The 551,978-nt window shown below is 52.6% G+C and overlaps 19 protein-coding genes and 1 non-coding gene across 50 annotated transcripts; 10 read left to right on the forward strand and 10 right to left on the reverse strand.

The window, feature by feature from the left end:
* Positions 1-5,889: 5,889 nt before the first annotated feature.
* On the forward strand, positions 5,890-14,669 carry P2RY6 (pyrimidinergic receptor P2Y6). Of its 7 annotated transcripts, none has more exons than XM_048048038.2 (4): positions 5,978-5,993; positions 9,272-9,376; positions 10,434-10,548; positions 11,867-14,669. In XM_048048038.2, exon 4 carries the CDS (start codon positions 11,903-11,905, stop codon positions 12,887-12,889), a length of 987 nt encoding a protein of 328 aa, XP_047903995.1. In that variant the 5' UTR covers positions 5,978-5,993; positions 9,272-9,376; positions 10,434-10,548; positions 11,867-11,902; the 3' UTR covers positions 12,890-14,669. The 7 variants fall into 7 exon arrangements, with proteins under 7 accessions (XP_047903994.1, XP_047903995.1, XP_047903999.1 ...); XM_048048042.2 differs by having other exon boundaries at positions 5,979-5,993; positions 9,272-9,393; XM_048048045.2 differs by lacking the exon at positions 10,434-10,548 and having other exon boundaries at positions 5,979-5,993.
* Positions 14,670-16,165: 1,496 nt separating this feature from the next.
* On the forward strand, positions 16,166-53,483 carry ARHGEF17 (Rho guanine nucleotide exchange factor 17). Its single transcript, XM_066990035.1, is given in 22 exon segments — positions 16,166-19,073; positions 39,866-39,943; positions 41,960-42,142; positions 42,541-42,657; positions 42,908-43,000; positions 43,238-43,414; positions 43,792-43,842; positions 44,471-44,580; positions 44,773-44,858; positions 45,048-45,166; positions 45,894-46,107; positions 46,200-46,273; positions 46,409-46,602; positions 46,680-46,725; positions 46,727-46,931; positions 47,315-47,561; positions 47,651-47,737; positions 47,824-47,891; positions 48,208-48,356; positions 48,446-48,620; positions 51,285-51,527; positions 52,789-53,483. Coding segments are annotated over 22 exon segments (5,760 nt in total). The 5' UTR covers positions 16,166-16,220; the 3' UTR covers positions 52,980-53,483.
* A 955-nt stretch (positions 53,484-54,438) lies between these two features.
* On the forward strand, positions 54,439-63,196 carry RELT (RELT TNF receptor). Of its 3 annotated transcripts, none has more exons than XM_066990038.1 (11): positions 54,439-54,598; positions 58,205-58,425; positions 59,166-59,240; positions 59,349-59,509; positions 59,620-59,705; positions 59,947-60,174; positions 60,427-60,507; positions 60,608-60,689; positions 60,823-61,038; positions 61,123-61,258; positions 62,992-63,196. In XM_066990038.1, the coding sequence occupies exons 2-11, from the start codon at positions 58,396-58,398 to the stop codon at positions 62,992-62,994; spliced, it is 1,098 nt and encodes a 365-aa protein (XP_066846139.1). In that variant the 5' UTR covers positions 54,439-54,598; positions 58,205-58,395; the 3' UTR covers positions 62,995-63,196. The 3 variants fall into 3 exon arrangements, with proteins under 3 accessions (XP_066846139.1, XP_066846137.1, XP_066846138.1); XM_066990036.1 differs by lacking the exon at positions 62,992-63,196 and adding an exon at positions 61,644-62,264; XM_066990037.1 differs by lacking the exons at positions 54,439-54,598; positions 62,992-63,196 and adding exons at positions 57,069-57,248; positions 61,644-62,264.
* A 4,557-nt stretch (positions 63,197-67,753) lies between these two features.
* On the reverse strand, positions 67,754-245,787 carry FAM168A (family with sequence similarity 168 member A). 5 transcript variants are annotated; one of them, XM_066990041.1, is made up of 10 exons: positions 245,654-245,787; positions 193,887-193,987; positions 191,444-191,586; positions 149,615-149,702; positions 86,260-86,340; positions 76,618-76,743; positions 71,363-71,505; positions 69,858-70,032; positions 68,642-68,772; positions 67,754-67,932 (listed from the first exon to the last, which is right to left on the reverse strand). In XM_066990041.1, the coding sequence occupies exons 4-9, from the start codon at positions 149,682-149,684 to the stop codon at positions 68,660-68,662; spliced, it is 708 nt and encodes a 235-aa protein (XP_066846142.1). In that variant the 5' UTR covers positions 149,685-149,702; positions 191,444-191,586; positions 193,887-193,987; positions 245,654-245,787; the 3' UTR covers positions 67,754-67,932; positions 68,642-68,659. The 5 variants fall into 5 exon arrangements, with proteins under 5 accessions (XP_066846142.1, XP_066846141.1, XP_066846140.1 ...); XM_066990040.1 differs by lacking the exon at positions 191,444-191,586 and adding an exon at positions 225,501-225,634 and having other exon boundaries at positions 245,654-245,782; XM_066990039.1 differs by lacking the exon at positions 191,444-191,586.
* A 4,296-nt stretch (positions 245,788-250,083) lies between these two features.
* On the forward strand, positions 250,084-256,122 carry PLEKHB1 (pleckstrin homology domain containing B1). The gene is made up of 7 exons (XM_066990045.1): positions 250,084-250,221; positions 251,572-251,631; positions 252,009-252,161; positions 252,895-252,997; positions 253,533-253,572; positions 255,245-255,350; positions 255,689-256,122. The coding sequence occupies exons 2-7, from the start codon at positions 251,595-251,597 to the stop codon at positions 255,823-255,825; spliced, it is 576 nt and encodes a 191-aa protein (XP_066846146.1). The 5' UTR covers positions 250,084-250,221; positions 251,572-251,594; the 3' UTR covers positions 255,826-256,122.
* A 5,237-nt stretch (positions 256,123-261,359) lies between these two features.
* On the reverse strand, positions 261,360-319,090 carry RAB6A (RAB6A, member RAS oncogene family). Of its 3 annotated transcripts, XM_066990044.1 has the most exons (9): positions 318,796-319,090; positions 283,381-283,439; positions 278,620-278,673; positions 277,134-277,250; positions 276,972-277,077; positions 274,985-275,096; positions 273,726-273,819; positions 265,411-265,477; positions 261,360-263,414 (listed from the first exon to the last, which is right to left on the reverse strand). In XM_066990044.1, exons 1-9 carry the CDS (start codon positions 318,863-318,865, stop codon positions 263,350-263,352), a joined length of 744 nt encoding a protein of 247 aa, XP_066846145.1. In that variant the 5' UTR covers positions 318,866-319,090; the 3' UTR covers positions 261,360-263,349. The 3 variants fall into 3 exon arrangements, with proteins under 3 accessions (XP_066846145.1, XP_066846144.1, XP_066846143.1); XM_066990043.1 differs by lacking the exon at positions 277,134-277,250 and having other exon boundaries at positions 318,796-319,084; XM_066990042.1 differs by lacking the exon at positions 276,972-277,077 and having other exon boundaries at positions 277,145-277,250; positions 318,796-319,080.
* A 6,168-nt stretch (positions 319,091-325,258) lies between these two features.
* On the forward strand, positions 325,259-332,925 carry MRPL48 (mitochondrial ribosomal protein L48). Of its 2 annotated transcripts, none has more exons than XM_048047981.2 (8): positions 325,259-325,450; positions 326,325-326,377; positions 326,728-326,765; positions 327,746-327,831; positions 328,575-328,747; positions 330,297-330,399; positions 331,300-331,389; positions 332,666-332,925. In XM_048047981.2, exons 1-8 carry the CDS (start codon positions 325,430-325,432, stop codon positions 332,738-332,740), a joined length of 639 nt encoding a protein of 212 aa, XP_047903938.2. In that variant the 5' UTR covers positions 325,259-325,429; the 3' UTR covers positions 332,741-332,925. The 2 variants fall into 2 exon arrangements, with proteins under 2 accessions (XP_047903938.2, XP_066846159.1); XM_066990058.1 differs by lacking the exon at positions 325,259-325,450 and adding an exon at positions 325,857-326,109.
* A 2,708-nt stretch (positions 332,926-335,633) lies between these two features.
* COA4 (cytochrome c oxidase assembly factor 4 homolog) lies at positions 335,634-338,877 on the reverse strand. 2 transcript variants are annotated; one of them, XM_048048021.2, is made up of 2 exons: positions 338,857-338,877; positions 335,634-336,136 (listed from the first exon to the last, which is right to left on the reverse strand). In XM_048048021.2, the coding sequence occupies exon 2, from the start codon at positions 336,113-336,115 to the stop codon at positions 335,810-335,812; it is 306 nt and encodes a 101-aa protein (XP_047903978.2). In that variant the 5' UTR covers positions 336,116-336,136; positions 338,857-338,877; the 3' UTR covers positions 335,634-335,809. The 2 variants fall into 2 exon arrangements, with proteins under 2 accessions (XP_047903978.2, XP_066846160.1); XM_066990059.1 differs by lacking the exon at positions 338,857-338,877 and adding an exon at positions 337,339-337,475.
* Positions 337,422-350,055, forward strand: PAAF1 (proteasomal ATPase associated factor 1). Its single transcript, XM_066990055.1, has 12 exons — positions 337,422-337,547; positions 337,645-337,685; positions 338,702-338,805; positions 339,000-339,089; positions 342,187-342,285; positions 342,945-343,095; positions 344,966-345,160; positions 345,521-345,612; positions 346,668-346,783; positions 347,813-347,895; positions 348,278-348,360; positions 349,556-350,055. The coding sequence occupies exons 1-12, from the start codon at positions 337,501-337,503 to the stop codon at positions 349,631-349,633; spliced, it is 1,179 nt and encodes a 392-aa protein (XP_066846156.1). The 5' UTR covers positions 337,422-337,500; the 3' UTR covers positions 349,634-350,055.
* A 775-nt stretch (positions 350,056-350,830) lies between these two features.
* DNAJB13 (DnaJ heat shock protein family (Hsp40) member B13) lies at positions 350,831-354,566 on the forward strand. 3 transcript variants are annotated; one of them, XM_048048014.2, is made up of 8 exons: positions 350,832-350,982; positions 351,868-351,971; positions 352,062-352,223; positions 352,585-352,742; positions 353,004-353,117; positions 353,567-353,680; positions 353,778-353,880; positions 354,153-354,355. In XM_048048014.2, the coding sequence occupies exons 1-7, from the start codon at positions 350,915-350,917 to the stop codon at positions 353,829-353,831; spliced, it is 774 nt and encodes a 257-aa protein (XP_047903971.2). In that variant the 5' UTR covers positions 350,832-350,914; the 3' UTR covers positions 353,832-353,880; positions 354,153-354,355. The 3 variants fall into 3 exon arrangements, with proteins under 3 accessions (XP_047903968.2, XP_047903971.2, XP_047903970.2); XM_048048013.2 differs by having other exon boundaries at positions 353,804-353,880; XM_048048011.2 differs by lacking the exon at positions 353,778-353,880 and having other exon boundaries at positions 350,831-350,982; positions 354,153-354,566.
* A 276-nt stretch (positions 354,567-354,842) lies between these two features.
* On the reverse strand, positions 354,843-357,610 carry LOC106042367 (putative mitochondrial transporter UCP3). Its single transcript, XM_066990056.1, has 7 exons — positions 357,358-357,610; positions 356,989-357,125; positions 356,666-356,876; positions 356,235-356,432; positions 355,802-355,903; positions 355,530-355,710; positions 354,843-355,368 (listed from the first exon to the last, which is right to left on the reverse strand). The coding sequence occupies exons 2-7, from the start codon at positions 357,112-357,114 to the stop codon at positions 355,263-355,265; spliced, it is 924 nt and encodes a 307-aa protein (XP_066846157.1). The 5' UTR covers positions 357,115-357,125; positions 357,358-357,610; the 3' UTR covers positions 354,843-355,262.
* Positions 357,611-358,548: 938 nt separating this feature from the next.
* C2CD3 (C2 domain containing 3 centriole elongation regulator) lies at positions 358,549-408,245 on the reverse strand. 4 transcript variants are annotated; one of them, XM_066990048.1, is made up of 32 exons: positions 407,876-408,245; positions 406,283-406,440; positions 405,456-405,655; positions 404,810-405,027; positions 403,925-404,057; positions 402,355-402,483; positions 401,009-401,153; positions 400,469-400,629; positions 398,308-398,523; positions 397,750-397,862; positions 395,961-396,079; positions 394,798-394,920; positions 392,647-393,108; positions 391,574-391,725; positions 389,958-390,201; positions 389,196-389,379; positions 388,003-388,183; positions 386,077-386,249; positions 384,940-385,057; positions 383,359-383,627; positions 382,424-382,513; positions 380,487-381,107; positions 379,526-379,843; positions 376,067-376,205; positions 374,540-374,607; positions 372,672-372,877; positions 371,534-371,634; positions 370,500-370,676; positions 369,221-369,438; positions 366,660-367,680; positions 366,143-366,236; positions 358,549-359,468 (listed from the first exon to the last, which is right to left on the reverse strand). In XM_066990048.1, exons 1-32 carry the CDS (start codon positions 408,228-408,230, stop codon positions 359,325-359,327), a joined length of 7,050 nt encoding a protein of 2,349 aa, XP_066846149.1. In that variant the 5' UTR covers positions 408,231-408,245; the 3' UTR covers positions 358,549-359,324. The 4 variants fall into 4 exon arrangements, with proteins under 4 accessions (XP_066846149.1, XP_066846148.1, XP_066846150.1 ...); XM_066990047.1 differs by lacking the exon at positions 358,549-359,468 and adding an exon at positions 363,044-365,526 and having other exon boundaries at positions 370,500-370,661; XM_066990049.1 differs by lacking the exon at positions 358,549-359,468 and adding an exon at positions 363,044-365,526 and having other exon boundaries at positions 369,221-369,363.
* On the reverse strand, positions 360,351-360,422 carry TRNAP-AGG (transfer RNA proline (anticodon AGG)). Its single transcript has one exon. It is a non-coding gene; the product is annotated as a tRNA-Pro (tRNA).
* A 187-nt stretch (positions 408,246-408,432) lies between the features above and the next one.
* Positions 408,433-438,052, forward strand: PPME1 (protein phosphatase methylesterase 1). Of its 4 annotated transcripts, none has more exons than XM_066990054.1 (14): positions 408,433-408,591; positions 419,574-419,667; positions 421,500-421,592; positions 424,424-424,481; positions 425,039-425,090; positions 426,873-427,027; positions 427,535-427,625; positions 428,009-428,074; positions 428,929-429,061; positions 429,811-429,940; positions 430,506-430,550; positions 431,523-431,587; positions 432,634-432,701; positions 433,957-438,052. In XM_066990054.1, the coding sequence occupies exons 1-14, from the start codon at positions 408,497-408,499 to the stop codon at positions 433,973-433,975; spliced, it is 1,164 nt and encodes a 387-aa protein (XP_066846155.1). In that variant the 5' UTR covers positions 408,433-408,496; the 3' UTR covers positions 433,976-438,052. The 4 variants fall into 4 exon arrangements, with proteins under 4 accessions (XP_066846155.1, XP_066846153.1, XP_066846154.1 ...); XM_066990052.1 differs by lacking the exon at positions 408,433-408,591 and adding an exon at positions 415,016-415,278; XM_066990051.1 differs by lacking the exon at positions 408,433-408,591 and adding an exon at positions 417,627-417,872.
* A 1,291-nt stretch (positions 438,053-439,343) lies between these two features.
* On the reverse strand, positions 439,344-444,601 carry P4HA3 (prolyl 4-hydroxylase subunit alpha 3). Of its 2 annotated transcripts, XM_066990050.1 has the most exons (13): positions 444,332-444,601; positions 443,770-443,916; positions 443,439-443,659; positions 442,397-442,549; positions 442,262-442,313; positions 441,938-442,095; positions 441,675-441,851; positions 441,159-441,223; positions 440,906-441,065; positions 440,540-440,602; positions 440,183-440,251; positions 439,696-439,792; positions 439,344-439,512 (listed from the first exon to the last, which is right to left on the reverse strand). In XM_066990050.1, exons 1-13 carry the CDS (start codon positions 444,504-444,506, stop codon positions 439,442-439,444), a joined length of 1,608 nt encoding a protein of 535 aa, XP_066846151.1. In that variant the 5' UTR covers positions 444,507-444,601; the 3' UTR covers positions 439,344-439,441. The 2 variants fall into 2 exon arrangements, 1 of the variants encoding a protein (XP_066846151.1); XR_010828471.1 differs by lacking the exon at positions 444,332-444,601 and having other exon boundaries at positions 440,540-440,597; positions 443,770-444,183.
* A 4,086-nt stretch (positions 444,602-448,687) lies between these two features.
* NEU3 (neuraminidase 3) lies at positions 448,688-451,748 on the reverse strand. 2 transcript variants are annotated; one of them, XM_066990064.1, is made up of 4 exons: positions 451,652-451,748; positions 450,727-450,787; positions 450,381-450,614; positions 448,688-450,209 (listed from the first exon to the last, which is right to left on the reverse strand). In XM_066990064.1, the coding sequence occupies exons 2-4, from the start codon at positions 450,751-450,753 to the stop codon at positions 449,139-449,141; spliced, it is 1,332 nt and encodes a 443-aa protein (XP_066846165.1). In that variant the 5' UTR covers positions 450,754-450,787; positions 451,652-451,748; the 3' UTR covers positions 448,688-449,138. The 2 variants fall into 2 exon arrangements, with proteins under 2 accessions (XP_066846165.1, XP_066846166.1); XM_066990065.1 differs by having other exon boundaries at positions 450,727-450,792; positions 451,652-451,734.
* Positions 451,749-451,845: 97 nt separating this feature from the next.
* On the reverse strand, positions 451,846-462,166 carry SPCS2 (signal peptidase complex subunit 2). The gene is made up of 5 exons (XM_066990066.1): positions 461,849-462,166; positions 455,756-455,839; positions 455,045-455,209; positions 453,217-453,347; positions 451,846-452,595 (listed from the first exon to the last, which is right to left on the reverse strand). Exons 1-5 carry the CDS (start codon positions 462,149-462,151, stop codon positions 452,409-452,411), a joined length of 870 nt encoding a protein of 289 aa, XP_066846167.1. The 5' UTR covers positions 462,152-462,166; the 3' UTR covers positions 451,846-452,408.
* Positions 462,167-463,472: 1,306 nt separating this feature from the next.
* Positions 463,473-478,086, forward strand: XRRA1 (X-ray radiation resistance associated 1). Of its 4 annotated transcripts, XR_010828472.1 has the most exons (18): positions 463,473-464,468; positions 464,687-464,758; positions 465,599-465,671; positions 466,387-466,484; positions 466,898-466,957; positions 468,114-468,247; positions 468,766-468,864; positions 469,850-470,100; positions 470,259-470,299; positions 471,070-471,186; positions 472,026-472,119; positions 472,490-472,608; positions 472,919-473,191; positions 473,605-473,761; positions 473,877-473,989; positions 474,296-474,401; positions 474,849-475,355; positions 475,767-478,086. XR_010828472.1 is itself a non-coding variant. In XM_066990060.1 (17 exons), the coding sequence occupies exons 2-17, from the start codon at positions 464,687-464,689 to the stop codon at positions 475,112-475,114; spliced, it is 2,073 nt and encodes a 690-aa protein (XP_066846161.1). In that variant the 5' UTR covers positions 463,473-464,468; the 3' UTR covers positions 475,115-478,086. The 4 variants fall into 4 exon arrangements, 3 of the variants coding, with proteins under 3 accessions (XP_066846161.1, XP_066846162.1, XP_066846163.1); XM_066990060.1 differs by having other exon boundaries at positions 474,849-478,086; XM_066990061.1 differs by lacking the exon at positions 466,898-466,957 and having other exon boundaries at positions 474,849-478,086.
* Positions 478,087-478,095: 9 nt separating this feature from the next.
* On the reverse strand, positions 478,096-499,512 carry RNF169 (ring finger protein 169). The gene is made up of 6 exons (XM_066990063.1): positions 499,140-499,512; positions 491,205-491,281; positions 485,571-485,717; positions 484,569-484,681; positions 483,445-483,544; positions 478,096-481,793 (listed from the first exon to the last, which is right to left on the reverse strand). Exons 1-6 carry the CDS (start codon positions 499,489-499,491, stop codon positions 480,594-480,596), a joined length of 1,989 nt encoding a protein of 662 aa, XP_066846164.1. The 5' UTR covers positions 499,492-499,512; the 3' UTR covers positions 478,096-480,593.
* An 11,189-nt stretch (positions 499,513-510,701) lies between these two features.
* On the forward strand, positions 510,702-538,858 carry CHRDL2 (chordin like 2). Of its 2 annotated transcripts, none has more exons than XM_048048049.2 (11): positions 510,702-511,361; positions 518,648-518,760; positions 519,236-519,329; positions 520,229-520,371; positions 524,374-524,467; positions 525,929-525,984; positions 527,282-527,450; positions 528,384-528,578; positions 531,305-531,487; positions 535,918-536,010; positions 537,648-538,858. In XM_048048049.2, exons 1-11 carry the CDS (start codon positions 511,280-511,282, stop codon positions 537,725-537,727), a joined length of 1,302 nt encoding a protein of 433 aa, XP_047904006.1. In that variant the 5' UTR covers positions 510,702-511,279; the 3' UTR covers positions 537,728-538,858. The 2 variants fall into 2 exon arrangements, with proteins under 2 accessions (XP_047904006.1, XP_047904007.1); XM_048048050.2 differs by lacking the exon at positions 510,702-511,361 and adding an exon at positions 512,926-513,167.
* Positions 538,859-551,978: the final 13,120 nt, after the last annotated feature.

Raw genomic sequence — 551,978 nt, forward strand, 5'->3', positions numbered from 1 at the left:
CCCAGGACTGTGTTTCCCTTGTTATAGTTTCACCTCCGTGTTTGTACAAAATGTCTGGGCACCGGCACTGCTCTGAGGTTTGTTTGGAAGATGCTGCCAAGGCCGATGCTGCTCTGAGCGCTGCTGAGCAGGAAACGTGTGCCTCCAGAAATTGAGTCCATCCTGGAAAGTGGGTTGGTCCCTGCCCATCAGCCAGCACAGAATAACCTGGTATCCATGAATCAGTGTGTTGGCATCAGGATTATCCCCAAAATTTTCCTATAAAATGATAAAATTGCGTTCAGTTTAATTGCCTGATTGTGTGCACCGAGTCTGCCCACCTGCAGCTGACAGAAGGGGAAAGCTTGTTCCTAAAACCTGTCTCATTTCTGTCATTCTGCCCCTTTTCCAGAAAATCACAATTGCTTTCCTAGAAGAAAGAGTCAGCTTCTGGAATTAAAAAGCCCCCCCTTGGGACTGGGCTTCCCGTTTCGCCCCGCGTGACGGGGCATGCTGTGCTTTTCCATAAAGCAGAACCGAAAGGGAGAAGCGCGCGCTCGTGGGCTGCCCTGCGCAGGGCGCCCCTTTGGTGATGCCGGACACGAAACAGATGTTTTCCTCGTTTCCATTCCTAAAACAAAAGAAACGTCCAGTTTGGTCCCCTTTGCAATGGGCTCTTCCCCTGCCTGCCCCTCGCTGCTCTGCCAGGGTGTCCCTTAGGGAGATGAAGCCCCCAGAGGGGCTCCGCAGCAGCACCCGAATCACCCCCATGGAAAGCTTTGGGTTGAGATACCCCGTGCCTGGCTGGTATTTGGGTGCCCCGAGGGTCCCCAGCTGGCGCTGCCCCAAGGAGGCACCAGGAGCTGCCAAGGCAGCAGGAGCATCATGCTGAGCATTTCTTGGGCTTAGGAAGCCGGGTGGTCCCGTCTGCAGGACGGAGGAGCGCTGGTGGAGGGCCGCCCTTGCCAAGCGCCCTGGCAAAGAAAAATCTCCCTGTTCAAATGCAGAGCATTCAATTTGCAGTGTGGGAATTAAAAGTGCTTTGCCTGTTGTGTTTTAAAGCTTGTTCTTTTGCATATTGTTGTGGAATTTGAGCATCATCATTGCAATGAAGTGCTTGGGGCTCTCGGCACAGCTGTAGGGCTCCTGGGGACCTGGGCGAGCATCCTGCCCTGTTCTCACCCTCGCATGCTTCATCAGAGCCAGGAGGAAACTCAAACGATGCCTTTTGATTAACACTAATCAGACTAATTGCTGGGAAAGCAGCCCAGCTCATCTGGCTGTCCCCACAACCTGACCCAAGCAGTGGGTGACCCCAGGAGGGTGGCAACCTGGGCAGCACATCGGGGCATGCTGGGAGGCTTTGGTTACAGTCTTAGGCCATAATCACAGAGCCCATCATGGCGGTCCATACCTGAAATGCCTGTTTTCAACCTAAACCCAGCTAGTTTTGCCCAACAGATGTGCTTGGAGGTGTTTCGGGTGCCCAAGCCCTGGTGGCACGGTGACACCCAAGGGCTGGCGTCTCCAAAACCCGCTGCCCGGAGAGAGCTCTGCAGCTGGATGTCTGCCTCTGGCCCGCCAGCCAAAGCAAACAAGTGATCGAGGAAACAGCAACAAGTAGAGGGGAAGTTATTTTAAGTCTTTCCCAGATGGGAAACGGTGGAGGTATCCGCGGGTCTCGTGTGCTTTGCCTTCCTGATCTTTCCCCGCGGACGCGGTCCGGAAAGCAGAGAAGCCTGGAGGCAGAGAGCCAAAAGCGCCACACGACCCCAGCTCTGTCCTCAGAGGGACAAAGAGCGATTATCTGTGACAATAAGGTGGCAAAAGCCACCTTCCAAGTGAGGTGTCCTGCACCCAGGCTGCCCCCCAGGCACCCAGCACCTTCCCTCTCCTGAACTCCTGGGTGAAACGGGAGACACGAAGCCCGTCGCGCCCCGCTCAGCTCCTTTAGGGCTGCGGAGCGAGGAAAAGCGAAATGGAAGTGACCCCGAGTCTCCAAGACACGTCCGGGTGTGCTCGGGAAAGGAAAGGAAAGCCTGTGAAGATGAAGTCTTAATCATCATCATCGTTGCACTGGGCGAGGAGAGGCTCAGCTCCCCCTTCCTGCCCTGCTGACGTCCACGGGGCTTTAGGAAGGCAGGCTGGGGAGGAAAGCGGGCTGAAACGCACTTCTTGAGAAATGCTGAGGCATAGGAACGGCAGGTCCTTGTACGTCAGGAGCCAAATCGACGCTTTTTTGTCCAAATTCCCAGGAAAGGCGAGGTTGCCAGGCTCCCACGGAGGAGTGGGAGGACTACCTGGAGGAGCGGGTGCGTCGGGCTCGAGGCTGCTGCAGGGATCTCAGCACCCCCCGGTGGGGAGCTGGGGCTGGATCCCCCTAAATATGGCCCTGGGACCCCTCAAGGGACGGGATCTTCTCCACCAAAAGCCTTCCCTGCCCAAAAAAATGGCATCTGGGGCCTCGCGCTGCCCAAATGCAGGCAGCTCCCGCTGGGATTTGGGGTGTCCGTATGGCTGCAAATCTCTGCTCTGCGCTGCCCGGGGAAGAATTTGCTGGAAGATGGTTTAAAAAAAAAAAAAAAAAGAGAAAAAAGAGATCAAACATCGCCTCGTCATTAGCAAGCTCGGCCAGGCCGGCCACCTGGCAGGCTGGCACTGTCAGGAAAAGGGCACCGAGGAACCGGCTTCATTTCCGTTGCAAATAGCTCGGCGTAATGAGATTTTTCGCGCCAGCCGCCTCCGGTTGGGCGAGCTGGAGGAGCCGGAGGCAGGATGGGGGCACCTGGTCCTCGTCCCCAGCACGGCTGGGATGGGGACACCCTGGTACCCCCCGTGGGGATGTCCCATGCCCGTGGTGGCTGTGCCAGGGCGGGTGCAAGCCCCCGGTGCCTGGTCCATCCCTGGGCGAGGAAAGCATAAATGGCACCACTAATGGGATTACTGGGAGCATCCAGCCGGAGGAGCAGACACCAGGCGGCCCCAAAAGTCTCGTGAGGCCGAATCCAGCCACCGTGCCAGGCCGTTCTGCCAGGGGTTAATTCGATTGGTGACGGGCAGAGAGGAACCCGCTCACTTTCCCCGGTTAATTCCCCCAGACAGCTTCCTCTCCCTTGTGTCTGCGTTATAAAAAGCTGTTAAAATGACGGCACTTGGATGCCTGGCTCGAAAATGCTCGTTTCCCTTAATCCAGCCCGGCCCCAAAACACCGGTGCTCGTGGAGGCAGAGGGAAGGGGAGCCCGGGGACGAGGCTCGGAGGCCGTGAGCCTTCGCTTCACCCCGGGCCCGGCGGCGTTTGCAAGAATCCAGGTCCCATCCAGAGGCGTCCGCGTGTCTGTAATCAGCAATGACATCTCCAAGAGGAAATTTCTTTTGATTACCCAAAGCGCGGCCAAAAACCCCACGTAACTTGTCGACCGACATCCGAATCAGCCAGGAACCCTCTGGTTTTGCAAGCAAAAAATAATAATAATCGTGTCTGCGGGCGTGCAGCCTCACGGTTCACCCAACCGAGCAGCTGAAATTAGGGTGAAAAAAAACCTATTTCCCTCTTTCATCCCTTCTCAGCCCCCAAACTGTTGGGGTTTGGGGCTCCTGTTTATCCCAGGTGCTGCAGGGATGGGGTGGATGTGGCCGGAGGTGGCTGGGGCTGGCGGGCGGCCAGGAGCGGCTGCTTCTCGGTGTTTTTCAGACTCCTCGCCCTATTTACGGCGTGTCCCCACGGCCGGGCTCACCTTGGGGACCCGCAAGGACGACCGCGGAGCGAGGACATCAGCTTTTCTTCCCCAGCCCCGCAGACGGAGGCAGGATAGGTGCTGCCGCCCATCGCAGGAGTGAGCTGTGTCCGTTCTCAGCCCCGTCTCCCCCACCAGAGGGAAAAACCTGGGGCTTCCTCAGCATGCTGCCGGGCGTGTTTGCGCAAGGCGTGTTTTCTGCTCCGCTCCGCAGACAGACACTTTTTCGCCCAGTTTCCGGCTCCCCGCGGCGGATGGGAATTTCGGCAGGGCACCGAGCCATCCCCGCCAGCGCGGGCAGCCCCAGGACCGGGAAGATGGCTCCAGCCTGGCTGTGGCTGCAAATATTCACTGCTTCTCCTGCCAGAGCCCATCTCCCTGCAGCGCTGCAGCGCCAGGATCGATGAAAGCCCGCATTGTCCGTGCTCGTGCAGGCGCCAGCAGGACCCAGGCACTTTGCTCTGTCTCCCCATCCCCTATCCTACAACCAGACCCCATGCCCCAAACCCTACAGCTCATAACGGGGCTGCTTTGGGGGCGCACAGCTCAATGAGGCAGTGCTGGGGAGCTCCCTGCATCGTGCTGCATGACCCAGGCGATGCTGGCTGGCACCTTCCTCCCACCCACCCCCTTGAAACCCCATAAAAAGAAGGGAAGGGGGTAATTTTGGGGGTAAAACTGGGCTGAGCGCAGGATCCCACAGAGCCCACCGTCCCGCAGGGTACCAGCATCCTTGGGCTCTTTATGCATCGGTTCTTTCCTACCCGCCGCGTGCCCCGGGCTCCTTTCCTTATTGCCCTTTAATAGTCCTGCTCAGGAAGTGCGGTGCCTTTACGGCCTGGTTAATGAGTAGCGAAGGTGCTGCTGCCTCCTCTGCTCCTCTCCCTGCCGCAACCCCAGCCCCTCTCACCGGCACCGTGGGGAGAACCCGTCCCCGATGCCCGGCTTCTCGCCACGGGCTCTCCACGCCGCCGGGCTCTGTGCAGATGGGGAGATCCAGATGTTGGATGGGGTCATCCAGATGTTGGATGGGGTCATCCAGATGTTGGCCGGGGCAGGAAACCCCCACCCTGCAAACTCCGTTTGGGGTGGGATTTAGGAACACCCCAACACCCCATTTGACCCAGATACTTGCACAGGGGCAATGGGGAACCTTCTCCAGCTGTGCTTCCCATCCAGCTGTGCTACCCATCCAGATGTTTTTCCCATCCAGCTGTGCCTCCCCATCAAGCTGTGCCCCCGTCCAGCTGTGTCCTCATCCTGCTGTTCTTCCCCATCCAACTGTCCCCCCACCCAACTGTCCCCCCATCCAACTGTCCCCCCACCCAGCTGTCCCCCCATCCAGCTGTGCACACCCATCCAGTTGTTCCCCCACCCGTCTATGGCCTCACCCAGCCGTTCCCCCATCCAGCTGTGCACCCCCCATCCAGCTGTCCTCCCATCCAGCTGTGCCCCATCCCACTGTCCTTCCCCATCCAGCTGTCCCCCCGCTACATCCTCATCCAGTTGTTTCCCCATCCAGCTGTGTCCCCCTCCAGCTGTTCCCCATCCAGCTGTGTCCCCCTCCAGCTGTTCCCCATCCAGCTGTGTCCCCCTCCAGCTGTTCCCCATCCAGCTGTGACCCCATCCAGCTGTGTCCCCATCCAGCTGTGTCCCCATCCAGCTGTGTCCTCCTCCAGCTGTTCTTCCATCCAGCTGTGGCCCCCATCCAGCTGTGCACCCCATCCAGCTGTGCACCCCCATCCAGCTGTTTCCCCACCCAACTGTTTCCCCACCCAGCTGTTTCCCCACCCAGCTGTGCACCCCATCCAGCTGTGCCCCCCATCCAGCTGTGCCCCCACCCAGCTGTGCCCCCCACCCAGCTGTCTCCCCATCCAGCTGTGACCCCATCCAGCTGTGCACCCCATCCAGCTGTGTCCCCATCCAGCTGTGACCCCATCCAGCTGTGCACCCCATCCAGCTGTGTCCCCATCCAGCTGTGACCCCATCCAGCTGTGCACCCCATCCAGCTGTGCACCCCATCCAGCTGTGCACCCCATCCAGCTGTGCCCCCATCCAGCTGTGCCCCCACCCAGCTGTCCCACCACCCAGCTGTCCCCCCCCTTCCCAGCCGTCCCCCTTTCGCCCTGCCCCGTCCCCCCGCAGGTGCCGGATGGTGCGGAGCGGGGCGGAGCGGGGCGGAGCGGGGCGGAGCGGGGCCCGGCGGGCAGCAGCGGGGCCGCCCCGGGGCTCCCAGCACCGCCACCGCCGCCGCCACCCCCGGAGCATCCCGGCTGCCGGTAAGTGCTCAGCAGAACCGAACCGGGCCGAGCCGAGCCGAGCCGGGCAGGAGGAGGCCCGGCGGGGGCACGCAGGAGCGGGCAGGCTCGGGTTGAACCGGGACAAACCCAGCCCAAACCGGGCGGGAGCAAACCCGACCCGGGCAGAGGGATCCGGGTAGGATCGGGGTGAACTGGTCAGGGTGGGAGCGGGACCGGGGGAAGGATTTGGCCCTGGGTCTCCCCTGCTGCTTTTTGGGGTGACAGCGGGCACGCAGCCAGCCGCACTGGGGTTGTGCCGGGGGGGGGGGGTGCAGGGTGCTGGGCACCCCAAGGGTGTCTGAGGTCCCTCAGGAGGGGGCTCAGGGCTCTTTTTGGGACCTGGGAGGGGGGGAGGGGGGGATCACAGCTGGTTTTTGCCCCCCAGCCCCATGCCCACCGCACGGCCAGCCCCAGCATCTGTCATCCACCGGGAGTGGGCTGGGGTCTTGGGGTCTCCCTGGCTCCCCCCAACAGCCCAGGTCGGGGTCTTGGGGTCTCCCCGGCTCCCCCCTACAGCCCAGGTCGGGGTCTTGGGGTCTCCCTGGCTCCCCCCAACAGCCCAGGTCGGGGTCTTGGGGTCTCCCCAGCTCCCCCCAACAGCCCAGTTCGGGGTCTTGGGGTCTCCCCAGCTCCCACCAACAGCCCAGGTCGGGGTCTTGGGGTCTCCCCAGCTCCCCCCAACAGCCCAGGTCGAGGTCTTGGGGTCTCCCCGGCTCCCCCCTACAGCCCCGATCAGGGGGCTGGGGGTGTTTTCCCTAAAACGGGCACCCCTCTCTTTCCATCCCGTCTCAGGGATCCGGCTGAGCAGGGACGTGTCCGCCTCGCCGGCGGCTGCCAAGTCCCCAGGTGGATATGGCAGGGGGTTTCAGGCATTTCGGGGAGGTCGAGCAGCTGGTGCTGCAGAGCAGGGCTGAAAAACTCTCCACCGTCCCAAAACCAGGGGTGAAGCTCAGTGGGACGGGTTCGCCCCGATGCTCCCCAAACCCTCTGCTCCCACGGCACGGGCAATCGGGGACGTGCTTGGGGTCCCTGGGGATGCATGTGGAGCATCCTAAAATCTGCCCTAAAACCAGCTGGGGGGTGCTGGGAGCCCGGCTGCTGCCTTTATGTGTGCGTGTACGTAGAGCTGCACATCTGTATGGAGAGACACGGGTACGTACAGCTCTACATCTGTATGGACAGAGGTATAAACGGGTCCAGAAGCTTAAATCGAGCTGTAAATACAAGGGGGGCTGGGGTGAGTCCCATATTTACGGACTTATAGACCCACCTATATGTTTGTATGGATAAGTATAGAGGTATGCACATGCACAGAGGTGTATAAGCTTGTATACGTCCGTTTACACATGTGTAGGGATGTGGGGGAGCATCAGGGTGTAAATATCCCTTTGTGGGTAAATACCTGTGGGTTTGTACAAACCCTACACCCGGCCAGGGGCCGCGAGCTGCCCCGTCCCTGTCCCAACACGTCCCGTTCGTGCTTCTTGTCCCCTAATCCTGCTCCGTGGGGGCTGCAGGAGGGAGGACCCGAAAAAAAAAAAAAGCCCACTGGAGGCGTGGGGTTGTTTTCCTGAGCAGGAAGGCTGGCTGGCCGCGCAGCCCCGAGCTACGTGTTTTCCCCTTCCCATATCACCTCGCAAACCTGCTTTGCTTAATCCCTTCCCCGGAGCCCTCTCTGGCAGCGCAGATTTGTTGTGTTTCATGCAAATGGGTTTGCAAATGCGCCTTGTGCACGGGGAGAGCTGGCTTGCCCAGAGCGTCTCTCCAAGGGGGGCTTCTCCCTCCCCACTCAGGGAAAAGGGGTGCGGGGAGCAAGGGGTGATCGTGGCCACGCCGAACCTGTGTGATCCCCTCGTGTCCCTAATCCTGTCCTGCCACCCGTGGGATGCTCTCCGGAGCTTTCCCAAATGGAGTTTGTAACGACACTGGGATGTCTCGAGGAAACGCTGCCAGCGAGGGGTGCCAGAGGCAATTCTGCCCCCGATCCCCCTGATTTCCTCTTATATTGCAAAAGGTGTGGTGTGAGTGGAAGTTACCCCAGCAGGTTTTGAGCCCGGAGCTGTCTCTGGGTTTATTTCGCAGCTGGGGCACCGAGGCACGGGCAGGAGGGAGAAGGGAGGTGCCTGAGGACACCGGGGTGCGCATGGGGCGAGCACCCAGCCGTGCCCCCAAAACCCAAACTGGTCTCGTCGGTATCCTAACACCTCCGGGAATCAATAATTGGAGATTTCCCCATCACCCAGGTCTGGCCATCCAGGGCTGCGAATCTGCTGAGCCGCCGCTTTCGCTTCCACAGCAGCACAAAGCCAGAAGCCTCCCCAATTGCCTCCCCCCCCCTTTTTTCCCTGTCTGCCCGCAGAGCACCCCACTTCTCCTTCCCTTCCCTGCCCTCCCCGCGTGCTGCTCCCCTCTGTTCCCCCCCCCCGGTGACAGATTGCACCCTGCAGAGCCCCCACCCGGCACGGGGCGGCCCCTTCCCCACCACCGGCGCGGGGTTTTGCCCCGTGCCCATCACCGTGGTGTCAGGGCAGCCCGTTTTCGGGTTGGTATTTGGCTGCCCATGGTGCTTTCGGTGCTGCTCGTTCTGGGATGGGAGCGCTCTGCCACTGACCGTGCACGTAGCCTTGGTCACGTCCCTCAGCATCCTCTCGCACACGCTTCTGGGAGAGGTGGTTTTGGGGCAAAATCTGCTCAAGAGGGCAAAATGCTGAGCAAAGCCCCCCTCCTGGAGCAGGGTGCCGGTTCTACCTCGAGTGGTTTTTGGGGCAGAAGGGACTCTTTTCAATGATCGTGCCTCCCATTTCATGAAAAACCCAACGAAACGTTCGTGTCCTACCCGCTTTGTTCTTGGGAACGCTTCCCGGAGAGATCAGGGAGAGGAGGGACGGATCCGGGAACGGCCACGTCCCGCCCGGGGCCACCCGTCGTGCTGGGAAGGACAAACCCCGACCCTTGTCACATCGTCCCTCGCCACGAGCCCAGAGCATGGGCCAGCACCGTGCCACAGGGGTTTCGCCTGCATCCGTGGCCTTTCTTGAGAAAGCAGCGAGCTGCTTGGAAAAGAGCAAGGGGGAACATCCAATTCCTCTGTAAGAGTGGGGACAAATTTAGGTCTGAAAAGAAGGAACAAGCTCAGTGTGCACGTGCCGGGCACGGCGACTTCTTCCTGCTTTGAAAGGGAGAAGAACAGACGTAGGCACTGCATTATTTTGGGGAAGGACATGCGTATTTAGTAGCGTAAATATTATTTATTTCAGCGGCGAAGCCTGCGAGGATCCCACGCTGCATCCAGCGGGGCATTTGGGAAGCAGCCGCAGCACTCGAGGAGGCAAACGGATTTGCTCCGCTCACGGTTGAGCCAGGTTTAGAAATATAAAAGGTGGATTTTGGGGAGGGAGGAGGAGAGGGCGAGGGCAGTGGGGGTGCGGGAACGGAGCCGAAAATTGGCCGGCGAACGCCTGGTGTTATCAGCCACCGATGGAAGAGGGTTGAGGAGATGGAAGAGAGCGAGCGTCTGCTGCGGTTTTGTTCAAAAGCTGGAAGCTGGGAGGTGGTGGAGTGCGAATGGGGGGTTCTGGGCAGCTGGGGGGGGCTTCTCTGGTGCCTAATCGAAAGGTTGTGCTCACAGTGCTCACAGCTGTGATTTGCACCACCTGGGAGGGATATTTTGGGGGAAAAATCTGGTAAAGAGGGCAAGGTGCTCTGCCAATCGCACCTCCCTGGGCAGGCAGGGTGCTGGCACTGAGCACGTCCCGCTAAGCACCCAGGGGAATGTGTTGGTGACCGTCCCAGCTCGGTGGCCACAGGTGGCACCGGTGGCAGCTGGAGCTGCCCCATCCCAGCCTCTGCCCTTTCCCGTTATTCTTCTTTCGCTCCCAGCCCTATATCCCAGCCTCAAAACCCACCCAGGTGGCCTGGGGCACCCATGGGTGCTCATGGTGCCATGGCACCATTGTCACGTCCCCAGCCAGGCTGTGTCTGGGGCGCATCTCCCTGCCCCGGTGGCATTTCTCAAATGTCACTGGGTGGCCAGGCGCTGAGTTTTTAGGGTATTGAGGGGTACGGGGGGTGTGTGTACGGGGTGTCCCTACATGTGTAGGGGGTGTGTGCATGTGTGTAAGGGGTGCACATGTGTCCACATGTGTACATAGAGGTCTGTCAGGCGGGCATACAAGTGTGCGTAGGCAGCGTGCATACATGTAGGTGTGGGTGGGTGAGCACATGTCCCCCCCCGTGTGTGCTGGGGGTGTACACACGTGTTTTGGGGTCCGTGTGTCTGCGTGGGCACGTGTGCGTGCTGTGGGCGCCATGCGGTGCCGTGTGTGCCCACCCTGCCGTGCCACGCCATGCCATGCTGCGCCCACCCTGCTGTTCAGCGCCGTGCCCACCCTGCCACCCCAGTTTCTGTTCCCCATCCAGCACCGGGGTGCTGCTTCGGGGCAGGAAGGGGAAGCGTTGCACAACACCCGGGGCTGCAGACGCACCCAGGACCCGGACCGGGCGGCGGCTCCCAGCACACCGGGCACCCCAGCGGGTAAGCCACGCTGGGGTCCCCCCCCCCACCCCCAGCACCTCACAGGCCACCTTGTCCCCCTTTTCCCAGAAGTGATCCCATGAGCTGTGGGATGGCCAAGGCTCCAGCGGTGGGTGCTGCTCCACCTGGGCTCCCGGGGGAGGGCAGGGGGGTGCCGTGACCCCGCGCTGCAGCAGGGAGGCTCGGGGTGCAGGGGACAGGAGACAGAGCAGGTCACAGCCCCGGGGGGGTGTTGGGGGTGGCAGTGCTGGGACCAGACAGTGTGTACCAGGGGGCACAGTGGGGTATGGGGGGGACACAGGGGGTCCATGGCAGCAGGGGAGCTGATGCTCCAGCCTGGTGCCCCCCCAAAACAAGGGAGCCCAACCCCCGCCTCCCTGCCTCAGTTTCCCTCCGGTTCCCGCACAGCCAGAGGGCGGCACCCCCAGCCCGGAAGGGTCATGAAGAGGGGAAGTGGGTGCCGAGGTCGCAGACAGGTCTGCAGGACGAGGGTGACGGGGAGGAACTGAGAGAGGCAGGAGAAGCAGCTCTGCACGCCGCTGCCATGGGCGCTTCAACCACCTCGAGCGTGCTCAGCACCCATGGGTGCCAGGCGAGGGCCCTGGAGAAGAGACATGGGCGGGGTGGCGGTGGCAGGGTGGGGGACAGGGCCGCTGCGGTTTTGCAGTGATTGCTGCCTTTTGTTGGGTTTTATTTCCTCGTCCTTTCACTGCCCGCTTGCAACCCGCTCTCCCGGTAGAGCGGGCTCCAGTTGCACCCTCTGGCTCAGGGACACAGCTTCCCAGCCCCATAACGGAGTGGGTGACCTCTTCCCCAGCAGCCCAGAGGCCACGTGGATGGGCTGATGTCACCCCCAAGACCCAAAATCTCCAGAACCAGGGAGCTGCTGCTCTCCATTCCCCGATGAAAGCACCCATGAAACATCTGAGCTTCCCTCGGCACTGGTGGCGGTTCCCAAAACGGGTGGCTCGCTGTAGGGTTTTGGCACCCCCTGCAGAGGACCAGGGACAAGGGCTGAGCTCTCTGCATCGCTAAAGGCTCTGCTGCAATTTCATCTTTAGCAGCTCTGCCCATCCGGCATAAGAGCAGCTTGGCCTTGTGCAAAGTGCCAGCACCAGGGGGTGGTGGTGGTGGTGGTGGCCACCGCGCTGTCCCCAAGGGGCCACCACCCCGCACAGTGCTGCTCTTTCCACCCAACAGACCCCCAAATCCATGATGAGGAAGGCTGGGGCTATGGGGTTGCATGCACTGGTCCGGGTTCATCCTGGGTGTGTCACCCCATGGCCAAGCCACCAAGTGTCCCCTTTGTCATTTGCAGGTGCTGCCAAGCGGCCACGCTGGTGAAGAGGGGACCATGACCATGGCAAACGTCACAGCCGGGAGGAACTCGTGCACCTTCCACGAGGAGTTCAAGCAGGTGCTGCTGCCCCTGGTCTACTCAGTGGTGTTCCTGCTGGGGCTGCCCCTCAACGCCGTCGTCATCGGGCAGATCTGGCTGGCCCGCAAGGCGCTGACCCGCACCATGATCTACATGCTCAACCTGGCCACGGCCGACCTGCTCTACGTCTGCTCCCTCCCTCTCCTCATCTACAACTACACCCAGAAGGACTACTGGCCCTTCGGGGACTTCACCTGCAAATTCGTCCGCTTCCAGTTCTACACCAACCTGCACGGCAGCATCCTCTTCCTCACCTGCATCAGCGTCCAGCGCTACCTGGGCATCTGCCACCCCTTGGCCTCGTGGCACAAGAAGAAGGGCAAGAAGCTGACGTGGCTGGTGTGCGCCGCCGTGTGGTCCGTCGTGGTCGCCCAGTGCCTGCCCACCTTCATCTTCGCCTCCACTGGCACGCAGAGGAACCGCACCGTCTGCTACGACCTGAGCCCCCCGGACCTCTCTGCCGCCTACTTTCCCTACGGCATCACGCTCACCGTCACCGGCTTCCTGCTGCCCTTTGTGGCCATCCTGGCGTGCTACTGCAGCATGGCCCGCATCCTGTGCCAGAGGGACGAGCTGATCGGCCTGGCGGTACACAAGAAGAAGGACAAGGCCGTGCGCATGATCGTCATCGTCGTCATCGTCTTCTCCATCAGCTTCTTCCCCTTCCACCTCACCAAGACCATCTACCTGATCGTCCGCTCCTCGCCCAGCCTGCCCTGCCCAGCCCTGGAGGCGTTCGCCATCGCCTACAAGTGCACGCGCCCCTTCGCCAGCATGAACAGCGTCCTCGACCCCATCCTCTTCTACTTCACCCAACGCAAGTTTCGTGAGAGCACCCGCTACCTCCTCGACAAGATGAGCTCCAAGTGGCGGCACGACCACTGCGTCACCTATGGGTCCTAGGTAGATGAGGCCACCTCAGTGTCACCGGAGCCAGGGACAGAGCACTTTTGGCTCGAAGCTGCGTAGCGTGGAGACGGGGACGCGCTTGGGGACATCTCCTGAGCTTCCAGCGCTTGCTTCCAGCCCATCTCCAGCCCACAGCGGTTGCAACGAGGTGTCCCCGCTCTCCGAGGGTTGCCCTCCACCGGTTGCTCGATGCCATCCTGTTTTTTAGCTGCTTTGTGCCACCTTTTGGTGGAGGCTGAAGCACCGAAGCAATAAAAACCACTAGGGGGACCACGGAGGAGGCAGTGGGAGCATGGGGAGAAGGGATGGGGCCATCCAGGTGGGCTGCTTGGGGGGGATTTCTGCCCCCAAAAGATGTTTAAAGCTTCCCCTCATCTGGGGAGGATTTTTTGGCTTGTACTTACCTTGGGAACATGGCTCTGTGCTCCGCCACCGAGACCGTGGGGCAGTTTTGGGGTCCTGACCACCAATATCCCCCACAAACCATCCCCGGCACTTCTGTGGACCCAGGAGAGGAACAGATGGGTGTCATGGACATTTTGGGGTAATACTGGCCTATCCCAGAATGGAACCAGACCAGTAAAAGACATGGGTCCACTGGTGCCACTGGTGCTGCAAAAGGGTGAGAGGGCAACCTTGGCCAGACAGGGAGCTGGCGAGGGGCAGTGAGAGGAACCAGGACACCGATGTCATATTTCCCACCCAGACACTATGCCAGGAACGGGGAGACCCCTGCCACTGCCACCGAGCACCTGGGTGACACCGGACTTCAACGCTGAGCCTGCTGAATGAACCAAATCATCACGTTTTGTAGGATTGCACCTTACCCACATGAGGATCCCAGCCGACCCAGGGCCACCAAAGAGGCTGGGCACTGTGGCTCTAACTGCTTTGCCAGTCCCCTACCTTATAGGACGTATAGACTGAACCTGCCCCTATGTATATGTCCACAAGGATCTGCACATGCTATGTACCATATGTACACGCATCCGAGCGGGGGAACATTGTGCATGGAGCCACCCCACCCCAAATACACTTTGCAAACCCATACTCGCAGGTGTGTCTGTGCGATAATCGCGTCTAAGTCGATTTAAGCAATTTGCTTCAAATTTTGGGGATTAGCAGCCCTCCAGCCCGGCTGCTTGCACAAAGCCACACGGCTGAGCACCCCATTAATCCCAGCTCACTCGCCGCAAACCCGTGGCTGCATCCGGACACACCTGAATTCAGGGAGGGCTGAAGGGTAGAACCAGCCCCAAATAAACCCACCAGCACCTAGGGTGGATGGTCCCTTGCTTTATCTTGGGGAGAACCCTATGTAGGGTTGAGGTTGGGGTGCAGGAAGCAGGGGTGGCCTTGGGGTTCCCCTTGGCCATAGCTCTAGGCACTCGGATCTCTTCCGACGCGTTTTTGGGGTCTCTTATCCCCGCAATTTTGCGTGCTGCGGAAAAAAAAACGGTGGTTGGAGGGAGAAACCCGGGGGGACGGTGGCGTCCCCAAGTTTTCCCGGACAAAGGAAAGGCGCCGGGGGGGTGACGCCGGGCTCGGGCTACGCCACGCCGCCCGGACCCAGGAGAGGGCGCAAAATCTTCAGGTTTGGAGAAAGCGCAAAAACTTCGCGTTTTGAGAAATGTCTGCGGGGAGGCGGCGGGGCTGGGGGGGACGGGGAGCGCTGCCCGGCCCTGCCGCGGGGACACCCTGCCAGGTGTGACCCCCCAAAAAGCTCTGCAAAAATCCCCAAGGATGTCCAATAAAGGCAGAAAGGAACATATCCTGTATTTTTCCATGAGCGCGGATGGCCCCAGGCCACCTTCATGGGGTGTACAAGCAGCCTGGGTGCCTCAGAGGGGTTTGGGGACACCGTAGGGACACCCCAAACTGGGGTAGGGGCATCCAGGACATCCCAAAGAGGTCCAGGAGGTAGAATCGCCAATTCTGGGGTGCTTTCAAGGCACTTGGAGCTCAGTTTTTCCACTTTTGTTCTGCCTGGCCTTGGGGGTCTTCTCCCTCCTGCCAAGCCCCATCAGTGGGTCCCTTGGTGCCAGCAGGTCCCGAAGCCACGGTGATGGGCACACCTCGGGGATGGGGCAAGGAGGGCTCTTCCCTAAATCCTGTCCCAAATGCCCGTGACAGCGCAGGGACGTCATCAGCAGGCCCAGGAGACACCCAGCCCTGGGGGCAGCGGGGCAGGAAGGTGGTGGGAGGGAAGGGAGAGCTGGGGAAGGAATCCACAGCTTTGCCAGAGGCACTTTTTATTCTTGAAAAAAAAATGCATTTATGGGGGTTTTGTGCCCCTGGGACAGAGATAGCAGCGTCCTTTACATGGTGCAGCCCTGCTAAGCAGGGTCATCCCATTCATTTTCGGTTCCCCAGCGATCAATCTGCTGTGTTTTTTGGGGGAAACAGGCTTATTGCCTGCACTAACAAGATGATGACCCAAAAAGTAAGGAGAAAAACTTTCAGCGGGGCACTGAGCTGCTGGGGTGCCTGGGGAGGTGGGGACGGGGTGCCCGGCCTTGGATGAGCCACAAAGTGTGGCTGGAGAGACCCAGGTGGAGAAAAGGGAAAGGGGCTCTCCCCTCCAGCTCAGAGTGACCCAGAGTCACATCCTTATCCTGTTTCCCAACCAAAAGAAAATCAAATAAACACCAAAAGCTGGGGGGGGGGGTGGAGATGGGGGATGTGGGGAGCCTGGTGCTCAGCCTGAGCAGCTCTGTGCCACTTTCCCTTCCCTTCCCTTCCCTTCCCTTCCCTTCCCTTCCCTTCCCTTCCCTTCCCTTCCCTTCCCTTCCCTTCCCTTCCCTTCCCTTCCCTTCCCTTCCCTTCCCTTCCCTTCCCTTCCCTTCCCTTCCCTTCCCTTCCCTTCCCTTCCCTTCCCTTCCCTTCCCTTCCCTTCCCCCTTCCCTTCCCTTCCCTTCCCATCTCTTCCCTTCCCCTTTTTCTCCCTCCTCTCCTCCTTCTGCTGCTGCTCTTGCAAAAAAAAAAAAAAAAAAAAGGCAAAAAAAAAAAAAAAAAAGCCCAGAAGGGCCACTGCCACCATCCCCCTCTCCGGGAGGAGGAAACCCCGCCTCTCGGGGAAAGTTTATTTGAATGCAACAAATAAAAAAGAAGGGGGCGAGGGAAAAAAAAAAAAAAAAGAGGGAGGGAGGAAAGAAAGTAAAAAAAAAAAAAAAAAAAGGAGAGAAAACAAAGCGGGCGTGATGAAGCCCGCTGGCAGCCCGGAGGAGGAGCGGGGCCGGGCGGTGCCTGCGGCGGGGGGCAGCGGGGCCGGGGCTGCCGGCGGGGCCGGGGGGCGGGCGGAGGCGGCGGCGGGGGGGGGCACACAATGGCGGAGGGGGGCAGCGGCCGGGCCTCCTCCTCCTCCTCCTCCTCGCAGCCTTCGTCGTCGTCCTGCCGCTGCTCCTCTTCCTCGTCGCTTTTTTCCCCGGGCAGCCAAGTTTTTCCGGCGCGCGGCTTGGCCCCGTCGGTTCGGCAGCTCTCGCTGCGTTTCGGCCGCTTGGAGCCCCCGGGCCCGGCCCATGCGGGGCCGCCGCCTCCTCCTCCTCCTCCTCCTCCTCCTCCTCCTCTTCCTCCTCCTCCTCCGCCGCCGCCTCGGGGGCCGGCGCTGAGCGCGGAGCCGCGCTGGCCCAGCGTCCCGGCGATGCGCAAACTCTTCGGCGAGAGCGGGCGGCAGCCCCCGGGGGCCGGCAACGGGATCGGGACCGGCAACGGAGCCGGGAACGGGATCGGGACCGGCAACGGGGCCGCCAACGGCAACGGGACCGGGAGCGGCCGGGGAACGCCGCCGCCGCCGCCGCCCCGCAGCCGCGTCCCGCACCCGGCGCTGCGGGCGCCCCGCGGGGCTGCGCCGGGGCCCGGCCCGCATTCCTGGCATAGCTCGGCCCGCCCGGCCTCCTCCTCCTCCTCCTCTTCGCCCTCCTCTTCCTCGCCCCGCAGCCGGGGCTCGCCGGGCAGCGAGGGCGAGGGGCTGCTGCGAGCCCCCGGCCGCCAAGGGGACGGCGAGGGCCCGACCAAGTCGGGGACCCGGCAACCGCTGGCCCCCGCGGCCCCCGTGGTGGCCCGGGTGGCCAAGGTGAGCATCCTGCCCTTCGGCAGCCCCGCCGGGAGCCGCTACTCCAGCACGGAGACACTGAAGGAAGAGGAGCAGCCGGGCAGCTGTTGGGTCCTCCACGGCGGCCGCCGCTCGCCCGGCTTTGGGCCGAGCGATGGCGTGGCTTGGGGACAGCCCCAGGCTCGTGTCCGGCCCAAGGTGCCACCGGGCATGGCCAAGGCGAGGCCGGATTTGGGGAGCGACGGCCCGCAGCTGGCTGGGGAGCGGGCCGAGCACCGCAAGTCCTTGTCCAACCCCGACATCGCCACCGAGACGCTGACGCTCCTCAGCTTCCTCAAGTCGGACCTGTCGGAGCTGAAAGTGAAGAAGAAAGGGGTGAGGATCGGCCTCGCCGAGGGGGGCTGCGACGTCCCCCCACCGGCTGGCACGCGGGACCACGGCGCCGCTCAGCCCCCCAGCCGCTGGGCGCCAGGCGAGCGGCCCACACTGAAGGACCTGACAGCCACGCTGCGCCGCGCCAAGTCCTTCACCTGCTCCGAGAAGTCAGGGACGCGCCGGCTCTTCCTGCAGAGCACCATGAAGCAGAGCTCCTCCGAGCTCCTCCTGGCCACCGCTGGCAGCCACGAGGCGGCAGCTCCAGCTGGCGGGCGGCGGGGGGATGAGGACGCGCTGCCCATGGTCATCCAGGACCAGTACATCCAGGAGGCCAGGCAGGTCTTTGAGAAGATCAGCAGGATGGGTTCCCAGCAGGACTATGGCTTGGCGGCCGAGCAGAAGGACAGTGGAGGTGTGGAGGGCGTCGGGGAGGTGGCACCCATGGGGACAGACATGGCCCTTCGGGGACAGGTGGAGAGCATGCGGCGGTTGAAGGGAGTGGAGTTGGAGAACTCTCGAAGGAAATCAGTGGAGGAGTTGCTGGGTCATGAGTCGAGCGTGACGGACGAGGGCATCGTCACCGAGCCGGAGCCGGGGCCCACTGGGGTGGCCTTGGGGGACTTGCATGAGGCCGTGGCCGCCTGGCAGTTGCCTGATGCTGCTGAGACTGCAACCGAGCCGCCGCTGCCCCCGGCTCAGGCCATGGCACTGGAAGACGTCCCTGTGGCAGGCAAAGCCCAAGCGCCGCTGGAGGCCCCGAGCACCCCCAGCAGCTTGCGGCGCCGGCGGAAATTCCCCTCGGTGGGCACCAACGGGGCCGACAGCGGCATCGGGGAGGGTGGCGGCGAGCCCTACCGCTCCCTGAGCGACCCCATGCCCCACCGGCGATGCCCAGTGGCGGAGGAGGCAAAGAATTTCTCCGTCGACAGCAACCTGCTGGGTTCGCTGAGCGCCAAGGGGGGCATCCCCCAGCCCGCGGCCATCGCGCTGGCCAGCCACGCGGGCAGCGCAGGCAGCGACCTGTCCCTGGGCAGCGACGGGCTGCGGGACTACAGCAGCCTCATCCAGACCATCGTCAGCCAGCCCGGCGCAATGGACAAAGTCATCGACGAGAAGGGCAACGGCAAGACCATCAAGAAGAAGTCGCTGAGCGACCCCAGCCGGCGCGGCGAGCTGCCGGCCGGCGCCTTCGAGGGTCCCGGCGAGGCCATCAGCGAGCTGGAGGGCAGCATCCCGCCGTCCAGCAGCGAGCCCATCCTCTCGGAGCAGAGATCTGCGCCGGCGCGTCCCCAAGGACACGAAGGCTACGGCTTCGACCCCAAGCTTGCCGAGGTGCTGTCCCCCCGCGGCGCCCGGCGCAGCTCCAAGAAGCGCTCCAGCCGCGCGTCCCACCAGGAGAACCAGCCTCCACCAGTGCCCCCCAGCCTCTCCAGGGTGGCCCGCCCGGCCACCAAGCACGTGCGCCACACCAGCGAGCCCGCCACCTTCATCCCCATCTCGGTCCCCGAGCCGCACGCCGGCCACCATGCCCACCTCCCCATGCCGGATGCCACCCGCTTGCCCGTCAAGTCCTTCCCTGCCCCGCAGCCGCCGTCGCTGGAGGATGTCACCAAGCGGTACATGCTAGCCCTCAACTCCAGTGACACGTCCCCCAGCCCCGGGGATGGACCCCGCTCTTCGCCCGTGACGCCCACCGCCCCGGAGCCCGCCCGGTGCCCGCGGCAGCCCGAACCCAGGAGCAAGCCCCAAGTGGTAAGTGCCCTTCTTGCCCCAAAACCCCGCTGTTTGGCTTTGTGGGGACTGTCCCCCCCCAGGTGGCAGGGGTGTTTCGGTGTCCCCTCCCCACTGCATGGCCCTTTTGGGGACCAAAGTTCGCGCGGAGAAGCGCTGCTGCATGGCCCAGAGCAGGGGCCGGCCCTTTCTGGTGCTGAGGGTGGTCCTTGAGGGATCCACCCCCAGAAGTAGGTGATTTTGGGGTGGAAACCAAGCAATTTCTGGGTCAAACAGCACCAAACGTCCAGGGAAGGCAGTTCTCCTGCCTTCCTGGTGCGTTTCCCAGCAATGCTCTATGGGGTTCCCAGAAACAGGTGTGCTCTTGACCGGCCACGGGTGATTTTTTTGCCTAAAATGCTGAACCAGAAGTTGCTTTTTCTATGGCAGGGGGCTTAAATTGTCTTTTTTTTAATATATTCCCCATGTTCTGCCCCGGTGGAGCATACCAGCACTTTCTGACCCCAAAATGCCATGTCTTGCAGTTGTTCCCTGTGGAAATGTGCTGAACGGGAGCAAGTGTGTCTTTTCCCCTAAAACTTTTCAGCTCGAGGCTCGTGGTGACCGTGCTGAGGTTTATGGCTTATCAGAAAAGTGCACTTTAAAAACTAAGGGAAAAGGGGGGGAAAAAGTGTTTGTAAAGGTTTTATTACCACATTTAATTAATGCTGCTCCCGGTGGGCTCAGGGGGACAGGTTTTGGGGAAAAAGGCGTTTTGCTTTCTCCGGGGGTCAGCTTTGGGGTCACTGGCTTTGGGGTCTTCCCTGCTCGCCAGTGCAAGCGGGGACACGGGAGCACGGATGGGGGGAACGAAGCTGCTGGAAAAGCGATGCCATGCTCGCAAGCGCCGCCGCCTCCCGCGCCCACTGGGCTTTTAATAACTCAGCACAAGTCCCCGTGGGCTGACGTCCCCGCGCGGCGCCGGGGCGAAGCCCAGAAATACCCATGGGGGCCGAATCCCATTTCGGTGGCGATTTATGGTGGCCAGGAGGCCGGGATTGTGAGAGTCCCCTGCAAAGCCTCTGGAAGCCAAATGAGAAGTGCCTGGGCAGCATAACCCTTCCTGGCCGGGCTGAGATGTGGAGCGGGGATATTTATCCATGGTGCATGTGCATGCACAAAATTCGGGTGTTTTGCCCATCCTCATCCCCGAGCAGCTCCGAATTGAATGTTTTGGGGTCTCACTGGGTTTTGTTGGGGCTGAATCCCCTCTCCAAGCGCCCGTGTTGGCCCAATGTCCTGTGGATCTTGGTGGCACTGCGATAAGGGCTGTGATAAGGGGTTGGGGACTTGCCCCCGTTGCTGTGATGAAGCATCTTGGCCACGGCATCTCCCCGGTGTCTTCTCAGCAAATCCCAAGGGGATGGTTTGGCCTCGGGATGGCAAAGTGCCAGACAGGATGCTCCATTCCCGTGTTGCCGGGGTTGGAGGGCTCCCCGCATCCTCCCAAGCAGGGGGGGACACCAGGGGATGTAGGATTTGCCGATCCCGCTGCTGTCCCACAGACCCGTCCGTGCCACAGCCCCGCACTGGGATGGAGCTGCAGCGCCGGCTTTGATCCATGCCCCAGGGCGAGGGTGGGCGATAACTCCCGGCCCTTTATCAGCACCCATTTTCTGCATGATCCACCCTTTTCCGTGCAATGGGATGGGGGGGGCTCTGCCCTCACCATCCCCCTGCCTCCTTCTCCAGCAGTTGGAAACAAGAGGAGAAAATCCAGTCCCGGTGTCTGGGTGGGTGCTGGGTGCCGCGTCACCTCCCAGCCCCGCAGATGGGTGCGGGTGGTTGCAGGCTGGGTTATTTTCCCAGCCCCAGGCTGCCGAAATAGCAGCTCTGCCGGCTCGCAGCTGCAAGGCGCCCTCTTTTTTGCACGCTCGTTTGCACAAAAACATTTTGGTGCGGAGTCGGTCGACGCCTCCGGCGCCGTTTGGAGGGAAGAGGAGCTGGAAGGGGGCAAAATCCTGGGATAAAATCCACGCCGGGGGCAAAAAGGGGATCCCAGCACCCCGACTGCTTCGTCTTCCTCCTGCACATCCCCCTTGTCCGTCACCGCTGCAGCCGTCCAAGAGCAAGGAGCTTCGGGGAGATGCAGGAAGAGCATCCCCAGAAAGGGGTTTGGGGTAAAATTTTGCCCCGTTTTTGGCCAACGCTGATACGGAGCAAGCGCCTGGTGGGGCGAGGGTCTGCCTCCCAGGGGAGCGATTAATGGTTTGCGAGGGACTTGGAGATCTTGGGGCGAAAAGTGCCCCAAAAGGCGTCAAAAAAAAAAAAAGCATCAAGCGTGGCAGTTCCCGGCGCAGCTGGTCAGGAGCATCCGAACCGATTTTGGGCTCATTTTAGGTGGATTTTCCCCCAGCCTACCAACTCCAGCACCAGCCCCGAGCAGCTGGGAGCCCAGTTTGGCTCAGCATCACCTCGAGGACGTGGGACACGGAGGGGCCGGACCCCCCTGTGGATGCTCCTCACCTTGCCTGAACCCGCCGGACTCGGCACCAAGGGGGCGAATTTCTCCTTTTAAGGGCAAGGCTGCAGCTGTATCTTTGAATCTCTCTCCTGCCTTCGGCTTTCTTTGTGCCGCAGCCATAAGAGAACTTAAACCCGTATTTTATTTCCCCTTTGATTTATTGGAGAGCGGAGCTGGGATGTTTTACTTCAGATGGCACCAGCTGTGGCCGGGGGGAGGCGAGGGGGACCGAGTTGCTCTCATTACAGGGCAGAGCACCAAAGGCCGGATATAACCTGGGACCGAGCGGAGATTTACACGTTCCTGGACCTTCGGAGAAGAAATTATCTTTATTTTTTATTTATTTTCCCCCGCCTGGGCTCTGGCTTGCAGCAGCGCCATGAGGCTGATCCTCTGCTCGATGACATTGTCGGCTCCACAGGGACTTTGGGGCATCCGAAGCGCTCGGCAGTGCGTCGTGCCATCTGTCCGTCCCGGCATCCATCTCCAGGGAGTAACAGCGGGATCCGGCAGTCCTGCAGCGTTATTCCCCTGAGATATCCTCCCGGTTTGCAGCCCTGCCTGCTCCTGGTTCATTAGGACTTGCAGTTAACGAACCTAACGCTCTCCTCCCGTTGAGGTCTGGATGGGCGAGTGCTCCCCACGGTGCCCGGTGGAGGTGAGGATGCTGGCACCGTGCGGAGACAGCGAGGTCCCCAGGTGGCCAGAGGCACAGGATAAATCCACCCCTGCGCTCCCAGCCTCGCCGTGGGCTCAGCACCCACTTTAATCCACGCTGGGTTTGATGCTCACCATCCAGGATCCCCCTCGAGCGCCTTCGGCAGGGCTGCAGGCTCAGCACACCGCGTGCCCAACCATTCCCAACACTACCAGAGCTGTTTTTTTAATTTTCCCCCAACTTATTTGTCATACACGGGGCAAGGAAAGGGCACAGACATCCAAAAAATCCCAAGCAAAACACGGACCAAATCCCTCCGGCTGCTCGCAGCGCGGCAAAACCCAACCTTTACCCAAAGAGCCCCCCCGGCTCCTTGCTGCACCGGTGATTCGGAGCGGGGCAGCGCCGCTGTGCCGGCTTTTTCCCGGGCTGCGTGTGCCGGCGGGTGGCTGTAACGTGCTGTTCTCCCTCGGCAGCAGGACTGTTTGTCCTGGGAGCCTTCCAGCGTTTCTCCGTGGGGCCGGAGCCGGCCAAGGCGTCCCTGGTGCCGAAGAGCTCCTCCGGCCGCGCTCGAAACATGGGCACGAGGCTTTTATCCCCCCTGTGCCGTGCGTCCCGCAGCAAAACCCTTTCGCAGCGTGGAGGCTGCGGGAAGAAATGCTACTTTCAAGGGAGAAAGAAAAAAAAGAAATGCGTCAAAAGGAAAAGAAAAAGGAGTTTTTCTGGCTCTGCCAAGCCCGGCGGCGTCCCGTGAGCCGCCGGGACGGGTGGCACACGTGTGCGCACACCCATGCACACGCGTGTGCAGCGCCCCGGGGGGGTGGAAAATTAGGTATGTTTGCTGCTACGCTCTGTTTGTTGACTTAGCAGCCGTCGGATTAAAGAGGAAAATATTGACATAAATATAGCACCTTGCAGGATCGGACAAGTCATGGGAACGTGGCCCCGGAGCGGCCCGGCCGCTGCCTTCCCCACCTGCTGCTCCCCACCGGGGACGGGATGGAGGGAGCCAAAAATGCTGATTTCTTCCCCCAAAAGTGGACAGGGAGCAGATTTGGGGCTGGCGGAGGGGGAAGCATGGTGGTTGCATTGGGGTTTCGGCGGGCTGGGGGGATTGGAGCATCCTTTGGCCTTGTTACACCCTCGGGAACATCCTCGTCCCATGCAGCAGCCACGAGTTTGTCCCCCTCTGGGGACGGCTCTGTCCCATCGGGGGCTTTTTGCTTTTTTCCTGAGTGCAGGGGCGAGGCGTGAAGGTGGTCCTGGGGAAAAACAAGCAGGGATTTGCAGCAAAAGGCACAAAAAGTCCTCTTGACGTTGTCCCACCGGTAACGTTTCCTCCCTGGAGTTCGGCACCGGGCACCCGTTCGTCCCCCTTCTCCCTTTCCCCCGCCTCCCTCCTCGCCGATCTCCATAGAAACCAGGTTTTGGGCCACGGCTGGGAGTTTTCTCGGGTTTTGGCGTTTCTGGAAATCTATAATTAAATGGCCGGGGTGGGGAGGGGGGGGCGGGTGAATCTCTGCTTTCCTCTCCCCAGCGCCAAGGGCTCGCCTGAATCTTATCCTGGCTCTTTTCCAGGGGAAACTGAGGCACGGGAAGGGCTGACGTGGGGCCGTGCAGCCCCCTGGCATCCCACCTCATGGCTTATAGGATGGAGCCCCATATTCCCCGCCGGCGAGCCCTAACGAAGCATCCCTAACGAGGAGGCAGAGAGCTTCAGACTATTTTTACCCCCGTAGCCGATATTCCCGTGGCCATGTGGTTTTGGGATGGCGAAGGGAGCTGTATTTTGGGATTGCTGTGGTTGGTTTGTGCCTGCGCCAGCAGGCACAGCCTGTAGGGGCACCAGCTCGGGAAGGGTGGCTTGTCACCCTTTGGGGACATCAGCATAGAGGGACCTGTGGGGTCTGGGGGCTTTGGGGACGTGCATTTTGGGGTTTGGGATGTGCTGACCCAGAGACCAGAGAGCAAGTCTGGTGTCACCCCCTCCTCGTTGTCCCTTGTCCCCCGTGCACAGCGCAGACCCATCACTCCCACCCTATTTGCACCCCACCATCTGCAGCTCACCAGTGCCTGCGCTCCCTGTAATTAAAGCCTGTAATTAATTAGGAAAAGAGCTCTGAAGGGTGATGGGTGGCTCTCGGGCTGGGTCGCAGCCACCCCTTGTGCCTGATGGATGCAGGGGCCAGGATCCGGCCCCGGAGCGAGAGGGTTAGCGCCGGGCTGGGCCCCGTGCTGGGGGCTGGCCTTGGCCCGTGGCCGCGCACCCAAAGGTCAGGCTCCTGGCACGAAGCCCCGATTCTGCAGCGAGGGTGGGAGGCTGGGCCAGGCGGGGGCTCCGCTTCCAGCCCCGCCGAGCAGCCCCCGGCCCCGTGCCGTTGCTGGGGGACACGTGTAGGGAGGCACAGGGACGTCCCCCGGTGCTGGGGGGCACGGGGATGGGGGCATCCTTGGTGCTGGGGTGCACAGGGAGGGGTGCACAGGGAGGTTTGCTGTGCTGGTTTGCACATGCAAGGGTGCACGGGGAGATTCGCGGTGCTGGTTTGCACGTGCTGGGGTGCATGGGGAGATGCAGGGGTGCTAAAGGACATCCCCAGACGTGCTGTCCATGAGCATCAGGGACAGGGACATCCCTGGTGCTGGTACGTGCATCCCTGCACAGGGAGATCCGTAGTGCTGGGGTGCACATGCAAGGGTGCACGGGGAGATCAGGTGTGCTGATTTGCCTGTGCAACAGTTTATGGTGAGGTTTGTGGTGCTGGTTTGCACGTGCAAGGGTGCACGGGGAGGTCTCTGGTCCTGGTTTGCACGTGCAGGTGTGCACAGGGACATCCCTGGTGCTGGGGTGCACGTGCACAGGCAGATCTGTAGTGCTGGCGTCCATGTGCAAGGGTGCACGGGGACTTCCCTGGTGCTGGGGTGCACCTGCAGGGGTGCACGGGGACATCCCCTGCCCTGCTGCCCATGTGAATCCCCATATGGAGAAATTCCTGGTGCTGGTGTGCTCGTGTGTCTGTGCAAAGGAAGACTCCTGGTGCTAAGGTGTGTGTGCAAGGGTGCACAAGGACAGCTGCACTGGTTTGCACGTGCCGGGGTGCACAGGGAGGTTTCACGGTGCGGGCTTGCACACGCAGAGGTGCACGGGGGGACACAGGGCTGTACCGTGGCCGTGCACGCTCTGCATTTCTGGGCACCCTGCCTGCGTGTGTATACAAAGAGCCGTGCCTGGGCTTTTCCATGCAAAACCGCGTGCAGCCAAAGCGTTCTGTGAGCTCCCGTGGCTCTTGGGTGGTTTCCCGTGACTGAGGGAGCAGAGAGGTGATGTGCCTGGGCCTCTGCTCATTTTCAAGACCCAACATCTGCCCCAAGCCCCATCCTCCCTGAGCTCCTCATCCTCCCCCGGCTCCTCGTCCTCCTCAAGCCCCACCACCTGCCCAGCACAGCCCCACCACCATACGCAGCACCTGGCCAGTCCCAACGGCACCGGTGCAGCGCCAACCTTGGAGTCCAGTCAGGGACTTCTCCTAAATTCAGGTGCAAGAGGGGGTTTCTGGTTTGTTCCCCAGCTCGGTCTGTGGGTGGAGAAAGTGGTGTCATTGCACAAGGTGCGATGGAAGGTTCCTTCCTTCCTTCGTTCCTTCCTTCGTTCCTTCCTTCGTTCCTTCCTTCCGTCCTTCCATCCTTCCTTCAGTCCTTCCATGCTTCGCCCTTCCATCCTTCCGTCCTTCCTTCAGTCCTTCCGTCCTTCCGTCCTTCCGTCCTTCCGTCGTTCCGTCCTTCCTTCCGTCCTTCCTTCCATCCTTTCATCCTTCCTTCCTTCCTTTCTTCCACCCCCCCACCTAGCCATCTCCATCAGTCTCCATCCACCTGTCTCCATGCATGTCATTCATCCATCTGTCCATCTCCATCCATCCATTCATCTCCATCCACTTATCTCCATCTGTACATACGTCTCTGTGCATCCATCTCCATTCATCCATCCGTCCATCCATCCATCCACCCATCCATATATCTCCATCTCCATTCTTATCCATCCATCCATCCATCTCCACCCATCTCCATCCATCCATCCATCCATCCCCATCCCCATCCCCATCCCCATCCCCCCATCCATCCATCTCCAGCCATCTCCATCCTTATTCATCCATTCCATCCATTCCCATCCATCCATCCATCCATCTCCATCCATCTCCACCCATCTCCATCCATCCATCCATTTCCATCCACCAATCCATCCATCTCCATCCATCCATCCATTTCCATCCACCAATCCATCCATCTCCATCCATCTCCATCCTTATCCATGCATCCATCCATCCATCCATTCATCTCCATCTACACTAGCCATCCATCTCCATCCATCCATCCATCTTCACCCATCTTCATCCTTATCCATCTCCATCCATCCATCCATCCATCCATCCATCCATCCCTACATCCATCCATCCACCCATCCTTCCATCCATTTCTTATCCATCCATCCATCCCTCTCCACCCATCTCCATCCTTATCCATCTCCATCCACCCATCCATCTCCATTTCCTTCTCCACTCATCCATCCATCAATTCATCTCCATCCATCCATCCTTACCCATCCACCCATCTCCATCCATCTCCATCCATCCCCATCCATCTCCATCCATCCATCCATCCATCCATCCATCCATCCATCCATCCATCCATCCATCTCCACTCATCTCCATCCTTATCCATCTCCATCCGTCCATCCATCCATCCACCCACCTCCCCCCATCTCCCCCACCTCCACCCCCCCACCCCCCCACCTCCCTCCCTTACCCCGTCCCACCACTCCCAGCTCCTCCATGCCCCACGGGCACGCTTTGCAGGGCATCCACGCTCCACCTTCCCCGACAGCAGAAGCTGAAGGCACCAAGCCTGGCGTGCAGAGCCAGACCCACAGGAGCTGTGATTTCCACCATGCTCTTTCCAGGCCAGGACATGTCCAGAGAAGAACACGGGTCGCTTCCACCCCTGCTCCCCCCAGCCCGGCTCTTTTTAAAGCTCCGATGTTTGGTCCCGGTGGGGCTGTTTCTCCGGGCTCTCTTGGTTTCCATGGCGAGGATGGGTGAGGAATTTCAAAGGGAAAGGCTCCAGTAAATGAACTCTCTCTATAAATAGCGTGTTTGCTTTTGGGTCTTTGGGAACCGCGGCCCGGCCAATCGGAGGGAGAGCGAAAATCAGCATCTGGGTAAAAATATTCCAGCGGCTCGCGCCTCGGTGCTGGAGGAGAGGGTGCAGAGCTGCTCACCTTCGGGGTCCTGCCCAGCCTCCCAGTCCCTGCCTGCACCAGCTACTGGGACCAGTCGCCCCGTGGCTGTGGTCAGGACCAGTGCTAACGCCAAGCTGCGTCCCCCCAGAAGTCTTACACCGATACCCATATTCATTTTAAGTTGAATCCCTACAATTTTAGGGCTGGGGGTGCCGATGAGGGCATCAGGCTGGGGAGACCGCTCATCCTGCCACGTCCCTCAGCCCCTGCACCCCAGTGCTCGTCCCTTTTTGGGAACAGGGGTGCCTCGATGCTACCGGTCACCCCACCGCTGACATCCGAGCCACCAGGGAACCCCACAAGGACTTGGCATCGGGGCAGGGATGCGCTGGGGAAGGGACATCCACGGTGCTGCGTGGTGGCATCACCCATCGGGTCCCTTCTGGAGGAGCCGTGGGACCAGCAGGAGACTGGCAGCTGGACCAGTGAGGGGACAGCGGTGGGACGGACGGGGGGACAGCCCAGCAGCGTGGCTCGAGCAGGACTGGTTAATATTTCCCTGGCAGGGCCGCGGGGTTGCTATTTGTGACCGCACGTTCCCCGGCCCGCTGGTACTCTCCAAAGAAAACAAGCAGGGAGTTGTTTGCATGGGAAGATTGGCATCTCCCGGCCCGGGATATGGTTTCCTGCTTTTTTTAGCCGGGATAGCAGGAGACTCGCCGGCCTGCCCTGATTTGGCATCTTTCTCCTTGCTTTTTTTTTTCCTTTTTTTTTTTTTTTAACGGGTTTCATCCTGACCCCCCGGCTGCGATCCTGTCGCTATCGATCGGGGACCGCGCGCAGCAGGAGCCGGTGCCGCGCACGGGGGGGACGCGGCGGTGCTTTTCGCTCTCGCTTTTCGGTTGCCCCAAAGCCCCGCTGCGATGGGATGTAGATGGCTCAGAGCCTCGGGGACCAGAGACGGGGGCCGCCCCCCGGCCGCCCGCGCCCGCCGCAGGTCAGTAGATGCCTCAGCACCCTTATCTCACCCCCCTCCCCCCCCCCCCCATGATGTGACAATGACACGCCGGGGAAGGCGTCACCTCTCGCCCCGCCGTGACGCGGCGCGTGCTGTGGGCGGTCCCGTGCTCCCCCCCAAATTCCTCCTCCACCAACCCCCCAGCACCATCTCCCCGCCGTGGCCGTGCTGTGCCAGGGGACCTGTTGTGGTCTGGGGGGCTGAGGGGCTCGGGGTGGCCGCGGGGTGCGGGTGGTGCTGGGGGTGGTGGCAGGAGGGGTTCAGCTGAGGGCTTCTCCTGGTGGCTGTGGGGGCATGGTCAGGGCAGGAGGACATGTGTGAGGCTAGGGTAGGGGCAGGGCAAGGACTGCTTCGGGACTTCGGGGTGTCCGTCAGGTCCTGGTGGCTTCTGGGTGCCCATCAGCTCCTTAGTGCCCATCAGGTCCTGGTGGCTCCTGGGTGCCCATCAGCTCCTGGGTGCCCATCAGCTCCTGGGTGTCCCTGGACACCTGGTGGCTCTTGGGCGCCCATCAGCTCCAGGGTGCCCATCAGGTCCTGGTGGCTCCTGGGTACCCATCAGCTTCTGGGTGCCCATCAGCTTCTGGGTGCCCATTAGCTCCTGGTGGCCCTTGGGTGCCCATCAGCTCCTGGGTGCCCCTGGACTCCTGGTGTCTCTTGGTTCCTGGGTGTCCATCAGCTCCTGGTGACTCTTGGGTGTCCATCAGCTCTTGGGTGTCCATGGACACCTGGTGGCTCCTGGGTGTCCATCAGCTCCTGAGTCCCATCAGCTCCTGGTGGCCCTTGGGTGCCCATCAGCTTCTGGGTGCCCATGGATTCCGGGGTGCCTGTTAGCTCCTGGGTGCCCAGCAGCTCTTAGTTACCCACCAGCTCCTGGGTGTCTATCAGCTCCCTGGTCGCTGCTGGCTCCTGGTGCCCCTGGTCTGCTAGGTCCCCATGGACTCCTGGATGTCTTTTGGATTTTGGGTGCCCATCAGCAGCCCCTGGGTGCCCATGGACTCCTGGTGCCCCTTTCCTCCTGCGTGCCTCTTGGTTCTTGGGTGTCCATCAGCTCCTGGCTGCTCCTGGGTAACTCCTGGTGCCCATCAGCTCCTGGGTACCAGGCTGGGACCCTCCTGGGACCCCCAGGTTTCCTCGCACCCTCCTCCCCAGGCACCCTGCCCCATGCCAGCACGCACCCAGGCCGTGTTTTACCCACGTGTGCCAGCAGGAAGGGACAGGACCAGCACCCAGCGCTGCTCCGGGGGGGGGTGGCACCGGGGTGAGACGCATCCCATTGCACGGGGCAGAGGAGGATGCTCACGGGGTACCGGGGATGCAGGGTGCTGTGCCGGGTCCCTGCACCAACCCAGGAGCCGAGGCAGGGCTCAGCGATGAATTTTAGGGGGGGTCAACACCGGAGCTGCCCCTTGTCTGGCGGGTCGGGGCCGAGGGAGCCCGGCCGGGCGCCGTTCGGGGCCGGAGGCGGCAGGGGGGGAGCGGGGCCGTGTTGTTGCAGTCTGACCTAAGCATCTGGAAAGCAGCGCTCTTGGGCTCTGGCCTGCGTGACTAAAACTTGAGGCAAAAACCTTCCATATTTGGTGAAAGGCGCTCTAGGGCCCGGCAGCCCTCGCCCCCTGCGGCACGCTTAACCCTCTGGGCGCCCCTCCGGCCCCGGCCGCGCCGAGGGGGCTGGCGTGCAGGGAGTTTTGCGGGGGCTCGGCGTGGTGGGGAGAAATGCCGGGGATATAAAAAGGGACGAGCATCGCGGAGTGGCTGGGAGGATGGTATGGGATGGAGCCTGGATTTGGGATGGAGCCTGGATTTGGGGATGGAGCAGCGGTCCTGGTGTGGGTACGGCACAGGAGGATGCCCCGGGATGCGCCGAGTTTTGGAGAGGGGCAGGAGAACCCCTCGCGTCCCTTCCCAGCAAGGCAGGCCCTGATTTCAATTAAAACCACGTGGGAAAAGCCCTGCTGCCCCGCCGCGTGTTTGCCTGATGAGTTTTTGTTCCTTCGGGAAATGAGCCTCCCTCCTTCTCCCCGGCCCCATCCCGGCTCACCGGGGTGGCGCGGGGTGCTCAGCGCCCTTCCTCTCATCCCGGCAAAATTGCTCCATCTCCTTTTTTTTATTATTATTATTTTATTTTTTAAATTCTGGCTTTTTCTCACACTTAAAAAGAAAAATGACGGCCGGGCCGTGTCCTCCTGGGATGAATCACCGTAGTCCAGCAGTCAAAGAAGGGAAAGAGCAGCTAAGCCAGCCCCTCCGGCCTCCCTCATTAATGCGAGCTCCTTCCCCGCGATTTATGGCCGGGGATCACATGGGCCTTGCCGGGAAAGCGGCGCTTTTTCCGCCTACCGCCGACAACTGCAATCCCTTCTTTCTGGTAAAGGGGACGCCGAGCCCGGGCACGAGCCTCCTGGAGGGCCGCGGGGCTTGGGAGGCGAAGGGAAGAGCCGCGTGGTTGGAGCTGAGCTGGGAAAAGAAGAAGCGGTGGAGATTTTTAACCAGGGCTCTGCCTGGGAAAAGGGGACAGGATGCGGGCTCGGGCTGCTCAGTGGGATTTCGGCAGCTGACCTCGCAGCGCATCCATTTGCTGGTGAAGGGGCCGAAGCCACGCTGCTCCTCCTCCTCCTCCTCTTCCTCCTCCTCCTCCTCCTCCTCCTCCTCCCGGCCCCCGCTGCCGGCCGCGGAGCATCTCCGCACAAAAAAGCACCGCTCCCGGGAGCCTGGGAAAAACCACGGCCGAGAGGCAAAAGCAAACATCTCCAGCCCGAGGGCTTGCGAATAAACACGGGGGTATTATTAGTAACCCAGGCTGAGCCGAATCGGGGCTCCTGATTTATGCTCCCGGTTTCCTTTCAAGAAGTTTCGCTCCGCAAAAGCGCCTGGGATGTTTCTTACCCGTGGGAGAAAGGCGAGCGGCCGCCTCGGGGAGCGAAGGCAGCCCCCGGATGGGGAGTAGGGCCGTGTATGATGCTGGCCACCACCTTCCTGCCCCAATTCTGCAGCTTTTCGCAGCAAAACACGCGGCCCCTCGTGCTCCCCATGAAGCCCCACGCCGCTGCCCCGTTGCTGCCTCCGGGAAACCCCATCCCGAGGAGAAGGGCCAGCGGAGGGCTGGGCTGGTTGCAGGGCTCACCTCGAAGGCTCCACAAAGCCCAATGAAACTTTCTGGTTCCGGGCATCCCAAGAGGAGGTAACGGGATTTTTCCGAGCGCTTTTCCTGCCAGAAACGGGGCGATGGAGGAAATACGGGATCGGACCTCATGGCAGCATCGTGAGCTATTTAGGTTTTCACGTCAGCCACATCACTGCAAACCGCCAGCCCCATAAACGGCTCATTTAATTAACTTTAAACTTTCCTCCAGAAAAATAAAACCAAAAAAAAACCTCCTCTGGCCTTCGGGTTAGCCTGAGAAACTGCCGGCGGAGAGGAGCGCTTGGCGGAGAACGCAGCGAGGGGTCGGCATCCGGACGGGGACAGAAACATTATTCAAAAATTAGGGTTGGGTGGTTGAAATCCCCTGGTGGAAACAAATTTGGCGCCTGGAGGTGCAGATTTGGGGTTGTTTTGCTGGCACGGGGGCTGCCAGCGTGCATCGAGTGCCTTTGGCCCCCTCGGAGCTGCGCGAGCAAACTGAGCGCGCCGGGGAGATGCCCTTTGGTGCAGGGCTCTGAGTTGGCTGGAAGCACGTTTCTGAACCTCTTTTATTTTATTTTTTTCAATATTTTTGGGAGAAATAAAGAGTTAATAAAGCTCTGCAGGTGGAGGTTTGGGGGTGCTCCCCGGGGCAGGGGACTGTCCCCAAAGCCGGTTGCTCTCGCTGTGTCCCAGCTCCCTCTAGTGGGACCCGCCCCGGGCAGAGCAGAGGTGCAGGGTTCCCAGTTCCCACCAGTTCCTTGCAAACTGGGACTCTCGAGGCGGGGAGGCACCGAGAATTCGCGCAGCTTGCTTTTGGGTCGCTTTGCTCCGGTTTTGCTTTTCTTTCGAGAGTTCCCGGTTTATTTGCGGAGCTGAGGACAGGCTGTAAGCGGGGAGGGGCACCTCGCGCCTCTTCCATTTCTTTTTAATTTTGGCACATCTCGCGGGGGTGGCAAGAATATCGCCTCTCTTGACGCAGGGCTCCCTCCTCTTCAGCACGGCTTTGGAAGCCCTGAGCAACAAGCCCCGCTCCCGAAACGGTCTGAAACCCTCCGTTTTTACCCAAAGCAGGGCATTTTGCCCCAAGATGAGGCTTGCAGGACCTGCAGGGTTCCCACGCAAAGGCAGCGATTTTCGCCTCCCAACTGGCTGGTGACACCCGCCCGGGAGCTTAATTCTTGGTGATTAACCCCCCAGCCTCCGCCCTCCCCTCCGTAATTAATATTTGATTGCATTTGAAATAAAACAGGCTGTGGTTACACGCAGGCTGGTGAACCCGCGAGCGCTGGCTGCGATGCGCCGAGGCCGCAGGGTTTGTTGCTGCTGGTGGTGCCTGGCCCCGCGGTTTTATCAATTTCTGGAAAATTGGATGGTTTGGGGTTGATTTAGAGCTCGGAGGTCGGCTGCTGATGGGGACGTTGTCGTTGCTGGCCAGGATTGTGCTGTTCCACGAGGATTTCTCCCGTGCCAAAAGGCACCTTGGCTGCTGGGCTTGGCAGAGCGATGCGGGGTGGTGTTAGCAGGGATGTGCCCAGCTGGAACAGGCAGCCCCATAGGTCCGAGACCCCACGGACCCCCCTATGGCCCCACTGTGCCCCGCCAAAGCTGCTATCAGAGCATTAAAAAATGAAGCAGAGCAGCCTCGGGGAGCTCCTGAGCTTCAGCAGGAGGCAAAGCAGGGGGGAGCCCGCTCCCTGCAGGCAGAGGGAAGAGCTGGGGGGATGCCAGCGGCCTTGCCCAGGAGGATTTGGGGCTTTTGGGGCTGGGCAGGAGGCACCTGGGGGAAGGAGGGCTCGAGCGGATCGAACGCGCCGGGCTCCGAAAAAAAAAAAAAAGCTCACCCGAGAGGAAGTCTCAAGGTGTTTACAAAGAAGCCGCTCTAAAAATAGCCGGCTCAGATTTTAGACGTCCCTAAAAATAGGCTGCGCTGCTCGAGTGGCCAAACACTCCCAGGAATTTCCTGTGGGCTGCGGGCCGCGCGCAGGGGGGTCCGGGCTGGGCAGCCGGCGGGGACGGCCGGGCCGAGCTTCGGCTTTCCCTTCCCAGCTGACAGTGAGCAGGATGCGACCCCACACCTCCCCTGGTCCCTCGCTGGGCACGGGGCTGAGCCCTTCTCCTGCTATCCTCCCTCCTCCGTAACGTCCCGGGAGGTTTTCAACCAGCCGTGGCAGCTCAACCCCAATAGTAGACAGCGGAGAATCCACTCCCGTGGGAGGACGAGGCCTGCGATGAAGGGGTTGAACAACCTGGGGGGGGTTTTGGGGCGGTGGGGAGGTGGGGACGTGATGCCGGCCGGGGCCGCTGGGAGGGCTCGAGGGCTTTGCTGCAGGAGGAGCACGCAGCCCCCGCGGGACGGGAGCGCAGCGCATGTGGGCATGGGGCTGCGGCCGCGAGGGGTCGGGGATCGCTGCCGAAATGGGTCTGGGTTTGCAACCTGATGGGTTTGGGGTTGGAACGCCAGTGGGGCCGGGATTGCAAGCCCAATGGGGCCGGGATTGCAATTCGAATGGGTCCTGGATTGCAAATGGAATGGGTCCAGGACTGCAACCTAAATGGATCTGGGATTGCAACCCAGCCCAGTCCAAGACTGCAACCCCAATGGGTCCTGGATTGCAACCCCAGTGGATCTGGGATTACAACCTGAGTTGTTCTGAGATTGCAACCCCAGTGAGTCCAGGATTGCAGCCTCAGTGTGTCTGGGATTACTACCCAGATGAGTCCAAGACTTCAAGCCCAGTGGGTCTAGGATTGCAACCCTAATGGATCCTGGTTTGCAACCTCAGTGGGTCTGGGATTGCAAATGAAATGGGTCCAGGACTGCAACCTAAATGGATCTGGGATTGCAACCCAGATGAGTCCAAGACTGAAACCCCAGTGGGTCCAGGCTTGCGACCCCAGTGGATCTGGGATTGCAACCTGAGCTGTTCTGAGATTGCAACCCCAGTGAGTCCAGGATTGCAGCCTCAGTGGGTCTGGGATTGCAACCCAGATGAGTCCAAAACTGCAACCCCAGTGGGTCCAGGCTTGCAACTCCAATGGGTCCGGGATTGCAAACCCATTGGGGTCTGGGATTGCAACCCCAGTGGGTTTGAGATTGCAAACGAAATGGATCTGAGGTTGCAAGTGAAATGGGTCCAGGACTGTAACCCAAATGGATCTGGGACTGCAACCCAGCTGAGTCCAAGACTGCAACCCCAATGGGTCCAGGACTGCAAACCCATTGGTCTGGGATTTCAACCCCACTGGGCCTGACATTGCAAATGAAATAGGTCCAGGACTGTAACCTAAATGGATTGGGGTTTGCAACCCAGATGAGTCCAAAACTGCAACCCCAGTGGGTCCAGGCTTGCAACTCCAATGGGTCCGGGATTGCAAACCCACTTCTGCAAACCCACTGGGGTCTGGGATTGCAACCCCACTGGGCCTGAGATTGCAAACGAAATAGGTCCAGGATTGTAACCTAAATGGATTGGGGTTTGCAACCCAGATAAGCCCAAGACTGCAACCCCAATGGGTCTGGGTTTGCAACCCCAATGGGTCTGGGATTGCAACCTCAATGGATCTGGGATTGCAATCCCAATGGGTCCAGGATTGCAAGCCCAGTGGGTCCTGGATTGCAACCCCATTGGGTCCAGGATTACAACCTCAATCGATCTGGGATTGCAACCCCAGTGGGTCTGGGATTGCATCCCCAATGAATTCTGGATTGCGACCCCAATTGGTCTGGAATTGAAAATGAAACGGGTCTGAGATAGCAACTGAAATGGGTCCAGGACTGTAACCTAAATGGATCAGGGTTTGAAATCCAGGTGAGTCCAAGACTGCAACCCCAGTGAGTCCGGGATTGCAACCCCAATGGGCCCGAGATTGCAACCAAAATGGGTCTGGGATTGCAACTGAAATGGGTCTGGGGTTGTAACCTCAATGGATCCAGATTGGATGGGGCTTTGAGCAACCTGATCTAGTGGGAGTTGTCCCTGCCCATGGCAGGGGGGGTGGAATGGGATGATCTTTAAGGTCCCTTCCACCCCAAACCATTCTGTGATTCTATGATTCAGTGATCTGGGATTGCAACCCAGGTGGGTCTGAGATTACAACCAAAATGGGCCCAATACTGCAACTCAAACTGGTCCATTGCTGCAACCCAGGTGAGTTCAAGGTTGCAACCCCAGTGGGTCCGGGATTGCAATCTATTTGGGTCCAGGATTATAATCCAGATGGGTCTGGGATTGCATCTAAAATGGGTCTGCAATCGCAGTCCGTTTGGGTTCAGGATTGCAGTAGAAATGGGTCCAAGACTGCAGCTGAAATGGGTCCAAGATTGCAATCCCAATAGGTCCAGGATTGCAACCCCAGTGGGTCTGGGATTGCAAATGAAATGGGTCCGGGATTACAACCCAAATGGATCCAGGGTTTCAACCAAAATAGATCTGGGTTTGCAACCCAAATGGGTCCAGGGTTTTAACTGGAATAGGTCTGGGATTGCAACCCAGAGGGGTCCAGGACTGTAATCCCAATGTGTCTGGGGTTACAACAGGAATGGGTCCTGCTTTGCAACCCAGATGGCCCCAGGCTGGCCCTGATTGCACCCGAAATGAGCCAACGGCGAGAGCTGGGTGCTGCAGAAGCGGCCACAGGAGCTGCCTTGCGCGTAGCCTCATTACCCTGAACGCGATTAATTAGCCCCGGCCACCCGAGGGCTGGCACGCATCCTGCCACGCACCCATCCTGGTCCCCACACCGGTCCCCTCCGTGCTATGGGATGCTCGTCTTGCTCGGCGCCGAGAGGAAATTTACTGTCTGCAGCAGTAGGGCGCAGCCCTGCTGCACGCCGTTGCCGTGGGAACGGGCAAGCGGCTAATTAGATTTAATTAACGAAGCAGGAGGGGAGCGCGCTGCAAGCGGATGCGGGGATGCTGCATCGCCTGGCGAGCGGGGCTGCGGGTGCTACAGGGTGTTGTGTTGGTTTTTTTTTTTGGGGGGGCGGGAAGAAAATGGGTCCTGCAATTGGGGCTGCGCTTGGGGAGTGGGACCCAGCACCCCAAATCCTGCTTGGAAATAAAGGATGGAGACCCCATAATGCAGCAAAGGAGGGGTTCCAAACCCCAAAACCAACCCCACCACCCCCATAAACACCACGAAAACCCCAATCCCCTTCCGACGAAGCCCAGCATCCCCCCCTTTTCCCCCCCCCTCCCGGAGCAGGATGCGGCCCCGGCGTGCGCCAGTGGGCACGGCCGCGCCGCCAGGCTCAGCCCCCGTCTCCCAGCCCCGCTCCCCGCTGCTGCCGGTGCCTCGGCGCCACCCGGGGCCGGGGACCACGCGTGCCACCGCCACGCGCCCCCGGACGCACGCACGCACGCGCCGCCCGCCGCCTGCAGCCTCTCCGCGGGAGGGATTCATTTTTTTTTATTATTATTATTATTATTATTATTTTATTTATTTTTTTAATACCCATCCGGAATTGCCTCGCTATAAATAGACCCCTCTATTTTATTTTATTCCCCTCCGCGCTGCAGCGCTCGGGCTTTTCGTCGGCGTCATTATTATTATTTTTGAAGGGGGGGGGAAGGCGTTCTGGGGGGGGGTAGAGCCAGATTTTTTTTTTTTTTTTTTTTTTTGCCTTCCCCTTGGGCCGCGAGGGACGGACCGACCCCGGGACCCGCATGCTGCAGATGGTGAGGACTCTGGCGCAGTTCACCATCGCGCTGGAGGACATGCGAGACATCGGGGACGGCATCGACGCGGCCTTCGCCGCCGCCTCCGGGCTCGGTGGGGCCGCCGAGGAGCTGCCGGAGAAGGGCCGCGGGGGCCCCGAGGTGACGCCAACAAAAGGGGGGACCCCCCCAGGCATGGGGCTGGGTTTGGGGATGGGGTTGGGGGTCCCTGGGGGATGCTGGAGGGGTTTTGGGGGTCGGGGGGGGCCCGGCTGCGTCATGGCGGGACATGTGCGTGGGGAGAAAGCCGCCGGGGCTGGACCACCATCGCCGTGGCAACCGTGCCTCCATCCTCATCCCGCCGCCCCCGTTTTTGGGGGGGCTCCCACCCGAAAAGCTGGAGGGGGCGATAGGGGATGGATCCATACATCCCCCCTCCCCTGCACACACCCACGCTGATGTATGTGCGGATTGGGGGGGGATTGCGGTGCTGGGGAGGTGCCCCCAAATCCCTTGGCAGCGGTGCTGAGGTCCCCGGGGTGCTGAGCAGCTCACATCGCTCCGGGGGATGCAGGATGAGGCCGGGGTTTTGGGATCGGAGCAGGAGCAGGTGGAGGGCAAAGCCCCGCGGGGCGCATCCTGCCTGGTCCTGCGGGATGGGGCCTTTACACCCAGCTCCTGCTCATCCCAGCGGGAATTTCCCCCGGGATAACAACCATAACAGATGGAAAAATCCCCTTTGGGATGGTTGGGGCTCATCCCCCAGCCAAAAAATCCCCCAAACTGAAGCCTGTGGTGCTTTGCTGAGCCTGTTCAGCTCACCGGTCCTGCAGGAAAAACGTCCCAGAGCATCGCCGCGAGCTGCCACGGGGGAAACTGAGGCAGGGAAGGGGGGGCGAGCACCCTGCTCTGCCCGTCCCAGGGGAGGATTGGGCCCATCGCCGAACTCTTTGGCCCTAAATAACGTTTTCCTTCCTTGCTTGGTGGAGAAGGTGACCCCAGCCTGGAGCGCGGGTGGGGAAACTGAGGCACGGCTCCGTCCTCGGGTGATGGGTGGCTGGGGGGGGGGAGGATCGGCGCCCGGAGAGGATGCCCTGGAAATTTGGGATGCACATGTCCCTGTAGGGAACAGGGAACAAGCATCAGCTGTGGGGCTGGGGTGCAGTTTGGGACTGTGGGGTGCAGTTTGAGGCTGAGAGAGGGGGAAATAAATCCCCACTTAAATCCCTCCAGTTTTGGGGGTGCAGAGCCGAACTCCAGGGACGGTGCTGCAGCTGGCTGGGACATCTCCGCTGGTAGGTTTTTTGGGGGTCCCTGCCCCCACGGGCTTTGGGGTGTCTCCATTAACACCCCAAAGGTTTTATTAATGGTTAGGACACTTTGAGCATCTCTGAGCTCAGATCCGTTGAAGCACCTCCGCACCTAGGGTCTTTGGAGCATCTCAGCACCCAAAACTTTTGGGGTGCAGGGAATTTGGAGCATGTTTGGACCCAAATCTTTTGGGGCATCGCACACCAAAGCGCTTGGGATGTGTTTGCTTCGAAAACTTTTGGGGTTTCTCTGCACCAAGGGTCCTTGGAATGTCTCAGCACCAAAACCTTTGGGGTGTCTCTGCACGAAGGGTCCTTGGAGCACCCCAGCACCTAAAAATTTCGGGTTTTCTCACAGGCAGGATCCTAGAAACATCTCTACACCCCAAAATCTTGGTGCGTAGAGCCTTTGAACCATCTCTGCACCCAAATCTTTTTTGGGCATCTCCACACCCAGGGTCTCTGGAGCATCTCAGCCCCCAAAACTTTTGGGGTGCAAGGACTTTGGAGCACGTTTGCACCACAGGCTTTTGGGGCATCTCACACCAGAGCCCTTGGGGTATCTTTGCATTGAAAACTTTTGGGGTTTCTCTGCACCAAGGGTCCTTGGAGCATCTCAGCACCCAAAACCTTTGGGGTGTCTGCACCAAGGGTCCTTGGAGCACCCCAGCACCTAAAAAACTTGGGGTTTCTCACAGGCAGGGTCCTTGGACCATCTCTAAACCCCAAAATTTTGGTGGGTAGAGCCTTTGGACCATCTCTGCACCCAAAACTTTTGGGGCATCACCCACTGGGGGCCCTTGGACCATCTTGCGCCGAGGCTGAGCTGCAGCCTGGGCTGCGCTCGGGGACACCCCCCATGGGTTCTGCGTGCTGGGGGGGGTCTCTAAGCCCCGCAGCTGCCTGGACCCCCACCCCCTGCCCTCCCTGAGCCCCCTCCTTGGGGCACAGGGCGTCGGGGCTGACCGGGAGCAGCGCGGGTGCCCGGGGGCCGTAAGGAATTCGCGGCGCGGGGCCGCGCCGAGCGCAGGGAGAAGGAGGCCGCCGGCACCGACCCATGTAGGGCTGTGAGAGCTCCTGACGCGGGCGCGGAGGAAACCAGGCGTCTGTGAGCTCGGTGTCATGTACTTCCTAATCCTCCTGGATTCCTCCATCGGGGTGGAGAGGGAGCTGGACGAGCGCCGGGCTCCCGCGGCGCACAGCCCCCCTGCGCCGCCACCGGAGGGGACGCCTCGGTGCCCCGAGGCAGCAGCCGGGTCCCCCCGGCCCCTCGGATCGCCCCGATTTCATTTGGCTTCTCTCTGCCCGCGCAGGACATGAGGAAGCACGTCATCATGACGCTGCTGGACACGGAGCAGTCCTACGTGGAGTCCTTGCGCACCTTGATGCAGGTGAGGAGGCGCGGCGGGGGCGCGGGCGGGTGACACGCGGTGGCCCGGCGCCGCCTCGATGGGGCGCACGGCGGGGCCACCACCCCGCTGGGGACATCCAGAGGTGTTGTCCCTTCCTTGTGACCGTCCCCGGGACCTGAATTTGGAGTCCTGGTCTTGTAACAGCACGGGGACGGGGAGGGGACCGGTGGCAGCGTTGGGGACAGTGGGATCGGTGATGGGAGCTGTATGGAAAGCAGCACTGCTGAGGATGGGGTGTGGGGTCACCTCTGCCTCCAAATCAACCCTATAACTGTTCCGGATCAGCTGTCACCTAGGGGGTGTCGTGTCCCTGAGCTTGTTCCCGTGCTCGATCCCCAAAACCTCTTCCTTGCACTTCCTGGGCCACCACCGTTGCCCATCCTGCGCCCTGGGTCTCCAAGCCCCCATCCCTGTTACCCCCCTCATTTTCTGCTCTGCTCCAGCTCCCACAGCCATGGGCCAAGGACTTTTTTAGGTCCCTTTTTTTTTTTTTACTGAGCTAATTCCAACCCCTGAGCATCATCCCAACACCTGGCTTGGGTTTTCCAAGAAGTCCCCATCCAGATGTGCCCTGCCGGATGGTGCGCAGGAGGAGAGGACCCTTCAAGGCTGCTCCTCGTGCAGAAATATATCTCGGAGGGGTGAGAGGAGCCTGGTCTGGGTCTTATTTTGGGGGAGCTACGCACAGTTCATGGCCAGAAGGTGTCTGTGCTGGTCTCAGCATGGCCAGAGGCTGTCCCCTGTGCTCCTGTCCCCCTCCGAGGTGGCAGAGCAGCCTGGTGGGGGAGGACATGCAGGAGGCACCCAATGGACGTGGGTGGGAGCCGTGGGGTGCTGGTGGCTGAGCTCTCACCCATGGGACATATCTAGGGGACCTGGGTTTCTGGTGAGATCACAGGCATCCAGATGTCCCCAGCTCTCCAGTCCCAACCAGGACGAGGTGTTTGGATCCAGGCATGCACTGGTGGCATGTAGTATCATGGCCACCAGGCACCAGGACCCCCTGGAGCAGCATCTCCCAGCCAACCCCTTTGGTGGGAACTGTCTCCATGCTCTTCTCCCCATCTGGTCCCCACTCACCCAGTTTAGTGCCGGGTGGGATGCGGGGACCAAACCTGGCCCAGCCCAGCTCCCTCTGGAGGTGTTGGCCCCGTTGGGTTTGGAGCTCTGGGAAGGATCCGACCCTTCTAACTGGGGTCTCTGTGAGATGTCCACCATCAGCCTGGGGAACCTCATCCTTGGTGGGGATTCCTCCCTCGTTGGCTCGGATGGGGACACCTGAAGCAGCACGGAGTGGGTCCTGGCCTCGCTGCTCAGCTCCATGGTCCTCCCCGTGTCCTGGAGGGCACCAGCACCCCGCACCATGTGTCTGCAGGGCTTGAGAAAGTGGAACCACTTGGAAAGTGGTTTTGTAGAGCCCTGCTGCCCCCAAGCATTGCTCGTTGGCCATTGCCAAGAGGGGTTCGTGGGCGAGGTGGTGGTCCAGAGCTTGACCCAGCACATCCACCCTTCTGGTTCAGCCCCTCCTGGTCCCAAACACCCTAAATCCCACCAAGAACCAGCAGATTTGGTTGTTCTGCCCCGATTTCCCATCTGGATAACATAGAGGGGACCAAAATTCATGACAGCAAAGGTTTGGAGGCCATTGAGGCCATGGCTGGGGGACAGAGGACACAGTGCTTTGGAGGTTCCTCATCCAAACCCGCTCTTCTCCCCACACTGAAATGGGGATGTGATGGGTGGGATGGGGCCCAGGAGAAGTGGGGTGCCCAAACTGCTGGTCTGGTCCCTCTGACGGGTCCCCAGGTGCCCAAAGTCATGCAGGACCCAGGGTTGATGCCTCCTCCAGCATCCCAAGCCTTGGCTGGGCTCCCCAGGGACCCCCCTGCTGCAGGATCCTGCAGTTCCTGGTACTTAAATGGGTTGAAAAATTAATCCTGGGGAGGTGGAAACAAAAAAATCTGTCGGGTGCCCCAGCGCGACGCTTCCCCGCAGGGTTACATGAAGCCGCTGAAGCAGCCGGAGAACTCGCTGCTGTGTGACCCGTCCCTGGTGGACGAGATCTTCGACCAGATCCCCGAGCTGCTGGAGCACCACGAGCAGTTCCTGGAGCAGATCCACGACTGCGTGCAGAACTGGCACGAGAAGCAGAAAGTGGGCGACCTCCTGGTGCAGTCGGTAGGGCCCGACCCCATCCCATCGCGGGGTGGGGACGAGAAGGGTCCATCCTGAAGCTCCCCCGCGCCCAGGCTTTGCTTTCGGCAGGGAAAAGCTGGGAGCAGGGAGCAGGGGGATGACGAAAGGACGGGCAAACCACGTTGGGGATGGGGAGAGACGATCTCCAGGCCCTCGGTCTGCTTTAGCTTAACAGGGGCTCTGCAGCTCGGCGTTTCTGCGTCGAGCAGAAATGTCAGGGCTGAGGCATCGAGGCGGGGAGCTGAGCCTGGGCAGATCCCAGACGGGTGCCGTTAACCCTTGGGACAACTCCTCCAGCCCCAAACATGCCCAGAGGTGTGGGGGGATCTCGTGTCGAGCCTCTTTTTTTGCCTCCCCCCCCCCCCCCCCCCCCCCCCCAGTTCTCCAAGGACGTGCTGGTGAACATCTACTCTGCCTACATCGATAACTTCCTCAATGCCAAGGACGCCGTCAGGATCGCCAAGGAGGCACGGCCAGCGTTCATCAAATTCCTGGAGGTGGGTGTGGAGCCACTGGTGGAGCAGAGTCAGGGTTAATGGGAGTAAACTGATTGTCTATGGCCAAATTGGGATTTTTCCACTCTTTTTTGTTACGTGGAGCATGGTCTGGGATGAGCCAACATCACTCCGGATGGTGACAAAAGGAGCCCCCAGGACCCCAAAGTGTTGTTGCTCCAGGTCCAAGGCTGGTGTCACGGCGTGTGTCCCACCTAACGGGCCCGTCCTTGTCCCCACCGATGTTTTTCAGCAAAGCATGCGGGAGAACAAGGAGAAGCAGGCTCTGTCTGACCTGATGATCAAGCCCGTGCAGAGGATCCCGCGGTACGAGCTGCTGGTGAAGGTAGGAGGAGCGGCGCCGGGACGGGGTCCGTGCCGTCCTGGGAGCGGGTGAGACCATGGCTCATCCCCCCCTCCTCGTAAGGGCAGCTTTTAGGGCCGTCCCGTCCCTCCCAGCCCTTTCTTCCTCCCTTGATGTGAAGTCCACAGCTCGGTGTGCCCCCACGGCCACCATGGCTGGATGGGGGCTCAGCGAGGGGGGTGGCATCGTGGTGACATCCAGGCGGTGTCCCCACATCAGGACCTGCTGAAGCACACCCCAGAGGACCACCCCGACCACCCCTTCCTCATCGACGCCCAGCGCAACATCAAGCAGGTGGCCGAGAGGATCAACAAGGGGATGAAGAGCGCCGAGGAGGTGGAGAGGAACGCCCGCATCGTGCAGGAGATCGAGTCCCACATCGAAGGGATGGAGGACGTACGGATGGGGGGCTCGGTGTGGGGTCCAGGGTGGCCATGGGCGAGGGTGATGGGGGTGCCAGCTGCAGGGAGGTGGGGACACCCAGCTTGGGCAAGCCTTTCTGCAGCCCTGCTGCACCCAAGGGTGCAGCACCCACGCCAGAGCTGCGCCCAGCACCAAACGCCAATGGGGTGGGTCTTTCCTTTTGCCCAAAACTGAGCCATTTTTGCTCTTTCTGGGTTGAACTAGGTTGGGCCACTTGTTTTCTCGTCCAGGTCCTGCTTTCCTCATCCTCCCTTGCCGGGAGGTTTGGGAAGGGGACAGGGTGACAGCTCGGTGCCAGGGGGGTGCAGGGGCAGGGACGAAGCCACTCATGAGCCTCCTCGTCCCCACAGCTCCAGGCCCCGCTCCGCAGGTTCCTGCGCCAGGAGATGGTGGTGGAAGTGGTAAGAGCGAGGTGACCCCGTGTCCCTTGTCCCCACGGTGTGGCCGCCTGGGCAGCACCGTGGTGCTAAGCACGATATGGAGCAGTGGGTGGCTGGGATCGTGGGTCACAGTGGGACTGAATGCACATGGGGAGCCACGGAGGGATGGATGGGTGGATGGGTGGGTGGATGGATGGATGATGGATGGATGGATGATGGATGGATGGATGGGTAGATGGATGGGTGGAGGGATGGAGGAATGGAGGGAGGGAGGGAGGGAGGGAGGGATGGATGGATAGATGGATGGATGGATGGACGGACGGACGGACGGATAGATGAATGCATGGATGGATGGAGGAAAGGATGGACGATGGATGACAGATGATGGACGCACACATGGGTGGAGGGAGGTATGGAAGGAGATGACATAAAATTCCCCAAGTGCATGGGGAAAGATGAGAGGGGCTTGGGAGCCAGGAGGAGACAGGGAGAGCCCTCAGCAGCCTGGGGTCAGGGATGAACAGAGGTGCTGAAGATGGAACCCCAGAGGTCCTGGCATCCCATGGGCTCCCTTGAGCACCACTTGGGGAAACTGAGGCAGAGGTGGGTGCCGTCATCGTTCACCCTCATGTCTTCTATGCCCCTGCAGAAGGCAGTGGGTGGGAAGAAGGATCGCTCGCTCTTCCTCTTCACGGACCTGCTGGTGTGCACCACACTGAAGCGCAAGTCAGGCTCCCTCCGCCGCAGCTCCATGAGCCTGTGAGTGCCGCCAGGCATGGGGGACACCCCCAGCGCCCCGTGCCCAGGGGCACCCAGCCAGGTCCCTCTCCCATCGCAGCTCTCAGGGGTTATCCCACCTCCTCGGGGTGTCCATGGCGGGCTGGGATGGTTTTAGGGCGCTGGGGACAGTGCCTGGGTGCAGGCGAGGCTCAGCCAGCCCCTGACCCACAGGTACACGGCAGCCAGCGTCATTGACACTGCCAGCAAGTACAAGCTGCTCTGGAAGCTGCCGCTGGAGGACGTGGACATCGTCAAAGGTCTGTCGCTGCCTGCTGTTGTCCCCACACCCCAAAACCCATTGCTCACCCCCAGCTGAGGGTGACAGGCTCAAAGGATCCCACAGATGGAGGTGGCACCACTCCAGCTAAAAGCATTTGGGGACAGAGCTCCTCTGTGGGGTGCTGGGGAGGAAGGGGTTAATGCCATGTGGCCATGTCCCCACGCAGGTGCCTCGCAAGCCACCAACAGGGAGAGCATCCAGAAGAGCATCAGCCGCCTGGACGAGGACCTCAGCACACTGGGCCAAGTCAGCAAACTGTCGGAGACCCTCAGCTTCCCCCACCAGGTACAGGGACGGCGCCCCAGTGGTGGTGACCCCCGTGGGACCCTCTGGGTTGTCCTCTGGGAGGGCTGGTGGCCGTGGTCAAAGGACTTTGGGAGGGCTGGTGGCCATGGTCAAAGGACCTTGGGAGGGCTGGTGGCTGGTCAAAGGACTTTGGAAGGGCTGGTGGCTGTAGTCAAAGGACCTTGGGAGGGCTGGTGGCCGTGGTCAAAGGATCTTGGGAGGGCTGGTGGCCGTGGTCAAAGGACTTTGGGAGGGCTGGTGGCCATGGTCAAAGGACCTTGGGAGGGCTGGTGGCCATGGTCAAAGGACCTTGGGAGGGCTGGTGGCCGTGGTCAAAGGACCTTGGGAGGGCTGGTGGCCGTGGTCAAAGGACCTTGGGAGGGCTGGTGGCTGTAGTCAAAGGACCTTGGGAGGGCTGGTGGCCATGGTCAAAGGACCTTGGGAGGGCTGGTGGCCGTGGTCAAAGGACTTTGGGAGGTCTGGTGGCCATGGTCAAAGGACCTTGGGAGGTCTGGTGGCCATGGTCAAAGGACCTTGGAGGGCTGGTGGCCATGGTCAAAGGACCTTGGGAGGGCTGGTGGCCATGGTCAATGGACTTTGGGAGGGCTGTTGGCTGTGGTCAAAGGACCCAGCTGCCAGCAGCCCTGCAGAGGATGCTCGGGATGCAACATGGGCACATGGCTGGGGTGGCCCCGCTGGACCTCGACACCGTTGTCCCCCTGCCCAGAGCCTGGACGACGTGATCAAGGACCTGATGGCCGCCATCCACCGGGAGCTGGCGGAGAAGCAGTCCCTGTCCTTCAGCATGGCCTTCCCCCCCAACAAAGTAGAGCTCAGCGCTGCCAAGGCCGACGGCACCGAGTCCTTCATCTTCGAGTTCCCCAACCCCGACGCACGGCTCGGCTTTGAGCAAGCCTTCGAAGATGCCAAGAAGAAGCTGGGTAACGCCGGGACGCGGGGCGGAACGCCCAGATGGGCTCAGCACCACACCTGGTGCTGGCAGAACCACCTCCTTCTCACCCTATTTTCCCAGCTTCCAGCAAAAACTGTCTGGACCCAGAGTTCCTCAAGGCCATCCCCATCATGAAGACACGGAGTGGGATGCAGGTTGGTCCACCTGCCGCTCCCAGACCCCCAGGAGGGTTTATTTAAGCATCCCTCTTGACCATCGGGATGCCAGCGTGCCGCCGCCTTGCTGCTGCCTTCCCAAGTGACCTCTCCTTGTCTTTTGCCCCCTTCCAGTTTTCTTGTGCTTCTCCCAGCCACAGCAGCCCAGAGAACGCCCACGAGGTGTGGGTGTGCAACAGCGACGGCTACGTGGGGCAGGTCTGCCTGCTCAGCATCCGCAAGGAGCCCACCGTCGAGGCGTGCATCGCTGTCTGCTCGGCCAGGATCCTCTGCATCGCCTCCGTGCCCGGCCTCAAGCGGGCGTACAGGTACGGCACCGGCACCGCGTGGCCGGCACCGGCATCGCCGCATCCCGGTGCTGGAGCTGCGGCTGTCCCCGCGGCAGGGAGCGCGCCGAGCCGCTGGCCAGCCCGTCCTCGGAGCCGGTGCCAGGCGCAGCTGGAGGACACGGGGCCGCAGCAGTGCCTGCATATCTCCATCTCGGGCTCGTCGCTGGAGCTCTCCGAGCCCGTCGACAGCGCCCACAGGGAGCTGGTGCCCTTCGACAGCGACGACACAGACGACGAGTCCTCGCCCAGCCCCTCGGGCACGCTGCAGAGCCAGGCCAGCCACTCCACCATCTCCTCCAGCTTTGGCAGTGAGTCGCCCCCGCGGGCCCCTAATTAGGGAAAAGCCGTTGTTTTGCCCCAAAACGATGGGCAGCGTTGATTGTCCCAGCAGTCGGTCCCCACTCTGCCTTGCGTTCATTGGGCATCAAAAAAAAGGGGGTTCCTGTTGCCTTTTAAGCTGAAAAAGCCCTGGGAAAAGGGATAGGGATGTCCTAATTCGGACCCCGTGATGCCAGGGTTGGGGCGGCAGCTTGTCCCCCGTTTTGGGTAAAGTCTGCTGTGTTTTGGGGTCAGCATCCATCCGTCCTTCCCGAGTCCCCACACCGCCACGACAGCCGTCCCGTGATCTCCTCCCCATCCCATGGCCATCGCTGGGTGTTCACCACCCAACCACCCTCCTCACCCCCCCCAGACGAGGAAATCCCAAGCTGCAAGGAGGCGGCAGCGGAGACGACGAGCTCGGAGGAGGAGCAGGAGCCCAGCTTCCTCCCCCTCGCCACCACCTTCGGGCAGAGCCGGCACGGCGAGAGCCCCACGGACGGCCGAGCCCTGCGGCGCTCCAGCCGCGGCTCCTTCACCCGCGGCAGCCTCGAGGACCTGCTGAGCCTCGACCCCGAAGCCTACCAGAGCTCCATGTGGCTGGGCACCGAGGACGGCTGGTGCGTGCCCAGCGAGGAGGGACCCCATTTGAGGCTCCCCCGGCTTCGGGAGGGGCTCAACGCCGTCCTTCTGCCTCCCGTCTCCGCAGCATCCACGTGTACCAGTCCTCGGACAACATCCGCAACAGGAAGAACAGCATGAAGATGCAGCACGCCGCCTCCGTCATGTGCATCTTGTAAGCGGGCAGGAGGCTTTTGGGCCCCGTGGGGATGAGTTTGGGGTGGCCCAGCAGCGGCTCTCAAAGCTCGTCTCTTCCTGCAGATACCTCGATAACCAAGTTTTTGTGTCCTTGGCCAACGGGGAGCTCATCGCGTACCAGCGGGAGGCAGGTGAGGCCAGGTCAGGGCCGTCGGGTGGAGCCCCAGCAGAGGATGCTCTGGGTGCCTGCAGCTCCTCTGCATCCCCAGGGAGGGCAGCAGGTCCCCAGAGAGGGCCATCCCTCGAGGGATGCTGAATGGGCAACCCCAAATTCAGAGCACATGGGCCCTGCTGACTGTGTCACCCCAAGGACATCACCTGCCCTATAAAGGGGGATGCATCAGCATCCCACAAGGACGTTTCCAGCCACCACTTCTCCCCTAACCAGCTCAAGCTTGGGGGGTTTGGGGCTTTAAAGACCCCCCCCATCTCCCACTGTCCTTACAGGTCGCTTCTGGGACCCCCAAAACTCCAAATCCCTGTCCCTGGGCTCGCCGGGGAGCCCCATCACGAAGATGGTGGCGGTGGCGGGGAAGCTGTGGTGCGGCTGCCAGAACCGGGTCATCGTCCTCAACACGGCCACGCTGGTGCAGGAGGTACAGCGAGCATGACACCTCGAGCCGGGGGGACCGGGGACAGTCCCCAGAGGCTCCGGGTGGCATCGGTGTGGCTCTGTCGCCCGCAGCACACGCTCCACGTGGGGCAGGACAGCGGCCGCAGCGTGACCTGCATGGTGAGCGCGGGGCCCGGCGTCTGGGTCGCGCTGCAGGGCAGCGCCCAGGTGCGCCTCTACCATGCCACCAGCTACGAGCAGCTGGCCGAGGCGGACGTCACCCCCCCTGTGCACAAGATGCTCGCTGGTAAGCCCCCAAAATCCCTGTTTCCGGCTGTTTTTCCCATTTTCTGTTCCATGCACATCGCCTCCCTTAAAAACGTGCTCCCCCCTGGAGCATCCACTGCTGCAAAGTGCATCAACATCCCCAGCTTCCCGACCAGTTTCAGGGACCAAAGCTTCTCCCTGCACTCGTGGAGTTCAGCCTCTACATTTTGCAGCCCCTGGGCAGCTGCAAAATCCCACGCAGGAATAAGGCAGCGGATGTGAAAGCATCCTAAGCACAGATAGGGCAACCCCAAGGCAGCTGCAAAAGCCCCTGCAGAAATGAGGATGCAGCTCCAAAATCCCATGGAGAAACAGCACAATGGTTGCAAAACTCCAAGTGGGAATAAGGCAATTCATGGGTAGCTGCAAAACCCCACGCAGAAATAAAATGGTTGCTGCAAGGTTCCTCAGAAAAAATAGGGTAGCAGATAAAAAATCCCACATGGCAATAGCACAATGCCTGGGTGGTGGCATGATCCCATGCAGAAATAAGATATCAGTGCCAAAACCTCATGCAGAAATCAGGATGCAGCTGCAAAATCCCATGGAGTAATAGTGAAGTAGTTGAAAAACCCCATGCAGGAATAGGGCAGTCCCTGTATGGCTGCAAAGTGCCATGCAGAGATCAGGATGCAGCTGCAAAATCCCATGCAGAAATTGCAGTTGCTGTGAAATGTCATGCAGAAATCAGAAATCAGCTGCAAAATCCCATGTAAAACCAGGTCAGCAGCTATAAAATCCCATGCAGCAATAGCACAACACCTGGGTGGCTGCAAAATGCCATGCAGAAATCAGAAAGCAGCTGCAAAATGCCATGCAAAACCAGGCAAGCAGCTACAAAATCTCATGCAGCAATAGCACAACACCTGGGTGGCTGCAAAATGCAATGCAGAAATAGAGTGGGTGCTGCAAAATACCATGCAGAAATAGCAGTTGCTGTAAAACATGATGCAGAAATAGAGTGGGTGCAGTGAAATGCCATGCAGAGATGGAGGGGATGCTGCAAAATGCTATGCAGCAATCAGAAAGCAGCTGCAAAATGCCATGCAAAAATAGCAGTTGCTGCAAAATGCCATGCAGAAATAAAATGGGTGCTGCTAAATGCCATGCAGAAATCAGGCAGCTGCTCTAAAATGCCGTTCAAAACCAGGCGGGCAGCTACATCATCCCATGCAGCAATAGCACCACACCTGGGTGTGTGCAAACCCCGTGCAGAAAGAGTGGGTGCTGCAAAATGTCATGCAGAAATCAGGCAGCAGGTGCAAAATGTCTTGCAGAAATAGAGCGGGTGCTGCGACATGCCACACAGAGATAGAGGGGATGCTGCAAAACACTATGCAGAAATCAGAAAGCATCTGCAAAATGCCATGCAAAACCAGGCAAGAAGCTACAAAATCTCATGCAGCAATAGCACAACACCTGGGTGGCTGCAAAATGCCTTGCAGAAATAGAGTGGGTGCTGCAAAATACCATGCAGAAATAGCAGTTGCTATAAACCTGATGCAGAAATAGAGTTGGTGCTGCGACATGCCACACAGAGATAGAGGGGATGCTGCAAAACGCTATGCAGAAATCAGAAAGCAGCTGCAAAATGCCACACAGAAATAAAGTGGGTGCTACAAAATGCCATGCAGAAATAGAGTGGATATTGCGAAATGCCATGCAGAAATAGAGTGGATATTGCGAAATGCCGTGCAGAAATAGAGGGGATGCTGTAAAATGCCATGCAGAAATCAGAAAGCAGCTGCAAAATGCCGTGCAAAACCAGACAGGCAGCTACAAAATCTCATGCAGCAATAGCACAACACCTGAGTGGCTGCAAACCCCGTGCAGAAATAGAGTGGGTGCTGCAAAATGCCATGCAGAAATAGAGGGGACGCTGCAAAATGCAGAAATCAGAAAGCAGGTGCAAAATGCCATGCAGAAATAAAAGTGGGTGCTGCAAAATGCTGTGCAGAAATAGAGCGGGTGCTACAAAATGCCATGCAGGAATCAGGCAGCAGCTGCAAAATGCCATGCAAAACCAGGCAGGTGGCTACAAAATCCCATGCAGCAATAGCACAACACCTGGGTGGCTGCAAAATGCGTGCAGAAATAGAGCGGGTGCTGCATAAATGCCATGCAGAAATCAGGCAGCCAGTGCAAAATGCCATGCAGAAATCAGAAAGCAGCTGCAAAATGCCATGCAGAAATAGAGCAATAGAGCAGCTGCAAAATGCCATGCAGAAATAGCAGTTGCTGCAAAATGCCATGCAGAAATCAGGCAGCAGCTGCAAAATGCCATGCAGAAATAGAGCAGGTGCTGCAAAACACCATGCAGAAATCAGCAGCTGCAAAATGCCATGCAGAAATAGAGGAGCAGCTGCAAAACGCCATGCAGAAATAGCAGTTGCTGCAAAATGCCATGCAGAAATCAGGCAGCCAGTGCAAAATGCCATGCAGAAATCAGAAAGCAGCTGCAAAATGCCATGCAGAAATAGAGGAGCAGCTGCAAAATGCCATGCAGAAATAGAGCAGGTGCTGCAAAATGCCACGCAAAACCAGGCGGGCAGCTGCCAAACGGGGGGTGCGCGGGGCGGGCTCAGCACCCGTCTTGGGGGGGGTGGGCGGGGGGGAAACCGCTGACGGCGCGGCCCGCCCGCAGGCTCGGATGCCATCATCCGGCAGCACAAGGCGGCGTGCCTGCGCATCACGGCGCTGCTGGCGTGCAAGGAGCTGCTGTGGATCGGGACGAGCGCCGGCGTGGTGCTGACGCTGGCGCTGCCGGCCAAGGCGGCCCCGGCGCTGGTGGGGCTGGCGCAGGGGCACACGGGGCACGTCCGCTTCCTGGCCGCCATCCCCCTGCCCGACGGCTTCGACCTCCTCTTCCCGCTGCCGGGGCACGCGGGTAGGCGGGGCTTAACGGGGTGGGCGGGGCTTAACGGGGTGGGCGGGGCTAAAGGGGGGGGCGGGGCTTAACGGGGTGGGCGGGGCTAAAGGGGGGTGGGCGGGGCTAAAGGGGGTGGGAGGGGCTAAATGGGGTGGGAGGGGCTAAATGGGGGGCTGGGAGGGGCTAAATGGGGTGGGAGGGGCTGGGGTAAGGGGAGGGCTTAATGAGATGGGGCGGGAAGGAGCTGTTGGAAAGGGGAGGGGCTAATTGGAAATGGGAGGGGCTAGTCGGGGTGGGAGGGGCTGTTCGGGTGGGAGGGGCTACATTAAGGGGGTGGGGCTAATTGGGAAAGGAGGGGCTAATTGTGGGTGTGAGCTAAACGGGGTGGGAGGAGCTACATAGGAGTGGCTACAAGGGAATGGGGTGGGGCGGGTGTGGGAGGGGCTAAATGAAGGGCGGGGCTAAACAGAAGTGGGAGGGGCTAAATGGGAGGGGCTGGTTGAGTGGGAGGGGCTATGTGGGGTGGGAGGAGCTAATTGGGGTGGGAGTGGGCTAATTGGACTGGGAGGGGCTAATTGGGCGGGAGGGGCTACATGGAAATGGGAGGTGTTGTTTGGGGTGGGAGGTGCTAATTGTGGGAGGGGCTAATTAGGGTAGGAGTGGCTATGTGGCAATGGGAGGGGCTATTTGGGGTGGGAGGAGCTACATGGAAGTGGGAGGGGCTAATTGGAGCGGGAGGGGCTAATTGGGGTGGGAGTGGCTACATGGGAGTGGGAGGTGCTAATTAGGGTGGGAGGGGCTAATTTGGGTGGGAGGGGCTGTGTGGCAATGGGAGGGGCTAATTGGGGTGGGAGTGGCTACATGGGAGTGGGAGGTGCTAATTGGAGTGGGAGGGGCTACATTGAAGTGGGAGGGGCTAATCGGGGTGGGAGGGGCTGTGTGGCAATGGGAGGGGCTAATTGGGGTGGGAGTGGCTACATGGGAGTGGGAGGTGCTAATTGGGGTGGGAGGGGCTACATTGAAGTGGGAGGGGCTAATTGGGGTGGGAGGGACTATGTGTCAATGGGGGGGCTAATTGGGGTGGGAGTAGCTAATTGGAGTGGGAGGGGCTAATTGGGGTGGGAGGGGCTAATCGAAGTGGGCATGGCTAATTGCAGTGGGAGGGGGCTAAATGAGGTGGGAGGGGCTATTTGGGGGGGGCAGGAGGGGCTAATTACGGCAGGAGGGCCACACCTCCCAGCTCTCCGTGCCCCCCCCCCCCCCCCCCCCCCCCCCCAAGGCCCCGAGCAGCCGAGCGACGCGGAGCCCCGGGACCCCGCTCGCCCCCGCGCCCCCAGCCTGGCCCTGCCCAAAGCCAAGATGCTGGTGATCAGCGGCGGCGACGGCTACGAGGATTTCCGCCTGACCAGCAGCAGCGAGACCGTGGGCCGCGACGACAGCACCAACCACCTCCTCCTCTGGCGGGTGTGAGCGGCCGGGGACCCCCCCCAAACACCCCGGGACCCCCCCCCCCACCACCACCACCAAGGACCACCCCCCCCCCCCGCCCCAGCACGTCTCATCTCCAGCCCGGCTGCTCTCTGTGTGCTCTGGTGGGGGGGGACGGGGGGACGGGGGGACGGGGGACCCCCCCCCAGCTGCCCCCCTCCACCCCACCGCCTGGGCGCCGCTTTTTGGGGTGTGGAGAAAGGGGAAAGTGGGGGGGGGCACGTTTTTGCTTGGGAAGGAGCTAACGAAGCCTTTAACGAGCATCCCCGGGGACGGACGGCGGGAGGACGTCGTCGCCCTGCCTTGTTCTCCCCGGTTTTGTGTGTGCCTGCTTCGGGGGGGGGGGGGGGGGGGGGTGAAACGGGGGGCTGCTGCACGGCAGTGACCCCCCCCCTCTACTCCGGGATCGCCCCAGGGACTGTGCGGCCCCCCCCCCCCCCGGGCCTCCCGCTAACCCGCTCGCTCCATCGCCAGCACCCAGATAGCTCTGTTCGTTTGTTCGTTTGTTTTAAATATATATATATTATATATATAAATATCCCTATTTATTTGGGGGGGGGGGGGGGGGGGGAGCCTTGGGAAGAGGAGCTGGAGAGCGCAACAGGGGCAGAAATGGCAATTTTGGGGTTCGGAGCAGACTTTTTCCCCCAGACTGGGGGGGGGTTTGGATGCTGGGAACGTGCTGGGACACAGGCAGAAAGGTCCCCAAATCGCTGCCGGACCCCACAAAGGTTCTGGGGGCACTCTGGGGACACGCTGGGGCTGCAGGGGGGGGGGAGCATGGAGGGGAAGGGGATTTATTTATTTATTTTTCTCCCCCCTCTCCACATTTCCTATGGGGTGTCGTAGCCTGTTGGTCCCCGTTGCCCGCCGAGGACCCCAAAACTCCCTGCTGTGCCCTATGGGGACTCTGCCGTTAAAGGTCACCTGTGTCGGATGGTCACGGGCTCGTCCTTAGGATGGGGACCCCCCCCCCGGGGGGGTCCCCTCGAGCCCCCCAGGGCTGTCCGCGATGAAGACTCCGGTGGGAGGAAGAAAAACCCCCATGCGGTGCGATCCCAAAACGCCAGGCCGGGGGTGTCACCCTGGGGGGGGCCAGGATTTTGGGGCTCAATGGGGGCCGGCACCCATGGGTGCCCCCGCAGCCCCCCTCCCCCCCCCCCAAAAAAAATTGGGGGCCCAAAAATAAATTAAAAATTCCAATTTTCTTCAAATCCCCAGCTCCGTGGGGTCTTCGCCCACCCCGATTTTAATTTTTTCCCCGTTTTTTTCCCCAACCCCCCCCCCCCCCGGGGGGGCTCATCCCACGCCCCCCCCCCCCCCCTCCCCTCCCCCGCCAGGCGGCGCTGCCCGCGGGAATGGGCGGGGGGGTGGGGGGGGGGATCCTCGGGGCGTGGCGCTGACGTCACAAAGAGGGGGGTGCCCCGCATTGTGACGTCAGGAAAAGGGGCGGGGCCGGGGGGGGCCCGAAGCGCGCCGTCGGCTCCATTCATAAAGCAGCGGCCGCGGGGGCGCCGCCTGCGATGGGGCGGCCCCGACGGGACCCCCCCGCCGCCACCCCCCGGTGTCACCCCGGTGTCACCCCCGCAGGGGGGGGACAGGTGAGTGTCCCTCTTCCCCCCCCCCCGCGCGGGTATTTCCCCGGGGGGGGGGGGTTGTTCTGGGCTGGGGGGGGGGGCTCGGGTTGGGGCCGTAAAAGGGGAATTTTCCCACCCCGGGGGGGGGGGCGAGAAGGGGTTTTTGGGATGGGGGTCGGGGGGGGGGGGTGCCCATTTTGGGGGCCGGCTCCGTGCGCTGCGCTTCTTGGAAAAGCGGAGAAAAAAGGAAAAATGAAGAAAAAAATAATCATAAAGGGGGGGGGGGGGGTGTATTGATTGGCCCCCCCATTGCCCCCAAAGTGGCCTGGAGCCCCCCCCCCCCCCCCCCAGGTTGGAGCCCCCCCCCGGCTTCAGCCGCACCACAAATATAGGGCAGAAGAGGAGGGGAGAAAGTAGGTTATGAGAAACTCTGCGGTAACCGGCTGGGAAAACAGGCAGGGACTGGGGGGGGGGGGTGTTTTCTTCTTTTTTTTTTCTTCTTTTTTTCTTTTTTTAATTTTATTTTTTTTTTGACGGAGGTGGGAAATCCCAGCCAAACGCGCTTCTGGCGAGGGGCTGCCACCCTCAGCGGGGGCTGGAGGGACCCCCGCCTGCTCTCGGCACTGCCTATGGGACCGTTTCGCTTCCACACCGCGGTCTCACGAAGGTTGATTTGTTCCCCCCAGCCCCAGTGGGGCCCCGGGGGGGTTGTGATGGGGTCGAGCTTGGACCCGTCGGGGGGGGTCAGAAAATCTCCCCCCCCCTTGTGCTGCTCAGGTGGCCAAAGTGGCCACCAAGTGCTGTTCCCGAAGGGTTTCTGCACAGTTGTTCGTTTTTTTTCTGCTCGGCTGAAACCCGTGGGGAGGGGAAACCCTGCCCCAAATCCCTGTGGGCAGCCCTGGGTTAAGGGGGGGGCAGGAATAAAGGGCTTGTTTCATCTGGGGGGGGGTGCTCCTAGCCCTGAAACCCCCTGCCCCCTCGCTGCGCTGGGAGGACGCGGGGTGAGCGGAGGTCAGCTTTTCCCAAAAAATCTTCCCAGTCCGGTGCTGGCGAGGCTGGAGGTTTGGTTTCCACTTTTTATTTGGGGTTTTTTTTCGTGGCCGGGAGCAGGCAGCGCCCCGGTCCTCAAACCTTATCCCTCCCCATTGTGGCTTGGGCACCCCAGGATATCCGTCCATCCCAGTACGAAGCATGAACTGGGGCCGGGGCCGGTGTCTTCCACCTGGGGCCGGCCCCACTGGAGCTGTTAACCCTTTTCACAGCATGCCCCTTACACCAAAACCCTTTGGGTTTTGAGTCCCGGGATGTGCGGGCTCTGCTCACCCTTGGACGCTCTCCAAAATCCCAGCGGGGGCTGGGTTACCCCGGTGCAAGCGGGTCTAGGGCAGGGGGCGATCACCCACGGGTGCCCGCAGCGGCGCTCGGATCTGCCCATCCTCTCCCCCTCCATCCCCTTCCCCGTGGGGGGGACCTCAGCAAAACCCCCCAAAGGGATCCGAGCATCCCCCATCCCAAAATCCTGAGCTGTCGGAGCCCCGAACGCCGCCTCCCTGGAGGATTTAAGGGCTTCACGGCGGGTGAGGAGTCACCTCGGGGTGCCCTGCGCGGGGATCTGCATTGCAGCACCGTGCGCTGCCGCGGGGTTTCCCTCTCCCTTCCCACCTGGGGGGGGGGGGGGGGGGGCAGCTGCCCAAATTTTGGGGGGACTGGGGAGCCCCACCAGCGGGTTTTGGGGCTGGGAAGGTCGGTTTTGGGGTCTTTTGTAGGGGAGGCGTGCTGGGGATGAGGCTGTGGGTTTGGGGATGTTTTGGGATGGTGCTGGGGTGCGGGATGCTTTGGGGGGGGTCCTGCAGGGGGGTCTGGGGAGCCACCTCCCCCTATCCAAGCTCTGTTCCACCCCCCCCCCGTGCTCCTTCCACCCCACAGAGCCCCACTGGGTCACCACTCCCCCACTGACTGGGAGCTACTGGGAGGCACTGGGACACCCTGACACGGCTCTGGCCGTGCCAGCTGCATCCCAGGCAGCTAATTACTGCCAGGCGCTAATTACGCATTACGGTGCCAACCCCCCCCCCCCCCCCGGCACACAACGACCCCTTCATCAGCAGCACCCACAGCACTTCGGGGAGGGGGATTTCAGGGGTTGTCCCAGCTCTCCCACCCCATCTTCGTTTATTTACTGTGGATTATTTAAAAAAATAAAATAATTTTTTGATTTATTATTTTGGTGACCCGCCACGAGGCTGGGGAGGATGCGTTATCGGTTCGCTCCGGAACGGGAAATTCCTGTGTTGAAATTTGGCACCAGTCGCTCCTTCCCCCGCCACGTTTTGGTGTCTCTGACCCCAGATGGAGTCAGGACCTCTGGGGATGGGCAGCGTTGCCCCCCCTCACACCTCCAGTAAGGTTTGGGGAGGGCATCAGGCCCCCCACGGTCCCGCAAACAGATGGCGGAGCCAGCGCCATCCCCCGTCACTTTTGGGGCATCGCCAAAAGCGGAGCTAAAAATCTGCGGGGTTTGAGGGCTGCGGGGTGATGGCTCTGGTGCCCGGGGGGATTTGGGGTGTCTCTGGGCCCCCGAATCCCTTCCCTGCTTCGTGGCACAGGAGGCAGAAACGTCCCTTTGCTGCAAAATGATGCCTTACAAAAGCAAAGCTCCGACCCCGTAAAACTGGTGGGTTTTTTAGCAATTTCTTCTTGCCCAAAATGAGGGCGCCCAGCAGCAAACGGGGTGCAGAGGGCGCAGCCGGGGGCGCATCGCTCCACCGATTTGTGAGCCCGGATTTGGGGTTTTGCCCCTGAGGGGGGCAAAACTGCAGCGGGGATCCGTGCCAATACACCACGTGCAGCGCAGTGGGGCCGCCGATGTCCCCGAAAATCCCCGTTTGGGTGGTGGCACCCCTTCCTTTTCCCTTTTTACGCGTTGCCAGCCCCGAGGAACCCGTGGTCGGCGTCTTTCCGACTGCGCACCGGGGTGCTTGGGTGCTCGCCAGGCCTTTTTCTGCCCCATTCCTGGGAAAACTTCCAGCTGCCTTTTAATGATTCGCCTTTAATTAAACGCGCCGAGGCTGCGGGGAGCGCGTGGAGCCGAGCTGACGGCGTCGGGGACGCCGGCTTCGGTGGCGTCGGGGCGGGGGGCACGGGCACGGGTGCCCCCGATCCGATTTTTGTCTGTGATCGAATTTGGCAAATTTGCCCAAATTTGCCAAATTTCCCCCCCGCAGGAAGGGAGCGGGGGGCTTGGGGGGGCTGCACGGGGCTCCTGGGGGGGGTTGAGCAGGAGCAGGTTGAGGTAGCAGCGCTGAAAGGCGTGGGAGGTGCGAGCGCTGGCTGGTTTTGGGTTGTTTTTTTTAAAGCTAAAATTGGGATTTCTTTGGGTGCTGAGTCACTAAAGGCCGGGCTTCAGCTGCGCCCAAAAGGGGCTCCTGCAAAATGTGTGGGGTTTTTGGGTTTGGTTTTTTTCAGTCGCGAGGGTGTCTTGCTCTATTATAAGGGAAACTTTAGGGTTTGGGAAATAACCCCAAAGCTGCCCTGCTGCAGCAAACGGGGCCGCGGAGCGCCCCGGCTGTGCCATACCCTACTTCTGTTCCTTTTACTGATTTTTTTTCTTTTTTTTTTTTCTTTTTTCAGCTGGATTGCTTCCCATAACTGCTGGCCAAGGGGGTGCTCGTGTAAAAGCACCCAAACGATGAGCCCTCGCTGTCCCCAGGGCAGGAATTAGGGGAGAAGGGGGGGGAGTCCCCGTCCCATCCCTGTGGTGCGGAGCCGGGGGGTTCCTGGCACCGCTTCCCTGCAGGTGTCCCCCGGTGAGGAGCAGCGGGATGCGCTGGTGGCTCGTCGCCGTCCTGGGGGTGAGTACGGCCTCGTCCCCCCTCGCTGGTGCCCTGCTGCTTGTCCCTGTCCCCTACTTGGCTCCAAAGCCCCTGGTGCCCCCCCCCCTCCCAGGGCTGTGAATAGCTTGGAGGGGTCAGCCCAGGACGCCTGGGGGTGGTGGAAATATCCCGGTGCGCTCGGGGTGGTCCCAAAATAACCCCCGTGCGCCAGCCCCGGCGGGGACGGCAGGGACAGGGACCCGCTTTGGGACAGCCACCCTGCCCCTGTGCCCGTGCCAGGGGTGCTCAGTTGGGGTTGAGGGGTTTTGTTGTGGTTTTCTTCTCCTCCTAATTTGCTCTCGCTGCAGTGCCCACGGCGGTTTTGCATCGGGCACTTGGCTTCTGGTGGGTTCGCGTCCGTCACGTCGCCCGTGGTGGGTTTGCGCCCGCTGTGGGGCATGAAATGGGTTCGCGTCCGTCCCGTCGCCCGCCACGGGTTTGCATCAAGCTACGGCATGCGCTATGGGATGGATGGTGCCTGGCACGTTGCTCCTGAGGGGTTTGCATCCACCACGGCCCGGGCGTTGGGGTTGCAACCGGCATTTTGTGAGCGGGGGGGGTTGGCAGCTGCCGCGGTGCACACAGCGGGCTCGCACCCATCCCGTCACTCATGACACGGCGCGTGCCGTGCCTTCGCATCGATCCCGCCACCACGATGGCTTTGCATCCGTCACGACGCTTACGATGGGCTCAGCACCTCTCTCTGCTTCCTCCCACAGGTGCTGAGCGGCCCTGGCACAGGGACCGCGGGCTGCGGGGCGCCGCGATGCCCGCCTGGAGAGGAACCCGTCGGGGTAAGCGGCGCAAAAAGCGGCGCCTCCATCCTAGGAGCCAGGAGCCGACCGCGGCACGGCTGCCGTACGGGCTCCATCCATCCCTCACCTCTCTTTCCACCCGCGCAGGCGTGCGGCTTGGCACAGACCTGCCGCCTGTGCCCCCCCGGCGCTTTCTCCCCGGGGGACGTGCCGTGCGCCCCGCACACCCGCTGCCACGCCGCCAACCGGCTCCTCCTGGCACCAGGGACGGCGGCGGCCGACAGCCGCTGCGGAGGCTGCGTGCACAGGTGAGCCCTCCACGGGGTTTGCTCCTTAGGGTGCTGGTTTGGGGGGTATTGGGGGGTTTTTTGCACCAACCCGCTCCGTCCCCAGCCCTGAAGCACGCTGCACCCCGCAGGTTTTACAGCCCTGATGGCGAGAGGGAGCCCCGGGGCCGGTGCCTGCCCTGCTCCGCCGCCCCCCCCAGCACCCCGGGGTGCCCAGGTGGGTGCAGGACGGTGCTGTCGGGTGCTCGGGCTGGGAGGTTTCGGCTTTGTTGCATCGCGGGGTGCAACATCGCGGGATGCAGGATCGGCGCGCGCCGTCCCCTACCCCACGCCGCTGTCACCTGGGGGCTGTGGGTGGCATCCTGCCCACCCGGTGGCAGCTGAGGACGCTTCCCCTCGTGGCACATGTGGGGGAACTTTGCCAAAAAAAAACCCACCACTTCTGGTGCTTACTGCAGGCCAGCGGCAAGCCCGGAGCGCGGCAGCGGCACTGCGGGGGCCAGCGGGGAGCAACGGGACGCGGGAGGCTCGGCCGGAGGAGGCGGCGGCGGCGCAGTCGGCCGTGCTGGCCATCGTGCCCATCTTCTGCGCCATGGGCTTGCTGGGCATCCTCGTCTGCAACCTGCTGAAGAAGAAGGGCTACCACTGCACCGCTCACAAGGAGACCGACCCCGGGGCCGGCACCGGTGAGCCCCGGTCCCGTGCGCCCTGGGGGTCTGGGTGCTGCTGCGCCCCAAGCCCGGTGTGGGGCGGGTTTGGTCCCCAAAAGGGTCCCAGATCTGGAGGTGGCTGCATGTGGGCAAGCTGGGGATGCAATTGGGGCCACCCCGAGGCCACCTTGCCCTGCTCGAGCCCATCCCCGTGGCTTCTGGTCCCCGAATTGTCCCCGTGGCCAGAGCTCGCCCCCCGCCCACCGAGCCCCCTCCGTGTGCCTCCAGGTCCCAGCTCCGTCTACCAGATCGAGGACGCCAACGAGGACACCATCGGGGTCCTGGTGCGCCTGATCACCGAGAAGAAAGGTTGGGGGGGGGGGGGGGGGGATTACAGGGGGGGTCCCCAAATAGCTGGGGAAGGGTTTGGGACCCCCCAGGTGACCCTTTGCTGTCCCCCCTCCCACAGAAAATGCTGCGGCGCTGGAGGAGCTGCTGAAGGAGCATCACAGCGCGCAGCTGGTGGCACCGGGCTGCAAACCTGCCTATAAGTGAGACCCCCAAAACCCTACTGAGCCCCCCCCCAGTCCCACTGAGCCCTCCATGGTCCTACTGAGCCCCCCCCCCAACCCCAGTGAGCCCCCCCCCCCCATGTACCTGGCATCTCCTGTCCCCCCCCCACAGGCTGCACCTCCTGCCTCAGTTTCCCTCCGCGTGCCGGCACCAGCAGCACCTGCACACGGTGCACGGCCCGGCCCCCCCCTCGGACCCCCCCTGCACCCGCTGCAGCCAGAAGAAGTGGCCCCAGGTGCTGCCGTCCCCCGGTAATGCCACCAAGGCCACCAAACCCGGGGCCAAGGCCGGCCGCCCCGGCGAGATCACCATCCTCTCCGTCGGCAGGTGAGCGCGGGGCGGGCGCACGGGGTGGGGGGACAACAGGGACCCCCCCACCCAACCCCATAGTCACGGGGTGTCCCCCTGCAGGTTTCGGGTGTCCCGTATCCCCGAGCAGAAGCCCGGCACGGCAGCGGGGACCGGGGGTGACCCGTCCCGGGGTCCCCTCCCCGCCGGCAGTGGGACGAGGCCGTCGTGGCTGAAGAGCACCGAGAGCCGCCCCGAGGTGAGGGGGGGGGACACGGGGGGGGGGGGGGCGCAGCCCTGGGGTTGGGGGCATGCAGGGCTTGGGGGGGGGGGGGGGCTGGGTTACGGGTGCCCTTCTGCCCTTGGGGGTTTTTCCCCGGGGGAAACGGCGCGGCGTTGCGCCAGGCTGTTCACTCTGAAGCCTACTGACGGCAGCTCTCAGATCTACCCGCCGCTTTCGGGGCTCTCCAGCGGGGTGCAGGCTTTTTCGGGGATTTATTTTTCCAGACCTAACAGGTTTTTGGTTTTTTTTTCGGAAGGGGCTCGTGGGCTGGGAGGTGCTGGGTGAGGGGGGCCAAGCACAGCGGGATGGGACGGAGGTCGCCCCCCCCACCCCGTGACCACGGTTCCCCTTCGCCTCCCAGGGCAGCCCCTCCGCGGCCAGGCTTGGGGACAGCACCCTCGCCATGTGACACCCCCGGGGGTCCCCAGATCAGCCCCGCCGCAGGGTGAGGGGCTCAGCACCCCGCAGGGTGACCCAGCACCGCCTGGGGTGACGGCAGCCAAAGAAGGGGACACCCCAAGCCGTGTCCCCCCCCTCCCGGTGGATGTCCCCAGCTCGGTGGCACCAGGACGACCGCGGCTCGCCGGGGCTCAGCACCGCCCCGCTCCTCGCTCACCCCACCCGGGCCCTTTATGGCCGTCGGGTGATGGATTCTTAATTTTATTTTTTTTTAAAGCCACTTGGGTTAATTTCTGGAAATGAAGTCACTAACACGGGGGACAACCCACCCCCCCCCCCAGTCACACAGGGGACCGTGTCCCCTCCCTGTCCCCAAGCCTCACTGCTGACAGCAGGCTTGGCACCAGCGCTGGCACTGCCCAGCACCCCGTTTTGGGGCAGCGTTGCCCCTTTTTCCTATATTTATTTACCTAGCCCTTTGTGTCGTGGTTTCCTAGATACTTTTTTTTTTTATTTGAATTCTCCCGGGTTTGTTCCTGGAAATGACGTTAATAAATGTGCTCCGTTTTGGGGCAGGAACCTAGGGTTTGATGTTTCCTTTTTTTATTATTTTTCCCGTTCTTTCCTCCCACCCCGCGTGCTTAAGGCCAGGCGTGGGGGCTGGTGGCCCTGCCCTTGTCACAGCAGGACCTGGGGGGGACTCAGCACCGTGGCCCCAAGGGGGCATGATCCAGTGTCACCTGGAGACGTGGCCGGTCCCTTGTCCTCCCCAGCTGGCACCCGGCCTGGAGGTGGCCTCGGGGGGACGGTGACACCCCCGGGGACCCAGCAGGGACCAAGCATGGACCAAGCAGAGCTCCACCAGCGGGACCCATGGGGGGCACCGGCCACCGGGATGGCTCCTGGAGAGCTGTAGGGGTGGAAACCGAATGTTTTTGGGAACTTCAGGAACCGACGTCCCTCTGACACCGGGTGCTCAGCACCTCAGCCCGTGCTGGTCCCCCGGGGCACGGCACAAATCCCACCGTGCGCCCGGCCAAGGCTGGGCTCCATCCGAAACCCCACCACGGAGAACATCGGGGTGGCGAGGTTATGTTGGGACCAGGTCAGCACCCTTCAGCCCCCACCCCACCACCCCTCCCCGGAGCACGTTTGTGGTGTGGGACCCCGCAGGACCACGTCACGGCACCAAAAAACCACCAAGCACCAAACCCCCGGCGGGCTCCGTCGTGTTTCGGGCGTTTTTTTTTGTGGTTTTTTTTTTTTTGGAAACATTTTTTAATAGTTATTGAATGTTCTACATCTTACAGTAAATATCGTACAGTTACAAACTCTTGGCCGAAACCCGTCAGGGAGATCACGGACTGATCTTCGGGACGAAAGGGAACAGGAAAAAAAAAAAACAAAAAACAAACAAAAAAGCCAGATTTACACTTTATATTCACAAGCCGCGGCCGTGGGGCTCTCCAGCGCGTCGGTTCGAGGCCGTGTTCCCTACACACCTGGGAGACTCAGATTGGAAGACATGTTTATTTCTTCTTTTTTTTTATTATTATTTTTTTTTTTTTTTTGCTTAAGAGTTCCAATAATAGCTAAAAACGAGCTGATCCAAGCTGTCCTGTCGGTCGAAACGGATTAAAACACCGATGGAGAAAGACGGACGGGGCGCGCCGGTTGGGTTTCGGCGGCTCCGCGCTGTGGGACAGGGAGGATTTCGGGGGGGGGGGGTCTGCGTGATGCCCCCGCGTCCCCTTTCCCCTTCCTCGCTGCATCCCAGTGGCCCCCCCAGCCCTGCCGACTGCTGTCCCCACGGCTCCTGCCACTCGCCCTGCACCAAGGGCTGGGATGCTGCGGGTTGATCGGGGTTTTTCCTACAGGCTGGACGCATCCAGGCAGTAAAAGCGGTCATCGGACCACGTGTTTTGCTGCTTTTTTTTTTTTTGAGGAAAAAGCCCCCAAACCCAACGATTTGTAAGGGTCAGTCTGTGGCAAGCCAGGAAACGCCGTGCCAAAGCTCTCCTGCCTCCCGGGCTCCTTACCAGGCTTTGCTTTGCCTGATTTCCCCACGGGAAAGATTCGCTAGGGCACAGCGGAGAAACCACCCCGCACGGCCGCCTGGATGGGGAAGGGATGGGATGGGGAGGGGAAGGGGACGGGAAGGGGATGGAGAAGGGATGAGGAAGGGATGGGGATGGGGATGGGAAAGAGATGGGTATGGGGAAGGGAAGGGTTGGGGAAGGGTTGGGAAGGGAAGGGAAGGGAAGGGAAGGGAAGGGAAGGGAAGGGAAGGGAAGGGAAGGGAAGGGAAGGGAAGGGAAGGGAAGGGAAGGGAAGGGAAGGGAAGGGAAGGGAAGGGAAGGGAAGGGAAGGGAAGGGAAGGGAAGGGAAGGGAAGGGAAGGGAAGGGAAGGGAAGGGAAGGGAAGGGAAGGGAAGGGAAGGGAAGGGAAGGGAAGGGAAGGGACGGGACGGGATGGGGTCAGCACACTGGGGACAGTCGGCGCTGGGCGGTCGCAGCCAAAAGCCGGGGTCGCAGGGAGGGGAAGGAGCCACAGCCCTCCCTCAGACTGGAAATATCAGCATTTTAACAACAACAACAAAAAAAAGGAGAAGAAAGGGAAAAAGTGGATTTACAGGTACCCCACGGCTCTTATTGCTATCTGCAGCTGGTTGGATTTTAGCGTCGAAAACAAAACCCCGAACGCCAGGATTTTCGCCCTCCGGGCGAGATCTGGGCTCCCAGCCCCCCCGTGCCGTGGGGGTCAAATTCCGGGGGGGGGGGGGGGAATTCCTCGCTAGGGGGAATTCCTCAGGGCCAAATTTCTCGCTAGGGGCCGGGGCCGGGGGTCCCGGTCGTGTCCCCCCAGCCAGAAGCAGAGCCCCCAGCCTCGCGCCCCCGAAAGCGTCCGGCACTGCTTCGCCCGCCGCGCTCCTCTCGTCTACAGCAAACATCCGCCGTGAAACCAGACCAGAACAGAAACTTAAAGAACAGGGAAGGGTAAAAAAAAAAAGCGCTGAAATTACAGATTTCCAACCACGCCGAAGCTTTACTGGCGCTTTTGGGTCATCAGCCTCGGCCAGGGCGGCATGGGGCTGGGGGTCCCGGTCCTAACCACAGCTGGGAAGGGATTTTTCTTGGCAAAATTTTCCTTTTTTCCCAGAGTTTTGCCCTCTGGAGAAGCGGTGCTGCGCCCTCTGCTTCGCCTCCATCACCTCTAAAGGGATTTTAACCCCCTCCTGCGAGTTAAACCTCGTCCTCCTGCCTGAATTTCCTCCCGCTTGCCGTGCAGCCACGTAAAAGTGAGGGCAGCAGCGCTTCGGTGGGACACGACTCTTGCTCCCCCCCCACCGGTGTCACCCCCTGCCACCTCCCCATCCTTCACCTCCGCCAAGACTCGCAGGGTTTCCTCCTTCCTGCCCTCCCATTCCCACCCAAAATGCTGCGTTCCCCAAAAAACGTCACTGCCCCTTCTCACTGCCCCATTACATCCCAGCCCCGTTAGCAAGGTCATGCTCTCTCCCCACCACCTATGAGGTGGCTTGGGTGGGGACAGCAGCGCCGTGGCCACCTCCTGGGCGCCTTTTTCTCACCGTGCGTAACAGCAGAGGAAAAGGCAGCCCCCCCCCCCCCCCAGGAGCGAGCCCGCACCCAAAATTTGGCCTCCCCAGGGACCCCCCCCACACACAATGGTCCCACAGCTCCGGTTCTCCCCCCAGGGCGCACGCAAAGGTGGCAGAGCGCTGGGTTTGGGATGGAAATGCTTCGACACCTCTGATGGAAACCCCTCTACAACCAGAGCACCAAAATTTGTCTTGGCCACCTCTGATGGAAACCCTTCTACAACCATAACACCAAAATTCGTCTTGGATACCTCTGATGGAAACCCTTCTACAACCAGAACACCAAAATTCGTCTTGGCCACCTCTGATGGAAACCCTTCTACAACCAGAACACCAAAATTTGTCTTCGATACCTCTGATGGAAACCCTTCTACAACCAGAACACCAAAATTTGTCTTGGACGCCTCTGATGGAAACCCTTCTACAACCAGAACACCAAAATTTGTCTTGGCCACCTCTGATGGAAACCCTTCTACAACCAGAGCACCAAAATTTGTCTTGGACACCTCTGATGGAAACCCTTCTACAACCAGAACACCAAAATTTGTCTTCGACACCTCTGATGGAAACCCTTCTACAACCAGAACACCAAAATTTGTCTTGGACACCTCTGATGGAAACCCTTCTACAACCAAAACACCAAAATTTGGCTGCCAAAGGGGCTCGCCAAAGCCTCTCGCCCCACGGGCAGGAAAGGTTTTGGCTCCTCGCCCTCCGCGGGTGCCATTGAGCCAGGGGAAGGAATTTAAAAAAAACAAAACACCCAAACCTCATCAGATCCCACCAGCGAGGAGGAGACGCCATAACCCCCAGCTCTGCACCGTTTCCGGCACTTTCTTCCCCAAACTGAGCGTTTTTCCTCCTTCCACCCCAAAACCCAGCATCACCTCCCGAGCCAGGGCCGGGAACCAAGGCAGTGGCACCTGCCTGCCCCCGGAGCGGCCCTGGGCATCACCAGCCATGGCTGTAGGGCCGTTAATTTGCTTAACGAGTTTATCTCGTGGCCTCATGACAACGTCTCAGCACTGACAGCCAGCTCCCGGCACGGACACCACGCAGGGCAGGGCTCAGCCAGGTGCCAAAGACCCCCAAGACCCCCGGTCTGGCCTCTACGCCGCCTCGGGGACCTCGGTGAGGCCACGCAGAGCAAGCAGCAGGGACGTTTTGGTGCTGCCCAAGGGCTCCGAAACCACGGGGACGCTTCCTACCAAGGGGCTGGAGCTGTCAGAGGGCTCCGGGAGCATCGCAGAGCCCAGGGGCTGCGGGATTCGCACGCGTGCCGAGCGCAAATATTTTGGCACGCTTGAGGGAAAAGTCCAAAATCAATTTATTTTTTTTTTTCTCTCTTAGGAAAAAAGAAGAAAATCTAGTTTCTGGGTTTGGGGCTGAGAATTTACAAACAGCATTGTCTGCAAGCTGGAAAGCCCCCGAGACAGCGCCCTTAGCCCTCGGGCACCTTGGGGAAGCCCGGCGAGCGGGGTGCCACCGGCCGTGCCTCCCCTCCTCGCGCCCGTGGGTGGGCCAAAAGCGCCCAGAAACGGCCCCGATCCCCGCAGCCTCCACGAGCCCCTCGCCTCCGGCTGGACCCTCACCACTTGGAGGAGCATTTCTCCTCCAACCTTGGCCGTAACACCCCCCAAAAAAATAAAAATAAACGGGGCAGGGGGCACCCCTCTCACCAGCCAGCCTCCGTCCCCAAAAACCGCCGGGCTCCGCGCTCCATTCCCCAGCCTCCCCACGTGCCTCCAGCCAGGCTGGGAAGGGGATTGGGAACCTCTCACCCTGCCCAGAAGGGTCCTGGGGGGGCGGGTCCTGGCCACCCCTTCCCGTGGCGCAAGATAATTTTTGCCCATTTTTTTTTTCACAGCAGACCCGATGGCGAGCGGTCCTCCTACGTCCTACAAGCGCGTCACGTCGCTAAGGGTATTTCTAGGCGCTTACTCCTACCAAAGAAGGGCTGAGTTCAGCATTTCACCGCAGAGAACGCGTTAGAATCTATCACGACAGCTACCTGGAAGACACCAATTTTCCTGTAACGTGTTTACGGAAGATTAAATAATTTAATGTTCTTCAACTTAAAAATACACCCCAACCGAATGGGAACGAGCCTGCCTACCAGCGCTGTGCTTTTCACGTAGTACCCTGAACATCAAACCACTCTTACTAGGCAAAGAAAACCTAGGCTCTCGTCAACAACAACAACAACGGGGGAAAAAAAAAAAAAGAAAAAAAAAGGGAACGGAAAGAACCCAAACGAACGAGGAGTGGGGATTTTTGCACCGCTCGGCTGGGCAATGGTGCGGAGTGAAATATGCTGAGCTTGCAGACGACGGGACCAAAGAGAGACCTTTACTATTGCCCAGTGTCAGGATGTGTGTTACACGACTGATGGGGGTCAGGGGAGAGGGGAGGGGGGAAAAAACAAAACAAAAAAAAAAGAGGCAGAAGATTAGAAAAAGCAGCTTTTACAAAAACCACTAAAGAATGCATAAAGTGACCCTTGCACTTTTTTTTTTTTTTTTTTCGTTTTTTTTTTTTCTTTTGTTCTCGCAAACAGACGAGGTGCTGCAGTCCGGCGGCCGCAGCCCCGATGTAAGACTTGTGGAGTTGCATACGATGTCTGACTCTGGATCTGGAAGAGAGCAGAGACATCGCGGAGGGGTTGGGGGCACCGGGGAGGCAAAGCGAGGGCGGGCTCCAACCTTTGCTCGCGCAAAGGGTTTTTTTTTTCGGGGTGTGGATGGAGCTGAGAAAGCGTCGGCTCACCGGCAGAGAGCTTTAAGCGCGTGGCCAGGGTTGGAAGACGGGACGCGAGCCGCTAATTGCACCGGGGCAATTTGTCGCGGGATAGGTTTGTCTGATGTTATGTAGAGCACGGAGAGACGTAGGGCAGCCCACGGGCTGGGAGGGACCTGCTCTGCCTCCCCATCACCGCTGCTCCGATTTTGGGGACCCCCCCTCCCCAAGGACCACGCCAACCCCCAGGCAGCTGCACGCAGCCCGTCTGCTAACGAACAGGCAGGGAAGGCGACTTCTCCCAACGAGCTTCAGCAGGGAAAACTCCGCTCCGTGATGTGAAAGCACCCCAAACCTTCCAGCGTGAAGGCGAGGCGGGGGGTGGGGGGACCGTTTCCACCGGGGAAGGGTCCCCGCGAAGTCAACAGCGTGGGTAATTCCCTCCCCAGCCCCACCTGCAGCTGGAGCATCCAGCAAAAAGGGGGCCGGCAACACAGCCGCGACCCTCCTGGGACGCACAGGGTTGTGCCAGCGCCCTCGGCGCCCTGCTGTCGGGCCAGCCCTGTACGGGGACGGAGCGGGGGGAGCTCTCTTGTGACACTTACATGACTTGGCCGGTGGGTTTACCAGTGTGGAGGTACGTAGCTGTACGTGGGGGTTCCTTGAGCCCTGTACGTTGGCACGGAAACTGGATGTGCTCCGATTGCGGTGTGTTGTGGGGTGGTCAACAAGGTTCCTGCAAGAGGGAAAAAAGGAGGAATCCTTAGCGTGGTGGCCATTTCACACAGCTTCGGAGCCTGGCTGGGGCTGGGGGCACCCCTGGGTGCCGCTGCTCGCCCGCCTGCCCCGGTTTTATTCAAAAAAAATAAATGTTCCCGGTGCCTCGGGACGCACCACGAGCACCCTCTCCTAGCCACGGGGCAGAGAGCCTGGTGCCAGCCTCTTCTGTGTTGGTCTGCAGCTGATGTACGTCGAGATTTTAGGGGAGAATTTGCACAGCAGACACAAGGAGGGAGAACACAGCCCCAAATCTCCCTGTCCTAGGAGTAACGGGCTACTCGAAACTTTAAAGCATCCTCCACAAATTAATTGCATCTACCGCTCCTCGGCATAAGCACCAATAAATCTCTCGCGGAGTGGTTCCCTCAGCTGAGTCCTGTTTCACAGCTCCTGCGGATGCAAAGGGGTGAATAACGCCTTTCTGTGCACCACTCAATGCACAACACCAAGAATTGTTGAGAGAAACCGAGGCTTTGGGAAAAAAAAAAAAACTAACACACCCCATATCCGTGCTCGATGCGCTCTCAGTTAATCACCTTTGTGCCTGAATTTAAATAACCCCACACAGGGTTCAGGAATGATGCATAAACCAAGGTTAACGTTCACTTTGCCAGTTTGCACAGAAAGACCTTGAAAAGGATCTCGAAAAAAAAGGAGCTTGAGGACAGAAATGCAGCGGTATTTGAAGACAAGCTTGATTATTTCTCTATTTAGGAAACTGAGGGAAGAGTAATGTATTCCAGGATGCACGCGGGTGCCTCTAGGGTGGGCCAAATGGAAGGGAAGTCTCCGTTGCTACCCCAAAAATGGGAGTGGTATCAAGATTTGGTGCGAATTAATTGTATTTTGCCTGCAAAAGGAGCAGCAAACCAGGAGGCAAAGCCGCTCCGTGCTTCCCTGGTGGTGTTGTAGGACGCGCTACCCTGAGGGCAGGCACCGCCGCTGCCCGCGGCCAGGAAAACCTCCCGCATGGGTCGTTTTGGGTTTGTCCCGCCTGAGCCACGAGCTCCGACCTCGTGGGACCGCGGAGGAGCCTCTTACCTGCCGACATGGCCATGGTGGTCCCCGCGACCATGCCCATGGCCACACCGTTGGTCCTGGGCGCAGCCACGGGGGCCGGGTAGATCGCCGACGGGATGCTGTTGGGCTGCACCACAGTGGTGTGATGGATGACGTGAGGCTGCGCCGCGTACACCGGCTGGGTGTAGTAAGCTCCCTGCTCGAGAGGGGAAAAACAGCGAGGTTTTTTTTGGCACCCGGCACAAGGCGGTGTTCATATAGGGGCAAACGCAGCCCTGCGCCCAGAGGGTGCCAGCAGCACGCAGCTGCGGGGCAGCGCTAGCACCAACCCCCAAAAAGGGGCAATTTGGACAATTTTTCCTGCTCTGTTCATGTTTTGTAAATCTCTGTCTCTTTCAGAGCTCCCCCAAGGATCGTTTCAACCAGTGGGTTGGTTTTTTTTCCTGGGGGACGGGGATCAGCATCACGGGTAGGGGACAATCCACGGCGCGTGGTTTGGGGGGGATGAAACGGGGCCCGAGCCCCAAATACTTTGTCTGCCGGTGTACAAAACGAGCAAGAGGTGGAAGAAACGAGGGGGAAGGACGGGTGGGAATAAAATTAAGGAGCCAACAGAGAAAGCCCCACGTCTTAAATAATGAGTTGCCTGAAACGTGAGCGGCGCAAGGGCGAGAGCCGCCCGGCGCGGGGCAGGCAGCGCCAGCGTCCCCACGATGCCAACAGGGAAAGATCAGAGGGATCAGAACGAGGGAGGGAGCAAAACAGGGAAGAGGAGATGCTCCAGTCCCGGCCAGGCATGGAGAAATCAGGTCATGGCTGCAGGAGGAGTTGAATTTGCCATTAAAGAGGAGGGGAAAAGCTGCAGGGCCAGGTTGCTCCGGGGAGCGCGTGATCTGCAGCGGGAAGGGGCAGCGAGGGGATTTTCAGGACATTTCAGGGAATTTTGGGGGGCCATCTGTGGGTCCCTGCGGAGGATCTTGGCCCCAGCACATGGCTGGAGGCAGCGGCAGTGCCGGAGCAGGATGACAGCCCTGGAAGCTCATCCCAGGTGCTCGGGGGAGGACACGAATCTGGGTCGTGCCCGAAGGCGCTCGTGCTGTCACCAGGAAGGTGACACACTTCTACGGGACGTGGCAGGAGGGCAAGGCACCTCGAGTGCAATGCCACCGGGATGGGGACCCTGGGGTTTCCCAGGCTCATTTAAGGCACAGCGCCAGGCTTGAGCCCCAGCAGCCAGGCGTGTGATTTTGGGGGAACGGACCCCATTCCCAGGGGTGTAATTCTGGGGGAACAGACCCCATTCCCAAGGGTGTCACCCCGCTGATCCCAACGCTCATCAAAAACCACACGGGACCGCTCATCCGGAGCCGGGCAGGGACGGATCCAAGAGGGGCAGGAGAGCGAATCCCACACCCCATACCCCAACCCAGCCCCTCCATCCCTCGAGGACGTCGCTGCCGGCCACGGCCACGGCCCCGTAGGATCCTCGGCTGCCCAGGACGCGAGGCGAGGAGCGAGGCACGTACCTGGGTGTACAGGTTCTGCTGGGGATAGGCACTTCTGATGGGGTACATCGCCGTTTGGTACGGGTTCGGAGACGGAGAGTAGGGAGGAGGCGCGTTGTTACTCTGGGTCGGTGGGACCTTGTAGGGAGTCCCCGCGGTGTACCCTGGAGGGGAGAGACACAAGCAGCCCGCGTTAGGGGCAGGATTTCGAGCCGCTGAGACAGCCGATTCAGCACGAACAATTAACGGGGCCAAAACCCTAATGAAGCCGCCCGTTTGCCTTAATTATGGGCTGGGTGGCTCGGGGCGAGCCGGGCTGCGTGACTCGGAGAAGCGCCCCCTTTTTCTCCCCGTGCCACAGAGATCACGGTGGGGCTCTCCAGACTTGGTTACCCTCACCAAAAGAGTCATTCGTGGGTCTACAGAGGTCACCTTAATTTTAATAGGCGCTGCTCCCCACCTTTGTGTCTGTCCCAAACAAAGGACGACGCGATCACGTTAACTGATGGCACCTGATGGCTGGGGGTGTCACTTTGGGGTTTTTTAGCACAATTTACGTCAATTTGAGCTGCCTCAGGCTTACAGAATTACGTCTTCCTTCCAGAAACACCGGCTCATGCTCCTCTGAGGCATGTCGGAGATGTTTGTCTGGTTTTTAAGGGCCCTCCCTGGAATTAGGAGATTCCATGGGATTCTCCATTTTTCTTCTGTTTCCTTTCCAGCTACCTTCCAGCCTGACGGAGTGGCAACGAAAGACAGCAAAGGGTGAGCTTTCTCGAAGGCTTATTTTTAGGAAGATCCCACATTTCCTGTTCCTAAAGCCTCGGTGACTTTCAGGTCACTCTCACGGGGAAGAGGAAGCACAAGAAGGAGCCCACTTTGCCCTTACCACGTGCGGAGCAGACCCATCGGTGGGAGAAACACCAAATAATTAAACCAAGGGCGACATCAGTCCCACCCCATCAGCTGAACCCCGCCACCATCCTCCCCACTCTGCTGGAAAAAGTCCCTTTGATCGCCGGGTATCCAAAGGGGGGAAGAAGCAAAGCTCTGAAAATGGTTTTTTTTCTTTTTTCTTTTTTTTTTTCAAATAATGGTCGATGTTTGTCTCCTCCAGCAGTTTTGCGAAATCCAGCTCTCGCCACCCAGCCGCATGGTACCGTCAGCCCCCAGGGATGGAGGATACACCGCACCTGAACTCCCAACCTCCAGCCGAATTTTCCAAGCCTCCACTTGCGTAAGATTTCCCTGCAACACCGCTGCTTAAATGCTAAATTGGGGAAAAAATCCCTACGAATCCTTAAAGTCGCGCTTTGAGCTTTCTTTGAGGGCGGACAGGGCTGGGAGAAAACAGGCCCCGAAGACTGCATAGGATGGAGAGGAGAAGTCAAGGCTCAGCACAGCGATAACACGTCTAAACACTCAAAGATAATGAACTAATTTACTCAACCCGCGTTCAGGGCAGCAATTAACGAAGGGCTGAAGGACGAGATTTCGAGGCCGTTAATACTCCGCGTTATCCGCCCAGCACTGAAAGGGCGTGAAGATAACGAGGAGCTTTCCAGGAGCTCCCAAACAGCCTCTCGCTGCCCCCTGATTACCGCAGATGGGGAGAAATGTGTTAATTACGGAGCCGAGGGGCTGTGACCCCGTCTGTGACTCACATCACGGAGAGCGAGCCTCTGCACGGGGGATAGGAAAGGGAGAGGAGACACCGGAGGCTCCCGTGGGGATTGCTCCTGTCCTGGAGCTCCTGCAGCTCCTCGGTGAAGCTGTCCTTGGTGGAGAGGTGCCAGGAGGAAGCCTGGAGCACCCCACGGTTGCCAGCCTGGCGGAGGAGGCCGGGTGTTTGTGCAGCAAGACGTTCTCTGAACCCAACCGCTTGGTCCCCGTTGCGGCCACCACCACGCGGCCGATTCCCGGTGCCTCTCGCCAAGACCCTGCCAGCCCCCAGGAAGCGCTGAGAGCATCACCAGCCCCTGCCAGCCCCTGGAAAGCATCATCAGAGTGGGGAAATCATCTTCGGAAAGCCTTCTGTCTCCACCTTCAGGGCATCACTCCAAAGCCTCCCCCAAGCAAGAGCCTCTCTCCACATCCAACCAGCGCAAGTGGAGACTCCTCGGGCGCAGTCCTCCAAAAACACCACAACAGCACTTAGAGACCAGCCAACCTCCTGCTCTCCTCTACGAGGGACTTTTTCTTGTTTTCAACTCAGTTTTTCAAGCACAGACCTCGGAGGCTGTCGGTTCTCAGCACCACGCTTCATTGCCGGAGCTGCGGACGAGCTCGGCGCTGCACGCTTTTACCGCACCGAGCGCAGACACCGAACCTTGCTGCGGTTCCCCCATCACTGAAACATGGACAATTTAGCTGCTGTGTTAAAAAAAAATGTATTAAAAGTAATAGTCCGGGCAGCTGCAGTCTGCTGTGTTTATAAATCAGAAAAAAAATGGAACAATTTGTGCTGTTTGCAGGTAAAAATGACTTGTTTTATGTTTTTATGTTTTACGTGTGGTTTTTTTGTTTTTAAAGTTTTATGGCACATGATGATTTATGCCACCCTCGGAAAAGCATGTCTGACAGCTAATTGTAAAGCCTAATTACGACCATCTAATACCTTATTAGGATTAGAAAGTTCGCGTGGCCTGTGCCACCGCCGCTTCGTGGTTCAGCAGCGGGCTGGGATTTTAAAGGCAAGAGCGAGCGTTTAAGCTGCAACTTCTATTAAAATTGCTGATTAAATCCCTCGTGCCACTCCAGGAATCTCTCCCTTATTGATCCCGCAAGGCAGAAGTGCGCTGAATTGCACAGATAATTTTTTTCCTATATTACCACTACGGCTTGCGGGGGTGGAGCAAGAAAAAATAATAAATAAAAAAAAAAAAAAGCTCTGTGCTGAATTTTGTACCACCGCTTTCTCCCGTTTCGGCATGAAGAGCATCAAAATGGGATGTCAGGAAATCTAAGAGGTATTTTGGTATTTTCAGCAGCTGTATTTTTGAGCCTGGTGCCCGTGCAGCAGCGAGATCTGGGGCTCGGGGCCCGTGTGCCCCCATAAAATGGCCTCGATCCTTTTGGGGTTTGCCTAGGAGCAGAGATTCCCCTTGTACTACCCACATACGCTGGCCAGAGCTGAAGCTTGCAGCACTGTCGTCCTGCAGGTGCAAGAAAATAAAACCCAAATGGAAAGGACAGATGCTTGCAACCAGCTGGGGGTGACATGACGGCTTCGTGCCCGGGAGGTCCCACGTGGTTGCACGGTCTCCAGCTTGCTCCCAGGGTCTGGTCCTGCCTCTGCCACCCTCCTCCATCCAGCCTGGCTTCTCCTCCAGCAATGAGAAGCTTTCAAAAAGTACTGCTGAGCAGGAAAACGCGGATACTCACACCGTAGCCACGATGGAGGCACGTGTCCAGCCCCCAAGCCAGGCTTTCACTGCAGGTTTGGGGCCCGTTCCAGCCCTCGGGACCCCCTCTGCAGGTACTGAGCAGGTCCTGTTTATCAACCCATATTTATCCATGTTCAGCAAGTGGCTCCAGTGCATATTCGTGGGCACTGCTCACCCTGGGAGCATCCAAGGCTTCCCCATGGCTCTCCGTGGTCCAGCTCGGGCGCTTTGCTGATGCCCACGAGAAAGCTCTCAGCCTCCCTCGAGAGCCTGGGGAAGGTGGTTCGGAGAAAACCTGGGCAAGGGGGGGATCGAACTAATTCAGGGTGCCCAGTTTGAACCACTCCTGATTTTATAGAGCCTGCCCTATTTATCGCGGCTCCGGTGAAGCAAATCGCAGCTCTAAGCCCGAAGAACAGCCCCCGGCGTAAGATAATTGCCAAAGCATGCCGGGGCCGGGATGGCGCCAGGACCGACAGGGCACGAGGAGCAGACCCCATAGCCCTGAGCGTCATCTTAGCACCCAGGGTAGGAGCCCCGTTTCTTCCCCTGCATCTCCCGCAGCGGTCCTGGAGGAGAGCCCCAGGCGCTGCTAAAAAAAAACGGGTCCCGTGGGGAGAAGATGCTGGCACCACGGAGTGAAGGCACCGCACCAGAAGACGAGTGACTTCTCCCCGTAACCCCATTAATTAGGTGGGACGCAGAGCCCACGTCCCATGCCAGACCCGCAGCCCCCTCCTCCAAAGAACGGCAGGGACCTCCCTTTTCCAAGAGAAAGCCGTCCCAATGCTTTTAATACTTTTCTTTAATAATCCTTGTCATCAAAAAGAAACCACGGTTCCTCCCCTAAACTTAATTCACTGATTTAATTTAGCAGCCCGGAGCAGACCCCCAGCCAGGGATGCCTCAGCCCATGTGGGGTGGGTTATCGTGTTCCCAACCTTACCGAGTCACTTAACAGACCTTATTTTTTCCTCCAAATAAGCCTGGGAGTTTCTCCAAGCCCCAAGGGTGTTTAGAAGCACCGGTGGTTTTCTTTTATGTCTTTTCCTACCTGAAGTTTGCCCCTGTGCGTGGTCCTGCCTCGTGCCTGCAGCGTTCCCCGTGCTACCTGTGTTTTTAGCGTGATGCCTCTGCTGGAGGCACAGCTCGGCCCCGTACGGATGAGATTACACCTCCTGTGATCTGTAACCAACTCCCTCTCCTCCCACCTCCGCTCTGGCAGTTTGATTTAAGAGGTGGGAATTCCACCGGGCTTCCTGGAAAACCACGCGTTATTTTGGAATTCTCTCTCGCGCTTTTTAAAGGCGTAAGAAATACTCTCCCTTTGGTTTTGCTACATGAGGAATTCTGCGGAAATAACGAGAGGGCTTGTCTGAATACGACCAGGCTGTGCCCAAATGCTCTGCAGGAGCATCACGGCTACAGGTAAGCACCTGCAAGCAACCTCGGGCTGCTCCTGTGGACCAAAGAGCTGAATTAGAGACCTTCACCCTTCTCCACGTGTCTTTTCCTCCTCCCAAGGAGTGTAAGGAGGGTCAGGGCTCTCCTTTTCACACTCCTTCCCGCTTTTAAGAAGTGCAAACAGCAAGGAGCGGGGACACACAGAAATCCAGAGCTCTGTGAAGTCTCAGCCCAGAAGGGCGCCGTGGCGGCAGAGCGATGCTCCCATCCTCAGGACCCCAGAGACCTGCAGCACCCATCCCTCTGCCAGGGCTCAGCACTCGGGGCAGGACACGCGCACGCACACAGAATTACCCCCTCGGTTGCAAACAGGCTGATGAGCCCGTCCCAAATAACAACCCCCCCCCCCCCGAGGCACAAGGAAGGAGGGGAGGCAAACGGGCACAAAACAACCACGTAAAACCCCCGAAGGAAAGGTTTATTTACTGAATGCTGCAGAAGAAGCCTGATAAGTTCTGTTCTCGGTCCCAGTGTCCACCGGGAGGTGGAAGGTGCCCTCCGTGGCACAGGACGAGGAGGTCTGTGGCCAGGCTTGCTTCATCAGAAGTGTAGCTTGAGCGGAGAAAGAAAAGAAATGTTAGCGTACCGAAGGCACAACAACCCGCAGTCGTGTCACATTTGAACCACTTGGCTGCCCTCCTCCCTTTTCCTCCTTGTTTCCCACGTGTAGGGAACGAGCGTGTGTAGGAATTTCCTCCTGGGGTTCCTCGTGTCCCCCTGCTCCCCATGGAGGGATGCTTTGCACAGCGCGTCACAGCAAACCACCCCGGCTGATCTACACGGGGGACACGACCAGCAGGGAGGGCTTTGAGGACAAAACTGGGGACAGGGGGATTTTCAGAGCAGCATGCTAACACCGGTTTTGCACCTTAAGCATATATTGAATCGTGACTTCCAGCCAGCGGGTGCTTACAGAGACACCCCGAGCCTACAGGATTGAGGGGGCGCTGAAACAAGGCAACGTGAAACACGAGGCAGTGGTGGGAAGCGCCTCCTGCTTAGTGGGAAAGTACCTAGGGAGCCAAGTAAGAGAAACCAGAGGAAATGTCAAGAGGCAAATGTTGCGGGATTGGAGAAGGCGGCACCAGAATTCAATTATTTTGTGGGGCTTTGATTTTGTGAAAGAGGAAAATGTCTTGTACTTAACCACCATAACGCTAATTCTATGATCACGGAATCAAAGAACCATTTAAGCTGGAAAAGATTTTCAAGATCATCAGGTTCATCAACCTGACCTGCTGAGTCCCATCACCAAACCACGATCCTAATGCCACATCTCTTGAATGCCTGCAGGGACGGGGACTCCACCACTGCCCTGGGCAGCCCAGTCCAACGCTTGACCCTCTTCATGAAGAAATTCCTCCTTATGTCCAACCCAAACCTTCCCTGGTGCAATGATATGCCTTTATCCTACAGCCAAAGATTTCCAATGCCTACCTAAGGACTACCTTCGTGCTTAAGGCTGCCTGGAGCACGTCTATGGAGAAGGCAGACCTTGTCTTCATCCTTCCCAGAGCTTTCCAGATCTTTTCCTGTTCATTTTTTTCTTAAACTGTGGATCTGTCATCATTTTTTTGTTCCCACTAGTCTCAAATTGTGGCATCTGCTCTCCTTTTAGGGCGTTTAATTCCCACCGCCTTTCAACGGGGCGCGCGGCCTTCGGGAAGGCCCAGCCTTTGTTCGAGCACCGGGCCTGCCCGGGAGGGCCGCTCCTCACAGCTCGCTGCTCAGCCCATTAACCAGTTGATCCAGCTGTCATTACAAAAGAAATAAGCTCTAGGTTTTCTGTTTTCGGTGCGTATTTCACACACCCAGCTGCTAAGGAAAGCAGCGCAGGCGAGGGCCGATCGATCCTCGGCGAGCAGCTCCGTGATTAGGCTACGCCGGGAAGCCGATGAGGGTAAAGAAGACAAAACGAGGCAGCTGCTGGAATCAGACGAAATCTCCAATTTATGTCTTCTTTAAAGGTATTTTTGGGGAACTCGGAAGCTCGGCTGTTGACACGCTCGCTCGACACCAAATTACTGAATTCCCCAAGGTCTCCAGAGCACAAAGCTGGCTCTGCTCCCCTCGTGTGTGTGCTGAGTGGATTGGGGACCCGAGGGAGCCAAGGCAAGATGAAGCCCTGGGGTACGGTGCTGCTTGATTTTATGGACACAAACCGGCTGACCGGGGCTGGCTGCCCACTAACGAGAGCTCCTGGAGCTCCCCAGGCACTCAGCAAAGGGGTTCTGGGTCAAGAGCCTCGTGGAGGGGCAAAAAAAATTAAAAAAAAGGAACTTTGGGCAATGGAGGTGTGATTTTGTGGTTTCATAGGCAGGGAACTGTGACAGCAGAAGCAGCCAAGCTCGGACAAAGCTGCCTGGGGAAGAAAGAGGAGCTGTTTGGGAAGGACACCGTGGCCTGAAGGAGGACGGGGGGGGTCCTTATCCTCCCCCGTCTGATGGAGATGTGGAAATGTGCTCCTCCCTCCTTACCTTCCTCCCGAGGAAAGCAGGAGGCTCTGGGAAGAGAGAGATTCAGTGCACAACTTCTCCTCCACCCCAGGACTGGCCATGCTCCAAGCCCGCGGCCCCTTGCAAGGGCTTGCAAATAATTGCAACGGCACTGCTCTATCTTCAGCACCGCACCCCTAAATGTCACGCCACCAGCACTGAGATGAAACTTTCTTTCCCTTACGCTTTTATTCAAAACCAGATTCATTTTTGCTGCCCGGCTTCACAAAGGTTTTAATCTCCGAAACCAATGAGACGATTTACTCCGATGTTACACGGAGCCTTCCTCGGCGATTTCTCCTCTCCACATCAGACCCACATCACGGTCACGGCAATTTGGGCCCGATGCGGCTGGGAGCCTGTCCTTTACACTACATCATCCATCCTCAGAGAATCCATCACTTAAAACTCCACAAAAAGTGAGCTACGGAGGCATCTCGGCACAATAATATCTCCTGGTCCTGCGCAGGATCTACAACTCGTGGAGTTTACAGCCAGCCATGACCATCCAACACCATTTCAGGTCCATCTCCTCCTGCCAGTATCTTCTGGATTTGCTTTATACTCTTGCCCACGCTATTGATCACAAAATAAAGAGCTTTTCTTCGTTATCTGTTGGCAAACCGCTTGGTGGGAGCGGGGCAAGCAATGCGAGCTGAGCATGGGGCTCCGCAGCGTTGGAGCCGGCCTCCTCCCTGCGAGGCATGGCTATGTTCAGGGAGGGCATGTTTTAAGTGGAAAAGAGAAAAAAATATGAACCAGATGTGCCCGAAGAAAATTCTGTGTATTAACTGAACGCAGAATTGCAAGGAAAGGACCAAGCAGACGATGTGGTATATACAGTACATACCTCTTGCTTCCCTCCCTTATTTGTGACCGATATAGCCTCGAGCATTGTACGAAGCCTGCAAGAAGCTTCATTCCCCAGGTGGTCCCGTCGCTGTGTGCCTGAGTGCCTCAAAATGGTGGAAGCATTTGTTCTTGGAAAGCCCTGCAAGGCTCCACGGGATGCTCGCGCCGCCAGATCCCAGACGCCCACCTTAGGGGACCTACTGATGGCCCCAAATAGTCGGCAAGGAGAGGACGGGCGTCTCCAGAGGGTGGTTAGAGCACTTAGGTGGGGAAAGAGGATGCCTACAGTTTGCTCCTGCGGAGCAATGCTTCCTCCGGGGAGCATCCAGAAGCAGGAACGGGGGAACGGAGAGCTCGCAGCCTCCATCCTGTGCCCCGGCGTACCAACAGCAGCCACACGGAGCCGCGATTTCCTGGGCTGACATGAGAAATGTCTGCCCTGCTCAGTGAGGGCACCGCGGTAATGGACATGAAGCATTATTCCCTGCTGCATTATTAATAGGTACGGTTAAAGCATGAGCCAGTCTCCACACGAAAAGTGCATGCCCTACTTTCAGGAAAATAAAAAGCGCACGTTAATGAAGGGAAGCTAAAACAAAACAAGCAGCTCAGGAAGACAGAATGCCTAGGAGGGAACAGACACCCAGCTTAATGAAGACATACATCATCTTTTTTAAAAAAAAACTGGCATGCCTTGTGTCTCTGCAGTAGAGTGATTTTAGGTGCTCATTTTTCCGTACTTGAAAGGGGTTTTTGAAGTAATACTGTCCTAAATAGCCAGGCTTACTGCAAGCACCGGCGTTTGCAATGCTGGTGTTTTGCGGTGATCTTGTGACCCTCCTCGTGTCTCTCCCTCTAACAAAGATTGAAAAATGGAAAAGCAAAATCATGCAGCGAGGCAGAAAGTAGAACCGTGTCGTTCCAATGAGCCACAATGGCAAGAAATTCATTCCCTTGCTTGACTGGGTCTCCTTTTGCTGAGCTTCGCAAGCAATGCAGTCGCTGTCTGTATCTATTCCTTGGAAAGGGTTGGTTTAAAACAAACTGGTGAAGAACTTACCATTCCTTTGGTGATAATTCACTTAAATGTTAGTAATCATCCACTAGAGCCCTGACTCCGAAGGAGGGAGAATTCAAGGCCGGTTCCAGTTACCAATCTCCTTTCCTATCCCTGCTGTTGTTGGACCTGGGGGGGCCGAGGGGTCTCGAGACCTCCCCAAGTCCCTCTCCAGGTCTCAGGGCACTTCCACCCGAGGGAATCAAATGTCTGGGGTGCTAAATCGTTTGATTTCCCACGTGGATCCCAGTGTCTTGGCATGGCTTTCATGGGACCCATGAGGCTGACAAAGCCAACTTCCAGCGTGGCATCAGGGAGTGGAGCAGGAGCGTCCGGAGGACATCAAGGACTAAAGCAGGCGACACGTCAGAAGCAGACATTTCAAAACCATCCTCTGAAAATTACCACCACCCACACACTTCACTTGGGGGGAGCCACACCAAGGGCAGGAGCAGGGGGCACTCTTTGCGTTCCTCTGGCGTTGATCTCTATGACTTTGCACGGAAGCCAAAGAGAACTCACGAGGCTTGGGGCAGACACCTACCCTGAGGAGCACCTCCAAGGTGGACCAGAAAAGGCGATCAAGCTTTGCAGAAGAGTTTCTCTCACAACTGACAGCTCTCTCTCAGCAATAACCCAGCAAATTCAGACGCCCCAAGCCAAAGATGCTCTCCCCGCCCTTGCCAACCTATATTCCAAGTAGCGTTAAGGGGCACGTTTGCATGGCTAACCTCCATGAAGAGTATCAGATATCCGAGCAGATGAAACTCGGTTTTGTGATTGCTTTTTTAATGATCCCAAGGGATTTCTGCCAGCTCGCACAGCCACCACCCAGCCCGGGAGGTCTGGAACAGCAGCGCCTCGTTGGCGGCTGGGATGCGCTGGGGAGCAGCGGTTCTGCTGGGAACACACGGCATTGCCTTCTGCAGGGAGGCAGCTAAAGGCTCAGCGTCTAAAAATGCTTAAAAAGGCATTTGGAATTAGTCTGCTGTTTCCAAAAATCGCAGATTTTAAAAATAAAACTGATTCTTTCTGAATCCGAGTGTGTTTGATGGACGGCGCGGACCCTGGCAGCACGTTCGTTTCCGCGGCCGGGTTATTTCTGTGAGAAAAATCTCAATAATTTCTCACATTTCCAGCCTCCTGGGTGACAGCAGCTGATTCAATTTGAGGAAACGCTCTTGGTAGTGACACAGGCGGCTGGGTTCAGCTCAGCCACGGAACCACAAGATTGCTTTAACTCAATTCCATTTAACGCAGTCACGAACGCTGCCCACGCCGTCACACGTACACAGCGATGGGGTATCTTATAGAGCTTATTTTGCATTATTTGTCTCTCTAAAACCGTTGATTTTCTCCTTTAGGTCTGTTTTCCATAGACTGCTGACATGGAGAGGTGCTGGGAGGTGCTGAGCAGGTCTTGTGCCTGCTTTTGGGAGCTACTGGCGTGGGATATGCCACCCTCTATGTTTCAGAAGGCTCCAAGCCATGATCGCAGCCTTTTCTCTGGCTCAAAATATAACCGTGGTGGGATCGGGGCCACCATTTCCCCACTTGCTGGCCTGCTCTGAGCACCCCGAGCCGCCGAGCCGCCGGTCTGCGGAGAGCATCCTTCATCCAGGGTGCACACCAGCAAGCCAGGGTCTCCGAACCGCGCCTCCTACAAGATCAGTCTCAAAATCCCGTGCCCCCCCCCCCACCAGCCACGCTACTAAAATATTTCAATTTCGAGGCTGTTTATGGGGAGGACGGACATTTCTGAGCCAGAGGAGCTGGGCTGAGCAGCGCCGGTTTTAATCCGCGCCATTTCCTTGCTAATGCGGTGCTTAGCCCTGTTCTGACAGCACACTGCGAGGCGCTGGAAGGTTTTTGTTCTCGCTGGAAAATGGCCTGTCAGCTCGCTGGACTTCAGGATCTTTCTAATCTGGAAATTATTAAGAGTATTTTTTAAGAATCATAAACAGAGAAGTGAAATTTAAATGTCAAGACGGCTGTGAACGCGCTCCTGATTGAGCATTAAGCCGCGGAACAAAAAGACCCGGCGAGGGGTGACAAAAATGATCAGAGGATTTTTTTTTTCGAGAAAGAAAGTCGGCAAAGATTAGGAGAGCACTTCAGACGGGAGAGTCGGGAAGTGAACAAAAGGCTGAGTGGCACAAAGAAGATTGACCAGGGCTTTCGCTTCCCCTTTCACATCATGCAAATCTAAGGCAACAGACAATTATTTGCATCGCTTAAAAAAAAATAAAAAATCGGTAACTCGAGCCTTAATTAATCTGCAGAACTGCCTACTGCAAAGTATTGTAGTGATAAAATACAGCCGGAATCAAAGCGAGGGGAGGTTAAGTATATTTAATGAAAGGGAGAACACCCACAGCCCCAGCCGCCAGCACAAAGGTAGGAAAAATCAAAGTCTTCGTGGTTTTGTGCTTGTGAAAGCCGCGGACTAACGAGGTTCGGGGCAGATTATTCCACGGCGAACAATGGCAAGGGGACTTCTGAGGCTGATCTGCCCGTTTTCGGGGAGGAGAGACCGGCATGGGTCTGGTGGGGCAGCAGAGGATGCTCGGGGAGGACAAACCAAGGGCTACGAACCGAACCCTCCTCGGCTTTCCTCCCGTCCCCATCACGCTCAGCAAGGTGGAAGCCAAGCCTCCTCACACACCCAGGTAACAACCTGTCCCCCCTGTGGGAAATTAAAAATTGGCTGCTCAGACCCACAGCGGCCCCGATGTGTTGATCAAGAGGGTGGGAGGAAATATTTTCTCCCGTAACACCAAAGCATCCCTTCAGGAAAGCACTTTGCTCCTGGAAAAGGCGCAGCGGCGCGTGCTGAATGCTCGTCTCTTGAGCCTCTGCCAAAATCTGTCAGTCCATAAAAATCCGGGCACTGACGGAGCCCCTTGCCTTGGGTCTGCTCTTGATTTCCTTCTCCATGCGCAGGGACCTAATGTGATGCTCGTTCTGCTCGGCAGTATTAGTTACCCGCACAGACTTCTCAGTCCGTTCCTGCTATTTAGTGACAACCTACTAAAAAGCAATCCCATAAAACGTCATCTTTGATGTCCCCTTCTCTATCTTCACTGTATCAGAGTTATCTGAGAGTGCTTCTCCAAACCCCTTTGGGTTTGTATTTCTCATGAACATGAACATGAAGGATGCCCCAGGCAGGATTCGTCTGAAGCTCTCCCTGTAGGACAGACAGACGCCCCTGGGAGTCTGTCCCCAAACCAACGGCTAAATGCCCCCCTGGGGACGCTTCTCTTTGTCTCCACCGACTACAGAGGGACCTGGGCTGCCTGGGTTAGAGACCTGATGTTTATCCTGCTAAAGGCAGCTGCATCTTCCCTAACGTGGCAATGGCTGCAGCTGTTCAAAACAGTCAAAAATTTCCTATTGGCCTTTTTTTTTTTTTCTTTAACTTGGGAAAATTAAACTGAGCCGAAATAGAAACTTTCCAGGGGAACGTGCGCATTTCAGCAAGATGTTGCAAAGAAAACTATTTTGCTTGGCGAGCCACGTGGCATTTCTGGGGTTTGTGCCCACGTGTTTCCTGATGGGAGCTCCAGCCTCGCAGAGGGGGTGTCGGGGATGTCCACGAAGCACCCGGGACCCCTTCCTGCAGCCTCCGGTGCTGCCTCGCTCGGGTGCCCCTTGGCCATCCCCTTGCTGCCACCTGCACGAGGCCTGCAGAAACCTCGCTGCTGCTTCCCACCCACTCGTGTTTCTATAATGGCCAGGGCAATACGTGCTTACATCCCTTCCTGAGCACGGAGCACGTTGCCAGATAAACTCGTGGGTTTTTCTCCAGATAAACTTGTGGGATTTTACGCTGCAGAGCTCTTCTCGCGTCCCTCTTTCAGTATTACACCCTTTGAATTTGAGGGTGGCCTGCACACATCTTGGGGAACAAAGGCTTTCGTGGCCTTGCTTGCTTCGTGTTACACACCAAGATATCCAGGGGTAAAAAACGCGCCTAAAGACTGTTCTAGAGGCACGTGAAAACCACAGAAACATGACAGATCCCTTACAGCCTTCATTTACTGGCTTCATTTAATAACCCTGCAAAATAGCAGCAAATTTGAAACCAGGCCTTCAGCAACGTGCAGAAGACAGCTTCAGAAGTTTTTTTGGCAAGAAACCCCTCATTCCTGCTTCATCAGCCCTGGAAAGCGCCCGAGCCTGGGAACCCACCGATCTGATGACAGCCGAGAGCCCAAAAACTTGGCGCTGGAGAGGAGGAAGGGTTTAGTGGGACTGCCACCAAGTCCTGCTGTGCGCTGGTTTCACGAGCATCCATTTCACTCCGGCTACTGAGCACGGCGCTGAAAGGATGCAAAGTTAAAATCCCTCAGCTCTTTCAAGGCAACGTGCTCGGAATAAACAGCTCGGACAGCCAAGGAGTTACGGAGTCAACCCCAAAGACGAGGCGTTATTCTTCATCTCCGAAGTCTGCGTGGAGATGGGTGCACGAGACTTTTTTCTTATTCAGGCCTTTTTCATAAAAACCATGAAAAAAGGCCCAGTCCCGATTTCAGAAACGCTTTTCAGGTCGCAGTTCAGACGCTGCAAAAGCTTGGATTTGACCTGTGCGACCGCATCCTTTGAAGAAAACGCTCTGATAACGCACCGCAGCTTAAAAAACCCACAGCTAATAAATAATGTTCTGATCTCGAGGCCGCTATTAAATATGATATTTCCTTTTCTTACACTGCACTTCACTTAATTTGCTCCAGATACAGGCACAAACCAGCTACATGTTGGAACTGCCCCTTAGCCCTTGAGTTTCTGTCGTCCTGTGCCATGCAAAGAGGCTCCCGCCCCCCGGATAATTTTGCTGAAAGCAGGGAATTTAACCATGCTCCAAAAACTCAGCAACATGAAGGCAGTTGCTTGGTCCTTCCAAAGGGCTGGGACACTTAAACGTAGGCTTGACTTCAGCTGAATTATTTCCTGAATTGGAGCTTAAGAGAAGTCTTGAACGCCAAAGAAAGGCTTGTGTAAAGATTTCTGTGTTTGGGCTCGAATGCAGATCTTGTCATGGGCTTTGGTAAAAAAAATAAAGGGGCTAATGGAGGAATTCCTACAAGAAATGGCTTCATGGAGATGAGGGGAAGCCCCTTTTCCACGAGAGGAGCAGCAGGGCACAGCCTGGGTGCAGGGATGGGACCAGAATTTGTACCTGCATGTAACATTTCCCAGAGAGATGGGGAGCAGCAGGGAGGGGAAAGGACACGAAGACATGGCATGGGAGATGAGGGCACCGAACGGGACACGGTTGCTGACGTTTCTACATCTATAACACGAAAGGAGAGAATGATAAGCAGGGAGAAGGGGAAGGCAATCTCGGGGAGATAACACGTGGTACATTCAAGAAATATTAAGAGCTGTCAGCGTGCAGATATCACAGCCACTGTAAAATTCCTGGGATTAGTAATAAGATATAATTCATGGCTCAAAAGCACTTTGCAACATGGAGAAGTGTTCCCAAGGTACGGCGTGAAGCTAATGGCAGAGATAGTAAGGGAAGAGCTTAACACAGTCCCCTTCCCTGGAAACAAGGACACAGAAGCTGTTGGGGTTTGTACACGGAGTTGCTGAAGGTAAATCCTCCTGCAGGCTTTAACGGGCCCTGTCTGGTCTCCATGCACAACGTGGTTTTACCTGGGGCGTAGCCGGGGCTGCTGGTTGGGTACATGTTGGGGTTGTAGGCTGGGGCCGCGGTGGGATATCCCGTCGGGTAACCTGCAACGAGAGAAAGAGAGGAATGAATTACGCTTTTGACAACAACAGCAGCAAGAGAAGAGAGGAGAGCATCCCTGGAAAGGAATAAACAATCCGTGTGAGCAAACAGGCCATTGGCACAGGTGAGAGGTGAAGCACAGACGTGTTCTCAGTCGGGCACAGCGTAGGAAGGATGATGAATGTGCCCCATGGATTGCCACCTGATGTCATCAACATGTAACCTTTGTTTCCCTAGAAAATGAGGACAATAACCAGAATGCAGGTCATGGGCACGTTCAATGAGCTCTGAAGAAAGCTACAAAGAAAACACACACACCGAATGCAGAATTCAGCTACAAAAACCAGAGGCACAGCTGTAGCTGAAAGGTTTTCCTTGGCTGCTTGCGGCCATAGTAGCCTGATGTGTCACGTACCATAACTTTAACCTTGGCATCGCAGGTTTAGCTAGCCCTAAATGGCAGGAAGGGAATAATTCCTGGTGTTAAAAATGTTAAAAAGCAAACCTAAACTGGGAAGTGATTCTGTAACTGCTCCACAGCCCTGTGCCAAGGAATGCTGAGCGCTCTCCACGGAGAGCAGCCAGCACTTTGCATCCAGACAGCAGAGCTCAGCACCCACCCGAGTGCCCGGTGCTTCCATTAGGCAGAGCTTCTTGCTAAAGGGAAGGTAAGGACGTAGCATGAGAACATGCCAGCCCTTATATTCACTCCTCACTGCACAGCTGCCATCCTGGGGAGGGAGCCGATTACCTGCCAAGCCACCTGGAAGGAACACGCACGGCAGCGCATACCCTTTGAAGCCACCGTGAGGTTTTAATGGGCACTTTGGGGAAGGTTACAGAGCACCTTCAGTTCCCATCATCTTCAGTCGGATCGGTCATAGGGAGTGCAGGGGAAATCAGGCAGCTACGTGCAGGCTTGGGCAGCTGGAATGAAACAGTCGGGTAGGAAACCACTGCACAGTGCGGGCACGCTGCACCGGAGGAAGCAGGCAGAATTGGCCAAATTGGCAAAGCCAAGGGAAAACAAGACGTTATGGAGAAGACTGCACCCTCTGCTGTCAAAGACAACTGGCATAGCAAGGCAAAAACAGAACAGTCCTTACGTGCACCCATACAGAGTCCATCAGACTCATCCACCAGAAGTTCTTGTCTTCCACAAAACCCACAGAGGACGATCTCTGCACCTCAATCTGCTCGATCTTGCTCTTGTTCATAGTATGACTTCCCCTTGCTGGAAGTTTTACAGACTGAAAATGGTAACACTCAAATAACTCCATCCCTTCCTATGTGTGTAAATCCCTCTAACAGACCCAACAGGACATGGGTATCTCCAGGCCCTGCTGGAGAGTTTGCCTTTGCGTTTTCTCTTCTCTTCTCTTCTCTTCTCTTCTCTTCTCTTCTCTTCTCTTCTCTTCTCTTCTCTTCTCTTCTCTTCTCTTCTCTTCTCTTCTCTTCTCTTCTCTTCTCTTCTCTTCTCTTCTCTCTTCTTCTCTTCTCTTCTCTTCTCTCTCTTCTCTTCTCTTCTCTCTTCTTCTTCTCTTCTCTTCTCTTCTCTTCTCTTCTCTTCTCTTCTCTTCTCTTCTCTTCTCTTCTCTTCTCTTCTCTTCTCTTCTCTTCTCTTCTCTTCTCTTCTCTTCTCTTCTCTTCTCTTCTCTTCTCTTCTCTTCTCTTCTCTTCTCTTCTCTTCTCTTCTCTTCTCTTCTCTTCTCTTCTCTTCTCTTCTCTTCTCCTCTTCCTTCTCTTCTCTTCTCTTCCTTCCTTCCCTCTTCCTTCCCTTCTCCTTCCCTTCCCTTCCCTTCCCTTCCCTTCCCTTCCCTTCCCTTCCCTTCCTTCCCTTCCCTTCCCTTCCCTTCCCTTCCCTTCCCTTCCCTTCCCTTCCCTTTCCCTTCCCTTCCCTTCCCTTCTCTTTTCTCCTTCTCCTTCTCCTTCTCCCTTCCTTCTTTCTATTTTATTCTATTTCCAAGGCAGCATCGGTTCGACAGCAGACAACATGAACCTCCAACATCCTTCCACTGGCTGTTGGTTGCCAGCAAAGACTGGGAAGAAGTAATTAGCAAACAATTCACACCCCATCTTTTTTGCTTTATTAAATACAAGCCAGAAAGGATCTTTCCTCCCTCTTCCCCAACAGCAAGACAAACACGCCGCAATCTCTCCCCCCCCTCCCATGCCCCCAGCACGCTGTTACGCGACCAGACGCAGGTTTCCAAACCCAGCACCCGGCACGCAGCCGACTACTGCAGCAAAATTTTGAAGTTCATTTAAATAAATCTAATTCAACAATCATGACCACTGTACTGGAATAAATGACTGTGTGTTCTACCCTCTCATTTTCATCAGTGATATATTTGGCTTCTAAATCAGGTTAATTAAAAATTGCTGTGGTTAATGCTGGATAAGCAGCAGTGCAACAGATTTTTTTTTTTTTAGACTACATAAAACTACGTTGTCAACGTACTTGGGAATATACAGCCTTTTAGCAACCAGGAAGCTCCTCGGAAAGTTATTTGCAGATCCAGTGATTGCAAGCAGAGCATTTATGATGAAGATATTAAATCAGAAATATCCCTGCCCGCCCTCTGCTTCCTTGGAGGATAACCACTGCTTTCTGCATTGCGCTCACTGCCCCAGGGTCCTCCTGTGGCCAGCCCGACCTCCGCAGTCCTTCTTTGCCTCCTGACCAGGCATATTTTCCATATTATTCCCTCAACTGCACAACAGCCATCTGCAGCCCCACAGCTCGGCTGAGGCTGGGGGCACCCCTGGGTGCCGCTGCTCGCCCCCTGCCCCAGCAGGGCCCCGCGGAGCCGCTCGCCCAGCCCCACGTCCCGGCGGCTGCTGGAGACCGCAGCCACTGGGTTTTGCCTCCCCACACATCTCAGAAGTGCCTCACTCGTAGTTTGTGGATGGTACATCGATGATGAGCAACGGCTGCATGGGGAACCAATCCCTTTACTCTTTTCTTGACAGTTTATCCCCAAAATAGGTCCCGAATCGCACAGGAGGAACCCACGAACCAACATGTTCAACATTAGGTTTATACGTGCAAAACCAGCCTGAAATAAATCAGACCATGTTCCTTCAGGGGCCTGGGGAGGGGCCTGCACAGGAAAGCTGTGGCTTTGGGTAATCTTTTCCATACAGCCAATTATTCAAAGACCGCGTGGTTATTTCGGGCAGACGGAGACAACCGTGTATTTACACGTCTCCTTCCTCTCTTCGGGGTTTAACTTCTGCTCAGCAGGGCTGCCTCTTGCTTATTTTCCTTGTTTTGAAAGGAAGTTATGGGCATTTTCAGAATAATTTCATCTCAGATAAACGCCATTTCTACCGAGGGAGCTTTAAGAGGTTCACATGTGAAAAGCTGCAGCAGGCTCAGCTCTGCTCTGCCTTCCACACTGACCCCAAAACCTTTGCCACGTGCTCACCTCCAGCACAACACCTCTCCTTTCCATAATGAGGGTAGGGAAATGAGCGTGATTTGCTCCTTTTTTTGGACATACCGAAATACAAGAAAATAGCACAACTGTGGCAATTTGGGCAAGGCGAAGCGTGCTTGCGAGCTCCCAGAGCTCAAAAATCGCTAGGTTTAAAAATACACGGGACATTTTTATCCCGTATTTGCCTACTGCTTTTCGAGCCGTCACGATTTATGTTTGTTGGCTCCCCTTCATCCCCAAAGCGACCACAAGCCAACATCCTCAGGAAAGCCACAGCTGCAGCTCCCACGACGAAGCCCCGGCTCCAGTGACCGGGGTTCGGGAGCGGTGGCGATGCCGAAGTGGCCGCATCCTGCTCTGATTGCCCCGCGGCCACCCTAAGCCCCTGCTGGTGACCCTGCCACGTCTGCCTCGTCTCGTCACCTTCAATCCGCAAAAACAGCAGCACAGAGGGGGAAACCGCTGGCTTGGTGTTGATGATCTTCACGGGATTCCTGCCAGAGGCTGCAGCTGGAGATATGAAAAGGTCAGGGACAGAAAATATCCTTTGTTTCATACTGGTACAGATCTGCATGCGATGGGACCCCGGCTCTGCTGGGGCTTGGGGCCCCATCACAGCAGCGATGCAGGAGCGAAGAAAATTGGATGAAAACATATCGAACAGAATTTATTAGATTCCTCAAAGAAGAAATCAAAAGTTGTTTCCTTGCTTTATTTTAATTTAATATCAGCTCCACAATCAATAGGAGCAGGAAACCCAGCGCTCATTTAATGTTCTCCCCGAGGAGAACATGCAGCACTACGGCGCTGAGCAGCACCGGCTGAACTAGTGTAAAAATTACGATGCAATAACCGGCTGTGCAGAGCGAAGGGCTGCAACAAGAACGCTTTTTAAAGCCGCCTTTAATTTTTCATGTATTTCTAAATGTTTCTGTAAGATTACTTCCAGCTCTGCTCTGTCCTCGGTGCAACGCCGCTTTTGATTCATGGCTTTGAGGCTGCAAGCCCGAGCCAGCCTCTCCCTTTTTAAGGCGCACACCTTCAGGAAACGTGCTCGGAAAGGAGTTCAGGGAATAAATCAGAAAAGTGCGGCTCGCAGAACCTGAGAATGTTTTTAAGCAACAGCTTTGTTCAGCCCAGGCCCCTTTGTGATTACACTGAGAACAGTCCTAGCAAAGCAGTCCGCTTGTATTTATTTCCAGCTCCGTGTTTCGCTGCCTACATGCGAGACAGATGTGCTCGCAACCAGAGACACGAGCTCACCGCAGGCCACTTCTGCACGCTACAAGACACGTTTGGAGGGGGTTTTAGGACAGCTCTTTCCATCCTGGCAGCCTTCTGGGATGGTTTATCCCCTACTGGCAGCGGTTCCCCCGCGACCGCTGCAGTTGCGCACGTCAGTAGTGCGCATCGGTACGGCCAAAGGGATGGGCTGCTGGGGAGAGGGGAGAGGAGAGAGAGCAGGGAAGGCAGCAGGCGAAGGAGGAAAGGCAAACCTGTGTGACGGTGGCAGGGTGGGAAGGATTAAAGAGTTACAGGCAGCATCGGCACTGGGTACGACACCATTTAACGGAGGAGCTCTGCCTGAGGTTAACCGGCACCTCGGCCAGGCTGCGAGGCTGCCTCTGCAGGCTTCAGGTGGCAGCGAGCGGGGATTTGGCCACTTTTGGTCACATTTCCCCTCGCCCCTACCAAACGGGATCTCGCTGACGCTTCTAACCGTGTCACCATGAGGGTGGAAGGGACCCTGGCGTCCCGCTGGTCCCACCCCTGGTGGCTCCGTCTAGCCTCGATGAGGACACACAAGCTACGGGAGGAAAATCACGCAACGCACTCAAAATACTGAAGAATATTGCATATTAATTAATTGGTATTAAAACAAATATATTATTAATTAATATTAAAACAATACAACCAAAGGTGGGGGCAAGCTCAGCTGCCACAGACATTAAAAACTGATGGAGGAAACACTTCAGGCTAATTAAAAAAGGAACCACTAAGATGATCAGAGCCTGTTACGCTGAGCAGGTCTGGCTGTCTCGTACCAAAGTCATTTTTAACTGGACCTGGGTGGTTTCTGAGCAGCCCAAATCTCGCCTGTGCAGCCAGGGTTTGGCATCTGCCAGCAGCACCCATGCGGTGCACCCACCTCGGTGCCATGCGGCGTACAGGTCAGCCTGCAGCTGCAGATCAGAAGCCAAACTGTTGGGAGCGCCCAAATAACGTCCCAGCCATACTAGTGCCAGCTCTCCCCAAGATGTACTCACGTACTCTCGGAAAAGAAAGGAAACGTAGTTTGCTTCTCTTCGGCTAGGGAGCCCGGAGAGCCAGGTCCTTGTTTCAGCCTTCCACTGACGATCGGCTGAATTAATTGTCACTTTCAACGCTGATTTCCAAAATGTGCCGTTTAATTTCTCGAGAATAGATTCTGTTGGCCGTTATCTGATTATGGCTTAGATTGCTACAAGCAGCCCAAATTAATTTACAAGACAAAATATTCCCCTTCGCCCCTCTTCCTAGCGATCCTCGAGCAGCGATACGCTCCTAATGGCAGCTGTATCGCCAGGATTTTTACAGGGACAGATAACAAAGGCCCTTATCTGGGCACAGGACAAGGCGCTGTATAAAACCGCGCTTCGACCCATCGAACCACTGTCACCAAGGACCCCGGCGAGCTGCCGTTCACACACTCGCTGCGCTATCTCAAGAGCCAATTAACGACCAACATTCAAGGGACGAAAAACCCAGGCAGCCACGCAAAACTGTCTGTAATGTGTAATTCACTGTTCCGAGACAGATAAATTCAGGGGCCATTATATTACCTCTCCCTTTTAAAACCCTAAACACTTTCTGCCAACTTGTTCCCGCTGAGTGATCGCGTTTAAACTGCAATAGGTCCAGGAACATTTTGTCTTTATGACCACCTCTTCAGGTCAGCCATATTAAGGCAAAATATTTCCACCTGTGAAATACGTTGATATTTTAAGTCCACCCATCGTGTCTCATTCTTCATGGCCTAGACCTCAGAACCTCTTCAGAAATATTATATACGAGTAGCCTTCTGCGGAAACGTGAGCGGCTTCACATCTTCGCGCTGCTGTAAATCCATTCTCTTCAGCCTGACGGGGAGTTTATCCCTGCCAGAAGTCGTGTTTTGTGCGATGAACATGTAAATTTGGTACTTGAGAAATTACCGCGGAGTCGAGAAATTAGAGAGCAGACACCACGGCGGCTTCCCGACGCAGCTCCGCCAAATCCTCCGGCAGACTTGCAGCAACGCTCTTGAGCGCTGATTGCCGGTAGCACTGACAGCAGAGAGAATGCGCCCAATTATGCGATGATTGGGAGAAAAGATCCAGTGAGGACATCTGGGAACTAATCCTGTGTTGGAAACCAAGCCTCTAGAGATGAAGAGCTAGGGCGTTTTGGCAGCGACGTGCAGCAGAGGTTTAAACAAACTTTGTTCTCCCGTTCCGTGAGCTTCCCCTGCCTGGAAGGACGCCGTTCCTCTCCGCGGAGCTCGCGCTGGGCTGCGCACCCTCCTGCCGTCTGCGATGTCCCTGGGGCAATGGCAGGCAGGGAGGTGATTTCCGAGCAGCACCTGCTTCTTACACGGTTCCCCTGCTTGATGGGAACCGTTTGAAACACAGGGATGATCGCTCAGGATTTAGCCCACCTAAGGCACCAGGTGTGCAGCAGCCCTGGCACAGCTCAGTCCCCGATTTCCTGGCAGAGAGCCCTTTGTCACAAGTGGCTCGGGGCTCTTAGGATGCTACAGAGATGACCAAATGGCTGCGTGTGAGACTGGCAGAGCGTTTTAAGACGTTACCGTCCTTCAGCTGGAACTCGGGTCAAACTCAACACTAAAACATCAAGACGTGTCTCATCCATTAGATTTCACTTACCCCCGAGCTCAATTTGGCCTCTTGCATTTTGAAAGGCAAATGTGCTGTACCGTAGCTCAAAATGTGCATTCCATGATTTACAGGGTTTTCCAAATCAAAGCTACATCCAGAGTCAGTCCCCACCTTAGGAGGGCAGAGCTGAAGCCCCACTAAACCAATTTCTACTCCCTTTTACACCTAACCTATTAAATGACACGAATCTAGGGGATGCCCTTTTTGACAACACACAATCAGAAGGACAGCACGACCTTCTCCTTCCCTAAACCCGCAGAGGCAGAGTGATTGCACGAGTTTCTGGGGCAAGCTCTACCCAAATGTCGGGCACGGTGAAGGACGAGCATCACGGCAGAGAGCCCTGGGCATGTTTCGCACGGCGCGGAGCTTCCCCCGTTCCTCCCGCTGCCCCATCACTCAGCGCCCTGCCGTGGAACTACTCCAGCCCACTCGTGCTAACTGGATGTAAAAATAGAGGAAAAGCTGAAAGCAAGGGTGGAACCGTTCTGAAGAGCAAGTTAATGGATGGTTGAGAATCCAGCATTGCTCAAGTCTCTGAGGATAATAAATACATTCATTCCCGTGAAAAAGTGCCACCCCCTTATTACTGTTTCAAGCCTCATCAGACCAGGAGCAGAGCAGTCAAACGAACATACATTTGCCAGGCACGGCAACCGTTTTAAAAAAGATTATCTCTAGCATTTGACGACCTGCTCACTTTCCTGCAGACCTTTTTTTTTCTGTTCTATTTCCAGCCGATACATCCTTTTTTTTTATATAAGCATCACTTATTTCTTGCTTGCTATCCATGGCCATGCAGAGCCACTCGTCATGGGGAATGTCAATGCACTGGCAGGATTTCTGGTGGTGGTTCCTGGTGTAAAACACTGCTATCAGTACAGACCAGTGATCACAAACCGTGTGAAATTCTGTATGGGATGCATTATCACAGAGCTGGAGAACCGCATCGCATCCTCGTTACTGCTGAGGCTGTCGGTGATGCCATCTGATCCTACGAAAATTAAAGAACTTTAATTAAATGCTACATTTCGGTGGGGTAATTTATTATAGCTGCTGCTCAAGGGTTGCCCTTGTGCATTCGTGTTGTGCTTTCATGCTAATGGGGGACCTGGTGACGAGCTGTAGGACAGCCACATCTCTGTCACCGGCAGAGAGGCAGCGATGGGGGGGAACCACAGGCAGAAGGTTCTTGGAAAAAAATGGAGCCTTCAAAGGACAAATTGCAGCCCCACAGGCTGGCAGAGGCTGGGGGCACCCCTGGGTGCCGCTGCTCGCCCCCTGCCCCAGCAGGGCCCCGCGGAGCCGCTCGCCCAGCCCCACGTTTTTTATTACACAGTTTGTCTAACAACGTGACCCAAAGGATGGTGGTGACCTGTGTGCAAGTTCTCTTGAAGGAGTTTTTCTTACGTAGTAAGCACAGCACTCGGAGACCGCCTGGGCAGACGCTCTGCAGGCATCACAGGTAGCACAAGTGTACTTCTGCAGCCTGCAGTATAAACCTGACGTCCCCATGCAAGGAAAAAAAAAAAAGGAAAAACTACACGAATCTGGCAAAAATATTTTCTTTTTATGACCATAAAACATAGTCATAAAAATATTTTCTTTTTAATAAAAACATATTAAAAATATTTCCTTTTTATGACCGTTCCCCTCGGTTTTGCATCCCACCCATGACCAAAAGATGAAGCAACATCCAGAAACCTCCCAGGCCTCACTGCAGCCGCCTGGGTTCAGGAAGCATTTGCATGAGGAAAACTCATCTTGAAAACCGGCAGCAACTGTCTGAAAATATTAGCAAGAAAGTTTGAGGATTTAAGTCACATCCTATAAATAAAGCACAGCGACAGAACTTGACAGACTGTCAATCACTGTAACTCCTGGGCAAGAGATATGTGTCACAGCCCCCCTGTGTTTAGACAAGTCTCCGTGGAAAAGAAGTTGTAGAAAACTGCTTAGGTCAGGCGATATTAATGCTCCCTGCCATTATTTACTTCGTTCTCTGTTTGACTAATCCAAGGCAAGATACGAACGGCCACTAAGGATAAAATACAAATGTTCGTTGCTCCAAAGAAAACATGAGCCCTCCATAACAAAGACATTGCAGTGGGTTTTTAAACCCCAGACCATAATGGCCACTGTCAGGGGCAGGATGCTGGACGAGAGCCCTTTAGTCTGACCCCATACGGCTGTGTCCCAGGCCCTACAGCCCAGGCCTCGTGTCAGGAGAGCCAGCGTTGGTTGTGCCTTATCCGATAATGTTCCCCAGGGACACTGCTGGCTGGAAGGACTCATGTAAGTTATAAAGCCCTCCAAGATCACCTGGTCCAACCACCCCCCTACCACCACTGTCCCCCACCAAACCATGTCCCCAAGCACCACATCCAACCTTGCCTTGAACACCCCCAGGGACGGGGACTCCACCACCTCCCTGGGCAACCCGTCCCAACGCCTGACCGCTCTTGCTGAGAAGAAATGTCTCCTCATTTCCAACCCGAACCTCCCCTGGCACAACTTGAGGCCGTTCCCTCTGGTCCTATCCCTGGTTACCTGTGAGCAGAGGCCGACCCCCAGCTCCCCACCCCTCCCTTTCAGGCAGTTGCAGAGAGCAATAAGGCCTGCCCTGAGCCTCCTCTTCTCCAGCCCAAACCCCCCCAGGTCCCTCAGCCGCTCCTCACAGGACTTGTGTCCCAGGCCCTTCCCCAGCTTCGGAGCCCTTCTATTCCTCCTATTCCCCCTAAGATATGACCAGAGGAATAATAATCTCTGGACTTTCATTCTTCCTCAAAGGAATCCCAGTCATGGCGACAACCAGCTTGCTGTAAGCCTGTGCAAACGCCAGGAAGCGATGGGGAACCCCCCAATTTGCCTGTCCAGAGCCAAGCTGGGAAGACTAACGAGGCCAGAGCTGTTGGAGCTAAGGCTTCGTCATGCTGCCATGGGCCAGGCCGTGCCCAGCCCCGGCCTGCAGCGCTGCTGCCTCGGGATGCGATCGGCCGCAGGCGAGCTGCTGTAGGGAGGATGCTACCGATAAAGTGTCACGGTTTAGTGGCCAAGGTGAAAAGCGTAAAGCTAAATTTGTGGTGTGTAAGAGGCAAATAGCACCTTTTTCTAGATGTGAACATGAAGACTCATGCCAATGGAGGCATTTTCTGCATCAAGTGTCCATACCAGAATTTGAGTCAGGACCCAAATTCCCAAACCAGTGGCTTACCTGATGCCCAGCACCCCCTAACCTCTCCGTCAAAATACCACAAAAAGCAAATGGAGGGCAACACATGCCCTGTCCCAAGGCACAGTAAATTCCTACTCATGCGAGGCACAGGCTGTAGAGATCGGGACACAACACGCATGAGCAGCTGTACAGGAAACTGAAGGTCTCTCTCATCCAGTATCCTGCCCTTGACAGTAGCCAAAACTATGCCTAGGATGCCTGGGGAGGAGATTAAGAAAGATAAAATGCTTATGATTCCCTTCAATGCACTCCCCAACTCCACACATTTGCCAGCTTGGGGAGTTCCCGTGATAGATAAGGTTTCCACTGCATCTATTTATTATTATTTATTATTTATTTATCTCTCAGCGGACTTTTCTTCTATGGTCTTGTCAAGTCGTCCCTTGAATTATGTAAGCTTTCAGCCTTGGATCTGCACAGCCCAACTCGCTGTTGAAGAAGCTGCCTCTCTGGTTTGTTGCAGTCACGCTCCTTCATGTGATGCCTCCTAGTTCTTTTAGCACAGATGTGCAGAGTGACTTATTTTCATCAACCACGTCACCCATGACTCTGCTCACCTCTCATAATCACGGCTTTCTTAGGCTGAGGCTGTTCGGGCTGCTCCGTTGCTCCTTGCCTGGAAGCCCTCCCAGACCCCCAGGTGGCCTCGATGTCCTTCTCTGACCCTCTCCCACCTTTCTGAGCTGGGGGACAGACCTGCCCCGAGCCCAGAGCTGTACTGGCACCCTGCTCCTCAGCTCCTTTCCTGGTTTCGTCCTTCCATGTGGTATGTGCCTTTTCTGGACAGGTGCTGAGCACCGAGTTGGCATTTCCATAGCGCTGGCTTGTCCAGGACCCTGCTCCTGAGAGGGAATGGAGAGCTCAGCCCCCTGCACCAGAAAAGCCTGCTATTTACTCCCACCCCCTCTTTTTATCATTTAATACATCTCTTATCCTGGAAAGGCCTTTCCCCCTCCTTCCATAACATTTAGTTTCTTTGCAAATCCTTGCAGAGGGTCCTCGCTGACCCCTTTGGGGACGCAGCATCCCTCCTGCGGTGCTTGGAGAGCTGCAGCAGGTTCCTGAGGCACTGGCACGCATTGCCCCAAGGCTGGCCTACTTCTTGCCTCCTTACTCTGCTATAAAAATCATTACTTCAAAGGAGTACGTTTTGCTTTTCTGCAGAGTAATGAGGGTGAAGCATAACAACTGCATCAGGCCCTTAACTCAGCCAATATCTTAGATTTAAAGACGGAAAGGGAGGAACTGCTCCTCTTCCTGCTGACGGTGACTATAAGAAGCTCGTTTTTCATCCTGTCCGGAGGCTTCTTCATCTGTCTTTTCCTGAATGTCGTGGAAAACATTTTCCAGGGCCGCTGTAACATTTGGAAGGTCAGTGTGAGTGCATGGCAGGTGACGGGCTGCCACAGCAGAGCTTCGGAGACGGCAGTTGAACAAATCCAGCCTGACAAATTAAAGTCAGGTTACGGTCAGAAAAGCGACTGGGTTGCCTTTTTTTTTTCTGAAAAACCCGGCTTCCCATGTGTATTCAGAGTCAAATCTGCTTACATCACCAGCAGAAGGAGCCTTTTGCTCTCGCTGGCTTACAGATGCAACGTGGTCCAGGGACAGCGAGCTGGAGCGAGCTCGATTCATGTATCTTTAATGGAATAATTACTTAACGTGCTCAGTACTGAATATGTATTTCTTTGTCTGAGGGGAAAGAGCCCATCTGTCCTTCCTACGGCATCCCACTCTGTCCCTTCGTGCTGTCCCCTGTCCCAGGCTAGGGACGCTGTTTCCCAGACCCTGCCTTGCAGCTGGGCGGCTCGCAGCCATGCAGAGACCAACAGGGCAGACAGATGCTGGGAGGGGAAAAAGCTGCAGTAAACTGAGATCCGGGGAGACGCACAAGAAGAAAAAGACGGGGACGTGACGATCCGCTCCTGCTTTTCCACGTGGAGGTTTGGTGAGGGGCTGACGCAGAGAAGGCTCCACAGAGGTGAATTTTAAGCACTGGATCCTCCTTGGGATCCTTCCCTCGCCGAGGTGCGGAGAGCATCCTTCTGGGGGGATGCAGAGAGCTGCCCCCTGAGACATCCCTCCTCTGCTCTCAGCCCATCGCCGCCCGCAAGTCGCTCCGGTTCCGCGCGCAGCGCTACAGAAGTGCAAATGCGGCTCAATAATTCATTCCCCGTCCCCCTGCGATCCCAGGCAGGGCAGGAGAGCCGAGCTTTCTTAAGCAGGAGCTCCCCGGTCCCCTTCTGCTCCGGCAGGCAGGCAGCAGAGTTTCTATGGCAACTCTGGATGGGGTGGAAAGGAGGATTTCTGGTAGGCTCTTTCTGGAGTAGTTTGTAATGTAAATGCAGCCAGGCACGTCTCTCTGGCTGAGAGCAAGCCGACGCTCTCCGCGCCCTCGAGTTATAGGTTACCGACTGGGTATCTCTAATAACTGCTCAGAAAACAGCCCTTTGTGTTTTCCAAACTGCAGCTGTCCATCTGGCCGATTTCCAACGCACCCGTCTCAGCTCCGCTCACCTCCCTTCCCGTTGACGCTTCCACGCCGCAGCACCGAGGGGAAAAAAAATGAATTTGGGGTCTTGGCATTTTGTTCCAGGTGCGGCGTACGTGACACCTCTGCGCTGCCGGCAGTGAGAAGGGAACAGGTTCCCATGTGCACCTGATGGAAATTCATGCTCGTGTGCCATTCCTGCCGCCGCTCCTTTGTTCTGACCTGCCCCTTCGGTGTTTACTGCAGCTGGGTCCAAAATACTCCTGGTTTCTATGACAGCAGCATCTGGAAGGGGCCTCTCGCGCGCCGGATACCTGCAGACGTGTCAGAAACAGGTCTGTCCCCGCCAATGCGCAGTGTGAAGAAATGATTTAAAAGACTGGAGAAAGCAGGGGGTGCCCCAGTTCACAGCCAGGGATGCCGACGAGCAGACGACGAGAGAGGAGCCAGCTCGCCGCGAGCCGCCCGGGAACGGAGAGCGAGCAGAGGACAAGCACAACCCTGCCCAGGCTGTTTGGCACAGGACTGCCCCCTGCTTTGCTCCCCAGCCCTCGAAGCATTACAGGACGCAGTTTTCTTACAGAAATGCAGTTTTCCAGCACACAGTTTGAATATTTTCTGCAGAGAGTTGCGCAGGAGGATGCGTGGCTGCAAACACGTGCAGACGCCGTGGGACCGGCGCCTCGTCCATCGGCAGAGCTGAACGCCGAGTAACTCCTGCCCAGAAGCAGAAGGAGCATCCACCAGGCTTTGCTCCATCATCGGTAACCTTCCAGGATCTGCAGCAAAGAGGAGCGATGGCAGAAAGCTCCTTACCCTGCCCATGCATTACTTTTAGTTCTTCTTCCTCGAGATGCTTTAATTTAATTTGCTGGTGTGGGACCTACCTTATAAGCGGTATTCCGGGCGTGCTGCCCAGCTCCAGCTCCCCAGCTGCTTCTGTGTCCCCTGGGCATCCTCAGGGCACGACGCAGGGGTGAACACCACAAGAGCTGCCCCGTAATCGAGCCTCTCCTAATGCAAGAGCAGCCTCGCGCTTCCTCGCGCCGCTTTCCGCGGCCCACACTCTCCTCTGACACTGGCATCTCCCTCCCAACTCCGCTGCAGCTAGTCTGGATTTAAACCCTTACACGAGACCTTTGGGGACACCGAACCTGCTATTTCAATTAATTCTAGTAATAGGCAATTATAATGTTACGGAAACAGATTATTACCCAAAAAGGCCAGTTCTCCGTGGCCAAAGGACGGGCCCGGCTCTGTGCGCAGACGCCACTCTCGCAGTGCCGAGCAGCACCATCAAGGCACGGAGATCCAGGAGCACTAACGAGGGTGCAAGTACTTTCTCCCAAAGCCATTCCAGTAGAAAATTCAGTAAAAACATCCAGGCGACAGCGACCAGGCACATCCTCAGACTGCGGGGACGCTTGACGCCGTCAGCCTGCTGCCATACCCGCTGGAAATGTTCCCTCGCTACGGTTACCCCGATAAAAGCTAAAATATTTTAAGACTGCAAGAACATGCCGAGCTTGAGTTAAACTCAGGAAGGCCACAGGTTTAGGGTTCACAGCACCCTTAAGTTAGATGTTTAATTTTTCAATGCTAATTCGCTTTAAAATGTCCATATGGTATTTTGGACATTTTGGACGTAGACCAACCGAGCGAATTGCTCCCAAATACATCAGCTTTCGACAAACAGAGCAGCAGATGGAGCACACACGGAATATTAACAAAACCAGTTTTTGGGTGTTAAAAGGCTTAATGGGTCTCTCACACGTATTTGGGCCAGGAGATTAGATTTAAATTGCGCTTGGGCGAAGCTGAGGATACGCAATATTTGAACTGGCAAAACTCCACCTCGGTGTTTAAAAAAAAAAAGGCTCTAGCGAAAATAAAGCTTGATTTCACCAGCTAGGAAGTGCAAAAGTTCTCTCCAAGAGAGAGGAGAAATATGGTGACGCCACAAAGGCCACTTACCCCAAATTCTCTATTATCCAAGGCCAAGGGCCTTGTCCTGGAGCCCCAAAAAAGCCACCAGCAGCCCAGAACAGCCCCTGACAGCAAGGCAGGACGAGCAACGGCACGGAGATGGCGTGGTTTTGCAGGATCTACCCCTCTTGTTTCACAAAATGAATTTTTCAATCCCATTACTTCCTAAAGAAATGTATAAAACCATGCTCCTGCCTATAAACCCTCTCCTAAAACGGAAACTCATTTCAGCAAACGTTTTAATTAGATTTACGTTTTTGCACCAGCTGCTCCAGCAGAGCCACTCTTCAAAAAAGCTTTATAAGAAACAGAAAAAGCAAACAAAAACCCCTCGCCCCGTCTTGTAAATATTTTATTCCCTACAAGCAGGCTTCTGCCCAGAAGAAACGACAAACTTATTAAAAACCACAGCCGAGGGGTGACAGCCCAGGGATGTTTCAGCAAAGCCCGGTTTTCATTTGCTTGCCATAAAACAATGATTTCTATCATAGTCCAACTTGGAAAACCAATTACGGCTAATTAAGGAGATTACATTTTATGGTTGAGGTGCATTCTCTTGTTTGCTCAAGCAGATGAGATAAATCTGTGGCAGCTCCTCTTTTGCTTGTTTTCGACACGGGGAAGCAATCGGGCTTGTTTGAAAAATCCCAAGGCTCGCGTGGTATCACCCAGGGGCAGTATTTTAGGTGGATAAATGGGGAAACTCGGCAAATCTTGGATGGATGGCAATCGTAGAGCCATGGAGGAGGAGAGCGGCGTGCCCTCCATCATCACGCCCAACCAGCGCAGCAGCAGACCACAAAAAGCTCTGGCTTTTTGAAATAAGGTCTGCCTGTCCACGCGGAAGAACAGGAGGGATTTTAGTAACACATCTTGAAATATTTATAACGTTAGATACACAGCAAAACTCTCCTAAGATACATCAGATACGTGTGGGCACTGCAGAGGTGGGAGTTGCGTGTTCATGATGCCACGAGCCCAGCAGCTCCAACTGGAAATCCAGCATCGGATCGATCCCACGATCACAGAATTGCAGAATCACAGGATCACAGAATCACAGAATTACGGGATCACGGGATCACAGGACCACAGGATCACAAAATATCCCGAGCTGGGAGGGGCCCACAAGCGCAGCACGCAATGGCAAGGCTTCAGCAAGCCCGAATTGTGCCGAAGTATCGATGCTGTTCACATGTCTGTGACACACAATCCTGACTCCCAAATGACCAAAAGCAGTCCTCAGAGTCCAGACTTAATTAGGCATAGCTTATTTCCCCCTTTATCACACGTGTCTGGAGCTGACTGTTCCCCGAAGGAAGCCTATTTTTTTCATGTTTCACCCAGCGGCGTGTGCGGGTCCAGCACACCAAAGCCAATAAAAGTTTCCCGTTTCTCTATGCCCCGTAATTTTAGGAGGGCAGACGGTCGCATTGCATTTAGGGAAGATTTGGTGACTTTGTTTCAGCGGCCTTAAAGGATTTGGGGATTTTAGGCTGCGCTCCTAACTATCCCCTCGGGAATTAAATCCAGAGGCTGACTTCTCTGCACAAATGCTGGGGACTGTGCAAACCCGTACTGAGTCATCGTGCCGCAGGTAGTGAGGCTGCCTTAAAAACAACCCTTCCGCCAGCACGTCTGGGAAACTGCAAAAAGAGTCACCAGCTCCCTCCAGGAATAGCAAATTACAGCGATGGGCTCGGATGGAAACGGGAAGGGGGAAAAAAAAAAATTCCCCCAGAAGTTGGAGCAGCGAAAGGCGTTGTGTCGTGCAAAATAAAGATCAGACATTTTGCATCAGCCTCCTCCTGCTCCGGGAGCTGCTGAGCAGATCCATGAGGTCAGGAAAAGGAAGGCCACCGGTTAAGGGCTCAGAATAGCCACACGCCTCGGTTTTAGCAGCAGAACCCCAGGGTTTAAACAAGGAGAAGGAGAGGAAAGAGCTGTCCAGAGGAATCTCTCAGACGCTGTTAAATATTGCTACAAGAAAAGCCAACAGTCGCAAGCTGCCTCGAATTCATCACACCAGAATCTACTCGGGAAGAGCTAATTTGAGGCACTTGAAACTGGAAAAATAGCAATAAATCTGCATAATTACAGATTTTTTCCTACAACTATTGCAGAATACTCTGTGCAGAGGGTCTCTTTTCTATGGCAAGTCAGACACACCGCTGCTTTCATACGCGCCCACTCCTCGGTCCCAGCGGGACCATCCCGGACCATGGGTTTGGGTGATGGACGGGTCCCTCGCCGGTGCTGCAAGCCAGGGAGTGCTGCAAAACCACTGAGCACGCGGCCTCAATGCCCGCGTTTTTAAGGAATTCGTTCCCATTTCTACACTGCTTTTGTAAATTTGCAAAGTTCTGCGTGGCCTTCGAGAGGGGCCGTGTGAAGTCAAGGTGATGGGGGAGCCGAAACTCGCAGCAGGCTCCTGCCCTGTGCACGGATGTCAGTGGCAGCAGCTGAGAAATGACGTGCCGGCTGAGGCTGCCTGCGTTTGGAACGAAAAAGAGCTGAAATGTGACGAGTGTGTATTTAACCTGGCACGGTTTTTCAACATCAGCATCGCTGGCACAGCACAGAGTCCCGTGCAGAAGGCTGGCAATCCTGCTGCTTGCTCCTCAGGCTCCCTAAAATCCTCCTGTGGCCGAGCTCCTGCCTCCCACTCCACCTTCCGTCATCTGCAAAACCCCGCTCTGCTTCTGAGCGGGGCAAGAACACACCGCATGTATTTTATTGGCGACGGTCCTTTTAAAAGCTATATGCAAAGAATGCATTAAAATTATTGTAAAGCCTCGGGGATATAAAACAGTAAGGACCCTTCCTCATCTCTCCAACGTCTGTACGGGTTTGCATGCTTCAGAAAAGCACAAGGCTGGCTCCCGGTTTCTATGGGGTCGCTGTGATGCAAGATTTTGGACCTAGGGGCCCAGACTGCTGGGGAAAAGCTGTGTTGCCAAAAGAAATGGGTTTGCAGGGCTTGCAGTGACAAGGACGGAGCAGAGGAGCGGGGCTGAGAGGGCACCAGGCAGTGAGGCTCCTGGGGGGGAGCTGGGATAAGGTACGAGGGTCTGCAAAAGATGAGACCCCAACGGGACCAACGATACCCAACACAGGCTGCAGGAGGGACCGGCTGTGCAGGATGACCTTCCTCTAGGCTGGATCCAACCCTTACAGGGTGGATTTTCGGAGGGATGAGCAGCAGAGACTGGAAGGGGCCAGCAGGCTGGGGGAGGCAGCATGCCTCTTGCGAGCGCCTTATCCTAGGCAAGAGATGGCCAAAGCACAGCTCGGTGTAGAGGAAAAGGCAGAGATCAATGGGGTATCGATGCTTCATATGGGACACCGTGAGGACCTGTTAACCATTTAATTTTCACTTCAGCTTTATAAGATGTGAGACACTCACTTAATATACACCTATAAAATTACAAATATGCACCAAGCTAGTTCCTTTACAAGGGAAGCCTTTTTTTCACATGGTTGCAAAATGGATATTAAAAATACCCTCATGCTACATTATTTCCCCCGGAATATTTTTTAAACCATAATTATACAAACCAGTGGCTAATTTCGCAGCAGAGCTTTTAGGGGACTGACTACCAGAATGATATTTTGAATGTGTATTCTTTTCATCAGCAAAGCTGAAGGTAGCCTCCTATTTATCAAATGAATTAAGTCAATAAAAAAAAAGTCCATGTTTGCAGAGGCTGCTCCTTCAAACCCAAGGGGACACTTCTTCGTTACGTTAAATGTCACCAGAAATGAGGAAGAGTTTTTAGCAGCATCAAGTGAAACAAAACACACGACCCACCATCGCCCATGGGCCTGCCCGCGTGCATTTGTGTGATGGTGAAGGACTCTGATGAAGAGCTTCCACGTGCATTGTACGCTAAAGAACTTAGCGATCGGGGTTCCTACAGGAATTTGATATTATCAAATTTATCAAATTGATCTCTTGAGGTTCCTTCTGACCTCTTGAGGTCCCTTCTGATCTCTTGAGGTTCCTTACCTCTTGAGGTCCCTTCTGACCTCTTGAGGTCCCTTCCAACCCCTACAATTCTGTGATTCTGTGATTCGGTGCTTATGAAACTCTCTTAAGAGGTTTTGCTGCTGCTTCTAGACAGGAGCAAGTGGCAATCCTGGGTCCGTTGGCCAACGTCACGGCAGCTCTGTGGGTCGCACCAGGGCTGTTCTCGGTGCTCGGGGACACCTCGGACGTGCTCACGACCCCCTGCTTTTGGATTCTGCAGGCTGCAGATGGGTCATATAACCGCCGGGTACCTGGTCAGCCGGTGCTCATGCAGTCTGGTTCGATACTAATGAACTTGTGCAGATTTACAAGTGCAAAATCGATGCGTTACAATTAATTTATACCGAGTCATCACCTCGCAATACCTCCTTGCGGCGAGCAGTGGTAGGGAAAGCCACAGGTGAGTAATAGCTTCATTTTCTAGGTGAAACTCTAAAATACACATCCCCTGCCTCCCCTCATCACCGATGAGTCAAACTCAAGCTTTCACCCCAAAGTAAAGCAAAAGGAGATATTAAGGCACTGAGCAAAGCGCGGAGATCCAGAACTCAGCGGCTGTTTGCAGGAGCCGTGCCGTGCCGCATGCCTTCTGGAGCTCAAGCCGGTACAACTCTCCGGTACAAAAAAGACAGGAATCTCATGGAAAGAGTCCAATAAAGATGATACGGGGACTGGAGCATCTCCCCTGTGAGGAGAGGCTGAGAGACCTGGGTCTGTTCAGCCTGGAGAAGACTGAGAGGGGATCTTAGCAATGTTTACAAATACCTTAAGTGTGGGAGATGGAGGGATTTGGCCAACCTTTTTTCAGTGGTCTGTGGGGACAGGACAAGGGGCAATGGCCACAAAATGGAGCCCAGGAAGTTCCGCACCAACCTGCGAAAGAAATTCTTCATGGTGAGGGTGACGGAGCACTGGGACAGGCTGCCCAGGGAGGTTGCGGGGTCTCCTTCTCTGGAGATATTCAAGGCCCCTTTGGACGCCTACCTGGGCAGCCTGCTCTAGGGAACCTGCTTTGGCAGGGGGGTTGGACCCGATGATCTCCTGAGGTCCCTTCCAACCCCTACAATTCTGTGAACTCACCTCCTGTCTACCCAAAGTCATGCCACAACACCAACATCCGAAGGGAGCGATGTGTGAGGGCACCGTGACTTGGGGGTTTGTGCTGAACTCGAAACGGATGCTGAGAACCAGTCTGGAGACCCTCGGCACCTCCCCTGCACTGCAGCTTCTCCATGCCTTGGAGAAATGAGAAGTCACCAGTGCCTACATGAACACATCCGTAGGTCCACCCAAAAAAATCTGGTCTTTTAGGTGTAAACGTGAACATTTCCAACCTTGAAACTCTGCCATTTCTCCATACTCGATATATTGAGTAAAGCAAACAGTGAAACTGCCAAGCCACCCATCCAGAAATCCTATGGTTGTAAAAGAAGCTGGGCACTGAGAAAAGTTTTCAAAATTTTAGTGGGTGATAGTGGTGGTAGGGGGGTGGTTGGACCAGCTGATCTTGGAGGTCTTTTCCAACCCTAATGATTCTAGGATTCTATGAAAATGAAATGTCCAACGCCAAAGAAATTCAGAAATATAACAAGAACAGAAACGCTAACTTGTAGAGTTTAATTTCTGTACTGGGTCTGTACTTACCTCATGGAAAAGCGACAATAATGCTGTAAAACCCAGGTGGGTGTAGGAGAGGAAATTAGGAGAATGCTGACTACACCACTAGTCGATGAACCACAATCAGGGCGCCTATCTCGGGCAGGACAACTCCCAGAAGACATCTTCCTACGGTCAGGTGTAGCATTTGGGCCCGTTTCTCATCTCCCTCCGACCTGTGGTTTCCAACAACGTTATTTTGGAAGCCAGAGAGAGGGGCTCTTTTTATTCTCTTTTCTGCCCCCAAAATTTCTTCCTAGCCCTGCCAGACCTTGCCATTTTCTCAGTGTCCCATGATGGACCCGCCGCACGTGGGTAAAGGGGTCAAGATCCTCCCTGACAACAAAGAGAATTGAAAATAAAGATTAACACTGTTTTCCTTTAAAAAAACTTCCTTCTTCAAGCCCGAATTTTCTCACTTGCAACCATGCACTTTGGAGATCTGGCTCTGGGGATGACCAAGCTCCACGAGCAGCCGTGGGGAAGGACCATTCCCCCTTGGCTCCCCACTGTTGCGAGCAGCTCCTGTGTCCCACAGAACCCACAAACACCTGCATTTCCTCAACGTGCTGTTGACGGCTTCCCTTAGAGTCGGCCACAGCCTTAAAATGGAGCACAGGAAACTACGAGGTGTAAAGAGCTATTTATCTGCCAATTTCACGTGCATGTTTGTAGGCATTTATGTATTTTTGGCAGTGCTAGACTACTTCCCTGCATTGTCCAACCCGGCCAAAGCTTGCACCAGCACGTTTTCTGAAGACCAGCCTCCAGGATGGCCTTGTTCCCTTTTGGTTGCCTCTCTCGGACCGCTCTTGTCTCAGAGGAGGCTTTAACTTGTCAGCATCCGGCCAGCTCCGCTCCCACCTGGCTGCGGCAAGAGGAAGCGATGCTCCATCTCCCCTCTCCTTTGTCATGTCGGGATTTTTTTTGGCAGTGGGAGCCGGGCTGGTGTCCTTGGAGCAACGCCAGCAATTCTGCCCAGGGGCGGCAGGATGGGGCTGCCTGGGCTTTGGCTGCTCCGAAGTCTTGGGGAGCTGTAAGACCACAAACTCACGTACAAATTGTCCTACCGTTCCCCACAGTTTTCAGCAATGTTGTTACACCTCAGCCTTTGAACGGAGAGACCTGCACGTCCAGCATGACCTGCGATGCGGGGGATCTGAAGTTATTCTGGGGAAAGAAGAGCATCTACTCTAAGCAGGTGTTGCAGTGCCAAACTTAGAAGAAATGACCTGAGCCCAGTCTGTCACTGTCACAGCTCTCGTTGAGTCAGTTTTAACTTCTCCCCTGTGCAACCTCCTGCCAACATACAGTAAAAAATGCACGGATACCATCATCTCCTTCTGCAGATTTTCTCCCTACATAAAATAAACTAATGCATAACACCTTAAGAGTTTTAATCTACGGTAGATCTCCAAGGGGCTCCAGCAGTCACATGAAAAGCATTAAGATGCTTTGAATGACTCCAAACGGGAAGCAAAGTTGTATAGCAGAGCATCTTGTGCAGAAGGAGATTTTTATTTCAACTAACCTCAAGGATGAAGCTCCTTTAGAAAGCGAGTCTTCCTCCAGAACAAGCTGCCTTTCACGTGTTTAGGGCAAGAAAAACGCGAGCTGCAAGGCAGTGTGTATAGAGCTGAACCTGCTCAAACACATCAGGTGCCTGGGTACAGCCCCTCTGTAGCAGGGAATGACCAGCAAGGGGCAAGACCAGGACCTGGCAGTCCCAAAACGGCACGGTACAACCTCTCCAACCCCAGGAGCATCATTCAGGTACCACTGGGATGGGGCACGCAGAAATCGGATGCTTTTCGTCACCGAAAACATTACTGAACCAGTTGTGCACAGGGAAAGTGATAAAAAAGGGTCTGCAGGTGTGGAGGGACCTCGCCAGGCCAACACAAGTTGCTGGAGACATTCATTTGACGAAATATGCTTCGTTCTTTCAAAGGAAATTGCTGCTGGGAACCAACAGGAAGGTTTGGCAGCGATGCTTTGGACTGGAGCAAGGTGATTAGCCAGGTGGGAGCAACCAGTCAGTCTCTCAGTGGCTCTGCTGAGCAGCAGAAACGTATCAGGAAGAGAATTACTGGGCATGGGATGTTACAGCCCAGAGGCTACTTACACACGTTCACTAAAATAATTCAACGGGTTCAGTAATTACCAAGCAATATCTGCAGCGCCTTGTCATGTCGTGTACTACACGAGGTACGGGAGAAGACCGGTGTATAATCTCCAGTAAGCTGAAAAACTGGAGAATAAAAGACGTGAGACTAGTTACAGGAAGCTTCTCTCTGTTGATGACCACGGGTGACAGTCCCCATCCCATACACAAAGTCCACGTTGCAGTAACACACAGTTACGCGCTCCACTCACAGCTTCCACGGGGCTTCCACGGCTCTGTCCTTGCTTTTCCTTCTCCCCAGAAGGAGACCGTTATCGTGGCTAAAACCATTATCGTGGTGTCTAAGCCATTATCGTGGCTAAGTTAACCTTGGAGTGTATATGGACATAAGATTTACGTGTAAATAAACCTTTCCGACCTGTCCCTTGTCCCCAGAGTGCCCCAAGCATCCCTGTCCAGGGGGCACCTATGGAGGACCAGGTGAAGTCCCCGTAGCTCCCCCTTGAGAGCTCTCCCACCGCCTGGGTTCTCTGGGGAGCACCACGGTGCTGTCCGTATCCCACCCGTCCCCCAAACTTCCAAATCCTGGCTGCTCAACTCCTCCAAAATGCGCCCCTTGCCATCCAGCCATGCAAATGTGTGCATCACCAGCTGGCAACACCACCGCGGGTCAGCAGCTGCAGCCTCACCTTGCTCTCCAAAATCCATTTTCTTAGCTCGTTACTGGGATCGATGGATATCTGTTTGGGACAGAGCTGGCCATAGCCACTCACCTCGCTCTGCAAATCCAACGCCCTTCACGGCCGGTCCTCACCCTCCCCAAAATGTCTCTGCTCAGCGCACGTAACCCTCTGCTTCTACCCGAATGCCAAGATTTTGATTGCTGAATATTAAAGACTTTTTCCATTGCGTGCTTCAAAAGGAAAGGCCGATGGGAAACAAACACTTCGAGGTCAGGGTATTTCCCCGTTCGGCTCACAGAAGTGCAGAGGTGATCTTCCTCCCCGCCCCCCCAAGTCTCGTGTGCAAATTTTAATTGCTTTTCTGACATCTCCAGAATGTAATCTTCTTTCCTTGTTGTTACTAGGATTAGGGCAGTACGAAGGTAAAGCTATTTTTGATTAATATGGAAATCAGAAATTACTTTCAAGAGAAAACTGGGGACTGTTCCTAATACTACTTTATCTTTGGGGAATTATATATCTAAAGAGCAACAAGAGAGAGCTCGCAGCTCTCTAAGTCTTCCAACCAGGGCAGAATATGCTTAACAATATCTAAAAAAAATCTATTCTGATGGAAAGATGAGATTAATATAGCTAAGAAAGAGCTCAAGCTGAAGACAAAGAGAGTTAAACCTCCACAGAACAGTGAACATCAGTTCATCTGAAAAAAAAGATAATGAGACCATGCGGCCCCAAGCTTTATGGCTAAATTTGTTCCCAGTTCCAATCTCTTCTTGCTGAAGTTAAAATTTTCCCCAAGACCCTTCTGAATTCCTAATGGCTGCAAATCTGCGGAATATATCGCTAGCCAGCTCTTTCCTTCTGTGCGATCTGAAGAATTTGGAGATAAATACGGGGCTGGTTTGGACGAAGAACCTTAGTTCGTTTCCAAATCACTTCTACTGGAGAGTATTTCTCTTTTAACGTGCGTGATCTGAGCTCCTCCACAACGCCGTGCGTTGGCAGCACACAGGATGAAAACTTTGGCTCGTGTCTGAGGTCTCGTAACATCTCCTCGGCTGCCACAAGCAACGCATCCGAGGGAATTTGCCCAAATGTTGAGTTACGGGGAGCAGGAGGTGAGATGTGGGCACCACCGGTCACGGCTGGAGGCCTGGTACAGGCGAACCGCAGCGCTCCAACCCTCCTGCCACGAGCGAGTGCGGCATCCATCCGTAGGAGATGATTTAGAAGGAGTGGAAACGGTACAGCCTGGTGAGCTTCAGCCTGGGAAATTTTACTCCATTTCTCTCTGAAGTACTTAGGAAGCCCTGCTCCGACAGCTCCGTAGGTGTACGCTGAATAATAGGAAGCCCGTGGAAGAGGAACCATCCAGGCTACTGGTTTTTTTGTGAATGTTATCATTGGGTGCAGGAGATTAATGGGATTTTCAAATGGAATTGTAGCGCTTCGGCTACGCCTGGAAACAAAGGCATTTACTATGACTACCACAGAGGAGTGAAAAGGAGACAACTGCATTTTATCTTGAAAGCCCTCGCACACTTTCAAACAGATACAGGAATGAAATGGCTCCGTGTAGAGACAGAAAGCCCTCGAGGACTGGTTGGGCCAAGCTGCTGTGCTTTAAACTGACAAGATGTGGGGGCAGGCTATTTAGGATAAAGACACAACGTTGGAGCACCAGGCCTGGTAGCATTAAAAATTGATTTAGACACGGGAAACACTGAAATTGCTCTTGCAAAATCAGAGGTTCAGCTGCGTGTGCCGCAGAAAAAAAAAACACATAGTGATATTTTCACATTCAGCAGGCACCCGGTGGTACAAGGGCTGCGTATATTTACCCTGGTACCTTCAGAGGATCACATCCAGGCTGGAATCTGTGCTGTATGAAAGGCAATGCTCTTAAATCTGCTCACGGCGATGAGCAGCATAAAACCATTCACAAAATCATCCGCCCTTTGCAAAGGCACAACGCACCGCTCACCATTTCCTTCCTACCCTCCTGGTTTTCTTCCTATATTCCCTCCAAGGTACGATTTTGCAGGACGGCAGGTCTGCAACTCTCCTGCCATACCCTCTTCGTGGCATATTCTCTTTATTAACTGCGCACATTTGGGAGGGGAAATGTGTTTTCTTTGTCCATGAGAAAGTTTTCACCTCCTTAAAGACTAAGCTCACTCGACTCCCCACTCGTCCTCTTCATTTCCACTGCAGCTTCCCTCCCTGAATTCTCCCGTGGGAACACAAATGATATAATTTTATTTTTTTTTTAGCAGCTGGCTCTGGTGACATTTCCTGCTGCTAGGTGTCTCTGGCCCTGCCAGGATAGATTAACTAGGGTTACCAAACATTTTGTTTGGGCAAGGAAAAGCTTCAGGGCACTGCCTCCATCTTCTATTAAAAGCACAGCAGGAACTCGGGAACATTTTCCTGTTGATCTCAGCTGCTTGATAAATGGAGATCTCCTCCATTCCTTCAGCAGGAGAGGGGACGTTTTTCGGAAGGGAAAGTAATTTCTTTTCTGCCTTATTGAGCTAAACACGGTAGTTAACTTCTCAAAGGTATTAAGGTCATTTTGTTATCCTTCCACTGACCGCTCGCCGAGCCTCAGTACCAGCCCTAAGGAACCGAGGCAGAAAAACTTCAGCTCTGCAGGCAAATTCCTGCAGATCCTGTGCTCCAGCAGCGAGGGTACATCCAGTCCGTAGATACTGACAATGATGAAACGCATCTGAATGCATAGAGCTCGGAACAATTACTGCCGAGCAGCCTTCAGCACGCCACGAGCAAGAGAGAAAGAAAAAAAAAATCTTCAACTATCTTTGGAAAGATGAACAATACTTCTCGTTATCAACACTTCATTTAGTACCGTACTTGCCCGAGCCCAATTATAGCCAGAAAAGGCAACTGGGAATGAAGAGGATCTGAGCAACCCCAGATAATGGGACAAGATTTAAAAAAAAAAAAACACTCCAAAAGCAATGAACTGATTTGGCACTCATCAGTCTGTCGGTAATGAGCAAACGCAGATTTCAAATCTAAATTCAAGTCGAACACTTCTGGAGAAAACGAATGCAACGCATGTTTCAGGGCACCCGTCCCAAGTGTCACTGCTGGGTTCTCCTTCATCCTCCTCTCCTACAGCTCCTGGCCATCCTCCTCCCTCCGGTCACTCCGGCTTTTAAGGCTCGGTGTCCTTTCCCCGTGCCATAACTGGGATCTCGCTCGCTGCAGCTCCTTTTCCATGCTTTTCCACACCAGTGCCTGCTTGCAGGAAAGCTTCTGAATCTCTTTTAAAGGGCTGTTTTTTGGAGAGAGACCCAAAACGTGTAGAGGGATGATAGTGAGGGATAGGGAAAATCCCATAGAAAAGGCAACACAGATACCTATCAAGAAATGCTGCTGTCAGCCCTGGCCACCCCATGGTCTCACCTCTGCCACTTCCCAACTTCTGACTCTGCAGATCCGTGGCTCTGATGCTGCACGAGATGCTTCAGCACAGGTATGAGCACAGTTTGCGCACTGATTCAAATAATTTGCATCCCATCGAGGCAGATGCAAGATGTTAATTTTTAATAATTTGCATCCCATCAAGGCAGATGCAAGACATTGATTTTTTTTTTTATATGAAAGGAGAAGCTTTGGGCTTTACAAGTGCAGGCAGACAATCACGTCTCCCAAGAGCAGGAACGAGCTCCGCTGCAGGTGAGCCAGGAGTATATGGCCAGCAGGGGACCGAAAAAGGAGGAAAAATCTCCCCAACATCTGGCACCGGCAGCACTTCCTTGAGTGAATCCCAGCTGCCTGTCATCCATCATCTCCTTCAGCCTTTGGCCTCCTCCGTGGACCACAAAACCTGCATCAGGCACCGATCCGACTTCAAGGGCTGCTTTTTCCCCAGGAATAAACGTGCAGACCCCCGAACCAACAAGCAGAGATCTGGCAGCCAGGAGATCTGTTGTGGCTGGTGGCAGGGACTGGATCTGAGTTTGCTTTTGGTTCAGGGCCACCCCAGTAATGGCACGGCCAGCAAACCCTGCTGGCTGCCACCACCGCCGTTTTCAGGGTCATATCGAGCAAAGAATTACAGCCAAATGCTGCTTCGTCCTGCAGCATTTTATAAAAAAAGTCCTGCAGACTTTTATAACCTTACTTCTGCTCACCGGAAAATTCCCTCACCTTAATTTTGGTGGTGCAAAAAGACCTGGGTGGGGGGAAAAGCACGGCTAGAAAACGCTGGTAGGAACTGCCTGCACGAACAAAAGCGTGGCAGGCCCGTGTTGAAGGCAGCACTCGAAACAAGCCGCCCCTCCGTGCCTCCAGAGGAAGCCTCGGTGCCCTTGTTTCACGCTGCTCTGTACAACTTAGCTGGGTTTTGACCTTAAAGGACTTTGAAGCTTCTGGGTAATCCAGCTGTGATGAGATTTCATATTCCTTGATGAAACATTTGAAGCTGCTGTTCGGTTTGCTGATGGATCCTTTTATATATCCGTGTGCAAGGCAGAAGCTCTTTTTCTTTTTTTTTTTTTCTGAAGATGAAGGGCACCCAGTGGACACCAGGCAAGCTTCAGAATAATTGTTCGACAACAAAGGGCATTTCTTTCTCCATCTTGAGACGTCGGTCTGATGGCTTTGCCGTGCTGTGGACAGCCAGAATCCTAATCTGTCAAAAAGTGGAGACTGTGCTGGCTTCTGAGCCTTTGTTTTTAATTTTTTTTTTTGGCATTACCCAACTTCAACTGTTCCTGAAAGGGAATCTAAACCTTAAATCCCAGAAACTCGTGAGATGTCCAGCGCAGACCTGGCTCCTCCTGCCAAATAACATTTCAGCTTGACATCTCATGGGTGTCAAGGATGCCCACCCGTCAGCTGAAGTTCTCAGAGCAGAAGTACGTGACTTTTCTCTACAGGCTTGTCTCATCACTCCTGGCACCTTCCCTGGCACTCGCACTTACAGCTTCATCGCTGCCTTCAGCTGCGACCTCTCTGCACCAGATTCGGTTGAAGTCCTCACTAGCCTTTGTGGAGAGCATCCTTGCAACACAGCCTTCTCCCTCCATCCACGCAGCCATCCCCTTCCCACCTCACACCCCAGCCAGCACAACAGTTTTCCTTCCAGCTCCGATGAAAACATTTGTTATTCCATCTCTGTGCATTCAGAATATGGCCGCAAGGACCATATCCTCAGCGCATGGCTTTCTCCATGCCGTTCTCCTTTCCTCTACTAGGAATAAGAAATGTGCGTCTGTTTTAGGCTATTTTAGTATTTTAGAAAGGGGAAGGACAGAAGAGGTTCACCCCAAAGGTTTTCCTTTTATTTCTTCTTGCTAACTAGCTTTGATTCACAACCTGCTTAAAAATAGTCAATGACAGGATCCAGGACCATCAGCCTGCACCTCAGTCATGAGACCCCCATGGCTACTGATTGGGAACTTGCCTGTAAAGACAGCACACGCGGTGCTCGGTCGGTCATTTGTGTGCAAGCACCAAGCAGATCCCTGAGTAATTCAAGTCCAGTCATCGTGCTCGTCTCCTTTTCTCCCCCAAATCTAGCTTTGCTTGTGAATACGAGCTCTGGTTTCTCCTCGAACCAGGACTGACAACGATGACAACAAACAGCTACTCATCTGGAAACGCGGTGAGTAAGAGACCCCTCCGGTTTGCAGGCACTGAGCGTGTGTAATCTCGAGTTTGCCAACGGCACCGTCAGTTCTTTGGGCTCAGAATATCCCTGGGAGCCAAATGCCATCAAGCTCCGCACACTGAAGGCTTGGAGGGGGCAAAAGGTCTGCAAAAGATCATTCAGCAGCCACATACGCAGCCCTGAGCTCGACCTGAGCCCAGCAGCCATCTCTCACCTCCTCCAGATGACATCCCCTTATCAGCACGGCCTTTTTGTACACAGGCTAACGTATTTATTCATCTTCCCAGCCTGTGTTGGCCTCAGACTACCGCAGCAAAACCGAAAACCCGCCGTGCATTAACAGCATCCAGGAGGAAGCGCTCCTGAGACTCCTCTGCTCCTCTGCGAGAGCTGGCTGCTCTCTGATGCCCAGGAGGAAGTCGGGCTCAGGTCAGTCAATGCCAAAAGAAAAAAAAAAAAGTAAAGAAAAGCAAAGAAAAAAAGTAGGTCAAGCAATTCACATTTGCTGAAAAGGACAAAGAACACTGCGGATTTTTATTACCTTATGCAAGCGCTACCAAATATCTGAGGCATCCTTTTTATCTGATTCAAATCCCACATGAGTAATCCATGATTAAATTTAGTGGGTGTGAAATTTCATTAGGTCGTTCAATTTTAAGCATATTGGATAATGAAGTTCTGTCGTCCTTCAGAATTGAGAAAAAAAAAAAAATTAACACTGTAATTTTTTATCTCACTTCCAGCCTCCCCCCATCTGCGAGATGATCCCCATTCATGTAATACATCAGTGTCGCACCGCTCCATCTCTGATGCGGTTACGAGGCACGTGGCCTTATCTATCGGGAGAGGTTAACTGCGTGTAAACGCTGGCAGACAGCGAGGAGAAGAGCGGCAGAACCTCCTGGCTGCCCCTGTCAAAGGCTAAAACCAAAAGCAGACTTCACCTGATGTTCCTGAGCGTAAACACAGATCGGAAACGCAGCTCCGCTTGAAACGGAGCCACAGAGCAGCCAACGCTTTTACGAGCTACGGTGGAGTTCTCTAAAAGATCACAATTTCTTGGAAAAAAATCTTTGGACTACTTCACAACTATCACACGCGATCCCGTTTCTGTTAGTACGGGGAAAATGTTAACAGCTCGCAGATGCCACTTGAAGTCTTAACTTGCCAAAGAGCCAGACAATGCAAAGAGAAGCCACCGGCTCGCTCCGTACGAAAAGGGTCTTGCTGAAAGAAAACAAGAGAGGTTTGGAGTTTTGCCTGTTTTTTAAAATCCCCCTTTCTCAAAAACGCTGTCTGAAATCGTGCTTTGTAAAATGGAAACTCTGGGATGGTTTTATAAGACCCGTGGTGCAACTACGGGGATAGAATCACAGGATCAGCCTGTGCAAGCCAACCTCCAGCCACTGAACCGTAAATCGCCCTGAATTTCACAATTAGGACAAATAAACACTGCTTGTTTCCCCCTCCACAAGAGTATACAGTTAACTTTCTCAATCTGACCGGCAGTGGATGATAAATACGAACTATCTGGGAAGAATCCAGCTGCGAAAGCGTTCCGGGACTGCCACGCTTCGTCTTGCTGCACTTTCAAGGCAAACAGATGAATCCAGTCTCTGCCAGTACAAATAAATAGTATCTATATACACACAGGAACAATGAATTTTCATCTCGATGTCCTTCACCAAAGCAAGATGACAAATAATCAGTTGTGAAACGGGAGTTATCAATTCTGCCTTAATCATGTGTTCAGTTTCAGTGTGACAGCAGTTGCAGTATTTGTCCCATTCCCCTAAATGGCTACCAGCTGTTTTCGGTAAATGAACTGAAGACAGCAAACACCAGTCTGCTTCCTACATTCTTCTGCGCTTCATTGCTGGATAGTTTTACTAAGAAAGAAGGAAAATAAAGTTCAGTGAAGAAGCAGAAGCATCGCACATCTAGAGAAGCACCAAGAAAACGATCACGCCTGGATGGACATCGCTCGATGGCACAAGACTCACACGTCTTGACCTGGATTGGAAATGTACGCCAAAGTCAGACCCCCATGTTAACCAACTCCCACTGGGAATTTATTTTGGTCTCCTGGAGAAGTTGAGAGGCATCAGTTGGGCACCAAATGCAAAACAAATTAAATGATACGGAATAGCAAAAAACAACAGGTCAACCTGCAACTGTGCGTAGCCATAGCCCCGGTGAGCTTCTTGGGATCAGAGGAGGGTTTGGGTTGGAAGGGACCTCAAAACCCACCTAATTCCAACCCCTGCCCCCAAACCAGGCTGCCCCCAGCCCCACCCAGCCTGGCCTTGGGCACTGCCAGGGCTGGGGCACCCCCAGCTCCTCTGGGCAGCCCTCTTCGGTCAGCATCTGCTTTCTGGCCAAGCTCCACCACATCCCCCCTCGTCTTCCTCCAAACTTGCATCCTTCACCCACCAAAACCCTCATCCCCTTCCAGATCCCTGCTAATGCTAAGCCTGTTGATCCTTTGTGCAGCTTAACACAAACTTTATCTGTCCTGCCTTCCTGGCTGCTTCTGGGCTGCTTCACCCCATTTCTCCTGCCTGGAGTCCCTTTCCGATCCCTGCAATCCCATCTGGTTTAATGTCACGGGGCAGTGACACCTGAGGGCTGGGTGGGTCACCAGCACCTGGAGGAGAAACAGTTATTTGTTGGTGCAGGCAATGACACAGGACCAAGCATGGGGAAATGGAAGAATGCAAATGTAGACACAGAAAAGACCAAGGAAACTCAACACCTCTTCGCTTTGTCTTTACCAGTGGCTCTGCTCCCACGTGCCTGAGAGCAGGCTGTCTTGGACAAGTCTGAAGGACTCAAGTACGACTCTCAATCGAGGAAGGCTAAGTTCCATACGGAACAAGTCCCCAGTCCAGTGATGTGTCTGAGAGTGCCAAGGGAGCTGGCTGATGTCTCTGCCACTTTCTGTCATCTCCAAAGGCTCATGGCAATGTGGAAGGTCCCTGATGATGAGGAAAAGGGAAGCATCTCACCCATCTGATGATATTTCCATTGAGGAAATGGCCTCGAGTTGTGCCACGGGAGGTTTAGGTTGGACGTTTCTTCACTGGAAGGGTTGTGAGGCATTGGAACAGGCTGCCCAGGGATGTGGTGGAGTCACCATGCCTAGAGGTCCTTCAAAGGCATATTGAAGTGGTACTTAAGGACATGGTTTCATGGTAGACTTGGCAGTGTTAACAGTTGGACTTGATGTTCTTAGAGGTCTTGTCCCATCTAAATGAGTCTATGAGTTTATCTTCACCAAGGGCGAAGAGGAACTTGGGAACACCAGCCCAGTTAGCTTCACCTCCGTACCCATGAAGCAAATCCTTCTGGATACCATAACCAGGCATGTGAAGGGTAAGAAGGTGACTGGGAAGAGCCACCAAGGATTTGGGAAGCACAAATCATGCCCGACTACCCTGATGCCCTCACCAGTGAGAAAACTGGCTCAGCAGCTGATGAGAGCACAGCGCATGGCATCCTGACTCCAGCACGGCTTTCCTGGAATTGGGAATTACAGATGGGTCAGGAGGACTACCAGGTGGGTAGAAAACTAGCTGGATCATGAAACTGAAAGGGTTGTTCGCTGTCGAGCCAGCACTCCTGATGCCTAGAACATGTAACACATGAGGAGAGGATCAGAGCTGCCTTTGCTCAGCCAGAAGAGAAGGCAAATGGGAGACCTTAATATCACCTGCAGCTCCCTGCTGGGGGCTTAGAGGGAAGACAGAGCCAGGCTCTGCTTGGAAGCACGCAGCGAAAGCATGAGCTAAAATGGGCACAGGTTGCTGCAAGCACAATTCGACTCGATATTAGGAAGAAACATCCACAGGGAGGGTGGAACTGCGGCCCAGAGGGTATGGAAATATCCCTTCTTGGCAATATTTGAAGCTCAATTGGATACGACTCCACATCTAACTTTGAAGTTGGCTTTGCTTTGAGCCAGGAGCTGGGAAAAAAAGATCTTCAGAGGGCCCTTCTAAACTAAATTATTCCAGGATTTAATATATTAGCCAGAGAGTTTCTGACACAGAATTATTTAATAATTGCTATTTTATGCTTTCTCTATTCCTCTTCTGCACTTCAGTCCCTGCTTTTTCTGTCTTCTCTCTCTCCCCCGAAATGGTATCTTTTCGTTCCACACTTGCAATTAAAGCAAGCAGGCCTTTATATGAAATTTATAGGAGATAGCACTCCTGTTTTTCACCTGAATTTGGAAGCTAAGAGGTGCTGGATTCATTTTGGGCACTGCACTGCAAGTGGTGTCAAGTACCTCCTGTTATTAGGAGGAATGCTGGCAGTGAAGAGCACGTTGCAGGGAAAGCACTAAGTCAGTATACACTCATTTGCCTGGTAATAGGTAATAAATTACTATATGGTAATAGCTTTAATCATTCCCATTGAAGCTAATTTACTCTTTTTTAATGTGGGCAGTTGTACACCTAAGCTTAATGAAAAAGGTAAATAAACCACAGCGGAATGATGGCACATAGCGGCTGAGCTGTCAGTCAGAAACAGAGCTTCTCTATTGTTTGCTAATGACTTACAGCAGAGAGCTGTCTTAGACCCAAGGACCCGAACCACAAACAGACTTCCCACGGTGAATTACATTTGCCAGCAAGTGACGTGAAGTGGAGCTTTATGATTCGATGTGAGGATCGTACATCAGAGACTTTTTCTCCCTGTCCAAGAAGCTGCATGCACTTTGGAAAATTAACTGCAAATCAAGTATAGATGGTCTGGCAGGCAAAAAAAAAACACAGATAGTGAAATGACAATGCTTTTAAATTAATCGTTTGGCAGGGGATGAAGGGAACTCACACAAAACAAGGGTAGAAGAGTAGACTCCAAACACGCTGGAAGGCACACGAGCATCTGCCCTCTGCAGCATCCCTGTCCACTCCCGGACACCAAATGTCCCAGCACACATGCTGCTGCTATCGCTGAGCACTCAATTAAAAGATAGCAGCTCACTGCCCGTTTTAACGAGGGGTAAAACACGCGTTGCCTGAACCGACCCGGGCGCGGTGTCCTGGACAGGGTGTACTTTCTGTCTCCCACTGGAACTGATTTGTGCTGTTGCTGTGAGGCATCGGTAACAACAGCCCGCACTGAACAGCCAAGAAAGGACATTTGGTCTCGCTGTCCTGATTCAGCGATAGTGGCCAGGGACAGAGGAGGTCACAGCCCTTCATAAAAGCCAGCAATGATGCGCTGTAGCACTGATGTGTTGCCCTGGGGGGCACAGGGGAGGGTTGGCTCGTGACACTTGGGCAAGGTGAAAATATCCCCCAGCAGTTCCCTTTGCTCATGGAGGAGGTTATTTAATTTATTTTGTATTAATCCGCTGCAGACCCACTTCTCTATTAGTCTACGGAAGAAAAAGGAAAAGCCATTAATAATTGCTTGATATATGTATTAATAAAGCAAAGTGAGAAGTATGAAAGGAAACGTGCTGGTAACATATATTAACAACATTAGCCAGATCAGAGAGGACCATGGGGAATTTAGGGGGGAAAAAGACTGTACAAAGTTTGGTGAATAAGCAATGACAACCAACAAAATCCAGTACTGACGAGTATAAACCAATGCATACTGGGAGAAAAAAAGAACATCTGAAGTACTGAATGAGCTATGTCCAAGGAAAGAGACTGACCCAGCAGTGCAAGGATGAAGGAAAGCGTCTGCTCAGTGAGCAGCTGGGGTCCAAGAAAGCAAATAAGACCTTACAATGCACAAGGCAAGGCACTGGGGAGCAGAGCGAGCAGTGCAACGCCTCTGTTGACCAGTGCTTTGCTCTCCTCTGGGCTCTCTGTGTGGTGCCAGGCTCTTCAGCTCTAGAGGAGCATTGCAAAATTAATGGGGATCGGGGAAGGGCAGCAAAAGAACATGAAAAGGCTTCAGCCATAGAAGGAGCTGGAAGATTTCATACCAGAGAGCTTAAAGCAAAACTAAAAAAGCCCAGAGTACGACCTAACATCTACGCATTTGGAGAGGGAAAACTCCTCCATGTCTTCTCACCAGGTCTTGCCCCTCTCTGCAGCACCTGGTGCTGGTCCTGCTACGGAGAGGAGGAACCAGATGGACCACGAGGACCTGCTCCACACCAGCAATTCCTGGGCTCTCAGCTTGTCCCACACTTGAAAGACAGATGATTATAAATAATATAGGCGGTGAAACGAGGAACACATCTAAGAAAATGAAGTACGCTTTCAAGCTTTCCAGCAGAGGTCAATAAACAGGGCAACTGCTTTTTATACAGTTTCAGGCAGCTTTGCAGGATCTTCCTGGTGTTTTATTTTCCAAATGCACCGAAAGATAAAAAGGTTATGAAAAGGGACATAAAAGTAAAGATCTGAAGAGCTTCAGCATAAGCAAAAAGTCCTCCTACAGTTACTGTGATAGCAGAGAAGTTTTTTTTTTAAACTGCACAAATATACCTCATTTAATTTTTTGCAACTTCAATTTTCAGCTCAAACTTCCATCTCGCATTACACCTGACAGTTTATGTTCCTCGTAATGCTCTTCCGTGCAGAGACTGGCAACGTATTGATGCAAATAGTGCAGCACTTGGCTGCTCTGTCATGTATGAACCTTCCTGCCGCATTGTTTTAACGCTTGATCTTCACAGACGCACACTTTCAGTGACCTGTTGACCACAGAATCGCTGCCACACAGCGTGACTGATGCTGGGGGCACCCCTGGGTGCCGCCGCTCGCCCCCTCGCCCCAGCGGGGCCCCGCGGAGCCGCTGGCCCAGCCCCACGTCCCGGCGGCTGCCGGAGACCCCGCGGAGGAGCCCCCAGCCCCTCTCCGGGCAGCCTGTGCCAGGGCTCCGGCACCCGCCCGGCACAGCAGCGCTGCCTGGGGCCCAGAGGGCACCTCCCGGCCTCCAGGCTGGGCCCGGGGCCTCTGCTCCTGGCCCTGGGCACCCCCGGCGAGAGCCCGGCTCCGGCCTCTGCGCAGCTCCCCGCAGGCCCCGGCAGCCGCGGGGGAGCTCCCCCGGAGCCTCCTCCTCTCCGGGCCGAGCAGCCCCAGCTCTCGCAGCCTCTCCTCACGGCAGAGGTGCTCCAGGCCCTCCCGCACCTCGGGGCCCCGCGCTGGGCTCTCACCACCAGCTCCAGGCCTCTCTGGCCCCGGGAGCACCCCGGGGGCTGCCTCACGAACCAATTAAAAGCATCACCCTGAATCTAGCCTTCGTATTTTTGTCTGAACTTCTTCCTTCTCTCTCCTCTCCTTCCTTACAGGTGCCAAACGTGACCCCTAGCTAGCTCTGTTCACCCTTACAGCGCACGCAGCACCGTTCGCTGGGTTCCCATGGCAGCCTTGCCAAGCCCGGCGAGATGATTCCTCAAGGGCCGACAGGTCAGCGAACATTTCTTTTCCCTGCCACGTGCTTCACTGAACTCCGTGTGCAGTCAGAAAACTCACTGGAGTAAGAGCTAAGCCAAGACTGAACCCAGAGATTCATTAACCACCTCCTAGTTTTAAGACCGTACTGGACCAGCTCCTCTAAATGCCAACACGTAAACACCAGGCAGGCTTCGTGCAGTCAGCCCTCCCAGCACCAAGCCATCGAATGCCCTGGCCAAGTGACACCAGCTTCCGTCATGGCCTTTATCTTTTCCTGGTACAAAAAAAAACACTGCCTTCTTTCACTAGGAAATTACGGCCGGGCTGGCAGTCACGTCCTGGAACCAGGCACGACACGGTGTCAGGATTATTTTACGCGACCACAGGCAGAAGAGGAGATGGCGTTTCTCTGCGTGCAGTTCTGCAAATGGCTGGAGACGGAGCTGTATTTCAGAGTCCTTACGGCTCACCTGAGCAAGATGCTACAAGGGCTCAGCTGCAATGTGTAGGATGATTCTGGCTTAAAATGTGCCATCACAAGAACGAAAGAAGAGCAAGTACTGTACTTCTTACAGTAGCCGTCTTCCATAACTATATATAACCTATGTAACTCAATAACCTGTTTTATTGGAGTGTATAATGAAATCACTGTCACAGGGCTCAATTCATATTCCATGACAGCGTAAATTCGCCTGCAGTAGCTTGAGACGTGGCATTTTTAGTCCAAGCCTCAACACGCACCCATCACCCCACAACTATTTTATTTCCCATGCATCTTTTTGCAGGTATTTTTTTTTGTCTGTTCTGGGGGCTTTTTTTTGCTGATCAGACGTAGTACCAAGGAAGAGGCTTGCCAAATAAATATCTTTATAAAGAGGTCTACGATCAGTTATTATACAGAGGTTCACGCACCTTCACCTCCGATGTGTTTCATAGAAATTAATCATTTATGATTAGCTAATTACGTGGGGTGAGGTTCATGGCACCTGATAGTCGTACCTTTGCGGGGATGAGCAACACGCAACAAAATCCTTCTTCTCTCCAGCCTGTGGCAGGGGACTCGTGCACAGCCCCTCTGCCCTGACACCCTCTCAGGCCAGGAGAGAAGAACCAGCTCCCAGCTGACACCAGTTCAACTTTTTTGTTTATTTTTTACTGGACACTAAGCTGAATATACACATATCAGCCGTACAGAGCTAATAAACACATTTCAGCTTCTAGCGCTGCCGCGTACGGAACCTGCACTAGCTATTTATTCTGAAACAATCTTTTTCATTGTCTTTTTAGGGTGGTTTTCCGATTATTAAGCCCTAAACAAAGCACGATGTCAACACGAGCTGAACAGCCCAACCTGCTCGCGGCCACGCAGCTGTCCCGCTGCCTTTGTGAAAGAGTTCGCTCTCATAATGTAACACATCAATGTCCAAAAAGAACAAATGCTTTGCAAAGTACTTCAGCTCATGCTGCAATTTCTCCTGAATAGGGATGTATTTGAAGCATTTGCCTGAATGTCTTCTTAGGACTGATGCAACACAAATCCCCAAAACCCACAGTGGCTCTAACCCCAAAAGCAGCCGGGCATGTCTATGCAGACTGACATGGTCCTGCTGGATGCCAAGGGCCCCGTAGGGGCAGGATACAAACCAACAAACCACGGTGGATTAAAATCATGACCCAGGAGAAGCCCAGTCAGTACTATTCAGAAAAATAAATAAATAAATAAATAAATCCTAAAGAATCTCACCATCATTTTCACTTTAAAGCCACAGAGTAACCTGGAAGTTGAGAAAAGGCTGTGATGGCATTACGCACTCTTATTACTCACGCTCTCATCGTTGTGACTTTCAAAAGGCTCCTTTGCTTTTGAGACCCTTCCTCCAGCTCAACTAGGTTTGCTTCATAAATAACGAGGAGTGCCATTTAATCGCATTAAATGAATGGTGGCATTAGGGATGTCTAGGGAAACTTACTGGAACAGACCCTCGACGTTTCGCAAAAGAATTAAAAGGAAAGAGTTTCAAGACATTAGCATGATTGTGAGTTGGTTTCCTACCTGTTTGATAATGCTTTCAAGCAATTTTCCAAAAAGCTTTTTGGTGTAATTCGTGCAGGCTTTCAGGAGATTAAAGAAAATGTAGATGTAGGTTCCTTTTCAGAGGGAACAGAAATGGGATAAAACTCATTTATTAGTTGTCAAGGGCATAGCCTGGCCAAGCGAGACTTAAGACCTAGTATTTCTCCAAGAGGTTTCGGGAAGAGGCACTGCAATTGCTGGTAGAGCAGGCAGGGATCTCCTGCCCGGTGCTGCTTTCAGATCGTGCCATTTACATATGCAAGGAGGTCAGGAGGGATTAAGAAAGTAAATGTATCACCTAATTAGGTATGCAAGTTGAAGACGTTTGCAGGAGTTATTCAATGAATATTCAAGAAGGTCTTTGATTCCCAAAGGTTGAGTTGTACGCATGCAATTAATGAGTATGTAGCAGAAGTCCGGTCACAAAACCTAAAACCCAGCATGTATGCACGGGTATACATTTGTAACAAGGTGAAAGCTGAATTTTTTGATGTTGTAAATTACCTTTGCTGTTTTTTCTTGTGGAAATAGTCAGAAAATAAGGGGAATACACACAGGCAAGGAAGGAAAAGATATGACCTGATAGTGACATGCTCACAACTTACTGTGCGTTCATTTTTAACTGAAACAGATGAGTTTTCCTAATTATTCTTCTTACTTTGTGCAACAGTTAATCAAGGACAATATCACACTGCACTGCTTTAGCCATTTACCTGGGACACGATGCAGGGAGCTGCTATGATCGCCACCTGCCTTCTTTGATTGACATTTTGCTTCTTATGAAGAAAACCATTTCATTAGGACATTGCAGCACAGACTTGCTCCACTGCAAGACCAAGCCAGCTTTCCAGGAAGAAAGCTGAGCTGAACTTTTGCTAATCGGTACGTATTTACCGTAATAACCGTACGGTGAGCCTTAGGAGGTGAGTTAGGAAAACCTCTGGGTGATGGTCTCATAGGAAGGGCGCGCTGGTGGACGCCAGGTCAGCAGAAAAGCCAAGACAGCCCTAGGAGAGGAAAGAGCCCTGAGCAGCTCCTGCTTGTCCTGCCTTCTTTCAGCTGTTTCATTCTCACCCCGCTACCAAAGAAAACCGTGAGCAGCTTTTCATATCCCCACTAATTGCACATTCTAGGAAAACAAAACAATATAACGCTCATCATACATAACGTGCGCATCGGTATGAATGGGGGACGTGTTTGAAATCAGACGGCGCTGCTTCTCCTTCCCTCTCGCTGCGGGGTGACTCACCATCATGAATTTGGGAGGATGTGAGAGTCCATTGACAAAGCAGCACCAGCTGCAGAAACTTTTTGTCTACAAATCCTATAACATTTGGGGGAAAAAAAAAAACAAGAAATCCAGCATTCGGACTGACAGTGCAGCAAAGGATGCTAAATCTGCCCGTACAAAACAGCGCTGCTGTTTGGTTTCCACTGTGCCACCCTAAATTTGGTGTTATTTTTATTTCTGGGGCTTGTCTGAATCCGTAAGGTGCACGCAGGGCATGTTATTCACGCTTCTCACCTGACCGCGGAAGCATATTTTAAAAAGCAGAAGGGAAAACACAAAAAAAAGCTGAAATTCTCCATGCCTCCAGAGCACCCTTTACAGCACAGGTCTTATCCTTTCACGACCTGGCAGGAGTCAGGAGAACTTTTTTGGGGAAATCTTGCAAACCCACTAGACTATAAATAAATAGGAAAAACAGCCCGAAATATCCTCCAGCCCGGTGATGATCACTTTTAAAATGAGAGCATACAGGTTTCAGATCTTCTCAGAACCGAAGCTGTTTCTTCCAAATCCCGAATGAAAACCCTCGCCCTGGGACTACTGAATTGAAGGGGAAAATTAGCTCCTCTCTTCACCCTTTGTTTCCTTTATTTTTCTCATAAATGATGGAAATTAAACATTTGGGGTTGAATGAAATGATTTGTATTAAACGCAACCAGACTGGCTGGCAGGCAAACGGGGTGTTTGGGGAAGAATAAATATTAATTATTAGTCAAACTGAATGGAATTATTTTTATGTTTTCAGTTTGCCTGCCAAATGAAACATCGTTTCCGCAGCCCGGACCGAGGAGGCGGTAGGAGGAGCAGGCAGAACGGGGAGTGAAAAACGGGGTCGAAATGGGGCCATACAGGGCCCCAAGCCTGGATCCGAGACCCAAACCTCACGGGAGCCCGGGGAAAGCTGCAGAAGCCGTGCCAAAAGGCTGCAGGTTGGTCCTAATTAGGATGGTCCTCATTCCCCCAGGCAGCAGCAGGAGCATCCCGCAGCGCCTGGGGCGTGCACGTGGCACAAGCCCGGACCGACTTCAGGGCACCTGAGCCACAACTGGAAGCAAAATAGGTTTGTTTGCCCAAATACAGCTATTTTTGCTTTCCTCGTGAAAATCACCGCAAGGGTTTCAACTGCGGGACGCTTCCCTTTCTGCCCACATCCTGGTGAATACACCCGAAGTATTGTTAAAGGGAGAAAACCAATTTTTAACACGCGGTTTAATTTCTTTTAACTATGTAGTTCTCTTTTCTTTAACAGAATCCTGACTATTTGTTCCAATCGAAAAAAAAAAAATGAACCTGCTAGGGAGAGGAACAGGAACACAAAGAGATGCCAACGAAAAGGGCCATTTAACGACCTGAGCTGCTTTGGGTTTATTTTAGCTCCATGCCATTCTTCTCTGCTGCTGAATTTCCACTTCATCCCATCCCCCAGCATCTCAGATTTGTTTAAACGTCCCTGCTTTGTGTTTCTGCTCATGCTGAGGCCGGACCTTCAGAACCCCCAGCTCCCTGCCTTCCGCTGCCCACATCCCGACACCCAGCGCGACCGGCACGTCCTTCAACCCCCTGTCAAGCCCGGAGCAGGCTTCAGTTCTTGTCCTTGCTATAAACCCTGCGAGTCTTCAAGGAGAATTAATCCAACGAGTTCGACCCTGCCTTAGGAAAAGCCCCCAGAATCTCCCTGAAAGCATTAATTGCTTGCAAGGTCCTGCAACCTCCCCGTCTGCCCTTGCGGGGAGGCTTTGGAGAACCCAGTCTAGGATAACGCATCTGACCTTTGGGCTTTTTTACATGGCCGATTAAAAACATTCATTTATCCTCTGATATGCGCAGAAAACCCGAAAACATGAAAGCAGGATAGGAAGCGCGGTGCCACGCGTGCAGGGGGTTATCTGCTGCCTTTGGCAGCCCGCGTGCTGCAACGTCGCTCTTCCCAGCGCTAACAACCATTTCCAGCAACCCCAACAAGTTAGTTATCTTATCACAGCAGCATCCTCCACGAGATTAGCCAGGCGTCCCAGTGCCCTGATTTATCTCCCGAGCCTTGGTTCAGGCGTGACACGCGTCTCCCCAGAAAGGCAGGTACATTCTGCTCAGCCAGACGAGACCTGTAATAAACACAGAGCTGGCTTTTATGGCACGCGCTAAGTTTGCACGCCTGTTTTAAATCAAATGTGGTTCCGACGTCTACTTGAGCTTCTGCAATAAAATGGCCAATGGTTAAAAAAAAAGAGAGAGAAAAACACTTAAGAGTCAGGCAGACATTTCCTGAAATTAATATGGTTCATACATAAGAGAAGCGTGGACTTGCATTCCAAAGCAGAGACATTTCTTCTCGGAAAGAGCAGTCAGGCGTTGGGACGGGTTGCCCAGGGAGGTGGTGGAGTCCCCGTCCCTGGGGGTGTTCAAGGCAAGGCTGGACGTGGTGCTTGGGGACATGGCTTGGTGGGTGACAGTGGTGGTAGGGGGGTGGTTGGACCAGATGGTCTTGGAGGGCTTCTCCAACCCTAATGACTCTAGGATTCTGCGCAGGAGGCTCGGCAGCTCTCTTTATCCATAGGATCGGGGTTTCAAAGGGCTCACTGCAGCCCTCCCGTCTACAAAGCCCCCCCAGGCCCATTCCCCCAGCAGCCAGGCAGAGCGTGTTATTCCAAAAGCGAAGCGCCTGGCAGTGCTCATCAAATAAATAAATATTAAGTACCTTGTAAATAGCCCCTTGATGAGCGAGATGTGGCAAAACAGCCAAGAAAGGTTGAATAAGCAAAAGGCTCGCAGACTCTCAAGGGAATTCTACATAAATAGAGATGAATAAACTATAACAAAACCTCTCTATAAAGAGCTCTTTATTACAATGCATTAAATGAGCGCTTATTTTCTACAACGGCTCGTACAGCATTGCTCATAAAAGCGTGTAGGCCACCATTTTGCCCATAAAAGAACGCAACATTATGAATGTTTTATTAGGAACACTTGCCCAGATCGACACGCGACGGAGCCTGCCTGAGTTCCTTTTTCTTTCATTAAAAAAATGAAGGAAAACTTGAAGACGACGACAGGAACCCAAGGAGTGGTGCTGAGCTATTCCCACGGAGCTGGCGTCTGGGTGCTGAGATGAACGCGGAGCCCGAGAAGGGACAGCTGGTGGCAAGGGTGCCCCTCCTCGAAAAAGACATCCCTTGGACTTGGTAAGAAGCACGTGGCTGGGGAATTGGTTATTCCCCTAATTACTTTTTCCCCTGAAATCGGGGAAAAGCAGAAACACTACAAAAGGAACAAAGGCAGCAAAAAGCCCCAGTGGCAGCACAGCACTGAGAAAAGCGGGGAAAGTTGGGAAAGTTGGGACTCGGGAATGAGACCAAGTGCAAGTTTTATCACCGCCGTAACCCGTACCAGGCTTGGGAGGAGATGATGGAAACAGCATCCCAGCATAGCACAGCAGTGTCCCTTCATCGAGTAATGAAGGGAGTAGGGAGTAATGGTTTTAAACTAAAAAGCGGGAGGCTTCGGGGAGGCGTTGGGAAGAAATTCTTCCCTCTGAGGGTGCTGAGGCCCTGGCCCAGGCTGCCCGGAGGAGCTGGGGGTGCCCCAGCCCTGGCAGTGCCCAAGGCCAGGCTGGGTGGGGCTGGGGGCAGCCTGGGCTGGGGGAACACGTCCCTGACCATGGCAGGGGGTGGAATTAGGTAGGCTTTAAGGTCCCTTCCAACTCACACCCTTCTGTGATTCTGTGATTCTGTGATTCCATGATTCATCTCCTCCAGCCATGTGCCAAATTTAGGGACCCGGGACTAGATGCTCCTTGAGAGCATCCCGAAAACACAAGAGGGGCAGGGATGTGACCCATGTGAGGATGGGGGTGCGGAGCCCCACTGTGGTGCTGCCGTGCTGGGGGAACCCTCTTAGCATGGGTGGGGGCCAGAGAAGGTGCAGCAACAAAATGGGGCAGAGCAGTCGCGCGTGCGTTGGAGAACGGAGTGCTTGTGCCCGCAGAGCCAGCGTGGACGAGCGGACCATGACCAAAATGTAATTTATATGAAGATGTTTTGAATTTCTTCCAGCTACTCCAAAGTCAATAACGCAGAACAGCTCCTTGCTGCTTGTGCACAAAGGTTTCTGCAGAGTCTATGGTCTGATTATAATTACAGGGCAGCATTTAAAATTAATCACCACAATAGCCCACGTTCAGGTACACCGTGCAATTTAATTACATCCCTTGCTGTTCCTAGCACCTTCTCCTACCTGTAGTCTCTAGAATTGCCGTTCTGGCAACATGTGGTTAAGAAAATGATATTTAGTGTAGGGTTTTAGTTTTGTTTTGTTTTTAATATGCCTTCAACTTCCAGAAGCCACACCAAGCACGGTGCAGTAGGGACATCGTCAGCTCCCACGTCTCCTTCAGTTGCCAAACCAACCCACCGTGGAGCGGAGCGATGGCGTTGACGGCAAACACGGGGCAAGACACAGTCCTCCTTCTTCATATGTGTTCTCCGCGGCAACTTGGAGTGAAGAGCATTTGCCTCAACGCTTTTTTTAAAGATTAACAAGGAATACAAACAAATGGAAATAAAACATATTAAAAAAAAGTTTATATAAATACCAAGAAATTCCTTCTTCGCTGATTTCAAGGCTGCTCTTTTGCCCCACCTCAAGGACTGATGACCTATCTCAATAGAAACTTTAGGGAAACACGGTGGGTTTTGTAGCTGTCTGTGTCCTCCACTTTCAGATCAGTGGAATACCAAACAAAAAGCCATGATAAGTCTCAATAAATATGCAAATAACTTCAAAAGGAGATTAAAACCCTTCGTCCTGTTTATGTAACTAATGAGTTTGCGCACCGGCAACAAAAAGGCTTTCTTATTTGAACCGCTCCTTGAAGGTCATTTCTACCCAGCAATTTTTAAAGACCTCCAAACTTGTTATATAACAAAGACAGAGCTAAACATACGGCCTTCGGCTGGTTTGAATTAGCTCGCTTGTATCAACTGCGTTTCATCAGTACGCACTGCCATAGTAACTGCTTCCTCTGCTGGAATGCTAATTACTCCCCTCCGCTTCCAGGAACAAGAGCATTAGACCTACAAAAAGATTCCTTTCTCCTCCTCTCATTAACTAGTTTTACTTGCTCAGCACATTAATGCAGAGCTCAGAACGATTACAGAGGGGCAGCAAATGAGCTGCATAAATCTGCTTGCTGTACACATCAGCCGCGGGGACTCGGGAGGACTGAGGCTGGAGGAAAACCCGGCGGTGCTGGGTTTGACCTCCTCGTCCCCAAAATAAGCTTGCCACCGGCATTGATTCTGGCACACGGCCCGTCTCCTGTTCACCTGCAGGATTTAAGCGACCTTTTCTCGGCTGATGCAATGTGCTGGACGGGCAGTCCAGGAGAGCAAAGGCTTGTAGTTAGCAAGAAGGAACAGCGTGGGCATCAGTGGCACGATGTCCGCATCCACGTGGATGCTGTGCCTGCCGGTGTCTGCAGAGACCTCCCTATGCAGCCTATTGATTTTCAGAAGTGAGAACGAAATAAAAATGTCTCTAAAAATAAGGGAATAAAACCCATCCAACATTGTCAAATAAATGCAGCCTGCCCTGTTTGCCAGCACTATTAGGAGTCATGACACCCACCAAACACCTCCATCAAGGAGAACGCCAAGTCCTGCCGCTCGGTTACAGAAATTCAGGGCGACGTGCCCTGCCTGGTGAGGCTGCCCTGCTCTCTGTTTTCTTTGGAGAGCTACTTTGAAGGGATCTGCCAGGAGATGGAGCCTCCAAGTTCCCTACGACCACTAAGTACGTGCATGATGAAGAAGAGCCACGCGGTGCTTTGCAGCAGAAAGCGTTTGGTCTGTCCCACAACCGAAGGGCACCTTTGCAAACATCATAAGGGGAGCAGCTTCTGGCTTGGGTTCACGTGGGCAGAGCTGGAGGCTGCCCCATGACCCTATTCCTCTTTTGGGGGAAGCAAAAGGGGCTTCTCCATGGTCAAAGCCCCAGGTGGGCTCCACGTGCTGCAGGAACGTGCCCGCAGGGACCCACCTGCGTCGCCTCGAGCTGTAAATTAGCCAAGGGAGCCCCGGGGAGCTGTCGGGATGATTTAATCACGGGTTAACGCAGGAGCTGGAAGGCGCACAAGTGGACGACTCGCTGGATAATCAATAGCTGCGTGCTTGCTGAGTCAGTGCCTGGCAGCGTTTGATACCGAGCTCATGGCAGATGCCTCCTGAATTCCCCTTCGCTTGCTTCACGCCACTCTCAAAACGCTCCCTCTGCTCGTTTGGAGCAGACTACAACGCTGAATGCTTCTTTCACATGAATGCCGTGTCCCTTCCTGCTCTAGCACAGAAAATAGAAGCTACGTACGCCACCCACGCAGTGCACGCAGGCCGAGAACCACTTGTCTGCTAAGCCGCACGTCCCCGAAATTGCCTGGACGGCAGCTGAGCCGATGAGGTAGAGCTGAAAAGCTCCGTCTGCTGCGTGCCATCTATTTCCCCGGTGTCCCAAGGTTGCGTGAGCTGCCCTCGTTTATCTCAGCAAAACGCTCCATTAGGGGCAACAAACTCAGCAGCGAGGACCACCTCGTATCTCCCTCCTGCAAGGAAAAATATCCTCCTAAAAAATAAAGTGAAGACTTTGCCCCCCCCCGTTCTGTGTTTACTGAGGCTCTTCAGCGAGCTCTGGGAGATTTTGTCTCAAATTCAGTCAGCATCAAGGATGGGAAATGTCTCCTCGAGATGGAAAATTTGACCTGTTTTAATTCTGTAAATTATCAAAAAATGGCAAGTAAGAAAACCAAGCTGGGGATCTTTTATTTAAGCTGAGGTTTAATCTCTTCAGAACCAAGCAAGAAACAAAACAAGAAAAGAGGAGGAAGCGGACAACCTCCATAAAGGCTTGGGTTGAAGACGAACACGGGTTTACCAGCTCTGCCAGCTGATGAAACACGTTGGGTTTTCCATAGGAATCCAGAAAGAAGAGGGAAATGTAAGGCTCTGAGCTCAAGACCCACTTCGATACCCGATACATCTTCAGAGCCGAGGGCAATAAAATGCCCCTGCACAGACAGGACCTAAAACCATCACTGCAAGTGCCAAGCCAAGCCAGGGATCTGAGCAGCAAAAGAAGAAGCCACAGACAGATGAGAAATCCTCCTATTAGAACAAAATTACTATAATAAATACCAGCAATATTTTCAAGGGGCACAAACGACGTAACACTTTCATAAGTTATTGTTCTACATTTTTGCTTACTCCTTGATCTCAAGGCTTCAAAGATTTGTTTATTATGGTAAAACGAAGTATTTAAGAGCGGATTCCTGCCTGGGATGACTGCTTTGGTATCCAAGGAAAAAACACCCCAGCTGCCTGGAGCTGTTTGCCATCCTTGTTTACTGACAGACGAAGCTCGCGCACATCACGCTGTGTTGTTTCCAAGAAATATTGGAAATAGCTGCCGAGGGTTTATGTTTCTCCGAAATCTTCGCAAGCCGATTCTCCAGACAAGCTTTTCGCGGCCGGTGGGTAACCAGACAGAGCAAACCTTCCTGCGATGAAAGGATTTTGCACAGCTCTCTTCACCCTCTAAGTGATCTCTTCACCCTACAAGTTGATGGCATACCAAGTGACAGCACTGCACCGTCATCAAGGGGAAATGGAGGAGGACCCCTCTGCATCCCAGGCAGCCTGAACCCAAACTCCTGGCCCCGTTTTCGGCGCGAGGGAGCCCAGCTCCTGGTGGCTGCAGCCCAGCCAGGCACAAGGCTGGATTTGCCAAGCCCGGGCTCTTCCAGCTGCAGGTCGAGGTCTTCTGCCATCTGAGCAGCCCTCAAGGATGGCCTACGATGACAAAACCCTCCGGTACAGAAAAGTCTGCTCCCTCGCATTACTAAGGGAACTGAACAGACTTAATTTGTTCCTGCACTGATTTAAATAAGATGAATTCCAGCAGGGAAATCTGAAGAACCCTGTCTTCCCCCTCCCTGCTAAAATAACACATTACCACACGCCTTTACCACACCTGCTAAGCGAGAGAGGAAGGAAACCGGATTTTTCTGCGCCTGGAGATTTCTTAGGGCGATTCGCCGGAGCTGCTGGTCCCAAACATAGCAAGCACACACATTGCCGTGTGCTCTGCTAACCACCACGTCGTGAGAAATGACCGACCAGTTGCAGAAATTCAAATTACAACCCAAAGAACGCCATAGCAAATAAAAAACGCAAGCAACAAAATCTACTTAACGCAAACGCCACCGGAGGTGTTATTAATAACTCGCATCAATTATACTAGGCATATACTTTAGAGCTAGTGAAGGCAGCCATTACAGGAACAACTGCTGCTAGGAAATGCTAAATGCCCTCTTGTAGACAAAAAAAAAGCCAAGAAATTATTTGGAGAACAGCACGTGCACAGAACTCGGTGGGAACATCTCAAGAGATAGTCACGCACCTTACAGCACACGTAGTTCTCCGTGAGTAATACCCGTGTAGTTATGTAATGTCCTCTACAAGTGCTAGTACGAGCAATTTACCAAAGGGCTTTATAGCTCATTATTTCCCTCGTTAAAGACCTCGATGGCCAGGTTTCACTGGCACCATGTGCCATACGCTGTCCGGGCTGCACAAATGGATGCTAAATCCTACAGCTCGCAGCCGGGGCGAAGCAGAAGCAAAAAATCAACCTTCCCAGGTAATGCTGCTGCCTATGTAATGGCACAATAACGAGACCGAGTTATGGCACAAAAATGTTATTTTTTTGAGTCTTTATGCAAAGTCAGACCACACCAGAAGGCAAAAGGACTCTGATCCTGCAAACAAGATACATTAAAAACTCTTCTGATTGCTCCTATCTGCAGTACAAAGATTCAGAATGACCTTACACAGCAAGAGGATTTAATTATCTCGGAGAGGGCAAGATTTTAGATGACTGAAAAAGAACGTTTTGGAACTGGCGATAAGCTCCCGAGCTAAACAAGGCTAAAATTATTGATCGAAATACCATCTGCATCTCCACACCATCTCTTAAAACAAAGAGCTTTACGGCAAGGAGCAGGAACGCCGACCACCGCCAGCACTCTGGGGGGGATGAACGTAAAGGAGATGCCCACAGACCCCGTGCACCTTGTCCTCCTTGTGCGACTTTTGTGGAAGGAACATGATAGTCAGATGATCTGCATCTTCACAGCATAGATGGGAAATAGGTGGGAAATACCCTCACATGGGATTTTTTTTTTGAAATTTTGGCAAAAGCAGCTAGCCCTAAATACATCCTTGTTAATCCATGGTGTCACCTCTCTAGCGCAGCTGAAACAGGGATGCCATCTCCATCTCACCCTTTTCGATTTTGGAGCAGCCGTGCTCACATCCACTGATGAGGAGCAAAAGGAAAAGCCTCATCGATAGAAATCCTACATGTTACACCATGAATATCAGCCATACAGCGAAGGAGGCACCGAGGATGGCTTCAGAAGGTCCTGAGACAGCCAGGGCTGGCCCCAGCAGAAAGGGGCAAAGAAGCCACCACTGGCCTTGGCTATTTATTTTTATTTAATTCCTAATTCTAACTGATGAGGGGGAGATTCCCATGATTACATGAATTAGCTAGATAACAATAAGATAAAAGCACAAAAAAAGGGAAACTCACAAGGTGAGTTCATCTCTAATATTCCATGGCATGCCAGTAATTTTTTAGCTGATCAAGCAAACATTACTCCAGAAAAATTCCCTTTGTAAACTGAACACAGACATAGAGAAAACTTGATTTCGGTGTGAACTCCTCTGCACCAGGTAGCTTTTTGTAATGTCAAAACCTAAGCGTAATTCTACATTTTGTGCTGTCAGCAAAATCATCCCATTACCTCTGGGATTTGCCTAAAAAAACACAAGGCTTTTTTCTTTTTCCGAAACCAACTAAATGGCTAAAACGAAATGACCATTTTAAATGTGCTCTCATGGTCTTCTACGTTTTTTTTCTTCCCTTGTAGATGTTTTTCTCAGCGTCCTCTGCAGAACCTGAAGTTTTCCGGCAACTTGCTGCAACAATTAGGGCCATAGGCAAAGAAGAATACAACATTTGCTGGCGCAACAGCAAATGTAAATGTTAAAAGTCACACGAGGGGAAGTAACAGAAAGGAGGGCACATACTAGACAAATCCATCGGGAACGTGTAGTGCATGGCCCATCCCTGCGAGGGCTGAAGGAGGGATGGGCGACCTCGGGGGTCTCTGTTCCTGACTTCCAGACTTCTGCGAGGCTCATTAACAGCTCCAGGCACAAAGCATCAAACGCCTCAAGTAAAAGTTGGTCTCCATGGGAATGGAGGACAAACTAAAAATAACTGTAAGACGGCATTTTAACAATTTTGCGAGAGATTGTCATGGCAATGAAAGGAGTTGTAACCTGTTGTCATGATAACCAAAGTTTTAAATTAATGGGAAAGCATTCTGCTTCCACTTCATCTTTATTCAGCATGGGTCTAATGTCCACAATGGGAGAATTACACATTGCTGCCTTGAAGGACCGAGACAGCTGGGGAGAGAGACAAGGGAGGGATAATGCGCTGTCTGGTGAAATAAAAGAAATTAAAGAACCCCACAGCCAAACCAAAGCACTGTTAGGACAGAACAGAAACTGGAGATGAAAACACACTGGGAGGTGTGCTGGGCCTTTTGGAGGGAGACGTTCCCCTCTGCCCTTCAACATGGAGATAACGTGATATTTTAGGCAGGGAGCAGGCAAGAAATCAACTCAAGAAGTCACTAACGATAATTTAGGCAGGGAGCAGGGAAGCCCCCTTGAGCCAAGCTCTCCGGCTGAAGCACTGCTAATGCTCAGGGAAGCAACAACACAAACGAGTTTGTCTTGATGGAGACAAATGAACGGGACCAAGCCAGTTAGGCCATGTTACTGCCAGCTCTTCCCCTTCACCCGGGGTATTTGCACTTTGCAGGACACTGGCGTTGGGATCTGCTGGGGTTCCAGCGCTCTGCCCACTGCTTTTCACTACTTTATTATTTATTTGCACCGTTTTCGGTGCGTTTTGAAACACTGAAGACTCTGTCTCGTTTAGGGATGCTGCCAACCACTAGCTCGGGAGTAGCACAGCGAGAGTCCGGCTGCTGTTTTCAACGGGAACCAAAAAGCAGGCGTGCCTGGCGGAGTGGGCACCACCCCGCCTGTACGAACAAGTCCCCGTTGTTAGCACACAAAAGGTTGGTGTTCCTCGTGCCGCAGCGTCCAGCTCCCAGCGTGTGCTCCTAGCACAGCTGGCTCAGATTTGTTGAAGGAATGGCGGAAGCGCGGTTGAGAGAAAAGCACGTGCTGATGGCAGCTGTATTAGTGTCCTGCAACAATTAGCAAGTCTTTAAGGCCACAGCACATTAAAAATCAGTGTCCAGTTTCTCAAGGCACCCCGACTAGGGAAGAAAAAAGTCCTACGGCCATAAAACACCCAGACAGAGAGAAAAAGGGGCGTGAAGTCAGTCAGCAACAATGCCTAATGACTCACAAAGGGCAAGGCCAGATGAAAAGGAGAAAGTTTCCAATGGCCACCAGCTCCCCTAGGGCACAGTGGCATGGCCAAACCGTCTGCCTTTGCCAGCCGAGGGGACCCAGGAGCCTTGACAAGCAGTTGATGGCCACATCCCTCGCTATCCATCCAGCATGCAGGTGATCCTGGCAGACTCTGTGAATATATTCACCTTGGGGGTGTGAGTAGGACAGAGCAAGCAAGATGAGAGGTCCCTGCCTCAGGCTCAAAGCAAGCCATGTTCTACTGAAAGACTATGTGGCCACTATTGGGTCTTCATTTACGAAAAATGACTCTGTCTACCCCAAAATTGCTATGGGAGTTAATTATACCACTGCTTCCTGAACTATTTTCATAGAATCAGAGAATGGTTTGGGTTGGAAGGGGCCCTAAAGCCCACCTAATTCCACCTCCTGCCCTGGTCAGGACCCTGTGCCCCCAGCCCAGGCTGTCCCCAGCCCTCGGCCCCCCCCCCCCCCCCCCCCCCCAGCCTGGCCTTGGGCACTACCAGTGCTGGGGCACCCCCAGCTCCTCTGGGCAGCCTGGGCCAGGGCCTCAGCGCCCTCAGAGGGAAGAATTTCTTCCCAACGCCTCCCCGAAGCCTCCCCCCTGCCAGGCTCCAGCCGGTGCCCCTCGTCCTGTCCCCCCAGCCCTGACAAAGAGTCCCTCCCCAGCTTCCCTGCCCCCCCTGCAGGCCCTGGCAGGCCGCTGGCAGCTCTCCCCGGGGCCTTCTCTTCCCCAGGCCCACCACCCCCAGCTCTCTCAAAGTTTATGAGGAACAAAAAGCCATTCTTGCAACCGAATGCCTGAACAGAACACGACTCTTTACCCACACCTTCCACCTGCAATAGGAAATGACCTTCACCTCAGGAAACAGTTACTAATTTGAAATAAGAAGAAACTAGAGGTAAACAGAAGCTCAGATGCGTACACACTCCTGAACACAACAGCTCATTTTCAGGCTGCTCAAATCAGTTTTTTCCCCTATCTGATCTCATTCATGGTTATAATGTGCTTTGCACCTCCTGGGAACGCCACCACAACCAACAGCTCCTTGTCCCTTGAGATGGATGCTCTTCTCTGCAATGCACTGGGCTTCTAGTAACGAGAGACGCTAACTTCATTTTTGAGCGTAAACAGATGGCAATAAATCAAGTGTAAGGCTGAAAATGCCCTTGTTTACTTAGCAAAGGGACTTAATTCACGATGAGATACAAAGGTCTTCACCCCAGGGTTTCATTCTCGCACTTCCCTCTCCAACCCTCGCATCCAGTATCTGTTGCCCACATCTCATCTCAAGTCCTGCGAGAGCTCCTCTTTTCAGCCTGACTTCCCTGTTATTTGAGGTACTTTTCTCCTTCTTCACAACAAGACTCAAACTTAGGTCTTTCTTAAGGCACCTCTCCAACAGCACATAAAAGAGGAAAGAAATGCAGTGACTTGTAACGCACAACTCATCACGCCTTGACCTGCGGGGACAGTGCAAGCAGCGGCACAATTTGGCTGTCAGCTAAACAAAGATGTATTGGATACTGCAAGCTCAGTGAAGAAAAACCATGTTTTCCAAAGAACTGAAAACCTACAGCGGGTAAACACCTGCCAGACGTGGTCCTGAGAGCTGGGCCCCAGGCAGCAGAGACATGCAGGGCTGCTCCAACAGTGTGAAACCCCAAATCCACGGCCAGAACAAGGACCAGGGGACAGCCTCCTACATTTGCCACGATGCTGCATTCCCAACAGTTCATTACCCAGAGCCCAGCCTGTCCTAAAAGCGGCGTTTTTTTCCACTTGGGAATTACAGCTCTGTCTCAGCCCCCTGTGCTGTGGCTGTGCGGATTTAAGGAGCTTTACGATGAAGCTGTTGACAAACACATTTATCGTGGCAAGATCTGGAGATGGCTAACACACAGCCCTCATTCCTGCAAGGAGAGAGCACCTCTCTGTATCAGCAAAAATTTGGGGGCTAGGGTGGTCAAGGGGAAGGGAAGGAAAAAAGGCCCTAACACTAAAGAGTCTTTCAGGACTCGTTTATTTGAACAGTGCCAAGCAAGCTCACTGATGCAATATTTTCTTCCTGCACTCTGAGCCAGGGCTTTGGGATCTAATAAATCATCTCTGGCCGCAGAGACATTAAAATTCTAGCCCAGTACTGCATTAGATGAAACGAGGCCGAATGCCAGCAAGCGCATAGAGAGGGAAAGGCAGGCACACGCACTTTAAAATAAGTGTAAGAATGTCTTTGCATATAAGCAACTCCCCATTTCAGTTTCAGTTGGGGCTAAATAGAACACAAACAAAATAGCAAAACAGATTAACGAGGCAGAGCTAGACCACGCCACTTTGGGAGAGCTGATCCACATGGAACTAAAACTATGAGGTTTGGTACAAAGCACAGTAGAAAAATAGACGCGGTAATTTACAGATCTGGTACAAACTGGGGAACTATTTCTGAAGCTTATAAAAGTCTTTTATGACCCCGTACCAGATCATATTTCTGTACATAAAGACAGACCTCTGCGCCGTGCTGCATTGACTGCGCACAGTGTAAAAAATAATTGTGCACCAGGAGAGGAGAAAAATTCAATATTTAATCTACAGACACGTTTCCAGAAGTCAAGCCACAAAATTTTAATTTATTACTTTCAGACTACAAAAATACAACAACAAATATCTAACCACTTATTTGCTGTGCCAGGCAAAAAAAGAAAACGGAGGCGGGGAGAGAGAAGGCAGCAAATATTAAGTGTTTTGGGCTGATCATAAGGCAGCACTGAAGTTTATTTTCAGTCATTTAATTGAAGCACCTGAGGATTTAAGAGGTATTGAATGTGTGCTGTGCAAGTATGCATCGAGAAAAATAAGAAAGGATATGAATTCAAACTGGAAATGGCAGAAAAAAAAAATATGCAGAAAAAAAAAGGCATATATTTCAGACTCAGTGAGAGTTTAACTTACAACGGAGAGATTCCAGGCAGGCGTGTGGTTTCAGGGCTAGCAGACATTTTGTTTTATTACCAATCCCCATCTCAAATTCACACCATTACCAGGTCCTGTGTTCTTCTCAACTGGGCAAACTGGAGAACCAGAGCTAGTTTAAAGGGAAGGGCAATAGTTACGGGGGTTTGGAAAGCATCGAGGCTGAGAGGATTTTAAGATCTGATGTGTGGCAAATCAAACGTGACTTTGCAATGTGAACTAGCGGCATGAAGACCCACAGTGCTGCAGAAAGGGTACCGGGATGGCCAGCGGGACCTCTGATGGCATCTACAACGTCCCTGTCGGACATCAGCAAAGGCAACGGCGCTTCTCCAACGGCACGAGTCTTGGAAAGAGCCTCTCACACCACGTTTTGGTTTGGGCACTTCAGTTACTTGAAAGGCACAGAAAAAACTTCAGGAAGAGAATAATAATTGTCATCAAGAGAACAGGCAGATCGATGTGACAAAAAAGTAAAAGGATGAAACATAAACATTAGCAATGAAGAAGACGGAGCCAACTGGCTATATTGAAGTAACATGTAGGAAGAGACATTTTAAATGGGCTAAAACACAGAACCGTGACTGCACAAAGAACTACAAAGCGCAGACTGCTTACAAACACACTGCAGACAAAGAAAGCCAACAAAAAATAGAGTTTCATTCTATGATATACAGAGACTAAGAAATCACAAAGGAAAAAAATTACATTCACCGATTTTAATACTTGACATACATTTTAAAAGCCCAAATTGCTGGTGAGAATTTCTCTACATGCGACGTAAGACAGAGCTTTAGCAGAGCTCATGCTTCAAAATAAAGCTTATTTCTTCCCCAAGTGAGTGAAGAGTTTCTGATTATATGCCAACAGTCTACAGCAGTGACCAACACAAAAAATCCTCTGTTCGCCTCCTATGTCCTTTAAATGAAGAGGCACTTTCTCCTTCAAAACACGCTTCCAAGGCCACCTCTTCCTTCCCCCTCTAGTCTTTTTTCTTCCCTGCCTTATACGTGTCTGCTTCAGCCCTAGTCATTTAATCTTTTTATTTCTTTTTCACTACGAGGAAAAAACAAAATCAATATTGTAGCCGAGCAGTGCGGCACAGCACAAAACCGCTCCCTGCGCTAAGCGAGCCCATCGGATTAAAAGGCACACAATGGGCTCATTCAGGAACACATAACCTGAGTTGTGTTTGCGTTTAAGTTCTGAGACCATTCTGGTTATTTACAACACGGGGAAATTCAAAAGCACGTAGAGCCTTACGCAAACAGTCGCAACGCCAAACGAGGGGCGAAGGATGCTCCCCGAAGTTCTGCGGGGCTCCGGGGAAGGCTGACGGCGCTGGACCGACCTCCGAGGGAGCTGAGCTTACAAGTGCCTGCAAGGATCCGTCCCAATCCCTATTTCCATGTTCTGAAATGGAGCTTTGCAGCGCCCCGGGTGATCGGTTGGCGCCCGCTCTCCTTTTCTAGCACTACAAGGAAAGAAGGAAGCCTTTCGTCCTGGCACGTGGGGACACGATTGCCCATCGCCCGGCCCTGCTGCCATCTGTGGTATGTCCACAGCCAACACGTGCCCAAAGTACAGCCGTCAGCACGCTCACAAATACCCCAAATCTCACCGACGGCTCCCCGCTTCGTCCTCCCTCACTCCCCCAAAGAGGGAAACCTGTGCCTCGTTCCCTGAGGGGGCCTACGCTTGCTGTGACTTCAAGAAACTCCTCGATTTAATTTATTACTATGAATTAGCCACCGGTGATCGGCTAAGCAGAGCTGAAACTCCATCAGCTTCCAGCACTGAGAAATTCAGCAAGTCGCTTGGTAGTGTTGCTGTACAAAAACTATGCATTTAAACATAAAAATAACAAGAGCTTACACAAGTCAGAGCTCATTCCTCTCCCAGTCAAGTACGATTTGCCTGTCTGCTCTATACACACCAATTAATAAACATGAAGAAACGCCAGAGGAAAAATATTCACTGTACCCACTTCATACATTTTTAATCACCCTGAAATCAATTCAACGCCCTGAACACAGTTTAAAATTCCTGTTTTACAGAACCAGTAAGCAGTGGATCACCTAATTAAATCCAGAGATGGCTTTTCGCAATCAATGGAAGCGGTGGGCATGCATGCAGAAGCCCAAGCAAAGGCAAGGAGGGGAACGCCGCATCCCTGCCTCCTTCAGCATCACGGCCGTTTGCCTCGTGCCCCTTGGCACTCCCCGCAAACGTGCTGAGCAACGCCAAAAGAAAGGAAAAAGTCTCGTTTATCCTCTTCACGCACAGCAGTTCTGAAAGAACTCGGTTTTCTTGGCCGAAGAACTAATCCGTTATCAAAGGCATAGCCTTGCCAGAGAATAATATAGCAAATTTTTAATTTTAAGTTAATAAGAAAGGCTGAAATCAAGCCTAGAATTATCTTTGTTTCACAAAGAGTATGCAAAGGAGGATTAAAGGCCGACTAGAAATCCTATCAGAACATCCTTCCACCTTCGACAAAATCAGAGGCTACTGGCTTTCAACATACGGGTCAATTAAATGAGGAGCAAAGCTGACAGTGTAAATCAGGTCAGCCATGCCCAAGGTTCAGTGACCAACACAAAATACATGAATTAAGAAGAAAAAATAAAAAAACACATGGAAGAGCCCCGAAACGTCCTGTCCTGCCAACAAAACCAATGGCTGGAAGACGCCGATTCCCTCTGCTAGTCTTTATGTCAGAACAAACGTTGTGGTTTCACCTTAGGAAAAGGGACGAAACCGTGTCCTTGCCCATGGCAGGGGTTGGAATTAGATGGGCTTTGAGGTCCCTTCCAACCCAAAGCATTTGGTGGTTCTATGAAAATTCACGCTCCGCAAGGGCTGTGTGGGCACGTTGCTGTTCTCCGCATCTCTAGCTCATGGTCTCCCAAACCTTTACAGAGAAAAATAATTTTCATTCGGGGCTGGAGTGTTTTGATTTCTGTCTTCTCATGACAGCTAAACTCTCGTTTATGGAAAGGGATTTCTGTTCAAACAGAATCAGGCTCTGCTGTCTGCACGATTTTGGCTTCAGACCTGTGCTGCGTGCCAGCATGGTTCACAACTACAAGAGCATCGGTTCGTCTAACTCCTTAACCCTCTCGGGGATCCCCCTGAAAGACCTCCAAGAACACAGACAAGTAAGAAAACTATCAAACCGATGCCTTTCCACCAACACAAAAACTAGCAATTAGTATACCGACTCACAGAGTTGTTTGCCTACCAGCCGTGCCCATTCTCTAACACAAAATCTTACAGCAATAACCCCAAGTGTGCATTACACTGTAAATCTAAGTTATGTTACTGTCGTATGTTTCTTTTAGCGCTCTCAAAAATCTCACAGAGTCACTTGAAGAAGCAGGAAAATCAATTAACTGGGGAAGGAAATGAAGCCAGCCCCTGCAGACAGCACAAAAAAGGCAGCAGTGACACAGGGAGATGCGACAAACAAATGACAAAGTGCTTGGGATGTGTCCTTAAGTCAGAAGAAATAAGACTATTTTATTCTTTAAACTGAAGAAGCAGCAACCCTTACTTCAGGAAGAACATCTAAGAAACATACTGGGTCTTGCAGCAAGACCACAAATGAATTGCAAATGCGATTCTTGGTGAATCTTGTGCAGGATAAAACTTGCTGAGCAGCTACCCGGGAATATTTATTTCACATTAGTGGCTCACGAGAAGTGCCTCTGGGCAGTCTAGGCTAATCCACTTTGGAAACTGAACAGAACCCAGTTGCACAAAGGCTTTTATTAAAAGGCGTCAGGTTCCTCCCGGTGAAACGAGGCCAGCTCTCCATACACATGCAGGTCCTTGCCAGCTGGGGGAGAGAAGAAAAAGCCTCTGCATGGTGTGAAAAGTTGCAGGGATGGAGCAAGGCGAGCAGCAGCAGGACCAGAAGAGGGCTTGCCTGATCTTCCCTGAAAAGCTAGAGAACGGGCAATGGCGGATGGCATCTTCCTGCCCTCTCCAAGGGAAAAATTAGGGGAAGAGTGAGCTCCTTGTAGACCTGGCAGTGCAGAGCAAGGCTCTCCAAGAAAGGTAGTGGAGATTCGCTAACCTAAAAGGAAGTGGAGAATCACTAACCAGCTTCACATCTCCGGGCTCTTGGCCTTTCCTATCAGTTATTATTTAGCAATGACTGCAATGACTGCAGTTGGGGTCAGTCTACCCAAGGTTCCTGAAGCACCTTATCAGCATATTAATCAGCTTGTGAGAGGGAAAACAAGAATGGTCTGAGCTCGTACAAGCACTTCGAGAGTTTCATGCTTCAGGTCAAGCGAGCTAGAGGAGAGACCGATTCTTCATCCCTGATACCACACCAGCGAGCTCATCTGTTTGCTGCAGTACTGGCGCGCGCCGAGGACACGCGCCTTGCCTAAAGTTGACTCAACTTGCATTTTGAGTGGTGGTGGCATTGCATGGCTCCTCTGAATATCCAATATCTGTGGCCTTGGGTGCTGGGGAGGATTGAAAATACGGCGTTAATAGCTGCTGGAGACTCTTCTACACTGAAAGGGATCCCATCACCAGCACTTGGGCGCACGGTCTCCTTGCAGTCAACGACGTTGCACAGGGCTGCAAGGAGAGGCTGCTGGACTGATGTGCATTTTAAGGGGGTAACAGGCTCATGACCTTTTGCAAAATGCTCAGAGTTAACAGCAGGCAAATGTGCCAAAGAAAAAACAGGCGTTTCAACAGCTCACGTTTGGGATAGGCAAAGTGGATTCTACATAAATAAAAAAGCAAATGACAGTCCTTAAACGCGTTTTAGAGTTAACCTCAATTAAAACGACAGCTTACATTAAGATCCAAGTTAATTACAGCCTACTTTAATTAAACAGCAGACGATACTCAAACACCGTTTGCCGCTGATGCTCTGAAGTAAGCCGAACCTGTGGAGGGGACGTGGTGACGAGCACCAGCGACAAGCACCTGGGAAGCAGGGGCAGGCGGGCAGACAGCCCCGTCCTCAGGGAAAATATTCTGCCCGTGTCCCCCGGGACCAGATCCATAACCAGCTGGAAAATGCACCAGGCTTATTCACCTCTTTCAACTGAGGATAAGAAAAAAAAAAAAAAACAAGGAGGCTGCAATGCAATAGATCTGTGGTTGTTAAGGACCCAGAAAATTAGATTCACTAACTACAGAAGAAACTAATAGATTTATTTATTTAATAAGAAAGAAGATTTCTTTAATAGATCTCCTGGTTCAAATACAGGATGTTTTGATAAATATTTCTCGTATGAACTTTACACTTCTGACTGTTTCACCTAACAGTTCTACTTCAAAACTTTGGTTTTCTGCTTTTTTTTTTGTATTTAATTATAATTTCCAGTAAAAAATCATCTAATTCACTTTGTTAACCATTTAGAAAATAAGCTACCCTTTACATTTTCTTTAAGGAAGGGCTGAATGGAAAAATTAAGAAAGTAACTAAACGTACGTACACGAAGTACTTGAGCATGTGCCAAGGATTTCCAATTCTCCCCAGCAAACAACAGCCAATCTGGTACCAAAGATTTGCTTATCTCAAAACACATCTCTCACAAGCATGTAAAATACCAAAGAAGTGAGAAGGAAAAGAAAATCAGATTAAAACTGATAATTTAAACCAAAAGCAATCTATTTGTTATAAAGCATTCGCATTTAGCACTGAAAAACAAGAGAGTAGAATTCAAGGTGCCGTTACCCTTATTACCACCCTTGGGTTTTTTTCAGCCTACATCCCCCCTGAGTTGTACTCCGCAAGATTATAAATTAATGGTTTATGCATGAACTTTCAGGACAAAAAAAAATAAGTAATCCATGTGCTGTACTGGGTTTGGGGTAAAAAGATGAACTCTAAAGCAAACCGAGAACATAGCTTAGGGCTCTCAACCTTTAACTCAGCGTTATTACACTTCAGTGGTTTTCTTGATTTCCATTTCTTGCCCAACGTAAAGCTTAGCATTACTTTTTTCCAGTGCCCTCTACTATTCCAGAAAGATTTTTTCAATTCTTTTTTAACTCTTACATAAATTATATAAATTATGCATTGTATCCCAAATTGTACCTCAGATAAAAATCTCAGGACAGACACCACAAGCTCTGTCTCGGGGAAGAATCATAAGGGTTGGAAAGACCTCCAGACCTTGCTTCCCCGCTGTTTCCAACGGAGAAGCACCCAGGGAGCTCTGCCACTCGGCTCTCGGCTACCAAGGCACCATCACGACCCAGGCACTCATTAAACCCTGAAGCCATAACGAGCTCTCAGGGCATGGAAAGGCTTTGTGCAAGGGCCGGGAGGCAACGTCCCTTCCAGATCTACCACCTCGCATGCCTCAGCTATTATTTTCAAGCAATTTGAGAAGGAAGTATCTACCAACTCTTTAGCTTTGTGCTTCTCCTGTGAAAAGTCTATTTGGTTTGTCTGTGTGAGTTTTAATATCCTCCAGAATAGCTTGTGGCTACATAATAAACCGCTACATGGCTGAACAATGCAAGTTAAAGCATTGCAAATGAAGTCTCAGACAGAAAGCAAGCATTACATAGGCAGAACCTGGCATTTCTAACGCAACAGTCACAGCAGCCTTCTGTTCGCAGTCGTTGAGAACGCCCTGCACAGTAGCCTGTCTTTGGTATTTAAAGGAAATAATTATGTTTTTTCCCCCTTTTTCACAACATAACTTTAGTTTTCCCACTAAATATTCAAGAAAATTCATTTTTAAACGAGGTTCTGGAATACTATTTGCCTAGCAAAGAAAATAGCTCTTAGTTTACACATTCTTTAACCTACTATCTATTCTGGGACTCGTCATAAGAACAGAGCCCACTGACCCTTCCCACCTGTGCAACGGAAAAGCCAGGCGCTAACATAACTCAGTGCAGCCACACCAATCTCCCCCTTTTGGAGCTCCCACTGACATAACCAAGGACCTTGGTACATTTTCTCAAGTCTGATCTGCCTCCAATTTTTTTTCCCCAAGGTCATCCTGCACATCAGCCACCGCCGCCTCCTCCGTCACCATGAACTCTGCAGGATGAGCGGCCGGAGCCCTCTGGTCCTCCCTTCTGTGCCACCGACCAGAGCTGGCACAACCTGCTCAAGGTGGACAATGGCTTCAAATATTGAAATGCACAATGTAATCTTCACGCTGCTTAACCAGCAGGTTATTTTAGAAGATAATTTCCTACTAATGTCGCCATTTGACTTATTCAGAATGCAGCCATGTAGAATCGGTTCATTTAAAATAGAAACCACCCTCTAAATTTCTCCCTCCAGAAAGGTCAATGTACGAACCGTATACAGCCTGCAGCTCAATATTTCAATAAAACTGCCTTACCCGGTGCCAGGAAGGCAGCTTCTAAAACATCCAACTGTTGGAGAGCAGATAGAGAAAGTCTACACTGACAAGATATTAGCGTGGAGTTTTGAACACGTGCAAAGAAAGTAAAGTGGGAGAGAAGTAGCCTCTTGTCAAAACCATGCATGCTCTGGAAAGCACAAGATTGCTGTTCTTTCCAGTGTAGGAAAATAACTGTGCACTTAGGAGCTCATTCTATCACCCCAGCACTGCTGGAGTCTGCAGTCCTCTTACAATGGCGATATTTCTGAAGAGATGATTATTCACAGCAAATTTTTTTCTAAGCCTCTAGCGCTTTGGCTGTAAGACCAAAGTTCCCCTGAGCTACGGTATCTCCAACAAAGCAGCATGCATAAATTTGATTGGGGAAAAAAAAGAAAGGGTGAATAAAAATGGGGCAAAACCTCTTTGAGGAACTCTCTGCTCCAGAGTATCAGACAGGCCTCCTCGAGCAATACAGCCAGCTCTACTGATCTGCTGGCAGAAACAGCTACCGGAGTCAACGAGAACATTTTATAAATGAAATAGCTGAGAGCATTTATGTTCATTTTCATTTGCTGTTGACCACTTTTGCTCCACAAAAGCATATTCCCAAGCAGTTTCACGCATTAGGCTCAAGTCAACGCACACAACAGGCAACGCAAACACAAAGAAGGAAGCGTTGATGCAACGCGACGCTTGACAGTTAATTATATCCAACAACACGTTGGCAGGGGGAGTCTTCCAAGGCTGATGTTGTAAGGGGCTTACCAGATCAGAAGAACACCTACAGGTAAACATCATGCACAAGGAAGAACACAGATACACTTAGGCCGAGATTTTCTTTTTGCAGAGCACAATTTCTCTCTGAGCTAAATTCTTTCCGTATTTGTACACGCTGGTTACATAACTCTGGTAAACAAATTTCAGTGCCTTTTTCAAGTATTAAATATGACGCTTTTAGACAATTCCCTCCGTTCCAAAGACGGACTTCAAACAACCATCAGACTTGCCGTTCAACATGAGGCTAACTCAACCAAAGCATAATCTGAAAACAAGAAATCAGTCAACAATGCACTTTAAACCTCCATCTACCAGAACAACTGCATGTTCTCCACAGCAACCCTCTGCAGCAGGGTCCCCGTTGCACGTGGCAGGACCGTTCCAGCACGTGCACCCAAGTTGCTCGGTTCAGCTCTGGAGCCAAGCCCTCCAGTTCCCAGCGGATTGCCCCAGAAATTTCTTGGGCGTTTTTTTGTTTAAAGATACACCCTTTTGGTCCTTTTTTTTCAGATTTCTGCCCTCTTCTTAGGAATTGAGGCCCATTTCTTCTCACTAACCTTACTGTGATGCCCCTGCTGAAGAGTCGAGTTCCCATCTGAGTGGGAATCCCGTTTCTCCCTTAATTAAGGGATTAACGGCTCATTAACAATCCCCTGCGCTCACCACCAAGTGTGAACATCCACAAGCAGCCGCTGAGCGCCAGACCTACCTGTGTAAGCCATGTTCTTCGGGTTTCCGTAGGGAGCCCCAGGTTGAACGGGGCTGTAAACAGGGTTCATCGTGGAAGACCGGGAACTCTGGAGACAAAAGAAAAGCAGAGTTGAGAAGACTGCCTGCGTTAGGCTTCTGTTCAAAGGTTCTGAGCTGTGCTCCACGCTCGCATTACCAAGTTATAATTCAAGACGCGGGGAGCTGCAAAGAAAAGGATTTACAACCAGGCTTTACAACTAGGTAGCGTATTTAAGAACTCAAGTTTTAGATCCCTCAGTTATTTCTCCTAACTTCTTCACTGTTGGCATATACTGCCCACAAATATTCCTGGCGCGGATTAATCTTACACAACCCTACCTTCGGGGGGCTCGGCATTCATGACCCCACTTCTAGCGCGCGGCGAACAAAGCCAGGAATTCAGGCAAGGAGGAATTCCTCCAGTTCCTTGGAGGAGCTGATGGTCTGAGGGTGGCAAAAACAACGAGAAATGAGCTATGGCCTTTCAGAAATCAGCAGATGAAAGGCCCTTTGCTGCTGGAGAAACGGAGCTGCTCAAACTGACTACAACAACCTTGTACCCAGGTCTTGGGCGCTGCACGTGGATGCACCAGGCAGTCCAGCAGTGCCCACAGACACGGCGCGGACGGCGAGATTTGCATAGCTCTGCTTGTGAGTTTTATTTCGAGGAAAGCAAGTAACTTGGGAATTTGTGTCTACTGACTGTCAGTTAAGCAACTGCTCAGTTAATTATCTTAATGAAGCACATTCTCAATTCTGATTAATGGGAAAATCAGTCATTAAGCTTTATTAGGCAACACATTTGTCTCCGCAGCTACCTAGTGACAGTTTCAAACACGAACCCCAACAATCTTTCTCCAAAACGTGGGGTTTTTAAACGCGTTATTTTACAGCTCATAAATAAAGCCGTCCTTTCCAAACAAGCCTCTGATGATGGGTGCACGATTTGATAGATCATTAACTCCTTCCGCTGTACCTCAGGATAGTAAACAAGTCAAATGTTAAATGCTCGCAACAACCGACTTGACAACAATTACTGCTTAATTAATTAACCTTCCCTCCTCCCCCAAGGTAGCACAGAAGGAGCAATTCTCAAAGCAGAGGCAACCGGGGCCGTAAAGCAGGCGGGAAGAATTTACACCTTCGGCAGCGCCCGGCCGTGGCGCCTTTCGAGATGTGTTTGCTCACATCTCCACCACACCAAACGCAGCATGATAAAATGAAACAAGTCGGAAGGAGCCCCCAGAGCACGTAGGACATGTCACCCCTCTGAGCAGGTACTTCAAGAAGTAAGTGGAAAGCATGAGGAGATGGTTTGACAGTAGCCAAGTGGGGGAATGCGCTGCCTAGAAGTGCCGGCACAGCTCAGCGCACAAGGAGGTGCATCCACTGCAGCCAAAATTGCCTCCTTTTTACCCAAATGCCCTGCCCATGCCTCCTTTAATGTTTTTTTTTTTTCATCTCCCTGCGATGCAGATTCCACATCCGTAGTGGGAGTAAGGCAAGGGGGTGTTTCAGACTCTTAAAGGCCACAAACCACTCTGACAGGAGGCAGCACCACAAAAATCCTGGGATGAGCCTGCACTAACAAACCCTTGGGGACAATCGGGGACGATCGGAGATCACAGCACTTTGTGCCCAGGCTCCTACAGCCACACACTGCGTTCTGAGGGTTTCCTTTGGAGCAGGATTACTTTGGTTTTCCGGTCTGAACGTCCCCACCTCGTGCATGGCTTGAATTTGCCTGCAGGCCCATCACTGGGTTCAGCCCCTCCGTCCCACGAGAGGTCGGAGGATACGTGATGGGTAACTGGAGTGAAGCTTCGGAAAGAAACCTGGCCCCCACACACCAACACCACTTTGCACACAGAAATAACTATGCAGTGGGTGAGAGTCACCTCCAAAGTGCAGTGCTAAGACCTAAGAGTTACTACCTGTACGCGATGCTTTGTGTCAGAGGTGCCACAAGCAGGACCTGAGAGAACAGCAGGAGAGATTCAGAGAGCTGCAAAGATTTCCTGGCCGTAATTAACTGTTAAATCATTAGCAGGACCCATAAGTCTGGACAAGAAATGCCCAGTGGGGCAGGGAGTAAGATATCTATTTTAAAAAAACCACAAAGGATCTGGAGAAGGTGGAGAGGCAGCAATCACACACGCTTCCTCGTAACCCCAGCGGGTGGAAGCATGAGAAGAAAAAGACGCTGCAGGTTCAGAACAAGCAAAGGGGGCGGCTGGTTGCTTTGTTCGTCTCAGCAAGTCCCTCGCTGACAGGATGGAGGGATTTGGAAAGCCTTCCAAGGGACAGGACCAGTCCCCTTCTCTCCCCCAGACACCTTCTTGGTATTTGCATGGATCTTCTGCAAGCTGATTCAGGTCACCAATCCGGCAGAAAGCAATTTACGTGCCGTTGGGTTACTTCCAGTAGTACTTGGGAAGGTTTTGAGGCACAGACGTTACTGGGTGAGCGTTATACAAAGCTAACAGAGGAGAAACAAAGCTGCAAAATCAAATGAAGAGGCAGGAGACTGGCTGGGACTCGGCACACCCAGCTTCAGAGCTGCTCGTGCAAGCTCACCTCGCTGCGACCGCATCCCCCTCTCACTCCTCCTTGGCCTCGTCCATCAGACCATGAGCTGCTGGGCAGATGGAGACACGACCGCATTTATACAGAGCCCTGCTCAACACAGCCGTCATCTCACTTGAGCTCTTTTGGGCGTAAAGAGTATAAATAAATGATGATTTGGTGAAAATTATTGCCGTGTATGTCTGGCTTGCACTAAGTGTTGTACCAAACAGTAAAAAACACACGTATTGAGAAGGATGAAAGAAAATGCCTCTTAGCTGAGATAAAAAGATTATAATTGCATTAGGAGGATGAATGTATTGTGAGGAAGAGGCTTGTGCTTCCTCCTTGCTTGGTATGCAGGGCATTATTTCCAGCCGGCATGAAAGACTCCATGCGAACAGCATTTCAGATGGATGATTTTCTTTCTTTCTAGCATCTAGTATTAAAACACATTCAGATGAGCTCCCAATACATTCTGCAAGACAATACCATTCAAAAACCCATTTTAAATTCATTACAGGCCCCGCATTGTGGCATTCGAACAGCTACACTGAAATGGGAATAAAACAGGATTAGCAAAATTAAACCTCCTTCACCACAATAACTTGCAGCACTTGCTCGTGGCCATGAATACACAACAAAAAGACTAATAGAAATGAATTATAAACAGACAACCGCAAGTATTGCTGTGCTGCACGAAGCTTCCACCACTTTCTAATCCCCGTGACAGGGATGCTCAGTTGCTTAGAAGCTGCTGAGGCTCCACCGAGTAGCCGAAGGAGCAGCTCCAGCAGGAATGCCATGGGAATGAGCTGCTAGCAAACAGTCTCGGGATGCTTCCTGGCTGTAACCTGGTTACATTTTGATCTGTTCTGTCTTTCCCATGAAAGTGCATGACACGCTTCCATCACGCCGGGAGACGACTCCAGATGAAGGGCAAACAGGAGCACGAGGGAGGTCAGCCTGCGAGCTGCCACCACGCCGTCAGCAGCCAACGTGTCACTCAAATCGAGCTCGCACCAGGGACTCCCAAGCTGTGAGCTCAGACTACGTTGCACGAGAAGCAAAATGGAAATGTTTGCATGGTGAACGCTGAGCGTGAGCCAAACAAGAGCATGCCTCTGGACAGAGCCAGGCTGCTGGCTCCGCACCGTGCCTTCCTGCTGCCACCACGGCGAGGACGGGACACGGTGGCCCCAGGTCTCTGTCCCCCATCCCGGTGACACCCCAAGACATCGGCTGCTTAATCCCCTTCCTAGGAACCACTCATAACTAAAAACAGTTCTGTTGTCACCACCACCTTGAAATTACCGTAGACGCAAGACACAAGGGACATCTCACCCAGTTATTTGTCATCGGTTTGTTTTGTGCCTTTGGAACAGCTCCGTGGGGGACCAGCTTTGCTGCTTCCCGAAGCCGTTCAAGGCTTTGAGTCTTCAAACATCGAGGGGCATCAACAATTTTACACGTAAACAATTTTTAACGCAAGCATTTCTATGCGCATGTTGGTGGAAGAGGCATCTTACGTTCCTCGGCCACTCTGATGCACAGATCTGAAGGCAGTTCCCACTCCTACCGTACAGAAGCAGGGGAAAAGAAAAATGACACTGAAGAAGATGTAAAAAATCCTAAAAGAAACGAACAAATGTGGCGTGCAAGCTTCGGGAAGTTTATAAAGCTATTTTTCATTTTCTTTGCAGACTAAGTCTGCAAGGATAACGATATAAATAATTTATAAATATAGACTTACTTAGAAATAAATATATTTTACAGCCTTCTTAAAAGACGGAGACTAACTGTGACAGGCACATCTTTCATGCTCTCAAGAGACTGAACAGTTGATCTAAATTTAAGTACAATCGCAATGAGGAGAGTAAACAACGCACAGGCGAGCCTTTCTGGATGAAACGCGCTCCTCCACCGTGTTTCACTTCAGTCCTCGTGTCAGCGACTTACCTTTCAGCCTTCCATGGCGTTTGGTTGTGATTTGCCCTGGTCTTTTGTGAAATCAGAATGTAAGTGCTTCTGAAGGACCTTTTCCTCATGTTTTTCGTTTGAAATAGAGTGCTATTTTCTCCTCTGGTTGCACATAGGTACCAAAAATTATTTATTTTTACAAAAGACAGCACGCATCCAAATATTAGAGGACGCGAACAAAGAAAAAAGACAAACCCAAAAGATATATTTCTCTCTTGATCTGCACATCGCTGCTTAAAATTCATTTTATACAAATCACATGCTAATAGTATTCAGCCAAAGCCCCTTTGAACATGAAAAGACCTCCTGACCTTATCCTACATTCAAATTGCAATAATTTTCTGACAATTTTTCAGTTAAGTCATTTGAAGCTTGACCCTCACTTGGGATCCACCAAACAATAATTAAATTACCATCCCGCTCATCTGCGAAAGGTTAACTCAGGCAAGCTACAGGGCCACGTCCCACCTCTCCCCCCAAAATTTCTGCTGCGACAGCACGCACGGTCTCAGAGGTTTGCAGCACAATGTCGTTTTCACAAATAACACCTCCTGTTTACACCCTAACTAAAAGCCGATTGAGCGTATCTCAATATATTTAAGCTGTCACAGATCTTGTAAAAGAATCTGGTCAAAACTGTCACCCTTTTGGCTCATCTTTTATTAATACCATTTAAAAAAAAAAAAAAAGTTGATATAACTAGGGAAACCAAAAAAAGGCCAGGCTCCAGAAAAAGTTTAAGACTTCATTTAGCTGTAAATTATTAATGGTAGGTCTTGCTTTTACAAAACAATGTCTACTTTTATCTCTTTGACTGTATTTCAGCTATACCTTGACATTTATGGAAACGCATTGAAGGCATCATTCTTCAGCCTGGACATTAGAATCCCAGAATCGTTAAGGTTGGAAAAGCCCTCCAAGTTCATCGGGTCCAACCGCCCCCCTACCACCACTGTCCCCCACCAAACCATGTCCCCAAGCACCACGTCCAACCTTGCCTTGAACACCCCCAGGGACGGGGACTCCACCACCTCCCTGGGCAACCCGTCCCAATGCCTGACCGCTCTTTCATTATTTCATTATTTGCTGCCTTTTTCCCCGTTTTCCATCTACACCAACTCATCGGCCTCACTTTCAAAGCCACTTTCAGCTCTGCTCCAGCCCTGTGTTACCTGGCTGACTGCAAACTCCGTCCTGCACCTTCCAGCACCCCGACCAAAACCTGCAGATCACTGCTCCAGGAACGCATGCAGCAGGAGCAGCCTTGGCCTCCAACCCTCCTCCTGATACATCTATCCATTTTGAAATCCAGTTCATATTGCCAGCTTTATTTATAAAACACCCAGGAAGTGGCAGCTAAGGCACGAAGCTTTCCTTCTATGCTAAGAAAAAGCTCGCTATTTCAGTATGTTCCCACACGTGGGACATAACCCCAGGCACGGTAGTTAATCTGGCTGATTTTGGGCTGGCTCACTTGCTCTCATTTCTGACCTGGACCCTTTTTTCTGGAAGCATTTCCACTGGCTGGCACGTCGGCATCCCTCGGGAGGACACGCTCCCGGTGTCAGCATCCTGCATGCACGGGCCATCTGCGGAGGGAAGATGCCGAGCAGTTTTATGTTCCAGTCCAGTTCTGGTTTAGATTAAACCATTAATTCTGGTTTAAATAATATCCCCTCTATTCACTAGATTGCGACTTGAGAGAATACCAAAAAAAAATGCAAACGTGTGTGAAGCCCGGTCATTACCTGCTGCAATCAAGCCAGTTCCCTGTATGAATGCTGACGGCGTTTAATTCGGTGACACGCCTAATGGAGCCAGTGATTAACACAACATCGTTTGTGTGCGGCCTTTCAGGAGGTTCTGAATGGGAATAAATTGCATTACCCGTTAATTAGGGTGACAGCCTACTTTCTCTGCAGACCCCTCGTGTCTCGCCACTGCGGCGATCAGGAAGGCGAGGTGCTGGGAGCAGGAGGGGCAGCGAGCCGCCGTCCCCTGCCACAGATCTCACAATTTAAGGCTCAGTCAACAGGTACCCGGGCAGAGAGCACAGAAACAGCGAGACGTTAATGACCAGACCCTGTGTTTCGTGCCACGTAGTGACATGACCAACCCCAGCCTGCTCCGCTGAAGCCTAAACCGGGGTGGGCAGGCTGAACAGATGCCGTTGTGATGGGGGGTAAGGCTTAAAGCACCTGGAAATGCAATGGAGCAAGGGATTTCATATGGCTCGCGTGTCTTCGTTGTATGGAAAATTTAATGGCTAATTTCTAAGCACAAAGCAGCTCTGGAGTTGGGATCTTCTGGATCTCGTAATGCCCCAAAATAAACGCTTAGGCATGAAAAATCTTTGACCTTTCCTTTGCTGAAATCTATGATCTACTTAAAAGCCAGAGGATCCAAAGAACTCACAATTCAATAATGCTATATAGGACATAAAAATACAGTAAAAAAAAAAAACTTGTCCTGGCCCAAAAAAGCAAGAGAGAGGCGAGGATCACACGATTACTGCAGTCAGGTGTTGCACTTGGTGACAGCAAATCAGCGAGCCCAAACATGGTGCAGCAAAGTGACCACAGCTGTATTTGTGATTATCTGTGTTGGTCAGAGCTTAGAAAAACACCCGCATGGCCCTCAGTACATGAGAAACCAGCCCCCCTACAACAAAACTGCAGCAATGAGAAAAAAAAGAAAAAAGAGATGTTATATTAGCTTGTATCCAGAGAACAAAATGTCCGTGTGCAGATGAATCCTGCACTATAAATTCCTCGCTTTATATCTGCAAGACAGATGGGTTTCACCAGCAGGTAGCCAATAAATAAATGCATTTTCAAAAATATCTAACATATCTGTCCCTGCATGTCCAAAAAACATTCTCAGTAGTTCTCAAATGCCTTCCCCGATATATTCCTATTAATTTCTTTAACTTGAGACCTTGCTGGCTTTTCCTTTTGAAGCGAACCCCGCTGTACTCCTGCATTTAGTGCTCTCGTTCTGCTCTCCAACTAAGCCACATCCTCCTCCGGGTGATTATCCTGATTTTTATCTTAACCGCCTGTCTTTGCTGTGTTTTGCTAAAAAGCCTTCCCAGAACACGCAGCTTGAAGCCTCTTCCCTCTGCTTCTTCCTCTGCACTAACGATGGCTTGGGAGATTCGGGTTGGCCATTAGGAGGGTGCTGCAGTACAGGACCAGGGGATCCGCAGATGTGCAAGGGGTTGTCAGGACTGGTCCCAGTTAATACCACGGCTGCCCCATCCCAGTGCTGGTGCAAGCCCCGCAGCGAGCATGAGGTTGGACTGGCTGGCTCCAGAGGTCTCCAACCAGCGTTTCCAGGACTCGGTCTCCAGCTCAAAGCAGTCTGTGCTTTAATTCCCCTTTTCTCACATCTCCATCTCATAGTCGCAGGGTGTAACTTCCTTGGATTGCTCCGGCCCAGCTGCAGGACCTCGCACTTGGCCTTGGTGAACCTCATGAGGTTCACACAGCCCCCGCTCTCAACCTGTCCAGGTCCCTCTGGATGCCATCCCTTCCCTCCGGCGTGCCGACCGCACCGCACAGCTCGGGTCACGGGCAAACCTGCTGAGGGTGCACTCAATCCCCCTGTCTATATCATTAATAAGGATATTAAACAGATATTAAAGATATTAATTGCTTTCTAAAGACCTTTTGGTACTCGGTTGGACACCAGAAGCCTTGGAGGGGCAGCAGGGGACAGACTGGTGCCTCCACTTTTTCTTTCATCACTATACTGTAAGCATATCCATAAAACGTATGATTTTAAGATGCTTCACAAGATCATGAAAATTGACTTACCACATCAGCTACGATGCCAAACAAGCACTAAATAGTATCTGACGTTTTTAGTTAACCTAGCACGGAATTTGACCCACCATAAAATTACTGAAATTTAAACATCTATCCTATATCATCGTGATGAATTTCATCCTGTCACTGTAAAAAAGGCAGAATAATGTTGTTAGTTATCTTTCTTATCTGAGACTTCTCGAGCTGCTTCAGACCTTGCTCACGGCCAGCCATTGTTCTTGCTCCTAAGAGAAGTGACGATTTAGTAGCCAGATATAAAACTAGTCACCAAAAATAATATTCATAAAACACAATTTATGTACTAGTAAAAATAAGCTTCCCCTAAGTATATTAAATAATCCATCACCGCTGCAAGCTTCTTTATGCAGATGCCAAGAAGCCTGAAGGAGAGCAGCGGGGTGACTTGCTCCAGGTAAGCCAGACCAAGACTCAGCCCCAGAGCATAACACTTGCTGCCATCAGTACGCTGTTTTTAATACAGATGACTCAAGTAATTAAGCATTTTTTGGAGATGTGGACTCAGATTGGACAAAGAATCCACTCTCACTTGCATACCACACATCCAAATCACAGTGGATGTGCACAAACTCCTGCTTTCACTCCAGCCTACAATATGGCATTTTCTTTTCTTTTCCACTGGGTCAAACTAAACTGTATTAACCAACCTCGGACAAAAAAAAAATCAATACCAGAAAAAGTCACATTATCCTCAAAGACGTGTTTTAATTTACGTTTGTTCCAAAATTTCCAACCACTACCACTAATTGCCTTCCTTCAATTTTTGCAATTACTCTCCTCAGTACGGGAGAATCACTTTCCAACCATATCCTGAATATTGAAAACATCTTTCCTTCCCACACACTGCAACAGGATAAAGATCTGAATTTGTTTCTGAATGGAGGACGAAGTTGACACAGCAGAAATACAATATCCCTGGAATTACAATCAGACGAGAGCAGAGACGCCCTTTAAATAATATATAGGACAGAATCCCCTCGGCTTTATTGGGTCAGCATTGAAATCCACCGTGCTACAGGTTCTGGCTATGTGATTTAGGACTTCCAGGCATGCTTGTTCCTCCGTGCCCTCCAACGGTCTCCCCCCAGGTCCTGCTGTCTGGTCGCAGGCTTTCTTCTCTGCTGGAGACTGAAAACACAGGGGCAGGAAAGCGACGGAGCCGTCCTCTGGTGGGCACCATGCCACGTCCCTGCCTGTCCTCTCCGTTTTCCCCTCAAGGACAAAGACAAGGATATTGAGACTGGGAAAAAAAAAAGATTAACTGTGCAAAGAGAGGGAATCAATCCTCCACAACAGTCCCTTTTTCCTTCAATATTTTGCTATCTTTGTTCTAAAACAAAGCTGTATCAGGCAAGACGAAGGAGAGCGCATGCTAAATCTGTTAGCAGAAACGGAGCCTTGGCAAGAGGTCTGTTTCTCATCCTCTTTTTGCAATTTTGCGTTGGCAAGAGGTACTGTATTAACGCGCCCAGGAGAATGGAAGCCTTTACTATTCCTTGGAAAGCTGTGTGCAAGGAAGGAGAGCAGAGCCCAGAGTCGGGCTGGTCCTGGTGTGCCTGGTGCTACTGAAAACCACTACCTGGCTAATATATTTTGCAAAAGGGGTACCACTTGGAAAAAAAAAAAAAGAAACCCACTGGGCTTTTCACGTAAAAGTTGCCAAGTGATGAAGAAACAGAACCGAAGCTAAGAAAATCAGGCATTTACAGCAACCACAGCCGGGCTGAGGCAGGTGCTTTACTTCCTATGGGCATATGGGACAGTTGGTGAAAAAGAGAGATGCAAGGCAGCGCTACTGCAATTATTACTAAAAAGCCATCAATATACAGATAATTCAAATTGAAAATATGATATAAATTAGTTTGTTTAAATGCTAAATACTTATTTAACCACCTCTACCTCTCCAATATCAGCGTGGAGTGGAAGACCAGGCAGTCTATAGCTTGCTCCTCTCCCCTTGCCCACAGAAGGCTTGCACTGCTTTAGTTTGAAGGTTAAGCAGTGCTGGTGGGGATCAGTGCTGTAGTAAATATCTAATGCACATCATATCTGACCTGTTTACTGCTTGGTATTTCCTCTACAGACACCAAGTAAGCCTAAGACTCTACGGGTAGACGCTGCAAAAGTACCTTGGAAATAGCACATAACCCGCTTATGAAAAATAAGTTGACATCACATGACCATGATCAATCCCTTGAAGACTTTAAATGAAGGCTACACGTGTTCACAGAGCTGTAATACATCTCAAACACACGCTAAACATTCAGTATAGAAGTTACCAAGGTTAGTTGTAGCCATATGCAAGAGACAGGAGACCAGGATCCGCGAGCCTACGACGCGGCTGCACAACGCGCGCAGTATGCAGTCAATTCCAATATTTGTTTCATAATCACTGCAAAAGCCAAGTAGTTTTCAGCCTGCCATTCCAGAGGATTTTGCAGGGCTTTTATTCACCTGAATAGTCATTCAGGTTTCCAGTGAATATATCCGGCACAGGAGGCCAGCACCAGGCGCGCTTTCACAGCCGACACAAAGAAGAGGGATGAAAGGCCACAGCAAGTCAACAATTAACACTCTTCACAGGTTTCCGGATTTTCCTTCCCAAACTAAAGAGTGGGAAGAGATTCAATGAAGTCTGAAGGAGCTTATGGCTCGCAGTTTATATCAGCACTCCTAGTTAAAAAAAAAAAAAAGACTTGATTCAACAAGGGCTGGCCAGACGGCCCAGTTTTGCTTTCCTGTTTCCCATTTGGGGGGATACGAGCTAGTCTGGGGACTGAATGGCACGGCATAAAGAAAGAGACGAGTAGTCATTAACTTTTTTCTTAAAATGACAGTATATTCGTGCTTTGAAGAATAACCAAAAAAAGTCGCTAAGGCCTCTCAGAAATGTTGAAAAGGAAACGCTGACTTGTCGGCTGTCGTCCCCAGGCAGCTAAGCAAATATTTGTCTTCACAGGCACACATTTCCATTCGCCTCAAGTGGATTTCCCCTGCGTGGAAGGCCGAGCAGATGTGGAAGCACTCGGATGACCAGGGCTTCGGGATCCAAATGTAGGCAATAAAAAACAAGACCCGTGGTGGCTGGTTTGAAGGTGAACAGTGGGATACTCCGGCAAATCCAACGGGAACGATGCACTCAGCGTCAAAGAGTGAAGCAGCAGTTCCAGGTGCAAGTATTGAAACTTTTGATAAAAGTAATACTAAAAAAAGTTAACACGTTCACTCGTCAATGGATGATGCAACATTAAGAGGGCAAAAGCAAAGCAAAGATGCTATCACCTTAATTCACAAAGCTGACGTTCACCTTTGCTTGGGCTTGAAGGATGCCCCTACACAGGGCACTACAACGCCTTTCAACGTAGCAGTGATAAAAATCTGATTTTCAATCTATCGGTGTCCCTTTGATGCTATAACTCCCACGTGGACAAAAAAAGTCTAAAAGTTTTAATCTGCCACACAATGGCTTAATTGCATGCTATTAGTTATGATAAAGAAATCAATTTTGTAATTTAACCAATTCAGTGAGTTTGTTCTTTATATTTCATCTACGGTCAACAGATAACCCCGTATCTTACACACATGCTGCCACCACAGCTCCGACTGTCTACAGAATCTATTTAATTGTAAGTCTGCCTAAGCTTTCTGCATTTTTAATATCATTTCCATATTATTATAGGTGAAAAGGCAAAAGTTCAGCTGAAGACAGAACGTACAATCTTCAGGTAATGGCCTTCTCTGAAACACAGTGAGTGACATTAAACTTGTGCATCTAGCTAAGTTTCCGTACCAGAAATAATTTATCAGATTTAAGAGACCAAAGCACCCACTGTCCACTGCTTTATACATGGACACAGCACTGGTTTGATCTCCATCCCAAAGCCAGTGCCTGCGCATGTCCAAATAGATACGTACGGGAGGTGTTATCTGCAACCTCTAATTTAATTACGCCTAGAATTAAGTACTGCTGCCATTTTACACTTGGCTGTAAAGGTGCTCCTTTGCATGCTCAGGTGCATTCCCCAGCTGAATTTATGCAGACGTGCGTAGCCTCATGGCCTTACCTTAAAAACTCTTCAGCGCAAAGACTTGTGTGCATTCTGCAAAGATCCTGGCACATCAGACAAACCTGACTACATGACTTACAGATGCACACCCCTTATTTACGCATTTGGGGGGAAAAAAAATATCAGGCCCTTAATTTGCAACCGATTTGATACATTTCTTTTCAGGCTGATAAAAACATCTCTGTACATAACAACCTTTTTGCCATCATTCTTCAAACCAATTCCGTTCATGTCTTAAATTAACTCCATCAATCATCCAACAGGTGCATGCCACCTACTCAAGTTACCTGGGATGAAAAACACAGCCTGGCAGGGGACTTTTATTTTTCTGATTCGATCTCCAATCCCTTTTTTATGAGCTCGCACGCTTGTCTCTGCATGCTCAGAGCATGAGCTCAATATTCCGAGGCAGCATTTTGAGAAACGTCAGGTGGGGTGTGCTATGTTTTTCTTAAAAACAACAGAAATCAGGTTCCTGCTTTCAGTTCACAGACAGTTCAGATTTAATAGACAGCTTCCTAGGAAGACAGAACTCTGGAGAGCTAATAAGGAGCTGTGATCTATGAACTATAGGAAGCGTAGCAAAATCCCCCGTAGCCCAGCAGGCAGCAGGCCCCGTTAGCAAGACAGAAATGCGCATCCTCCGGCAGGCCAGTCCGGAGGTGCTGGCAGTGTGACCGGCACAGAAAACAGAGGCAGAGCACAGGGCAGGACCTGAGAGATCTGCACATGAATTGCCAGGCAACGCGGGGAAAAAATGTCCTTGATGGAAAGAAGAGGAGGGCAAATTGTGAGAGTAATCATGACCTCTACAATCTGGAGAGCCTGGGAATATACACTTCATAAAGAACTAGCATTACACAGCAAGACGCTTCTCCAAAGCCCCCCCTTTCTTTCTTTCTTTCCTTTTTTTTCTCCCCCAAACAGATTTCTTTCAATAACTTTAAAATAACCTAGTTATTACTTTCCAATTCGTAATATGAATTTCTTTAGATACGTTAAAACGTTTCAATGGAGCAGGGCACATGTTTAGGAGCCGGTGCACAGCGAACGACACGCCGTGGGGTATCACGAGTACAAATTTCCCAGGGTGAAGGGGTCCCCCGTCAGCACCCCTCCACGCTCCCAAATTACAGGGGAAGGTGCTCGACGCCAGGAGCCCGCTTTGTGCCGCGGCTGCGAGCACCCCACCACTTTCTGCAGAAATAATGAAGCAGCAGTGCCCAGATTCAGACACCAGCACAATAGCATCAGGCTTTGCCTTCCAACGTGGCTGAAGGCTACGTCAATGTAATTAAAAAGCCTTCTAGGAGTGGCACTTCTGCTTCACCCTTAGGCAATCTGTTTGCCACAGGCAAGCAATTAGCTGAATGCGTTCCTTTAGCGTTAAAGCACTTTGCAGAGGAAGCCCAGGTTTCCCCCAGCTAGCACTATTAGTTTTCAAATTAACGTGCCACCACGCTGAGCGCATACAAAACTGCAGGTATTTCAGACTAGCACGGACGAGCCGGGCCTTTTCCACTTTTTGGGGAAGCTGCCGGTGATGCTCAGTGGTCTCACATCCCTCCTTTGTTCCCAGCAGCCTACACTGAAAGCGTCGGTAAAAAGACGAAGCACACGCCTGCACCTCTGCTGCGTTTTCATCTGATGCAAACTACTTGTCACCGGCTGAAAGAGAAAGAAAGGTGTAATACAGAAGGGGAGGAATGACATTTTTTGAAGGACTGCATTCTGCAGAGAGGTAAAGCCTCCTATCATTTTCAGAGAAGGATGTGAAATCTCAGCAGAGGCAAAATATCTTTTGAGGCAGCCTTGGAGAAGGACCCCAGCAGAATAGCAGGTGGCCAATGCCATGAGCTCCTCTCCCTCTCATCCCTTCCAGCAGCAACCACTCTGCAGCAAGAGCTGGGCTGTGCAGTTATCTGCTGACCCAGGACTGCAATCTCCTTCTGCTGGAACGTGTGCGACAAACGCTGAGCCTCCCAATTTGCAACTCACCGTCGCCGTCTGATTTTGAAAGCCTGCAGACATCGAGGGGAGGGAAGGACACAGAAAATGGAACACGAGAGCGAGCTGCTAAGTCTGCGCTGCCAGTTCTTGGCAAAATGAGAGGCAAAAATATTCACCTGTACCATTGCTCAAACCTGAGCTGACATCGCCAGCAGGCAGCTTCCCGTGCGGATTTGTCCCTCTGCACCGGTGTCACATCGCGCCCAGCCCGCTCCTCTCCATCTCATGGCTATCGAACAGGCAGTGAAATGAGTTAACGATTTCAGCCCGGATCTCAGTAAATAGATGCTCGCATCCACAACGGGCAGTAATTGCCCCTTTAGTGGCAGTTAAGAGCAGAGCACGCACGCAGCCAAACAACGCGCGGATCCCGGACCACGGCAGGGCTGAGGTCAGCGGGGAGAAAAAAGCCGCGATGCTGCCCGTATTCTGCACGACAGCGAGAGCATCTCATAGCGTCCACATCTCTAGGTCAGCCACTGCTGATGATTTCAGCGTTCAATTCACCCTGCCCTCAAAATAAAGACATACAGATTGGAAAATAACTTCATACCCTGGGAAAGCTTCCTTCTTGCTGAGACAGGAACCATCACAAAAACCGTGAGGGAGTTACAAAGCCACCAGCCCATGGATGTAGCTCTGATGAACTTCCCTCCACGGGTGAGATGTGGAGGAGGAGAATCTCCCTAGAGAACAGGGACAACTCACCTAACACCCTCCGGTTCCACATTTGTGTTATTAAAATGCCAGGTGAGGGCTTCATGAAATTCCAATGGCAAAGTGTATTCTGCGAATCTCCAGTGCTGAACGTGCTCTAAAATATTGTGACAGTCTTGAAAATGCTGTGGTCAACAGCAAAGCCATTTAAAGCTAAAGAACGCTCATGGAGGGGGGGCACAAGTGGACTGGATTAGAAGCGAAGAGGGGGAAATTACAGAGTGTGGAGGGAAGTGCCACAAAACGCAAAAGTGGATCTCCGAGTCCAAAACCTGGCACAGACACAGCTGAGTCACGGCAGCTACACTTGGTATAAATCCAGAAGCATCACTCCTGAATTAGGTTAATGAAATACTAAGAAGGATAAAAGGGAAATTCCATCTTGAATATAGAGAGAAAGACGTAGTCTTAGGGAATTTAACACAGTAGGAAAAACTGTGGGATCGCTAGCTTCCAAAGCTAATGAAACACTGGTATGGCTGAAGAGGTCCTTTGTTAAACGTAATCCTGGAATTAAAAAAGAGTAACATAAAAATACGACTATTTCCCATCTTGTAGTCCAGTATTAAGAACTTATTTCACTTGAAAAGGCTTCTTGCTAGCTGCATTTTTTTAAAGGCTCTTTGGTGTTTTTTCACAAAGTAAGGTTTCAGATGAATGCGACACAAACTCCGGTGTTTTATTTTCCCAGAGGTAACGAGACTGAATAAAGAGATTTACAGAAAGGTCTTTCAAGTGTGCAGCACCCAGGGAAAGTTTACAGGAACTCTCAAGATTCCCCAAGAGACGGGGCTCACAAAAGAAGCATGTCCGTAGCTATCAGGCTGGCTTTGTCCTATAGGGGTGACCTTTTCAGGTAGGAGCAGGCAGCCGTGAAACAGCCCACGACGTCAGATAATCTCCTGCAAACCTCTTTGACTGCATGCTCTCCAGGCATGTTCTCCGTGCTTCTTACCCTGCACGACTGTGACAAACCTTAACTCAATTCTCCGGCTGTTAATTATGGCGCTCCGAAAAAAGTGAAGCTACGCATCGCTGCTTTCTCGACATCAGAACCCTTCGCAATCATACATCTTAATTTGCTTTCGTTTTGTTAACTTGAGGTCTACTCCCACAGCCCGTTTCACAAGTGTTTAACGGCGCCTCACCGTTCGAGACACACGTCTCTTGCTGAGCTCAGCAGAAGTGGGCGATTCACAGCACTCACGCGTCTCGTCCACCACGGTCCTAAGGCTTGGCAGCTATTCCTGGCTATCTCTAGCTCCCCTATTTTAGGGCTGGAGAGGGATACATCTCTTCTACCATCATAATGTGGTTTTGACTTGCTGGTAGTTTCTTCAAAGCCTGTGCTAGCACTGAGATGGCTGCAAGTTGGGCTGCAACCTGGGTGGGTGTAGTTTCTTCCTGACCAGTTAGGGTGGCTTTGATGGGATCTGGTTAAGGAGGTGTCCTGCTTGTCCATGTCCCATGTCCTATGTATGTCCTGGCAGGTTGGAGACTTCATACAACCACAGAATCCTTTAGGCTGGAAAAGACCTTCAAGATCATCAAGTCTAATCATCAACGTGACCTACCGAGTCCTATCCCCAAACCATGTCCCTTAGTGCCATGTCCACGTGTCCCTGCAGTGCCTCCAGGGATGGCGCAGTCACAGAATCATTTAGGAATGACCTTCAGGTGGATCTGCACAAGTTCCCGGCAGATCTGTCAGTGATCAGTCCAAAGGCAACTACCAAAGGATTCAGGATAATCAAAAACTTCCCAATGTAGTTTGGAAGTAGTAGTTGCAGTCCCAGGAACTGGGACTGCTTTAATCATGTCATGATCCTTTCTGGGGGAAAACATGCAATAAATTAAGCGTACAGATCTCGCATGTTGATTAGTTTACCTGGGAGCTACAGGTCTGATGGAGACATTACTGCACTCCGCAGTTTGGCTGAGAAGAAGTCAGGCTAGATGTGCTCAGCGAGGTCTTCAAGTCTCTAAAAACCTATTGAACCTATTAAAGTTGATCAGTGGGGAGGCCTCGGAAAGTCTCCCTGCAAGTGAGGCAAAGGAACACAACTGAGCGCGCCTCGGCAGCTCACCCACGCTCACTGTCAGCAACTGTCAGGTCTTCTTCTGCTCCCTAAACTGCAAACAAGCTGAAGATGAATCATTACGGATCCGCGGACTTTCAGAACAAAGGCTCGTTTTTCCAGCTCCAATCTTCCAGATCTTTTGGCTGGCAGGACCAGCAGCCCTCCGCCAAGTGCAGGTATCTCACCACGACAAAGGCAATTCCAGAGCTGGATTCAGTAGGAGGACAACAAGTGCTATTTCTCCACTCGGCATTGCCCTGAAATACATCATGTCCCATCATCAGTGTGGCTTTTAATCTGTCTCCCAAAATAAACTACCCCATTAGGAGCAGTCTAGTTTCTGCAATTTTTTAAAGCAGAGCTCAGTAATTTCTTTTAGAGGGTTTTGCTACAAGCCTATGAATATTTTCAATTTGGATCTGATGCTGTGAAACTTTTTACTTGCTGAACTGTGGACTTGCACTGATTATTAAATAAGGCATGAAAAGCCAAGCAAATTGCACTTACTTGAGTTTGCATTAGCAGAGTGCTACGCATCCCAGCTCTGTAGCGCTGTGACAGCTGTCACACACAAAGCACGTCCCAGTTTTATAGGAGGCAGCAGCCAAGTGTAAAACAAGGCGGCTCTGGGGATCACAACCAGCATTAATCATCGTGCACCCGCACCACCACTTGCAAAGGCTCTGTCGAGCATCACAGCCAGGGAGATGTTCTCAGCGAGCATCCGAGGAGGAAGAGCAGCAGTTAGGTGTTTACAGGTAGCTCTTTTCAGCACGTGCTTGAAGAAATCAAATGGTGAGGGAGGAGGAGGAGGGCTGCCATCAAAGGACAACTGGAGATGGACAACAGCCTCCCCCACAGAAGGAGAAAAAATGCATAGGGCACAGAGATTGCAAAGTGGTGCGTGTGAAAAGACAGCAAGAGGCATGTAAACAGAGAGATGACTCTGTCAAAGCACAGGGAAGGAAATGATACCTGTAGTCCGAAGGACAGAAACCACCTTAGAGAGTCCTCTCCTAGACTATCACTGTGATGGAGCACCAGCATTATCCTCTTAGCTAGCAGATCAGCAACTGAAAAATGCAAAATAACAAACACAAACATTGCAATCTCCTCCCACTCATCCTGCAAGCCCTGTCCAGCTGAAAGCAGAAGCGTCGCCTCTCTCAAGCATTGAGCTACAGGCACGACAAATGGGATTACCTGCCCCTGTCCTATATACAGGGGGGTTGGCCAGCTGCAGGTAATAACACGCACATTACCATCCAAATGGCCCCGCCGTAAAATCTACGGTCAGGTACCTCCGTCTGAGGTAGAAGTTCCACCTCTGTCAGAGAAGATACAGAAAAAGGAAGATTTAAGGTTAAAATGCCACTGTCGTAGGGGATCGAGGTTTAGTTCCCAGAGGTGCCTTTAATTCTGAGATAGGGAAGCTTTTTTTGCAAAAGATATTTAGAGCACAAGGAATGATAAAAGGTGCGATTCCTTACAGACATACTCGTAGCAGACACCTGGAGCTCCACAGAGTCCCAGCTAAAGCTCTGCTGAGCTTTGTACCTGTGGTATTAACGGATCCTTCGAGGCTTAAAGCTGGCAAACACCCTGTAAGGAGGTCATGCACCTCCTGAAACGGGGTATGAGCAGTTTGGGAATAAAAAGAGGATACCGTGGCAGAGTTTCTCTGTTCAAGGGAAATTCGGTCTCCCTGAGGGTTAACAGGATTACAGGAAAGATGACTGAAGTTGGCAGAAGAGGCCAAACAAGGAGGGTTGAAGCTTCCCAGGCAGCCAGGTTTGCTTCCAGCCCCACGTATTCTTGGAGAATCTCGAGATCCAGAAAGCGATCAGTCACTCAGCACAAAACAAACCCACCCCGTGGGTCATTTCTGCACAGACACCATTTAGCATCACCAGGAGGGCACATACCGAAGCTGTCTGGGAATACAAACTGGCAACGGCAACCCTCAACCAACAAAAGGACCGAATCATTTACCTTTTAAACTGGGAAGAAAATAATCCCATTTCCACTCTGTAGTCTCAGCAGCTGTGCTGCATCCCGTCAAGGACAGATGCCTTGTTGCACAGCATCAGCCACTGTTTTACCTGCAACATGGGGGACCTCAGAAGCAGAGCAGTGACAAAGAAGCCTCAGAAAAACAAACTCGCAGCCTCCTGCAGCAAGCAGAGACCTAGAGCAGCCATAAAAGAATCAGCAGCTCCTGTTGGGCTGAGATGCATGTCAGCACCTGGAGCTACCGCAGGTGACAAGGGGGCTTCTTACCATGTCACTGCCACCTGTCTTCCACATCCTTCTAGCAGAGAATGCCCTGCACATCCCACAGCTCCTTCACTGCCTCCAGGAAAGAAAAAGAGACTGCAAGAGGAATTATACAGCTACAGGAACCAGGCTTAAACCCATCTCAGCACAATAACCAAACGATTGACCCGCTGCCCCTGCCTCCCCCATCCCAAAGCTGTATGTGTTTCGAAATGGCTAGATGAGTCCTGCATTTGGGGAGCTTGGGAGGAAACGTGTTTCACATTGTTTCCCAAGAAACGCGTCCGTTTTCCCTTTGTTCAGGCAAAAATTTCAAAACCTCAGTTTGAGTCCGAGCCTGAGCTGAAAGAAAAGACACATCAAAAGGAAATGAAACGGACCTGGGCTCCCAGCGGCTACCGCCTGAGCTGCAGGGAAAACGAGGAGCTCAGAAAGCAGAAACTGAGAGACACAAATAATGTCCTTACTGTTTTCTGTTGTAACACAGGTACGATTTCTGAGCAGTAGAACAAGGTTTTGAAAAAAAAAAAAACAATTAATGACTGCAGAGAACGCCAGTAATTCTCCTGGACAAGCAATAGGCTGTATCAGGCAGCAGCGGGAGCTCAGACTCCATTTTGATTTGAACTCTCAGGTGTTTCATTTTGGTCCACGTCTGATCTTGCAGGTGTTTTACTGCTCACACACAAGCAGCGTTGTGGTACAGGAGCAGGATGCAGCTTGACCTCCTTCTAAAGTCTTGCTTTCAGGCATCCACACCAGGTTTCCACGGCCTTGGTGCCCAGGTGCAGCCTGGAGGAGCTCATAACAAGGGCTGAGGCTGTTCAAGAAATAGTTTCTTAACCGAAATCCATCGGTGAGCAGGGAACGGTTGGGGACAACTAAATACGAGACCATAACTGCAGTGATCTCCAGGAGTGCAGCACCAAGTCTGCTGCTGCTCCCATCCAGCTCCAGCCACGCAGAGGTTCTGGAGGCCATGGAAGTCACGTACTTTATTAAGGCGACCTGAAGTGACGGGGCTGAGCATCCTTAATGAGAGCTTGATAAAGAACTGTGTCTGCTCCTGATGAACCCCAGGGCCGGGAGAACAGGAGCACAAAGATCTGGGAATGGTCAGAAGAAGGAAATCAGACACCATAAGTCCAGTAAACCAGCATCCTCTCTCCAATGGAGGCCAGACGCAAGCAGGGAAGGAGACGTGGGAAGGATGAATGTGCCGTGATGCCCCTCACCTCTGGCAAACTGCTCTTCACAGCCGCCCTGAGAAAGAAGGGATTCGGCAGCCCGCAAAGATCTTTCCTATAAATTTTTCCCACCGCCTATTAACCAGTGTAAAGCTCTCATCCTCCACAACTCACAACGGCTATGAATTAAACTGCTGAACTGCACGTATGTAAAGAACTACTCCGTTTCCTAAGGAGACTGCCGCCAGTTTTACTCAACGTCCCCCAGTTCTTGTAGCAAAGAGCCATCAAGATTGCTCACGTTCCCTATCTGACACAGGACTTCATAGATATACAGCCTTCAGACATGGCAGGAGGGTACATGTACTATGGTACCCCACTACTTGTGCTAACAGCACTTGCTCAGTGCAAGGAGAGACACGTTTTCCACTCGTAACAGACACAAGCACGGGCAGATGCCCGCAAACCTGAGCAAATCCCTTCCAAAGAAGAGACTGTGTTACACAACAAAGTTCTGAGAGCAGTCTACAACCCGAATTTCGTGCACAGGGGAGGAGGGCATTCACTAAACGCACAGCCACGAGGATATCCTGAGTGAACAATTCCTCCTTAGCCCCTTTGGCTAGGTTTAAATGTCATGCCCGAGGTGGCCTGGGGCAGGCGGCCTGCTGCCCGCCGCCTCCTTTCGGGAGGCCTGCCCTGCGGACCCCCGCCTTTCTTCTCCCCCTCGGTGCTTCCCTCCTCACCAAGATGTCCTCGAGAAGTGCTGGCAGCCTCTGCTGCGGCATCCCCCGGGGCTTCTGCTGGATTAGAGCCACTTGCAGCGAGTTGCTCCCACAACATTTGTCCCGCCAGAAGTGACGCGAAGCCTCGGTTCAAGTATTACCGATCGCTTCTGATGGCACCCAAAAAGGCACTAAACGCTGCACAATGCAGAGAAAAATAGCACTGAACTTTGTTCCCAGAAGAAAGAAAGGAAAAATTAAACATTGCACAGCAAGGAGCAACGGGCTGAGGCCTAATTTGTGAGAGAAAAAGCAGAAGGGGCCCCAGGAGCGACGGCAGATAAAGCACGGCCTCGCACAGGGGTTTCACCCTTTGTGAAACACTCCTCAATACACACCACAATACACGTACGGCCTAAGGAAGAGGTTGAAAGCCTCACAAATTGAGGCTTCACAACATCGTTTCGGAGGAGGCTGGCAGTGCCCAGAAAGCCTCCGGAAAAGCAATTTAAAGGTCACTTCTTCGTGAGCGGGGGAGGCGATAAAACCCAGCGGCCTCATCTGTGGAGAGGAATAGGCGATGTGAACAGAAGCACAACCAGATAAGTCGGGAGGTATTAAAAAATAAAGGAAAGCACTCTAAGGCTCTGGATTTGAGCTCCCGACAAGAAGTCCTAATTCATACTGAGAGAGCTTCAGAGCAGCCCATCAACACTTGGCCCTCCCCGCTAACTGGTTTCTTAGATCTGCTGAGCTGTTTGGGCTGAATGAGCAATTAGAGTATAAGAAAACAGATGGCTCTATTTGGCAACTTCTTTGAAAGTGTCATTTTGAGACTAGCCAGGTCATATCACAACTAAATTACTTCAGATTAACCGCTTTCAGACGACCTGTAATAAAGAGCTGAAACTATTCAAGGCAGCAGTCTCTAAGACTGCCAAACTGATTGCACCCATTCAACCACCAACATATTCTAACATTAACAACGGAGTCAATTATTCCTCATTAATAGGATATTTAACCATTGTGGAAGAGATGCACGCTTGGCAAACAGGAAGCATTTAAATGCTGAGTATGTCCGTTTCTTTTTCCTTTATTTTATTCAACCCCCCAAAATTTGGGCCCATACAGGGAATTACTGCTTTTCTAAAATAACAGCCACCTTTGGGAACAAATTGGGGTACAGCTGAAGAGCAGCACTGCATGGACTGAGACTGAGGAAAGACAGAGGTCACGTCCTCACAGACAAAACTTTAATTGCTAGCACAAGTCCGTTCTGCAACCCAAGAGCCATAGGCACCCTTCCCTCCCGTCCATCAGACGCAGACACGTGTTCAACATCACAGTCGATAAAAGTCCGGCGGGTAAACACGTGCTCCCATCTCCAACCTGGCTGCAGAGAAACAAACAAGAGCTTAGTGAATAATTCTGTTTGGATCAAGACTCGCAGAATAATTCAGGCTGGAAGGGACCTCGGGCAGTGATCCTCTCTTACCCCCTGCCCCAACAGGGACAACTTCAAAGCTGCATTAGGTTGCTCGTGGCCTGTCCGCTTGGTGTTCCAGTGTCTCTGAGGACAGAGACTCTTGTGTATAATATTAATACAATCGTTATGCAATTAATTCTTATTCTCTTCATAGTAATCCTGGCTCTCCAAGACTGGCAGAGTAGGAAAAACAAGAACAAAATTGGATTGGATGTTAGGAAAAGGTTCTTCACTGAGAGGTGGTTGGGCACTGGAATAGGCTCCCCGGGGCAGTGGTGACAGCATCGAGCCAGCAGAGCTCGAGGAGCATTTGGACAGCACCCACAGAAACAGGGTCTGGTTTTGGGGAGGTGCTTCGCTTTTGGTGTCCGAGTCCTTCTGTGGTGCCACTGTCACTTTTTGCGAGCAGGTGGCCATATACTCAGCATCTCCCTGCACTCAGGTCCACTTCCATTCCCACACAGCCGCGTTGCAGGACTTTCTGCTGCCGCGTTATCCGACCGCAGTCTTCCACACGTGAGTGCCTTCCAGCAGCCTGGCCTTACGTCCCCTTCTGTCAGCATTCTTGTTTGAGAAAGCTGTTGTACATGAGGCTCTCTCTGCTGCCATTTGCAGAGCCGTTTAGTTTTTTGTCCATAAAGAAGTGTGTCATCACCCCAGGCAGGGCTGCCCCCAGTACATACCTTTATGGCATTTGTGGACCTGAGGATTTTTTTTGGCTCTGGTCTCCGTGTATTTGAGTCATCTGCAAGTAACTGTGCTGATCCTCGTGGGTCCCTTCCAACTCAGGATTTCCTACGAGTCTAAGATTCTAAAACACACACTAAAGAAAGCTAATACAACTAGAAGACAAATTCAGCCAAAAGCATAATTCTCCCGTTCCCAATTTCAGAAACCGGCTGTAATTTGAGAAAGGACTTGGGATTTTCAAGGCTTTACTGGAATTTGCTCTGAATGATCACCGTTAACTAAAATTTCCACATTACCTCCCAGACGGCACCCTCGGCAATACAAGGTTTCTGTGTGTTCGCGGAGACGTCAGCTCAGCGCGGCTTCAAAGCGGTCACCGCCGTGCCAGGACGCCCTGTGCTGCTGATGCGGCCACGCCAGCAGCATCGCGGCCGTGCAGCAGAGATACAACTGTTCTCGTGCAGTCAAACCCCAAGGACTTCAAACAGATTAGACAGAGGTTTGAGCAAAATAAATGGGTGATGTTTTCTAGGACAAAACCAGTCCCGCTGACGAGTGATCGTCATACGTTTCAACCACCGCCACCATTATTTCAACGTCCAGTTTTAAATCAAGAATCTGAACTTCCAGCAACACAAAACACACGAAGGAATCTGAAGCTGGTAATTTTATGTTCACTAGATGCCCATTTCATACAAACTACCAGAAAAATAGACGATACGACTGAAATTCACTTTCATTTACCCATCCACACAACCAGACCGCAAGCCCATGACTAATTTCCATCCCAAAGCTGCTGTTGGCAATTCACTTGGGAGTCTGGCAAACACATCTTCCCAAAAGCCTGAATCCTACTTTTGAGTTTGTTTAATCATAGATAGGCCCAGCTGGAGGCAGGGAGTGTGCAATTCCATTTTTCTGAAAGACACTAACTGCAATCTATGCAAATTTATGTTTTTAAAATAATTTATAAACATAGCCTATAATATTAAGTCTTCAGCTTAAGTCCAGCAACTTGTCTGATGCAGAACTTGAAGAAAATTGGATTCCTTAACCAGAATTTACCTATCTGTAATCAAATTTTAACAGCAAAATGAGTTAAAGATTAAAATTGCCTAAACCAGATTTCAAATGGGATTTCGAAACAAATTTATTCATGCCTCTTTTGCTATTCCAGCTGTCCAAGGCTGAAGGTTGCTGGGTCCCTCTGCCAGGCACGCATCTTGCAGCGTTGCCACCAAGAAACTCCAAAGGGCTTCCAGTTGTTAACAGGATCCTGCAGAAGGAGAACCTGATCCGACAGTTCCCCTTTTGGAAGGTGATCTGAGCCACAGGTGAGACCTCACAGACACTCTGGGAGAGGGATTTGACAGCTCTGGGGAAAAGGGAGCCCCCAAAACCATTCTACTGATTATTTTTTTTAATATACATGTGCTATTTTAATAGCTAGACACCTCGCTAGGATCATTTTTTAAAAACTGATCCTGCAGACATTCTGTTTGCGTTGGTAGCTCTGAGTCATGAAATTAGTCCTGGCGCTGCCAATGGACCATCACTTAGCAGGGCTTAAGAAAACATGATACTTAAGGGAAAATAACGTTTGGCCTCCATATTTTGCAAGTTTCTTTTACTTTGAAAAAAAGGTTTAGGCAGTTACAAACAGCTGTAGACCACCCAAATTACTGAATCTTTTCCAAGTTCAAAAATAGGAAGGATGGGCATATTTCTGCTTTTAGCATACTCAGTGCTTCGTACCAACCTTATCTCTTTGTACAGCCAGCCTGGCCGAAAGACCTCGTTCCCCAAGACACTTCTATTACTAATAACATTACAAATGCATACATTAACAACTGACATGGCTACAGAAGACATCACGACATGCCGCAGCCCAGCGTTTTATCACCTGTAAGGCATTTCCCCAGCCTAAAGCAAAATTCTCAGCACCCACACACCGCCGGCAGTGAGACCCAGCACAAGGACTGCTTTACTCCTTCCCATCACTGTCGCTCGAAGAATGAGGAGCTTTCAGCTACATCGCAGCGCATACTTTAAGTTATTTAAGATTTTCCTTTTCTTTCCCCAGCTTCCCCCACGTTTCTTCCTCTCTGGCCAAGAGCAGTGGATGGAAACCTGCTCCACGTCCCTGCAAGATATTGGGAGGATGTAAGTGGAAACTCTTTCCTCCTTACACTAGAAGAAATCCGCAATCAACACGAATAATAAGTGGAATTTCTTGTTTCCAAGTGTTTCTGGATGAGTAGGAAAAGAAGAAGGACAAAAAAATGTTCCAGCTCTCACTGCAACATATCTGAAAGACACCACTTCTCCTATACCCAGGATCAAGCAAGCTACCATTAAAGCACCGTGTGCTGCTCCTAACTTGGGAATATCGTACACTCCCTGCTTTTTCTGGATTTGTTATATGGCTTTCAGTAGCAAGAACTATCTTTAATATGAGAAAAGAGGGATGAGCACTGTAAATCCTGATAACAAACAGAAATTCAGATCCTTACTGCCAACAGTGAAAGGCTATTTGGGACAGGGGAAAACTGGAACTGAAGTTGTTTGCAAGGTCTTTGAGACAAGAGACACATCAGGTCACATTTTTACAACACGACTTGTCTCGTTATGTCTCAGGAGATCGCTCAGTTGCCATCAGAACCACCTCGTGTATCTTTCTGATCCCCACAAACACCTTTATTCGGTGCTTGTGCATAAGGCTTTTTGGGTGTGAAGCAACACAAAATGACTCCATTTCAAAACCCTTCATTTCAAAACTAAATTTTAAGATTTTTTTTTCTTTAAGAAAGGTAATAATCTTTCAATCCATGAAGCCCATTTTCCCCCTCCACGCCTCTGAAGCCATGACTCCCGGCACGTGGCTGAGTTTGCAGCCTGACGAGCACTGTCCGCAAGACCTCGTGTATCGCAACCATCACACCCAGTGAAGGATGCCTGCAGTACTGACACGTGCGGGTAATTCCCTGGGCCCCTGACCATGGCAGGGGCTGGAATTAGGTGGGCTTTGAGGTCCTTTCCAACCCAAACCGTTCGGTGGTTCTGTGACTCTGTAAGGTCTGGCAAAACCGCCTCTTTGCACAAGATCCGATTGGGTTTACACGGGACAAGGTGAACGGTGTCAGCTGTCACAGCAGAGACCAGAGCAGCAAATTCTGTTACTTCAGCAGTGTTTCTTGAAACAGCAATTTCTACTGCATTTAAGAATCGAGGCCACTTTCATCTAATGCCCCAAACCAACACAAATTACGAGACTGGATTTGAGAAACAGCAACAGCCGCTAAGCGTTGACAGGCGCAATGTCACGAAAGCCACAATGTTTTCAACTGTCAGTTCTGTGACCCGGAAATTTGATGCGTTCATTTGTAGGAGGATTTTAAAATAAGGATAATAGCATTGAAGAGCCCTAAGTCAAAAGGTGAGAAAATGAAGGACGACAGGCTCTGCCTGCCATCCGCCTGAGGAGATTCTGCACCAGAGCCTCCAGAGGGAGGAGGAAAGCACAGCAGAGAGGAGAAAGCTCACTAAAAGACAAGGATATGGGAAGCAAACCCGTCAAAATCCAAACCAAGCAAAGAACAATCTAGAAATCTACTCCACATCTATTATTTTTCAAGTATAGAAAGATTAGGCGTCACCAAAAAGCTACGGGAGAAATGCAAGACGAGAGGAGTAAACACAAACTAGAGAAAAGTCAGTAAATCCAACAATAGTTCACTAAAAATTCAGGAAAAAAATTAGCATGACTTATCCAAAATGTTTATTAAAATATGCTATCTTATTCAAATCACTCATTACATAACTACAGAAGAACAGAAGACTTGTATTTATCTTCAATAAGCGTATTAAGGATTATCACGGAATTACCCAATGACTTATTTTGCGGGAAGCAAAGTGGCTGTAACGAGGTAGGGCCCTACGACACTCACATAAACAGACACAGCGAGGGAAGCAAAACAGCTCAGACAAAATCCCTTGATCGTGGCAATACGGGAATAACTAAAGAGTCCAGAAGTTGGGGGGGGAGGCAGGAGGGTGACCTCAAAAAGCTATTACCAAGAGCCCTAGCAAGACACCACTAAAATCTAAAGTTAAGGATTTAAGAGGAAAAGGGATGGTCGTGGATTAGGAAGCAGCTAAGCTATGGGAGACAGTCCAGCATGAAACATCAGATTTTCGTGCTGCCAAAAGGGGAACAGCAAGGTGCTCCAGGATGCCTTACAAGGACCAGCAGATCTTCGTGTGCGGAACTAAAACCAGGAAAGAGCGGAAGAGATAAGGCAATATTTGCAAAGATTAAATTATCTGTAATCAAGTGGAGTCCGGGAATTCAGGAAAATGTCCCTGCGGGCTGCCCGGCGCTGGATCTCGCTGCCCTTCCTCGCACCTGGTACAAGGTCGGGGATTCGGGCCGCCGCTCCAGCTCACGCGCGGTAATCCTGCCACATGATGCTGCAGTACCTCGGCTCGGCACGGGCGGCTTTTTGTTCTGACAACAAACGCAAAAGGCTCCTTTTCAAAGAATTTCGCAAATAATTGCTTTTCTGAATACGGAGATGTTAAGCAATGCTGACAAGAAGCGGACGAAGGACGTGGAAGGCGACACGAGGAAGCCAAGTGTCGCCGACCAGAGGGGCTGCGTAACACGAGGACTCCCAGCCCTCCCACCTTCCTCCTTCTCCTCTCCTTTTCCACTTCATGTGGCTGATGGGACAAGTCGCATGCTAGAAAAAAAACCAAGGTTTTGTACGGGTTTAACTTTGAGAGAAAAATACCATATATGAGAGCGGTATCTTGAAAGAAAGGATATGAAAAATGAAGTTAAATGCCACTATTTGCCCACCACGTACTGCAAGAATAAGGGATAAAACGCAACCAACTTTTGCTCCAGGTCTGACAAATTCGCTACTGAACACCGTGGACAAAAGCTTTGTGAGATTCAGAAAGAGAATTGCGGTCTGAAAGCAATTCCCATGCACAGACACATTTTAAAGGTGAAAACTCTCAAGGGCTCACACAGACCAAATAAAACATCCTAAAAGGGTCTCCCAGAAGCAGCTCATTCCGAAGTCACTCCTGATGGGGCTTCTTCAGTCTGCCATTGAAGGCTGCGTTTTTATATCCACGCAACAAAATTCAAGTGGCTGGACGAAGGACCTATTAAAAAAACACGTTAAGCATTGCACTGATTTTTTTTTTCAGAAATCAGCAGATTTCTGCACTGAACCTCTTGCGAGGTGGGGAGGAGCAGCAGAGGTTCGCCCCTCGCACCTCGCTGCCCCGTGTCCCCACGTGCTCACGTTGCGTCGCCCAAGAGATATGGGGGAAAAAGGAAATGGGGGACGTATAGCGCAATCTGAACACTAACATTTTATCCATGTTTGCTCAACAGGCTGCTCAAGAAAAGGCACTTTTATTCCCTTACAGTTCTGCCCTCCCGAAGACACTAAGTCTGAAGATTTTCGTAGCCGTGCCTTATTCTTCAGCACAAAATGAGAACTGCCCCGGCTCCTTTAGCTTTGGGAGGCAGGAAAACAGCCCCACAGAGCAACCCAAGCGCCTATCATCATCACATACCAGGCATTTCCAAGTCTAAATACCGAATTTGTTGTTTTGATCGGGTTGTGTCACTGCTGAGAAGATAACACGAGCGGACAGCAGCATGAAGCGCACATTTGGTTATCATAAAATAGCTCCGCTCCAGCCAGCCAGAACCAATTCTTCCAGAGGTGAGAAACCCCTTCTCACATGCATTACCTTTATATTTTAATCCCCCCTGCTTTAAATTTATCTTCCTGCAAAAGGCAGCTGAGAGCCGGTACGCCTGGCTGTGGCCGTTCTTGGCTGAGCGATGCAAGATCGCACACCTCGCGTTTGGGCTTTCTTCTTTTTACTACCACGCCTATTTCACAGGTGGGATCAAAGAAATTAAAAAAGGATGGACACGAGATGACAAAGCTAACGAGAACGGAAGGAAAGAGCTGAAGCAGAGCAACAGAGAGGAGGAGGAGCTCAGCCCGCAGCCACTGCGGGGCATGCGGCACGGCGAGGGCCGCAGCTGCGAGGTGACAGCAGGAGCAACACCCGCGTGGGTTTCCTTTACAGGCACGCGTATCCCCACTATAAAATGATTTAATGAAATAATCAGGAGAGAAGGAACGCTTTTCCTTCCATCCGACTGCCCACCGAGAGCCCTGGGCAAGGTGCTCCAGGCAGCCCGCGGCCTCGGGTCCGAAGCAATCCTCATTTTTTAAAGCAATGGCAGCAGCCCATTCCTACACGGCACTCAGCTGGGATCCTGCAACCAGACACAAAACCTCCATACAAAAAAAAAAAAATGTGAAGTTATTTTTCCCCCCAACATATTATTTGAAAGGAGCAAAAGGATTTTTTTTTTCCCCTCAGAGCAAATTGTATTGCTGTTTCAGGAGAAAAAACTTAATACATATTTCCTCTCATGTAGAAAATATTCCGATTGCACCACAGAGACCCATATTTTGCTGATGCACTTCCAGCATAAAATAACACTCAGGAAAATGAATTTTAAAAACACAAAAGACAGTAAAATACATACATTAGCAGTTTTGAATACCTACACCCACTCGGCAATCCACGGGGATAAACCCAACAAATTCATACGCTTGTTAATTAGCTCTTATTGCCTGCCACACGTACAAATGAACAGCATTCCTGCCACCACGGCAGTAATCTGCAGTCTGAGCGCGTTTTATCATCGCATCAGCTGCAGCCACCGCCAGCTCTGACAACAACTGAACGGCTTGGCAGAGTGCCTCAAATTACTGCCGACTAAAAGCACTTTAAACCGTCCTGCTGGAGCTTGACATGACAAATAAAGCGATGATTCATAACCGAATTACGCCGAGACGCTGGGGAAAGGCTGCTGCCGAGGGGGGCTCGCCGATCCTCCGCGCTGTCGGCCGGGGCCGAGGATGCTCCGGTGACACGCCGGGGCCGTAAATCAGGCGGCAGAGGAGCCTAAATGGAGGGAGGCATTAAGGGAAGCCAGCGACTGTAAAATAAGCTGCAGCAGTGGCATGCGGGCCGTGGTCTTCCTATCCGACATCATTCCACTCGATTACTTTCCGTAGTCTGCGAGCTTTCTGCCTATAATCCTTTTTAACTCAACAGGAGAGCTGACGACCCCTTCTGCAATCCCGGTAACACCTTCTACCAACATTAAATGCAAAGTATTTAGCAACCCCAAATGAGTAGTACCCCCAAGAAACCAAAGCAGAGACACCATTCTATCCGTTAATTAATGCCCATCAAAACCTTTAACGAACTGACAAAAAATAATCCTCAAGTAACACCTGTGGAACAACCCTTGCAGTCCACCAACAAGCCATTTGACTGTCAACATTTGATGAAAAGGGTGTTTTTCAGTGCTTTTCCAGGCATTTTTGCTAAAGAAACACCTTTCAAATCCATGCTGCCCATAAACAAGGCAATACCACCTTCCTATACCACCTTCCTAAATGCCGAGAGATGCCGCGATCACTCCCGAAGGGCAGCAGACTGAAAGCAGCCCCCAGTTCACCAAGCTTCTGTCGCTGTGGGTAGAGATTACGGGGTCAGCAGCAAACCCAAGGACTGGGTTGATTTCATCGTAGCTGGGAGCAGACGGGGAGAAAGGCAACACACACCCGTAGGGAAGTACCAGGGCAGGACCTGAAGGAACGGGGTGGCAGCAGCAATGAGGCCAAATGAAGAGGCCAAGATTAAGAAATGACATCGAACTAGAAGGGGACCTTCAGAGTCTGAGTTTGCAAAAAAAAACAGAATAAAGACGTGTTGCCACTTGGCCTATTTTTAAGCCCCTTCAGAAACAAGACCGCTGCTTAAGCTACGATAAAAGATCTGTCTTGCCCAGCTTTTGGAGGACCCTGGATTCGAGAAGTTATTTTATGATTAGCTTTCCTTCCTTCAGCAAGATTAATGTTTTCTCAGTGCCCCCTTTAAGACAAGATAAATAGGATTCTGGCCACCCAGAACAGGTTAAAGCCAATTCACAATCCCTAAAGTCATCATTTGATCTATAACACTTGGTAGAGTTTCTTATAAAGAAGACGCTTCCTAGCTGATTAAGGATCTTATAATAAGCATGTGTGTATAACAAAGTCATTGCCAACACAGGCAAGACCCTCTTCATCATCCCTAACTTCACTCATTTAAATTTTCAGTATCTAGGTGACACTAGTGGTCCAGACTTTCCCCACAGAAAATTGTTAAGAAACTTCATAAGCAAATTCACCCCATTTTGACATAACTAGGTGCTTTCCTTTAGGCAGCAAAAGTTAGAAGAAGTGCACTCCCCCAGGATTGCCCTGCCACTCAGACCAATGTTTTTAGAGAGAGAAATCTGGACAGAAATATCGCTGACAAAGTTCTACATACATACGGAACAAAATGAAAGTGCTGTTAGTGACGTTCAGCTCCGCTTCGCTTTTTGAACTCGTAATCTTGACAGTACGCTGTCTTTTATTTAACTAGAAATTACATGCTCAGCTGTGTACAAGACACAAAACACAAAGTCTCTCCTTGTCCCCAGCTGTGATATCCAAAAATACTGACAGGCAAAAGGCACGCACTGAAGTGCCAAGGAAGATGGCCTCAAGATTCTGCGTCTTCTCCCCGTTTACATTTTTATTACGTCTAACTGCGGCCTTCCAGCACCTAATTCACCTAGTTCCATTTCTTCTTCTCAGAGCATCTCACTGCTGGTTTGCAGACTCGTGCCAGACACATGTCTCGGTGTGGGAACGGGATGGCCAGCACCTCCAGGGATCCGATGCATCCGTCCTCGGGGAGGTTGACAAACTGGGAAAATCATTTCACATCTGCAAGAGAATCCAATGACTGTTTTGACTTGGAGACCACTATTTCCATACTTCAACACAAACTGGGAAGTAAATAGGGGCAAGGAACCCATCTCCAAGTGAGAACATGGGGCAAAAAGAACTTGTGATAACGTTCTTCAGGCAACTTCTGCTCTATAGCAATTTTTCTTCAGTTTTCCCAATATTTTTGTACCTGGCTTCTTCTTCATTATATAGCTAGACCCCATCCAAGGTTAACTAGGATCCTAATGATCTCTCATCAGCTAAACTTGCCAGCAGAACACTGCCAAAGAAAAAGAAGGTGAAAACCTGCCATTAACAGAAAGAAAATTTCAAACGACCAGGAAACCAGCTGTTTTTAGCTTTTCCTTCTTAAAAGCTGTAGCATGTAAGGATCCACTCCCCCACTAAAAAGCTGTACGATGCGGACCCCAGAAAAGGCTGCTGCAATAGGCAAACCATACAAGCACAAACGTTTAAGAGCAGCTGGCACCTGTTGTGTAATATCTCATGACTGAACACAGCATTTGATACGAAAAAGAGCTTTTAAATCACAAATACTTAGTCCACACATCACGGGGGCCACCGGCCAAAACTCACTGTCGTTTCCTTAACTCTGCTCTCCAGGGGCACAGGACTACTCCCAAATCGCACGCTCCTGTTGTGCAGGATTTCATCCGTCTAGCAACTGGAGGCTTCGGGGACTTTTATGTGGGATGAAAAGGAGAAAGAGGGAACCCTCAGCCTTAAATTACCGCATGTTAAAGCGAATAAAATCTTCAGAACACCCATGTCTAGACAGCGCCGACTTCTTTGTCTTTGGGAAGAGGGATTAGGACAGAAAACTGGCTGCGCCGTTCCTTGGTTGATATGAAAGCTCGAAGACAGTTTGGGCTAAAGGCTTGGCAACGTTCCAGAAACCACTTTATTACAGGAGAACCAAAGAAAAGGAGGTCTGTAAGGCAGGAGAGTAAGATTTCTGCCTAGCAGTCACAGCAATTAAGGAAGCTGTCTTGATGAAGGGGAAAAAACATTGGAACAGGACCCAAAGGCTCCGAAGAGCAGGAGAGAGTAATTCTGAGACTAGGTCAAGACTCCAGAGGGGATTACCTTTCCAATTCGAGACTTAATGCTATAGACATGCCTCGAAAAGCTGACCAGAGAGATTGTGCTGATACCACGGATGACCCCATAACGTCTGTATGCTCAAGCGCCAGTGAAGCATCGAAAGCGAACGCTGAAAACTCGGCGAGTTAGGATCAAAAGTGACAGAACTAAAAAGCCTTCTCCTTCCTTCCACTTATATTTAAAAAAAAAAAAAAAAAAAAAAAAGCTAAATATTTTGTTTACCTGGCATTTCTAGGTAATTAAACATCTCAACTTGAAAGCAGCCATCTAATCACAGATTTCTGGAAGAAGCACAGAGTGGACCTCATAGGATGTGTTCAAAAAAGAGGGCTTCTCCTCCTGGATTTGGATCGATTCCACCGTCATTTGAACTTGTTTTTATTAGGCTTCCATACGACTCCACTCTCTCAATTACCCCACTATCTCAGCAATTAACGGCCCCAATTATACCTGGTGGAGCTGAAATAGCCGGTGAGGTTCTTCCAAACAAAATCTGTGCTATGGGACTGCTGGATAAAAGTAGCCTAATCGAATCCCCGATCCTATTGGAAACTTCAAAGACTCACTTCAAAGGGTTACTTCAGCAAACAAGCCAGCTGAGTCAATTTAACGCTTCTAATAGTGGGAAGAACCACTTTCTCCAAGTGGGGAAGGGAAACAAACGTGCCCCGGGCTGATGGGCTCACGGCATCCCGGCCGTGCCGCACACTGGTGGTCATAGCATGCCGGGCTTGTTCCTAGGGATGTGCTGACTGACGGCAATAAACAAAATCGAAGCTCAAAAGCTTTCATTCACGGCCAAAAATCTGTCTGCTGAACGAGGCGGATACTGGCAGCTCTCTGCCCCAAGGATTTAGGGGCTTTCAGGAGGGAGAGAAGGGCATGCGGCTCTTGCAAGGGAACGGGAAGGCCTTTACCTGCCAGAGCCTGAGCTCGGGCCTCGAGCACTTTGCGTCTTTGCCAGCCAGGAGCATCGGCAGCGACTGCTCTGGATCAAGGAGCTCCACTCTTTACCCTGCATCGAGCATTAATGATGTTATCAACTGTACCAGGAGAAACAAACACGGGAGCCAAACAAGCTGACAGATCTGTGAGGGAAGAACCAGTGAAAGGAAGGGGTGGGGAGCTGGGGGTCGGCCTCTGCTCACAGGTAACCAGGGATAGGACCAGAGGGAACGGCCTCAAGTTGTGCCAGGGGAGGTTCGGGCTGGAAATGAGGAGACATTTCTTCTCAGCAAGAGCGGTCAGGCATTGGGACGGGTTGCCCAGGGAGGTGGGGGAGTCCCCGTCCCTGGGGGTGTTCAAGGCAAGGTTGGACGTGGTGTTTGGGGACATGGTTTGGTGGGTGACATTGGTGGTAGGGGGGTGGTTGGACCTGATGATCTTGGAGAGCTTTTCCAACCCTAATGATTCTGGGATTCTATGATGTCTGTGTGCTGCTGAAGACACTTCTCACCTCAGTTTGTCCATGTTTGCTGTTATCAACCGAGCTGTTTTAGAAATGCCATGCCGAGGTAGCTCCAGTTTCCCTGACGCACGGAGGACATTTCCAGTTCCGTGCTCCACAGTCCTCCGCAACCACATCTCAAGGTGCATATTTGGATTCTAGGTTCCTCGCTCTCCATATTCAGCCATTCAAGCACAGGATTTGTTCTGGGATATAAATGCACTACAGAATTTACCAAATCAGTTTAATTAAAATAAGTAGACAGCTCCCAACCAACAACGAAAGCAGGGCAGAAAGGGAGAGCTCCCTCCAGGTTGTCTACGACCTGCTTCCAAATCCTGCCACCAGTCCTCCCTAATCCTGCCTAATTAAACCCATTAAAAACACAATGATGGAAATTCTGTTTTCACTACCTTTTCCTGAAGACAAATGGACAAATCGCCAAGCAGCACGTCTTGGTTTCAGTTTTAACGGGAAAACAATGAGTAAATACACTGTCCAAGAACCTTAATGTAGGTATTTTGAATGGATAAAACCCGTCTGAAATAACATGCAACTACCCCAGTCCTAACCCTCACAACCCTACCTCACCACTCAAAATACTCTTGTACCTCTTTCCCTAGAGAAGCAGCTGTAAATGTAACAGGAATCAGATCAATGGCAAAAACAAAACACAAAATAGAAAACAAGGAGCTCCTTTGTTTTCCCACGGCTTTGTTTCTCACATTGATTGACTTTGCTCACAAGCACAAACTCAAAACGAAGCTTCTCCTGCGGCTGGGCATTTATGAGACATCCCTGTAGATTTTCCAGTTTGTGAATTTCCAGTGTGCGAATTCACTTTGCCACCTCACCCACCACCAGTCAGCTTACAAGAAGTCCTCTTCCCTTAACCTGCAGCAACGTTCATGAGATCTGGAGGAATCCATCCACCTCTGAGACCTCTCCACCCCTTACCAGGCTTCCCAAGTTTGCAGAGTGGAAATGCTCACACGGACAGCGTAAGGCATAAGTCCAATCTCCACTGGATATCATGTTTTAAATGGATTACAAGGCTCATGGAAAAAAAAAGCACCTTCTTACAAAGAGACAATCCCATGACTTCTGGCTCTTCCGGCCAATGTCCTCTGCCTGCTGGTCCTCTTCTGCCTTGCAGCATTCCCTCCATCCCTGTTAAAGCCTGGCTTTTCCCCAAAACACGAAGAAGTGAGCCCAATTCTAGTTCCAACCCCCCTGCCATGGGGGGTTGATGATCTTTATGGTCCTTTCCAACCCAAGTCGTTCTGTGATTCAATTCCTAGCTCACATCATCTCCTGTAGATTACGAGCTTCCCAGGAAAGGGGAGACATCACGTGCACTGTCTTACACTAATAGTCATGAGCAAACACAATACCTGAAGCAAAAGCATACGCTTTAAACTTTCAGAAGTGCAAATACTGCAGAGATGACAAATTGTTTATTAACGTCTAGCTGAGAAGGCAAGGAGAAATAGCCCTTAGCAGAAACCTCAGCCTGCCTCATAAAAAATAAGCCTTCAGCTACTCCTAACTTTCTCCTTTGCCATTACATGATAGCAGAGGGGGAAGGAACCACTAGAAATTGTTTACACTGTGTAAGAAAAAGCCCAAACAATAGGAAACAATGATGTTAATGAGCAAGAGGATGATACTCAGCAGGCAACCGCTAGCAAAAATCCTCCAGGAACAAAGACTAATTTGGTGGCGGAGCCGCACATGCAATTGCCAGCACTAGCGCAGGCACTGGGCACACCATGCTTTTTGTTTTAATTGCAACATCCCCTTCTGAAAATGCTTCTTTTTGGCACCTGACCATTTCAAAGACAAGGGACGTGCTGCTTATGGGCACCGCGGGCACGGCCCCTTCGCCATAGGAGCTCCACAAAGGGTCTGGAAAGCCGCGATCTCATCCTGGGTAGGCAAAACTTGACGCTTGGTTAAATGTTCGGAGACGTAACAATTTGTGCGGCTGTCCAATTTTTAAATTACAACTTGCCAAAAAAAGTGAAAAACAATCCCAATTTGTCATTTAACAAGTAATGCAGGTTCATTTCTAACCCCGACCCTTTATTGGACCAGACAGAATGATAATCGCAACTCTTTGCAATGGCTCTTCGTTTTCATTTTCCATGACAGCCAAGGAAGACAAGCCATAAATGGATTCAAGCAAGGATTCTGAACAAGAGAAAAAGTATTTTAAAAAATCTCAAATCCCATCCTAGCGTCGCCTTACAACTTTGCTAAAGTGTCAAAAATCAGAGGTCCATTTCCACCTTCACTAAATCTCAGCTAGGTAAAAGAGAAGGGAATTTTCCATCGGGTTGGAAAAAGGTGGCACCACGACAGCAAAGTCCAGAGCCCAGCAGCTTTCGGCCACAGTGCCAAAGGTAGCACAAGGACATGTTTTGAACGGTCCTCCTTAGGTTTAGGAGCTGGGCACGGGGACATCCCAAGAGAGGTGAGAGCTCTCAGTGTGCCCGAACCCCCGAAGCCTGGAGGTTCTTACCTGCCTCGACCAAAACCAGCGCTCACACCTACCCGCAGAGAACGCCTCCAGCTGCTGTGGGGTTTCTGCTGACGATCAACAGTGAGGGGAAGGAAATTACACACTTTTAGGCTTTTAAAACTGCCAAACCCCGAAATGACCTACAGAGAACATCAGATAACTTCAGAGGGAAGACACCATTCACCCCAGAGGACAGCAGCGTGCCTGTGTCCGAAACCAAAGGCGCTTTTTGCCCAGCTGAGGAACCTCAGGTGCATCCCATCACTCCCTCTCATCTAGGACCCAAAATCCTCTGTGAGTTCTGACATCCAACACTGGGAAAGGCATAGATTTTCCCAGTTAGGTGGATATCTGCACGTTTAAAAAGCATTTTTGCAGTGGGTCAGCATTACCAGCATCACCCCAGGCGGCTGTTACAGCACATCCTGCCGCGCAAAGGAACCAGAGGCAGCACTGGAGATACTGCTGGGCAAGTGGTGGCTCCTCGATGGCCAGCGTTAGCCAGTTGGGATGGAAACGCAGTCCAGCCTTGAAGATGGATTCTTTTTATCTAGCAGTTGGTGTGATAACATCTAAGGAAGAGGGAAACTTTATATGGACAGAGGGAAATCTGAATTCAGAAACACAAACCAGAGGCAATTATCACAATTCTGCCTTTTTTCTTGGGAGGGGTGGAGGTGTGCAGTCACGTATAATTAGGGAAGGTCTACACAGACACTTTGCCACTAGTTCAATTAATTTTCAAACTTCTGTATGGAGAATAGATGTGCAGAGCTGAGTCCTACAGAAACTACCCTACGCTGGTACACACTCACAATTATGTAGGATTTCCAAGTAAAAAGCCCAGGCAACGCTACGACTTTTAAATTTCTATTTCCATTAGCCTGTTTGAAATGGGGAAAGGTATGGGGAAAACCAAAAAACACCAAATGCCACAGCGATACCTGTGCTACAGTTTACACCACTTCCATTACGCTGGCGTGCTGCTGAAGCACTGCGTTGGGCCAACCCGAGGACCTTGAGAATATCATTTCCAAGGTTTACCGAGGTGCCCACAGCTCAGGATAAACCCTTTGGTATCGTTACTGCAAATTAAGTTATCACACCCACGAGTTAAAAAGAACATTGCTCTAATAAAATATATGTAAAGTTCTGGCCAACTGCTTTACAACTTTATTGCTTATAATTGTGCAGGGCTCTTGCTCTTCAAGCCCAATCACTGTATTTCACACTAAACCCTAATTATACAATCTAGCATGAAAAAGCCAGAGATCCAGGCCCTTTAACAAGCTTAGGCAAAATCAAAGGCCCACAAAGGGCTAAATCAAAAGCTGGCTCACACCAACTCTATTCTTTGTGCAGTCAACCAAGACTAATTAATGCTTTTAATGTCAGTTTACCCCTTTTGGCACTATAAATCAGAACACGCAGCTTTTAGGAGTTAACAAAAGAATCCGTGAAAGGTGCAGCTTATTAACCAAACGCGCAAATTCAAACGCGCTTAATCAGAAACAGGTAGATTTAGCAGCACCGTACTCACCGAGCGGCGTTATCTGCAGGCTGGACGCAGAGAACACTCGCTGAGCAACACAAACAAGGCTGGCACACCGGGAAGAGGTGGTAAATTATACATCTGAGGGAAGGGCCACCAGCCCCAGCAGGGCCCTTGTGAGAGCAGAGATGTGGAACAAGCGCGGTGGGAAGAGCTACGGAGAGGTGTGGAAGTCGTGCTGAGTGTCCCACGTCGATCTCGTGGCCACAAAGCCTTCGAGAACTGGGAGCGCTTCCGCACGGCTCCAGCAGGAGCAGAAAAGGGGCGCCCGAGCAGATCCCCCGCCATCACCGACTTGGCACGGCCACTCCGTGTTTTCTCCATAGCATGCTGCTCTCGTTTCGGTGTGGCATCTGAAGAGATGATCTGGTTGGGGTTTTGTTTCGTGCAATGCACGTCTCCGTTTTTGTGTTGGTTTGGAAGTCCGTGACTCAAAAGCCTGACGCTAAACGCGAGCCCAAAAAGAAGCCAGGGCCACGAACCTTTCAACAGACACACATATTTTTTAAGAAGTGATATAGATACAATTCACTTCCTAGGCTCAAAGGAAGAAGAGACCCCAACCTCATCTATCTGGCTGAGCAGACGGACACAAGTTTTTTGGGGCACTCTGCTCCTACCTCGGGGCAGCAGCTACAGCACATATAAACTCAAAGATCAGAAGCAGGAATTGAGTCCTGAGCGTCCTGGAAAGGCTGGTGTCAGAGATCCTCTCTGCTGCTTTTGTCCTTAAGTCTTATTAAAACCTTCCTCTGTTTTATAAATCAGCTTTTGACACTGGATTTTTTTCCCCTTGTTCTGGGAAATGTCATCTCCCTAATGATGTCTCACTCCCTATTCCTCTAGCTGCAGGCGCAGCTGATGTTCCTGTCGTTAGCTGGTGAGCGACTGCCCCAACATACCGAGGCAAAAACATTTGAAAGACAATTTCTTAAGGACGTAGAGCTGAATAAGGAAAGTATTTGCAAGCATGCTTCATTGCATTCATGAAGTTCATTCATTTCAGGTGAAATTCTCTTTATAAATTCATCATATTTTAGGGTACAGGAACAGGTTACCCTATGTAACATATCACAGTGTATTTGGGTACGTACTGGAGGGGGGTTTCCCTGTCCTTTGCCGACACAAACAGCATTGCAACGTTGTCCAGAAAGGAACAAAAGTCTTTTCAGGAAGTGAAAATTCCCATGAAGCAAGGATGGGCAAAGTAACCACAGGTCCCAGAGCCTCCCACACCTTTATTTGCGACTGCCATGGGAGAGAGAAGAAAGGGAACCCCAAATCCAGCACCTTCAGGACCTAGCTGCGGTACATTTAGGAGAGCCTTGCTACTGCACAACTCCCAGGGAGCACGGGACGATGAAGGAGACGAAGCTCAAGAGAAAGAAGGGTACCTACATCCTCCACCACCTACCAAGAGCATCCAACTCTCCTGTTTCATCCATTGATGGTTGGACCAGATGCAGCTGCTCCTGCTCCCTGCAAGCATCCTAGCCAGGTGCCCAAGCACATCTCACGCTCACCACGGGGTCAGTTACGTGGCATGGTGGGACACGTCGCTCCTCTGAGCTGCCCTCGCCACCAAAGCAGAGTCCCCCAGGACAGAAAGGTGCCACGTCCCTCTGAGCCACCACGTCCCTCCGAGCCACCGCGTCCCTCCAAGCCTTCCCTCTCAGGAAGGTACATCTGGAACACCTCCTCAGTACAAGCTCCGGAGCACCAGGCGACATTCCTGAGCACCAGTTTATGCTCCAGCTATGTGCACGGCACTACGGCGTAGGTACCAACGCGCTCCTGCCTATGTTTCCCAAGCCACACAGATGAGTGGCGTGCTCCTAGCTCAGGCACTTCGATGGGCAGCATGTCACAGAGCACGCAGGAACACAATAAAATCCCCACAACATGTGTAGACTCGACAAAAGCTGCCTTTTAAAGCATTAACCGTGTTCCAACAGGACCCATTTCCCCCCAAACATCAACCAGAGGAAAGAAGGGAACACGAATGTCCTTGGTGTCACCGTTAGAATCACAGAACTGTAGGGGTTGGAAGGGACCTCAAGAGATCATCGGGTCCAACCCCCCTGCCAAAGCAGGTTCCCTAGAGCAGGCTGCCCAGGTAGGCGTCCATGTGGGCCTTGAATATCTCCAGAGAAGGAGACCCCGCAACCTCCCTGGGCAGCCTGTCCCAGCGCTCCCTCACCGTGAAGAATTTCTTTCGCAGGTTGGTGCCGAACTTCCTGGGCTCCATTTTGTGGCCATTGCCCCTTGTCCTGTCCCCACAGAGCACTGAAAGAGGTTGGCCATGTCCCTCTGTCTCCCACACTTCAGGTATTTGTAAACATTGCTAAGATCCCCTCTCAGTCTTCTCCAAGCTGAACAGACCCAGGTCTCTCAGCCTTTCCTCACAGGGGAGCTGCTCCAGGCCCCGTATCATCTTTGTGGCCCTCCACTGGACTCTTTCCAGGAGATCCCTGTCTTCTTTGGACCAGAATGTTAGCTCGGCCATGAGCAAGGGACAGGGATCTCGCTTCCCTCCTCCAACAATTATCAGGTGTCCCATGGGATCCCCCCGCCCTACACAGCCTGGCTCTACAGAAACCATCTGCCATATCGCACGTACTCCCAAGAGGACAAGGGGACCCCACAGACCTGGCACAAGTGGTCCCAAGACTCAAGACCAGAAATGTTCCAGATGAGGTCTGAGATTTTGAGGTGAAGTAAGCAAATCCAGGAAGCCCAAGTGCACCTAGCCACACGCCAAATTCCATTCAGGCACGCTGCATAACAACAGCCTAATGCAAAAAAAAAAAAAACAAAAAACCTTTTACACCAAACCAGGCTATTGCACAGATAAGTGAAGCATTGTTAGGTACACACAGACTTTCCACATTACGGTTAACTATTTATTTGCTGGTATTCCCCTTAGGATTTGGCAGGGGAAGGGGACGAGGGGTTATTTCCCGAGCAGGAAATAACCTCACCTAAGTAAACCAAGTTAAGAGGTCAGGCGCACACACACCAAGAGTTTGACTGAATTTCTTCCGTCTTTTGATTTCTGAGCACTTTTTACCATCCTGAATCTAAAGGGTGGAGGCTCAGCCCAAGATTGAGACACCCAGAAGTGAATCTCTGAAGCAACTGGTGGAGACGCTCGGGCAGGGCAATTCCCCACCGGGCTGGAGGAGGCAGCTGGTGGCTCGCCAGCCGGATTTCCCCAGGCTCCATCAATTTCTCTCCCAGGACATTCACTGAGCCCACCGGGAGCTCAGACACCCAGCGCACACAAAGCTGAAGATTAGGCTTCTTAATCTGGAGCTGAATCGGACAGAGCCACGGGACCAGAAGCTCTGTTTCTCATACGAAGCCAACACTTACCTTACTCTCATTTTGAAAAACATCTCGTCTTCCTCTTCTTCCATCAATGCCACTGACACTTTTCTAATCTCTCAGCGATACAGCCCTCATCCCTACCTCCTCCCTACCTTCCAGTCCTCCTGCAGCCCTGCAGTTCCCTTTCCTTGGCCCTGCAGAAGCAGCACAGCCCCATCTGTGTCTCCTACTATTTTGTTAAGGGGCAGTGGGCAGGAAAAGGGGTCGGGAGCAGCATCAAGGCCCCCTTTTTCCCCACCTTTATCCTTTTTTCCAGCTTGATATTCAACAGAAAGGGGCCCATCGTTGTTGCTGCTAGAGGACTGCCAAAAGCAAAGTTTTTTCTGAAATGTTTGGCACTTTCTGTCCCATCCCACCTGAGACGTGGAGTTGATGAGGGTGGGAAGAGGAAGAGCCAACGGTCTGGTTTTGTCCATACCCCAAAAGCAGGCATCTAAATAGGGCAGGCTTTTCCCCAGGATGGGCTGGGGCACTTTTGCAGGCTAAAATATTTGGAAGATAAGGACGACAGCACGCGTGAGTGCTTGACGCATGCGTAACGCAGCGGATCCGAGAGCGGGGAGCATCCATCAGCACCGCTGTCGTCTGCCCGCAGCTGGTTTTCGGCAAATCTGCCTTGAGTGGGAGCAGAACACTCAGCGGGTAGCCTGGCAGTTCATGTTACTAAGCAATCAGCAAAAACATGGAAAAGGGGGGGAAAAAAAGATGTCAACCCTGTGGTTTTTGTACTTGTGCAGGAGAACAGCTGGATTGGGTCAGGCCAACACTTCGGCTACCCCAGCACCTTCCGTGCAGCAACAACAGAAATGAGAATACCTCGGGGAAAATGCAAGCACGGGGCAGCCGTACCGTGACACTTGCCCAGCACATTTTCCAGCCTGTAACATTGTGCAGCTCAGGGATTTCCTGAAGTGGTGTGCTCATATTTAATAACTAACTATATATCATGTCATACCTCTATTATAACACATCTTCTTATACGTAAATGCCTACAGGACCTGACCAGTTCATAATGCTAGACATCAAATAAAAAAGAAGTAGTTAAGATGGAGCCTGGCCCAAACAGTTTACAGACAATGTGACACTACAAAGTGTCTATTTTTAAAACTATTTCTACCTTTCTTTTGTGAAAGGCTGCAATATAAGCTATTAGGAAACTGCCTGCAGGCAAATGATGGAAATTTATACCAGGAATCACCCCTTTTGCCAACCCAGTAGCAAACACAAGCAGGATCTTTTGCCTTCTTTCTAATACAAAACAAAAATTAATTATTTACTAAGATGATATTAAGACTAAGAAACGCTAAAAAAAGCAACCCCCTCAATTCTTTACAGGAGCAGCATGTACCTACTGTGCGTTCTATTCCAGCCTGCTGATTACCTTGGACTTATTAACTTTATAAATCAACACAATAAAATACACTAAGCATACTGGAGTTCCAGTTTATGCATTTCTTGACCCAGAAATCACATAATTAGTTTAAAATCTAATGCGATCCTGTACAGAAGTTCATCTAATATAGACAAGGGTCCGAGACACACCAAACACCAACACTTTTTCACCAGTCTGCACTTGCTGTTGCGGTTACCCTTCCCCATCCCCTATTCCCCCAAACCTTTTTGGTCTGGGAGCTGTTTGGAGGATATCTAAACCAAAACACGACCGTTCAAGGGCACCAGACGAACACGAATCGATCGATACCTCTCGTGGACGAACTTCCTTCGGATGGAGACAATCCCGACGGTGATCTGCCTAGGGCTGCGGGGCAGTGGGAGTCTTCACAGCATTCCACGAGTCCTCAGCTGCAAGAGAGAGAGAGGAGAGGGGTAAGGCTCCGCCAGCAAAGCCACCGGACAGAAAGCACGGATGCAGAGCTGCAGGATACGAGGAGGAAGAGGACAGAGCCCCTAAAAGCTCAAAGAACAGATTTTCCAGTGCTACAGGTACAGGACGAAACGCGGCACATTTTCAACATTTGCATATTCCATCAAAGCAAGGCTCGGCACCTTCCCGCAGGGACATGCTACAGCTCCAGGATTTGGGGCAGAAAACTTGCACAAAGGCTCCATCGCCTTCACGCCCTTCCTTACCTGACATCCTGCTGCAGATTTGCCTAGAAACTAGAAACAAACAGCATCAGGAGCAGATAAAATCACAACCAGGGTCTCCTCAGCTTTCAAAATGGAGGAAAGAAGGGAATCTGATCTTTTATTTAATTACCCGCCAGCCAGCTATCTGTCAGGATTTTAGACTAAACAGGTTTTGGCCAAACAAAGTTTCACACGGCTCTCCAACACCCTCCCGCCTCACCTGACACGGAAACTCGGAGAACTGAAAATGAAACAGCTCAAAACACAGCGCAGAAAAGGCTCACGAGCAGCTCCACATGCTTTCTGCATTATGCAGAGGAACAGAAAACCTACTGTTTGCAACCCAGGACCCGTGTGCCTTGCACGGGTTGTTTATTTTAATCACCCCAGGACCGAGAGGTTTCCATTAAATCCTTCTGCATTATCACTAACCACCCTTCCAGCGTTAGCTTCCATTCACTCTAAAAACAGTCTCAGGGAGAAAACGGGCACAGAATATCGATATCAGCTCCGGTAAAATGTTTACTGCGGTCCCTGGGATCAGCTGCTAGAGGAAAAAACCACCACGCCATCCGAGATGGCACCGAGGAACCAAGTCAAAAAGCTGGGGCTCCCACACCCGGGTCATCCCAACGCGGTTGGTACCACGCTGGTGGGATCCATTTGCTGTGCAGGCGCTTTCCTGCTGTATTTTCACCTTATAACGAGCACATTCGTTGCTTGGAAGTTCATCGTGGTTTTAGGGTTTCTGATTTGCCTGTCTGGCCTCCCAGTTCAATGGGTACCAGCCCTAAAATACATCAGCAAGCAGTCTCCAGGAGGGAGAGAAAAGGGAGAAGTGAATTCCAGCAGAAACGGCGACTTGACAAGTCTCATCACATCAAGCTCTGCAGTGGCAAATTAGTCTCTCTTTGAGCACATTTTGTTCTCAAAGTAGCCTCAGTGCTTCAGGAGGTACCAAATATAACGCAGCCCCATTTTAACTTCCTTCCAGGAATACACACAGTCATTTATCAAGAAGACGTGGGCTGCAGTTTCAGTTCCAAAAGCTCCAGTAACATTCTGTAAAATTAAACAAATGACTCCTTTTGTGGCAAGAAAGAAAAAAAAAAAAAAAAAAACAATCTGGGTCCTAGCAAGCAGGGAGCGAGCCACCCCCGAAGCCTGCAGTTCCTCCTCCATCCTCGAGCCATTTTCTGAAAAGCTCCCTGCAAGCTTCGCACCAGCTACGGGGTCAGCGGGCCCTCTTCCCACCGATTTTACACCTTGAACCTAGGGGCGCTCAAGGCAAGGTTGGACGTGGTGCCTGGGGACATGGTTTGGTGGGTGACAGTGGTGGTAGGGGGGTGGTTGGACCCAATGATCTTGGAGGGCTTTTCCAACCTTAATGATTCCGGGATTCTACGACTCCACACCTTGGTTGGGTTTCCACCAGCCCCGCTCTGCAACTTGGTAAAGTCCTTCCGACTCAGCAGAGTCACCCTTTTTGGTGTTGGGTTTGGGGTTTTTTTGGTTCTTTTTCCTTTAGTCCTTTTCTGCGTTTTCTTGACCAGCAGTCAGAACGACGAGGCTCGTAATAACTTCACGCTGCTGCTGCTGAGAGCAGCTGATGAGCTGCGGGGAGATGGGGGCCGTCCGCCCGCCTACGCGCACAAAATATCACTGCCCTCTCGGCTTTCAAAGAGCACTCACAAACGGTGGGAGTTTAAGATAAATGGTTCAAACGAGTACTGATAAAAATCCAGTTTCATGTGGATCTCTCTCTTAACTTCAGTGAGAAGGCGCAAGGCAGAAATGCAAGCACATAAATGTAATTACGGCTGCGGCAAGCTCCTCGCTGTACTCTCCTGCTCCATCTCGTGCCCGCATCTCCTCCCCTTCCGGCTGGAGTCCTGGGCTGCCACGTTCCCTAAGCACAGCGGCTGCCACACGTGGACAATTTAAGTGGATTTGCAGAGAAACACAGCCAGTCCCAATCCAGGCCTTCACGTAGAAGCACAAAGACGTTTATTTATTAGAGAACTGGACAAAAAAATATATATATATAAAAAAAAATATTCTAACAAGGGAAAATACAACACGTGAAGAGCCAAGGGTAGATGTGAAAATGGGAACACCGCATTTTTAATTACCAATCTGTGTTGGGCAACGTGTTAAAAGTCTCTCGGCATACACCTGAAGTATCTATGTGCCTCTCCCCGAGGAGCTTTCATCCAAGCCATCCCATAAAGGTCAGTTATCCCGCACACAAATACTAGCCTGTAATTACTAGTGTTTCCTTGGCGAAGAGCATTAGGGCAGGAGAAGGAGGCTCTTCTCCCCAGTGTTAATATTCTTCTTTTCCTGGGTGTTGGCAAGTCTAACCCAGGCTCATTGTTCAGCCCGTTAAAAGAACTGGGAAGGAAGAGGGATCGAGAAGCAAAGGCTTCAAGAAGTCTGAATCCGTGTCCCTCTCTAGAGGCACAGCACCAGCTTCCCGGCTGGTGGGTGAACAGCATCACCAGCGGGAGGACTGCCCGACAAAGCTGCACGTGGAAATAAAATTTTCCTGAAACACGACGTGGAAAGAAGAAAAGGCAAAATATCACGAGCTAGAAAATGCTTTCACGCTTGCCGAATTCTTGTTGTTTTAAAACTGCCACCTGCATGCCAAAGCATCTGAAGGGATGCTGGGACCATCCTCCCGCACCCCTGCGCCCGGCACGGAGCGAACCTGGGGATGTGCAGCCCCCAGGATGGGGGGCGAGACCAAGGCTTAAAGCTTTCCGAAGGTGTGTTTGGTGCTGGTGAGGGCTTTTGTCTTGTTCTGGCTTCTGCAGACACAGGATGTTGCTAACCTTCTCTCTTCAGCTGGTCGACATGGATTTTCCCTTCCTTTGCTGTATACCAGACTTCTGCACGTGGAAAGCCCTTGGTTTAGGGTCAAGACTCTTCCAGCTCCTGCCTACGGCTCTCAGCTTCCTCCCAACCCTTCTCAAGCCTTCTCTGTAGAGCCAAAGTTGCTCCAACCTGCCGAATAAATTCATTAGCCCAAGCAGAATACATTTTGCGCAAGTTTCCCGTTAACTTCTAATTTCCTAATTATCAGATTACTTGCTCTCGCTTTTAAAGCAAATTACCTCTATCGAGTTGAGCAAAGAAACCTAACAAAGGATTCCTGCAGCTCACTCCCTAAGTCCTCCCTTCCCTCCCATTTTCTCCTTGGTGTGAAAAAGTTCAAATCCTTTAACGTTTCCTCAGGAGATTACTGCAGCTACCGAGTAAGAAAACTTGCTACCTAATATCTTCATCAACTACAAGGGGTGTTTCAAGCAGGGAAAGAATATTTTTCATTTTGTTCCCATCCTCCCCTCCTATGACCTCCTGCTCCAGTGGCAGGAGCTGGGTACATGGATTATAAAATAGATTACGAATTAATTAGAACGTATTGATTAAAAAACTCGCCTTGGGAGACTGCAGATCGCTACGATAAACTTGTGTTAGCGTGACTCATTTAAAAATACACTCCACAACTTATCAAGTGAAGATAAAAACATTCACTAAGTGTCTGACATGCTGGAAGGTAAAAAAAAAAAAAAAATACAGCCGAGGAAATGACTTTATTCAGTCGGACAGCACTGCACAGCTTCCCTCACGAGCCAATTTTCTGTCTCAAAGACCGTCCTGAGACCCTGAAATGCACGGCCATCCATCAGGACACTCACCAAGGCTGGGATTTTGGAAGGAACGGAAAAACATTAGGAGCTAAAAATCCAGCTGGGCAAGGTCTAACGATGCTCGAGCAGAGCCAGGCACCTAAACACGTACCTTAACCAAATCCTTTTCCATAATGCCTTGAGTTTAACCCTCTGAGCATCCACAGAAAAGGAACTTCATGGCTCCAACAAATAATATTTATTGGACGTTACTGGATGGACGTGCCATCCCTTTCCTATACCTGCACCCCATTTTGTCCCGGAGCATCACCACCCTTCTGCTCCGCTCCGATGCCGAGCTCGCAGAGCCTCCCGCGCCCCCCTGCGTCCTCACCTCAACCACATTCCTAATCCCAGGCAGCAAAAATTCCCCAAAGATCACAGAAGTAGGTGCTGGCAGTTGCCTACCTCCTGCTTTCATCCCTTTGTCAAAAGCAGTTCTTGAAGTATTGAAACCAAGGTACTCTGGGTTTGTCATTCTCTCCTGTGCAATTTCTATATTCTGAGATATTCAGAGGTTTCTAAGTCACGGACAACTTTGTAGTGAAAGAAAAAAGTTAATTAGCTAAGACCGTTAATTGGAACAATTTATGGCACCGCTGACAACACTGAGCCGTCAAATGAAAACAGAAAAAGATGTAGTGTGAAAAAGCTATACGCAGCAACCGTCTTAAAAACTAAAAATAAAATGTACAGCTATAGCAGCCTCGGTTTGACCTTTATCTCTATTAGAAAAACACAAAATCCAAGGAAAACATTCTAGTACGAGCCTCCGTGGCATTAAGGGAGGGGGATTAAGGAGAACATGACAGGCAATCTATTCGGACATCAGGCCGAGCATTGACAGGGCTCCGACCTCTTCAGATGCACAGCTGAGAGCTAATTCACGAAACCTTTGCTCCAACAGCGAGCAACCACAGACTGCGACTTAAAGGTGTTAGTACCGGGTGCGGCGTTAAGCTGGGAGCCAGGAAATACCACACAGAGGATACCGGAGACATTCGCCACGGCGTTTTGTGTATTCGGTATCCAAATTCAGGAATAAAGGGGCGAAATGTTAATGAATGCGCACAGGTTATCCAGAGCGGAGCAGAGATTAGGTCTTCTCAGGACACATCAAAAAAATAATAATAAATAAATAAATATATAAATAAAAAAATAAGTACTGGCAAAATTCCCTGAGAAACTGGTGGTACTGGCAAAAAAATATATGTATATATATATATCTATATATAAAATGAAATCCACCTGGACGAATCGGAAGCCAAAAACATCCGTGGCACTACCTAGCAGGAAACCAAGGCACGGAAAGAAATCATTTGGGAACACAGAGCACATCGCAGGAAACCTCCACGGGGCCTTTCTCGTTTCCTCCCCCAGAAGCTGCCTGCCGTCCTGGTGCCATCGCAACCGTTACGGGGCCACGCAGCAAACCAGATTAGCGAACTGATCTGGGTTAAAAATAACCTTTTTTTTTGCTGTTCCCTGACCCGCTTCGCCAGATGGCCCCTCTGGCAGCTGCCGCAGCCCCGGCGAGGTAGCGCGGCGATGGGAAGAGGCAGCCGAGGAGGAGCACAGCTCCTTGAGCCAGTGCTGAGCTAAGGAAAGCATTTCGGTGGGGTCCGATGGAAGAAATGGGAAGCAATTCAAGCAGGACTGCTTGCAGAGCACGCCTGTGATGCCCCACACCTCCGTGCACGCTCTCCCTCCCAGGGCACGCGATGGCCTTCCACCATCACAGGTATTACACACCACGAAAACACACCTTGTGTTGTTTTCTTTTCGTTTGCTTATTTTCCTGTGTGTTTTTTTTGTTGCTGTTGTTGGTTTTTTTTTTGTTTTGTTTTTTTTGTGGTTTTGTGTTTTTTACCTACAGGGTATCAGGGTGAAACCGAGAGGTAAGAAAAGAGCAGAAGCCGTTAAAAGCGGCCGAGTTGGGCAGCATCCATCCTGCGGGATCGTCCTGTCATCCCAGCCTGCAGCCTGCAGGAAATACAGGCGATAAATATCAGCGTTCGCTGCTGAGTATCGCCCCACCGCACCTCCCTCTGACATCGCTTCTGCTGCACTGTTACATTTACTTTCTTACGAAGTTTAAGGCAGAGCAGGATTAGGAAACGAAGCAAATCACGTCCCCGTTTTCACCGTTCTGCCACTTACTGATTAAAAAAAAAAAAAAAGCCTAAACCACCGGTAAACTGGAGCGGTTGCTTTTAGAGCCAAAGACTGGTAAAAGGACAGCTGCTGGTGAAACCCCAGCGATGTTCTGCCTGCGCTGCTCCTGCTGCTGTTCAGCTCAGGAAAGGATCCCCTGGGTGCAGGACCTGGGATCCCGCACGACAACAGCACGGGCGGGTTTGAGAAATCGAAGGCGGCCATTCCAACCTGCATTCACATCGCCGGGTGAAGACAACTTCAATAAACAAAGCGAGATTGGTTTTGCATTTATATTTAAACCTACCTAAAATAAAAGACTATTTCTTATAAGGCCAGTCTTTCAAAGGTGCCGGTTTGCAAAGAAATGTTACTACGTCTGCTGCATTTTTTAATCCAGAAAGATACCCACTGGAGACAAATACATTTATTCACACACTTAATTTTCACTTTTTTAATGCTATTTGCTATTCTAAGCATATGTTCTACTCTAGTTTATTAATCTACTTTCAGTTTATACAGTCCATCTTTGAAGAAAGTTTCTTCTTGTATTTCAAAAACTCTATCACAGTAACTAGGCTCAATACACTGCCTTGCAGTAGGGTTCAAACACATATTTAAATTATCTTGTTTATTTAATTGGTATTAAAGCAGTAAATGGTGAAATAAAGAGCTCGTTTCTTATTTGCACAATCCTCCAGGATCTCTAAGGTCAGATTTCATCCTCTCAACACATTAAACATTAAGTGTTTACCATCTTTTAAAAGATGCAGCTTTGAAAGTGGAAAACTGTCATCTGGAGATAGCAACTCTCTAAATATTGAGACCATTGCCAAGAGTCTATGAAAAACTGGAGGCCCTAACATTAAACGTTACCTTTGCTTTACCCTTGAAAAATGCAATAATTCCATCCAAGCCACTTCGACATCCTTACAGCTGTTGTCCCTCTAAAAACCGATGCATTAAAAAACAACAACAATGAAGGTGCTGAGATCTTAAAGGTCTGCGTACAACTGGACAGCTGCTAAATAAAATGTAGTATGGACAAAAGTCCACCTGCATTTGAATGACCTTCAGTGGCGTTCTCACATGAAATACGTTGCAAGAAACCACTTGTCATGGATTCCCACAACAAGAATAACTGGGCAAGAAAACCAAGAGAGACAACCCTAGCTGTAATTCCAACCAGACGGCAAAAAGAGGTTTCAGCCTCAAGTCCTCCAGCCTTGAGGAGGGAGGATGGGCAACGCCAGGGCTCAGGAGCAAGGTGTTTCAGCTGTCATCCCACCTATCAGCATCGCATCTTTCATCCACCTTTTCTTCCTCAGCCAACTCTTCATGTCCCAGGTGGCTTCAGAGCCACCCAGCACAGATCCAACCCTACAGGACGCTGCACCTGGTACAAAGTGCAGTGGACGGAAGAAATACTTACCCCCAGCACCACCTCGGAGCTTGCAGCTACTCTCCCTAGCCCGACACGTTCTTACATCAGGGTGTGCAAACAAAAGCATGAACAGCATTGCTTCTGTGCAGCCTTTCCCTCTGAATGAAGTCTCCCGTGTGCCCACAGATGAAAGGAAAGACAAAGGAAGCCCTTCTGTTGATTTTTTTGGCCAAAGCATTAGGCTTAGTTTTCACTTACTGCCACCTCCAGCTTGCTGTTGTGGCCCTCTTGAGAGCAGGGAAGCAATACAGCCACACTCAGCAACCTGCCATTAAATTCAGCCTCCACAACCCATGGTGGGCTTAACATCATAGAGTAATCCCAACTTGGAGGGGACCCACAAGGATCATCGAGTCCAACCCCTGAAACTGTAAAGCTTCATGAAGTCTTTCTGAGAAGATATGGTTTTTAGGAAAAGGGAGTATGCCATAAATTTACAACAAGAAGGTGTCCATAAAACTTACTATCAGGTTTGGGTTCTAGAGCCTGGCTTTCACTGACTGTCCCTTAACACGCCCTAAGGGTGCTGGATGAAGTCCCCCAGCGGTCTCCTGGGGACAGACAGACATTTCCAGCAACAAAAGACGTGCTTTGCAAAAAGAAGGCATTTATTTGTCAAGTGGAACACTCTGTTTAGGGACAGAGATGAAACAATTGACGCAGGTCTCACTGGTGGTTTTATCCACCCTTTGTCCTGTCCTGTAAAGCCACCTAACGGCTTCTAAGTCAAGCTCCACAACAGAATTACCCGTTAAAAGTAGACCTTGATCTCTTCTTGATGTTCTGCTAATACAACCACATAAAGCAGAGATGTGTGATCTTTTCTCAGCTGTCCTGACAGCAAAATCAATTTGCAGATTGTCGTATTGACAAAGAAACTTCTCCCTGCAGTTATTTCCATTTGAAAACCCAGCTAAGGCGCATTGAGGAAATCATTGTTTTGCCAGTACAAGCTATGCCTTGACCAAATGATTTTGTCTCGAGAACCTACACCCAATCCTGCCACGCTCCGTGTCTTGGGAGAAGGAATTCTGGTCGAAAAAGTGATTCACAAAGTGATTTTTTACTTACCCATAAAGTTTCCGTAAGCAACAATCGACCATTTATCAGATCTTTTGTCTTCCACCATGCCCAAAGCGCGCACACGTTGACTTACATCAGAGCAGCATCCCCGCGCTGAACTACATTTAATCAAGTAATTTATTGAGCCAGGCACACAGATTAGGTAGCCATAAAAATAACGTTAAGGTGGGTAACTGCTTTTCCATAAAGGTGTTCCCAAAGATCGCCACAAATTTTCAAGGACTGATTACTTTTCAATAACAAACTCATTTTTAAATAAGCTTAAAAGCAATTAAAAGCTAGTTAAGTCAACATTTCTTTCACTAGGGACTATTAAGCACTTGTTTAAAGCAGCCCCAATCTCTCCTTCCTCGGGAAGTCATTAGCCACAGCTGTCACCACAGACCTAATTTTTCTCCGCTTGATTCCCTTTGCCACACAGAGTTTTATAGCAGCAGTGCCAGTGACGAAGCGAGCCCAAATTTAGAGCAATATCCACCAGTTCTTGAACAGATTACAAGAATCCCCCGAACACATGCAAGTGTTTCACCTCCCTGAGTACTGCAGAAGGATAAAAAAAAATCCTAGAATCCCAGAATCATTAGGGTTGGAAGAGCCCTCCAGGATCATCTGGCCTAACCACACCCCTACCACCAATGTCACCACTAAACCATGTCCCCAAGCACCACCTCCAACCTTTAAAATACTTGATAATGTAAGAGAAAAACAAAAAGCTTTCTTTCAGCCCTGTAACAGCTTTTGCAAAGGACTTGAATCATTTACTGGTCCTCTACCAGCCGCTCACAAGCAAAGAGTCGAAGAGCACTCGAGTCCGTACCCCCACGTTGCATTTCTTGCAATCAGCCAGGTCGCTGAGCGGGCCAGAAATTATCCATTATGAATTATTTAGTAACTAAGAGTGCCGAGTTTCACCACCTTCAGCAATGCCATCTCTTACGCTCCCTGGGTGTCTGTTCAAACCCCCGTGATGTGCTGTGTCTCAGAGAAGCTACAGTTCATCTCCAAACAGCCCTGAAAGCGTGCCTACAGACAATATTCTGAGCCAAGCCCATTACCCTGCCCGTAGCTACCTCATTAAGATACCCACGGAGCCTCATCTTCACCAGATCTGACCACAAAAAACATCTGAAGTGATTTTCGTTATAACATTTCTGCAAGAGAGAACGTTAGCAGTGCCCCTCTTGTAGAGATAAGAAACAAACCACATTACACAGACGCCTAATCCCTCAAAGATATTCAGAAGCTCAACTCCCACTGAACCAACGAAGTTAAATTCCTAAATTCCTCCACAGATCTGGGCAACGGAGACGTACCCAGGTCAGGGAGAAAGCTGTATTTCACGTTCATTTTTTGTTGCATGTTTTGGAGAACCTCCAAACGTGCCAAAACCTCCAAACGTGCCAGGACCTCCCAACCTTGGCGTCCAAAAATTCCTTCATTCCCATTGCGTGGCAGCATTTTCAGCTCATGCCGTAGGTAGGGGTAAAGGTTCGGCCATTTCAGGCTTCCAGAAATCATAACTCCATTTTATTTCATGCGCTACACTGCGAGTTTTGCCCTCAGTTTGGCAGCTTCTTATACCGTATAATAACAATTAACTCCCTTCGGCATAATTTATATGAATCATTGATTTAATACAGATAGCTTAAAAAAAAAAAAAAAGGAGAGACCTATTAAGTCATCTAAATGACCCTACCATCACCGCTGGATTGTTCCCGGCAGCACACTCTCCATGCTTGTTTTAAATGTGCTTGCCACAGCATAAGCACAAAAACTGTCTGCAAAGCAGAGACATGTTTCCCTAACATATGCTCTAAGTCAACACGGTGTTGGAAATCTTCAATTTATGACTAAATGTTGCGCTGCACTTTTATTCCTCCGAATAGACTTGAATGTTTCTTGAGGGAGTGAAAAAGGGCTGTTTGTATTTCACTGTGAAGCAAGAATCCGTAACGAATCCTTCCCTCGTGATTTCCAAGTTGGATCCAAGGCTTGCGCGTCCAGCAGACCTGCAACGCGCCGGAGCACGTCTTCACGAAGAGCCCAACACACTGGAAGAGGGCGACCAGTTCTGGAAGTACCAATAACACAGACACAGATGTGCAGAGCATTTTGGGGATGTTTGATGGGTTGTATTGGGGTTTGGTTTATTTTGGTTCAGGTTTTTTGTTTGTTTTAGAAGAAGCAGAGATGAGACTTTCTTCACGGAACTCCCACAAGCCCATTATGGTAAAAGCAGAACGGGAAAAAGCCGTCGTCTCGCTCCCTGCTTCAAGGCAAGAACAATACTGGAGCTGTTCCTGGCAGATGTGCTTCTGAAACCTGTTCTTGGAAACCTTTCTGACGGGGATTCCCATGTTTCTTCAGGCAACAGTTCAGGGATTGTGGATGGTTCCCCCCACCCCATTGCACAACCCATATCCAGCTTGTGTCTGCCACCCCTTATCTTATCACTGCACACCTCCGAGCAGCACGCACCATCTCCCCTTGTAACCTGTAAGCCCTCCAGGTGATGGCAGGAATGACAGAAGCAAGGATCCCCCTGCACCTTCTCCAGATGGGGCGTACCCAGCTCTAATAGCATGCGCTCCAGCTCGCAGCCACCTGCAGGCTCCTGCTGGTCTCACCTCAGCACCTCACTGCCCTCATTGTGTCAGGGAGCCTCTTGGTGGGATTGCTCCAACCAAGGGGAAAGACGTCTGAACAGGAGCCGGCAGTGTGCCCAGGTGGCCAAGAAGGCCAACGGCATCTGGCTTGTGTCAGGAGTAGTGCGGCCAGCGGGGCCAGGCTCGTCCCCCTGGGCTCTGCTCTGGTGAGGCCGCACCTCGAGTGCTGGGTTCAGCTTTGGGCCCCTCGCTACCAGAAGGACATCAAGGCCCTGGAGCGTGTCCAGAGAAGGGCTCCGAAGCTGGGGAAGGGCCTGGGACACAAGTCCTGTGAGGGGCGGCTGAGGGACCTGGGGGGGTTTGGGCTGGAGAAGAGGAGGCTCAGGGCAGGCCTTATTGCTCTCTGCAACTGCCTGAAAGGAAGGGGTGGGGAGCTGGGGGTCGGCCTCTGCTCACAGGTAACCAGTGATAGGACCAGAGGGAACGGCCTCAAGTTGTGCCAGGGGAGGTTCGGGTTGGAAATGAGGAGACATTTCTCCTCAGCAAGAGCGGTCAGGCATTGGGACGGGTTGCCCAGGGAGGTGGGGAGTCCCCGTCCCTGGGGGTGTTCAAGGAAGGTTGGACGTGGTGCTTGGGGACATGGTTTGGTGGGGGACATCGGTGGTAGGGGGACAGTTGGACCAGGTGATCTTGGAGAGCTTTTCCAACCAGAATTATTCTGGGATTTTATGACTCTGCACCCAGGAAGGGGTCATGCCCTTGAGAACAACAAGCCCTGCTCCCAGCTAAGCTCCATCCACTATTTCACTAGAGCTGCATCCCATCCCATCCCATCCCATCCCATCCCATCCCATCCCATCCCATCCCCCCATCCCCCCATCCCATCCCATCCATCCATCCACCAAGCTCTTGAGAAAGACGTTAAAATTTATGGGTCCTACAATCAGCCCTCAGGGAGGCCACACACACCCAACCTCAGGTTACACCAAACCACTGACCTCTGCAACCAGTTTTCCACCCACCTCAGTGTAGGATGCTGGCGGAGACTGCATAGAAAACCTTACTGCCTGTAAGGAAACGACACACAGAGCTGCTCATCCCCATACCAGCATGATCAAGGTACCGTCAACAAGAGCTACGGCAAGAAGCAAGCACTTCTGCACAAACACCACCTAAATTAAATATACTCCGTGCTGTATTTGAAGTTAGCAGTGCTGGCAACGCGCTGCTGTTTTGCTGGCACTGCTTAGGAAGCCGCAATCTAAGGGGAGAAAAAGATTTGTCAAAGCAGTGATAAAACAAAGCTAAGCAAAATGATTTCACAGTCCACTTTAAGAGCCCCCTATGTGTGCTTGCTTGACCTACTAAAAGCCTGCCGCAATAAAAAGCCTACCACACAAACGTACACGGCCCTCCCATGGAAGCCATTACCTTCTAAACAGTACATAAAAAGTGAAAAATAAAAATCAGCGTTTCAGGAAAAAAAAAATAAAAAAGAAATGCCACGAAGTCACAAGAATTAGAAGTCTGTAATTTCATTTTATGTCTCACAGTAGATGCTCCGAGCAGTCCCTTTGGTCAGGACAGAAAGGGTGCTTGGCTTCTTCGCATCAACCTTTGCTATTCTGGCCCCGTGGGACCTTCCGCAGCCTGGTTTTGGGTGCAGTTCAGACAAATACAAAGCACATCTTACTGCTGAACACCGAGCAAAAACCAGGTGGGGGAAAGTAATGCACAGAACTGCCACCACTCTGGTGGATTACTAGTCTACCAAAGCTGAGTCCTGGGGGAAAAAAAAAAAAAACATGATACCGAAAGCTCAACCTCATGTCCTTCACACTCTGCTGCTGACTACTGCATCCAGGGCATCGAGATTTTCAAAAACAAGGAAAGACGACAAAAAGTGGTGCTCCTTAACGCAGATGAACATACACTGGAGTGAGAACAGCTTGGAGAGAGAGGTGAAGGATTGTACAGGACAACTGCAGGAAAACAGAAGGCATACAGGTCGGGCATTTGCCTGTTAAAGCATGAAAGGGCCTCCAGAAAAGTTTGTTCAAAAGTATCAGAAGCCATAAAAACGCATCCTCATGGGTTCTTGGAAAAGGACAAACAGATCAGAGCCTTCTCCAGACGCCAAGCACGCTCCGTTTTTAACTACAGGACTTTGTATTAATTCTAATGTATTTCTCAGATCAGTATTAATAACAAGGTGTGAACGAACAGCCCCGTCTGCGCTGGGTGGTGCTGTATAAATACACAGGTGTAAAATAACATTCCTGCATAATATTGCTGGAGTCCTCAGGCAGCACTTCAAAGCAGGGCCCAAGATCCCAGTACAAGCACTGGAGCAAAACGTATGTGACAGAAGCTCCGTCCTCACTGAACTCTGCTCACAGCAGCCCCACGACAAACACGTCTGAGTCCAAAAAAAAGAGAAAAAAGGCATCCCCTTATAAAAATGTAAAGAGCGTAATGGACCGTGTAAGGAAGGTAAGTTGCAAGGCCCTGAAACTCAGTCTCCTGGTTCCAAGATTACAAGAAGTGAGAGAGGAGAGAAAAATGCCCACTTTCCCATCTGGTACCAATAACGTTAATTTGTGAATTAACGAAATGGACATTTTGGTAGAATCAGCTGGAATCCTGAATATATTCATTGAGAAATGCAAAGCTAGAGAGAGGCGTGAGGATAAAGCCTACCGGGTTTGATTGATGGCTACTCTGAAGGCCTGTCCATCACTAAAATAGTCCAGACACCTGACAAGTATTTCGTCTTACTCCTCTTCTGCGCCGGCAATAAGAAAAGGTCTCCGTCGGAGCCCGCAGACTTTTATTGCTGTGTGCAAGTGGCACTCGCAGCCAGATTGCCTGTCCCTCGGCTAGTGGGAGAAAAATGATCCCATGCAATAACGCCAGATTTAACCTGGCAAAAGGTCTGCTTGCGGCCTGGAGAGCAGAAGTCCCAGAGCGGCACAGGTTTGGAAAAGCAACCGGTTTTCCTTCTTTCTCTGCAGTAAGTGGCTTAGGTTCTTGAAACCTTTGTTGTCTTGCTCTTCGAACACTTTCTGTCAAGGGGTGCCTGTGACCTGAAGATGCTAAAGCATCCCAGGCTGAGCCTTTGGTTCCTTCTTGATGCAAGAACACAAAAGGGAAAGAGACAAGGTAGACTTAACAGCATCACTTGAAGTTTCAGTGATGGCATATGTCATGAAGGAAAAGGAGACGGATTCCACGTGCTTTGCCAGTGACAAAAGCACTGGCATTTATCCCTCTTCTTTTCTGGGGGGATCCTTGTTGTGCAGCTAACAGATCAGTCTGTCTTCAGCTGGTCCGAGCTCAGTTCTAACCCCAGGCAACGCTATGTATTCCTAAAAATTCAAGCTGTAAGACTTTGAAGGTTCTCAAGGCTACAGGTCTCCCTTACGGACAGGCTTCCAGGTGGAGATCGGTGATTTTGCAGGACCTTGAGCACCACCACGGGAAGAGCACAGAATCGAAAACAGGGAGACATGGAGAGAACGTAACGCTGGAAGAAGAAAAACATCAGTGGCTTGGGACAGCAAATCCTAGCTAAGGATGTGCAGATCCTAAGAAACTGGGCAGAATGCAGCCCTGCGCTGGGTGACGGGAAGGAAATACTAATGCCTCCAGATTTTGACTTCAAGCCCAGAACAGCAAAAACGAAGAGCACACACAGCGAGCGTCCCCGAATGTTGCTTATTCATACGCAGCACTATCTGCCTACCTGTCCATCGGTCCCAGAAGTGCTTCCCGTGGATATCCAACACACGCAGTGGCCGAACCACGGACAAACATCTCATGTGCCTCAATATCTGCATCTACCCACTGCCTTTCTCGGCATCCTTAGGTCATTAACACCGCCGGACTGGCTGCTCCTTGGATGTCGAATTCCGTTATAGGTGATCAAACTGCTCACACTTCACCATTAATACTATTACTGCCATGTTTCCTGCTGCACATTTTTATTTCTTTCCCAAAAGAAAGCAAGAACCAAAAGGTACACGGTCACTAACCTGCTTACAGAGTTAGTGACCCTAAGACTAAGAAATATTTAGCCTCCTTGGATATAAATCGTTGCCCTTATAGTCACGTCACATGCAAGAATTAGCCCTGAAAAGTACCTGTACTATAAAGGGTTTCCAACCAACGAAAAAAAAATGATCCCCAAAACCTCGCTACTCAACTCCACTAGGGAAGAGCAGAGAGGAAAAACTTGTATGAGTAATAGGAGAGATGTTTAGAGCTACAGATAATGCATCAAAATTTATCCTCCAACCTTTTACACAACCCCAAAATGAGTAATTACGTGCCAGGAGATATCATCTACTCCACAAATCAAGTCACTGAAAATACAGACTAAAAATGGTTTTTAAAAAAGTCAATTTATTAGAGATTACTGTGCAGACAGACATATGAGTGCTCCTGTGTACTTGCTGCATTAACAACCTCTCAAAAGCCACAGGAAAAGAAAAATCAATACTGTGTATTTTTTCTCACATCAATTTATCTACTGCTGAAAAAAATAACTTGCTTCTGCATACGTTCTGTGTACCATATCCAAGGTCTCCTGCAACCTGGGAAAACAAAATAAGGTTTTGCTGGTTTTAGCTCATGAAACCCTGCCTTGCTGCACTCAGATTTTGCTTTTGATAAAAACTGAAATTAGAAAAAAATAAAAAATAAAATAAAAATCAGTAGTCTCAGGCAACTTGGCACCAGTACACAGAGCCTTTGGTTTGCTGATCCCGTGCTACTGCTGCAAACTTGGAGCCCATTAGCGGTGAACTGTCCGCTAAATATTTCATGATTCTGGATTTCAGACATTTCCCAGGACAGGTTCTATCGCCAGAGATCACACAGACTGGCAGTACAGCTGCTAACTAAAGTGCATGAACTCAGGTTGCCTCCCCCCAAGCACTTACAGTTTCCCCACCCAGGGATGAAAAATATCTACCAAAAGGATGCTTTTTTTCTCCCCGACTATAAAACGGAGAATTTCGCTGTATAAGTCTTTCAGAATGGCACTTTCACAAGAATCAAAATAAATCCCATGATGGCGCTCCCTGTAGAGCAGACTAATCTCGCTTCCTTCATTTTCTTTATCCAGGTCACCAGTTCACTTCTCGCTGCTGAGAGCTCCCAGCAGACTGTGAGAGGGCATCTTAAAGAATTCTTTGCAGCCGTAGCAGTTTACTGCCCTGTTATGAAAGTCTTAAGAATGCCTCAAAATGTTCCTGTGCCTCCGCCAGAACGCAGACAAAGCCCTCTGCAGAACTAGTGCTGCACCCTGACTCTCCAGATTGGAAATTATTTCTAAATGCACAATTTTTTTTTGGCTTTCTTGCAGCTGGAGGAACCAGCGCACCTGCCTGCAAAGCAGCTCTGGTGGTGGAAGGAGGAGAACGTGGTCTTCGCAAGGCAGGGCTTAGCAGGAGAAGTTCACGGGCTGGATGGCGAGGAACGGAGCAGGAAGGAGCTGAAGAGAAACCTGGAGGACTCGAGCAGTCCCCGCAGGACTCCACCACCACCTGGGTTTAGGTAAAGGTGCTGACGCTCCTTTCCTCGAATGCTTGCTCTCTCGCTGGCATCACACAACTTGCAGAGCCAGCAGGGCTAATCCTGCCCCAAACCAGGCTTGTTTAGGAGTCCAGGTGGCTTTGGGCGATGGGAGGACTGACCTACACCACCAGGCATCCCCCAGCGCTGCCTCCCAGGGGCTTTCACCATCGCTTTGGGACCTTGGCTCCAAGCAGCGTGGCCAGAAGAGCTCCCTAAGGAGCCACAACCCCACAAATGTTCTGCAGGAACAGAGCTGGGCTCCTGCTGGCGGCTCCCACCCCGTGTGCCACAGGACAGGCTGCCCTCCGAGCGGTGGGACAACGGGGTCCTGCTCTCCCATCATTTTCATTCTTACCCTTGGAGTCATATCACGGCAGCTCCGGCTCCTTCCACCTCCCCGCAGCCACTTTCTGCTCCGCTTCTCAGCCCCTGCTTGCAGCAGCCCTCTCTCCTCCACGTCTCCTCGCCGCCAGAGACCACTGCTGGACTCGAACGGCTGCCCTTCCCCTGAAGGGGAGCGCTAATTCAAATGTCACCAGCCACTAAATGCCAAAACCTGGAGCAGAAGATATTTTTTAATCCAAACGGAGCTGAAGTTGACCAACGCACCCAAAACCCGCGAGGAGCCGGCGGTCTAGCAGATGCCGCTGCTGCACGAGCCTCATTTCTTTACAGAGCTGGGCTAAAAATGGAACCAGCGATCGCCATCACCATCTATGTTTAGACCCGACATTCTAAACAATCCCTTCCTTTGCAGTTAGTTTTTGGTTTTTGTTTTTGTTTTTTTTTTTTCCCTGAAACTCTCTTTGGCAGGAGAATTAAGCAGCTGCCACAGGGAGCAGGAATTGAGCTGAAACGTGCAGCAAGGCAGCGCTAGCAGCGGCGCCGCACCAGCTGGGCGCCTTCCAGGTCACTGCAGCCTGCCAGTCCCCCGACGAGGACGACCCGGCAGCTCTCGGTGGCACACAGCTCGCTTTTCTCCTGCCTATGCGAAAAAAAAAAAAAAAAAAGATAACTCCCATATAGGTAAGCGCTGCGTGCTGCGAGCCACGCGATTCAGGGTTTAAAGAGGTTTGCCAATCAGATTAATACGTTAAAGCTAAAGAAAAATAGCCCAGAAAGACTTTTCACGGGGAAAGCATTCCGCTTCAGACTGTACTTGTCTTCCCGTGCCAAACTGGCAGGAGAGCTGTGTAATTACAGCATTTTTGCAAACAACATTAATTTATCGCAAGCCTGTACAAGGTAACCCTTACATACGTGTACTTTATGTAGGGTGGAGAGAAAGGACGTCGCAGCTTTATTCCACCCCACAATTAAACCGCTCTCCCAGAAAAGGAGCACTTAAATAAAGCCACTGCCTGCTGGCACAGACCGTGGCAGTCCCTAATCCATCTCGAAGGGCAGAAACTCCCCAGCACAGAGACCCCCTGCTTCAGGGACACCAGGTTTGGAGACAGAGGAAGGGCTGCTGTATGTGTTGGGAGGCATCAAACTTTGTGTTTGTAAGGTCGGGGTGTACCGCTGTTAAACCAAAATACAGCCACATACGTGTACCATCAAAATACAGTATCAGACAAGCAACGTCGTGTGCTACAGGTTTGTTTCCCTTCGTTATAGTAGCAGGTCAGCTCCATTAAGACACACAACTAACCTGATTTCACAAAAATTCATCGTATCCCAATTTTCAGTTGTTCTCCCTGTCGCAACCAGTACATCTCATGTCCATAAATTACAGACTTGCCTGATTTTCCTACCATTAACCAAAGATGCAGAGTAACGCAGGAGAGGCCCAAATGCAGGGTGCCAGAAGGGGACAGGCCAGGACTTTAAGACCAAGCACCTAATTTCCCCTCGGACCAAGCCGGACACCTTCCTTCCCCTCTTCCTCCCTCCAAAATTCACCCCCTACCCATTTAGAGCTGAGATGCTGAAGGGATTACGATCCGCGTGTGTGGCCCCCGGACCTGCTGGCATAGGATCGCGCCGCACGGTGTACGGCCCGAAATTGTGCCAAACAACTTCACTGCGTCAAACCACCAAGATTCTCTATTTCCCAGCGACACGAGGCACGGCCCTGTTCCCTGAACAGTCATAGATGTGGATGGAAAGATGAGATCCTTCATTTCACCAGGACCTCTACAGGACCACGACACGGGGACCCTTGGCGAAATGACTGGGTCCGTCCTCAGTCCATTTTACCTGGCAGAAAAGCAGGTTCACTTCCCATACGTGAATCCTTTCCAAACTCGTATTCATTTTAGTATTGCGTTGGACATGCTGATGCTACAGAAACATCGGTAATTTAGAGCAACAAAATGTCAAGACCACCCCACTCCTACCTTCGCAGGCGAGCACTGAGGAGCTGGTTAGCTGCAGAGCAATTAAAACGTACGAATTGAATTCAACGTGCTTGTGACTGAAAGCTGCACAGCACAAGCTTCATATTTACCTAACTTATAAGTTTCTATCAAGTTATTCAAATTCTTTTACCATTGGTTAACGGGCTTCATTTATCTTACTGTTTTTTGGGGGGGAGGATTGTTGCTGCTCTCGCTTTGAAGCACTCGTACGTACTTTACTGGTAACTCTCCTAGGGGGAAATATATATCTTTAAGAGGATTTTAAATTATTTTAATCTGAAGAGCACTATAAACATTTCCCATTATGCAGGAAGAACAATCTGCTGTTGTTCGTACACTAATCCTGGCAAGCACTTGAAGGGCATAAACACAATGGGGTGAAATTGTTACAGATAGCCTGAGGGTTATTCCAATACTTGAACAACTAGAATAACGGGGTGGAAATAAAAACGTGGGCCAAAGTGTAGGAAACACGCTTCGTGATAAGATCGCTGTGCTCGAGAAAAGGAGCACAAAGCTACTGAAGGGAAGACAGCTGTAGGAGTTAAAAATGAGCCCTGCGAGAAGTGTCAAAAATATTTGCTAACCCAGATAGAAAACCATCCATCCTCTTCCACTCAAAAAAAAAATAATAATAATCAGCCGGCGAATTATCTTTCTTCCATTTGGACAAGTGAAATTTCACAAGGTTACTGCAGAGAACAACCCGCAGCTGGCAAGATGGAAGAGAGGCGAGATAATCTAATAGGCCTTTTCTATCTAACTTTTATGATTCTTATGAAAAATGACCTGAATAAGTGAAGTTATTTGCCCTTGTCCTCTTTGTTCATATTGAATTTAGTCAGAAGGGAAATCCTGCCAAGGAGAGGATGTTTTACTCAATTTACTACCCTTTGTGATTGCTCTATAAAATACCAGATACGTGATAGAAAAGGTTATGGCTTTTTTATTATTATTATTATTTGCAATGGAAAAAGAAGAAACACCTCGAGCACTTGCTGGCAGGAAGAATTAAAACAAGAGGAATTGATGACATTTTCTGCAGAAAATGTTTGTCTATTTTTACATGATTGGATTATACTAAACCTAAACTCGGCACGCTTCATTAATTACTAGTTGTTGGCTTTATTTAAGTATCAAACGGTTTCTTAAAACACGGTGGTTGAAGGCAGGTCGCAAATAACAGCAGGGTCAGCAGCTACCATCTAGCTGGTGCCCAGGCTTCCCAACCGTGAGGAGCTGAGGCTTCGCTTTAAAGCCACGCTGTTTTGTTAGCCTGCTGCTTTTGGACTCTCGCTGTTAATCACACCGTTCGCCTGCTACCGTTATTAAAGCAAAACGCAATAAATAAGAAGCCACTCGTTCCAAGCTCGCACGTGCTGCAGCAGCACGCTGGCCGCTGCCACGCCGTACGCTTGCGCTGCGGGGTCTCCTTGCAGGCTGCTGGAGAACTTGCACGAAATATTTCACCGGCCCCAACATCTGTGGAGACAGGACTTGGGTCACGCACAGTGCAGACTGGGAACCGTAAATAATGGGCTGAGAATTATGGTAAAAGCCAGGTGCAGCCGATCCCGAGCACCACTGATCAATTCTTTCGGACTCCAGCGCAGTAAGGTTGTTTTTTTTCTACAGCTAGGAAGGCGAACCGTAATTATGCGGGATCTTTTATATCCTGGGAACGCGTTCCCTGCTCCCTCCCGCTACATGTGCAAGTGGTGTGGTACGATTCCAGGAAGAGGTTTTGACATTTCTCTCCTACCATTCAGTCCTACCCCAAAACAGGCGACTGGGAACTAGCAGCTGCACGCTATTGTAATAAGCGGTGTCAAAAATGCCGAGCAAATGAGTAACACATGGCTGCGAGCAGCAGACCCCGTTCCTGGACTGACCTCTGAGGCTGAATGGCCGCCCCCTTTCCTAACAAAAGGATTGGGAAAAGAAAAACATCCAGACTGCCATTATGTAACCGTGCGGGCCCGACGCTCCATCCTTTTTTGGCACGAAGTGCACATCGCCTGTTTGGGATCAGCCCCGATCCCAAACAGCACAGCCCAGCTCCGTAAATACTCCCGTTTCTCAGAAGTTTCCTTAAAAGCTGAACGGATTCCCACGGAGCAGCTCTCCCTTCCCTCGCACACTGGCATTTCTTCTTGCTTTTTTCTTGATGGGGGATTTGGTAAATCACCGCTGTTGCACGTAGCATCCCCCTGGGTTTGTTAAGTCTGTTCTCGAAATACTGGGAGACAGTCAGAGCAGAAACCTTGACTCACCTACGGGTTTCTGGAGGTTTAATTTTGGTTCGTGTAGAAAAGGTGGACACGCTCCCCTCCAGCTGTGTCAGGCATTAAGACCTAGAAATAACGCACGTTATTCCTTAGCCTCTTTCCCACTAAGTTCCTCCTGACCCTTTACTTTGGGCTAAATTACACACATTTACGGAAACTAATTGTCTAAGACACACTCCAATTACAAGACTAATTATACTTTTCTAACTGTTGCCTGACTGAGGCTGAAACCAAACCATGCTTTTTTCTTTCCTTACACATTAAATTGGGCTGAACGGCTTTCTGGAGTTTTATAAAGTTCACGAGCAGAAAAAAAAAAAGTAAGCATCTGAAGACTCGAGAGATAAAAGGCAGAGCCAAGACAGAAGAGCTTTCCAAGCGTACATCAGAAGGACCTGTCGTGATTTAATGGATCTTAAACACTGCTACCCTCCCTAGGAGGACGCAGGAGGGAGGAGAAGGGCGAAAGCTTGCACCTTTCTCCCCTCCCCTCTCCATCCTGCAGCACCAGCGCTTCCTCCCTTATGCCATTAAGTTTGGCTTGGCATAAAGCATCGGCAGCTGTCTGCCTTCTCCCTGGAAAGAGAGGCCCCCGCACGGCTCCTTACTCATTTCGGAATCGCTCTCATTTCCTCCCCTTCTTTCTCAACCCTGCTCTAGCTGCCAGCTCCAGACCTTATCCGGCTTCCCACCCATACTTATCTAGCATCGGCCCCTGCCACTCCACCCCGGCTGGCCAGGGCAGGCCAGCGCGCCTCTCCTGCGGTTCTCCCGTCCGAAACGCAGCTCCGGGGAAGTCTCCGCTCGTTTCCCATCTGCCAGAAGCAGCTCACTCTCTTTTTCTGGGACTTCCTTAAAAAGGAGAGGGAAAGCAGGTAAATGCTGAGAAAGTTCCTTAGGAGTGACAAGGGAAAGTTTATTAGGGGTGACAAAGCATTGTGTCTTTACTTGAGTATTAAATATTAAAATAATAATAACAATAAACTTATTCCATTCCCATTTTCCATGTTTTCAGCCCTTTTTCCAGTTAAAACCACAACTATGTCCGTCCCTCCTGATCTGGAGACCTGTAAATCTAAGTCAGTCTATTCTGCATCACTATTTTTTTTATGAGACACCCATCACGTCTCTAAAAAAAATTTGCAACTTAGGTATGAAGGCAATCAGCACAATCAGATATAAGTGTCTAGATGGGTTTAAAACCAGTCGTTATCACCCCTGATGTGGGGTTGGTGAGGCAGCAGCAGCACGGGGGGACACCCACGTGCTGCCAGGACATTAAACGGACTGAAGAAAACCCATCAGGATGCTCAGGGCATGAAAAGAGGTTGAGGGAGCTGGGCTTGCTTAGCCTGGCCAGGAAGAAGCTGAGGACCATCTAACTGCAACTCTGCAGGTCCTTAAAAGGCACCCACAAAGACGACAGAGCTGTGGGGTGACCTTGGGCACCCCCAGAGCCTTGTGCCCAGCACGCTCAGGATCAGTCCGAAAATCAGACTGAGTCCAGGAAGGAAGGAAGGAAGGAAGGAAGGAAGGAAGGAAGGAATCCTTCCCCCTCTTCCTCTGCAGCACGAGCTGTGCCCAAGTGCATCTTCAGCTGTCACAGCAGTCCTGGGGCCTGACCCCTCCTCTCCCATCATTTATTTCAGACGCAGTTTAGCCCGTAAGGACCGAAGGCGTGTATTTGGTTTGCTACTCAGAATTTGTGTCATCTAATTAACTCGTAATTAGACCCGATGATCTAATATTCCTCTCTGACCTGAATTTCCACAAAACCCGTAAAATTAATTCTTCTTCAGGACGCGTACGCAGACTACGAAAGCTTCCAGCGTTACGATTCCAATCCTTCTCCGCCCTGGTGTAAATGAGAGAACCGGACCCTAAAAACCCCCCAGGAACTCGGAAGCGGCGCCGCATTCACGGATCTCCTGGAACAACCACGTCTCTGTGCGGAGGAATGTCAGGAGGAAACGAGCCATCAGCCCAGACAAATCCCCAGCCCAGGTTTTGATGGCTGGATGAATCACATGCCAAACAGAGCCGCACGCTGCATCTCAAACAGATGCTGAAATTGCTTTCTGCTCGGCGGCTTATACTCGCAGGAATCGCTGGTGTCAATAAGGCGAAACGGCACCTGACTATCTTGCCTTCCGTGGTTGTTGTTATTGCTGAGAAAAATACCTTCTAACAAGGCCTGGAGCTTTTCTTCAGCAGCCTTGCATTCGTGACCTCAATCCTACCGCTGTCCTGCTCAGCTCTCCGCTCACGGCCTGGTGGAAAAACCTTAAAACGGGCACGGAAACGTTCAAGGACGCAAAAAATATAGAATTACTGCGCGAAGTCCAAGTGCAAAGAGAGCGCTTACACCTCTGAGGAGAAAAAGAAGAAAATAACTTTCATTTGAGCGAGCTTGATGTTTATCTTCTGCACCAAACAAGCTGAGGCAGGCTGGCGCTTTCATGTACCCTGCGTTTCCCGAAGCAGTCCAAAACCCACAAAAGCAGTGACGATACCATCTGCCCAGCGATGAGGGCGAAAAAGGCTTGGCCTGCAGGACCCGAGGACCCCGAGCAGTTCGGGGCGTGCAGGTGCTGGCTCTCCCCGCTTACGGGATCTTCTTGCGCGAGCAAAGCTGCAGTGGGTGAAGCAGCGAGCGGGGGGCGTTTGGGAACACCTGGTGAAAAAAAAAAAAAAAAACAGGAAAACTCCTGCTCACAGCACGGGGGCACAACCAAATCACCCCACGGGCTTCCGAGGAAGCTGTACGGAACCGCAACAGGGTATCTTCCGAAAATATTATCCCACGAACACTTTGGAAACCTAAAACATCTCCTACCTGAAACGTCTCTGTCAAGTCACTACGTGCTGCTAAGGTAGCAGCTTGCTTCAGGAGAGCTCTGTCGTGTTCCTCAGGAATCCCCTGCACGGAAGGCAGCTCCGTCACCTGAATTCCTCCGCGAATCAAACCCAATTCCAGCTCCCGAGGGAAGTCCGACATCAGTGACTTGCACGCATCGTCGCTGAAACGTACCCTCTGCTTCTTCCACAGCGCAAAAAATCTCAAATTATTTATTATATTGTTTAAGTAACTGTAGTAGAAGCAATAGCCGAAATAAAGCAGTTCAGATTGCAATGGAAGGGCAATTTATGTCTAATATTTGAAAGGCTACACCAACCAGGGAGCACAAACTTTTAGGAAAACAGACTACAAATTTAAAAAAAAAAAGAAGTTTTAAACCCAGTGTTTTACACCAGCACTCTGCAATCCTCAACTTAAATACGATTAAAATCAGCGATAAAAATCAATTTTTACTCAATTTAATCTATCTCACCACTAAATAGGTGCACTGTCAGCTTTTCAGGTGACACAACTCCTGGCAACTTTCCCAGGAAAAACCTTTACGGTGTGATTGTACCTCGGCGGCTCCTTGGTGAACTGGGAAAGCTCCGGGATGCAACAAAACGAGGCTGTGCACCCGCACCCAGGTGTCTCCTCCTGGCACAGGTTGTTTTCAAGGACACAGCACAACAAATTTCAGCTTTTAAGCACGAACCAAGACTCTGAAGGCTCAGCAGCAGTCGCCTAAGGAAATGCCTACAGGTCAGAACACACCTGCTTCGTCAAGCCGCAGGCACTGCATTTATGCCCAGGTACAATCTACGGGCACAGATGGTTTTTTTAGGAAAAAACGTCGTTTTTTAAATGAAGAGCAAGACAAAGCCCCATCCAGAGACACAGATGAAGGCACCTCTGAATCTGAAGGACAGATGAAGGGGACAAAACAGCAAGCTCCAATACACGGAACACGTCTGAAAAAGCCGGTAAAGAAGGACAGGCGAAAATAATCACTTCCTCCCCAGGCAGGCGAGACTCGAAGATCCCCTTTGCCAAATAAATGGGGAATTTTAAGAGAAATCCAATATTTAAAACGTATTATGGCTACTGCAGCCCTTTCTCATGTAAAATGCAATAATCCTAAAAATAGAAGCAGGCAAATCTCCCTGACAAGGTTATTAGAGAAGCATTCGCGCAATCATTTTTCATCTCTGATGCCTTTCACCAGGGAAAGGAATAACTCTGCCCTGCCTGCAGCCCTCAAAGGGGCACGGGAAGAGGGACACAGCCGTGGGGAGCCCCACGGAAATGTGTGAATCGCTGGGAAAGGCCATAGGGGATGGAAGGGGGGAGGCAGCCCAGCACAACCAGACCTCCTGCTTTGTCCCCCGGGATGACACCGTCGTGTATTGGGCAAGTAAAAGGGAGCGCACCTATGGCCTAAGCATGTCTGATACTCAATAGCCTCATAACCCAAATAATTATAGAGGGAAACCAATGTAAGGAAGGCAAAATATAATAGGCACACACTTAAGATAGGACAGTAAACGTTAAAATCCAACTCCATCACCCTTCTCCACCAAGAAGGCAATCACACAGACCACGTCTGTACGCAAAACTACAACAGGAAAACCTAAGCAACGTGTGAAAACAACAAACGACGAAAAAAATTATTCAGTTCCTCCCTACCAAACTCCTTCAGTGTTGATTGTTGGAATTACCGAAATCCAAAGTAGCAAGATGAAGAAGACAGAAAACAGTTTCATTGCCACTTCTTACCGTCGGTTGTACGTACTCTGTAATGCTCTCAAGGACTTCACTACAAAACACAATTTGTTCTTCAATTCTCACCAATTATTTTCTTTTTTTGAAGTGGCACCAAAGTCAGAACCCAGAGCTACTTAAGACTTTTCTTCTGTACAACTGTTCCATTCAAAGGTTTTATCTCAGCAGCCTTAAAAAGAGCCTTGCAATGGAAATATCAATCACTCCATTTCAGCGCGAGAGAAACAACCATCCAGGCAAGCTCCAGCTCTTGTTCAAAGCCATGCAAGAAAGTCATCTTCTGTGTCATACACAGGCCATGTCCAGGTCCCTGATTTTGTCTTTACCTTGTCTTGATGAAGCCTCCCTTCATCTTAAATCTAAAAAATAACCTCAGCAGACAAAGAGTTCGTTTCCAAGACAGAAAAACCTTTTTAGCCTCTTTTCTTTTTATTCTCCTTTCATGTGAAATACCCCATTGAACAAGACGTTTTTCCACAATGGAAGGGTTTGAAAGCTCCTCAGCTCCTCCCTGCTAAGTTTTAAATAGTTTTGTTCAGGACTACCTTCCCAAGCAGAGCTGGTAAACTACTGGGAAGCAGCCAACACACATGGGGTTAGCCCAGGTGTCTCTCCAAGGCTTTCGGGTAGACCTGGTGTTCAAGGAGAGAGGAGAAATCAGGTGAGGAAAAGGGAAGAATCCGGTTTCTAAGGCTTAATAAGCACTCAAAAAGAGAAGGTTTTGGTTTTTTCCAATACCATCGGTGGCTCTTCTGTCTAGGGCAGCCTAAAAGTGGTTAACTCCACTTGGATATTCAGAGCTCTGCGGGCTACAGCAGCTACATCCATAATGCATGTCATTTACACACCTACCTGCTGCTCGGGAAAGCTGATCAGGGAGAGACATGAAACGGGGAAGAGTTGTTCTGTCTTTTACTCTCGTTTCCACCCTCCCGAAAGATAAAAAGCTGGAAGCGGCTGAAGAAGCAGAGCAGTGAAGGTACATGAATCCCAGACAAGTAAGAGAACCTTATTGATTTTTTTTTCCGGCGAAAGAGAATAAAAATGGATTGGTGTGGTTTAGACAGGGTGACAAGAACCACGTGGCCGCAGCAGCTGAAAGGTGGAGGGGATAAATGGATCCTTGGGCTAAAGCATCGCTCCCTCCACGCCACGAGGGCAGACGCCTTCCACTACAGCCCTGCCTAGCAATTATCTACAAACACACACAAAAATCAAGTCCTGCATTAAAAAAATATCCCAGAATCATTAAGGTTGGGAAAGCCCTCCAAGATCATCTGGTCCAACCATCCCCCTGCCACCAATGTCCCCCACCAAACCATGTCCCCAAGCACCACGTCCAACCTTGCCTTGAACACCCCCACGGACGGTGACTCCACCGCCTCCCTGGGCAAAGGTTTTGAAAGCTGAAGATAATATTCTACCTTCAGAGTTACCAGCCTGGAACCACAGGGACACACACGTCCCTTTCGAAACTCAAGGCAGCAGTCGAGATTGTTTAGACGTTTCAGAACCGCACGTCACCTAACTTGGAAAGCTTCTTATATAAGTCTGACAAACGGGAAAAGTTGTCGACAGGAAAGAAAAGTGTTTAATTGACAATATCCTGAACCAAACAGGCTATTTTTTTATTTTTTTTTTCCTGAGCAATTACTATCACTATTAGATGATAACTAGCTGTGGGTCATGTCGTGTAACACTCCAGTACGTGAAGTACCATGCATTTAGTTTGTATGCAATTAAGACCGCTTCATTGTCTCATCAGGTTCCCTGTGACACCCAATTAAGTAATAACACAAGGAAAGTGCTCTTAATTAATGAGGAAAATCCTCTGCAAGCCAGACACAGGTGTGTGTTTCTCAAGTATAGCCTGAAATAGTTCAAAAGATCACTTAATCTTTATAAAAAACACACTCAAATTGTATCCAATTAACTCAATAGCAGGATTCTCTTAGATTTCTTCCAAGAGGGTTATGTTTCTTTGTGATATCCAACAATCAAGTGGCTTATAAAAGATTAAAATTAAAACTGACGCTCGGAGCGAGTGGTCACAAGTAATTGCTGTTTGCGCATTGTTTTTCCTAGTTCTTCCACAAATCACGGTGAAGTAGGTTTAAGTCATCTTTCTTCTTCGATGCTTCCTTCAGGAAAAAACGTCTGTATGGGTATTGAGGAATAAATTTGCATTTGGGTGTATTTTAAAAGATTACCTCAACCAACTAAAATAACCTCGGCAACACGAGACCGTGTTACACATACCCATTGTCTGTGACCTACACGGTTGTAGGATCGCTAATGAGTGAAGATGGACAGCGAAGAGAGGCAGATGAAGGGCAGTTGGCCCACCTTTGCTACCCAAGCTTATCTGGAGACAGGAGATGAACTGGAACCTGGTTGGGGGCCTGAGCCCCGTTTCTTCCAACAGCCACGAATTTTTCTCGCTTCTTTGATCACAGACGCATTGCTATTCTCGTACTACAAAAGAATATTTCCAAACCACAAAACGTAAGCAATCTTAATTCTTGCCTCGTGGCGTGGTATTTTCCACTATTTATTTCTGTTTTCCTTCGCGCGCTGTCCTACTCAATACCGAGTGTTCTTCAAAACAGAGAGCAGGATTTCACTTGGGAAACTTCTCCCCAGATCTTACACACCTCTTACAAATTTCAACACAGGGAGAAGCCCTACCTTTCTAAGAAGCAAAAAGATCTTTTTCATGTTTAATCCCTTTTTGATCCCTGTTTAACATAATACAATAGATAGATAAATAGACAGACAGACAGATAGGTAGAAAAAGCACGAAGAGAAGCCTACGGCCATCCCAAGAGGTAGCACGTGCTTGGACTTGTGCGTACACAAACAGTTAAGTTCAAAAACTTGTTAAGGACAAGGTAGATGCTATCTGAAACACTCCCATAAAACTGTTCCTCTCGCACACAGCTGTGATATTTTGACTGAGCTAAATGAAATCCCATTACAGCTAGCAACGTTAGATTAGCCAGTGCAGCATCTCTTAACGTTTTGTGATGCCTGTCAAGGGCAATGTCATACAGAGGCTGCAACAAAAAAACCATGCTAGGAAACGTCGGAACGTCTTCCTAGGTTTCTAACTCTCTTACATGCTTCGGCAAGCAGAACAGCAGAATTTAACTTCAAAGAATGACATTTCCATCAAGTACAGTACTTTTGTACCCAAGTTTCTCCGACTAAAGAAAGTGAACGTGCGTCTTTCAACGCATTAAAAGCACAGGAGCATTGCTCACAAACGTCCACAAATTTGTGTATCCCTAAGTGGAGCTGCTACGGACAACTTGAGCAAAGGTTGCCTCCCACTTCCCATTGCTTGGCATCAGCAACACTGCAACCTGAATGCATTTTAATTGTCCAAGGCATTTTTCTGCTTTTGGTGTCTGACTCGAGATGTATTTCGCCGGGCTTCAGCTCTGAGCAACTGTAGCTGGTTTGCTTCTTCTGACACGAAGAAGGTTCAGACCTTTTGTACCCAAAAATTGGCTGGAGGACATGGCCGAAAGGTTAGGCAAAGCTAAACAAAGTTGAAGACATGTTTTTAACTACGTTAACAAAAATCAGCTCTAATATGGCCAGATCACAGACCTATGAAAACTGTAGCTTTTACACGTTAATTTGCACAATTAAACACAGAATAGTTCGTCATCTTCTTCTGCCACTCAGGCCCTTTACATACGCTGGCAGCAGGCATCCTGCTCCCTCCCCACAAGCTCAAGAGGCAGGGTCCTTGCGTTCCCCCATCACTTTGTTCTTTAGTACCCAGAACTCAGGATGGGTCCAAACTTGATAGCCTCCTGCATTAAATAAATTAAAATAGCAAGAAACAGCAAAGAGCGCGAGTCCCTTCCAACACTTCACACAAGTCGTACCAACCTCACACTGACTATTTCTGCCAGAGGTCTGTAATTCCTATTTAAAGTCCTAAGGATCAACAGAGTTCTATATTATAACTTCTGATTTTTCTTATTTCCAGTTCATTAGATAAAGCTCAACATGAATAAACACTTGTGATTGCAAAGCCAAACAACACAAAGAGAAATTCCAGAACTGGCACGACATGATATTTTAGAAATGGTATTTCAGTCACTTTAAAAAGAACTAAGACACCTATTTTAATCAGTCCAAGGACCAAAATACCCTTAAGAGTGAATAAAATCGTTGGCTGAAAGGCTGTTGCCCTGGCTGCTGGAGAAACTGGATGGCACACAGTTCAGCTGACAAGGAACTGCAGGAGCAGCAAGTATGGTCTTGCTGTTACGCGTTAGGATGAACACTGCCCCGAGGAACTGGTCTTTCCTAGCTTCTGCCACAGAGCCTTTGCAACGCTCGCCTTAGCGCTCTTTCTAGTTGATTAACTAAAATGTGTAATCCTCGTTTTTCTGGACACTTGAGGCCAAATCTGCAATTCAGATGCTGAGACCTGACAATTGCATCTACGGTCAACGCAGAGCTTTGTCTTGAATATACGACGTGCTGCGAAGATGCAAAGATTCTCTGAAAACACACGCCCTAGGCATCACATGATATTGGTGAGCAAATATTTTTCTGACAAATACTTAACTACTCTCTCCAGACCTCAGTTCCTCCGCTTGTAAAACCGGGACCCATTCCAGAAGAATCAATTTAGCACACTCCTGCTTTTGAAGCAGCCCAATCCTGCCCTCGAAACAGGACCTGCCTTCCAAGGAAGGGATTTTGCACAGCCCTTTACAGCAGGGGTGACTCGCTCCTTGCATGCCGTAGTGCTCAGCTACAGACGAAGCAGCAGTGTGTGCTGCTGCCCAGTAATCTGCTTCCAAACATCTGTAGAGCCCAGTTAATCTGGTGCCAGCACAGCCTTTATCAGCTTCCCCCCGTGCGCCCAGGTCCGGGTAGCGCCGTACGCCACAGCTCTGTTCTCCCAGCTCCACCTTCACGCTGCTGCAACCAAACGTGCCCTTTGCATTTCAGCTTCCCACTTCATCTTATGTTTATGCCCCAAGAAATATTTGTCTCAGCTCCCCGTGCAAAAAGTACACAGCCAAAATGCCTCTGAGGAAACAGCTCTGAGCACCACCATGTCCGTATGCTCCCCTGCTCGTTTCCAGCCTCACCTTTCCTCCCTGCAAGCTCCATCGGCACCAGACCGCCAAATCTACTTGCTACTGCTCCAGGCAACACTGAAATGTTGGGAAATTCAGCATTTCTTCCCCTGAGTGAGAATCAAGCATGGAAACAAGCTCCTAAATCCCTACCTGAGGAGCGATCGTGGGCAGGAATTGCAGGAAACATTACTTGCAGGAGATGAGAAGGGTTGGGAAGGAAGAAGACAACAATTTGCACTTGTGCTTATTCCAAGGCTACTCACACACAGCCACCTACCCGTGATGATCAGCTTTCCACCTCCTCAGCTCTGTTTTTCCCCAGAGAGCGAAGCAGACCAGCTTTCGAGGAGCTCAGCTCTTCTTTACAGCGCCACAAAGGCCTTTGAAACCAATGCCTGAATGATCTCTTTACTGGATTAAAAAAAAAAAAACAAAGCAAAATGAAAAGTAACTATCCAAGCTCCACTAGCCTGCCAGACGTCTTCTACAGCAGATCCCTACGGGTAAATACAGAAACACAAGGCAGATCTGCCAACTTGTACCTTCACAGCCTCCCACCCCGACTCTTCTAGTAGGTAGGCTCTTCCCAAAGCCCTGGCTCTCTTACCTGAGCTGCTTATTTTCAGTTCTTGATAATTTTGGCATCAAGAAGCCACTGAAACAAATTATTTTTCTTTGATCAAACTTGTCCCTCTGTTCAGAAAACAGGTTAAAACCATTAAGCATTCTTATGTTATCAAAATGCTTGCTGGGCTCTCATCTTTCCCATTATTTATTCAGCACTGAATTCCTTGACAATACATCTAAAGGATTCTAAGATCACTTCAAATATCTCTCAAATCAGCAACTTTGATTGCAAGGCAGAACTGGCAGAAAAAGGTTTCGCGTGCAAAGACTGATCAATGCACGCGTTACATTTTCTGAAAACTGCTCTGAACGGGGTCCCTACCAGTACCTTGGTGGAGCTTGGGTTCAATGACCAGAACAAATCATCTGGAAACACCCAGATACTGTAATACATTGCCTGGAGCCAGCAGATTTAAAGAGAGTCTTTGTCTTGCTGCTCACGTGCTTTCCAGTTTTCTTGTTGCATCACTTTAGCTGGTGCTAACACGCACTTCAGACTCCATCGCTACGAGTTTGTCTAGCTTATTTTCCAAAGGCGCGACAGCCAGAGGTAAACACCAAGGATGAGATCACTTTGGGGAAGAAGAAAGTTTACAGCTGGTTTGGAAGCAGCAATTTTGCAGGTGGCTGCATTTCAAAAAAGCCTGATCCTGAATTCAGATCACCAGTCGCCACCCATAGCCCTGTGAGCATCAGCAAGTTCAAAACAACCCAGGCCCCCACGCGTATTTTACAGCTCTTAGAGATTCCCCGTTATAAATAAATGCAATACTTTTACCCTGAACTCTCAGCAGCGCAATTCTATTCCAGTAGTTACGATGTGCTCTGCAGCATTTTAGGGCTTGTCTTCAGTTCCCCGTTAATTTGAGCCGTGAGCCCAAGACCGCCCTTACTAGGTGCCATCCTGTACGGAGATGTTTTAACTAGAATGAGATGGTAATTTTAATGCAAAGGTTGGCCCAGTAGGTAAAAACTAATGCTTCAATTAGCGAACCGCATCGCCTCCTAACACGACCTCTCTGTAATACGGCCACAGTTTAACAGTGCCTGGTGCCTTCCTACAATTCTTTCTGCCCAGAAAAGATGTGTTTGCAGATGCATCAATTTAAAGGCCCAAAGAGATCGCAGCTTCACTGAAATTCATCTCCCACCTAGCAAATACCATTAAACATCTCACAGTAACCCACGAACTGAACCTAATGTACTTGACAAGAACATAACCTCTAGGTACCAATTTTTTTTTTAAAAGCTGTCAAATATGGAAATTTGTAGAGACACAAGTTGCACATTTTCCTTCGATTATTCATTACAATGAGCAGCCCACCTCCCTAATAAAACCGTGCCTCACTTCCCATCTGAACCGCCTGATTTCCCTTTCAAAACAGTGATTTTAGGTACGCCTTCCTCAGATGCAGGAGGACACACTCAGCGCCTGGCATTTTCTCTCGGTGATGTTACTGCAGTCAAGTGCTCTCTCTGAAAAGCTAAACAGACTTAGCTGTAAGCTCCTGTGCGCAGTGTTTTCTCTGATCCTCAGATTATTTTTGTGTTTCTTCTGTTCCTCTACAACTCATCCAAGAGCTATTTCAAGATGTTGAAATGGAAATCATACCCAGTCTTCCTGCATGAAAGTCACAAGTACCAAACACGCGTTTGTTCTCTTCTAAGTATTTTCTTGCTCAAAAATTTGAAGGAAATGCATGTCTTTTTTTTTTTCCTTCATTTTTGCTAGAGCATCAACCCTAGTGTTTACCCAATCCTGCATTGCCCACCACTGACCTTTTAATCCCTTCCAGCACTGCTACTCATAATGCAGCTCTCCCCTTCCTCCACCTCACCCCCATTCTGTAAGCGTGGCTTGCAGCTCTTCCCTCCAGCAGCTTTGCTTCATGTCTGCTTTATTTTCTTGCTTGAATACGGTTTACATCAAACCAAAAAGCATCAGGCCCAAGGCACCAGGCAATGAGCAGCTCCTCTACGACTGGATATACCTGCCCTCGGTGGGCTCCTCTTAGCATGAGAGCTGACCAGGCTCCAGCTGCCCAAGCTCTGTGTGTCATTAGCAAAGAGCAACAGTGACACTACCTCAAGATCACTGACAGAAAACACCTCTGGGTCACAGAATCACAAAATGGTTTGGGTTGGAAGGGACCTTAAAGATCATCCCATGGGCACAGACACGTCCCCCCAGCCCCCCGCAGCCTGGCCTTGGGCACTGCCAGGGCTGGGGCACCCCCAGCTCCTCTGGGCAGCCTGGGCCAGGGCCTCAGCGCCCTCAGAGGGAAGAATTTCTTCCCAACGCCTCCCCGAAGCCTCCCCCCTGCCAGGCTCCAGCCGGTGCCCCTCGTCCTGTCCCCCCAGCCCTGACAAAGAGTCCCTCCCCAGCTTCCCTGCCCCCCCTGCAGGCCCTGGCAGGCCGCTGGCAGCTCTCCCCAGGGCCTTCTCTTCCCCAGGATGAGTGGGGCCACTGCCAGTCCATCGAAAGCCTTCTAAAACCACATCCATTTGACCACAATCACCTGTCTCCAGCCATTTCTTGAAATCCAGCAGCTGGACTTAATGCAATTACTCTCAGCCTTGTGTTGCCCAAGGCCAGGCTGGATGGGGCTGGGGGCACCGGGTGGGCTTTAGGGCCCCTTCCAATCCCTTCTCCGATTCTGTGATTTCATATCATACTGCCTGTTTTCTTAATCAGAACATCACTAGGTAATAAAATGCCTCAGAAGTCACTGGTTTCACTGTGAAATCATTCAAAGGATGGCTCTGTCTGTAGCAGCCAGAAGAACCCCCCGAAGTTTCGCAGGGCCAGGCCCGCAGGCCCAGCAGCACAAGGGTTACTTCTCCCCGCTGCCGCCCTCCTTCCAGCCCCTTAATCTGAAAACGGTAACTTGAGTACAGTCAACCTGATTTAATTTCATAGCAAAGAAATCAACTGGCAACCTACTTCGGCATTATTAACTTAATAACAACTTGATATTAACTTGACAGTAAGTTGCAAAGTAGAACTGCTGAAACAAGACCGAGTCCAAGCATTTAACCACTCCTTTCTTTTTTGAAGTTTGGCTTTCCCTCAATGTGCTTATATTAGGATGTTTTTAAGAGCCGTTTACTGCATGCCTACGTATAAAGGCAGAATCCTGACTAGATCAGTTGAAAATAACAACTTAGAAAACAGATTTTCAGACCTTTCCTCTCTACGGCTTTTAAAAACATAACAAGTATTGAGAAACTAAAGAGCTTGAAGGGAAAATCCACATAAGAACACGAGCTGTTTAACCTTTAATGATGGGCTCTCAGCAATTCTGTGCACTTTCACCAAGGCCAACTAGTCCTCTGGTATCCACCTGCCAGCTCCAAACTCAAATCTAAGAGCCCAGCACTGCTCAGCACGCTTGTCCACAGAACTTGCCTCGGAAATCAACCGCAACAGGAGCCCTGCAAGTCCGAACACACAGCATTATTTCTACAAGAATAAAATCACAGTAACTGGAGTCCTGCAAATTAGACCGTTTATTAAGACAAACATCCTATTTAAACAGCTCTTATCAGATAAGCAGCATTATTGTAGTCATTGTTACTTTCCCTTCTGCAGAAAGGTTTGAAGCAGCTGATAATTTCCTTCGAGCAGCAGTTTCTCTGAAATTGCAGTGCAGGCCTCCATCTTATCGCTCCCTTTGTGCTCTGCTAAAAGAGTCCCAAAAAAATTGTCTGTCACAACGGCATGCATTAATACAGGTTTATTTTACTGTACCGATTCTCCTATCAAATGTGAAAAATACAGTCAAAATACAGCACGCTCAAGGCTTCTAAAGAGAAAAAGAATTAGAGCATTCCCTGCAAATTGCAGTTTACTCTTTGCTAAACCTTAATATGCTTTTAGTCCAGGAATGTGCGACTGTGCAGCATCACTTCGCTAATGAGTCTCTACGTGACACTGGAAACAGCTGCAGTTTCGGGGAATAAGAACGCATTGCACTACGGCCGCCTTTAAGACAGTCACCCAGACAGAAACCAGCATCCAGACAAAAATCAGCAGCTTCTGGTCAGCTGCATTAGAGAGAGCGCCATCATTCTGAAAATAAACAGAGTAAGTTAAGGAAAATGAGAATTGGAGGTTAATCTTAGAAGGACTCAAACTATACCGAGGGTATGAAAATGAAGGTCACAGCGCCCAGTCTTTCCTGCCCTGGCAACGAACATATATTGATAGCTGGGGTGTTTTAATGTTCGCCATCCCAGATTACCTGAAATTTTATTTAAATACAGTCTTTATTTTCCTCTTCATTTTAGTACCTACTGAGAAAAATATCCAAGGTTTTGTTATTCACTTGTATTGTAGGCTCCCTGTCAAGAAAAACTTCTAAAGAGGCAAATGCTGAAGAAATACTTTTGATGGCTAAGCTTCATTTTCCAGGCGTTCTGGAAAACAGAATTGGTTTTAAAAATAAAGTACCTGCTTGCTTTTCTTCTCCTGAAATCAGAGGGATACAGTTGTCTTGAAAAAAGTATTTTTAAAGGCTCCCAGTTACCTAACTTCCCTGGGTCATCTGATAACATTTTGTCATCGTTTCCTAGTTTTAATTGCTTTTGTTTCTTCGCTCCTGTACGTTGCCTATAAATACGGAAATGAACCAAATCAGGAAGAAACCATCGGCGTTAATTCTACATAAGTAACAAAGTCATCTCGAGCGCTATTTGTGGCAACACGGATTTTTTTTTTGTTCCTCTGTGAGATAGCCAACAAAAACCACAAAAGGCGAAGCCAGGAGCTGTGGCCCCAGCGATGCAGGTCCGGTACAGCCTGAATCTCCTGAACAGCGCCTGTTTTTCCAGGTGCTGCTGGGTTTTGTCCTGTTTCTTGCTGTACTTCAGGCTACCTGAAATGGACGTAAATTGCCAGGGGGGTTTTTATAATCTCGCAGCCTGCTGATCATTCGTACCGCTGCCATTCTGGCAGGAAGCACGGCTCCCAGAAATCTGCTCCCATTAAAACAGATTTCCGCTCCAAGCACCAGGAATAGACTCTGGATACTCCCCAATAATCTTAAAATGGATACTCCCATTAAATTACTTCAATATAAAAAGATTTGCAGAGACTACTGATCTCCAGCAAAGCATCCATGTTTCACCCTGAGAACACATTTTAAGTCGATTTCACCTCCATATTTTTTTCCACTCCCTCTTTACTAAACAGCAAGATCCCCAAGTTCCTGGTGCCTACCTTTTTGAGCGGGCAAAAGAAACACTGCACTGCTAAAATTAAAAAGTTCTGGGGGGAGTTGTCCTGCTGGAAGTCCTGGAAGATGGCAGACATTGTCCCTGAGCCTATCGCTCCCCTAGCAATTTGTGCTTTGCGAGGCCTTCATATTTTGTGGGCTGTTGCCCTGCCAGCCTGCAGTGCTGAGTGTTCATCATGCAGCCAGACGAGCGTCACGGATGGTGCAAGGGATGCAGCTGCGTGGGCAGAAGCAGGGGTCGAGAGGTGGCTCCTGCCTTTATTTACCTCGAGCACATCTCAAGACCGTGCCCCAAGGATGCTGCTTCAGTTCCCGAAGCCAAAGCGAAGTCCCTGCCGTTACCAGAAGGCACGGTCTCACCTTCCTTCCCTCCTCCTTGGCTGTGTGTTCCCAAACAGACGCTCACACCAGGTGGAAACACAACCAGGCAGCTCCAAGCAGAAGGAACAGTACAGTCGGTCCCGTCGGCATCTCACGAAACGACCCGCTCGGCACACGGTACCTTAGTGTCAGCCGCAAGAGGGAGGGCAGAACTTCATCTTCTGCAGCACCAAGGACCTCAGCCCGCGACGAAACCAGGCTCTGAGCCCATCTGATGCACGTTTTACAAGTGGGGAGCTGGGGTAAACAACACTCCTCTGCCTCATAAAAGCACCGCGATGTTAACTGCAGTTTGTAACCGGCTTGGATGGTCTAATAAGGAAGCCACAAAAGCACTTGAAGCGTTTTTAGCACATATTCTCAATGCTGCTTCATAAAAATACTATCTCCTGAGACTTGGCTACCAGACGAGCCTTTGGAGCACGCTCTATTTTACATCAGCGTGCAAGCAATAGCCTTAGTTCAGAGAGGGTATGTGCTGCTTCAAGGAAAGGAGCTAAAATTACTGCCAGACACCTACACAAAACTTCTTGCCTTCAAACGACAGCGTCAGGATTTCTGGATTTGGTTGCCAGTGTTCAGGAATGCGCAGTCCTGAAATGCAATCGCGCTCCCTGCTCTGCTGGAACGCAGATTCAGATGACAGCAAAAGGTCCTTTTGTCTTTGAGCTCACCCCGCACCGTGGGATCTCGGGGTTAGGGCTTTGTACCCTCTTAGCATCAGCAGGAATTTGTGGTTCGCTCTTCAGGTAGCGTTTATTGCTGGACAAGCTGCAAGGCTGCTGGGAAGAAAACGAGTATCTTACGTCCACCGGGTGGTAACGATTTACATTTTCCTTCCCGGGACGTAGCGCAGCCACGCGTAACAGTACAGGCCACCATTCCAAGCCTGTAGATGAGTGACCTCACTCCCAAAGAGCCCGGTGCTCATGCAGACCCACAGAACCCGCCGCGTGCAGAAGTTCACGTTTATTAGCTCTGACAGCCAGGCAGTTACGAAATTGGCCGAGCCGCAGGGAACGCGTGTTGCCGTGTTGGCCCTCAAGATTTTCCGGCATCTTTTTCTTATTACAGCAAGTCCTGAATGCTGAAGACAAAGATCTCCTGGCTCCCGGAACCTAACCAAGAAGAAGTCAGGCTGACCCTGCTCTCTCCTCCCTCGGGAGGGCCCATGGCTCCTGGTCTTGTGCCAGCATCTCAGGAGGGCAGGCAGAAGCCAAGAGCCAAAGAATAAGGAATTGTTTTCCCCAATGTTCTTACCGCTGTCTTTCGGTTAATATAAACTCGCGTACAAAAGCGAGAAATATCGGAGAAGAAGAAGGTAAAAATCATAGGAAGGTCAGAGAAAACCTGAAAGCACCAGGGACACGCGTCGCTTCTCTCAGTCACCACCGGAGGAAGAAAACGCAGCGATCCGTAAGCCCCGCAGCTTATCTTGATAGCCAGCAAGTCCTGATAACGCCGAGAAAAACAGATTCCAGAATCAATGCCCCCCCCCGCCCCAGGAGGAAAAACTCTGCTGAAGCCCTCTCAGATTTAAAAACAAGATTGCCAACCAAGTAAGCCCCGGCTAATCCTGACTGCCAGCACAATCCTGGGGAAAGAGGTCTCCCGAGCAGATAAGATTCAAATCGAGAGAGTTTCACAGATCAAAGGCAGCAGCTGCCTGAATTGTAAACCCAAACGAGTAAGACACCAGAGCAGACTCTGCAGCGCTGACACGGAGCGCTTTCTGCAAGAGCCATCTCCACGCAAGTGGGGCGCGTTCGGCGATATTTATAAACCTGTGCAAAACTTCAGAGAAAAACTCCGTAAAAAGCACACTGGGGGAACCCAACCAGGTGACGACGAACAAAATTTCCTTCCTTTCGATTGCTGAAGGAGGAGGGAAGTCGTCACTGCGGGTATCAGGGCATCTCCAGCGTTTCATTTATCCCTCGCTGTCACGTTTGGGCAGTACAGACACCGTCACCCCTTTCTGCCGTAACCCAAATGGGAAAGCAAGGCAGCAGGCTCTGCAAAACTGGTTTTGCCCAGCAGATCTCCACTGAAAGCAATTCGGCTACGTGGAATTTTGGACGGAAAGGTTAAAGCTAGCGAGGCCGGCCAGAAACCGGCCTGAACAGATGTGTGCAAAAAAGCTTCCTAGGGGCTGAACACGAGAGCGCCAGGCTTTGTTTTGGTAGAGGAGGAAACTATGCAAGGCGCAGAGAGCGGGAGAGAATACGCACGCTGTCAGGCGTACGGACACAGCCGGGAACATCAACAACGAGCAGCAGGAAAGCACGAGGAAGTCAAGGACAGCCAGAGAAACACCCATGGTGTAAGTCGCTGAAGAACCGTGCACGTACATGTGTGCACGTGCAGGCGCGCGTGTATTTAGCGCTGGCAGGAAAAAACGACCTTGGAATACTGAGAGCAAAATCTTCTCCTGCTGCTCGATTCAGGCTGCGCTCAGAGAAGCCGGCCTCTGCAAACGGCCTCCGTGAATCAGCAAGATTGCCTCCAAGAAATACCCGACTGTCATTGATTTCCTCCCTCGGCAGACAATCCCAAATATTGGCTAATCACTCTGGTCAAAAGAAGGAAGCGTTCACGCTGGGGCCAGCAGCGCTGCATCAGCTGGAACCGAGCAGATGAAAAAAAAAATAAAAATATTTCAAGGATCCTGGAAAAGAACCGAAAAGGAAAGTCTAAGTCAAGGTTTGGCAGTCTTTCTACGGTACCGTGCCAGACTTTTTTCTTCCCCATGCTCCAGCTGAAGCGTGCCAAGAGAAACCTAGCAGGATCTGGTGGAAGCTGCCTCCCGAACGGGTGGGAATCTGCTAGTCAATGGCATCTTGTTCTCATGCACCACGGCGGTTTTTGCTGAGCGTGGAGCTCGGGGAGGCTCAGGAATTGCAAACTGCTGCCTCTTGCAAATGAGCGCCTCGAAACGCCGGCGCTGTCAGCCCCACACCCCGCCGCAGGCTGCTGAAACGCGCATCCACTGCTGGCTGCAAGAGGAGGCAAAAAAAAAAGGCAGAAGCGACGAACGACTGATGAGGATGTTTGGATTTGAGCGACTGAACTACACCGCAGGGAACACGGGGATCATGAACCGCAGAGGCAGCATCTTTCCAACTAGAAAGACACCTTCCCGGAGGAAACTGCTGATGCATCCAGGAAAGGAATGAACTAAACACGAGAGAAGGACACGGAAGGATAAATGAGGTTCAAAGTCAGACGAGAGGGTCTGTAAAGAAAATGCATTTTCGGTTGCTATATATGGATGCAAGGACTCTGAGTAACGAGAAGGAACGAATAAAATTCTGACTGGCTGATAGAAAAAAATGAAATCTGGTGAGACGGACGCGTGACCAGACTTTAAAATCGGGAGTTCTGTGGTGTTCAGATGCAAAAAAGAGGTGGGGGCTGCAGTGTACCTCCAAAAGAGGGGGAAAAAAAGGCTTACCTCTCCTTTATTTATCAGTCGCGTCGAATCAATGAATTTCTGGAGGACCTCAGCAGAAATTCAGCATGTTAGGAGCCCAGGAGGAGGCTCTGGTACGGGACTCCACAGGCAGAGAAGCAAGGGGTAAAAGAGATGTGGGGTTACAGAGGAGACAGGAGGGGTACAAAGCCTCGAGCAGCACACAATTACACACGATTCATTTCAGAAATGATGGGTGACATTTCATGGAGCATATCTGAATCCAAACGCAAAGGAACTGGCTGGGACCTCGTTACAGCCAATAAAGCTGTGGTGATCGCTGAACTGGAAGCCTTGACAGCCGAGAAGAAGAGCAGGCTCGCGTTTCAGTAGGGCTGCGCCTAGTAATTCAATCAAGGTTTCAGAATGTCCTGATTTAAATAATTGATTTCAACTCGCATGACGTTTGTACTTTTCAGTTATCACCCTAACGAAATATCACCGGAATGAAAATAGGCGTCACGTAAAAGACGGTGATTTTTCACAAATATAACTTAGCAGAGGAAAAATTAAGGAATTTGCATATAGATGATCCACTTGATATTCGCTCACAAACTTTCCAAGCGCTTTTGGGATCAAAAAGGAAACAGCTACGTAGCGGAGTCCTGAAAAGCTTCGAAAGCAAATTAGAGATTTAACTCTCCCTGCAATCAATGGAAAGATACAAGAGAAATTATTAAGCAATCTGTATAGAAGCAACTACAGGATAAGATGAAAACTGAAGCAACATGGGTTACATCAAGATCAAACTGTGCCAAACCAAAACAGGCAGATAAAAGTCGATAAAGACCAGTGCAAGAACTGGGCACGCGGCGCAGGTGGAGAACAACTAGCGAGGCTGATGGATTTCAGAAAATAACCCAGAGGGTATATTGGATCACAAATTGATGTAAGTCAACGGTACAACGGATTTGCCAAAAAGGGAAGGGGCATTTCAAATTGTTTTAATAGTGACAGGTGGAAAATAGCATCACTTCATTTTGTACAACGCTGACAAGGATGCAGAGTGCTGATTCCATGGACAGAGGGAACCAAACACATTGGAGTACAGAGGAAAGCAACAGAGATATTAAGATAATTAGAAACAACATGATCCAGGAGAACAGGCTCCGTTCGGCCTAGATGGAAGAAAACGGAGGGAGAACATAACACACTTCCACCCGTGACAGCGGAGACGGGTTATTTTTCACGTCCTCGGGAGTGAAGTGTCTTCATTTGCCAGAGAAACACTGCCAAGTGAAAAAGCTTTGGAAAAGCTTTTAACTAACTGGCAGCCAAGCGACAACTACCATCCACCTAAGGAGGCTGGAGTGCCTTCTAAGCTTTTATTTTAAGGAAAAATTAGAGAAATACCCATGAGGGATGCTGTAGAGATACACTAGCTTTCCTCGAGAAGGGGAACGTACCGGAGAGTCTTGTGAGCGCTCTACCAGCTCCACATTTCAATGACAAGAAGTGTCTCGGACCCAGGATGGTTTGTCTGTGAGCCCTCAAAGAGTCTTCCAGTTTCTGAGACCCTGACGGTTCTACTTCAATCTTTTCTGGAACACCGAAGAAAACTCAAAGACAAGCGTTTATAATACCCCAACATCAGAAGAGGGCAAAAAGATGACTCGAGTAACTCTAACTGAGTTAGCCAGCCATCAGCTCTGGACAAAGCAAGGGAAAAGCGAATCAGACTTGATCTAGAATTAGAAAGAATGGGAACAAAATTGACGACAGTCAACACAATGTTATGGAAAATAGGTCTCGGCAAAAAAAAAAAAAAGATTATTTCATTCTTAGCTGAGATTCAAAATTAGGTTGATAAAGGTAACCGCTGCAATGCAACAGACAAACTTATGTTGAGCATGACATTTTGATTAAAAAATTACTGCTACACTGTGTCAACATCGCGCGCTAAACGGATTTCGAGTTGGCCAACTGACAGATCACTGAAAGCAGCCATCCGTGGAAAATCGCCATCAACGAAGTTAGCTGCAGTAAGGTTCTGTGGGGCTTGATAAAGAGCCCGGTGGTGTTCAGAGGTCCACTATTGATCTGGAAAATTACTTCGGGCATAAAGAAGCAATCTTGCCTCTGCAGATTGCTCTGGTAAGACTCCCCTCACGGGAACATCGCAGAAGCAGCCCACGATTTAAATGGAATAATGAAAAATGAGCAGGGCGCAACAATCGTTTAAGGACCGCAGAGAGACCCGGGGAACCCCACGTATTTATCTTGCCCAAAATAAAAGCTGAAAGGCCACTTGGTTACGGAGTTATGCGTTCCCTCCAAAGGGAAAAGCTACTGGGTATCAAAGGACCTTGTAATTTAGCCAAAAAAAGGCTTTTGAGAGCAATAGTTGGAAACTAATTCAATTTAGACCTCGTTTTTTTAATCAGAGAGAGTACTTAATGGCTGAAAATATACCAAGAGAAGTGGCGGGTTCTTCATGACTTAACATCTTCAAACCAAGATGAGAGACAGGAGCCCAAAATATAGTCACTGTCAGGGAAAACCTAAGGATCTGTGGTTTCTGGGAGGCTAGTCCAACCTCCTGAGCTAGCCCGTCCGTACATCAGCAAGAAATCCCAGGCTCCCGTTTTCCATGGGGAAAACAGAGGGAGTACGTCTACACACAAGGATCTTGTGAGGCTTACACAGGGAGGTCGGCAAAGACCTTTCAAGAAGCTGAGACAGAAGTAGCCTTATGGCATACACAGCTGCAGGTCACCGGACGGAGCTGGCATCAGAAAGGAAAGGGCTCATCGCTTGCATCGCCCTTCTTCACTGCCTCCACTGTCTTGTAGAAGAGAAGAGAACAAAATGCTTCATGCTGGACACTTTGCTAAACGGCAATCCAAAAGCAACCAAGAACTCTTAAAGTTTTACATCTTTTCTTCGGAAGTTGCTCGTAACGCTAACTCGCTTCCGAAATGAGGGCTTTGGTTCGTGAGCCATCAAAAGCTCTAGGTAGCACTGATCCGCTGTACGTCACCCCAGCACCATTTGCAAAGCTTAAAGCCATTTAAGACATTATTTCTTGATGGTAACTCTAACGGTCACGTACATAAAATCAAACATTTAGCTAAACCTCTGGGAATTGAGAAAGAAAAGCTGCAACTCAGATGAACACATGTATGAAACCAGATTTATCTCTGGAGCCCACAACATAAGTCAACAGAAGAAGACAACCCAAACCAAAGATCTTCTCTACAGCTTAGATTTGTGTGTTACACACAGGCAGTGAAACAATTCTTACAGAATGAAGGATTTTATCAAGCTTCCCCATGAGAGCAGTCCCTATGCAGAACACTCAGCCACACCGCAAAGCTCAGCAGCGGGACGCGGACGCTGCAATAAAGGAAAGGAAACCATTTCTCCACCTTACAGCAGCGCATTTTAAGACTTTGAAAATTCCCTGTTGTGGATATAAGACGAATCGAGGGCGAACTCAGGCTCCAACCAATGCACTGGATGCCCTTGCATCGGTTTCACCTGCCGCTCGCAGCACAACACGCAAGGGCGACGGGGAGGAGAGCACTGAGCAGGTCCTGTTCTCCGCTGGCACGGCAAGCATGGGACAAGTCTCCTCCAAACAATCTCAGGCCAACTGGAAATTATATTCTGTGCCTATACTGCACAACGCCGGGCCTGGGAAACGCGTGGAACATGCTGCAGTTTTCACAAAAGCCTTTAAACGCCTTATTAAGTTACGACATGCCTACACAGGAAGCTAAAGAAAATAATTTGCAGAATGAACGACTACAGAATAAATGTTCACATGGGAAACATTTTATTCCGTAAAACGGAATAAATAACTTGTTTCATAAATAACATTTATTCCAAAGTAATTGCAGTTTAAAGTCTCACAAGCTTAATTCAGGATATTTTCAACAGGGACAAGCCCTCAGAGCCTTCCTGTCTGTGTAGACATCATGCTCATCTTGGTTGAAAAATCAGCAACGGTATCGAGCCATCTTCCTTGTCCACCTAACGGGCAGGACAAACTCAAAAGGTTCTTGGAGACCTCCTCCAGTTAGCAGCAGCACCTCTAGAGAGGGGTTAAGCCAAGCCCCCAGCTAGGGACGTTTAACGTAGACATTTGCCAGGGATCACTTCCAGCTCTGCCTTCTCCATAAATAAAAACACGCGTTGTCTCGTACGTAAAATACATACACACAGACGGAGGGTGCAGTTAAGTCCAAAATCTTGCACTGAACAGGATGACCTAAAGAACAGAAGCCGAATTAATTGTTGGAGATCCAGAAACTATCGGAAACTGGTCGGGACTAACCATGGAAATCCGCTCGTCCCTTACAAACGCAAGTTGTCCATCTTGTCGTAGGGTGATGGTTGGACCAGATGATCTTGAAGGTCTCTTCCAACCTTCATGATTCCATGATTCTATGCTTCGTAAACGTTCAAATATAAAGAACCAAAAGGAAAAGAGGAAAGACAAACTTTGCTCTAAATTCCTCTAGTCCTCATCGTGCATTTCCAACAGAAAAACGGGAACATCCGTATTTCAAACGTATTTAAGAGAGTTGTGTACCTAACAACAAAGAACATTAAAGCTCAGCTGCTGCGCTTTAATTCCTGACAGACAATCAGAACGGGCTGATGCCATAAAAGAGCCAGATCTTTTTGATTAAGTTCAATGGAAAATTAGAAGCTCAGAAAAAACCTGCAGAATCCAAGATGTTATAGCCCGCTTTAACTTTTGCTGCAGTCTGCAGTCTTCATCCATTTTATCAAAGAATTAGACATGCCTAGTAGGCACGACGGCATCTATTCTTCCCTTGCCTTCCTTTTTCTCTCCTAAAATACTCTGAGCTTGCCTTCAATAATCCTCCCAAATCTCTAACCCTTGCTAAGACAAGGAAGCCAGAAATTTTCAGTTTACAAACATACTTCAGCATTCATATGGTAACTTTCTCAATGGGAAGATTAAAGCTACAATAAACCCCATTTTTCTGCTCTGCCTTTTCGTTTTCCCACCCGTCAGCTTTCCAGGTGACCGTTTCACTCAAGGAGAGGAGAGAAAGAAAGGAAAGAGAACGTCCAAGTGCAAATCAGCATCTCCAGCAGAGGAGAAGGGCACGTTCCTTGAGCTTTTACCAGTCCTACAGCAATAATCTTCTACGTGGTTTGCTGTAGAGTATCATCAGGCCTGCATTCTTCCTCCCAGAAAGCACAAAGTCACTTGAAATTCCTTCGCAGTGCTCAGGGATTTCGGCACATCCGTACTAAACAATACTCAGGACTTCTTAAAAATGATTCAAGACCCACTCACACTGCGAGGAAACCAATGGATCTCCGTCATCCCCAGCAGAACCTCATTCCCTGTATGCTTCTTTGAAAAATAAAGCATTACGCCATCAATATCATCATCGCCATCATCGCTTCCCCCCGGAGCTCCAACAGGAAGGAGAGAAGACACACAAGAAAGCATCTATCTGGAAATGACTCAGATTTGTGCATTCGTGTTCCTGTTTGGAGCCCAAGACACACACAAAAAAAAAAAAAGAAAGGAAAGGTTTGGTTTTCAAAGTTGCTTCACGCTCAGAGCTCCCACAACTTCCAGGGGATCTGCAAGGGCTCTGTGTACCTCCAAAGTAGGATCCCTGATTGGCATCGTAGGTAGGGGTCTGGGATTTTTGCTTCAGACACCCATGGCAGAGCGGCCCTGACTCGCAAAATATCCCTGAAAATTCCCAGCTTTTTCCTTTTGCTGTTGATTCAAACCAACAAGTGAAGAAACAACGGTTCCAGATCAAGATTACCCACCCAACGAAGCAAAGTGTCAATATATCAGCGCACAATAACACAAAATACATGCCCTACATATGTTCTTCTAAAAATCAACAAGACTAACTATCAAGGACGCGTTTCCTATTGATTTTTACATGAAGACCATTAACCACCACCTACAGAATATTTCCAGCTCCTCCCCAGGTGCTCAGGACTTCTACCAGATTTCCTTCCACAGCCCCTGTCTCTTAGTTTGGCAAAGGGCTCCAAACGTTACAGAGCTGCCCAGGATCCCAGCGGAAATATAAATGCTATCACCTGCACTCCCTCGGTAGAAGCGCAGATTTGATCCTTTGCCCTCTACCCAACAGTCAACTTTCTCAAAACTTTAAAAAATAAAATAAAAAAATGAAGCTATTTTGTTTTCTACTTGGATGGCCCGTCGAGATTCGGATGAAGCTGCCAACTGGAGTGCAAAATTACTGGTGGGCAGGCAGGCAGCACAAACACATAATCCTTACTTCCTCAAGAAATCAGGTTTGCGCGTATTTGTGTAAATAAACATAACACTGCCACTGACATTCTCCTCTCAGATTTAGTGGTATCAATTCAGTGCTACGTTTTCAACAAAAATAGGAACCGAATGATGCAGTTTAATTGAAGAACCAAGAAGGTAAAGCTGTTCAGACGCCTCTGGAGAACTGCATCTGTTTTAGTGAGAGGCAACAGAGTCATATGGAAATAATTCCTGAAAATTTATTCCCAGTTCTAAATAGTGACAGATTAAGCCAATAGTTTTTAATTCGAGGAGTTAAGAGACTGTCAACAGGCAAAAAATGGTGAGGTGGATTATTTATTTGCACTGAAACAAAATCTTCATCTGTTTATTGAACAGACCCACGGCAGCATACAACAACCTAGCAACATCAGGCGAGATTCATTGGCTACCATTTGAAATCAGCAGAAGACGCCGTCCGCCTAAGTCTGAAAAATGCCATAAAATAGGAGAACTTCTCTCATTAAATCACTTTGGATCAAAGGCTTCTAGGGGCGGAACACGACGAATTACGACCTTCAAGCAGCAAAACGTAGCCTCATCGATAAGATGACGGTACGTTAGGGAATGAGACCGATGCACCTAAGGCACGTCGTGGCCAGAACCTCTCCTTCCCAGCCAGCTTTTTCTCGGATGCACGATCTCACCTCGAGTAAATGAAAGCCAGCACCGTGGCTCCAAAATTATGCTGGGTTTTGCACCAGTCGTTTGCACTTTTCTTGCTCCTGAACGCAACGCTGGGGTCGCTCCTTCTTGAGCACGCTGGCTAAGAAGCTGGTTCTCGAGGGGTCCCTTCGCATGCCCCTTTGTCACACCAGCACCTGGAGGAGGAGACTGGCACGACGTTGTGTTTCTCTCACCTTGTGATGGGGCGATCGCCTCTGCAGTGCCTGGCTCCGGCGCGGGAGGAAAGGAGGCTCCACCATCCGAAGGGGTTTCCTGCCGCCCGGGCCGGGTACCGCGGGGCAGCAGGCAGGACACGAGTAAAGGCAGTCCCTTGCCGCAATCCACAGCCCAGAAAAGAGAGTATACGGAGAGACTTTTACGAATTACAGAGGAAACAGAAAGTACACAGAGCACTTGTGCTGCGGAAAAGGAAATCAGGGCCTCTGCGGATACAATCAAGCCCAAAAGGCATGGCTGGAAGACAAATGAAGACCGTAGCCCAGGCTGAAGGAAAGAGCGGGCTCAGAAAGGAAGAAATAAAAATTGTATTTCCCTTTTGACAACCTCATCAGCTCCTGCTCCCGACTGCCTGATGGCTGGAAATCAGCTGAGAGCTTAGGGGTGGAAACGGGAAGGTTTCCTACCACGGGAGGCATAAAGGACTCAGAGAGTCCTCTGCCAGGTTGACACAAAGCTGGGCCGTGTCCGTGCCGGCGCTGCCAAATTCAGCTGCAGAGGGGACCGGGTGACCCCAAAACGTGCCCCAGCCCTTCCTCAGACCATGGTCGAGGCCGATCCATGACCGTCACACCCACAGTGTCCCAAAAGCAGGCGCTAACCTGGGCTAAACGCATGCCGCCCGTACCGACAGTGGGCGTTCAAGCACCTGGGCATCCAAAGGGAGGCTTCCGGGCTCCTCCAGACAGATCAGATAATTAAATTTAGACACAATCGAATTAGAGTTTTAATTACGCTTTCGGTTGAGGTACAGGAGGCCTTCAACAGAAATGCTTCTGCGAGGCATTTTCACGTGCCTGAGGAACGATTTGGAAGCACCGGGAGCAGCACCACCTTCCTTCCTCTCCCGTTTTCTCCGTTACCTCCGCGGTGGGTTACCGATTTTGGGGGGGGCACCAAAGCCTAACTGCAAAGATAAACTTTAAAAACCACCGTCGAGTTCGCCTACTGCAATGCAGGCTGACCGCTGCCACCTGAGACCAGAAAGGGCCTCAGCACCACGTCCTTCCCCGCACCCCACGGGCACTCACAGAATTTCGAGGTGTATTATTTAGGTTTCCCACCCTACGCAATGTTTCCTATTATTGAACGGACCCAAAAAAAAAACCCCACAGCGTGCAAACGTCTTGCTTCTCCCATCCCTTTGTTCCAAAGGAGAAGTTTGTGCATTTATCCCTCCAAAAAGTGCATCCTTAAAAAGGGACACGGATTTTCATCAAGCAAAGACACGACCGAGAAGCATGACAGTACCCGAAACACCCAGCACGCGGTCATTAACGTGACATCCACAGAACCACATCACCTGGCGGAGAGAGATTCTTTCAGAAAAATGTTAACGTTCCCTTTCGTTAAAAAAAAATATATATATTGAAATGTGAAAGTAGGCAAGTAGATATTTGTAACTTCCAGAACAAAATCAGCCTTAATATGCATTTTATCTAAAATATATATAATATATCTGTGTATAATATACACAGCCAACTGCTATCGGTCTTTTTAATGACTGCGTACACCTAGCAAGGATAAATATTCAGCACATAGTTGTGGTGGTTTTGTTTGTTTTCATGTACTCAGCCATAAAGGTCCAGACAATCCAAGGAACTGTTAAAATTCAAAATCAGAAAGAAATAAGAAAAAAAAAAAACGCATTTGATCTCCTAGTGTTAGCTCCTTTTTCTTTACATCACTCGACATCTCCACTCGATTTGAGTACTAATCAACAACCACTTCACAGTTAACGTTTCACGAAATAATGCGGCTGGTGCAATCAAGTCCAGCAAAATGTTTCCCTAAAGATGTTTCCATCACCCTCGTTCCTGTTAAAAAAAAAAAAAGGAAAAAAAAAAGCTTCCTCCATCGCTATTTAGCAGCGAGAATAAGCATACCACTGCATCTTAAATCATATTTTGATTAAAACATAAATAGAATCGCTTGGGGTTTCTCTCTGGTTGGTACAACATGCCTTTGTCCAGGAAAGAGAAAAAAAAAAAACCACTCGACCTGCTCGTTTTTCTACATTTGACAGAATTCAGCACCAAAAGAACGCTTTCTGAACGAAATTCGGTGTACGGAAACACAAGGCACAACCTGCGAGCTCGTCACCGTGAGGAGCAGAAAGGAGAGAAAAAAAAAAAGGAGAAAAATTGAAAAATAAATAAATAAAACCCAACACATTACAACACCTTTTTCGATGAGGGATGTTTCTCTCATTTCCATATGTCAAGGCTCCTCTGCCCGACGCGCGAAGGACCGCTGCTCAGCACCTCCCTGGCGTCCTTAACCCCCAACCCAACTGCCCCGCACGCCGCAACGCCAGCCACCGAGGGTTAAAGCAACGATCCCGAAGGAGAAAAAATAAGAAAATAAAACCCAAACCTTTCCCAAAAACAAACACCATCTCCTACCTATTTCTTACGGGCACAACACCCACCCGGCCTCGCGTCTCGCGGCCTCGCTGCTTGCGGGCTACGGATGTCCCGCGGCGATGCCCCCGACCCCGCGGCGGTGTCACGGGGAGCGGGACGGGAGCCCCCCAACCTCAGCGCGCCGAGCCGTGCGAGAGGACTCGGGAATATTATGGGTAACGGAGGCTTTAGAGACCAGCATCGGCGGCGGGGTCCCCGGCTCCGCGAGCCCCTCTCGGCGTTTTGAAGCGGGAGCAGAGCGAAGCGGGAGCATCCCGCCGCCTTCCCGAGTAACCCGCCCGTGTCGACACCCCGAAGCCCACCGCGCCGAAACGCGGGGTCTGAACGGAGCTGGGCTCGTCCACGAACCGAGGCGGGAACCCCGCAACTCGCTCGCCCTCCTGGCACGAGAGGAAGAGGTGAAACTTGGCTTGGCGCTGGCTCCTCGCACGCCCCGCCAGGTCCAAGCAGCCCCGGCGGGGTTTTGCTGGGGCAAACCGGGGTTGTCCCCCCAGCACCCTCGCGGGTACCCCCCCCAGCACCCTTAGGTGCCCCCGGCACCCTCCTGGATGCCCTCAGCCCCCCTTGGGCGCCCCCCCCGGGCCCCTCGCACACAACATGGCTCCCAGCCAAAATTTTGGCAGCGGACCCGTTTGCTCTCGCCGGGCTCCGAACAAACCCTGCCACAAAGGCTTGGGGGGGGGGGGGGTGCTTAGAGGGGGGAGGCCAGGGCTGTGACCAGGACCCCCCCACACCCCCACCCCAATTCCCCCCTCCCCAATTCCCAATTCACCCCCTGCCCCCCCCCCCCCCCCCCCCCCCCCCACGAAGCACCCTCGGGTGCCGTCCCCGGCTGCCGCTGACCAAATTCTGCCACCGTTCTGCCCCCAAACCCCCCCGCAGCCCCCAGACCCAATTCCCCCCCGCCTCCCCTCACGGGTCCCAGCCCTACCTGTGCGTGTGTCCCCCCCCCCGCCATGTCGCCCCCCCCCGCCCCCCCCACCTCATCCTCGCCCCCCCCCACTCCCCCATCTCGCCCCCCCCGCCCCGGGACTCGCCGCAGCCGCCCCGGGGGGGGGGGTCTCCTCCGTGTCTCCCCCCCCCCTCCCTCACCTGCGGCTTCTCCGGCTCCCGCTGCCTCCGAGGCGCCTCCTGCCTCTGCCCGCAGCCGCCAGCCGCTGGGGGAGGGGGCGGCGGCGGCAGGCGGGGACCGGGGAGGGGGGGGGGGGGGCGGCGAACCGCTGCGGGACCGTTACAGCCGCCTCCCGGACTACAGCTCCCGGCACGCCCCGCGCGCCGCAGGCGCTGCCCGGCTGCCGGCGGCCCGCCGCGGGGCGCGATGGGTAGCGTAGTCTTGGCGCAGGAGACGAGGGGGGAAGTGGGGAGGGTAGCGGCGCGATGCTTGATGGGAGGTGTAGTGCGGAGGAGGCGGGCAGCGAGGCGTGCCGGGAGGTGTAGTTCCGCGGGGCATGATGGGGGTTGTAGTTCGCGCGGCGCTGAGGAGGCCGCCGAGGGTGGCCGGGCCGTGAGGGCCCCGTCAGGCCGGGCCCCGCAGCCCCACCGCCCGCAGCCCCCGGGCAGCCGGAGTGAGCCCGGCCCGGCCCGGCCCGGCTCACAGGGAGGCCGGGCAGGCTTGTAAAGGCGTGTGAAATAAAGTGAAAAATCGTGTTTTTAACCCCCCCGTGCGGCGGCTGGCCCGCATCGCCCCGCGCAGGGAGCCCTGAGGGGGGCTGAGGGGAGGGGGGGGGGCTCCTTCCTGGGGGAGCGGGCACCAATAAATACGTAAACAAACAAACAAATAAATAAATAAATAAACAAATTCATCCTTTTAGGAAGGACCAGCAGCACCAGTGCAGTGCATCCCCAGCACACAGCACCCCAGTACTCAGCACCCCCATTACACAGCACCCCCACTACACAGCACCCCCCGGTACACAGCACCCCGCTTTTAGGGCCGGAGCACTTGCCTAAAAATCACGAAACACAAAACGCTTTTTGGCAAGTGCTGGCATCCAGGAGGTGGGCAATGAAATCCCTGCAGGTATCCACCTGCCTCAGGACCCTGGTGCAGGGACTGGAGCTGTAGGAGGATGTCCCCATCTCTGTCCCCATGTCCTGCCCGAGGCTCCCAGACCTCCTGCAATGCCCCTTTGGGGGATTTTGCTCTGGGGTGATGCCAAGTGTTGTAGCAAAGCAGCACCCAGCAGGATCTGGGAACTTATAAACAGCACGCTGTGGGTGCACGTGGGTTTTATTCACTCTCGGTTACTGACCTGTCCCAACATATAGAATCACAGAATCATTAAGGTTGGAAAAGCCCTCCAGGACCACCTGGTCCAACCACCCCACCACCACCACCACCGATGTCCCCCACCAAACCATGTCCCCAAGCACCACGTCCAACCTTGCCTTGAACACCCCCAGGGACAGGGACTCCCCCACCTCCCTGGGCAACCCGTCCCAACGCCTGACCGCTCTTGCTGAGAAGAAATGTCTCCTCATTTCCAACCCGAACCTCCCCTGGCACAACTTGAGGCCGTTCCCTCTGGTCCTATCCCTGGTTACCTGTGAGCAGAGGCCGACCCCCAGCTCCCCACCCCTTCCTTTCAGGCAGTTGCAGAGAGCAATAAGGCCTGCCCTGAGCCTCCTCTTCTCCAGCCCAAACCCCCCCAGGTCCCTCAGCCGCTCCTCACAGGACTCGTGTCCCAGGCCCTTCCCCAGCTTTGGAGCCCTTCTCTGGACACGCTCCAGGGCCTCGATGTCCTTCTGGAAGCGATGGGCCCAAAGCTGAACCCGGCACTCGAGGTGCGGCCTCACCAGAGCAGAGCCCAGGGGGACGAGCACCTCCCTGGCCCTGCTGGCTTCCCCCCAGCTTGGTGTCATACACAAACTTACTGAGGGTGCACTCAGTTCCCTCATCCAAATCATCAATAAAGATATGGGACAAAAAGAGCAAATGTTGTGGTGTCCTGACCCCACCGAGGTCCTCGGGCCCATTCCTGTCCCTTCCTCACCTGCCCAAGGGCTCCTGGTCTGACCCTGGGGGGCACGAGGAGGCTGAAGCGAAATCTGGGGGTGCAAAGACCCGGCACAAATGCGATTCCTCAAGGGACAACATCCCAATCCCACCCCGCTCCTTCAGCCGCACCACCTGGTCGTGTGAGATTTGTGAACGGTTTCAGAAATCCCTTGTTTTATACCCAAAAATCAAAGTCTGTGGGAAGCACGGCACAGATCTGCCCCGAGCTGCTGGGAGAGCATCACTAACACAGCCCCAGGCGCCATGCGGCCGAAGCCTAGCTGGAGGAAGAGCAAGCTGGAAATCTCCAAAAGGGTTTTTCCTAACAAGCTCCACCTGATTACTACAAAAATGAGGAGAAAGCCATGCTTTGTCCTCCTACAAAAGCATGTGGGGCTGTTTCCACACTGCATCCCACATCCACCTCCCTTCTTCCACCCTCCCAGCTTTGCCAGCTGTAAAGAAAAGTTTAAACCCCCACCCTGATTCCCTAAATCACCGTTTCCGTCCAGCATGCCCCAAATTTATCCCAGACAGATTAAAAATAATAATAAAAAATGGACGGTTTGCAAAAAAAATAAATAAATCGGGCCCCCCAAATCCTGCACCAGCACCACGTTCTTCCCCAGAGGAAGGCTGAGTGATCTGGGGATGTTTTAATGGCATTGCTTTTGGGCTGAGGGTCGCGATGCCTGCCGTTGCCTCCTGCACTGCTGCATTGATTTTTTTTTGCTCCCTGCAGGTTGTATTTCTGCTTTTTCCCCACCCTTTCTTGTCTCTTCTTGGCATAAACTTGATGTCTTCTCTTCCAGCCACCCGGGTGCTGCAGCCAACCAGAACCCATTAGTGTAGTGCTATGGATTTTCAACTCCATGAAAACCCGCTGCCATTTTAAATATAGCATCTATTTCTTTTCAGTCAGCGGCACGTCCTTTGGCTGTCAAGGAGACAAATCATTCCAGCCCTGTGGCAGAGCCCACGGTACGCAGAAGAAAACCTTTGGGCTCGACCACACCGAACAGCGGCACGCAGCGCCTGGCTGAGGGTCCGACCAACACCAGCATCAGCCTCGAGCGAATTAAAATTTCAGCCAAAGTCTGACCAAAGTCTGACCTCTAAGAGACTCTTTTTACCAAATTTTATCAATTTGTTGCAGAACAAAGCAGCTGGCCGGGCCCTGAGGCCTGATGTCCAAGCACGTGGCTCTCTCTGAAAGGCTTAGCGTGACCGGGCTGCTCTGCGGGCCGATAACCGGCGTGGAAGTGTTGAGCATATTTTGGCCGCAGAGAGCAATTGCATGGGCAATCGCGATTTAGGTGCTTGGTAATCAACCCGCAAGCTGCTGGATTAATTTAATTCCTTCTGATGTTCAACACTGTAAAGCCAGCGCTGGAGGGAGGGGAGGGGAAAGGTTTTTATATTGAAAAGCCTGCTGGAATAGATGAGGTTTTTGCATTAAGGGCTGCCAAAAGCTTAATAAACATCTTAATTATCAGCCCAGTCCCGCCTATAAATAACCTTGGATTTTAACACCTGCACGGTATGAATATATACAATATATACGTGCCTATATACGGCCCATGTTTCACGGACAAGGAGCAGTGGATAAGAGGAGCTGGGTGTTCCTTGGCCCACGATCTCCCCGAATAATTCACGTCCCCTCTCCCCAAATGCGACAGGCGCTTCCCCCACCCGTGATTTCCAAATTTCCAGATTCCCAAATCTGCCCCGCAGACCCCGCGGGCTGGGCACCGCGTCCCTCTGCCACCGGCGCTCTGCCGGGCACAGAAATGGGTCCCGGGCGGTTCTTTGCTCCCGGCTCGCTCCTATGTACGGGAGCTTCTTCCACCCCGTGCTTTTCGACCCATAAATCCGCTGCAGCGAGGTGAATTCCCTGCGGGGGGGGGGGGGAATTCCCTGCAGAAGGAGGCTCCCCCCGTCCCTGCTCCAGCCGTAATATCGCACCGAGGCATTAAACGCCTCCTTGAGCCCATCCCTCAGCCTCGGCATCCCCTGGCGTGATTTCCCCACGGCGCTGGGGCTGTGGCCCCCACTTTGCCACCCCCAATGTGTGCTTACGGCACCCACGGGACCCCCACCAGTGGCAGCAGCAGCGACAGCCCCCCCGAAGCCCCCCAGCGCCCGTGCCACGAGCCGGGGGCTCTGGCTCAGCGTTACCCGCAGCTTTTTTCCCCAGCTTTTCCCCACGTGCGCCGCAGGGGGAAATCGGGGCTCGGGGAGGTCCGGGGGGGGGTAGGCTCAGGGCTCGGAGCTGCAACCTCCTCGGTGGATCCCCCCCCACCTCCTCCCAGCCCTGCTTTTTTGGGGCCTCGCATTTGGGCAGGCGAATCTCAGCCCAACCCCGAGCCCACCGCTGCCCTCGGGGCCGGAGGTGATGCGGGGGTCCCCGCGCGGCGTGCCAACCGCGGCGTCCCCCCGCACCACCGGCCCCAAGGCGTCCCTGCTGGCGGCACCGCCGTGCCCGGCGGCCCCCAAAACCCAAACCCAACCCCACCGTGGTCCTTCGGGGACTCCGCAGCTCCTTAGGCCGCGTTTCCCCGGGCAGGACTACAGCTCCCGACGCCCCGTGCGTGCGGGCAGGGACGGGCAGCGGGAGCGGAGCGCAACCTGCAGCGGGGACCCGCCGCGCTGCTGCCGCTCGGTGAGGGGGTGCCCGGGGTGGCTCCGAGGGTCTGGGGGGGCTCTGGGGGGGAACGGGGATGGGGAGAGGGAAGGGGAGAGCCAGGGGATGGGGGCAACGGGGATGGGGTACCAGGGGATGGGGTGAAGAGGGGTGGGGGTACAGGGGGAGGGGGGTGGCAGGGGATGGGGTACAGGGGGATGGGGGAAACTGGGGAGGGGGTACAAGGGGATGGGGGGAGGTATAAAGCAATAAAAGTAGCAGGAGTGGGGTTGCTAGGAGTTAGGGTACCAGGGGATAGGGGTGCTAGGGATGGGGTACAAGGGGATGGGATGTAAGGGGATGGGGGTAGCAGGCTGGGAATAATGGGGTGGGGGTACTGGGGTGGGGTACGAGGGGATGGGGGGGGTTACAAGGGGATGGGGGTACAGGGGGATGGGGTACAGGGGGATGGGGGGGGTTACAAGGGGATGGGGGTACAGGGGGATGGGGGTACAAGGGGATGGGGTACAGGGGGATGGGGGTGCCAGGGAGTGGGGCACCAGGGGATGGGGTACAGGGGGGTGGCAGCACTGGGGATGGGGGTGCTGAAGGGGGGGGAGGGCATAAAAGTACCGGGGGTGCAGGTAGAGGGGGATGTGGGTACCCCGGGGAGGCAGAAAGGGGGTGCCCCAAAATGGGGGTGCCCAAGGGGTACAGGAGGACGAGGGCACCAGATGTGGGTACCTGGGGGGGCTGTAAATAAGGGGCTGGGGGGTACCGGGGGGATGCGAGCTCATGAGGCGGGGGGGGGGGGGGGGTGTTGGGATGTGTGGGGACCCGGCACGGCGATTTCGGGGGGTTTGGGGTACCAGGGGTCGCGGTTTCTGGGGGACGAGGGCACCGGGGGGGTGCGGATGCCCAAGGATTTGGGCGGCCGTGGGGGGGGGGGGCTCTGTGCCACGGGGGGGGGGGGACACCCAGCGGTGCTCGGGGACTCGGGGAGCGATGACTTCACGGCCTCGTTAGGGACTAATTTCCACCCAGGCAGGGAAAACAAACGAGCGGGGCTGTGGAAAGTTACCGGGGCGGGGGGGGGTCCTCGGGGAGTTACGGCCTCGTTCCACGCGCGGCCCCGGCTTTCTCCGTTTTTACCTCCACGGGATGATAATCCCTAAATCCTGAGGAGATTAAAGGCGCAAAGCAAGGTGGCCGGAGCCCTCCCTGCCTCGGTGGTTCCCGGATTACGAAACCCCCCCCCGGGTCCGCCTGCCCCCGATTAACCCCGGGCACGTCCCCGCGTCCCCCCCCGAAAGGGGGACGGGGAGCGCGGGGCAGCAGGCGAAGGGGGAGCTGCTCCCCTAACCCCGCTCTTCGCCCTTGGTCCCGCAGGTCCCGAAAACCCTCCCGTGGCCATGGCGCTGGTGAAGAGCGGCTGGCTTTGGCGGCAGAGTAAGTCGGGAGCCCGCGAGGCGAGGTTTTGCCATCGGGGATTACCCACGGGGGGGGCTCAGCCGTGGGTGCACGGAGCGGAGAGGAGCCCCCTGCCCCACGGCCGAGGCTGTTCCGCATCCTACAGGGCAGCACGGAGGTTCCCCGCGGGGTTTTATGGTTTTTTTTTGGGTTTTTTTTTGGCAGCCCTTTAGGTTTAACAAGGGTTGGTGGAAGCGCTCAGCTAAAGCCACCTGGCCGCGCCGCCGGGGTTGTCGCCGATGCCAGGCGCCCCGCGGGGACCCGGTTGCGGATTTGGGGACGGCGTTGGCCGCGTCCCATGGCGGGGGGGGGGGGGGATTTCCGCGATCCCTCAGCCCCCCTTCGCCCCCCGCCAGGCTCCATCCTGCGCCGCTGGAAGAGGAACTGGTTCGTGCTCTACCTGGACGGCAGCTTGGTCTACTACCACGACGAGACGCAGCGCGACATGGACGGCCGCATCCACGTCAAGTTCAGCTGCCGGGACGTGAGGACCGGCCGCGAGTGCCGAGGCGAGCAACACCCCGTGTCCCCAAGCCCCGTGGCCCTAAACCCCGTGTCCCCAAGCCCCGTGTCCCTAAACCCCGTGTCCCCAAGCCCCGTGTCCCTCCCTGCGCGGATGACTGCTTCCATGGATGCTCCAGGAGCGTACAAAGGTGCTTGCACGCGCCTGAGCCAAAAAAAACCTGCCGGGGTGCACAATTATCACCGTTCCCGCCCGTACCCAGCACCGCCGCGTCCTTGTCCAGCGCCAGGACGGGAGGGAAGGCAGGAGCCCGTCTCCTCTCCCACCCCGCGCTGGTGCGGAAGGCAGCCCACGGCCCTGACTCAGCCGCCGCCGTCTCGCACAAACACGGGGGAGAACAAAAGGCAGAGCTCGGCGCGGCCCCGGCAGCCCACGGCCGCCGCACAAAGCGCCTTTCAACGGCGCTTTGGGCGTTTTTTCTGTCTTTGGGCATTTTTTCTGTCTTTGGGCATTTTTTCTGTCTTTGGGCATTTTTTCTGTCCTTCCCCCCCTTGTTTTTCTGCTGCGGGGGCAGAAGGGTTTGCTCCCCAGCCCTTTGCTCACGTCCAACCTCTGAGATCCCGACCGAAGCGAAGAGGGAGACAAAAACGAAACCCCAAGTTGCGAGCGGGGATTTTGGGGTGAAAACCCAACCTGCTCCCCACGAGCGGTCTTGTGGGGTCTGACGGGGGCGTCCCTGCCCCTCGCTGAGGCCGGAGCCTGCCCCTTTTGCCTTCCAGACATGCAGCCCCCCGAGGGGAAGAGCCGCGAGTGCCTGCTGACCGTGGTGCTGCGCGACGGCTCCAAGACCACGCTGTGCGCCGAGAGCGAGGACGACGCCGTGTAAGCGCCCAAAGCCCCTCGGCGGGCTCTGCCCCCGAATTATCCCAGCCCAAAAAGGGCCTCGGTGGCCTGAGGAACCACCTCTCGGCCGACCACGGGTAGCTGCAGGAGTGTTTCTGTCGGGGTTTGCTGGTAAATAATGTGAATCCTCATGGGATCGGGGCCATGCCCAGCAGGAGGAAACGGCCACGGTCAGCTCCGCTCCGCTTTTATTTTTATTTTTGAGTCAGGACCCTTAAGCTGTGCTGAGAGGGGGTGGAGAAAGGTGTTGGGATACCCGAGCTTGATCGCCGCTGGATGGAAACTCTCCAATTTTCCGCTTTTCCCCCCAATTTAGGAGTCATTTTCCTGCCCCACACAGCCAGGGCACGGCCATCCCCGTGCCGGCGGGTCCCTCCCAGCCCCGGCTAATCGGGAATTAACAATTAGCGATCCAGGTCACCGGGGGAGGGAGGGGGACGCGTGCGCCCAGGGGAGCCGCCGGGTGCCCCCTGCGCGCCCCCCCCCAGCCCTCCTTCCTCTGCTTCGTTCGCAGCGCTTGGAAGATGGCCGTGCTGGAGGCGAAATCCACCCCGGTGAGGCTCCTTCGTCCCCCCAAAAAACGGCGGCACCGCACGGGTTTTGGGTATCGGGGGGGGGGGGGGCTCAGGTGGCTCCAACCCCAGCCCCACAAATGTGGGGGTGACCCCGAGCCCTGTGCCCAGCGGGCGGCCTCGGGGCGTGGGTCTGGGCTTACCTGCGCCCCCGGGGAGTTAAGGGGATGGGGCAGAGATAAGGGGATGGGGGCAGAGATAAGGGGATGGGGCAGAGTTAAGGGGATGGGGCAGAGATAAGGGGATGGGGGCAGAGTTAAGGGGATGGGGAAGAGTTAAGGGGATGGGGCAGAGTTAATGAGAATGGGGAAGTGTTAAGGGGATGGGGAAGAGTTAATGGGATGGGGCAGAGTTAAGGGGAATGGGGCAGAATTTAAGGGAATGGGGCAGAATCAAGGGGATGGGGGCAGAGTTAAGGGGATAGGGATAGAATTAAGGGGAGTGGGGCAGAGTTAAGGGGATGGGGCAGAGTTAAGGGGATGGGGCCAGAGTTAATGGGAATGGGGGAGAGTTAAGGGGATGGGGCAGAGTTAAGGGGATGGGGGCAGATTTAAGGGGATGGGGAAGAGTTAAGGGCAATGGGGGAGTGTTAAGGGGATGGAGCAGAGTTAAGGGGAATGGGGCAGAATTTAAGGGGATGGGGCAGAATCAAGGGGAATGGGGCAGAGTTAAGGGGAATGGGGGCAGAGTTAAGGGGAATGGGGCAGAATTTAAGGGGATGGGGGCAGAATTTAAGGGAATGGGGCAGAATTTAAGGGAATGGGGCAGAATCAAGGGGAATGGGGCAGAGTTAAGGGGAATGGGGAAGAGTTACGGGGGTGGGGGGCAGAGTTAAGGGGAGTGGGGCAGAGTTAAGGGGAAGAAGAGTTAAGGGAATGGGGGCAGAGTTAGTGGGATGGGGGCAGAGTTAAGGGGATGGGGGCAGAGTTAAGGTGATGGGGGAAGAATTAAGGGGAATGGGGTAGAGTTTAGGGGAATGGGGAAGAGTTAAGGGGATGGGGGCAGAGTTAAGGGGATGGGGAAGAGTTAATGGGAATGGGGGCAGAGTTAAGGGGAATGGGATAGGGTTAAGAGGATGGGGCAGAGTTCAGGGGAAGGGGGAAGAGTTAAAGGAATGGGGGCAGAGTTAATGGGATAGGGATGGAGTTAAGAGGAGTGGGGCAGAGTTAAGGGGATGGGGGCAGAGTTAAGGGGATGGGGGCAGAGTTAAGGGGATGGGGGCAGAGTTAATGGGAATGGGGACACGTTTAAGGGGAGCACGGGCAGAGTTCAGGTGATGGGGACGCAGTTAAGAGGAGCAGGGGCAGAGTTAAGGGGAATGGAGGCAGCACTTAGGGCGAGGGGCATGGTTAGGGGCCCCAAGATCAGGGAGGTGTCCGAGGTGCTTCAGCAAAGGCTCCCCCCAGCAGCTGGGCACCGTGGGCACCTCCGCCAGCCACACAGGGGGAAAAAAAAAAACCAAAAACCAAAAAAAAAAAAACCACTTCGCATCCCCCACCCCAAGGGACTCAGCCCCGATCGCGCGCGTGGGTTGGGGAAAACAAGGCCCGGCCGCACCGCGACCAGGCTCTGGCAGGTCGCTGGTGGTGTGGGGCCACGCGGGACCCCCCCCCACACCTGGGTGCCAGCCTCACACACGCCCCCCCCCCTTCAGGTGCACGTCTACGACCCCTACGACGACGACTACTACCAGACGGTGCCCATCGACTCCCACCAGACCGCCTACATCAGCTCCGGCCACTACGGCCACCAGTACGGAGGTGGGTGGCCCCGGCTCATCGGCCGCGTCCCCGTTCACCCCCTCCCTCCACCGGCTCTGCCTGGCCCCCCCGATTTTGGGGTTGGGGTTGGCGGTGCTGAATTGGGCTGGGGGCACGGTCCCCGTCCCTCCCCCCACGATCACTTCGCATTTTGGGGCTTTACGCCCGGTTTTGGGAGGTGGGCGGGCTGAGAGCCGGCAAACCGGGTGCCATAGGGATGGGGTGGGGGGAACGAGGGTGCTTGGGGGAGCCCTGGCTTTGTGTGTGTGTGTGTGTGTATGGATGGGGGGGGGTACACCTTTTTTCGGTGCCCCCCCCAGCCCCGTTTTGCCTTGCAGCCCCCGGGGTGACCCACGTCATCGTGCGGGAGGACCCCTACCGCGTCTCCGGGGACCAGATGGCCTTGGGGCTGCTGGCGGGGGCCGCCACCGGCGCCGCCCTGGGCTCCTTCATGTGGATGCCCTGCTGGTTTTAGCACACCCCCCCCCCCACACACACACACCCCGCAGGATGCGGCCCCTTCGCTTCCCCATCCCGCCCGCTCCCGGCTTTTGCATCCGAGAACCCGCACGCGGCTCCAGGGACCCGAAATCCTAAGCCAAGACCCGAAGCTGCCCCCGGCACGCCGCCACCACCACCCCCCCCCCCGGCACCGCTCACCACCCCGAAACCTCCAGGTGCCGGGAGCAAAACCTTGGGCTTGGGGACGGTGGGAGGGGTGCTGCCCCCACCAGCAAGTTCCAGGAGGTAGGTAAATTTTCTTGCAAAATCACTTTTTTTTTTTTTTGAGGGTCTTTTAGGGGGGATCCTGCACCACAGCGGGATGCTCAGTGCTGCTTTCCCCCAGAGCAGGGGGTTTGTGGCGCAAAACCTCCCCTGGGGACAGGAGAAGCAAAGCCACAACTGCCCCTGGGCGCCAGGCCGGGACGCGGGCACCAAATGCTGCCAGGGGGAAGCAGGAGGGGGCTCCAGAGCCCGCTCTGTGTGGCTGCGGAAGGATTAAGGGGGGAAATGAGAACCTGGAAGGATTTCCACCTTCACCCCAAAACCAGAGAGCCCCGGCCCCGCTCTGCATCACCCCCCACACAGGCGAGCACCCCAAGGGCTCCGTCCAGCCCCTGTCGGCTTTCAGCCTTGCACCAGCCCCCGGGGCTGATCGAGCTCAGGAATTGGGGCCGAACCCTTGAGAATTGGGGCCGAACCCCTGGGAATTGGGGCCGAACCCCTGGGAATTGGGGCCGAAGCCCCAAGGATTGGGGCTGGAAGAGCCCCCAGGCACACGGGGAGGAGGGGGACAGCACCGCGCAGCAGTGGCTCGGGGGGGGACACACAGCACCGAGGGTTTTGGGAAGGGGAAGCATCAGGAGGCAAAGGCGCCGCTCGCCGGGCCCCGAGCCCCTTCGTGGCAGCCAAGCCGTGGGCTTCAAAAAGGGTTTGGGGTGTGGGGACAGCCACCTGTGGTGGCCCCAATGCGGGGGTGGCACCAAGGGGGGGTCTCCTTTTTGCACGGGGCAGCACCAGGCAGACACTGGGACATCGCCCCTAGAGGCTCCTCGTCCTGGAGCCACCTCTGACATTAAGTGAGGAGCTCAAAAATCACAGAAACAAGCAAAAAAAAACCCCAAAATTTAGAAACCCAACAGCACCCCGGTTCTTGCTGTCGAAGCTTCGGCTCCTGGGGGCTTTGCTTTCTCTGCCCCAGGCCACCCCATCTCCGCACCCGCTCCTCCACGCCGGGGGTCGGGACGTCCCCAAATGTCCCCCCCCCCCCCCCCCATCCTCCGCCCCCCCGGCCTCCCTCGCGTCGCTGCTGCTGCAAACCCCGTCCTGCGAAGTGCATCGAGGTTTGGAGAAAAAAAAAAAAAACACAGAAAAAAAACCCCAAAGGCGAACTAATAAAGGCGGCCGAACCCAGACCGAGCCTGCGGGCGCGTGGGGGTGAGGAGGGGGCAGCAGGTGGGGGAGCCCCTCGGGAGCTGGGTGATGTCGGGGGGGGGGGATGTGGGATCGGGGGAAATGTCCCCTGCTTCTTGAGGCCCTCGCGGTGGGGTCCCCGTGGTGCCGGGTCTGACGAGGGTCCCCAGGGCAGCAGGAGGCACCGAGGAATCCCGCTCCGTCACGGCCAGGTGAGCCCGGGGGTGGGATGGGAGGAGAGGGGTGAGGGGGGGGAAAAGGGGGGGGGGAGAGATGGCTCGGGGCGAGGAGCAGGTCCTCGGGCTGGGAACCCGAGCGCCGCGTGCCCGAGGAGCCGTGAGCACGTCCCTGCTCCGCAGCCCCAAACCGGGACCCGTGGGACGAAGCCACCTCCACGTGGGGACCCACAGAGGCTCCGGCTGGCACCCACCGCAACCCACCCCGGGTGCAGGACAGCGCGCGGCCGGCCCCACTTCGAGCCTGGAGATGGCTTAACTCAGCGCTGGGGCTCCTCAGCGTGCGAAGAAAGAGAAGCTGGCGCCTGCTGCCCCCTGCTTTTTAGGAAAACCTCCCACTCCCGAGCGTTTCCCTAAGCCAGGGATTTCCGAGCCAGCAGAAGCTCCCCCGGCACACAAACCCCGGCTGTTCGCAGAGCAGCCGGGAGCAGGATCCGGCCCCACGCCGCCCCTGCCCCTTCTCTCGCCGTCCTCCAGCCCGGTTTCCATCCTCACCTCCACCCAAACCTGCCCCCGTCTGTCCCCGCAGCCCCCGGGGACCCTCGGCCCCCGTGTCCCCATCCCAAAGGCGGAGGTGAGCCACCAGCCCTCTTCTCAGCCTGGCTGCCCCCAGCCCGTGCCACCGCCGCTAATTAGCGCCGATGGAGCCTCACCGCTAATTAGTGCCGATGGAGCCTCCCCGGTGCCGTCCCACCTGCCACCGAGCGCCCCGGGGGGCACAACGCGCGCGAGAGCCGGCGCCATCACCCCAACGGGGCTGGGCAGGGAGGCGGCACCGCGCGGTGGCAGGGTCGCCAGGAGAGGGACAGCCCCTAAATCCATTCCTCGGGGACTTCGGCAGCCCCAAGAGCCCCCCACACAGAGGGATGAGTGTCACCGAGAGCGGCGCGCCCCATGGGATGGACGGGGCACGAGGCTGTGGGGACGTCCTGAGGAGCACGCGGCGCCTTCCCCATCACCAGCGCCTCTTAGGGTTTATCCCCTCCCCCCGTCCCACAGCCCTGCGCAAAGCCAGTAACAAACCAGGATCTCCACGCCTGGGCGCGTGGCAGCGTTGGGCTCGTTTCCCGTGCCGCATCCAGCCGCTGCCCCCCCGGAAGCCCCTTCCCCAGCCCCGCGCCCCCGCCGCCCGCGGTACCTGCGCGTCCCGGGGCCGATCCTGCCCCTCTCCTCCCCAGGGCTGGTGCTGCTCTCCGAAAGCCCCGAGCGACTCCGCACAGCGGCAAGGGGCCGGCGGCTCCCGTCGCGATGCCCCGGGGGCTCCACGCTGGGGGAAGGAGCCGAACGCACTCAAATTATTTGGAATATAATACGCGGGTGTTGGAGGCACGAACATCAGGCCAGCGTCCACAAAATGAGCAGAAACGAGGGCTGGCCCGCGCCGTTCACCGCTCCTACGGCCTCACACGAGCAACGCCCCCTCTGCCAAAGCTGCTCACGCCGGCTGAGACCCCGAAAACCCCCCCCAAAAAATCTGAAATGAGGATTAATGCGGTGGGATGCACAGCGACAACTGGGAATGGGAGGTTAGTGGACGAGAGGTTAACACCCAGGCACGCCCGCAAGCAGCCCCATCAGGTTAGACCCCAAATGTCGCAGCGAGCAATTTGCTGGCACTGGCTTTGCTCCCACTGAGCCCCCAAATCGCTTGTTCGGAAACGAAGCGGCCGCACCGCGTGGTGCCCGGCTTCGCGAGGGGCCGGGATCGCCTCTCCCCGCCGCTGCCCCTCTTCCTGAGCCGAGATAAACGCAGGAAGGTCAGAGCACGCCCCAGCCACCACCAGCGGCGCTGAAAACCCGTTGTATCTCACCGACCTCAGCAGCACCCGGACTGAGCACGCGGGGTGCAGAGGGAAACGGTGATTTCGGTGCTTTAATCACCGGTAACTTTGATCGAGCCCTTAGCGCAACGAGGGCAGCCGTCCTCCTTCCAGCTGGGCTCCGGGTGGCTGGCAGCGAACGCTCGGAATTGCTTTAATTTACACCCAAAGCCTGGGAAATGGGAACCTGCAAGGTTCGGCTCGGGAAACGGCAGCTCCTGGAGAGCGCGTCCCTGCGAGGGCAGCAGGAAAATCCCCGGGGGGCCGCAGCCCCGCGCCGCCTCCCGTGGGGACGGGCAGAGCTGCCCGCAGCGTTTAGCTCCCGGGATTCACGGCAGCCGTGGCGCTCAGGATCCCAAAATTCATCTGGTAGAAAGCTGCAGGTGGGGTTTACACGGGGTGGGGAAGGAGAAGGTGGCGAAGGAGGGGGGAAAAAGGAACCCAGCTGCTTCAGGCAGACCCCTCTCTGCCTCGTTTCTTAATGATTTGGGCGCTGGGAGCAAGGCGCCACGCAGCAAGGGGACGGTGCCGGCAGCAGCCCCGCGGGCACCACCAGGACGCTGTGCTCGGAGGGGAGGCCGCCAAGCCTAAAGCCAGCCCAGATTTACCCGGCAGCACCCGCCTAACCCAGTCCTTGACCGTGCAGTCAGCTGGATGCTCCCCGTCTGACTCGGTTCCCAATACGCGCACGGCTCGAGCCGCTCTGCTTGCCTCTTGTGAACGCTTCCCGAGGGGGAGCTGGGGCTGAGTGCCCCAGGGCCGTGCCGTGCCCTGAAGCAGCCCCTTCCCTCCTGCTCCGGCAGGACCTGGGTGCGCCAGGAGGAGCAGGAGCCCCCCCAGCGACCAGAGCCTTCTCCTCGTCCCCTAAGGCCGGCAAGGAGCACGTCTGTTACCGGTACTCACCCACCCGTTCCTGCAGCCCTCGTCCTCCACCACCTTTCTGCAAAAAAAAACCCTCCTCCAACTCTCCAAGGCCGACAGGCAGGAGCAGGAGGAAGAAATCAGAGCCGCTGACACCCTTCACCCCCCCCCCCCAGCCCATGCTCCGAGGGATGTGGACAGAGAAGAGACCCGGAGCTTTCCAATGAGACAGGTATTTATTTAGTTCAAGCGCTAAGGAATTTTTCGTTGTTTCATATTATCAAACAGAGCTGAGGTACCAGCGACATTCCAACATGAAGAAAAGGAACCTTTTTCCCCTTATACAATTTCTTCAACTACTTGTATTCAAGACAAAAAGTGAGTAATGGGTAGCCGCGTAATGTACTGTACAACAATCAAGCCAGAGTGGGGAGGAGAAAAGAAACAGAGCAGAAACCTTCGCTGTTTTCAAAGTCGTCACAAAAGAAGTCTGGTCCCATGGTCCTACTGGCCACGCCGATGGAGCAAAATAAAATCAGAACCCAAAAACCGAGAGACAGATGGCACGAGGCATCAGGGTGCAAAAAATTACAGAGACCGTTGCTCCTGCGCTCGCTTGGGAGAGGTCTTTTCCCTGGGAAGGTGGGAAAGTAAAAGGGCAGGACCGGTCCCTGCCGTCGCGTTAAGCACTGGCTGCAGGACCAGCAGGAGTGAAACGCACCCGGTGGTCCTGAGCAGACCTCGGGGACCAGGAACTCATCCTCGTGCCTGCGGCCACCGTGTCGTCGGGCGCACCCCCTGCGAGACCTTTTCTCGAGAGGGTCGTAACGGGGCCGCCTTCCGAGCCTGCTCTCCAAAAGCGGCACCCCCGAGCAGCGGCGGGGCTGCCCGCCCACCTAACCCAGTGCGGTGAGCCAGCTCCTTGCAAATCCAGTGCTTAAAGCTCAGGACTACGAGGGAACGTAGGGTTTGGGTTACGTCAGAAGCAAAAAAAAAAAAACGCACGTGGTTGTGGAAAGCAATGAAATGACCAACACGAACCGCATGGAGAACCGAAGGGGGGTAAAAAAAGCAGCGAGATGGATCGCTTTTGCACAGTTAAGAACAGTACAATACAGGAAAAGCAGCCAGGTTTCCTTCCCCTCAAGAGTTTCTTTTAAATAAAGAATGATCCTTGGTCACATATCATTGATGTTTATTTCAAGACATGCCACGTCAAAAAAACTCGCCTTTAATATTGCGTTATAAAAGCACTTTTACATCTCCTCCTGCCTTTAAGTTATTGGTGTGCAGAGCTGCTCTAAACCCAGGGCAGGGCACGAGCCTAGCATTCGTCTCAGGAATGAAGAATCCCAAAGCCTTTCATGCCCGCTTCCTGGTGAAAGCGGTGGTGAGGACGATTCCCTTCTCTTCCCCGGTTGGTAATTTTAGGTGGTAGAGGGGCAGAAGGGAACGAAGGAGGAGCCTGAGTATTTGCTTGCAATTGTTCCTTAAGCAGCAATCGCAAGCCAGGCTCGCGAATTCCTTCCTGCACTGTAACTCAGCCGTATTCGCCCAGCAAACAATGTATTTACAATTGTGTTTATTAACTTACACAGCAACTTCACAATGACTAGTAAAGATTAAAAGGGTGCACTTCTAGTGTGTTCGGTTCTGTGTTTCTCGGGTAGCTACACCTCGCGACATCAGCAAAGCTCTAAACGGATTCCTCAGCAAAAACGGAAAAAAAGAAAAATTACTGGAAATTGTAAAAAAAAAAAAAAAAATTAAGCGAGGAAATAAATATCAAAGAAAAACGGTTAATTGTAAGCCTAGTTAAATAGAAAACTAAACGACTAGTTATTCACCCAAACTATACAGCTCTAGTGAAAAAACTAAACCCGACTTGGAAGACGGAACATAAAAAAACCAACAAAAAAACGCTAAAAAATAAAGGCATTAATCTGCATAATCGTAAGTTGGTTTCCATCCTACGAACTCCCTCCCTTTCCCTCTACGGTCTTCCCAGCTACATTTCTGCATGGCCAAAGCGGCCGCCCCCTCCCCAGCCGCCCCCCGCCGTGGAGGCGCGGGCGCGAGCCCCCTTCCGCCGCCCCTCTCTCCCCGGCCTGGCGCCGCTCCGCTGTCCCTCTGCCAGACGTAAAGGTCCCCAGGCAGGTCTCGGTGCCAGCCCCCAGTCCCGTTAAGGTTTTCCCCTTACTTAAAAAAAAAAAAGGAAGCAGAACGCCTTCTCCCCCCGCAGCGGCTGACACGTTACGTTCCCATCTCTCGGGCAGCCATCGTTTGCTTTATTGTTGTTCTACGTAAAAGGAAAAAATGCTCCTAAAAACTCGATCTTGCACTCCAAGCTTGTTTTGTTTCCTGCAAGTGTTTCGCTAACGCGCTTCCACCTTTCCCCCCCCCAAAAAAAAACCCCTTCGGAAGCCAGTTACCCCATCCGGAGCCCCTCTGCGTTTCTCGGGATGCCGCCTTGGAAATGCGCTCACGTCGCCTCGGCCAGAACTAAAAAAAAATCCCGGTAGCCTGTCCTGGTATCGAACCCCCCCAAAAAAAGCTCTGGGGTTTGAAAACCATCCGGACTATCTCTGCTGGAAAGATTAAGGGCTTGGTTTTAGTCGTCGTTGTCTTTTATTATTGTTTAAGGACAGCATTTCACCCTCGGCATACGCCCCCTCCGCTTGCACTCCTGCCTGCTGTCTGGCCATCTCCGGGTGGTCGGAGAGATCAAGTGGGTGAGATTTGCAAGCGTTTCTTCTGCACGTACTTCTCGTCTAAGTCCAATTCAAAACTTACTCGGTTCCCATCATTTCAAAGTGCAATATCATAACATATTAAAAAAAGGAACAAATATTAAGAAATTGTACCTATTCTTTTTTTTTTTTTCTTTTTTTTTTTGTTTAAAGTTATAACTAGAATACGCTGGAATATTTTGGCTTTTTTTTTTTTTTTCTTATAAATAATGAAGACACTGACATTTTCTTTGTGTGTGTGTGTGTGTGTGTGCTTGTGAAGCTAATAGATCATCTCCACGAGACAGCCAGCGATGATGAACTGCAATACGTTATTACTGAAAGGGGAAGGTTCAAGCCAATATTCACACTGCAGTCAATGAAGAGTAAAGGGAGGGGAAGCAGTGATGTTCTGGAGAAAGGTAGAAGCCACGTGGTATTAGCAGGAGCAGCCTCCTTCACTGACAGGCTGCTCTTGAGGCTTTTCCAGTTTTATGTCGATCACTGGAAGAAGTTAAGTTAAGGCGAACAGACGTCAGCTCGGTCTCCCTACCCAGGCAGGGTTTTTTTTTACCGGGGTTTTCAGCTCGGTACCCGCGTTTCCTACTAAAACACTTCGTTGTGCTCTTGTGAAGACCAGCTTCAACCAAAAGCCCCGATACAGGTTTCTCAGCAGCCCCGGCACCGTTTCCGCTAGACGTTTGGGAACACGGCAGGGTCAGAGCCCGTCCTGGAAAGCCCCGAGGTCCTTTCTCTGGAGGAAGCTCACCTCTTAAACTCCTGCTCCCCTACGCTTCGTGCCAGCTGGGCAAATAATTCCTCCTCGCTCCCGTCCGCACCCAGCAGGAGGGCCAGCCTGGCTTCTGGGTGACACAAGGTCACCCCGAGCCTGCCCCCGATAAGCTGCTCCCCTTGGGGCGCTCCAGTTCCCGACCCGTGCCCCGCAGTCGCAGCGCTTACGGCAGCTTTTTTTTTTACCCCGAGAGCCCGGAAGGCTGATCCCGACCCCATCGACCTGCGGGCGTTCGGCACCAGTCTCGAGTGTCCCTCTTATCGGCGAACACAGCTGGCTCTTCCAGCTCCTCTCTTTTCGGGGGATTCCAGTTGCTCTTTACGGAGGTTGGGAGAAAAACGTGGAAAGGGGAGAGCAAGAATTCATTTCAAACATCCGATCCGCCCGTTCGGCTGGTTTAAACCTGGCTCACGCGCTGAGAGCTAAGAGCTGGAGATGCTCAAAACGAGCCCTGCCAGCTCCGCCAGAGCACGAGCAGCTCGAGATCAGTGAGCCCTCGGTGCTCTGTGAAAAGAAGCCCATGGAAAATCCCCCCCCCAAACTAATCCCAACGCAGCTGTTTGGGAGACAATCGCATTCAGCCCTTGCTATCTGCAGCCTGCAGGAAGCCGAATTCAAAGCGCCCTTATCAGCCTCCCGTTTAGGGACTGGTGATCAAAACCCCCCCGACAGAGCAACCGCGGGCCCGTCGGCCGCTGGCTCGTGCAGCCTGCCCTCATCCTCTCGTTAACGAAGGTGGCTGCTCATTAACCTTTTGGTGACCTGCCTCAGGAACCAGTTTTGATCAGCAGAACCACGTCACACGGAGCTTGTGCCTTAGCAGCCGCGGTCCGCAGCCTCCCAAATCTCCCCCTCTGCCGTAAGACGCCCTACGGATGCAGTTCCAGCCCTGAATCTGTCCTCTCTTACAGATCCCGCAGCGTCCTTCCTCCGAAACACCGTCCCTCCGCCGCTTACCAGCGATACGGCTGATCCTTGCTGTAAATGAACCTGAAGACCCCAGGGAAGTTCCTCTCCAGCTCACTTCTGGCACCTCGCTAACTCCCACGAGGTTTAATGCAACCCCTTCGCTCCCCCCTGGGAGCACCCGCCGCGATTTCGCCCCCTTTGTCCCTTCAGCTCCCACCCCTGCCGCATCCCTCTGGCTCCCCCATCGCCTCCTTCCACCAAAGACAGCCGAGGTGGGCAGCCAGGCGGAGCCGAGGGTGGCAAGAGGCTCGATTAGCAGAAATTTCGTTCACCTTCAGGGCTACAGCGAGCAACCGCGGCCACTCCACTCCATCTCTGTCAGCCTCTTCGTACCAGCTCCTCCACACCCAGCCTGTTCAAACCCTCCACAAATCATCCCTTTTGGCTGCATCCCTCTGCACCTTCCCCTTCTCCTCCCTTCAGCTTTATCCACCTCACTTTCACGCCTCCTCCTACCCCTAACCATCCCCGCTGCCTTTGCTTCACCGCAGCAGCCTCTGCCCTTACCCGCAGCCCCAGCCATCCATCTCACCGAGCCTCATTCCCCTAACCAAAGCTCGGGGGCTACTTGCCCTTGTTGCCCCCCTTTTTGGGATGCCCGTAAGCTGCCTGAGGGCTGCGGGACAGATATTGCTCCCTCCTCTTTCACCCCCGTCATTCAGGACCTGCGTCCTCCTCGTCCGCGGCGACGCCCGGCGGCGCTTTGCCACCGCAAGGCCACGGGCGCATAAAGGATACTGTCTTCTCTACTTTTGTCTTGTGTGCTTTCCATTCCAGGCAAGGCAGCTGCCACGCGTCGGAAAAGCTGTAAAAAAAAAATAACAAAAAACAAAACACAGGGAACAGATCAAAACAATCGGACTTTAAAGAGTGCACCCCGGTTGATCCGGTTCAAACAATGACCCGATACATCCCTGAGCGCTGCTGGCACCCGAACGCCTGACACCGAACATAACCTTTATTCCTCAGGAACGGCACAGCGCGGTTTTGTTGTTACTGGGGACGAGACGTCGCTGCCTCCGAGCAGCAAACCTCCCGGCACCTCTGCATTTCTGCCGCTTGGAACCCAGGATTTCGGGCTTGGCTTTGCCCCGGGCTTTACCTGGACCCCAAAACTTCCCCACGCCAGCTGGAAATTCAGCCTTCGGACCCCCGCGGGGCATCACCTACACCAGCAGCGGCCAAGCCGGCACCCACAAAAGCACCAGAACAGGGCACACGAGTAATGACAGCCCCTAAACGCCACCCTCCAGGCTCCGTGTACTGTGTGGCCCGAAAGTCAGAGAAAGGATATTTTATTTTTTTTTTTTTCCAGGAATTTGCCCTATCCTTTCCTAGCACCCTCAACTTTCAGTATCCTCTGCATCGCTACTGTGTGTCCAGCCCACACGTGGGTATAAAACAGAACAAAACCAGGTGCCGGGGGCTCCTGCAACCCCACAGGAGTCAGGCACTCATCCATCCCGTGAGCGCTGTTCCCCAGCAAAGCCGAGCTCCAAACTTCACAGGTTTATTCAGCTTGAAGGATGCTGAAATAAAAGGTAGGCTGAGAAGAACCACCGCCCTCTCCTAATTTCCTTACTTTGCCCCTTCCCTTCTTGTGGAGCGAGGCTCAGAGCTAGGGATTCTCTCAGATGCCATTTAGCCAGCCCTCTGGACAGGGTTTGCCCAATAAATAAAAGCCCGGTGCGAGCCCGAAGGCAGCGCAGGACTCCCCAAAAGCTCGGCACGGGTCTGACGTCAGCTTTAAGGCATTCAATCGACCTTATCTCGTGTTATCTCAGCCCTCTCTTTCAACGACACGAAGCTTCACCGCTCGCTCCCAGTGACCCACTTTCCCCAGCAAACCGAGCCAGCCCCCGTCGGTCCGTTCGCGTTACAGGTGTAGGGACCTCCGGCCATGCGCTTCGCGCCAATTTGGCCCCGAGTGCCCAAACGACGCCGGGAAGACGTTGGGAAAACCCTTCTGGCTCGATGAGTACCGCACAAATTAACCGTGAGCAAACCCCCGGATCTCTGCGGCCGCGATCTCCGCAGACACGCAGTGCTCATCGGGGTCTGACCTGTGCTGTCACCGCTCCTCGCCACTGACCGAAGAGGTTCCTACGTGAGCAGAGGACAAAGCTGGCGGGTAGGAAGAGGCGAAGCACATTGTGATTCCCGTCATCTCCCTCGAAACTGCTTTGGAAACAGCCCCCAGCATCCTCGCTCCTTTTTCACCAGCAGCAGTACACCGAAACTGGGACTGAGCCCGGGGTATGGGTCTGCCGAAGCCAACGCTTGATTTATTTTGCCGATTTTAGCTAACGGTTTCGAAGCTCAGCGTTCTCACCCAAGCGTCTGAGCCATCATCCTGAGCCGCCCGGCCTCGCTGAAGAATTCAGGCAAAACCACACGTCATTTCCTCACACGTCAACGAGAAAATAATGAAGGTGTGCCAAAATTCCAGGGGCTGAACTGTGGAAGCCCTCCACGCTGAACAGCCGGCAGGGATGCCCAACCGCCCAAAAGCGTAGAGGCAACGAGGACCTCGTGGTCAGAATTAAATGAAGGCAGGCAGACAGGGACCTAACCGTTATCCTTGTACCAAGAAGTCCCGTCGAGTGGTTCGACGCTTCCCATCGCGTTATCTGCTCTGCTTCCCCCGTCTCAGCAGCCCTCCTAGCTCTGTTGGAAGAAGCAGCCTGACCTATTTTCCAGGACGCTTCAAAACCAAAACCAGACGCGATCTCTTAGGGTTTAAGAACGAAACAAAGGGGAAGAAAGACGCTGCAGACTCTCAGAGCGACCTCCCACCGTATCCCCGTGCTCGGCGCTATTTCTCCTCGCCGCTCCAACCAGGTAACTGGCAGAGCTCTGCCACCCTCAGCTGTGTGACTTTTCAGAAGGTTTTTTGTTCACTCGGCACGGAACTAGACCATTCACTATCATTTTTTATGTTTTTTCCCCCCTCTCATCGAAGATGGTCAAGAAGTAATTTAGATTCCATCTCACCTTCCCTTGGAAGCCTTGAAGTTTTAGCATTATATCTGAATCCACGACACTCGGCAATCTCAACGCTTTGTCTTTCATGGTCTTGGACAAACCTCCCAACTCTACCACGTTTGGGTACAGAAGGCTCTGACTCTCCCCCTTTACCGAGCTCTGTCCCTGAAATGATTTCTGCTCCCCAAACATTTGATATTTAGCCATTTCAGGTTCATTTTTACGAAGGGAAACGGCTTAGCGATCATCATCTGGGCACCTAGCTCTGCGGGGGAAGTTGCGTTCGATCTCCCGCCCCTCCGATGCAGAGCAGCAGTGGGAGGGATATGGCAGAGGGACAGCGAAGCCCCCACCTTTTCCACCCTAACCCCAAAACACAGCGCCATCCCAGCTGCAACACGGAGAACCACCTCCGTCCCAGCCAAAACCAGGACAACTTACGGCACTTTTTTCGTTCTTATCCTGCGGCAGAGCCTGAAAGAGGAATTCTGACCCAGCCCTCGACGCGGGGTGGCGGGGGGCGAGTCCCCCCCCGATCCGTTTTAAAGAGGGATACGCAGGTTTGGCAGAGTCCTGGCCCTAAATGAGGCCGCTCGCTTAACACCTCCGCTCTGACAGAAGGAAACGCGACATCTCAGGTCTCTCTGCTGTTGGCACACGCTTGGAAAATCCTAGGTGGAAAGAGCACTGCAAAAAGGAGTTTTAATCACGTTTTGAAGGGTGACATCACCATTCCGTTCCCCCTTTTACAACGCACAGCACCAAAGGCTGCAAATCAGGGAGGCAGTTTACGGAAGGGAAGGGGGAGGATGCTTTAAAAAAAACCCTGAGATGATGGGAACTGACTGGAATCACTGCATTTAGACAAAACTGCTGCCAGAAAGGCTGTTCAAAATAAAAGAATCCTTTTTTAACGTGAAGACCGGGAATAAAATTGATGCCTTTCGCTGCATTTCTCGCCCTACATTATTTGACTACAAAGAGGAATTTGGCAACTACGAAAATCAACTTTCTTTCTTATTAACCTTCTGCTTATCAGCCGCAGCATACGCGAACAAATCCAATTAGGGAAACTTTAGGATGGGCAGAAAGCTGCCTTCTAGTTAGGGACCTTACTGCTCCGCAGTACCTTCGGGACCCACGCCAGCTCTCTTATCTCCCTGGAAAATGTCACAGGCAGCGGCACGTCTACACACCGATATAACGCGGTGTGCACATGCATATACGTTTGTGCATGCGTGTGTACACGTAAACACACAAACCGCGCGTTTTGGTGAGGATTTGGGACTTTTCTCCCACAGCAGGAGTTAAATGCAGCCGTCTGAAAGGCTAAGAGCCACACGAAAGCTATTCCCCGGAGCAAAGCGAGCGAAGTATTTCCCTAATTCTCATTCCCCAAGGAGAGCTCTGCAACTCCGAGTAACTCGTGCCCATCCAGCAGACAAAAAAAGCAAAGGACAGGGGGAAGAGCCGAGCTGCTGGATGCAGCCAGCTCCGTGAAAAAAGGGTTACCCGTGGGGCCACGGTCCTTCAGCCGTGAGAAAGTTCTCCTGCCAAAAACCATGCCCAGACTGGGGCTCTTTGAGCAGAAGCGTGAAGCGTGCCAGGTACTGCTGGAAGGAGGCCTCCAGGGCTCTCCGCCCCCCATCTCTTTTCCACGAGACGGCAAAACGAACCCTGACGTATTCTGGGCATGAAGTCCCCAGGCTAACAAGAAGATGCCCCGAAACACGGGCTGCCGAGACAGAGCACCAATCTCAGCGTCTTTTAAAGCTCGTTCAGGGCTGACAAACCAACTGAAGCAGGGAGTGACTCTCTGCGTTAACCGCAGCGAGCTATCTAGTTTTCCCCTCAGTCTTAGGGCTCTCCTAGCTGAAACTCGGAGGATCCAAAAGCCAATTTTTTTTTTTCCCTGTGTTGCATCTATTTAACCCCAGGACAATAATATCACCATTTTCACTCCGTACATCCTCTCGTTTTTCCTCCAGCACCCCCTCCCCGCGGCCAGAAGGAGCAGAAGGTGTACAGGAGCTCGGGGTCTCCGTACATTAAGAGGTCCAGCGGCACAGGAGGGCAGTCCATTACTGCCTGGTACAGCTAGAAGAGACGAGACTTGGCCCCAGCAGCTCATCAGATCAGCCCCCGGGGAACAGAAACGACAGAGAAGGCACGAAATGAAAGCCTGCAGTGTCTGGCTTCAGCTGGCACGCGCACAGGTCGCAAACCCTCTGCAGAGGCTGCATGCACACCTGCCTCCAAGCCTCTAAACCGTGAGGTCACTCATCTCACCTCGGCCCCCAGCACCACCAGCGAGCTGTTTCCTCTCATCCCACAGGGGAATAGTTAAAAAAGCCTGTAGGTTCACCATCTTCAGCAGTATGTTCAGCATGTTCCCCTTTATTTCTCTGTTGGCGGAAGATCCTGGCACTGAACTGCGTGTTGGTGCAACCCGCCTTCTAGAGGCACGCAATAAAACCACTCTGGATTTGTGGGATGGCCACAGCGAGCTCAGAGCTGTGGTACAGCACCCTTCCCTCTCCTCAGTGCTGCCCGCCTGCAGGAAAGGATGAAGGAGAGGCCAGAAGCAGTACCCACGGTCAAAAGTACGGAACGAAGGCCAGCAAACCAGTGCCACAGCCAAGGAGGTGAAAAAAATACCTCGGCCATTATTCTCCCCAAGCAGGACAAGAAATTTAAGTTTCTTCTGTATCCTTACAGTGAGGCAAACGCTGATGTGCAAAGCTCGCAGGCAGCATCGGGCAGAGAGGGCAGGTGGGCTGCAAGCGATGTCTCCGGGACTCAGGCACACGAGTGAGGCTGGAACTCCCAGAGCTACATGCTGGAGAGGATGGGAAGCAAGGAGGCTGTGGGGGGGCCGTCCAAGGGGCACACAAGAGCGAAATGAGACAGATCTGGAGGTGGTAACATCAAGACGTACACGTCCAACACTGCAGAGAACCCAAAACCCTAACGTGAAAGGGATAGAAATTCAAAAGAAACAACGGGGGACTGGGGATCCAGCTCCGTCCCAAACCTCCTGCATGAACCACAGCTCCGCAGTTCACTGCCTTTGAAGCAGGGCACAGCGTTTAGGGCCAGGAGACAGACGTTGTGCTGGGAAGAGAGGGCACTGGGAAAAAAAAAAAAAGCATTTTATTGAGTTTTCTGGGCTGCCCAGGTGGGTTGTCAGTGCTTCCCTCAGCAGCCTGAGACGTTTCAATACTGACAGACAAGAGCTTTGCATGGAAGGGAAAAAACAGTTCATATCTCAGTCATATCTAGTATGAAAGCTGCACGGTAATTGCTAAATCCTAACCCATAACCTAGTGGACGAACCGATGACTTGTCACCGGTCCAAGCTTCACCTCTATGTGAATATTCGATATCCGGCACGAAGCGATCGTAATTTGTACGTTCATGTCTCATTAAATACGGACTCCTTCCAAAATAACTTGACCCGAATTAAAAATCCCGTACGAAAGTTAACTCGGACAGTAATTGTTCTGCGGGATCAGGATGTGTTATGGAACGACGTTGTCACCTTAGGGGGAAGTCAAACTTGCATTCAGCTTATTAACGGAAGATTTTATACGGGTATGGTACCATTCTGCAGCTGTATCCACACTTTCCTGCTTCACTGGGAAAAGAAGCTGTTGGCAAGTTAGTAAAATAATTTCAGACTATTCAACAGAGAAGCTGCAAGGAAAATAAAGAACTAGATTACTGGTTTAAGCCTTATCCATTGAGAGTTGTTTCAATAACTGCTTATTAAGCTAATAAAAATGAAGGTTTCAAATATTCTACAGTACAAAATAGCTCTGAAGGCCCTAAAAATCACAGTCCGTGTCCGCAATACAGCCATCGGAATCTAGAAGAAAAAGCCACTTTTAGTTCTTTTCCAATAAGTACTCACATCTTTTGTTTTGGTATCTTGCACAGAGGATAAAGTCACTTAAAATCTGTCTCCTGTCCAACTCTGACAAGGCTTCACGCCACGGATTATGATGCAGGGATATGCAGCAGCCCCGGGTTTTTTTGGATAGTACTGTTTGACGATGTTAGCGAAGAACAAGAACCACATCTCTGCACACCAAATCTGCACTTTAACAGAGGGAACTCACCCCCAGGTTACCCGCTAACACCTTTTTTTTTTGCTGGAGCTGAATTACCAAGCCTATTTCCTTACAGCACGTAACCTGGCAATTAAAATCAGAGGCATAACGTGTCTAGACCTCCGTTATACGACGACGACTTTTCTCTAGAGAGAGTGCAAGTGAGGCTCCAGCTACCGAAATGGCTTTGTGTTCTGACAAGCTCGTTAGCACAATCCCTAAATGGCTTCAGCACAAAACGCAAGGAGGTGAAGTCGGTTCCTTCGTCACGCATTAAATGGAGCTACCATCCTTAAGGAAGGCAGCGGAGGCTTTACAAAGCGCGCGTTTCATTAAACGACAGTATTTTACGCTAAGATGGACTACGGGCATACTGGATTTTCCCCCTTTCGCGTCTCAAATCATCAGGCCCCCAACCCAACCAGCGTTAACCGGCCCCCCAAAAAAAGCCCCAAGCTACCTTGGCTTGGACACGCTTCTGGGGACGTGGCAGGTGCACGGCAGCTCCCTCAAGAAAAGAGGGAGCAGAGCTGCAGCAGCGCCATTCCTCTCAGCGCCAACTGCTCCCAAATGCACGCCCCGCTCCGAGCAAACACCAAGGGCTCCAGCAGGAAATCCAAGCCTTAATTACAAGGCAGCCTTTGTGTTGTGGCACGATAATTGGGGGACCCTGGAACCGAACGCTTTTTACGCTCGCTAACGCACGGAAAGGCAGCGCTGAGTTAACACATCTCATTATTCCATTACGGAGGGAATAATTTTGCTACTAATATGGAAGGTCAAGGGACGTTTTAGTAACAGACCCTTTCGTCCCATCTATAACATACACTCAAAGTAATTTATAAACCTGCTTTAGCAGCTCCTTACAAACTCCTGTACGCGAGCTACTCGAGTAGCTACACGTATAAAATAAGGCCCCCTTCCGACCTGAACCCACGATTCTAAAAGACATATATTTATATTTTTTACGTATTTATCTATGCACACACGTGTGCGTGTGCTCGCCCTGTGGAGGTACCCGAGAGCGAAAGCCTTCTGCAGCTTGCAGTCGTTATTTCCTCCTGCCGTAACAGCGGCTGCCAAATGCTTTAGTGGGCATGGCTCCGTATGAGAAATTGCAAGATCAATGAAAACGCAGTACCCCGCTGAGCCGGGAGGGATGGACGGCTCTGGCTCTGTACGCAGGAACTCCCAGTAAGCATATTTGCTGACATAACTAACAAGCCTAAACAAAAACCCTGGCATGTAAACACCAGATCAGTTGCGTAGTGTTTACTGCTTTTACCAGCTCACAGATTGCCGGGTGATTTATCTTCGTTAGCGCAACTGATTAAATTCTGACCTGCTGGATGGAGTTTGAAGAGCTGCAGCTCATCTCGCAGCACAAAACCGAGTCGCGCTGCAGTTGCATCAGCTCACAAGACATCTCACTGCTTTCCCCAATTCAAAAGCAACTCATCATCTAACGAAAATAAATAGCTTCAGCCGTCCAAGAACATTTGCTCGAACCTTCAGTGCCTTCCAACAGAGCAGGAACCCCAGTTTATGCTGTCTCACTATATGGTATGAGCATTTTAATCCATCACATTCCTCCTACGTTGGTTTGCCCACGTTCATTCACTGAGCAGGTTTGGGTTGGTGCTTAAATCCCTTCAATCTGAACACCGTTAGGGGCCGCATCAACACGAATTTGGGAAGGCATGATTTTGTACCCACAAAGCTCCTTCCTAATTCCTCTTTTCTAAGAGGAAAGAAGCTCCAAGTCATTTGCTGCAAGGTCAGGGATCCTTCAGCCAACAATTTAACTCCCAGATCTTGCTTTTTATGCATGAACTCCTAACGTCCCTCTAACACCCTACGCGAAGACTTCCCGATGCCTAGGAGCCGATCTTATTTCCACACTGGTGCGCTGACAGAAGACGTCCGAGGGCTGGATGCAGGCACCACGTTACTCACCTGTTTTACGTTGTATCCTGCTTTTGCACTAGTTTCGATGAACATTACATTCAGCTCTTTGGCTTTTCTTTCTCCTTCCTCAATGGACACTTGTCTGGGGAAGAGAACACAGAATCAGAAAAAACAGACGGACGCCTTGAGAATTCAGGTTGTTGTCTTTAACCCAAGGAGATGGCTCCTACGTTAACAGTTCTCAAAGCACTTAATGCTTTTCCCTGCACACGGATGCCACGTTTTGAGCATAGCTCTGCACTACCATAACCATTTCATTGTATCAGATGGACTTCAGTGGCACACCTGGCTCCCAAAATAAAGCAGCTGGGAGGGCCAGTGAGGCTCCTTAAGTCCCTGTCCAGGAAGCTGTGCTTTTATGGTTGAAAAAGCAGCAACTGAAAGACTTTGATACCCAATAACAATCATCAACTTGCAGGCTACAGAACTATTTTAACAGAGAACCAAGCACAACCATCTCATATCAAACGACTTTTGTTGTCTTCCCCCCACCCAGGTGTCCCCCCAATTAAGCAGTCTGCTAAAATCTGGAGAAAGCTTTGTCTCAAGAGCTTCCAAACAAAAATCATGAGGCATCTGTGCGTGTGTGTGAGTGTGAGAGAGAAAGAGAACAGCTTTTAATAGGAGGTTTATAGATTTTATATAATAGATTTTATAAATCTGAAGGGTCACAAGCTATTCTGAGAAAACAGGGATTCCAATCAAATACAGAATACTTCCGTTTCATGCTTTACTTTTACATTTTTATGGCTTTTAACTCCGTGTTAGCAGCACCATAAACCCAGAATCAGCAGAGTACACAGCTAAAGCTGAGGATGCACACCTTCAAATAAAAATATTTCAGTCTGCCAACTTAGGAAAACTTACCTTGTAGACTTTTAAATGGGAGGATTACTTGCACCTATCACTTGTACCGCAGCAAATTTATGAAGTCTGAGTATTTGTAACCACTTTAGCTTATTCATTCACTGATGCAGGTTGCTTTTAACGTCCTGTTCTCTCCTGACACCTGAACAACTGGGTCACAGTTTCTCACTCATTCATAGCATCGTGCTGCAAACTTGGGCTTGCCCGAAAGAGAGGAGTTTAAAGATCTGGGTTTATCTAGTCACTGCCACCTCCAGCACAGTTAAAACAAACTTGAGCATTTTGGAAGAAAATAGAAGCGTTCCTTTTAAAATAATCATCTTGGAGAAAATAACATCAGGCTAAGAAAAGCATCCAAAAGATGAGTTATTCCTCCGTACCTCTTATCTGCTAGATCTGTTTTATTTCCCACCAGCATGATGATGACATCGCTGCCCCTTTCCGTTCTGACATCATCGATCCATTTTGTTGTCTGCTGGAACGAGTTTACATCTAACGGAGAACAGTGGAGAGGATTATCACTGCAGATATCCTTCACATTTCACCGCTAACACATCTCAAAGTCTCATACAGAAGCTTCGTACTCTCTGGAATTGGCATAATAAGGTGATGAAGAACCAGCAAGCGAAACCCTAAGTGCCCCACGCTGACGTGTAGGAAAGCTTTGGCATTAACTTCAAATGGGCTAGTAACTTGGCTCCCTGGCTTGGAATTCACCTCGAACCAACGGAGTTGATCTCTGACTTGGATTTGACAGCATCAAAAATGAGAAGTCTCACTGTTCTTTTAGACCAGCTCCCATTTTGTTCAGCTGAACAAAAATTTTGTGTAGATTTTTGTACAGAGGTCAACACGATGGTGCCCTTCGTTCTTAACTGCTCATGACTTATGCCCCTACAGCAAGAGGCTCCTACGGTTTCACTGCCTCTCAAAGGTATTTAATACCAGCTACGCGTTTTGTACAGCTGAATCACTTCTCAGTTGCTAGGTTTAGGGTTTTCCCCAGGAAATATCAGGGTTATAAAACCCTACCAGCAACTCCTGCACTGTTGAACACTGAGTCCCAAATAGTTCGTTTGCATGGAACAAGAAACAGAAATTTAACGTGTCCACAGGAACTTTTTCTTAATGATACGTCCTCAAAAGAGGGAAGGTAATTTTAGGAAGCTACCCTGCTCTAACGAGACAGCACGCTTGTAAAAATGTTTCCTTTTCCCATAAGGAAAACTGCCACAGAGCTCAGCATTTGCCAGTCGGCCACCCGAGAGCATCTGAGTTGCCTAAGTAGTTTTCAGCACTTAGAAAATGGGGGCTCTGCAGCAGTTCTCGACAGTAATTGATTTTTTTTAATGGCTTCTACTGCATCGTAATATATTGCATGCCAGACAGGCAAGGCTTGATCATTTGCCAGTGTCTTAATTTGTCTCTTTACTACTCAGTAATATTGAATTTGCTAGGTCGGTAAGAAAAAACTCCGAGGTTCACAGCTAACTTGCAATTTTAGCTCAAGTGAAAGCGCTATTTTTAACAACTAAAGATTTTATAGGTAAAGCCCTTATTCCTGCTATAATCTTCTAATATTTATAAATCAAAGGACAAGCTCTTTTGCATTTGTAGAGATCTAGGCCATTGCTCTCCGTCAGTTCTGGTTTAGAACTCAAAATGTCTACAGGTTTATTTCTAAACCAAATTTCTGCTCTTTGAAAACACTGAACCCTAGTAAATCAGGGGTCTCTGGACTGAGGGGAGGGACAGAAGGAGAAGAGTTGAAGAAAGCACTAATATTTTAGTTCACAAAAATGTACGTACCTTAGTAAGAAATGAAAGAGCACTTGTTAAAAGGGTAAGGGCTTAGGGGTAAGTCGCACATATTGCGAAACGTGAACGTGATTGATTCAAATGAAAATGTGAGGTTAATGCACCTTCCCCCCAGCCCATGCCCAAACCTTGTGGGGAGGGGGGGGGGCAGATGGAGTGAAGCAAGCTACGGCTACCAGTGCAAAGTCTAAGTTGAGAATTCAGACATCTGCGAACGTGAGTCAGGTGTTTGAGACCAAAAATCACAGGTCATACCGTGATCGAAAAGCTGATGAAATGGGGTAAAAGTGCAACAAGACCAGCCAGGACTCAAGGCTTCAGGAGGATGTGATAGGAAAGGGTTACAAAACGAGGGCGTTTATGAGACAGTTCATACGTTACGACAGCAGTGATTGGGTGGCTAGCTTAAAACTTAGCTACGATGAAAGAAAACGTCTTTTTTTTCATGCCAGAATGGAGAACAAGCACATGGCTGTGATAGGACATGCAAAGCTAGGCTAAAGGATGGAAAGGGCAGAGTATTAGAAATGCAGAATTCCCCCCACTCACTTGTGATATCATAAACAACAACTGCAACAGTGGAGTCACGAATGTAGCTAGGAATCAAGCTCCTGAACCGTTCTTGACCTGCTGTGTCCCATAATTGCAACCGTACCTAACAAAATCAGTCAAACAAGCAAGAAAAATAAGAAAAAAGGTCAAACCCAGTGCAATATACCTACTTGTGATATCGTAAACTACTACAGCAGCAGCAGAGTCACGGATGTAACTGGGAATGAGGCTACGGAAACGTTCCTGACCCGCAGTATCCCACAGCTGCAACCTGATCTGTGGGTGGGAGAAAATTAAAAAAGCCAAACTGCCACTAAAAATAAAAGAGTAAATAAATCGCACTTTTTGAAAAAGCTAAAGAAAAATATAAACTCATGCAGGAGATGACTGGGGACTGGGAGCAGCTGCGAACTGTCTCCTCCTTTGCAGCAATCTCTCCCAAGCACCTGTAGTAGCCAAACTGGCGGACGTGCACCTATCTTCCCTTTCTGCTCTCTTCTCTCCTCAAAAACGTTTTCCTTCCAGAAGGGGAGAAACAGGATTGCTCAGCTTTCAAAGGGAAAGGAGCAACAAGGTAAACACGGCAAATATTCACCTGCAGTTCTGCCTACACAAGGTTTTCATGCTCTGCTGCTATCCTCCCGCGGGACTCGAGCACGTAACTCTCCAGCAGCCTGGAGGACGGTTGCTGGTGGAAGAATCCAGCCCCACACCACACTTCTAAAGGAAAAACCTTCGGCTGCTGCCAAAGCACTGGAGAAGCTACTAACGTGAATTTTTTCAAGGAGGATAAAATGCTAGTTGCACTCTGTATTCAAGCCTTAGCCACATTTTAAATTAACATGCGCACAGATGAGGTTTAACGTCTCTTACCAGCAAGGTTCTGAAAGAAAAGGCAAGAAATACTACAAGCAACGTGTGTGGGAAGATGTGCAAGAGTCGTTTTGCTACGGAAAGACCATCTCTCATCACTGAAGCACTTTTAATGCAATCACATTCATTGTGAGTTTATACAAAACCGTAAGCTTATGCAGCACTGCTCAACTTGCTTCTGCAAGCAGCTGAACCGAACTTCTTAATGAAGGGAACTTCTTAATGAAGGATCTGAGCTAATTTTAAACCACAGACTTTCTTCCAGAGAGCGGTGATTTAATTTCAGGAACGAGAGCTGCACCAAGCTAAGTAACAGGCATAATTTGTGGGTTACTACTGAAGGCAACCTTTTCCTAAAATAAGTCATGGTGAGGACTAATGAGCTAGCTACAAACTGGCAACATTTGGCAAACTGTACTGTACCCTTCAAAAGCTGAAGGGGTTAAGCGTGGCCCCCTTCTCTGACCTCCCACCATGATGCAAGCTAGCCACATAAGCTTTCTCCAAAAAAAAGAAGACAGCAGAGCAGCTTCTGCCACTTGCAAACCGGCACTCCCGAGCCCTCCGCAGACGAGCCCGTGGCGATTTCTCCTTTCCCCACCGAGGGAAGGGAGCTGTCTGCACAGCGCCTGTCAGCCTGGAAGCAGCTGGTAGGTGAAGGCTCAAGCTTGTCCTTCCAAGCGATCTCAGAACCGCGTGCTGCACAGTCACAGCAGATGCTGATCCTCGTTCCTACCGTACACAGAGCAGTGCCAACGAAAATCTTACTCACTGTTCGATCCTCCAAATACATGGTTTTCGATAAGAAGTCAATGCCAATTGTTGCCTGGAGGGAAATAGAGAAAAAAAAGAAAAAAACTTCAAATTAGGTACCAGAATAACTGCAGCAGTTTTCAGGGGAGCGAGCATTTCTGCCACAACTGTAGTGGATCTGCAGAAAAAAAATGTGTTTTCTTACTTTCAGGATGTTGCACTAAGATTCATTTAGGAGTTTCTTTAATATCCGTAACTGGCACGGTATCGTAAGCACAAGAAGTTGTTAACCTTAACCTTAATTTATCTGACAATTTAATCCACACAATCATACGGGGATCAGCAAGGATTCCTGTGCACGTATTCTAGTGTCCATCAGCTGAACCACGTACCTTCACTTCAAGCCTTTTTCATCAAGGCTACGGTGGGCAGCTTCACATCTGCAGCAGCACAAGAGCACATGCATGCACACAACAATTCTCTAATAACGTCCAGCTCATCCTACAGCTCACTGCAGCACGACTGCGTCCGAGCTGCTAGACGCTAGTGGGAGCTCCGCGTAGAACATCCAAATGGGTTTAAGAGAAAGAAAAGAGGAAAGCACTACTAAGTGCTTTCAAGAACTGCTTTTTAAATATCTTCTCCCCGTATTTCATGGCTGCATCGAGCAAATCCGAGCTCCAAGGGTTCGTTTGCATCAGGGAAACAGCTGAGCTGAGGCTAAAGGGGTGCCCAGGATTTAGCAGGACACCGAGCACCTCAGGCAGCTGCACCCTCAGCAACATCAGTAGAGCCTAAAAGCTAATCCAAATAAATTGATTTTAAAAAAAATAATAATAATAGACAAGTGTCAGCTAAGACAAAAAGATTTGACTTCCCTGCTCTCCCATGTTGAAGCAGGAATTTCTAGCGGAGAGTTTATTTTACTGTATATGCCTTATATTGTTAGCCTTCTATTATGCCATCATTATATATTATCATAATTAAGTCCCTGTGTTCTGTCAGATATTTTAGGAGGTAGGAATAAAGAATAGAGCCAGCCAGCCTGCTTGAGGGCAAACAGACCTGAATTTCCACTTGCAACTAAGCCTGACACATCTGAAAGCAAACTTTCCTGGCTGGATCAGGACGGCAGCTTTGAAGAGACGCAGGCAGGAACAACAAAACCTGGAGGGTCCCGACGTGGCTACCCAGTGATTTTCACCCGTCCTCATGAGCCGTGACATTACCAGTTCAGACAGACGGCACTGAAAGATGGACACGAGAAGCCTTACACGGCTAACAGAGCAATATGCCTCCCTTCTGCTTTTGTGTTGTATTGTTTGGGGACGGGGTACTCCTCTACGACTGCCTCAAAGACGCTTCTGTTTTCCCTTGCGGCTACTTGATTTGCCTTCGCAGAAAAAAAGCTACAAAGCCCCTGGGATGTCACACCACACAAGTCACCATCCCGTTGGGGCTGACGAGCTCTCAGACTCGGATTTTTCTCTGCTCGCAGTAAGAGCTGGGACATCAGCTGCACGGCCCGAACCTGCCTCAGCCCCTGCCTCGGCCCTCCTCGCGCCCAGCAGCTTCCTCACCGCCGTAACAAGTCCCCCTGTGCCTGCTGGAAATGCTGCACAGCTCCGTCAGGCCAGCGAGACTCCTGCACGTGGACACTCGTAACGTGGGAGATGGGACAGAAAGGCCAGGCCCAAAACTTACTTCAGATCCTGGCAACGAAAATATTTGCGCTGATCGTGCTGAGAAAACAGGCCGGCAGGTCCCTCGCTTCCAGGCTGCGACCAAGCTCTTGTTTCTAAGCCCCTACCAGCTCTGAGAATTACAGGAGATTTATGAACATTAAATTACATTTAATAATTGCATTTAAGAATCACACAACTGAGAGCCAGATGCGTGTGTCCACCTGTACTGTTCTGAGCGTCCCGCAAGGATACGGAGAAGAACCAGGAGCAGATGGCAAGGAGAGGAGTCAGGCACCCCCCACCCCAGACTTGTACTAAAATAGGTAAGCTACCAACAGACATTTTGTCACAGTCCTGACAAAAAGGAGGAGAGAAGCTTGGGGAATCTTCACAGATCGGTTGTGAGGAAGAGCTGGGCAATGTATGAGTGGAGAAAAAGACTGCTTCCCGACGGGACAAAACACACGGACATAAAACCGCTGTCACAAATGGTTCTGTGAAATGAAGCTAGCTACCCTAATTAAGAGGGAGGCGGGTTTAATCCACTTGTGAAAGGCTGCGTACGCAGGACAAACAATAATTAAGCATGAGAGGTACTGCGAGGCCCAACTGGAAGTCCAAAGACTACAAGCCCAACACAGATGCTCAGGTGGGCCACACTGTGGATGGGCATCAGAGCAGTGTTTAATCCAGCTATCCTCACATCCCTACCGCCTAAGGAGGACACCATTTTATAGACTACACTTGCTGACACAGAATGAGCCAAGACTACGCGAGGAGCCTGAGGCGAAGCAAGAACCAGGCCCAGTCACAGGCCGGCGCTCCAACTCAGCAGCGTCCTCCCCTCCTTTCCTCCAAGAGGCTGAAGCTAAAGGGAAGCGTGGCTTCTAATTTTCCTCTTGCATAACACGGAGTCATCGCGTTTGCCAGCGCCGGCCTTTCATTATGCATCGCACACAGTGCCACAGAACAAGGGAAACCTCTCCCAGCACGTCCGCGGAGAAGAATCTCTCCTGGTAATACAGCAAACAGCAATGGCACGATTTTATTCCAGGCGTTTGGGCTCGACGCAGTACAGCGAGTTCTTGGTTCATTCACAAACGCTGCTTTCATAAAACAGCTTATTAATAAGCTATATGGGCAACAGCTGAACTCCTTTTATCTAGCAGCAAGCGAAAAGGAAAGCAATGTACAGCACAGAATTTATTAAACGGCAGCTTGCTATTTTTACCGGCTGAACACAAAAAGCCTTGTTCAAATGATAGGTTGTGGCAGCTTTCGGAAAACACGCATTCAAAATTTATCAGAAATGACCAGAAAGAGCAAATCATCCATCAGCTAACCTACAGCTGCAGTTAACCACGTACAGTTTTCCATACACGTTATCGGTCGAGTACTTGGCTTTGAGAGGTCTCTATAAAATCCTGGGCATCGAGGTGCTACTAACATGACGTGATTTTGGCTGAATTACTTCCATCCTTATGACTCATTCCTTCTCCCAGCTCTATCAAAATAGGACATGTTTCCCTACCTCGGTCATGACTCCAGCAGAACAGAGGTCTTTGGATGAATGACGCTATCCCAAGTACATTAACACGCAAAATAAGCGCACACCAGTGATGGCAAAATCGAAGCTGTATGGTAAATCCTCAAGATTTCTCACTGTTTTAAGTCCCACTCACTCATTTTGCAATCATTTAGTATATTATGTCAGACCAGCTTCCCGTGGAGACTACAATATTATCATAAAGCACAGAGGGTCAAACCTCTTCAAGAAAGAACTAGGACGCGAGCTCCGCAGAGAAAAAGGAGTGGACCTGAAAGAAAAATACTGTGGGGAAAAAAAAACACAACACAGATTAAATAAAAGAACTGCATTCACATGTCCATGTAATTACAGTGGGTAGAATCTGAAAGGATGTTTGCTCCCCTGGGAGCAATGATGTGTACTCTTGCCCTCCTACACCATAGAAGCTTCGCTTTTCCTGTCGTGAAGTGAGAACTTACATCTCGCTCTGCCCAACTTGCCTAGCAGCAGCAGTGAGGAATTACTGAGGAGGCAGGAAGGAAATCATTAATGGGTAAAGAGATTTAATCAGGAGATACTCGGGCAGACACTAAGTAACAAAAGAGACACAGCTTTTTTGTGCCTTTTTCCCATCACCTTCTCCTCCCACCTCCCTAAAAAATCCTTCACATCCGTCAGGGAACAGATTTTCTCAGTTTAGCAAATATGGAACATCACCAAGTGCAATCAAGCCACGAAGCAAGCTTTTGCTTGGAGAAGACCCACTTTAGTTCATGAACTAAATATGAAACTAAAGTCTTCAGTTTATGAAGCTAAAGTGCTTTTAGGATGAGCCCGGAAAGGTGGCAAGCTATAAAATTTGGGAGCAGGTGACAAAAATCGCTCCTCTGGAATTCAACTTGCACCAACTTGAAGAGACTCGTCACCAAACCTTAAACAGCAACGGGGCTGCAGGGCCAACTGGAAGAGACGACCACTGCTCCAGCCCCAACCTTGCAACCCCAACCTGGCTTAAATAATAAACACGCATGGTAAACAGTCACAGAATTGGAGGGGGGGCAGGGAATGAGTGCCTAACAGCCAGTTCCTGTGGTCTTTGTTTCAGCAGACAGCATAAAATAGCGTCCTAAAACGCACCGAGCCCTACAGTCCAGTGCTCTCTGCTCCTCAAGTCCCCGCTCACCCCACCGCACCACCTCTTGCAGTTCAGCCTTCTGCCTGTTCTTTTGAAGAGTCGGGTACCCGTTACATTTTCCCCGCGGAGGCATTAGATCTGTGATGGTCTGGTAGAAAACAGTGAAAAAAATGGGCGGACTTCACAGCTGCTGTCACTGAGGTACACCTAAGAGGCCTACGAGGCCTTCCAAAGCCCAGCTCATCCTGCTGCAAGCAGCAGATAAGCTATTCGAGCAGAATCTAACATTGAAACGCCATTCTGAAAGGTTATTAAAATATAAAGCTTACGGATTTAACAGCTAAGAGTCTGGTCAGAGCACTAACTATTATCCGCTGCACTCAAATGGATTCCTCCTGGCCTCAGAGAAGGCGATAACGTGGATTGGCTTACCTGGTAGGTGTTGTCAAAGCTGTCATACATGAACCTGGTGATCAAGGAAGTCTTCCCCACTACAAGAAGAGAAGAAAACACGGGTTCAAGGAGCTATTTCAGCGCAAGTTTTAAGCGAGTGGTTTTAAAATGGTTTCGGGCTGAGTTTTACGCGGAGTCCCGCAGACCCGTTTAGTGCAATTAAGCCTCCTATAAACGAAAGAGTAGTTATTTGACTCTAAAACTGCAAATCCGCTAACGTGCACGTTTTTCTGAAAAGGGTTGGCTCTCGCAACGCTCCCGCGAGGCTTCCTTCCCATCTGCCCACGACGCCCGCAACCCTCACCGCTCCGTTAACTTCACCCTCCCTCCGAACGAGGCGTCCACCACTCCTTTTCGCGCAAGCAGGTTGACCTGCTGTCAAAGCTGCCGTTATCCGCCCCAGCCACGGCCGCAGCTGCTAAATCCACGGGGCGCCGGGCCAGGCTTTGCGGATTCAGGAAGCCAGCGGCGCCGCGAGCTCAGAAGGCGGCACCGCAGCAGCTGCGGGCACACCTTGGCTGCCCAAAAACCCAGCCGTCTGCAACACTGCCGCTCCTCCACTTGCAGATCTGCTCGGCCCCGTTAAACCTCAGGTGTGTAGAACTGTCAAGCCGCTCATTTCATAACCAGGATCTACATAAGCCGTGTGTTTATGCGTACGTACGTGCATATATGTACGTATATATGCATATGTATACATATACACGCACATATATATAGTTAAAAACACTTCCAGAGCATTGGGGGGTCTCAGACTACCTCGTAATCCCATTTTTCTTAAAAACCAAGTAACCGGAGGTTCATTTCAGAACAACCATCACCACAACAGTTGTTTTCCACGCTTTGCAAGGCCAACGACACAGCGGAGCTGGGATAAAACCTCACTCACACCCAACAGACATCTCCCTAACCCATCCCACCTTCGCCCAGAGATGCAGGAACACTTGAAGCTGCCTCAGCTCAATGTGTTTGAAGACTCTTAATTGCAGGTAGGTCATTTAGGAAACGGATTTCCTCAAGGATAAAAAGGTTGTGTTGTCTTGTACAGTCCCCCTGCAGGGGTGTACGCTCTCGGGAAGGGTGGCAGGGACCATTAAGAGTAAGAGAATTTAAGCCAAAGTTGTTTTTTTAAAAAATCATGCAAAAACTTGAGAAGTTATCACACTTGAGCAGCATTTTAATCCACCTCCAATGTCCCGTCAGCTGCAGGGGAGCTAAACCAGCAGGGATCCAGCAGACAACCTTGGAGCAAAGGCTCCCAGGTCAGAACTTGGATTCCTCCGCGAATTCTCAGCACGTTCAGCTCCATCGGCACAGCCACGTTTCCCCCCCCCAGTTAAAAAGCTGCCTTCGCAAATGGAGCCAACTCCCTTCCACGAGGTTTTCGGAAGCGACGCGTCTCAAGACGGGCGGGATTCCTGAACCCAGCGCTCCAATTCGCCCTGCGACGAACGACAGCACAAGGCGCTGCAGGACGAACAGCCACGGGCTGCAAGGTTTCACCCCAGACCCAGCAACACCAAGAACCCACGAGGAAAAAGACGAGAAAATCCCACGCCTCCCCGCCGCAGCGCTTGGTACAAATCCTAGCGCCGGCTTTGCAGCACCGCAAGCAAGCTGGCTCGTCCTCACCGGGCCACCGAGGCGGCCGGGTAAACGGAGTTCTTTGGGGCGTAAGGGGACGCAAGCAAACCCACCAAAGGGTTCGTTTTGGTAAATCCCTTTTTCGTTTTTAAATCTTCCGGCGAGTCACCTGCCTTCCCACCACGCGCTGAGGTGTCTTGGAGGGAGCCTGGTCTAGAGAAGAAAATCTGGGAGGGGTGCCTATGAGCTCCTCGGGCTTCTCCCCCGACCTTCCCCCATTTCAGAGAGAGGAGGGAAACGGGGTGCAGCTTGGCTTGCTCGTGTTTCGGTAACCGCTTCAGCCAGCGTTCGCATCGAGTTTCTCAACGTGCTCCGGCTCTAAGACATTTCTCCCCCCAAAACAGAGCGGGGGTCTTGACGTAGCACACCCGTAGGACCCCGCACACCCAGGCGATGCCTGCGCTCGCTGCCCCGCGGAAGGCACGCCGCTACGCGCCCCGTTCAGAGCCCCGGACAGGGAAGGGAAGCACAGAAATGAATCTCTTGGGCAATGGGGTCGCTCGCGTTCCTCCCGCAAAGAGGCACAGCGCGGGCCTCCGGGCCAGCCGGCACCAAAACGCCTCGTTTTGTGAGCGGAACGGATGCTCGGATGGGTTAACGGTACTTAGATGGGGGGGGAAGGGGAAGGGGGAAAGGGGAAAGGGGAAAACGGGAAAGGGAAAGGGGGAAAGGGAAAGGGGGAAAGGGGGAAAAGAGAAAGGGGGAAAGGGGGAAAGGGAAAGGGGAAAAGGGGGAAAAGGGGGAAAAGAGGGAAAGGGGGAAAGGGGGAAAGGGGGAAAGGGGGAAAGGAGGGAAAGGGGGAAAGGGGGAAAAGAGGGAAAAGAGGAAAAGGGAAAGGGGGAAAAGAGGGAAAGGGGAAAGGGGAAAGGGGAAAAGGGGAAAGGGGAAAAGGGAAAAGGGGAAAAGGGGAAAAGTGGAAAAGTGGGAAAGGGGGAAAGGGGGAAAGGGGGAAAGGGGGAAAGGGGAAAAGGGAAAGGAAAGGGGGAAAGGGAAAGGAAAGGGGGAAAGGGAAGGGAAAGGGGGAAAGGGAAGGGAAAGGGGGAAAGGGAAGGGAAAGGGGGAAAGGGAAGGGAAAGGGGGAAAGGGAAGGGAAAGGGGGAAAAGGGGAAAGGGGGAAAAGGGGAAAGGGGGAAAAGGGGAAAGGGGGAAAAGGGAAAGGGGGAAAAGGGGGAAGGGGGAAAAGGGAAAGGGGGAAAAGGGGGAAGGGGGAAAAGGGGGAAGGGGGAAAAGGGGGAAGGGGGAAAAGGGGGAAGGGGGAAAAGGGGGAAGGGGGAAAAGGGGGAAGGGGGAAAGGGGGAAGGGGGAAAAGGGGGAGGGGGAAAAGGGGGAAGGGGGAAAGGGGGAAAGAGGAAAGGGGGAAAGAGGAAAAGGGGGAAAGGGGAAAAGGGGGAAAGGGGAAAAGGGGGAAAGGGGAAAAGGGGGAAGGGGAAAAGGGGGAAGGGGAAAAGGGGGAAGGGGAAAAGGGGGAAGGGGAAAAGGGGGAAGGGGAAAAGGGGGAAGGGGAAAAGGGGGAAGGGGGAAGGGGGGAAGGGGGAAGGGGGAAAAGGGGAAAAGGGGAAAAGGGGAAAAGGGGAAAAAGGGGAAAAAGGGGAAAAGGGGAAAAGGGGAAAAGGGAAAAAGGGAAAAAGGGAAAAAGGGAAAAAGGGAAAGGAGGAAAGGGGGAAAGGGAAAGGGGGAAAAGGGGAAAGGGAAAGGGGAAAACGGGAAAGGGGAAAATGGGAAAGGGCTCAGACAAGAATACCCGACTGCCTCAAACAGACTGCAAACAACTGGGCAGGCAGTCTGGGGGTTACAACCAAAGCAGACACCCAAGCCTCCAGCCTCGTTTCGTTAAGCACTGCTGGGTTAATTTAATCTCTTGGAAAAGTTTCAAGGCGCAAACACGTCCAGGGCCGCATTAAGTCGGCGGCGCAGTAGCAGACAACGGCCTTCAAGCCAAAATATTTCTGGTATGCTGCTGGGACAAGAGAAAAAAAGAAAAAATAAGCGTTAACGTTGTCCCTGGAGGAGTAAAGGTGGGGAAGGAGAGCGGCGCAGGAGGTCTGCCCTCGTGCAGGGGCTCTGGAGGAGCAGAGGGAGCTTCTGGCGGCGGCACTTAAAGCTCCGTTACGGGAAATGAGAAAAAACTCTGAACGGCTCAGGAGCTGAGGAAGAGCTTTTTTGGCACGAAACCTCAGCCTGCGCGGATTACCGGGAGGCGACGGAGAGCAGAGGAGCGCCTCAGTGGTACGAGTAGGTCGTCCTCCAGCCTCTTCTCCCTTGGAAGATGAAGACCTTACCAGCTAAAAGGCGAGTCCGAAGCCCTACCGGGAAAGGCGCACGCTTTCAAAAGTCCGAGTAATTCAAGTCTGAAAGCAGCTATTCAGCCGGGCAGCGCATTCCCTGCTCCTCGGCACGCAGAGCTGTCGGATGCCATTCATTCCGCCGCAAGGAATTTAGACACGAGGCACCCGAGAACTTTTTTGAAGCGCCGAGAAGCCAAGAAAAGAAGCGATTTAACCAAAAATCCCGTCTGTCCCGGCGCTGGGCGTCGATCCTGGGAACTTTTCCAAGCAGCTGCCCAACAGCAGCGCCGTGGGTTTCATCCGGGGAGTTTTCTGCTCCTTTTAAGCTTTTGATGTAAGGAGCAGAAAGCGCTCACGAGCCAGCTCCTAATCGCACCGCCGCGGCTCAGACACCGCCGCTTACGTGCCCGGATCGATGGAAAGGCAGCCAACCCCGCCGGCAATGGTTAAGCTCGGGGCTCGCTGACTTGCTCGCAGGTTTCTCCTCAGCTACACCAGCTCCAGATGAGTCTGGACCGAGAGATGCCTGGCGGCTCCTGCACTGCACTTTCTCACCAGCTGCCTCCCTGACCCATCCCCTAAACCATTAGACCCAAAAAAACACAGCCTGTGGGGTGCTTCTTCCCGGGGAGAGAAGTTTTACTGGACAAAGCAGTAAGTGGAAGCGTTCATTTGCCTTAATTTTGATAAACTGCAATGGTTTAATATCCCACAAGACGGGAAGAAAGCTTTTATTCTGCTACACAAGAATAAGAAGCTCCTAAAAAGAGAGGTTCGATCCCTTTTTCATTACGGAGACAAGCAGATGCCCAAAGACGAGCATCCTTCTAACCCAGCAACTGAATCAGCGGAGGCTAACACCAAAGCATCCAAGAGCCATAATTGAGTTAAAAGATGGGAACTTGTGAAGTTTCTATCCGTGAAATTGCCGCTAACGACGGGGGCCCAAACTCGAAGCCTCCAGCAGCTAATTGAGTCGCCCCGATCAATACTCTTTTGTCTGGAAGCCTTGAGCCAGTGCCTGGCACTCATTTCAGGCCGAGCATTCATCTGCGAGATGGGATCGATACGCTAATCTCAGAGCTCCGGCGACTTTGATCTGCCAGCAGCTACCGGAGAGATTTCAAGGTCGTCCATCTGATTCCTGATGGTCGTTCATTCGATTCTTCTGCTGATGGAGCCTCGTGTGCCGGAGGTTCGTGCGTCCAGTGCCAGGCACCGCTAACGACATTGATTAATAGCGGGTACCGGTAATTCCTCGGTGCCAGAGCCTGTGGAATACCTGCTGTCGGCGCTCCGCGCGGTAACAAGTCCCCGGGGAGACTCTCACGGGAGCCAGGGGTGGAGGAGACCCGCTAGGGACAGCACGCCGCCAACGCGGCATTACCAGGTCCTTTGTCACCAGGCGGGGTCTGCAAAGAGCTCAGGCAACGCTCAGGAGTGACCTGCAAAGGAAAAAGAACTTGGGAACGTGGTACTTCTGCTTTAGAGCTTGCCTCTTGTATCGGGGAGTCGCGTCTGGTCCAAGGATTCTTCCAAAAAAGTCACACTTAGGTCTGAGTTCCTCTAATTTGAATTCCTACTGGTTGTTGTTTAGCACTTTCAAATCACAGTCAGTAAGAAGGAACATCTGTAAAGCAAAAAAAATCTCAAAAATCACCGATCTATCCAGCCTCTTCACTGTAAAGCCAAACATCTAGACTTAACCTCTCCAAGTTCTCAGTGGCAGGTCCCATTAACAAAGCTGCAGCTTTCTAAGAGGATAAATGAGGCAGAGGAAGATGAAGAAAGCTTCTCATCACAGAGACGGTAATAGCATCATCCCCAAATCGGCAAGATTCCTTTGTGATTTGGTTGAAGAACAAACCCCAGCGACACAGCTTGCTCTCCCAGAGAAGCTCCCCCCAAAACCTTCACTGGAAGTATTTCCGTAATAACGCCCTCAACTCAAAGCAGCTGGCAGGGCAGCACCTAGGGGAAGTCCCAGCTCCAAGACCTCCTGATTTCTTGGTACCTGAGACCCAAAACTTAAAAGTCACTGGAACTCAAGGATCGAACGCTCAAGGATCAGCGAACGTACTAGTCCAGCTCTGGTAAAAACAACCCAAGGCATCGCGACGAAAAAAGCACTGCTAAGAACAATATACTGAATTATGAACGCATGAAAACCATTTTTAGGTTGTTATTTAAGACGAAGCCCTGGAACAAGGATGCTCATACTTAACTTAAAATGATCTGTACGAACCAGTAATCAAGAGGAGTATTTTTAGATATGTCAGTCTGAGCTCTTAAAACAGAAATGCTGTATTAAAGTGATTAAAGCAGCTTCGTTAAGAAAAATCCTCCTCTGCTTTTCGCAGTCGTGCTATGGAAATTTTAACCGGTCCGCCCAGCGCAAGAAACAGAGCTCATTCATCATCCCAAAGACACAGACAGAGCCAGACTGCAGCTTCAGCAGCTTCTCAGCGAGATCAGGTCCACCCACAGCGGAGCTGAGGAACTCGGGGACAGCACCAGGTCCAGCCGCAGAGAGCAGAGGTACGAGCAGAAGCTGGTGCAGTCTCGCCTCCGCACGCTACCTCCAGGCTGTAATTAAAGAACTGTTTACCCTGAAGTATTCTCCCTTGATTCCACTTGTGCTCCGCTGTCAAACCTCTTTTATTTTACCGTTTCTCTCCTGCTGCGAGATGCCAGACAAGGTCAGGCCAAAGGACCACCTAATCCAATACTTGCCATCCTTAAGTGTCCAATAAATCAAAACAAATCCGGGACAAAAATCAGAAGAAAGCCTGCAAAGCAGAAAACTCCCTAAAACATCCACAGCTCTCCCCTCAATAAGTAGCTTTGGTCACACCTGAAAATACGGAGTCTGGAAAAAAAAGATCAGTTATTTTTAACAGAACCATAAGGCTATAGCTTTTATTTTACTTCAAGAGCAAAAGGCAATGCTACACGTGCATTTAGCAGACATTTTCAAAGCCTGTTTTGGCTACCCAGGATAAAGCTGGCCAGAGCTTTAGACGCCCTCCCAGCCCTGCTGCTGAAATGGCTGCCCCATTGATTCCAGGCAATAAGAACATTTTGTGCTCTTAACACTATAAAAATTGTGCAAGTCGCTTTCGTACTACTTCAGTGGTCCTTGCGTTACTCCAAAGCAGCAATAGCTTCTTTATGCACAAAGAAAATGGTTCCAATAACCTCTTTTAAGATAATTTATTCCCAGCCTAATTAAAGTTCTAACTTATAAATTATACTCTCGTCCTTTTAAACAGATTTGCATCTTTAAGGAGTTTAAGATTTTCTTTAGGAAGTCAACTCAGAGTATCCAGAGAGCGAAAGCGAAACAAATGAGACGCAGAAAACCAAAGAGCAGGGTGAGTTTTAGGTAATTTTAGTAATTTAAAGAGACGTTCCATCATTTTCTACTTAAAACATATTTGTTCCATTTATCCCAGAGAACAGAGGCAACTCACCTTGATGTTAATTGATTATATTTTTGATATTCACTTGAAATTGAATGAACAATGAACCGAAGCTTGCAGCCCAGATCACACGCTCGGAGATCAGCGAAGGAAATTAAAACACGTGCAGTGAACCTGTCACCTTCAGATCGAGCGAAACGCGGCAGAGCCCTCAGCAGCGGGCGTTCTCTGATTAGAAAGTTAATTAATATACTCCTGGCAGCTTTGTCACTCGTACAGCCTCTCTGACAGACGAAATCAGTGGCTATGTTATTGTTCTACACAGGTACCATGAGCCAGCGAGGATCTGCAGGTAACTCGCTGATGCAAACCACCGGTATTTATTTACACGTATTCTTCGGCGGTTCAGGAGAAACTGTGCTCCATCACAAGGATGCTTCTAAAATGCAAAAAGTAATTTAAAAGCAGACCAGGCAGCGCAGGACTGGATGCCACAAACCCCCTGTGCAGCAGCGCAGGGAAGCAGAGGTCGCTTGGTGAAGAGCAGAAATGGGGAAAAGCAGCAACAAGGCTGCTGCCGGCAGAGGCCAGCGCTTCGTGCGTTGCTGAGCAGGGGGAGGAGGACGGACAGGCCAGCAACCAAGCCAGAAGGGTTTTTTTTTGGCAATACGTGTGCAGCTTTTATGGCATCCTACCTCGAAAAGTAGTCCTAGAAAGGCGGGCGCGATCGATGACAGTGCCAGACAACTGCACGTGGCCTCTTTGGGCCAACGAATCACTGCCCAGCCTTAATTTCTTTTCAGGTCACCACCCCAACAATGTCTTTTTTTCTTTTTTTTTTTTTTAATTAAAAGCACTATCGAAAACTGTTAGACGTAGTACTGGATCGATTCCTTTGGCTTCAGGGACTGCCAGCAGCCTGCAGCTCCCAGCCGGAGAATCGCTGGCTTGTGACCTGCCCCTGGGTACACAAAAACTACACTGCCACGTTTGTGTCACGCTGCTGGAGAATTCCAGCGAAGTATGCTCTGCTCATCAAAAATCAGTGGTTACAAGCCTGCAAAAAAGTACAGAACCAGCACTGTAAGGCCTACAAGGTGCAGGTACGTGGTAATGGGTTTCTTGGGATCCAGGCTCAAAGGAAGCAGGTGCCTGAAGAAGAGCTGTCCCCTCAGGGAGGTGCTCGTCCCCCCGGGCTCTGCTCCGGTGAGGCCGCACCTCGAGTGCCGGGTTCAGCTTTGGGCCCCTCGCTACCAGAAGGACATCGAGGCCCTGGAGCGTGTCCAGAGAAGGGCTCCGAAGCTGGGGAAGGGCCTGGGACACAAGTGCTGTGAGGGGCGGCTGAGGGACCTGGGGGGGTTTGGGCTGGAGAAGAGGAGGCTCAGGGCAGGCCTTATTGCTCTCTGCAACTGCCTGAAAGGAAGGGGTGGGGAGCTGGGGGTCGGCCTCTGCTCACAGGTAACCAGTGATGGGACCAGAGGGAACGGCCTCAAGTTGTGCCAGGGGAGGTTCGGGTTGGAAATGAGGAGACATTTCTTCTCAGCAAGAGCGGTCAGGCATTGGGACGGGTTGCCCAGGGAGGTGGGGGAGTCCCCGTCCCTGGGGGTGTTCGAGGAGAGGTTGGACGTGGTGCTTGGGGACATGGTTTGGTGGGGGACAGTGGTGGTAGGGGGATGGTTGGACCAGATGATCTTGGAGGGCTTTTCCAACCCTAATGATTCTGGGATCCTCAGAGGGCCACCGCACACCAAACGCCGCCGCCTCAGAGCGGCCTCTTACGGCTGAGGGGCGGGAAGCCAGCTCAAGCTGCCAGCAGCAGCCCCCTGCTCCAACACCTCCGCTCTTCCTTTTCCTCCTCAAATCAAAAGAGTGACAAGGCACCAAACCACCAGTAAAACACATTAAAATTCACTAGCTTTAGGTCCATCGGGATTTTCTAAGCCCTAAACATCTTTCCTCAGCTCTGAGGACGTCCCCTTCCCGGTCTGGGCTCCCCTTCACCTCACCCTACGCACCTTTCTCACCTGACTGTGGGCTGCAGCACTGGCAGGGACATCTCACATCCCCCAGACTGATGGGACGTGTTATTGGGACTTTCAATCCCCGATGAGACCCCAGAAGTTCCCACAGCTGAAATTTGGTCCTGCAGCCGCCTTAGGGAACCGTACGGAAAAGGTGCACTGAGCATTTTTGCATTTTCTGTCTATGTTTGTTAGTCACCGGTTGGCAAAATAATATGAAGTAACGTACGAGAGCCATGACCACGGTTGTTCAAAGACTATTTATACCAGGAGCAAATTAAAAAAAAAAAAAAAAACTATAGAAATTAATCACCTGGAAGACAAAAGAGACTCCTAGAAGCCTGAGGTAAAAAAAGAGACTTCCAGAAGCCTGAGGTAATCCTGCAAGCACATCAACTTTTTTCTTTTTTTTTTTTTAATCTCAGGCCATAGTACTGGACATTATTTAGAATTACGACATTTTTGCTAACCTTGAAATCCCAAATTCACAGCCTGAAGTAAAATCAACACCCATTCCTCGGGCTCAGGTTAAGACGCACTGCTCATCTCCCACTTCCCTTCCCGGTGAGGTGCTGGGGGGTTCAGCCTCCTACAAAGTCACGTTTTACAGGGGCTGTAACACCCTGATGGATCAGCAGGAATAGCATCGCCCCAGGTAAGAAAACCAAGAGCCCTGCACATGATGGTGATGAACTCGGAGATCCAGCATCTGGCGAACCAAACCGTGAAATGGCCAGCACGATAACCGACCCCTCCCTCCTCAGCGCACAGCCATGAGTATTTTAGAGTATGAAATAAAAGATGCAACAAGCGTTGCTTATTTTCTCACTGGGAATTAGATCACCTTAATCCTTACAGACATTTTACCCAAACCGGTCTTTTCAAGGCAAGCTGAGACAGTTTTTGTTCCAGCTGAGCACCCGCTTAAGGTGCGAAGACAGGTTGTACTGATCGCTGCAATTAAGCGAGCAGCAGCACGGCCAGCAGGTTTGGTGCCGAGGAAATTTCAGTTTTCATTTTGCCATTCGACTTTCAGTCGAGTATTTGTCACGGAAGAACGGAGCGAAATATTTTAAAGCCTCGATATCTCGGCAGCTCCACCACCGAGAAGCTGTGACATCAGCCTTTTAGCTCACCAGACAGCCTTCAGCACTCCAGCGTTAAAAAAAAAAAACCAACACCCTGCATTTAACAAACTCGAGGAGGCCATAAGCTAGGTATACAAGCCTAAACGGATGGTAAGAAGCGTGCATGAATATTTATGACTGTCTGGTGCAGAACAGCAGGAAGGGAAGCAACGGAGCCGAGTGAAATAGCGTGATCTAACAAGGAATGACACCTACCTAGCAGATGAGCGCACATAAAGCTATTATGTGAATGGCTGATATCATCTGCGGCTTATTCTCACATGCTACAGTAACAGGGACACAAAGAAAGGGAGCAAGCGGATTTCCACCGTAGTGAAATTTTAAACACTAAGTATATAAAGGAGGTGCAGTGATCCCGCATCTCACACACGTTCCTGTTACACTTGATGCTTTCCCTCGCCGAGACAGAGGGCACGATACGATCCTCCAAAAGGATTTTAAAGAGTTCCTGCAAAAATATCCATCTATTTCGGTTATGGCCCCGGGAAGGCAGTGAGATTTGCAGCTCCTTAAGTCCCTTTTGTCTCAGTGAGATGTCCTCAGACAGCAGATAGCACTAAAGCTGTTTGTCATTCGGGAGGCGAAGATTCAGCTCTCCTCCCCGGCCCGAGCCGAAGATTAATTTTTTAATGGCTTCTAATAGAAATTGATGCATCTGCACTTCCAGCCACGGCCAAAGCGAGGAAAGCATCAAGCATTTGCGACCCCGCTGCAAAACATGCCCCTGCCATCGGAGAAGCAAGCAGGGAACACAATTTTGTCACAACCCAGACGTCGGAGCAGAGGGTTGCAGTTCAGGCAATCTCTCCAGGCAATAACCCACGCAAACAAGAGCTGTCGTGCCCGCTGCTCTCTCCTGTCAAGCGTTCCCCTAAGTTACAAAAAGGGACCAATTACTCCCTTATCTACAACAACCAGTAATCAAATGATTAACACGCCGGTAACTGCCTTATAAAAAGGATGCCTATGAAAATACAGGCTCGTCTGAAAAAGCTCATTAGCATTCATTTTCATGCCGTCTTTTCTTTTGAGTACCTCAGAAGAGAAGGAGCACGGTGCTATTTTCCAACCAGAAGCAGCTCGGCCCTGCTTGTGCCACAGCACTTCACCCAAAACAGAAGGAAATGGAAGCTGAGGCACTTCTCTGACCTAAAAAGCGCTTTTTTTTCCCCAGGGTTTCGCTCACGGCTACGACTGGCAAGGCCTGCATTGCTTAGACAATGATGTCACACGAAAGCAGAGATTTCCAGTTTCTTCCCATCTTTTTACATTCCTGCGTGGAAAGCACCAGCTCTGACTCCGACAGGGTGCCGCCTCAACAGCAAAGCGTGATCTTCGACGTGCGCTGCCAGGGACAAGCAGCCGCTTCGTTCATTGCCCCGCTGCGGAGGAACAAGACTCATTCGCTAGTTAAAACCCTGCAGACGGCCGACAATTTATTCTGATACACGAACTTGCTCCAGGCCCTTCATTCAGAGGGATCGGGACCTCGGCGAAGCAGAACCCAGGACCGAAAAGCTGCCCTGCCTACAGCGACTGTCTTCCAGAGGGAATCTCCAACGTATTTTCGCACGTGGATGAACCAAAGGAAGTTTCCAGGAGTACCGTGCTCTGTGAGGAACTCGGCCTTTGAGTTCAATCTGCCCTCGAGCTGAGGGGATTTTAAGAGGTTCTGCATCTGCGCCAACAGAAGAACTGGGTTGTGTCGGATTTCGGCTCCAGATTTTTTTAACCCTCCGGTTTTATTACAGGAGATACGCACGAAACGTCCGCTCTGTGAAACTCTGCCCTGCCTTGCGTTTAACTAAAAGCCAACGCAGCGCGATGCAGAGAAACCCAGCAGAGCTTGAGGACTTCAGGTCCCTTCCAACCCAACCCGTTCCACGATTCTGTGATTTATTCCCTCGCCCCGCCTTACCCACCCCAAAAAGGGGGTAGAAAAGATTTCCAGAACCTAGCAGTTCAAGGCTGCCTCGTGTCTCAAAAGCGAAGCTCTCAGCCTTGGATTAGCTAAACACTCAAGTCTGGATGCACATTTGCATTTCAATCTAATTGAGCACTCTTAACGTCTTCGTCTCTGTGGTGTAGAACACACAGCTAGACAACGAAAGCTATTAATAGACTACTCTTTTTCCTTAAATTATTATTTTATTCTCAACTTTGCACTCTACCTTTTCCCGGGCTAATTCCTGGTGCACGCTATTTCAGTTTGCTGTACGTATTTAGCAAACGAGTCGGTACCAACGCGGTTGCTTTCCCATTTTAAAAAGATCAGACCTCCCTTCCCCAGAGGAACCTGCTCTTAATCCTAACATCGATGTAAAAGCTCGGGGAGCAGCTCAGCTAAGAACAGCGCCATTTTTGCCACGCCAGAGATGCAGGCCGATACACCACCGAGAAGAAAAGCCCCTCTCGTCCCTTTGAGAGCAATCTGTTGGCTCCATCTTGCTAGAAGACTCCTTCCGCGTCACAGCCGAGCTGCCTCGCTGTTCTATTTTAACAGCGAAGCGTCTCCAGGTTGCTCAAATTTTCACACTGCTCTTCTACGGAAGCGTATGTTCGAGCATTTCGTGCCCTGAACTTGGGATCTTCCGACGGAGATCATCTATTAATACCTCCAGAAGCCTTCCGGGGATGTATGGGGCACAGAAGGTGCGAGAAATACCGTCCTTGCACGTGGCTGCTGAGCCTCTCCTGCCTTCAGGCTGCGGCGGTGGCACACAGAGGAACGCTTCTTCGCTGCAACATGGAGGGAACGGGCGATTCTCAGCCACCAGGAAGCACCGGAGAACACCCCCAGCGTCACAGGGCAGATCCCCGGAGAGCAAAAGCACAATCATCGTGCGCGAAGAAGTGACAACCGGCTCCCTGCTGGGCAGAGGAGAACCTGCCAGCTCTCCTGCACACGAACCACCGCCCTTTCTGGTGCCGGGGTCCTTTTGTACAACACCTGCGAGAACATCCTGAGGACATTTTGACCGAGCACACCCCGAATCTTGCTCCAGCTCCTCAAAAACTTCGTATGCTGCCCAGTGTAATCGCATGGTGCACTAAGGAACGTTAAGCCCGTGTTAAACCTCACACACGTGATCCCCGGTGACAAAAAAACAGGCAAGGAATTGCCTTCAACCAGCAGGGGAGCATTTCTCCTAAAGGATCCTACTTTTTATGTAACCAAGCCACCAAGAGCTAAATGCCACACTACAAAAAAAGAAAAAAACACACTGATTTTTACAGCTGACAGCTAGATGCTGGAGGATGACTGGATAAAAATCTGCTGTCCCACTGATCTCAGCGCTCACTGCCATATGGATGCGTTTTAGGCTGTCTCTTAGGCATTTTAAGACCAGCAAGAGAAGCAACGAATTGTCACTTGTACTTAAGTTTGGCAGTAGCTAGAGGGAAAAGGAGGAGGCAGAAAAATGTATTTTCTATTAGCTTTTTTTTTTTTTTTTTTTTTTACTCAAGAGTAGCTGCTTGCTTTCTTTAGACACGTCAGAACCCCATTTTATTTGGTTTGAGAGAGATTCCCTTGGGGGAGATGCAGGTGAGCTTTACCTGGGGTCTGGTGCCTGTGTTTTTTATCACCACGTGGCTTCGGTTCGCGTGAGACTTTTCCGCTGTGTAAATCCTAACGAGGGCTGGCGCACTTAAACCAATGCGGCTCCGATTATTAACGGGTGGGCGACATTTCCCTTGGGATACACGCTGCCTTGGGACGGTGACAAAAATATGCGGCGATAAAGAGCTTCGTTAACCCCTGGGGTTTTCTTGTTGGTAATTACTTTTCCTCCCCAAACGGGAAACGTAGGAAAGAGCACAAAGGAAAATCTTGTTCCGTTTGGGTCGCAGCCACGAAGAAACAAAACACCGCACACGGGTCAGCGCTCAGGCGCCGGCTCAGCACCACGCAGCTTACAGATGCTGCAGGTGTGATTTATTTATTTTTTTTTTAAAGAATTAAAAAGTTGCACACTGCGAAATCTTCATACAAAACCCCATGTTCACCACGTTCACTAAGGTGGAGAACACAAGAGTCAGCCACTCACTGCTGAGCAGGAAGAGAAAGGTTTACGGCACAGACGTATGCACTTTTACCCCTTTTTTATTCTTTTCTAGGGAACGTCATTCGGCTCCTACGCTCTTCCTCCTTGCAAGGGCACAGTTTCGATCACAGCGGACTCCGAAGCGAAGGCAGGTGCTCTGAGGAGCTGCTTACTCAGAAGCACGCTCACAGCTCCCCTGCGCTCAGCCGTTTCAGAAGTCCTGCTGCTGAAATTCAGGCAGTTATATAACCTTCCACATTCAAAAAAAAAAAAACTAAGAAAAATGTAAAGGCTTCAAGATGGACGGGCAGTAATCGGCCCTCGAAATCATTCTGATCCAAAGCTAAGAATCCATTAAGACATACATTAAAAATTTTGGACGTTTATTAACATTTTAGAAAGCAAAACATGACTGTTTGATTATTCTGTCAAGACAGTAAAAAAAAAAAAGCATGGAAATTCTACCTCTCCAGCACTGCTATAAAACAGATTTAAAAAATACAGGCTTGGTGTTCGGAAGATGAAGTCGCTTGTCTGGTTTTCTGCAGAGGAGTTCCAAGCCAGCCACATAACACAGCCCGTGCTAGTTTCGCTGGTTAAAGGGTTTCTAAAAACAGAGCCAGAACTAGTGTCACAAGCCGACGGCCTTCTGGCAATTTCAGTTTTCCTCAGCTGGTGCAACACCAAGCACCTGAGAAGTTACACAACGCCGTTTCGCACTTAGTACTTCCAGTTTTCTATCAGAACAGCTGGTTTTGCTCACGTTTAGATCTCCGAACCTTCCAAAATCCTTTACTAGAGGGCCAAATATCCTGCCGTCTCCTGAGCCACGCATTCTGCAGGTACAAAGACCATCTTTCAGAGGCAGAAAAAACGGAACTTGAACGCTGCCAAGACCTAAACTGAAATGCAGCTGGATCTGAAGCAGCCGAAAGCTGTTTCCGGATGACTGACACCCTGTAAGCTGCTGTGGAAGTCAGAAACCGTCTTGTACTGCGTACAGCAGAGCAGGCTAGGAGCTTTTATCGATGGAAAAGTCTCTTATAATCTTGTACAGACCTGTAACCGAGATGCTGAGACGGTATGCACAAAGTATGCAGCTGAACACGTGCAAACGAGCAAGCATCAGCAGAAGAAGGGTTAGGAGACCTGCACACGCTCTTGCCACACGCTGTGGTAAGCGTGGCTTCATTCAAACAACCAGAGGACGAACAAACTTGAGATAAGGCGAAAAGAACCACTCTGAGGCGGTGCAAACACAGCCCACAAGTACCAGTTCGGCGTCACAAAACCAAAAAACCCAGGAGATGCGAGGACTCCATACTGCGTCCTGTCCTCCGGATGACATGAAGCAGCTTTGGCCACAGCGCTCGGGCACTTACCTTGCACCCCTCCGAGGACATGAACACAAGGAGGATTTATGCCAGAGTGCTCTGAGAGTGAAATCTCAGAGCGGAATCTGCTCAACCAGAAGCAAACAGCTCCCTTCTCCTCTGCAATGGTCTGCATTAGTTCGCTAATTGTCCACAGCTACAGCCCCCAGAAATGGATTGGGGAAAGCGCCTTCCATTCCTGGCTTTCTGGTTCGCTGGGTGAGAAGCAGGGGGAAAACAAGCAGTACAGCCTAGTTAATTAACTGAAGGTACTCACAGGTCACCTTTGCATTTCAAAGACTGCTGCAGAGTCGTTCCTTATTTACCGGGAATGAAGAAACCTCAGCACAGCGTCTCGTGCAGCTGTTTTTCACGACAGCCTTAAGTTAGCTTTCCCTCTCATCTCACGTAGTTAAACCTTTGCTGAACAAGTTTCCAGTTAGGCTGAACACGTTCTCCAGAGGACCTCAACTGCTCCCAAAATGCCTCAGCATAAATACTGCTAACACAAAGCAGCACCTCCAGGAAACCGAGAGATGGAGATGCCGGAAAACGCATCCCAAGAATCTTCTCATCGAGCCTGGACGGGGAAGCTAAGGAAGAATAAATACCCGGCAGCAGAGAAGCCCATGGGATCGCAGGTCTTTCCCCCAAACTTCCCAGCAGCAAGGCAAGGTGAGCAGAGGACGGAAAGAAGAGAACATCACGCTGACCTTCTCCCAGCAGCTCAGGTGGTGCGAGAGAGGCCAGCACGGATGAGGAAGCGAGGGCACGCCACCCAGGAGATGCTACTGGAGGCTCCTCCTACATCCAGGAGTGATTTGTTCAAAGACAAGCAGGCGGAGTTCTGGTAGTCTCATCCTCTGCACTCTGCTCCGCTTTTAAAAGCTGGATTGCACGCAGCGCATGGAGAAGTGCTCCGCTATCAAACTAACCCGAGCTAGGGCATGAGGACTTACAGGATCCAGCTTAAAATAAGGGACTGATGAAATCTTGCACAATTCCCCTCCTGAAGGGAAAACGGCACTGAAGCGAGCATGTGAAATGAGGTCCCAGGCACCCCGACTGGAGAAAGATTAATTTTTAGTATCACTTATTACCCAAAGAGCCTGCTTAGTGAGTGCCTCAAAGGTCCCAGCAACACTACGGCTACGGATTTCCTTGGTAATGCGATTTCTGACACCGTTTTGGATTGTGCTGTTTGGGTTGGCGTTTCAGAACAGCTATCTGCCCTCTATCTGCTTAACTTTGCTCCGGTTTGCCCAAAACCACAGCTTTCCTGCAAGCACGTTCAGACAAATTAAAGGCTTTTAGAGACATCTCGGCCTCACGCCTTCAGTCCAGGCAGAAAGGCAATTGCATCAACACTTTGTAAGGCAGAGAAAAACCTGGCTCTTGTTTCTCTAATAGCTTACAGACAGTTTCCACTTGTTTTATTTCTGCTTTTATGCGTTAACGTGACATAAAATTTCCCTTACAATTTCAGATCCGACTGACGTGTATTTTTACAGCCAGTATTTAGTTTTATTATTGTCATGCAGGGGTAGCTTAATACTCGTTATATACGGCTGCAGTTAAAGCCCAGGGAGACAAATTCACTTGAAGCCTGTATTACGTAGAGGCTCTATCGTTCAGACGCCTTATTAAAAACAAGTGCAACACCGAGCAAAAATCCACAAGGAGAGGTGAAGTAATTAATCGTTCATCGGATCCAATTTTTACATCCCAGTATTTTAAATACCTAATTATCTGCTTTCAAACACTTGGAAGCTGTAACGCGCTGCACACACGGATCAAGGGTAATTAAGGCACTTCAGGCAGGCTGCGCTGGAAGCGCTGCTGTGCCCGCAAGGAGCGGTCCTGGTGGCGTGACCGGTGCTGCACCGACGTCCTCTTGCACGAAGGGAAGAGTCAGGAGCTCCTCTCCCTGCCCACGGGATTCAGGAAAAAAGAGTCATCATCGAAATGACACCTCCTACTGCAGAAATACGCTCTGGATACCAAGCCAGGGCCAACACGATTGTCTCCTTGTGTGATTACAATTGGTTTTGGAACGAGCACGTTAGGAGTAAGAATACTCACAGCTTCATCCCACTTCTCCAGGATTAAGCAGCTTCAGGGGAGCATCAGCAAAAATACAATCTATGCACCTATGAAGTATGTTCATATTTACTGAAGGAGACATGAGAAAGCATCAAGAGGAAATGCGCTCTTCAAGCAGATTTCCCAATTCTACTGCCTCTTTTACATTAATTTAAATAAGAAACTAATTGCCGCAGCAGCATTGTGGAAACAAGAGGCACACAAGATAATCACGAACTTCTAGCTTAAATACCTTCAATACAGTATTTGTTTCCAAAATGAACTATATTTACAGCCAGTTTCCGCAAGAATCTGCGTGTAAATCCTCAATGTCTTCCAAAACTAAATAAGATAAGCTCAAAATGACAGGCTAGAACATCCAACGCAAGAAGTTCTCCTCTAGATTCTTCAAAATTCAATTGCACTGGTGACATTTCCCTGCAAAATTATCTGTTTCATTATCTCTGCAGTAAGGCACCACAAAGAGTAATGTCCATTTCCCTGCCACCGCCAAAAATAAATCTTACAGGATGAGGAACATAATACAATAACAAGGGAGATTCCTCTTTCCTATGCAGAAGTGCTTAAATACATTCAGAAATCCTGACTTTTTCTCTGCATCACTCATTTTCCCCCGAGATTTCGATATTAACAACGGCAATAGTATGACATGCACTAGAAATGACATCAGTCAAAGCACTCCTTGCCACATCTAATGACTTGCTACCTGACACCGCTGAATCCAGCTGCTGGCTGGGCTCCTTCCTGCACTGCCTCTGATTTTCCTTCGTTGCAGAGCCCTAGGATTGGGATGGTTACTTTTCACCGTAACCATCGCAGCATCCCCACACCGGTGGTCTTGCATTTTTTAATTTAAGGAGGACAAACCGCAACTTGAGTGGTCTAGGAACACAACCACACCATTTTACATTAAGTGTTTAATCACAGTTTAAAATATCACTAAACTGACCACTGATAAAGCGTATTTGAGGCTTCTTCCCAACAAGTCTTCATCAAAAATTCCGTGCAGCCCCAGACCAAGACATGAATCTACTCCTGCTGTTTTAGAGTAGGTACACTCTGGAGAAATCTGCCTTGGCTTAAACAAGGATGGTCAGTCCAATGTCGTCTAGATGCTGGTGCTTTTGGGAACGCTATCCAACAGGAACAGCATCATCAGCTACAAATACCACCTGGATTATACCAGCGTGCACGAAAAGCTGTATCCACCAGGAACAAAAGGAATCACATCTGCTCTAGAGAGCAGAAAACACAGGCAGAAAATCGACATACAAGGAGGAAAGGAATTGCAAAGTCTAGATAGTTATGTAAGGAGAAAGATAAAAAAAATCAGCTTTAAAATCATTTTAATTCCCAGATTTTTTGCAAAGGCATACCAATGCCTGCCCCCTATTAAGTCTCTTTAACCTACATTTATTGAAAGTCAGTGAACGCTGTTCATCTATTTCAACATTGGTGGAAATTCCTGCTGAGGACATGTTCAGCTGCTGTCAAATAACCGACCTGCTTAACTAGGAGTGAAGGTTGAATTCAGACTTTAACGCAGTGTTTATGGCTTTTCCCAATAAGTTGTCCAAAAACCATACAGATAGCCAAAAACTAAGCAGAGAAATCAGGATGAAGTTCAATATCCACTGCTAAGCAAAACTTAGCTTTCTAAAAGTGTCACTTTAACTTCAGCTTTCAGAACGCCTGAAGCAAAATGAACAAAAATCTCCAGTTTTCACAAAGTCTCCAGCTTTCTCTTTAAGAAAGCATAACACTGAATGGTGGCTGCATTACAGGTTTCCAGTGAAGTTAGAAAAGTCCAGTTCAGGAGCTAGCCCATCTGGGATAGCGTTGCTGCAAGGATCTTTCGGGACACCTCATGTCCTGTCACTTCACATGGAGCAGTCAGGTTTTAACCTCCAGCTTCTTGTTTTTCCTTCTGCTTTGAATTGTTACACTTCCCACCTGAAAGCTCAATGAACAGGACACAAAACATTGCTGGTATACGACTGCTGATACCAGAAAATGCCTGTTTCTAGGGCAGCCAAAGAAGAGTACTCAATATCATCCCAAAGAAGGAAAGAAGCTCATTTATTAGGCACTAATGACATGGAGGTCTGGCTTTGGGATTGCTCCTGAACTAGAATGCATGAAAACAATTCATCTGGGGAAGAAAAAGGACAACACATGACAGCTATTTCTACTGTTTTCACAAACCTTTAACCATGTCCTCAAAGTTTATCCTTTATTAACAAAAGGATACTTTTATCTCCAAAATTATCCAGGCAAACCAGCTCCAGCAGCAATACTCCAACCGAATCACAAGGTTCAAAGATTTTCACTAACCTAAGGAGATTCCCACTGAAAGCACTCACTAGATACTGCAAACAGGGCAAGGAAAACGCCTCTATTTAATAAACAGTTCAAGACTTGACTAATTAACTCATCATAAGAGGTGTTTACAACTACAAAACACCTAGGCAGGTACTAATTAGAAGTGGCAAGTGCATTAGGAAATTGAATGCCAAGAATAAAAACCTGGAAGAGCTCCGCGTAAGCGAGGTCACTGTGGTGGTCTTCAGGAGATGCACAGCTCAAATTTCTGGACACCTCCACAGGTCTTGGGACAGCGCTGCACGAACACTTCAGTGGGTATCCCATGCTCAGACAAAATGGCAGACAGGAATCTGGATGATTCAGCTCCGCTGTTCAAGTAAGCTCAGAGCAAACCAGAAGCATGGGACTGTCCCGTTTCAGTGAGCGTACAACCTCAGACTTCTAAAACCACAAAAAGCTGATTCCTGTCCTGGAGCTATTGATAAACAGGGAGACAGCCAGCTTCCATTAGCTAATTATCATATCTGCAGGTCGTATCTCAGGTACGGGAGAAGCGAACTACTGTAGCTGAACGACCCACATTTCTGGACAATGAAACATCCCTCACCACCTCCTTCACAGCTTCGAACCTAAAGCTTTCTGCCAGATTAACGTGGAAGTAAACTGACAAGAAAAAAAAAAGCAGAATCAAGCAACTGTTAGGGAAATGTTCTAGCCAGACAAAGGAAACCGAACCAAGAGGTCTTGTAAGCTAACAGACCGCTCATTCACTTCATTTACTCCTAAAGACTCCGTGGTAGGACCTCAATAATGTGAAATGGAAAGCTTACCCTTTTTTTTTGGATAGTTGTGGGGTTGTAGAGGGAGTGCTAGGACAATTCATCAAGAAATACAGGAATTGTGCATGTTGAAGACCACACCTCCACTGAGGGGATTTGAGAAAGCTATCCGGAAGGATGCCCATTGTTCAAGGAATTCTTGTTTTAAATCCATGAAACAACGTAAATTTGACAGGAAACATCAGCCTCCTAATGCCTATCAAGCACGGTAACACCGTCCCCACTGCAGATGGGGAAAAGTCGGGGTAAAATTCACCCGCGCTAACACAAATGCCTGATACGAGATTACGTCCAAGCCAGTCCCCCACAGCTCCCGCTGCAGTCAGTGGCAGCCATTTTAGTGAAGGTGGACATACGGCGCTACAGCAGCTCTGCACAAAGGCCATTTTAATCTTGCAACCAGCTGTGGCACAATGACAGCCAGGGAAGCTCTAATAGGAAAGGTTAAGACCACAAGACCTTAAGATTTTTACTATACCTTGCCCTGAATATATAGTGTCTGTATAGCAGAAATGGGCCCTGATCTTCACAGAGATACCAGTCACTAACCCTACTGAAGTTCATCTTTGCCACTTAATAGCTGCCCAAAGCACCGCTAGAAGTGCTAAATGAGGAAAACTTTTCTGTACTGGTATGGAAACATCTATATAGTTAAATAATCTGTGACAAATACAGAATGGTTTGGGTTGGAAGGGGCCCTAAAGCCCACCCAGCCTGGCCTTGGGCACCGCCAGGGCTGGGGCACCCCCAGCTCCTCTGGGCAGCCTGGGCCAGGGCCTCAGCACCCTCAGAGGGAAGAATTTCTTCCCAATGCCTCCCCTGAGCCTCCCCCCTGCCAGGCTCCAGCCGGTGCCCCTCGTCCTGTCCCCCCAGCCCTGACAAAGAGTCCCTCCCCAGCTTCCCTGCCCCCCCTGCAGGCCCTGGCAGGCCGCTGGCAGCTCTCCCCGGGGCCTTCTCTTCCCCAGGCCCCCCACCCCCAGCTCTCTCAGCCTGGCCCCACAGCAGAGCTGCTCCAGCCCCTGAGCGTCCTCGCGGCCTCCTCCGGGCCCGCTCCAGCAGCTCCGTGTCCTTGTGCTGGGCCCAGAGCTGAACGCAGCGCTGCAGGGGGGGCCACCCGAGAGCGGGGCCCAGGGGGTAAATTCCTGCAAAGCACTATCGAAAGGCTTCTAATAAATTCTTCTTGAACAGCTGGATGAATTCGGTGCATTGGAGCCTTGCTTTTCACGTTACGCTATCACATATATAGCTATATATATATATATATATATGCAGAAGCCAAACAAAAGCACTTCCCAGATCACTAGCCCAATTGTTCCAGTATCCGGAAGTTTCTTTGCATTTTGCAAGTCTTTCTCTTAGAAAGACTTTCTCTTTCTCACCTCTGAACTCCTTCCTGGTTATCCAGAGCCAACTTCGTGCCCACACCTCAATGCCATATGGTCACCGTTGGTGTCAACGCATCTCCATCCTCTGCCATCTGGAGAGGGTCTCTAGATCAATACACTTAACTCCGGGTTAAAAAAAAGCTGTTTTGTCTTCAACATCTTCTCTCTGAAGACCCAGATTCACTGCTGTGATGGGGTTACTATGAATTTCCCAAGCTCAGCCCGCCTGTCTCTCCCTATGTTACTGCCATTGGAGAAAGCCCAGAGAAGTTGTCCTGTTTCTGCTAAACAGGCATCTTCAACCTGAATTTCCTTCCCAAAAATATTCGATGATTTGAAACTTGATCCATCTCCTTTTCCTACAGATGATTCCTTCCTAATAAAACCCTACTCTGCACATCGCTAGAAGCGCAGATTTAGGACATCTTTCACCCCTACATCTGTCATTGTGCTTGAGCACTGTTCTGCTCTGGCCCTTTCTTCCCAACCCAACAGGTTTCACCTAGGTTCCTCCGAGCCCCAATTACCTGACACCGTATTTCTGCACTGCCCGGGCACAGCTGGATCCCTTCAGAGTCAATCCTTTGATTTACAGCGCTAGGAGCACACGCAGAAAGTTTCGTCAGCCCAACCACAAGCTCGGCAAACGTGGATACCAACACTCCTCCTGCCAGAAGCTGTTTGTGTAAACAGGAAGCCTGACATAAAAATCTTGGTCCCTGTTGCAGTGTGCAGTCTGAACCGAGTCCACTTCAGACGTCTGTCTTTCAACTTCCCCTCTACACAAGTATGCAGAGCACCGTCTCCATCTTTGCTCTCTGCTTCCACATTCCCAACCCCTGCCCTAACTATTACTTGTTTAGTTTAATGAGCTCAAATCAGGTGAATCCAAATAAAATATTATTATGAGATACAACCAACCCCACTAAGTTAGAAAAAAATAGATAAAATCCCATATAGCGTACTGCAACGGGGAGGGAAGATGGGCTGTCTTGCAGGAGAAATTCCTGCTTGATGGTATCAGGGTACACAACACAGGAGACTTTGTATGGCTCCTGCAAGTCTCATTAAGGTGGCAATAACCTCAGGCAGAAAACGGCTGCATGAAGGAGGAGATGAAATGGGCGGCCACCTGAGGACACATTTCTGGAGTGAAACACTTACGGGTTCTACTCTTTTCAACGCTAAACGTTACCCTGATGCAAACTAAACCAGCACAGGTTTAGGATTAGGAATGCAGCTGCCATTTCCCTGTGCCACAAACTGGAAGGAGCACTTAAGAGAAATTATCACTGCCTTCCTAAATATGTTTGGCTCTTAGAAACCAACGAGTAATGCTGTCAGCCTTTCTAGGTTTTGGGATGATGAAGTTTCAGGAGACTATTAAAACCCTAGGGCTTACTTACTAGTGACTTCCCTACCCTCCGTCCTCTACCTAATTTAAGTTTTGCCCAACATCTCCCCACCACCATTATCCACCTGGAAAGCAGGTGAATACTTCCCCTGTTCCCTCCTTTTGTGACTATCTCCCCTACGCTGCCCCAAAGAAGGCTCTGCCCCCTGACGCTGTACCCACTTTTGTCTTGCCTGAAGGACAGACGAAGAAAAGAAAATAAAGAAGTGAGCTCCCCATAGCTTCCTCCTCGGCGAGAAGGAAGGGGCCTGGGAAGGACTAAGACGGGAGCTTTACTCTTTCCACACGAGAGCAGCAGAACAGCTTCCACAACGGCTCTCTTCTCCCAAACTCGTGTTTCAGACAGACACACAGGTGAGTATTTCTGCAGAACGAAGCTCGAAGATGATCTTAAAATAGTCCTGATTTAAGGTCGGCGCAGCCTGGCTCCCGAGGAGGCAGCTTGTAGGAAAAACACCGAGCACAACCTGCGTGTTTCCGTTTAGCGCAGACCTCCACAAAGCCCAGCGCGGATCCCGACGGCGTTTGCTGATCCAAGCTGACAAGCGTGGATGCGGAGAATACCTGGGGACTGCTGCAAAAATAACCACGGACGTAAAAAAAAAAAAAAAATCCTCTGCACAACAATACACAGAGGTTGGCCTACATGATGCAACTCCACAGCAACGCAGGAGGAAAGCTCGGCGCCAGAGCAGATCAGAGCATGTACACCTGTGTGTGTGTTACAAGAACTGCACAGGGCCCTGCTTTTTCAGCACCAAAAAACCCCACTGAGACATTTCGTTTCTAGCAACAGAAGCCAAAGACGTGCAGAACTCCAGAGCAGCACGGCTTAGGCAGCTGCACGCTCCTGGCTCCTCAGACAGGCCCAGGCGATCCACGGCCATAAATGCCTGGTATTAAGAATTCAAGAGGGGTGTATCCCGACAGCACGCTGCTTCTCCTTCACAGCTCTGCTCCTGAACCACGACAGCTTTCAAAGAATCCCACAATCATTGGGGTTGGAAAAGCCCTCCAGGATCATCTGGTCCAACCACCCCCCTACCACCACTGTCCCCCACCAAACCATGTCCCCAAGCACCACGTCCAACCTTGCCTTGAACACCCCCAGGGACGGGGACTCCACCACCTCCCTGGGCAACCCGTCCCTGTGCCTGACGGCCCTTTCTGAGCAGAAATGTCTCCTCATTTCCAACCTGAACCTCCCCTGGCACAACTTGAGGCCGTTCCCTCTGGTCCTATCCCTGGTTACCTGTGAGCAGAGGCCGACCCCCAGCTCCCCACCCCTTCCTTTCAGGCAGTTGCAGAGAGCAATAAGGTCTGCCCTGAGCCTCCTCTTCTCCAGCCCAAACCCCCCCAGGTCCCTCAGCCGCTCCTCACAGGACTTGTGTCCCAGGCCCTTCCCCAGCTTCGGAGCCCTTCTCTGGACACGCTCCAGGGCCTCGATGTCCTTCTGGTAGCGAGGGGCCCAAAGCTGAACCGGGCACTCGAGGTGCGGCCTCACCAGAGCAGAGCCCAAGGGGACGAGCACCTCCCTGGCCCCGCTGGCCGCACTGCTCCTGACACGAGCCCGATGCCGTTGGCCTTCTTGGCCACCTGGGCACACCACCGGCTCGTGTTCAGGCAACCAACACCCCCAGATCCTTCTCTGCACAGCTTTCCAGCTGCTCTGCCCCAGGCCTGTAGCACTGCATGGGGTTGTTGTGACCAAAGTGCAGGACCCAGCACTGAGCCACGTGGAGGCTGCCAGCACGGACACCTGGCACCCCTGCTCCTCCGGCCCTACAGAGGAAGGACTTTGGGCAAAAACAGTCAACCTGGCAAAGGAAGGAACGTTAATCTTGCACAACTGTTGCCACCCTTTCAATGTGCAGGCCTCTAAAACCTTCCTAAGTGAGACACAGGCTTCTCTGTTGGGAGTTTAAGCCAGCTGACAAACTTTTTTTTCCCCCCCTTCAGCTGCGTTTCACAAATGCCTTGGAAATAGGCCACGGAGCCACAGGGGTCTGCAGGCCCGAGGTTTAAAATTCAGCTGGTAGAATTAAATAAAAAACAGACTTCAAGAGATAGGGATTTGGTTACAAGTAGTCAGCGAAACAAGTGCTTGGGTATTATTTTTAATTCTGACGTTTTCTAGAAAGTTTACTCCAGACAAATTACAGGATTTAACGGGGAAAAAAAAAAGCGTTTATGTGAGAAGTTGGGTTTGGAGTAGGGAATTGTTTAGAACAGAATTATCTACGCTTTGGTTGCAATACAGTACCCTGAAATATTCTCCTCCTGCAGTATTTTTCACAGGAACAACAATGCTAAATTCATTCATATAAGGGCTTGAAGGACGCATACTAGTTAAGTCTCTACCTAACTGCAATTTTTGCTCTCCGAGATATAACTAAAAGACTTTTTCCCACTTCGGAAACTTCTATAACCAAGCACATAGGACGATTTGGGGCCTTCAGGCTGTCACACCTACAAAGCCAGCTTTAAGCACGCCACAAAGTTCCCTGAGAGCCTCAAAGAAATACTATCAAAACCACAGGTCACGTTTGTTTGCCATTAAGATGCACAAAAGAGCTGCCACCAAGCAGTACACGACTCCTGCTTGTCACCTTCCACTATGTGGCTGATGGTGGCTGGGGGGAATCACCTACCAAAAAATCAAAGCAGCTTGGAGAGAAAAAAAAGCATAAAAGCCTAAAATACCTGACTCAAGAACCTGCAAGTGCTTGGGAAGCATCTAATCACCAAAAAAATGCACAGAGCTGTTTTGAAACTCCTTAAACGCTTCAGGCAGGGCACTTCTTCCCCTCCTCCACTGTCCGAAAGGCAAAGCTGGATGGAAAGCCTTGTTCTTCCTAGGATCTCCTGCAGAAATACTGTGATGTAGGGGTACACGGCTTCTCCACCTTTCAATACTCCTGGTTCCGACTGTGACAACAGAAAAAAGGCGGCTTGATCTAACCTGAAATCCAGCAGGCAACGCCAGCTCTCGAGTCCCAGCTCATTCTTACCTGTGAAAGTCCTGCACTAGCCACCAGGACCACTGGAAATATTATCCTCACAATCCTGGAGGGAAGCGTTCCTCTACAAGTCAGGAACGTCTGTGGGAAACGCTGCAGTAATTAGCACAAAGCTCCCCTTGAGTTTATTCTATATTCTGCACTTTGACGATTCGGTGAGAAATCCAGCTCTATTTCACAGAAGAAAAAAAACCCTTTGCGTAATTTGAAGCAAAACTGTGGAATTTCTAAGGCCAAGACTGTACTAACAGCAAATTACTTGCTTCAGCAGCCCACAAAGCCTGCAGACACAGCTAAACAGATGCAACCTATCAGCCTCTTGCACTCCTGCACAGAGAAACGGGAAAATTTTTAACAGCAGACCAGCAGATGATTACAATATTGTGATACTTTCACTGAGAAAAAGCTGGTTTCAAGTCTGCTATGACACTCCAGCATCCAAATAAAGGGGTACGTTTTATGGCACACAACCTTATGATCTGCCTGCTGTTTATGCGGACTCGGGAGAAAAAATTATCCCCTTCTCCAAGGGCCATCGAGGTTTAAAGGCAGCTAAAAATAAAGAAGTGGAAAAAGGCCTACGGTCACCACGTTAATTGCATGGTGGCGGATAAAAGGCACTCTAACGACTGCTTAGCAAAGAGGCAAGAGATAACTCAAAAAAAATGAGAAGGTTGGAAGAACAGAAAGAATGGGAACGCGACTGTGAATCCAATACGTAAAGGACAGACATGAAGGGGCAGCTTGGAAAGCTGAGAAGGCATTACAGGAGCTCGAAACGGTGGCTGGGGCTGGGAACAGGGCTGGAAAGAGCCCCAGCCTGAGGGGCCTTGTTTGTAAGGCCTTTTTTGCAATTCCTTCCATTTTTGCAGTTCTTTGCATTCTGGTTTTTGGGTAGGCCTGCGTGGAGCCAGGAGTTGGATTCGATGATCCTTGTGGGTCTCTTCCAACTCGGGATATTCTACGATAAGGCATTCGGAGGTCAGGAGGAGAGGCAAAACATCTCAGTGCTTCCTTGAGATGACATGCCAAAGCCAAACTTTCCACGGCCATTTTAATTTGAGCCTCCTCCTGCTGCGCTCGCCTGCTACGCTGAGAGCTGCTCCTGGCTTCACCCAAGCAAGCAGGAGAAGCTCGGCTTTAGTAAAGCCACTGCAGCTTTTCCGGAGCCATGAAGTGATTTTCAGCCATTTTGAGAGCGCCAAGGACACACAACGCTCGAAAACTGCTTCAAGAGCAAATGCATCAGCGTGAAACCAGAGGGGACAAAATCAGCTAATACAGACAACATAAATACAAGGCCGTGAACATGTAGCAGGAGGACGTGCCTGTTCCTGTCTAGGAAAGTCAAGAAGAGGTCAGAACTTCCTTTGAATGAGAAGATAATGCAGCACGGTGCTTCACTGCCAATTAGTTCTGTTACCCGTGGAAGTGAAGCCCTGTTCCTCTGCCTCCACAATAGTTTCCTGATGGATGCAGTCACATTACCTGCAGGTTCAGTTGCTTTTCCCAAAGAAAGCGCTCTCCACTTACCTGCGTTTCTAACCGAACGCCCTCTTTTCCTGCTCCCGAGCTCACGCTGCTCTCCCCAAAAACCTATCGATCTGTGTGCGCACCACGCTTTTGCTCACAGCACTTACAATAAATTTTTTTCCCTCTCCATTTCCTCCGCCGCCTCCGCCGCTCGCTGGATGATTCAGTCACCCATCCAGCTCAGATTCCCTCTGCTAAGCCTTCCTTTCTGTCAAGACGGAGAAAATATCTCCCTGTCCTGACAGGTGGGCTTCTCGCAGCCATTGCCGCGCTGGCAGAAGAGGGCAGAGGCAGTAACGAGTATTTTCTCCTCCCGGAGAAGCCAGCGTCTTCGTTAAAACAAAGGAAGCTCCCAGCCCTACAAGCTGCGAGGACACTTCTGCAGTGAAATCAACGCAACGGTGCCTGCCCGTTTCTCTGCAGACAGCTTCAGAGCCTCCGCAGGGCCCGACTCTCCCCCCCCACCAGCACGGATTCGCTCCCTAACCCCAGCAGCAGCTACTCAGACCCCTTGGCAGGGATAAAGGGACCCGGTTCTCCCAGGAACGTCGTCAGTCCTGCATCAGCCCCTGCCTGGAGCTCCGCCAGCGAGACTACACCCTCCGAGGGCCCCTCTCGTTTTAGCTGCACATCCAGTCCAGATTTCATTTCCCTTCCCTTTGTGTTGCCCGTATCACGAACATTAAGAAAATGAATTGGCCGTAACTCAAACCTAGACAGAGGCAGGCACAGGAAGCGTAACAGGAAGCATTTAGAGAAATGGAATAAACCGGCCCCTGCATTAATTACAGGGCCGGTGGAGCAGGGGGGGTTGTGCCGCAGCAATAGCTGACGGCTCTCCTAGAAGCAAATCATTAAAAAACATCACTTAGCAGGGTGAGCAGTGCCCGTTTATACGGTCACAAACATTAACAGCACAAAGGTTTAAGGAAATTCAAGACCTAAGCGAGACTGAGGGAAAGCGAAGAACATTTTCTCAGCAGCAGATTTGCCCGCACCTCCCCTGACACAGCTGATTTCTTCCAGACTCTGTTCAGTTCTGGGCAAATATGCTTCAGACTTCGACCGAAGCCTTAATCCTGCGTGTTGATGACTCCTACACGCGTCTGGATGAGAACGCTACGAGCCCACCAGTCTCAGAAGAGCTGAGTGGCATCTCCAGGGATACTGGCATCGCCGGAAAACTCCTACGAGTACGCCCCAGTGCCAGGCACCGAGGCGAAAGCAAGGAACTCCAGCGAGGAGCCAGGGCCACGCGGGATCCACCCGCAGCCACCCACTGCGGTGGCACTGCCAGCTCCGGTCTTGGCGATGGGACTAAAGAAGTTCGGACGTGGCCAAAAACGGCTCGTTTTAACCGGTTCTCATCGTCACCAAGTCTTAAGGATTTGGGGTTTGGCTCTGTAAAAAAAACTACAATAAAACTCAAACCTCTGGACAGTACCTAGGGTGTTCCTCAGCTTCCCTCGTGCGCGCCGTAACTGAACCAGGCGGCGTCCCCCGCGCTCGCCGGGAGCCCGAGGAGCCTTTTCAAGGCGTGCAGGGGAGTGGGAAACCGTGCAGCGGCCCTCGGGCAGCTCCGACTCACGGCGGCGTAACAGGAGGCCAGCAGAAAGAAGGGCTAGCTGGGAACAGAAAGAAAGTTACACCCCGCTTCTGAAGTCAAATTAAGCGAACGCTCCTGCTGGGCTTCGCAGAGGAACCAGGAGCTCCTTCCTCACCTGAAGACCGGGCTCTGCCAAAAAAAAGCCAACAGGAGGCAGCCCGAAGCTGTGTGAACCAGTATCTCGTTCACACAGGTGAAGAACACCCATTTAAGTTTAGCTGGATACGATATTTCCTTCCCAGATTAGCATTTTTTACTTTGCGATGCACTAAGCTGCATCTGGGTAAGAAGAATTTGAATGAAACGCACCAAAAACCTGCCCCAGTTAACATTACTCGAATATCCTAAAAACACATTCAGCCTATCCAGCTTCAAATAGGAAAGAAAACGCCTGCCGTACGCTGATTTGATCATTTGCTGTCCTTGGGCCCCTCAATATTTTCGAATCCAGCGGAGTTTGTTCTGTGCCGAGGAGAAGAGAACCCATTTAGCTTTTCAACTCCACGTAAGCTCAGTAAATACATCAAGAAATCAGAGCTGGCAAAGCCCACTTTCCCTTCCGGTCCGTGTTTCGGCTGTCAGTCATCCGATGAGACTTTTTTTTGTTAGACCTGCATAAATAATTTACACTAATGAGTCAAACCCGTAATTCTGATCATATCCATTCATCTCCAAATAACATTTGTATTTCGTGCTGCCCTGTCCCGTAGCAGAAGAGATAAACGAGCTCCTACACCCCTTTCAGAAACATGCCTGTGTCACGAGGAACCTTTTCCTGCGGCTTACAGGACTCAAATGACGAGTTTCAGATGTTGTCGTGAAAAAAAGCCTTACAGCGTTCACGTCGAGAGAGAAAAATTTGATTTCTGAGCCACGTTTCACACCATTGAGAGGCGTTTTGCTTCTTCTGCTGGTTGGTTTTAATCAGCAGATGCCATAATAGACCTGAATTGCGCGTGGTCAATGGGGAGGTACACGTTTCAAAGAGGGACTGCGCAAAGCGGATTTTTATGGAATGGCGAAGCCTCCAAAAATGACCGAGAACTGCAGGCATTTCCAAATGCTAAGCGATCTGCTAGCGGTGATGTTCCTCACCCTTCCTTCCTCCCTTAGCCTCGCTTACATCTTCAGCAAAAGGCTCGGCCATCAGCCTCGCAGGACCTGGACTGCGTGCCAAGAGGCACCAAACGAAGAGCTGCAGATAAAACCCCGTTATTTGACGCCAAGGGATCAGAAGACCCTATCCTTCTAAGTTCACAAATTATTTCTCGGATGCAGACAGAAAAAAAACACTTAAATGCGGAGAGGTGCGGCTCTTTTTCCTTTGAAGAAGGGATCTAGCTCCTTCAGATCACTCCCCTTCCTTCCACAAATAGGCAGGAATCAGAAGGCACCGGGAGAACGAGCACCACGAAGAACTCCAGCCTCTTTCTCCAGGCCCGACACGCTTTTTGGAAAGGTTATTTCACAGACGGAGAAGAGGACGACGATATTCAGGAGAGCCCAAGAAAACGAAGCCCGGCGACTTGTGCAAAAACGCGTCGGGCCCGAACGCAAAGCCAAGCGCACGGAGACACGGCCGCGAGAAAATCAAGACGCTTGGGAAAGGGACAAGCTGACGGCCGCCAGGAGCTCGCAAGGCAGAGAACTCCCCAAAAACGAGCTGCAAGTCACCCAGGGACGCCCGTCTTACAGGCAGCGGTCAGCGCTGGGCCAGCCTCGCACCCAAACCACCCGCAGTTCTCCAATTATCTAATTAATTAGCGGGCTCGGCGCTGCCCAGACCAACACCATTGCGTAACAGCGTGGTTCAGCAGCGGTTTCCGAACTGTTACGTCCTACCCGATCTTACATCGCACCCATCGGCGTTCTCGGCGCCAACATCTCGGTTCCCGACAAAAATGGCTGCTTGGTTCTGGTTTTTTTTATTTATTTGGGATCTTACGCGAGGCGGTACGAGGCGACGGGGGCTTCTTTTGCTTTCTGCACGCGCTGGTGCCCTTCAGACTCGCTCGCCAATAAAAGCCGCATCAGAAAGCCACGTGAGGAGAGAATATCGCTATTACAGCGCCCCAGCGGCCGGCTCTGCCCCCTCCGTCAAAAATTGAGCAGAGGAGAGGCGTTCATAGGCAAAATAAAATTAAATATGTCATATTTGAGTGTAAACCGTATTTATGGGGAGCTACCCTGGCACAGGTGATGGGCGCACTCACTGATGCGACCTAGGAATCAGAATCCCTTAAGCTTGAGGCATTAGGGCTGAGGAAAGTCACCTGATAAAACAAGATCAAAGGCAGTAAGAAGCACACCATTTTTATTTTTTATTTTTTTTTTAAACACAATAGCTCTATCTAATCCCCCCAGCGCAGAGCTCTCTGCCTTTTCAGCAAAGATTAGCGTATTTAAAGCCACTAAACTCTGTAAGCCGCGATCATTGAGAAAAAGTAATTCAATTAAGGCAAGCGCTGCCGAAGCTGCCTTCTTGCCCGCTGCCGTACCCTTGTACTACAAGTTTATAAATAAAAAGGAGGCAGAAATTTCCTTCTTTCTCCTCGAGCTGGCTGCGGATTACGTTGCGGGCTCGCGATGAATCCTCGGTGCATGCGGCAAGAGCCCAGGCTTCGCTGGCCGGCGCGGGGGCCGCGGAGCCGAGGCGATGACTTGCAGGAAATCCCGGGGGGGGGGGAGCGGCGAGCAACCTGCCTCCCTGCAGCGGGGCGGCAGCTTCCTCGAGGAGCTGGCGCAATAAAAGGCACGAGAGGCAGACAATAAAAAAAAAAAAAAGCGAGGGAAAGGCTTGGGAGGGATTCGGGCAACGAGGGGAGAAAGGTTTCTTAAAAAAAAAAAACACAAAAAACCATCATCTTGGCACGGGGGGAGAGGATCCGCAGCTAGCGGTGAGCTGCATAACGAGGAGGAATCACCGCAGTCCGCGCGAGCGGCGCGGAGCTCCCGCAATATGGCCGAGGAGAGGGGCAGAAAGCACGGGCGGCAGCCACCGAGCGGGCTCAAGATTCCAGTCGCATCGCCCGGCGACGCTTCCAGCCCCTACGTGGCCCCCTGTGCCACACAACCATCTAGGTCGGGAGAGACACGGCGGGGCTGAAACGCCTGCGCAGCGCCAAGCTCGGGTTAAGGATCTCTTAACCGTACCGCAGACGTTCACCGGAGCGGCACCGGCGGCACCGCAGCCCTTCGGAAGGTTTTTGTTTGCCACCGCCGGGTCCCCGAAGGCAAACGAAGCAGAAGCGCCCAGCACCCCTCCGAGCGGCGGGAGGGGAGCTTTAATCACGGCCTTCCAGCGGGGCAGGCAACCTTCGGGCTGCGCAGGGAGGGAACGCAGCAACCCGCCGCAACAGTTGTACAAAGAGACGGGCAGGTTCACAAAACCGCTGTTATTTTTAAAAAAAAAACAATCTACATTTTCCTTTAACCTTCAAAATGGCAAATGAGGGAGGTGTGTGGAAGCAAAACCCGCTCGAAATCCCTGGCAGAACGAGAGATGCTCCTGAATTACCTCCACGACACGGAGGTGCATTATTAGGACGTTTATTCTTCCAGGAACCGCACGTTAAGGGGAGCTAGGCACGCTTTGGACACCAGGAAGGAAAAAAAAAAAAGCATTACATCACGCCAGCGCCACCCGAAGAGATTCGGCCCCGAAATAAAAAAAGGCATTTTTTTTTCCCCCTTCTCGTGCCAGAACCATCCGAGAACGGCGTCGGGGCAGGGAGCACGGCCGGGCTGCAGCACCTGGGGGCCGCGGGGCCGCACCGCTGCGCTACGGTCAGCGCCCAGGAGCCCAGACAAAGGCAGGTCTCAATCCCGCAGCGCAGCCGCCAGCGGGGCCACGTTAAAGCCAGCTCGAAGGCATCTGCAAGCCGGTCACAGCAGCGGCGCTCCGGGTATTTCGTTAGCAGCATTTTCTTACGCTACACCCGTAAAGCCCCGTCTCTCCCCCCCCCCTCAAATCTCTCCAGATTTGAGGCTATCAAGGGGAATCATTCACGAGCTCCAGACGATTAGCTGGGAGGGGGAAAAAAAGAAAACCACGGCGAGGCTGGAGGAAGGAGCTGTCTGAAGATGCGGCTGCTGGAACAGACAGCCGAGAAATTCACGTGCAATCCTTGAGCTGCTGAGATTTAAGATGCACCAAACCTCGACTGAGGCTCAGAAATACAGGAAAACGCAGCGTTTTGCGAACGCACGGCTGATTTTTAATTCAGATTAACGAATCACTCGGAGGGGAAACAAAAATAAAGCCGAGAGCATCCCCTACACATGCCCCTCTTCCCAAACCCTCAGAAAATGGCTGGCCGAGCAGCACCGAGCCGAGCCGGCGACTCCCCCCAAAAAGAAATCGCCGGGTTGAACTCGTGCTCCCTGAATCGCTAACGGGAAGGGGAAAAAATAAGAGGGTGGAAGGAGCAGGCTAAAGGGAACCGACGGTGTACGTGGAAAATGAAAATATTTGGGTTTAGGAGCAGCTTTATGGCCGGGCTCACCTCCACAGGGGCAAGGAAACGCCGGGCTGCGAGGCGCTGGGGGAGAAAAGCCGAGGTGTTTCGTCATCTGCTGCCACACAGGGACCAAAGGTGGCTGGGGGGGGGGGAGGGGGGCAGCACCCCACCCTGACACCCGCAGATTTTTTTGTTTCCGTGCCAAAAATCAGCGGGGATGGCCCCGAGCCCCCCCCCCAACCCCCCACGAGGGGCACCCCAAAAACTCACCGCTGCCCCGGGGACGTCGCTGGGGGGGGGGGGGCTCTCCCAAGGAAGAAGCACAGTTATTTATTTTTTAATGCACAAGGCCAGGAAGAAAAGAACCCCATTGGCTCGAATTTCAGGGATTTTTTTTTTTTTTTTTTTTTTTTTTTGGAATTTGAAGGATTTTAAGGGCTGATGAATCAGCAGCCGGGCCCCGCTCCCCTGAAAGGGAGCTGATGGGGGGGGGGGGGAGGACCCATTACAGGACCCCCCCCCCAAAAAAAATAAATAAATATATATACAAATATATAACCCTAAACGCTTACATTTTAATTTATTTCAAAATTTACCCAATCTCCCCCCGGAGGCAGCCCCCCTCAAATACCCCCTCGGGGTGGGGGGGGGGGGGGGGCACCCCCGTCAAAAATCCCCCCCCAACCCCCATCCCCCAGGGGCACTCCCCACACAGATCTGCCCCAACCCCCCCCCCCCCCCAGATCCCCCCCCCAAACCCCGCTCCTCACCGCTCTGCTCGCCCAGGAAGACCAGCTTGAATTTCCGCAGCGGGTTCCCGAAGTCGCCGCCCGCCGACATGGTGCCGCTGCTGGTGCCGCCGCCGCCGGCAGCCTTCCCCCCCCCCCAAGCGAGCTCTCTGCTTCCCCGGCTATATTATTTTTAATTTTATTTTTTTTTTTTTTTTTTTCCCCTTTTTCCCCCCTCTCCCGGGAAGAGGCTCGGGGAGGTGCCGGAGCTGGAGGCGCCGCCGCCGCTCCCCTCAGGGCCGCGCTCCCGCCCCCGCCTCACGCAGCCGCCGCGGGGCCCCGCCCGTCACCGCCCCCCTCCTCCTCCTCCTCCTCCTCTGCGCATGCGCGCCGCGGCCCCCGCCCTTTAACGCCCCGCCCTTCGGCGCCCGGCCGCGGAGCCAATCAGGGGGCGGGGGGGGCGGGGCTTGAATGGGGGAGGGGGGTGTTCACTCTGGGGCCTGATGATGGCGGGGGGCAGGGGTCCTGGGCACTGGGGGGTGTTCACTCTGGAGCTTAATGGTGGTGGGGAGTGGTGGTCCTCAATACTGGGGGTGTTCACTCTAGAGCATAACGATGGTGGGGAGTGGTGGTCCTGGGTACTGGGGGTGTTCACTCTGGAGCCTCATGATGGCAGTGGTGTCCTCAATACTGGGGGGTGTTCACTCTGGAGCCTAATGATGGCAGAGGAGAGTGGTCCTGGATGGGTCCTGGGTACCGGGGGTGTTCACTCTGCAGCCTAACGATGGCGGGGAGAGGTGGTCCTCAGTACTGGGGGTGTTCACTCTGGAGCCTAATGATGGCAGTGGTCCTGGATAGTGGGGGGTGTTCACTCGGGAGCCTAATGATGGCGGGGAGAGGTGGTCCTCAGTACTGGGGGTGTTCACTCTGGAGCCTAACGATGGTGGGGAACGGTGGTCCTGGATAGTGGGGGGTGTTCACTCTGGAGCCTAACGATGGCCTCAATACTGGGGGTGTTCACACTGGAGCCTAAGGATGGCTCCTGGATACTGGGGGGTGTTCACTCTAGAGCCTAATGATGGCAGGGGTCCTGGATACTGGGGGATGTTCACTCTGGAGCATAACGATGGTGGGGAGTGTGGTCCTGGATACTGGGGGTGTTCACTCTGGAGCCTAATGATGGCGGGGTCCTGGATACTGGGGGGTGCTCACTCTGGAGCCTAACGATGGCAGGGGGGTGGTCCTGGGGGGGGTGTTCACTCTGGAGCCTCATGATGGCAGGGGTCCTGGGGGGGGGTGTTCACTCTGGAGCCTAATGATGGCAGAGGACAGTGATACCGGAGGGTGTTCACTCTGAGCCTAACGATGGCGGGGAGAGGTGGTCCTCAGTACTGGGGGTGTTCACTCTGGGCTTAATGATGGATGGAAGTGGTGGTCCTCAATACTCACTCTGGAGCCTAACGATGGCGGGGGTCCTGGATACTGGAGGTGTTCACTCTGGAGCCTAATGATGGCGGGGGTCCTGGATACTGGGGGTGTTCACTCTGGAGCCTAACGATGGCAGAGGACAGTGGTCCTGGATGTTGGGGGGTGTCCACTCTGGAGCCTAATGATGGCGGGGGTCCTGGGTACTCACTCTGGAGCCTAACGATGGCGGGGAGAGGTGGTCCTCAGTACTGGGGGTGTTCACTCTGGAGCCTCATGATGGCGGGAGGCAGGGGTCCTGGATACTGGGGGTGTTCACTCTGGAGCCTAACAATGGCGGGGAGAGGTGGTCCTCATACTGGGCGTGTTCACTCTGGAGCATGATGGTGGGGAGTGGTGGTCCTCAGTACTGGGGGTGTTCACTCTGGAGCCTAACGATGGCAGAGGACAGTCCTGGTGTTGAGGGGTGTTCACTCTGCAGCCTAACGATGGTGGGGACCTGGATACTGGGGGTGTTCACTCTGGAGCCTAACGAGGGCTGGAAGCGGGGGGGGGAGGTGTTCACTCTGGATCCTACTGACGGCTGGAAGCAGCGTGGAGCTGCACGGAAAGCGCTCCCCATACTCTCCTCCAAGCGCTCCTCTTCCTCCGCCTCCCTCCCCGCGTGGAAACACCGAATCCTCCCCCCGCCGTCCGGCTGCGATGCTGCGAGCGGACGCCGAAACCTCACGCCTCTACCGCTGCCTCTCGCTCCTGTCGAAATCCGCGGCGGTTCCTCGGGCGCCTCAGCTGGTGCCTGGGCCCTGAGCGACGCCGCGGCCGCGGCGCGTGCGGAAATTCAGGAAGCTCTTGGTGACCTTCGGCACTTCCAGGTCCCGAGGAAACGAAAAACACGGCCCAAAACGTCTCCAGAGGCTCCTCCAGGAAGCTGCCACCCCCAGTTGGTTTCATCAAAATGTCTTCGTTTGTAGGAAAAGAGGGAAACCTGGGCCATTTTTTTTTTCCTTTTTCCTTTTTTTTTTTATGAACCGTATCCAGTTAACCTAGGGCAAGCCCTCCTTTAGCTGTTTTTTGCCCGTTTCTCCCCGTTTTGGCTGCCTCGCCCTCGAGGCTCAGCAGCAGAGGAGGCTCCCAGCCGCCTCAGGCTGTCCCGGATTTGGACGCGGCCCGCGGAGCTGAAGGGGGCACAAAGTCCCGGCGATTATTTATTTACCCGCAGGTAGGTCGTCCTGGCCGTGAGCGTCCTTCGGGGTCTCCCGGCACGTCCTCTGGATGCGAACGCAAACGCTCGTTGACCCTTCCTGCTCCGGGGACCTGGGTTTTGCCACGAATCCCACCCCGAGCAGCACCCGCAGCCCAGGCGCGGGATTAGGAGGTGTTTTCAAAAAAACCTAGTTTGTCCTTTCCATTTCTGATTATTTAATTTGTATTCCCTTAACGCCATTAACCGCTCCCGAGTCGTTTTTTTTCTCTTCCAGGCCTCGAACTGCCAGGGAACTGAAAGAGAAAACGTGCCTTTGGTGGTTAAATTTAAATCTAAATTTAAAATTTAAATAAGTTTAAGTTTGGTGGTTAAATTCAGGGAGGCTTTAATAGGCAGGAGGTCGCGTTCTGCTCTGCGCTCGGCATCTGGGACCGCTCCTTGGGCAGCGCTGGTCGTTACATCTGCTCTCTGACGTGATGAGGAAAGGACGTTTAGACCGGCAGAGGCTTGACTTAAATCATTTCAACATCATTTTAAATCTGTGTATTGCCCTTGTTTACGTGCCTGGATGGATTCCGGGACCTTTCCCTCTGCTCCCGGGGAAAGGCTCTCCACCAGGGATGAATCTTGACTGCTGCTAACGATTATTTTGATGGCTGCTCTGTCCAAAAGCCCTGCTCGGGCTCCGCATCCCTTTATGGCGGGCAAAGTAAACGCTTCGTACTGCCTGCCCGAGCGGTTTCGGCCTGAGGGACTGGCAGGGGACCGAGATGAGGATTCGGAGATCCAGCAGTTGAGGGACCTGCTCCGCTCATCGAAGCCACGGGAGATCGTCCACCGACTCCTGCAGGCCCTACAGGTGGCCCTAAGCCTCTGGTTTTTTAGAAACAGAGAAGGGAGGATGTACAGAGAAGGGGGTTACAGAGTTTTGGGTTTAGTCCCCCACCGGGGGAAAGGAACAATGCGAAAACCTTTGTTTCTTTTTCCAACAGTCACAAAAAAAAAAAAAAGCAAAGCAGGCTCCGCTCCTGGAAACAGCCTCAGCAGGTGTTGGGTTACCTGGCTCGGAAACGATTCACGAGGCAAAGAAAGGCACGACAAGAAGCGGCGGCTGGGAGCAGGAGCCGGGGCACGTTCACGGTGGAAATAAGGGCCGCGTTTTTAACTGAGTGCGCTCTCGGCTGGCAGAACAAGCTGCCAGGAGCAGAGCTCTCTTTGTATCCAGGCGAAATCAAGAGCAGGAGCCTTTGTGAGAAAGATGCTTTCGTCAAACCCGGGGTGATCTGCTTCCATACAGCTGTAAGGCTGCGGCAATCTATAGCCTGCAACCTGCAGGAAACCAGATTACGTCATTTAACAGTCCCTTTTGGCCTTAAAATTCATCAGTCTGAGGCAGACCTCGTGGAAACTCTGCAATTAAGGGGTGGACTCTTTGTTTCCCTGAGACGTGTAGGCCGCTAGGAGATGGGGGGGGATTCCTGTTGTGTGTTTCGCAGGGATTGCTGTACCCCGAGCTCGGTCTGGGGCAATGCTCCATGCTCAGAAATGTGTCGTGGATGGCCAAAAGGTTAGTGCCCATGAGGGGAGAGGTATTAAAGGGAATCGAGGGGGGTTATAGCTCCCCTCCAGGAACATCCAGCATTTGAGGCCATGGAATAAAGCACCATCGTGGGCACGACACGCTCGTAATTGCAGCGCTTGTCACGGCCTCACCCCGTAAATTAATGGGGTCGGTTAATTCCCCTCGAGGCACAGCCGTCCCTCCTCAAGCACGGCCTTGCGTCCACGGCTTCAAAGTTTACCCGAGGAGAAGCCCAGCCCTCCTGGAATGGGAGCGTAGGTCTGAACCCAGCTCAAACTCCAGCAGCGCTCCTCGCTGAAAGCGCCTTGGGGTTATCAAACAAGCGTCACTGCCAAGGTGGCCCTGCCTGGGGCTGCGGAGGAGTGATCAAAGGGCAGGACAACATCTGGTCCACACGAGCAGCTTTGTCGTGTCCAGGGAGTGCCACGAAAACACGGCTCAGGTCTGGGAGCCCGCGTCCTCGCAAAGCAGGCAGGCTGAACGCGAAGGTGGTGCTGAGCCCAGACCGTGGGTGGAGGGGACAGAACAGCCCTGCGCACGGCATAAAGCCCACCTGGGCTCTGTTTTTGCGTGGACCTTGTTCTCTCACCTTTCTCCTCCTCCCTCCATGCATACCTGGGGGTGTCGAGGGCGCGTTGGGAGCTCCGTGCGCTCAGCAAGCGAGGGCAGGGGCCGGCAGGGTGGATGACGGAGCAGGAAGCAGACACGCGAGTCTGCTCGGCTGCGGAGATTTGCCGTGCCAACGAACGCTGATGAAACTCTAAAGAGAGAGTGAGAAAGTCCATCAGGAGCCCTGCCAGCTCCAGCCAAAAGCGATCGGGGCAGCGATCGGTCCGCGGGGCTTTAAATCCTGCCCTGAAACCACGCTGCCAGGCAGCTGCTGCCCGGGAGGGAGGGCGCTGAGATGGGGGCTCAGCCCCAGGAGCGTCTGCCAGGCAAGAACGGGGAAATTGGGGCCAGGTTGAAGTGTGGGGAAGAGCTTCGGGGAAATTAAGGTTTGGGTTGGTGAAAAAGAGGAGCAGCAGAGGGCTAAGAAGGGTGCCAGGGACAGCCAAGACCCTGCGAGGGTCTCTTCAGTTCCATTAAACTGTAAGGAGCTGATACCTTTCTTTGCTGTTGTTTAAGAGGAATCAAGGTGTGACTGTGTTGTTTTTTCCAGGCAGACCTCCTCGCCTACCTCCCCTCAGCGATAAACAGGCATTATATATAAATCAGAGAGGCTCCTGCCAGCCCCACTCTTTCCATTTAAAATATTTTAGGGAATTGCCTTGAGAGGGACAGAAACAGGGGTAAAAGTGCGGGCAGTAAGGCAGGATTTACCTCAGCAGAGCACCCTGCTTCAAAAAAAAATAAAATCGTGTTTATTTCTCCCACAGGCCACACGCGTGCCTGCTGCAGGCCCCCAGTGCCGTTCAATCCTCCTCCTTCAGGCTCGAGGCCCCTGGCCTCCTGCCAGCGTGGACACAGCTGACCCTGTAACTGCTACGTGGATGTTTACTAAGGGCTAAGGTCCGGTCCTGCCTCTGCAAGCACTAAAAATAAAACTTTTCTGTGCTCTGGGCAGCAGGGCTGCCCCCGATAGCTTTAGGAGCATCCCCTCAGCCCAGGACGACCCCAAGCGCCCTTCAGGCAGGAGAAGGAGCCTGGGGGGAGCCTGCTGGGTGCTGGCTGTGATCCTACAGCCGGAGGGGACGGAGCTGGGCCGCCTGAGGGCTGACAGGGACGACCCCATGGCTGCCAGCCCCACAGCCCCGCTCCCCTCACAGCGCCCCTGCGCCGCCCTAACATGGCCGCCGCCGCGCGGGCCACACTCAAGATGGCCGCCGCTCGGCGCTGGGGCGGGGCCTGGCTGGCTGCGCTCAGCGTGCCACACTCAACATGGCCGCCGAGCCGCGACGCAACGGCGTCCGGCTGGTATTGATGGACACAGCAGAGAACCAATCGGATTGCGAGAAGAGAGGGGAAGGCCAATCACGCTGCAAGAAGCGAGGAGGAGGGCCAATCAGACCGCGGGGGCGGGCGGCGGGTAGCGAGGCGAAGCGGCGAGCGGGCAGGGTTGGGTGCGCTGCGCTGGCCCTGGTGTGGGGGCAAGGACAGGGATAGGGACAAAGACAGGGATAGGAACAAAGACAAAGACAGGGACAGAGACAAAAACAGGGACAAAGATAGGGACAGGGATAGTGTGTTTTCCCTTCTACGCAGCAGGAGTGTCCCCTGTTTGCTCCTGCGCTGTACAAATGCCCGTTATGGCGGTCTCTGCCCTCCCCCGTCAGCACAAGCAGACATTTTCCCCACGCAGCCCCCGCTGCCTGCCGCCATCCCTCCTCCATCCCCCTGCGGCTCCCCCACCGCCGGGGTTTCGCCCTATAACGCCCCAAAAGGAAAGGGGACAGGCGGCGGAACGCGGGGCGGGGGCCGCGGGGTGCGGGGGGAGCGCTTTGGGCGGCGGACGCGGCTCTGTGGGGATGAGCGCGGCGGGGTCCAAGGTAATGGGGTGGGAGGTGGATTAGGTCGGAAATTAGGAGAAATGAGGAGACATTTCTTCTCAGAAAGGGCCGTCAGGCGTTGGGACGGGTTGCCCAGGGAGGTGGTGGAGTCCCCGTCCCTGGGGGTGTTCAAGGCAAGGCTGGACGTGGTGCTTGGGGACATGGTTTGGTGGGGGACAGTGGTGGTAGGGGGGTGTTGGGCCAGATGATCTTGGAGAGCTTTTCCAACCTTAATGATTCTGTGACAGGCCCAGATTCTGTTACTGGTGATGGGTCTGGAGGTGTAGGGCCTCCCCACCCCTCCCTGGGAGCCCAGGGACCACCCCAGTGCCACAGGGTCCAGGACAGCCCCCAGCCCTGTCACCACCATCGGGGACCCTTCAGCTCTCCGGTCCTCCCCACGCCGTATCTCTCTGGTGGCGAGGCGAGGGTGTCAACCAGATGCAGCCCACCAGGGCTGTGGTGACGGCAGAGCAACGCTCCCTTTTTCGCTCCGCCATGGCCGAGCTGCGTTGTCGCTGGTCCGCGCGGAGCTGGGGCAAGCGCAAGGGTTGTTCGCGTGACCGTTGTAGCCCGGAGACGTTGGGGCGGTGCGAGGGGCGAGTGGGATCTGTAACCGCAGGGAGGAGGATCTCCAACCCCGACTCCTTCAAAGGAAGGTGAGGGGGGTGCGGGAGAACCTCGTCGTAGTCACCATCACCCTCCTCCTTTGTCACTTCCCTCTGCGTGGCGGTGGTGTTGTGGGGAGCGGTAGCCGTGGGTGGATCGGGAGGTTTGTTGGCGCGTTCGGAGGGTTTGGGGTGTTGTTTCGAGGGGTATGTTCTGGGAGGCGCCGCTGAAAATTCACCGAGCTTGCTTTGTGACTGCGGTGCAGGTGCTGTGCCTGAAGAAGGGAATGCTGCTGAAGCAGGTGTTCGCTCTTAGCAGGTGAGTGGTTTGAAATCAAATCTGTTAAACAAAACACAGCATAAGGGGTTAAGAACACTTGATCGCTGCTACAGACTGGGTCAGAAGACATACGCGATTTTAAAAAGTACTTCTTGATAAGGAAAGTTTTCTGATTGTGGAGGGAAGACTTTCAGCTGAAATCAGGGAGGTGAAAGACCTCTAGGATGAGGACAGGAGAGAGTCTCTGATAGCAGGATCTGATCCGTGGCTGATGGATTTGAGGCTTTGCGGAGATCGGCCAGATATGTAGCGTTTCCATAGCTGTGTGAGATTGGAGTTTTAATGATTATCTTGTTTCCTACAGATAATAATTGTCTTGTTTCCTACAGAGCAGCAACACCCCGAGAAAGCCGTCTGTGTGCTGCAGGTAAGGCTTCTCATCAATCCCATGCAAGACAAACTTTATCTACATAAATATTTCACATTTGAGTGTTCACGTCTCCTTTTGATTTTTTTTTGTCAGTCACATTTTGGCTGGTTAAATAACCCCAGCGCGTGCTGTTGCGCTTCCACCTATACCTTTTTTTTCCCCTAACCTTTTCTCCTGTTTCCCCTTTCTTGGCTGGGCAGATGCTCCTGTTCATGGCGTTACGCTGCAGGGTGGCACCAGCCAGCCCCTGTTGCTCTACTGCTGCCCAGGAAGTGAGTTATACCCACAGGAGGTTCCACTTTAACATTTGTTGAGCTGGTGGAGTCCTCTGTTTAAATTTGAAGTAGAATTTGATTTTGACATGGAGGCAAAGTGTAACCAAGTGGCTTAGATCCTTGGTGCTCAGCTTCTCTTTGCTGTTCTGAGCTTCGTTTATTAAAATGAAAGCTGTGGAGGGTTTCATTTTACTCTGGAGAAGGAAGTATAAATAAAAGCTGATGCCATTTTGATTTGGCTTCCTAGCATATGAATATTTGAACAGGCTGGATTTAAAATTAAGCGGGCTCAGATCCATCATAACAACATCGCTGCTGTCACGTAAGAGGAGACAGATGCAACGTTTCATTAGGATCCTCACCATCCACTGGTGCTGACAAGCCTGCCTCTTTTTTTTTTTTTCGTTTTGTTTGCTTGAGAATTTGCCTGGGAAATGAGTCACTTTTAATCTCTACCTCCCTTACGGGTTGCTCCCCGTAACCGACTGTGAATTGTAGCAAGCCTGATGGGCTACACGGGCTGCTCGCGTGGGGTAGAGACCGCTGAAGCCTTGGTCTGCCTTTGCCTTCCCTCAAAGAACTAAGGAGAAATCCTTGTCCCCAGCAAGGATTCTGGGCTTGTGAAGCACCCGTGGCTGTTTGTTCCAAGAGGGGATGTGTGCTGTTTGGCAGAAAACGTGTTTGCTCTGCTTTGATTTTAAGGTGGTGCCCTCGTGAGCTGCCACAGACAGTACAAATCCCGTCCTACACATGGCATTGGGAAGTATAAACATCTACTCCCGAAGGAGGTAGGCATAAAAACTCCCTTACTCTTCTTGCTTTCACCGACCCGTCTATTTACAGGCTGATTAAAACGTTGATATTATTAAATCCGTGGCTGGTGAACGGTATTAAAAAGGAGGCAGGTAACAGTTTACCGCTACATCTCTCAGTAGAAACTGTTATGAAGTACAATGCTGCCCAAATACTTTCTTTTGTCCACCACGCTCCTGTTTAAATTAACGAGTAGCCCGGGAGGGAGGAAGGTCTTCCTGATGATGAAGTTGACAAACCAACTTCAGATCGTTGCCGAGCGTTGTGAGCAGCTCTTATTTGCATTTAAACTTTTTACATTCCCTGAAATTTGGAAGGAGGACAGTTTTTTTTTGCAAAATGAGGTAACGATAACTCATCCAGGGAGCTGCCTCGGAGGCGGGAGCTGAAATGAAAGCAGTTTGTTTTCTCATCTTTGGTGTCTCCTGGAAGAAGAAATTAATCATGGTAGGCACGTATTTTTTCTGCGGCTTCTGTGGTTCTGCCATCCAAGAGCTGAACTGCTCAACTTGAGAACATCTGCTAAGATAATGTCAGCCCGGTTTTATAGCTAGGGAAAGCGAGCACAGATGGGCTGTGATGTGTTCAGCACAGTTCAGCAAACCTTTGTCAGATGAGAGTAGGGCAGTCTCCTGTGTTTGGCAAGGGTTAATGTGTTTTATTTCCAGCCGCGTTCAGAAAAAAGACGCTTTCTTATTTATTTTTTTCCTTAATACAGGTTCCAAAGAGGAAAAAGGATAAAGTACAGATGAAAGAGATAAATGCTGGGACCGAGTATGAGTACGGGGATGTCAATATCCAGCTGACTTCCTATGATATGTGTCTCGTGGAGCGTTTTGCTCAGTATGTGCACAAACTCTGCAACCAGTTCTCCGTCAGAGTGAGCGAAAGGTACAAAGGACGTGGCTCTGTGCGTTTGTCATCCCGCGCAATCGCGGTGCGTCGTGAGGCTTGTAGATGACGACGCCTTGTGGCAAAGGGCACGAGATGATCCTTGTGATAGATTCCCACGTACAAATCCAAACCTTATGTCATCTGCCCGGTGTTCTCTGCTAGCTCTCTTGTTTGTCTGTGGAGTTTTTTTATTTATGGGAGGCTGAAACAGAACTGTTCAGGCACTGAACAAACCTCAGGGAAGAAGTGTAGCTTCATTCCTCTGAGAGAAAAGCTAAAGCGTGGGGGTGCTGAGCCCAGGAACGCGGGCATAAATATTGCTGACTTCCGCTGCTGTTTTTTTTTCTTTGTAGCGTTTCATCCAGGCTCGTCCCTCTGCACGTACGTCGTGCAACAAGCAAGTGGTGCTAAACAAACCAGCGTGAGCTTGGGAAACCCAGGGTGAAGGTTTTGGGAGAGCTACCCGCAACGTTAGCTCAGTAGCGGGTGCCTTAGTAAAGGATGCTTCTGTTGCACAGCAGATCTCTGTAGCAGGTGCACCCCTGATGGCAGCTTTGGTGGTTTGAGTGAGTTCGAAGAGTGTTACAGAGCTTCTTGGCTTCTGCAGTGCATCTGAGGAACTGTAGTCACCGAGAGAAACGCTATGTTGTTGTAAGGAAGTAAAAATACTAGTGGCAGTTACTTGAAATGTCCTCTTCAGGTGTACCTCTGAGTATAAGCGGTGGTTCAGGCTTCGTGCTGGTTAAAAAAGACCAAAAAGTCATTTTTCTTCCTGTTCATCCACTGTGCTGAACTGACAGACGTGGATCTGAAATCCGGAATTCACAGATCGCTTGTTTGGGGTCTCTCTGTGACACCTCGTGCACTAAAAGCTGAGGCACGTCAGCGTCTCCCAGGCATCTATCAAGAGGGATACGCAGCAACTCTGAAGAAATTCTAGCGCCGTCCGTGGTGATGTGCTTGAAAGGGAAAATCAGGGAAATCCCCCAGCCTCAGGCCACTGAAAGCACTTCCAGCGTGAAGTGTCTTCGCCTCGCCTCGTGCCTGTGCCCTCTGAGGCCGGACTCGATGTGCGAAGTTCAGTGTAGGCAGAAAGAAACGATCTGTGCTTTGAAAGCCTCGCAATCGGCGAGGCAAAATGGGGAGAAGGAAATATTCTTCCGGGTGAGAAATGGGAGCAGGCGGAGGTTGTGAGGTGGTGCTCGGAGTGGCGCGGGAGATCAGAGGCAGGTGTGGCGGTTCAGCCAGAAGTTTTGCTTGAAAGCTCCCCTTCAGTTATAAAGAAATTAAAAGTTCTCTTCCTGTGCTGGTGTTTGTAGCTGAAAGAGGTTTCTTCTGGCTCTAGTGCTGCAAGCTTCCCCCTTATCTCTTTCCAGTAAAACCCCCAGCTTCTGCCAGGGCTTGATTTGCACGATACGCTGTTTGCATAATTAATTTCTCATGAAAAGTTAATCTCCTTCCACATTCTCCGCTGCTGGAAGTTGATTCATTCCCGTGAGGTAGCGCCGATCCCCCCGTCCTAAGCCCTGACCTGTGCTTTCTGCAGCTACGCCATGCCCACCAAAACCAACGAAGTGCTGTTCTTGGAAGAGCGAGGTTCCAAAATGCAGCTGGACGCCGTCCTTACTACCCACCAGAGGGTCATCCAGGTACGAGCTGGGCTTTGTTTCCAGCGCTGCGGTCCGTGTACGGCACCTCCTGTCTCAGGCGCTCAAAATCCCGTTGACAGCAGGAGTTAAGTCCCAAACTTGTGTCATTTGTGTGTAATTTCCGCATAAATGGAAGCGCAAAGAAGTCTAATTAGATTTCTTGGCATTTCTACTCAGAAAGCAGAAGACAGAGAAGGGGTTCCTGGATTGTCTGCCTCAGCCAGATGTGTTACCTGTTTTATGCACAGTGCTTGACAGAAGGGGTAGAAAAATCATGTTTAAGGGTGAACAATTGGACAAACTCGATGAAATGGAAAAATACTGCTAGGATCAGCTTCAGATTTATACAACTGATTGAGATAAGCACTTCTGCTAAATGATTCTTTCCCCCTGTGTAGTGTGTTCCTTGCTCTAGAATTACGTTCTGAACCTTGAGGCAGACTTTTTCTCTAGGGAGTCAGCGTGAGGTTAATGCTGGAGCTTGCGGGTTTGCCCCAGCGGCTTTTTATTAGCCTCACCTGAAGTAAAGACGACCTTCGTGCGTGGTTAAGACTCCCTGCATCTACTTCCACGCGTCTGCGCAACGTGGAAAAGGGGCTAGAAGCGTGCTTCCACTGAGAGTGAACAGCGCGGTAGAGCCTGCGGGGCTGAAAGCTGTCACGCAGGTGGAGGAGGGGGACGGGAAGCACGGCGTTCACAGAGGAGAGCCAAAACAAGAGCTCGGGGCTGTGCCGCGCGTGAGGGGTGAGCACGTGAAACAGCCTGCTTCCGTAACGAAGTGGTTGACAGCCCTTGGCGCGCGCTGGAGTGGACTCTTCCCGTGCTGTTAGTAAAACAAACCAACCAAGTCCGTTCTGCGTTTGGCGTTCTGCTCCCGCAGTACTTCGTTTATCCTTTCAGGTCAGCGGGTTGAGTTCAACGTTTGCTCCGATACTGCTGGAAATCGTTCAGAGCAACCAGCCCGAAGGGGTCCATCTGCTAGTGAAAGAGGTACGTTTCGTTTCACTGGCGTCTCCGCGTTTACAAAGCGGCTGTGGTGCTTGCTATGAATTTGCTTGGAAAAGCACGGGACCTGTTTCCCGAGGCTGCCAGCGTCTGCTCGAGACTTACGGACACCCAAGATCTCCCAGAACCAGGCCTTCACTTGATCTATCAAAAGCTGTTCCCTCTAACACCTGCTGAGTTTTATTTCCCTTTTAGCCTTCTAGAATTAGTGCCGCAGAAGGCGCCTTCCCAGCCAGGTCCAGAGATTTGTAGGGGATGGCAAGTTACAAGTTGTTTTCCTTCGCTCGCGCGGATTCCCTGCGAGTCAGAATCCACAGCCGCCTGTCTGGGAATCATCAGGAATTGCGTGGAGCAGTTGGTAGCAAAGCTGAGATGGGAAAGCCAAATACTGCGCCCCGTTTTGAGGGAGTTCTGGAAGGGGTCCTGCTTGTTTTCTGCAGAAGGGGAGGTTTTTTTTCTTATTCAGGGAGTAGATTTTTGCAGCAGGAAAGGGAAAGCAGTATGCTAAATTCAAATGTGAAAGCAGTTCCCTTCGTTGGCCTTTGTAGCATATTTAATTATTTCCGTATCTGCAAAGTGGAGTAGAGGAGGAGGTCTCTCGAGTCCAGTAATCTGCTTTGCTTTGGTCACAGTCCCATCCCTGCCTTAGGACTGCCTTTTCTTTTTTAAATTTTGGCTGATGGCTCTGCCTCTGGAGGGAGAGCTGTGACATTGTGCCATTTGCAAAGTCATCGCGGTCTGATGCAGGAAGCCCTTGGGAAAGACCCAAGCTGGCTCCGTGAGACTGGCAACGCAGAAGAGATCTGAGCTTCGGGACGCTCTTCTGAAATTCTGGAGAAAGAGGCAGGTCTGGACGTCTTCAGCTGACTTCTTGAGCACGACACCAGTGCTCTCTCTTCCAAAATGGAATTTCTCGCTTGAAAAAAGCATGCTTTGCTTTGGTAGCTGCACTTAACACACGGTCAACAGCTTGCCCCAGTTTTCTGTTTACCCGGTGGTAAATTTTGGTGCCTCCTCACCTCAGCGGACCTGCGGCAGGTAGCTGGGTGAGGAGGGACCGACGAGGCTGAACTGCCGAGCGGCCGCGCGGTGACGACGCACGGCCTGGTGCTTGCCAGGAAGGCGTCCCGCTGGCTTCAGTTGGCTTTCTTTCATTTTACTCTTCGTCGATTCCTCTTCAGGAGAGGGTTTATCTTCCTTTTGACTCGGAAAAAGTAACCAAGGTGATCTTGATCTGCTTGGTTTTCACCTCCCTCCACAGCACACAGAAGCTGACTTCAAGAGCCGGTTGAAAGCCCGACCCGAACTCGAGGAGCTGCTAGCGCAGATGAGCTGAGAGGAGGAAGAACACTCCGTCCCTTTCAGAGCCATCCCTGGGAGCGTGATGCTTCTCCTCTTCAGCTGCTCGAGCCTCCAGAAGGTGGCTTTACGAGCGCTGTATTGATAAATTTGTGACTTCAGAGAAATTTCCCCTGTTGTCAAGCATCCCGTCTCAATAAAAAGAAATACACGTGTTTATAACCGTCTGTTTTTTTTTTTTTTCTCTGGGGGAATGGGGTCCACAGTGAAATGTTTCACTTTTCTCAGTTCTTCAGCTTTTTTCTGCATGTTTTGCTTTTGGTTTGTGAACGTTTCTGCAGGTTTAGGGCTGCAGAAATCGCTAGGTCGTTGTGCTAACCTGCACTGCTTGCTGAGGCAAATCTCTGCTCGAATTTAGAATCAAAGGCTTAGACTTCATGACTTAGAGATCTAGAATCGGAGAACCGGTTGCCTTTTGTCAGTCAAAAAGGTGGCAGCCAGCAGGGACTTTGCTACGAGGAGGAGCCCCTGTCCTCCCAGCCCAAACGCAGACTCCTGCAGCCACTCTCTGTCGCTGCAAGCAAATTCTCCCGGATGCTACTGACGTGGAAGGGGCCATCCTGCCCTTTACTGCAGCTGAAGGCTGGAACACGGCGTTATTCTCGTACAGCTGCTTCAGTCAGAGCTTTGCCAACATGAATGGAGCCTCGGAGCCCTGGGAGGGTTGGGGATGATCATCCCCGAGCAGCTGAACAATCACTGAGTAACAGCAAAAAGCCTCGGAGGGCAGAGGCAGGAAGGTTGGAGCCGTTTGGCAGGCAGCGTGTGCAAAATCACTCCTCCGTTTCTCATTTGCCTTTCACGCCACAAAGGACGCGTTTTCCCTTGGATCTCTGAAGTCAGCCTTCTTTTTACAACAGCCCTTTGGAAGGGGAGAAATGGGTGTGCCTCGAAAGGACCAAGTGCAAAGAAGGTTGGGGAATTCCCCAGGACGGTGCCTGTCGTCCACGCTTGGGCAGGGAGGGCAAGTAAATCCAAGTCTGATTCCCTTCTTGTGTTTGTTTTGTGCCAGGGAACCTTCTCGTGTATTAGGGGGAGATGTGCCGCTGTTGGGAAGGCAGAATTAGGCCGAGTTCACGGGTTTCCAGACCTGTAAACTCGACCTCATTCTTACAATGAGCACACGTGTGAAAATCAGGCTGCTTTCACCAGGAGCTCCCTGGTGCTGAGAATTTCAGCCCTGCAGCAGCAGGAAAGCCAGAGCGTTTTATTCTGACCGCGTCTAGGCTCCGACGCGGGGAGCGAGACCGCGCCGGCGATGCTCTCCCAGCGCCCCAAGCTGCTGCGGGAGCTGCCGGCAGGTTCGGGAAGCCGAACGAGACGAAAGCTGTTCGCAGAGCCGCAGCCCGCCAGCTCTGCGCCCCCACAGGAATACTGATCAGCCCTGCCACGCTGCTGGAATTCAACAAGGGACCGCCCGGCTCCTTGCCCTAGCTCAGCACCAGCAGGGCGGAGGGACGCGGGACCGAGGGTGTCCCGAATTTGGCTGGGCTGTTCGGCCGGGTATGGCCGTCCTGTAAAACCCACCAACGGGTCACAGCACCCGGGTTTTCGCTCCTTTCCTTGTGTTTTTAATCGTGAAAGCCAGTGGCGAAGGCTGTTTTTAGTTAGGCTGGGATCTGATCATGCCGTCTTTTCGGTAAGTACGTTATAAACAAGTCTGAGCCCCGACTTGATGGATAGTAAGAGGAAGTTAGGAAAATATAGGATTTTTTGATGCATTTCATTGGGAAATGAGCAATTTCCCTGCTGTATCTGGGGACGTCTGATGAGAAGAGAAATCTCCAGAAGCAGATGAAGGCAGTGCCTTCCTGCCTCCAGCAGCACCGCTCTCAAGACCGGCTTCACTAAGGTTTCTTGACCAGGAATGAAAAGCTTCCCCTGGTTTTGGGGTTTGGGCTGCTGAAACGCAGCCACTCTGCAGCCCCCTCCCTGGGAAGCTCCCCCGGGGCCAAAGCTAGGGGCACACTCCCATTTCAATATCATAGGGGAAGATTTGAGTCTGTTTTTTACAGCTTCTGGGCCTCGAGGTGGTGTTATGTGGGGCTGAGGCCACCCAGCTCCTGCTGCTGTGCCAGGAGGAACGAGGGAAGGCTCGTGGCCCCATGAGAGCCCCCAGCCCCTTCCCTCCTGGGGCTTCCCAGAAGGTGGCACCCCCCAAATCCCCGTCCCACAGTACACGAGGTTATCGCCGCCAGGAACAGCTTCAGGAAGGTGCAGAGGAGGGAAATCCACAGCAGGGCAGCGCCAAAGCCCTGCGTGGCCTGGTGTGAACCCGCCATTTTGGGATGCTTTGGGCTGCGACGCGCCCCGCTGCCTCATCGCCGGCCACCCCGGAGCGAGTGCTTTGAGTAAATCTTTGAGTAAAAGTCCCGTGAGGAGCGGCTGAGGGACCTGGGGGGGTTTGGGCTGGAGAAGAGGAGGCTCAGGGCAGGCCTTATTGCTCTCTGCAACTGCCTGAAAGGAAGGGGTGGGGAGCTGGGGGTCGGCCTCTGCTCACAGGTAACCAGTGACAGGACCAGAGGGAACGGCCTCAAGTTGTGCCAGGGGAGGTTCAGGCTGGAAATGAGGAGACATTTCTTCTCAGCAAGAGCGGTCAGGCGTTGGGACGGGTTGCCCAGGGAGGTGGTGGAGTCCCCGTCCCTGGGGGTGTTCAAGGCAAGGCTGGACGTGGTGCTTGGGGACATGGTTTGGTGGGGGACAGTGGTGGTAGGGGGGTGGTTGGGCCAGGTCATCTTGGAGGGCTTTTCCAACCCTAATGATTCTGGGATTCTATAAATGTGCACCGCACCCCCAATTTCAGCCCTGCATCGCCACATCGCCACAACCTCCTCCGCGCCCGAGCAGTGCGGAACGACAGGAGCCAGGAGGACGAATGACACCACAATTTAATTTCCCGGCCTAAAATTAAACGCGGATTTAACCACGACGGCAACCCGCTTAACAAAAAATAAGAGAAAAAACATCGAATAGCACAGCCCGCGTCTTTGGGGTGCCCCACCTGGGGGTGGTGCCGGTGCCCGGTGGGGGATCCCCAGGGGGGGTTTTAGCCCTGGGGGGGGTCTCTCAGTCCCCCCGGGGATGAGCGTTGGGGCTGCTCGGGGTTCGGCTCCTCGGGGCGCGGGCGCTGCCACCGGGCCATGCAGTGCCTCAAGGCCTGGACGTGGGGCTGGCAGCGCCGCCAGTCGCGCTGCTCCGCCATGCACTCCTGCAGCGCCCAGTGCTGCGCCGTGCAGCCCGTCCGCGCGATCATCGCGTCCACGGGGTCCTCGCCTTCCTCCTCCTCCTCCTCCTCTTCTTTCTTCTCCTTTCCGGACCCGCGGCGGCTCCAGGAGTGTCCGGGCTTCGCCATCGCCCCGCTGCTGGAGGCGGGCTGGGGGTGGAGGGGATGGGTGTCGGGGTGCTGCCTCCCCCCGTGAGAGCCCTGCCTTTTGGGGGCACTCACCCAGCACCCTGCCATCACCCCGCCCATGGGTGCTCAGCACCCCCCAGGGCACCCGGCAGCCCCTCTATCCTCATGGGTGCCCAGCACCCCCCATGCACACCCTCAGGGCACCCAGCACCCATAATGCACCCATAGGTGTTCAGCACCCCGTATGCAACCCCCATGCACCCATGGGTGCCCAGCACCCCCGAGGGCACCCAGCACCGTCCCCATACACCCATGGGTGACCAGAACCCCCCAGGGCACCCAGCACCCCCCATGCACCCATGGGCACCCAGCATTCCCCATACACCCACGGGTGCCCAACACCCCCCAGGGCACCCAGCACCCCCTATACACCCATGGGTGCCCAGCACCCCCCTGAGCACCACCTAGGGCGCCCAGCACCCTCCATGCACCCATGGCTGTCCAGCACCCCCCATGCATCCTGTCAGGGCACCCAGCACCCATAATGCACCCATGGGTGTCCAGCACCCCCTAGGGCACCCATAGGTGCCCAGCACCCCCCGGGCACCCAACACCCCCCGGGGCACCCATGGGTGCTGAGCACTCCCCCAGGGCACCCAGCACCCTCAAGGGCACCCATGGGTGCCCAGCACCCCCCAGGCCACCCAGCACCCCCCTGTGCACCACCTAGGGTACCCAGCACCCCCCATGCACCCATGGGTGCCCAGCACCCTCCCCCATGCATCCATAGCTTCCCAGCACCCCCAGGGCACCCAGCACCCTCTGTATCCCCATGGGTGCCCAGCATCCCCCTGTGCACCACTTAGGGTGCCCAGCACCCCCCATGCACCCATGGGTGCCCAGCACCCCCCAGGGCACCCAGCACCGTCCCCATACACCCATGGGTGCCCAGCAACCCCCAGGGCACCCAGCACCCTCCAGGGCACGCAGCACCCCCAAAAGCACCCATGGGTGCTCAGCCCCCCCCCAGGGCACCCAGCACCCCCCATACACCCATGGGCGCCCAGCACCCTCCCCCATGCATCCATAGGTTCCCACCACCCCCCAGGGCACCCATGCACTCCCCATGGGTGCTCAGCGTCCCCCTGAGCTCCTCACCCGCCCCCACCCCCCCCCATGGGTGCTCAGCACCTCCCCCACCCTTGGGTGCCCCCCCTCCGCACCCGAGCCAGCGCGGCGCGGCCCCTTTAAGCCCCGCTTCCGGGTTGCACCGCCGGGGGCGGGGCTCCGCCGCGGGGGAGGGGAGGGGCGCGCGCTGATTGGACGGCGCAGCCCCGCTTCCGCCGCGCGGGGGCTGACGGGAAGGAGGAGGGCGCCTCGCCAAGATGGCGGCCGCGCTGCGCATCCAGAGCGACTGGAGCCGGGCCCTGAGGTGGGCGCCGGGCCCGGCCCCGGCTCCTTCCCCCCCTTCCGGCCCCTTCCCCTCAGGGACCGGCCCCCGGCTCAAACCCGCTGCTTTTTGTCCGCAGGAGGGACGAGGGCGAGGCCTGGCTGAGCTGCAGGAGCCCGGGTGAGCGCTGAGGGGGGGCTGAGGGGAGGGTCTGGGGGGGGAGGGGAAATTTGGGGGGGGATGGGGGGTGAGGAGCGGGTAAGGGGGCGGCTGGGGGGGTCTTTAGGGGCTTCGGGGGGGTCCTTAAAGGGTTGGGGGGGTGTTTAAGGGCTGGGGGGGGGTTTAAAGGTTTGAGGGGGTCCTTAAGGGGCTGGGGGTATCTTTAAGGGCTGGGGGGGTCGTTAAGGGCTTTGGGGGGGGGGGTTAAGGGCTTGGGGGGTTCCCTTAGGGATTTGGGTGGGTCCCTTAAGGGTTTGGGGGGGGGATCCTTAAAGGCTTGGGGGGAGTCTTTGTAGGTTGGGGAGGGGCTGGGGTGTTATTTGAAGGCTTTTGGGGGGGTCTTTGTAGGCGAGGAGGGGCCCTGGGGGGTGTCCTTAAAGGCTTGGGGGGGGAGAAGTTTTGAGAGGAGGGCCTTAAAGGTTTTGGGGGGGCTGGAGAGGGGGCATTAAAGGTTTGGGGGGCCTTGGGGGGGCGGCTGGGGGTGTACTTAAAGGCTTGGGGGGGGGTCCTGAAAGATTGGGGGGGTGGAGGAGGGGCCCTTAAAGTGGGGGGGGGGGCTGGAGGGGGTCCTTAAAGGCTTGGGGGGGCCTTAGGGGATGTCCTGAAAGGCTTGGGGAGAGGGCCTGGGGGGGGTCCTTGGAGGCTGGGGGGGGGGAGAGTGTCTTAAAGGCTTGAGGGGAGGAATCTTGGGGGCATCCGTTAAAGGTTTTGGGGGGCCTGGAAGGCCTAGTGGGGTCCTGGGGGGTGTCCTGAAAGGCTTGGGGGGCCCTGCGGGGGGATCTTTAAAGACTGGGGGCAGGAGTCTTGGGGGGGGGGGAGGGCTTTAAAGGCTTGGGGGGGGGTGCTGGAAGGCTTGGGGGGGTCCTTAAAGGCGGGGGGGGTTGAAGGGGGGGGTCCTTGTGGGCTGGGCACGTGTGGGGGTGCCCCTGTGGGCTGGGGGGGGGGGCAGTTGGAGCTGAGGGCCGCTGTCCCCGCAGGGAAGCCGACGCTGTACGGCAGCCTGACCCGCCGCGGGCTCAGCGCCGAGGGCGTCCCCGACATCGCCGCCTCCGAGGGCTTCGTGGTCGGGGAAGTCACCAAGGTGCCGGGGCTGGGGGGGGGGGCGAGGGGGGGGACGGCCAAAACCTGTCACCTGAGGGTTCCGGGGGGATCCCGAGCTGCTCGGGGCCTCCCCAGCAGCAGGCGGTGACTGGTTTGGAGCCGCTCCGCTCGGAAGCGTTCCAGCAGCACTAACAGGTCGTGTTTTTCCCCCTCTCCTCTTCTCCCCCCCGGCAGAAAAGCATTCTCGTTTCCTGCCCTCACGAAAACGCGTCCACGAAGTTCCTGGCGCCCTTCGCGACCTTCTCCAGGATCCACCAGAAAAGCGTGAGTGCCCCCCTCGAGCGGGGAACCCGGCGGCGGCTTTAAACGGCTGATAAAACCTCCCAGGCCTCAGACACGTAATCGGGGTTCAACTTCCCAAAAAAAAAGTCCGAGATCCTTTAGACGCTCGCGTGGATTTCCAAAACGAACCCGTTTATTCTTCTAGCTACTCACGATGCGCGTGGTTCTAGGATATTGGAAGCTTTGAAGGATCGAACTTGTAAGAAGCCAGACCTTCAAACGCGACCGGTAGTGAGGGCTGGCTTTGGGCTGGGACTAAAAATCTTTTTTTAAGAAAATCCCAAGCGATTTCAAGCCACGAGAATCCCGATTTCCCTGTATTTCCTAGGATATCGGTATTTTTTTTCCTATTAAAGTCTCGAGGTGAGCGCTGAAGTATATTTTAGCGCGTTCCTGCGAGGGGATGGAGTAGGGATTAATTGTCGAGGGGTCCGAGGGGCTGCCCGTCGCCGCAGGCACCAGCTGTGGCACTCGCAGTTAACTCCCTTTTTTTTTTGAAGCGTTTTCTTGCATTTGTTCTTCGCGTTTCAGTAATCACAGGGCGACCCGTGAGAATAATCACAGAAACGAGCGCGTTTCAGTAAAAGAGGCAAAACCAAGAGGCTCCGGGCGCCGAGCTCTTCGTCCCTGGTCAAAGCCATCCCCGGTTTGTAGGGCCTGCCTGCTCTCGTCTAATAAAGTTGTGATGTTTGCCACACGACCGCGTTGAGCTCCTGCTCGCAGGGTCAGTGGAGTGCTCAGGGCTCGAACGTTGCATAAAATCGTCTGTTAAACATCAAGAATTTAAACAGTAGAATTCAAAGAGTAGAAAAGCCCAGCTTGCACGCTTGAAAAAAACAAAACAGGGCACGAACTTGGCGCTTTTTTTAATAAAAGAAGTAAATCTTCTTTTAAATCATTTTCTAATCATTTCATAAATCATTTTTTTAATCATTTTTAAATCATTTTCTTTTAAATCGTCTTTTTCGTTGCACCTCGCTCAATCTGGGCATACACCAGGTGCAGCTCCTCGCTGAGCGGTGCCGCGGAACGGCCAGTTCAGACCAAAAACTTAATTTTTTTTCGCGGAGTAGGCGTAGCTCGGCCCCGCTGGGGAGCGCTCTGCGTTTGCCAAGGCGGAAAAGGCCCCCAGGAAAAGCGAGCTGGGCTGAAGGGAGTCCCCCGAAGGCTTCCGGGGCCGTTGCAGCCCAGCTGCCCCACGGTTTACCGAGCGAATCGTTGCGCTAAACCCGGCAGAAAGCTCTGGAAAGGTGGGCTGCGCGGTAACGAAGCTCAGCGGCGACGTACACCGAGGTGTGTACAGCTGCGCCTCTCCCCTCTGCAAGGCGGCTGAGCTTCAAGCTGGCGTGCTTAAAGCCAAGCTTAAAACTCGTCTCGTTTACCTGCCGCCTCCTGTTCCGAGTGCTCCTGCGCGTCCGTAGCCCTCCGGAAAGCTCGCGGGTGCGTCAAACGGCGGCGGGAGGGTTTTTCCTTCCTGCTTAAACGTCCTCCGCAGGCTGCTTTTTGCTTGAGAGGGAGCAAATTGCCACGGGTCGGGTCAAGAAAACGGTAACGAGCTGCAAGTGAGCGTGCCTAACGGCTCCTGTAACGGCTGAGCCGTTGCCTCGTGCTTCCAACTCCGGTTTGAAGCTTTTTTTTTAGTTGTTTTAGTTCTCAAACCCCGCTTTTTTTTAAGTTGAGTATCGATCGCCTCCCTCAGCAAAGCCCCCTCGCTAATCGGGGCGATTGCCCGTGGTGGCTCAGCGCTCCTCGCTTCTGCCCCTGACTTCGGCCGCCGCAGTAGTCCGTTCGAACCCCAAAAGCGCGAGCGCGCTCACCGGGGAGCTTCTGAAGGTGACGAAGCGTGGATCCGGCTTCTGAAGGTGACGAAGCGTGGATCCGGCAGCCTTCGGGATCTCGCGAGGCCCGGCAGCCGTTCCTCTGCGGAGCCGTGATGGTTCTGCGGGTTATTTTTTTTTTACAGGGTGCGGTGCCGGTGCGCCCCCTGCCCCTAACCCCGTTCTAACGGGGTCAGCAGGCGCTTCGCCGACCCCTTCAGCGTCACCGCAGCCCGTACTGGAAATTATCTCACTTGCAGGGTGCAGAATGCCCGTCGCCTTGCGTCCTTTTACCCGTATCCGAAAAAAAAAACCCTGCCTTTCTTAACCGGCAGCGGTAAACGTTGCGTGGTGTGGGGAAGGCGATCCTTCGGCAGGCGTGGCAGCTCGACGTCTGCCTCCCGAAGGAGTCAGGTGGCCCGGCAGAGCAGGCGGCTGTTAATCCCGCGGCGGGGCGACGTTAATCCCGCGGCGGGGCGATGTTAATCCCGCGGCGGGGCGACGTTAATCCCGCGGTGAGTCCGACCCTGCGAGGAGCCGGCCCGCCTGCGTGAGCAGTCAGTTCTCGCTCAGCGTTTCAGAAGACTTTGGCTTCCTCAACGTCCGCGAGGATATCTGTAGGCTCGGGAGTCGGGGCACTCGTAATATCTCGAGCTTATTTCTCAGCTGCCTACAGGAGTTGCCAGAAAGATCCGGATTCCTGCTTCACCTGGGGCAAACCTCCGGCGCATCCGCTCTCTCTGCGGGCTCCTGACTCGGCGTTCCTTTTCCCTCCCCGCTTTGCGGATCTCTGCAGAGAGACGGGCAGAGAACAACAATTTCTTTGTCAAATTTGTGGCGATTCCAAGAAATCCGCGGGGTTTTGTGCCGGGTCCCGGTCACCCAATTCATTTGGGCGCTGGCTGCAGCTCGGCCCGGAGCAGCGGCTCGCTCCCGAAGGCGGAGCGCAGCGAGCTGTGGCAACAGATAAATCAGGGGGGGGGCTTCTTTTCACGCTGTCCTGGTGCTCAGGATCCGCTCGGGTTTTGATTTCCTAAAGGAAGCCTTAGTTAAAAATCTCAGAAAACGCGTTGAGGGTTTGAGGGGGGAGAGCCTGTGCGTCCTTGCTGAAGGGTGTTAAATGTTAGGAGGATGTTACCAGGCTGAAAATGTATGTAAGGAAACTTTCTGTGTTGTGAAGAGTCCAGCAAAATGCTTTTGAGTAGAGATACTTGGGTACAGAATCGTCTGAAGCCGCTATTTGTTGTTTCACCCTCCTGCAGGTTACCTGCCTTGACATTTCCAGCGGCGGAGGGCTCGGGGTGTCTGCCAGCACGGATGGGACCATGAAAATCTGGCAGGCTGCGAACGGAGAAATAAGAGTAAGAGCGGGTGGCTTTGGTGCTTAAACCTTGTCTGAGATGTTGCCGAAATCGTTCAGGCACGGCTTTGGTCAGGCCGTTCCCCCACCGCCTTCTGGGGCAGGAAAAGACTTCGGGTTTTGATTGACGAGCTCGTAGAAATTTGACGTCTCGGAGGTTTTCTGTCATGCCTCCCCCAAAAAGAACTGAAGCCCAGCAGGCCGGGGGAGAGCCCCCGGGGTGAAAAATGAGAGAGGGTGCTTGGGATTTACGGCCGGGGTGCTGGCGGTAACTGCCAGCTCCTCGCCCGCCTGGTACGAGCACCGAATTCCCTCTGAAACGAAGAGAGAGGGAGAGAAAACTCTTGCCCCCTGACGGATTAACCGCGTCGCGGCTGGCTGCCTTCTGCTCGGGCATTTCTTGCAGCTGCTGGGCAGAGGCTGAAGGCGTTTTAAGGCGTTATTAGAGAGAAACGTGCTGCCCCTCGCTGCCCAAGCGGCAGCGCGAGGCTCGAAGCGTGCCAGCTGCCTTTTTTTTCTTTTTGCCTGCCCGCAACCAGAGGATTTGAGCTTCATCCCCGCGCGTGACCCGAGTTTTCCGGCGTCGCGGCTCGGGAACCGCTTGGCGGAAGGGCGACGACGACGACGACGGAACTAGCACGGAGCTCTTTGTTTTTCCAGAGACTTTTGGAAGGCCATGTGTATGATGTGAATTGTTGCAGGTTTTTCCCTTCGGGCCTCGTGGTTCTCAGCGGGGGAATGGACGCCCAGCTAAAGATCTGGTCGGCGGAAGACGCCAGCTGCGTCGTAACCTTCAAAGGTCACAAAGGAGGTACGGGGGGCGCTCGGCCTTCGGGGCGCCGTGCGGCTGAGGGAGGGCTTCGGCCGCCGGCCTGCCGCGCTCTGTGCCGCGCGGGCGTCCCGAGGAGCTTTTTTTTTGTTTTTTTAAACCCCCGGGGTGTGAACGAAAAGCTCGGCGGTCGCTGCGTGAGCCAGCTGAAGCCGCCCCTCTCAGCGACCTGCGTTTTCCTTCGCGGATTAAGGCGCAGAGGGGGAGGACGCAGCCCGTTAGCCTGCCGGAGGCGGAGGGCACGCTGTTCTTCTGGGGCGTTTCTGCCTCTCCAGAGCCCTGAGCTGCATTCGGTGGCCTTGCTGCCTCTGCTGCGCTGGGACTGCCTCCTGCTCGCTCCCAGATCGCCGTGCTTACATCCAGTTACTCCAGAGCCTCCTCTTTTTCTTTTTTCTCCTGCCCACAGGAGCGCGCAGCAGCTCGTTGGGGGCGTGCAGAGCTCGGGCAGGCGGTTACCTCACCCTGGCAGCTGCTCTCGCTGCGCGCGGGCGATTATTCCTTAGGAAGGGCTGGGATAAGCTCGTTCGCCCCTGCGCTGGTGGCAGGTGTTCAGCTCTGCCCCCCCTTGGCGATCTCGCTGCCGAAAATCAGAGTAAATTTCTTATGTTCCTGGTGTTCCTGCGTGAAGGATACCCAGGTCGCTTCCTGTGGCGAGTCGAGCGCTGTTCCCTCCGCTCAGGGGGCAGCGAAGGACTGCAGGGGATGGGAAAGGAGCTACCAGAAAGGCTCCTGAGAGCAGGTTCCTGGCCAGAGCCTGACGCAATCTCTGAAAGGGTTTGGTTGCCAGGACCCTTCATTCTTGAGCTGTTTAATCCTGTTTGCAAACCCGAACGCTTCACGAGCAAGCCCGAGGGAGCTTCGGACGCAGCGTCAGGTGCCCCAAACCCTGCCCGAGTTCCCTCCTCCTTGAGCAGATAACGCGGCTCTGCTCGTGCTGCTGTTGTCTCACGGGGCGCTCGGTGGCTGCCTGCCGAAAACCCGATCGACTTGAGCTTGCTCTGCGCTGAGCCGGCCCTTGTTTTTTGGGATTTAATTGCGCGGATCTGAACTACAAACGGCCAGTAAGCGAAACGCGACGGGGCAGGGCGGCGGCTGCGGTCAGAACAACCCTGGCTGGCTCCTGGTGCCTCCGGCACCGACTTTTTTTTTGTTCACAACCCCAGCCCGAACTGCTGCCGTCGCTCCGCTGGCTTTTTCTGGGCTCGTCCCGCCCTTCGAGCCTGCGATGTCGAACGTTTGCTCCTGGAGGGGAAGTGCTGGTTGAACCGAACCGTCTGACTGTTCCCCTCCGCAGAAACGCGGGGTCACCTTCCGGGCCCAAACCCGACAGCCTGCAGAGAATTCGAGTGGTTGGGGGACGCGAGCGTCCGCTGAGGCTGCTCCTCAGGTGCTGCCGCTTGCCCCGTGCAGCTTCTGAGGTTATCCAGAGCTGGCAACATCTTAAGAGCGTTGGCCCAGACTCTTTTTTTTTTCTTTTCCAAGGGAGAGGATGGCTCTGGAGGTAGGAACTTGGCAGCCGCTGCAGTATCAGCTCAGTCCTGAGGCGCTGCCGATCGTCTCGCTGACGATAACTCCCCCTTGTGCAGGGCTCCTGCTCCGTGTAGTCTTCGGGAGCTGCTGCCCTCCGCGTACCTCTTTCCAGAGGCTGTGGCTCCGTGCCCCCACGTTTCGCCCCCCCGCAATTTGCCTGCCTGCAGCCTCCGTGCCCCCGCTGCGCTGCTGCTGGCGCCCTGGGAGCAGCGCCTCAGGCCTCGCCGTCGAGTGCGCGTGGCTGCCTTGGGAAGTGAGATGTTCTTCGGCCTCCGTCTGCCTTCTGTGCCGCCTCTGACCGTTGGTCTCTCCTCCGGTGCAGGTATTTTGGACACCGCCATCGTGGATCGGGGAAGAAACGTCCTCTCCTGCTCTAGAGACGGCACCGCCCGGCTCTGGGACTGCGGGCAGTCCGCCTGCCTGGCTGTCGTGGCTGACTGCGGCTCCCCCGTCAACGGCATCGCCGTGGGCGCTGCTGACAACTCGGTGAACCTGGGCGCTCCGGAAAAAACCCCCAGTGAGGAGCTTTCTCTGAAGTCGATCTTTTTTCCTCTTAGTTTTTGGGGTTTTTTTTTGGCCTGGTGTCGCAGGTACAATTCCGAGGGCACGGCGTGCTGCCGCGCGCCCTCGTGAGGGTTGTGAGAGGAGCTCGCTCCGGCCCTGGGGAGGAATTAAGCCTTATCAAGCAACTTGAGTGATCAGGGCTGGGGGCTTTTCGATGACTGGCCCACCTTGCTGCTTCTGGTGCCTTGGAGGCCATTTTAGCAGGAAATTTTACTGCGGGTTCAGCAGGGGCGAGCACAGCTCTCAGGCTCTGTTGCCCTCGCGTCTCCCTGCGGGGATGTGTTGCTGGACTTAACCGTTCCCCTCTTGTCAGGCGAGCGGGAGATCGGGACGGAAGGGAAGATCCTGCTGCTGGCACGAGAAGACAAGAAGCTTCAAGGGGTGGGACTGCAGAGCAGGCAGCCGGTAAGGAGCCCGAGCCGCGGCAGCGCCCTTCGAAATACCCCGCCTGCAGGAGGAGGAGGAGGTCCGCGCAGGGCTGCGGTGTGCGCGTGGGGCTGTTGCCACCCGCAGTGAGTGCTCCGAGATGCAAAGCTGCTCTTACAAATCCGTCTCCGGGGCCCCAGCCCCCTTGGTTTCTGCCGCAGCTGCTCCTCGGTTTGGCAGCTGAAGGACAGAACCAGGCTAAAACTAAGCCGGGCTTGGTGGTAACGCGGCTCGTGTTTGGTGTGCGGCATGCGAAGTGGCTGCCCGGAGGCGGAGGGAAGCTTGCTTTTTCTTCTGGGGTCCCACGTTGCGGTGTCCTCCTCCGTAGTTATTCCTTGGAGGAGAGGCCGAACCCCAGAGCGATAAAAGGATCCTTTCCCTCCTTCCTGCTGGCTAGGTTTGGGGTGTGTGTGTGTTGGGGGGATATTGAGGAACAAGAATTACTCGCGTGCTCCCTCCTCAGCGAGGGAAAGGCAGCTGGCAGGCCTCGGCTGCTGATACCGGGGCTCTCCTGGGCAGTAGGACAGAACCTCCTGCTGTAGCAGACTTCATTCCTTCTGGCCTTTGTGGGGAGGGAAAATCAGGTGGAGCCGCTCCCGCTGACCAGCCTCGGTGAGCGTGTGCCACAGGCCCAGCTGGTAAAAGCTCGCGGCATCGACCGCGGCCCTGTGAGAAGGGAATGGCCTCTGCCAACCTGGTCCCGCTGCTCCGTGCGTGTCTGGAGACAAATCTGAGCTCGGCGTGGGTCTGCCCGCCGCTGCGCGGCGCGTTTGTTCTCCAGCGGGGACCCAGGAGCGTTCACCGATGGCATCAGCGTCGCACGCTTGGCCGGACCGGTCCTGGAGCACGTTTTTCCCGTGCATCTTGGAGCAGAGCCCTGGGGTCGTTAATCTAGCTCAGGGTTTGCCAGTTCGTGCCGTGACTCGCAGAAACGACCGTGCTGACCTCCTAAATCAATCAGTTCCTATTCCTGCGTGTCCTTTGGCTGCCTTGTCCCCGTTCGTGAGCCTCTGACACTCGTCCTGCATCCGCAGGTGTTCCTCTTTGGTGGATCCGACGCGTTCAACTGCTGCACGTTCCTCTCGAGTACTTATTTCCTAGCAGGGACTCAGGATGGGAACATCTATCAGCTGGACGTGAGAAACACAAAGTGAGTGCCCGCCTGGGGCTGCGGGTGTTTAAATGGCAAATTCTTGTTTTCCTCTGGGAAGGAGAGGCAGGTCGCAGGTGCTGGCAGACAGCGCCTCGTCTGAAGGGTGGGTACAGCCCCGAAAACGGCCCTGTGAGCGTGTGAGCACCTCGCGGACGGCTCTTTCTCCTGGGGAGCGCCGAGGGTGATGCTTTTGTCTGGTGTTAGTGATCTGGTGGGATGCTCTCTTGTCAATCACCAGAACGTCCTGAATTGGAAGGGACCCACGAGGATCACGGAGTCCAACTCCTGGCTCCACACAGGACCACCCAAAAATCAAACCGTACTTCTGAGTGTTGTCCAAACGCTCCTGGAACTCCGGCAGGCTCGGTGCTGCGACCGCTTCCCTGGGGAGCCCGGTCCAGTGCCTGACCACCCTCTCGGTGAAGAACCTTTTCTTGATGTCTGCGTACATACAGGCAGATTTACCATAAGACTTCCAGCAGCGGTATCTCTCCCACCAAAAGCACATTCCCTTCCTTTTTTTTTTTTTGCCACCGAGACCTAAGCGTGTAGGATTTTACCCCTTTAGTCTGCTCCTCGTGCCGGCGTAGGGCAGCAGACAGCTGCTGAGGTCAGTTTTTAATCAGTGTCAAAAGCAAGCACTAAGTGGGAAGCATCCAGATGGTGCTTTTGGGTGGAGAGGCTCACATAAAAGTCTGAAGATTCTTTCATGCTGGATAAGCTCTGAGCTTACGGATGTGTTTTGGTAAGGAGAATCCTTGTCTGTAATCCTGCAGGGAGGCTTGCTGGTGGTTGCCTGCTAGCTCACTTTTTATTCCCACTTCTGTGACAACATCTGTGGGACAACCGTGCTGTCTTTCCTCTGCATCCAGACAGCAGGCTGCTAACTTCTGATCAAGTCCCCGTGTCTTACGTTCTGCTCATGTATCTTTTAATTGCTAGCTCACGTTCTTTTTTTCAGTACTGACATACTGGAATGGGTTCTTGACTACAGACCATCATTTTTGTTTCTGTTTCTCTTTCTAGCGCTCCAATCCAGGTCATTCAGAGATCAGGAGCACCAGTGCTTTCTCTGCTTCCCTACCGGGATGGATTTGTTGCCAGCCAAGGTAACTCGGGTGCTGTGTCGTGGCAGTACGGGTTGTGTAATGGAATTGAGCAGTTCCGTGCTCTCGGTGGGTTGCCCTCGTAAATGAGCACTGGCTGGGCGTCTGAGCTGCTAGGACAGTTTCCATGGCACAAAGGGAACGCAGTAGGAATTATATTATGTGCTTGCTTCTTGCCTTTTTGTTTTGTTTTTTCTTGTGTTCCTCCAAAATTGGGTATCCGAGGTGCTTCTCAACCATTAGAGCCTTTTCCCATCTCACTCTCGCAGCGTGTCTCCATTTTCTTGGGCATTTCTGCTCGGCCTGTAGTCCTGGCTGTAGAAACAGCGTGGCTTATGTCAGTAATCCACGCACCCTCCTTGCTTGGTGTCTCTTCTGCTTCCAGGTGACGGAACCTGCTTTATCATCCAGCAAGACCTTGACTATGTCATCGACCTCACCGAAGCTGACTGTGACCCTGTGTACAAGGTAAGGAACGTGGTACGTTGACGAAGGTAAAAGGTGCTGGGGAAGGCGATGCCAGGTAGCAGGCAGCTGCATTTATTTGATATTTATTTGATTCTATGATTTATCTCAGGAGTTGGCAGCCCACGCAATGGGTTCCTTCGCACAGTTGACTTTTCAGCTTTGTTTTTTTTTTTTTTTTCGAGCTGAATAATCTTAATATTTTGCATAAGCAAATCCCGTCAGCGTTTCTCTGCGGTACGTGGTAGCATTATCTCCGCTGTGCAGGAGTAAAACCAAAGCAGCGGAAAAACTTCGTTGTTGGAGTAGATCTTACAGAGCCGTGTTTCTGTAAAGAAGCTGGAATTGATCTGTGCTTGGAAGATTATCAGGGTAAAAGCAACAGTTGGTGGCATAGTGCTGCCTGTCTTCTGCTCCTTGGCAGTGTGAGCCCAGAAAGTACTTGTGATGTTCTGTGTCCAGAAGCTCTGCTGAGCTTGCAGAGATCAGGGAGCGTGACTTGGGTTCCCTGGGCTCTGAACCTTGTGTTACTGGTGGAAGTTATCTCCTAATTTTACACTGTCCTAGCTGCGCAGTCCTCTGACCTAGAAAGACATGTTAATGTGCAGCATCGCTCTGAGGCTGCAACTTGACCTGCAGAATTTGTATGTGAGCAAAACCCAGTCATTTTCCCCTTCAGATCTACCAGAAGACCCCTTATGTGAGCACTTGCCTGCTCACCTCTGAGACGAGTGAAGTCTCGAACTGTCCTTACAAACCTGCTAATGCTGTTTCAGGAAATGGTCACCTGCTGTTCCCTCTGTTTTTTTTCAAAAAGTCCAAAAAGGAAACCTGATTTCTGTCAGCAAGTGCCAGAGCTGGTTGTCAGGACTGCTCTAAGGATGAAGGAGAGGGTTATTTGGGCTGCCTGTAAATCCGAGGGAAATGAACTTTTTCCTCTATGTGTGAATGTCCTTCAGTGAGTTGTGAGGTACCAAGGGGAGATGGGAACATTTCCTGCCAGATGGTGGTGACTGGTGATTGATGGAAGAGATCTGTTTTGAGAGAGAAAGTTTAAGGTGCCACGTGTCTTCTCTAGACATCCAGGCTCTTCTTGGGAGAAGCTGCAGGGTGCTGACCATCTCTTCTTTTATGTTTAACTGTCACGTTGAAGGATACTGTGCTCAAATACCGCTCTCTTTTTTTTTTTTCCTTTCAGGTGGCTTCTTGGGAGAAGCAGATTTATACATGCTGCAGAGACGGGATAGTGAGGAGATACCAGCTTTCTGACCTCTAGGCGTTGTGATCACAGAATAGCAGAGAGATGTGCTGAAATAGCTGTTCCAAGCTTATTTTCCTGTACAGTGCGTGTGAGATGTGTAAATAAAAGTGTCTGAGGCTGTTGTGATGACCAGGCTGTAAATAGAGTTTTTTTGTGGGAGGAGGCTACCTGTTAGAACACAACTCTGTTTTTTCATTGGTAAGTGTCTCTGAGGTGTTAGGTTCTTGGCATTGCAGCAATTTTTTCAATTTTTTTAAACTATTGTGTAGGTAACTGCTGTTTCTGAGGGGGGATTAAACTGGTATTGGGTGGGATGGTTGCGATGACTGTACTGTGTTACGGACTGAAATAAAGCAAGTGCTTTCGTAACGTGTGTGGGGAACAACATTTTCATGAGAACTTTAAAAATAAAAAAAAAAAAATGAAGCACTGCCTGAGATGTTGCCTGTAGGTTTGTGCCTGGTGCGCCATGCCAAGAAGCACACAGTCAGAATCCACATGAAGGTCTTTTAATTAACTAATAAAATATGTAATTCTGCAGAGTCAGGTGCTTAGTGATCTTCTGCAAAGCAAGCACACCTCTGACTTCAATCGCTGTTATTTAGACACAGCAAACTTGTGAAAATTATGTTTTGGGCTACTTTGGATTAGCTATTCCAGCTCCCCTAATTTACCTCTGCTCAGTTTGCACATTACAGAGGACTGGGGGGAGGGGGAAATGACACCAAATCCCACATCAGCATTTTGGCGGGTGTGATTTTTAAAATGTTAATGACCCCTAATGAGCAGAAGGTTACTAGAGATCAGTCTGGAGCTGTTTTTCTCCTTATTTTTTACCTTTTATCCCTTATCTTCCTCACTTCTGCTAGCTCAAGGCTAGCTGTCTCTCTGTTTCCTGATTTTCTCAGCTAAAAGACTATACCCAAGCTACAGGCCTCCCTATTTACGTCAAGGTTTCCTTGTTTTTTCACAATTTTGGAATTACAACGGGGTTTTCTATCCGTTGGCCCAGAGCCACGACTAAATCTCACGATGAACCCTGTAAAGCTTGAGGCTCCCTGAAATAACCACGGGTGGTTTCTTAATACCTAGAGACCATATGTAGAATATGTCTTGCAATACGTGTTGAGCAAGGACAGCTGGATGTTTGATCTTGGGACCGCTTAAAATGCATTTTTTTAATCATTTTTCCATCCTGAGGCCGTTACAGGGGCACAAGATGGCGGACGGCCACAGGGCGGCGAGAACTACAACTCCCGGCGTGCCCCGCGCCGCGCCCCTAGCAACGGGGCCGCCATGGGGCAGGACTACTACGCCGTGCTGGGACTGGGCCGCGGCGCCTCCGCCGCCGACATCCAGCGGGCGTGAGGGGGGCCGGGGGGCCGGGGGGGCTCGGGGGGGGGGGGGAGGCTGCGGGGCTTGGGGGGGCTGGAGCCGGCGGGGGCTGGGGGGTGGGGGGGGGTTGGGGGGGCTGCGGGGCTCCGGGATGGGCTCTTTTCGTCATCATCTGCCTCCTCACCATCATCTTCCTCCTCATCATCTTCATCACCATCATCTTCCTCCTCATCTTCCTCACCATCATCTTCCTCCTCACCATCTTCATCACCATCATCTTCCTCCTCCTCATCTTCCTCCTCACGATCGTCTTCCTCCTCATCTTCCTCACCATCATCTTCCTCCTCCTCGTCATCGTCATCTTCCTCATCACCATCATCATCTTCCTCATCATCTTGCTCCTCACCATCATCTTCCTCATCACCTTCTTCCTCATCACCACCATCTTCGTCCTCACCATCTTCCTCCTCACCATCATCTTCCTCAACATCTTCCTCCTCACCTGCATCTTCCTCATCATCATCTTCCTTATCGCCATCATCTTCCTCCTCCTCCTCATCTTTCTCCTCACCATCATCTTCCTCAACATCATCATCTTCCTTATCACCATCACCTTCCTCATTACCATCATCTCATCCCCCATCCTCACCATCATCTTCCTCAACATCATCTTCCTTATCATCCACAACATCTTCATCTCCTCACCACCATCTTCCTCCTCACCATCATCTTCCTCATCATCTTCCTCATCACCATCATCTTCCCCTCCTCCTCCTCCTCTTCCCCACCATCATCATCTTCATTCTCGCCATCTTCCTCCTCCTCCTCATCCTCCTCCTCACCGTCATCTTCCTCCTCACCACCTTCCTCCTCCTCCTCCTCACCATCATCTTCCTCCTCCTCCCGCCCCGCAGCTACCGCCTGCTGGCCCTGAAGAGCCACCCGCTGAAGTGCCGCGAGCCCGGGGCGCGGGAGAGGTTCAGGCAGCTGGCCGAAGCCTACGACGTGCTCGGCGACCGTGAGTGCGCGGGGCTCGAGCCGGAGGAGCTCTCCCAGTTCCACGGCAAACAAAAATAATAATAATATTCAATATCTCCTCGTCCTCTAGCTGTGAGGAAAGGCATCTACGACAGGTTCGGGGAAGAAGGTCTCAAAGGCGGCATCCCCCTAGAGTGCGGCGATGAGAACGCCTGGGCGGCCGGCTACGTGTTTCACAACAACCCTGACAAGGTCTTCAAGGAGTTCTTTGGCGGCGACAACCCCTTCGCGGGTGCGTGGCTGCTCTGCTGCCTCCCCGCGGGGTCCGCGCCCGCCCTGGGGTGGCTCCGAGGCCGCTGCCAGCCCCAAAACGTTGCGGTTCGCGGGGACGTTTCCCTCCCCAGCTACCCGAACGCACCGCGTGTGCCCCGGGGTTGCCGCCCAAGGAGCTCTGCTTCTGCCCCTCCGTCTTCTTCCCCCCTCGGCGCTTCCTCTTGAGTTTTGCCTCTCCGAGGCCGGCCGTGCTGCGGGGTTTAGTCCCCCGGAGGACGCCAGCCTCCCCTGCTGGGAGCTTTTATTCTCCCCTCTCCTGGGAACCGACTGACCCTGGGATTCGGCGTTGCCATCCCTGAGCTCCGTGTTACCCCCCGCAGAATTCTTTGCTGAGGACGGCTCGGAGGCGGTTGTGCCCTTCGGGGGGCTGCAAGGCCGCGGCGCGCTGAAGCGAGACCCCCCGATCGTGCGGGATCTCCACCTCTCCCTCGAGGATCTCTTCCACGGCTGCACCAAGAAGATCAAGATCTCCCGCAGGGTAAGGGCTCGCGCTGGGGTGTTCCCCTGGCGGTGCGGGACGTTCCGGTGGCAGAACCCGAAGCTTTGAGGCTGGTCCCGTACCACGGGACCCTGAAAACCAGAAATGCGGGCAGGATCCCAACCGGCGGCCTCCTTCCCTGGCTCGCCGGGAGGAATTCAGCCCGAGAGCTGACGGAAATCTCCCGGGAAGGGCTGATTCCAGGGAGGGGGAGCCCTTGCTGCCTTGTCGAGCTCTTCGTCACCCTCATCTGCCCCGCAGGTGATGAACCAAGACGGCCGAACGAGCGCCATCAGGGACAAGATCCTGACCATCGATGTGCAGCCGGGGTGGAGGCAAGGCACCAGGATCACCTTCGAGAAGGAAGGAGACCAGGTGACGGCCGCGGGGGTGATGTTTTGGGCCGCGCGCTCGTCGCAGATTTCCCGTTGGTGCCCTTTGCGCTGCTGCAGGGAAGCGACAGAGTCCTCCGGCGCAGACGAGTGCTGCTGTGCTCAGGAAGACAGCAAAAAAAATAATAAAAAACAAAGAGCCCTTTCTGTCTGTATTTTTCTTTCTGTCTGACTTTTTCCTTAGGATAAAAATAATTGAAAGGGGTGGCGGTTGTTCTGTCTGGCCTCACCTTTGCAAAACCCAGGCTGGTTTTCTTTGGCTCGGCAGGAGACTTTGATAAAGACATTTTTTTTCCCCCCTAAATGAAGAAAATCCCTTTCTTTTCTCCCCAGCCAGCAGCACCGAAGGGGGCAGGCGCTCGTGTCACCTTCCCCTGTACAAAGCTGTAACATCTCCAGTTACCTTTTTTTTTTTTTCCCCTTTGCTTTTAGGGTCCCAATGTCATTCCAGCGGACATCACCTTCGTTGTCCAGGAGAAACCCCACCCGAGGTTCAAAAGGGCCGGCGACCACCTCACCTACGTGGCCACCATCCCCCTGGGAAAGGTGAGGAGCCGGGAGGCGAGGAGCTGCCGCCTGCTCCACGTGGTGCTCGCGCGGTTTTATAAAAGGGGTCCCTTGGGGGGGGGGCTTAAAAATGCAGCCCGGGGGCCCTGCTGTGTCCCGCAGGCGCTGGTCGGCTGCGCGGTGGAGGTGAGGACGCTGGACGGGCGGCTGCTCAACGTCCCCGTCAACGACATCGTGGAGTGAGTGCCCTCGGAGCCTCCCCGCAGGGCGCTGGGCCCGGGGGAGCTCCTCGCCTCTTTTGGGGGCCTCTGAGGTTTGGTAACGTTGGGGGGGGGGTGAAGCCGAAAGGGGAGAACGGGGCAGGGGTGGAAGCTGGGGGGGGGGGAGCAAATCTGCCCTCAGCAACTTGCTCAGAAGCACCCGGGGCTCTGCGGCGCGCGGGGCAGAGCTGCAAGGGCAGATTTTTTTTTGGGGGGACCGGGAGCTCCTCGGCCCCTCCTTTGCTTTGCAGCCCCAAGTACCGCAAGGTGGTGCCCGGCGAGGGGATGCCGCTGCCCGGGGACCCCAGGCGCAGAGGCGACCTGCTCATCTCCTTCGACATCCGCTTCCCCAAGCAGCTCACGCCCGACAAGAAAACGCTCCTGAAGAGCGCGCTGCTCTCCTAGCCAATAAAGCTCTGCCGCCAGCGCTGCGGACGAGGGATTTCCCCCAGGACCCGGGCTCCTCGTGGCTTTGTGGTGACGGGGCGGCTGCCAGCTCAGCTGCTGCGGGGTCACAGAGGGGGTTTTGGGGGGAACAGGAGCGCCGGGCTCTGCCCTCGCGGGCTGCTGGGGGCTGGTGCTGGCGGGGAAGCGGAGCGGGACGGGACGGCGCAGCCCCCGTGGATGGCACCGCGCGGGGCTGGAGTTAAGAGATCGCAGAAAGCTTTTTGGGGACTCGGGGAGCCCCCTCCTCACAGCCCAGAAGCCACCGTCTGGGGAACACGCTGGCTGCACTCACGGGCTCGCCCACAGCCAGGCAGAACAAGGTCGCTCCTGGGTTTTATTTGGGGACGTGCTCCCCCAGAGGCAGCTATTCCTTCAGAGAACCCCCTCCCGTCCTGACATCGGTCGTAGGGGGCCCAGGTGAGCTCGTAGGGCTTTTTCCAACCTTAACGATTCTCTGATCCCCCCCCAAAAGGTGAAGGAACCCCGAGTCCCGCTGCGCTCAGATCCCGTAGGGGTGATTTATTTGAAGCACGGGTGAGGAAATCACAGGAATCACCGCGTATTTTTCCCCCATCCCTCAACTCCGTCCCGCCTGCCCACACCTCTCCTTTCCATTCGCCTTGTTCCCGCTGCCGCCAGGAGCGATGCTCTCCGGGCTGGAAACCCCACAAGTGCTTTTAATCCCCCTCTGAACTCCTCTCCGGAAACCTTTTCTCCCACGTCCCTGCAAACGGCCGCCTGCAGCGCCTCCGTCCGCCTCGCCGGTCCCTCTCGGGGACCCTCTTGGTCCTCGTCATCATTCCCATCGGGCCGGGGAGGGGTTGTCCGGCCTCGTTCCCCGCTCCTGCTGCCGCAGCAATTAACGTAATTTACTCCTGCCCCTCGCCCGCGCTGGCGAGAGGGGCCGGGGGGGCTCAGGGGGGAGCCGGCCGGGCCAGCACCGCCGCACGTTGTAGCTGCTCGTAGGAGATGAACATCACCACGTTCCAGGAGCCGAGCCGCAGGAAGGAGGGGACGAAACTGTACGGGGGAAAAAAAAAAAAACGGCGCTGGAGGCGACGTCCCCGGGGACCCAAAGCCCTGCCTCGAGTCCCGATGGCGGCAGCCCCGGGGGTGGTGCTGAGCCACGCCGCTGCCCGTGCCCGCTGTGATATTGTGCTTTTTTTTAACCCCAAACTCACCCCTTGTAGAGGCCGGCGAGGCCGTCCTGCATCAGCAGGGCCAGGAGGCAGCTGAGCACGTTCCTGTACTGCCCAGGCCCGGCGTTCATGTACCGCGTCTTCACCACGTCCACCGGCGACGCCACCACCGTGGCGCAGAAACCGGCCCCGAAGGCGGCCACGAAGTGGCAGGGGACGTTGTCTGGGGGGGGGGGGGGGGGCAGAGCCGGGGCCGGTGAGGGCCGTGGGGATGGGGCCGGCGCCCGGCGGCGTCCCCCCTGCACCGACCTCACCTGTCATCAGCTGCGCCCGCAGCAGCGCGTCCTTGAGGAGGTCGTAGGTGACGAGCTCCCCGCAGTTAACGATGGCGTTGCGGGCGATGTTGGGCAGCGTCCCTGTGCGGGAGGGGGGGTCCCAGCTGGGTGGGGGGGTCCCAGCCCTGTCCCCACTGCAGGGGGAGGCAGGGAAGCTGGGGAGGGGCTCTTGGTCAGGGCTGGGGGGACAGGACGAGGGGCACCGGCTGGAGCCTGGCAGGGGGGAGGCTCAGGGGAGGCGTTGGGAAGAAATTCTTCCCTCTGAGGGCGCTGAGGCCCTGGCCCAGGCTGCCCAGAGGAGCTGGGGGAGCCCCAGCCCTGGCGGTGCCCAAGGCCAGGCTGGGTGGGGGGCTTTAGGGCCCCTTCCAACCCAAACCCATCCTCCGATTCCCATCCCCATGTCAGCCCCTACCTCTCCACAGCCCGCGGACGCCCTCCTCCCTGGCGATGGTGCGGTACGCGTCCACGGTGCCGCTGTAGCGCCGGGCGCTGTCCGGCAGCGCCGCGTGGGCCTGGAAGCGCACCTTGACCACGTCGGTGGGTTGGGCGCACGTCACCGCCACGGCCCCCGTGGTGCAGCCCGCCAGCAGCCGCGCCGCCAGCCCCGTGCCTGCGGGACGACGCGCACCTTTTGGGGACCCGGCCGAGCGGGGAACCCCGCGGCGAGCCCGCAAGCAGGGAAGGCTCCGGGGTGTGAGATTTGGGAGGGGTTGTGGGGGGGGGGGGGGTTGGGCACCAAGGGGTGGGCCCTGCCCCGTCACGGGGAGGTCGCACGTCGCTATGGGGTGGGTGCAGGGAAGGGGTTTGCGCGCGGGGCAGGGTCCCGGCCGCTGTTGCACTCACTCTCAGCCCCCTTCGGGGTGTAGAGCTGCTTCACCGAGTCGTACAGCCCGATGCGGATGGAGGCGAAGCTCATCTGGCGCTGCAGCCCCGCCGCCAGCCCGCTGTAGAGGCTGCGGGGCCCCTCGGTGCGCACCATGGTGCTCAGCGTGCCCAAAACGCCCCGGTACTCCACCGTGCTGGGGCTCCGGGGGATCCGCACCTCGCCCTGGATCTGCGGGGTGCCAACGGTGACACCTTACCCTCTGCCCCCCACCCCCGAAACGCACCCGCGTGGGGGCTCCAAGCGCTGCGGGGAGCTTTCAGCGGGGTTTTCGGGGCCGTACCTGCAGCCGCACTTTGGCGGTGTCCAGGGGGAAGGTGCAGACGTCGGCGATGCAGGCGGCCGTCCCGGCGCTGAGGAACTTCACGGCTGCCGGCGGGGGCACCTCGGGGGGCTTCAGGCCCACCATGGCTGGAGGGGCTGCGAGGGAACGGGAGGGTTCGCAGCGGGGTGCCGCGTCGGGAAGGGCTTCCTCCAGGCTCCCCGTTTGGGGACGGAGGTGACGATTTGCCGGGGCGGCTCTGGCTGCCCTGGGACACGCTCAGAAGCCAAATCCTTCCCCCTTTCTTCGCACGCGTCCTCGGGGAAACCGAGGCACGGAGCCTCCTCGCTCAGCCCGCTGACCCCCACCCCGGATCCCACAGGGCCTTACCGTGGGGACCCGGGCACCGCGTCCCCGTCTGCCTCCTTACACCCGCTGCGCGCAGCCAGCGCCCTGCGAGCCAGCTCCTTGGCCCTCCCCTTATATAGCGCCCGGGGGGAGACGTTCCAGCAGCCGCCGGCGTCGGGTGACAGCAAAACCCCGTCCCCCGGTGGCATTTGAGCTGCTGAACGCGGGGCCACCTGGCAGCTGCGAGGGGTTTGCTTCATTTCAGCCCCCGCTCCGAACACGCTCCTGCCCGGCTGGGACCCTGGGGCCGGGGAGCACAGCATGGGGCAGGGCAGGGACCCTCTTGGCCCCGGCACCGGCCGCGCGTTTGTCATCGATCCTGAGCAGCTGTCAGGGCCCCGGGCTCGCCGCTGAGCTTGTTTACCAGCGGGGTTTCCTACAACGTGTCCCCTGCGCTCACGTGGAGCCACCCCAGGGCAGGGGCCAGGCGGGCGGCTGAGGTAAACCCCAAATCTGAAACCCCTCCGTGGCCGTGCCCGGGCTCAGGCAATGAAACCCACGCTGTCCTTTCGAGGGCTGCGATGCGCAAAGGCTCAGGATGCAGCTCAGGACAGTGCTGGAGGCTGGGGATGGGGTGAAAGCTCAACAACTGTCCCTTTCCTTCCCTTTCCTACTGTCTTAAAACTCAAGGCCGTGCTGGCACGGAGCTCCCAACCCCGCCCTGGGCTTTTTGGGGATGCCAGGAGGATCGGCAAGGGGAGGAGGAAGCCCTCGCATCCCTCCTGGTCTTGCAAGGGAAGCTGAGGACGCGCATTACGGGGACGCCTGGCACCTCCACCTCCCTGCCCGGGCGGCGCTGACGCTCAGCGTGCCCTGGAAACGGTTTCACCTCCCCGCAGGGGCAAGGAGAGAGACCTTCGTGGCGAATTACGCCTTTAGGAAGAACAAAAGCGCAGAGAAGGGAGCAAAAAAGGGACGATGAAACTTCGTCTCCCTCCATCCTGACTCGAAAGCGGGGTTCTAAAGGCAGCTTTTTTCCGGGGACAGGAAGGCTTCGCGCTTGCTCGCCTCCACCGTCCGCCTTGGGCAACGCAGCAACGCTCGATTCCCTCTCAAAGCAGAGACCTCCACGCACGCCCTCAGCCCCCCAGCCTCCAGGACGCGTTTCTGGGGCATCCCCGAGGCTGTTGGGGGACCAAGCCCTGCCCACGCGGAGCCGAGCACCGCGCCCCGGACGAGAAGAAATCATAATTTTATTGAAACACGAACAGCGGTCGGGGAGCGGTACAAAGAAATAACTTAGCTTGGTTTGCATCAAAGCCGTTATCCAAAAGGTAGCGGACGAACACGTACAAAAATAATTTACGTTATAAAAGTGCCACATTTCCCGTAAAAGCCTTCTGTACACACACCGCTATTTCACAGGACCCTGGGTCCGTATTTACACAAGCACCGCGGGCGCACGCGTTCCTCTCGCACTCGGAGAATCAGCAAACTGCTTCCCAGCAGTGATTTTTGGGTGTACGAGGCGGGGAGGGAGCTCCTCTCCTCTCCCCGTCCCCAGCACATGCGGGCAGGGAGGCAGCGGCGCTCAGCTCCCCGCCAGGACGGCCGATTTTTAACGTTCTCCCTCCTTTGGTTCAAGAAAAGAGGAGCTGCCCTAAAATAGGACGCTTCACCCAGCTCGTTAAAAAATAAAAATAAAAGGGGAGGGGTGGTGTAACTGGAGAAATTTCACAGGAATAAAGCTCAGAAACCGAGCACCTGAAGGCCAGGTGACGCCCTGCTGCTTAGCCTGGGGCTTGAGTCTCACCTGGGCGCTGGCCTTGCAAGGTGCAGCCTCTGTGCTCCCCTTGGCTGACCACCAGGCTCCACCTCCCTTTAAATTAATACCAATTAGGCAAAATATCAGAGATTGAGCCCAACTGCTGCCTTCTCCTTCCCCCCCAGGAGGCCGCAGCCTTTGCCCACAGCAGGCAGGAGCCGCTCCGGACGGGCTCTCACCCTCGCTACTCTTTCTTGGAGAGCCGAGCAGAGAAGATGCGGGCGATTCTCTTGGCTTCTTCTTCCGAGAGAGCGGCCGGGGCCAGCGCCGGCCTCGGACGGTTCGGCCTTCGGTACGGGATTCCTCCCAGCGCAGCTCCGCGTCCGCTCTGGGGAGAGAAGGAACAAAACCTTACAGCCCTGCGAGCTCTGCCCGGGTGCTGGGTGTGCCTTTTGCAGCCTGCGAGCAGCTGGATACGCAGAAATCCCCCTCCCGAGGTCTTCCCTTGCTCACTGGTTCTTCTTCAAGGGCTTTTTCTCACCCTGCGCGCTGAGAGGCATCGCGGCCCGGGCTGGGTATGGGTCTCGGAGCACAGCGCTCCGCATTTCGGGGAGTATCTCAGTAGTCCCCGTTTCCTCCTTCCCACATTACCCGCGTGTCCGTTCCAAACACAACCACCGAACAGAAATCCCACTGCTGTAACCGCTCGGATGATTTCACCTTCAATGTGAAAATCTCTAGTGTTTTGATTTGATTTTTGTTATTACTTCCCCTCTGCCCCTCACCTCCGCGCCCTTTCGCTCTGACACCGCGCAGCCTGGCCGGGGAACAGGCTGCCGGAGCTGTCGGCTGCGCGAAAGGCAGAGGAGAAGGACGAGCAGCATTCCCGTGGCTTCCCAACCCCTCCTTCAGCGGCTGCGTGCCCGCATTTAGCTTCTAGGGGAGAGGTGAACTCGCTGCGGTGCTCACGTGCTGTCAGGGCTGGAAGCTGGTTAATTGTGAGCAGAGGCCGACCCCCAGCTCCCCACCCCTCAGCCGCCCCTCACAGGACTCGTGTCCCAGGCCCTTCCCCAGCTTCGGAGCCCTTCTCTGGACACGCTCCAGGGCCTCGATGTCCTTCTGGTAGCGAGGGGCCCAAAGCTGAACCCGGCACTCGAGGTGCGGCCTCACCGGAGCAGAGCCCAGGGGGACGAGCACCTCCCTGGCCCCGCTGGCCGCACTGCTCCTGACATGAGCCCGATGCCGTTGGCCCTGGTGGCCTAAAAAAGCAGGGCTCGTCCGGGATTTGAACCCGGGACCTCTCGCACCCTAAGCGAGAATCATACCCCTAGACCAACGAGCCGACGTGCCCCACATTTCGGGTGCTGAGGCAGGTGAGGGCCCAGCCTCGGGTGCCCGCGGAGGCCCAAGCGAGCGGTGCCCGTGTGGGAGGTGTGGTGCTGGGCTGGGACCTCGCTAACCACAGGGCTGAGGCTGCCCCGGAGGACGGCGCTGGCTCCGAAAGCTGACAGCGGCCCGGCCTTTGGCCCACATCCCCGTGCTGCCTTCTCCGTCCCCGCCGGGCTCGGCCGCGGCAGGAAGGGCTCCCAAGGTGAGCGGCTCCCTGCCCGGAGCCCGCTGCCGCGCGCTGCCCGCCTCGAGGGGCGCCGTCTGGGGAGGGAAACGGCTCTTTTAGGAGCAAGCGGCCTGTTTGTTTCTTGTGCTGGGTAACGCTCACCGAGATGACGGCGCTGCTCGCGGGCTGCCCGGTCAAGAAAAAGGACGACACGGGTGGGAACGGCTCACTTGTCTTCTGCAGCAGCGCAGAAAAGGCTCACAACAAACTAGCTATAAATCAGCAGAACTGAAAACCGGCTCCCAGTTTTGTCCTGTGAATCCTGGAAATTACATGAATAGTGCTACAAGAGACTTCAGGCTACGCAGGAAAATAGCTAGGGCCTGCGATCCTTCAAAACCAGCACCCATTTTTATCCTGCTGAAAAAGACACGTCGATATTTTCGAGAATCCTTGCTTTGTTTTTCTTTCTGCTCTGGGATAACCTGGCCCACACCAAACGTAAGATGCTGAGAGATTTTAAACACAGACCTGGCAACATCAGAAGGTTAAAAGCGAGCAAAAAGAGATGCCTGCTGGCCTCCCCACTCAAGGCCGTGCAGAGAGGCCGGGTCAGTAGGTTTTTCTTCCCACCCCATTCCCCGAGCCAAGTGTTTGGGAAACAGCCGAAACCTTCGTGTTGGCTGGAGCCGGGCAGCAACCAGCTCGTGCTGGCTCTCTGGTCTCTGTGCAGCATTCGTTAGCTGTTCACAGAGAAAAATGTTCACAGGGAGAGCTCAGGGCTGGCGAAAGGCCTCTAATTTCGGTGCACCAAGGCAGCATTCGCTCCCGAACACCAGCTTTATGTATCTGCAAGGAATTTACACGGACTGCCTCATCCCTTCACCCAGGAAAGCCTAAAAAAAAAAAAGCCCACAAACCCAAACACGGCAAGGAATTCCCACAGCTCGGGGGAGCTGCGTGCGATGCTACAGCAGATGCGGGTTTATACTGTAGCAAGGGCTCTCTATCACATTCCCCAAACCATCCAGTTCATCCTATTTCACGTTATCACGAAATGGCATTTGGTACCGTGGCCATAAAGAAATCGTCCCGCCAGCGCCGCCAAGGCTGCGAACTCCTGCCCGCAGCCACTGCAGCCTGGGAAACGCTTACGGAAATGTGTCCGATGGACAACTTTGGGATTTCGTTACCGAAACTACAAGTGCCCTGGACGATGCAGAACCTGCCTTCTACAAAACTGGCTTCCGAATTCCCCTCTCATGAGCATTTGTGCTGTACACAGACTCTTTGGGCACAGCTTGCCAGGGAGACGCGGCACCTCACATTTTCAACGTAAGCCCCCGGTGCGACGGCTCACCCCAAAGGAGCCCCGTGCTCCTAAACTGAAAATACGACAGGAGAGCAGCTGCCCGCTGCTGTCAGATGACACCAAGGCGACGGGTAGCGGTTTGTGCGCTCCTGACTGCCAGTAAACAGGGTGAGAACGCAAACACCGCACTTGCATGCTTTTTCAGACACAGGCAGGTGCCTCAAATCCTATTGCTCCGGTTTTTGTACCGCCGCGTCCACCTGCGGCAACTCAGACACGCTGACACGTGCACCCAAACCCTTTTGAAACACGAACTTCCAGCCGTAAGAAAGGCTCAGAGGCTCTTCTTCCTGCTGCTCCCATGCTCAGGCGTGAAAACGGGCCAAGCTCACAGGCACAGTTAACACCCCCAGCCTGCAGAGGTGATCGGGAGCCTCAGGAATTGCATCTGCAGGTTTAGCTTCACCAACGTTTTTGGGATGGGGATACAGGAAAGGGCTACACTTCTGTGCTTCCCTCTGTATAAAGCGATTTTTCTTTGAAATACGCAAATTCCCTGCACACACAGCTTTTAGCAAGGCGTTTTGGCCTCAGCGCTGCGTTTTTAGGACGCGTTTTCCTCTCGGAAAACGCGAGAGGAAGAGGACTTAGGTACAGAAGACTGTGCTTTGCTTTCCTGTTTGTAGAAGCGGCTACGATACGGCAGGACGCTTAAACCAGCCTGGGATTACCTACCTGCTGTGCGCCGGGGATTCGAGCAAAGCAAAGGGATTTGTCGGCATTTTGGAGGTGCTGGGGGCCGGCTCGTTTCAAGGTCAGAGAATTCGGGTAAGCACCTTGGCAGCGAGCAGCGTTTCAGCCCCGGCGGCGCAGCAAGCGTGACAGCGAGTTTTGGCCGAGCGCTGACGCAGGAGTGGAAACGGATCTGTGTCAATAGGCTACAACCCCCCCAGCGGAGCGACCTTGCACCTACTTCTGCTTTCTGGACAGCCAAAGCTTCGCGTCCCGTCCCAGACGGCACACCCCGTCCCAGGCAGACGTGGGGAATACGGCTTCTGATCACGAAAACGAAAAAGAACAGCAGCATTTCTGTTCAGCAGGTTAAGAGGACAAGTTTTACTGGCTAAAAACCTCAGCTCTGGGGAACGTGCTTGGGGAAAAAAAGGAGCTTCCACGGCTGCAGCTGAAAGGGGAGCAGGCCAAGAACAAACGTCACAACCAAGAAAGGATGTTTGGACCTTCGCGGGCCAGCTGCAGTTTCAGGACACCTCAAAGGTGCTAAGTTTGTGTTATAAAAGTGTTCTTTCTAGTCTACACTGAAGGTACATCCATACGAAACAACTATTTATGCTGAGTAAAATTGGTTTCAATGTAAGTTTCTTATCCTTTTGGAATATTCGTAGAAGTGAGGAAAAAAATAAAGATATTTTAGTGAAAAGTTGGTTTTAAATACCTTTTTCCCCCCCCAAACAGCTTCACACGAGTAGACTGGGTCACTCTGAAAGGCAGCAAACCTTAACACGGGCTTCCCTGCTAGCACCTCATTGCAATAATGTTTTATTTCATTATTATCTTTTTCTCTAGTGTATGATTACCTGAAACCCTAACCAGAATCAGCGCTGCAGTGCCCTCCGCGTGAGTGGTCGTTATCTAGAGAGATTAAATTTTTGACTCAAAAACTCAGCCCTGGTATATAAAATAGCACGGAACATGCGAATGCAGCACAGGCAAAGAGGGAGGAGAAGTGAGGCCAGAGGCTACGGTCAGTAAAAAGATCTGGATTGTAATCCGGGCCACCTACACGATGGCTCTGGTTCATTAAAAAATAGATGTAGCTTTAAAGTAACCACGATACAGTGCTGGATGCTGTTAAGTTTAGCATCGAAGTTTTTCCCTAGGTTATATCAGGAACAGCCGGGAAAGGGGCTGAGTGGAGACAAGTGCGAAGCTGCTCCATGAACCTGAGAAGGGGCAGAAATTGAACCTGGCCTGCTGGGTCACAGCAGGTGACAAGAGTGGAACGGGAAAGCCGGGAAGGACCTCAAGAAACTGGACATGAATCTGATGTGGTGGAGGAAAAAAGGTCAAACATTTGTTGATTTTTTTTTATATTTCGTGAGGCTCTGCAAAATTCCGGTCCCTGCCACGTGGCCTGAGCTACTGCAGCACCTCTCAAGTCCTCAAGATCCACAAGTCCTCGCAGCACGACCCAGAAAAGCCCTTTTGTCTCAAAATTCTGCCACCTCCTTTGACGTGACCGCCCCCTTCGCCTCCTCACCGGTTTTTCCTCGCTTTGTGGAGAAAGGCAGGGAAAACAGGGTGTCAGGCACCACAGGGAGAGGCGTCAGGAACGCCAGCAAGGCCAGGAGGGAGGCTTGCCAAGCGCCATGTGAGCGACAGGGCACTGCTGATCTTCGGATGATAACAGCTCAGATTTCGGCCTTGCCGTCACGCTCGGCGTTTGCTGAACTGTGCGGAAACTAAACAAACCCGGATTTAGAAACCGACGTCCTCGGCGCTAGCTAGGAACACAAATACGAGAAAGCAGGCTTTCCTGAACGGCGGCGTAACGCCGGCATAAACATAAAACTTCCTGCTCTTCACATCGGGCGCTTGATGGTGGCTGCGCAGCGCGGGGCAGAACCGAGTCCTGTCTCAACAGATGCCTACAAAGTGTAACTGCAAAAGATTAGCTCTAGTTACTCCCGGAATTAAGCTGGTTTAAGGTCAGCTATATCCAAAACGGGGCCTTACTAATACTCTCCCTAATTATTGACCACTTTCAGGGGTGTGTTGCTAGCCACCGAGCTTAGCACTGCACAGAAAGGGAATTCGAGTAAAGGTGGCATTGACATCAACCCGTAGGTCTGAGCGCTGCTTTGCAGACGCACGGAAGGACAGGGTGCTTCCAGGAAGAAGCAGAAGCTTTCAGAGAAAGCAAAACGTGGAAGAAGGGGCATGGCAGTGAATTAAGAGAGCGAGGATGGACAGAAGGGAAAACATAATTCAAAGGAGATTCCCCAGGAGAAACGTGCCAGAGATTCTGCTTTGGATTTTTGGATTTTTTTTTTGGATTTGATCTGCTTTGGATTTTATCTGAAGTGTTCAGATAGAGCATGAAAAGTATGCTTAACGAGCACTGAGACATACTGCAGCCTAGGTGTTATGGTCAAACTACATCCAAGGACCCTGAAAGCACACTGTGACCATGACAGCTCTGATAGAGTTCTGTATTTTCATCAGGAACAAGTTTCAAAGGCTTTAGAAAAGGGTAAGCCTTGTGTAAATGAGAAAAATAATCATTTTAATAATGCAAAACAGCAAAAATCCATGCATTTTACCTGCCTGTAAACATGTTTATTAATTGCAAGGAGTTTCCATTGCTTCGGAGCCATTAGATCCTGCCTGGTTTTGTTCTGTTTGATCAAGCAAGCTGCTTCTGATTACATAAATGTTCCTTACAGCATTTGTTTCATAGGTCACAGGGAGGGGAGTGAACGCGTTATCTGTTCTGGGAGCAGTAAACACTTGGCCCACATGGTGCAGTACCCGAGATCCACATCCAGAGCCCTGCTGTGGCTGCACAGGAATAACGGTTAGACCCCAAAACAACCGAGTCACAAACCTTCTGGAAAGAAAACGGTCTCTACTTTCCTGCACCAAGTAAATGTTTATGCAAACAAAAATATTTATGAAGCAATAAAAGCAATCATCAGCCTGCGTAAGTACTTCTACTACTCCCTCTCCCTCCATCGAAGAACAGGAGTCAATACCTCCCAGGGAGGTGCTCTCTGCTGCAAACTCCCTATTTTATCCCAATCTAAGAGGTGCAAATTAGTCATAATTACAGGTATCCCCCAAATTAGGCACCCTACATCATGATAAAGCACAAGGAAGTGTGGAGCACCTGCGAATTCCACCGACTCCAGGGGAGGAAAAGAGCAACCTCCCCGACTACATGGACAAACACGCCGCTTAAATGAACAAGCGTCACTGAGAACGTTGAATCATGAATGTTGAAAATGATTCTCTTTGTGAGAAGAGGTATCAGAGAGATTCTCCTTGATTTGGAAGCTGTCACAACCTCTAACCTCAGCGCTGACAGGCAAAGGAAGGGAGAAGTCCTTCCATTCCTGCTCGAACAGTCGGACGCCGTTAAGCTGGGACAATAAAGGAAAGGACGCCCCGTACTTACCGTGGAAGGACGGGAAGAAATGCTGAGCATCCTCATGGAGGCTTCCATCTGCTGCGGTGGAAGGAAGAAGTTGGGAACAACAACGGGATCAGGTCTGAGCAGAGCTGTTAAGGAACAACCTTTGGCAGTGCGTGACCGCACACAGCTTGACAGGGCAGCAGGCGGGCAATGAGCCTCGCTGTAACAGCTCCAAGCGGATCCCTGACGGTGAAACTCATTAATTTTAATCATCATGCTATCATTCTGAACACTGAATACTGGTTACAAATGGAAGGAAGTCCTCACTACGCTCTGAAACACGACATAACACGGACTTAATGAGATGATCTTCAAGGCCCCTTCCAACCCAAACCATTCTGTGACTTCTCACCCATTCCCCGGCCATCAGTTCTGGACTTATTTCACAGGGAAGAGCTCCACACAGCGAATTTCTCTTTGCTGAGGCCAATACAATTCTAACTAAGCAGTAAGATACGCTCCTTGAATGCAATGTGTGCTTAAGGAAACGGAAGGATACAAAACAATTGTTGGTTTCTCAGACTTTCCTGACTCTGCCGGTGGGTCTTCACGGCTGCCATCAGAAAAGCCACCACTGTTTCCTTCTGAGCCTGCTCGGGCAGATACACTCTTCGCAAAGATCTCATTGGAACCAGTTTTTTCCTCATCTTGATGATCTTCACCTAAAACCTCACCATCTTCCTTCTCTCTCGCTGTGGTTTTTCGATTGGTCAAACCAATGACTCCTGGAAATTCCAGAAGTTCTTCGGAGGCCGCACGAAATTCTGCATTTTGCTTTATTTGTTTAGTGTTAAACGTTCTATCCCAGTCGCAATTTCCATTTTCTACAGGGCCACCAACTGTTTGATGCACTGCTGACAAACGAGCAGAACAAAGCAGCTTCTCAGATTTTTCTGTGACACCGTTCAAGCTCTTCAAGCCTTCTACTCCTGCCCAAGGACTGCTCTGCTCTGTGCAGGGGCTGACGCATGGGCTAAGAGCGGTGAGCACGCTTCGGTTGTCACCTTGCGGTACGCTGGACAACGAGCTGCTCCGCCCGCTCTTCCCTTTTTGCAAACAATCTGTATCCCCCTGATCTTCAGGCCTCGCATTTATGGGCTGCTGGTCAGCTCCCAGTTCCACTTCGGAGAGCACGCTGGACCAGGGGCTGGTTTTGTCCGTCAGGGTTGTTATTTCATTAAGAGTTCGTGGTTCTATAACATCCTCCTCGTATTCTTCTTCGCTGTGGGGCTGGATGGCAAAAGCACCTTCATCTCTCTGGATGTAGCCCGCTGGCAAAGGATGCTCGCTTTCAGGGACAGCTTGGTCTAGCAACTCCTGCAATATGTGCCTCCCAAAAGAGCACGGCAGCCGCGTATCACTGCAAGCATTGGTCGAGTCCAACTCACCCTGGCCTTGACGCACTTCAGTTCTGGCTTTTGCAGCCTTCTGGTGGGGTACACGAGCAGCACCCGGCTTTCTGCCGTTGTCTTGATGCCCAGCAGAAGAGTCTTTACTATTTTTAGTGATGGTCTGTAAGTCTGATTAATAGAAAACGGCATCAGTAAGTGCACAGGGCAACCATTCACCCTTTAGCTGATTTACCTGGGCTTTTTGCAGAAAATCAGTTCAACTTCCCAACTCCAATCAAATGACAGGCGATTATTAATTAAATATTAATAAACCAGAAATTCACTCAGGACTATTGTTCAGTTGCTGTGCCAAATTACAAGGACTGAAAACGGGGAGCTGCCTGTGCTCCAGACACAGGTTCTGAAAAAAGATGGTTGGATTAGGAGCCTTGACATTAAGAGAATATATGCAATCCTGAATATCTCGGGGGATTTTGCAGTTTCTTTAGAAAGCCGTGATCACCTGGTTTTGGTTCCTAGTTAACAGATCCTATTCAATTCTCAAATTCTCTGAAAAATTAGTTTGCCAGTGTTAGGTTAAACAGGAAAGTACTGCTACTCTGAGGCAAGTGAAAGTCTTGCCACGAGGCAACGCAAGGGGGGAGGACATTTGGAAATGAAGGAAGAGTTTGAGACAGGTTGTAGAGGAGAGTACGTAAAGAAGCAGTAAAAACAATTAACAGAAGGGGACAAAAAAAAAAAAAGCAAAACCCTGGAGAAGAAAACATGAGAAAATCCAGGTGGCGATACAAAAAGGGCAGGTTCTGGCGTAACAGAAATGTGCCCTCCAGCTCCATCTCCTGGAAGTGGCGTTTCCCTGCAGGCAGCTAGAGGCAGAAGCAGCACGGAATTAACTTTCCAACTGGCAGCTCCCCGAGCCACAGCTTCTTCTCTCCTCTGATAGATTATTTTAAAAGTACGAGCATTGAGTTGGCTTCTTAGTCGTTTTACTGTTCACTGTGCCTCTCTGGTATAACATCGCAGCGGCTTGAGTGGTTAGGCTAAAATAAATTAAGTGCAATCAGTAAGAAGTTAATGAAGAAAGTTAGAATGGAGCTGGGAGAAATGTCAGGCAAAGTGAAAAAAGCAGAGATCTGAAAACAAGGTGTACAAAGAGATACGAGTTCCTTCACTGTTGTGTCATCCTCTGGCCTTATTAAGAATGTCTTTCTGTGTACTAATAATATGGAAAATTAATTGCACCGATGCCTGTAAAGGACTAAATGTAATGAATATGATAAATAGAAATTAAGCTGCTTACCGAGAGCTTTGTCTTACCTATCCTAAGAGCTTTACTTTACCTATTCATCACAAGGCATAAGTTTCACCTGAAAACAGATCTATGCCAATTCCTCTCAGCAAAGAGCCGCAGACTCAGCTCAGAACCATCCTGTGGACCTCTCTTTTTCTACCGAACAGCCATTGAAATTTTAGTACAATTTAGGCTATCTTGACAGAGCCTTAACTCCCAACTAACCTGACTTCTGAGTGTGTTTCGACCCAACATTATCATTACCAAAAGAAGTCTGAAAATCTCTCCGAAGCGTTCCCCCAGTGGACTAACACATTCTGGTGACCAACACCAGGGATTGGCCTCGATTATGTGAGAAATTTGACGATACTTTAAGGCGGCATCTGACCAAAAATTCCAGGCCAAGTGACAACTTACCATTGATGAGGCTGCTGACCTGAGACACCAACTGACTCGACTTTTTCAGAAGACGGTATCCATTGGGATCCGCTTCTCGGCTCCTCAAGCCTTGATGATCACTCTCCTGCTCTTCGTGGCTTGGTTTGGGTGTGTTACCGTAACTGAAGTCAGGAAAAGACCTGGTCAGCTTCTGACTGAAGTATCTCTGAACCTCATCCAGCTCACTCAAGTTTTTTCTGTAAGCAGTGGTAAAAAATTGATAAAAACAAAACCCCAAACCACAACCAACCTACGGCAGGCTGGTTCTGTTTGTATCATTCCAGTCAACTGCATGTAAATAAGCAAACAGAGGACTAAGGATTATTATTGAAAAACACATCAGTAGGTAAGTGCTCTACCTAAGCAAAAGGACAAAGCTTTCTCAAGGACAAATTTAGGCTGGAAGTTAAAAAAAGGAGCTAGTTTTAAACATACTCACTCAAAGAAAGTTGGATTTGAAATGACCTTCCAGCAGAAGTCTTAACGGCAACGTTATTACTTGACTTTATGACTGAGCATGATAAAAATCTAAGGATTTATATCTGCTTAAGTTCTAAGGATTTCATGATATATTGCTTCTGGTAGCTGGGGAAGGGATGGAACAACTCAGAGTCTCTTTCAGTCCCATATTCCTACAGGTAATGAAAATTCTTCTCCCAAAATTTAGACCTGATCTACAAACCTAGAATCTAGTCAAAAATAAATAAATAAATAGGTGCTTCTAGTAAGAATAAAGGCATCCTGCTGGGAAAGGACATCCAGCTACATGCACGATGAAAGTGCTTACAGGCTTGCTTTTCTATCCGTGAAAAAGTAACTCAAAGGACTATTGGCTTACTAGTGTGTGCCGTGTTACAGATGAACAGAGATGGATAAAGCAAAGCATTCGATCTAGATTTGAAAACACTGCTGTTACTGTTTCCCTTTGGAGACTCACTGCGTTGCTAGAGCACCTCAGTCCTAATGCTGAGTTGCCCCCCAGACCCTGCTTTTCCAATTTCATCTCATCCCGCTGTTATTACAGATATCTCACTGATAACTTTTAATCAGTTGCTGTATATTTTCATTTCCTTTAAAACTAAACACAAGAATTCTTAAGTTTCAAGCTCCGCTTTGCGAATGTAAGGCTTTGCATTACCATTTTCACAGAATCACAGAACGGTAGGAATTGGAAGGGACCTTGAAAGATCATCTAGTCCAATCCCCCTGCCAGAGCAGGAACGCCTACATCAAGATTTTGGCTACAGCTCTGCCTTACCTGAGAGCAGTTAGAAGAGAAGCACGTGATGACAGCGATAACGAGTCCATCTTGGCTGCCCGGTGTGCGTTTCCTTCCGCTTGCTGCAAGGACTCATGAAACCTGCGCACATTCTGCATATGCTCTTCATGACGAGGTGTGTGCGTCTTAGGGGAATTCATTCTGCCGGGAACAGGCCTACATGTAACCACAGAAAGCAGTTTGGCATCTCTGATTTTGTGAAGCCTGCTAACTAAGAACACGCAACAGCTTTAAGCACACTACAGAGCCACTGGCGGGTGAAACTAGCTTTTCCAAACGTCATCAAGAATGGCCTTTACTGACTGCGCCAGGTTTACAGTAAAACAAAAAAAAAACCTGCAGCTACCCATAGTGCAGCTGGTAGGGAATCTGCAACGCCCACCAGCAGCTGTCAGTCTGGCTGGTCAGGCCAAATAATGCTGGCCCATGGACCCTCTAAACTTCAAAGACACGTACAGGAGAAATACCACCTCTTACGTGCGCTAAATAAACCAACCATGAATTAACATGCTCTCTTATATGTTGCTAGATACATGTACACACTGGTGCTTGTTTTAAGGGACACTGAGCAGAATTTCTGGAGGATATCTGACAGTACTAGTCCTGGAATGCGCAATACCACAGCATTTCACCAGCCAGGAGGTATGGCAAAATGAAGGGGATACACCAGTAACACTCACTTCTAATTTCTTACTATAAAAAACCCTTATTCCTATAAAGGCCTGGAAGAAATAATTGCCAATTTTAGCCTTAGCATAGGGTAAATCCTAAAGCAGAAGGCTGGAAATGCAACAATCAGGAATCACCAGTGAGAAAAAGAAGATCTGGATTTCGTAGAAAGGTACATGTCCGAAGATTGCCATCTCCTGGGCTCCTCTCACTGGTAAAGGGAATTTGGTAAAATCTTTAAGTCCAAACACAGGGAAAGACCTCTGACAGGGCTTTATGTTTTCAGATACGTGGACTTCTGAGCCCCCAAAATGACCAAAATGACCCAGAGCCAGTTAACTTACGGTTCTCGAGTAGGAACACTAACTTCCTTTGACAAGGTATTTGACATCTGCTTGGAAAAGCTTGTAACATTACTGGGCAACGTTGGAAAGCTTTCTTTCACCTAGAATAAAGAGAAACACCACGTGTGAGATTTCCACAGTAAGAAAATAAATAAATTAAAGTACTATCTTGCTGCGCTAACAAATAAAAACTTAAGTTTTCTAAATTTAAATTTTCAAAGGATTTTGCAGCACTGAGCCAAATTACCACTTAACAACACTCTTATTTCAGAAGCATTTATTAGAAGGCAGATTCCAATATCAAAATACAGGAAGTCTGTTTTAAAGTCTTTGTTCATTTGTAACCACAGCTTCCAATTTACGTTTTCCAGTTCCAACCTTCCTGTATAAAGCAGGCATCCAAAAAAGGGAAACGTGGCTAATAACAGAAAATAAAAACCACAACAACACATGCTGAAAATAGTATCATAAAATATTATAAAAAACACAAAATGTTAACTCAGCAACAGGATAAAATTCTATCCTTTTCTATCCTAAAATTCTATCCTATTTTGTTTTTAGTAACTGCATGTGTTACATGTAGCGTGAGGATTGATGGATCTCTGCCCTACCAAAGAGGAAACTGATGGAAAGTAGGGTACAGCGACTCCATTCCATGTGTGTATCACATCCCAGTACAGCTGGAAAGTCGAGAGACTAAAACACACATGTGAAATGGCAAAACTTCCAGAAAACTAAATCCCTGTCAAATTAGAAATTTCCTAATTGGGAAAAGAGCAAATTTAAATTACGGTTTTGGGCATCAGCTACCAATCAAACGGAACAATGCCAGGCTCCCAAAACCACAGAATCACCTCCTAACGGTAAAAAATAATAAAATAATAATAATAATTTTAAAAAAGCACCCATCAGGTAACAGCAGAGTGATATAAGCCACTGGAGATGATCATGACCAAGGTTTAACTGAGCGCTGTAACTACTGTAGTCCTGCAGGTACTAAGGAACTAGAAAGCGATATTCTTAAAGAATGGATTATGTGCTTTTTGCTCATTTCTTCAGAAACCTAGTCAGTGCTGATTATTAGGAGTCTAATTTGATAAAATTTGATACACATAGGGTAGGAAATTCAGCTACATACTGAAGAATTTGGAGTCTGGGTCCGAATCCTCGCCTGCTTTTCTTCTTTGAGATTATTTATGTTTTGAAGGGGGGAAACTGCTATTTTGATCTGGCCTCGGCACTGCCCACTGAAGTCTGTAATGTTGTACCACCCGCACACCAGCTGGAAGCCAGAAAGAAGAGGAGAAAGGTCCACAGATGCAAATCCTATCACCCGCTCAGTCTCTGAGGAAGAGGAATATAAAGCACATATTAATTTAAGCTGTATGAAAATGAAACACTTTCAGAAATGCCAGAAGTCAGTCAGTTATACGGGCCTTGAAATGTGTCGAAGCTTTACAGGGAAAGACATCTTATAAAACTCAAAAAAAAAAAAAAAAAGACAAAAGGGTTAAAGGCTGAGCTCTCATGAGATGAGGAACAAGAAAAGAGTGAAAAAAAAAGTGGTGTAAAGAATAGGGTTTAAGAAAATAAAAAGAAACTTGTATTTCTGTTTTTACCAGCCTTCAAACTAAGATACCTATGGTGTCTGGCTGAGAAGGAAAAATTGTTTCAAGCAATTAGAACAGCTTTGTCCCTGCAGATAAGCCAAAATGTCTGTCCCTACTGTAGTTGTTGATAACCGGAATGCTGACACTGGGGTAGCTCACAGCAGAACAGGGGCCTTGCTGCAGGTGTAAGGAAGGACATCAGGGTAGTTCACAGCCTATCTAACACTTTATCAGATGGACTAGTTAACAAAGGGTTATAATAAAGTGAAAAACATTCAGTTTGAAAATGGGCTAGAAATAAAAGCCAGCCAGAGGCCTGTAAAAATGAACCTGAAAGCCAATCTGACGACCTCAGCAAACGCATTCTGCCTCCAGAATTGCATTCTCACTTCAGAAACTCACGTTTCTTCCCTTCTCGTGTTGCCTAAACTTTCAAAAATGCCCACTGGCATTACGCTGTTTCGTTTCTTGTGCGACATTTCGTCTTTTCTGTCTTGCAAATTTATCTGAAGTGCAGAACAAACAATCCTACCCAAGAAGAGGATGTCACTCGGATTATCTTAGCAGTTACGTTCAGCTAAAAATGTCTCCGCAGAAACAATGAAAGACCAGGGCAGGGAGAAGGATTGGCAGGAGAATCGCTGTGTACACACGGCACTCTGCACAACGCAGAGAAAGGCTGACTAACGCAGGAAGTTTATTTTTGAAGCAAAAATTCTGCCAGCTGAACTTTAATACATGAAAAGACATGGGGGAAAAGATCCAGATTTTAAAGCTCACAACACAGCAGTTTGAAGTGAAAAAGCAGGGCTGTCTTCCCAACAATAAACATACAGACTTTTAAACATGTGCTGGGCTGGTATCCATTAAATATTGGAGCATCTGGGCTAGCAGCAAAACAAGCAAATACCAATTTGGCCCGTTAGCAGTAACTTTTATCATTTAACAATACATAGAAGGTTCAGTAAAAATGCTTATAAAAAGCTCGTATTTGTTATTAGGCCTCCAACTGACCCAGTGACTGCTAATACTGGACACAAAAAATAATACTGGACACAAAAATAATTCTTAAAACGTACCCATGCCACTATAACATTATTTGAATGCAACAGCAGATGAAAAACACAGTAAAGAATGTATGTTCAGTAGGAAAATCCAGCCTCTAAAATGCTGTCAAATTAAAAAATGGAAATGCAAACGAACCAAACCTTGCCAGAAGATTAATGGGGAAAAGAAGGGTGCTGAGGGGCAGGAAATCAATGTGTATTTATCTACAGTATTCTTCTAGTGCAAAGCCAAAAATATTTTTACAATTCCACTCTTTAATTTACTTGAAGTCACCCAAGAAAAGGGATGGAGAAAAACTCTCTTCCCAATAGAGCCCTACAAATTTTACCTGCTGCTTTATGCCACACTTTGAAGACCAAGGTTTGCTGTGGATCCAGCAGAAGTTCTTTGGATAATCTGTGAAGAAGAAAATCATATTTTGTTATGTGAAGAAGGAAAAAGAGCAAGTACAGTAAAATGTCTCAGAAGATTCAGTGACACTGTATCTACCCAGACAAGTCAGTTTCTTCCTGAAGTGATGAGCAGCAAAAAAAAAAAGATCACCAAGTCCTCAAAAGCATAACTATCTTACATGGTTTGGGCTTTTGATTATTCAAGAAGTGTTTCCCTCTCCTCACTCTTTCTGTAGATTTAGAAGTTAGGCCATGGAAACCACAAGGAATTTTAGGAAAGAGAAACAGTCTCATGACTCAGTAAGTACAGAGACAGCAAAACACTGGGGTTAAGGCTGAAAGCTGTAATATCTGAAAGCTGATTTCTGGAAAACAAAACCAAACCAAACCAAACCCTGAACATTGAAATGAAAAATATCTTAGCGGAGCAGCTTTTAAGTTGCTTAAAGCAATTCAGATATGAGTTGGGGCATAAGCAACCTCTGAAACAAACCTTTAACCTTCAGCTATTTGCCCTTCAAAGGTTTCACCTTCATATTACAATTCCCTAAAGCCAAAAACCCAACTCAACAGTTTGGTAGGAAAAGCCCACTCCTGTGCAGTCGCAGGAGTGACTGAGGGATTTGCAAGCGTTTTGTGACGGACAAAATAAACCAGGTAAGCTTTCCTGTTGCCTGTATCTGACTTGTTTCACCTCGTTTAGAAAACACCCTTGGCTATTGCTTTGGCATTCATTTAAGATTTGGTATGGAAGCTCTGGAGAAACAACAAGATTGCAAACACAGGTTTATTACTGACTATTACAAGGTACAAACTCATCAGCTGAGGTGCTTTGCAGTGGTCAATTCACCTGCTCCAACCTAGGCTCTGATACCCCAGTCCGAGCTGTGTTTGCTATAGTGATTTGCCAGTTTGCTAAGCATAAAACGAAGGAAAATGTACAGAAAAAGCCAATAAACTGGATCAAATCTTTATGTTATCTTCCCAAGAGGCCTTTAGCCATTACCAGCCCCTTCCCCTAGATGGAGAAACTACGGATGAGTGGAAACAAACTGACTCATCCAAGGTCTTAAGCCACAAAAACGCAGCGGAGCCAAGGTTCAGTGCAGGTCAAAATGCCCTTCCTCAGGTTAGCTTTAAGATCAAGCTTCCTCACGTAACTTTTTACCCAGGGTAAGCACGTGGCAATTGTAAAACATGGAAATACGCATTTGTAGCTGAGAGAAGCTGAACAAGACTGCTCCTCAAAGCTGGCCGAAGCACCTTTTAGAGCTCGCAGGATCAAAAGCTGGAGCCTCTGAATGAACGGGAGTCTAGGCTTACAGCTGATAACACCCACGAGCAGGAAATAAAGCAGCAAGCAGAAAGGCACCCCTAACTGGGTGTGTTATTTTCACACCTAGCCACTGGCTGACAGACCCAGAGGCTCTGCGAGCACGTCTGTGCGAGTCCACACCACGCACCTCGCTTGCTGCTGAAAGTCCCAGACGGGCGAGTCGGTGTTTTCTATCACCGAAGTGCTTACTGGAGCATCCGCGCCAGCAACAGCAAACGTCACGCAGCTGCTGGGTGCTGTTACTTCCCGTTCTGTCAGAGGACTCCCTGAAATCACACAGAATTAAAGTCGGATTTGTCCGAAGGATAAAAAGCTTATTAATAACGTCTGTGGAAAGAAGTAAAGGAAGGATTAGCAGTTAAAAACTGTTCATTAACAAATAAATTCACCATCTAGGAAATGCTCCTTCTCACTGGCGGAGCTGAAAATACTTTGGGTTTACAAAAAGGGGCAAACGTTACACGAACCTTTTATAGAATAGAAACAGGAATATTTAAGGATGGAACAGAGAAAACGTTTGCCCAAGATCATCTGAGAAGTCAAAGGCAAAGCTAGGAATAATACCCAGATCCCTGGGACCCTATTCCAGCACTCGATCACTAAGAAAGTGCTTGTGTGCTCCCACCAGCCCTGCTACTGCATCAGTAGGAAATTTGAGAAAAAAAAAAAAACAATCTCGTGTAGATGAGGCCTTAATATTTTGGTCAAAACATCAATAGGGAAGGAAAAATAAATCGCCTTCATGCCCTAGCCCGGGGAGCTACACAGGGAGCAGCTGAAGTTGTACGAAGTAGCTTCAGCAAATACTTAATTTGGTTTTAAATAATTTGGTTTTAATCCCTACCCAAAGTGGATCCTTTGTGATTGCTGAGCTGAGCAACTAGGGCTGCAGTTCACTCTGCAATGCACCTATGAAAGCTTTCGGAAATTCCTTGCATAAGCACAGTTCAGGGTTGGATATATGACCACTTCCTCCCTCATTTGTCCTGAAATGAGCTGGGAAAACACTCGTGAGAAAACACGTAATGAATGAACTAGTCCGATATAACTGGGTGTGCTTGCACTTAGAGGCAGGAAGTTTATAATCAGAGGAACGCAAGATCAAATTAAGGGACGGAGCTCGATATTCCCTAGATGCCGCTGGATATTATGGATTAGAAAGTACTGAATGAAGGATGCAGAAATTATACAGTCACCCGTGCTGAATGGCAGCTCAAAAGGGAGGCTTAGGGCCTCTGTGGGGGACGGTGACCTGCAAAGGCACTTAGGAAATTCAGAGAAGGAATCAGAAGATTTCTACCTCCCTGCTACCTCCCCTCTGCATGCGACCCTTCCTCCAGGCTCGGACCCTCTTTGTCACTGTCACTTTAGCGAGATTAATTTGGCTTGCAGAGCTGTAGAAGCATTTTACTGCTAATGGAGCCGTTGAGATGCTGAATTGGTAGCCGGCAAAATCTGCTAGGAGAAATGGATTTAGCCAAGGGGAAACAAGGTCACGCTTTGCCATCAGATACCGCCCTGTTGTTACAGATTGCTTCCTCAACTCTGCTTTCCAAGGACTCTGCACGTGGCTTTGGACTTCTCTAAGACTTCGCTGTCCAGAACGATCAAAACCGATGAGTATGAATCTGATTTAACTACAAAAATCTCTTTTTTCCTGCAGTCTGATTCGCCATGAAAATAAATGCGATTGGTTTGCTGTAGCTTACGGAGTTACCGCTCACTTATTATCCCTTAACCGTGAAGATTTAACCAAGAAGAGGATTTTTTTTTAAAAAAATATTTTTTAATATGAAAAATGGCTTCAGTTAAAACATGCCACACAGAAATCCTCTCAGTTTGGCAAGACGATAGACATGGCAAGTCAAACACAGGCGTGGGTTATGTGACATCAGCTTAGAGAAACGAGGACCTGTCTAGACCAGCTCACCGGCTCTTGCATGTAAAGGCAGACCTAACAAAAAAATAATAATCAATTTTTGTAGTCGAAGTAGAAGTAATTTCATTCCTTTCTGACGTTACGAAATGTAGGTTCTTTTCTTTGTATTTTTGGAAGACGGTTAAAAAAAAAAAGAAAAAAAAACGGGAAATGTCACTCCAGAACACCAAAAAATATCAAGAGACTTGGGAAAACATTTTGTAACTTCACTCAATTTTTGAAAATCGTGTGTCTTAAGCAGTTCTTCCAAAACTGCAGGAAGTTTAACATCCATTACCTACCGGACTGGAAATGTATTCTAGCCTTTTTATCTGTAAATGCAAATTCTTGTTGTAACCTGCTTATATATATGCACTGTTCCAGTGTATCCATTGCCTCACGGTGAGTTACTTCTAAAAATATCAAGAGAAGGTAATTCGTTTGAAGACAGAAACATTGCCATAGCGTACGCCTCCAAAAGACACCTCCTTATCACTCCCAGAACTTTGCAGTGGCAAATAATGTTGCATCAAGTTTCCAAAGGCTACGAATTCCAAAGGATTATAGAATCACTGATTATAAAAAAGCCACCTGTGGGGCTCACTATGGATCAGAATGAATTAAATTATGGCTTCTCTTTGACTCTCTTAGCTGTGACATGCCAGAAAATGCTGAGGGCTTTTTTCTGCCATGTCACCTAGACTAGGAACTAGTTGATTTTAAGGGAGACATGTCCAGTAAGCTCACCTCGAGTCAGTCCCTTATTCATATTTGGTAACACCGCATATTTGCATCTGTAACGGTCCAAAAGAGACCTGATCGCTCCGAGTGCTGAGCAAACACAAAGTGAGCAAGTCGTGCAGCATTAAAGGTGCCCAAGGTGAAGGGTGAGGCACTTCTCACCTTTAATAAACCAGATTCGTTTATAGACCGCAACTTGAGGCAAACAAGGCTTCCGAAACTGGAAACTCGCCACGTTACCTTACTGCACATCCAGAAGCAAACATCGCTCGCTACGAAGGAATATTTTAATATGCTTAGCATAAATTTAAAAGCGAAGGGAATTCTTCGGTCACACTCAGCACAGTGAGCAGCCACCTCGCTGTAATTCCCACCGTACAGAGCGAGAAGCAGGGCGACAAGCCTGGGGGAGTTCAGGCTGCTCTGCCCTCACACTGCCCTTCCTCCGTGCTGCGGCTGGCAGCCTCCAGATAGCACAAATAAAGCCAGCTTTACAAATTGATTATATGCTAAAAATGCAAATTGGCAAGAGCCTTTGAGACAGGAGGATCTCGGGGTTAAGTTATTCTGGTAATTCTTAACTGCAGAATTCAGCTGTCATCTGTAACAGTGAACGTTATATCATTTATATTTTGGTTTTTATTAATAGAGAGGGGCTGAATAGTTTAAATTCCTGCTTCCCCTCTACTTTTTCTATGATGCAATGGTCTCAGGGTTGCAATACTGCGAGCCAAGATCAAAACCCGCTGCGTTCATTCACTGCTGGAGTAAGTTGGAAGAAAATTCCTGGGCTTTTTGTCTGTAAATTGCTCCTTGCAGTACCTCTAACGAGCAGAACCCAGGAAACAAACCAACCAAACAAAAACACACACATACAAATCAAAAACAAAGCCACCGCCAGCAAAAAGGGAGGTGGTGGTGGTTTACCTTTTAAACTTAGATGCATTGCTCTTTCCACGAGGACATTGACAGCAATTGTGTTTTCCAGAAACTCCACGTCGCCTTCTTGTGGTTTCTCACTGGGGATTTCTGCACTTACGATATCCAGATTCTGACAATGATTTTCAGCGACCTGTTGGCTCGGGTCGGGTGCTTTCTCTGTGCTCTCGTCTTCACTACTGCTGTATTCCTCAGCACAGTGAAGTCCGCTGGTCAGGGCAGCAGAAGTGGAAGAAAGGGCAACGTGAACACGTACAGCAGCCCCCGCTAGGTCTGCAGCATTGCATCTGAACAACGGGTAAACTCCTGCAAGAGAATTCACAAACAACCAGCTAAAGAAGAGAAAGAAAGGATAGGATCTTGGAAAAAGCTGGTCCAGTTCATTATTTTAAGATCTCTCAGCAGAACGATTTTGATTTTCAGTGTGACTTCTAAGCCAGGTATCACACAGTGAAGAATACCAGCTTGGAAAGGTAAAAATAATGACCAGATCTCCAAACGGTGCACTTCATTTTCTCACTGGTAGTTCAGATTGCTGTTTGAAAACGCGTCAACTTCCTGCGAGTCCTGTGAAGAGCGCCTCTGCATACACACACGATCTTCTCTTGCTTAGTCCTTTGCTCTGACTACAAACCTTCAGCCTTCTTGAGATATTCTATTCTCACTCTATTACGATGCCCAAAACTGCCATTCTCAAGGAACATTCCTCATTAATCCAGCTAGGCTAATTGTTATTGCTCATTGCTACCAATTTTGCACCCATTTAAGCTTGCTAGGTTTTGAATCCAGAGAGGCAAGCATCCGAACCTTGTTTATCGTCGATGAAAGGAGGAGTTGAGCGTGTATCGCATCGAGGACAAAACAAAGCTGTACATTTTTTGCTTCACTATGGATTTAAGCAACATCAATAAAGAGGACTAGAACATGACAATGTTCTTTATGAACTTACCACCAATGCTCAGCGTTTTCCTTGACCTCTCTGCTAACGCTCCGAGGTCGACATAGGCGGATCCAATGAGACGATCTGTATCGAGTGGTCTTTCCGCGTCATTTTCTTTACCGTATGCCCACCACACCTGGATTTCTAGTTTCTCCTCCCTGAAGAACCAAATCAGCCCTTGGCTCCTTCTGAGGGTCACTTTGTTTGCTTTCTTAAAGTTCACCGTGACTTTCTTTGCGTCGTCACTCAATTTAGGCCTCCTAAGGGAAGTCCACGTGGCTTCCTGATCGTATAGCTTATACCTGAGGTAGCAGTAGGTGCTTCTGTTCGGGTGCGCCTGCCCTGCGAGCAGCACGCAGTGCACAGGCAGCCATACCCTTGGGGTTGAAATGGTCACAGCCACTGGACTGTCACTCTGATCCCATTCGTCACTCTCATCCAAACTGTCCTCAGGGCTTTCCTCACTGTTCCATCCCAGAAGCTTCGCAGCCTCCAAGACACGCTCTCTGTCACCGTGATGAGCAAAAGTCACAGAAAGTTCCAGTCCTCCCCCAACGGCCTGCATGATGTTTGTGCGGCGTGAAGGCGTTACATCTTCAGCTAGGGTAACGGGGTACCAGCCTGTAATACCTTCAGGAGAAGAGATCATAATTAATTAGACTTTTCCTACCCTCTGAAAACATCAGCAAAAAAAATCCTGCACTCTGGTCGTCAGCCAAGAACCAGTACTCGAAGCGTCTATTTCCTGTGAGTTTGGAATTCATTTCTAGCCTGAAAAAGCAGCAAATTGTTAGACCTCAGACAACTTCACAGGTAGTGCTGATCCAAAACGCATTTTACTTTCCATTTCATTAACAATACTCATTTTACAATAAAACTACATCCCATGAATCTCCAACTATAAAATCAGGCATTCTCAGTTTTTTCCTCCTCTCTTCCGATTTTCTTAAAAATTTCCGTTCCTATTTTCTTAAAAATAAACCAAAGACTTCACGGTTGGCGAAAATGGGCGCTACACTGAAATTAAAGCAGAAATAAACAAGATGATAACGAAAACATAATTATGTTAATGAAAATCATCATTATGATAACGAAAACATCATTTCCTACAGGAAAGATGGGGAGGGACTCTTTATCAGGGAGTGTGCAGATAGGACAAGGAGTTTAAGGCTTTAAAGAGGGTAGATTTAGATTAGATATAAGGAAGAAATTCTTTACTAAGAGGGTGGTGAGGCACTGGAACAGCTTGCCCAGAGAAGCTGTGGATGCCCCATCCCTGGAAGCATTCAAGGCTAGGATGGATGGAGCTTTGAGCAACCTGATCTATGGGAAGGATAATAAAGATATTACACAGAATCTTTACCTCTTCTATCTGGTGTTAGTTTGTATCTTACAAAATCTTTACCTCTTCTACCTAGTGTTACTTTGTATATTACATTCAGTTAAAAAAAGAAAAAGTTAATTCAACTTCTTTTAATCTAAGCTTTTGTTTCCAGCTTTGACAACTCAAAAGTAATCACTGGTCCTCCGCTGAACGCTACAGCTCTTAAACTTTCCATCTTAAACTTGAAAATGAAGAGCACCAAACAAAGTATTAAGCAGGTTACTATTCCTTCAGCCAGTTCAGCTGTCAATTGATGAGTGTCTCCAGTTTCTAGCCTGTACAGTTCCTTACTCTTAATAAGGTGCAAATAGCTGCTCTCTTGCAGTTTCCAAAAAATCCATGCTAGCAGTGTAAGTTGTACTCAATGCACAAGATCCTACACCCTAAAAACTGATCTTCAAGCAACATCTCATTTATGAGCTTTCTAATACAGGATTTTTAATGAAGATGTGCAGTATCTGAGAGAACTTTAGTCTAAAAAATACCGTAAGAATCAAAATTGTTTTAAGCAATTACAATAGCATGTACACGGAACGCTGGTAGCGTAACACTGCTGCATTACCAGATCTTCTTCTCAGTAGGTCTCTGGTTGGAATTGTAACTGTCCCAAGAAGATAATCTTTTGATGTCCGAGCTGCCAATGTGTCAGTGGCTGGAAAACAAATAATTTTGTAAATGCACCAAGCTAGAACGGAAGATTTAGAAGCTATTCAGACTCTGTCTTCTTTGAAAGAAAGCTGCATCGCCTTAACAGCAAACAGCTCATCTGTCATACTTCAAACACTTTAAATCCATGAAAAAAGGAAAAAGAAAAAAACAAACGGTGCAGAAAATATGAAGCCAAATTCAGTGAGAACCAGGGGTGTCAACAAAGCTCGTCTGTAAGTGTTCCCAATGCACATTAATTACAGGATACGTGCTCCACCACCACTGAATTTGGAGAAGCTTTTGGGGAATGTTTCCACAGGTGAGCACTAAGTAGTCAGTAGGGAGCTAGCGGTGTACTTTACTACAGTTACTCTGCATGCCACTCCTGACTTTTCTTGCCCAGAAGTAAGAAACAACGTCATCTTTCGATAACTTTTGTTTACAAAGTAATTCTACAGTATGTTGTCGTGTTATGAAAGAATCTTGCTTATCTGACATAGGATCACTGGAGGATTTTAAGCTGTCGTGTTTCTGAACCTCCATTACCTCGTTCATAAAGCGAAGGCAATAAGGCACACCCATACAAAGCCAGTGTGCTTCAAGAGTTAAGAACTATTACTATTAATTGTTATCTTTTCGTTTAAAAGGTGATCTTGATTGACTGGAGCACTGGAAGCCTTAACTCTTTGTGCAAGGGGAACAGTACCCCCAAAGCCTTCTCTGGAAGACCATTTAGGTAATTACATCTATTAGCAACTGCACAGAATAGCCTGTCTTCTACGCTGACAATTAAAGGACTGGATCATCATGCAACTACACTTAGTCATTATAATCACTTTTTCTCCTTACCTGACTTGACGCTCTGATGGTAGACAGAGAAGACGATATTGGCAGCCTGCAAGAGCTCTCCCAGACAAGAGGCTTCTCCGCTGCTTTTCTGGATGATGAGGTTACAAGGAAACTCTATGTGGTGCTCAAACTCTGGGCAGAAAGTACGAGCCACGGCTTGTGTGTTGCGCCTCTCTGTCTCAGGTAGGAAGGAGAGGTGCACAGAGACATAAGCGTTAACTCCCACACCTGCATAGTACTGGACCGAAGGGTTCTTTTCTGCCACAGCTCTTCATTTAGCATGCAAAAAGAAAACGAGAATGAGAATGAATGTAAAGTACGAGAAATCTAGAATTTCAATTAATTATTCAATTAATACAAAGCTTTCAAGTCTTTGTGGCAAAAAAAAAGATGAGACAAAACAACTTGTATTTTAAGTCAAAATAGGTTTTTGCTATAGATTATTTTCATCATTTTTTTCATCTGAATACAGTAGGAAAAGATACAAAATGATGACAGTAACTATGACAAGGTCCAGCACTGGTGGCTGTGCTTTTATCCTTGTCAGGATCTGAGACCAAAGTCATTGAGACTCAGCACCTTGAAAAACATCCCATACTGTAGACAAAACTGTAGGATAACTTCCCAGAGAACCTACTCCAGAAGGAAGTAAATGGCCAAGCTAAATTATTTTCATACCTGATAAGCAAAAGGAGGTGAAACTAACAGATGGGGTGTTTTACAATAGAACAGACCCAGGTATTATTCAGGTCATACACCTGATGTATAAAGAGCTTGCAGGTCATTCAAAATGAACTTCTTCAAGCACGATATGGTAGTGATCTTCATTGTAAGGACTATACTTGAATTAATCAGGATCAGGAGCTCAGCAACACTAAAAAAAGATCAGTGGGCAGTACTCTAGAACAGGAGGAGTCATCCTCTCTTAGCTTACAGAATTGACTCCCTCTCTTCCACCTTTTTATTTTACGCTTAGAATGCGCAATTTTCAAGAATTAAGTTCATGCGGTACCGTGCAGTAACAGCAGCAGCCTTCTGGAGAAAAGAGATGTGTCACCTACCAGTTAGTTTACCCACGTTTCCCCAGTCAAATTCAAGAAAACAAGTCTTAGCTACCTTTTAAATAGCATCAGTAACACCAAGATCCAGTGCCCACACAGACACCATTTTATTTCACCCTTCAGTATTGGAAAACGTGGAAGGAAGTAATACTGCACAAAAGGCCAAGGGACCAAAAGCTATGGCTAGAGCTTTGCTTCTAAGAATACCATATGATGTCTTTCCCAGCTCTTCGCTTTGCTAAAGCATTGCAAGTCTAAACTACTTCATTCTCAACATTACAGCCTCAAGCTCGCTGTAGTACGACTGCTACTACATTGTTCTGCAGTTTAAGGGACAAAAATAACCACTGTATAAAAATATTTTTACTTCTGATCAGAACCCAGTTTGAATCTCGGTCTCTGCAGATGGAAAGTTGGCCAGTTACAGTTTGTCCTAATCTAATGTTTCAGCCTGCTGCCTCCAGATAAAGTTATTTTAAGAGGAAAAAAAAATAATCTTTCTTTTAGGGCTAGGCTTTACCTGGCTGCTGCTTGCAAACCAGCTGCTCTGTGTATTTGTACAGACAGAGAAACAGCGCGAGTGGTTGTTCCTGCTGTTTTCACAAAACGGTGGTATCTCACGCTCACATCAAGCAAGCCTGGATTCAGTGAAAGAAAGAAAGCAAGGAAACGGTCAGCTTTTTGTACAGTCGCATCCAAGAGAATCAACGCTCAGTTGTAACTCTTAATATAAAATTTACTCTATTAATGCATTAAAAAATCCATATGGAAGAAACAGAGAGGTTTAGCTGGGAATCAAAGATTGTTGAAACCGGCTGTGCAAGGTGCTCTGCTTCCTTACGGGCTGCTACAGGAGGCACGAAAGATTTGGAGGCACAGGAGGGGATTTTAAGGACTGCAGCCTGCAGCCTGACCTACTGGCAGTCAGATCAGACGGTCGTAATGGCTCCTTCTCACTGCCAAATTTATGACATAGTAAAACCAGGACGGCCTCTTTAACCCAGATGCGCCCTCATGTGTGCGTTTATTGTAATAGTTTTTAAATATATTACTGCAGTGCTTCAACAGATCTTTTTAATAGCACTGCAGTGACAAAAGCTTCCATGAGGTTTTCTGACGTGGCTAATTTATTACAAAATAACTGAAGTACACTGAATTCCCTCTGCGACCACAGATTTTCTTTGCATTTTTATGTCCACTTTTTCCAAGAAGTTGCCTTTCATTTTTACAGTTAATGCTAAACCTCTGATGGAAAGAGGTTATAGAGGTTTCCTCAGTGGCCTTCCCAGTGCTGATGTCTGTATTATTTGAAAGAACTACCGCAGAGCAGAAAGACGTCTCTGCTCATACCAAATACCACGCACAGCCCTCCTTCAGACCTCCCATTCCTCACCTTATATGGGAAACCTAACTGAGGCTAATTTGGCAATTTAGCAGGTCAATACATAGGAAGAGCTTTTCTAAAACTTGCTAGGACTTTGTGGTTGCTCATATTTCTCACTGACTCTCACTAGGTGAAGAGTCCAGTGAAATCTGGGAGGAAAAACACCCCTGGCTGATTATCAGTTGTCAACACAAATACATATTAATTTATCTCGGCAGTGAATACGCAGACTCTCATCTTATAGATGAGTGAAAAAGCACAAGCCTTCCTTACCTGAAGACCGCAGATGAAACTCCTCTGAGGAATCAGTCCTTGGGACCAACGGAAGATTAAATGTCTGTATGTCTATTTGCTCACGATGCTGCATAGTCACCATGGCACACAGCCGCGACAAAGGCAAGGTCCCTTTGGCAACCATCTGGTCTCTGACATTGGGGTAGTAATACCTGGGAAGACGCAAAGGCGCAGTGTCAGTCACGCTGCTTGGGCAACGACAAAGTGATCATCATTTCTCTCAAAACTACACAAAAGTCCACTCTATTTTGCGTGTCTTCCAACACGACCTGTTAGACTCCTGACAGCTAAGGGATAAGCCCACGTAAGTAAATTCCCAAAGGAAAAAAAAAAAAAGACTAAGTGCTCAAGGTAGATAATGCTACACATGTACACTTGTACTAGTCGTAGCCAGGCATCTAGCAAAAACTCTACTCAAAATTGGCATCCCAAAGGAAAACAAGAGAAGGATCTAGCACACAATATTCCCCACTCTCAGCTTCTGTTAGTAAATCAAAACGTTACTTGTGGAACAGATTTGTGGTGCCAGTTTGTGAGTGTATAAAGTGACTCAAGACAGTTTCTAACTGTGCTACTCTGCTTCACTCAGCTTAAAGCCAGGTTTGGCACCGTATCTACTGAACCAGGAGACCAGGAGAAAGGCATCCACTGTGTTTTCAGCAGCAGTGACTGAGTAATGTGGTAGTAACATAGACTTGGGTTTCTCTTTGCGTTTTGGGGCAATGAATAGACTGTTTGAGTCCTGGCTGGAGCACTGCCTGACTTCTAGTCCCAATACCTTGTTGTAGTACACCTGCTGGTTTCTCTCCTTCCTCCCCATGCTTCTAGAAGGAATTCAAGATGCTGCTAGTGTCATAGCAAGAACTCTATGATTTGGAATCTTTGGAATCTAAGCTCCTCCCTAATTACTAGGATCTGTTGGCAAGCTTTTTTCATTTCAAATATTGCGAGCTGGCAAGAAGACGTCTACATAATTCTCAAAAAGTTTCCAGCTCAGTAATTTGTTCCTTTGTACCAAAACAGCCTAAATCTCTTAGCCAATATATGAGAGTGGTTAGGGCAAGATTAAATTGAAGTTACAAAAGTGTGTATTTGAGATGCCGGGTACTAACAATTCGTAACTTCAGCTGCTCTGGTCATTACCAACATTGATGTGAACACATCCAGCATATAATAACGAACCTGGGAATTTTTAATAGCTTGGCTCGTTTCCTACAGAATGAACAGATGAGTTATTTTAATTAGGCTTTTCTAAAGTTGTCTATCTTTATGTTCTCTACTTTCTGTTACTAGTAATTAGCTTCAGCTGCCAAAGAAACCATGATTTGAACTTCGCTTAAATGAGACCATTTCATCTTATCATGAAACATTGTGCAAATAGGCACAAACATAAGCTAACACTCTTCAATCATCTAAGAAGAATATTAGAAATACAAAACAATAGATATATTTATATATTGTAAACATTTTACGGTGTATTCTCTTGAAGCCAGTGACTTGTATTATGGAAAAAGAACAAAATAATGCAATCATATTGCCAGGGTGCTATTAAAATGTAGACATGCTAAGTATTTCAACATTGTTTTTAGACCACTATGCTGGTAATAAAGTGGAAAAAATAACAAAATATCTTACCCTATGCTACCCTTTCCTTGTTACAGCTTTATTAGCCAGCACACGCTTGCTAATGAGCTTGTAAGAAGAAAAGGCTAATCAGCACTTCTAGTGGAAAAAGGCTCAAATGTCTTAAACAATATTAAATGCAGCTATTCATCACCAGATGCTGATGAGTTAACCAATTTTTCCCTTACTATTCAATAACCACAGCTAGAGATTTTTCAGTAACAGACACGCCTCCATCTGTACTGCTGTGACATCTACGAAGAATATGATGTTATTCTGTACCTGCACCAGACTTCAAACTGGATTCCTCCTCCGACTGCTCCTGGTGCCATAAATGCACCGACCAGGAGCCTCTGAACTGGGACATCGGCAGGAACCAACAAGGAATGGTGACGCTCATCATTAAAGACAGGATCAGGAACGCACAAAGCGGTTGCTGTGCGAAAAGGCTTTAACTTGATGCCTGCGAGTCAAACGGAGTTGGTTAAACAGCCACCGCTGAATTCAAATCCAAGCAGAGAATCAGAGGACAATCACAGTCTAAGTTTCAAACACCTGAACTGGTTTTGGGGAAGTTAATGCAGAATCAGAAGTGCTGGGAAGACCTGTGTAGGGACAGGAAAGCAGTGCTGGGCCTGGAAGCAATGCGGCCACATTCATGCAGTGTCACACACGTGCTAAAAAGCCTGGCCAAAATCAGAGCAAAACTGCTCTGTTTGTATGGCTCTATGGGAACTCCCTGCTTTCGGCTGGTGGAAGCACAGGAAGCCTCCGTGCAGACCACACCATGAGGCACAGAAACATCCTAGTGCTTCAGCTGTCTGCGTTAGCGGGTTCCAGCCCTCTCCTTTTTGCAGTCCTTCAGGAGGCAGGACCCACGGACGATAAGTTAAAGCCTCCTGACGAAATGCTTGCTCTTCTGAATTTCACTTCACAATTCTTTTCCGAGCAATTCACCCACGAATCTGTGAGACGCGGGCTGCAAACTGTCGTTAAACGTGGCTGGAAGCTGACACAGCCCACAGCAGTTGCTATGGAACAACGTCACTGTCATTTTTCAGAGGAAATATATATTAGTGATTTAAAGTACACCGAGCCAACGCAGTCCTTTTTCTACAACTGCAGTTTTTTAAATACTCCTTGCTACTCCCAAGGATTTAAAACAGGTGGTCCTTTCTTGTGTATCCATAAAAATTGAGTATGTCAGAAGACTTGTGCATGCCAAGTCTTTGTTGAATTTAACCGTACGTGGTCCTAGTATTCCCTGCAAAGCTGTTCAGAAATGTACTGCGTGAATAGATTGAAAACCAGGCACCTTTTTTTGCTGGAAACTTTGCCACCTGCCTCAGCTGAAGCAAACTTTTAATTTACCGACCGAGCCCAAGTACTAGAAGGTCACTACCTGTACCGAGCTGATCTCTGAGGAGATATTTAAGTAAAGCTCTAAATAAGGAGGTGTCATAAAACAAACTTACCATCCTCATGCAGTTCAGTTCCCTGCAATGCACCAGAGCCAGGCTCTTGAACCGGGAAATAGTACTGCACGTAGCAGTCAGCCTCCCCCCAGACTGTGGACTGCAGGGGGGTGAGTCCTTTCACGCTCTCCACGTGAATCTCAAAGACGTGCTCCGTCAGTTCTTCCCCTTCTCTCCCTAACAGCTAATAAAACAAAATGCACATGGAAAGGAAAACTGTTTAGGAAAGAGCACACAAGCATTAGGAACATGAGATTCTAAGAAGCTCAGACATCTGCCATTTTTTCCCTAAAGCTCACAGAAATACTGAAAGCCTGATAGTATTTTTTTCCTGCAGACACCAAAAACCACAGCACATAAAAAGCTTGAAACTCTATGTGTATACAACCCAAACGTAGTGGCAAAACCTGTATGGTACAGAATTAGGCTGTGAAAATTACGATTTTCTAGAATTATTTTTACTGCATTTGTCATGTAAATAGAAGGGGCGGACATGCAGGGCAGTAAGAAGGGGAATAATGTCCAGACTGGAGACAAAGCAGACGAGAAAGGAGTATAAACAATATAATTTTGCACAGAACACGATCATCCATAACAAAAGTCGGTTATAAAATCAAAAAGATTGGGCATGACTGGTCTGTCAGTGAACCCAAAGGTAAAATTCTTTTTCACGTGTCCTTAGCAGCAATATAAGCAATATAAAAAAAAAATTTTAAAAAAAAGCAATATAAAAAAAAATAAGGGGAATTTAGCAAACAATACCATTGTGGGCTTTGGGGGAGGAGGGTCCAGAGAGTGGGCAGGGCGCTGGGTGATGGGAGGCACCATTCCTTCTTCGTTTTTTAGCCTTTGCAGTGCCACTATTTGATCCGCTGACCCCATCGCCAGAATGACCCGCAGGCTTCCGCTTTTACTGCCGGTAAAGACATCTATCACGGGCATGTAGCTGTCCACAGCAACCACGGGATACTGAGCTTGCAGGAGCAGGTGGGAAATCTTTGGATCCCTACAACAGATTAAAACAAACAAACAACAAAGCGTGAGAGTGAGCCATCTGTATTTGGTCACGATCACACAACTCATTTTAGATGGAACATTCAATGTAATCAGACACCAACCTATTTCTCTTCCCCCAGAATTCAGCCCCATCACATCACAGCCCTCATAAAGCCCAGCTCCATGTTCTGCTGACTGGAAAAGGCTATTTCTGGCAATGAGAGCTCTCGGAAAACAAAGTGGCCTTAATCATAAGCCAGCCTAGAGATCTGTGAGCAAGGTGGTGAACTGGAACAAGACCTCTATCAATTTACTGCAGCCATATATGATTTTTATGAGGTAGTTGTATGCCTTTGGAGATGGGACTTGGGCAGAAAGACAAGCAGGGACGGGGACAATCTCCCGAAGAAGTGCAAAAACCTTTAATAACACACCGAAGGTACACACAAGCAAAAGATAGGCACAAAATATATATGTATATTGCTTCTTTGGGCAGCCTGGTCTCGTGGGAGGTGTCCCTGCCCATGCAGGGAGTTGGAATTAGGTGGGCTTTAAGGCCCCTTCCAACCCAAACCCTTCTATGACTCTATGAAAGAAAACTAACAAACAAACAAACAAACAAACAAAAAAAAAAACACACAAAAAAAACCCAGCCACAAACAAACGGCACACTAACAATTAATAATGTAGCTGCGAGCCAGCTCCAGCACCAGCTGATTTCCACCTACGACTAGCCTGACCAAAACAAAAGGAACTAACCCTTCCCATTGGAAAGAATCTTTTCTGTACGGTATTGCTATTAATTTAAGTTATTTTAATCTGGTGTTTTATTTGACTGAACGAGAAGCCAGAACATTGAAGCAAAAAGAACGAAGAGCTCTGGAGAGACCCACTGGGTAAAATAACAATTAAGACGTGCAGTAGGCAGGTTTGTGACACCACGAGCACGATCCTGTGCCACGCAAACCGGCAGCATCCCTAGCGATTGGATCCAGGCAGAGCAGAACCAAGAACAAAATCACTCCACCAGTCACAGCCTTGGAAAATCACCCATGGAATCGCTTTTCCTGGGCAGTCACTTTGATCTCTTGTAGCTTTACTCTTCCGTAGTTCCGCAAGTTAACCTGGATCCCAGCCTGGCACGGCGCAGGGTCTGTTTCTCACTGCCTGCTTCTATTTCTGTACCAGGACACTAGAATTTATTCAGACACTGATCAGCGTGGAAGCGTCAGAGGGAGCTCGAGCGTGACAAAAACGCCTTTTGCTACAAATCATTGCTAAGAACCCTCCCACAACACCTCAGATGCCACCCTTCTCTTCTTTCCCTGAGCACCCGTTAGGATTTCTTCCGACCCGCTAAAACGTGGAACAAAGCTGTTTACTTGAACGAGACGTAGAACTGATGAAGAGGCAGCTTCACTAATCCCAGCAGCCTGTCACTGCCAGGGCTTCCCAGCTTGTTCCACGCTTCGATAATCATGACGTTGTTCTTCAGTCGCTCCAAGCGCTTGGAAGTCAGTGAAAAAGGCATCACCTGGAAGAATTTAATTCAGAATTAGGACACGGAACACGCTCGAAGTTATTTGCTTCGTGCAGAGAGTTCCGGTAGCACTGTATTAGTCCACAGCGTACAGAACTGTGTGCTTCAGAAGTGGAAATTAAAAATTAAATTGCCTAGGAAGCGTCAGAAAACTGGTAGGCTTGGCAAAGAGCAAGCCAGGAAAATAAACACGATTTATACAAATTTTAACGTATGATCACACACTACCTTAAGAACAATTGCTTTTAACTTCAACGCCTGCTTACTAAACCACAGCGAAATCCTTTCAGACAACTATTTCAGACACCATGTGCTGTATTTGTACATTTCACTATTTCAGTTGAAGAGCGAGAAGTCTCACAAATCACTAGCCATTGCTAAAAACAAAACAAACGCATTTGAGCATGCTGACTTTTCCAAGGAAATATGTTGAGAAGAATATCACAAACTGGAATTATTAAATATCTGAAATTCTGCTGTTTGCTGGGGGAAGGCTCTGGCCCATGTTAGGATAGAAGCTCACACTTCTGCGCTGATAAACCTGTTAAGAAGAAAGAGAACACCAAGGAATGGAACAAAATAAAAAAAAATATCTACTTTTACATATTAGGATGCTGTCCTCAATGCTTTCTTTCCAAAGCAGAAGAAAGGAGATGTCAAATTTTGTGCCCAGTTTTAACCTAAACTTCTCCAACTGTTTCTCTTTTGTACTTTGAGTCTCATTTATTATTTGGGTGATTCTAGGAGCTGCATTTCAAACTGTGCAAAGCAGCCAAAACAATGCTGAAAATACTTTCAGTGTATTGGACAGAGCCGAGCAGAGAGGTTCCTACATACATAAAACCATCTTCGAAACAGGTGGCGGTGTGGAATAGCACATTTAAATCAGTTTAACATGGCAGAAAGGTGACTTGCCTGAGAAAAATTAAAGGCAGGTTGTGTCGTGCCCCATATGACAGCAGATCTTGTTGCCTCCTCCATGCTGAGCAGCTTGCAGTTTAAATACACGTTGCAAGAAGCGTGGAGCCCGTACTGCTCAGCAATGAAATCCTTCCCATCAGGCACCATCAGCAGCACGTGCAGCAATAACCCGTAATCTTCAGACGCAGGTGTCTGTGCCAGCAGATTACGGGCCACAGAGGCTGATACAGCCTGCGGTGGCCACCCAACGTCCGTGCTGGCCGCTCCAGTCTTCTGCAGGTCCTCACGGTTGCTGAATTTCACGCAGCTCTCTGCGTTTACACCATTCCTGTTGGGCTCCTGGAATTCCAGCCGGGGACTTCTTACGGCGTGCGCTGGGACTTGCTGCGCAGCCACTGCTGACCTGGCAGCGGTGCAGGTGAAGTCCTTGTTGTCAGCGGCGAGCTCTAACGCCACCTGTATTGAAAAAGGCAAATCGAGCTGATCAGAAGATGTGCCGAGACGAGAGACAGCAACACGAACTCAGGAACAAAGCATTGCGTGGTTTGTTCCAGAACTGCGTTAGATCATCACCTGGAGTGCTTACCTTTAGATACAGCTGGCTACAAGCCACAGCCGTGAGTGCAAAATAAACCTTGTTACAGCAATTACTGCTCAGGAAAATTATGAAAAAGAGGTGTTTCTCAATGTTCTGTTTCACTGTTCTTTCACCTTTACGTTCCTTGCTGATTTAGCTGGCCCTAAGTTCTTGCTCTTCTGTGGGCTCCTGTTTTTTCCTCACACAAGACAGGATGAAGAAACGAATTGAACTCAGAAGATAAGGCAGCATGATAAAGAAAGGAAGGGCTCAAGCCATAAAATACCCAGTTAAGGGAAACAAAATAATCAGACTCAAGAATTGAGAGTTCTAAAAATGACTAAGAATTAGGAGGAACGAGACAAGATATTGGGGAAAAAAGATCCCAAACAGATTCTATTGCTGAAGGGTATAAAAGGCACATCCAAAGAAGAGGCATTCAAGACCATCCGTCAGAAACAGCCAAAGAAGTTTGATGTGGACTCTTTAGCTGACATCCCTTGTCCTCCATGCCCTGGCCAGAGTAGCTGGACACACGTGGTGATGATAGGTAGGTATTACACTGAGTGGGTGAAATCTAAGAGACAGAGTGACCAAAAGCAGTTTTCCTAAAAATAATTTTCCTAAAAATACAATTCTTGTATTGAATTTTATTTCACTAATTTCCTCCAATGCCTCCTTCCACATCCTGTTCTGCTCCCTTGTCTCCTGTACCACATGCCATTTCTCTTCTCCTGCCATCAGTGAACTCCTCCCACACCTAACCTCAATGTTTTGTGTTTCACTTCCCTGTGGCTCCTCTACCGGCTGCTCAGCTGAATAGTTTCTCTGGAAGAAGGCCGACAAGTTTCACAGGCCCCCGTGACAAAGAACATCAGGCACACCTTGAACTACAAAGTGACAGAACCAATCCTTGCTCAGGTTCTCTTGGAATAATTCAGGAGCTCTGAATGTAAGATTTCCAAATATTCTCTTCACCCTTCGTTTGCTAATCTAGAGGGCTCTTTATCCTCAGAAGTGGCAAACCTCTCCAGTGTGCTGTGCAGAACTGTTACACCTGCTCAATCAGATGCTGAACTTGCAAGAAGAAATTTTGGCTCAAGAAGGCAACTCCTGAAGAGAGAAAGTGCTACCAAGGGCAGGAGCATCAGGCCTCTGTGGCAGGAGAGGCCTCAGCTCATATCACGCGTGGAGCTAAGGAACACAGAGCTGCAGCGTTCCTGTTCTCATATTGCCAAACCTCCCAGCCCTGAGCCACTCAAAGTCTGCTGGCAGAGTGGTTTCTGTACCCAAGCCCTAGCTTATTGACTCTTGTTTCACCCTGCAGCCAGAGGAACTTCACACACCAAAATCCTTAGACTTGGAGAAGGTGCTAAATATTTTTCCAAAAACCCCAAGGAAAAAGAAAGTTTCATGTTGTCTTGTATTGGCCTTAGGAACTTCCATATCTGAGGCCTGGCAAATTCACAGAAAAGAAAGAGGGGGAAAAAAAAGAAAGGAGAACATCTGGCCAAATTCAGTAACAGTGGACGGTTTAACTCTTGCTGTGTGTAGTAAAAAAACCATACCTTTAGTGGTCCAACTTGTATCTGGTCTCCCTCTTTTTCCACAGGTATCTCGTCGCTGACAGTGAGCAACTCCGACTGAATAACCTTGCACAGCTGAAGCACTGCCGAACCAACGGCCACTGGCTGAGGGGAGAAAAAGAAATTAGTTTGTAAGATTTCCATCAGGGCTAAACAACTACAGGCATGTTGTGAAGCAAAAGGCTTCCGAAAGAGCTGGAAAGCCATGGTCAGCCACTCACCCACCCCACCTTTACACCATTAGTGGTACCTACAGGGATCTGTAGGAAAGTTTCCCTTAGTTCCAGTTCCAAGTATCACTAGGAAAACTGTAAGGAAAATTCTTGCAGCACCGACAGTAAACGGTTCCAGATTAATACAAAAATTAACATTCCAAATCCTCATTACCGAGCAAGATTTCCCTACTTAAAGACACGATTTATTAATCCATTAAAAGAAAAGCTCCTTACAGAACAGATGGGCAGATATCTTTGACGACCAGATATCTTTGGTGGTGATGAAAACAAAACCTAGGCTGAGTTAACACCAACAGCCGACTTTTAACACACGCAGACGATTATGCAAATACGGTTACTTGCATCTATTTGCCCAAAATAAAGATCTTTTTTTTTTCCTAGATGCACAAGATGCCAATTTCTCACAACTCACGTTATTCCCCTTACCCTAATCAGAGCAACGATATCAAGCGCACCCACGCTAACTCAGTCTGTGCACCTAAACGAGCTGTGCTCTCTCTGAAGACTCATGTCTGTAATTGATCCAATGCGCTTCCACAGCAAGAGCTCAGTTTTTAAGGATGAGGGAAAGGCTTTTTTTTTTTTTTGCTTGTCAGTCTTGAACTCAGGAAATCATTTAGCTGGGTGACAAGATTGAACAGCGCTGAGTTCAACTTACAGCGTCTGCACACAGTGTCATTTCCCTACCTAACCCCTCCAACGGTTGGTTAAAAAGCTGCCCGGTCAAGCCACGTTGCTTTTGTCCGTTTTGCCTCTGATGGCTGAGATGTCAGCACTTGAAAAGAAGCATTGCATTAAGACTTAAAGAAGCCACTTCTGGGTGCATAACTGTCCGGAGGAAATTGAAACACCAAGAGGTTCTTTTTTTGCTTTTCAGGACACAAAGTATAAGCAACTCTTAACAAGTACCTTTTTCTGGGTGCTTTTTCTCATGTAGATTTTAAAGGCAAGGTCAGAGCTCCACCAGTGCTCTATCATCGTTCCACCGAAACGAACAGGGAACACAAACCGCTGTTGAAATTTCACCACTGCAAGGAAGACAGAGACTTGTGAGCTCTTAGCTGGATCAATACCTGTCTTTCGAGCTGGATCAGAAACAGAGAAATCTTCAGTCTCCGCAGAGAATATGCAGGGTGAATAGAGACACGGGAAGGTCAGGAGGCAGGAGAGGAAAGTGACAGCACTTCTGGCGATGATGGACAAATATGCAGAGAGCACTTGCACAACTGCCACAATAAGAGATCAGGAAGGGCTGGAAGCTGAAAGAGGAAGAGCTGTTGCTAGAACCCTCACCAAGAATCTCTCAACATTTCAACCTATTAAATTATGCTGCGAGTCAGTGGGTAATTACCTTTTTTTCCCTCTCTCAGAGCAGCAACAAATATTCAAAATTAACTGAATATTAATAGGCTTTCTTGTGGAGGTAATCACTCCTCCGATATAAACACGATCATCTAATTATGCATTACTTAGTAACATCGAGCCCAAATTGAACTGTTCTTCATTTTCTACGGCCAGGAAATAGCAGGAGGGCAGTTCTGGCTCACTTTGAATAAAGACAGAGTCAAAAGCTGAGATGCAAGAATAATCACAGGTTCAGGAGAAAAATATTATCTGCAAGAAAAGACTGAACGGGTTGGTGCTTAGTCTGGAAAAGAGAAGAACAAGAAGTACAGTAACAGTGACCAAGTAGTGTGCTTTCCTTGTTCACAATGAATAAAATAAGTATTCTTGTGATGACAAAAATTCAGGTTTGATATAAGAAAAATCTGCTGACAGGAAGGAACTTTCATAGCTTGCCTGGGGAGGCTAAGGAATCTCTCTCATTCAGGATCTTGAATAAATGAGATAAGCAGCTCTCAGGAAAAATGAAGGTACATTGGATTGACTAGATGGCTTCTTCAAACTATTTCTGGCCTCATCAATTTTTCTAAGTTCCAAAGAGCTGGAATCTACCTACACAAGACAAAGCGCAGGAGCCTGTATTCTCCCTGTGGTACAAACAGCCGAGGTTCAGAAGTTTTGTCTGTACGCAGGTGGAGAACTCAGAATTAATTCAATACGGAAAGATGCGAAGCCAATGAACGACCATATGGGAAAGTCATTTGAAAATCACGCTGGAATTCCAGTTTCTGGGAAGACTGGGCACAGAATGATGCTCATGCATCATTTTCTACTCATCAAGGACAGAAATGTAAACTAAAACATTCTCAGGGATACAAGGAGCGGTAACTCAGTAACGAGATGAACGTCTACTGATTGGAGCGCAGGACTTGTTAGGGGCTCTTGGATCCAGGAGACTCTCTGAGCTCTCGCATGTTACGTGACATATTTCAGCACCTGGAGGAATTAGGTATTTATTTGAGATAAAAGTCTTTTGTCATCTTAAGTATTATTGCAGAAGGGATATCGGTTTTACGTTGACATGAAGGAATGGACATACAGACCTGCTATTTTTGTCCCTAGGAAAAGAAATGTGACTAGTTCTTGGAAGAAAAAAAAAAATTCTCTCTTCCCAAAGAGGAGCATTCCACCAGCTGCAGTGCACTAACTCTGTTTGTAGACGTGCCACCAAGCATAATATAAAACAGAATATTTTTCATGCAGCAAGGAAAATACCTAAGAAAATGCTACTAATTTCTAACGGATGTCACACTCAACAGGACTAAATAAAAGAGAGGAAAAATAATGGTCTTACCGCCGTCAGTGATTTTACTTGAAGCTACTCGAATCACTTCTGTTGTCACGGAGACCTGTCCTTTTTCGTTCTTGGAGGCTCCCACAGGAAAGTGGTACTCAACGAAGAAGGTACTGCGAATAAAAAAGCGAATGGGTGATCACACTCCATCTGAAGCCTAATGCACGTAATGAACCCAAACATAGCAGACAAACTTTGTATTCACAATTTATTAAGTTGCTCTATTATCTTAGAATTAAACTATTTTATTCTTTCAATGGGTTATGTGTAAGTCAGATTCTCCTCTAAAAATGCCTTTTGTTTGCAGTGTGCAGCCATGCACAAAGCACATTTGTACTTTTCCAAAGCACTAGAAAAAACAGCCTGAAGCGAGACCACATCAGGGCAAATTATTCCCATCTCTACTTTTTAGAAATCTATAGCATACAGTTTGCTGAGACGACCAGAGAAATGGGATTATGTCAGAAGAGCTTAGGTAAAATTGGTGACAAAACAGACCTCAGGAAAATCTACCTCCATGGCACAGGTAAGAAGCTGGTGAGAAACAATCCCCCTTACCACTTATTAACTGATGCAGGCCTTGGAGGCTTCCCCATTAAACCTTTCTTTCTCAGTGTAATCTGGGTGCTCTCGGGAGGGATTCTCAGGCTTTCAATGATGACTCTGGCCAGGTGTATTCGCCCCAGCAAAGCCAACTTGTCTACGCTCAAGGAAGCGACGCGAACTTCTTCCGTGCCAACATCCAGAGGAGCGAGTTGTCTAAGAGGAGAGCAGCTGCAGAGAGAAAACTGAGAATCAGGTCGATGCAAATGTTTTTAACGTGACTGTACAAAGGGAAAATTGTAGCTTGGCAGGATGTTATTTAAAAACTGCTCATGGATCATTAAAATACACATTTTAATGTACCTTTTACAACAAATTTGGTGGTTTCTGTAACAGAAATCATACCATATACAGTACCAAGGGTCTATTACTTAAAACAAACAATCAAAAAAGCACGTTCCATGCTGTTGGAGTTTTGAAAGATGCTTATTGTAGGTGAACTCTTTGAAAAGAAAAGCTTTTTTTCTTTTTCATGTCCTACACAACACGAGCAGAAGAAATAGCTTGGATCCATCGCTGCTGCAGAGGAACAGCAACAGGATTTTTGTCATAATTTAAAATCTCACTTACAGTTTATTTCTAAAGCTTGACTTGTAAATGGTTTTGTACTGGCACCTCTGGAGATACGAATTTTACTGGAATATAAAAACAGCAGCATTTGTAAGAAAAATTTTAGAAATAATTGTCTGGCGCTGTATTAGGACAAAAAAAAACCAAACCTTAATACTTGTTGGTATTGTACTAGTAAATCTTGATAACCAGATTTTTGAAGGATGTTGTTACAAGCACTTAAAGCAGAGAAACTTCTATTTCACTGTTGTTTACTGTAATTCTCCTGTCTGTTTGCTAGAATCCAGAATCTTTTGTACATATGCACGCAAACTAGCAAACAAAGAAGCATAATGCTACTGGTTCTTTTTGTAAATTACATAAAATAACTAGAATCATTTTTACTTCTTTAAACAAAACGTGTGGAAATACGTAATCCTTGTAAACTTTTAAAATGTATTCAGCATTAAAGAAATACCATTTCAAATCTCATAAGAATTAGCTTTTTTTGAAACAGCTTGATCATAACTAGAAAAAAATTGTTTACTGTGAGGGTGGTGGTCAAACACTGCAAGAGGTTGCCCAGAGAGGTTGTGGAGTCTCCACCTGTGGAGATATTCAAAGCCTGACCAGACATGGTCCTGGGGAACCTCTCCAAGTGACTCTGCCTGAGCAGGAGGTTGAGATGGATGATCTCAAATGTGCATTTCAATATTAACAATAGTGTGATTCTGTGATTTCAGGCTTTTGGTTTGCATTTAAGTTACTTGACATTTGCTCCTTTGTGGCATGTGCGGTTTCGTAACTAGTTGATAAGCCGAAAGTGTATCTGACTACAAAAAAAAACCAAAAATGAACATTCTTCCTCACCCAAGTTAGAGGAAAGTCAAAGCACAAGAGAAAAAGAATAATTTTGATCCCAGAACATTCTGCAGTTTTATTGGTTCTGTGTTGAGAAAAAAAAAAGCAATTTAGCTCAGGTCAGAATTTACTTACTGCAGATATAGGAGAGAACACAGAGCAGCAGTGAAACACGCTCTGCTGATGTGAACTCTGTCCCTGTAAAGTGGATTCATGTTTTGTACACTTAGAAATGCTACGCAAAGACAGATCACAGGATGCGAGCTGTTCTGATACATACACAAGACCACAGAACTGTACAAGGCTGGTCTGCAGTCTGCTTTCTTCAGCACAAGGACTGATTTATGGTGAAGGTTACAAAGTGATTACTGTTCCAAGAGACAGGGTGAGAGTTCAAAAGGCTCGCTCAGACCTTAGTATTTCTATTTCGACAGTTCAAAATATTATTAGGCTCACTGCATTTTTGTCAAACTCACCATTTTCACTAATGACACCTCTTTAAAACAGTTTCTATAACAACATACAGCTATTCCTGGGTTCTATCATTCCCAGAAATGCTATGAAAATTCCCCACCAAAATGGTTATTTGGTAAATTGTGTGATAATGACAGAGTTGATAACATAGTTATAACATTAGCATAGCATAACATTCATGCTAACAGCAGCTTACAAGCAAGGTGCTGCTAAAGGAGTCACAACTATTTACCTGGGCTTAATTTCTGTCACTTTCTGATCCTGATCAAAGGCACTAGAATCCTTCTGTGGATTCACAGAATCAGCTTTCTTCACAGTTTTTGTCTTGCCCATTTCTTTGGAAGGGTTAACGTCTTCATCGCTGAGGAAATCACTTAAACTGGAGTCTGATTTCTGAAATGGAAATAATGCGTGTAAAATAAGTTAGCCATCATTGTCAGAAAGGATACATAAAGAAAAAAGCGACCCACAGCTTGTGGATTGCATAATTTGAAACAAATAATATTCTAACAAATTTTTTCATAGACATAAAAAACACGACTTCTTGGACAGCCGAAGTCCTCACAATTTCCAAATTCAACACTTGACTTTTTAGTCTTTATGGTATTAATATTATTAACATTACTAATTTTAAGCAACGTTCTCATGAGTTTCTGTAGGATACTTTATTAAACTTTACTACTACTGATTTATTTATTTACGATACAGGCTTCTGATTTCCTTTCCCCTTAGGGACTGCATATTAAGCACCTTCCTTCTGCTTTGCACTTACAGGAGCCGTGTAAAAAAGACTCTCTAGCAGACTCTGGTCGTAGTGGGGATCATTGAGTTCGCTGTCATACACCTCACTCCCAACGGACAGAGAATCCCAAAGGGAACCTGTCTGATCCCAGAAACGCACAGGAGATAAGTCAGCACTGTGGGAACAGAAGAAAGAAACGTAACATAGCATTGCAAATTCTGCAGTCAATTTCATACAGATTCTGACAACGCTGCCTATTTTACACTGGATTTGTGCTGTACTGCCTCTGGAAACAGCCGAACTATGATTGCACAGCGCTGTGCCCAGCTAGTAGTCCTTACAATACCATCTCTGGACCCATCTGAAATAAAAAGCCTACGAATACATGCACACAGAACCACAGAACAGCTGAGGTTGGAAGGGACCTCTGGAGATCGTCTGGTCCAACCCGCTGCTCAAAGCTAGAGCATGGAAATTGGGAAATTGTCCAGCTGGGTTTCGAATATCTGCTAAGTTGGAGACTCCACAGCCCTTTTGGGCAAAATGTTCCAGTGCCTGATGACCTTCACTGTGAAAGGTATCTGAAAACAGCTACCTATAATACTAATTCACAAGCTCTTTATACCTTTTGGGTCTCTTCAAGCTCTCAGTAATACTTAAGAATAATCAAAAACAAATACAAACCGTGTCTCGGTACATAGATAAAACTATCTTTAAAGCACGGTTGGAACAAATTGAGTTTTGTTTGGCTAAAGGGTTTGGTTAAAGGGTTTTCCATCTGTGCTATAAGTTCAAAGCCATTTTATGACCTGCAAAGTCTTCACTGTTATCCAGTAGGTGTAGGGAAAAAATAAGTGCAGGGAACAGGACATAGGAACTGAAATTCTGAAGCACATCTGACACAGAAGCTTTATGCCTCCTACCCCTGACTGGAATAGAGACAATGGAAGCATCGATTATACTCTTGCTACTCTTCACAAAATAAGAGAGAAAGGTCAACTTAATACCTGAGAAAGATTAGAAATAACTATTAGTCCTCTCTATTTTTAATTAACAGACTCTTAAGTCCTTCACAGAAGCACTGTATTTACGTACATCTCAATATTTTAGGACACAACAGTTACAACTTTTAAGTAATTAATTTTATCAAAGACTGTGATTAATCTTCCTGTCGTCTTTACAGCAAGGGACTTCGAGCCACCCAGGTTGTCATATATTAAAGCTGAGTGCAAGCTGATAAACACCTCCTGTCACCACTAGCTCATGCAATTCACGTTTCCAGAAGTGTGGAGAATATGAAGGGTCAAAAGGCATTTTTCAGTATAAAGTGGACAAACAAGGACAATTTGCAGTAATCCTCAGTGCGTTACACTCACTTGCCCAACAGTAACTGTATTGCTCTCTCCTCGGAGTTGAGGGCCAGCTGCTGACTTGTGACGTCAGATGTGAAGGGATGGGGATCTTCAGGAGCGGGCACGAAATCGGAGTTCAAGACATTTGGGCTCCTGGTTAACAAGTAGCAGCACAGAGAGCAGTGAAAGGAAAAATAAAGGTATTAAGTCTTTCTGGCACGCTCAGGATTTCAGTCATATAAAGGGTAAAAAGCAAAGGTTATGTTCAGCCTTCTCCAATTTGTAGCTTAACCTCCAGGTACACAAAAGCTTTCTACAACTTCCTGCTGCAAGTCACATTTCTCATCCAAAAATCTTACACTTTGCAACGTGTCAAGATGGCCCAAACTTGCAGTTTAAGCACAGTTGGTGCAAGGAAGAGGAGAGAGGGCTTGAGAAAGTCAAGTAAGATGTTTATAAGTGACATGCTGTGAATTTTTCCAACAAATCAGAGTCCAACAAATCACCTACTTAAAAAAAATAAAAATGAACAGCTTGAGCAAAAGCACTGGGACTTCTTGTCTTACAACCAGTGAGTTCTTCAGGGCACGGCGAACGCCAACCTGTGTAATTGTTCTGATTAATTCATCACAAAGAAAGCACGTATGCACATCTATACCTCAAAAGATGAACTGAGAGCCACCAATAATTTTTATACACGTCATTAGGTGTCTTTCACATGATAGCGACTTTTGATCCAGTGCTTTTTATGTTTTCATTTCCACGGCATTTTCTATTTAAACATATTTTTAATATCAAAAGATTTTTAGAAAGTGTAAACACAATATTACTGCTATTCACATCTGAATGATTTAAATTGTATTTGCACAGCAGCTTTGACTGTTAAAGAATGACCTCATTTTCTGGCTTACAGTGGAACAAAAAGCAATTATTCATCGTGTTCCAAAAATAAGAATTTAACGTTTCCAACGTTTCTCTTGCAAAAAATGTGCATTTGTCTTAATTCTTCTAAATTTCACTTTCACTGGATTGAGAACGTTTACTAAGTCTACTACAAAACAAGAAATTGGAGTTTGAGGCTGAAAAGGCACACTTATTTTTACCCATCTGCTAGCAAAGTTCCTACAGAAATAACAATGACTGCTAGTTCTGAGAACACACGTAGAGATGCAAATTTTCATGGGTGTTTTGGCACCCATAGAAGCAAACTAGAATATGCAAAAGTACTCACTTTATGCCACTAATTACTATATTTCTTTGAAAACCTGTTCTCTGTGAGCAAGTAACATTTCATTTGCTATGCTCCTTATCATACTCCTACTCTTTACCAACGTTTGATATTTTATTATTAAATAATTCTGTACTATATATAAAAATAGTGCAAAACATAATTAAAATTATTTAAATCAAGGCTTACTACACGATGATTAAAATCAATACAAAAAATGGAGGCTTTTACTCACAAAGACTAATATCCCCTTTGACTGAGAATCCTAGAATACAGCACGTGAATCTCAGTATTTCAAGTTTTCCTGATAAGGCCTCAAAATTAACGTTTTGGAACTAAATCTCACTTCCCCCTTTCCAAGCTCACTTTGCTGCTGGTTTGAAACCATCCGTCGTCACGAAAGGAGGCACTTCGCTCAGTTCAATCTCCATGTCCGGGCTAGACTTCATCGCAGAAACAACCATGGCATCGCGGAGTTTATTGCCTTGATCCAGAAGAGCTGAGAAATAAGTGGAGGGACGAAACCTCAGCATTCAAACGCAATTTAAAAGCTGTGTGTAAACACAATAAGCATGCTGGATACAGTCACGAACCTTCTATTTTATACTACTACAAAGAGATCTTGACATAATAGAGGTTCAGTGCATGCTACACACCATAAAGCACAGCTGGGAGTGACAGCAATCCTCTGTCAGTCTCCCACTCACAGCTGTACAAATAACTCATCCGCACATGCAAGCCAGGCATTAGAAGGCATTATTAAGATCCAGTAGCAAGATAAATTTACGGAAGAGTAGCTTGTCACCTTGGGATGCCTCATCAGCAGTGTAATTTAAAGTCCTCTCTATAAATACATAAAATATAAAAACTCCAAAGACTACACATACAGGAACTCGCTCATTCGAATCCAGTCCAGGAGGTCCGTGATCGAAAAGGGATGCTAATTAATTAGCAGGCGATGGAAAAGAAATCATTTTCCCTCAGAAAATGCCAGAGAAACCCTCCCAACCCCTGTATGAACACGAGTGGCATCTTTTGATGGCCATCTCAGAAGATATGGCAACGATTAAACAGGCTGTGAGGCTGAAATTCCTTTTCCTTTATCCCTCCAGGTCAGGGCTCAGGCACATTAAAATATTATTTTTTTTAAAGTAAACATCTTTTTGTTATCCTTTTCTGTTTGAGGTAATACAGCAAGAGCATGCGAGAGTCACTTTTCCTTAGATCTCTCTACACCAACTGCATACAAACCTGAGAGCAGGTCCTTTGTAGCTGGGTTATGCAAAGAGAACACACGCGTGTTTGTTCCGGGAGGCGCGTCAGGATCAGCGCTGGCGGGAAATGACACTTGCTGCTTTAGAGGATTCACTTTTAAACGTTCATCTGGTAAAATCAGATGGCGGTGGGAAGCAGAAGGAACGTCTTTTATGTTTTCAGAGTTCTCTTGAAAGAATAAATGGTCCTTTCCTCTATTGGAAAAGAAAACAGCATTTGATCCATTTGAAGTGGAGCAGTGAAGGGATTCAAACCTCTTCAAATTCTCCCCAGCACTGCAGCTGCTTCCCTTCTGCACCCACTCCAAAAAGAAAAGTGACATCTCATTTTACTGACTCCTCATTTTCCACTCATCCCATCAGCCAGACTGACTCAAGCTGTAAATAAAGGACTCGTGGCGCCTCAACTAGCGCAGATGGAACCAAGTCAAGGTAGGATGCAATTTTATACCTGATGAGAAACTGTCCCTGTAGGCTCTTAAATGCTGAACGTGCTGGAGCTCATAAAAGGCGTGTTCAAAGGAAATCAAGTATTCCATAATCCACAAGTGCACTGTCATTGCTTTAAGAGAAGCGTGAAATGCAAAGCGAGCCAGAATTTTGTCACGGCAAAGAAAAGATACCTGGGAGTTGTGGCTCTGCTACTGTCAGCAGGCTCTCGGCCAGCAGCAGTCACCCGTGTGCGCTCAGATTGCGGCGACGGAGCAAGAGACCGGGGCTTGCTGCTTCCCTGAGCAGGAGCGGTATCTAAACTTCCCTCTGGGGCTGGGACAGGGCTGCCGGTGCCATGCGTTTCTGACAGGGGTTCGAGAACCAGCGAAACCTGAAAAATAGAATGTGGAAACAGTTTTTCATCTTTTTCTTAGTTAAGTGCAGCACGTACTCTATTCAACTTCACTGTTCACGACACAGAAAGCTCACGCTTTTTCATGCAAAGCGATATTTGTATCATTCAGCTCTGTAACATCTTAAAACTCAGACACATCCACAACTATTTATTTCGCGTTCCACGTTTCCAAACCACGGGCAACTATCTCCCAGCATAAATTAACCAGAGCCAGGGCTGCAGAACAGAACTGCACCTTCTTTTCTCCAGATTTCCAAATATTTTACAAACATCAGCCCTGTGGGGCTCTAGAGAAACATCGGAACTATCCGCGTTTTCCAGAGAAACTATCCAGAACCATTTACTTTTAAATCCACCATTAAAAACTCACCCTCACAAATCTTCTGACTCAAGCTGAACTACCAACGCCACACATCCTTCCAAGGGAACCAGTGTCAACGTCATCGGTACTCGTTTTTTTTATTTCCTACCTTAATCTGTAAATGTTTTAGGGCAGGGGGCAGGTCTGTAGGATGTATACACAGCACAACCGGGTCCTGACACCTGATTACTCTGCATTACAGCATTATATAGGACAACAAAGAGCAAAGGTGGGAGGACTACCTGCAGCTCGCCCAGTTCCTCAGCCGTTGGTGAAAGTATGGTGAAAAACCCCCCGATCGGGTGGCTGGGAGAGAGCTGGGGCAGTTGGGTGATCTGCACTCTGCCGGTTGGAAGGTGGTCGAGTTTGGTCATCACCTCGAGGACAAGCACGCCCATATCTGCAAAAATCAGGAGGAGCTCCACTTCAGTGACACGGCAAGGCCACAATCAAACGCAGCTGAGACTTGTCGGGTGAAATGAAAGAGATGCTAGAGGTCAACACAGAGCGGTATCGCAAACTTGGGAAACAGGATCGTAGAATCAGTCAGGTTGGAAAAGACCACCGAGACCATCCAGTCCAACCTTTACCCAGTCCTAAAGTCCACCACTAAACCACGTCACCAAGCTCTACGTCTAAACATCTCTTGAACACCTGCAGGGATGGAGACTCACCCGCCTCCCTGGGCGGCCCTGTTCTAATTCCTCACAACCCTTTCAGTAAAGAAATTTCTCCCCAAATCCAACCTCGACCTCCCCTGGCGCAACCCGAGGCCATTTCCCCTCGTCTTATCACCCGGTGCTCGGGAGAAGAGCCCGATCCCCACTCGCTACAACCAACCAAGGTAGTCATAAAGTACAATAAGGTCTACATCGAGCCTCCTTTTTTCTCCAGGCCAAACAACCCCAGCTCCCTCGGCTGCTCCTCAAAAAGTCTCATTCCCTAGAGCCTTCAGCAGCTCCATTCTTTGGGCACGAAGCTCTTTGGGCATTGGACAGCAGGGAAAGCACTGCACTGATAACAGGGCGTAATAAGCAAGTATAAGATCTGCTCTACCACATAAAGACTACAATATCACCATAGAAGTAGTGCCAGCGGGGGACACGCACTGGACGTCAGCCTTCCAATAAAGCTCCTGCAGGTCCTTGGGTAAAGCAAGCACCTTAATGACAGCACAAGCTCATCTGAATGTCTTTGTGTTCTTCACACTCTTTGAAATTAAAATGCATAATTAATGTGGAAAATATGCTACTAACAGCCGCCTGACCTCGAAATGACAGGCGGCGGCAGGGTTTTGGAGACCCGCCCAAACCTCAACCGCCAGCAGGACTGCTGCCAGCCCCCAGGGCGACAACAAAACCTTCCTGATCCAGCATCCCAGAATCATTAGGGTTGGAAAAGAGCTCCAAGATCACCTGGTCCAACCGTCCCCCTACCACCAATGTCACCCACCAAACCATGTCCCCAAGCACCACGTCCAACCTTTCCTTGAACACCCCCAGGGACGGGGACTCCACCACCTCCCTGGGCAACCCGTCCCAACGCCTGACCGCTCTTGCTGAGCAGAAATGTCTCCTCATTTCCAGCCTGAACCTCCCCTGGCACAACTTGAGGCCGTTCCCTCTGGTCCTATCCCTGGTTACCTGTGAGCAGAGGCCGACCCCCAGCTCCCCACCCCTTCCTTTCAGGCAGTTGCAGAGAGCAATAAGGCCTGCCCTGAGCCTCCTCTTCTCCAGCCCAAACCCCCCCAGGTCCCTCAGCCGCTCCTCACAGGACTTGTGTCCCAGCCCCCTCGCAGCCCTTCCCTGGACACTCTCCAGGACCTCCATGCTCACCCGTCAGATAGGCAGCGAGCTGCCGGGGCCCGCAGCGGACAGCGAAGCGGGTGCTGGCCGCCCCCTGCCCCCCGGGCCCCCCGACCTTCAGGACGGTGCCTCCCGAGGTCTCCCCCCACCACCGGAGGCGGACGAGGGCCGAGGCGGGGGGCGCGGGGCCTGCCCACAGCACCGGGCCCAGCGTACAGCGGAGGAAGCAGCGCGCCGGGCCCCGCACCAGCGGCGGCAGGCTGGTGGAAGCGGCCACCTCACCGGGACGACCCTCGGAGCCCCCCCGGGCCCCGCCGCCCGCCCCCCGCCGCCTCCGGGAACCCCCCGAGGCCGGGCCCGAGGCCTGCGGCCTCCGCGGCCCCATGGAGCCGCTGCCTAGCAACGGCCGCTTCCGGGACTACAACTCCCATCGTGCACCGCGCTCCCGTTGACCCCCACGGAGGCGCGGACTACATTTCCCAGGAGACCTCGCGAGGCGCTGCCGGGACTACATCTCCCTTAAGGCAACGCGGTCCCGTTGACCCCTATGGAGGCGCGGACTACATTTCCCAGCAGCCCTCGCTGAGGCGCTTCCGGCGGGACCGTGTGAGGGAGGCGGCGGGGCGGCGGGGCCGGGCCGTATCGGCGGCCATGTCGGCCCTGGAGAAGCAGCTGCACCTCGGCCGCCTCCCGCCGCGGCCCCCGCTGCCCGGCGGCGGCCAGGCGGGCTCCAAGATGCGCATGGGGTACGGGGGGGCGATGGGAGGCGGCTTTGGGGGACGGGGGGGCGATGGGGGGGGGCTGAGGGGGCGATGGAGGGGGCTGGGGGGGGTCTGAGGGGATTTGGGGCGGGGGGGCGGTGAGGCCACGGGTTTTTGGGTAAGGTGGGGGCCTCCTGCGTCGTGGGGCTGGTTCTGGGAGCTCTTTGTGCTCATTGGGCTTAGGGGGTGTTGGGGGGGGGGCTTTAGGGGGCCTCAGAATGTATTTTCAGGGGGTTGGGGTGTTTTGGGGGGGCTTGGGGGGTGTTTTGGGGGTATTTGGGGGTTTGGGGGGTGCTTTGAGGGGTCTTCAGGCGTGCTTTGACGGGGCTTTTGGGGTGCTTTGGGGGAGGCTTAGGGCATGGTTTGGGGTGCTTGGGGCGTGCTTTGTGGGGGTTGAGGGGCTTGGGGGGGTGCTTTGAGGTGCTTGGGAGAGCTTTAGGAAGGGTTTTAGGGGGTGTTTGGCACGTACTTTTGGGGGGCTTGGGGTGTTTGCTGCTGGGGGGCTGGTGGCGGAGGGAGCTCTGTGTGTGTGTGTGTGTGTCTGGTGGGGGTGCAGCCCCTCAGAGGTGGATATCCACGGAAGGAAGGTGGGTGGCGATGTGGGGTGGGAGCCCAGCGAGCCCCCAAGCCAGCCCTATTCCTGCCCAGTTCCTGCCTGGGGAAGCCTCGAGCAGGCTTCTGCAGGTGCCTCTGTGCTGGGGAGGGTGACTGCAGCAGTGCTGGGGGGGCTTCTTGTGGGGACTGGGACTTACGGGAGCCAGAGCACACCCCGGTGTTCCCTGGCCTGCCTCCATTTTAAGGGAAAAAGTGCAAAAATACCCTTGTAGTAACTCGCCCGTACCTGCTGCTTCACCCGGCAGCAGGAGCTTGGGTGAAGCTGTGCAGTGGGCGAGTCGGTGCTTCGGGTGATGACAATATTTCATCTGGGACAGTGCGACACGGTAAAAAGATGGCAAATCGTTCAAGCGGGAGCGAGAACGTCCCCTGGAAGCGTGAGAGAAGATCGGCTGGTGCCTGGCTGCGTGGACGGGAGCTGTCAGGGACTGGCTGGGCAAGGACAACCTTGGCGAAAGCTTTGCCCTTTAATTAAGAGTCGGAGGGAGGAAAATGCCTTGCAAATGGGATGGTTTGGAAGAGGAGTAGTAATTTCATCTCCAGAGGGGTGAGGAGGGAGCTCGTGCTCCACGCAGGCAGCTAGGTGTGGTGAAAGGAGGATCCTTTGGAGGAATGCCGTCCTCCCGTGCCAGCCAGCCTCCGCCAGGGCTGGGTGTGTGCTGCACAGCTCCCGAGGACACGACGTGCTCTGCTTTGGGTTAAAAATACCCCGCAGTTCCTGCCGGGAATCGTCGCCTTGGTGCGTGAAATCGGCTAACTGAAAGAAATAATGAAGAAGACGGCTACTCCGCTGCGACGGAAATGAAATGTTTAGGTTTTTAGGGATGGGGGAGATATCTGAATGACGGCTGCTTCTCCTCTCCTTGAAAACATAGTTGTAAAATGTTTCTTCCATCACATCCTCTGTCTTATTTGAGTAGGCGCAATACAATCGGTGCGGTTAGACTCTGCCCCGCTAACAAATGTTCGTCAAATGCTCCCTTCTTTTAATTTGGATTATTTTAAAGCCGCGTAGAATGGCACGGCTTTGAGGCTAATCCCAAAAAAAATTGCGTTGGAGGATTACTCGGGAGTGAGGAGCAGTTCTGAGCGACTTTCAGAGGGGGTTTCTCCCTCTCGGGAGTGCTGCCGGGGCTCTCGGTTACCCGAGGTGGAGTCGGGACGCCGGGGCTCTGATTCCTGCCGTTGTGCTGTGTGGCAGTGATGCGCCTGGGTCACCGAACAAAAAATTCACCCGCCTGTGTTGCGGAGGGTCTTGCGCTCCGGAGGAGCGTGCTGAAGGCGACGTCGTGCGCGCAGGGCTAGATTTCATGCTCAATATCTCATTGACTCCTGCTGGCTCCCTTTAAAATGGGACTAAGCAAGCAAACCCTTACGCTCTACAAAGCCAAATGCTGATTTTTTTCTGGTTTAGGTAAAGAAATGGTTCTTATTTCTTCCTCTTTTATCCTGCCTAGCTTAGCCTCGCCTCCTGTGGTTATTCGGTGAAGTTTTCAATGTAATTTGTGGCGGGTTCATGGGCTGTGAACTTCGCCAGCACCCTAATTCTTCCCTTAAAGCAGCGCGTGCAGTGATGGCGCTATAAATAGGCGCCGCGTCTCGTCGCCTGTTCAATTAGGTATTCGTACTTCGTTAATAAAGGCTTCACGCTGGCGTTGAGGCGGCCTTCGCCAGGAGGAAGATCGGTTCCCAGTTTCTCTTGCTGCCGCTGTCAGCTCCTGGCGGCAGGCGCCTCCGCGGTAAGGGTAAGAAGTCAAAAATTAATTCCCTGCAACGTCGGGCGACCTGCTGGCTGCTGCAGGACCTCGGAGTTGGTAAGCTGGCAGATCCGGGCTGGTTTTTTTTGTTTGTTTGTTTTTCTTAGCAAGTGGCTTCCTGCAGAACGCTGCTGCGCTGGGGGATGCGTTTGCTGCGTCGGCGCTGCTTCTGGAAACCCAGGCTCCTGAGAATTTTTGGTAGGAAATACCACAAAAGGCCGTTAAGGGAGCAGCTTAATGAGGTGCGGGCGCAGCACCCCTCACGCTCGCTGCTTCACTTGCTCGTGGCAGGTAAACGACTGGGTTCCAGGTGGCCTTAATGGGTTTTGTGCTGTACGTCTGTGGGGTGTTCTCGCACCTCGGTGATATTTACGCAGGCGGAGTGCTGCTTAGTAGCGATCCCATACAGTAATTCATGTAACTTCCTTCTCTTCCCGATCTTCGGAGGGTTTTTGAACGCTCGGTGTTAGAGAGGGAAATGGTTAGGAAGGGAACTCGGTTTCCTGTTGTTTTATGATGCTATCAACCTCTCTTTTCCCCTTCAAATACTTTCAGAAATGTTGATACGAAGTGCGGTGTTGGGATGAGGATCAGAAATTCCCCAGTCCTCCCCCTTAGAAGCAGCTGGGAGTAGTTCCCAGTCCTCTCGTGGCTGCGGAGCACTCTCGTGTTCTTGGTTTGCTCTCGAGGCAATCCCTCTATGGATGGCACCCTGCTGTGCAGGCACCGCACGCCTGGCACCAGAACGGCCCCGCACGGCGAGACTCGGAGCTTAAACGCGAAAAGGAGACGGCAAAAAGCGCGACGGGCAGCGGGGAGGCGGAAATGCTGTGCTGAGGAGGGGTTTGGGGTTGTCACAGCGGAGCAAGGCGCACCTGGCGCGGCTTTTAAATACGTTTTGGACGCCCCACGCGGGTAGGGTGGCGCAGCAGAGAGCTCCAGCCCCTGTCTGGTAACGTGGGCTGGGTGATGGGTTCTGGTCTCGGCGCTGTAGCAGACGCTTTGGCTCGGACCCGTGGGCTTTCCACCGGCAGGGCTGCACGGGGTGGGACCTGCCAAAGCGTTTTTGTGATTGTCTCCTTCCTTTTTTTTTTTTTTTGGCCTGTTGGTGCTGATGAGCCCGCAGGTGAGGTGTGCCTGGGGGTCAGCACCACCTCCCCGCTCGCTCCTGAGCCTGCTCAGGCTGGGGGCTCGACGTGTTGCTGCCTGGAACCTTTTCTTCTCCCCTCGAGACCTCTGGCCTCTCCCGTTGATCTCATCTGACGTTTTGGGGTTTGGACAGCAGCACAAAAGTGGGAATGGGATTTCAGCAGAGGCTTTGGCACAGCTGGGAACTGGGAAGATAATTTCGTGTGCGTTTGTGGGTGGTAACTTCATGCGCACATCTCAGCACGGTGATTTCTCTCTTCCTCGTGGCACGACTACCTCTCAACTCAGGTCGCCTTCTACGGTTTCGCTGTGTGGCTGCTCGCGTCTCGGCCGTATCTGTGTGAATCGTTTCTACGTAACTTTAGGCACTGGAAAATCTTTGTGCGACTTAGGGCGCCGGCAGATACCCCAGGCACACCAAAATAGTCCTGTAAAACTCAAGCTTTCGTGGGGAACAAAAATAGTTAAAATTAGAAGAAGATTTGTTTGAGCTTTTATTGTCTCGTCTTTATAAATCCGTTTCGTTTCTGGGCTCTTAGGAATGCCTTAACGTGGAAGCAGGGCCATCAGCGTTTGTTTTCGCTAATTAGCCAGCAGCACCGGCAAGCTGGTTTTTCTGCAGAGGAATGCTTCGCTTCGACTACGCCAGGCCTCAGACTGGAGTGCTGGATTCTCTTTTATTCCGCCTAATTTTAATTTTTTTTATTTAATTCTAATCCTAACTTTAAAAATGTTCTCTTTTATCAGGCAGGCAGTGTTGCCGTGGCTCTGTGGGGTGGCTGAGAGGAAAAGGGAAGGAGCAGAGGGTGGCGCAGGTGAGATTGCTTTGGGCACGTAATTTACTGCGGCACTGAGGTGCCTCAGGCACCAGCCATCCCCAACTTGAAGGGCAGGTTACGGGGGTAGGTGGGATGCTTCCTTCAAAAAAAAAAAACATTTTCCAGCTTCCCTTGGGATTAACGGTTTGGTGAAGAAGCTTTTCCCAGAAGTGCCGAGGGCTTCTTAGCCAAAATAAATCCTTGCAGCTTTTTTGTCGTGCCCTGTTAAGATCGCTACGTTCCAGCGGGGTGAAATAAAACATCGCCCGCTGCCGCCTTCACGTGGGTGAGAGTAGGTTTGTGTCTTATTTATTTTTTTGCCGTTTTCCAGTACGATCGCTTCCTTGCGCTTCCTTTACTGGGAAGTCTCGTTCAGGTCATCAGAGCGGCCGACACAAACAGCGGAGCCGTGCCCGCGTGGGGCTGGCTGCTGCTCTGCTCCGCCGCTGTTCGTCTTAGCCCTGTTTGTGCCTGCGGGCTCCTCCACGTTTACCGTTGTCTGTCGGGAAATGACGCATGGGAAGATGCAGGCAGGCACGGCGGGGCGGCGGGGAGACCGAATCCTCCCTTTGTGTGCAGCGCCGGCGTTAATGTTTCAGCAAAACCCCATCCCCGGGTGGCTAAAATGGCTGCTGTGACAGCGCTTAGATGGCTCGTGCAGCAGTGCGAGGCGCACGCTTGGATTTCTTTGTATCTCGCGGCACGCTGCCCTCGATTTCTGCCTCCTCTCCTCTAAATTCCAGCCCCCTCCCAGCTGCACGTGCACTGCTGCCCTGATTTATTCGTCTCCTAAGCGCTCTCTGGATGCATCCTCCGGCTGTGAGGAGGGAGGTGGCGCTTCCCTTTCGCTTGGGCGGCGCACGGAAGCCACCCCAGTGAGAGGAGCTCGCGTTCGGGTTTTTAGTGCCTGTTTTCTTTAAGGCGTGCAGGCAATTAGGCAGATTTGCTCCTTGAGGTCTTCGCTTGAGCCGCCTGGTTGAAAAGGAAATAAAATCCAGCTTGGCTTGGTAAAACGGAGCTTACAAAACCACTAGTGAGGGGTCGAGACCCCCCTAGAAGCAGCTCCTGACAGCTGGAACAGCCTCTGCGTGTGCATCTTACTTAAGTTCTTCATTAGCTCCCTTCTAGACGCAGCTTAATCGGAGCTGAGCATCCAAATGAGATTTGGCGCTGAAGAGTTTGCTGTTGTTTTCCAGCGCGGGAATAAAAACGATGCATGTTCTCCGGGATCTTTTAATTAGCTGGAAGGCCTTGATTGAATCTGATGTGCTTAATTTGATCGTGACGCTTGTGACTAGTTTCTCCCTCTTTAATCATTTTTTCTCCCGATTTTTCTTTAATAAAGAAACACTTTATGTTTTCAGTGCCTTATGCAGAACTTAACACACTGTCCTGGCCAATTTTTAGATATTTTTTTTCTTAAAACACAATTTGTCAGCTGTGGCGATTCTTAAATAGCTTGTATTTAATTTATTTTGGTCAGGTTCAAATACAACACAAGGGTAAAGTATCTATGTTCTGCAATTGGTTTTATGGTTGTAGATACAGAGTCGAGGTCGACAGAAAAAGGGACTTCTAAAAACGCTTCTCCCTGCTCGATACAACTTTGATTTTTGTTTTAATAGCCGAAGGAAGAGCCCAGTGCGGACTGGTGAGGAATTTGGTGAAACGCGTGGGCTCCCGGTGCCCTGGCAGACCGCGCGGGACGATAAAACCGGCGGCAGAGTGTGCCCAGAACTTGTTTTGGGATTCCAGGTCCCGCGTGGTGGCTGCCTGGCTTCGAGGCTAAGGCACGTTCTCGACAAGCTATTGTGTTGGAGCCGCTTCTGTTTTGGTCTGCCGGATGCTTTAAAAAGCGGTAATTACTTCTGACAGCTTAAATATTTGGTCGGCAAAGTACCGCTGCGGCACAGCGAGGTGCAAAACTGCAGCCGCTGCTTGTTGGGCTTGCTGTCTCGTGGAAAGCTCCACGGCTGGCCTTACCCTGTGTGGGGTTTAAATCAGAGGCCCCTTGCGTTTTTCCCCAGCGTTATTTGGAGGCAAGTATTGCAATTTCAATTAGTCTGCAGTAGTTGCATCGGAGGTGACGACAGTTTGTGACTCCCAGGTCCTTTTTGCTTTCTGCTCTAATTCCTGCAAGCAGGAGTTCCAGGATTTATGGGTCCCAGAGACTTCATCTCTGACACGACACTTTCTCTGGAGGCGTTAACTCTTATTAAGCTGAGTTTGGAGCATTTACTAACACCACGAAATTCAACAACGGCACAAGAAGCGGAGCGGCAAGTTCCCAGGGAGCGGCTCGGCTCTGATTTCACGGGCTCCTCTTGCAACCCGTGAGTTATCCATCGTGGTTTTATCTTGGTGTTAGCGTCTGACTGCCTCCTGCAGGAGAACTTCAGCAGGAGGAGGTCTGTGGAGCTTCCAGAGCTTTAGGAGTAGACCTTGCGTTGCACTTCTGCTACCAGAAACGGCCTTGGAGATGTTAAAACAAGTCGCTGGCTTCTGCCCTTGTTTTTCTCTTTTGTTTTTATTCCCCGTTTGTTTTTTCCCACAAAACTGGGAGCAGGTAGATGGTAAGGAGAGGGGAATGGAGGGGCAGCAATCTTCTCTAGCGGCGCAGCTTCCTCCTGCGTTACGGTGACTGCACGAGCGCTCGCAGCAGCTGGCGGGCCATAAAATCCTAAAATCATCAGGGTTCAAACGACCTCCGAGGTCGTCTGGTCCGACCATTTGCCTACCACCGGTGTCTGCCAGGAGAAGGAGCTGCGTCGGGTCACCCCAAAAGGCTTCAGAATGATCCCCGGGTTTTTGGTACGGTTCCTTGCTCTGGGCGGAGTGAGGCACCGAGCCACGGGGATGGGGACAGCTTGCTCTCGGCCTTGTAGGATTAGGGAATGATTTCTGCGTGGCAGCTGGTGTCGGTTAGTGCTGCGCTTAACGCTGCTTCTGTCAGCCGTGAGTGCTCGGAGGTCTGCTCTTATCGGGAGAAACCACGGGCTGGGGTTTGCCTTTTGTGACAGATCCTGAGCCCGCTGCCATCGGGGACAACGCAGGCTACCTCCCATCGCTGTAGCATTGCCGTGCAACTGAGTTTTGGTTCCAAATATCCCAAATTCGTGCTGCTGACAGTTTCTTTGATTTCTTATCTCTACAACCCGGTGCTGGTGTAACGCCCTCGCACTAGCAGCAGGACGCTGTGTCCCCAGAACCGGTTCTCATTTGTGTGCTGCTCGCTGTCCCCGCTGTGGCCCTGCTCTCACAAGAGGAGGAATTTGTCACGCAACCAGGAGCCTTCATCCGGCGTGACGGGATCAACCAGCAGCTTCCTGTGGGAATCCTGCCTCCATTATGGGTAGGAAAAACCACGCACAGACATCCAGATCTCACAATAAAAGGGAAGTTTCCAGGGGGTTCCTGCAGTTCACCAGCTCGATGAATTCCGTGGGAGGGTTGCAGCCAGGTGGGTGACGATACTCACTAATCACACGCATCTATTCGGGACAATCAAACCTGAAATCAGCAGCAACGCGCTGTAGAAAAGCCTGAAACGCAGCATTTTTAGAATAATGGTGAAATTTGTTGTCATTAACCGCGCATCCTAGGAGAGGGGGAATTCCCCAAGCCGTGGGCTGCTCGCTCCGTTACACCAAGTTCAAGAAATGGTATGGAGAGGGCAGGTTAGGGGCTGGGATGGCTTCCAGGCGAGGAGGGAATCAATAAAGTTGGGCTCTCGGCCGGCAAAGCACCTGGCCAGGCGAGGGAAATGTAACAGAGGTTTGCGCAGTCCTTAATATTGTAAAGGATGGGCAGACGCCGTGATGGCGTGGGCTTAAAAGCAAGCAAAGTTCTCCTTTTTGCTTCAGCTCTTAATTGACTCGTGGCGCTGCTGTCACGGCTGCCGTGGAAGCAGTTTTGTGTGGCGAGAGGATGGAAACTGCCCTCCGTGAGCACCGCCTGGCGCTGAGGATGCGGCCCCCGGAGATCCCCTTGGTGCTCGTGGCGAAAACCTGGAGGCGTGTCATAGCGGGTTCCCCTCGTTATGGAGCTGCCGCCGCCTCTCCTCATCCTGGTGGTCCTGGGTGATAAACCATCTATTAATAATCGTAGCATCATCAAGGCAATCATAGAGTCGTTGTGAAGTTCGGCGGTTGCAGTTTTCTGGGTCTTGATCTTCAGTGGGAGTTGTTTTTTTTTCCCCTAGCGGGATGTTTTATCAGTGCTGCAGCAAACGTGGCCTCCTCTCCCCAGACGCTTGGGCGCCTGTGCTCGGTTCTTCCCGATATCACAGCGGCTCGTCGCCTCTGTTCTCTTGCTCTGTGCCTCTTGAGCTACGGCCTTCTTTGAAAGAATAAGATGGTTTTTCGTCTCTTCCAGTGCCTCAGCTTCATCTCGTTCTCTGAGACGAATGTCTTCTGGGTTCGTGTAGGTGTGTGACGCCTCGTTTTATTTAACTGAAGCTTGACAAGAACAATACCGGAGTCTGGAAACCCACAGAAGCGAATTTGGAGCATTCAGGGGGCAGCTCTTTTAGGTTTCGTTTTCTAGAAATATCGGGGGAAATAGGAGTTTTATTTCTACAGAACTGAGAAGCTGCTTTGTCTGTCCCTTTATTTCTTTAGGAAGCCAGGAATTCGGGGGGAACTTCCTTCAGCAGAGGAGATTTCCTTCTGTGAGGGTCTCTAGCCCCCCTCGCCCGTGCCTGATTTCCCTGTTTCGTGCTGATTGCCTCCCCCAGAAGTCAAGGAGCAGGGATGCTGCGGAGCGCTGCGCCGTTACTCATCCTGCGTGGCGCTGGGCTTGAATTGAGCCTGGTCGTGTCGCTGCCGAAACGAAGCGCCGCTCCGTTAGCGCTAGCGAGCGAATGTCAGCCTGAGAAACAGATTTTGCATCCCCTGAGTCATCAGGAAAACTTAGCGCAGAGCCATGCGTGAGTAACGGGGGCACAGCCGCTGATGGAACCAGAAAACCAGAAAAAAAAACAAAAAAACAGATGGGTTTGGCGGCGGGGCGCCTCTGAGAGCCCCGACCGCGTGGTGTCCGCGGAGCAGGGCTGTGCTCGCCCCGTAATTCAAGGGGGGATTGAGTTCCCCGGATCGGTGGCGCTAATTTCAGGCGCGCTCGTTGCGGCGGTTCGCGACGTGCCCGTCGACAAGCTGCGGCAGCAGCCAGCCTTCGTACAGCGAGGGGGCGAGCCTTGCGGGCGAGGAACGCCAGCTGGCCTTCTGGAGGTGTCACTGGGGGAGGCAGGCCTCGTCCGAGTGCCTCTCCTCGGTGTTATTCCCTGTGCCTGCAGAGTGGGGGCAGGAAAAAATACCACGGGAAGGGAGGAAAACCCCCCCAGGCGGGGCACGAAGCAGGGTGGCGCTCGGCTTCCCTTGCAGCCCCGGTGCAGGTGGAAGCTGCCGTCTGCCTGAAGCCCCAAGCCCCAAATCTTTCGTCACCAGTTGATTTTTAACACTGGCACCCCCGGTGCCCACCAGCACGATTTTTGTGCCTGTGCCCTGCTCTTTCATCTGCGATCGGCACACGGTCTGATAGAAAAAAGGAATCTCGCTTCTGGGCGCTGCCTGGGTGGCGTCAGGCATCCAGGAGTCTCCGGCGACTGCGATGTGCTTGGCCAGATGTTTCCTTTCCTTTTTTTTTTTTGATAAAGGAGCTTTTCTGCATGTGGTAGGTTCTGACTTCTAAAGGAGTTAGAGAAATTAACCTGGGAATAAGTGCGAAGCCTGGAGCAAACCGAAGCCTGGAAGCCCGTACTTCCAAGGCAGAGCTGTCAGCATCTGTTACGCGGTCTTGTCATCACAGCCCTTAATTTAAAATACAAGTTCCTTTAAAAATCCTATTTTTGGGGCAGTTTGACTTTGCTTGAACAATATCCCTCCCAAAAATCAGGGGGGATTTCTAGGAAAGTCGTACTCTCGTGGCAAGCGCTAATTTTGTCTTTAATCGGATGCTTAATTTTTTATATCCTCGCTAGTCTGGCAGTAACCTGCAGCATACAGCTGACGCTCTGCTTTTCGCAGCTAGAGCGTCAAGGTGACTCCTGAGAGGGGAAGTGCTCTTTTTATTGTTATTTTTATTATGATTCATGGGCTGAGTCATAAATTCAGGATGGCTCCAGGCGCTGGAGCGCTCCCAGCCCTGCCAGCAGCAGGGGCTGGAGAAGGACCGTGACACGCAAAGGTACCTCTGACTTTGAAGGCTGCGATCTGTGGGTGGCTGCAAACTGGGAGGTTGTAGGGGGACAGCATCTCTACGTGGCCCTGTTCTTTTTTTTTTTTTCCTTTTCCCTTGACTTTAGGTCCCTGTCAGTCAACTGGCCCTCGGTCAGTCTTCCCTGGCATTGCTTTACGAGGAGAGCGTTCTCCTCATTGTGTCTTCATTAGTTTTCCTGTGTGTTTTTGGGATCTCCTCAACAGGAACAACAATTAGAGGGGAAAAAAGATGGATTTCCATACTGACTATAAAATCATTAATATCGTAAGAATTTCACTTACGTATCATTTGCTTCTAATTCTGCGCTGTTCTGTAACACCGGTGTGTTCTCTTCAGTGGATGCTGTGACCCCTGCATGCCAATCTAAATGAAAGTCTTACCAAAATCTCTTCTTTCTTTTTTTTTCTTGCAGCCCTGGAAGAAAGCGTGATTTCTCCCCAGTGCTTTGGAGCCAGTACTTTGAGTCTATGGAGGACGTTGTGGTAGAAAACGAAACTGGCAAGGATATATCCTTTTTCCCAGATTGCCACGGTCATTATGAAAATCTCAGTGTCGTGTCTTTCGAGTTTATTGGGGTTCTCTTAATCTTTTCCACGTTATTTCTTCTCATCTCCCTTTGTTTATCCGTGTATGTTTATTATTATTAATTTATTACCGACAGGTAGTTAACTGGCAGTCAGCGAGCTCTACGTTCAGGATCAGCGTCAGCAGGGCAAAACCAGGCCCCAACACTGAACGTCTACACGTTAATAAATACCTACAGATTTCCCAAGGCCCTCTACAACTGATCCCAGGGAGTTCTGTTGCTTTATGCGTGCGCAAATGGACAAGCACAGTCATGCACACCCCTGAGAAGCGTGGGTTGCTACTTGTTGCACCCCAAATTAAAGCCCCCAAGCTGGTGTGCAGGTGGGGAGGCTTCTCCCTCTGGCCCGGGCAGAGGTGGCGGTGCCAGCAGGGAGACTTCTGGCTGCATTGGACCAGGTTTTGACTATTGCTCTCCGAGATTTCTGCCCCCTTCGCAAATATCCGTGCTGCTTTTATACTTCTCTTCAAGCACGCCCCTTTTTGCAAGTCTCCCAGTTACTGCTCAGTGCAGCTGATGTCCGTAATCCTCTTTAACGTGCTCAGTTTGAGGCGAAGGCCGTCAGTTGGCTTTGGGCGTGCCGTTCACTGGTTGCCTGTACCCGTTAGCTCTGACAAAAAGTGCTCTGAGAGGTACTCCCAGGTCTTCTGACCTAACTGCGAAACGAAAATGTTTTTGTCTGTGGTTAAATAACGCAACCCTGTAATTTAATAGTTGTTTATTTCTTACGCGTGCATATCCCAGCTTGCTGGAGGCCGTTAAGAAAACCAAATTCCCAAGCTATTTCAGCCCCAATATCAGTGATGATTACTTCTTCCTTGCCAATAGCATGTGCTACTTTAAAATGAGGAAAATTCTCTGCCCTTGTTTTATTCACCGTGTCATTATTTTGTGTTCTCATTAATCGTGCCAACTGATGCTATGACTTCGTCACGATGTGCACCTTGTCTGCATTCCTTGTGAAGTGCTGCACGCGCCCCTGAGGCTTTATAAATAATAAAAAGGATGATGGACCTATTTGGGTCGGTGATAACCAGAAATCTTAAGGGCACTCAAGGGCATTCAGCAGAACCGCGGCGAACAGCTTGGTCAGGAACCTCAGCTGGCGTGGTGAGGTTTAGGGGAGCGCTTCTGTCCGCCCCAAGAACAGCAGAAGGAGGTGGAGCGACTTGTCTGATCTCTTGGTCGCAGTTTGGGGCACTGAATGCAGATCTCACGACTCTCAGATCTGTGCCTTTCCCTAAGTGGCAGTGCTTTTAGTGATAGTTGACCTGATTTTTCTGTCTAAATAAATACTGTAAGGGGATGTCAGCTACCATACTGAAGCATCTTTACCGGTGTATGTTCCAGGTAGTAGTTATACTGCCCTAAGAATCTTTTTTACTGGCTTACCTGACTTTTTTTTCTTGGATGTAACAGGAAAACGTGCCAAATCAAAACTACCTGCTCCACAGCACATGCTGGTAATAGTTTGTTTTTCTCTCAGTTCGATTCTCTGTTGCATGAGGAAGAAAAAGGTTGCTGGCAGGAGACGTGTAGGTTATAGAGGAGAAGACCTGGGCAGTAGGAAAAGAACTCTTTAACTACAAAATTTAGCTTGTTTTATGCTTGCACATGCCCATTGCTCAGAGGCAGAGATGAGCCCTTGTGTACACAAGGGTGGAAACAAAACACTGTCGGGTATTGCAGACTCCAAAATACATTCAGCTGAGTAACATCAGATAACTATGAGATGTCCTTAACTGTTCATACACTTTTCGAATTTACAAAAGTGGATCGGAGGGACCTGTCTTACTGCTCCTGCACGGTGGAGGCCATTCTGCTCTTTCCTGGGCTGTATTTACTGTAAGTAAGCTGCTGACTTATACGAGTATATATGCGTGCTCATGTAGTCCTCTAAGCATGGAAGGCAGCTGATCATTCAGCCATTCAGCTGTGTTAAGCATGAGGAAAATTAATTCGGAAAACTGTGTCTTATCTCTTGGTATGTACCTGACTCAAGTCGTCTGTGTATTAAATAGGTAAAGCATAGCGAAGGGTTATCTTGTAGGCTCTAATTATCAACAGTGGCCAAAACTTCCACACAGCACTTCACTAAAGGTTTAAAAACAACAACAAAAAAGTGTTTGAAAACAAAACCAAAAAAGAGGTGAGGAAGAAAAACTTTGAAGGATTGCAGGTAAAGTAAAATCGCTTGCAGCACTTGATTTCTGTTTGGGAGCTTTTATAATCCAGGGACTCTGAGCTATCTAGCACTCTTAGCAGAAGGGTGGGATAGGACAACTTTCATGGAAGTGTGACTGGACAGATGAAGTGTCTACATCTCCTCTGTGCCTCTGGCTGTGTCATATTTATCTTTTTGCTCCTCAGTGGGCTTTAAGGAGACGTTCAGACGGGTAGCAAGAAGGAACACTTCACAAGAGTTCATACCAGCTGCTCTTGAATGGTGACTACTACTGAGCAATCCTGATGGTGTAACCCACGGCTAAACCACCTTCATCACAGAACAGCTTGGGTTGGAGGGGATCTTAAAGCCCACCCATTTCCAACCCCCTGCCATGGCAGGGATGCCACCCCCTTGATCAGGTTGCCCAGGGCCTCGTCCAACCTGGTCTTGGGGCATCCACAACCTCTCTGGGCAGCGTGTGCCAGTGCCTCGCCACCCTCTGAGTGAAGAATTTCCTAGTGGCCTCTGATCTAAATCTCCTGTCTTTCAATTTAAAGCCATTCCCCTCTTATTCCCAGTAGCAAAACCACTACCAGTTTCGTATTTAAAAATCTCAAGCTTGCTGGATTTGGTGGAGTGATTGCGGTTGTAATACTGTGCTTCACACTTCCTGGCTTTTTAATTTGCTGTTGACAGCTAACAAAGATAACACAGAAGATTCACACAGATTTGTGCCTTGCACCTGCCTGCGCATCTGGAGGAAGCCACTGCCACAATTAGCTCGTGCCTTTATGTGGCTGTTATTAAATTGTATCCTGTGCATGCTTTGAAAAAGCAGCTTTGTCCCAAGCAGACGTGGAATCAGAGAATGGAGTGGGTTGGAAGGGGCCCTCAAGCCCACCTAATTCCACCCCCTGCCCTGGGCAGGGCCCCCAGCCCCCCGCAGCCTGGCCTTGGGCGCTGCCAGGGCTGGGGCACCCCCAGCTCCTCTGGGCAGCCTGGGCCAGGGCCTCAGCGCCCTCAGAGGGAAGAATTTCTTCCCAACGCCTCCCCGAAGCCTCCCCCCTGCCAGGCTCCAGCCGGTGCCCCTCGTCCTGTCCCCCCAGCCCTGACAAAGAGTCCCTGCCCAGCTTCCCTGCCCCCCCTGCAGGCCCTGGCAGGCCGCTGGCAGCTCTCCCCGGGGCCTTCTCTTCCCCAGCATCTTTGTGGCCTTCTGGCCTTGTCCTAATAGTCAAGTTAAATGAACGAGACCTTAAACAATCTTTAAAATACCAAACAAACTAAAGCAAAACCAACCAGAAACAGACAGAAGAAGAATTTCTCCAGTTAGGAAACGTTGAATGTAACCATCTAATAATAGCCGGCAGAGGGAGGGTGCTGCTTTCTTCTTTTGTTTAGCGGCCTGCTAAATTCCTGGGTGATGTGCTTGTGCTCTTCTTGCCCAAACTATTTCTGTTTGGCTAAAACTCAGAGTACTGGAAGGTTTCCCATTCTGTCACATCATGTTGACGGCCCTCTTGCCTTGCTCTCCGGTGACAGTGGGTTGATTTTTAGCAGTAGGCTGTTCATCTGACTGGGTAAATTATTGCTTAGGTGCATAAGCACCTTGCGAAGGGAGGTTTCAGGGTGACTTTTGGGGTCTAAAATATTACCTTGTGGATTCAGAGGTTGCTGGGAAAGCACCTGCTTCAGTCGCTAAGGAGTTGAACAGCTGAACAACCAAAATATGAGGACTGGGTAGCTTTTGGATCTCTGCCTGTTACGTAGGTGGTTTATTAACAGTCCCTCAACAAATCCTCCCAACCCTGCAGGGTCATTATTTAAATCATCAACGATTCCTTAACACAAAAGTCTTCCTTTCAACAGAGAAAGCTGTTTAATCGCTGTGATGCCTGAAATAACTTATGCAAATCGAGCTGTCAGGGACAAATAGAGGCATCATCCTATGGCAGCCTTGCCTTACTTTAAAAAGATGCCTCGCTTCTTCCCTCCCAACCTCTTTGGACTAATCAATTTTGTACGTTCCAGCTTTACTGTAAAATTCCATTCTTTAAGAGCAAATCGAATGTGTGCTGCGAAGCAGCTGCTTCATCTTCATGTCTGCTGTGGATAGCTGAGGCTAATTTTGGAACACGTTGGGCTTGGGGAAGGGGGGCATTGCTTCAGCAGCTGTAATCCCACTGCTGTGTTTCAGAGGTGCTACAGAGCTTGAATTCCATATTTGTTAGGAAGCACATGTAATGTCTTAACGCACAATGAAATAAACGTCCTCAGAGGCGGCGTGAACAATGGTAGAAAGGATGGAGCTTTGGTTAATTAAGGGTAGTTTATACGGGATAGTCTTTGTGGGACCAGAACCTCCAGGTTCAGCCCCTTCGTTGGCAGTGGAGGGTTTTGTCACGCCGTCCTAGCCTTTGCTGTCGTTTCAGGGGGTGCTTAATGTTGCTAATCCTTTTGTAGGTGAGGTGTGGCGCTTTGCAAATTATCTTGTCTTTGTCCCTTCTTGCAGTCTGCAATCATTAGCAGGATTCAGTGTAGGATTGTGGCTTTAGATCTCCGGGGCCATGGTAAGTATAACAAATTTCAAATCACATAAGCTCATCGCATGCTCTCTTTTTTTTTTAAAGGAGATGTAACGAATCCCTCCCAAAATGGCTGAGGAATCATCCTTAAGGCATCCTTATTTTTATTCGAAGACAGGGATGGGGAAGTGGTTTGTAGAGCTCTGCAGCCACCTGACCCCGTCCGTTAACAGCTGAGACTCCCCGCGCATTTATGCGGGGCACTGGTGGACTTGTTCCTTCCTACCTGTTGGCAGCAACCCCCTCCTCTGTATTTTGATAACCGAAAGGTGTTTTTTCCTGTTAGAAATCAGGTGTGGTGCTCAGTTTTAAGACGCGTTGCTAATATGGAACAGTCATGGGGAGTGTTTCCTACCCTTAAGCTATAAAGTGATAAAGTACCAAACGTTTTTATTAATTCTGGGTTTCTTAATTATTCATGTTAACTGAGGTAGGCTCTTTCTTCGTAACTGTGCCAAAAAGCTTTGTCCATTTGCTGCTCAAAGTCCTCAGGGGTCTGAAGGTTTTCAGCTTAAGTGATCTTAACTTTTTTGTTCTTTCAGGAGAAACAAAAGTTAGGAATCCTGAAGATCTGTCTGCAGAGACGATGTCAAAGTAAGGAAGCTTTACGTGCTCCCCTCGGTATTTTGCTTTTCACACATCTATTTTTCTTTCTTGCTTGAACTTCTGGAGGGCACACAACCTTCATTCAAGGGAGCTGGAAGAATAGTTTCATTTCACATGATTCTGGCAGCTATCACTTCTTTTCCTTCCATTTTAGGACAGTTTTAAAACTTATTGTGAATAAATTATCAGCTCTTTCAGCTGAGTCATATTCCAAAGTGGGCTTGTTCTCTAGGCCCCATCGGCTTTAAACCCAAATTAAAGATCAGCGACTTCATTGTAGCAAACACTAAACCTGTAATACTCAATGACACCTGCCAGAGACTTCCGAATAGAAGGGAGAAAGCTTTCCTCAGACATAATTTGGGCATTTTAGCCTGAAGACACCAGTTTGGAGGTTCTTCCGCTCTTTTAGTGAGCGTTCAGACTGCATCTGCATTGGGCTGGCAGCATCCCCAAAGTGTGGGTCAAGGATTGAGACTTGAGCACGGAGGGAGTTGCTTTTACAAATTGTCATGACCTGCTTTGGGGTGCAAATCCTCTTCTTGACAAGCTGCGTGAGCAGCGAATAGCTCAGTACGTCCCCTTATGTCCACATTTAATACAAAGAGGCTCTTTCCTATGACTACAGTTAAATCACGAAGGATTTTGTAACCTTCGCATGAACAAATCTACCGGGTTTGTTGTGGGGAGGCCATGTGTGAAATGTATTCTGACTTCCATTGTCTGCCTTATTGCTGCTGCTTGCGGCTTGTCAGGTCCTGATCCGTCAGCGTCCTGAAGAGGTGCTGTATGAAATAATTGGGATTTTTAAATCTGCGGCAGCACTGCTACGGGGGAAAACAGGTTGCCTTTTGTTTTTAAACCTCGTTCTCCTCTTAGCAGTGATTTTGAAAGTTACTCCTCATTAGCCTTTAAATGGGAGCCTTAAATTATAGCTAGTTTTCATCTTTTATTAAATCCTCCAATCATTTGCTGTTTGACAGAACAAACAAGCTAGCTTTTCTTTTGACTCGCTCTCTGTTTACGAGATGCGATGCTGCTCAGGTCTTCAGTTCCTCTGAATTGGAAAGACAATTTTGGCAACTCTGAATCCGTCTTAAAAATTCTGTGCTCTTTACTAGGTTTCAGTCTTTAGCCGTGCTGTTTTGTGTTTTTTTTTGTGTGTGAATTGTGCCAGCCAACATTCACATACTGCAGTGACAGCTTCAGTTTACAGTAGGTGCCTTAACGAAAAAGAAGGGGAAATCTCTGCTTGCCTTGTAGTAACTATGCTCCCGAGAGAGTCAATCTTTGCTTGTGTTCAGTGCTTCTTTGCCTCAGTTGCTAGGGCTTGGTTATTTTTTTCTATTTAATTGCAAAAGGTTTCTCCTTTCAGAACTGTGAATTTTTTAGTCTGTGTTTCCATGCGAGAGAATGTGATGCTTTCCTCACCTTTTATTTAAAACTCCCACCATCTAATGCCAATGTAAAATGTTTGCTTAAGGGATTTAAAAAAAAAAAAGCACTTTCTGTTTATAAAAAAGGGAAATGACACGCTTGTTCAGTGAAGTGTTGGCTTAAATGATTTCCTGTATCGGTGCCTCAATGAAACTGAACAGTGATAAGGGAATAAACTTGTCCCAACAATCTGTGGGTTAAATAAGCATGCGGAGACGATTTGGAGCCAGACGTCTGCCTTGGATCTGTACGTCCTCCTCCCGTTGTCCAGAACGGTTTCAGAAACGTATGAACGTAGAGGTGCTGACCGTGGTTTTTATCTTCGTTTGGCAGAGATGTTGGAAACGTGGTTGAAGCTCTGTACGGGGACCTCCCTCCCCCCATCATGCTTATTGGGCACAGCATGGGTGGTGCCATTGCGGTGCACACGGCGGTTGCAAACCTGGTGCCAAGTTTACTGGGTCTGTGCATGATAGACGTTGTGGAAGGTAAGCGTGAGCGTGATTCTTTCTTCCACGCTCATCTTTTTTCTCTTATCCCCAAATCCCTGAACACAGGAGGTTTTGCCCACTTAAACCTATGCTAATTCCATCCTCCTAACACAAATTACCTACATAAAATAGTTTTTGCTGCGGGACCCCTCCTTTTCCTCCTCCCAGGTGGGATCTCTGTTTGCTCTTGTCCTCATCGTTTGGTTGTTACACATTGTTGTTAGCACGGAGGAGGGCTGCTTTTTTATTTAGTGCATGGTGCTGATGTGTGGTTACTGCTTTTTCCTACTCTCTGAATGCCCGACCTGTTCAAATATTAATTCTCTGCTGGGGGAGCAGGTACAGCTGTAGGCTTAGGAATACTAAGCTGTATTTTCGTTAACTGCATTAAATCCCCTTTGAGCCCCAGCTCTCTCTGAGGGTACTCCCTGGTAGCCAGTCCTGTATAGAAGGACACGATAATTATTCCACCACATGCCATAAAGTGAAAATTCTTATTTTTAGGTACGGCCATGGATGCACTGAACAGCATGCAGAACTTCTTACGGAGCCGCCCCAAAACATTCAAGTCGCTCGAGAACGCAATTGAGTGGAGGTAAGGTGCGAGCTTATGCAGTCTCAAAATCTCTTGCCATTTTTGCTTGACTCCTAAACGGCACAAACTTTACGTAACGTGTCAGTTTTCCTCCTTACACTCTCACCTCCCCAGCTATACAAAAACAGGGGGAGTAGCGGGTTCTCCAGAGGGCCCTGGGCAGGAGGGCGAGGTGGGCTGGGAGGAACCTCGTGGGGTGCAGCCAGGAGAGGTGCAGAGTCCCAGCAGCAGGGCAGGAAAGGCCCTGGGGGCCTGGTGGGCACCGAGCTGCTGGGAGCCAGGTGGTTTGGGTAAAATTACCTGGTTTTGCTTCTGTTTCTGGGCCTGCTAGTCACTGATGCGTTCAGTAACTGTTTCTGCCTTTCTTCGCTTTTTTTTTCTAGTGTTAAAAGCGGACAAATAAGAAATCTCGAATCTGCTAGAGTTTCTATGGTCGGTCAAGTCAAACAGTAGGTTGCTTTTTGATATTTTTTTCCTTAAAGCTCTGAAAGTCTTCCTGTCTGTTGTGCAATACCATCCCTACAGAGCATAAATGTTCTTGAACTTGATTTTTTTTTTTTTTTCTAGCAAATACAAATTTCTTCGTTTCATTTGATCACAGTCGGATACCCACAGCAGCACTAAATCATAGTCATGGCACTTGGAGGGAACCTGCCCAGAATTTCAGTAGGGCAGAATCCACAAAGAGCTAAATTATTCAAAATAATAACAATAACATATATATATATATATATGGGGGAGGGGAGTAATACAGTTATTTATATTTTTATATATATATGCATATGTATAAACTGCTGCTGGTTGTGTATTCTTTGTCTGCCTTTCTGCACACGTTAAGGACGTAAGTGTTAGTCTAATGTCTCTTCAGAAACGTTGGCCTACATTGGGTTGGCCTTCTGGGTATGGTGCCTTTCACTTCCCTTTAAAAATTGGTTAATTCTGCTTTTCAGGAGTGGGCTGAGGTGGGTTTGGGGGGATCAGAGTGATCTGCCTGTGCCAGTAATCCGTGACATACCCGGAACCTTTACAAAGGTCTCTAACACCCTGCTCAGAAGAGGTGGTGTTGCTTTTTTGACCACTTCTGTCCCTTTTAAATAGCTGTTTGCATTTCTGTTTGCACAGGGATGCGTGTGCTGCAGGGGCACTTGGTGACTGTCTTTCATCCCCAGCTATTTTTAAACTGATGGGGGGGGATTTTTCTCAGCCAGTGTTTGAGAAATTGCTGACTGCTTTAGGTTTAAAACATGCTTTTTTTTTTTGTTTGTTTTGGAAAGGGAATCAGTTCCTGGCTTTATTTTCACAGGTGCGAGGGAGCTGCTAGTCCTGAATGTCCTAAAGCCATAGTGGAGGGCATTATTGAAGAAGAGGAGGAGGAGGAAGAGGATGATGAAGGGGGTGGCTCTGTCAACAAAAGGAAGAAGGAAGATGACACGGAGGTAGGGAGTTTCTCGCTGTGTTTCAGCTTGTGTTTACATGGTGCTCCCCTGCAAGAAAAGTAGCCAATAGTTATCCAAAGATAAACATATTTGGATGTAAATATCTATATATTTATATAAAAATATTGCTCTGATATAAATGAGAGCAATTCCCTTGGAAAACTTACATTGGGACTCTTGTTTTTCTTCTTGGTCTCATTCCACTGACTCCATCCTGGGTTGTCACTTAGAAGTGAAGTGTGTATTTGGTTTTCTTTCCTCAGATGCTCTCAGATTTAGTGCATACGATCTGAGCTGGGGCTTTAAGTCGTGAATGAGGACTGCTCTTCTCTGAGCCTTCGTGGTATTTTTGCTCAGTTGCGACCAAAGAATGAAAAATTCCTTAAGGAAAATCATTGCAGCCTGCTTAGCCCCTTCTATTTCTGTGTCACCTAACCTGTTGAGAGGCAAATCTGAAGGCACAGGCAGTGCACGAGCTATTTGTGCCAGTGAAAAAACAGAAAATTAAGTTCCCTGAAAACTCCAGTCTTCTCTCAGTCTGTAGGTATAGCTCCTGCTGACTTTCTTGCTCCCTTTTCGTGTACTTTGGTTGTGATTTGGAGAGGAAATAAGGAGCAAGAACTGTCTGCTGGGAGTGCGTAATCCACCAGAGGGAGCCAGTATTTTTTAGATGCATTTCCAGGTGACACTGAGTTTTATTTCAGCTGTTTTACTGATCGCTAACGCAGAGCTCTCTTTCCTCCCTGCAGACAAAGAAGGAGCACTTATACACGTGGCGAATTGAACTGGCGAAAACAGAGAAGTACTGGGATGGCTGGTTCAGGGGGTTATCTAACCTCTTCCTAAGCTGTCCAACTCCAAAGCTTTTGCTTTTAGCTGGTACGTGTCTTGTTTCAATTCAGTGGTGTCCCACTTGTGTTTTAGAAAACAAGGTCAGCATTTGGCTAATGGTTTTGTCTGAGAGTAGTGGAGCTGTTTTCCCCACCCTGGCTTTTCTCTGTATCATGAAATATCGTAAACCAGTCCATTCGAACTGTGCAGATCTGGAATCAGTTCAGAGCCTCTAGTATCAAGATAGCTTCTGCTAACACGGTATTTTCCTACAGATGCGGGCATGACTTTCACCTGAAAGTCAGTTTATCAATATTCTGCAGCCAGCTGTGGGCCCTTTTTGTGTCATGGTAGGAAACACAACGCATGACCAAGACAAACATCCTTTGAAGTTGTAGAAAGGATGCGTTCTTACACTTTTGGCTGGGATTCTTTCCTGTCACTTCACTCTCTTGAGGTGCAGCAGTGAAACACCCTAGCGAATGTCAAAGCTGATGTTTGGTTCGCGTTTTTTTTATGCCAAATGTCTCTTTCAAAACGCCTAGTAAAGATCTGCTTAGGCAGCCATATTCTCCCTGGCTCTTCTCCAATACATCTGTTTATTTGATTGTAGGTGTTGACAGGCTGGATAAAGATCTAACAATTGGACAGATGCAAGGTAAATATTTGATATCGTTACTGTAACGCTCTTTTTGGATGATAGCTTGTTGCTGTGGGTACACGAACAAGAGCACTGGAATGGCCTCTTACCAGGTACAGATTGTACCAAAACAAATGCGCATTAAAGACTTAGTGAATCCCAAAGTATTCCTTAGCTGCATGATTGTAGGAAAAGCAGAGAATTTGAGAAGGGGAAGGTTGAATTAGAAGCCACGAAGGGCTTTTCACCGTGCTTTTTGTTCAGTCTACTGTTTGATGTCTCCAGCAGTGGGGCTGCCACACTTCTCTTGGCGAATCAGGCTGGTGTTCTCTGTGGATTTCTTTTTGGTTTTGTTTTTTTCCCCCTTTTTAGTGACATTCTCGATGTTCCTAGCTTAGAACACTTGGGACCACCCAAAAATGTCATGTTTCCCGGTGTTTCTAGCCGCATCTCCATGAATGTATTTTTTTCTTCTGCCCCAGTTTTCATGGGGCAGAAGAAACTGGTCCCAGTTTTCATAGATTTCCATGTCAATTGATACTGGAAGGTAGCATTGGGCAACGGGATAAACATCGCGTTAGGGTAGATCTGGTAACAGTTTCAACTGAAAGGTTAGTTCAACCTCTGTCGAGAACCTCTAAGAAGTTTGGCTTTGTTTTATCTCCTGGGAACCTGCTCTAGTTACGCCTGGGGAAGATGAATTAAGCGTCCAGTTCCTGCATTTTGTTGAAACTGGCTGCTGTGCGTATTGTGCAGTTTCCCTTAGACTCTGCCTTCCCTGCTCCTCCTTCACCAGATGCGCACAGTGAGGCACAGCGAGGTTTATAAAAAATACAGTGATCCTAATAAGAGGAGCTCATAAATTCACAGCCCTTTTGAGGGTTCAGTGCCTGTTTCCTATAGACACGAGAATTACTTGCCTAAACCATTGCTGTTAGAAAGCAGGACCGCTTAAAAAGCCGCTCCAACGATGCCTCTCTTGGTCTGCAGGGAAGTTCCAGATGCAAGTCCTTCCGCAGTGCGGCCATGCGGTCCATGAAGATGCTCCAGACAAGGTGAGCTCCACGCACGTGGTGTGCCGAACGCATCGTGGTCTTCGCAGCTTAAATACGAAAGGGGCCCTTGCTTCCTGCGAAGCAGAGATTTACGCTGCAAGAACCTTTTGGGCATGATACCATAACTGTGTTTTTTTTGTTTTTTGCAAAACAGCTTGGATTTAATCACATTTCTTAAGCTTGTTGGAAAGCCTGATGTTAGATGAGATGCGGAGCTTGGCTAGGGCGTAGATGGAACTGTCAGGCTGGCGGTGATGGAACTAACTGTTCCCATATGGGGCGCGGATCGGTTTTAACCTCCTGTCTTCCCTCGCGAAGCTTTCCGCTCGTCCCAGCTTTTGGAGTCGGTCTGTTTGGCTGAGCCGGGCGGCTCAGATTTTCCAAATAGTTTCCAAATGTTGCTGAAGCAGTTCACAGACTGACAGAGCAGGGCCGCTTCTGTGATGCTGAAGTTGCTGTCCCGATAGCGGTAGGAATGCGGCGCAGCCAGGGGAGCCTGTGGTCGGAAACAGAGCTGGTTTTAAAGCTTGTTCTATGCTGACCGCTGTGAATACCAAACTCAGTCTGTCAGTGCTTCTCTTTACCAATGTAAAATAACTATTTTCATCTCAATATTTGCTCTTTTTAATATGGCTTCCAAGTGGTATTAATAGTGTCAGGACACTGATTTATCCTTTATAGGAATAACGTATATCGTGATTTCACCTAACCTTTTTTTTTTTCACATGCTAAACTTAAGAGGTTGTTTTTTTTTTGATGTGGTGCTTTTTGTTTCTTTTATTTTAGAACTCCTGAAATTTTTTGTCAGTTCTTGATTGTGTGATCAGTTTTAGAGTAAAGGTAGAAGTGTGGACGCACGCATCTCCTCCTTTTAGACCCGAGCCTGTTATACCGAGCTCTTAGTTTTAAAGGAGCAAGCTTGCTTCAGCAGGAGGGTCCTACGGCCACGTGCTGCAGTTGGAACTGCTGCAGCCTTCAAGAACTGCCCGGATTTCTTGTTGACTTCGCACCCCCTTTGAATTCTGACCGCTTTTTCCTACCCTCAGGTTGCTGAAGCTGTTGCGACGTTCCTGATCCGTCACAGGTTTACAGAGCCCATCGGTGGATTCCAGTGGTAAGGTTCTGTACTCCAAGGCTGCGCGGTCCTCGGGCAGAGCTCTTGCTCCTCCTGTGTGCTTGTGGCTTTCAGCGCGGGAGGTAGCTCGGAGTTTCAGCGTACTGCTGAAACCGCATGTAAACAAACAGCGCTGAATCGCAGCCAGTAATTATTTGACGTCTGTGCTCTCTGTAAACTTTTCGGGTATTCACTTGTGTTAGTGAAACCTCCTTCCTTGGAGGGAGGCAGATCTTACCTAGCTGATTCCTTTCTTTATAGCCTGCCAGAGGGCAAAACTACAAGCTCTGTGGTACTCAGAGTAAACAGGTTTTTATTTAAATAAGCAAGGCACCGTGCCCTGGAAGCAGCTTGTACCACGCTGCTTTGGCCAGGAAATGCTGGTGAGGTGAGGCAGGTAAAGCTGCGTGCTTCGCTTTGCAGGCTTTTGATAATTACCTCCTGTCTTTTCTTATCGTGACGAGCTACAGAAGCCAGCCCTCTGGCGTTGGCCATGCAGCCGTGAGTGGGTTGCGATTGGTAAGGTTGCTTGGAAAACTCCTAAAATCTTAGCTACAATGTCATAAAGGTAATAATTAAACCAGTGCTTGGGCCACACTCGCAGAAGGTACTAACCTGTTTCGAGATCATCCTTCAGGTTTCAGTGAGCAGTCCCGAAAAGCCGTCCTGCTTTTAGCTAAGAATTCTTCCACAGAAGCTGTAAGCTTCAAAATTTGTTCATACTGTAGGACGGGCAATACGAAACAGGTGTTGCTGAATGATTTCCCTTTCTCTTTCCCCTTCATCCTTTGCCTTTAGGGATGGAGCAGTCGAAGTGTAGGGCTGCGGGCTGCGTATTTTAACTTCAGTGAAAGGGAATGGTGTAGGGTGATGTATAAATGATGAGGGTGAGAAGACCAAAGGGCTTCTGCGCTGTATTTGGCAACCCGTGCTGCCTGTGAGCCTTCGGAGGCACTACTCTCTTCCTTCGGCTCTTAACGGTTATAGCAACGGCAGCTTTGACACAGGCGGCTTGGAGGCAGTGAGGTGGCTCGCTAGCCATGGGCAGCAATATATTAAGGTTTTGTGCTTCTCACTATCACGTAGCTTACAAGTTATTGCTGAGTGCTTTTACACGCTAGGCTCCTCTTGGCTGTGTTTTACTTTGGGTAATCTACTAAATTTAGAGCGTCGCAGAGCCAAATACGTTCGGGGAGCACCTTGATTTTTAACGTGTAACCTTTTTTTTCCCCCCCTCTCCTTCTTTCCCTCCTAGTGTGTTTCCTGCTTGTTAATACCCTGGTGTTCTCCAGCGCGGAGTCATGTTGTAAATAAACTGCACCAGAGGCCACTGTGATGTATTCCATATCCGTTCATCCCTCCGGTTCAGCAGCGGCGAGAAGCTGGTGTGAGATTCGTCCCTTTAGAACTAGTTCTCCAGAATGTGTACCCGCTTAGGGACTTCCTTGCTGGGAAGCGGCTCGTGTTGAAGACCGTGAAAAGCTCTTCAGACCCTCGGAAGATGGGTTCCTCTCTGCTGCTGCAAGGCGAGACCTCCTGAAACCCCAAGTAGTCGATCACGCCCATCTCTGTCAGTTCTTAGGCTTTCTTGGACCCAACTGCAAAAAGGGGCTCTTGGCAGCCCGGATCCACTGAGGCCATTGCAGCGTTATCCAAAGGCTTCGGGATTTCTCCACGAATCGCCTAGTCGTCTTCAAAGTGCCCCTTAGGATTGTTTTTTTTTTTTTAACACATAAAATGTTTCCCTCTAAAGCAGAGGGAGGAATTGGCTTTGCTGGGAGCTCGAGGCTCCTCTCACCGGTGTCAGCCTTAAGGGTTAAGCTGTGGCAGGAGCCTGGTGCTGCTTTCCTGCGCCGATTCGGACGGGACCGTGAAACGAAAAGGTGAGGGGGGACCGTGAGCTCCGTTGCGGAGTCTCGCAGCTTTGTTAACATTCGTTTTCGAGTTCTCACTGAGGAAAACTAGACCGAATAACAGGCAGTTTGCCTATTTGGCTGTTCTCTGCCTCTGGAATGTGTTTATGCTCCCCTTTGTGTAGCCGCTACACATGACTGAGCAGAGATCGGCATCTTTGGGATGAGAAAGATGCAAGGAGCGCAGTAGAGAAAAGCCTGGAAGAGCTTGGAGTCAATCCTAACGTCGATGCGGGGGTGCAGGCGGCTGGTGGCTGCCGTGTGCTCCCCCGGTACTGGAGGAAAGATCTCGTGTTCCCCGTCCCTTCCTAGATCGTTTCGCTGCCTGCTTTTCCATGTTTCCATTTAAACCGATAGCTACACGAAGAACTTTTTCTTCAGGGGTCATTATCCACAGACAACTCGTCTGCTTGCTTTCACCTCCCTTAAGAATCGCTCCTGAGCGTACGAGCGGCCGTGTGTTGGGGCGGTTTTTCTTGCCGTGTTGCCGGTGGTCGTCCGAGGTCGCCTTTTATTTTTCCCTCGCGTCCGTCGCCCTTCCGTGCTGTATGATGAAAGCAGCGTTGCCAGGGCTGTTTTGCTGAGGCATGCGTCCCGTCACGGGCAGCTGCGGATATCGAGCAGCCGCGGTGAATTCCTGGTGCAGGCGGGGCGCGGGGAAGGGCGGCGAGGAGCCGGCGCGGCCGGCTGAACGCGGAGATTTACTCTGACGGAGCGCTGCCCTGCTCCTCCGGTTCGTTCACGCGCCAGCCCTGGGCGCAGCGGTCGTGGCGTCGCGCCGTGTCCCTTCCCCAGCGCGTCAGGGCAGGAGAAGCAGAATTAGAGGCAAGAACAGCCGATTCCACAGCACTCGGCTCTCTCCCAGGCCGCTGGCACTGTTAAAAGTAATCGCTGGCTGCTGGCCTCCCTCTCTGTGCGTTTCCCTGTTAATTATTACGGTAATTCGCTGTGAGCGTGGGGCTACAGCCAGCCCCAGGCTAGCTGGTGCGGGATTAAACGGACCTTGGCCAGCTGAGACGGTAAATATCACTTTTTCCAGATGCAACCTGAAGAGCAGCAAAATTCTTGGGCCTTTCCACGTTGCTTTCGTGCTCGCGTCACTGGAGACCAAAATACTCCAGCGTGCGAGTACTGCAGCCCGGGGAAAACTAAGCGTGTCGTCAGGCTCGGGAGCGATGCGGGTGAAGGCACGTTCCTCCGCGCTTCGCGTCCTGGAGGAGCTGGCTTTGAGCGCTTCGCCGAGGCAGCTCCTCGCGTTCGCTGCCCTTGTTTGTTTTTACGGTTTGAGAGAAATCTGAAAACAAAACAAAACTCATTTTGAGCAGAAAAAGATCGGTTTGGCGCGCTGCAGAAGTACCCTTGGAAGTGGAACAAGTGTCCGCGAGCGCCGTGGGCTCCTCAGAAATTCAATTTGGTGTCAACGTACGAGAAGTGAATGAGAAATAAACGCTTCAACGGGCTTTTTCGTGTGGCAGTGCTCCACGCCAGGCTCTCGGTCCTGACTGCCACGGAATTTGGGGACTGGCGGCGTGTCCGTCTGGGGACCGGTGCGGCGCTGGCTTCGGAGCAGGGTAACCCCAGGGGTGGCAGCAGTGGGAGGGCTGGGAACCCCTTCCTGCTGCGCTGAACCGAACGTTTCCGAGGGTCTGCTTCTGTCTGGAAAAAAAAAAATTCTTGCAGTTTCTTTTTTTTTCTGGGAGGAAGGAGCGACAGGCAGAGATAAATGGCGTCCGGGTGAGGGATAACGCGGCAAACGGCAAAAGGAGCTGCGGAGAGAGGCGTCCTCGACTCGTTAAAAGCGGGGAAATCTGGAAGGTCCCCCCGCGGCTGCCAGCCCGTCGCGCTTTCTCACAGCCTTCAGCGCTTTTCTGCCCGTGGTTCAAGCGAAACGTGGGGAGGCTGAAGGGAAAGGGTGCGGATTTTACGCCGCTTAGGAATCTCTCCTTGCCGTCGCTCTAGCGGCTGGGGGTGAGGATCGGTGGAAACTTGCGCAATGGAAAAGGCCGAGGCCTGGCAGGAGCAGGCGGCGTGGTTTGGGGGACCGCTTTGCTCGGGGGTTGACCTCGTAAATTTTTCAGAGCAGCCCCGCGATGGGTCCCACCGGGTGCCTCGGACCGAACCCTCGGTGCCTTGCAGGCTCCAGGAGCGGCGGGGGCTGTTGGGGAAGGTGTTTGCTGAGCCGCCACGGCGCGTGGCTCTGCTTCGAGTACGGATCCTGCGGACGCGGTGAATAGCTTCGCACGCGTCTGAGCTCCGTGCTGCGTGTCCAAATCCCCGACAGTCAGGGGGCGATGCGCAGCCGCAGGGCCGGACCGTGTCTCCAGGTGCTTGCTGCGCAGAGCTTGCTTCGGAGCCTCGTTTTTGGCCCTTGTCAGGTGCCTTCAGAAGCGAATCGTGGTGGCTGAGATTTTCCCAAAGCCGATTAAAAATCGTGGGGCTCACTGCGCCTGGACGTCGGGTTCTGTGCCCCCCAAAGAAAGGAGCGCTGCTGGCAAGGAATGAAAGCGCAGAGCGGCGCCGCGGGGGTCTGCGGGCTGGCCTCGGGGCTGTGAGGCTCCCTGAACCCAGCTGCATTTCCTCCCCTGGAGCCTGACGGTGGCTTTTCGCAGACGCCCCGGCTGGCGGGGTGGTTTGGTTTTTTTTTTACCCTTTTGGCAGAGGGAAGGGCTGGGTGACCCTGGACAGCCCCGTCCTGCCGCGTGTGGTTTCAGCTCAGCACCCTGCGGCCTTTCCCGTCTCTGCGGGGCGTCGCCGCTGGTTTCTGCTCCATCCCCTGGCAGCAGGGCTTCAAAACCCAACACTTCTGCTGCCAGTTGGGTGAGCACCAGGCGGGTATCGGGGCAGGACAGCCCCAAGGGATCTGCACGGCCTCGCATTGAGCACTGCCCCTTCTCCTCCCCTCCCCTATTACCTTTTAGCTGGGCTGTGGAAGGGCTGGGAAGGATACCCCGAGCGTCTGACGAACCCCGTGGTTTCAAGCGGTGCTTAACACGCCCCGAAACTCCAGACCCGGATCTTTTTAAGGTCAAAAACCGCTCTGCCGAGCGGCCCTGGGTTGCCGTTTCCAACCACACGCGGCCCTGGCGCCCTGCTCAGGAGCTGGAAGAGCAATTTTGGGGGGGAACCTGGACTGGGCCCGCCTGGGCCGGACCCCGTTGCCCCACGCTCCTGCAGCATCGCCGCTCAGCGCCCTGTCCCCAAGGCAGCCCCAACCCTTGGGGTTTTTGCTCCGAGCTCCCCTGGGGGCTGCTGGCCCCGCGGAAGGATTTCCAGCCGGGCCCTCTCGTCATCGGTGTCTGTTCCCCCGAAGGAAAACGTCGTTCGTGTGTCCCTCGGGTCCCCGGAGGCTGCGCGCCGTGTCCCGCCTCGCCCTGTCGCTCTCTCCTTCGGTGTCCATCTCTCTCGCCTCCCAATAAAGCATTTGTGCAAAGCCTCGGGTAGGAGCTCCTCCGTCTCCTGTCTCAGGGGGTAGAGCTGCTGCTTCTCGGACCGTCGTGGCCCCGAGAGGGGCGCTTTGGGGTTTTTGGGTGATGCACGGAAGCCTCTCATCCTCCGAACCCTCCCTGCTCGTGCTCCAGCGGGTGCGGAGTGTGCTTGGGCCCCAGCTCCTGCTTTTTCCCCTCCCCTCCACGCCTGATCGCTCCCACATGGCCGGGAGCAGCTGAAAGTAATAAATCGTGGGGCTCCGGCTGGCGGGCGCTGTGCTGGGCCGCGTGTTCTGTAACGCCCCCGCTGCTGGGGTTGCGGGTTTCGGCTCCGGAGCGGGGATTTTTTTGGGGCAGCGCCGTCCGAAATGGCTCAAGTTGTGCTCAAGGTCCTGTGCCTGCAAGGAAGCCCGAGAGCCCCGGCGGCGAGGGAGCTCCTCAATTTCTCCCGCGCAAGTCAGGGAGTTTCGGGGCAGCTTCTGAGGGGGTAGGGGCTGACCGCGATCCCCAAAAATTGAGTCCCTCGTGGGGCTGTTCCCCCCCCCTCTGAAATTCAGGGGGAAGCGAGCGGCGCGGGGGTCCCTGCCCGATCTCCGGGTGCTGCCGGGGAGCCCGGCCGCCTCCTTTGCCTTCCAGTCACGTCGGGAGCTGCGGTCGGCCGGAGAAAAGGGAGCTTGTCCGCGGCGCCCCCGGGGAGCGGGGCTGAGCGAGGGCGCGGGCTGGGGGCCAGGGAGGCTGGAAGGCAGCGGCCGCCGCGCCGACCCCGCTGCGCTCGTGCCTCCTGAGCCGGGCCCTTTGGGGTTAAGGACGATACCGCGGCTTTCCTCGGGTCCGCTTCGTTCACTCTGAAGCGTACCGATTACCGTAGGAACGCCATGGCTCTGGCTGGCGGTCCTTTTTATCCTAAAAAAGTCATTTAGGGTTTTTAGCTGGGGCTGGGGGTGTGTTTAGGGAGCGAGGCCGGCATCAGAGGCGTATGGGGGGGGATACAGACGCGCCCCCCACGTCACCCCACACGCATGAGTGCTCCCACACCCCCACAAACCCCCCCAGCCCTGCCCGAGGATGCCGAGCCGGGTAGGGTGCGGGGTGGGAGGCTCTTTGGGGTGCATCCCCGTGGGGCTGAGCGAGGCCCCTGGTGGGGCCAGAAACACCGACGGCGCGGGGGGGAGGTGGCAGTCTGTCCCGTGTCCCCTCTCGGAGCTGTGCCAGGCCGTTTTGGGGCTGGGGATGTGACGGGGATGTGACAAGCCTTGCCCCCGTCCCGCTGCGGGCCACGCCGAGGCGTCTCCCCCAGACTCCAGTTCGGTCTCCTTCGATTTTATTTTCACCAGCTTTGGCTCGGAGGGGTCCAAAAACATCCCCCCGGCCAGGAGCCGCGTCCTCAAGCCCCCGATGTCGCTCAGTCCCGGGGGTCACGGCTGCACGGCCGCCGAAACTCCTGCCCGTACTCGTGGATCCACTTGTTCGCCACTGGGGGGGACAAGGAACCCGTCTGCCTCCGTCCCCCGTTGCACCCCACGGGGACATTTCCCCCCCCAGCTCCAATATCGGTGATTTTTTTCCCCCCGTTATCCAGGATTTTTTGGTTCCCAGCGCCTCTCGCGTCCCCTCCAGCCCCGTGTCACCCCGGGGTGACACCGGGCGCTGTCTCACCCCACTTGTCCCCGGCCAGGACGGGGCAGCCGGCGTGCAGGGTGTCCCCGTCCCCGTCGCCGTTCCTCCGCAGGTTCCACCAGAAGAGGGCTGCGTTCTGCGGGGCAGAGAGGGGGCACGGCCCGGGGTTTGGCACCCCACAACAGCCCTGAGGTCCCGAAACACCCCGTGGGAGCTCCAGGGTTAAGGGTCAGCTCCCCAAAGCAGTCTGCAGCTCTAGGGTTGGGGTTCGGTGCCCCAAAACAGGGCTGGGAGCGATGGGATTAGGGTTTCGTGCCCCTAAAACAAAGCCAGAAGCCCCAAAATTGGGGGTTGGCATCCCTAGAATGGAGGCAGAAGCCTCGGGGTCAGGCATTGGAGCCCAAAAATGATCGGGGAGCCTCAGGTCAGGGTTTGGGGCACGGGGATGGGCTCAGCCACGACTCCCTGCATGAGACGAGACCCCGGAGAGCTGCGTCGTCCCCCCCCCGCCCCGCTCCCCCCTCACCTTAACCACGGGCACGCTGAAGTTGGCGTAGATGAAGGCGGTGGAGCCGCCGGCCTCCACGGCGCTCAGCTGGAAAAGGAGCAGAAATGTGAGCCGCGGCCCTCGCCCTGCCCCGTGGGACACAACTGTGGGACGCAACACGGGGAAACTGAGGCACGGACCCTCCCCTGTCCCTCCCCATGTGCTGCCCACGCCCCGAGCCCAGAAATTCCCTGCCAGCACCGGGTTTTCATTTAACACCCTGCCACAATCCCATTTAGGGCCGCCCTCGCCCGTCTGAAACCCCGTTCACTCTGAACCCTACTGACGACCGCGCAGCGCAACCTCGTTCGGCCCAAACCCAGGGGGGCGACTCACGTAGATCATGACCGTGGCGATCCTGTTGCCGGACTTCATTCTGTAAAGGGGGCTCTTCCTGGACTGCCCCAAGAACGAGGAGGTGGAGGAGGTCAGGCGCACGCTGACACCGCTCAGCCCGGCGGCCCCGCACGCCCGGCGGACCCCGCAGCTCTGCGCTGTCCCCGGGGAAGTCCCTCTCCCTCCCTCCACCTCCATTCCTTTGCTTTCTCCTTCTCCCTCCTCCCTGGGGACCACCGCAGGACCTGTTCCAGGTAGGGCTCCAGGGAACGCCACGGGCCCAACCCAGGAACCTCCCTCCCAAGGCACCACCCCGGGTTGACCCACCCCGTTGACCACCCCGGGCCCACCCCAAGCCCTCCTGACCGTGGCGTGGTCGAAGTGTGGCTCGTAGTGGCCGCCCAGCCCGTAGTTGACCACCTGCAGGTACTCGGCGTAGGGCGGCCTCAAATCCAGGCCGGTGACGGCCGCCATGCGCAGCTCCAGCGCCCGCACCACGGGGTCGGCCGTGTCCTTCAGCCAGGCGCTGCGGGGACGCCCAGCCTCAGGCATCCCCCCCCCAAGTTCCTTTGGGGGCACTTGGGGCCCTGCTGGGGGACGGGGGACGAGGTGGCCCTACCTCTTGCTTATCCGGTACTCGGCCTTCTGCTGCTTCTCCCCGGAGGCCACCACGGACCGCTGCAGCTGCAGGGGACACAGGGAGGGGATGCTGCTGCCAACAGGGCCGCCCCCGAGCTGGGGGACCCCCAGCGCCGAGCGGGGACTCCCTTGGGGACCAGATTGGGGTGTTTAAACCAGCTGGCGGCCAAAAATCCCCGCCCAAGGTGTCCCCTGGGGGTGACGGTGGCACCACGGTGGCCATGCAGCGTGTTGGGTGCCACCAGGCCGGGGAGGGAGTTCAGGTGCGTGCCAGGCCCCAGTTTGTCCCCAAAACCTTTGGGGGGGCTCAAGGGCAGCAGGATGGAGTCAAGCTGGGCTCACCACCGTGCGGGAAGCGTTGGCTGAGCCCTACTTTAAAAAAATAAATAAATCTATTTCTGCATGCTCAGGGTGGGCCACGAGCCACCACCTCTTGGGGATCCTCCTCCAGGAGGGGAACCTCATCCCCGTCCCCCCCCCCCCCCCCAGGGCTCACCCAGGGCCCCGCCAGCCCCTTGATGGTCTCGGCCTCGGCGTCGCTGACGAAGTCGTGGTACAAGGCGACGTAGGGCCGGAGCCGCAGCGTCTCCTTCTTGGCGGGCTGCAGCAGGAGGTAGGGGCTGCCGTTGGTCTCGTAGGAGCAGCCGAGGTGCGGGGGCCGCTCCGGGGCCGGCTGGGGAGAGAGGGGATGGGGGTGGTGTGGGGAAGGGGCTGGCGGTGGTGGGCTGGGGGCTGTGGGATCCCCGTTGCCAGCCCTACCTGCGCCCCCAGGCTCTGGCACAGCTCCTCGTAGGCGTCCCGGCTCTGCAGGCGGGTGGCGTTGGGGCGCCGCAGGGGGCCCCCCGCACGGTCCCCCCCTGTGGCCAGCAGCTTCTTGTACTTGGCCACGTTCCTCGTCACCCTCTGGTTACTGGGGTCTGCTGGGGCGGGGAGGTGTCACCCAAAGCCCCACGTCCCCATCACCAACCTCCTTGGCTTCGGTCCTTGGAGATTTACCCCGACCGTGCCAAAAAAATGAGGGGAGCGGGGCCGGTGGCACGCAGAGGTGACGGGGGCACCCCGAAACCAAGCTTAGCCCCGTACCGTAGTGGAGAAATTCCTTGGAGAGGGTCAAGGCGTGGGAGATGTTTCCAGCCTGGGTGGGAGCGGAGAGCGTGTGAGGAGCCCCAGGCCCACGGCTCGGCCCCGGGGGGCTGGGGAGGGGGCCGGGGGCCGTACCATGAAGTAGGAGAAGGCGAGGTGGTCGAGCGCGTCCTCCAGGCTGCCCCGCTCCTCCTCCGGGTTCCAGCTGCCGTAGGAGAGGCGGAAGCGGCTGACGGCCTCCTCCAGCCACGCGATGGAGTGGTAGTAGTCGCCCGTGTCGTAGGCCACCTGCGAGGCAGCGCAGCTGGTGGCTCGGAGCTGCTGGTGGGGTCATCGTGGCCGGTGTCCTGTCCCTGTTCCCGTCCCCGTCCCTGTCCTGGTCCCATCCCATCCCCTTCCTATCCTGTCACATTTCTCATCCCCTCCAGTCTCATCCCATCCGCTTCTCATCCCCATCCCCTCCCCATCCCCATCCCCATCCCATCCCATCCCGTCCTGTCCCGTCCCGTCCCGTCCCGTCCCGTCCCGTCCTGTCCCGTCCTGTCCCGTCCCGTCCCATCCCGTCCCATCCCGTCCCACTCCCCCACCCATCTAGTCATATCCAGTCCCCTCCCCATCCCTATTCCCTCCTATCCTCATCATCATCATCCCCCACCCATTCCATCCCTTCCTTTCCTGCCCCCTATCCCCACTCCCCCATCTCCATCCCCATCCCATCCCCGTCCCCCTGCCCATCCCATCCCCGTCTCCACCTCCATCTCACCCCCCTAGCCCACCCCACCTCGCCCCATCCCACCCCATGTTCCGTGACTCAGTCCTGGCCCCGCAGTGGGGACTGCCCCGAGAATGTCTCAGCCTCTCTCACAGCCCCCAAAATCCCTCCCGGGGACCCACTTTCACCCCCAGGCGGGGATGATGAGACCCTCCCCGCAGCACCGAGCCCTGTGCCAGCACCGTGCCGGACGGGGGCTCCGGGACGAGCCATCAGCTCGCCTTTTCCCTTCCCCGAGCCACGAGGCAGCAGAAACCCCACGAGCTGGGCCGGAGCCGCGGGATGCCTGCGGGCTGACTCAGAGGGGCCCCGTCGCCTCCATGTGGGAAGGGGGGGGGGGAAAAAAACCCAAAACCTCCACGTGGCTCCACGGCGGGGGCACCGCGCCGCCGCGCTTGCCCTCACCTTGCCCACATGGAAGCAGTCGTCGGCGGAGAGCGCGATGCGGCGGCCGGGGCTGTAGAGGGGCGGGCGGCCGGTGCCGGCGGGCTGGAAGACGCCGTTGGCCATGCCCTTGACGCTGAGCCCGTAGACGTCCTGCAGCCGCATCAGCGCCCGCGCCGCCCCGTCCAGGTCCTCGGCTCCGGGCAGCTCCTGCTGTACCTCCTTGAAACCATCGTGGAGAGCTGGTGGAGGGGGCGAGGGGGGGGTCTCAGTGGAGGCTGGAGGCCGCGAGCCTTCTCCATCGGCCCTGGGGATGCTCCGCCGGACCCCGGGTGGAGCAGCGGTGCCGTACCCCGGGTGTTTTCGGTGGCCTCGTCGCTGTAGACCAGGCGGGGCCAGTCGGAGCTGAGGCGCTTGATGAGGCTGAAGGCCAGCAAGGGGTTGTCCACCGAGGCGCCGGGGTCCTGGTGCAGCGCCCGCACCTTCTCGTAGAACCTATGGGGGGGGGGGGGGTTGGCTCCGGGTGGCGCGCCAACTCGGGGCCACCCAAACGCCCCGATTTGCCCAAAACCGCAGGGAAAAATGGGCCAAGACCCAAAGCGTCCTCCCCGGTGGGGACGTGGGGACGGCAGAGCCTCCGGCCCCAGCATCTAGCCCACGTTCGGGACCATCCCAGCTCCAGGACCTCGTCCCCTTCCTTCCTGGGCCACCCCTGTGCCACGGGACCCCCCGGTGCCACCCATGGGTGCTCGCAGCCTCCTCCCCTCTCGGACCCCCCCCCACGCCCCAACCTCCCATTGTCAGCAGCGCCTCGGCGCATCCCCGGCTTGGTCCTCGGGTGTCCCCCACCGGGGGGTCCCGGGGGGGGGGTGATGGGGGGGTCCCTATGGGGGGGTCCTGATGGGGGGGTCCCACCTGGCGGCGCAGGCGGGCGCCCTCCTCCCGCAGGTAGGCTCGGAGCCTCCGCAGCAGCCTCCCCTCGGCCCCCCGCGCCTGCCTCACGCTTCGCAGAGCCGAGAAGGTGTCGGCAGGGGCGGGGGGCAGCCAGGCCAGCAGAGCCCCCAGCCCCAGCACCCCCACGGCCCGCATCCCCCCGAGCCCCCCGGCCCCGGCCTCGGCTCCGGCCCCGGCTCCGCCTGGAGGCCGCCGAGGGGAGGCCCGGGAGGGACGGGGAGGCCGGGACGGCCCCGCCGAGGGGGGGGGGGGGGGGGGGGGAAAGGGAGGTTGAGGGGGGTTAAGGGGGGGGGAAGGCGGTGGTGGCGTGGTGCTGGCGGCCCCTCCTGGCTGGCCCCGGTGTGGTCGTGGCCTCCTGGTTGTCCCCAGGCTGTAAAAATCCTGTCCTGGCCTCATCCTCCCTGTCCCCATCCTCCCTGTCTTCATCCTCCTGTCCTCATCTTCCCTGTCTCTGTCCTCCCTGTCCCCATCATCCCTGGCCTCAATCCTCCTGTCCTCATTCCCTGTCCTCATCCTCCCTGTCTTCATCCTCTGTCCCCATCATCCTCCTGTCCTCATCCTCTGTCTCTGTCCTCTCATTCACTGTCCTTGTCCTGTCCCCATCCCTGTCCTCGTGTCCCCATCTTCTGTCCCCATCCTCCCTGTCCCTGTCATCCCTCTCCCCATCATCCCTGTCCCCATAATGCCTGTCCCCATCCTCCCTGTCCCCATCCTCCCTGTCTTCATCCTCCTGTCCTCATCTTCCCTGTCTCTGTCCTCCCTGTCCCCATCATCCCTGGCCTCATCCTCCCTGTCCTCATCCTCCTGTCCTCATCCTCCCTGTCCTCATCCTCCCTGTCTTCATCCTCCCTGTCCCCATCCTCCCTGTCCCCATCCTCCTGTCCTCATCTTCTCTGTCTCTGTCCTCCCTGTCCTCAAAATTCACTGTCCTTGTCCTCCCTGTCCCCGTCATCCCTGTCCTCGTCCTCCCTGTCCCCATCTTCCCTGTCCCCATCCTCCCTGTCCCTGTCATCCCTCTCCCCATCATCCCTGTCCCCATAATGCCTGTCCCCATCCTCCCTGTCCCCATCCTCCCTGTCCTCATCCTCCTGTCCTCATCTTCCCTGTCTCTGTCCTCCCTGTCCTCAAAATTCCCTGCCCTCATCCTCCCTGTCCCCGTCATCCCTGTCCTCGTCCTCCCTGTCCCCGTTGTCCTTGTCCTCATCCTCCCTGTCCCCATCCTCCCTGTCCCTGTCATCCCTCTCCCCATCATCGCTGTCCCCATAATGCCTGTCCCCATCCTCCTTGCCCCCATCATCCCTGTCCCCACTCTCCTCCCGTCCTGTCCCGCCCGCCTCCAGCCTCTCTCTCCCCCCACCTCCTGTAGGCCTCCATCCCGTCCTGTCCTCATTCTGCTGGTCCTCATCCTCCCCATCCCCTCCTGTCCCTAATCCCATCCCGTCCCCATCCCTCCCTGTCCCCATTCTCTCCTGTCCCCCTCCTGCCTGTCCCCATCCCGTCCTTTCCCCGTCCTGCTGGTCCTCGTCCTCAGCGCAGAAGGGGTGGTGGCGCGGCTCTCCGTATTCGAGGGTGTTTTGATGCTGTGGAAGTCGAGGCTGGGAACGATAAGGTTGAGTCCCTGGGGGGTTAGGATCGGGGGAAGGCCAACAAGGCAAGCATCCTGGTGGGGGGGGGTCTGTTATAGACCGCCGAACCAGGATGAGGAGATGGAGGAGGAGTTCTAAAAACAGCTGGCAGAAGTCGCACAATCACCAGCACTTGTTCTCATGGGGGACTCCAGCTTCCCAGACATATCCTGGAAATACAATACAGCAACGAGGTCAGTGGTTGGCAGAGTCCCTTGGGAGGCAGTCCTGAAGGGCAGAGGAGTCCAGGAAGGCTGGGCGCTCCTCAAGAAGGAAATCTTAAAAGGCTCAGGAGAAGACCACGTGCCCAAAGACGAGCTGGCGCGGCAGAAGACAGGTCTGGCTGAACAGAGAGCTGTGGCTAGTGCTCAGGAAAAAAAAAAAAGAGGGTTTATGACCTTTGGAAAAGAGGGCGGGCCACTCAGGAGGACTATAAGGATGTTGTAAGGCTGTGCAGGGACAAAATTAGAAAGGCCAAAGCTCACCTGGAGCTCAACCTGGCAACTGCTGTGAAAGATAACAGAAAATGTTTTTATAAATACGTTAACACGAAAAGGAGGACTGAGGAGAATCTCCATCCTTTACTGGATGGAGGGGAGAGCTTAGGGACAAGAGATGAGGAAAAGGGTGAGGTGCTCAATGCCTTCTTTGCCTCAGTCTTTAGCAGCAATACTGGTTGTTCTCTGGACACCCAGTGCCTTGAGCTGGTGCAAGGGGATGGGGAGCAGGATGTGGCCCTCACAATCCACGAGGAAATGGTTGGCGACCTGCTACAGCACTTGGATGTGCGCAAGTCGATGGGGCCGGATGGGATCCACCCGAGGGTGCTGAGAGAACTGGCGGAGGAGCTGGCCGAGCCGCTTTCCATCATTTATCGGCAGTCCTGGCTATCAGGGGAGGTCCCAGTTGACTGGCGGCTAGCCAATGTGACGCCCATCTATAAGAAGGGCTGGAGGGTAGACCTGGGAAACTATAGGCCTGTTAGTTTGACCTCAGTACCAGGAAAGCTCATGGAGCAGATTATCTTGAGGGTCATCACGCGGCACTTGCAGGGCAAGCAGGCGATCAGGCCCAGTCAGCATGGGTTTATGAAAGGCAGGTCCTGCTTGACGAACCTGATCTCCTTCTATGACAAAGTGGATGAGGGAAAGGCTGTGGATGTGGGCTACCTTGACTTCAATAAGGCTTTCAACACCGTTCCCCACAACATTGTCCTCCAGAAACTGGCTGCTCGGGGCTTGGACTGGCGTACGCTTCGCTGGGTTAGGAACTGGCTGGGTAGCCGGGCCCAAAGAGTTGTGGTGAATGGAGCCAAATCCAGTTGGGGGCTGGTCACTAGTGGTGTCCCCCAGGGCTCGGTACTGGGGCCGGTCCTCTTCAATATCTTTATCGATGACCTGGATGAGGGAATTGAGTGCACCCTCAGTAAGTTTGCAGATGACACCAAGCTAAGTGCGTGTGTCGATCTGCTCGAGGGCAGGAAGGCTCTGCAGGAGGATCTGGATAGGCTGGAGCGATGGGCTGAGGTCAACTGCATGAAGTTCAACAAGGCCAAGTGCTGGGTCCTGCACCTGGGGCGCAACAACCCCAAGCAGAGCTACAGGCTGGGAGATGAGTGGCTGGAAAGCTGCCTGGCCGAGAGGGACCTGGGAGTATTGGCTGATAGTCGGCTGAATATGAGCCAGCAGTGTGCCCAGGTGGCCAAGAAGGCCAACAGCATCCTGGCTTGTGTCAGGAGTAGCGGGGCCAGCAGGGCCAGGGAGGTGCTCGTCCCCCTGGGCTCTGCTCTGGTGAGGCCGCACCTCGAGTGCCGGGTTCAGCTTTGGGCCCCTCGCTACCAGAAGGACATCGAGGCCCTGGAGCGTGTCCAGAGAAGGGCTCCGAAGCTGGGGAAGGGCCTGGGACACAAGTCCTGTGAGGAGCGGCTGAGGGACCTGGGGGGGTTTGGGCTGGAGAAGAGGAGGCTCAGGGCAGGCCTTATTGCTCTCTGCAACTGCCTGAAAGGAAGGGGTGGGGAGCTGGGGGTCGGCCTCTGCTCACAGGTAACCAGTGATAGGACCTGAGGGAACGGCCTCAAGCTGTGCCAGGGGAGGTTCAGGGTGGATATCAGGAAGAACTTCTTTACTGAAAGGGCTGTTAGGCATTGGGATGGGCTGCCCAGGGAGGTGGTTGAGTCCCCATCCCTGGGGGGGGTCTCTAAAAGACGTCTAGATGTAGAGCTTAGTGATATGGTTTAGTGGAGGGCTTGTTAGTGTTAGGTCAGAGGTTGGACTGGGTGATCTTGGAGGTCTCTTCCCACCTGGATGGTTCTGTGATTCTGTGAAGGTGGGGAGGTGCAGGACCGCGATGGGTGAATGCACGATGGGTGCAGGGACATGACGGGCATTGCTGTGAGCCTCTCTGCTCTGGGGTGTGGGTAACACGTCCCCTTCATGCCATGTCCCAGGGCCCCTCAACCCCATGTCCCACGGCCCCATCATCCCATGTCCTATGTCCCCATTAACCCATGTCCCACGGCCCCTCCACTCCATGTCCCATGTCCTCATTAGTTCCATGTCCCCATCATCCCATGTCCTACGTCCCCATTGCCCCATGTCCCACGTCTCCTTCACCCCATGTCCCACGTCCCTTCACTCCATCTCCCATGTCCTCACACCGTCCCCTTTGCCTCCTTCTGCCACCCGGGACTGGTCGGATTCCACCCATCTGTGGAGGATTTTATTTGCCGGTGGCACAAGGACGTGAGACTGTGATGAGCTGCCACCGTCACGCCCAGGGACAAAGCCACCGCCTGTCCCCTGCGGCTGGGCTCACGTCTGAGTGCCCTTCCCTGCAGGAAAAAACTCAGGGAATGGAAAACTGGGGGAAAAAAAACTATAGAAAAGAGGAATCATCTCATGCCATGTGAGAGAGGCAGGAATTTGTAACTAAAACTCATGTTTGGGTTTTTCCCCATGATGCTTTCGGTGGCATCTTCTGCTTTTTTTGCCATGACAAGGAGGGGAGCTGGGAATGCTGATTTTTGAGGAGTGTTTCGGGTCCTGGCGTGGGCTGGTGCCACCCCGGGGTCCCCCCGCACCCAGCTCCCACCAACCCCACGGCGGCCAACGATGCACATCACTCATTAAAAAAAACGAACGCGTCAATTAAAAGCCGCACGACCCCGCTTCTCCTCCTCCGGGGTCGCGCCCAGAAGAATTTCCTCCGAGGTCTCCCTGCTGTCGCCTCCATCCCTTGGGGACAAAACCTCTAAAACGGGTCCGTTCCCATGGCACGGCGCTTCGGCACCGCCGCCGGTGCTCAGGGCGAAGAGGCAGAAGGCGATCTCCTCGCAGGCACTGGTGGCCCCGCGCTCGAACAAGCACCCGAAGACGCCTTTGGGGCAGGCGGCCAGGTCGGAATACCCACAGGGTCCCTCCTGCAGCACCCACGGGTGCCTCCAGCCCGCCCCGTCCGGCGGCGCGGTGTTGACGTAGATGCCCAGGTCGCGGCGGCGCCGCCGGTCGGTGGGGTGGGAGTAGAGCAGCCAGTGCTGGGCGTCTTCGGCACCGTCGGGCGCGGCGAAGCTCACCACGCTGCCCTGGCACCCCTGCGGCGGCTCGCGCAGCGCCGGGCATCGCGCCGGGAGCCCGAAGCGGAGCCCGCGGTCGGTGCTGAGCGCGACGGCCCGGCAGCGGCACGGCGTGCGGGCGCTGCAGTACAACAACGTCCCCCGGTCCCCGCAGCCGATTTCGGCCACTTGGCACTCGCCCGTCCGCATGCCCCGCAGCAGCGAGCCCTTGCGCCAGCTCCGTCCCGTGTCGTCGCTGTAGAAGATGAAGGCGTGCGGGCGGGTGCAGCAGGGCAGCGGCAGCCCGCAGAGCCGCCCGTGCACGTAGTAGGCGTAGGCGGGCACGGCCAGGCGCCCCGAGGCCAGCTGCACCCCGTGGCCCGGCCCCACGGCGAAGGTGGCCCAGCGGGGCAGGTCGGCGCCGACGGCCTCGTCGGTGACGTCCCGCAGCGCGCTCCAGCTCCGGCCCCCGTCGCGGCTGGCGGCGCAGCAGAGGCGCGCGGCGCTGCGTCCCGCCAGGATCTGGTGCCACTCGGTCACCCGCCGCTCCACGCAGATGCAGAAGAGGAAGACGGTGCCGCTCGACGCCTCGTAGACCGGGCACGGGTTCATGGTGCGGCGGCCGGGCAGCGCCAGCCCCGGCAGCTCCTCCACGGGCCCCCACTGCGGGGACAACGGGGTTGGGACCACGGGGTCCCCACCACCAAACCCCAAAACCTGCCGCCCCCTTTCCTCCCAAAGCACGACCCCGCTCCAACAGACATCGCAACCCATCCCAACGCCCCGCTTTTACCAGTTTTGACTTTTTTTTTTTTTTTTTTTTCCCTGCCTTACCTCAACCGCGTGGCCTCTGCGGAGGCCCCGCCGCAGCACCAGGTACTCGGCGTCCTCGTCGCGGGCGGACGAGCGCTTCTCGGCGAAGGCCAGGAAGGTGGCGGGGGGGACGTGGAGCAGCGCGGGGATGCGGTAGGTGACCCCGCCGGCCGCCTCCTGCCGGAACAGCGTCTCCCTGGGGGGGCTCAGCAGGGCCCCCGCAAGCTGCGGGCGCTCCCCGGACCCCCGCAGCCGCTGGGAAGGAAGAGGCGGGATGGGGGGGGAGTGAAAGGGTTTAATGATTGCAAAAGAATGGGGCTGGCTCCTGGTGGCCCCCCCTCAGAGCAGGGGTGGGGACAGGACTCACCTTGAGCCAGGTGACGGCCTGGGCCATGGTGGCGGCCCGGCGGCCCTGTCCCCGAGGGGACCTGAGCGGGGAGGGAGTTGGGGGGGTCAGAGCCCCTCGGTCCCATTACATGAAAGCCTCCTTCCCCCCCCCCCCAGGACATCCCCAAGACACCCCCAAAACCCCCATTAACACCCCCCGTGTCCCCACCCCGGAGTCCCCAAGCATCCCCCAGACCCCAAAACCTGCCTACGGCCCCCATAACCCCTGCCACCCCCCCAGCCCCACTCCCCTACACCCCCGCACACCCCAATCTCCCCCTGCATCCCCCCCCCGCACCAAAACCCCCATGGGCAGACACCCCCCAAACCCTGCATCCCCCATTCCCCCCCCCCCCCATTTTCCCCAAATTCCCCAATTTCCCACCCCCCCCCGCACCAAACGCCCCTGCATCCCCCCGTACATCCCCCGACCCCCCCCCCCCGGTTTCCCCAATTTCCCCCAATTCCCCCCCCCCCCCCGCACCAAACACCCCCACAACCCCTATGGGTGAACTCCCCCCATCCCTGCATCCCCCGATCCCCCCCCCCAGATTCCCCAATTTCCCCCAATTCCCCCCCCCCGAACACCCCTGCACCCCCCCTGCATCCCCCGATCCCCCTCGTCTTCCCCAATTTCCCCCCCCCCGGCACCAAACACCCCCGTACCCCCCCCTTGCATCCCCCAGTCCCCCCCCAAACACCCCTGCACCCCCCGATCCCCCCCCATTTCCCCAATTTCCCCCAATTGCCCCCCCCCCCCAGGCACCAAACACCCCCGCACCCCCCTCCCGGCCCTCTCCCCCCCCCCGGCCCGATTCCCCCTATACCCCCCCATACCCCCCTGCACCCCCCTGCCCCCCCCGACCCCCTGGTCCCCCCCCAACCCTCCGACCCCCCCCCGGCACCTCTCGGCTCCCGGCCCCCCCCCGCCGCCGCTCCCGTCCCGGTTCCGCCGCGCTGCGCCCGCCCCGCTCCGCCCCCGGCTCCGCCCGGCCCCGTTCCCCGGGGGGGGGGGGCGTTAAAGGACCTTCCCCGAACCGCCCCCCCCCCCAAAAAAACCCCGGGATGCGCCCCAAGAGATGCTCAGGCAGAGGCTCGCGGCGGTTCGACCCTTTTATTGCAAAAAAATCCGTTTAGAAAAGGCCGGGGTACAGCGGGAGGCGTGGGATGGGGACAAGGCGGGGGGGGGGGGGCAAAAAGGGGGGGGCAGCTGGACACCCCAGCGACGTTCCCAGCTCAAAAAAACCCTTTTCTTCCTTTTATTTTCACCTCGCAGGCAAGCGTTTCCTGCCCTACCGTACAGAAGCAGCGCATTTATCTCCCCCCCCCCCCCCCCAACACATACAAGGCTTTGATATAAAACGATCCCCCCCCCCTTCCCCCCCCCAATTAAATACAAAAATAAAGAAAACTCGTTTGCGGGTGGACGCTTTGTTTCCCTACGCGGATTTTGTCCTGAATTCCTACCGCAAGTTCACCAGCAGAAAGGCAAAAGGCGATGCTGACGAGATAAAAAAGCCCCCCCTGGCCACGCGTTGAGGGGGGGGGGGCTCATCGGAACTGGAATGGGATTTCAGGACAAAAGCCGAGGCGATTAGCTTTGCTCGTTGACTTTATTGGTATTAATTCAGCATGATCTCGGGAGGCAGGCGGCGGCGGGACTCATTTGGTTTTCCTCTCCAGGGCCAGGCTATCGTGCAGCTTGGAGACCTCGGGCTCGTAGGCCTCCATCACCAGCGTCCCGTTGGCGTCGAAGAATTTCGCGATGGATTTGGTGAACTCGGCTTCTCTCTGCTGCTTGGTCTTCCCGCTGATGAAAGTCAGCTTCAGGGTGTACTTGTCGTCAAACCTGCGGGGAGAGCAGCGAGATTTCAGGGCAGAATTCACCGAATCCGGCCCAGGATGGTGAAGCCAACGGGGAACCCTCGTTTTTGGCACGGGGAAAGCCCCAGGAGGGGTCCCAGCACCCAGCACCCCATGTGGGAGCTCACCCAGGCTTTAATTATAACACGATTGAAGGGTTTTTATACTCTTTGTAAGGGATCAGGCTTTCCCTCCCCCCGTTTTAAAAAGAAGCACAACGTGAACGTTTGTGGCGGAGAACTGCTCGGCGCTACTCCCTTTTTTAGGGACAGCGATCTTGATGGGGGTGGAACAAGATTTGTAGGTACAAAACTAAGGGAAAATATTTTGGATGATCCTACAGAGACACGAGTGGAAACAGCGCACACAAGACTGGCGGGAGCTTTACTGATCACTGCTGCTTCTAAGTAATTCCGTGCCAAATATTAACCACGGCTTGCCGGGGAAGCAGCGAAGCGCACGACACAGTAGCCAGTGCAGAAAGCTCACGTCCCCGGTGCTGTGACACCAGTATTTTCCCCCATTTTGTTTTAAGGTATCCTAAATGCAGCTTTCCTGCCCCGCCGTGGAGCACGCGGTAACTACAGGCCAACCGAAGCTCCGATACCGTTTGAGACTGGAGGAGAGCTGCCACACGTCATCGGGGTCCATCCCGGCTGGGTCTTTTCTGTGAGCTACCAGGAAAATGCTCTTCTCTTTGTAGGAGGTGTAGATGGTCAGGATTCCCATCATCACAAAATATGTTCGGAAAGGTTAAGGAAACTGAGACGCTGAAGACAGGCAAGGAAGGAGCCAGGGTCCCCTGAGACAGCGCCTTTCAGCCACCTCTCGCAGCGTTATCATTCCCAGCCAGCTGTTTGGCTGACGTCCCGCGAGCACGGGAAGCTAAATAATAACTGGGGCACTTTCCTAGGATCTTTGCACCGGCACAAGAGCACCAACCGGTGGCTGGAAGCAGTGGGGAAAGCGAGAACCCGCTACGGGCTTTCAAGAACAAAATTTCCGGGCCAGCTGCACAGAATGCTTCGTGAAACCCTTAAGTAAAGCAGAAATCACAGCAATGGAATACTCCTTTCCGCTACTTTGCTAATTATTTGGAGCAACATCTGCAGGAGATGGTGGCAAAGTGCGAGCCACAGAATAAGCGCTATTTCTGTTGAGCACGGATCAAGCAATTTCTCTCATTTTCAGGAGTAAATCACCCCAAATGCTGGGGGATGAAGTATCCCGGAGCTCATGCCGAGTGCCAAACAGAAAAAAAAACAGCCTACAACAAGGACGGGACTTGCCCAGCTAGCGACACTGCGGCTCCCAGGTCAGCAACAAGCTTCCAGGCCGCCAGCTCGTGCTGCCTCACCGATGCCAAAGCCGCCCCTGAGAGCAGGCCCGTGGGCGGCTCTGGGCCAGCGCTGCTCATCTGGCACATCCGTTCGTGCTGGAAATCCTCTGTCACGTCCATTTGCGTTGTAAAACCTCCGCAGACGTCTGTCCCCCTGGAGGAACTGCGAAGAAATCGGTGGCACAGACCCCGACTGCCCAACCGCGCGCACACACACACAAACCCACTCCAGCAGTGCCGCGTTAGAAGCAGTACCGCCAGTATTTTTTGGTATTTCAGAGTTAACCCTTTAACTAGAGCAGGTTCTAAGCATTTAAACCCCGATTTGTAGCGCTGCCCCCCGAAACTCAGCACCTGCTCCCCTCCGACAGAGGCGCCGGCAAGAATTACCCCCGCTCCACTTCCCACTCGCAGTAGCCGAGATGTTGTACTAGGGGAGGACAGAGGTTTCCGTAGCCACACTACAATTAAAAAGAACACAACAAAAACCACACAAAACAAAACCCTGAAGCTTTTAAGGGCTGATTTCCAGTTTGGGATTAACACCCCTAAGCTGAGGAACGTCTGCACAGCTGTCAGATTTAGGAAACGAGGGTCAGCGCAGCCAGGGGGGTGATTCAGCTGCCCAGGAGGCTGCTGCGGGCTTCGGAGCGAGCTGAATTGCTGCCCAGCCTCTGCTCTAACGGGCAGCTTGCATCCCCATCGCGCACAGATCACCCGAATTTCAGCGCGTGACCATCAGATGACGACCACCCAGACAGGCACGGAGCTGCCCATCACGCGGAAAACGGCTGGGAGTCAGCTGGTCGCCGCGCCGCAGGCGGCAAGATCCCCGCGTGCCTGAAAACGGGAAGACCGAGAAGGGCTCGTGGGGAAAATAAAACCCTTCTGGCGCAAGTTTCACAGAATCACGGGATTGGAGGGGTTGGAAGGGACCTCAAGGGATCAGCGGGTCCAACCCCCCTGCCAAAGCAGGATCCCTGGAGGGAACCTGCTTCGGATGGGACTCGAATTTGGAGTCGGACTCGATAATTCTCGGGGGTCCCTTCCAGCTTGGGATATTCCGGGATTCTAGACGGGACAAGGCAGGCAAAGGATATGAGACGACACAAAACGCAAGGACCGGCTTGGATTCAGGGAAGGGGTGCAGGTAATCCCAGATGAGGGCTACGATGGCGAAGAGACACGAGATGGTGCAGATGATGAGGCGGCCGTCGATCAGACGGAAGTTTTCGACGTATTTGTACTTCTCCAGGAGGACCTGCGGGAGAATCGTGCAGCCGGGTTTACCTTGTGCTTTTTAATACATTTTACAAACCGCTTCTGAAAAGGCTTTAGACAAAACAACCTACTTCGTGCGGGTCAGCTGAACAGAAACCTTATGCATAATTAATATCACCTCGGACACCACGGTAATTGCTGTTACTGCAAGCACAAAAGCTGCTGTAGCCAATTCAGATCCACAGGAATCAAGAAACAAGATACAGAATTAGCATGGCTACAGGCACTTCACGAACAAAACGTAAATGTTTAACGAGTTCTTAAGCTAAATATAAAGCCCAAGGCGCAGAGGATTCACCTAAAGGGCTAAAATAAAAAGCCCAGCTCCACCAAATTCAACCCAACTCGCTGAAAGCACGCTGCAAGGGGCCGAGGAAGCACGGGAAGTGCTGGGTACTGCGGGGAAACAGCCGCAGGCCGATCCCCGAATTCTCTGTGCAGTTTCACATCGCTCTGTGTTTGAAAGCCTTCAGGAAGGCAAAGGCCCGGGTGGCTCCGAGCAGGGGGAGCTCGTCGCGGGACGTACCTTTTTGGCAGAATCGTCCAAGGAATTTTTCACGGCCGACCCGTCCCATTTGTCAATTTTGACTGGCTTGTCGTCGATCTTCCACTGCAACGGGAAGAAAAAGGAGTTAATTGCCCCTGGAGAGTTTGGCCCGGGTTAGGGTCGCATTTGAACACACTCGTTCCTGTCGGGAACACAAAAGGGAAGAGAAAACCCAAAGATCCTACAGGACAGCTGCTGTTTGTGACCCGAGCCTAACCAGGACTCGCTCTGTTACTGCTGTCACCCCCAGAAAGCTGCAGTTAGGGCTTCACGCTTGCCTTGATGCTTCAGAGCAAGGAAGTCACAAGCGGACTCTTTGCGGGTTGATGACAGGAGGAAAACATGAAAGGACCCTCAGCAATCTGGGCACGAGCGACAAATATAAAGGCACGACAAAGAAAGGAAGTTTCAGGCCGACCATCGTCCTGCACGGAACAAAAACACTTTGAAGCCCTTCAGTATTCAGACTGTCCCCAAACTGCGCTGCAGGAGCAGGTCCTTCAGCAAGAAGGGACCCCAGACACAATGGCTCGGGTGCTGCAAGGCCTTAGTTTTCCTCTGAAATGTATTTTTTGGTGGCGACTCCTTCTTGCCACAGTCGGACCCGTGAGTCCGAGCCCTTTTTGTTTGTAGCAGCCCGTTATTTCAACCCGCTGTTGGAAGTTTGCATTCTAACTGTCAGCGGAAGCGATTCTCAACCTCCCTCGTCTTATTTCCCGCTCCTGGAGCTCCCCAGACGGATTTACCACGTACCTGTCACGAAAGCTCCTTTCCTCCTCTGGAAATCAACGCAAATGAAACCGTTTTAAAGTAAGAGGTGAAACCTGATCTGCTCCCCCCGTGTCCGCACAGGGCAAAGCGCGATCATCCCCCAGGATCCGTGGGTATGAATTACGCGGGGCACAGCAAACGTCACCAAGGGTGGCTTACGAGGGGCCAGAGGAACGGCCAGGAGCCTTTAAACAGACAACCAAGGAGCTCTCCTGTCGGTGGATGTTACGAAATATTTCAGGCAGCTGCTGGGTCACATTTTTCAAGCCACTTTCCGAGGTCAGTACAGCGCACAGGACAACCAAAAGCCAAGCCCTTTTCCAGGGAAGAACACAGAACTCCCTCAAACGTTTATCCGTCCTTCTAAAAGCATCTACAGCAGCTTTATTTCTTGCCCTCTGGAATTCCCAAGGACAGAAGGATCAAGAGCTAGAGTAGGGAAAGGGAAAAAAATGCCTATTTTCTTCTCCCAGTTGGAAAGCTGGAAGTCAAAAACCTCTAGGAAACAACCCCTGCGCCCAGCCCCCGTTACCTCATCCCACGGGGAAATCAAAAAAGCCTTGAGGAAAACCATTCAGACCTGCCCTCGCTGCTCTCAGGGGCAGGCTCCGTGTCTGGCAAGGGAGAGGAAGGGAAGACAACGAGCCCGTCCACGGGCAACCTTACTTTGCTTGGCAAAACCCTAAAAGGGAGAGCTTTTCTGAGACAGCACCAGGTGCGTAGGCTACAGGATTATTCCCACGAGGTGCGGAAAACCCCCGTTATTTTAGGGACAAAAGGGTCGACTGGCGTTGCACGTGCAGGACAGCACAGCTGGGTTCTCTGCTGGATCCGTGAGGAACCGAACCCTGAACTCAGCTTTGCCCGCGGGGAAATATTCTCCCCTTTCTTGTATTCGCGCAGCTCAAAGGAAGGCAAGCGAGCCTTGCTAAGGAGGAAAGGAAAGCCTGCAGCGTCTGTTTTTGCCGTCGGTAAAACATCTTGAAAAAAGGCCGAGTCTTTACAGCTGGTCAAACCCTTCCCCTGCTGCTTTTGGCGAATAATAACCAACAAAGTAAACGGGCAGGATTTCACAGCAAGGGGAACCTTCGCAGGCCAGCGGGAGTTTCTCCAAACCAGACCTGCCTCGAAGCACAGCTGCGTTTTTTTTTTTTTTTTTTTCCCCAAAGACCGTTGAAAGAATCGTTCTGAAGAAGTAAAAACCGAGCAAATGTTTTGAGTAATGTTTCCCCATGTTTCTGGAGCTAGGACAGGACACCCCGAATGTAAAATGTGCCAGCGCTCTCAGGCTTGTTCCCAAGGGAGAGCGAGAAGCCAGAGGCCCCCACACCGAGCAGTGCCAGAGGGGGACCAGTCCCCCGGGGTCTCTGATGAATTTAAATAAAAAAAAAGGAGCTGCATTTACTCCTTTTGAAGCTGTCTGCAGCTCTCGCCGGGGAATCACACCCTAAAAACAGCCGGCGTGCTCTACGACAAGAGGAACGGGCAGGTGGGCAGCTCGGACGGCGCCCAGCACCCTGGGAGCCTGCCGAGGTCCCGATGTGAGGCCAGCGGGCACGGTCCCACTTCCCGCGTCCCTTCCGTGCCTGGGCCCTGCCCTCCTCTTACCTCGGGGACTGTTTTTGCACGCTTTGAAGCCTCGCCTCCCGGCGACAGCAGCTTGCCCGGCGTCACAGCCCGGTGCATCTACCTCATGGTCGGGACTCACGTTTTCAATCCGCCTGCTGAGGCCTGGTTCTCCTCCCTAAAGCCTGAGAGGACGGAATCAGCGCCGACGCTCAGCTTTCTGCCCTTCTTCTCTGAAATAAAACCGACGGCTTCCTAGGTACGTTGGAAAATTAGCTGGGAAATATCAACGAGAGAAGCTCAGGAATCGAGAAACGAATGAGAATAAAGCCCCGGGCTTATTATTAAAAGCCTGAGGATTTTAAAGCGATTTTACAGGCGCCTGCACTCCATCCCCGGGGGCACAGGGCCGCTAACGCTTCACTTAGAGAAGGGATTTGCGCAGAGGGGGGCGTCGATACGCAAAAAAAAAAAAGAGTGGAGGCACTGCCACAATCATCTCCCCAGCTTTACCTGGGAAGCCCGCGGCAGCGCGAGAGCTGGATTCGTGCCCCTTGCCCTCCGTCCTCACCCACACGATGCCGGAGCTGCCAGCTAACAGCGGCGACAGCCGATATTGATCTCTCCCGGAGCCGGGAAGCAGCGCTTTCGGAGGCACACGTGGAGCCCACGTGGCATTTTTTAAATAAAGCTGTTACCGGAGGGAAAAAAATAAATCTAATCTTAGACCGCATAAAGCGGAGAGCGGAACCAGCAGCTCCTCGCTCCTGCTCAGCCTCAACCCGTTCTGCTTCGAGGCAGAAACAGGCGGATAAACGCGGGGCGGCTCACGCCGGAGAGGATCTGGCGGTGGGGACACGTCTGCAGTTTGGGACGCCAGGCAGGGCGAAGCTTTGGCCTTCCCTTTACCTCCGTTCTCGGTTAGCGCCGAGGCTGCGGGAGAGGAGCCGAAGGAGGCGCTTACAGGAGGCAACAAACGTCCACGCGAGCGCAGCGACACGCACGCGCCTCTCCGCTGCAGCTCCGGGGGAAAGAGGAATGCCGGCAGCCCCCCCGCGGATCAGCGCGAGGGGAGGCAGAGCTTGCAGGGGGCACGACGACGTCCCGTGGAGCACGGCAGACGCCAGCACGTCCGCTCCTGAAGCCAGAAGGAGGAATTTCGCAATCACGTTATTTACTTTGACCACTTCGGGCGCGAGATCGGAAGCCTCAAAGGGAAAACTTCGATTTGGTTCCAGCCTGAGCGGGGGCGGGGTGTAAAACAGAACCCAGCTATTCCGAAACCATCGTCGGCGTGGGTGCGACTCGACTCCCTTCTGTTAAAAATCGAGTGAAATGGCATCGTCAGAGGCCTCACTTCTCTGCCCCACCGGGGAAAGCTCCCCAGGGGAAGCAAACGTGGTGTTCTGCAGCCAGGGGACTCGGGACCTGGCCGCACAGCCCTGTAAGAACGAGGCTTCAGCACCAAGCGTGGCCGGCGGCTACCTTATTTGAAACTAAGAGAAGATAAAAAAAATAAAGAAATGCAACTTCTGAAAGCCAGAAACCAGCCTCCCGGGGACCCCGGCTGCTCAGTAAAGCTGCTGCCTGCAGCAGCCAGGAAGCGTTCTGCTGTTAGCTCCAAGAAAGGGGCAGGAACACAAGCGCTTCGTGTCACTGCAGCCACCGCCGCATCCGAGCACGCACACAGCTCATTTGTCGAGCTCTCACCTTCCCCTAAACCCCTGCTCACCGTTCCCTCCTCAGCGGGAGACAAACCCCAGGGGAAGTTTCAAGACGTTCACGTCTCGGACGCGAGGCGCAGCACGAACTTCACCTTTTTCCCCTGCCTTGTTCCTTCTGCTCTCCTGCCAGCCTCATTTACACCACGTCCAACTCCAGCCTGCGACACCTTCTGGCAGCTGCCTTGTCTCTTCGAATCTCGCTCGGAAGTTTACGGCACGGTTTGGGTATTGCAAACATAAACAATCAAGCCACAGAGTAACAAAGATTTGTTGCCACTGCAATATCAACACCAGCGCAGGCTACCTAAGCTCTTCAAGGAGAGTAATATCCCTGCATTGCACCTGATCTGTGTTTTCTAGTAGAAGGGCGGAAAGAAAACAGCTTCCCCTTCTTAAACCCTACGATCAGGAACTTCTAACAGGCCTCGAAGGAACATCCGCAGCAGCTGGGAACCAGGATGTGGCTTACGAAACCTAAAAAAAAGGGCTGAGGCTCTGGTTAAGAACTCGGTGCCGCGCTGCTGGCAGCTCAGAGAAATAAAATGGTGAAACCTCAAGGTGCTGAGGACCCGAGAGTCGCTGTCACGCCAGCCTGAAGTCAGCCAGCGCGCGCTCCGGGGTGGCCCTGGTTACGTGAGGTCAGGAGGAGCTACCTGATTTTCACGGACACTGAAAGAACATGAGAAGGACAAAAGAAAGCGGGGAAAAAAGCAGGTAATTAACGTGCCTGTCTTCCTAAACTCCCCCTGATTCAGCTTACCAGCAAAGTACAAACAGGTACGTGAAACAAGCAGCCTGTTGTAGGACTTTAAAGCCTTGGCGTTGAGGCGCTGTTTTTCAATTTGAGAAAAACGTGAGCAATTAGGGACTGAGAAGACAATTTTCCAGGTGATACCTCTGCAACAGATAGCCCGGTTCCCGAAAACGGTCAGACTTCATCTAAGTCATCAAGGGGGAGGAAATGAAGGCGCATGGACCAGCACTGGGAAGAAAGGGAGAGGAAAACAGAGCAGACTCAAGCGTGCACACGTGCTTCGTGCACAAACCCTGATGGAACTTCTCAGTGAGTCCTTCCGGAGCGATTCAGCTCCCGCAGCAGCAGTGCCTTTCCCTCACCAACGATCTCATTTCCTTCCGAAATAACCGGCGCTCGGACACACGGCACGTGGCGGAGGGCGCGGGGATGCCTCGAGAGCGTGACACTTGTTAAGTTCCTGCAGCGTAACCACAAAGCGCTCTCGTTTCAGAGCTGCAAGCCGAGCACACCTGCGGGAGACGTCCGGAGATATTTTGCCGGCACCGTCCCCTAAAAGAATTTACTTAGGGGGTTAGCTGACCATTTTAAAGAAACGCCACCAGACGTTGCATACAGCGAGGGTGACTTCAGCAGATACGCAGCAAGGGTGACCTCAGCTTCAGCAGACACGAGGAAACGGCGCTCTTTAGGAATTAGGAGTATATAGAGATTAATGAAAATAGAAATGAAAATAGAGTTAAAGCGTTTCCAAGTGCAGCCGGCCTTCTTTTGAAGTTGAGCGGAAGATGCCACATACGCCACTCTGTAGATACGCCCTGACACAGGGGCAGCTGCTTTTGTCTTCTCGGGAATAAAAGGGAATAAAACGCCCCCAGATCTTTAGTTTTGCCTGCCAGCAGGGCCCAGCAACCCCCAGACACAACAAAGGGGCTGCGCCACGAGCACCTGAAACCGGGCTGCGAGCAAAGCTGCTGCTCCGAAGGGGGACCAGGGAGGGGTCTGGGGTGGAAGGGGCCCTAAAGCCCTCTCAGCCTGGGCACCCCCAGCCCCTCTGGGCAGCCTGGGCCAGGCCCTCAGCGCCCTCAGAGGGAAGAATTTCTTCCCAACGCCTCCCCGAAGCCTCCCCCCTGCCAGGCTCCAGCCGGTGCCCCTCGTCCTGTCCCCCCAGCCCTGACAAAGAGTCCCTCCCCAGCTTCCCTGCCCCCCCTGCAGGCCCTGGCAGGCCGCCTGGAGCTCCCCCGTCCCGCCCCGCACCTTGTCGAGCAGCCCGTTCCTGCCGCCTTTGGCCGCCATCTTCTCGCCTCCCTCCTCCTCCTCCTCCTCCGCCGACCTGGGCGCTGCGGATTGGCCGCGCGAGGCACGCTGGGAGTTGTAGTTTTCTGCCCCCCCTCCCGTTGCCATGGCGACGGCGCGGCGAGGGGAGGGGGAGAAGATGGCGGGCGCGGCGCGGAGGCCGAGGGGGGAGAGGGGGAAGAGGGCGGGCGGCGCCGGGTCTGTGGGGTGAGGAAGGGGGGTGACGAGTGCTGTGGGCGCACGGATTGAAGTGTCGGGGTGCATCTGGGCCGTGTGGGGCTGCGGGAGTTGTGTGGGGGTGTTCAGGCGGGGTTACGTGTGGTGCTGTTCCGTGCATGTGGGTGTTCATGCGGTGCCGGTGTGTGTGGGCGTGCTGGGTGTCTGGGGCGCTGTAGGGGACGTACACGAGTGTGTCAGGACTGAGGGAGGCGCGTGTGCAAGGTGGGCTGTGAGTGGGGTGTGCGTGGGGAGCGGTGGCGCGGGCGGGTGGGGATGCTGGGGGCTGCTGGTCAGAGACACGCCAAATCTTTTAGGTCGGAAAAGTTCTCCAAGATCGCCTAGTCCGACCTTAAGCTGACAGAGAAACAAGTCTCATGCGTTTTTCATAAACGCCTGAACCTCCTTGAAGATTTCCTAACGTGACCCGCTCACCACAAGGCACCTAATTTCCAGCACACCTGTACCTTACCCGTGCTTTTGGCTCAATTTCCTCACATTCCTGTGATGTCAAATTCCCAGTCTCCTTCCTCTGTACCCCCGTGAAGCAAGGCCTCAGAAGTCCTGAGATTTAAAGGTATTTTTTCACAAGTCACACGGGCAGCTGCGTGCCCCTGGCATGCCCTGTGCCACCACCATCTCGCCGCTGTGCCACCCAGCAGTGCCAGCATGGCGCTGAGCACCTCCGTGGGTGCTGAAGCACCATCGTTACCCGTACCGATGGTGCTGTGCTTCATGCTACAGTTAATTACTGATGTAGCACCCCCGAACTGTATTTCCAAGGACTGAAAGGTGGGTGATTTTTTTTCCCAGAGCCTCCTCAGATTGCAAGGGAAAAGAGCCGGGGGAAGGAGGAATGGGTAAAGCCGCAATCCCCTGAGTCACCGTCCACACAGCCTGACCCGCACGCTCTCTGGTGTCTGCATTTTGCTCTCCTGAGATGGAAAATAATGCACATATGCCTATCACCTCATTTTGTTCTCCATTTTAGAAGCGATGCTCTTCATGTGGCACTAACAGTGTTCCTTTGCGTACAAGCCGATACTTAATTTGTGACTACCTCTGTAAAGAGCTGCTTAAAGCAAAGTAATGCTGGAAGTAGTGAAAAATTTAACTCATTTATTTATTTCCCACTTTTCCCAGGAATACTGCAGTCGAGATGGCTACAACCGGACTCTATAAAATGGGTGATGGAAGCAATTATGCCACGAACTGCTTTCCTGCCAGAAACATTTTGCACAACAGTAAAGAAGTGACGCTGACTGCTGCTGGCGAAGTCACCCTGCAGAATTATGGCATGCCCACAGGGGCAGATCCACCAGCCATGCCAGATACATTTAGCTGTGGTTTTCTGCATCAACATCACAGCTGATAACCCAGATAACAGAACTTAAAGCTATGCCTAAACTGGCCTAAAAAAAGTCTTAAAATTGTTTAAGACTGAAATGAAGAGGGCAGAATCTTTAAGGCATCTGTTCAATAAGAACTCCAGCAGACATCTCAACATTATGGCAGGGGGGAAGCAACATCTAAGCTTCAGGAAAGGCACATGGATAGCACGGCATGGTTCTTCATCAGTTGTTCTGAGCCAGAGCTTCTTCGTCTCTGGGGTTTGAGAGTCACATCTGTGAAATGCTTAGGAATGGCAGAAATGCCTTCTAATATTTGAGAAATAGCGAAGAGGTCTACAGGGCTGGTTGGGGCTGGAACACGTAACCCTTTAGGAGAGGTTGAGGGCTCTGAGCTTGTTTCCTCTTGCCAAGAGGAGACCAAGGGGAGACCAGACTGGGGCTTACAGCTGCCTGAAGCACAGCTACAAAGACAACGAAGCCAGACTCCTCTTAGTAGTGGCAGATGGTATAATGAGGTAAAAAATTGCAGCCTGGCAGGTTTAGGTTGGATGCTAGCAGAAACTTCTGCACTGGGTGCAGGCCAAATTACCCTGGGAGGTGGTGGAATTGCTAGGCAAAGCCGCTGATCTGATGTTGCTGATGGTCCTGCTTTGGGAGGGAGGGTGGATTGGAGACCTCCAGAAGGCTCTTCGGCCCACATTTCTACATCTGCATCCCACTGCTCTGTTAGCATCTCTAAAGTAGCATGTTTCTCCTCTTCTGTGGCTGTGGCTGCAGCTTTAATGTCCCTATCTTAAATATGTGGTCACTCAACATTTTATATCCCTGCATTTCTGTTGTGCATCTCCATCGTGCCAGGGGCTGGGCGCTGGCTGCTGGCACCCATAGCCACCCCACGGGCCTGGGCCGAGCCGGGAACCACCAGGGAGACAGCACAGCAGAGGAGAAAGCCCCCACGTTCTGCCTCTGTGGAAGAAAATAATGAAGACAATGTCCTGGATGAGACATTTCTGGCGAGTGCCTCTCCCTCCCCATCTCCCTGCCACTTTCTTCCCCCTTGCTGGGACCCAAGGGACCAGGTGCTACCCTCACCTGGGGGTATTGCTCCGTGAAGCGGGGGACAGCTGAGGTCTGGTTTTGGGGTTCAGGTCCCAGGAAGAGACATACAAGGTTGCTTACAGATGTGGTGCAGGCCTTAACATTTCTTTTTTTTTTTTTTTTTTACTTTCAGATGAAGCACCACTGTTTGCATAACCCTTCTGACCTGTGTTCCGTGAACATAAGCAGCCAAAATCTGGTCTCTGTGAGTATCAGAGGCTCAAGAAATATTAAGGAACTGCCTTGAAAGTTGAAAAAAAATACTACATTAGCATGTAAGTGTCCAGAAATCAGAGAAAACACCTCAGAACCAGGCATGTTTCCTGCCCAGGAGGGTGAGCCAGCCAGCTGTGAACAGGCTTGAATGATCTGTCTTGCAGGCTGTTGGATTGTGTCTTCACAAAATTAAATTCAATTAAAAAAAATAAAATTAATTAAATTAAATTAAAATTAAATTAAATTAAATTGTCTTCCCCAAATTAACATGGTTTTCATCAGGCGTAGCCTGTTCCTCATTTATGTACACTTGCAAGTTATTTTTCTCTGGATTCAGCGGTGTTTATCTCAGCTGTGGCAGGAGTTTAACTTCAGTGACTTTTCTTTGGGCCAGTGACTAGCTGGCAGAGCAGAGACAGAACGAGCTGAGGTGCTGATAGTTTTAAGGGTGTTTTTAGGGTCCTGTCCTGGTGCCGGGAAGGACAGATGTGCTATATAGAGTGGCAAAGTTTTGTGGGTCACTTGTGGGCATCAGATGTGGCCAAGGAGCACTGTGTCATGCAGGGGGGCAAGGTCAGCAGTGGGGGCACAGAGGGGGCTTTGCTTTGGGGCTCGGCTAACCCAGGTCTTCTGGAAGCCAGCCACCAGCTCAGCTGTGCTTTAAATGCTCTCCATAGACAGAAAACCAAAGGAAGACTTAACAAAGTGCTATGATTTAGGCATTACGCGAAACGGAGAGACCCACTTGTTTCAGATCAGTTTACAGCTGGAGCTGTTTTGTTTTGCTTTGCTTTGCTTTGTTTTCAATACACTTTTTTTTTTTTTTCAGGCTAAAGAAGATGATTTTGAGAAATTTGATTGTGTTGCTTTTATAAATGCTGCTGAGAACCTGCTGACGTTAGGTAAGGTAAAAAAAAAAAAAAATCTGTTTTTTTTTTTGCATTACCAAAAAGCAGATATTGCTTTTCAAGCCAGGGCAGCTTATGCTTGTCTAAACTCAGAGCTTTACAAAGACTTTTCATGTACACAGACAGCACTTTGCAGAATTGCTTCCTTTCTGTTACTGAGCTGAAATCCTTGCACTAATTCCCTCTTCAGTGATGATAATTGTGTGCCACGGCGGTGCCCTTTTTGTTATTAGAAACAAAGCTCTTTACAAAGAAAATCCCCATTTAATATATAGAAACATGGAATAATGAAACGACTTGTCCCAAAGGCTCAGAAGGCTAATGGGGGAGCTGGGAGGTGAATCCAAATCCAGTGTCATGGGCTCAGTTAATTTGAATAATAAGAAAGGAAATCTGTTTATGACTAGTAAAACGTATAAGCTAAATGTGCTGGCAGTAGCTTCGCGCAAGAGTCCAGCTGGGGGGGGAAGGAAATGCATGAAAGCAAACCAGATGTCTAAGGAGTGGGCTGTTGGGGCGTTATGTGTGCTAGGGACAATTGCCTAACTGAGTTGGCATTTTCTTTCAAACGTGCCAACTGATCATAGTGGAATATTACAGAGTCCTGCTTGTTCCTGCTGGTTTTGGTCCACGACAGACCTTGGGACCTGGCTTGTTCTGTTACTGCTGGTCTTCACTCGCTGGACTGTTTCCTCTTCCACCCTTGCAGAGCCATTTCGGAAGTTTCCGGGGCTGCGGGAACTGGAACTTTCCTTGAACGGCCTAAGAAATTTGAAAATCACCGCTGGAGACTTCCTGCATTTAGAAGTAAGATGAGGGGGAGCCGAGACCTTGGTCATCTCTTCCCTAGCATAACACTGAAGCCTAACACGTAGCATTGACGTGTGTCCCTGCGGTGTGAGTTCTCTGAAATCCTCTCTTCCTGCTTCCTTGTGAAACCAGGACGTCCCTTCTGCTGCCCCTCAGGGACCTGCACATCTTGCTTCCTCTTCCAGATGCCCACTGCTCAGCCCTTTACCACAGGACCCCTTGTTTCCCCGTCACACACCAACCCCTTTGCTGTAGGATCCTCTCCACTCAGCCCATCACCCACTCCCCACTGTTGTCCTCCTCACCTCCTGCCCTTCTTTCGCTCCTCATGGACCCTCACCCTGCTGATGCCAGGCAGGCTTTCAGTCGCCGGTGTCATCCTTCACCCGATTTTGTATGATCCCTGGCAGATCCCCATCCTCCTCCATGCCATGCTCTACCTCCCTGCGTCCCGTCCTCCTCCTCTCCAGGTAGGTTTCTGCGGTTTCCCTGAGTTACAGGCTGCCTTTCTAACACAGCAAAAGTCTCTTTTTTTTTTTTTTGCTTGTTTGTTTAAAAAAAGAAAAAAGGGACAAAGTGGATCCTAAATACAAAGAATGCGCTTGGGACCTTGTCCTCTCCCTCCAGCTTGGAGTGGGTCTCTGCTGCAGGGAGCTCAGGCTCTGGATCAGCAGTTCTGACCTCGCCGAGGTTTGCCCTCTTCAGGGAGGTGACCCTGCCTGGATTTCTCTCTCACCGTATACGTTTTGTGATTGCTGCTGGGTGGAAAGTTCTGTCTTAAAAGGCTTCTCTCTTGGCTCATCCGAAGGATGGTTTGTGGCTTGGCGGTCGGCTCTGCAGGCTCTGATGGCGTGGCTCACCGCGCTGCTGTGGTCCTGGCCTCCCTCCTGCCTGCAGGCTTTGGGAGGCCTCAAAACCCATGAAACGTGGGAGAGCTTCTCCAATGTGCCTCCGACGTGCTTTTGGTAGCTCACTCAGCGTCTGAGTCAGTCCCTGAGCGCAAGCCCAGGTGCTGGGAACTGAATTTGCAAGGCTCACGAGGCCGGGTTGGACCCTGGCCACCCCTGAGTGCCTCTGCCTGAGCAGCCTGGTCGCTGGCATCGGCCGTGAAAGGTGGGGATGGGGCCCCATCCTTGCGTCGTTCCCCATCACATCTCCCTTTCGTATGGTGCCCTTTTGGATCCCAGCTTCGTCCTCGAACCAGTACCCAGGATCCTGTCTGCTGACAGCCCGGAGAAGACAGCTCTGGGAATATTCATTGGAAAATCACATTAAATTGATTTGGAAAGAGCCGTGAGCTCGGGCCAGGGAAATACAGCCTATTGTAATGCCCCAGAAAACTATCGCTGTTCAACCTCAAGTCTCGTCTTGTGCACGAGCTCCCAGCAGGGTCTGTTCCCTGTTTTTATCCTGGCTGCTGTCACACGAGTGGCCGGCCCTGAGCCCTCCTGCCAAGGTCCCGCCGCTGTCCATGAAGTCCCTGCACATCAGAGACACCCGTGGCGTCACCCTGGGGTGGGCAGTAGCACAAAGGCAAGTTTTCTGTAAGGGTTTAACATCCACCTGGGGAAAGCCAGCAGAGACGACTTCTTTGCCCCAGGGGCTGCCCTCTTCTGTTTCCTTCAGGACCTGGATCTCTCCTATAACAACTTATCCCCGGAGGATATTTGGGCGTTGGGGGATTTGGCCCAGCTGAAGATCCTTCGCTTGACGGCCAACGGGCTTCGGACCCTGCCTGCGGACCTGGCAGGCTCCTGGCAGTGAGTGCACGCAGCAAACGGGGCTTTGCCTTGGCCAGGGAGGTCCTGGTGTGCCCAGGGGATGCGCTGGGTGGGCAGGGGATGGAGCCAGGGGGCTGACCTGGTGCCCTGAGCTAGGACCGTGCTCACCCAGGGTACCTGCCGTCCAGAAAGGGACCTCCAGGCGGTGATTCAGCAGCTGGGTGGCCGAGCCACGTGAGCAGGATGCTGTTTATTCCTCGTTAATTAGACCCTTGCCATGGAGCTTGCCCGCATGTGTGCGGCTGTCGGAGATAAGGCGCCGAGCTAGGTGGTCTTTCAGACTGATTCGATTTAGCTGCTTTTAGGTAAGATATCAGTTTCCTCTTCAAAAAAAGCAGGCAGCCCCAGCCCCGTCTCCCAGGGGAGCGAGCAGATAGATACGTCTTCCCCCAGCGACAGCAGATGATGTGTTTTTCACCCATCTTTGCTTGAGTATGCTATTAATGAGCTATTAACGAGCCCCTTTTTGCTATTAATGAGCCTCTCTGTATTCACAGCTCTGCTCATTTAAGGTTTCCGTCTCTAGAGGTCTTGGTGCTGGATGACAATCAGCTGTCAGACCCGAGTGTCTTTGTGAGCCTCTCTAATCTCTGCAGGTAAGGCAGCACCCGGCAGCAGGCAGTGCTGGCTTTCGGGGGCTGGCAGCTGCCTCCATCAGCTGCTGCACAGCAACAACGTTTAAAAGAAAACCCAAATTCTTTGTGATTCACTCGGGTACTTCCCTGGGAACTCGCGAATGTTACTGAATGGTAGCAAACAGCCTGCTGCAAAACGCAGGCAGGCCAGACCCAGCAGATGGCTGCTAAATCAGATCCTGCCCTGGCTGTTTGCTGATCGCCGGGTCCGATTTGAGAAACAGCAGTTACTTTCTCCATTTTCCCTTCTCTGCCCCAATTTGTCCTTCGTTCCAGCGCAGCAGCGCTAGGAAAGGCTGTGGATCAGCTCCCTTTATTTAACACGGGCTTTCGTGGTTCAGCCAGAGAGGAGCCGCTAGGAAGGGGGCAGTTACGTGCCCCTCAGCTGAGCTGTGACGGGTTTGGGTACGGCGCCGGGACCTTCTGATGTCACCTGGTGACCTGGAGGTGGGAATCGGGTCTGGGTTGTTGGCTCCGCCAGGATATTCCCAGAGGAAACTGCGCAGCCTTCGTAATGAGGCTGGGGGAGTGGCGTGAAGAGTGTGGGGTTTCTGCTCTTCCCTAAGCTCTCTTGTGGCCCCAGGTAAGTGCACCGGTGGTGTTACACTTGTATGGGAAGGTGGGCCGTCCTTAGGGAATCCCAGCAGGACCACGGCTCATCAGAGCTCTGGTGATTTAATGAGCTGCCAGGGTGTCTCCTGGTCTGTTCAATTCCCACCACGAGCCAGTGCTGGGTGACCTTCGGGTTGGTCTCGGGGGCTGAAGTCATGGGCTTCGGGGGCAATGAACTGAGCACACGGTTTGGATTTTACACGTCAGGAGAGGAAGGGAGCGGGGCAGCAGGACGGGGGTGTCGGGCTGGCTCTGCGCTGGAGGGCCAGCCCCGTGCCCCGCGGCTGCCAGGAGGAGCAGATGGCTTTGTGTGTGCATTTCTTCTTTCCTCTAGCCTGAGGGAACTGAATCTGGACCGAAACAGGATTTCAGCGGTCCCCTACCTGCAGCAAGCAGAGAGCAGGCAGTTCTCCCTCCACCCCGCGCTGGACGACGGCACTTTTAGGGCGGAGCGGTACCAGTCCCTGAGCAGCCTCCGGCAGCAGCCCCAGCACAAGGGCACGGAGGTGCCAGAAGAGCTGGAAGCGAAGAGAGGGCAGCTTGAATATTCCGTGTTACAGAACAACGGGGAGCCAGCCGGGAGAGGTGAGCAGTGCACGCCTCTCCCTGCCCTCGCCGATGTTGTTTCGGTGGGAGAGGGCTCAGTTAAATTAGGGTGAAGCCTGGCTTTTCCAGATCGGGGCCAGCTGAGCGCTCAGCCTCAGCATTACACATCCAAACCCTCGCTTTGTGTTTCATTGCAGAGGTCCTGTTTGATTCTGGCTTTCAGGGATGCCCGGTGCCGGTAAGAACCATTGGCTGAGCTGTGGTTTGGGGTGCGGGCTCCAAAGCTTCCCTTCCCCGCGCCTCTCTCTCAGCTCTTTGTTTAAGCTCACCAGTACTGCCCAGACTCTGGGTACTGCAAGTAATTACTGTCTGCCATCAGGGAGGTCAGGAGCAAGTTTTCCCTTAACCACTTGAGCTTAAACTTCTGTAGCTTTCACATGGAAGCTGGGTAGCTCTTTGCTCATGCAAACACACAAACCTGCTCCCTGCGTGGGGCAGCGTGCTCTGCAGCTCAGGTAAGGACTGAAGCTCAGGTGCCTGGAGTTCACGTGAAGGCTTCTGAGGGCTTTCGAGGCACGCAGCAGGGAGCAGGAAGGAAATGAGAGCTCTTGGCTTCCTCTTGCCGTGTCCCTGCTGAGAGGGCACTGGTTTCCTACGGAGAGGATTTTAAAGGCCGTTTCACAATCTGCCACCAACCGTGTACCGAACGAGGCTGCCACCCAACTGCCACCAGTTGGTGACCAGAGTCACCGCCTTGCAATGGTTGTAAGGGGCTGTTTCGCTTTGAGACACCGTTTTCCAGCCTGTCTGGGGCCTTGGACTGACAACGTGCTGCCTCTCTCTGCCTGGTTCCTGCCTCAGAGGCTTTCACCACAAGCCCGAGCTCTGGAACGCAGCAGGTAGCGGTTGGGAAAGCACCAGTATTAACAGTTTCTGTGCACGTGGAGGTGTTGCCGTGTCTTGCAGAGCCTCTGGAGCGGTGCCTCAGCCTCCTCCTCCTCTCTTCAGGGTGTTTCCAGGGACGGGGGCCCATCTGCCTCGAAGACTCTGCCCGCTCCCTCCGTGCGCAGAGACATTTGTGCTCCCTTTCCTGAGCTGCAGCGTCTCAGCCTGGCCTTCAACAAGGTGATTTTGGGTCCCGTGGCTCTCCGTAGGTGCACAGGTTCAGCTGCCTGAGCCCCAGGTTAGTTCCCTTGGAGATACCCCGGCCCCTGAGGCAGAGGGGCACAGCTCTCCCTGGCGTCCATCTGCCACCTATGGGGACGTCTCAGGCATCCAGCACCGCTCAGGTGGGACAGGACACCTGCTAGGCGGCTGAATTGCACCCAGCTTGTCTAAACCCCTGCACGTTATCACAGAATCACAGACTGGTTTGGGTTGGAAGGAGCCCTAAAGCCCCAGCCCAGGCTGCCCCCAGCCCCCCCCAGCCTGGCCTTGGGCGCCGCCAGGGCTGGGGCACCCCCAGCTCCTCTGGGCAGCCTGGGCCAGGGCCTCAGCGCCCTCAGAGGGAAGGATTTATCAGAATTCACCAGGAAAAGGGGGATTGCATCAGAAAACGGGGTACAGGAAGGCCCACCTTCCCCTTATCTCAACCCATGAACCTTTTTTTTTTTTTTTTTCCCCCAGCATACTTTCTTCTCCCTCTTCTTTCGAGGGCAGTTTTTCCACTCTCTTTTGAGTGAGAGAGCAGTTGTGGTGGAGCTGCCCAGCAGGGTAAAACCGCCACAGTCCCCTGCGGTGTGATGGTGCAGCTCTGCTTGCTCGCAAACCACGTCTCTGGTTCAGGGATGCCACCTCCCTCCTCCTCCCCTCCTCCCCGCTGCACACATCTGCCCAGTGCTGGGCTCCCCACGCGTCGGAGGGATGGGTTTTTTTGGGGGGGGATTGGGGTGAAACTCTACAGCCTCCCGTGTGACTCGGCAGCAGCTGCTCGGAGTGAATGGCAAACCATTTTTCTCTTGCAGATCGCGGATGAGACGGCCCTCTTACCCCTGGCTTTCTTCCCGCGGCTGAAGGAGCTGACGTTTCACAACAACCCCCTCGCCGCCGCCCGGAGCGGTACAGTGTGACCCTGGCTCCACGGGGCACTCCTGCTCCGTCCCTCCTTCTGTCCCCTCTCTGGGACAGGGACCCCTTTGTCATCGTCACTTGGCGTTTGGACACCCCTGCCCCGCTGGCCCAGGCCCCCAGGAAGGTGCTTTAATTGTGAAAGAGCAACGCCACGAGCAGGGCTCTTGCAAACGCTGTTTCAACGCCCTGCTGCTGCTCCTGGCCCCGCTGAAGCCCCTAACGGCCCAACCATGACTGCAGCGGCGCAGTCTCGGGCTAAATTTTGCTCCCCGGATCGTGTTTATCCCCCGAAGATCCAGGGTTCCTCCTCCAGCAGCTTTCCCAGGGGATAAATCCTAATGAACCCCTGCTCCAACAGGGCAGCCGCCCCTGCTGACCCGGCTCCTCCAGCAGAGGTTGGGGATTAAACTTGTTCGCCACAAGAGCCTGCCTGCGGGGCGGAGGCACTTCTCCATCCCCCTCAAAGCCAGCCGCAAGGTGAGGCAGGGGAAATGGGGCTTGCCCTAGGGCAGGGACAAAACCCCGGCTGCAGTATTTAGGGCGGGGGGGAGGCACGGGAAGAGCATTCAGGACCCCGGTGGGGTTGGCAGGCTGGAGGGAAGGAGTGGAGGAGCTTTACTCCGCGTGAGGCCGGGGTGTCCAACCCCCAGTTCCTCCCTCCTTGCCCAGGTGAGGTTCGTAACTGGGTCTTTGGGCCCAATCCTGCCCCTCGGCCTCAGCTGAGGGATTCCTGGGGGGGCTGAAGCTGCTGCCAGGACGTCCCCTGAATGCCTCCGTGTCCCTCCAGGTCTCGTCGCATCTCCCCAAGGTCAAGAAGCAGCCGCCAACGCTGGAAGCTCCTGCTGAAACCTTGGGGGGGCCGCTGCCAGCCGTGGAGGAGGCTACAAGAGGAGCTGGGGCTCCGAGTCCGCCCCGGCCGCTGCCTCCCCTCGGCCCCACGCCTGCAGCGCTGAGCAGGGACGCCGGCAGCGGCAGGCCGGGGGTGCTGGGGCACGGGGAACGCGGCTCCAGGCCTCCCAGCACGGCCCCGGAGGACGTTGAAGCCTTCTTCATGACTCAGGTGTGTGAGGCTGGGCAGGACTCGCGAGGACACGAACGGGTGGGCAGATTGCCCTGGGTGGCACTGGGGGGGGGGGGGGCATGGAGCTGTGCTGGCTCGGGGCGTAGCCCCAAACACCCAGCTCATCCGTCCCGCGTTGCGCCTGCTGGAAAACTCCCTCTTAGAGCCCACGAGGGCAATTTCTGATTTAATTTCCCTGGAAATCCCAGGACTGTCAGTCTGCAGAGGATGGGGCTGGACCCTCTCCCCGTCCGCGCCCGCTCCCACCACGCGTGGACGGGACAAGGTGCTGGCTGCGTGGCTCAGGGCCACCAGGAGACACCTCTGACCCCAGCAGGACGGGCTCCGGCTGACTTTCCTTCTGGGCTGCGAGGAAAACGCTGCTGCGAAGTCTTTTGTTTTGCTTCTTCCAGGTGGAGGACGTGTCCGGGCCCCGGCAGAGACCCGTGGCAGAGGGCAGGCTGGAGAAGAGGAGCGAGCAGGGTGAGGAAAGGAGCCCCCGGGCTGTTCCGGAGCGCTACGAGGAGCTGCTCGGTGGGGACACCGACCCGGATTTTATCGAGCCAGTTGGTGAGGGAGGAGAGCAGAGGGCTCTTAGCAGGCTGCTGGGCGCTTTGGTCTGCTCTGACCAAGAAAGAAGCAGCAAAAGCTGTTGTTGTTGTCCCCTTTTCCCTTTGGTTCACAGGGATACAGAAGAACGTGCAGGCGCTCTGCTACATCCTGAACCACCCCCTGGTTTACCGCGATGCCAAGCCACGCCTGGACAGCTTGCAGAAGGCCTACGTGCCTCGGAAAAAGGTAAAGGGAGCAGCCTCTGAAGGGAGAACGGCACCGTTAGTGATGTTGGTGTCTGGGAGTGTCCCTGAACTGACGGCGCAGCTCTGGGGTGGTGGAAAGCTGATCCAGTATTGCCTAATGCATCGATAATCGTAGGTCAGTGTCTAAAACGGACCAGCTCGGTCCAAAAAAGAGAGTCCGTCTCACCTCCCTCCTGCAGAAGCACGGGCTTGTGTTAGTTTGGGAGAGGGAGCAGGAGAAGGAGGTGGAGGATTGTCCCCCTGGAAGGCAGGCACGCCGCAGCCTCCTGATCTTCCCTCCCCGCAGCACGGGAGGATGCCCGGCCCTCCCGCCCGCAAGACAAAAGCGGAGGTGCTGGAAGGGATCCTGGTGGCCATGAGAAACGCCTCGACCGTCACCACCGTCCCCTTGGGTACGTGCCCGCACTCCCCCTCTCTCCACGTCACCACAGATTTAGGGGCAGGATCTGAACAAAAAGGTGCCCCTGAGCTCGGCGGGCATTGGGAACTGAGGCTCCCCTGCTTGCTGCAGCCTCACCCCACGTCCCTGAGCCCCTCAGTCCCCCAAAGCGCTGCCCCCGGTGCTCTGGCTGCGGGTTCATGGAGGAGGAAATGCAGAGCAGGCACTGCTGGAGTCTCTGGGCTCCAAAACTCCTTCCCCTGCACTAATTGGGGAAAGATTGGGGGAAAAGGGAATAAATTAGGCTCTAAGAGCCACTGCCCAGCCCTGTGGCCGCGCAGACGTCTGTGTTCACTCTGGAATTGCTCAGGACCTCTCCCAGCCCCGCTCCCACAGCCCCCTGGGTTGGGAGGGCTGGGTGTGCTGGCAGGATCCATCGCTCTGCTCCCACCTTTTCCAGCGTCTGCTTTGCAAAAGAGGAAATCCAGCCCCAGGACGTACCGGGAGGCGCTGAGGCTGATGGAGGAGCTCCAGGAGGTGTTTGAGAGCGGCGAGGAGCCGGCCCCGGGCACGGGCAGGCTCTCGGACGAGGTGCCGGTGATCAAAGCTCTGCTGGCGGAGGCAGCTTCCAAGCAGGGGAGCCCTGAACAGTTCCAGCTGCGAGGAAAAAAAGTAGCCAAGAAGGTGCCCAAAGGGAAGGCTGCGGCACAGCCAGTGCTTGAATAAAGCACCCAGACCTTTGTCCTCTTGGATAAATTTGTTATTTTTTTATAAATTGGTTTGGAGCCGTTTTTCCCCTCCCGAGACTGGAAAATCGAGAGCAGGGAAAAGGTTCACCTGAGGCTCTCAGCCAGCAAATTCCAGCTTAAAAGCACCAAAACATCTCACCAAAACATCTGAAATGCTTCGACGGTAGCACATGAAAACTGTTTGCTCGCTGTCACGCTCTGCAGCTCCTGTAAATAAGGTGTGTGCTCCCCGTCCCTGCGCAAACCCGACCCGTACAAGAACTGCCGCGCTCCCTGGGCACTGCAGGGAGGTTTTGGCAGCGATGAGCAGCAGCACGGTGCCCGCCCTGTCTGCGTCTGCCTGCTCTGAATGTCACCGTGTCCCTCTTGTCACCAGAGCAAGGCTGGCCCCGGGGCTCTGCCTGCTGGACTTGAACGTGCCTGGGGAGCTGAGCCCAAAAACAGGCATTAAAAACCCAAATCCAGCCCGAGAAGAGCTGCGCCAGTGCAACCAAGGGGTTGGGACAGGCAAGGGGAAGAAGGGGAGACATGGAGGATAAGCAGCACCCGCTGCCTGCTTACCTACATGAAGAACGTGTCATTATACTCACCTTCACCCTTTTTTTTTCCCCCAAAATATTAATCAACAGCCTCCCTGGGACAGGGCCACCCGTAACCCGTTCAGAACAGACCGCGGGAGGACGGTGCCGGTTTCCCCGCGCAGCGACTTGAGCAGAAAGAGGCGGCTCACTGTCAGAACCTGGTTTTATTCTGTTTTAACCTCTGCCTTTGTCCTGCAGTTTCGAGTCCTCGTTGCTGTTAAAAGGTACGCGCGATTTGCACACGGCTGGCACGGTTCTGGTTTGTGACGAGCGTTCACAAGCAGGGTTTACTCTGTTCCGAATAACAGAAGCCACAACATGACGGACGCCTGCATGTCATTTTTTTTTAACCCACACATTTACACATGCAAGTGAACGGTCTCCCAGTAACTTCCATCGCTTTTTAAAAACATTCGGGTGAAGCCACGGGGGTTCAGCTGAGACCCAAAACGACCGCAGTCTTTTACCGCACCGGTGTTCCCGATGGCGAGCTGAGGAGAACGCTAAAGCACAACGATTTAAAGCGCAGGGGAGGAAAGTGTAGCAACATCTAGCTTTGTTTTTCAACAGTTTGACAGTAAACACCGAGAAAAACCAGGCAGACACAACCCCCCTCGGTCAGCAGTTGAAGATTTCCCTCTTTGCATAGTGAGTAGCTAATTCTAGAGCCGTCTTGACGCTTCGCCGTGCTTTGAAGGTAAGGGGAAAGAGGAAAGGTTTTACGAGCTTTGCACCGTTTCTATCAGACGCACACCACGCCTGGAGCTTGCTGCCGAGCTGGTGCCACCTCCCAGCTTCACCGAGCGCCGCCGCAGGGAGCGCCCCGCAGCTCTCCGGCGCGGTGACACCGGGACGTCGCGCCCACGGCCACCGGACGGCGAGGAGCGGCCCTTCCTGCTCCTCAGACGCCCCCGCGGGACTGAGGGGACGCATTTCTGGTGAACAGCAAGGGCTGGCGAGGAGCTGGGAGCCCCGCGGGGTTCTCAGAGCAGCACCGAAGGCCTGGTTTTGAAACGGGAGCGAGTCTTTAAGGCTTCTGCCTCCCCCTTGCTTTCCTTGCTCAAATACACAGAAGCGCTTGTTCAGGCGATACTTCAAGGACTACGGTGCGCTGCATGTACAAGAGCGTTTGGAGAAAAAAATACTGACATTATAGAACAAAACATTACACAATCAGCTTGCGTGATCCCTTTCTTTTGGCACTTTTCCTTCGGTTGTCCTCGCCGACTCCGAGCACGAACCTTTCCGGACGGCGTGGCGAGCTCCCCGGAGTCCGAGGTGCTTTGGTGGAGTCCGGCGGCGTCTTTGGCAGATTCAGTCACTGGGTTATCGCCCCCTCGGTCCCAGGGGGGTGCCGCGAGCCAGCTCTTGCCCTGGTTTTGCTCCCAGGAGTGGGACACGGCAGGGACAGCTTCACGTGGTGGGAGGACGTGCAGCGCCCGCGCCATCCCACGGCCGGCGAGGACGGCTCTGTCCCAGCGAGAAGGCGGCTGCAGGAGGGAGGAGGGTGAGAAACTGCTTCCCAGCAAGCGGCGAGAAACGCTCGGCGTCATCTTAGGGCCTCTGCAGATCCTGCGCTGCATCCAGCAAGAGGTATTTTGCTCCTCAGATGGCACGCGTTGTGGCAAAGGAAACACCTGCCCGCTGCAGCGCGCGAGGCTGGGAATTTCTGCTCTTTCACACCAAGTTATATACAGTTCTTTTGTTTTGTGCAAGCTCAAACGAACTCACATGGCGTTAAATTAATAAAACATTCGTCGTCGCTTCACACCGCCCCGAGTCCCTAAACCCGACAGCGACGCGGGTGGACTCGAGGCGAGCCGGGCACGCGGGCGAGCAGCTCCCCGGGAGCTAGATGGGGAGCAGCTGCCAGCCCCTGCCTCCGCCTTTCAGCAGCTGGACGGCGAAGCTGCGGTCGAGCCGTGGTTTTCTCTGAAGGCTGAAGTCAGCAGGGCTGGGAACCTGCAGGCACAGAGCTCCAGGAGAGGCTGATCCCGTGCCAACGGCGCTCGCTGGGTGCGGCGTCTACTGCGAGGGGGCAGCGACGCACGAAGGCAGCGACTCCCGGTCGTGGTACGAAACATTCAGAGGTCTCCTCCCACACCGACGCAACGGGCCGGACGCGGTGCAGGGCCTGGGCAGCCGGGTTTCGGGGCGAGCCGGCCGCTGACAAAGCCAAATTTGGGGTCCGTGGATCCGGGCACACCGTGGGCAGCAGCCGTACTAATGCGGCTCTTTCCCCATCATCTTTTTTTTTTTTTGGTCTCGAGACAGGCTTCAGCTCAGGCCGTGCCGCACGCACATCCGCTGAGATGTAGAAAGAGAAAATTAACACAAAAACCCTAAATATTTACGTAACCTTTTTTTTTTTTCCTAAAAAAAAAAAAAGATATTTAAAGACACTGGCCTGGTGCACCAGACTTCAAAATTGTTTTTAAGAGAGGAAAAGGATACATTCAGCACGTAACCCCCCTGTAAACGTAGTTTGGGTTGTGCAGGCTTGCTCAGAGAGCGCTGGCAGCACCGGCACGGAGGGAACCAGCACAGCGAGACAGGAGAAAACCGTCGAGGGAAATCTGCTCGGGGCTCAAGGGATTAACCGCAGGCAAGGGGCAGAGCCCAGGGGAGTTGTATAATTAATAATAAACCTGGATGAACTCAGGAAGTGCACGCTTTAAGTTAAAATATCAGGGAAAAAAAAAAAAAAAAATCAAATTCTGGGTAAAAGCTGGGGGTTTCCATCCTGAGCTTATTCTTTAGAAACCGCTGCAGAGGGCGAATTCAGGCCACGGCTACTCATCTCCGCGCCGCTCTTCTCGGTCCAGTCAGGGGTCTAATTACTCCATCTCCTTCCAATTAATCGCCGGGTACGCGAGCATGATTCGGTTCGAGTCCAAAGAACCGCGCCTGATGCGGCAGCACCGTGCGAGGGGCAGAGATCCGCCTCCGGAGAGGTGCGGAGACCCGGGCTGGGTACGGCTTCGGCCATCCAGTAGTTTGTGTGTAAGGAGATACAGATATATATATATATAGATATATATATATATTACGGAATCATTGCTATAAGACTTCTCAAAACAAAAGTGTCGATCTGTTGAAATATAGTATTTAAAATATATAAATTTTATCCATTAAAATATAAGATTTCTTTTTTTTTTTTTAAAAAAATCCAGTTCAAGTCGGGAAACGCGCCAGGGTCCTTGCAGTTACCACAAGCGTGCTGGAAGAGAAAAACAAAACCAGTTCCTGTTTTGTTTTTTTTTTTTTTGTTTAAGAGGAAGGGAGAAATTGGGCCATTTTTAAGATAAATTCAGGAGGAATTTGGGCAACGACCATTTTCTGGGTCTGTACAACCACGAGCTGCCCTTCCCTTCGTGCCGCGGACACGGCGCGTTTAACCCGTGCTTCGGTTACGTCTTGGAAACGTCCCTCGTCCCCTGGCACCGACGGTCCCCAGCGAACACACTGCAAGGCAGCGCTCTTAGAGCCCGATTACCAGAAATAACCCGAGGAATCACCCCAAGGATGGGGCAGAGAGGTGAAAGGAAGCAGAGCACGGAAGGCGGCTGCCACCGAGGGCCACGTCTGGGTAGACAACTCCTCCTGCTCCACCAGCCGTGCCCGACCCCGTGCCCCGAAGTGGAAATCTGTAGTGCATCGCTCACCTGAGCTCTCGTAGTGGTTCAAACACCTGCGGGTGGCACGCTCGGAGCCTGGGGAGGGCAGATTGCACCCCGTGTGCCCCCAAACCCCCTGCCAGAAACTCCTCGGGTGCTGGGAGAGGGCTTAGGGGTGCCGAGAGCCTGCAGGGTACCTGCCACCTCCTTCCCAGGGCCAGCATCCCCCTTCCTCCATCCTCCCTTCCTTCCCCCTTGGATCCCTTCCTTCCCCCTTGAAGCCTCAGCAGGAAGGAGAAGAAACCCTGGGAGAAAAGCTGCAGGAGCTCCCTGGCTCACAGCACCAGGGGACAGCTCCCAGCCCAAGTTTCCTGCTCTGCCGTTACCAGGAACATGCAACATTCCTAAAACGTTCTGTAAAATCCCGATTTTACACCCTTCTTCACTACATTTGGCCTTCTGCTCGGAGGAAGCAACCTCAGCCCTGTGCAGCCAGCGAGGCACATTCGGCTGTCACCACCAGAGGTGGACCCACCCGGTACCTGCAAGCAGCAGCACGAAGCCTCCCTCGCCAACAGCCCGGCTGGTTTAAGCTTAAATCCAGCCAGGGTGTACAAATATTCTGATAATATTACGTCCGATCACCGCAGCATCGGGAGGAGAAGGGGACAGGCAGAGAGGAGCACACTTCTCCCAGGACCTGCTTTCCTCCCCGCGAGCGGAGCTCCGGGTGCTCCTGGCGCACCGAGATGGCGAGGCAACGACTGGCCGAGGTCCTTCGCGCGAGAAAAACCTCAATAATCTCAAAACGTAAACAGTAATCGCAAAACATTCACCCAGAGGCGCAGGTTGGAGGCACCTCTGGGCCCGTCTGGTCCAACCCCTGCTCAAGCGGGGTGCTGAGGAGCCAGGACCCCGGGGACTGCCCATAAAACCCTTCTTGCTAGGGGAACCCCACTGTCACCGACTGCCACCCGCATTGCAGTGTGTTCGGGGGGCTGAGGGACCTCTTTCAGACCCATGGACCAGCCAGGCTGGAGGAGTTTTTTGTTTTGTTTTTTTCCCCTTTTTCTTTAAATCTGTAAGGACTCTGGCTTCTCTCCGAACTGGACCTCCAAACGCCTTACCACCAAAACGAAAAAAAAATAAAACAACAAACACAACGGCGTGGGTGGAAGCATGACAAAAAAATAGCTTTCCTCTAAGACAATCCGATAAACCTCATCGTCCCCTAGAAAGGCAACGTCGCCGGGCGGCGCTACTTGGCGCCCAGAGTGCTCTTGGAGCGCAGCAGGTAGCGGTCCACCCGGACTTTCCGCCTCTCCACCACCGTCCTGTTCTCGCTGTCAAAAATCCTCTGCAGGTGCAGGGCCAGCCTCCTGTCCTCCTCCTCCTGCTGGAGCTTCTGCTCCACCTCCCGCACCAGCCGCTCCTCCGGGGCCAAGCCCGCGTCCCCCGCCGCGTGCCTCAGTCTCTTGACGGAGCCGTTGTGCTCCAAGTGCTTCGTTTTGCAGCGCCTCTTCCTTCCCCGGCGCAGCGCCGGCGCCTGCTCGCCGATGATGCCCTCGAAGGAGCTGTTCTGCACGTGGATCAGCTCGTTGCTGTTCAGGTATTTCAGCTGCTTCTTCCCCGACGAAGGCTTGACGGGGACGCCCAGGGCGCCGCTGTCCGGCAGCGCCGCGCTCACCCCGATGATCCTCCTGCTCAGCGCTTTAGGGCCGAGAGCCAGGCAGGATTTGTCCACCAACGCGTTCGTTTTGGGGTCCGGGGCTTCGGGCGGCCGCGGGTGGAGGGAGGTGACGACGGCGGATCGCTCGGCGGCGCTCTCGTCCGTCGGTAAGGCCTGGGAATCCCTGGTTTTCTCGCCCCCTCTTCCCGGCGTTGTTTCACTGATAGAAGGGAAGAAATCCAGCTCGGGGCGGGGGCCTCCCGGCGCGTCGGGGGGGAGCTGATCGTCCTGCGTTTGCGGCTGCTCTCGGTGGCCGGGGTTGGTGACGTCGGGACCCACGGCGTCCTCCCCGGGCTCCGAAGCCAAGGACGTAAGGGTGGCTTTATTGGAGAGAGTCTTTTTCACCTGGCGCTCCTGGAATATCTGCTCCCACTTTTTCAGTATCCTGGGGCTGGCCTCGTAGGTGGTTGGCTTCTGCAGGCTGCGGCTGAGGTTCCTCGGGGTGGACTTGATAATGAGAGGGCTCAGGACCCGGCCATCTGGAAGCCTTTTGGGAGGCGTGCAGGGGGAGCAGACGATGGGCTTGAAGTGGTTGAGCTCCTCCGAGATGCTGTCGTTGCTCTCGGGGCTGATGGAGCGCTCCGGCTTGTGCAGGGCCGGCAGGGAGGAGGCGGCGGCGAGCACCGGGCGCTTCTCGGCCGTCAGGTCAGGGGCAGAGAGGCAGCGGTTGTTCTGGGTGGACGACAGGACGCCCAGCAGAGGCGTCGAGGCGCTGGTGACGGGGGGGACCTGCAAGGCAAGGCATCACCGCTCAACAAAGCTGGTCGGGGAGGAGAGTTTGGGCAAGTGAGGGAGAGGAGCAGCCGCCGCCACTGCTTACGGCACGTCAGGGATGACGCAGGACCTAAGCGGGGGGACGCCAGACCCCGGCACGACCCGGGGCTCGAGTTTATTTTAGTGTAAGAGCTGTTCTTTGGGCTACCGGGCTCGCACAAATGGCAATCCCACCAGAAAAAAAAAAAACACATCTGAAGCAATGCAAGAAGCTGAGAGGCAGCTGGAGGAAGCCACGCTCCTCAAGGGAAGCGATCGCCAAAGGGCTTCTTGCTCCCTAGGAACCCAGAGGAGAGGAGGAATAAATACTCGGCCTGGGTTCATCTCGCTCCTCTGCAAACCACCAGGAGGAAAGGGCTCTGGCAGACCTTACGAGGAGCATCTCCAGCACCACCTCCTGCTGCTCCTACACCCGGAATGCGGCAGAACCCAGCCACAAGTAAATTTACGCACTAATGCAAATGGCATCATTATTTTCCAACATAAAATTATTTTATCCAGCTGCTAACCGAGGACAATGGGAGCCTTGCTCTGCTTCACCCAAAATAGGAGTGGTTTCTATGATTGTGGGGTCAAAACAGATCTTGCAGTGCAACTCTTAGTTGGCCAGGCCCATGAACCATCTACTTGAAGAGGAAAAAAAAAAAAAAGGCCTGGGAGGGCAGCTTAGTTACAGATCCTGTGCTTTGAGCTCAATTTATCTCTTATCAGCCTCGACAGGGACTGGACCAGGCTTTTAACACGAGACTGACCAAGGTCCATGCCCGAAACCTCGGGGACGCTAGCCGGGTGCTCACTGGGGTCAACTTCACGTACTGATGGGGATGTCACCAGATCCCAAGCGTCATCCCCCCAACCAAGCCAACCTTCCAAAAGGCTGCAGAGGCTTTTGTCCTGCACCACAGGTGGCTGAGGGAGGAGAAAACCTAACGGGTATCAAGGCATCACGGCCTTGAAGCATGTTGTACCCCCATGTCTCCCACTTCTGACGCGGTGACCCCCGGCACCGGTGTCCCTTGCTAAGCTGCACTGCCCAAAGCCACCGGGACCCTTGAGAAAGCTGCTGCTGCAGCCACCGGGAAGCCGCCAGGAAATTCATTTCATCTGCAGGATCTGAGGGAAGCAGGACCAGGCCAACATTTCCCATGGCAGAGAGCTCGGTGAAAGTGCGAAAGAAAGTACGCTCGCACCAGGCGAGCAGCGAGTTTTGCTCTTCTTAAACAGCTTTGGAAAGAATAGGGGAGAAAGAGGATTTTTTTCTAAAGTTTAAAGAAAAGAAAACCTGTTTAGTTGTCTGGAGATTCAGCCTTGGCAAGAAAATGAATTACCAAACGAAGGAGTGAAGAGAGCCCTTCCAATTGCCCCACAAAGCCAACAAAGCTCTGCAAGCCATCCACCCTCCCGCTCTGTAATTCCCAACCTCGCAGGTTTTTGCTGTGAGCTGTACGGAGCCAACTGGCCCCGGGGCGATAACACAGCACCAGCAACACCCCAAAGCACCAGCACTTTGTACCCGCAGACTGCTGGCGCTGGGTGACCTCGGATAAGGGCAGGTAACACATCAAAGCCCTCCCCGCCCCGCCACGCGCCGTGGAAGCGGCCGTACCTTTGTTTTGCTGGCCGGGGCTGATCTCTGCCTGCTCTTTGATCTCTCCTGGATGGTGTCAGTGCAGCTCCGACTCCTCTCCACCTTGGAGGTGAGGTTCCTGGAAAGCAGTTGATGTGAGATAACAGTGGATACGAGTCGACGTGAGATAACTTCCTCGTCTTGGGACCAGCACGACAAACAGCCCTGGCAGAGGCTGGGGCTGAGCACAGGGCACCCAAAAGCCTTGAGCTGACCACGTCCTTGCGGACAGAGCCCCAAATCCAGCTTGATGGGACAGGAGGCTGCTGCCCACCCCGGTGCCAGGACCTCACCCCGTTCCCCCACCCTCTTCATCTTCATCCCCACTGCCTCGTGGCCACGGTTTGACTCGCGCGGCTACGCCGCAAGCCGGACCAGACCGAAAATGAAGCCATTGATGAAAATCACTCGGACTGGATCTTTGTAGGTCCCTTCCAGCTGAACTGCTCCGTATTACACAGAAATAGTCTCACTGGGAGGTGGAATCGAGCCGTGAGCACCACACGGACCCGCCTGCACCATTCCCGGGGGGTGCCGCAGCGCTGAGCTGCTGAGCCCAGGGTTTTGGGCAGAGAAACCTTCGGGTCGAGGGAGCTGAAGCAGCAGCTGGGATGGATACTCCTGACCACGGCACCCCAGAGCCCCATCGTGTGTTCAGGGTCTCCCCAATGAACACCCTGACACGTCTCTTAATTGTAGTTAATTGAGGTCAGAGCTAACGACAGCAGTACGGAAGCCCCTGGGCTGCTCGCGTGAGGTCTCACTGAGGAGCTGTTTGAAACAAAGCTTGAGTTCAACACAAAGAATTCTGTTCTTTCATGATTTTGGTAATTTACACCTAGTCAACGATTTTTCTGCACCATGGGATGAACACTGAACGCGTTAACCCCCAGGATTTTATAACAGGTAGGAGGAAGTCAGACACTTTACCAACGCTAAAATTTCAGAAAAGTTATTGCTTGTTTTAGATTTGGATTGGATTTTAATAAATTCAAAGCATCTCGGGTACGTTTAGAAGAACAGCAAGAAGAACAGCAAGAAGAACAAGATATTTATGTCTGTAATGGACGTAAATAAACTCGAATCAGGTCTCAGCATCTTACCCTGAAAGGAAGGCAAAGGAGTAGGCACTGGTCTTGGAAACGAAAGCTGACCGATGCGTTTGCTTGCCCTGGAATGGTTCTTCATTCTCCGAATCCGAGAGGCGTTCGGGAAACTGAGGTCAATCAAGGAAGAGTTAGCTGACACGTACGACAAAAAGAATCACTTGGAAAACAAAGGGCTTTCTTGCAAAGGTATTAAAGATTCCAAAAGCCTCTTGCTGTGATTACACCTAGAGGAAATAAACCGAGAGTGCAACCTCCCAGCAAGGTAAACGCTCGTGGATTCTCTTCACCGGAACCATAACAGCTCAGAGGCTGGTTCCAGAAGCATAAATAATGCAAAAATAAGCACACAGCTCCTACGTAGAGCTGTGACTCACTGAACAAAGAGAATTTAACGATCAGACACTGGATGGACAGGAAGCTTGAGAAAATCTTTCAACAAAAACACTTCAGGACATGATTCAGTGCCCACATAATCCTCTACCAATCCCTAATTCTTAAGAGCGTTTCCTGTGGAGTCTCACCGCTGAAATGAGAAATGGGCACCACTCAGCAGGAGAAATCTGCTGGGCTACGGCATCGTATAGCTATGCTGCAGGAGCCATGGAGATACGCTCACAGGAACACCCGCGGATTGAGGACACCCGAAGCAGAGCAGGCACCTCTGCAGGTTTGACCCATATAACTGGAAGAGCCGCACCTCCAGTCCTGAGTGAGGTGGGCAGAAGGGGAGAAAAACCCCCAGAAGAACATCTCCAGTCATCAAAAACCTTCTTGGAAAATAGTTCTCAATAGCACGGATCTTTGTAAACTGTTAACTCATCCCCTTCAAGGCTATAGAGAAGTCAATCCTGGAAAGCACCCCGTGTCAACATCCACTGTCAAAGGAAGAATTGTTTTAAAAAAAGCAACTCTTGCTCCACGACTGAATCTCAGCAGTAATTTCACCCCCCCCAGACAGCGTCTCCGACGTGGATTGCCAAGTACAAGCTTACTTACACACTCCTGGTTGGCTTTGAGCACCACAGATTCGTCTTTTTTCTGCTGCTCTTCCATTTTTCTTTTTCCTGCTTCCATGTCATCCAGGATGAGCTTGTGAATCAGATCCTCGGAAGCTTTTTCTTCTTGTAGTTTTTCTTCTCTCATCTGGAAAACAACGACAAAGGAGACAGAATAATCGAAGTGTCTCAGGTGCCACACCTGGCTGTCGAGAAGGGGTTTTCCAAAAGAGCCTGGCCACATCATTTAATTTTGTGTCTCCAGTTCTCTGCTCTAGAGCTGTTGCCTACTCAGCAGCAGTCACGGGAAGATGGGGTTGTTCCTGCTGCTACACGAACAGCATGGACATCGTCTTTGTGAAACAGCAAAGGCAACAAAAACAGCGAGGTGCAATGGTTGACAAAGACTTCTCTGCCACGCTGTTTTCTAGAAGAGAGACGAAAGCTTCTGTCTGCTTGTAGGTAATCATACAACAAATAGGAATGTGCAAGACAACACACGTATACAATAACGTCACGCGAGCTACGCTTCCATTTTAGTCTTCAAATGGACCACAACGTGATACCCGCAACTCATCAGGTACACAGACAGCATCACCTACATGCAAGTTCGTTAGTTACAGCAATTCTCTAATATATTCCATGGATGCGTTGGGATAGAGAAGACCCAAAGACATCGTCCAACCCTCTGATGGCCAACTGGAGGCCCAAAGTTTTCCAACTGGAGGCCCAAAGTTTTAATTCTTTCTAATCCTCGTGTATTTTTAGACATTTTCAGGTTGCTTTTACCGCCGGCAGCAACTCCAAAAGGTTACGAGGCAACGTTATTTCATCCATCTGTCCTGCACTGCCGTGTTTTCCAAGCCCGAAGGCTGAACAAGGCATCCCACAGCACATCACGGCAGCCTCAGGAGCATCCAGCCACATCTCCCATCCATGCCCTGCACCGATGCTGCTTCTGCTGTGCCTTGTAGACCATGCCCCTTCCAGTCCCAGATGCTCCTTCACCTTCCCCAAAGGTCCCCTCCCCATTCCTGAGCTTGTGCAGCCCAGTAAGAAGAGAAGTGGGTTTTAGAGGAGTGCCAGCACTTCCCCTGCCCTCCTGGGAAAAGCAGGAGCCCTCACAGTGACCGCTTCCAACTGACCGAGGCCAACCTTTGGTTTCCAGCAGCTCCTCCTGGCGCAGAGGTTTCAGCCTTCCCGAGCCCAGGGGTTATCCCAGCACGGCCGCAGGCTCTGCTCAGAGCCAACAAAGCCCCTCTTCTCCTCCTTTCCACCACCTCTTCCTGATGAAGATCTGCAGACGCCTTCGGTACCACCGCCCGGCTGAGCCCGTCCAGGCAGCATCACCCTCATCTCTCCTCCCTTGTCTCGCCCAGCCTCTCCCCGAGCTTCAGCTCGCACGTAACGCCGTGAATAACCCCCGTAGGTACGTGCATGGACCTGCTCCTCCCTCCTTCCTCCACCCACCTCCGTGAATGGTGATCCTCCTCTACAAGCCCAACCTTTTAGAGCTGCAGCTCCGCCGCGCCGATCATCCGCGGCTGTGCTGAGCACCGGCACTTCCAGCTCTGTTCAGGCCGAGCGCGGTGGCTTAGGCGGCGAGGAGCTGTCCTGAATTTCCCCTATTTTCTTCTGGTGGCTTCCCCCTTTTCTCCTGGGGCAGCAGTGCCCGGCTGTCTTCGGGCACGGACGGCTTTCACGGGCAGCTCGGGTGCTCGTCCTACGGCGCCGCGCACAAAGAGCGTGGGTGACACTGCGACAGCTCCTCGCTTCTCCAAAAATACTCAGTATTTTCGTTCCCTGCTGCAGGGAAAAAAAAAAAAAAAGCATAGACATGCAAGGGAAGCTATCCTAAAATGCGAAGGGAAAGGAAACGGAGTTCACAGTGCGTTACACAAACGGCACAGCGGGGTTTTCAGGCTAGGAAGGACCCAAACCCTACAAAATCCAAACCCCACAGGGATGAGGGAGGGTGAAGGAGGACAAGAGAAGGTAGAAAGATGAGGAAAAAAAAAAACCATCATTTGGCTGGTTGTGGGTGTTCAGCAAACGGTTTCAAAGGCAGATTTTACTTCTTGTTAAGCAACGCCTTTAAGATGTGTCTTGAAATTCCCGATCTATTCATAAGCTGAAGCAGGAACTACAACACATCATCTGCCGGAGAGATTATCGCCACGTGATTCAGACACGGGGAGTGCTCCGCTGCACATCTCGTGAGCTTTCAGCAATGCTTCTGTGCTTTCAGAGGCCTTCAGGAAGGATCCGAAAAAATAGGTCACATTGAGGCGCGTCGTGAGGACGACTTCTTGGGCTGGCTGAGTGCTACCCAGTGCTCCTGGACCTTTCAGCTGTATGGAAGGAAGCTAGGTGGAAACCTTCCCTTTTTTTCCTGATGTCCAAAATTATACTCAGCTCCCAAATATAAAGCCGCAAGCATACGTAAGAATTCATGGGAATATTTAATTTTAGGCAAGCCCATGGACAGCCAGCCAGAGGTGCCAGCACGCACTCTGCCAATGGCCAATGCCCAAAACCAGGAGGCTCTCCCTTTACAGAGGAGAAAAAACGCATTTTAGGGAAAAACCTCTCTTTGTAAAGAACTTACTTACTCTGCTTTGGAGACAAAAGTGAGCGAGTCCCTAAGCAAGTGAGTCTGTGTCAGCATCCGTGGACACCTTGCGTGTGAGACTCGTGGCCAAATCTCTGGCCCTGCTGGCTGCAAGCGAAGCCAGACGCTAGCGATGAGACGCACGCTAATCCTGAAACATCGCTTTAAAAAGCCTAATGTCGATTATCTCCCGGAGCAGGTGATTACATTACAGTACCGTGCTAGGACATGAGGAGTGGGAACTGAAGCAAGCCAGGGTGAAACTTCTCCCACGTACCAAGTGATGAGACCAGAGGGAATGGTTGCACCGGGGGAGGGTTAGGTTGGATTTTAAGAGAAATTTCTTTACTGAAAGGGTTGCGAGGCACTGGAATGGGCTGCCCAGGGATGTGGGTGAGCCACCATCCCTGCGGGTCTTCAAAAATCGTGGAGATGTAGAGCTTGGCAGCGTGGTTTAGTGGTGGACTTGGCAGTGGTGGGTTCGAGGTTGGACCAGATGGTCACAGAGGTCTCCTCCAACCTGACTGATTCTGATTCTACCCCGGGAGAAATACCTGATGCTCTGCAGCACCTCTGAGCTCCTGGATGCTGCCCCATCAGCTGCTACCAGCAGCACGGTTATCGCACCTCCTTTTAACCTCCTGTCACCATTTCAGATACCACATCTGGAACTTTAAAAATGCCGTACAAGCCACTGATTGATTTTGAAACGGCAATCTTTGCTCGAGATGTGGCAACTTCAGCACTGCTGTTTGAAAAAAGTCTGGTAGACTCAGGCCTGACCTCTCCTCCTCGCTGCACGGAGCCGAGCATCAGCGCACGCCTTGGCAAGCGATCGGCCACTTGCGACAGGACAGCATGGGAGGACGAGCTCTGTTTGTAGCACACGGAAACGAGATCCTCCTTGGGAAGCACATAAAATATGAGAGCACCAAGCGAGCTGCGTACAAGGAAAATTATTCTTGCCATCCTGCATTTAGGCAGCAAACCCTTCACCTCCCTCCGAGAGCCAGGTCACCACCGGCGCTGAGAAAATCCCACCACGAGGTTATCCACTCTGAATAAATATTCTTCGGTGTGCTGTTCCAGTGACTGTCTTGGTTTTGACTGCAAAAAGGCTGGGCAGCAGGGCCAGGAAAACGACTCACGTCTGGGGGACGGAACAGCTGCTTGAAGGCTCAGGGAGAAGCCTCCGGACACCGAGGGAAGGCCGGTTATACGCCAGCTTTGGTTCCCAAATCCGAGTCCTCTGCGTGGTTCCCAAATCGGAGTCCTCTGCCTCAGTTTCCCCGAAGCGCTGGCACCAGGAGTCTCCTCCTTCTGTGAAGCAGCAGTCAAAATTCCCCCTGGAACAAGGGAGAAGCTGGAGCGCATCGTCACCGCCACGCTGCCGGCACGGCCACGCTGCCCTTTTCCCTGGGGCGAGCAAAAAGGGGAACAGGAACGAGACGAAACCATCCCCGAAATGCCAGAAACACGTTCGAGTATTTCCTCCTGACGGGCGCGGAAGGGAGAAGTGCCGGTGCTTGCTTATGGGGCATCTTTTTGAGGTCAAGCAGCAGACGCCAGAACCGCTCCGGGTTGCTGCAGCCCGACCACAGCTCAGATTGCTCCTCTGAGCCTCACGGCACCTGGGGCTGGCTCCCAAACCATCGTGGGAAGTCTCCAATCGCTATCGCTGCGAGATTTATAAACCCTGGCAAGGTCTGCAGTAAATACCTACAGGAACAGCTTTAGTTCTTTGCTAAGCCAAAGACACCCCGAGTACACTCATCCTCTGGGTCCCAGGGAAATAAATTGCCCGATACAGTGATCCACATCCAAGTTAATTAATAAACCAGACTTTTGTCTCTCTCTGCCCAGTCTTGCAGCACTGCCTAACCCACCTCTGCTTCAACGGAGCGCCTCACTGCTGCCAAAAGCGCCACGAGCCGCAACACTTGACACACAGCACAAGGCGGCCAGACCAGAGAAGTTTCTGTTTCTTAAAAATCGGCTAATGAAAGGTCACGGTCAGGCAAAATCACCCGAGTGACCCGGCACTGCTAGCTCCACATAGGGGGAAGCAGGAGAGAAAACCCTTCCACATTAAATCTGCCTAATTTATGTGTAATTTTAACGCAAGCGTTTCTTGGTTATTTACCTTAAACACCACCTAAACAGTGTTTTCCTACTCAGCATCATGCAGTGGCCAAGGCTGTTTTTCCATCTAAATATCAGCCTTTTCCGTTGTTGTTGAGACCTTCAATCAAAAACCCCAAAGAAAACTCATCAAGGATGAAGCAAAACGCCATCACGAGGACCAAGGTGCTGCTCCGGCAGGGCCACGCACGGGTCCGGGCACAGAATGGGATTAGGGATGTGGGATTTGGGATTTAAGAAAACTGGATTTAATTTAACCTTTATCCGCTCTGCTACAGCGGTTATTGCTCTCACTGCAACGCTTCTCACTTACAAAGCAGCCAGCTTCCATAAAGGACTAGCCACTGGATGATTTAGATTCACGCAATCCCTAGTTTAAATGGAGAAAATATTTTCCCAAACTCTAATTCCAAAACAGCTGGAAAGCTGTTTTCCCCCCTCTTAATTTTTGTCTTTAAATAACAGCTTTTCCTGCCTAAGAACAGACAGAAAACTCAGTTTTGCGATGGACAGTTAAGGAGAAGGATGTTACTCCAGGAGCAAGGAGAAGTCGCCCTATGCTGCAAAACTTTTTATGGGATTGACTTTTTATGGGATTTTATCCGCAAATACGGATGCTCCGATAAACCCCACACAACTGAGGGCTGTGCGAGGTCCACCACGGACGGTCCGTGCCCACCTCCCGGCTCCGGAAGGCAGCCCACGGCACCAGAAACTGCTTTCTGCACGCTCAAGTGCATCTCCCTGAACTGTTTGAGCAGCAGAAGGGGACAAATGGTCGCTGTTCCAGAGCGGGAACTGAAAGCCCTTCGTCGCCCTTACAGGTGGGATGGCGTTCCTGCTGGGAAACCTGGAAGAAAAACCACAATGAGAGCACCGTACCTTCCTCAGCTGGCTTTCGTATTCTTCCCGAAGCTCCCCTGGTTTGCTTAGCTTAATGGGCGCTCTGAATATGAAGTCTGGAAAGAGAAGAAGAAGAAGGAAGGACATTTTAGTGCAGGTGGCCGGGGCTGCCCGGACTGCTTGCCCAGCAGCTCCCGCAGCGGTTTCCCACAGCTGTAGCACACCTTGGCACACCTCTGCCTGCCAGCCTCACACCCACAGGCACCCCAACGCAGGCTAAGGTGGACAACGTGGGCTAAAAGCCGATAAAATCCTCTCTGCACCCATTTTGCTTCTAAACTCACCACCAGAACCCCTGTAAGAGGGAGCAGGAGCGCTGCCAGCTCCCGAATTTAACAAATCACGCCGTATTTCTCCGAGGTTCGCACGCTCCCAAGGCGAACACACCTCCTGCGGTGGAATATGGACTAACAGGCTGTGCTGTTTCTAAAAAAGCTGCTGCTCCACCTTGCACGAGCTAGTGCTAGGACAGAAATGCCCTCCCCGTGCTGTAAACGGCCACAGGCGGCGTCGGTCGTGGCCTCGAGCTCCCCGTGCGCGTTATCGGGTTGGATTTCCACGTGTGATGCTCCTACAGCAACCTCTGAGTGCTTGGGGCTCAGCTCAGACCTCATTTTCACCAGTAAAAGGCATGTTTTTGTCCTCCAGGGTAACACAACCTACGGGTTAAGCTGAGGGAGCGGAGCAGCAGCGAAGGCAAGCCGTGCCACCCGCTCCATCGCCCACACGGGTTCACCAGAGCTCTTAAATAAAATGTTTATAAGGTTGTGCTGGTTTAGCTAAAACGGTCGGTTTTACGTACAGCACCTGTATGCAGCAAGCGGTACGTCCTACGGACACGCCAAAAAGCCCGGGGACCCACGTTTCCAGCTCCGCGTGGAATAAAGGCACCGAGCGCACGTGGCACCGCGGTGCCGCATCCTCCCCACCGGCCCCGCCTCCACCGGGCTGCTCGGCAAAGTTTCCTCTTTCTTCCAAGAGTCTCAGCTTTTTTTACCCCAAGGTTTAAGGCTGGGACACCCCCAGATGCGCAGGGTTTAGGGACAGCGGTACTTTCCCAGCCCTCTTCTTTCCAAAAGTTCTTTCGCTTCGGGGCCGGTGCCCGTGCCAGGACAACCTCAGCTCCCAGCTCTTGAGGCTGCCAGAGAGGGGCCTCACCCTGCGGTGCTCAGCCTCGAAAAGTCGTCAATTCCTGCACCATATGAGAGGACAGCGCATTTCCTCATAACGAGAAGTGATGTTAAATAATAAGTGGCATTTGACGGGCAGCCTCAACACCCCTCGATGCCTCAAATCCTCTCGATTTCAGCCCCCAGAAGGGGGCATCGTGCCCGGGCACCGTTCGCCTGCACTCCCGAGCAGCACCCAGCAAATCCAGCAGCGTGGGTGGAACAGACGACCCCAAACAGGTCACCTCGGTGCAGAAATCCTTCAATTCCCCATCCATTGTCCTGCAAGCCAAAGCTCGGCCGCTCTCAGCAAGCTCTGCTGCTTCCTTCTCCCCTTCGCTCCCGGGGGGATAACCAAACCTCGAGGCTTTGCTTTTTTTTTTTTTTCCCCTCTTCCAGCAGCTGGGGTTTCTGTTTGGAGGAGATCTACACGCCTCCAAAACACAACGCGATTTTCTGGCTGCGAATGCAGAGAGGTTTGGAAGCAGGTTTCCGACGGGAGCAGTTACTCCAGCTCTTTTCCAAGTATTTTATTACGGAGTTATATGAAGAAATGCCAGCTGTGTGCTGCACGCATACGTAACTCACCCTGATAAGGGCACTGGGGGAACATCTCGGGAGTTTCCCCGTCTTCCTGCCCCAACCTGGTGTGTCAGAAAAGGAGATTCTTCACAACCCGCTCGCCAGCCCGGGTCTTCAGGTGCCAAATTCACTGCTTCCCCCTGTGCCTCCTCTCCAAGAGATGGGCTTGGGGAGCTGGTAAAGGTACACGAAGCCACAAAACGGATCCATGCATGCAATAAAAGGAAGATAGAAAAAAAGCAGAAATCCACCAGTGAACACGAACAGCGGGTGCAGAAAGAACGAGATGGTGAAATAATACGAAAACATTGGAAATATGAAAAGTTTCGGCATTTGTGATCATAGATTTTTTTTTGCAGAACAAACAGGAGCGCAGACACAATTTATAAGTAACAAAGATGTGAGAAGGGAAGACGTTTCGGAAGAGCCTTCCTGCATGCTGTTGCTCATCCGTGGCACTGGTATGGTTTGCCTGGCTCCCAGTGGCTGCGGCTTTCACACGAGGCACATGAAGAGGTCTTCTGCGAGGATTTACAACATCTGGGGGTCTTGTGGGGATATAACCAGATGAAAGGCCATTGGCACTAAAGGGAATGCACCAAAGCGAAGAATACAACAGACTGTAAGTGGCCAGACCTCTCCGGGGACGTGGCTGGAAGCAGTCGATGCCTGCACGTGGTGCGCCGACGCCGGTCCCGGTGCAGGTGGGAGTCCTGTCTGGTGTCCTACAGACGTGATCCTACAGCAGCAAACGCCTTGGGATGGGAGATGAGAGATGGAGAGGCCGTTGGGATGCGAGGGACAGGAGGGGTGGTGCTGGAAAGCTGCCGAAATCCAAGCTGCGGGTGGTTTGTGATGGCTCTCGAGGCTTCGTGGAGCAAAGGGGACGTGGATGCGTACCCAACTAATGTTAATTCCACCTCACCTCCTTCTTTGGTGGGTTAATGAGGGGTTGAGGGGGAAAAAAAGTCACCTCCCAGGGGTGAGAGGGTTTGCACCCGCTCACAGTCGTGCTCTATGAAGCAAGTGAAGGACCAGTGGTACGGTGGGGCACCAACGCGCTGCAGCACAGCCCCTGCAGGAACCTGCCCCCAGAACGCAGGCAATACGCCGGCACTGCCCTAATCTTGTTCCGGACAGAAACACATAAAGAAATAAGGCAGGAAGGTGAGAGAGCAGGAAGCAGCACGCTGCTGAGGACGTTAAATGCTGCCCTTAGACATGGTGCGTGAGGGTGACATCGATGGAGAAGCTGCAAGGAGCAGCAGTTCCTAACCTCGTGCAGAAGGGGAAGAAGATTTGCTGGGGTCAGTTTTTTTTTTGCTGGGGTCAGTCTTGAGCCCTTCAGGCTCATGGACAACATCGCAGCACAGATGTGGTGTTGCCCGAACTCGAGGATCCAGCAGCACTCGAGCTCGCCCCCTTTCCCGGAGCCGCTGGGGCCAAAAACGCAGCAGCCACGGTGCCAGCGTGGGCTCAGCAGGCACAGATCCATCACATGAGGCTTCCACATGTGATGCTTCCCTGCCCATCCTCCGGTTCCTGTGATTTCTGAGTCGTTCCCTGTCCCAGCACCTGAGGAACAGAAGGGTTTCTAACAGCAGGCTTTCTTCTATTGCATTCAGAAGCACCTAAAAGCTCACCCGGTTAACAAGCTATAACCATTTCTCAGCAGGATGCCCAATTTGCTGAAGAATTATCTTCCAAGAGCTAACGATCAACAGCCAGGCCAGGACAGCACCCCACGTCGTCACCGGGACTAGCCCAGGTCAGGTCCTAACCAGTCCCTTCGCTACCGGCTCCGATGGTAGGTTAAACACAACGCGGAGGAAGAGGAAGGTGGTGCTCCTTGGATGTGCTTAATTAAATCACTTGGAACCTCCGATGGTGCAGGTCTCAGTTGGGTTTTTGGAGTCAATCCCTGCTTTTCACGCAGCACGGGAGTGCTTCGCCAGGATTGCTGTCTGCAAGCTCGTAGCGCTGTGCTCTAGAGGGAAAAAACAATCTGGAGACAGGCTGCAGAAAGCAGAAGTGGAAGGAAATCAAGGAATCACCTGGAAATGTTCGAGAACTCGACCGGTCTAGGTCAGCGGGACAAGAGGGCATCCAGAGCCAGAAAAAGGCAGGAGGAAGGGGAGGAAGGACGGGGAAGTCACGCCAGACGGCTGGCCATCAAAACGCCCTCTCGTTAAGGGCTCGGTTATTGATTGCACGAATTTCTGCTGGGCAGGAGAGAGAGAAAGGAAGCTGGCTGAATTTGTAACAAAGGAGATTTTGGTTGGGTATTAGGCGAAATTTCCGTGTGTTTAGGTTGTTACACAAACGTGGCCAGGGAATTCGGTTTTTTTGGGGATGTTTTCACAAATGGATGCCCCAAATGTTGACCTCGGTGCAGCAGAAAAACCTCCCCATGGCTTTCCAAAACCACCTGCAGATCTCTTGCTGAAGCAGCCGTTTATTATCCATGCACCAAGCGAGCAGCTTCCAGCTCCTGCCCAGCGTAACAAGCCTCTTCCCTGGAAAACTGAAGTCCTGCTTCGCTGTTCGCTGCTCCTTCGGGGATTTTCCAAGCTCCCCGAAGACACCCATACCCTCTGATGGCGACACGAGGAGCGACAGGCAAAAACGTATCAGTTTGGTTGAACCTGGGCCTCGTGCCTGCTGTTGGAGAACATCGAGCCCCGTCCTCATCCACTTCTCCTTCCCTGAATTTCATTCCACTTGTCTCGCTGCTGGGCACTCCATCGTCCTCGGAGAAACGTAAGCGTCCTGATTTTCTTATGGCTCAGCCTGAGCAGCTCACCAGGAGCGTGGCACATGCATCCTTGCTCCTCTCAGCTGCTTCAGCCCAAAATCCAGCCTCTTACCAGCATCCAGGGGCACGTTTCCAGCTGCCACGTGGGACCCACGGATGCCTGGGTGCTGCTGCTGGGGGAAACGGGAGCTCAAAGGGCAGCGGGCGCCTCCTCTCCGCTTACCTCCGTCCGCTTTTGTTTGGCGAGCGCCGCGACGAGGACTTTGTCTTCCTGTGTATTTGTACAGCACTTAATCCCTGATCTCTGCCAGGGTCTCCCCAAGTCCACTGTGGTGTTCAAATCCCAGCAAAGGACAGAAATTGAGACTCAAAACCCGTGCTGGCTGCCCAGTTTAAGCTAGAAGCTTCAGCCAAGTCAAGATGCAGCACCTCTCATGTTTAAAAAAAAACAAAAACATGAAAAGTATTTTTCTCAATCATTTCTGCAGGTTTCAAGTGATTTAATTGTGTCAGCTCATTCAGTGTTTGCTGAGAGCCCAACTCATGCTGGGGGCACCCCTGGGTGCCGCCGCTCGCCCCCTCGCCCCAGCAGGGCCCCGCGGAGCCGCTCGCCCAGCCCCACGTCCCGGCGGCTGCCGGAGACCCCGCGGAGGAGCCCCCAGCCCCTCTCCGGGCAGCCCGTGCCAGGGCTCCGGCACAGAAGGGAAGTGACCTGGCGTTAAGTGAACTTCTCGTGGGTTAGCTCGTGCTGGTCACTCGGCCCTGCGGAGAAGAACCCGGCCCCGCTGCCTTTATGGCCTCCCCTCAGGTGTTTACGCACGCTGGCGAGTCCCGGGAATGTCTGGGGAAGGCAGGCAGACCCTCGCTGGAGGGAGGATCAGGTTAAGAAACATTTAAACAGAGGTACGTGTGTCCAGGTGACTTTACGGCTCCTTCTCACGCGTGGAGAGTTGGCCAACGTCATGGGGAGGCCGCTCTTGAAAGGCCACGGCAATCAGGAGAGGTTCTTGGTGCTCTGAAGAAAGCCAGCGTCGCCCCTCTCCAAAAAGGAAGGCCTCACCTCGATCCCTGGTGACGGAGCCACTCATCCTGAAAACCGCCTCCAGGCACACGGAGAAGGAGATCGGGAGCAGCCGCCGTGGATTTACGAAGGGCAAAGCAGGATGGGGCTTGCCTCGACCAGCGAAGGGCCACGACGATTTTACCTGCCAGGCTCTTCTCAGCAGCACCCAGCGGCGGGGCAAGAGGCAACGGGCACAAAGAGAAACGCAGCAAGTTCTGCTGGACACCGAGAACGCTTTTTGGGATTCCTGACGGGGCGGTTAAGGTGGCTGCGGAGCCTCCATCCATCCTTGGAGAGGGACAAACCCCAATGGTGCTGGGCAGCCCAATTTCCACGCTGGTAGCCCAACTTGCCACCTAGGTGGTCAATGAGCCCCACAGCTTCCAGCCTGGATGCAGCAGCTGGTGCTGCTCCAGGACGAGCTTGTTCTTACCGGGAATGCCATTCGAGATGAGAGCTCGTTTGAGCTCGCCTCATCACCCGTTAATTGAGCCACTCCATAGCCTTAAGCACGGCCTTGTGGCGGTGAGGCTGATGCGGAGCGCTCAGCACAGCCCTGTTCAGCACCCGGGGTGAGGAAACGCTGGGACCACGCGGTGTCAGCCATACACACAGCTCTGCGTTTGGGTGCACACCCCACGTTCCTCCGTGCTAAGAGCCCTCACCACTCTCTCCAAGACACTTCCAGAGCTTCGGGAAATTCAGGTGGGCAGCAAACATTTATCGAGACGACTACCGGGTGCCTGCTGCAAAGCGCACGCACCTGAGACAGCGCGAGACAAGCAGAGAGTCCAAACTCATTTTTTCATCAAATATAAGCGTTCCTGCAGCGTGGATGTTCCAGGCGAGGGCAGACCAAGCAGGGCCAACAACCAGCAAGGAGCAAGGACCAACTCAGCGGGAGGTTCTGCGGCGAAGCAGCGGGCTGGTGGCTGTCCCTCCTGTCCCAGCGCGGTGCATCTCCCCTCCAGGCAGTCCATCAAAAAGTCATCAAATCCGGCAAACCCTTGCGAATTCCTTCCCAGCAGAGGTTAGCGGGGTTGGTCTGAACCAGCAATTTAAGCCATCTACGCTCATGCTGCCCGTTTTCCCTGCTGACAGCAGCGTGCCCCGCAGGGACCGGTTGGGGCACGGCTGAAGCGGCGCGTGGGCGTTCATCCGGAGCTCAGCACCTCGCCGGGGCTTCCAGCAGCACAGAGGAAGGCTCCCACAGCAAAGAGGTGCTCACGGCGACGGTGGACGATCCACGTCAGCGCTGCCTGCTCCGGGCACCGCGCAGGGAAGGAGCCGCGCCAGGGCTGAGCAGCGTGCTGGTGGCGCTGAGCTCACCAGGTGGGGAGGAAACTCCACAGAAAAAGCTCGGGGATGACGGACTCGCCGTCAGCGAGGACCAGGGCTTCACCACGATTCCCTTCCCGAGGAAGCACAAACCTGCCTGATGTTCAATCCCTCCGGCCAACGCCTCCGTAACCGTTAACTTTTTGGGCAGTGTTACGACAAAATAACCGCCTGCTGGCCATCGGATGGTCCCGGCTGGTGCCACCTCGTGGGGATGCAAGGCGACCCGATGCTGCCCCATCCCTCCCATTACCAGTGCCACCAGCGAGGGGCTTCCCAGGGAAGGGGACGGGGGGCTGATGCCCTTCACCCCTGGCTGGCGTTCTCATGCCGGAGGGGTGGGGAACCCTAAACCCTATGTCCCCTGGTGGTGGTGGGGCAGCTGCAGCCCCTTTATAGGATGGTTTGGGTTGGAAGGGACCTCAAAGGCCACCCAGTTCCAGCCCCCTGCCATAGGCAGGGACACCGCCCGCTAGATCGGGATGCTCAGGACCTCGCCCAGCCTGGCCTTGAGCACCTCCAGGGATGGGGCATCCACGGCTCCTCCGGGCAACCTGTGCCAGTGCCTCACCACCCTCTGGGCGAAGAACTTCAGAGAACCCCAGCCAAGGTTGGAGGAATTTCAGAGAACCCCAGAACCATTAGGGTTGGAAAGCCCCCCGGGGACCATTTGTCCCCCATGCCACCACCCCCCACCCCTAACCACCACCTTCCTAAGCCCCCCAGGACCCCCCAAACCTCCCCTTTTTAAACTTAAATCCCCCACCACCGACAAACACCCCCCTTCCCCTGCCCCTCCACCCACCACACTGCGGGGCCGAGCCCCGCGCACCCTCACCACACCCGCAAGCCCCGCCCACCAGCTCAAGCCCCGCCCCCCGCCGCAAGCCCCGCCCCAATCCCGCCAAGCCCCGCCCACCGCCCACAGGCCACGCCCCCCCGCTCCCCCCCCCCCTCAGCCGCCGCGGCGGTTGGCGCTGGGGGAGGGGCGGGAGCCGCCACCGCACCTGGGTCCGGCGCCCGCTGCTCCCCCCCGCCGCCGCCTCCTCCTCCTCCTCCTCCTCCTCCTCCTCCTCCTCCTCCGGCCCCAGCGGCGGCGAGGCGGCCGCGGCACAGCGGGCAGCGCAGGCCCGGGCCCTGCAGGCAGCGCTGGAAGCAGGCGAGGCACAGCGAGTGGCGGCAGGGCGGCGTCACCGCCTCCGCCAGCGCCTGGCGGCACGCCGGGCACTCCGCCGCTGCCGCCGCCGCCGCCGCCGCCTCATCCTCGGTCTTCTCCGCCGTCCCCGGCCGCCCCCCCGGTCGCCGCCGCCCTCGCCCCACCGCGGCCCGGCCGCCGGGGCCCGCCGCCGCCGCCGCCATCTTCTCACACTTGGAGGGGACGCGGCCCCGCCCGCCCGGGTTCATCTCCATATTCATGAGGCGAGGCCACGCCCCCTCCCTCCGTGGTGAATATTCATGAGGGGAGGGGATAAAAGGAAGGGGAGGGCGCCGCGTTCTGTCAGTGCCCGCGGGGCCGCGTGGGGCGGTGGGGGCGCGCAGCCCGCGGCTCCCCTCAGGGAGCTTCCCTTCGCGCTGCCCCAGTGATAAAAGCACCGCGCACAACCCCTCTTCGTTAACAGCCCTTTTCTATCCCGACTCGCTGTCACTTGCGGTTTACACCCACTGATTGCGCTCCCCTTTAGACTCACCGACAGACCAAACCCGCCTGAGCTCCCCTTTGCGTCTCCTGCTGCCCGCAGGCACCCAGGGGCCCCCCAGAGATCAGCCGGTTATAAGCTCTGTGCCGCATCAACAGGCAGAGCAAAGAGCCTAGTTCCACACAGACCACGTAGTTTAGCCTTTCCTGGGTAATATTCACTCGTATTTTAGCATTTTATATGTTAGCGTTTTGCTCAGTGCACAGTTCACAAACCCAAATCCCATCCTGACATGGCCTTCCTGTCAGCCTGGCTGGCAGGGCTGAGGATCAAGGGGACCTGCACCCAAACCGCTGGGCTCCCTCAGCCCAGGCAAAGAAATTGGGCTAAAAACCCCCCAAAGCAGCCCCACGGCGCTGAGCAGAGCCTGGCTCCTGCAGGAGGCTGCGAGGACCGCGCTGCCGTACACCCGCCGCTGTCAGGGTTCGAAGGCTTAGCGATGCAGGGTCGATTATTTCCATTAATAGCAGTTAACGAACATCCCCTGGAGGCTCAATATGAGGCTCAATATGAGGCTCAATATGAGGAACAGCCGTTTCTGAAGGAAGACCGACAGCGCTTGGCCCCCAGCGCCAAGCGATTAGCAAACGAGGAGGAGAGCTGCGACCGAGCAGACTGACAATTTAACAGGCAGCTTTTACCGAGAGGGAAAGGCTTTGAACTATTTTCCTCCCGAGAGGTGCCGCGTCCTGTGGGGGAACCTTGGAGGAAGAGATGCAAAATCGCATTTAATCGTGCTGCTTTCTGGCGGGGAAGGGAGGGTGTAGGAAGGAGGGGCATGGGGGCAGCAAGAAGCCAGGCAAACGCTTTGGGAACAAGCAAGTGGGGACCAGGCAGCAGGGCAAAGGCATAAGCAGATGGTGACAGCGAGGACGAGCTCCGGGTGCACAGCAAACCCCAGCTCTAGCCCCAAGGGGTTATCGGCTGCCTTAGGAGCAGGTTCCTGGGATGTGTTTCGTGGCAGCTCCCCAGGACGTATTTCGTAGCAGCTCTCCTCGCCCGCTTCCTCCTCCTCCGGGCAGGATTTGCAGAGGGATGCTTTTCCAGGAGGGAAAGGTTGAGGAGAGAAGCGGTGGCGTCCGGATGCATGTGCTTTCCTCGGGAATGAGGGGAATGAACGCAAACCTCCCTGGCACGCTGGTCATGGAAGACACACGCTCTGCGGAGGTTCAGACCCGTGTTGTCTCACGCACCGGCATTGCCCAAGAGGGGGGCAGGACTCATGGAAAATGGGGCTGGCCAGGTCCCCAAGGGGTTGTTCACTCATCCTCTTTCCCTGCAGCGGGATCAGCTCAGCCTGAGTCACTCCCGAGCAATGCTTGTTCATCCTGTTCTTTAAAACCTCCAGTGCTGGCAACCCACCTCCCCCCGGGGCGGCTGCCGGAGCCTATCCCTGTCACCAGAAAGTTTTTTTTTTTCCATTGTCAGGCATAAATCTCCCGTAATTCAATGTTCCTGCTGGCCACGTTAACCCGCACCCCTCCCTCCTGCCTCGGGCGAGTAACGGAGGAGTCCAGACTGGCAGCTGCCCTGAATTAACTGCTCCCTGAATTAAGTGCCCTGCTCTGGGGATCAGGTCCCAGGGCAGGGGGATGCGTTGCACCCCTGGCTTTCCCTCCCGTCCCTCCCCTTCCCCATGCCAGGAACCTGAGGGGGGAAACAGGATATGTCCCAAGGGGATTGTTAGAAAGGTCCTTGCCACAGTTCTGGCCTCGAGCAACTGGCTCCATCCCATCCCCGGGCACGGTTTTGGGGTTACTGAGGCCACAGATAATTTCCCCCAAATATTTTGGATATGGCCATGAACGAAGCCACATGCAGGCTTGTGAGGTCAGACCCCGGCTTGTCTGGATGTTCAATATCAGGTGCACAGCTCTGTCCTCTCCAGAAATCACGGGTGCAAGGAGGCTCGGGCAAGTCAGTGCTCTGGTGTTTGGGTTATTCATCTGATGGGGGGTCCGTCCAGCAATAACATCCCAAGGAAGATTAATCAATTCTAAGAGTTAGCAGGGAAGAAAAAGGGGGATAAACCATCCCTGAAGTTCCCATTACCCTGAAACTTCCCCTGCTGTGAGCTTGCCCTTTCCCACCCTGGCTGAGGGGGCTGAGGATGGGGTGTTACAATGTGCAGAGGGAGCAGGAGCAGCTGCTTCTTCTGCTGACCTAGGGGAGGGGGACATGGATCCACCTGGGCTTTGTCATGTTCTTGTGTGCCCTGGGAATGAGGGGAAGACATTTATAATAGAGACTTCAGAAAATCATAGAATGGCTTGGGTTGGAAGGGACCTCAAAGACCATCCAGTTCCAACCCCTGCCATGAGCAGCGATGCCACCCACTAGATCAGGTTGCCCAGGGTCTTGTCCAACCTGGTCTTGAACACCTCCAGGGATGGGGCATCCACAGCTTCTCTGGGCAAGGTGTTCCAGTGCCTCACCACCCTCTGAGTGAAGAATTTCCTCCTAACCTCTAATTTTTAGTCTCCCCTCTTTTAGTTTAAGGACATTCCCCCTTGTCCTGTCATTATCTGATTGAGCAGAGAGTCGCTCTCCATCTTTTTTATAAGTCCCCTTTAAGTACTGAAAGGTTGCCGTGAGGTCCACCTGGAGCCCTCTCTTCTCCAGGCTGAACACCCCCAGCTCTCTCAGCCTTTCTCCATAGGAGAGGTGCTCCAGCCCTCTGATCATCTCCATGGCCCTCCTCTGGACCCACTCTCACAGCCCCACACCCTTCTTGTGCTGGGGGCCTCAGGCCTGGACGCAGGACTCCAAGTGGGGCCTCAGGAGGGCAGAGCAGAGGGGCACAGTCTCCTCCCTCCCCTGCTGCCACCCCTCTGGTGATGCAGCCCAGGACACAGTTGCCCTTCTGGGCTGCAGGCACCCACTGCTGGCTCGTGTCGAGCTTTTCGTCCCCCAGAACCCCCAAGTCCTTCTCTGCAGGGCTGCTCTCAGTGAGTTCCTCTCCCAGTCTGTGCTCGTGTCTGGGATTGCCCTGACCCAGGTGCAGAACCTTGCACTCGGACTTGTTGAACCTCACGAGGTTCACGTGGGCCCACTTCTCCAGCCTGTCCAGGTCCCTCTGGATGGCATCCCTTCCTTCTGGTGTGTCAACCACACCACTCAGCTTGGTGTCACCTGCAGACTTGCTGAGGGTGCACTCAATCCCATCGTCTACGTCGTTGATAAAGATATTAAACAGCACCAGTCCCAGGACAGACCCCTGAGGGACACCACTTGTCACTGGCCTCCACCTGGACATGGAGCCATCGACCACCACTCTCTGGGTGTGACCTTCAAGCCAACTCCTTATCCACTGAATGGTCCACCCATCGGATCCAAATCTCTCCAATTTGGAGACCAGGATGTCATGTGGGACCGTGTCAAAGGCCTTACAGATGTCCAAGTAGATGACATTGGTCGGTCTTCCCTTGCCAACTGATTCAGTCACTCCATTGTAGAAGGCCACCAGATCGGTCAGGCATGACTTGCCCTCGGTGATGCCGTGCTGGCTGTCTCACATCATTGTCTTCCACATGCCGTGACATTGCTTCCAGGAGAATTTGTTCCATGATCTTGTCAGGCACGGAGGTCACTGGTCTGTAGTTCCTCAGGTCCTCCTTTCTACCCTTTTCAGAAATGGGAGTGATGTTTCCCTTCTTCCAGTCACCAGGGACTTTCCCTCATTGCCAGGACTTTTCAAATGCCGTGGAGAGAGGCTTGGCAACTCCATCAGCCAGTCCCCTCAGGACCCCCGCACGCATGGCATCGGCCCCCGTAGACTTGTACCTGTGGAGATTTGTTCTCTCCTGGTGTCAGGTCACTGCGTCCACCACCTCTCTCTGGACCTCTCCATCCTTTAATGCCTCCAGCAGCTCCTCATCAACTGCTATGCAGTTGGAGCTCGTTTACCTGCAGCAGGGCAGAGCTCTCAGGTTTTGGGCAGCAGAGCCTCCAGGGACCTCTACCCGGCTGAGGCGGTGCTGCTAGCGGGAGAGGCGCCCGTTCACACAGGGACGTTTGTGGCTTCTCGTGGCTCACAACGCCCATCAGCCCACGACACTCATCAGTTTTCTTGGGGCATCCTCTTGGAGAGTTTTTTCTTGCAGGGCTGTGCGCTGAGCGGGACAGACACGTTCAGCCTCGTCTCAAAGATCTCCAGCAATGGGGACCTGGATGCCTTCCCAGATTTTCTGTCCCAATCTTTTCCTATCTCACTCTTTGACCTGAATTTCTCCTGCTGAAATTTATGTCTGCGATTCGTCCAGTTCCCCTGGGATGTCTCCTCCTGCCTGCCGTCCTGTCTGAACAAGTCTTTGTCTCTATTACATAATGATATTACTTTATAATCCTTCTAAAATCCTGGTACCAAAACATCCCCAACCCTGTTTTCTACCACGTCCGTCTTCAGGTGTGCGAGAACTTCTTTCTCAGCCTTCAGCTTGGCCAGGGTGACATTTATTTATTTGTTTTTCTGGGAAGTCCCAAGCTGCATCGAGGCTGCGTGTGGCTTCATTTCGCCAAATGGAGCTCTGGCCGCTTTGGGCATCGCCTGAAGCACAGATTTTAGTAGTGCTGGGGCTGGGTGTCACCCTGATGGCGATTGTGCTCAGCGCCCTGGGAGCGTGACTTGGCACCGCGTGCGTCTGCTTTCAGGGGCTTGAATCAGCTAGAAGATTTTTTATTTTTGTTTTTCAAGCAAGTCTTGGTTTCAGCATCCCTTTCCAAAGGAACTCGGTGCTTCTGTCGGTGAAGGAGCAGAGGATTTCCGTAAGCCCGGCCCCATCGCGTGCTCACTGCAGCTCCTCGGGGAGCCCCGCGCCCAGCCGGGCCAGCGGTCGCGGCGGCACCCCTGAATTGTCTGCGTGCAGGGGAGGGGAATCAGAGGAAATCCGAGCCCTGGTGCTGGTTGCTATGGAAATCTCTTGTGTTTCTCTTCTGCTTCTTTTCATCTATTTACCGTGGCACTAAAACTATTCGTCTTTTTAGCATTAATTCAAGCCCCTGGTGAAGGCCCTCTGCTCACCTGAGCGTTGGGCAGGCAGCTGAGAACGTGCGGCTGCAGAGCTGGAGGTGAAGTCTTGCACCGCTTGAAAGACCCAAGGGGACCCACAAAACACCACAACGACCATTGCCAGGGAACGACGGAGTCTTCGTGGCCTTGTAAAGCGAAGCGACAACACGAAGGAGGCGTTGGGTTGGTGCTGGGGCTGGACCCCATCCAGAAGCTGTCTCTGCGGGATGGAGCCAGACAAGGTGTGTTCCTCCCGCGGGAGTAGCTCCTCGTGGAGCAGCCCGTCCTGGAAGGAGCAGAAGATGCAGGAAGATACGATGCTTCCCCACCGAGCCACCCTGCAGAGCCTTAGCTCTCTGCAGAGCCCCCAGGGGCAGCAGGTGGGGTTTGGAAGGGGCTCACTCCCAGATTTTCTCCTGCGCATCCAACTCGGCCTCGGCGGGACTTGGTTTCTGAGATTCCTGCTCGTCTTCCGACCGCAGCGCCATGACTGGGACGTGCGGAGCTCAGGGCTGGCCTGCAGAGGGTATCCTAAGCCTGTGCAAGGCTCCAGCCGTGCGTCCCGCCACCCCAAGCCAAAACCTCTGCCTTGCCCAGCCTGCCGAGGAGCAGTTCTTTGCTTCTCACCTCTCCTGGGGCTCCTCTTGCCCCGGGGCTCCTCCTCGCATCTCTCACCCCTTCCCCACCTTCTCTTGGTCGCTGGTCTCCATCCCTGGAGGGAAACCTCTGCCCTGAGTCACCGTGCTCTCTGTCAGCAGCTCACCCAGACGACTTGCCGGGTGTTGGTCTTGTGCCTGCCAGCACACTGAGATGACCCAAAATTACCAAATTTCCCATTCCAGGTCACACGGCTCCATGGGTAAATTCTCTTTCTGAGCCTCATCAGTCAGTGGCTGCCTCAAACCCTCAAAGGTGCGGATTTAGAGCTCTTACAAATCCTCCAGCGCTCCGATTCCTGCTCAAATTTGCTTTGCCTATGGTAGTTGCGGCTCTTTGCTCAGGGAACAAATGTTCCCAGATGCCGGCAACCCCGTGCTCTCGCAGGGTTTGACCGGACCCTGTCGTGTATCCGCAAAGCCCTCGGGGACACAATTTGTGTTCAAGGAGCTGTAACGAACGGCCTTACCTCCAGCTCCCTGGGCTGCACGTATCCCCTCCCACAGCTGTGGGATCGCTGCGGGGTGATAAACGCAAAGGCTGCTCCTCCTTTTCCCCGGAAGGTGAAGGAGGAGAGGAAGGGCGATGTCCCCTGCAGGCTGCAGAGCTCGAGGGGCTGCGGCGTTTCGAGGCAGAGCGAGCATTCGCCGCTTGCTGAGTGTTTTGAGGTCAAAGCCAACCCTCTCTGCTTGGTGGACGCACGGGGATGGGGCAGGAAGGAGGGGTACAAGAGCTGCGTGGGGAACTCGCCCCGAGCAAGGGCAGCTCACCAGCAGCCAGGACAAGAGGTGGCAGCACAAAACCGGGTCAAGGCTCGGCCCGAAGGGTCCACGCCAGTTCTCCTCTCCACTGAATGTGGAGCTGCAGAGCCAGCAGCGGATGTGGCTCCTGGAGATTCACACGGGAAGGCTGGATTTACTCTGCGCCTCTGAGAAAAATGGTTTTCCTCCTCATCCAGCGCTCTCCATGGGGTGCCCAGACGGAGCAGTGGGGAACAGAGCCACCCACACCACCCGTCCCAGTTACCCGAGCGTCCCTCTCTACCCCGTGATGGCTCCAGGGCTGTCGAGCAGGACAGGTTGAGCAGCTCCGGGCCTCAAGAGGTGGAGGCTTCTCCCTGGTGGCCAGTCTTGGATTTGGAGGGGAATTAATAGCTGCTGGAAAAGCAGGAAGGGGCACGGACAAGCTTCTGAATCCCCAGGAAACACTGGCTGCCCACGAGGCTCCAGCATAGGATGGGATGCAGATGTCCAGACAGTGCCAGACATGGTCCCAGGACACACCAAGCACCTTCCCAGCATCGTGCTGAGCTCTGGCCTTTCCCTCTCTTGCTTTCCTCTTTTTGGGACCCCCGTGGTGCTCCTGCCGTGGTAACCTTGGCTTTCTGCTGCCGACGCTGTTGTTCTGGGGACGCGGCGAATGCGGTTTCCCTGGAAGCCGGCTCTATGGGAGCACGGATGGGGAGCAGGTGCTGTAGGATCGCCTTCCCCCCTTTCAGAAGCCCTGTGTCACTCCGTGGCACCAAGGGGGTTTGGGGAAGTTGGATTTTGCTCACTTTAGCCCTACCAGTGGCGTATGGCAGAGTATGCCCATCCTGCTCGGATGGAAGGGCTCCGTCCCTGCTGCTGTAGGTGACCGACGCGGACTTGTAGCGTGTTGGATGCGTCAACTCCTCCTCCAAAGGTACCAAACGTGAGCCGAAAATGAAGTGTGCGGTGACCGATCATCAGCGGGGTTGAATGAAGACTGGAGCTACAACAGGGATCCCACCTCTGCTTCGTGCAGGGTTCGGGTGTCAGCCTTCCCTCCGGTTGCAGTTCGTAGACTCACGGAACCCCCAAAAGGTTTGGGTTGGAAGGGATCCTAAAAACGGTCCAATTCCAACCCACTCTGCCCAGGCAGCCCCCAGCCCCACCCAGCCTGGCCTTTGGGCACTGCCAGGGCTGGGGCACCCCCAGCTCCTCTGGGCAGCCTGGGCCAGGGCCTCAGCGCCCTCAGAGGGAAGAATTTATTCCCAATCCCCCCCCTCACCCTACCCCCTTTCGGTTTAAACCCCCTTATCCTATCTCTACATTTTCTCAGGCGGTGCCGGGACGGATTTGCTCGGGGTCTCGTGCAACACCCCGTGTAAAAACCCAGCCGAATCCGTGCGTGGAGGTGACTTTCCCCTGCTGGAGCCGGCTCGGGCACCGCGCCTGGTGGAAGAGCAGTGTGGGGGCTGCTGTGGGGCCGCAACGGGGCCGCGGCGGCGCTGCGGGATGACCGGCGGTCAGGATTCGTGCCTGGGCTCCGCGTGAGGAGCAGCCCCCAAGCAGAAGCGACACGTTTTACCTCCTCCATCCCCGCGGCCGGGCTCGCTCCTGCTTTTTGGCAGCCGGATTTCATCGGGCCGGGCTGTGACGCTCCACGTCCCCCAGGTTTCCAGCCCCGCCGCCCGGCCGCTGCCAGCCCTCGCCTTCCTCCTGGCCCACGGGGCCGGGCTGCAAACTTCCAGGGAAAAAGAAGGGAGAGCAGCCAGCTCCCGCGGCCCGCAGCCCGGCCAGCTCACGCTCCTGCCACGAGGCTCGCGAGGCGGGGGATGTTGTTGGAGCCCACGCTGTTTGTTCAGTAGTTTGTAGGAGAAGCTCGGTTTTCATTTGGGGAGAAGGAAAAAAAATAAAATAAAATAAAATAATAAAAAAATCCTCTCGTCTTCCTGCTTGCCCAGAAAACATGAAGTGAATTTGACCTCAAGGCTCGGGAACCAGAAGGCAAATAAAAAGGAGCCAGGTTTTATTATTTGCAAGCCAATCCCGTGTTTTTTTGGAGCCTGATTCACGGTCGCAGATGGATTGGTGTTGGCAGTATCAACCTGTCAGCCAGATTCCGTCACAGATTAAGATAAAGAGCCTGGGTTTTGCCAAGGGGTGAATGTATTCTTTATTAGATGCAACAGAGACGTAACACAGCACCTTGCTCCTGACAAGACCGGCCTTTATTTCCTGGGTCTGCGCTTAGGACACGGCTGAACCCTCCCGAAAGTTTCGGCCAGGATCGACAGTCCTGCATTCAGCAGCTGCCCTCGCAGCGGAGGCACAAAATACCTTCATTGACTTGGGCATCGCGTCCCCATTTTTCTCAGCGCTTTCAGACCAACGCTACAAGCGCGCTTTTCACGTCTGCCCTGGGCGAGGTGCTGGGGGGCTGGAAGGAGCCCGCTGCTTGCCCCGAACCCTTTAGCCTCCTTAACGAGGCCGGGCAAGAAAACAGAGGAGCGTTGCTAGCAAAATCCAGGGGCTGGAAAGGAGAGGAGAGGTGAAACGAGGAGATGTGGAGATGGGACACCCGATAAGTCTGAACGGTCAGGGCAAACCCGCACCACCCAGAGGCACTGAGCTGCTGGCGGGGATGGAAAGACGGAGAGAAAATGGGGGTGCCCCGAGCACCGCGTGGGACATCCCCATCACAGATCCTCATCCCAGATGGGGAAATCCTCATCCCAAATGGGGATATCCCTGTCCCAGAGGGGGACATCCATGTCCCAAATGGGGACGTCCCTGTCCAAGATGGGGACATCCCTGTCCAAGAGGGGAACAGCCTCATCCAAAATAGGGGCATCCTCATCCCAAATGGGGACATCCTCACCCTAAATGGGGGCATCCTCGTCCCAGATGGGGACATCCCCATCCCAAATGGGGAAATTCTTGTCCCAGATGGGGAAACCCTCATCCCAAATGGGGACATCCTTGTCCCACATGGGACACAAGGGGGGATTTCGCTGGCTTCTCTGAAGAAAGGCTTTGTAGCTTGTCCTGAAGGCGGGCGGCCATTTCAGGATTCCTCCGCTTAGCCAAGGGGCTCCCGCGTCCCTCCGTCGGTCCTGCAGCCAAACCATGCTCGCAATTCACAGGGGAGGGCAGCGAGCGGGGCGGTGGGCTTATTTTTAGAGCTCGTGAGCAAGTGGATCTGTGCGTGATGCTGTGCTCTTCCAGGATCACAAATATTCCCGAGCCAAGGTGGGGCGAGGACCCGTCTGCCTCTGCTTGCTGTGCTTCCGTGGGTGCCGCCTTCTTCCAGAAAGGTGCGTCCAGCCCACGGGGGTGAAGAAATGCAATCTGACTTCTCGCACGCGGCAGCTGGAGCAGAAGGCAACAAAGCTGAGGATTTAAAGCGTTATTAAAACGGGTTTCTTATCGCAAAGATTTCCCGTTCTCATAGCCGGCTCCGGGAATGGGGGCACCTGCAGGTTTGGTACAGGGGGTGCTTGGCTTGGGACAGCGACAGAGACAGACAGAAAGAAGAGAGAGATGGAGAGAAGAGCTTTTTTTTGCAGAAATTCCCCTCGGCCATTTCCTCTCCGTGGCTGGGGTGACCAGGATTTAGGGATTTGGGGTCACACTGGAGCTGCTGGCACCGGGCGCCAGTCTCAGGCGGGTTGGCGCTGGGCACGAAGACCTCGCCTTCTGGAAAACCTGATCCTGAGCTCGAATTGATGAAGGAAAATAAACAATAACGCGGCTGATAGGGGACCGAAGGGGAGGGGAGCCCCTCCCTGGCCGGCGGCATGAGGAAGAGGAGGGAGACCCCATGGGGAAAAAAAAAAAAAAAAAGCTGTAGTAGGAGAAATCGGGTAAAAATCCAGGCAAAATCCAGTCTCGGGGGTGCAAGGGGGCTGCGGGAACCCATCTCTGTGAGGGCCCGGTGGTCCTGAGCTCTTTGGGCCGTGGGTAGCGCAGCCCCGGGGGCTGAGCAGAGCCCCAGGAGGGGAGGCTGCGGCCCCCCCCGTTTCTGCCGGGCCCCGCGATGGGGCGGATGGAGCAGGGGGGGCTCAGCCCCAGCGTGGGGCTTGGGTCCGTCCGGGACGAGTGTGTGTGTGGGGGGGCTTCGTGGCTCCCGGGTGCCCGGCTGGGGGCAAGGGGGAGAAGAAGGGGGGGGTGCGGGCGGTGCCGTGGGCGTTAAGCCCAGCTCCTGGAGCACCCCGGGGCAGGATCCGACCCCCCCGGCCCGGGCAGTGGCTGCAGGGGTTAAAGCGTGTGGCTCCCTACTCCTCCCTAACCCCCCCCCAAAAAAAAAAAAAAAGGGAAAATTGTAATAATAAAAATTAAAAAAATCAAAAAAAGCCACCCTGCGGATCTCCCCCCTCCTCCTAACACCCCCCCCCGCCCCCCCCCCAACCTCCGCCTTTAATACCAACAAACAAACTCCTCGCTCTCCTAAAGGAGGCGCCTTTGATCGGAGCGAGGCGAACCCCGCCGGGCACCGGCACCGGCACCGGCACCGCCGCACCCCCGGACACCGGCACCGGGACACCCCCGGGACATCGGGACACCGGCAGCGGGACACCGGCACCGGGACACCCCCGAGCACCGGGACACCCCCGAGCACCGGGACATCCCGGGACACCGGCACCGGGACACCCCCGAGCACCGGGACACCCCCGAGCACCGGGACACCGGCACCGGGACATCCCGGGACACCGGCACCGGGACACCCCCGAGCACCGGGGACAGCAGCAGCAGCCCCGAGCACCGGTCCCGGGACCCCGTCCCCCCCCCCCCCCCACCTCCTGCACTCCACCCCCGCCCCCAGCCCCGAGCCACCGCCGCGCAGCGCCCCGGGAGCAGCACCGGGGACATCGGGCACCGGCACCGGAGCAACCCCGGGCACCGACACCGAGACACCCCCCGGTACCGGCACCGAGACACCCCCGGGAACCGGGACCGGAGCTTTCCCGAGCACCGGCACCGAGGCACCCCCGGTACCGGCACCGAAGCCCCCCCCCCCGGGCACCGACCGCCGGGCTGCGATGCTTCCCGGTGCGGGCCCCCTCGCCTTCCTCCTCCGGTGCCTGCTGCTCCTCTTCGCCTCCGAGAGCCGAGCCCGGGCTCGTAAGTAGCCCCCTCTCCCCTCCCCCGCCTGCTTGGCCCCCGCGGGGTCCCTCCGTGCCTCAGTTTCCCCATCACCCCCCCCCACACCCCAAAAAATAAAAAGGAGCAGGGGGGCTTCGAGGGCAGGGCTTGGGGGCTGGGTGTCGCGCAGGACAGGGGGCTCATTTGCAGCCCCGCGCAGGTCCCGTCCCACCCCGCTGCTTCTCACCTCCGAGAGCGATGGAGGGATGAGCATTTTGGGGAAACGACCCCCCCCTCCCACCCCCAAGACCGAAGCTGGGGGCTTTTCTCCTTGCCCGACGCTTGCCCTCTCTCCTGCTTCTGCTCCCAGCGATGATTTGGGATGGGGAAGGGAAGGGAGGCTTGGACGAGACGTCTCGAAGGACTCGCCCAGGTTTTCGAGCAGCCCGGAGGGTGCTGGAGGTGCTGGGCACCCCTGCAGCATCACGAAGCCACCCGAGCGCCGGGCAGCGAGCAGGACCCCGCCGTGACCCTACACTTCTTCTCCCCTTTAATCTACCCAAATCCCAGGAGAGTCCACGGGGGCCGGTGGCTGCGGTAGGGTGATTTATGGCTTGCCCGGTGCCAGCGCTGCGTTAGGCTCTCGGCAAAGAGTCGCCCTCCTGGAGCACGGACCCAAAATGTGGGCGCCGGGTTGCTCCTTTTGGAGGTGGGGTGGGGCTGGGGGAAAAGCAGGTGGCCGGATCGGGATGCGAGCGAGGGGTGTGGGTGCAAGGGGATGGGGCAAAAACAGAGCGAGGTTTCCAGCCTCTGCTCCTCGGGGCTGTGTGGAGCCCCAGAGGGCAAAATCTGAGTGAGTTTGGGTCCTTTCCCTTCCCTGCTCTTACGAAAATCTGCCGAGCTCGGTCCGCGGCATTGTTTTTTTTTTGCACGATGGGTCTGAGTCCTCGCTCCGACAGGGCTGCGTCAGCCGTGGTACCCACGTTAGGAGGAGGATGGGGATGTTCCCCGAAGGTGACACAGATGCTGGTGAGCTCTTTGCTCTTTGGAGGTGGTAGCAGAGCCCCCGGATTGGGCACAAATCGGGGGGTTTGCATGAGCAGAACCACCCGGGCACGGTCCTTGGTCCCAGGGGGATCTGGGCATGTTTGAGGACGGACCCAGCCTGGGGGGCAGCGCCGGGGGCTCCGTGGCGATGGTGATAAAGAACTGGGGGCTGTGGGATGGGGACGGGGCTGGAGCCCCCCTCGCTGGGCTTGGTGGCAAGGTCAGAGCGTGGGCTCTGCTCCTCCGCTCACCTCCGCCGCTCGCTGCCTCCCGTTTCGCTCAAGGCCAAGCACTTGGGGCGAACGAAGGCAGGAATGAATTAGTTACAAGCAGGCTCATCAGCCAAGAGACCTACAGTGTCTTGGCTAAAAATAGGTGAGAAAGCAGAAAGGCTCGGGCTTCAAGGCAAGTCAGAAAAGAAGAATTTGCCCATAGAAACAGGCTATTTTAGGGGATTTACACTCTCCGCTGAAAAAATATCGGAGGCACAGGTTACTGGGCTGAAAGTGCTGCAGCCCGTCGGCTGTGAGTAATTCAGCGGCAATAGTTTAGCGCAACGATGTTTTGGCTGGAGGCATTTAAACACCAGCATCTCTGGAGAGCGCAGGGCAGTGCTTCTCCCCAGGAGCTTGGAAGTTGCTCTTTTCATTTGTTTATCCCGTGGCTTCTGGAGAAAGGGGCTCTGCCTAGCCCTGCTTTTAAACTTCGCACCGGGTTTGAATCCAGCACGATGAGGGACGGAGTGCTCCAGGATGGGAGGAACCGGGATGGAAAGCAAAAATCCTGCCGGTGGCCACGGTAAGGGAGAGGTGAGGGCTGCACGCCCCGATTTAGGCATCCAGGTGTCCCTCCTGGGGAGGAGCAGAGGGAAACGGGGCCTCATCCGCTGCTCCTGTAGCCCCCCGGGGACACGCCGGGTGCGGGGCTTTCCTTGGCTCCTCTGCCCTGGCCCTGGGCAGCTCAGTGATAATTCATGATGCTGCGTTTGCAGAGCTGCAGGGGTTTCTGGGCTCCCAAAGCCCTGAGAAGAGATGTCCAGCCCAGGGCTGAGTAAGGCAAACGTGTGGGAAGTGATCTGGACACGAGTGGAGACGTTAGGATGCAACATGTCAAGAGCCTGATGTGTTTTAACCAGTCCCTTCGCAGCTCAGTTGCGTTCTAAGCCCTTCATAAATACCGGGCTGTCACGGGAGCGCCTGGACTTTCTGTACCAGACAGTGCTTTTTTTTCACTTTATTTATGGCTGCTCTTAAAGCTTGCACTCTGCTTTGCACAAACTGCTCGCCTGGCGTGGCAGGTGCCTGACATCCGAAATGCTGGGGCCAGGAGCCCGTCTGAGACGTGTCCTGCGTGGGGCAGGGCTCTGGGGAACAACGGGGACCGTGGGGAGGGGGAAATCCTGCACCAGGGCTGGGGAGAGAGGCACAGAGAGGCACGGGGAGAAGCAAGGGTGTCGTGTCTTCGCTGAAACCTGCGGCATTTTTCGGTAGCATCCTTGCTGGGAAAGCTGGGATCCAGAGGGAAACTCCCTGCTGGGGAAACTGAGGCACGGGGCTGGGGGGTGAGCAGAGTGGAGTGGGTTTACCCTCGTTTTCTGTGCTTTTGGGTCTTGTGGGTGTTTTTGCCCCTTTCTAGCCACGGTTCAGGCTTTAGACCGTGAGCCCACGCTGGGGATAGGTGCGTGAAGGTGAATGTTGCCCCGGGGATGTCCAACCTGGGATGTAAAAGCTGCTTTTAACCCCCCATGACCCATCAGGATCTTCATCACGGGTCTGGATACCCCACTCCGGGAGCAGGGGGTGTGAGGACGAGGTCCTGCACAGGCACAAGTAAACGCACCGAGCACCAGTCCTCGTATCCCGAGGGGAGCGAAGTGAGTACAGCCGAGCAAAGGAGGGTTCGGCGGCCGAACGCGGCGTTTCGGTAGCGATCACGCGTGAGGATTGAATAGCTCGCTTTGGTTCCTGCTAACAGACCGCAGTGGGGCTCAGCACCACTGCAGGAGAGCATCTCACCCGCGTTAGCCCCTGGTGCAGCCGTGGCCAAAGCGTTCAGGCACTGGGATAAGTCGTGACACACTGAGAGACCCACAGGGACGTCCTCGTCCTCCCAGCCTGCTGCTGATGGGGACGCAGTGAACCGGCTCAAACGGCTGTGCCAGCGCGTCGGGGAGCTTCAGGGGACAGCTCTCATGGACGCACAGGCCAAGGGGACCTGTCTGCATCCAGGATCTGTCTCAAAGAGGCATCAGAGCAGTTTTGGTGGCGTGAGGGAGGTGTCGGCGGTCACCGCAGGCAGCGCAGGAGGGGGCTCTCCATGCCTTTGGGTTTATTTGAGACACCTCGCGCTGGTGTCTCTAGATGGTCTCATGAAGGTGCAGCTCCAGTGGGTTCAGACAGCATCTCAGAGCCTCCACAACAGCCTAATGTGGTGCTTAAATCTCCTGACAGCCAGAAAATGTCCCTCAATGCCTGTCCTAAGCCTCCCAGGCTTTGCCCCAGGCCGACTGCTTCTTTCTGTCCCTGCCGTGGCCAGACATCACCCCTGTTTTTGCAACAGCCCTCTCTTGCCTCACCCCGTCATGCTTTCCATCTATCACACACTGTCCTTGCTACCCAGGATGCAATTAATGATAATTAATGATAACTGAAGGTAATTAATGATAATTAGAGTAAACTAGGGCCTGGGCACAGCCTCAAGCATTGCCCAGGGGTGTCGGGCTCCTACTCCTGGCACGCTCCCCAGCGTGGCGTTGGCAGTGCCTACGGGGGCTCTGCCAAACGCGTGGGCACTGTTTGGGGACAGCCTGTGCCAGATCGGTTCCAGACGTGAGTGGGGCTGGGCCGCTGGCCCCGAATCCCACCTGGGGCCTTCAGTGGGTTTAACCAGATGCTCCTCACCCAGAACAGGGCTGGAGATGCCTCAGAAAGCGGCTGGTGGCCGGGGAGGCCTACCGCCCATAATGGTGCTCCGAAGGGTGCAGTCCCGTATCAGGGGCTCGTGTATTTGGTCAGCAAGCGGTTGGATGGGGCCTGTTTGTGGATGTTTTCACAACGGGGAGCTCAGTCCTTCCCAGATATGATCCCTGCTGCCGTGGGGCCCCCTCCAGGTGTGGGGTTTCCAGGTTTAGGACATCGCGGCCTGGTTGTGCCTCGGAGGCGGATGGAGAAGGATGGCTTCACGTGGATTCTCAGTCCTGCAACCATGAACACGTTCCACGGCCTAGAAGTCCTCCCTGGAAGATGAGAAGCAATGAGAGAAGCCTCACCTGGGCTGCTGTGTCCAGTTCTGGGCTCCCCAGTACAAAAAAGACAGGGATCTCCTGGAAAGAGTCCAGCGGAGGGCCACAAAGATGATACGGGGCCTGGAGCATCTTCCCTGTGAGGACAGGCAGAGACCTGGGTCTGTTCAGCCTGGAGAAGAGAAGACTGAGAGGGGATCTTAGCAATGTTTACAAATATCTTATGTGTGGGAGACAGAGGGACATGGCCAACCTCTTTTCAGTGGTTTGTGGGGACAGGACAAGGGGCAATGGCCACAAAATGGAGCCCAGGAAGGTCTGCACCAACCTGCGAAAGAAATTCTTCATGGTGAGGGTGACGGAGCACTGGGACAGGCTGCCCAGGGAGGTTGCGGGGTCTCCTTCTCTGGTGATATTCAAGGCCCACATGGACGCCTGCCTGGGCAGCCTGCTCTAGGGAACCTGCTTTGGCAGGGGGGTTGGACCCGATGATCTCTTGAGGTCCCTTCCAACCCCTACAATTCTGTGATTCTGGGATTCTATGAAATAAAGCAGCCTGAGTGTTGTGAGTATGCTGTTGCTGAAGACGCAGTAAGCGAGGAGGCTGAAAGGCACGGGAGCGACGCGCTGCCACGAATGGCTTTTCACTCCGAGTGAATTGGGAAGATATCCAAGCTTTGACCTCTGAAAATGAAATTATTAGCCTGGCATGGGAAAAAATGATCCAGAGCCTCCAGCTTTTAAGCCTCCTCCTTCCATCCACCCCAGCTCGCTTTTAACCAAACACGTGCGCGCCTCTTGCCAAATAGGCGGCATAGTGCTGCTGAGATGCGGACAAGCGTCTGCTGCTGCCCAGTGCTGCCAGTCGGCTTTAATTTTACCAGCGGGCCCTTTGCAGACATGAATCAGGCTGCTTTCGAGGGCTGGACCCAAACCAGGGCTCCAGTTGTGAAAGGCAAGTGATTAAATGTTTGAACGAAGCAGCCAACTGGCATGGGAGCCTGCGAGCCGAGTGGGGCCGTGTCACATGAAGGCAACTTGATTTCTTCACCCTCAGCATAATTCACGAAGATGCTGCAAGCAGGGAAAAATGAAGTCATTTTCTCACCCTTTTGCAAAGTGACGATGAGGTGTTTTTTTTTTTTAATATTCTTTTTTCTCTCCCTGGTATTTGCAATTTCCAGCCATGCACTCCGCATTTTTGCATGCTTTGCTGTAAGCCGGTGCATGGCCAGGAATATGGGTTTGCTGACTTGTCAGAGGTTTGGAGCACGCTATGAGGACTACGTAGAGACCTGAGTGGTGAAAGGAGAGCGCCCCAGCCTGTCCCTCTGATGGCATCCACCTGAAAATCATTGCAGATCTCCGCCTCTCCAGAGGCAGTGCTGGCCCCACTGCACTGAGCTTGGGCCAGGCAGTCAGGACACCTGGTGGCCACCTGCTTGGAAGGTGCAACCTGGAGAAACTCATGCCTGAACCCATCAACTCAACGAGGAGCTCGGAGCTGCTGGCAGACCCCTAGGGTTGCCCTTCCCAGCGGCTGCAGATGACCTGCTTGCTGTAGAGCATCACTCGGCTTCATCCTGAGGATGCTCAGTAGCCTCAGGAGGGACGGCAGCCCACCAAAACGTGTTTGTGTGAGGTTTACCTGGTCGGTGGGAGAAATGCTGGCGTTAAGGACGTGACATCTCCAGCTTCGGCGGCGGGAGCTGGGCACCGTGCCTCGGCAAACAGCTGTCTCCCCTCTGCCCTCTCCCCCAGGGCGCCATAAGGTTTTAAAGGCCCGTAAATACTTCAGGGAGCGTAAACATCTCAGCTGCCTTCCAGCAACGTAATCGCCCCAACTACCTCAAATCCCCTCGATGACATAACCTTTTAAATCACCTTCAGTTTTTAGTGGGGCTGTAAGCACTTAAACCACTAATAACACACGGACAGGCGTGTGCTTATTCACCAAAGAGCCTTAGCAGCGGTGTGTCGTTCCAGCTGTTCGGGGCTTGGGGACATGGCACGGGGACAGCCACCAGGCTGTGGTGGAGGTATGGGGTCCAGGTTCGTGTAGGTCTGACCTACATGGGGCTGGAGCTCGACCCCGTAGGGCCAGACGATGTTTTTTGGTGCAGACATTAAGGATGGCTGAATTGGGCTTTCTGGCCAAAGCCCTGGGTTGTTGGTGGTGATTATGGACCCTCAAGTCCTCAGGACTTGAGGATGGCTTCGTCCTGCTGAAGGGCTGGAGTGCAGCTTGGAGCTGGGGAGGATTTGCTAGGGGTCTGCTGAGATGTAGGGAGAGGGGGGATCTCCAAAGGGTGTCTTATTCCCCCGTGCTGCTGGGCAACATCTTGTCCTTCCCCCTGTGCCAAGGTCAGACCCATCCTGGGCCAGATCCTTTCTGGGGTGGATGCCTCCAGTTTGGAAGCTGGAATCTGGTTCTTCTCATGGTGATAGCATCAGAGAGGAATAGACAAATACATGGTTTTGTGCTCTGTGGGCTAAAAGTTTGACTTGGTCAGCCTATCGTTTTTTCCCTTTCCCTTTCCCTTTCCCTTTCCCTTTCCCTTTCCCTTTCCCTTTCCCTTTCCCATTTTGTTAATAGTGAAACTGCTCTAAACTCAGGCTCTCCTCTCTCCCCCCCACTCACAGTCCTTCTGGTCTTCTTGGGGGAAATCCAGTCCCACGGTGTCACCCTGAAGACACCTCTCCACCTCCAAATGAGCATGTTTTATGCTCCAAATGTTTTATACTTGAAGTGTTTTAGAGGGACGACTCTAATTTCTGCAAAGGCAATCCAGCTTGCACGGCAAAGCTGCCCTTTGGTCAGAGGGGTCCCAGCCTAAAGAAACACGTCGTGGCAAAAAGATGGATTTTGGGGAATGTCTCCAGGTCTGGGCTGGTGGATGGGATGTCACCGTCAGCTTCTCGGTGATGGCGTGCAGCTACCGATCCGTCCTTTCTCTTCTCATCACAGAGGGAGGAGAGCTGTCCCGGGGGCTGTCCCCTTCCTTCTCTCAAGCAGCTTCTCCCCGTTGACTTTCAGGGCCGGATATGTTCTGTGACTTCAGCGGCAAGAAGTACAGCCCAGGCGAGAGCTGGCACCCCTACCTGGAGCCCCAGGGGCTGATGTACTGCATCCGCTGCAGCTGCTCCGAGGTACGTCCTGGGCAGGGTGCCACAAGAGATGAGCAGGGTGCCACCACGTCAGGGCATTACAGGCTGATCCTGGGGTCTAATTTGACCAGAAAAGCCCCTTCCAGTCCCGTGGGGGCATTCGATTAATGTCTTTCCTTTGGATAAGGCCCCACACGCCCCCGTAGGTGTTGGGTTGACCTCATGAGGGAGTTGTCCCAGCAGCGGTGATGGGCTGTGGATGGAGGTGGCTCTGGGCTCTGATGGGACCATGGGTGGTCTTTGATGATGAGAGATGAGACCGTGAGCTAGCTGGCACCGGGGTCTGAGCTGGGGATGGAGACATCCTCGTCCAGGAGGTAATGGGGCCATCATGCAAAATCCTCCTCCTCTGCCCAGCTCCCTAGAGAAAGGCCAAGGAAGGGGTAACTTTGGGAAGCTCTTTCTTTCCTCGTGGGGTGAACGTGTAGCTAAAAGAACCGGTTTAATCTCTTCTCAGAATGGGAACACCAGGTGCTATCGCATCCAGTGCCCGGCTCTGCAGTGCGCCAGCCCCGTCACGGACCCCCAGCAGTGCTGCCCGCGGTGTCTCGGTAGGGGAATGTCCCTTGGGAAGGGGATGACGGGAACCAGGGGGGAATTGTTTCACGTTCAGCAGATCCCACCCCAGAGCTGGCATATCTGGGGCTGTGAGCTCCCAGCGCTTGTAGCTGTGAGCAGGGGACAAGAAAACCCCTTATGGGGGTGGGTCACTCCCTGGGGTCACCACGCCAGTGCTGGGCCAGGGACACACAACCTCCTTGTCCCCTCCTGGGTTTTCATGCCAAGGAAGCGGGCAGACCTCTAACAAGCTGGGAAACTGAGGCACGGCTTGGGGCTTGCTCACAGTCTTGCGGGACATGCCTCGACTGCCATCAGGGAGCAGCACGGTGGTGCTGGGCCTGGCCTTGCTCAGGAGGTCAGGCAGCAATGACCACTGCCCATATTGCTCTTGCCTCCCCCAAAATATCACTTTGATGTGAAAGGACCCTTTAACAGACAGCTTTCTGCAGCTCCCCCCATCCTGAGATGCCTTGTAGGGACAAAATGTCAGTTCACAGCCCAGTGACAAACCAGAAGCTAGCATGTTAACCAGATCATTTGCCTGCAAAATGTGTTGGATGCAGAAAAAAAAAAAGAACATTTTGGAAGATTTTGCACAAAATTCTTGAGTTTTTCCCTCCCTTACTTGGGATGACCTCCAACATCAGCCAGAGCCAGATCTAAAGGGCTTCTCCCATGGGTAATTAAATCCCACTAAAAATGAACGACACTTGCCTGGGTTTCACCTTTGTGATGAGCTCAGCGTGGTCAGGGCAGCCCCGTTCCCCAAAAGCTTTTGGGGAGTGTAAAAGGTCCTCGTCCTTTGGGGCTGGTCTGGGGGGAACCTGCTGAGTATCTGTGCTGGCAGGGGCTGGCTCTCACCCCGCTGCTCTCTCATCCTCCTTTCCAGAGCCAAACTCCCCCTCCGGCCTCCGGGCGCCTGCCAGGTCCTGCCAGTACAACGGGACGACGTACCAGCAAGGCGAGACGTTCACCACCAGCGAGCTCTTCCCCAGCCGCCAGCCCAACCAGTGTGTGCAGTGCAGCTGCTCCGTAAGCCTCCGGGGAGTCCACGGGAGGTGGGGAGGGGACTTGGGGTCTTCTCCTGCACCCCTGCAATGTCCTGCTAGGTTAAAAACCTCTGCTGTGCTGGAGCAGACTGGGGAAAGTAGCCTGAACGTCTGGTCACACCACTTATTTGCTGGAAATCTCACGGATGGGTTCAGGGCTGGCACAGCCAGGGCTCCCTGGGGTGGGCAGGGGGCAAAGCCTTGTCCCAGGGGATGGAGACTGGTCTCTGCAGCATCCAGCTGTCCCACCTGCCCCACTGGGACATCTTAAGGCAAAAAGGAGAGCTGGAAGCCTTCCTGCACCTGCACAAAGCCGATGAGTTTGTAGCGAGGGGGATCTGTGAGAGCTCAGCCCGCCTGCAAGGTGCCATGGGCGTGAGGGGCCGGCTCTTGGGCTTCAGAAGCTCTTGGGATCTTGAGCCTGGCGTGGAGCTGGTGGGGCTGAGCTGAGCTCCAGAAATGATTTGGTGGCTCCCAGCCACTGCTGGGTGCTGGGGGTGGTGGCAGCGAGGTTGGGACATTTGCTGCGAACCCGGCAGTCAGGGGTGGCAACGGGCAGGCTCCTGGTGATCTTCATCCCACGTGCTCAGATTTAATCAGAAGCAGTGAATCAGAAGCATCGCTCAGGGGGGCAGGAAGCAGCCTGGCCAGAGGTGATGCTGAAGGTGTGTGGAGCGTGGGCTGCACGAGCCAGGAGCTGAGTGTCAGGAGATGGCTGGAGGAGTTCCTCCTCCTCGAGAGACGGTGAGGAAGGGCGTTAGAAAGTGCTGGACTTGGACGCTGCCATAGAAAAGAGGGTGGCACAGATGTGGCTTTCACTGGTTGTTGTGCAGAGCCTGATGGTTCCAGGCTCCACTGGTCGTGCTTTGCTTGCAGCAAAGAATTAGTCTGAGCTCAGCCAGAGAAGAAAGAGCAGTGAAAGAACCCGAACCATCTCATTTCTCCATGCCAGGAGCATGCACGTGGCGGTTGCCATCAGCTGATGCTTGCTTCTACTGCAGAGTGTCCGCGATACCTGGCACACCTGGCCTGGGCCCTTGGTGTCTGCGTGAGCCTGGGAGCAAGGTGCTGGGAGCTAGGTGGCAAGAGCAAGAGCTTACACTTGGAAATTATCAGAGAATCATGGAATATCCCGAGCTGAACCCACAAGGATCATCGAGTCCAACTCCTACAGCTTTTATGCAGCTTCTGAGGCTGGTTCCACTCTTACTGACCCCAAGTGGATGCCAGACCACCTTCTGATGGGGACAAACACCATGGAAAGAGCCCTCAAATGCAACTGTGAGTGCCCACGTGGCCCTTCTTCCAACCCCACCATCACCAAGAGTCTGTGGAACTGCTTGTCCCGCTTGGAGGCACTGGCTCTCGCTCAGCCTCTGTTTATTAGGATAATGCCTTGGATACAAAGGGGAAAATAAAAGGATGACTGTGAGCCTCGCAGCAGTGGGGTCTTGCCGGGCTGTGTCTGATGTTGTCAGCTGTTAGAACAGCTGCGGGAACAGCTGGGCTAAACGTCTTTGAAAACCGTCCTGAGACCAGGGCCTCCAGCCTAAATCCTGCTTTTTATGACGTGATCTCTCCTGCCCAGGGCAGGTCTTTCAGTGGCCCGCTGGTCAGAAGGAGAAAGGAGAGTGTGGTTCCCTGGCCAAGCCCTGCTCCCTGCAGGTCTGGTCCACGTGCAGGTCCCTGAAGGGTTTGGTTGGCAGCGACCTCCACGAGATCCACCAGATTTCTGCTTCCTCTTCGTGTCCCCCGCGCGGTGGCTGGGCTTTTTGATGGCAGGAGAAGCTGCTGTGATTTAGATTTTAAGGACATCCTTGGCTGACCTCTTGCTTTCCATTGAGCGAGAGCTTGGTGGCGTCCTGGAGACAATTCCCGTGCGGAGAAGATGGCCGTGCTGCTGGGGTCTGCTGCTGCTGGGCTGCTCAACATCCCCGTCAACCCTTCTGCAAAGCAGCAAAACCTCAGCCCTGCAGCTAAAGGTTGCAGATCTGCTGACCGGAATGGGACTGGGATGCACTGAAGTCAGGACCGGCTTTGGCCATGGTTTTCAGCTTGTATCGCTACAGGTGTTTTCCAAAGCAACCACCAAGCCAGTGGAAAAAAGTCTGCACCTGAACATCCATCCAGAGCTCTTGGCCCAGTGCCTTTCTGCTTGCTTCTGGTGTTATTGAATCGCCCCACACCGAGATGGGGCAGAGCTATGGGGTGAACCTGGCTCTGGGTTCAGCATCGTGATTCCCCTCTCCACCTACCCCTTGCAGTTCCTCGTCCTGGGATCTGTTAGGGAACAGGTTCTTGCGCTGCTCTGAGTTGGTGTTACGGAGTGTTTGCAGGTGTGTGGTGGCTGTTTCAGATCTGGTGGTGCTAACGGTGCCTGAGGGCAAGGCACTACCTACCCTTATGGAGCAGATTATCTTGAGGGTCATCACGCGGCACTTGCAGGGCAAGCAGGCGATCAGGCCCAGTCAGCATGGGTTTATGAAAGGCAGGTCCTGCTTGACGAACCTGATCTCCTTCTATGACAAAGTGACACGCTTGCTGGATGAGGGAAAGGCTGTGGATGTGGTTTACCTTGACCTCAGTAAGGCTTTTGACACCGTTCCCCACAACATTCTCCTCAAGAAACTGGCTGCTCGGGGCTTGGACTGGCGTACGCTTCGCTAGGTTATAAACTGGCTGGATGGCCGGGCCCAGAGAGTTGTGGTGAATGGAGTCAAATCTGGTTGGAGGCCGGTCACTAGTGGTGTCCCCCAGGGCTCGGTACTGGGGCCGGTCCTCTTTAATATCTTTATCGATGATCTGGATGAGGGCGTCCAGTGCACCCTCAGTAAGTTTGCAGATGACACCAAGCTAAGTGCGTGTGTCGATCTGCTCGAGGGCAGGAAGGCTCTGCAGGAGGATCTGGATAGGCTGGAGCGATGGGCTGAGGCCAACTGTATGAAGTTCAACAAGGCCAAGTGCCGGGTCCTGCACCTGGGGCGCAACAACCCCAAGCAGAGCTACAGGCTGGGAGATGAGTGGCTGGAAAGCTGCCTGGCCGAGAAGGAGCTGGGAGTATTGGTTGATAGTCGGCTGAATATGAGCCAGCAGTGTGCTCAGGTGGCCAAGAAGGCCAACGGCATCCTGGCCTGTATAAGAAGCAGTGTGGCCAGCAGGTCGAGGGAAGTGATTGTGCCCCTGTACTCGGCTCTGGTGAGGCCGCACCTCGAGTACTGTGTTCAGTTTTGGGCCCCTCGCTACAGGAAGGACATGGACGTGCTCGAGCGAGTCCAGAGAAGGGCGACCAAGCTGGTGAGGGGTCTGGAGAACAAGTCTTATGAGGAGCGGCTGAGGGAGCTGGGCTTGTTCAGCCTGGAGAAGAGGAGGCTCAGGGGCGACCTTATCGCTCTCTACAGTTACCTTAAAGGAGGCTGTAAAGAGGTGGGGGTTGGTCTGTTCTCCCACGTGCCTGGTGACAGGGCGAGGGGGAATGGGCGAAAGTTGCGACAGGGGAGTTTTAGGTTGGATGTTAGGAAGTACTTCTTTACCGAAAGGGTTATTAAGTATTGGAATGGGCTGCCCAGGGAGGTGGTGGAGTCACCATCCCTGGAGGTCTTTAAAAGACGTTTAGATGTAGAGCTTAGCGATATGGTTTAGTGGAGTACTTAGTGTTAGGTCGGAGGTTGGACTCGATGATCTTGAGGTCTCTTCCAACCTAGAAATCTGTGATACTGTGATACTGTGATACCCCGCGTTGGGGTAGGATGTTGGATGAAGAGCACGGCAGGGCAGATTTTCAGCTTTTGGTCACTGGTGATTAGTTATATTGAGGATATTTGGTCATTAGGTGATTAGTGATATTTGAGGATGGACTATTGGGGTGTTGAGGATTTCTGCTGGGTCTGCAATTTGAAGTGCTGGCACACCGATACTGGGGCCATTCAGCCCTGTTTGGACCTTGGTAATGCTGACAATGCATTTTTTTTTTGCTCCTGTCCCCTAGGAAGGCCAGATTTACTGCGGCTTGGTGACCTGCCCGGAGCTGCTGTGCTCCTCTCCCCTAACGGTGCCAGACTCCTGCTGCCAGGTCTGCAAAGGTAAGGGGGGGCCAGGAGCTGCTCCTGAGCGAGGGATGGGAGCCATGGGGACTACCATGACCTGTCGGAAGCTATTCCAAGCCTCTTAAGCAAGATTTTGGAAACCTCTGCTTTGAATCAGGCCACTCGCTATGTCTGGGTCACACCAGGAAACAAAAGATAAGGGCTGAGTTTTTCTCTCCCATGCTTCCCCTCCCACAAGTTCTTGTGTCCTGCCTCCCTGCTGCCCGCACGCAGTCCAGGGCTGAGCCCTTTGTCCTGCCACTGCTGCAAAAGATGTGACCTGCATGGGGGGTGATGTCCTCTGGATCACTCGCCCACCAGGATGGACGTGGTTGTACGGACCACGTAGGGATGGTGAATGCTGCTGATGCTCTAGGGAAGTTTCCAGGACGGTCAGACCCTAGGGAAAACCCCTGTTCCACCTAAATACAGCTTAGCCTTCACTCTCACAGCTCTCCAAGGAAAAGTCACGAATCTCCTGCTGTTTCCACTAACTCATTTAATGCCAGAAATATATATCTGAAGCTGGAAGGCAATGGTGACCCCCTGGCCATGGACACAGAGTGACCTGGGGGTGCCTCCTACAAGCTCTCCCCTTTTGCAACCTGTAGCCCCAACCCCTAAATTTTTTTTAGTTGTTAGGGTTGCTGGCTGCTGCTGAACAGTCGGCAGAAAACTGGGCTGGGTTTGCCTCCCTGCACTGTGCTGGGCTGACTCTATGGTAAAACAAAAGTCGCTGGGTTTTGCAGAATCGCAGACTCTCAGGGCTGGGGTGATGTATTTAAGACTGTTTAATGACCTCATGAAAAAGACAGACGTTTTAAAATATTTTGGTGGCATCTGTATGGCCTTGTTGACCTCACCAGCAGCAAAGAGATTGCTCCGAAAGGAGGGGGGATGTTTTGCTCTGGCACAGGCAGCTTTTCAGAAGAGCCCAGGTCCCACAGAAAGCCCTAGGTGAGGTCCAGACAGTGCAACCAGTGTGCACATTGGGAAGACTGGAGTTTGGTCCAGGTTGGGTTGGTTGTGGGACACCAAGCAAACCGCGTTTACGGAGCTGTGGGCACCACCCGAGCTTCCCTTGCAGTTGGTGCCATCTGCTCAGTGTTTCATGAGGAATGTCTTTGAATCTCTTTTTAATGCCAGATCATCCCCATCACCTCGTACTCTACCTCTGGGGTATTTCCATGCCACCTAATTTCAGAAGGCTACAAGGCCAAGTCTTTTTCGGAGCTGAGCTCTCATTAACAGTCAGTGGGGATAAAAGGGTTTTGGCGTGTGACATAGAGAAGCCATTTGCTTTGAATGTTGTGAATTGCATATTCAAAGCTCCTCTCACCCCAGAGCTCTCAGGGGTCCAGCACCCTGCGGTGAGCTGCTTTTAGTCGGCTGGACCCCAGAGAACAAACCCTCATCCAGCCCTGCTGCATTTCACTGGACAATGTTGTTTCCTTGCAGACGGCTCATACGAGAAGTCCGCGGAAGAGGAACCCCTGCAGTTAAACAGAGGTGTTGTACGTGACCTTTGCATTTTCAAACTCAGAGCATTGCTTCTAACACATTCCCATTATACAGCTCAAACAAAGCTGCTTGCCCTTGGCCATAGTATTCTACAAAGAAAAAAAAAAAAACAGCCCATAGTAGCTCTACAAGGGTGGCCAGTTCCTTGGGCAGCAGAACCACTGACACTTGCTTTGCAGTTGAGTCGTGCTTGGGTGACTTTAGGTGAGGGCTATCAGCACGGGCTGAGACCTGAGAGCACCAGGTGAGGACTCTTGGCTTCTCTGGAGCATCTCTGATGTCTTTGAAAGAGCAAAAGTCCTGCGGGAACTGGAAATCTTCAGCACTTCTCCTCTTCCTTGGCCAGTGGGTTCAAAGAGTTGAGAACAGAGAAGATTCAGAGGTGACCAACAGCCAGATATGACCCTTGCCCATGGAGTCAGGTGGCCCAAATCTCTCTTTGGGGGATTTTGCTCCAGATGTTGTTTTTTTCTCTTCCCCCTGGGCTCAGGGGTGTTTGCCCCTGGATGGAGCTCCCCCAGAGCAGCCAGCACTGGAGCTGGCCACAAGCGTTTCTTCCCCAGGCTGTTTGTATCAGCAGCCCCAGCAAGGAAAAAGTGACTCCCTGGCTGCCGAGGGTTGATTCAGGGTGACATTTCGGAGCTGGGCAGCCCACGCCAGGTCTGTGGGATTAGGTCACTTACAGCTCCTGGCCCTTCCCTTTTCCATACTGCTGGGTGAACTGCCAGCATCACACCTCCACCACCTATAAAACCTCCAAAATAGACACAAGGGGACCCTTTGTGCTGCGTGTCTTGTCCCAGCGTTTTGCTCTTGGAAGCCTGGGATGTTCCAGGGGTTTTGCTCCTGCTGGCTGGCAGCTCCTCACCAGTGTTTGTGGTGCCAGCCAGGTGAGAGGGCAGGATACAGCCCGTCCTCACCTCGCTGATCCTGGGTAGGTCGTGCTGATGCCAATCCTCAGCTGTCCAGCGAGTGCCTAGAATAGCCCAGCACATTTCCCTGCCTGTGTTAGGACCCCAGATGTCTCCCTGAGGGTGCTGTGTTGGGCTTGGGGTGCTGCCCCGATGAGGGAGGTGACCCACATGCAGCCTAGGAGGTCACTAGCGTGGGACATTGGCACAAACTGCTCAGGACCCTTTAGATGGCAGGCACTGAGATGGCTCCGGGGTCGTTGCTCATCCCTGCAGTCCCTGAACCTTCCCATCCTGGTGGAGAGCATGCAGGACGCTGTGTGCCTTTCTCCAGCACTGCCTGGGTCTGAGTCCCCCTGTTTTCTCTGACTGTTCCCAGAGGCACTCGCAAGACCAGTGTTCGGGGGAAGCGATGGGCAGGAAGCCCCTCGGAGCCACCGCGTCCACCGTTCTCAGCTCCTCCCTGGAGTTCATTCCCAGGAGCTTCAAACCCAAGGGGGGAGGTGGCACCACCGTCAAGATCGTCTTGAAGGAGAAGCACAAGAAAGGTAAGGGATGGAGGGGCCAGGTGCTCTGTACATTGCCGGAGTTGGCTTCTCCAGGACTCGGGACCCCAGGGAAGCTGTTTCAGCAGCAGGTTTCCACCACTGACTATCACCTCCCTCTCCTCCACAACCAGCCTCACCCAGCTATCTCAGCCATGGTGGCCCAGACCCTGGGCCCACAACCCTTTGTCTGGATGAATCCCCCAACCACAGGACTGGGAGAAGGTCGGTTCTTGGGGTGTTTTGGAGACCTTGGGACCTGGGAAGGGAGGTGGTCAGCTGGAAGACCTCACGTGGTCCTTCCAGGCCCCCCTGATGCAGAAGGACAGGGGGGTCCTCCTTGCACCTACCTTCAATGTGGTGGGTCTGTCCTGGGGCCATTGTTGTCCCCCTGGAGGGGAGAGCAGAAAGGCAAGACGGGGAGGCAACCGCATGGAGACAAAGGGGAGAAGACAGGGTCCCTTCTCCCCCTGGGGGCTCTCCAACCACTGTGCCTCCAGAAGGGCTCTTTCCAACCCTTGGAGATGAAGCCCTGGAGGAAAGCTTTGGGACCTCCAAAAATTTGCATGGAAAAGTCAGCAGGTGGCACTCTTTGCTGTGCTTGCTGCTGGCGATGGCCTTGGAGGGACCCTGGCCTCACAGAAGCCAGGAGACAGGTGAGGTCCTGCCTACAGCCGCCCCTCATCTCCCCCGGGGTGCTCGGCCCCAGCAGCCTCCACCTCCTGGAGCCTCGTCCCCTGGTCCTGGGGCACCTCCTGGTTGGGGTGGCTGCAATGTCCCCGCGCCCACTGTGCCCGCTGCACGCGGGTGTGCTGCTGGTGGGCACGAACATTTGGGAGGTTGTGAAACGTGGCGAGCTCCAGCAGACCTCGGGCGTGCCAAGAGGGGGAGGATTTACTTCCACGGGCGTCAGGCTCTTCTCTCTGTCTCCTCCAGCTTGTGTTTACAACGGGAAGACCTACTCCCACGGCGAAGTGTGGCACCCCGTCTTCCGGCTCTACGGCCTCCTGCCCTGCATCCTGTGCACTTGCAGGGACGGCGTCCAGGACTGCCAGAAGATCTCGTGCCCCAAGGAGTATCCCTGTGACTATCCCGAGAAAGTGGACGGGAAATGCTGTAAAATATGTCCAGGTACGTGGAATCCCACCTGCTCCTGCTGCCGTCTTCTGTTTCCTTCCTGTAGCTGTGGTTGAAAGCCCTGGGCGTGGAGGTGGGGAGGGTTTCACGTCACTGGAGGCTTGAATTCATGCTGGGTGAGCAGGTTCGGCAGGGCAAGCACTGAAATAAGGGCTGTCCTGTCCTGGAGGACTGCCCCAAGGTGAGGGAACTGCACTGATCCCAAAAGGTCGCGTGCGTTGGGTGGCTGTAGTCTGCAGAAAGACGCCTGAAGATGTGCATGCTAGCAGTCTTCAGACAGGTAGATGGTGCCCCAGGCCTCCAGCTGGGACACGAAGTCACGGGATTAAACTGTGGCAGCTGAAAAAATGCAGGTTGGAAATTAGAAGGAGATTCTCCAGGTACGGGGTGTCTGTGGCACCCGTGGTTTGGTCTGAGTTGGGGTTAAATTCTCCATCCCTGGAAGGAACGGGTTACACACAGCTGTTGGGGTGTACCAGGTGGGACCAGGCTGGTTGGGGCACGGTGAAGAGGACCTCTTTCTTTCATATTCAATGGGTTTTGGGTCTCTCAGGGTCTTCTGGGTCTTTGGAAAGCAGTTCACCTGCAAGCACAGACCTGGAAAAGATAGATCAGGGCATCAGATCTTCTCCTGCTCCCACTGGAGAATGTTTTCTAGGTTATCCCTCTCCATTCTATGATTCAGCATTGGATGTTTAGATGATGGACCACCCACGGCTTCCCTAGAGAGGCTAGAGAGACCTGAGCCTCCCTGAGCCTGATTTCAGATGCAGCAATTGCTGGGTCGTCTTTGATGAGCTCCTTCAGGGTGGTTTCATGGAGGGGTCTCGCCAGGGAGAGCAAGCAAAGGACGTTATCACATTAAGGAATGGGGGCAAACAGGCTGCAAAATAATTTCAGCTGGGATTTTTAAGGTTTTCCTTCTGCCAAGCAGGGAGGTGCTGGGACGGCCTCCCCTGGGGAGCGAAGGGCAGAAGCTCAGCTTGTTTTAATAAGGTTTGTGATATGTTTATGAGCAGGATTTATGACGTGGTGCCTGGTGGGAATGGGATGTGATGACTGAGCAGAGCCCTTCCAGTCTTGCATTCCCATTATAGCAGGTCTCTCCGGTTTAAAGTCTACAGCTTTCTCTGCTGGGATCGTCTGCTCTTCAGTCTTCATTTATTTCCAGTTAAACACTCTGACCCAGCCAAAACGATTTTTTTTCTTGCTTTCCAGTACTCACAGATAGCAATCACACACACACACCCCCCGCTCAGCCAAGTTACATGCTTGTCCCTTGCTTCACTGCACGGCGGTTTCGCCCGTCTTCTAATTCCAGGCACTTTCCATGACTGTCCTCCTCGTGCTCCTTTGTACGCGGGAGCTTGGAGAGAAACACCGACCGCTTTCTGTTTGCAAAAGGGGAATTGCTGCGATGCACTGGGCAAACCATCACCGCTACTGGGGAGAAAGCTAGCAGCCAGGACACCTCGGTCTTTATTCCTCCTCCTCGACGTGCTGCACGCCGTTGGCCATCGAGTGGCTCTGGTGTGAAGCTCCGAGGTTGTTAAACACCTCTTGTACCTGCGAGAGCGTTTGGATCCTTACCACTAGTGGATGTGGGGCTGCCTCGAGCCACGCAGCAAGCAGCCCTGGAGGGGGAGAGGTTTGGTGGTCTGGGATGGAGACCCTGCACCCAAAAGCCGTGGTTGTCCCGCTTCGGGTCACGCTGAGGCTGCAGGGTTGAACTCTTATCTTCTTTTTGCTGAAAAAGTCCCGCTTTGCGTCCCGTTAAATTGGGATTTCCATCCCCTCTCCCCTGGTGTATGCGAGGAGCGGCTCAGGACCACCCCAGAAAGCGTGGGGAGAGCAGAATCGGGCCTAAAATAACCGTCCTACTAAAATAAACCCCACGCGTCTATTTATAGCCAAACTTTCTTTCGAGTAGTGTGAAAAGCTTCAGCATCCAAAATGACTGGGAGAACAAGGCTAAATTCAGCTGAGCCGAGCTCCTCTGCGTTCCAAGGACCACAACCAAAGGCAATAAATCTCCTTCCAAAACCATGGGGGATTCTTAATTGCTCCAGAAGCAACAACAACAAGAAAATTAGCGGCTCTTCTTCACCGGGGGTGTTGAAGAAATCCCCCTTGGGGTCCCGGTGGTGGTCTCCGGGGCCGAAGGAGCTCAGCGTGGGCACGGGGAGGGGGCTGGGGCTGGGGCTGAGCCCACCCGCGGGGCTGGGACGGGCGCTGTGCCCAGGCAGCCCAGCCGCAGCCCTGGCTCCCGTGCTGCGGGCTCGTCCCTCTCTGCTTCGCTGACGTTGCTTCTCCGGGATGGGAGCGAGACGGGGAGCGGGGAACCCAGCCTGGGCTGCGCCGTGTGGCGACGGCACCGAGCTCTCCACGGTGGGTTTGGGGGATCCAGGCAGAGCAAAGCACCCTGCCCCGTCCCTGCTGGTGTAGAGGCTGCCAAAACCAAGGGGAATATTGGGGTGAGCAGGTCTACGGACCCTTTATCAATGTCGCCCTTCGCTTCCAGTCCTGGTGCAGGTGCTCTGGGGCTGCCAGGATCCCAACCCAGCTCTGAGCCATCTCCCAGCTCTGGGGAGCAAGGCTGCGTCCCACACCATCAGACACAGCAAGGTGCCACCTCTGGGCGCTGAGATGGCCTCTTCCAACCTCCTTCCTGCCCCTCTGCATGGCCCTATTTAATAAACTCTGCTCTTCTTTGTCCCCAGAAACCAGAGTCAAACCCACCGATGAAATCGTCACCGCCCAATGCGGCAAGAACCCCAACCGCGTCCTGGTGTACATGTTTGTGCCACCGAGCTCCGAGACCTCCAAGGAGGTCCTGAGGACAATCGCAATCGAGAAGGAGCCCTCTGAAGAGGTGGAAATCTATAACTGGAAGCTGATTAAAGGTGAGTCCCGTAACAAAACCAGCCAGCAATGGCGAAAGTGCGTGCAGAAATGTGGTGCTTTCCAAGCTTTGTTCAACTTTTCAGGCTTTTTCGAGTGGTGCTCCAGACCTCGTGTAGTGAGTCGAAACCTGCTGACAGCAGGCTGGCGTTTCTAACTCTCCCTTTCACACTCTCTTGCTGTCATTGCATGCAGACCAGGGCTTGGAAACCACTCTTGGTCCCAGTGTACCCAGTGGCACGCTGTAACACTACCCGGAGGCACAGCACGTGGGCAAACAAGGCGGGGGCTGTGGGGCCGTTCCTCAAAACCTGCCTGCTTCCATGCCAAACACACATGGAAAACAAACAAGCCAAAAAACTCTGGTCACTCTGTAGTTTTCGCTTTTGCTCTTTCTTTTTCCCGGTCCTCCTACTGCTGGGAACAAAGCTTGTAGGGCTTCCACAAAATGCATGCAGGGACGATGAGTTTCCCCAGCCTGCTTTTGGGACAGGTGGATTTGGACCCTTTGGTTGGTGTGTCCTCCAGTAGTCAGAGCAGAGCACATCATCTGTGAAGTGACACCGATCTCCCCACACATCCAGCTGTGCAACACCCTCATGGACCAGAGGAGCCTGTCTCCACCCAAAATGCTTGGTCCAGTAGACATTTGTGTTTGGTTTCTGGGTGCCCAAAGCAAGACCCAACCCTGAGCCTCCATCGGACGTACTCTACCCCTTGCAAAACCTCGGGCACTCGAGGTCGGTTGCGCCCTACCTATGGATACAGCACCCCTTGGTCCATGGAGCTGGGTGTCTCGTGGACCTCTGTGAGCAGATATTTTGATCTCCTGGGTGTGTTCTTGTCTCACCTCTCTCCCAGAAGAGTCCTCAGCCCTCCAGGGGCTGGTCTCCCAGCCGCCTAGGATGGGTGCATGGGCGCACGTGGGTAGCAGTCAGAGAAATCGCCTCCAGAGATGGAGCCGTGGCCGTCACCATGTTTCCATCCTCCCCCTGCCATCCTCCGTCCTGCACGGTGCCCCTCTCCCCGTTCCCCCCCCCCACCGCGGCGAAGCCTCCCTCACAATGGCACCTTGTAGCTGGAGGACAGCTCTGAGCCTGCACTGTCTGGGCCCCACCGTTTCCTCTCCTCGCTGCTTGGCAGAGGTCACCACCCAAACCTTCTTGCCACCTTCCGAGGCCAAAAGCTTCGCGTCTGCACGGAGCTCCCGAGCCCTGCCAGCCAAGGACAGGGGAGGCCCTTGTCCCCGAGGCCAACACAGCTCTTTTGCTTGGCAGAGGGAAGTGTTACTATTGGGAAAGAGCATGAGCTCAGTCACTTATGGATTCCACCTCTCCATGGTCCATCACTCTACCAACAGAGCAGCGTGTGTGGAGAAAAGAGCCTGCAAGGCACGCCTGGAGCCCGTCCATCTGCCTTTGTACGGGCTCACCAAACCTACGTGGCCTCCTCCATTCCTGTGCTGGGACGGTGCCTCCACGGGGCAGGACTCAGCAGGAGAAGCTGGCAGCAACGTCCAGCCCAAAGCTTTGCCCAGCTTGCACGGGTCACGGTGGGGGCTTCCCCGTGTTTTTAGGGGTCTGGATGGCTTGGGGGTTTTGAAACTTGACTTTCTGATGTTTTGGAGAAGGAATTAAAAGGAGAAGACAAAAAAGGAATGGATGGGATCGGCACAGTTCAGAGGCTCTGTCGTCTGCTGCCTTGTGGATGCCTGGGCTATACGAGGAGGTGCAAAACCCCAGGACCTCTTTCCTGGGTTTACCCTGCCAGGCTGTGCATTAGACAGTGCCCAAAAGATTCCTTTCTATCCTAAAACCCTGCAGCTCCAGGACCACCAGCGATCTCCTCTGTTTCACCACTCCGGTGTGCCCTCACGCCTGGGCTGGAGAGGACCTGTGGCATCCGGACCAGCCACCCCTGTGCACTTCTGGCGTGAGCTTGAAGGTCTCCTGCCACGGAAACTCTGGGGTCCAGAGCCATAAACTCTTTCTGCAGGGAAATCTTTTCCCGACACGCAGCCTCCCTGCAGCTCAAGCTCTTCCCATTCGCTCTGCGTTGGGTAAGAAGCAGACTCCTTTCCCCTGATGCATTTGAAGATGCCATCAGCTCCTGCCTGTGTCCTCTCTTACACAGCTCCAGTTTTTTCAGTCTTCCCTTGATGTCAGCAGTTTCTGGTCCTTTGGTCCTTCCCATAGCTCTGCTCCAGGCTCCCTCTGTGTCTTTCTGAAGTGCAGAGCCTGAAACAGAGTGCAGGGCTCTGAGCAAAGGTCTCCCCTCTGCGTCCTGCTGGGGTGGGTCTCACACAAGCGCACCCACGTCTCCATCCACCTGCTGATGCTCTCGGGTCCCTGGGGACATTTCGGAGGTCTGTAGTGCACGGACATGGCTTGTATCAGCACAGTTTGGGTGTAGCAAGACGTTTGCCTACCAGGCATCGCAGCTCCCTCAAGCAGATCACTTTATTTACCATTTTCTCTGGCTCAGCCACGGGTTTCCTGTTTGCCTCCAGCACATGGGCGAGGACGCTGCCTGGTGTTTCTCTAAGGCCGATCCCTTGAGAACCCCGTAGAAATACCCACTTTGTTCATGGCTTAGCAAGTCCTGACACCAGTTTCCTGAGACTTCCCTCCCAGCCTGGCACGGCGTGCCACGTTTCTGCAGTCACGGTGGTCCCCACGTGGCCAGCAGAGAGGCATCAACAACTTGTCCCGTCCACGCATTGTAGGATGGGCAGAACACCTCTGTTGAAGAGCCTGTCTCTCCCCTGCATCTCCGAAATTAGCAAGGATGGATTTCTGCCTCGGAGATGGTCCGGTCATTCATTCATTCCTTGCGCTCCCTGATACTGGGATCTATCTGGGTTTGGTCCTGAGGCAGGACGTAGAGCACCAAGAAGGGCGGCGAGTGCCGGACAGCCCCAGCGCCTCTCTCCATCTCATCCCCCATGAGCCAGGGTCTTTGGACGGCTTCTGCTGGCTGCGAAATGGCACCGTCCAGCCGTCACCACCCCAAATGCTCTCGTTCTTCACCGGCTCCATCCCGTGCTGGCTTTTCCACGGGCGGTGGGCTATTCTTATCCGCGCCGCCTCGCGCTCTCCGTGCAAGTGCTGGCTCCACGTCCGCATTCCTCCGCAGCTCCCCAGCTCCTGGCGTTTGTCAGCAGTGACCATCCAGCGGCCGAAGGTCTCAGCCAGCTCTCCGGGGGCTCTCGGGTGAAAATTATCTAGGTCGGTTGATTAAAAGATGTTTATCTCTTGCGGCTTTTGTTTAAAATAGGCTCCTGGTTACTAATGTACTGGAAAGTGCTTCATCAGCCACGGGGGCTACAAGCACACCCTCCTGCTCCTTTCTAAGTATAGACCAGGAGGATTTATTGAACACTTGTGCCTTCCTTGCGTCATTAACAGTTTTATTATCCCCATCCAGTATCTTCTTTTGTTACTGGTAGGACTTCTTTTCCTGACCCACTCGAAGGACTTATTAATAGTCCAACCAGCCACATATTTCTCCTGCTGTACTTAACTTCCTGTACTAATTTTCCACAGCCCACAACATCTCGTTTATACACATCGCTCGTCGGTTCCCAGTCGTTACATACCCTTTCCATGTGTAATTGCTGCTGGGAAGAGGGAAGGTCTCTTACCCAAACAAGGGGACCACGCCGCCCCCGACACCGGCGAGATGCTGGGTGCACGGGAAGAGGCTGGGCGAGACGCGGGGAAGGATGTGCCAGGCATACCTGCCCCCTTCGTCACGCCTGCAGGCGAAGAGGAATATCACGAGCCCTAATCCCACGGAAAGGTCGCTTCCGTTGCTAAATGCACGCTCTGGTTTCCTCGGGTCAGACCTCTGACTCAGGCACACCCCCCCCCCCAACGGGACGGTGCTGGCGCGGGCAGAACCATCCGTCTGCGCTGAGGTCAGTCCTGATTTCCTGTCCTGGAGGAATTTCAGGGCTGGGGGCAAAGGGATGGAAAATCCTTGGTGCGGGCTGCTTCGAGGATAGGGAAGCGCCCGGGGATGGAGAGGGCTCTGCGGTGCCCCCATGGGTAGGGGACTGGGGGAGAGCGAGCAGAGAGGAAGGGAACTGGGATCCTGTTGATCCCACCTTCATTTCCCTGGTGGTTTGGGGGAGATCAGAGCTTCTCCAGGGCGAGATATTTTCCAGAGCAACAAAGTCTTATTGGTTCCACCTGCTCCGTGGTGTCGTAACGCCGTGTTCCGATTCGGTGAGTAATCGCTGTTTGGAAATGAGATTGCTGCCAGCCCCGGGCTGGACATCCCGAACTCCCAGCAGGTTTCGGTGGCAGGACCCTGTTGCATCCCTGGTGCCTCTGTCCCTTGGCTGTGCCTCTCGGGAGGGTGAGATGAGCATCTCATCATCGATCCAAGCTGGTCCTTACTGTCTGACGCCCCGTGTTTCCCTCTGCAGGGATATTTCACTTGATCCAGACCAAGAAGATCAGCAAACAGGAATTCAAGCAAGAAGCGCAGAACTTCAGGCTGATCACCAGGACGAACGAAGGTAGAGAAAGAACCCCCCCCCCCCACACCCCGTCCCCCCTCCTGCCTGGCCCCAGCACCCCGAGCTCTGCTGACGTGCACTGGCCGTGCCGCCAAGGCTGCCCAAACGCCGGCACGGCGCGGGATCGAGCATCGGGGAGAAGATTTGTGCAAACCCAACGGGGCCAGGGCTGAGCTCCCTTCACACGCAGAGCCTGCACTCCTGGTCAGCGGTCACATTTTCACTTTATGGCATTGGAAAGGGCAGCCAGCTTTCTAAAAGTGGACGCACGCTTGTGAAATCCAAAGGCTACATCTCTCCAAAGCCCGTAAAACTGTTTGATTTTTTTATATCTAATCCATCTGGCATTACGGGGGAGAAAAAAAAAATGATGCAAAGGATTTGAAAGAAAACAAACTCTGAAATACCTTTAAAAAATCATTCTTGATGGTCTTGGATGTGCGTAAATGTTACAAAAAGCAGGAATGCCAGTGCACATGCCGAGAGTGCCTGTACAGAGCAAAACTGCCGTGTTATTTCCCGCTGGCTGCCTTTTCTCCTGGGCTGGATTAGAGTTTAATGGGTCAGGCTGGGATCGAGCCCACTCCCGCATTGCTCAGCATCCATGGGCTGGGGTCTTGGGTCGAACCAGCACACCCGGTGCCTCTGGTTGGGGCAGGTGGGGATTTATTTTCACCTCCCACCCATTTGCGACAACACCTCTCGGCCAAGCCCTGGGGGATTTTCAAGCCCCCGCTCCCAGGTTGGGCTTCGCACCAGGATGGGGTCTCTGGCACGTGCCTCAGTTTCCCGTGATGAATAACCCTGTTGGGAAACCATCCCTCTGCTGCCACCGCAGATTCTCGGAAAGCACTGGCCGGGGATTTCTCCACCACAGGAGGTTCATTCAGGCAGAAAATATGCCCCCGGGGATGACTATGTTTGGGCTGCGTAATCCTCGCTGGGATTACGTGGGGGCGACCACCTGGAGGGGATGCAAAGAAGGCTCTGAGCCTCCTCCAGCATCTCTGGGGTTGGGGGGGGGGGGGTACATGGGAATGCTGGGGTTTAGGGGGAGCGAGGAGAGGGGCTGGGGGCTTGGTGCCCCTTTTTGGGGGGATGCGTTTGCTTTGCAGGTAGTTTGCAGCCCACTGGTGGTGCTGAGGGGCGACCTGGGGGTTTCTCCTCCTTTTTCAGCTGCATCTTCCCCACTGCAGGTCATTGCAAAGTCCTGCACGAAGAGCTAAGGCTGGGCTGGCATCAGAAAAACGAGTGTAAATGTGTTTTTTTTTTTTTGAGCAATACCCCAAAGAAATGGGGCTGACAGCTATTGCCCCGTGCCAGCAAGGGGGGCAGAGAAGCACACCCACCCATGGTCCACAAATCATGAATTTTGGCTTCCTGAAGAAGAGTCAGAGGACAAACAAAACCCTTCTCTCCCTGAAATAAAGGGGCTCACCCTAACCCCGGCCATGCTGGGGGGGCCGTTCACCTGCTGCAGTAACTGGCCATGAGTTGGATCTAGCCCGCTGCGCTCCAGCTAAAACACGTGCGGAGGAGGAAGAGGGTGTTGTCCCCATTTCAGAAGGTGCTGCTTTTCTTCTGAGAAAAGACCACCGAGGGTGGGTGCTAATGAGTGTCCTTCTCTTCTCATCCAGGTCACTGGAACATCTTCCGAGCCCAGACGTCAGAGCTGACGATGACAGAGAGTCCAGAGAAAGAAACAAAGAACTTGTAAAAGAGAAACTTTAACCTAGCTATTGATTTATCTACACCCACACACACATACACACCTACCCATATATACGAAAAAAACTCGCATTATTAAATAGACTGGCACAGCAATAAGAGGTACACTAGTGTAAATGACAGCAACTCCAGCAGAGGAACCGAACCCAACCGATGCCACCACGTCCGCGCCGAAGCCCGGCCACCGCTATGGACGTGTCACCCCTTGGCGTGCTCCAGGGGAGAGCAGACACGGCCATCGCCATCCCCTGCTGCCAAAAGCGCTGGGTGTGCAGCGGGAGAGGCAGCAGAGGGAGGCCTGGTGCAATGTGAAGAGAGGAGGAATTGCTGAGGAGCATCGGGAGCTAGCAGCCAAGCAGGAGAAGACCCTGCTCGGTACCACTGCCGGCGTAAGGGTGACCTGCAAGGAGAGAAAAAACCTCCCTGCCTCCTTTCTTGGAGGCCCTGTGAGCTGCAAAGGGTTTCTTTGGTTGAATATCCTCCACAGGGTAGTTTCTGAAAAGTCTTTTCTCCTCTTTTTTAGATGGGAGAATTTTGGGGGGCACTTTCCCTTCTTTGCAGGTCATGCAGCAACGCGATTTTTGGGAGGACGTGCCTGCTGGCACCAGCGACACCGTGGAGAAGAGTCAGGGTCCTGGGATGGTGACACAAATTCAAGGCCAACAGCAGCACAGCTGCTGCTCGTGGTGCCAGTGGGGGACGGGGGCGATGCCACCCGCCCGCTGGTGCCGCCCCCCTCTGTCCCCTGTCCCCTCTCGCCGCAGCAGCCTGCAAGGATGTAAGCTTAACTGGCTCCGAGACCCCGAACACTGCACTAAGGTTGCTGCTACGCGTGTTATTATGCTATATATTTATATATATCCTACATACTATCTACTGGGCTGTATTCACAGGAGGGGCATCTCCCAAAGGGCCAACAGGACCATTGCTGTAGCGTGGGGAGGAGGGCGTGCAGCAGCGCTGCTCTCCCCCTGACTGGAAATAGCTTTGGGGGATTTTCAGGTTGTTTCGGTACATGTATTTATCCCTGGTTTCTTGTCTTATTCCGTTTTGATAAATCTATTTATTTGGAGATCCAGAGCTGTCGGATAAATCTGATTAAAGCGTCTTTTTGATTCACCCTCCTGTGCCGGCTCTCCTTTCCCTGCAGCCATGAGAGTCTCTCCTAAATCCGTGTTTTGGCAGGAGGGGGTGCAAGGGGTAGCCAAGTGGCCCCGATCTTGCACGTCATGGTCCCCTCTCCCTGGGGCACAGCAGGCTTTGGGGGCCCTGCTTTGGCCACCTGGATTTGGGGAGCAGCTTTGCAGACCCCCTCACCCAGCAGCTGTGGTATCATCTGGGGCATCACCCGGGGCATCATCCTGCCCCGAGGCAGCACTGACCCTGCTTGCTGATGGTCTGCACGTGGTTTGGGGCTGAGAATTGAGCTCAGGGCTGGCAGCGGGTGTGGGGGTCAAGCTGGAGGCAAGTTTGGGCCAGGAAACAGGAGGTTTTGGTGCGCTGGACTGGCGCCTAAGCGGCTAAGTGAGGGCAGGCGCTCGCTGCTGGAGAGGCGAGGCTCACATGGGGCTGTGAAAGGCTTGGCATGAGCAGCTCCCACCCTGGGGATGTCCGTGTCCTCCTCTTTGCTCTTCCTCATGCTCCCAAGGACCAGGGGTTGCTGCCACAGGCTTGGGACGTGGCTGGAAACCAGGTCTGTGCTCATTCAAAGGACGGAGGAGCATCGCTGGAGCATCACGGGGGCACAGGCAGGTAGCAAAGCGTTTCCAGCCCCAGCGAACACGCAGCAAGGAGCGACTGGGGAATGACCAGAGCAGCTGGGATCGCTGTGCGATCCAGGCGATGGGGCTGCTCTGGTTAAATTTACCCAGGAAAAGCCCCACGGCCCCAGCGCTGTGAGCTGGGGGTGTCCCCTGCCAAGGGAGAGGCACGAAGGCACCGACTCGCTCAGCGCTGCCAGGGGAGGATGCTGCCAGCCCCCAGGCACAGCCCGACCCCTCGCTCGTCAGCCTAATTAACTCATGCTTGCATGCTCTAATTGAAGCCCAGCTGAGGCCCAATTTATGCTCATTTACCAGAACTGGACATTGGAAATGAGGCTGCTCAGTTGGGTTTCCTGGAGCGGCCTCATTCCTGGGGGAAAACCAGCACAAAGCCCACTGGATGAGATTTCCTACAGCCGTCTGTACGGGACCAGGACAGCGCAGGGTGCTGAGCCCACAAACGGCAGGAGGCCTCCGGGGTGCAGATCAGCTACAGAGCCTCACTGCTGTCCCTGGATGGGGATACCCAGAGCACGGTGTGTTGTATTTATTTTAAAAGGCACCGCACGTTTAGAGTGTCCATGGAGCTGCACCATCCTGGTCAGCGCCACAATGCCCTGGATCCCTGGAAAGCTTTGCCTTGGATAGGGAGATGGAGAGAGTAAGGGCTGAGCAGCAAGGGATGTCCTTGGAGAGGTTTCATGGAGATGCACGATGATGGAGACGCATGACGATGGAGACGTAAGGTGATGGAGACACACAATGATGGAGACACACAATGATGGAGACGCACAACGATGGAGATGCACAACGATGGAGATGCACAACGATGGAGATGCACAACGATGAAGATGCAAGATGATGGAGACACAAGATGGACTGGGTGTGCTCCGTTCTTGCTGCTGCTGTTGTCCTTGCACTGAACTCATTCCTAGCAAGCAGGGCTTGGTGCCGTGCGTACCCACCATGAAAGGAGGACCCAGAAAGCTCCAGAGATGCCATTTGCATGGTGTGGCTGCGGATGTGACTGTCCCAGCCTCCCAGAGCTTTCCTGATCCCCCAGACCCATCGCATCCCCTGCCCTGGCTGTTCCCAACACCGTCCCATCTTCTCCACTGTCAGTTCTTCCCCTGCCATCAGGCATTTTGCCACTGCCAGCTCTCTGTTGATGTGGGTCAGGCTTTCTGCTGCTTTTTAGTTCTTCCTTTACTGCAGCCCTGCTTTGGGATGCTGTCATAAAGGCACCCCATAAATTTTATACAGAACGATAAAACATTTTCGTGTTGGCTCACTGTAGCAGCACAGACCAAAGGGGCGAACTCGAGGAGCCTGCAGCTGTGCTTGCCCAGCCCCACATCTTAGCTGCTGGCTCCTGGCAGGCTGGCCAGGGCCTCACCACCAGCATTTTGGTGCTTGGTTGGAGGAGCGATCCCGGAGCAGCTGGCTTTGCACTGCCCCAGGGCAGCTCAGGGGGCTGCTGCCCGAGGGATGGAGCCATGGCTGGCAGGGGACAGCTTCTCTCCACCCAAGGAGGCCCCAGAATGTCCCCTCTGCTTCCTGCGGTGAGGCAGAAAGGGCTTTTACCCAACTGAAGTGACCCTGAGCTAATGGGGGTCTGAGTGGTGGGCTCAGCTCTCCTTGCAGGTGATAGAGTGCACCTATGGGTTTCTTAGGAGGGTTCCTTATGCCCCATCCACCTGCCTTCTCCATCCACCTGCCCTTCCTTCATCCATCTACACTTCCCTATCCTTCCAGCCATTCCTCTCCATTCATCCTTCCTCATCCATCCACCCATCCTTCCACATCCATTCGCCCTTCCCCATTTGCCTGTCTCCATCCATCCATCCATCCATCTATTTCTCCATCCATCCATCCATCCATCCATCCATCCATCCATCCATCCATCCATCCATCCCTCCCTCCCTCCCTCCCTCCATCCCTCTAGCCCTCCATCCCTCCATCCCTCCATCCCTCCACCCATTCCTCCTTCCCCATCCATCCATCCATCCATCCATCCATCCATCCATCCATCCCCACCCACCCTTCCTTCCCCATCCGTTACCTTTCGGACCCTACGTCTTTTCTTTCCCCGCCATGACATGGGAGGGAGAAAACATCGGCATCACTTTGCTCCCCCCCAAACCAGTGCTGGAGACCTTCATTTCGCCCAGGACACACCTGACCCGATGCGACACCCCAGGAGAGCACTGGGGATGTGCACAAGGGCTGGTGACAGCCTCTGCACGCAGCGCTGCCTGGGGACGTGGCCGAGGAGGGGCTCAGGGGGGGGTCGAGGTGGGAGATCTCCTGCGAGGGTGTCGGTGACACGCCAGTCCCCGCGTGCCCTAATGACCGTGCCTCCCCGCGGGGGCATTGCTGGGGATTAACACTTTTAATTGGATCAGCAGCCACCGCTTCAAAGCCAACGTCTCGCAGCCGGTGGCGTCACCTCCCTGTCACCTCCCTCCTCCTCCTTGTGTCCCTTTGGCAGGACCCAGCCTGCCTCCACCCTGGGCCACCAAGAAAGGGGCTGAGTTTATGGCCGGGATTTCTGCAGGGGGGTTGTGCCTGTGCTGTGGTTTGGGGGTCCACAGGGGACATTTTCTGGGGATATGCCATGGGTCCCACCACCCTGACCGCGTGGTGTCCATGTCACCATGGCTTGGGGACCAAGGGGGTCGGGGATGTTCCTGGCATGCCCAGGAATGACTCAGGTTGGAAGGGACCTCAAAGCCCATCCAGTTCCAACCCCCTGCCATGGCAGGGATGTCACCCACTAGATCAGGTTGCCCAAGGCCTCGTCCAACCTGGCCTTGAACACCTCCAGGGATGGGGCATCCACAGCTTCTCCAGGCAACCTGTGCCAGTGCCTCACTACTGCATTTGGGTGTTTGCTGGGAGTTTTTTGCTCTCAGGACTTCAGACAACCTCTGTGCAGTGGCATCAAAGCCCTGCTGCTCCTCCAGCTCAGCGGTGCCAGCAGCGGGTGCGGTGTTTCTGCTCACACCAGTAGCTTTAGCCACACCAGCAAAGGTCCCAGCTGGCTCAGACCCCTTCTTGTGCCCGCTGGGTAAGTCAAGAGAAACGTGGTCTTGTTCCTCCTGGGGAAGGTGGGACAGGGCAGGGGACATCACGGAGGTCCTGGAGATCCCCATCCTTCCCAAAGAGCTCTGCAACCACAAGCTGAGGGTCCTCCTTGCTCATAGACGTGCAAGCACTGACATGGTTGCATGGTTTTCTTTTGCAGGACCCACATCTTCTGGCACTTATTCTGCAGGACCCACATCTCCTGGTGTTTCTTCCGCAGGACCCATATCTCCTGCTGGCCCTCCTGCGTCCCCTTCTCTCCTCTTACTGGGGTCTCTTGTGTGTGCAGTAGGAGATCACCTATGCCATGGCCAAAGGAACCTGAGCTGGGCCACCTTTGGTCACTGCAGGGCAAATCTGGGCACTGGGTCCAGTTGGGGGTCCCCAGTACCAGGCAGGCAGCACTGGGCTGGACCCATCCCCGCTGGAAGTTACCCCAAAAAAGCGTTCTGCTTCAGGCTGATTGAACAGGGACCGCCAGAAGCAGGGCGGCGGGGGGGGGGGGGGGGGCATCTCCATCCCTGGAGAAACTCAGACCCTGCCCGGAGGCAGCCCCGAGCAACCCGGTGTAAGGTCAGAGCTCGCCCTGCTTGGGGCTGGACCTCCTGGGGTCCCGTCCAGCCTGAATCACCCGGCGGCTCTGCGCTCCAGGGCCGATGGCAAGTCACCACCAGAAATCTTGGCTCTACCTCCGGGGTCTCGGGGTTCTTTTACGTCAGAGCCATGCTATTTCATGCTCTATTATCAGGTTAGTCAAAACACTTCTCTAAACTATATGTCTATATAATTGCCAGCTACGCTAACTTCCTTGGCTCCTGCTGTTTTCCATTGCATCGGGTTTTTCAGTCATGCAAAATCTCTACTTTCACCTTAATCTGCACGAAGCCCCCCTTCCCTGCCGGCGGCTCGGGGGCGGAGGGGAAGCCAAATCCTGCCTCCTGAGCCCGGTGTCACGATGCCCGCGGGGCTCTGACACCTCCAGGAGGGGTCGGGTGGGCTCGGTGCTGCTGCGAAAAGCCAACATGGGCCCCGCAGCGCTGGGGGAAGCTGGAATTTGGGCTCACAGGTGAAGCATCTCCCCGTGATCGGGGCCGTGCTATTCCCAGCTCACCTCCTCCCTCCCCAGAGGGATGGGATTTCTCCCGAGGCGGCTCTCCATAGGGCTTTCCTGGGTCAGAGCCCCTTGTGCCGTGCTGGGGGAGCGCTGTCCTCGTGGCCACGCTGCCCCATGCATCCCTTTCTCTTCCAGGGGTGAGGGATGGAGAAACCAGCAGTGTCCACGCTGTGCAGCCCACAGGCTGCTCTCCTGCCACCGCGAGCCCGTCTCTCTCCAGACTAAACAGTCCTAATATTTCCTGTCTCTTCTCGCATAGAAACGCGTCTGTAATCACTCCGTTCCCTGGTTTCTGCACCTTTTTGGATGCTGGAGAGGCTCAGGACATACCGAATCTGGGGAAACGAGATCACATTTCCTTGCCCCTGGCTCCGTCAAAGCCCGGCACCCCCAAACCTGGAGGCAAAAATCTCCCTGCCGAGGAGAGCTCTGCCAGCGCGTCGGGACATTGGAAAAAGCCCCCGGCTGCCTGCGGTGCCAGGAAGAGGGGTGAGGAGAGAGGGGTGATGAGAAAAACAGGGAAATCCTCAGAGAGCACGGCTGGCAGGGCTGGAGCCCAAGGAGGGATCGGAGAGGGAGGAAACGTGAGCAGCGAGGCCAGACCACATTGCAGGGGCCCTGTCCCAGCATCACGGGGCGGAGGCACCGCTGGTCCATCTGCTCCCAGCCCAGCAGGGCCACCAGGAGCAGGTGCCCAGGACCAGGTGGGGCAGCTCTGAGCATCGCCAAGGAGGGAGCTGCATCTCTATAGCTCTGTGTCTCAGTAACTCTGCATCTGTATACCTCTGTATCTCCGTACCTCTATATCTCTATAATATATCTCTATAATTCTGCATCTTCTTGTCTCCTTATCTCCATATCTCTGTAACTCTATATCTCTATAATTCTGTATCTCTGTATCTTTATATCTCTATTTCACTATATCTCTGTACCTCTGTATCTCTATATCTCAGTAACTCTGTATCTCTGTATCTTTGTATCTCTCTATCTCCGTCTCCGTCTATCTCTCTGCCCCTATGCCCCTACACCTCTATATCTCTATACCTTTATATCTCTGTATGTGTGCCTCTCTATCTCTCTGCCTCTCTATCTCTATGCCTCTATATCTCTGTATCTATTTCTATGCCTCTATATCTATCTCTATGCTTCTATACCTCCATACCTCTATAACTCTCTACCTCTATATTTCTATGCCTCTATACCACTATCTCTCTATACCTCTATATCTACATGTATGCCTCTATATCTCTGTATCTCTAGGCCTCTATATCTCTATACCTCTATGCCTCTATACCTCTGTATTTTACACCTCTCTCTCTCTCTACCTCTATATCTCTACACCTCTATATCTCCCTGCCTCCATATCTCTATGCCTATATATCTCTATAGCTCTATACGCCTATATCTCTATGCCTCTATATCTCCATATCAGACTCCTCCTCTCCCCTCTGTGCCCTGTGCATGAGCCATCACCAGCGTGGTGCTCCCAAAGGGCTCTGCCTGAGGAGCATCGCGTGGTGCTCGTGGTCCTCCCGCCCGGTGGGATGCAGGAGCACCGCGCACGCTGCCTTTTGCTGCCCCTTCGTGCCAGGATTGCGTTTCTTGGCCTCTCATTTTTCGCCCGTGGGAGCTGGTCAGGGGCTGAATCCTGCCTGTAAATCCGAAGGAAACTGCTTAGGGTTGAGTCCTTCTCACCAGCACTGCCAAAAGACCATGATTCATTCCTTTTTTTTTTTGGGTGGTAGAAATTAATTAGTTCAGGCCCATCACAATTATCTAACTCAATGAGCACAACAATAACCCACTGTTCAAAGGTTGTTCATGGCCATTTAGCACCATCTGGGTCGTCTGATCAGGGGCTTTGAAAACAGTTGAAAATGAAGTAAGAAGGATTGTTTGGCCCAGGCGCCCCTTTTTGCCTCCCAGCTGCACGGACAATGAAAATAAACCCAGTGGGCCCATCGGACACAGGGAGGGGGTCTGCAGAGCAAACATCCCCCTGTATCTCACCACGTGCCTCAGACACATTTGGTGTCCCCAAATGGGAAAGTGGTGGTCTCGAAGGGGACGGGGGTGAGGAGCTCGGCCCCCCTGCCCGAATTGCACAAAGCTCCGCACCCCTTTTGGGCTTTGGGGATGGAGCCGGAGAGGGCAAAGCTTGAGGCACCCCAGTGGAAGAGTTGGGGTTTGCAGAGGTCCCTGTTGGTGCCCAGAGGGGCTTGGGCCCCTTCAGAAGTGGGGCAGCTTCTTGCAGGGGCTGGAGGTTGGATGTGGGGTTCTCCAGGTTGGGTTGATGGCATGGGAAGGCAGCGGGAAGCACCGCTGGTTTTTAAGGGTGAGGAGCTACTCACCGTGTCCAAAATTGCCCCAAGAAGCATTCAGAGCCTGCAGAAATTTGGGGATGGAGAAATTATAGTCCACCCCCAGGGTGTCCACATGAGAAGCGAGGCTCCCTGGGACATACATGTTAGGAGACACCACTCCTGGAAGACCATGACCACCCCACAGGGACCTTCCCAGCAGGCAGCCCCAAGGCCCCACCACCTCCCCGGTCAATGGCTTGGACCCCCCCAGTTCTCCCAGTGCCCTCAGTGCCCACCCACAGCCCCCCAGTTTCTCCAGGATCCATCCCAGACTGACGGCTGCTCCAGCACCTGGACTCTGCTCCGACTGTAGCTGGCACCTCGGCTGTGCACGCACGGGATGCAGCTCCTCACCTCGGAGAGCTGCTAGAAACAGAGCTGAATGAGGAAATGGAGCTTAATTAGTGGGACAGACTGCTCTGGCCAGGGCCAAGCATGGTGACCACCCACCTGCTTACATGCAGCTGGCCCATTTATCCCCTTATTTCACTATTTTCACACCTTTGTTCCTCCCCAAACCATCTTCATCCCTCCCTTTGCCCACCTTCTGTCCTTCTCCTCAACGTTGTCTTCTTCAGCCTAGCCCGGGAGCTTTGCCAGATGGATGCACCAGCCTCCTCTTCCTCCTCTTGTCAAAGAGCAGTGGCTTGCACAACCAGACGTTAGCATGGCTGGTGCTCAGCATACACCCAAGCATCTCCCCAGCATGGACTGGATGATCCTGCGATGTGGTTGTGTGGCAGATTTTTGGTCAGGAGGCTTGGAAGGGTGGATTTGGGGTGGCTGAGAGAAGACAGCTAACTTCTCTGCCCTGGGAAGGGGCAGGTCTTGGCTGGGTTGAGATGAAGTTCAACCCATGGGCTGGGATGGGCACCACAGCCTCTTGCAGTGGCCAACAGTGTTCATTTGAGCTCAGATGGGGACAGGGACAAATTGATGGAAGGGGCCATGCCCTTCCATCAGGGATCAGCTGAAAGGCTGCGAGCACGGCTTGGTGTGTGGCCGTGGAAGTTCCTCTGACCCTCATCAGGCTTCCAGCTCCCATCCCATGGGGGGAGCATCAGCACTAAATAGTGAACAGAAACACCGACCTGCTTCCAGACTGATTTATCACATCCCGAGGAGTTGCATGGACGTCGGTGTGGGCCCCTTCGAAGCTGGATGTGAATCACCAACACCAACAAGAAGATCGAGTGGAGGTGGATGAATTGGATGAATTCTGGCCCTTCATCTCAATGACCAACAACTGGTGGTAGACACCCCAAATTGCCAAATTGAGCCCTCCAGGCAGCGTCGATCTGTGGCTGGCGTTGGATTGCCAGACCAGCACTGGCCCGACATGATCGGACGCCCAAGGGCACTTGAGTGCCTCTTGCTTGGTTGTGGATCCAAGCCTTGGGCTTTCTCTGCAGATCCGAGCAGCTCGGGACAAAATCAGGGCCTGCTGGAATCAGAGGGGGTTTTGTTGTTCATGTTGGCTTGGCCGGGGTTTAGCCCTACACACTCAAAAGAGTTTTGAGTGAGGTTTTCTCTTTGAAATGGGAATTTAACACTTTCTTGCTGCTCACTGCCCGGGGAGAAACATTTTCCTATGACCCAGAACTTGAGTTTCACCTCTCTTCCTCAGCGGGGCATCAAGTATGGTGGCTGGGATGGGGATGGCCAGGTTGGCGAGGTGCTGGCTGCCCTCTGAGCACCTCGGGGTCCCTCGGGCCACGCGTCGGGTCCTGGGCTGGGACAGGCGCTGGGCTGCAAGAGGAGCAGCGGTGGGAGCTGGGGCTTGCAGCTTGGGATCTGCTCCTCGTGTCGGTGACATGAGCAGGAGAAGAGTGGCCCAATCTCTGCCTGGGACCCCAAAATGAGCTCTGGGTGAGGTCCCACCAGCGCTGTTCCCAACGGGGATGGTCCCTCCTCCCCTGCGAGGCTCTGCAGCCCCGGGGAGCGGCCGTGCTCCCCACACCTGGCCTGGGGAAGAGGGATAACGTCATCCGGCCGAACACAGCTCCTTGGCACCGAAACGACTGCAAAATACCAGCCAGCAGGCCAGGAAAGAGGCCAGCTGGGGGAAAACGCACGGGCGAGCACAGCGCCAAGTCTCCCCGCCGGGAGTCGGTTGGGAAGGGCTCGGCCGCCGCTTTCCGCAGTTTTCTGCTCTGTTCCCTTTACTCCGAGGTAAGGATTAGGGAAGAGGCAGCTCTTGCCACCACAACGCCCTGGGGTTTTGGTCTTCAGGCAGCTTGGTTTGGGATGGTGCAGGGGGTAGGGCAGCGGGAGGTTGGGGAATGGTGTCCTGGTGGCCCCAAGGGATGGACTTGGCAAGCGCCTGGGCTGCCCCATGCCTCTGTGCATTCTCCTCTCTCATGTCCTCCTCTCTTACCCTCTCTCCTCTGCTTTTTTAGTCTTCCTACAGCTTTTTGGCAGAGTGTTATGGTTGTTCACGAAGCTCTCCGGTCTCTGCTGTGGGCTCCAGCCCTTGCTTGGCTGCACGCAGGACACAACAGGTCCCCTTCCCAACCCATGGTCCATGGTGGGTGAGGTAGGCTCTTCAGGAGCAGACGCTGTCCCTTGGTTTTTTTTTTTCCCCTGCTGCGAGTTTTGAATTCATCCCAAGCAGATCTCCAGGCAGGTCTGCAAGGCAGGGACGGCATCTCGGGTCTGCAGCTTTCCCTCCCCCTCAGGTGTTTTGAACCATGATGATCAGCATGGGGTTCCACCTCGTCCCCTCGTCTCTTCCCTGTGGCTGCACGCAGGTGGTGGGGGTGACCCGAGCTCCAAGCTCTGTGCCGTGGCGCCGATGGATCCTGCTTACCAGCGATGCTGGAAGGGGCCAGATCCTGTGGTCCTCACCCTGCCGAGGATGGACGGGAGTGCTTGTCCCTGAAACCCTGAGTGTTGTGTGAGTCGGATGGGTGACCTCAGGCAGACACCTCCCACCAGGCTTGTCTCCCCAGTTTGAGGAAAAACTGAAAAAATGGGGAAGGTGGGAAAAGCCCCCTCCTTGGGGTGCTCCCCGCTGGTTCCTGGCAGCAGCTGTGCTGGGTCCCAGAGGTGGATATTACACCCAAAGCCATCGTGTTGAAGGGCCACCCAGCATTAATTCTGGCCTTCCCTAAGTCTTGCAGTTCGTGGTTTGTGGGGATGAGCCATGCTGGTGGGGTGTCACGGGAAGCATCGGGATGTCCCCCCCAGCCCAGGGGCCCAAAATGCTGCACCCTGTCCTGCAGGAACCAGATTTCCTGCAGCGGCAACAGGGGAGCGAGGTGGGCTGGGACCCCCGCTGGACAGGGAGCAGAGGCAGCGTGCACGGGGACATCCTGTCCATGGCAGGCCATGGGCTTCAATGGGATTTCAGCAAAACTTCTGGCTCTGTCTCCTCTCACATCCCCACGGCCAAACGCAGGGTGATGAGCACCCAGTGGAGCCATGGTGCCAGGCCGCAGGATCACGGCTTGCCCCGTGTCCCTTGGTCTTGTCACCAGGCGGGGGACGAGTTGGTGCCGTTTGTGCAGGGAGCCTGGCTGATGCCCGCAGGGGCACTCGTGGGCAGGAGGGCCGTGGTGGATGGCCACTAAGGCTGGGCAGGGACGTGCCTTGTCCTTTTTAGTGACCATTTAGCATCAGGGACGTGTCCTCTCCCTGGTGGCACAAGCCCAGAGACACCCCACCTTCTCCAGCCACCAGCGCGGAGCAAGCAGTGGAACCTGCATCCTCCTCCATCCCAAAGCGCCCACTACTATCCTACCCTACTCAACACGCCGGGGGACATCCAGTGTTCATGGGGACGTGGGTTTTGTCCAGGACGCTTGCTAATTTTTTTGTCCTTGCCTTGGCTGTCACATTCTCCCCCTCCCTGCGACGCCACAGCAGCAGAGACTCCCATGCAATGTGAGCCTGCGGGTATTAATGTGGCTCCCACCGGGGTCAGCCTGGAGGATCCCAAGGATACAAGGAGGGGAGGGGGTTAGGGACCTCCCGCCAACCAAATTTATTCCTGATGTCCTTAATGGCAGCCCCATGTTCAACACGAGCGGACACGGTGAGTGCTGATAAAGTGCTGGGGAGATGCGGCCCCTTGGGTGTGCGCACAGCCACGTCGAATGGGATGAGTACCAAAAAGTAATTCTTATAAGAATTGTCTCATTATTTGAATTTTATTATTTAAAATGGATGGGGGGGGGGGGGGGGGGGATGGCTGCCTGAGCAGCAAGCTTCGTGGTGGTGGGCGAGCAGGACTCAGCAGGAGCAGAGATGGAGGATGAAGGTCAGGAGGAGGAAGAGGATGAGGATGATGATGAAGAGGATGAGGACGTGAATGCGAATAAAGACGAGGAGGAGGAGATCAGGTCTGCTCTTGGCTAAAGGGGCCAAAGTCCTCAACACCCCAGCTTTAGGGTGCTCAGGACTTTGGTGAAGCGGGTGCCGTGGCAGATGTGTGGCACAGCACCGTGCCGGGGACCATCAGCATCCGACTGCGTGCCCCTCGGGGCTGTGCCCTGTGCAGCCCCCAGCACCGCAGGCACAACCCCCAAAAAAACCCACGACGTGAACGGGATGTCAGGAAAATGTAATTCCCCGGGGATGGGATGTGGGGCTGGGGGGAACCGATGGGAACCAGACCCAGATGACCCCCAAACACCTGTGCCACGGGGCCCAGCACACGAAGCAGTGGGGACAGGATGGGCAGAGGGGGCCAGGGACCCACCGTGCCTCAGTTTCCCCACTTGGCAACACATGGGGGGGCTCCAGTGTCGCATCAAAGGGGAACAAACCGTGGGACACCGGTCCCCATGAGCATCCTTGTCACTGTCACAACACGATGGTCCATCGGCAGCCAGCCCCATCCCTGAGCACACCCCGAAGCCCCCCCAGAGCCCCCCCAAAGCCACCTCCTGCCGTGGGGGCCGCGGTGGCCCCCGCGCCGAGGTCCTGCCCCCGCTCGCGGCATGGCCGGTAGCCGGGAACCTGCACCGGGACCAGAAGCCCGTTTCATACAGCCAGGGAATATAATAAAATTAAACCTCATTAAGCACTTAGAGAAGGAGTTGCATTGAGGGGGTTGGGGCGGGGGCCAGGGCAGCCGGGGGGGAGCCGTGCAGCTCAATACTGGGCCATTTAGAAGGGAGAATTTAATAACGGGGGGGGGGGGAAGAGAGGGGGGGTTGCGCGGTGGTTTTTATGGCAATAGATTTATTCCACCTGGGCTAAGAAATACATTCCACATCTGCCGAGCCGTGTAACCAGACTCTAATTAAAATCGTATGCCAGCGAGGGCCCGGCTGTAAAACACAAAGCTGGCTTTTAGAGCCGCTGGGAACCGCGGCTCGCGCCCAGCCCCGGGCTTGGGGCCAGGCGGCCGCAGGGCGGCGGAGGGAGGTGGCCCTCGGTGGCCCTCGGTGGCCCTCGGTGGCCGTCAGGACCAGGATAGGGGTGGGCGGCCCCACTGTCACCTCTGCGGCCACTCGGTTCCCCTGAGCAAGGCAGGAGGGGTGCAAGTGCCCGTGGGGGTCTCGGTGACGTGGGGGTGTGCGGGGACCCCCAGGTGGCATCAGGGTGGGTGTCGTGAGCACGGGGACAGGGCGGTGGCCGTGTGTTGGGACCATTGGGGACACGGTGACGTGCACGGGGCTGTAGTGACCATAGGGACGAAGTGGCCGCCGTGCGTATGTAGTGACCACGGGGACAAAGCGATGTCCCTGCGAGCACAGGGACCCTGGGGTAGGGCGGTGCCCATGGGTCCGTGGTGACCCTGGGGACAAGGTGACATCTGCGTCTGTGCAGGGACCCCGGGATGGGACGACGTTCTTCTGTGCATAGCGGCCACGGGGACAGGGTGACATCCATGCATCCGTGGTGACCGTGGGATGGGGTGACATCCACGCGCCAGTGACACGGGGACAGGGTCCCTCGATCCCT

The sequence above is a fragment of the Anser cygnoides genome, chromosome 1 (assembly GCF_040182565.1).
Source record: "Anser cygnoides isolate HZ-2024a breed goose chromosome 1, Taihu_goose_T2T_genome, whole genome shotgun sequence".
Lineage (NCBI taxonomy): Eukaryota > Metazoa > Chordata > Aves > Anseriformes > Anatidae > Anser > Anser cygnoides.

What these genes read in the sequence shown, in the direction of transcription:
- P2RY6 (XM_013191302.3), top strand. Translation starts at nt 10,144, where the DNA reads ATGTGTCCACATGTGTACATAGAGGTCTGTCAGGCGGGCATACAAGTG. An exon ending in CACACCGGGCACCCCAGCGG is followed by an intron (nt 10,549 to 11,866) that starts GTAAGCCACGCT and finishes TGTCATTTGCAG; the next exon opens with GTGCTGCCAAGCGGCCACGC.
- RELT (XM_066990036.1), top strand. Translation starts at nt 58,396, where the DNA reads ATGCGCTGGTGGCTCGTCGCCGTCCTGGGG. An exon ending in CAGCACCCCGGGGTGCCCAG is followed by an intron (nt 59,706 to 59,946) that starts GTGGGTGCAGGA and finishes TGCTTACTGCAG; the next exon opens with GCCAGCGGCAAGCCCGGAGC. An exon ending in ACCATCCTCTCCGTCGGCAG is followed by an intron (nt 61,039 to 61,122) that starts GTGAGCGCGGGG and finishes GTCCCCCTGCAG; the next exon opens with GTTTCGGGTGTCCCGTATCC.
- FAM168A (XM_066990039.1), bottom strand. Translation starts at nt 149,684, where the DNA reads ATGAACCCTGTTTACAGCCCCGTTCAACCTGGGGCTCCCTACGGAAAC. An exon ending in CAGCCCCGGCTACGCCCCAG is followed by an intron (nt 76,744 to 86,259) that starts GTAAAACCACGT and finishes TCTCCGCTCAAG; the next exon opens with CTACACTTCTGATGAAGCAA. An exon ending in CACCATGGCCATGTCGGCAG is followed by an intron (nt 68,773 to 69,857) that starts GTAAGAGGCTCC and finishes TCCCTCTTGCAG; the next exon opens with GAACCTTGTTGACCACCCCA.
- PLEKHB1 (XM_066990045.1), top strand. Translation starts at nt 251,595, where the DNA reads ATGGCGCTGGTGAAGAGCGGCTGGCTTTGGCGGCAGA. An exon ending in CGGCTGGCTTTGGCGGCAGA is followed by an intron (nt 251,632 to 252,008) that starts GTAAGTCGGGAG and finishes GCCCCCCGCCAG; the next exon opens with GCTCCATCCTGCGCCGCTGG. An exon ending in GAGAGCGAGGACGACGCCGT is followed by an intron (nt 252,998 to 253,532) that starts GTAAGCGCCCAA and finishes CTTCGTTCGCAG; the next exon opens with CGCTTGGAAGATGGCCGTGC.
- RAB6A (XM_066990044.1), bottom strand. Translation starts at nt 318,865, where the DNA reads ATGTCGGCGGGCGGCGACTTCGGGAACCCGCTGCGGAAATTCAAGCTG. An exon ending in ATATCACAAGTAGGTATATT is followed by an intron (nt 277,078 to 277,133) that starts GCACTGGGTTTG and finishes TGATTTTGTTAG; the next exon opens with GTACGGTTGCAATTATGGGA. An exon ending in CAGGATACAACGTAAAACAG is followed by an intron (nt 265,478 to 273,725) that starts GTGAGTAACGTG and finishes TTTTTTTTACAG; the next exon opens with CTTTTCCGACGCGTGGCAGC.
- MRPL48 (XM_048047981.2), top strand. Translation starts at nt 325,430, where the DNA reads ATGAGCGCGGCGGGGTCCAAG. An exon ending in AAGCCGTCTGTGTGCTGCAG is followed by an intron (nt 326,766 to 327,745) that starts GTAAGGCTTCTC and finishes TTTGATTTTAAG; the next exon opens with GTGGTGCCCTCGTGAGCTGC. An exon ending in AACATCTACTCCCGAAGGAG is followed by an intron (nt 327,832 to 328,574) that starts GTAGGCATAAAA and finishes TCCTTAATACAG; the next exon opens with GTTCCAAAGAGGAAAAAGGA.
- COA4 (XM_048048021.2), bottom strand. Translation starts at nt 336,115, where the DNA reads ATGGCGAAGCCCGGACACTCCTGGAGCCGCCGCGGGTCCGGAAAGGAG.
- PAAF1 (XM_066990055.1), top strand. Translation starts at nt 337,501, where the DNA reads ATGGCGGCCGCGCTGCGCATCCAGAGCGACTGGAGCCGGGCCCTGAG. An exon ending in GACTGGAGCCGGGCCCTGAG is followed by an intron (nt 337,548 to 337,644) that starts GTGGGCGCCGGG and finishes TTTTGTCCGCAG; the next exon opens with GAGGGACGAGGGCGAGGCCT. An exon ending in CTGGACGTGAGAAACACAAA is followed by an intron (nt 346,784 to 347,812) that starts GTGAGTGCCCGC and finishes TTCTCTTTCTAG; the next exon opens with CGCTCCAATCCAGGTCATTC.
- DNAJB13 (XM_048048011.2), top strand. Translation starts at nt 350,915, where the DNA reads ATGGGGCAGGACTACTACGCCGTGCTGGGACTGGGCCGCGGCGCCTCC. An exon ending in CGGCGACAACCCCTTCGCGG is followed by an intron (nt 352,224 to 352,584) that starts GTGCGTGGCTGC and finishes TACCCCCCGCAG; the next exon opens with AATTCTTTGCTGAGGACGGC. An exon ending in CCACCATCCCCCTGGGAAAG is followed by an intron (nt 353,681 to 354,152) that starts GTGAGGAGCCGG and finishes TTTGCTTTGCAG; the next exon opens with CCCCAAGTACCGCAAGGTGG.
- LOC106042367 (XM_066990056.1), bottom strand. Translation starts at nt 357,114, where the DNA reads ATGGTGGGCCTGAAGCCCCCCGAGGTGCCCCCGCCGGCAGCCGTGAAG. An exon ending in CCGCCAAAGTGCGGCTGCAG is followed by an intron (nt 356,877 to 356,988) that starts GTACGGCCCCGA and finishes GGCACCCCGCAG; the next exon opens with ATCCAGGGCGAGGTGCGGAT. An exon ending in CTCGCCGGCCTCTACAAGGG is followed by an intron (nt 355,369 to 355,529) that starts GTGAGTTTGGGG and finishes TCCCCCGTACAG; the next exon opens with TTTCGTCCCCTCCTTCCTGC.
- C2CD3 (XM_066990046.1), bottom strand. Translation starts at nt 408,230, where the DNA reads ATGGGGCCGCGGAGGCCGCAGGCCTCGGGCCCGGCCTCGGGGGGTTCC. An exon ending in GAAAAAGCACCCAGAAAAAG is followed by an intron (nt 394,921 to 395,960) that starts GTACTTGTTAAG and finishes TTCTCCCCTCAG; the next exon opens with CCAGTGGCCGTTGGTTCGGC. An exon ending in CCCAGACTCCAAATTCTTCA is followed by an intron (nt 371,635 to 372,671) that starts GTATGTAGCTGA and finishes TCTTTATTCTAG; the next exon opens with GTGAAAGAAAGCTTTCCAAC.
- PPME1 (XM_066990052.1), top strand. Translation starts at nt 415,103, where the DNA reads ATGGGTCCCAGAGACTTCATCTCTGACACGACACTTTCTCTGGAGGCG. An exon ending in ATGGTCGGTCAAGTCAAACA is followed by an intron (nt 428,075 to 428,928) that starts GTAGGTTGCTTT and finishes TTATTTTCACAG; the next exon opens with GTGCGAGGGAGCTGCTAGTC. An exon ending in ATGAAGATGCTCCAGACAAG is followed by an intron (nt 431,588 to 432,633) that starts GTGAGCTCCACG and finishes TCCTACCCTCAG; the next exon opens with GTTGCTGAAGCTGTTGCGAC.
- P4HA3 (XM_066990050.1), bottom strand. Translation starts at nt 444,506, where the DNA reads ATGCGGGCCGTGGGGGTGCTGGGGCTGGGGGCTCTGCTGGCCTGGCTG. An exon ending in AGGGGCTGGCGGGGCCCTGG is followed by an intron (nt 441,224 to 441,674) that starts GTGAGCCCTGGG and finishes TGTCCCCTGCAG; the next exon opens with CTGCAGCGGTCCGTGGTGGC. An exon ending in TCAGCGTGCCCGTGGTTAAG is followed by an intron (nt 439,793 to 440,182) that starts GTGAGGGGGGAG and finishes TCTGCCCCGCAG; the next exon opens with AACGCAGCCCTCTTCTGGTG.
- NEU3 (XM_066990064.1), bottom strand. Translation starts at nt 450,753, where the DNA reads ATGGCCCAGGCCGTCACCTGGCTCAAG. An exon ending in AGGCCGTCACCTGGCTCAAG is followed by an intron (nt 450,615 to 450,726) that starts GTGAGTCCTGTC and finishes CTTCCTTCCCAG; the next exon opens with CGGCTGCGGGGGTCCGGGGA. An exon ending in GCAGAGGCCACGCGGTTGAG is followed by an intron (nt 450,210 to 450,380) that starts GTAAGGCAGGGA and finishes TTGTCCCCGCAG; the next exon opens with TGGGGGCCCGTGGAGGAGCT.
- SPCS2 (XM_066990066.1), bottom strand. Translation starts at nt 462,151, where the DNA reads ATGCACCCCGACACTTCAATCCGTGCGCCCACAGCACTCGTCACCCCC. An exon ending in CGTTTTGTGTCGTCTCATAT is followed by an intron (nt 453,348 to 455,044) that starts CCTTTGCCTGCC and finishes TTCCGAACATAT; the next exon opens with TTTGTGATGATGGGAATCCT. An exon ending in CTCTCCTCCAGTCTCAAACG is followed by an intron (nt 452,596 to 453,216) that starts GTATCGGAGCTT and finishes CTCTCCCCGCAG; the next exon opens with GTTTGACGACAAGTACACCC.
- XRRA1 (XM_066990060.1), top strand. Translation starts at nt 464,687, where the DNA reads ATGAAGCACCACTGTTTGCATAACCCTTCTGACCTGTGTTCCGTGAAC. An exon ending in GACCTGGCAGGCTCCTGGCA is followed by an intron (nt 468,248 to 468,765) that starts GTGAGTGCACGC and finishes CTGTATTCACAG; the next exon opens with CTCTGCTCATTTAAGGTTTC. An exon ending in AAGCCTTCTTCATGACTCAG is followed by an intron (nt 473,192 to 473,604) that starts GTGTGTGAGGCT and finishes TGCTTCTTCCAG; the next exon opens with GTGGAGGACGTGTCCGGGCC.
- RNF169 (XM_066990063.1), bottom strand. Translation starts at nt 499,491, where the DNA reads ATGGCGGCGGCGGCGGCGGGCCCCGGCGGCCGGGCCGCGGTGGGGCGA. An exon ending in ACGAAAGCCAGCTGAGGAAG is followed by an intron (nt 485,718 to 491,204) that starts GTACGGTGCTCT and finishes GTTGTTTTCCAG; the next exon opens with ATGAGAGAAGAAAAACTACA. An exon ending in TCAAAGCCAACCAGGAGTGT is followed by an intron (nt 484,682 to 485,570) that starts GTAAGTAAGCTT and finishes GATTGACCTCAG; the next exon opens with TTTCCCGAACGCCTCTCGGA.
- CHRDL2 (XM_048048049.2), top strand. Translation starts at nt 511,280, where the DNA reads ATGCTTCCCGGTGCGGGCCCCCTCGCCTTCCTCCTCCGGTGCCTGCTG. An exon ending in CTGCTGCCAGGTCTGCAAAG is followed by an intron (nt 524,468 to 525,928) that starts GTAAGGGGGGGC and finishes GTTTCCTTGCAG; the next exon opens with ACGGCTCATACGAGAAGTCC. An exon ending in GATCACCAGGACGAACGAAG is followed by an intron (nt 536,011 to 537,647) that starts GTAGAGAAAGAA and finishes CTTCTCATCCAG; the next exon opens with GTCACTGGAACATCTTCCGA.